We start from the raw sequence: 576,716 nt of genomic DNA, 5'->3' as shown, positions 1-576,716 counted from the left end.
TGCTGAACCATGTGCTGGAACATCATAGGAAGCTCTGTATTTTGAGACGGAGCTGGGATAGCTCAATTGTAGAGCATGAGACTCTTAATCTCATGGGACATGGTTTTGAGACCCATGTTGGGGGAAAAGACTCGAGACACTGCACCCTCGTGGCACCTTCCAACTCTACAGTCCTATGATTCTCCTCCACCCAGCTCAGTATTTACACTTACTGCTAGTAATTTGCCAGGATTTTAGACAGGAATTGCTCACAGCCCAGTATAGCCATGGAATGAAAGGCTGACACATCAGGTTGCTGTTACAGCATTCTTCAAACCACTGAACAACTGCAGTGAAATGGCTGGAACTTTTGACTTCAGTTAGGGTGACTCCATTTCAATTTCCTGCTCAGCCACAAATCTTGCCCCTGAACCAGTCACTCATCTTCAGCTCAACCTGCTTCACCGGGTTGCGGTAAGGGTAGGAGGACAAGACCAGGCATCCCCAAACTCAGACCTCCAGATGTTTTGGAACTACAACCCCCATCATCCCTAGCTAACAGGACCAGTGGTCAGGGATGATGGGAATTGTAGTCCCCAAACATCTGGAGGGCCGAGTTTGGGGACGCCTGGACAAGACCATGGACAGATCCCTGGAGGAAAGGCAGGGCAAACATTTTAATCAGCCATGTATTTAAACACTGGTTTGGTAGCCACAGGTGACTGGAATTCCATGTAGGCAAACAGAATTCTATGCAAATGAGTGAACTGGAAGAGGAAGGAAAGGGCACTGTGGCTCTCTGCTGCATGAAGTGTTGCAAAAGGGGCTGCTGCACATAGCATGAAAATGCAGCTCTCTATGCCTACTCCGCCACTCCAGCAGGCTGGTAACTCTGCAAACTTATTTACGAGGCTTATTCTAACATTAAAAAAAACATAACCCCTAGTAGTGCACCATGCAGTATAGATTTGGCATATAAACTACGATGCAATAAGCAGTAGGAAACGGTTTATTTTTGTATTGGTCCAGAGACAGACAAGAAATTCATGTATATCCCTTTCCAAATGCTCTATTGCTAATCTAAATACACAAGGTTATAAAAGGATAGTTCAGTTCCATTACAGACAGTTTTCAAAGTGTAGATATTATGTACCATAGTCCAGGAGAAAATGTATTAATCTTGTTAACGTCTTGCACCATCCACTTGAAGATTTTGCATCAGAACTGCAACACTAGCTAGTTCCTTGATAGAAGTGAACTGAACAAATGAAACCAGAAATATATATATATTTGTGCCTCCCGAAAAAATCTATTCCTACCAGCACAACTGCAGAAGATCATAGCAGTTCCAAACTTTAATAATCTGTATCCAAGAGTTTAAGGCACTCTTGAGCTTTAGATGTAGCATGTGTTCACCTACTTTGATCCAGAAATGCATGCCGTCAAAGCACTGAAACCTGGAGTTGAGCATATGGGTTGTTTAGAAGCTGAAGAGCTCCCAGGTGGAATAAAAACATAAACAAAGCTTCATTGGTTGCATTTGCAAGAAAGCACTCCTAATCCACTCACTGGAGCAATGGCAACATACCCAGAGAAGACCAAAAGCCTCACCACTGAATAGGTGTATCTAACTAAGTTCTACTCAGAGTAGACACATAAAACTCTCCTTCAAGCTATGTTTGCAAAAAAGAATAGATGGAAAAGCATGTTGCTGAGGCTAGCTCATTACATTGCCTAAAGGTGTTCATCAGTCTCAAGAAAGGAAAAAGTCCCAGGACACCTGAGCTCATCAGTTCAGTGTCACAGCACAAAATAAGCCTTAGATGACTATCACCTTCTCCTATGAATAGGTGTGAGTGGGCAAGCAGTTTTGCGGCATAACAGCATCCAAGCTAGGGATGGGGAAACTGTGGCTCTCCAGATATGATTACAAGTCCCACCACCCCCGCCCACTGGCCATGCTTGCTGGGGCTGATGGAAGCTGGTCTAAGGGCCACCGGTTCCACATCCCAAATCTAGGTGAAGTTGTGCCATGTACTAGATCATTGTTTAGGCAGCATGCTCTTAAGTTCCTGATCACTTCATATGTCTAACTATCTGCTGTCAGTGGCCAGATTACATCTGTTCCCAAGGACAGCCAGCTTTTTTGTCTTTGTAACTGTGAATAAAGCACACAAATGTATGTCTTCACTTGGAAACGATTCAAGACCCACATGGTACAGATCAGGTTGCTGGGTTCAGATAAAAGTGAATTTTGCAAGAAAAGGACACTTGAGCACCGTATCCAACAGTGAGGCAGTACTGTCACACATGTAAAGAACATAAGAGTCATTCTGGATCAGACTAAGGCCTATCTAGCCCTAATCCTATTCTCACAATGGCCAGCCAGATGTTTATGGGAAGCCTGCAAGCAGGACTAAATGCCAACAGCACTTTCCTCACCGGTGAGTCGCATACAAAGGCATACTGTCTCCAACAGTGGACGTAGAAGATATGGGTAGTAGTCACTGACAGCCCTGTCCTCCATGAATTTGTCTCTTTTATAGCCATCCTAGTTTGTGGGCATCACAACATATTGGGCAGCGGCAGCGGCAGGGTGTGTGAATCCCATAGTTTAACATGTAATGTGTGAAGAAATACATTCTGTTGTCTGTCCTGAATCTCCTAGCATTCATAATACTAGAACCTGGGAGTCTTCCAATGAAAGCTGAGAGATGGAGGAAAACTTCTCTACCCACTAACTTCACACTATGTATAACTGTATACACTTCTTACCATGTCTCCCCACCCAATTCACCCTTTTCCTAAACTAAAAAGCCTCAGATATCATAACATTTCCTCATAGAGGAGCTGTTCATTTGTTCTGGCCACCCCACATTTCTTGTCACTGTGTCGTCAATCTAAACTTGAATGGGTCCCACATAAAGGATTAGTCACTTTACTGCAGTTACCATTTATCCATGTACAATTCAATGCATCAACTGACAAATAATAACATCAAACACCCTCGAGACCAACTTCATTTCAATGTGTCTATTAAAAGTTTTAGGGACCACGCTTGACAGGCCCCCTGCACAATTGTATAGTTGTCAATTAGATTTTGTTGCTCTCCCTAATGCTGTACGAGAAGTGCAAGTAAGGATAGTGAATTTGTTTAAAATCATTTAAAAACAGGTCATAATAAACTGGTCATATATCCCCTTAAGGGCGTAGGTCAGAGATACTTGCTTTTTCAACCGTAAGCCAAGTTGTGCAGGGATCTTGTCAGCAGCCACATAATAGTACTATGGAGTCTTGATAACAGGAATTAATATGTTGGAAAAATACTGTTTTCTGAAGATCTTGCCTAAAACTTATGAACATGTAAAGTGACAAATCAGCATAACTTAAAACCATTACAACGTGTGGTCAAGCAAAAATAGTCTTTATTCAAATTTAATGGAAACAGGGGCCACTGTACTTTGCAAGATGGGGAAAAATAAAAAAATATAAAACAAGGATATTGTCACAATACCAGAATGTGGAACTCTACTCCCCCCCTCCCTTCCTATGGTTTACTGTAGGTATCTATTTTTCTTGACTGTGCTATTAACAAACTCTGCAAGTCCAAAATATGAAACAAAAGTAATATGAAATTTAAGACTCTGCACTTTTCACTAAATGGCGTACATCAAAGGGCATCAATTTAAGGGCAAATTGTTGAAGTTACCATACCTACCTAGGAGTCATCATTCCAATCTTAGAAGCCCATCGAAACGCAGTGCTCATTCTCTATGGCTATTCTGGAAATCCAGGAAGATGATCTGATGAGACTCTCAGTATCATTTTCCAGAATGTGCGACAGAGAGGGAGCACTGGACTGAACACTTAAGACACACCATTGTGGGGCGGGGTTTTAAAAATGTACAGCAGTGACATGTGTTCTACTCCAATCACTTGTGCTACAACTACCAAACATGTACAAAAGACTTCTCATAGAGCTCTAAGTGTGGTTGCAGCAAGTTTAGGATCTGGACCGAGACCTTGATCTAGATCGGGAATGCGATCTAGAGGCAGACCGCGATCTAGACTTGGATTGGGATCTTGGCTTTGAAACAGATTTGGATCTGGAGCGAGATTTTGATCTGACATTTTGTTTAGAATTGGAATTTGACCTGGACCGGGATTTACAGCGGGTGTCCATTTCCTCACCCTCACTTTTTGCTTCCTTTGTGTCTGGTTCTGCCTTTATATGCTCTTTTTCCTTGGACTGAGATCTGGACCTGGATCTAGACCTGGATCTAGACCGTTCTTGGTCTTCTCTCTTTTTCTTCTTGCTGCTAGACTTGCTGTCACGTTTACTCCGCCTCTTGCTTTTCTCACTTCTGCTGCGACTCCTGCTCCTGCTCCTACTAGCCTCTCTGCTCCTCTTCCTACCTTTCCTCTTGTCCTTACTTTTGCTACGGCTCCTGCTCCTACTCCCCTCTTTGCTCCTACTTCTCGCCTTGCTGACACTCTTCTCTCTCTCTTTACTTCTACTGCCCCTCACACTGCCCCTCTCCTCCTCTTCTGCTTTCTCTTTACTGCCACTCCTACTCCTGCTTTTACTCTTACTCTTTTCCTTGCTAGGACTTCTACTTTTTGCTCGGTCATCATCATCAACATCGTCATTATTCTGCACCACATCCTCTGGCTTGTCTTTACTTTTACTTCGGGATTTCTCTGCACTTCTGCTGTGGCTCCTGCTTTTATCATCTTTACTCGGACTCCTGCTTTTTGCTTTTTGGCTTCGACTTTTGCTTCGGCTGCGACTCTTGCTTCTGGAATGGGATCTTGACCTAAGAAGCAAAACCAAAAGTAGCAAAGGAATTCTTATATAAATCTTCATGCAGTTATTGGCAGGAATGAAATTTAGCCTCTGTGATTTTGTTACTCAAACAGAAGCTTGCAAGTCTTACCCTGTGGAAATAATTGAACTTGTATCAGTTTCCGCTCATATGTTCACTATGTTCCCTCCTTGCACATTTCCCTGTGAGACATTCAGTGTTTGTTCACATTTTAAGAACTTCCTATACTGTACTGTAACCAGAATCTGACTTGTGTGTTGTAGCACTCAAATGAGTATTATTGCTACAGAAACAAATCACACAAGCTGTTAATAAATGAAACCCACAGGAAGGGGAGAGAAATAGAACAGTAAGGGATCAGTATCTAGATTTTAAAGCTAATGAGGGTAATAATGGGATCTGGAATTCAAGAAAAAAATCAAAGCAAAAATCACAGCTATGTACACAAGGTTTGTTCACGTTGACATCGGTTAAAACCACTTAATCAGTATCCTCTGAAGTATTTTGAAAATCATGTAATTTTGAGTTTGCTCTACCTGGATCGTGATCTGCTCTTTGAATGACTGCTTTTACTACTGCCACTACGACTCCTGCTTTTACGTGAGTGTCTGCTTCGAGAGCGGGACCTGAAAGAAAGAAAGAAATCATTGTTGTAGCTATAAGTCTTTACATATTTTTAGGAGACTCCTGAAACACGGCATAGCAAATGGGTGGGGGGGAGGTTACTGGGTTCTTTTTGTTTTTGTTTTGATTAAGTATAAATACCTCAGGTTTGTCTTCCCTTCACCCATGCACAATAATTCCCTGTGTCCGATCCTGGCTTGTGGCTAAGCATATGTAGCTGTTTTGTCTAATCTGGCAAACTACAGGACCATGGAAAGCTGCCTTATATCAGGGAAGAGATCAATAGATGCAGCGGCTCTCCAGCTTCAGATAGGGGTAGAAAAAGCTCCTGAAACCCCTATCCAGAGATGTCAAGGATTCTGCTACTCTGCTACTGAGCTATGGCTCTACCCAGGTCTCACTCTGGCTTCCAACTGTGATTTGTAAGGCATGAACACAGTTTGCTGGCTTGAATGAAATTGCTAACTTTGGCTGTGCCTCAAACCAAGATCAGAGGTGGAGATTAGTAATGAGTAAACCTAAACTCTCATCTGTTTGATCATGGTTGGAATTAAGTTTAAAGCACCCCTCTATTTCCATCACCCAACAAGAGAACTTCACAGTTCTGCAACTCACCACTGTTCCTGCAAGGTTAGCAAAGCAAGGGTGCAATACATTACTTTCCAGCAGCTCTAACAAACGTTTGCCCTGCCAAGGAGTGTTGTGAACAGACTTACCTCGAATGAGTCCGACTTCTGGAGTAGGAGCGGCGCCGCCTGGACCCAGGCCTGTCTTCCACTAGCCTTATCTTCCTACCATTTACTTCTGTCCCATCCAGCTTTTCAAGGGCTCTTTTCATGTCAGAATAGGATTTGAACTCAATCACACCTTCATTCTTTCTACCTTTGTGTGCGTCAGCATACGTCACTTCACCTGCCTGACGCATATAATCCTGGAAGACAGAACATTGCCTGTGAATACACCTATGACTTCAAGCTGATTCTGTCTGTTATCATCCCCCCTAGTTCAGAGCTTTCCAAGCTGTGTGTCGTGACATGTTAATGTGTCGGCTGAAGTGTGTAGGTGTGTTGTGCAAAGGCCCCCTGCGCTCCTCCCAGGGCTGGAAAGGGTTTAGATTAACCTCCGGTTTGCAAGTAATACAGAATTACTATGTTGTGAAAAGATGCGTGTCTAAAAATTGTGTCACCAACATGAAAAGTCTGGAAAGCTCTGCCCTAGATGCTGCAACTGAAAAGCACACTAGACTGCATTTCTTTTTCAAAGTGTGCATGCGAGAATGTTCAGCTGAACACTACACCAAGCCTCACCTCTGGTCTAAAATACAAGGAGCACAGTGGTCTATTACCAGAAGCAATTCTAACCTCAGACATTCTGTTTGAAGATGTTACTGTTGGGCTGGCAAAGGAGGAACAATACTGTCCAATTACTGGTGAAAATGGCCAGAAAGGATAAAGCAGATAGTGTAATTCAACAGGGTATTATTGCATCTGCTTACGCATTTGCTTAGCTCAAGCAATTCAACCAAGACTTATAGACTGCATGCATAGCAGACTTTTCAGCCTTCCTTTTCTCTGCACACATCCTTCTGCATCCCAGTTTGCATTATGGGGTCTATCACCCTTAATCTCCTCAAAGTGGCCGCAGTACTATTTTAGCCCACTGCCTTCCAAGGGAAGCAGGCCAATGTGAAACATGACATTAAACCACATGAGCCAGGAAACCAAAGGAAAGAACCCCCAATCCCTGCAAGCTGGCTGTTTGGGAAGGTTTTCAAAATGCATAGCAACATGCGAGTTTAGGTACAAAACCTTGTATGACTTCAGAAGCATCTTATCTGCATTTATGCACATGAGGGTCTTTTTTTTTTTTTACAATCAAGCAGTCTATATAACTTTCATGAAACAACTAAATGAAATAAAACATCTGTAATAGTAAAATATTCAGTGTGCACAATAACTGCACAGGCTGAAACCCTCATGCTCAAGGAGCTTATCACTTTTACTGTTCTCTGTTGTGCTTTGTACACTGCAGTAAGATTTAACACAATGTCCATTATTCTGGACAGGTGGTGGTATTCAGCTAAGCATAGATCCATTGAAATTAATTACCTTAGTAATGCTCACAAATTTCAGTGGGTTTCCTCTGAGTAAAGCATAACTGAATACCACCCAGGGTTTCCATGAAAAATGAAAAATATATTTGTGTGGACCACAGGCCAAAAGCAAGGCTTAACAAGAGAAGCACAATTTATGTTTTCAAACCTTTATCAGCACTAGCAGAGGCACAGAGATGGCATACCTTCAAATCCTGCCAACTGCAACGACTTGACAGATTTTCAACGATCAATCTGTATTCAGTACGGGTCGGAGGACCGTACTTATCTCTTCCACTTCTTCTATAACCATATCCACCTTTAGAGGTGATAAGCAGATGGAATACTTCAGGTAAGGTAGTGGAGCCTGGTGGTTAATCTATACCCCCAAAGAAAATAAATACTAGTCTACCCAACAGCCGGTAAATACATTTAGTTCCCCCCTCCCATTAGCCTAAACTACATTCTCAGTGTTAAAAATTTTATGTTACGAGAGTCAGACATTTAAAAAGGTCTATATACATTATGTCTAGAACATTAGCACAGAATTAAAAGACTGTATATTTTATATTTAATATTAAAATTAAACATGCAACTAAGTTTAAGTTAATAAAAAATAATGTTTTTGAAAACAAAAAAACCAAATCACTATAGTCAGTTACTAATGTTACTTACATTGATTTAAAGCTTTCTGAATATATAACATGAATAAAGGTTTCAGGCACCTATTTCAGTTTAATCACATCTGTCTCTAACCCTTGGGGTCCTCACCACCCACGTCTAATGGGAAAAGGTTGCGGTCGTCACATGGCTTCCTTTTTGGGTCAGCCAAGGGCCACAAAGGTCAAAGAGCCACTCATGGAAAGGCAACCCAGGGTCAGCAAATGGAACAGGCAGTCATCTTAGCCTCAAAGGACTCTTAATTGAAACATTGAGGTCTTTGTTAAGTCTATGTTAAACAATCACATTACAAATAAACCATTCATATATTTACAAAATAAAATAATGAAAATTAAAGTTCATTTAGTTAATTACAGTTTAAAAAGTTGAATATATTAATATCTAAATAATATTACTTTAATAAAATCTACAGTAATCAAACTTTACATTTTTAATTAAAAAATACTGTTTTTAAATGCTGTGTTTTAAATAGAATAAAAGGCACCAATACAACGGTATGTTAGTGCTTACTGCGTCCAGAACCATAACTGCTGTCGCGGCGAGGGCCCCGGGCATGCTCAACAATTACACGTTCCCCACAAAGATCTTTGCCATTTAGCTCATAAACAGCGTCATCAGCATCACGCACATCATCAAACTCAACAAAGCCATACCTAAGGGGAGACAAAAACAGCTCCAGCATCAACCACGTCAACAGTTACCTTCACAATTCTGGCCAACAGTGGCATGGGCTTTGAAGATCTATGCAGAATGGGAGCTGTTGACAAGCATCTCTCTCCAAATGTAGCCTTAGAAGTTCAATGGTGACAACAAAAGTATGGCATAAGAACAGCTGTCAAGTCTTACCATAGGGCAGAAGAGGCTGATATACCTCAAAAAAAGCTTTGTGGCAAATAGTAGAAAATGATGACTGCTTGCCATAACAGCACTCAAAAGTGTGTTATTCCTATCTCTTCATGACTTTATTATTCATCACCAGTTATTTGAAGTATATTGTAAATGATGTGTAACATTTATAGGCATACATGTATATGGGTGCTCCCCCATTTTCAAATTTGAGCAGGCATCAGTTTTAGATAAAGCGACTATTGATCACTGCCAATTTTACCACTTGACTATACCTTTTAACATCAAGAAATTCAAGGCCTCCTCTACTGGCTATCAAAACACCAAGATTAGTGTTAGCAGTTCTATGTGGTTTGCTTCACCATACACTTCATGATTTTCTTTTGTCAGGTTATTATATTTTATCCAAAGGCAACATTCCCAAAAGCAATAGAATTTTCAGGAAAATAACCACATTATCTGTAGTAATCTTTTCTAACCAGGAAAAAGGGTATTGTTTGTACTGTTCCAGATTTTTTTTTTTATTTTTGTGCTGGTAATCTTTTCACTATTGTAATCTCTTATTGTTGAAAATCTGGAAGAAACCATATTCCTAAGTGTTTTATTCAAGTAACATTCCATTGTAGACTTCTGAATTTTACATATTCCTCTTGCAAATCAGGAGGGATATTGATACTGAATTATTCAGATGCAGAAGTGTTTCTATCCAGATTGCTGCTTGCATATAGTGAGGTTTTAAATTATTTCATGCCAAAGAAAACAAAACACTTACTACTACAATGACCTCATTCAGCAAGATTTTTAGGAAGTGAAAATTGTAATATTTCCCCTCAAAGTCTAAGCACCAACAATTTCAGTGAACAAGCAACTTCTAATAATGCTTGCTAGACATAATTAAGAGGAAAGAAATGAAATGCTCAATGGTCTCCAAAGATGAACAAGAAAAAACCAGAAGCAGCAAGTTTACAAGTTATTGTCCAAACGTGTAAACAACAGCAGGTTTAGCATCCATCTCTAGTGTGAGAGTACAGAAGATGAACACATGCTTTGGTTTTGCAGGAAAGTTCAGCTCATTGCCAATGCCAAGAAAATATACGGCAAACACTTTTCACAATGTGCACACTATCTCATTATACAAGAAAATGATTTTCAGTCCATACAACGAGCCTTTTAGGCCTTTGCACAGACTGAATGCACTACATTTTCCAGGATGATATCACAGTTCTTCATCTGAGGAAGCCTGTTGGGTCAAATGCAAAAAGAGTTGCATCCCCATTCCAAGTGTGAACACCAGTGACCTCTCCTGGAAGCTTTAGAAGTGGTGAAGTCCAGGAACTTTATTCTTATCTATAAATCACCTAATGCTTTGTGCTGCACATAAATTATTTAAAAACACAGACCTTTGCCTGCAGGCTTGCAATCTATACAGATAACAACAAAGGGGAAAGGGAGGGAAGAGGAAAAAACACAAACCCAGGAGGCAATTTTCTTAAACATAGTTAAGGGCTATAATGATCAGATGGCATTACCACTGCAAGAGGCAGTTCTAACTAGGGAGGAGTCAAATGACGGTTGGTTTTTATCTTTTAGTGACTTGCATGTCACATCAGTATATCGCTCTTCTGCTGAAGAGCTCAAAGTGCCTTCACTCAGTTAATCCTCAAAACAACCTTGTGAGGTTAGTTAGGCAGAGAAGAGTGCTCACAGTTCTCTGTTGTGGAATAATAGAGGCAGAAGGGTTATTACTCTGAATTCTAATTGATATGGGCAACCTTTCACTATTTTAGCAATTAAAAATACTAGTGTACCCAACTGACAACATGAACAAAAAAACGCAAGTTACCCAAGCCCCTGATTGGGGAGGATAATGTCAGGTGTCTGTCACTAATTGGACAGAATTAGTGTCAAAAAAAGTTGCTCTCAGTCTGTTAGTTGTATGACGCATATTTCCTCTTCCTCTAATTTCTGATCTCTTACTTGCCATTATCTTCCCTTTGTGTGATCTAGGCCAGTCTCACTGTTCTCAGAGGAGCCTATGTTCACACAAATGTAAAGACAGTAGTACTAATCAAAATAAATGGGACTAGGATCAGGGATTCACAATATCACTCACCACCCTTGTCATGGTAAGTGCTTGGAAAACTTCTGATGAACAAGTCCTGTAGCTGCAGAAATGTGGTCCTCACTCACTCTGCAGCTCCAATGTTCGGAGGAAACCTAGGATTTGTTTTTGCTCTGTGCTTTTCAGGAACGGATTATAAGGCAAGTGCAAAAACAAAACAAGAACATGTGATTGTCCTTGACTTTGGACTGACTTTCAAAGGTATGGGTGAGATCAGGAACTAGACCCTATTCATTGAGAGAGGAGAATGGTCCTGTTGACTAACCAATTTTGCTTGATGAATCTGTAGACTTCTGGACGAGATAGGTACAGTATTTTAGACTGGCCCACTTTGAACATCATATTAAACCATAGGTTAGCATGACAAATACAAGCTATAATGATCCACAGACTCATGTGTCCATTGCTCCTCTTCTGGTATGACTGTGATAAGTTATGAAGCTTTCACTTCCACTATAGATTAACAGCAACTTGTCAGGTTTTCCGAACCAACAAGATTAAGCATAGTTTGGTTTATCTATGGTTTGTTTGAAACAGACGAACTTCAAACCATGGGTTTTGAAGCTGGCTTGTTTAAACAAACCTGAATTAAAATTAACCAGAGTTTAATATTCAGATGATATGCTGAACTGTGGCTAACTGAAATCAGAAGTGAAAAGTTGTGCTCTGTTCCTAAAAGCTGTTTCAGGGTAGAGGGGGAGTATGCATATCTCATTTTCTAACACTGTGCAAGCCTAAGCCTCACTGCAGCTTGTACTTGTCACACTTAGTGTGACATCAGATTACAGCCTCTGTAGTATAGTATTCCAGCTTCACATTACAGCTTAATTTACCCCAAACTTAAAACAATGAATTTAAAATCTCCTGCAAACTAAGCACCTATGATCAGCATTAATTCTGAGCATAAACTGAAAAATGGAGAACTGAAAAACAAGATATCTTACAACTTGCAGTTAATTTGTAATTGTTTGCTAAGCATTAATGAAAAAGATGACAGCCCCAACAAATAAAACTAACGCAGTTATTCTGAGGAAAAGCACAATACAGTATTGTTCTACACTTGAAAATTGTTCTTTTATGCTACATAAAAGAATTTAAAAATGTATAGAACTGTGATTTTAGATCCAGGCCAAATTAACTGTGGTCTGTTGAAAGATTTTTAGATAGCTATATGAAATAGCATATATAAAGAGAGAAAGGCAGATAACTCCAGAATTTAAAGTAAAGGTGGGATCAGTTTAAAATTACTGCATTTAGCACTGATAACATGGTGCTCAAAACCTGGAGCTCATCTTTTACTTCCAGCACTGAGACAGGATTCTTTGTGCCAATATATGAATGAATTTAGCCCAGCAGAATGCCAAAGACAGAGAACAGAAGAAAGATAATGTGAGCTTGTGAAACAGATAGCTATATTATAGCAATATAGGGGGCTTAGGAAGTTTACATGTTACAGTAGTGCCCCGCAAGACGAAAAACCCGCTAGGCGAAAGGGTTTTCCGTTTTTCGATGCGCTTCGCAAGACGAATTTCCCTATGGGCTTGCTTCGCAAGACGAAAATGTCTTGCAAGTCTTGCGATTTTTTTTGCTCCCCCCCTTTTCTAAGCCGCTAATAGCCTTTTAGCCGCTAAGCCTTTAATAGCCGCTAAACCGCTAATCGGGTTGCTTCGCAAGACGAAAAAACGCTAGACGAAGAGACTAATGGAACGGATTATTTTCGTCTTGCGAGGCACCACTGTACCAGATCAACAAAATTATCCTTAAGACACCAATCAGCCCTCCATATGGGAGGATGGGGGGGGGGGAGGAAGAGGGCATGAGGGCAAGGCAGAAGGCTTCTGAAGTCCAGATCTTCTGCCAAGAGCATGCCTATGAAAACACCTTTATGTGTGGTGCAAAGGCTCTGGCAGCTAAGCCACTTATTTACAGATGCACTGCCCATCACTGGGAAAGAGTTTTGTGAGGGGCATGAGTTGTATGGGTTAGCAGCATATCTACAGATGTCAACCATCCACATTCTATCCCCAAGCATGCCAGAAATCTACACTGGGATACCATTTACAAGTGTAACTTACATGTTACATACTTTTTGTTCCAGAGGAGAATCAATCCATAAACTCTTCCTAGAATGCCAATTTGCTGTCTGCCCATATATAATGAACTGCTACAGAATGAATTACAGACTCATCATTCTTACAGCTCAAAGTACACATTACTTTCCCTGGCAGTGAGTCACAGAACTAGTTTTTCAGTGCCTAAACTCTTTGCTGAGAAACCTCCACTGTTCAACAAATTATTAGGAACAGAAGAATTGCCTTGCTGGATCAGATCAACACCTGTCAAGACTAGCATTCTGCTCTCAACGGCTGCCAGTCAAAGCCAGACAATGTGGCATTCAAAGATTATGTGGATGTTTTTAACACAGAAGGTCCATTTAGCTATCATGATTATTAATACTGGCTGTCACTCAATTTGGGTGATCCCTAATGGCACTGTGTACCATACAAGTCTTTCTGCACTCTAGTTTTTGAGCAAGTTTTCCATCATGACTCTCAGATATTCAACAGTACAGTTCCAAAGTATGAAGTTCTGTATGTTTCAGCCAATTTAGATCCATCACTGCACCTTTTGCTTTTTGAAACTAATTTTATTAGTTTGGAAGGGTCTTTTTGGAGGATGGATACTGCAAGGGTGGGGAACCCGTGGCCTTCCCAGATGCTGATATATTACAATTCCCGCCATCCCTGAACACTGACCATGCTGACCACAGGATCCACAACCCACTGGCTCAATAAGCTGAGATCTGAAGGAGCCTTATGGCCATACACAAACCTCCTTCATCACAGTGAGCAAACAAGTCATTAAGTTTCCCATGACTGGCTACCACACAGTTTAGCTCACAGAAAATTTATGATGGATCATCAGGGTAGAAGCTTTTTTTTTATTCTGTGTCATGGCAGGAGTAATTTCCATTTCTGTCAGTTGTCAGTCACATGTATGAATAACAATGCACTTAATTAAGGAAGAACTCTCCCTCCCCAACCCAGGTAATACCTATACCATACTACAAAGCTGATGTTCATGCAAGTACTTTAATGTTTTCAGATGAAATGTGCATACATGGAAAGACTCTCCTCCCTGCAAGAGAGGGGAGTGGTTGTGGCCGGGAGCCGGATTCCGCCTCAAGCAGGGGGCGTTTGCCCCCTGCCTCCCACTCACCTGGCTGGCGCCCACGCCCAGGCACCCAACCAGGTGCCTTCAAGGGGCCGTGTACAGCAGCCTAAATTGCTGCGGCGCCAGCCTCCCAGCCCTCACTTTTCGTCGTCCCGTTGCGAGTCAAGAGATCGACCTCTTCTTAGTCAAAAGGATTGTCCTCTGCGCGGCCTGCAGGAGCCAGGGAAGTATTTTGCACGGGGAAGTGTGCGCGTGTGGGTTAATTTGCTTCGTCTGCCGGCTTCGTGTTGGTTTGGGGTTGTTCTGATTCCAGTCTATTTCGTTCTTCTGGTATTTTATCTTCTACTATTTTGGTTTGTCTTCATTTGCTTCAGTTATGCACATGTATGCACAGAAATGTAGATACATGGAATATACTGAATGCCCATATGATGCCATACTCACAAGGCCTGTAGAAACTGCATCTCTTGCATATGTAGCACATGGAGACTAATCAGAAAACGGGGATGCACACATCCCAGGATACCCATTATGGCTTGGGAAACAATCTCTAAATCAATAAGCTTGAGGGCCAATCTCTTCCTTTGCCTATTTCAAGCAAGGAAACCTGTACTCTCCACATCACTGTGCAAGAGTTTCAGCATGTTAACTTTACAGCAGAAACATTTCAGTTGCATCATTCTTTCCACAATGCAGCGTTTAAAAAGTGTTCTTAGGCTGTGCCCTCCTGCACACTTACATGGTAATGAACCCCAATTAGCACAGTGGTACAGCTATTACTTTTCTACCTAAGTAAGTACACCTAGAACTGTGTTGTAAAGCACAGCAAACTCTCTCTGTGTCACACACACACACACGCGCGCGCACACACACACACACACAGTAAGTCCCAATGAATTTCATGGAGCTTATTCCCAAGTAAGCACATATAAGTGTCAATCTCAAGACGTAGGCTGCAATCCTAAACACACTTACTGTGCAAGGACTAATAGTGGGACTTCTAAGAAAACATGTATAGGACTATGCTGCTTTACAGGAGCAAAAACCCTAATGCTACGGAAAGCCATCTAATTAGATTTTAATTTGATTTTCACCTGTTTTTAGGAGGCAATTTAATTATTGTTTGATTTTAAATCAATGTTGTATATCTGATGCTAGCTGCCCTGAGCCCGACTTCGGCTGGGGAGGGCAGGATATAAATAAAAGATTATTATTATTTCAAAATCAAACTTAGCACTGAACTTTTTGTGTTAAAGGAAGGCAGGACCAGAGCAGAGAAAATGCTTTGCAAGTATAAGGTCTCAGGTTCATTCTCCAGCATCTTTACACAGAGCTCAGGGAGACCCCTATAGGAAATCCTGGACAGCTGCTGACAGCCAGTGTGGAGGCTGCACTGCTACTAGGATGTGTTGAATTTTTCAACTTCCATTTTGCAAAAAAGTGAGTGATAAAAAGTTGTAACATAATATGGAAATTCAAAAGACATTTTTGTTAAATTAATATAATTTAGTTTTGCTTGGTAAGTAAAATGTGTTAAACTGCATAGAAATCATTAAAAATGATTGCCAAGTACTTGCTGTTATATTTTTTATTATCATTTTTATTTATTAATTATTTTTTAGAACTACCTAATTTTCAGAAGGTAAAATTAAAATTCTTTGGTTTTCCAAAAGCAAATTACAGTCGTACCTTGTCAAACGGAATCCGCTCCGGAAGTCTGTTCGACTTCCAAAAATGTTCAACAACCAAGGCGCGGCTTCTGATTGGCTGCAGGAGCTTCCTGCACTCAATTAGAAGCCGCTTAAGCCACGTCGGACGTTCGGCTTCCAAAAAATGTTCGCAAACCTGAGCCCTCACTTCTGGGTTTGCGGCGTTCGGGAGCCAAAACGTTTGAGTCACAAGGCGTTCGAGATCCAAGGTACGACTGTATGTGCTTCATCACACGTAGACTTACCAAGCTAAATGCTGTCCAATCACAAAAAAGGATAGCAGATTTGAATTCCTTGCACCCAGAAACATATTTCCCAAGTCCCCTCAGGGAAGGAATTTGCAAAACGGTCTGAGACGCATTATATGGGGGACTCCCTATACTGTAAAAATGTAAAGGGACCCCTGAACATTAGGTCCAGTCATGGCCGACTCTGGGGTTGCGGCGCTCATCTCGCTTTATTGGCCGAGGCAGCCATGCGTACAGCTTCTGGGTCATGTGGCCAGCATGACTAAACCGCTTCTGGCGAACCAGACAAGCGCACGGAAACGCTGTTTACTTTCCCGCCAGAGCGATACCTTATTTATCTACTTGCACTTTGACGTGCTTTCGAACTGCTTTGTTGTTTAGTCATGTCCGACTTTTTGTGACCCCATGAACCAGAGCACGCCAGGCACTCCTGTTCGAACTGCTAGTTGCTGCCAAATTTGGGGAAGGGTCTGTTATGGAGCACACACTTTGCATGGATAAGGTCCTAGGTTCAAGCACCCCGGCCCTCACAGCATCATAAGAGCTGAGAGGGGTCCCTACGGTCATCTAGTCCAACCCCCCCTGCAAAGAAGAAGAGTTTGGATTTGATATCCCGCCTTTCACTCCCTTTAAGGAGTCTCAAAGCGGCTAACATTCTCCTTTCCCTTCCTCACCCCCCCCACAACAAACACTCTGTGAGGTGAGTGGGGCTGAGAGACTTCACAGAAGTGTGACTGGCCCAAGGTCACCCAGCAGCTGCATGTGGAGGAGCAGAGACGCGAACCCGGTTCACCAGATTACGAGACTACCGCTCTTAACCACTACACCACACTGAATCTCAGCTAAAGCATCCATGACAGAGGGCCACCCAACCCCTGCTTGAAAGCCTCCAGTGAAGGAAAGCCCACCACCACCTTTCGAGGAAGTCCGTCTCCCTTCCGAAGAGCTCTTAACTGTCAGGAGAGCTCAAGTGGGAGAATTCCCGCCTGAAGCCCTGGACAGCTGCTGTCAGTCACGATACTGAGCTAGGCCGGGGTCGGTGGTAGCGGCTTCCCTTACGCTCCTGCAGCGAACTTCACTTTAAGAGGAAAGCCTTCGGCCCCCTCACCTCTCCGGGAAGGCAGAAGGGGCAGCGGGGCGCCAGACGGAGGGAGAAGGAAGGCCTAAAAACTGGAGCCGAGGGAGAAGCCCCTCTGCTCTGCCAATTCTGAAGGGTCCCAGGGGCAGCCACGGCGAGGCCCTTCCCGGGAGAGGAGGCGGCGGGCGAGCAAGAAGCGCGCGCGGGAAAGGACGGGGAAAGGGCGCGCGTGCGCTCTGAGGCCCGGCCGCGCTGACAGGAAGAAACGAGGGATCCCGGGGACTAGGCCCGGCGGCGGCGACGGCGACGCCTTACCCGTTCTTGAGATCCACCTCGAGGATCTTCCCGTAGCCCTTGAAGAACCGCTCCACATCCCGCTCCCGGGCCTGGTAGCTGAGCCGCCCGATGTAGACCCGCGGCATCTCCCTCGCCGACAGCCTCGCGAGGGCCTGGCGCCGCGCACGACGGCGGACGCGGCCTCAGCGATAGCTTCGACCTGCGGAGCTCAGCGCTGGGCGGGAAGGGCGGGGGGGGGGAGGGAAGAGAGAGAGAGAGAGAAAGAGAGAGAGAAGGCGGGGGAGGGGCGGCAGGCGGCAGCGGACTTTTTTTTTCTTTCCCTCCTCTCCCTCGCCGGCGTAAGCACACACGCAACGCAAGGGCGTGCGCGCTGACGTAGGCGCGTCAGGTGACGCCGCGGGGCGGGCGGGCCCGAGTAGCGTTCGCTGCGGCGCTTTTCGAAGTTCGCTCGCCTCTCGGAATGGGCGGCGGCGGCTCTTAAAGGGGCCGCTCGGAGATGAGCGGGGGGCGGGGAGGCGCTTGTCTTAACAGGCAGACCTTCGGCAGGTGCGGTTCGCTCCCTCCCATCGCTTAGGGACAGAGTTCCACCAGTATAATGGCTTGAGGAGCCGGGGCTGTATCCCGCGTTAGTAATACCCTAGAGCTGACCCACTGAAATTAATGGACGTGGCTGACTTAGGTCCATTAATTTCAGTGGGTCTGTTCGGGAGCTGAAGGTAACCCATGTGCTTTCATTATATGCGTGGCAGCAGGCATAAATCCACCAGGCGCAGCTATATTCATTCATTTTTAATGCAGCTAACGGATGCACCGTCGCTGGAGTGCGTTGCTGAGCACTAAGCCCCACTGAGTTCAAAAGTACTTGCTTGCTAATAAGCATGTTGAAGATTACAATATAACCGCGTGATCATATGCATTTATTCATCTACACAATAGGGTGTCATATGCTAATTAATTAAAGAGCATACGTTTATGCTGCAGTAACTCCCACATTGAGGGTGCCGTGAATTCTGTTTTGTTGTATTTATGTAGATTTTCCTTTTTTAAGAAAATCCTTTTATGTCTTACCTGTGCATTTCAAGTTCTGTGTGTTTTTAACTTATAAACTGCCCAGAGAACTTCATGTTATGGGGTGGTGTACATATACAATACAATAAATAAATACCACTGTAAGTTGCTCCAAGGTATTTTATGTAGTAAGCGACCAATTTTTATTTTTATTATATATACTCCACCCATCTGCCTGGGTTTCCCCAGCCACTCTGGATGGCTTACAGCATATCTAAAAATGTAATAAAAGCATATAATGATTAAATTTAAGTTTGCAGACTAAATTTCCCTTTTGTCTCTAGGCAGAAGATCTGGCACACCATAACGCTCACAGACGTGACAGCTTGTGACACCAGAAACCCATGTTTGCATTTAAGGCATCAAAATGTTACATGGTACTTCACTTCAAAAAGTGATCTGCCAGATTGTAGTGATTGAAATCACTCGCTGACAGTTCCCTCTTGATTATATTAAGAACAATCTATATCATAGAAACATTTTTTAAAAACCCTGACATATATAGAATCCAACCATTGGTCCATTTAGCTCAGTGTTGTCAACACTGAATGGTTGTAGCTCTCTGGGGTTTCAGACATTCCCAGCCCTACCTGGAGATGCCTGGCGTTGGACCTGGGATTTTATGCATGGAAAGCAGATGCTGTACCACTGAGCTATAACTCTTCCCTAGATATATTCACCACATTTTCTGCAAGAAGGAATTCAATGGAGGTTATATCAATGCACCTCAAAACTGTATCTTGGGAGATTTTATGGACGCCAGAAATTGGGTACTAACCGTGCAACATGTGTACTCCGAAGAAAATCTTTGTGTCTGATGGGACTTATTCCCAGTAAGTGTGTCACCCCCATACCCACTAGGTGTGCTTTGTGAGCTGCTAGTGGTGGTTGGAAAATCTTGCTAGTCGCTCTTGAGTACTAGATTAGACTGATCTTGGTCTGCTTGTGCCTCCAGATGTTGGGCTTCAGCTCCCATTAGCTCCACCCAGAACAGGCAGTGGACAAGGATAATGAGAGTTGAAGTCCAGAAAAATCTGGAGGCCAACACATTGGCTACCTCTGCAGTAAAGCAGTTACTCTATTCTTAGAGAATTGCCCTTAAGAACACAAACGGTACCTCCGCAGATGTAGAGGCCTTCAGTTTTTAGCCATTTATTTATTGCACTTTCCCCTGATTTACCGTGCTCACGGACAATGATCCACATTAGTGGACAGCACCATAATAAAAGGCAACCAGAAGGCCTCTTAAAAGCGGGCAGCGCCGTAATAAAAACATCAGAAGACCTCTAAATCAAAAACAGGACTTTGCTCGTTCACCCAGTGAAGAGAGTTTAGGAGTTTCTGAATCATTGCATTGCTTTGTAGAAAGTGTAGATGTTCTGTAATGGTTTAGAGAAGAAACAAGGGCTGTAAAGTTAGTATTTTATTGACAACAAATTCAGGATGCATGAAATATTGTTATGTGTTTGGGGGTTTAGTCTGGATGAAACCCAATGTCTCCTTCCAAACCTGCGATCCTATATCTGTGAGGGTAGAATGTATAACAAGACAATAAAATAGTAATCATAATAATCATAGAGAGGTTGAATAGCATAAAATAAATTCCACAGTGGAATACAAGATTGGCAGAAATACGAAACATACCAAATTTCAAGAATGTTGCCAGATAAACTCATATTTAGTGGGAATGTGCCAACCCTGAGATTGTTTGGTCATATAAATCACAAACGGCCCCCAAGCAGAGGCAACAATTAATTCTTTATCTGTTGGTTGCCACTCATCTAGTGATCTATAGGGTGGAAGGTTAAGACTTGTTACTCTAGGGATCTATGGTTTAAAAAAGTCATGTTCATTGCCATTTTTAAAAAGCTGGCTCCTAAGAAATGTGCCACTAGGGGTGATTAGGGGTGATGCAGACCCCTCTGGTTTAGAGCAATAAATCTTAGGTTGCATCCAGTTTTACAACTTCCTGCTCCTCACACATCTTGAATCTATCTTTTGAGAACAAGGGACAAGCATGGCTTCTTTCTTTCTCCAACCAGATAGTTAGGAGTATAGAACTCTTTCCTTTCAAGAATGAACTTCCTTGAATGATCATAAGCTTGCTTATTTTACACCAAGGCTCAGTGTAAATACCTTTCAACTAGAGGTATGTACCAGGCAAGGATTCCACTTAACTCAACTTAATTTCTGCTGCTGCTGCAAATAAATGCTGTGTGCAGACAGATTTGCTGGAGTTCTTTTGAAAGAAAGCTGTCCTCCCTGTAATCACACTTAAGGTGGAAAAGATACAGTGCATGTGTTCTTTTACTCTTATTACCAGGGGGCTTGAGAACATATAATCTAACATCTCCTGAAACTATTTCCAGACTAGTCTTTGAGGGGACTAACATTTTTAGCAATGAGCAGGTGGCAATTTTTTTGTAAAAATGTCTCAAACCAGCTATGATTGCTAGTTCTCAGTGTGCCGTTCTCTAGAATCAGTTTTAACAAGGCTGTGATCTTCTGTTTTGTAGTAAGTGTTAATAATATTAACATTTCCTCGGCACACGTGATCTGTTGGGAGTGATTCTGAATTTCTAATGCCCATATTAAAGTAAAGGCTAGAGGGGAACTTGGAACACTTACTCTGCTCAAAGCACTGGTCTGGAGCATACAGTCAAGTTCTTTAGATGTTCATTTGCTACAAGATGTATATTCTGCCTTTCCTCCAAGGAAGTCAAGGTGATTTACATTGTTCTCCCCTCCCAGTTTTATCTTCACAACAATACAGTAAGTTAGGTCACCTGTGAGCTTCATGGCTGTGTAGAGATTTGAACCCTGATCTCCCAAGTCATAGTCTGGCACTCTAACCAACTACTCCAGATTAACTCTCCCTAATTACTCAGTGTGGCTAAGAGACTACTACTTTTTATTTTCTCCTCTTATTCAACGCACAAATAGGAAGAAAAGGCAAACAAAATCTAACACACCTATCTAGTCTTCCAAGTCTTTACATTAGGGCTGGGCATTTTTTTGGTCCTCCAGCTGTTACTGCACTACATTTCCCATCATCTCTGACCATTGGCCGATGGGACTTGGAGTCCAAAATCATTTGGAAGGTCACCCTTCTTTAACACAATATCTTCAATTAATTACAAGTAATAATTAAGACATCTTGGAATACAATTTCTGTAGGTCTATTCCAGTGCTGTATAAAATCAATAAGCCTTTCCCTTCCCAAAATGCTTATAAGCAGATAAGTTTATCCAACGAAATGGTGCTCCAGAGTATTGGGCCCCAACTTCCAAAGATAGTAGTTGCTCTGTTTTCATTGCTTTCACCAATAAACACCAAGCTATTGTCAACACACATAAACACAATCAACATCACAATATGTCCTTTGTTGCCCAAGGGACGACATATCTGAGGGGGTCCCTCCTCAATATGGTTAAGGGTATAACTGGATTTTGTACCATAGAATATCCCTGGTATTATGGGCAAATGATCCCCTGATGATTCCACAACATGGACAGAGTTGCAAACATTGCAGGCAGTACGACCTATCTAAAAAGCTTGCACATTAAGAGGTTCATCCATGGACAGGAAGCTGAGCCAAGTCTTGATATCATATCAGGCTAACACAGCAAACGGAGGGGCTGTCTTCACTGTGCATTGCTACTTGATCTCTTGAAGCTTGTGCTATAGCAGAGATGTGGATCCTCCAGGCAGTGGAAGCTGATCTGTTAGGGCAAATGGGGCACAGCCTCACCAACCTCAGCCTGCCATCAGCCAGTCCCAATCTGCCTGCCTTCTTACAGCCTTTTGAAGGGGTAGCACTGGCTGTCAGCCTCCTCCTGCTGCTGCTGATCTACCTCAGTGTTACCTTTGTAGAACTCAACTGGGAGAAATTAGTTGGCTGCATCAGTCTCTGGCTCCACCTGCAATTGGCCTCCTTGCTTTCCACCCCAGTTGGCACCATCCACCACTAACTCCAAGGAGTGGATTTATACACAGAAAAGAAACACTATACTGTAAATAAGTCAGAAATTAGATTGTGATAACAAAAGGAAAAAAATCCTATGGAAAATCATGTGGAAAAAATTTTTGTGCTCTCTGGTGCCATCTGGTGTTGCATGTTTATAACACATTCAAATCATTGTTTTTTTATTTATGTAGCTGTGTCCCATGTGTTGTTGGACTACAACTCCTGACTATTGGCTACGCTAGCTGGCTGGCTGGGGCTGATGGGAGTTGAAGTCCAGCAACATCTGGAAGCTCACCAATTCCTTGCCTCTGCAGTGAAGAGTTCTCAGACAACCGTGTAGAACTCGCCAAACTCCAGAGTAAAAAATTCTCGCTTCATTTTTGGTCTTCATGCAAGTAAACCATTTCTCCTAAGCTTGACACGTTGACAGTATTGGGCCCTGAGCATAGCGCGCTGTGCCTTCTGTTGACATGCTTAATTTTTTGACACATTTTTTAATGTATGTGTAGGGGGAGCAATCTATTGAAATAACCATTTTCTTCATATGTAAAAAGCTTCCATCTCCTTTCATAATGCTTCAGGCTACCAAGCTTCATTAGCTACAAAGCCAGGGACCTATTTTTCTAACTAATGATATTTTCTCGATTTGATTTCTTTTCCCTCTTCTAAATAATAGTAATGAAATGGCGGGCAAAAGTCAAAGATAAATTGAGAGTAGCCAGATACTATGTGGGCAGAGGAAATGAAGGCTAAGCTACGCTAGCCTTCCTCAAGGGCTATGCAACGCCAACTGGCCCTGCAAGAAGGGTTGGAGAGGAAGAGGCAGGAAATGACATCACCAATGCTCCTGGAAGAAGAAGAGTTTGGATTTGATATCCCGCTTTATCACTCCCCTAAGGAGTCTCAAAGTGGCTAACAATCTCCTTTCCCTTCCTCCCCCACAACAAACACTCTGTGAGGTGAGTGGGGCTGAGAGACTTCAAAGAAGTGTGACTAGCCCAAGGTCACCCAGCAGCTGCATGTGGAGGAGCGGAGACGCGAGCCCGGTTCCCCAGATTACGAGACTACCGCTCTTAACCACTACACCACACTGACCACACTGGAAGAGTCATGAACAGGACAGGCAGTGGTCAGCAGGGCAGTGAAGGCGAGGTGGCATTGCATATCCGGCTTCAGAATGACAGGCACTGCTCAGGGTGGTGTGAGCAGAGTCAGGGCCAATCCAACGCTCCTGGTGCTGGCGCTGTGCTTACCTTGAGTTGAGCTCTTCATGCCTCAGAAGTCAGGTGCGAAACTCTACCCTGCCATCACTGACCCACTGGCCACTACCGCACCAGAGGATGGCAATCTGATGAAGACAGCAAATGTTGATGCCCCTTAAAAATGGAGTGAACAGTGAGTGGGTTGTTCCATGGTAGACCCACCTATCAGAGAGTTGGAGAAGACCACTTTGCCCAGCCTTAATGCAGTCAATGCATGGCTTGGGAATCGCCAGCAGATGGTCTGTGCAGCCTCTGCTTAAGACCTCCAATCGGAGGAGAGCCAACCAACTCTAGACAATTGGGTCCATAGAACTGCTCTTACCATCAATAACTTTTCCCTGATGTTCAACCAAAATCTACCCTCGTGTATCTTTAGCCCGTTACATGTACACCTGCCCCTCTGGGGCAGCAGAGAAGAAGTATTTGCCTTCTTCTCTGCAATGCCCCTTCAAGGATTTAAAAAGTGCTATGATCCTGCCCCCATGCTCCCAGTCTTCTTCTCTTCTGATCCCATCTCCCTCCAGGCAATTAGTTTCATTGTCAGATCACTCCTGTCACCAAGGTATTTCTGCCACTGGTCAGCCAAAATATGCCCTCCTGTAACATAAGCTCATTAGGTTCTAGCCTTTGTCCTTTGATCTGCGACAGTCCAGGTATGAAAGAGACTGCTAGCATGTCTCTTTCATTGTGTGCTCTGGAGTAAAGATACCCCATTCCTTTCCTCTTTGGGCTTGTTTTTTGTATCGACTGCCATCTTCATTGCTCTCCTTTGAATCCATTCCAGCTTGCCCACATCTTTCTCTAAGTATGGTGCCTTGAGCTGAACGTAGGAGGTCCAGCATGGAATAAAGGGGAACTTATACTTCATATGGGACGCAGGTGGCTATGTGGATTAAACCACAGAGCCTAGAACTTGCCGATCAGAAGGTCGGCAGTTCGAATCCCCATGACGGGGTGAGCTCCCGTTGCTCAGTCCCTGCTCCTGCCAACCTAGCAGTTCAAAAGCACGTCAAAGTGCAAGTAGATAAATAGGTACTGCTCCGGCGGGAAGGTAAAAGGCGTTTACGTGTGCTGCTCTGGTTCACCATGTGGTCATGCTGGCCATATTACCCGGAAGCTGTACGCCGGCTCCCTTGGCCAATAAAGCGAGACGAGCGCCGCAACCCCAGAGTCGGTCACAAATGGACCTAATGGTCAGTGGTCCCTTTACCCTTTACCTTTAATACTTCATATGACTTGAGAACTCTGGCTTTATTAGGCTAAAATCACATTCATTTTAATTTTTTTTGCTGACTTATGTTCACCTTGTGATCTGCTGTGACCCTTTTCACATTCACTGTTTCCAAGTTAGGTGTCACTCGCTTGATATTGTTGCATAAATGCAGAACTTTTGCATTTGTTTCTGCTGAATTTTCATTTTCATAGTTCCAGGCCATCCCTTCACATTATGTCAAGCTCACTCTGAATTTTATTCTGTTTTCTGAGGTGTTGGCTACCGTTCCCTGTTTAGTGCCATCTATGGTAGTATATGGGACGTGGGTGGCACTGTGGGTTAAACCACAGAGCCTAGGACGTGCAGATTAGAAGGTCAGCGGTTTGAATCCCTGCGACAGGGTGAGCTCCCATTCCTCGGTCCCTGCTCCTGCCAACCTAGCAGTTCGAAAGCACATCAAAGTGCAAGTAGATAAATAGGTATCACTCCGGCAGGAAGGTAAACGGCGTTTCCGTGCGCTGCTCTGGCTCTCCAGAAGCAGCTTAGTCATGCTGGCCACATGACCCGGAAGCTGTATGCCAGCTCCCTCGGCCAATAAAGCGAGATGAGCGCCACAACCCCAGAGTCGGTCACGACTGGACCTAATGGTCAGGGGTCCCTTTACCTTTACCTTTTATGGTAGTATAGATGCACTCTTGAATGTCTGGGTAGGAATTTCTTCAGCATCGCTGAACAATGTGATCCCATCCCATGACAGAGGCCTATAAAAATCACCGCCACAGGAGGCTACTCTACTAAGGTGAATGGCGACATTGGCCCACCAGCCTCACTTTGGCTCCAATCAGCCCCCACCTGCCTGTCTTCTTTCTTACAACCAGTTAGGGAGAGGCTCTGCTGTAGATCTTCCTGCCTTCTGCCTTAACTGTCCCAATGGGTGCAAGTCACCCCGACCACTGTCATGGCAGACTGCCACAGTCCATAAGATTCTGCTCAGTGCTTATAATGTCTTCAACTCTTCCTGTCAAGGGACTGGCTAGTTTCCTTTGCTCCTCCCTCTTTCTCTGCCACCTCCGATCTTCGCCTCTAACAGGCTTTGCAGCTCAGACCTTAATCCCCTGCGAGAGAAGACCAGGCTCTCTCTTCTGGGCTACAGCTGTGCTTCACGAAATATTACCCTTGCTGTTATGAATCTTACATGGTGCCTCAAGGCAGCCATACAGCAGCCATCAAGGTAAAGCCCTTGGGGAACAGGTTACCTCTATTGAGCTGGGGGGCGGGAAGCAGAGTCAGCTGCTGCAGAGAGGTTTGGGATGTCAAGCAGGGATTCACCCACACCACCTGCTCTTTATCAGTTTGAAGTCAGACTGCAGTATCTAAAGATAACTGTAGAATAGAATACCTCTATAATTCCAAAGATAGCTCTAGCATAGAATTCTCTAGCATGGGCCAGGAGAAGGTCCATGGGCATAGTTGGGGGAGGCAAGGGGGCAACTGCTCACCCTCCCCCCCAATCAAGTAAATAAATAAAAATACTTAACTAAATATCACTTGGATGATTTTGTGGTGCATTCTAGCGAATGCAAGTGGCAACCTAACTGAGTGATAGATTTCTCAGTGGTTTGTAGTATGAGAAAAAACTACAGGAAGACAGAAGTCCTATTTTATCTATGTATGTATCTTTGTATTTATATTTTGAATAATAATAATAATAATAATAATAATAATAATAATAATAATAATTTATTATTTATACAGTGCCCATCTGGCTGGATGGCTTCCAACAAAATATTAAAAATACACTAGAACATCAAACATTAAAAGATATCAAGGTGGTATACAATTTATAGGAATAAAATCAGCAAAAAGTATCCATAAAAAAACATTATTTAAAATAAACTTCATTAAATACCAATTGGTTAAAAAGGAGAACATTCATATCTCAAAGGCCTGTCTAAACATTATAGCTTTCAAAAGACATATGAAAGAAGGGAGGGATGGTTCTGGAAAGTCTTGTTACTAGCCTACATTATTGAAATTTGGTATGCAGAATGTGGCTTGTGAATCTGATACGTAGACGTTACCCTATGGGAATCAGGCACAGAGAGATTTGGAGAGAAAAATAATAAAGTTGCCTATCGTAGGAAGTACTTAACTTGGATAGAAAAGCTTCTCTCTAAGCTTACTAATCTATAGAGGAAACAAAGGCAGGTCTGAGAGAGTGAGGAGGAGGAAGCTGTGAACAGGATGCAACCTAAGGCTTGTCAATCTAAAGTTCAAAGGAGAGAGAGGTCAGCAGAGAGGCCAAAGGTACAGGGATAGTCTAGGAATCTGAATCCCTTTTTGGTCAGCTGAGTTGCACCTGAACTTCCAACAGAAATGAAGCTGTGCTTTTCCACACAGAAGCCCAAGTCATTTATTTGCTGCAGAAATGCTGTTTCTCAGGCAAATCCAATACCATTTCCAGTGCTCTGTCGGGTTGCAAAGCACCTTCAACAATCACCAGCAACTATTTGGGCCAGCTAACATAGGTACCCAATTCTCGAATGACTTCTCTCCTTTGAGGTGGCACCATTCAACTTTGCTCAGCAGGAAACCAACATAAAGTCACCATGTGTACCAATCTATTTCATTTCTTCTTCTTTCCTGGTTTGATTTCCAGACGATTGTTCTTCATATACTGCTGTGCCTCCTCGTTTTCTACACAGTGTATTACATGACTGGAAGCATTTGCTGTGGAGCATTCAGGTGAGGCTGCTCTCTGTGAACCATAGATGTTACTCTCAACCTCTCCTGTTAGCATCTCCCACAAGCGTTCAGTCTTCCTGCTGCTGCTCCTAATAAGTGTTTGCGAATGTTCTTTTCCCCTCCACACCTGACACAATGCTTAATTACAGTGTAGGCCATTTATTTTAATTTCCCTTTAGCTTTGTTCTGTTACAAAACACACCTGAGAGCATGTTCCTGGGAATCTTAAGGCTTGTGGTCAATGTTAGTCACACTCAGCGTAGATCTATGGACATCCTTTATTTATTTCATTCATATCCCAACTTTTTCTCCAAGGAGCAGAAGGGCTTTCCCCCTTCCTCATTTAATTCCCACAGCAACACTCTGAAAATTAAGCAATTATTAATATTAACTAATGGACATATTAATAATATTAATGTCTATATTAATGGATATGATTAACTTAGGTCCATTAATTTCAACGGATGTACTCCAGGAATAAACACAGAGAGACATAAAGTTTTGATTCTTGTCAATTGTCTTTTAGTTGGTTGTTTAAAATTATTGTTTTCTCTATGTTTTTAGTAATTGTATTTATCTATTAAAATAAATATATAAAATAAATTAATAAGAATTGTAAACATCTTTCAATTTTAGTGTCTGTTTCTCATTTTCACACATTAAGTACAGTTTGCCACACTTCTGCTTCAGTCTGTGATTTTTTTTAAGTCCTCAAAGAAGTTTGTCAGCATTTTAGTAAAAATAATAATAATAATAATAATAATAATAATAATAATAATACCTTTATTGCCAATGTACAACCTGTGTACAATGAAATTAACCGAGCCTCCCCCCCAAACACTCAATCTCATTGCACTCTGTGTGCTTGTTACATAACACACCAACCCCGAAAGTCAGTTGCACTATATTATTTTCTGTTCAGCCCACGGATAGTAACTGTTTTTTAGCGTGTTGGTACGACTGATTATGGGACGTGGGTGGTGCTGTGGGTTAAACCACAGAGCCTAGTGTTATGTACTGAAGTTCTCACCCTGGGCCAGCAGGGGGATACTGTAGATAGTTATGCAAATGAAGGATCGAAAGTGATGTTCAGTGATTGGATAGTTTGTATGCAAATGAAGGATCGAAAGTGATGTTCAGTGATTGGATAGTTTTAGAAAGTCGTTACAGTAACAAGGTACTGGAGCTCTATATAAGCAGGCTGACTGAGCCCTTCAGCTCAGTTCAGTTCTGGCCTCAGAATAAAGAAGAGCTGTTTGAAGAATCGCTGTGTCGTCTGATATGTTCGCCCACAACTTAACACCTAGGACTTGCCAATCAGGACTCCTGCCAACCTAGCAGTTCGAAAGCACATCAAAGTGCAAGTAGATAAATAGGTACCGCTCCGGCGGGAAGGTAAACAGTGTTTCTGTATGCTGCTCTGGTTCGCCAGAAGCGGCTTAGTCATGTTGGCCACATGACCCGGAAGCTGTACGCCGGCTCCCTCGGCCAATAAAGTGAGATGAGTGCCGCAAACCCAGAGTCGGTTACAACTGGACCTAATGGTCAGGGATCCCTTTACCTTTACCTTACGACTGATTATACTTCTATATCTCCTGCTTGAGGGTAGATTAAAGAGGTGCTGGCCGGGGTGTGAATCATCCCTGATAATTTTTCTCGCTCTCCTAAGGCAACGATCCCTTGAGATGTCATCTAGCGGGCTCAGGGGACAGCCCAACAATGATATCATGATATCATGTGCTGTGTTCACCACCCTCTGCAAAGACTCATTCCTCCTGATATACACATTCTAGTATGCATTTTTGCCTAATACACTTTTTCTTTTGGAAAGCTTTCTTCTTGAAGGTAGCTGGCCACTGGGCTAACAAAGGTTTCCCACTCCGATTTAAACCAATGAGGCTTTCTTCCAAGTGTAGCTACATTTAAGACCAAAGTGATTACCCATCCATCAATGATAGACAGGTTTATGAGTGCCTAGCTTGACTCCCATTGTTGGTTAACCTCCCAGCCTGGCAAGAAGAGCAATGATCTGTAATAACTTAGACAAAATGTCTGGGGAAGAACGGTACTTAAGCCTTCAAGGGTACTGGGTGGCTCTGCCAAGTTGTCCAGTCTGACAAAGTTGTTGGGTGAAACCATAGATCTCTTTGGGCAAAGTGGACAAAGTAATCAATCACAGTTACATGAAGCAAGCAGAACCCACAGCAAAACATTGCAATTTCCTTTTCAGGGTTCTAGCTGGGTGCATGAACACAATTACCTTTCTGCAATACTGTACCTACAACAGCCTATCACCAGGGCTGGGTGGAAGCTGGGGGAAGAGTTTGCCTAAGGCAGTGGAGGCCAAACTCAGCCCTCCAGACGTTTTGAGACTACAACTCCCGCCATCCCTAGCTAACAGAACCAGTGGTAAGGGATGATGGGAATAGTAGTCCCAAAACATCTGGAGGGGTGAGTTTGGCCACCACTGGCCTAAGGCAAATAGTGGAGGGCCAAACTACACAGTAAGCTAAATGCACAATTATATTTCATGTATCTGGGCTTGCTGTTTGTTAAATAGCAGCTCTCTCAGGATTGGAGAGGGCTGAATCTTTTCTTCCCCACCATGCTCTCATATAAAACTGTACCCCTTAAAACTGCCATTGTCACTAACAGTTTGCTGCAGAGGTTTTTTATTTTATTTACTATAACTTTTTAATGGATTTATAAACAAGGATCATAGGAATAATAAATGATACAAATAAATAGACCAAGTCTTCTCATGCCATGTGTATACCACAAAAGGAGCATAATTAATCTTCAGTGATATCTGCAGCATATGGTTCATTATTAGCGGTCAGTGTATAAGTTTTTGGTTTGTGAATTGGTTTAAACAAAAATAAAGGGGAGCAGGACAGAACAGAGTTAACAGATAAAGTTCAACATTGCATAGCCAAATGTTTAATCAGGAGCCTTTGTGGTTGTGCTTCGATTAAGTATGAGTCATATTCATTTCTCCCCTACTGTTACCAATGAAACAGTTGGTATATTGAGGAACGTGGAGGGGTGGGTTCAAAGGGAAGATAATATATGTTTAAATTAAATTTAGATAAATCCGATTGAAGCAAATGATGACGAGGTTATTCATTTTCTGGAATATTGGCATATGTTACGAAATTAAACCACACCAGAGTAAACCCATCTTTCCTGACCTGTTCACGTTTCAACCATAGTTTATTTGCTAATCTCTTAAAGAGGGTTGTTTCAGTTTACAGTGGTTACAGACGCTTCAGGTTACATATGCTTCAGGTTACAGACTCTGCTAACCCAGAAATAGTACCTCGGGTTAAGAACTTTGCTTCAGGATGAGAGCAGAAATTGTGCTCCGGCGGCGCGGCGGCAGCAGGAGGCCCCTTTAGCTAAAGTGGTGCTTCAGGTTAAGAACAGTTTCAGGTTAAGAACAGGCCTCCAGAACGAATTAAGTACTTAACCCGAGGTACCACTGTATTGCAGAATTGAGATTCAAATGCTCAGCTTCTGTACTTGGAAACATCATGTAGGATAAAGTGGACCTTGCTCGGAATCAGCAAGAGTTAGATGAAGTCAGTGGAATTTACAAGTGCCACCATCATAACTGTCATGAAGCTTCTGCCGAATTTAACCTCAAGTACTTTTCTTTCCAGGCTCAACAACTTTGGCATGCTTATCCCTTTTGAATTCAACATGGAACCATCTTATTCAAATCCCAAATATCTGGGTGAGTTGGGGAAACCCTTTAGTGTTCATAGAGATGGCACTGCCTTTGAGGGTGGGGGAAGAACAGAAGCATCAAGGTATGCCTATGATGCAAAACTCAGAGTAGACCCATTCAAATTAATGGACCAAAGTTAGTCATGCCGATTAATTTCATTAGGTTCACTTTAATAATAATAATGAAGAAGAAGAAGAAGAAGAAGAAGAAGAAGAAGAAGAAGAAGAAGTAGAAGAAGAAGAAGAAGAAGAAGTTATTTTTCATACCCTGCCCATATGGCTGGGTTTCCTCAGCCACTCTGGGCGGCTCCCGACAGATAAAACATCACACATTAAAAACTTCCCTAAACAGGAACTTTGAATAGGACTGGCAATGGATAAAACCTAGAAAGTCTAAAATGAATGACCTCTGTATAGAAGACGACATCAAAGACATTTTGCTCTAGGGGGGCTACTAGGGGGCGCATTGGAAGATGGCCAACAATACCATCTCTCCGACCCACACGGGGTAATTAAGAGGCTGTTATGGGAGTAGGCAGCCTCCCTTGTTGCCCCAAGGAAATGGGGAACACTGCCCTTGCCTGCTGTGCCCATAAATCACGCACTAATTCAAAAGAAGGGGGTGAGGGCACTAGGCAGAATGCCCCCGTGTGGACCTCGGCTCTCCTGGACGCTGTCTCTGATCGCTACTAGCTGCAGCAATTTGGAATAATTAATTACAAAAGAAGCAAATGCACATATTTCAAGTGAAGAAGGGGAGTGAAGTCTGCTAATTTAAGTGACCTCTGCGAAAGAAGACGACGGGTTGGAGAAACAGGAATATTTTACGATGAAGATACACCAAAGGCTGGGTATGTTGACAACGGGACTGAATGGGGGGGGGACCTTTTTTACTTTCCTTCTATGTGATTTACAAGAACCCCTCCTCATTAGAATCGTCGGTTGAACTGAGCCAAGCAGGATGATTAAGGTCTGTGTGGAGATAAACTTTAACCAAAAGTATGCTTTATGGAGATCGAGAAGCAATAAGAGCTTTTGGAATTGCGCAGCAATTAATTCGGAGTCGCCATCTTGCCAAAGGATTTATAGCCGGGAGGAAGAACGGACTTGTTTTCAGACTGCATTCATGGTGAATCTCCTCAGAGGTTTTGAGAAAGGAGGCAGATTGGTGAAGATTAATGACGCTAAGACTGTTTTGATGTATGGAAGTGATGTTATATGGAAAACGTCTGGATATGGCTACTGGATAAAAAAATAATATCCACGCAGGATTACAAAATGTTCTAACCAGCTTGTGGAGACTATCAGAGGTCATAAAGAGAAAGGAAAAATATATGAAAATAACAACAAGAGATGTGGAAAAACAATAAGAAAGGACTGGATAGTACTGTGAACATCATAAGGTTAGATTTGTGGACATTAAAACAACAGTAAGAAGCAAGAAGTTGATTGGATCCCCTTCGGAACTTGAAATATGGGTACCCCCAACAAAAATTTAAAATTCGGCTGTGTAATTTGGAATTTATGTAATTTGGTTTGATTTGATGTGATTGGTCGGTTAATAAAAAATTATTCTAAAAAAAAGAAAGACATTTTGCTCTACTATACAGGAGAACGACTGTAGTTTAGAATTTTAAACTGCTGTTGTTGTCCCCCCCCCTCAATTTATAATCCAGAATATCTGGATTACACCAGGTCATTGAAGGCTTTCTTTCCCCTTTCCTCCTTCCTAAGCAAACGTGCTGTCGATGGAGACCACCTTTCTGATCAGCGGCCTCCTCTTCGCTGTGCTACTGAAACGCTGGGTCTGGGATTATACCATCACTGTTACCATGGTCCATGTGCTCTTGACTGTTGCAGGTGAGTTCAAGGCAGTCATGTGCTAAGTTGGAGGGACCCTTTCAAGGATGGAAAAAGGAGCAACGTTTGGCACTGGATTGCAGATTTCATGGACCAGTGAGGTAACAGCCAACTGTCCAGCTAAGATATTACTGTATTGGCCTGAATATAAGCCTCACTTCCCCCCAAATTCCAACCGTGAAAAGTTAAAGTGCGGCTTATATTCGTGACTTTACAGTATGCAGCCAGAAGCACGGGGCAAACAGTGCCAGGAGCGCGGCAAAGTGGTGCCCGCCCTGTGCGTATTCCCCTGTCCTCTCCCCCAAGGCCGGGAAGGGAGAGGGCGAGATAGGGGAAAGGCCATTGGCAACGCAGCGTGGCTCTCCCGCCCCCCATAAGCAGCCAGGAGCAGTGAGGAATGGAGCGGCTTATATATTTTTCTTCTTCTTTTTTCCTCTCCAATTTTAAAGGTGCGGCTTATAATCGAGTGCGGCTTATATTCGGGCCAATACGGTATCAGTCATGTTCAAATCTTTTGTTTATTTACTTAAGTTATATACTGCTTCATATTTCTACAAAAGTTTCTAAGCAGTTTATAAGTCACCCCCAAAGCAAGTTAATACAAGGGAATATAATACAAACTCCACATGCAATGCAAAACAGTATTACTAATCACCAGCATAATAACGACTTCAGATGGTATTTAAGGCTTGTCCAACTCAGAGTAGACCCACTGACATAAACATGACCACCTATAGTCTTCACTTCAGTGGGTTTACTTGAGTAGGACTTAGAACCTTCCACATTTTAAGTTAACATAATTAAACAACTAAGAACTGACTGCAAAAGGAATTTATTGATGAAAGAACAAGATATATCCAGGTTATGGGCAGGAGAGAAATGTAATTCATTTTTGTATTTAAAGGCAGACTAACCTAAGCTGCACTTAATGAAAGAAGATGAAAAACAATAGGCAGGCATCCTTCAAAATTTGCATTTATCCGAATTTTGCAATGCAGGTTGTCAGCTAAGCAAGGAGTACAAAAATGTATTAGGGTAAAGTGTGCATTAAAAATGCATTTATCAGCAAAAATTACCGCTACATAAAATATGTTACATCAGGGGAGATTGTTTTGCAAAAACGGATACATTTGTGACCTTCCCATTCACACCAGCCAGCATGCCAAGTAGTCAGAGGAATGATGGGAGTTGTAGTCCAATGCCACTGGTTCTCCACTCCTGGCCTAAAAAGTTCACCCAGCAGACAAAGCCAACTTTTCCCTTCTTCCCACAGGCATCCTCTCTACCCCCACCACCCTAGAAGCAGCAGTAACAGCTAATGATCCTGCAAAATCAAATTTAAAAACAGCTTTAAAGCAAATATGAACATTACCAAGGAAGAGAGCGTTGTTTTTAAATAGCTTGCAAATGGTTGGCACCCGCCTCTTCTCTCATGTCCCTGCCTCCGCTATTGTTCTGTCCCATTAATCCCTGTTCCATGTGGAACCATCTTTCCTTCTCTCCCATCATGGCAGCAATGATAACAGGGAAGAGCCTTCCATTTCTCTTGCGCGCGGAAATGCCAGAAAGACAGGCGCCGACATCTGCAGCCTGCTGGTGCTAATGGACTGGAAAAAGGCACCCATCACTTCGCTGTCACCATGAGAGGTGCAACGCTCCCCCTCGGCTTCCCATGTCAATTGCGTTGCTGGGGGGTATCTATGGAAAAGACTAATTGCTTAGTCATAAGCAAAGCAATTTTTGCTAAATGGGAGCCAGACACATGCGCTTTAGTAGAAAGGATTGTGTTGCTCCCGTGCCACAGTCCCCATGCGTTTTCCGATTAGGGCCACTGCATGGGCCTCCAACATGGGCATGATTTGTTGGCGTCCTGGCTCAGGCATGATAAACTGCAGCTGCTTCTGCTGCCAAAGCAAGGTGCAGTCACTCTCTCTCCCCCCTTTAAAATTGTGACTCGGGGGGAGGCAAACTTCTGTGCTCCAAGATTGAGATGGATGGATGAAAGGGCTAAGATAGGCAAATTAAGAGATGATTGATGAGCGAAGCGAGGAACGGGGAAGAGCTGCACAAAGAGATGAATGGACTTGCAAACAGATAGATGAGTCAGGTTTATTGGATTTGCTATGCCAGAACAGGGTGGTAGCCACCTACTTTAGTAGTCCAGCACACACCTGAAAGGAGCTCAGCCCCTATGCTGGAAGATGCTGCACTGGAAGGGAAGAGGAGGATCTGGACCAATAAACTCTAGTTTTGTCCCCATCCTCCTCCAAAAGGGCAGAGACAGAGAACACAGAAGAGGAGGAAGCCAACAGGCAGTGCCACCCTCAGGATTGACTGTAAGAAAAAAGGCAGGCAGGTGAGGCTGTGACCCATTCATTCTAATGGTCCCACCTCCATTGTGTATGTATGTTGCAAGCACAGTTATCCTGAGTTTTTATCATGAGTACTGGTGGGTCACTCAAGATGGAGAGGACTAGGTAGCAGCAGCAAGGCTAGGAGGCTCCAAGAGTTGGTAGTGGATCCGGCACTGAGGTACGGGCTTTGGCAGCTGTCAAACAATGCTAACTCAGATGTCAGCCTTGCTTCTTATGCACTATCACTGTTCAAGGACTCTTTCCAACTAGGAAAAACACTCAAAGCAGGGCCAGGATGTATGATTGAGGAGAGCTCTGAGAGTCAGATAGAGGGCCTTAGAAGGCCACATTTGGTTCTTGGGCCTACAGTTTCCTGACGCTTCAGTAAGGCAAAGCTGTGCTTCAGGTTACTGAAAACGTTAGTAGTAGAGGCAGCAAAGGGACCTTGGACCCTGGAATGCCACATTTCTCTGATACGTTCTTTCCTACCAAATAAATTATCCTTTACAGCAGGGATTGGCAAACTAAGGTCCACGGGCTGCATCCAGCCCAATTGCCCTCTGGGTCCGGCCCGTGAATGGTTCTGCAATCGCTGCTTGGATCGGTGCGATCGCCATTTTTTTTTGGCCGCCATTTTTGGGTGATTTGCCCCCCTCCCTCCCTCACCATGGCGGCGTCTCCTCCCGGCTTCTCCCCACCCTGCAGAGAAAGGGGGCTGGGCTTTGATAGGAAGCCTTGCCGCCTACCCAACGGCCTCTCCCCATGGCCGCGCTGTGGGATGGAGCTTGGTGCGTCTGCTGGCCCTGTGCCGGGGAAAGCTGGCACGAAAAGGAGAAGCGCCGCCACCGCTGCCAGCTCCCAACCGCAGGCAGAGTGGTGGCGGAGGTAGGCAGGGGGAGGGGAGGGGCTTGGGGAGAGAGAAGCCCCCTCCATCGCGTGCGTGTGCTCCTGCGCACACAGTCCGGCCCGCTACTATGTCTGGGGAATGGTGAACCGGCCCCCTCCCCAAAAAGTTTGCTGACCTCTGCTTTACAGTATAGTGACATCGGCATATCTCCAACTTTTCAGCTGACTTTTCTGACCTGTCTTTTGCAGTAATGAAAGAATTTCCTCTGGTTTGGCAATGGTGGCTGGCGCTTGGTAAGATGATTTTTAAAAAGCCAACTCTGCTTTCGAAGGGATAGTATAAGGTCTGCAGTATTCAAAGTCAATCCAACATGCATTGCTTTGTTTGGGAGTTCACACCTCTGACTGACAGGGTGTTGAGGGCTGGGTCAAGGTGGCCCTCTCACCTTCACCGTGCTGTGCCCAGACCAACCAGTTTGCTGATTTTGTCAGGAAGAACCTGAAAACATGTTTCCTGCCTTCACTCTGATCTGCTAACTCTCATTGGCTAGTTATATGATTATGTCAGTTTCAGAAGGGCAATGCTTCCTGGTCTCAGTCCGGCTTCTCTTGGGTAAAGGAGAGCAAAATGATGTCCAGTAGTGGTGGATTTGCTACTAACAGGGCCATGAACAGGCAGCAAAGGGACAAAAAAACCATGAGCAAAGAGTGGATCTGCATAAAGCTGTGCCCCACTCATCAAACCCCCTCTTTCAAGCTAAAAGAAGTTAGAGAACATCTAGTAATATACACTCATCAGCCACCACTGAAAGGAAGTGCCAGGACCCACAAGTTACCCAGCTGCCCAAGAGTAAGTGCCCTAAGAATTCCTGACACTGGTTGCTAGCTAGTCCATTTCTTTTAGGGAGGTATATTCCCCTGTGGTCATTGGTAAGCTTTGAAAGGGAGGAAGTTGCTGCAGCAACATTAACAGCATTGTTAGGCTATCTTGCAGTAGGGAAGGAGTAGGCAACCTAAGGCCTGGGGGCCAGATGCGGCCCAATCACCTTCTCAATCCAGCCTGCTGATGGTCCGGGAATCAGCGTGTTTTTACATGAGTAGAATGTGTCCTTTTATTTAAAATGCATCTCTGGGTTATTTGTGGGGCATAGGAATTCATTCTCCCCCCCATATAGTCCGGCTCACCACATGGTCTGAGGGACGGTGGACAGGACCCTGACTGGAAAAGGTTGCTGACCCCTGCAGTAGGGTATGTGATGCACCCCAGCTGTCTTATTTCTTTTCTTAATCTTACTTGGTTGCGAGTTCCTGTAAACCACCTTAGAAACCTGTAATCAGCCAGAAAGGAATGATGTAATCTTAAATAAATTATTAGCAGAGGATTAGGGTAATTTAGACAATATTTCATATGCTGATTTACCTTCCCTCTGCAGCCAGCGGCCTCTTCATCATGATTTGCAGCGGAGAACTTGTGACTTACCTCGCCTGCTCCAACACAGACAGCCTTCTTTAAGCTCAAAGCGCCCTCACTTCTTCACATCAACACACAGCGCAAGGCACTCCCTGCTCATTGGAAAGGGACCATGGAGCATGCAAAAGGTCCCAGTTTCAATTTCAGGTTTCTCCAGTTAAATCAGGGATAGGGATCCTGCAGACCTCTAGCTGTTATTGGATTCCAAATCCCATCAGCCACAGCCAGCATTGTCAATAGTCAGAGATCGGGGAAATTTGAGTCCAACACTTGGAGCATCACAGGTTTTCCATTCCAAAGTTAAATGAATCCCAGGTAGAAGGGAATGTGAAGGACCACTGCCTGAGACCCTAGAATAGAAAATGCTGACCCAGATGGACCTATAGTCTGATTTTGGCAGTATATGGCAGATTCTTCCAGCATTCCATTTGAAAAAGGCTGACAAGGGTGCCTAAGCAGACGGCAGCATTTAGCTGTTAATCAATTACAAATATCAGCTTACAATGTGGCCTTGATTAAACAAACAAATTGCTAACTTTAGAAAATATTTTAAATACCTTACAAAAACTGTAGAGGGCAAGCACCATCTAATATAGGCACTCCTTCCAGTGCAAGAAGGGAGGTGCCTCTGGAGTCTATGGTGTCATCTGCTGCAAAACACACATACTGAAACAATGAATGTTTCTTCCCCCTTAGTACTGTTTTTGTACAACTATATGTAATATCATTGTATTTTGTTTATTAAAACATTTATATCCTGCTGATGCAAAACAACTACTCAGGACTGTTTACAACATATATACTAATGGGGTCTGGACTGGCAGTAACTGACCAGGAATGAGATCTTGGGGTTGTATTGGATAGCTCAATGGAAACGTGGGGCAGCTGTGGGAAGTGGCAAATTCCATGTTAGGGATCATTAGGAAAAGCAAACTGCCATTATAAAAATCTATGTGAGACCACACTTGGAATACTGTGTAGAGCTGAGCTTTCAAAACTTTTCACGTTGGTGACATACTTTTTAGACATGCATCATTTTGTGACACAGCCGTTCATTTTTAGTAGCAAACGGAGGTTAAACCAACCCCTTCCCAGCCCTGAGAGGAGCACAGGGAGTGTTCACATGACACACCTACACACTGCAGCCGACACACTAACGTATTGCGCCACACAGTTTGGAAAGCTCTGGTGTAGTTTTGGTCACTGCAAAAAATAAAATAAAGATATTGTAGAGCTGGAAAGGGGCAATCAAAATGTTCAAAATGATCCCTAAAAACAACGCTTTTGAAACCCCAAATTCTTCAAGTTCATGGTATCACCAACACTTAGAAAATCAATTCATATTCTAGAATTAAAAGAAATATTGACTGATTTTGCCAGGGCTATCACACAATTTCTCTCTGGGCTTAAAACATTTCTATTGTTTTATCTCCAATCTCTGTGGGCCTGATATACTTTCTCATCATAATTAGTCCATGCACTGATAACTTTCATCAAAGCCCAGCACAGCCGTTCTCATTTTATGCTTATGTGTGTGTGTGCTAATGCGTATAAACATACAAGCTTCTACACTGCCCAAGTCTAATGCATGAAAGAACCATATAAGCTATTAAAGCAATACCATGAAATACCCCAGAGGCTGATATAGCAACACTACGTGACTGAACAGCTTCAAGAGTGCCATAGCCTATTACTAAGCTCCAGCAAAAATCTCATCACTGATCAGAGCTAGAGAATTTTATTGGAAACGAAAATCATTGGCATTTCAACGGTCATTACACGGTTCTGCAAGAACAGGTTTGCAATCAAATACAATTTGCCTTCATTTCAGTTACAACAGTCTTGATATAAATAACCAATTTTAAACTAGTCTTTCTATGCGTTATATACAGATTAGGAGGATGACACTTGAGGACTGCAGGCTGCATCTGACACATCAACGCTCTCGGAAAGTAAGTGGTAACTCCAGGGGAAAAGCCTTGGTAGGCTGGATACAGCTCATGTTGCCCATCGCTAATGGACCAACAATGTGAATTAGAACGCACTAGACATTAAGAGGGCTAGTAGGCAAGCCTCACTTTTCCTGAAGTCTTGACCAGATCTGTCTTCCTATATAATACTACGCCACTAATGTACAATCACTTTTATGCCTGGTTTTGAATGGTGGGAGAACATTGCTACTTAAGACAAGGACAAACACAGTAAGTGTTACAAGTGGAAAAGAAACAAAAGAAAGATCTGTAGGAAATGGACAGGTTTTGCTGTCCATAATTCAAAAGCTGTTCTCCATCTAAAGAAGGCCAAATACCTAATTATGCAGTAGTACCTGATCCTAGAAAATGCAATTGATCTGCAGAAGCAGAGCTGAAGTGCAGAAAAGCCAGCAAATGTGTGCTATAGGAGGAAGAAATTTGAACACACAGCAGCTTTTGTACAGTTCCTTCACTGAAAATCTAGATCAGAGTACACTGAGGGAAAGTCTCTCTAGGTCATCCTCCACCCCACCTTCTGCCATGAAACCAGCGTTTCCTAGTCATATAGAAACAAGAGCTTTAATCTCCCACCACCACCATTACTGGATAGTCTGGGTCATTTGCCCCCCACAATTCCTCCTCTGCCAAGCTGCAGGGCATGGAGCTTTGAAAAAGTTAAGTTCTCTAGTCTTGGGAGCCCTGAAACCAGCTGGGCCTGACCTCCATCTGAACAGGCTGTGTACAAATTTCCCCATCAGACCGGCTTCACATAACAAGGATCTGTTTAGCGGATACATAGGGCTTCATGGAAGACTCCAAAGCAGCTTGGTAGTCTATCAGTGGGACTTCTTGGCAGGCTGGAGCTGTGAGCTGACCCTTACGAATGAGATCACATAGATCTTCAATCATTCCTCTCAGTTTCTCTTTGTCTATATGCAGGAAACAAAGCAGAGTACATATTAAATGTTCTCAAAAACAACTGAGCTTACATTGAACAAGTCCTGGCATGAGAATGAAAAAGGCAATGATGCTAATAAATCTACTGCTACTAATAAGCATATTTTGATTGTTTAGAAGTAGGGAAGTCAAAAGTGACACAAACAACACATGGATGTTGTTCAGGGCACAGATACTGAAATTCCAACTTGAGCTGGAGGCCGCAATGTCTCTGAATACTAGCCGCTGGAGACCACAGAAGGGGAGAGGGCCCTTGCCTTCAGATCCTGCTTGCAAGTTCCATAGGTGTCTGTTTTGCTATTGGGAGAAAATGACGCTGGACTAGATGGGCCATTGGGCTGATCCAGCAGGCTGTTCTTATGTTCTGTTCTAACACAGTTCAGGATACCTCTTTTGTGCGCTGGATAGAACAGGAGTGGTTTCTTTCATTGTTTGAACTAGAGCTTGATGTTCAGCAATTGGAGACAGGTGCAGAGCAGTGGCCTGTGAGGTGGGCTAAGATGCCACAGAGCGGCTCAGAGGGCAGAGCGAATTATCTACAGCATACTACCGGTATAACATGCAACTACACATTTACATTCATTTTACTACAGATCAGAGATTCCAACACTAAAACCGGATAGCAGAGATGCGCAGAAACCAGCTCGAAGTCAGCTAATGCTTCTGACGATAAGGGGTTCTCCGGGGTCTCAGGCAGAGTTCTCTCTCATCAATATACGGGACCACACATCACCCTGCTCTTTTCTTCCAAACCCTATTTCACCATTGCACATTACCATAACTTACTCTGTGCATTGTCCCTCTTCCACTGGGTCATCCAAAAGCCACGAAGTTTCACATCCTTAAAGATCAGTGCACTCTGCAGAAAAAAGCAGAGGGATTATGAAAGCTCTACAATATATTTTCTTTCGGAGGACATTTTGGAGGACAACATGACCTGGCATGAGAATGGTTTTGCCCCATAGATGCGAAGAATTTGGCACTCTGCCAAGGAAAGAGAGGACTCGTTGCAAGGAGAAACACAACAGGAATAAGCTATTGCCCCTTAACAAATGGAAAAGTGCAGAAAAAAATTAAGTAAACCACAGAAATCTCATGGCTACTCACCACAGGGGCTGTTATAGGCTGCTTTGACATTCCACCATAGGTAACCATGGTCCCTTTGTGCCTACAGGAAGAATTAGCAGATTAAATGGTTGGGCTTTTCCATTTCCAGACAACAAGCATATCCTCTTACTTCAGCACTCAAGTCTACTTTGTTGACCAGCTTCTCTCATCTCCTGGATATCTGGCTAATATTACCAGGATTAATTTGTAAGCAGCACAGCCCAATAGTTCACAGTAAACAGTACTGCACAAATACCAGAATGCTATTCCTTTTCCTGAGAAAAATGTCTTAAATTTAGATTAAGCAAAATATTGGGAAGGTGAGTTAGGGTACAAAAGTGCATAGGGGCCCTTTCAGAACAGCCTGCTGGATCAGGCCAAAGGCTCACTTAGTCCAGCATCCTGCTCTTCTCACAGTGGCCAACCACAGTGGCCCATGGGAAGCCTGCAAACAGAACCTGAGCACAGCAGCACTCTCCTCACCTGTGATTTCCTGCAACTGGCATTCAGAATCCACCTTGTCTATTGCCTAAAGTCTATGACTAAGAGAGATCTGTTCCTTTTCAGAAAGAACATCTGCAGGTTTGTGGCCCTGGGCAATTGTCTGCCTTTAAATAATAGGGTGGCTCCTGGCAGTGCGTCTGCCGAACCTGGCAGGCCTTCAAGGTAATTTCAAGTGGCTACACTAAATTATGGAACACAAGCCAGCTTTGATCAATAAAGCCCCAAACTAGTGGAGTCCCAATTAGGATACCAACCCCCTTCCTGTGTCCAGTCATGATGACAGCTAAGTTTGCTCAAGAGTAGGTTTCAGTCCTTCCATGATCCGTGTTCAAACAGCTACTGGGCATTGGAGTCTCTCGTGGAAGATATAGATGTAGAACTTTATTCCCTCAGAACATGAAACTCAAGCATGCTCAAGATTCAGCAAAAGAGACCCTTTAGCACTGACAGGCATGTGAAAGTTACCAGCTCAAAAGCAAGGTATTCTATGTCTTTTAACGCATCTTAATTTCTCTCTTAAATGTTACCCATGCTGAACCTCTGTGATAGTGATCAATATAACTACAATTAAGACTGCTGGGAGCTGGAATCTCATATCTTTGGGAAAACTCTCTTTTTTTACATTAGGTATAAAGACTTTCAATTCACCCACAATCTTGTTTCTTCAAGAAACATGAGTGCACACACCCAAGAGAGGATTTTGTAAATCTGCACTGTGAACTAGAGGATTCCAGCCACAGGCAACACTATTTAAATACTGTACATTTATTTAAATATTTATCCCACAGTTCACAATGAAAATATTTAAAATGTTTAAAATATGAAATATACAAGCAGTTAAAAACAGCAAGACAAAGGCATTTAGTAAACACTTAAAATGCACCCCCAACAAAGAGCTGAACTTACTGCAGGTGACGCAGCAACTCAGTGGCACTTTTCCCTCCAACGCCATTCAAAGCTAATATGGGCCTAGGGATTTTCTGGAGAACAAGAGATTGCACAGAAAATAAGCTCCTTCTTTTACTGCCTCCCCCCTCACCGCATGTGTTTGCTGCTTTAGCTCTAAGATGTCAACCTTTCAGAAGGGATTCTCGCAAAGAGACAAAAAAAGATCTCATTTTGTGTCATTCAATACAACTATAATCAAGACTCCTATGAGCTGGAATCTTTTATCTCTAGGATGCAACTGAGTTGAATTTTTGAAAAGATTCATGGTTTGGCCCATAATACGAGGAGGCAGCTTCTGGGCAGACAGGAGGAGAAACAGAAAGGAATGCAGAAAATCTGACTTCAGTTTTAAGGGGAATAAATGCAACTGAGGCTGTATGGTTTTTGTTGTGGTGTCAGTCCTAGGCCACCTCTGCCTTGCCACTCAGATTTTTGTCTTTGTTCATATTTCATTGTCTTCCACTCTACCACCACCAAACACTCTGTCTTCTCTGTCTGTTTTGTTTCATTTATTATCAATCAGTAGTGATTCACTGCGGCAGCCCTGTTTTCCTTTGCCATCTCTGTCCTCCAGAAATCTGGTTTTCACTTATACCTTAAACAGCTCTTTTACTTCCGGTTTTCTCAGCATCTCCTCTGTGACGACATGGTCTGCTCCAAGGGACTTCAGTCTGTCTACAAGCTCCTGGAGATTGGGTCTGGGAAGGAAGAACAAATGAAAAAGGAATCCAGTTAATGTTAAGACCCGCTGTTTACCATGCTATGCTGCACAGTAGTGAGGGAGAACATCTTGTACTCGCCATTATGTTAACCCAAGTCCTCATTTAGGGAGAAAAGGAAGAGCTTCTGCTGTTCTTTCTGCAGTCAGTCACTGAAGAAGCTTCCTCAGAATACGTTGCTGAGGGAACCACTTGCCAACTGCTCAGACACCTAAGTAGATTATAATCCAGAAACCATAGTGTGGGAGCCATCAGCCATGCCAGTTCCATTTCTCTACTCTTCTCCAAAATAAATCCCTTTTAATCAGACATCCACATGTCTTTCCTGCTTGGCAGGGGGTTGGACTCGATGGCCCTTGTGGTCTCTTCCAACTCTATGATTCTATGATTCTACATGCCCACTTTTCATTGACTAGACACAAGGGAGGGTTTGGAAGAAATGTAGTCAATTAAACGCTTCTTTAAATAATAATAATATAGTAGTTAATAGCAATTATTATTATTAACTAAACTCAGACACCCATAGGTTAATGTAACACTGCATGTGAAGCAGTGAAGAGGTGGGAAAGCTGGGAAGAGGTGAAGCAGATGTATAAAATGATGCCTAGTGTACAGTTAGTGACTAAGGAGTTGTTCTTCTCTCATCTAACTCATTGGGAGCATCCCATGAAGTTGAATGGTCAGAGATTCAGAACAGGGAAGAGGAAATATTGTAAATAGTTAAACTACGGAAACTGATACCACAAGATGTACTGATGGCAGCTAATTTCAACAGCTTTCAAAAGGGATTAGGCAAAATCATGGAAGATAAAACATGATGGATACATACAACCTCCAGTATCAGAATACTAGTTGTGGAGAATACTAATGGGAATGCGCTATTGTGCTCATGTCCTGTTTGTGGCTTTCCATAGACATCTGACTAGCTATTGTGAGAAGAGAACACTTCCCTTAGATTAGATGGGCCTGACTGCCCTGATCCAGCAAGGATGTTCTTACATTCTTGGGGTAGGGCATATATTTGACCCTCTCCTCATGCTGCATTAACCACATTGAAGGACAAAGATAACATACTTAAACTGTGACTGTATTTTGCCCCCAAAGAGGATAACAACAATTTCTGAGTAGTGGTTGAGGATAAAGATTTCAATGAAGGGGTGGGGGGGGGGAAGCACAGATGGGAAAGGTTATGATTCCCCTCTTCTATTTTTTAAATTATTATTATCTTACATTTAATCCCACCTTTTTCTCCAAGGAGCACAAGGTGGCATATATAGTCCTTTCCCTCTCCACTTCATCAACACGACCACTCTGTGACACAGATTAGGCTGAGAAACAGTCATAGAGAAGTCACAGAATCATAGAGAGCCAGTGTGGTGTAGTGGTTAAGAGCGGTAGTCACGTAATCTGGGAAACCGGGTTCGTGTCTCCGCTCCTCCACATGCAGCTGCTGGGTGACCTTGGGCCAGTCACACTTCTGTGAAGTCTCTCAGCCCCACTCACCTCACAGAGTGTTTGTTGTGGGGGAGGAAGGGAAAGGAGAATGTTAGCCGCTTTGAGACTCCTGAAGGGGAGTGAAAGGCGGGATATCAAATCCAAACTCTTCTCTTCTTCTTCTTCTAGAGTTGGAAGGGACCCTGAGGATCATACAGTCCAACCCCCTTTAATGGGGATTGAACCTACAGCCTTGGCGTTATCAGCACCACGCTTTAACCAACTGAGCCATCCTGACTGGCCCAAGGTCACTTAGTTAGCTTCATGGCTGAGGGGGGATTTGAACCCTGGCCTCCTGGGTCCTAGTCCAACATACTAAACACTCCAGTTAACACCCCCTCCAAAACAGTCTCTGTGGCAGTTTTAAAAGTTTTCTTTTCTTTAAGAAATTGTGGAACTCTTAATTTGCACCTGGTTTTGTCTGTACCTGCTGAAAGTTATGCTACACTTTAAAAAACCTACATTATGATCATGTTGCAGGACTGTAATGCATTTACCTGCTTAACTCTAACTTTGGGAATTGCTACCAAGAGAAAATCCTCTCCTGCCAAGCCAAGTCAAGCAGCAACTAGGGGAGCTGTTTGGGCCAAAGCAAAATAGAAAAGATATTCAGGATGAGCAGTTTCACTGTACACTCACCTATCTCTGACCACATTTATTGTTTTGAACCCCTTGGCTGCTGCGATCTGGATGACGGCCTGCCCCACTCCACTATTGGCTGCATTTTGGATGACTGAATCTCCTGCAGACAAACAGATGCATCTCTGTTTAAGATTCCCTTTAATTTCCTTTGGTGGAGTTTGCTAATTTTCATTCTTGTCTGTTACAGAATATAAAACACAAGAGCAACCCTACTGGGTCAGACCAAATGTTTCTCTAGTCCATCATTCTGCTCACAGTGGTCTATGGGAAGCCCACAAGCAGGACATAAATGCAACAGATTCTGAGAAGCCACAATCCATGTTGTTCTTAGTAGGAACCCATCACCCCTTTCAGTCCTAATTTGAAGACTTAGCTATAGAAATGATAAAATGGTTGACCACTGCTAAAATCTTGTTATTTCCATCAACAGCTATAGATTCTGGTACCAATGTCTGTGCTAAATCACTACTGGTTGATAATAAATGAAACAAAACAGAGAAGACAGAGTGTTTGGTGGTGGAGGAAGAAGGGATGATAATGATATATGAATGAAGACAAAAATCTGAGTGGCAAGGCAGAGGTGGCCTAGGAATGAAAGCACAACAAGAACCATACAGCCTCAGTTGCAATTATTCCACTGCCCGAGTTTCACTCTTCCCCCTCCCTGTTTCTGGCCACATAAAGTCACTTGGGAAAAACAGAACAAAAATTCATCTTATGCTGCTTCTCGAACAGGCTCAGACTTGAACTTTGGAAATTCTCCCAGGGGATGAAATTTATGATGAAGGAGCAATAATTGAGAATACCTGTCGACATGATTATGCTGTCCAGACTAAAAGGTAATTAAGATGAGCAAAGCAAGTTAGAGTTCTTTTGCTCATCCCTCACCTCTATTCCTCCCCGCATCCTTGCTAGAGAGTCTAGTGATGCATCTTATAACTCAAGTACAGATCAGCTGGATTATAACAAAGGGCCAGTGGTTTCTCCAATGGTCAGCCAGATGCCTCTGTGTAGCCCCAAAGCAGGGCATGATGTCCAGTTGGTAAAGTTGCTCATGATGTATAAATACTACAAAACACACTGTCAGTACACACCTGGCTTCAAGACCTCAAAGTCCGACAACATCCGATAAACTGTGCAGGGGTTGACACTTAAAGTGGCAGCGCACGTTAATGGGATATCAGGAGGAATTTTCAGCAGGGTCTCCTCACCAAATATTGCCTCTGTTCGCCATGTTCCTGATTTGAGGGATTAAAGAAAAAAGTCCAGTTTGGGCAAAGAGTGCAGCTAGAAACAAGCAGCTTAAGTTAGAAGCTTCCAGTTCAAGAAATAGGTCAAAAATTATGAATAGCTCAATTCCTGCAAGCTAGTGGTTTCAAAATGTTTACTGACATGCCTAAGAGCAAAGAAGAAAATAAATTGAGTTTTTGCCTGTTGCTGGGTCACAAATATTTTCTTGGAAGAACATCAGGGCTGTTCTCTTTTCAGGCCTAAGTTGGTATGATAAGAGAACTGATTAGACCTCCTGATTTTCTGTTGTTGTTTAAGAGGTAAACATACTATGGGTATCTATGAAGCAGGCAATGACCATTGCGGTGCACAACTTTTAAAACACCCCCCTCCCCTATTTTATTAATCCCTGACTTCAGAAGTTTCTCTTTGTCCCATGAGGAGAAAATACAAGCACTATTGCTGAAGGTCACATAATTAATTTTTGGCTATCCACCAAATGCTGCAAACTCTGCCCACTTAGGCATAAATTGTAAGTTGATTGATGAAAGCAGGTGGGCGCTACTGTATCTTCATCAGAGATTTTCAAGTGCATGTCTTTGTAGATGTACAGCAAAAGAGGGCATTTTTCTTTAAACTGGGGAATCAGACTATCAGACGGGTTATGGCCCTTGATGAGTATGTTTCCTTTCTCTTATCTAGTCGCAGAGCCAATCTTTCCTTAGTTAATTGTTTAAAAAAAGTTATTCAAGCTCACCAAGTCCTGCATCAGCTGGGATAACCAAATCACCTGGCTTCAGAGAAGTCACACGACTCCCAGCTTCAATCACTTGTCCAACTCCTTCATTCCCACCAACCGCAGGCAAGTCAGGCAGAGTAGCATACGTCCCTGCAAGATGACAACTATATCATAAAACATCCAAGCAGTTATTGGGAATAAGCCAATATTCAGAGTTGCTTCATTTTTTCTTCATATTCAAAACAAGATGCCAGCATGTGACAGGCATATGACCATTTGTTAGTTATGACTGAAACACCCATCTTTCAATCAAAATAGTTTCCAAGGTGGTTAACAATGAACATAAACTAAAAGACAATTTACAATTTAAGTAAACGAAAAGTGGTAAATCTGTCACAGCAGCTGTTGGAACACTCACTCTCTGTCTCTGTGAATGAAGTTGCATCCTTCTCCCAGGTCCCTAGTTCAGGGATGGGGTTCCAGCTGCCTCCCAGCTGTCATTGGTTTCTTTAACTTCCATCAGTCCCATACAGCATTGCCAGTGGTCAGGAATGATGGAAGTTGTAGTCCAATGTTTGGAGGGTTTGGAGGGCGTGGAGTTTACAGGTTTTGCACACCTGCTTTGGATGTTCTGGCACCTTCATATCCTCCTTGTACTCCTAAACGCAACACATAGGGGACCTTCACCCCATGCCAGAGGCACAAGGGCCAATTCCTACACAATCATTTTAATTTGTTGCTGCTGAACAGGGAGCGGAAGCTGAAACAGCTGAATGGCAATTGCTGCCTTCTAGAATATGCTACTGCCTAAACCAGTCAGAGCCAATCTGGGAGGGAGCATGTTGGGAGAGAATCTGCAAAGTTGAGGGGTAAGGAGAACATCTCTTCCTGCTACTTCTTGCTTTCGCTCTTCAGTATTAAGTGGATAGCATCACTACTGAAAAGCACATATGAATATTTATGCACTTTATGGAGCTTTGCTGTCTATATGTATTTGGTGGCCAAATCGTTCCAAGTATTTAGACAACATTAATAACTTGCATGGCACACAGTGACAGACATGGCCCTTAGAAAACATTGTTTTCAGAGATGGAAAGGAATTCAACCTGACTCAAATTGTGTGTGTGTGTGCACATGCGCAGAAGAAGGAAAGTTGGCCATGTAACCCCTGTGGTATATTCCACAGGGTATATCATTAAATTCAGACAATCTATTTTGCCTTATTACCATCTGACAGCATTATATGAAGAAATGATATGGGGAGCAAGAATGAAACTGTCTGCATGCAAGCCAAGGTTACCTTGAATCATATTGATGTCAGATGGATTGATAGGGGCTGCAATCATTTTCACATTGACTCCAGAATCCCCCAGCTCTGCCAGATCTATCTCCTTTAGGCTGGAAGGAAAGGCAGACAAAAATGCAATATTATGCTTAAGGCTCTTTCTCACTCATGTGATTCTTAAGCATTTTGATGGATTTTAATCTGTCTTTAAAGTATTCATCCATCAGGTTCAACCTCTCATCCAAAAGAGAACTTGTTTATGTACCATTCAAACCTTCTGTTAGCATCCTTCTGCAAGAGCAGTTGTGGATCCTTTGTGGGTTCCTAACCAGTTTTATATGTGACCAATGGGTATCATTCATTCATTGAGATTCTCTGAAAACTGAGTGATTTTCCCAACCTGTTGCATTCTAGTATTTTCTGTATTCTCCTATTTTATTTTATGCCAGTTGTTTCTGTTTAAAAAGCATTTGCAGCACCACCCTATAACACTAGCAAAGCACTATTTAGGATACTGTGTTAATTCTGGGATGGGAAACAGGATCTGGCTGGCAGGCTAAATCACAAGCTCACCCACCCTTTGAGGGCCATTTTGACAGGTGGAAACAGCTACCCACCCACTCATCAGTCTGGTAGCATCACCATGATGTCAGGCAATCCATTTTTCTTTGAGCTCAAGTTGTCTTGCAAAGGAAGATACCAGCCAATCCAAGCAGAGCTTGAAGTCAATGCAGATCAGCTGATTGATGCTGTCTTCAAGCTCCACTTCTGGCAGAGATTGATGTCACTTGGGAGCTCCAATTCACAGCTACTGAGCGGAATCAACCCCAGCAGGGCTTGCATTTGCCACCAAGTTTAAAAGGCACCAGTTGCCAAGGAATAACCAGGAGCATATTTTAAGCAGACAGTGGCAGGGAGAAGCAGCATCTTTAATGAATGGGACTTACTTCTGAGTAAACCCATATTTAAGCTCTCACCCATAAGTCTAGGATTTGACAGATTTTTAATGGGGGGAAATAGTGTTATATCAAGTGCTATATGAAGTCAATGTTGTAATTCCAGCTGACTTGTTAGAAGCAGTGTCTCAAGCACTAAATTGCTATGGTGAGGAAGCAACAAACATCCTTCTAAAGAATGCACATGGAAGACCTAAAATGTGCTACCTGGCATTAGTGGGATCCCTGCACTAGCTTTGGCCACCTTATACCCTTTGCAAAAGAAACCTTGACTTCCAGCTGCTTGGACACGGTAGGCAGCCAAATTAATTTGCTGCATCTCCACTGAAGCACCTGCCCAACACACTAGATTCCTGAATTGAAGAATGACACACAAACAGGCAAACATTACATCCCAATGAATTGATCCATCATGTGATCTGTCAGCAATTCTGTTGCTACCCCAGAGAGCAGAGTGGAAAAGTTCAGTTCTTTTGCCCTCAAAAGAGACCAAAGCATCTCAGTAATTAAAGGTTAGATTCGACAACACAATAATGAAAATTAGTTTCAGCTAATAAGGGACTTCCCTAAAGGCTTTGAAGTGTTATAAAAACCCATCAGCAAAATGTTTGTCTATATTTAGATTTTTTAACCCTGCTTTCCTGCCCTAGGGCTTTCAAAGCAGCTCACAGTAAGAACATCGCACAATAGCAAAACACAGCAAAAATGACACTACCACATTACAAATCACAAACCAGACTAATACAATTTGAAAAGGCAGCCACATCACACCAAGATCATTCACCTACAAAGCTATAAAATACATGATAAAAACACACACAAAAATGATTGAAAAGGCAATTTAGAAAGCAGGTTGAATCTCAACAGCTAGAACAGGGTGATGAACCTGTAGCTCTCCAGATGCTGTTGGACTCCCAACTCCTATCATCCCCAGCCAACATGGCCAATGGTCATAAGATGATGGAAGCTGTAGCGCAACAAGATCTGGAGAACTGCAGGTTCCCCCCTCTGCATCTGAGGTACAGCAATCTGTTAAACATATTGGAAATGTAACTTTTGAAATAGACAGCAGAAGACACAAATGTTCAATTTTTTTTAGCACTTTAGACATTAGCATTATTTGATCATGCAGAGGAGGGTCTCTGAAAATATGTGTTGAACCTCTGTGTAAATAGAGGATGAAAAAAAAAAAACCCTTTTCATTCACCCCAAGTCGTTTGTGCTCCCTGGTGGGTATTTCTGGGCACGGTTTCCAAGCTTGAACTCTCATAATCACTTCATTTTTTAATTTTTTTAAAAAACAGGAGTAGCCCCTATTTACTGGTGCCTGCCTCTGGTAAAACACTTTTTGCCTTTTGCAGAGAAATAAGACAGTTAAAAGAAAGCATGCATAAGATTACAACTATGAAATGTCTGTTGGGATGAATGCAGTGAGACAATGCATCCCATTTTTACCAAAGGCTACAATCCTACACATACTTTTGAGTTAACATGTCAGGCACCAAGTGTTCATTCTAATAAACAGGCTTACATTTTTAAAAATGTTATGGTCGGTTTACTAACACACATTGCTTTGAAGCCAATGCAGGACAGGCTACTGCAGAGCAAATCAATATAGCCTACAGCAGAACGTTGTCCTGGCTGTTTTTATTTCGCTGTTCAGTTGTTTAGAAAGGCATTTTATTGTTACCACTATAAGGTTGCTATCAGTGCAAAAGGCAGGAAATTATTCTTAATAAAAATAAACTGTGGGGTGGTCAGAAGTTCTGAAGTTACAATAAAATAAACCACTGGGTGTGAATATATCTGTTACATCTCTCAATGATGGTCAATGTAGACGGTCCCATATATGGCGTGGGGACAGGGCACGCTCCAAACTATGAGCCCTTAATCTTAACAAATAGTATATACATTTAGTTAATGTTGCCACATAAGATCATAGGGATCAGATTCTGAAAAATGCATTTTTAGGTTGTAAAATAATTTCCTTTCACAGCAGCATTTGGTACATTTTAGACACAGAGTGAAATGTTTGCCACAATGTTATCCGTCACTGATGGATTTAGCACTGATAACATTGTTTAATCTTTTTCCACAAAGATACAAGTCACATACAGCTGGAGCTGTTGGAATTAAAATAGGTTTGGCTGTTTTAATAGACCTGTTCCAGCCGTTTCCTCTGAAAGCATGACAACTCTTTTCAGAGGCTTCTGATCCTAGTGTTCTAAAACAACCGATCACAAACACAATTGCTCATTTGCAGCCATTAATGTCATGGGGAATTTGTGTATAGACTCTTAAGTACAAATACCAAGGCCCTTGTTCAAGTCGCAAGTAGCATCTGTGCTGCAGTTAGGGAGGCTTTATAGCTTAGCTCTGTTTGGAATTATTGCTCATGTGTTTGGACTTAACTGAAACAGAGTAATCCATCATCCACATGACTCAAGCGGTTACATTCTGTTTGCCTCTGCAGCTTTGTGCTGTAGTAAAATTCATAGTGTATTTTACCTGCATGATATTTAATCTCCTTCCTCCCACAAAGAGCCCGCTTCATTTTCCCTTTGTTGCAGATTCATCCACAAATTTTCCTCTCAACTGTTGTCACACACTTGGGGTGGCCTTGCCCCACCCCCTTTTTAAAAAGTGGGTGAGCACCACAGCAATGTTTTGTTAGCGTAGTAATTGCTCAGAGACACTGCAATAGCTCACCTTCACCTGGAGACTTGTTCATTCTATGTCAGAGATAAAGCAAAAATTCCTTTAGGATTTTCTAACTTTTAGCTCCCCAGGTTTGCATAGGGACTGAGACACAGCAACTTCCTATCTGCCCTCAAACGGGGTGGGGAGAGGAAGATCTGGGATTTATATTAGTGGTAAGATTTATACAAGTGATTTATAGGAGTGGTTTCTTTGCAGCAGCACTCTACATTTGGCACATGGATAGGGTACACAGACACACCATTGAGGGTAAAGTCTTTGCTTACTCTATCACACAGTGGTTTGGTGGAGGGGGACTATGGGGGAGCGTAGCTCTAAGACCTTTTCCTTCCAGGAAAGGAGAGATAGCATCATCTCCTGGAGCACCAAAATAACTGATGGACCCTCCTTGCTTGTCACCTCTTGATGCATCCTATCATAGAATCCAAATCAGAGTCGGAAGAGACCCTGAGGGTTATCTAGTCCAATACTCTATAGAACCAGCAAACAGCAAAAATCCAGTAAAAAAAAAAGGAAGCTGCATTAAATAAAAGTAAGAGGGGCAGGAATCACCCACTGAATGCCCTAAATAGAACATGAAACACAGTTTGACGGGGGTCTTAAATATAAAGGACAGGTGCCAAATAGCTATCTGGGGCCATGTATTCAACACTAAGAGTGCCTACACAGTAGAGGCCCTACCCCTGGACACCACTCTTTTAACTTCTGAAAGTTAGGGCACCTAAAACCTCAGAATACGATCTTATGGAACAGGAAGATTCTTCTGGAAGGCCAGCTTTCAGCATGTCAGCAGGGTACATCCCCTCAACTGTCTTGCCATCTGTTGTTCATCTGGTCATAGAACGCCAGGATTAACTGAAAAGAAAGCTTACTCCTTCACTTGCAGACTCCTATTTTAGCTTCCACTTCTCTGCACGCTAGAACGTAACCGAGGAAGGAAGGGTTTACATATTACCCAGTATTCACTGTATCTCTGCACACAGAGAAGACACACAGTAACATCCCTGTCAGGAGAAATTTGGAGCGGGGGTGGTGGTAGTATAAGAACCCTTTCTGCACCACAACAGTACAGTTGGGAACTTACGTGAGTAGTCTGCATCTTAAAAAAAGAAATTTAAAAAAGTAGGCAAATGGGGGGGGGGGCACGCACTGAATACATTCCACAGGCTTGCCATCCCTGCTTTTAAAAGGAAAAGAAAGAACATTTTGTGATGCTATCATAGCATAGTCCTCTATAAACCACAAGATAGCACTGTGAAAGGCACACATGGTTCTTTCATGGACCAAGAAGGGACTTCTCAGGCCACTATTTTTTTAGTGACTAAAGGCATGTGGTTAATAATACTGTATATTTATCTTATAAGATGCCAGATGTGCAGCTAGTGTAGCTGGTGCGGAAAAACCAGGAACAGTAAAATCCAGTAGAGAAGACAGTTTAGTCTGAGCCCTTGATCTCAACATTTCTGAACAGGCCAGATTTCTTTTTTCAAATTTATAGCTCCCTTGAAAAATTGATGTTCTAATGGAAATGCGGACAGACCATTAATTACTACATTGCCAGCAAAGTATGGCAGGAACCTAATCATCCAAATTTGCTCAAATTTATTACGCCATTCAGCTGAATAATAGTCACTCGCTTCAACTGATCAAGTAAATTGTGTAAGAAATCCATTGCTTAATCTACAAGATGCTGGGCAGGGAATTTTATGGCCAATTGTCATATTTGATTTCCTTTCAGGACAGAAATTAAATATCACTGTGGCACTTTCAAGAAGTAACACGGGAATCAGGGGAAGAGAGTGCAGAATCAATTTACCATAACTAAACAGGGATAAGTATCCTTAGCAGCACATTCCAAAGTTTTTATATCAACATTGCAAGACCCCCCAACAACTTTCTCCAGCCTCCACTGCTTCTCTCATAGCCTCTGCTGACACCATTTTCCCTCACCTATTGTCCCAAATAGATTTATAGCCTTCTTCATCCCCAGTCAGACCACTAATAATCTCTTCCTGCAGGTTGCCCATGATGACAACCCAAGTTGCACCCTGGGCCCCTCAGATTGCCTTATCAGCCATGTTTCCTCCTCTTGGACTAGCATGTGGGAGGTAAGATACCTTCCTGCTAGGCATCTAGAATGCTTGCATACTAAGAAAGTGTACCTCTTAAAGTTTATTTCTATTGACTTCAACTGTCCAGTAGCCCAATATGACATAAGTCATAGTTCTGATACCCTTCACTCAATCTTCCCCTGCCCCTTGTGGGCCAAATTTGACATGTTGGTGAGGTCATTCACTTGTCAATCACCTGATGACTCTCTGTGGGGACTAGATTGCACCGTTGATCCCTGTACAAGGTAGGCTTGAAGTAGGCTTAAAGACCCATCAACGTCAAGCCTGCTTCTTGTGTGATCAAATTATCCATGTTGAACTCAGCTGTGCAGCCAATTCAGCCTTGTGACGTCTAAATATTTAAAAACATACTTTAGTTGTAATAAAAACCACAAATATTCAAAGCAAAAATGTATGATCTGATTCAAAAAAACTATTTATGCTACATTTTGGAACCTGAAGCCATTACAACTTAAACAGCAGAAGTTAAAATCCATATTTCCAGATAACTAAAGAAATTTAGCAGTTAATTTTTTTACAACTGGATCTAGAATTTCTATACTATACTATAATCTTGTAAGAAAATCTGAAATTGAAAACTCAGGCTCAAATTAGAAATGAGCTATCATTAGAGCAGAATCAGAAGTTCCTCTTTATATCTACGATTTTGTGTGTTTGGAGCAAGCTGTCTCTCTGCCACAAAGTCTAACCTACTATTTTAGAAGCAAAAACATGCATTTTGAACAACAAGAGAGCTCTCACTCAAAATCAAATGTAGTAATAATAATATAATAATAATTTATTATTTATACCCCGCCCATCTGGCTGAGTTTCCCCAGCCACTCTAGTATTCATCTTACTATGACTTTGCTAAAAGGATTTAAAATCCTACAGTTAGCTGGACCTTGACTTTTTAATCCCACCTAAAAAGTTATACTTGTAGGCTTGATTATCCCTGCCTTCCTTCAAAGCAAGAAGGAAGAAATGTCACTCCATTGAGTATTATATCTGACACAAGGCAGACTTAATGTCAGACCTACTTAACACAAACATTACCTGCTTGCGTACTTGGAAGATTTCAGTAGTTGACTAATCATTTATATAGGCCAACTCCCAACCCCCAAAACCCCCAGAATAAAACCTGAACTTTAAATAGTCACTGAGACTGTAATAGCTGGGTATTTTGGCCATATATGGTATGGCAAACACATCCCCATATCCAGCACAGGAGTGTTGTGTCCAGTCTCCAAAAGGATGTGATCTCCAAAGCTACTACCGGTATATTCAACGTCCCTTCAACAAGAATGGAAAAATGTTTGCAACAATCTAGTAAAATATGCTAAAGAATGAGGTTCTAGGACCAGAATGTAAAATCTTACCATAAGCTACATAAGGTTGTTTCAATTATTTCACTATTTAAATGTTTTGCACATACTATCACTGAGAGCTGATGCCCAGCAGCTGAGAACTACTCTGCAATATCTGTCAGTTGGGGTCTTTAGCTTACCAATTCAGAAACAGCAATCCGCCATGGGCAAATCTGCAACTGCAAAGCGTGGAAAGAATCATAGAATCATAGAATCATAGAGTTGGAAGAGACCACAAGGGCCATCGAGTCCAACCCCCTGCCAAGCAGGAAAGAAACTTCCACACACATGTCCTCATCATGAGAACGGAAGTATTTGGGGATACCTCTGAATTGTTTTACTTCTGTTGCTCTTCAAGAAATAGAGCCAATTTGAATATAAGGCAACGGCTGTGACAGTGCAGGAGCTTCAGGGCCTCTTGGAAGTCCTTTGAAATCTTGATCAAGCTTTGCAAGTTTAACACGGCCACAAAGGCAGACACTTACCCAAAAGAAGGAGAAACCAAGGCTAGCTCACCAATTACCAGGCCCTATATCCTTGGCCATTACATCTTAGAGAAGGTCAAATAAAAAGAGCAGGGCAGCAGGGAGTGCAAGGAGGAAAGGAAAATTCCTAAGTACACAGAGGCCAGTTCCAATGCACACACAAAACCATAACAAAAGCTTAAGTTCTGAAATTGCATTTTATTTTTATGCCATCTTCAATGATGTAATGATTACAGGTGATGAAATACTATGCACCTACACTCAGGAGAAGCTCTAGCTTTGAATAAACTTAACACACTAGGTAGAACAGTCGAAGCATGTAATCTCTCTCTTCCCCTACGACTTAAATACAGTGGTACCTCGGGTTAAGAACTTAATTCGTTCTGGAGGTCCGTTCTTAACCTGAAACTGTTCTTAACCTGAAGCACCACTTTAGCTAAAGGGGCCTCCTCCTGCTGCGCCGCCGGAGCACGATTTCTGTTCTCATCCTGAAGCAAAGTTCTTAACCCGAGGTACTATTTCTGGGTTAGCGGAGTCTGTAACCTGAAGCATCTGTAACCTGAAGCGTCTGTAACCCGAGGCACCACTGTATTCTCTTTCTCCAGCCTCCCCTCGCCCTGGTGCTTCTTGCCATCATGCCGTACCATACCTACGTGAAAGGCAGAAATTCAACAGGTGCAGCCTCCCCCAGCCCGGGCGATGCACTGGTGCGGTAGTGGTTTCCCGCTCCACCAGCTTAATTCTTGCCCATTCTGAGGCTGCAAACCCAGGACGCCCTGAGATATATAACGCAGGCCCCCACTAACCCTACGGAACACAGCGGGACTTTTTCACATCCAACCAGACGTCTATAGCGCCGTTGGGCTTTGTGGACGTGGCTTCTCCCCACCGCACCTGCTGTCTCCATGGCAAAGCGGACACCCGGCCCAGCCCAAACATTTTCCTCCCTTACTTTAGGACCTGAGCCGGCTCCCCATGCTGCTCGTAGACCAGCCCGCGAGGCCGCGCCCGGGCAGCCGACGCCGACAGAGTGCGGAGACCGGCGCTCAACAGAGGCCGTAAAGGCCGAGTGCGGCTCCCTCGCGCCGCCACAGCCGTTAAACCCATAGCAACCGTTTCCGCGGGTGGCGCGCGGCGATGACGCAGCTCTAGCGTTTCTCGCCGGGCTGTATCAACGCGCGTCATCGCCGCGCCTCCCTTTCACGCCACTCAAGCGGAGTGGGAGGGGCTTTCCTTTCTCTGGGCGGAGCGACCCGTGACTTGCAGAGGCGCTGGTGCCCGCGTGGTTTTTTATTTCAAGGGTGGGGAAATGGTGGAGTGGGAGTCTGACCTGCGATTGAATGAGGTTTTGGGGGGTGGGGGTGGATAAAGAATGCTTGTACGACCTCGAGCTCTTTGGAGAAAGAGGTGGAATATTAAATGCAATAACTGAATAGAAGATATGCACACCCTCCCAGTTAAAATCATATGCAGCAAGCCTGCGACTTAAGCGCATTTAACGTATTTGGATTTAGCTTTATGTGCTTGCCAAAAGAAAGCAAGAAAAATTGAAAGGTGGTGGGCGACTGGGACAAAAATAATTTGGCTTAATCCTGCCCATCATGGAATGCATCCCCTCCTGCTGCTGTCAATGGCTATGGTGTGCTCTTTTGAGGCCAGATCTGCCACCGCTACAGCTGCATCTTGGCAAATAGGAATTGCTGCTGGTCTGTTCGCACCCCTTTGGGAGGAAATGGTAGGGGCTGTCCTCTGGGGTCTCCTGGGCTCTACACCTGGCCAGCAGTTTATGGTTTTGATTTCAATTCCCTCTTTAACCTAGAAAAGACCCTAAAGATTAACTGACAACGTGGCACGAGACACATAAAAAGCAGCCTCAAAATGTCATGTTTCCCACTTTATGGTTACAATCCTATGCATGCTTACTTGGGAGCAAGTCCTCTTGATGGGAGTGAGACTTATTTCTGAGTAAACAGTACAGGATCGAGATTGTGGGCATGGGAATTCACTCCCTCTCACACACATTGGAGGATGAATATTGGAAAGGAACAGTTTAGCCTCTTCCCCATGACAATTCTGTTCTCATTAGCAAGAAAACAGTTGTTTTCTGGGGAGGGGAGAGTATGGTTTACATGGGGAAGGTGGCATGCAGGGATGGCCCTGCCATCCTACTCACCACAATCCCATCCTTCCCATTTCACAAAACAGATCTTTAGCAGGCTATGCAGCCAGAGGACAGCAGCATGTGAAATTGGAGGAGGCAGCAAAAATCAGCGGCAGGGAGAAGTGAATGAGACAGGTGGCTTGAGATCCTGCCTTGAAGACCCCAAAGAGTGATGTGTAACATATGTGATGCCCATACGTACTCTAAAGTATCTGGAGCCTTTCTTAGTTTTATAGCCCCTTCATATTTAAGCATCCATAGTGTCCCACCTTCAAGCTATTCATGAGGATGCTGAATTGCAATTGACCCATGAGTGACTGCTGTTGAATCCCATTTTATACTTACTTCTTTCAAGTTTAACATTGATCTATTCTAGGTGGTCACAAATTAGTTTTATGGCTCATTCTCTGATCTCATTCAGGTTTTAAAAACATGTTAAAGTTGCCTATTATGCTGCGGGCATTCCATCCTCCTGCTCCCCCTGTTCCTTCCCCAGCCCGCAACTGGACCGATATTTTACATCAGGAGTGGCAATATATTTCAGGGCCCCGATCCTACTTATTCATGCTCGAGCCCAAAGCATTCCATGCCTTCACATGACTAAGTGCTGCTGGATCGGCTCCAGTTGTACCAAAGAAGTTGAGTTATTACTGTGGTTACAATCTTTTACTTAGTAATTTCCTGACTTATTTGAAAAAAATGAAACATTAATGCCCTCTTTTCCTTCTAATGCAGGCTCATAAACACGTCATTTTCATAATGCTCCTAAATCTACTGCATGTAAATGCGCTGCCTTCTTTGGGCCAAATGAGAGCCATTAGCGGAACACTTAGCACCCTGCCATCCAAAGGGGGGAAAAAAACACAAAGGACAAGAAATCACTTCTTCCTTTTTTGCAGGAATCCAGTTTGCTCTTCAGGGTACAATAGAAAAGTGGTTCAGCGGAGGAGGAGGAAGAGTGCAGTATTTATTTGAAATAGGACACTTGGCAATCAGTTTAAAAGGCAGTGATTCAATTCATTTCTGTATATTGTGTGGAATTCCATTCCTTGGAGACTAGTCCACTGGGGTGAGTGGAGCACAGCCCAGTCTGTCCTCAGCCAGCCACCACCTGCCTGCTTTTCTATTTACAACCCGTCTGGGGGATGGCATGGATTGTTGGGCTTCCTCCTCCTTGGTCTCCGGAGAAGTTTGGATAAGGGCAACTGAAATTATCAAAGGGATGGAGCGATTCTCCTATGAGGAAAGGTTGCAGCATTGGGGGCTTCTTAATTTAGGGGAAAAGCAAGTAAGAAGTCCTTTATTCCCTGCATCTACTGGGGGGGGGGGAAATCCCTGCAAATACCCGTGGGATCCCTCATCATCATCATCATTTTTTATTTGTATTCTGGCTTTCCACAGTTAAAACAATGCTCAAGGCGGCTTACAATATGAAAAGATTTACATAATTACAAACATAGCAAAGTAGTCATAAAAATAAACAAAACACATTAAAAACTACATAACCAAACTGAACAATTTCCACATAAAAATAAAGATACAAAAAGTTAATATCGTTAATATCTGTAACAAGAGCAAAAACTCCCAACAAAACTTCCCTCAAAATACCCCAGTCCTTGCTGGGCAGCAGCAGTTCTTATAAGGCCTGTCAGGCCCTCCCCTGGGCCAGGTAGAGGCAGGAACGGGGCCCTCAGGCACTCAAGCAGGGGAGTCCTCAACCCCTGAGGTGCCCTATTATGTGCAAACAGCCTCTTTTTACACATTGTAATGAACAAGCACTCAGGATGCTGGCAGAATGTTTGCCTGTTTGAGAGGGAACATTTAGGCCTTGGAGCACCTTCCCAATTTCTCACCACTGTCCTTGCTTCCTTGGTATTAAGAGCAGCTCCTCCAGGGGAGGCTGATCTATTAAGAGCGAACATGGCATTGCCCCACCAACCTCAATATGTATGCTGGGAATTCCACAAGACGCAACTTGAGGCACCCTATGACAGCCTTTTCCATAATCTCTAACCCCTGGCTATGCTGGCAGGAGCTGATGGGAGTTAAAGCCCTATAACACCTGGAGGCTCACAGGTTCTCCATCCCTGTGTTGGTGGGTCAGACTCAACTTGGGGAGACCCTGGTTTGAATCTGTAAAGCTCATGGTGTGACCTAGAGCCAGTCAGTGCCTCTTAAGCCTAAACTACTTCACAGGGTTCCTGTGATGACCCACATATGGGGAAGAGCTGTAACTCAGTGGAACCTCATCTGCCTAGCATGCAGAAGGTCCTGAGTTCAAGTCCCTGGCATCTCCAGGTAGGACTGGGAAGGGGCTCTTGCCTAAAACCTTGGAGGGCTACTGCCAGTCAGTATAGGCAATACTGAGCTAAAAAAGTAAAGTTACCCCTGACCATTAGGTCCAGTTGCGGACGACTCTGGGGTTGCAGAGCTCATCTCACTCTGTAGGCCAAGAGAGCCGGCGTACAGCTTCCGGGTCATGTGGCCAGCATGACTAAGCCGCTTCTGGCGAACCAGAGCAGCACACGGAAACGCCGTTTACCTTCCCGCTGGAGCGGTACCTATTTATCTACTTGCACTTGACGTGCTTTTGAACTGCTAGGTGGGCAGGAGCTGGGACCAAGCAACGGGAGCTCACCCCGTTGCAGGGATTCGAACCGCCAACCTTTTGATTGGCAAGCCCTAGGCTCTGTGGTTTAGACCACAGCACCACCTGCGTCCCAATACTGAGGTAAAGGTAAAGGTAAAGGTACCCCTGCCCGTACGGGCCAGTCTTGCCAGACTCTAGGGTTGTGCGCCCATCTCACTCAAGAGGCCGGGGGCCAGCGCTGTCCGAAGACACTTCCGGGTCACGTGGCCAGCGTGACATCGCTGCTCTGGCGAACCAGAGCCGCACACGGAAACGCCGTTTACCTTCCCGCTTGTAAGCGGTCCCTATTTATTTACTTGCACCCGGGGGTGCTTTCGAACTGCTAGGTTGGCAGGCGCTGGGACCGAACGACGGGAGCGCACCCCGCCGCAGGGATTCGAACCGCCGACCTTTCGATCGGCAAGCCCTAGGCGCTGAGGCTTTTACCCACAGCGCCACCTGCGTCCCATAATACTGAGGTAGATGGGCCAATAAGAAGAGCCTGCTGGATTTGGCCAATGGCTCATTTAGTCCAGCATCCTGTTCTCACAGTGACCCACCAGATGCCTGTGGGAAACCAGCAAGCAGGATTTGAGCCCAAGAGCACTCTCCCCTCCTGTGGTTTCCAGCAACTGACATTTAGGAGCATTGCAGCCTCCAACTGTGGAGGTTGTACACAGTGGCGTAGCGTGGGTTGTCAGCACCCGGGGCAAGGCAAGTAATTTGCGCCCCCTAACCCATGGATTTGCGCCCCCTAACCCGTGGATTTGCACCCCCTAACCCTAACCCCCAGATGTTGCGCCCGGTGCGGCCGGCCCCCCCTGCACCCCCCACGCTACGCCACTGGTTGTACAGAGGCATCATGGCTAGTAGCCATCGTTTGCCCTCTCCTCCATGATTCAGCAAGGCAACTTCCTTTGTTTCTCTGCTCCTTTGAGCTCCTAGGAGGAAAGGCAGAACAGGCTCAGGCTGTGCAGCAAAGCGCCCTGTCTCCAGAGTTATCACCAAGCGAGTGATCTAGAGTTTTCTGGCTGCAAGTGACAAATTATACCATGTAAATCCAGAAATGGGTCAGGAGAACAACCTGTTGGTATGTTAAATGCATCCGAGGGTGTGTGTTTTTGTTTTTACAAAAGTGCTTTGAGAGCTCTATATTAGCTTCTCAAAGGTTAATTAACAATTTGAATTGTAAATCCAAATCCCTCTGGTTCTGTTCGGCATTCAACAGCAACACAATTCCTTTCAATGGTACAAGCTTGCAGAGGACTCAGCCAGTTTCTTACCAAGCAGCGGCTCCTCTGCCAAGCATGGCTCAGAGATCTAACGCTCAGCTCCCTCTGCTTGCCAGAGATAAGTTCCCTGCCTGTTTGGTGCTTAAACGTATCTCCTGACCTCTAAGGAAGGTTTCATACTGGAAGCTCTACAAAGAGACAATGTTTTGCAGTTTGTTTTTTTCCAGAGTCTTCTTTTAAAAAGTTTTTAAAAATAATAATAAAAGAAGTTTGGATGGTGGTACTATGCAACACTTAATTTAGGGCATGGCAAGCTAAGGTATTTTAGATTGGAACTCGGGTCTGAGACAAAATTGCATCAATAGTCACTGCCAAGTCTAATCTGCTAAATCTAAATAAGTAAAATAAAATAAATAAAAACCTGTCCTGCAGCAAGTTGAGATGGGAGAGAAATTCAGTTCACTTAACATTTTGAAAGAAACATTCAAAATTGGCACTTCCCCAAACAATGTGTGAACCACAATGTGACTGTCCTTAAAAAACATCATTTCTTTGAATTTTGGAATGTACTTGTACAATCTTTAATTGCAATGCAGTTCTCCAATTAAGATTGTATTTAACAATGTATAGATTTGAGGAAAGAGTGCATAAAAATGCATAAAAGTGCTTATAAGTGAAAATGACATACACAAATGCATTCCATTAAATTGTTTGCAATAATGTATATATTAGGCAACAGCATATAAAATGTGTAAATTAGGAGAAATTAGGGAATTTTTTCATATGGACTTAATTGCAAACTGATGCAGAAATATGGTGAACTATGGTTGGAAAAATGAAGAGCTGACAGAAACGACGACTGACAGACGAGTTGGGAAGAGTGCAGAAAGAAGAAATGTTGTGGTGCATTTGCAGCAGCACAACCAGATGCCTTCATCTGCCCCAGCTGCAACAAAACATGTCTCTCCCATATCAGTCTCTACAGCCACAGCAGGCGCTGTAACTCTCCAGCAAGTTTGACTTCACCCCCAAAGGCACACTCCTCCGTTGTCTCCAGAGACAGATGGAAGCCAATCAATCGACTAGCAAGTTAGACCATTGGTCTGTAAAGCTCACTGTTGTCTACATGGATTGCTTGTGGTCCTCCAGGGTATCAGGCAAGAGGCTTCCTAGCTCTTGCTGGAGATGCTGGGGACTGAACCAGGGACATTTGCACTCTACTATTGTGCTATGGAGAATTATAGCCCTGTGAGGGCAACTCTCACAGTTCCCTATCAACTCTCAGCACCCTTAGCAAACCACACTTCCCAGGATTCTTTGGGGAAAGCCATGAGCGTTTCCAAAGATGGAGAAGCTCTATACAGTCAGCAAAAACAAGACCTGGAGCTGACTGTGGCTCAGATCATCAGCTCCTTATAGCAAAATTCAAGCTTAAACTGAAGAAAGTAGGAAAAACCACTGGACAGGTAAGATACAATCTAAACCAAATCCCTTATGAATACACAGTGGAAGTGAGGAACAGGTTTAAGGATTTAGATTTGCTGGACAGAGTGCCTGAAGAACTATGGGTGGAGGCTCGCAACATTATACAGAAGGCAGCAACTAAAACCATCCCAATGAAAAAGAAATGCAAGAAAGCAAAGTGGCTGTCCAACGAGGCCTTACAAATAGCGGGGGAGAGAAGGCAAGCAAAATGCGAGGGAGATAGTGAAAGATACAGGAAATTGAATACAGATTTCCAAAGAATAGCAAGGAGAGACAAGAAGGCCTTCTTAAACGAGCAATGCAAAGAAATAGAGGAAAGCAACAGAATGGGAAGAACCAGAGATCTGTTCAAGAAAATCGGAAATATGAAAGGAACATTTTGTACAAAGATTACCATAATAAAGGACAAAAGTGGTAAAGATCTAACTGAAGCAAAAGACATCAAGAAGAGGTGGCAAGAATACACAGAGGAATTATACCAGAAAGATATGGATGTCTCGGACACCCCAGGTAGTGTGGTTGCTGACCTTGAGCCAGACATCCTGGAGAGTGAAGTCAAATGGGCCTTAGAAAGCACTGCAAATAACAAGGCCAGTGGAAGTGATGGTATTCCAGCTGAACTGTTTAAAATTTTAAAAGATGATGCTGTTAAGGTGCTACACTCAATATGCCAGCAAGTTTGGAAAACTCTGCAGTGGCCAGAGGATTGGAGAAGATCAGTCTACATCCCAATCCCAAAGAAAGGCAGTGCCAAAGAATGCTCCAACTACCGCACAATTTCACTCATTTCACATGCTAGCAAGGTTATGCTTAAAATTCTACAAGGAAGGCTCAAGCAGTATGTGGACCGAGAACTCCCAGAAGTGCAAGCTGGATTTAGAAGAGGCAGAGGAACCAGAGACCAAATTGCAAACATGCGCTGGATTATGGAGAAAGCTAGAGAGTTCCAGAAAGACATCTACTTCTGCTTCATTGACTATGCAAAAGCCTTTGACTGTGTTGACCACAGCAAACTATGGCAAGTTCTTAAAGAAATGGGAGTGCCTGATCACCTCATCTGTCTCCTGCGAAATCTCTATGTGGGACAAGAAGCTACAGTTAGAACTGGATATGGAACAACTGATTGGTTCCAAATTGGGAAAGGAGTACGGCAAGGCTGTATATTGTCTCCCTGCTTATTTAACTTATATGCAGAATTCATCATGCGAAAGGCTGGGCTGGATGAATCCCAAGCCGGAATTAAGATTGCCGGAAGAAATATCAACAACCTCAGATATGCAGATGACACAACCTTGATGGCAGAAAGTGAAGAGGAATTAAAGAACCTTTTAATGAGGGTGAAAGAGGAGAGCGCAAAATATGGTCTGAAGCTCAACATCAAAAAAACGAAGATCATGGCCACTGGGCCCATCACCTCCTGGCAAATAGATGGGGAAGAAATGGAGGCAGTGAGAGATTTTACTTTCTTGGGCTCCATGATCAGTGCAGATGGTGACAGCAGTCACGAAATTAAAAGACGCCTGCTCCTTGGGAGAAAGGCGATGGCAAACCTAGACAACATCTTAAAAAGCAGAGACATCACCTTGCCAACAAAGGTCCGTATAGTAAAAGCCATGGTTTTCCCAGTAGTGATGTATGGAAGTGAGAGCTGGACCATAAAGAAGGCTGATCGCCGAAGAATTGATGCTTTTGAATTATGGTGCTGGAGGAGACTCTTGAGAGTCCCATGGACTGCAAGAAGATCAAACGTATCCATTCTGAAGGAAATCAGCCCTGAGTGCTCACTGGAAGGACAGATCGTGAAGCTGAGGCTCCAATACTTTGCCCACCTCATGAGAAGAGAAGACTCCCTGGAAAAGACCCTGATGTTGGGAAAGATGGAGGGCACAAGGAGAAGGGGACGACAGAGGATGAGATGGTTGGATGGTGTTCTTGAAGCTACTAGCATGAGTTTGATCAAACTGCGGGAGGCAGTGGAGGACAGAAGTGCCTGGCGTGCTCTGGTCCATGGGGTCACGAAGAGTCGGACACGACTAAACGACTAAACAACAACATGAGCATTTAAAGTGGTATGATACTGCTTCAATGCATAGGACAGTTATGGCCTCCCTCTCATGTTTTCACTGCAAGAAGCAGTTTTTTTTCTTATAATAAACTGTTTCTTTTTCCCTTATGGGGTATCCAAGAGCCTGTATAGAGTCCTTAAGTGGGTTCCCTATTGGTAGGAGAAAATAACAGAGGCCAACCAGAGAATATTGAGAAGCAAAGCAGCTAGTAAGCCTGATCTTTATTAAACTGTTGCAACAGGGTCCCCCACTCCCCCCATGCAGAGAGGGAGGAGAGGAACCCAGAACAGTGGTGTGCAAGCTCTTATGTAGACTTGAAATTGCCTCCCCTGTAGCTCAAAACCACCCCCCAAAACATGATACATACATCACAGGGGGGCGGTCTACAGCAGAAAACCTGTCTGTCAGGATACCTGATAATGGTCAATCATTGCTCAATGACTGGGCACTCTGTTCATTCTTTTGTGATGGTAAATACAGTGGTGCCCCGCAAGACGAATGCCTCGCAAGACGGAAAACTCGCTAGACGAAAGAGTTTTCCGTTTTGGAGGTGCTTCGCAAAACGAATCTCCTATGGGCTTGCTTCGCAAGACGAAAATGTCTTGCGAGTTCCTGCGGGTTTTTTCCCCTTCCCCCCTTTTTCTAAGCCGCTAAGCTGCTTATCAGCTGATCCGATAAGCCGCTAAAAGCCGCTAATAGCGCTAATCCGCTAATCCGTCAATGGGCTTGCTTCGCAAGACGAAAAAACCGCTAGACGAAGAGAGTCACAGAACGGATTCTTTTCGTCTTGCGAGGTACCACTGTACTTTAGTCCCTGAATCTCTTACATATATTGATAGTTTTCTCAGCATAACAGATACTTTAGTGATGTATGGAAGTGAGAGCTGGACCATAAAGAAGGCTGATCGCTGAAGAATTGATGCTTTTGAATTATGGTGCTGGAGGAGACCCTTGAGAGTCCCATGGACTGCAAGAAGATCAAACCTATCCATTCTTAAGGAAATCAGCCCTGAGTGCTCCCTGGAAGGACAGATCCTGAAGCTGAGGCTCCAGTACTTTGGCCACCTCATGAGAAGAGAAGACTCCCTGGAAAAGACCCTGATGTTGGTAAAGATGGAGGGCACAAGGAGAAGGGGATGACAGAGGACGAGATGGTTGGACAGTGTTCTTGAAGCTACCAGCATGAGTTTGACCAAGCTGTGGGAGACATTGGAAGACAGGAGTGCCTGGCGTGCTCTGGTCCATGGGGTCACGAAGAGTCGGACATGACTAAATGACTAAACAACAACAGATACTTGCCAGACTGTATGTGTAAAGGGAGCTGTAAGCCCTACAGTCCAAAGGCATCTGGAAAGCTTTCCCCATTTCCTTCCTCCTTGCATAGAAATATTTGAGGTCAATTTGGGAGAGTCACACGGCTTCTCCTGTACTGTTTCAGACACTATACTTATGCATGTGTGTTTGCCTTGTACATTTATGAACATTTATTTTCTCTATATAATACCTTATAATTCCTATAACAACACCATCCTCAGCATGCCCAATCGGAATATCTGTTCTGTGGCCCAGTTCATATTGACCCTGTCCCCTCCACACCTGCCAGCCGTTCCAGGGCTTCTGTGGCTCTGGTCCCTAAACACCAATTGGTGTCAGTAAGATTCCAGGGTTTGACAAAGAGAGGGAGAAGTGCCCCCCCAACCAGTGTTAGAAACTCAGCTAGGAGCTAAATGGCACTTTAAACCTAGGTTACGGGCACAACAATGGAATGTCTAGGCGCACTTTTTTATAACAGGAATACAAAGCTGAAAATGAATCTTATACTCATTTTTCACATGGTCTAGTCCTTCCCCTGCCCACCCTGCTAATATTCTTAACAAGGCCTCTTCCCCAGTCTTCAGAGAGCAGCTGGAAGTGGGGAGGCAGAAAAAGATCCTTCTTTCCTTCCACTCTGCAGTTTTAATCTGAAATCTTAGGCACAGTACTGCGCCTGGAGCTCAGAAACTGCTGGAGCTAATGAAATTCCCTGTCGCAAAATGTCCCTAGAACAATGGGAGTTTCAAACTTTGCCCCCCAAACCCCTTCAGTTGGCTAATGGTTCATTGTTTAGTGATAGGGGGATCGGACCTGAGTTGAATTACTGATCTCATTTTCTCATTCTTCCTATCTTAAGTTCAGTGCTCCACATTATTTTGCAAATTTTTATGGTAATTAGTCAGCATATTAGTACACATTTATTCTAAAACATACATTATTGTGTTCTGTTTTGCCTAATTTGCGCACTTGAATCTTAGTCTATTGTAATGCTTCTCGGGGTTGCTCGTGCGTAAGCCTGTGCCAACACTTGGCTGGGTTGCCTGAGTGAACCTTTCCTGTCTGGACAGCCACTCGCCCGTGGCTGTCTCAATCGCTGGCAGAATCCGTCAGTGGGCGTTTCTTAAACTTCTTCCAGCAAAGAAGCTCTTTGACGCCTAGTCTCCTCCTACTCTCCCTGCGCGGAAGCCTACTGCGCAGGGAGGGTGTGGGCAGCAGAGGACCCTTCCTCTCCCTGCTCGTCCCCGGCAAGGAGTCATGTGACCGCCTCGCTGATTCCCCCATCTGCCCCCCTTCACCACTGGAGCTATGCTGATTCCCTTCCCCAGAAGATGGGCTGCCTCTCCCAATCCCGGGACGCTCTCTGGGATCCCTCTGGAGCTTGCTCTCTCCCTCGGACACTGATGGCAGTTCCCTGACATCTATGAATTGTTTTCAAAAGTGTGAATCAGGTACGTTTGCCTTTAAAACTGTGAACTGGATCAAATTTCTCCTCAGTCCCTAAATATGGTCGAAGACTGAAATAATGAAGCTGAATGTGTGTATGAAAATTGAAGGATGATGCAACTTTCAGTCACAGATAACCACTAAGGGCTGGATGTATTTAGAAGCAGGTTAGCTGCACTTTTTAAAACAAATAGAATTTGGAGATGGCGTCTGTAAGTACAGTATTACAAAGGATTGCAATGTGGCAGGTTCCTCCTGCTGCCGCTCAGTTGCTAACTCATATCTTGCCAGCCGCTGCAAGGACTTGTTTTTACCATCCCTCTGCACTCACAATGGAGCAACTGCTTTTCCTAAGGCATTCTGCTTCCATTTAAGCATCTGGAAGCACGCTAGGCATTTTGTGACGAATATGCAGCACCTGAAAGCTCCCGTTGCGACATTTACGGCCAAATTGCCATGCTGAGCATTTCTGAAATGTGGCCACTACACCCAGGTTCTTAAATTACAGTGGTGAGGCTTTTTTTTTTTTTTGGCATGGGGGAGGGCGAGGAGGAGGGAAAAAGAAGAAGAAGAAATCAGTTTTGTCCTTCTGGGCACAATTCACTTCTTTGAAAGATGCAGATAATACCCCCCTGCCTTCAAGCAGTGCTGCAGGGCTTAATGATTTGGTAAAGTCATTCAGGTTTGTCTGATAATGATTGGAGCGCATATGCAAGGTAGCTGGAAGAAGGCCTGCGCTGCGCCTTTCAAGCCCACCCTTGGAGGAACCTAACCACATGCTATGCCAAGGAGCTGGCCATCTGGAAAAAAAATAAAATGACTCCCCATTTTTGGAAAAAAATAAATCACATTTCTATGCATTTCTTCCCCCTACATGCTGGGGCTGCACACAAATTCCAGTTCCTAGGGCAAAGATTTTGTATTCTGACTTGAACAAAAGACACCCTTCTTTTCTTTAATACACATTTGGAGGCAGATTGTCTTTGAGAGCCATTTTACAACATCCCGGATTCTGTTAAACTCTTGTGGTCACTCAGTGCCCATTAATCATAGAATCGTAGAGTTGGAAGGGACCCTGAGGAACATCTAATCCAACCCCCTGTGAAGCAGGAATATGCAGCTGTCCCTCATGGGGATCGGACCTGCAACCTGGGCATTATCAGCACCACGCTTTAACCAACTGAGCTATCACATCAGCAAGAGGCACCAGAGCTTAACATGGCCTCTTGCTTGTCTAGATGAAGGATAGAGAAATGTATGTCTGTGTGTGCATAAGTTAGCCTTCAGTACAAAGGTAAAAATAACATCATTGCTCCACCCACATTTGCCTCTGGCACCTCCCACCATAGACAAATGGCCCTTGGAAGGTTGCCCAGAAGAGAATGTGGTCCTGGAAAAGGTTTTCCCACCCCTGTCTTAGGAGGACTGAGGTTTCTTCTTTAGTTTAGAGTGTAAGTGGCACCCTCTGTCTACGTGTTCAAATATTTTGCTTATTTACTAAGGGCTGCTGTCCCTGCTCACTCCAATTGTCAACCCCAGCTACCAACCCCCACAGACCCTGATCCGACTTGGTGGCCTGCAGCCTTTCCCTTGCCTCCTGTTGATTCAATGCTACTCCCAGTCTTGACCCACCATCTCTCTTCTCTTGACCCAACATTATGGTTGCCATATTTCAGAAAGTGGAAATCTGGACACATTTTTTTTGAGCTTTTTTTTTTGCCCCCTCCCCCAGGTTCTTGAGCAATTTTTTTAAAAAGCCGGTTTGCCATACGTTCTGGTTTTCCTGGACATTTGAACCAGCTGAAGAAAATTCTGCCCAGACGTGACTTTTGGCATCCAAATCCCAGCATTGTCCAGGAAATTCTGGATGTATGGCAGCCCTACCCAACATCGCTCTCATGCCTAATCCATCTTCTCTCCTCCCTTGACTTGGTGTCCCTTGACTTCTGTTCCTTCCTCTGACAACTCACCTTGCCTGGCTGAGGGAAGGAAGGAAGTTTTTAATATGTAACGCTGTACTGTTTTTAACACTTGATTGGGAGCCGCCCAGAGTGGCTGGGGAAACTCAGCCAGGTGGGTGGGGTATAAATAATAATAATAATAATAATAATAATAATAATAATTATTATTATTCTTATTATTATGTGTTCAAGGTGACAGTGGCAGTGGGGAAGAAGGCATGGAGGGCTCTCCTCCCTCCCTATTGGCTTCTGCTAGCAGCTCCTCCTTCTGTTCAGGGCTCACTCCAGCCTCCACTAGCTTCCTCCTTCTTCGGGTCTTCCAGATCATTGCAAGACACCCCATCCTGTGACCTGGGTGCTGAGTGCTCCTCCCTGTTGCTCTTGCTTGCCTCCGTGTCTGTTTCTCCCTGATCGCTCAGGGGAGCCACCCCATGGTTGCCCCCCAGCTCCTGCTAGGACCCTCCTTTAGTGTTGTCCTCTTTGGATTAGGTATGGGGCACAGGGCGCCTTGGACAGAGTGTGGATTCATATCTCATCCACACACAACCCCAGGAGATGTGGATCAAATTCCACTTCAAAATACGAACTTGCTGAATTTCCTTCCCCGTTCCTACAACAGGTCATAGCTGGTGCCCAGAGATACTGATGGGATGGAATGGAATGAAGGTAGCTCAAAGAGGAGCCTTAGTCAATGGTAGGAAGAGCCAACTGATTTTAGTTTTGTCTCCATCCTCTTCCCTGCAAGGACAACACTGAAACTAAGGAGAAGGAAGCTGGCAGGTAGTACTACTACCTGGGCTGGTTGGAAGTAATGAGGCATGCAGGTGGGAGCTGGGGGAGGGCAGATTGAGATTGGTAGGGCAATGCCTCCACTGCCTAGAATTGTATTGGGAGAGAGGTCGAGGAGAGAGTTGTTTGATGCAGGTGGTTTCATGGGGCCCAAATGAGCACTGTAATGTGGATCTACTGCATACAAATAAGCCTGCTTGTGTACCTAGAACTTCCTTACCGGATCACGGCACAGGCTTCTGACTGTGTGTCCTTGTCTAGGTTCACTGCATTAAACTGGAGGTAATAATTAAAATATTCACTCAACAAGGCATTGAGTGATGCAATTAATATTCATATACTGCTTTGATCTAGACAATCTTCCTGCCCACTTTTCAATGCACTCGCAGAGCAAGGCGTGGAGATAATAATAAATATTGAGCGGAATAAATCTGTATTCAGATCATATTACATGAAGACTTTTAAAACAAAAAAATCAATGGCCGCCCAGTGTCTTGTGCCAGTTCTGATTAATCTTCCGCTTCTGGTTTTGTCCCTGTTACACGAATGCTTGTGGTTGGCGAGAACCCATTTGAAAACTGCCAAAGAATTGTGGGGCTGGGAACTGTAGCTCTGTGAAGGGTAAACTACCATCCTCGGGATTCTTTGGGGAAGTTATATGCTTTATATGTGCTTTCAGTGCAAGACGTGCATGCAGTCTAAGTCTTGGAAACATCTTACTAGTGGTGAAATGGCATTATTTTAGACTCTGGACTTAATGGTCTTACAGCTCCCACACTCATTGGAATGATAGGAAGGATCCTGTGGCCCTTCAGCTTTGGTAACTTTTACCAGCCCCAGTCAGCACAGCCAATGATCAGGAATGAGGGGAGTTGTAGCCCAGCAAGCATCAGGAGGGCCAAAGGTTAAGACACTTCTCTTAATCTATGTTCTAAATTTGGTACATCTGTAGGTTTTTTCTTTGCTTTTCTGTATGCTGCCTTGAGAGCTGTAATGAAAAGCGGGGTACAGTGGCATAGAGGGGGGCCACAGGAGCAGTTGCCCTGGGCACAAATTATTAGGGGTGCAACATTTCAATACCTTTTGCTGCCTCAACATAACTGCATGCTTCTGTCATTGGGCTCTGTTGAAAATGTCTTCTCCCTGCAAACCAGGAAGTAACCTCTCCATACAACAAATTGACTCTTTTCTTATCTGTGGCTGTGATCTCCTGAGTTACGCAAACACTGTGAGGCAGCTGAATGTGCATGTGTACTGTGTCCGTTTCCCCTCCCTCCCACCCTTCTGTGTGGACCTGGGCACTGGCAACCCACGCTACACCACTAGCGGGGTATACATTTCACTTGCTTCATAGAATCATAGAATCATAGAATCATAGAATCATAGAGTTGGAAGAGACCACAAGGGCCATCGAGTCCAACCCCCTGCCAAGCAGGAAACACCATCAGAGCACTCCTGACATATGGTTGTCAAGCCTCTGCTTAAAGACCTCCAAAGTAGGAGACTCCACCACACTCCTTGGCAGCAAATTCCACTGTTGAACAGCTCTTACTGTCAGGAAGTTCTTCCGAATGTTTAGGTGGAATCTTCTTTCTTGTAGTTTGGATCCATTGCTCCGTGTCCGCTTCTCTGGAGCAGCAGAAAACAACCTTTCTCCCTCCTCTATGTGACATCCTTTTATATATTTGAACATGGCTATCATATCACCCCTTAACCTCCTCTTCTCCAGGCTAAACATGCCCAGCTCCCTTAGCCGTTCCTCATAAGGCATCGTTTCCAGGCCTTTGACCATTTTGGTTGCCCTCCTCTGGACACGTTCCAGTTTGTCAGTGTCCTTCTTGAATTGTGGTGCCCAGAACTGGACACAGTACTCCAGGTGTGGTCTGACCAGAGCAGAATACAGTGGCACTATTACTTCCCTTGATCTAGATGCTATACTCCTATTGATGCAGCCCAGAATTGCATTGGCTTTTTTAGCTGCCGCGTCACACTGTTGGCTCATGTCAAGTTTGTGGTCAACCAAGACTCCTAGATCCTTTTCACATGTACTGCTCTCAAGCCAGGTGTCCCCCATCTTGTATTTGTGCCTCTCATTTTTTTTGCCCAAGTGCAATACTTTACATTTCTCCCTGTTAAAATTCATCTTGTTTGTTTTGGCCCAGTTCTCTAATCTGTCAAGGTCGTTTTGAAGTGTGATCCTGTCCTCTGGGGTGTTAGCCACCCCTCCCAGTTTGGTGTCATCTGCAAATTTGATCAGGATGCCCTTGAGTCCATCATCCAAGTCGTTGATAAAGATGTTGAATAAGACCGGGCCCAAGACAGAACCCTGTGGCACCCCACTAGTCACTCTTCTCCAGGATGAAGAGGAACCATTGATGAGCACCCTTTGGGTTCGGGCAGTCAGCCAGTTACAAATCCACTGAGTGGTAGCATAGTCAAGACCGCATTTTACCAGCTTCTTTACAAGAATATCATGGGGCACCTTGTCAAATGCCTTGCTGAAATCAAGGTAGGCTACATCCACTGCGTTCCCTTCATCTACCAGGCTTGTAATTCTGTCAAAAAACGAGATCAGGTTAGTCTGACATGACTTATTTTTCAGAAATCCATGCTGACTATTGGTGATCACAGCATTCCTTTCTATGTGCTCACAGACTGTTTGCTTAATGATCTGTTCCAGAATCTTCCCTGGTATTGATGTCAGACTGACTGGGCGGTAATTATTTGGGTCCTCTCTTTTCCCCTTTTTGAAAATAGGGACAACATTTGCCCTCCTCCAGTCTGCCGGGACTTCGCCTGTTCTCCAGGAATTCTCAAAGATGACTGCCAGTGGTTCTGAGATCACATCTGCCAGTTCTTTTAATACTCTTGGATGCAGTTCATCTGGCCCTGGAGACTTGAATACATCTAAACTAGCCAAATATTCTTGTACTATCTCCTTAGTTATTCTGGGCTGTGTTTCCTTTGCTGAATCATTTGCTCCAAATTCTTCAGGTCGGGCATTGTTTTCTTTATCGGAGAAGACTGAGGCAAAGAAGGCATTGAGGAGTTCAGCCCTTTCTGTGTCCCCTGTTTGCATTTCACCATCTTCTCCTCTGAGTGACCCCACTGTTTCTTTGTTCTTCCTTTTGCTACGAACATACCCATAAAAGCCTTTTTTGTTGCTTTTAACCTCTCTAGCAAGCCTGAGTTCATTCTGTGCTTTAGCTTTTCTGACTTTGTGTCTACACGTGCTGGCTATTTGTTTGAATTCCTCTTTGGTGGTTTCCCCCCTTTTCCATTTTTTGTACACATCCTTTTTTAATCTTAATTCAGTTAAAAGTTCTTTAGATAGCCACCCTGGCTTCTTTAGGCACCTTCCACGTTTCCGTCTCATTGGTATTGCCTGTCGTTGTGCTTTTACTATCTCCCTCTTAACAAACTCCCAGCCATCATGAACTCCCTTTCCTTTTAGTATTGTTGTCCATGGGATCTCACCCAGCACTTCCCTAAGTTTTATGAAGTCGGCTTTCTTAAAGTCAAGAAATTGAGTCCTAGTATGCTTGGCTGCTCCTTTCCGCTGTATAGTAAACTTCAGAAGAGCATGATCACTCGCGCCTAATGATCCTTCCACATCTACCCCACTAACCAGGTCATCAACATTGGTTAGGACCAGATCTAAAATGGCTGTTCCTCTTGTTGCTTCTCCCACTTTCTGGACAATGAAGTTGTCTGCAAGGCCAGTGAGGAATCTGTTTGACCTTATGCTCTTGGCTGAGTTTGACGTCCAACAAATATCCGGGTAATTGAAGTCCCCCATTACTACTATCTCCCTTCCTTTTGCATGCTTGGCCATCTGTTCCAGGAAGGCATCATCTATGTCCTCCGTTTGGCTTGGGGATCTATAGTAAACTCCCACAATGAGGTCTCTGTTATTCTTCTCTCCCTTAATTTTGACCCAAATGCTCTCACTTTGGCTTTGAGGTTCTAAATCTCTTCACAGGTATATACATCCCTGACATATAACGCCACTCCTCCTCCTTTCTTGTCTGGTCTGTTTCTCTGAAATAGATTGTATCCCCCCATTATTACATTCCAATCGTGGGACTTATCCCACCAGGTTTCAGTGATGCCTATTATGTCATATTTAGTTTGCTGTACCAAGAGCTCAAGCTCATCTTGTTTATTTCCCATGCTTTGCGCATTAGTGTAGAGACATTGAAGTCCATTAATCATTCCCCCGTGTCTCTTATTTAAGGATTTTTTCCTCCCACCACTAGGTCCGCGTGCTGTTTTCTCCATTTGGTCTATGACATTTGGATGATCATCTTCATTAATTGATAGACTCCTACCTTCAGGAGCACTGTCTCCCTCCCCCACATTAGTCAGTTTAAAGCCCTCCTGATGAGGTTTCTGAGATTTTTGGCAAAAACATTTCTCCCAACCGTTGTGAGGTGCAGCCCATCACTTGCCAGAAGTCCATCTTCAAGAAACTGCAGTCCGTGATCTAAGAATCCAAACCGTTCCTGTTTACACCATTTGCGAAGCCAGCTGTTCACTTCCACTATTTTCCCCTCTCTCCCTGGGCCACGTCGTTCAACTGGGAGGACAGACGAGATGACAATTTGTGCATTTAGTTGCTTCAATTTCCTGCCGAGAGCCTCGTAGTCTCTTTTGATCTTCTGGAGGCTATTGCTTGCAGTGTCATTGGTTCCCACATGAACCAAGAGGAAGGGGTATTCGTCAGTGGGTTTTATGATTCCTTGCAGTCGTTCAGTTACATCTTGGATCTTAGCCCCGGGGAGACAGCACACTTCCCGAGACATCTTGTCAGGCCCACAGATCACTGCTTCTGTTCCCCTCAGTAGGGAATTCCCTATCACCACTACACGCCTCCTCTTGGGTTTGGTCGGGGTTCTTCCGTGAGCTGTCCGTTCCAAGGTCACCTGCACATTCCCTGAGGACTGACTTTGCTGCTCGTCTTCATATACCTGATCGACTGTAATGAGGGAGAGATCCTCAAATGGAGTCTGCTCTTCGTCTTCCATGCTAGGGGAGAGGACCTCAAAGCGATTGTGTATTTCTAAACAATCAGAGTGAACCCTGGGCCTCCTACTTCTTTGAGTCACGTTTCTCCATATATCTGGCTCCTGTGTTGGTGAACAAGCCTCCTTCTCAGGGGAGTCCCCTGTCTCCTCCTTGGTGGGGACGGTGTGCTCTGTTGCTTCCAAGAAGAGCTCCAGCTCTCTAATTCTTTGGAGCGTAGCTACACGTTCCTCCAGTTGCTGGACTTTGTCTTTTAAAAGGGCAATCAACATGCAATTGCTGCAGGTAAAGCTGCCTGCAACCTTTGGCAAGATGGCAAACATTGCGCAGGAATCGCAGGCAACTGCAGCTGTTCCCTCCCCTTCCATCATGAGATCGTGTTGTTGGGGGTGGCTACAGAGGTCCTCCATCATAAAAAGCTTGAAGACAGGACAAATAACTTCCCCCACAAAAAAAAACCTAGGTCTCCCCCAACAAACGTTTGAGATTAGCTCCCCTAAATCTAAAAGATGGGTATAACAGCCAGAAAGAAACACACACACACAAGAAAACCCTTTTTGCTCCTTCTTCAACTGCTGCCCTACAAACTCAAAAAGTGGTGAGCTAGCCCTGCTGCCTTTGGCACTGCTCCTGGGCCTTCTGCTGAGTGCAGCTCTTGACTTCTGCCTTGGTGGCAGTGGCGTAGCGTGGGTTGTCAGCACCCGGGGCAAGGCAAGTAATTTGCGCCCCCTAACCCGTGGATTTGCGCCCCCTAACCCTAACCCACCAGATGTTGCGCCCGGTGCGGCCGGCCCCCCCTGCATCCCCCACGCTACGCCAATGCTTGGTGGCACGGCTTCATCCTATGGGTCTCTGCAAGAAATGCCCATGCTAGTCCTGTTCAGACTAAACCCATTAGGATTAAGGTATGCCTATTAATTCCAGTGGTTCTACTTTGAGTGACATGCAGGAGGAACTGAGATGCTTGATGAATTGCACCCCCCACCCCAGTTTCTCTTCTTTCCAGCCCCCTCCCTCCCATTTTACGACTTGTGGCATGCATTTATCAGGATCACTGCGTGTGAAAAGCAGGACACCACTCTTCATGTGCCCCTTCCATCTGCCATCTGCTTCTCTTCCCCACCAAAATGGTTAAAGACCTAATTACCCTGGCAAAATGAGAATCTCTTGCATATTGGTCCAAATGTATGTGTTTGAAAATGAGTACTGACAGACAATTTATGATTTTTTTTTGGTTAATGTTTCTCTCTCTCGCTCTCTCTTTTTTTAACAAGCACAATTTTCCGTGATTAAGAGCATTTTCATCTCTTGAAGCTACAATTATTATTATTTTTAAAAAAGGACACACAAATCTTGTTTACGTTCTTATGGGAGGCTTTCTTTCTTTCTTTCTTTCTTTCTTTCTTTCTTTCTTTCATTGAGAAAGGCGGAGGTGCACGACTCTCCAAGCACAAACAGCATTTCATGGCTTCATTAGTCTCCCCCCCTCCGCACTCCTCCCCCAGCAGAACCGCCTGGCCGGGAGGATAAATGAGCCTGTTTGCTCCTTTCTGCTTTGCCTGGCTAATAACCATTATTGTTAATTATGAAGCCATGATTTATCATGCTCATTGACTGATTCAAGTAATTCCTGCCTGTTCATGTCCTGAAAGCAAAATGTTGCCAATATGACATTGGGGATGGATATATTTATATATATATAGAGAGAGAGCGCACACACACCATTTTAAGGACTCATTCATCTATGGTGTGGGCAGCAAAGCTTCAGGCTGGTCTCTATGCAGGTTTTCAGTCTGCCTTTAGAATTTCACTCTCCGTTCCCCAGGTGAACATTCTGCCCTCCCCCCAACATCCACACTTCCATTTCCCCTACTGCTTTCCCCCAGGAAAGCCCATGTTTCAGTGCTGAATCTGAACAAATGACAACCAGGTTTTCTGCAGACTGCCATTTGTTCCAATTCAGCAATAAAGAGTGGGTTTTCTAGGGGAAAAGCAGTGGGGCAAAGGCAAAACTGCTCGGACCCATGCTTTCTAGGCACGGGACAAGTGGAAATGGGGACGAGTCCTCTCCCTCTCTCTCTCATAGCAGTTTCAGAGTCTGTAAGGCTTCAGCTCTCCCAGACCTGGACCTGAAACATAAGATCTCTTCTGGATCATACCAAAGGCCTGTTTAGTCCAGCAACCTGTTCTCACAGTGGCCAACCAGATGCCTGTGGGAAACCCGTAAGCAGGACCTGAGTGCAACAGCGCTCTTCCTACTTGTGTTACCCAGGGACTGGTGTTCAGAGGCATACCGACTCCACCAGAGAAGACAGAACACAGCCACGATGGCTAGTAGCTATTGGCAGCCTTATCTTCCAAACCCCCAGTGATTCTGAGGAGCCTCTGGATCAGGGCATTTCTTGTCGCAGAAATGGAGGTTACCACGTTACCAGCCTGGGTTCCTGGTTGTTGCTGTTATTTATTAAACTTACTACCTGTCCTTCATGAGCAGGCCCCAGGGCAGGTTCTAACAATTTGAAATTCAGTATTAAAACCAGTGAAAACCAGTGGCAGTTGCCAGAATAGGTTGGGTTCTGAAAACACATGCCTCAGTCATCAAAAAAATCAGGGTGAAGAGGTAAGTATTCTGCATTCACTGAAAATTGCATAGTTAAGGTCCCAGGTGCACCTCTTTGGGGAGGGAATTCCACAGCTCCACACCCAAGCGGGTCTGTAGGGAAGGAAGCCGTCTCTCAGATATTTGGGACCCAAGTCATTTAAGGCTTTACGCAATAGTGTGAGCATCTTAAATTGGGCATGGAAGTGAACTGGATGCCAGTGAAACTGTTTAAGAATAGCTCTCTGGTTGGATCTCTGATCTGCTCCATCTCTGCCAGGGCCACAGGAGCAGAGGAGACAGATCTACCAGGATCTTCTTATGCTAATATGTTTTGCTGCTAACCGTACATGTTATCAGAGACCCAAGCAAATTTGAAAAAAAACGCTTTTGTTCAGTTCGTGGAGAATCCAGAAGCAAAAGCTAAGGTTTGGAAAAGCAGGACCAAATATCCTCTCTTTCCTTCTCCCTGCCCCACCTCTCCGTACCCACAAGAACAGAATCTGAAGCAAAGCCAACCTGGCAGCAAGGGCAACCATTTCCACCACAATGCTTGGCTTCTTCCTCTAGATGGCAGTAGCACCCCAGAGCCCATTGGCTTCCTTCTGCACCCTCCAGACCTTGGAACTAACTGAATGAAGCTGCCCCAAGTAACAAGATTAGCTGCAATGGGACAGGGAAGCGTTCAGATCTCTGAAGCCTTTGTGCTAAAACCCCTTGTTCCTTCTGCTGGCCACCTGTCTGTTTCTCCTACTTCTAACCTTAAAGTCAACATTCTAGGGAGGCAGCAATGGTCCCTTGCCTGCTGGGACTCACCTAACCCCTGTGAAGCAGCTACTGAGTTCAGCAACACCAAACCCTGATTTGATCAGCGTAACTTGTCAGAGGAAATTCAACGATGCCCAAGGCAACTGCTGTAATCCAGTTACGTCCTGACAAATGATGCACCTGTGAGCCATTTCAGAGCTCACTTTGCAAAGGTTTCTTGGGATAATAGCTCTTCAGGTGGCAGGTGAGGAGAAATTGTTTGCGTGGTTCCTTGCCTCAAAGTAAGAATGTAGGAAGAGCCTCTTGGATCAGGCTAATGGCCTGTGGTTTGGGCTATAGCTCCTACCAGCTGTGCCAGCTGGGTTAATCATCCAAAACATCGGCACCAGGTTAGAGAAGGTAGATCTAGGTGTTAAACCCCATTACTGTGGTGGATGGCTTCCTACCAAAGGTGGTCCTATCACAAAGCAGGCATTTCAGACAGCAAATTCATCTGGTTGCGTGCCAGAGCCCAAAATGTACCTATCACAGACTTGTTCTTCTCCTGTAAAGGTACCCTTGGAATGACCCAGTCTTCAAACTGCATTCTTGGTTATAGGCATTCTCAATTTACATCACAGTGGGTTCCCTTACATCAAAGGAGAAAAGGTCTTGCTTGAATTTCTCCATGTATATATTATGGGGGGGGGGAGAGATTGTCACCCGTGTCTTCTTCAGACAGCAAAAAATGTAGAAAGAGGATGGGACCTCAAGCACAAAAGAGTCAAATCTACTAATTCTCTTTCTCTACTGTGCACACAAGGCTATAATCTAATTGTAGATTTGATTGTCACTGACGTCTGAGCTGCAACACTTCAGGTCGAAGCTCATGTAATGAAACACACACCAGAACAAATTCTTCATATAGAATACTAGCTTGTTAGAGAGAAGGCAAGACTGGAAACCCCTCTCCATTATATTTTACTTTTCAGTGCACTTTGTAAGAAGAAGAAGAAGAAGAAGAAGAAGAAGAAGAAGAAGAAGAAGAAGAAGAAGAGTTTGGATTTGATATCCCACTTTATCACTACCCGAAACAGTCTCAAAGCAGCTAACATTCTCCTTTCCCTTCCTCCCCCACAACAAACACTCTGTGAGCTGAGTGGGGCTGAGAGACTTCAGAGAAGTGTGACTGGCCCAAGGTCACCCAGCAGCTGCATGTGGAGGAGTGGGGAATCGAACCCGGTTCACCAGATTACGAGTCCACCACTCTTAACCACTACACCACACTGGCTCTCTGTAAAGACTTCCTTTTATTGTTTTCCATCAAGGAGCATTTTGTCTTGTGTCTTGTGCAATCTGAACAGGGTACAAGACATTTTGCAGCCTGAGGCAATTGCCCACTCCATGTACAGAAGCCAACCAAACTGCATACACATTACTGGCTTAAAAAGCAGCTAGATCATACTTTTCCACAATTTGGATCAAAGTTGGTTTGGGGTAAAAAATGCACCAAAATGCAGTATTTCCTAAGATACAACTGAATAGATTTTGATTGTGGCTAATATCAAATGTACGCTATAATATACATCTCAAACCAGCAGTAGGAACACAGTGGATGCAGAGTGTCTACACAGCCAGAATCTTATTTCAATCCTGGTGATGGAATATAATTCTCCTGAAGGGAGCAGGCAAGTTGAGTAGGGACACAGCAGGCTGTGTGGCCCTCAGTCTGGATGCACTGATGGCCTGCTAGGGAGCAAGGATATCATTTGTTCAGAGGTCTGAAAACCCCCTTCCTCCTTCCCTGCTCCACTACTCAAATCAATGCATTCATTCTTTAACTTCAACCACAGGTAGCAGAGGGATAAAAAAGAAAGCAAGATCTGGACTCCTTGACATTTAAAAACTGAATAATCCCTGACAGAAATAGTGACACTAATTGGTGGTGTAAATCCATTTATCGGTCTTGGGTTATGCAAGGGTGGCCAGAGCACAGCACGCAGATGGAGGAAAAGTATGAAAATCCAGAGTGTTGCATGTGAAGACTTCCCTCTGAAGTAACCAGAGTTTGGAAAGCTAATTTTAAAAAGGAGCTAGTTCTAGTTCAACATGCCCCCAAAAGGAACGGATTCCAGTTCAGGTTTGTCTGGTTTGGTTCACATCCAGTTCATAGTTCAAATCAGGTTCCTCCAAATGAACCTCACCCCTACTCCTGGCACTGAGAAGGTTACAAGCTGCTATTCAGAAGCATAAAATATTGATATGAGCTGGGTCCCCAGTCAGGATGAAACCCTGGGTCCCCTTCCAGAACCTGCAGTTCTCTATCTGCGAGGGTAGAATGCATAAGAAGAAGTTTGCCAACCACTTCCTTTGTCAAAGAAATGGCTTTGGCCATCAAGTACCACAATTTAGCATAACCAGAGAAGTTGCTCCCACCCACCACTGGGTGCTATGTAGGAGAACAATAGCCAGAGGTGAGAGTTGTGTGTGAGTGAGCAGTAAGCTGGCTGGAAGCTAGAGACACAGATAAACGTCTTGCTCTGTGTTGAACCTAAACTGGGACTTCCCCGGAATCCTAATGGAAAAGCAAGTTCTGTTAGGGTGTCAATGCTATGAGCCTCCATCCTATGTTCAGATTGTGTATATGTGCAGATAAAACCACATATCTTGATTACGATTACGATATCTTTATTGTCATTGTCCCTTGCGGAACAATGAAATTGAAAAACTACATAAAACTACCACAAAACTACATAAAACTACCACAAAACTACATAAAACTACATAAAAACTACACAAAACATTCAAAAAACCCCCAAAACTCTAAAACCCCATTTTAAAATACACTCTACCACAGTCTCTGCTTACCTTCATTCTGATGGAAATTGAACCCGGAGTCTCTCACCGCTCAGCGGCTTGTAACAACAATATTGTTAAGATTGTGAAGACATCAAAACACGCATGCACGGTGCAATGTGAATGGTTTAATTTACTTCACCCCCCAAAACCCCCCCTATCATCTTTAAGCTTAAAGGCCCAAAGAAAAATGAAACAACCAAACAACCACATGCAGGAGAATGAACTTGAAGATGAACCAAAAGCCATTCAGAGCATGTAGATTCCCTCTTCTTTCTTTTTGATTAGCATGGCTTCATTTGTGCTGACAAAGCTCTGAAGTTGGAAGGCACATAGCTTTTTTGGAACGGCAAAAATAAAAGCAGCACTATACTTAACGCAGTAGTGATAAATATAATGTGCCATTTGAACGAGGCGCTCCCAGCGTCAATCACCAAGCCGAGAGAAGAGCTGATGCCGGGGACTTTTGGGTTTATGTTCTTCGCTCACGCTGGCTTTCTAGAATGTGCCTACAGGGAGTGAGAGATGAGATGTTAAGTCGCAGAGCTGAATCCGGTGTGCAGCTGGCCTGGATTGCTAGAACCTAGGCCCATGGCCACTGGTCCCATCACCACCTGGCAAATAGAAGGGGAAGAAATGGAGGCAGTGAGAGATTTTACTTTCTTGCGCTCCATGATCACTGCAGATGGTGACAACAGTCACAAAATTAAAAGATGCCTGCTTCTTGGGAGAAAAGCAATGACAAACCTAGACAGCATCTTAGAAAGCAGAAACATCACCTTGCCGACAAAGGTCCGTATAGTTAAAGCTATGGTTTTACCAGTAGTGATGTATGGAAGTGAGAGCTGGACCGTAAAGAAGGCTGATCGCCGAAGAATGGATGCTTTTGAATTATGGTGCTGGAGGAGACTCTTGAGAGTCCCATGGACTGCAAGAAGATCAAAACTATCCATTCTGAAGGAAATCAGCCCTGAGCGCTCACTGGAAGGACAGATCCTGAAGCTGAGGCTCCAGTATTTGGCCACCTTATGAGAAGAGAAGACTCCCTGGAAAAGACCCTGATGTTGGTAAAGATGGAGGGCACAAGGAGAAAGGGACGACAGAGGATGAGATGGTTGGACAGTGTTCTCGAAGCTACCAGCATGAGTTTGACTAAGCTGCGGGAGGCAGTGGAAGACAGGAGTGCTTGTCGTGCTCTGGTCTATGGGGTCACGAAGAGTCAGACACGACTAAACGACTAAACAACAACAGGCCCTAGAAGTTAATTCCCACATGGCCCTCAAGGCATGCCTATGCTACACATTTAAACCACTTTCAGGTCTGGTTTGCTGTCAGTATTCCATTACTGAGAAGCCCTGGGAATGTTTGTTCTGCTAAAGGGCCTTGAGAGATCTCAAACAAACACTAGAATTCATGGACATGCAATGAAGCTGAATGGTGGCAGATTCAGAATGAATAGAAGAAAGCACTTTGTGCAATGTATAGTTAAACTATGGAACTACAGAGGCATGGGTGACCACCAGCTTGGGTGGCTTTAAGAGAAGATCGAACAAATTCACGGAGGATAACGCTATCAGTGGCTACCAGCCCCGGTGGCTATGCTCTGCCTCCACAGTTGGAGAGAGCTCTGAACTCCCTGTGGGTTTCCCACAGGCATCTGTGTGGCCACCATGAGAGCAGAATGCTGGACTAGATGGGTCCTTGGCCTCCTTGGCCCTTCCTACGTTCCCAACTCTCTTCCTGAATGATGGTTACAAGGAACCTTCCAACAGAAGCCATGACAAAACAAACTAGATTCTATAGTTTTAAACCACTTGCAGTGGCGGAGTTTACAAGTGAGGCGTGTAGCAAAATGTGGCAGCATGAAATGCTCCACACAGTGTTCTTCCAGCCAGCCTGCCCGCCAGCCATTCCCTCTAACAGGCTATCCCATTCCATCCCCTTCTCCTCAAGGTTTCCATTGTTGTCCCCAACAATCACTTCTCATTCCAAGCCAGCTGAACACACCCAGTCCTCACTGGAATTTTTGGCTCTCCATGCATGCATGTTTTGTCCCTTAGAGATTATTTTGTGAAATATGTTTTCTTGTCCTGCAAAAGCTGGGGTTCCCTTCAAGCCTGCTAATAACTCCCTCTTGTGAATGGGTGACGTCATCCATCCTGCCTATAAAGAACAGCACTCGCGGCCTGATGATTGGACATAGAGGGAACGATTTAAAGTTATCAGCTTTATCCTCTGACAGAGGATGATGACAGGCATTGTCGTCTCTGCTGCCACATACAGAGCCTGCACTTAACTGTGGTAAGATGAAAAGCAGCTATGAATTTTTTTTGTATGTGTGAATAGTTTTGTTTTATTTCCAGCGATAAGCTGTGAAAAGGATAGACACCCTCCCCATCATATTTTGCCATCTATTTCCCAGCAGGCACTGCAAGGGGCCTGACTCCTCCTGTGATTCTTTTTAAGATCAGCCTGATATTAGGCTGTCAGGCTGGAAATTGCTCCGGCTTGATTGTGATTTTATTTTAATTAAAGGACCCTTGAATGCAGCTGCATGGCGTGACTAAAACGGCAGAATGACATCGCCCTGGCAAGTACTCATGATGGGGGGAGATCATTGTTTAACAGCAATCTTGTCTCCAGCTGGAGTTGCTGGGAAACAATGACTCCTGCTCTCCATAACCAGCATGACGTGTGTGGCTTCCAGAATACTTAGTATCTTCTTCCTGAGGTGGGCACCCGACTCTGCCTAATGGTAGGGCCGGCCCTGTGCCCTGCCTTTACCTGAGGCTCAGTTGGCAGAAATGTGGAAGAGGACCTTCTCCTTCCCTGTATTCAGGCATTGGAATCCCCAAGCCCAAGGAGATGTATTTAGCTTCCTGTTTTGGGTACCACATGCTAAGAAGGACATTACAAACTAGCAGTAGTGACTGGTACCTTTTGAGACTGGCGGGGAGGAAGGCAGGAAGCCCCAACAGCAGGCAGAGCCAGAGCCCAGAGCCAATGACAGATGGAGCTCTAGATTTGTCCCCACCCCCTTCCTCCCTGCTAAGTTCTGTAAGGGGCAACACTAAGGCTAAAGAGGAGGCTGAGAGGCAATGCCACCTCCTGGGTTAGTTATAAGAAGACAGGCAGCTGGGGGCAGACAGAAGGAAGATTGTGATTGGTGTGGCAGTGCCCCATTGGCCATACTGGACCAGCCTGCTCTGCAAACTAGACCCTATTGGATGGTGCCTAGGAGATCCCCAACTGAACACAGAATCATAGAACAGCAGAGTTGGAAGGGACCATGAGGGTCATCTATTCCAACCCCTTGCGATGCAGGAACCTTTCACCCAACACGGGGCTTGAACCCAGGACCCTAAGATTAAGAGTCTCATGCTCTACCACCTGAGCTATGCCCAGGCTACATGCTGCTTGAAATGCCCAAGGGGAAAGAGGGAGAACTGTTTTTCAGTTTCCCTCCTCTCCTCATCTTTTCTACAGAGGGTCTGCACTCATTATGTTCCATGTTTAAGCCAACTTAAAAAAACAAACACCCCTTCCCACCCCAGTCCCTGATTAACTAAAGGCTTCCTGGTCTGTGCAGGAGAGAATCAAGATCAACTGTTTTGCTTCCCCAGCCTAAGTTGAAAAGCTGCTATTAAGGCTCTGGAGCTGCATTCACAAGCAAACAATGGAGCCGGAGAAAGACCGCCATTCAGAAAATAAAGCAAGGCTTTAAGATCAATTGATTTTTCTTTTTATTAGGCATGCATGAACTTCCTAATAAAAAAATTACATTGTGCTTAAAGAAGCACTTTCCCTAATCCACAGCTTATCCCCGAATCCTCATTTAACGCCTCTTAAGGTGTCGGGCAATCTCATAATTTCTTTTGCCTCCTAGTTCATTTAGCCAAAGCCTCCCCACCTACACATGGTGCTCCTGGAATCCAGCACAGTGCTTCTTGCACAAAATGCGGGGCTTTGTACAAGAGTCACTTCAGGGACTGGAAAGGCTTTGCTTCATTTTTTTGAAACTTGTGGATTACAAAATGGCTGTTTTCCACAAACAGAACCTCCAGCTTCAGAAGCAGTATACTGCCTGAATAGTGTTGCCAGGTGAGGAGCATCCCAGACAGTGAGGTTATAGGGCCTAAACCTGACACCTAGGGGTGGCCCCTGGTGATGTTATGGAGGCAGGCCCTGGAGATGGAGGTTAACAGGGAGAGGGGAGGGGAGGAGGGCAGAGTGCCTATGCTATAATTTGCAGGCAGCTCCTGCCTGGATGAAGCTTGCAAGTTTCTTATTAAATATTACTAAAGACACTTCTGCCCACCTGGAGAGTCAAGCTCTTCACCTGCAACCTGGAGACTTCAAGTCTGACCTGGAGGTCTGGCAACCCTACTGTTGATTGATAGTTGCTGGAGAGAAATGACAGGGGAGAGCTGTTGCTTTCAAACCCTGCTTTTCACCTCCCGACGGGCATCTGATTGTCACAACATGATGTTGGAGCAGGTATCTTTTCACTCAAGGTAACCCCTTGCATCCGGCATGAGGAGTCTGTGGTCCTGCAGATGTTGTTGGACTCCAACTCCCATCAGACCCAACCAGTGTGAACAATGGCCAGGAATGGTCATTGGTGTTGGAGTCCAACCGCCTCTAGAGCATTGCAGGTGGTTCTTCTTTTATGTACCTCACTTCTTATGTTCCCAAGCAACATACAGGTCCTACTGACAACTTAAAATACAGCTACCTGCGGTCGCTTATTGTTCCTTGGCTTTATTTATGGGTTATGTGATGCATCTTTACAGCAGCTTTACTCCAAGAAGCTCAGGGTGGCCTATATGGCACTCCCTTTTATCCTCACAACCACCTTGTGTGGTAGGCTAGGCTTCAAGGTCACTCTTCATGACTTCTCATCCACATGTTGACCACCCCACTGACTCCATCCCCATGTCACACACCCTGTTGGCCCCATAGGTGTGTCTTGCTGGTTCGCCACCAACACTGTGTGCCCTGTTGTCAATAGCCCACTGGCCTTACCCCTGACATTTGCACCTTCTTTGGAACATCTGTAAATGGGTGTGTGCATGTGTGGGCTACCCCTTTGGTTGAACTATGGCTTTCATCCATCTCTATTGATTACCTAAGATGGTTGGGACTGATGGAGTTGTAGTATAGCAACATCTAAGGACTCAGCTGGTGGGAAACATCTTATTCAGCTACTAGCCATGTTGGTTGAGACTGATGGGAGTTGTAGTGTGACAGCATTAGGAAGGCCACCGGTTCTCCAACCCTTCTGTAGAGCACCAGCCTTTTCTAGTTATATTTTTAATACAGAGTTGAATCTTCAACAATATTTTAATTGTAGGGAAATCTTTTTCCAGACTTTCTCTAGATCCCCCATCCACCCACCCCAGTGTTGTACTGCTTCTCAATGTTTCACTGCTGGCATAAAGGGATTTGACAGCAAGCTGTGGATGGATGAAGACTGACTGTCGGCGATGAGATAAAGAACAGAATGCTCATCTAGCAGTTAATAGAAGCACCAGTTGTTATGTAAGGAGGATCCTGATTGATTGGCAGCTGTGCCAGGTGAATGGTTATCTACTGCCTATTCTGGGCAGACCCTGTTAATCACCATGGTGTCAAAGGAACCTCTCAGACATTAATGAATTTATCTCTGCAGAACTCTAGGAGTAAAGAAAGCATTGCCCCATGCAATGAAGTGGGACGCCAAGGCACACTAAAGGAAGGTGAGCAAACTCTGAGGACAGTTGTAGCAGACCCAGAACTCTTCTCATGGAGGAATGTGTCCATTGTGAATGGCATCACAGGGTGAGCAGTGGATTTGCTCATAGGTCAAAAACCAGGAATGGGATGTAGCTCAGAGTATACAGATGGTCATAGCTAAGCAGTAGAGAACTTGCTTTGCACTCAGAAGCTCCCAGGTTCAAAGACCGGCATCTCAGACACTGCCCTGCCAACCTCGGTCTACCCACAGGCAGCACCTACCTTCCTGATTTCTTACAACTAGGCCAGGGGGAGGCAGTGCCTGCCAGTTCCCTCTTTCTTCGTCTCAGTGTTGCCCTTATAGAACTCAGCACTTTGCTTGTCATGGGTTCTGCCTATCGGTAGGTATGGCGCCACCTAGTGTTGGCCTCCCTTCTTTCTGCCCTATCAGTCCCATGGGCACTAGCCACATGCAGAGGCCAGCTGGGCAACTTAAGGCCTTAGGTTACTTACCTTACATTGCACACACACTGGAGAATAGCACTGCATAGCATAGAATCCCGACCAGGCAATTATTGGATTGTTATAACCAAATTTAGCAGTCATTTATGCAGATTTTATATTGTAAGCAGCTTTGGGAGCCAATCTTGGCTAAGAAAACAAGTCAATAAATATATTTAATTGAACAAACACATACTTCCTGCATTGCAACATTCCACAAGGCATCCAGATGCAAAAGCAAAACAAAACACACCTCACCTTTCCTGTTTTCCCTTTCTTGGAAGGAATTATGTACTGAGTGGAGACTGGTCTGTTCTGGTGAATGGGGCCCTGCCCCACCAACCTCAGTCTTAACCAGTCCCCTCTGCCTGCTGTCAGGAGCCCCACAGTACTGTCAGGATTGTGTTTGGATTGGCAGGATCTGACGCAGGAGGATGAAGTAATGGGAGGCAGGGAGATGGATGCTGAGAACCTCTGGGTTGGAGGATGGGGAATTTCCCCCTTTCTTCCCTGACTTCAACCACTTTGGAAGTGGCAGCAGGGATGTTGGCTGTCACCCTATGACTTTCCTGCGGAGTGAAGAGCCTCAACAGAGGCTTGGGAGGGCTTGGATCAGCCAATAGGGGAAGGCAAAACTGGAGGCTGTAACTACCGAACCGGAATCTGGGTGGCACCTTGTCACCCAGAACCAAGCACTTCCTTTGCTGATGGGAGCAGGCCCACCCACCCCATAGGAGCGCACATTTGCAATTCAGACATTCCAGCAAGGCAAGCAAGTCTCATCTTTCAGAGCTTGGCGGGCAGGGCGTGGAACCTTGTTGGGACATCTGTATTGTCTCTCTCCAGTTCTGAACATCTTGCCCTGCTCTTGAGCTGCTGAACCACGACTTCTAAGTCCTATGTTTGCGGTACAGCCTGCACCATTACTTGTCTGAAGAAATATGTTTTGCTTACTTACCAGTAAGAGACTTGGCTTGTGTGTTTTGGGGCAAGAACTGGGGCACCTGCCTCCTTATAGCTAGTCTAGGGGCAGCCCTGACTGCCCGCTCCATCCTCTTTAGCAGGGGTCGGCAAGGTTTACCTCACCTGGGCCAGTTCACTCCAGCGGAGATCCCTCTGTGGGCTAGATTGTGCCCACACCTGCAATTTCTGGCATCTGCGCAGACACGATTCCTGGCGTCTGCATATGCACAGACGCAATTTCAGGTGCTGAGGAAGCGAGTCCCCACGCCACGCTCTACAGCGTGCAAGGACTCGCTGAGTGGGCGCCTCAGTTCGGGGGCAGCTCGTGGGCCAGTTAAACGACCCCCTGTGGCCTTTAGGTTGCTGACCCCTGCTCTTTAGTCTCAGGTGCTTAGTATCACCTGATGCAGAACCTAGCAGAGAGGAAGATGGAGACAAAACTAGAACTGGTTGGTTCTACCTGTCCTTGGCTCTGGCTCCACATAGAAGAAGAAGAGTTTGGATTTGATATCCCGCTTTATCACTACCCGAAGAAGTCTCAAAGTGGCTAACATTCTCCTTTCCCTTCCTCCCCCACAACAAACACTCTGTGAGGTGAGTGGGGCTGAGAAACATCAGAGAAGTGTGACTAGCCCAAGGTCATTCAGCAGCTGCATGTGGAGGAGCGGAGACGTGAACCCGGTTCCCCAGATTACGAGTCTACCACTCTTAACCACTACACCACACATACCCTTGGCCTCCTGCCCTACCAGCTCCCGTGGGCACCAGCCATTGCTGCCTGTATTTGCTTTCACTAATTTACTCACGATGCTGCTTCTGAAGTCTTCAGGCACTTCCAGAAAATATATGGCTTGCCTTAGCAATATTCTAGAATGTTATGTTACGTTGCTCTTTAATTTGAAATATTACGCTGCTTGCCTGGGAGAATTTTCTTGTCAATTTCAGAGCCTTGACTGGTATTGAAATTGATGAGGCACACGGCAGGCATCATGGAATTGCGATTTCAATCTTGGATGGCACCTTGGCTAAAGGCTTCCGATGCATCATGTCACGGAGTCGGCGGATGAACCCTTTGGCCTCCTTGCAGACTTACGTTTTTTAATGATTATTTTTTGGCTTCAACCTATTTTTTAAAAAGCCTGTTATTGCATAGATAGTGGTAGGACAGGAATCCATTCATTCCCCTCTTTACTTGAGAAACTCTATTCAGCTTGTCACAGGCATTGCAATTTCTTCATGAGCTTTTCAGGTTTGAAATCTGCAGTCTCGATGAACCTAAGACCCCTGTTGGATCAGGCCAAATGCCCACAAAGTCCCGCATCCTATTTGACTATTTATTTACTGATTTAATATGATTTATATAACCACTTAATCATCACAAGACAATCAGATGTAAAAATAAATTGACCCAAACACTTTGAAAAGGTAAGTAAAATCAGCAGGCGGTGGGGGTTTTTTTTGTAAATAAAAATTGCATAATAAAAAAAGATTGCATGTTAAAAGATATATCAAAATCAGGTCCTTGGGTAGGCTTGCTTAAACAAAGAATTTTTTAGCGGGCACAAAAAAATGATACAGTGAAGATCCCTGCATAATATAAATGGGCAGAAAGATGCAGAGTGTAGATGCTACTAGATTCTTTGCAAGAGCGAAATTATACTATGTGGCATTCATAGAAATACCAGACTGAAGTGGTCAAATTGGCATAGAGTGGGTAAGGTGATCCTTCAAGTAACTTGGTCCCAGGCTCTTGGGAAGTCCATGATCATGGCTGGAAGGCAATGGCCTCCCTCTGCTGTTTCCACCTAGCAGCCGATATGTGCCAGAGATAACGTGCCACTCAGCCTGGAGCTTCTATCCAGCTATCATCACTAATAAGTCCCAGATAGAGCAAAACAGGGATGCCTGGCAGGCTAAATCAGACCTGCGGACCAAGGTTTCCCCACCCCTGCCTTAGCCTATACTTTCATTGGGGGACCAGCATGTCCTGAAGACCTGGTATGTGTGGCTCCTAGGCTTCAAGCAGAAACGCACTGATTATGCATGCTGTCCTCATAAAAAAAAAGATCCCATATGGAATCAGCTTCAGCATTTATTTGCTTGTATAAAATATTGTTATCCCACCTCTCCCCCGTTCCTCCAAAGCAGCCCACAACAGCATAAACACAACGCAAACTGTCACATTAGAGCAGATCAACATCTGTTAATAACATGACAGCTCGTGACAAATCCATGGCAGCAATAGGAATAGTACCGGTATCTTAGCGACTGAGAGATGGAGCAGGGAAATCCCTTGCTCAGATTTCACCTCAGCCAAGGCTGGCCCAAGACTTTTTGCTGCATGCGGCGAAGGACAAGATGGCACCTCCTGCCCTTGCAGTGCCTGGTCTGCTTACAGAAGCTGACTGGACTGGCAGATGAACCTTACTTCAACAGCACAACATGCTTGAGAGCAGAGAGCGGCCTTGGAGGACACAGGAGAGCTCTCTCCTCCAACATCTTTCTGATGGTCTTCACCTGCGAGCATCTGTTACATGAGGCAGCTGTCTCATTCAGTGTGATGGTCAGACTGAGCCTGGTCCATCGTCGCCACACAACACTCCAGGGCAGCCACCAGGGCTCCAACACCCTGCCTAGTCCCCTATTTAATTGGTTCTGTGTTCAGTATTATGTTGCTTTTCCTGATTATAATGTCTCAATTTCTAGCTTTCCTTTCACACTTCAGTACCTGTTGCATTATGGCACTGTGGCCTTTTGACCAATATACTGCCATGTTCTGCTAAATTCCATTCACACCAGTGGGCGTGGCATGGCACAACAGACATCACTGGATCCTTTCCACACGTGTGCCTCTGTTGCCCCACGATTCCCTCATGAAAACAGCAGGAAAAAAACTGGAGGCCAGTATACTACTCAAAGTCCATCACTTTACTCTGTGAGTTTCTGGGTTAAGGGGGCTGCAGACGTATCCCCCCCCCCCGGAATCAAAATATGGAAATCAGTGCTAAGCATTCAAGATATTCCTTTAGTTTCCTGGAAGTGGCTTTTACATTGGGTGAAAGCTCAAATACCATGTGGGAATTTTCAGTTAAGGCAACACTGGAGAAATGGAACAAACTGTTGTGTAAATGTAGTCTGAGGACTAATCTACACTGGTGAGTTATAATGTTATAAATGTGCTATAAACATGTGACACCAGGGAGTGCTGTCAACGGAAAATTGCATTGCGACATTTTTCTTTTCTTAGCGTTTTTTAATAGATCAGTGTAGATCCAGCCTAAGTAATCCCAATCGCTGATGTACAAGAGGTCTTTCCAGAATGTACTTTGTCAAGGATTCCCCAGAACGCTAGAGCCAGCCCTGGCCAAGAGGAGCTCAATAAGGGTCAGATGAGATGTGATGGTGGCCGAGGATTCCCCAGAACGCTAGAGCCAGCCCTGGCCAAGAGGAGCTCAATAAGGGTCAGATGAGATGTGATGGTGGCCGAAAGGGATAAATTTGGTTTCCTTCAATGCAAACCTACCCAATTTTCTATGCAATAATAAACAACATTAAAGACAGCAACAAGCAGTATCAGCAAAAAACTTTGAGAAACTGAAGTCTTCTATTGGGTTGGTGCATCATTTAGAGGAGAGATGTAGAAGGAGTGCAGTCAACAAATAGAAATTTTCTATCGCACTGAGTCTTTCCAAAGGTTTGCTTGCATTTCTGTGAAGCTTGGCATTCTCCCAGGCCTGCTTGATACTTCCCCTCTTATGTGTGTGGGTGGTGCCATTTTGGCTCATAAATGCCAGCACTCACCTTCTCACAAACAGAAGGGATGCTGATTGCAGTGGCGGTGACAGACTGGAATAGTCGGCAGCCAGCATCTCGGTGGACAGACAGGGGAAACGAACGGCCGGATATGGAGATCTCTGCTGTCAGTTAGAAAGAATGGGGCTTTTTGGCTTGATCAAGAGGCAGATGGTTTGGAGAAAAGAGTGGAGCCCGATTATAGATAAAGATCTGGACGGCGCTATCGCAGAGTATAAAAATATACAGTGAGGAAGATAAGGAGGCCAGAATAAAAAGGTCTCTTCAGAAGATAAAGATTATGGAGCTAAAATTGCTTAAATTCCTCTAAAGCAATGGAAGCAATACTCAGTGGGGTAATTTTTGCATGGCTTGGTCAAGATCTCATTGAGATTAGATAAAGCAACCAAATGGCTGCAAGAAGAGCAATATATATTGGCTCTGGAGAGGAAGTATAAACAAAGTAGAAGAGGTTCTGTCCTTTACCAGAATTGAAGGGACACCCTAGAAAGTCTGTTCTTTTCCTATGGTGGCATCATTCACTCAGAGCCTCTCCAGACTAGAGCTGCAGGATAATTCTGTTGGAAACAGAAACAGGGCTGGAAGTTGTCAATGTTCACTTACTCATTTCATGTCCAAAACAGAAATCAATTAAGATATTATGATCAGTATCATAATATGAAGGCGCCGAGGACCTTCTGGCAGTTCCCTCACTGTGAGAAGCACGTTACAGGGAACCAGACAGAAGGCCTTCTTGGTAGTGGCACCTGCCCTGTGGAACGCTCTTCCACCAGATGCCAAAGAGAAAAACAACTACCAGACTTTTAGGAGACATCTGAAGGCAGCCCTGTTTAGGGAAGTTTTTAATGTTTGACGGATTATTGTATTTTAATATTTTGTTGGAAGCCACTCAGAGTGGCTGGAGAAACCCAGCCAGATGGGCGGGGTATAAATAATATATCATCATCATCATCATCATCATCATCATCATCATCATCATCAGTATTCGCTGTTGTTTTCAGTCTACAAACAATACAAAATTGATTACTCCCTGTACATTTGCACAGCATTTCCTTTGCACTGAAAATGCAATTATTGCGTAATTAATTATGTAAAATCCTGCCACAGTAGACCGTGAGAGGTATAGCATGGGTTGGAACCCAATTTGCAGCCGAATGGAAACAGCACTGCATGTGACAAACATGGGGCCAAACAGAAATCAATGCCTTTTTAAATTCCTACTCCAGACACCCCTTTTATTGCACATTTGTGATGATTTGTACTCACAACACCACTGGGGCAGTCATATGTCACCCCACTTTCAATGCGCCTGCCAAAATTGTGGGGTAGTTATGTTGCTGCATTTCAAACCAGCACATAACTTCCTGCTCAAACCCCGTGATTTTTCAACCCACAAATGTTCTGGCTGTCACGCTTCTGCCCCAAAGCACGATGATAGCAACTCTTACTTTGAGAGTAATGAAGAGAGTTTTATTCAGGCTGACAACAGTACTGGCTCAGCAGCAAGCACTGGGTGCAGACGTCAAGAATCCAAAGCACACAAGCAAGGCAAGAGATGCAGAAGAGATCAGAAGCAATAAAGACTTACCAATTGTTGTGCCCCTGCTGCCAAGCTTTTAGAGAAGAGGTGAGCAGAGTTCACTCGCGAAACACTCTTGCGTCATGAGGCTGCTACATGTGTAAGCACACTTTCTGCCTGGATGGATTTGTCTGGCCGCACCTATGAAAGTGGTTCCTGGTTCTTGGTGACAAGATGGTGTCCGATTCCAGTTCCTCCTCCTCCTCCTGCTCAGCTCCTCTCACTGACTGGTCAAACCCCACCCTGCTCCCCAGAAGAAGAAGAGAAGAAGAGTTTGGATTTGATATCCCGCTTTATCACTACCTGAAAGAGTCTCAAAGTGGCAAACATTCTCCTTTCCCTTCCTTCCCCACAACAAACACTCTGTGAGGTGAGTGGGGCTGAGAGACTTCAAAGAAGTGTGACTGGCCCAAGGTCACCCAGCAGCTGCATGTGGAGGAGCGGAGACGCAAACCCGGTTCACCAGAGTACTCTTAACCACTACACCACACTGGCTCTCAATTTTGTGCTCCACAGGAGGAGCACTGGTGACAACCAGCACATCTTTTCTTGTGTGTGTGTTTGTGGCTGATTAGCTGCTCTCCCTGTGCAAAGGTCAGAGGGGGCAGGGTTTCTGTTGAGTCAGGTGATTAGCTGTGGGAGGAGCTTATCAGAGCTTGCAGGGCGGCGGCGCGAGCAGTTTGATCCATCTTTTAGATTTAGGGGAGCTAGTCTCAAACGTTTGTTGGGGGAGACCTAGGGTTTTTTTTTTGGGGGGGTTATTTGTCCTGTCTTCACACTTTTTAAGATGGAGGACCACTGTAGCCACCCCCAACGACACGTTTTCAAGATGGAGGGTGAGGGAACAGCTGCAGTCGCCTGCAGTTCCTGCGCAATGTTTGCCATCTTGCCAAAGGTTGCAGGCAGCTTTACCTGCAGCAATTGTATGTTGATTGCCCTCTTAGAAGACAAAGTCCAGCAACTGGAGGAACGTATAGCTACGCTCCAAAGAATTAGAGAGCTGGAGCTCGTCTTGGAAGCAACAGAGCACACCGTCTCCACCAAGGAGGAGACAGGGGACACCCCTGAGAAGGAGGCTAGTTCACCAACACAGGTGCCAGATATATGGAGAAATGTGACTCAAAGAAGTAGGAGGCCCAGGGTTCGCTCTGATTGTTTAGAAATACACAATCGCTTTGAAGTCCTCTCCCCTATGTGCTGGTCCCGGGGGGAAGGTTACCGTTGGCGTAGTCAAAGTCCGGTCCTGGGTCACTCGCCTGGAAACAGTTCACAAGGAGCGGGGCGAGGTCCGAAGCAGGAAGCCGGGCGGGGACAGGAACACTGGAGGGTCAGGTCTGGGTCTGGGCAGGAACAGGTACTCAACAACGACGTTGCTCCTGCAACCTGGGACCGGGCTGACTGGCCTTTATCTTCTCTGAGGCCAGGGGCGGTTCCAGCCCCCAGGAGACCCGCCTCTCTTGGCCTTAAGGCGAGCACTCCTCCTGGGAGAAACCAGTTCCCTTCGCCTCTCTGCCCTGAGCCTCTGCAGTTCAGGAGAGGCTGAAGGGTTACTGGGCCCAGGGGGAGTCTCACTTGTAGGCACTGAGTCCTCAACCACCTCTGGAGCCAGAGTGGATTCACCTGGTGCCTGCTCCTGAGGATCCGGCACAGGTGCAGGCGCCTCAGAATCAAGGCCCTGCCCCAGTTCAGCCGGCCCTGGAGGCGGGGACTCCTGTGCAGGCTGGGATTCCTCCAGTTCACCCTCTGAATCGGATTCCCAGGCCATCACACCCTAGCATGGAAGACGAAGAACAGACTCCATTTGAGGATCTCTCCCTCATTACAGTCGATCAAGTATATGAAGACGAGCAGCAAATTCAGTCCTCAGGGAATGTGCAGGCGACCTTAGAATGGACAGCTCATGGAAGAACCCCGACCAAACCTAAGAGGAGGCGTGTAGTGGTGATAGGGGATTCCCTACTGAGGGGAACAGAAGCAGTGATCTGTGGGCCTGACAAGATGTCTCGGGAGGTGTGCTGTCTCCCCGAGGCTAAGATCCAAGATGTAACTGAACGACTGCAAGGAATCATAAAACCCACTGACAAATACCCCTTCCTCTTGGTTCATGTGGGAACCAATGACATTGCAAGCAATAGCCTCCAGAAGATCAAAAGAGACTACGAAGCTCTGGGCAGGAAATTGAAGCAATTAAATGCACAAATTGTCATCTCATCTGTCCTCCCAGTTGAACGACGTGGCCCAGGGAGAGAGGGAAAAATAGTGGAAGTGAACAGCTGGCTTCGCAAATGGTGTAAACAGGAACGGTTTGGATTCTTAGATCACGGACTGCAGTTTCTTGAAGATGGACTTCTGGCAAGCGATGGGCTGTACCTCACAACGGTTGGGAGGAATGTTTTTGCCAAAAATCTCAGAAACCTCATCAGGAGGGCTTTAAACTGACTAATGTGGGGGAGGGAGACAGTGCTCCTGAAGGTAGGAGTCTATCAATTGATGAAGATGATCATCCAAATGTCATAGACCAAATGGAGCAAACAGCACGCAGACCTAGTGGTGGGAGGAAAAAATCCTTAAATAAGAGACACGGGGGAATGATTAATGGACTTCAATGTCTGTACACTAATGCGCAAAGCATGGGAAATAAACAAGATGAGCTTGAGCTCTTGGTACAGCAAACTAAATATGACATAATAGGCATCACTGAAACCTGGTGGGATAAGTCCCACTATTCGAATGTAATAATGGAGGGATACAATCTATTTCGGAGAAACAGACCAGACAAGAAAGGAGGAGGAGTGGTGTTATATGTCAGGGATGTGTACACCTGTGAAGAGATCCAAGATTTAGAACCTCAAAGCCAAAGTGAGAGCATTTGGGTCAAAATTAAGGGAGAGAAGAATAACAGAGACCTCATTGTGGGAGTTTACTATAGATCCCCAAGCCAAACGGAGGACATAGATGATGCCTTCCTGGAACAGATGGCCAAGCATGCAAAAGGAAGGGAGATAGTAGTAATGGGGGACTTCAATTACCCGGATATTTGTTGGATGTCAAACTCAGCCAAGAGCATAAGGTCAAACAGATTCCTCACTGGCCTTGCAGACAACTTCATTGTCTAGAAAGTGGGAGAAGCAACAAGAGGAACAGCCATTTTAGATCTGGTCCTAACCAATGTTAATGACCTGGTTAGTGGGGTAGAAGTGGAAGGATCATTAGGCGCGAGTGATCATGCTCTTCTGAAGTTTACTATACAGCGGAAAGGAGCAGCCAAGCATACTAGGACTCAATTTCTTGACTTTAAGAAAGCCGACTTCATAAAACTTAGGGAAGTGCTGGGTGAGATCCCATGGACAGTAATACTAAAAGGAAAGGGAGTTCATGATGGCTGGGAGTTTGTTAAGAGGGAGATAGTAAAAGCACAACTTCAGGCAATACCAATGAGATGGAAACATGGAAGGTGCCTAAAGAAGCCAGGGTGGCTATCTAAAGAACTTTTAACTGAGTTAAGATTAAAAAAGGATGTGTACAAAAAATGGAAAAGGGGGGAAACCACCAAAGAGGAATTCAAACAAATAGCCAGCACATGTAGACACAAAGTCAGAAAAGCTAAAGCACAGAATGAACTCAGGCTTGCTAGAGAGGTTAAAAGCAACAAAAAAAGCTTTTATGGGTATGTCCGTAGCAAAAGGAAGAACAAAGAAACAGTGGGGTCACTCAGAGGAGAAGATGGTGAAATGCAAACAGGGGACACAGAAAGGGCTGAACTCCTCAATGCCTTCTTTGCCTCAGTCTTCTCCGATAAAGAAAACAATGCCCGACCTGAAGAATTTGGAGCAAATGATTCAGCAAAGGAAACACAGCCCAGAATAACTAAGGAGACAGTACAAGAATACTTGGCTAGTTTAGATGTATTCAAGTCTCCAGGGCCAGATGAACTGCATCCAAGAGTATTAAAAGAACTGGCAGATGTGATCTCAGAACCACTGGCAGTCATCTTTGAGAATTCCTGGAGAACAGGCGAAGTCCCGGCAGACTGGAGGAGGGCAAATGTTGTCCCTATTTTCAAAAAGGGGAAAAGAGAGGACCCAAATAATTATCGCCCACTCAGTCTGACATCAATACCAGGGAAGATTCTGGAGCAGATCATTAAGCAAACAGTCTGTGAGCACCTAGAAAGGAATGCTGTGATCACCAATAGTCAGCATGGATTTCTGAAAAATAAGTCATGTCAGACTACCCTGATCTCGTTTTTTGACAGAATTACAAGCCTGGTAGATGAAGGGAACGCAGTGGATGTAGCCTACCTTGATTTCAGCAAGGCATTCGACAAGGTGCCCCATGATATTCTTGTAAAGAAGCTGGTAAAATGCGGTCTTGACTATGCTACCACTCAGTGGATTTGTAACTGGCTGACTGACCGAACCCAAAGGGTGCTCATCAATGGTTACTCTTCATCCTGGAGAAGAGTGACTAGTGGGGTGCCACAGGGTTCTGTCTTGGGCCCGGTCTTATTCAACATCTTTATCAACAACTTGGATGATGGACTCAAGGGCATCCTGATCAAATTTGCAGATGACACCAAACTGGGGTGTGTGTGTGTGGCTAACACCCCAGAGGACAGGATCACACTTCAAAATGACCTTGACAGATTAGAGAACTGGGCCAAAACAAACAAGATGAACTTTAACAGGGAGAAATGTAAAGTATTGCACTTGGGCAAAAAAAATGAGAGGCACAAATACAAGATGGGGGACACCTGGCTTGAGAGCAGTACATGTGAAAAGGATCTAGGAGTCTTGGTTGACCACAAACTTGACATGAGCCAACAGTGTGACGCGGCAGCTAAAAAAGCCAATGCAATTCTGGGCTGCATCAATAGGAGTATAGCATCTAGATCAAGGGAAGTAATAGTTCCACTGTATTCTGCTCTGGTCAGACCTCACCTGGAGTACTGTGTCCAGTTCTGGGCACCACAATTCAAGAAGGACACTGACAAACTGGAACGTGTCCAGAGGAGGGCAACCAAAATGGTCAAAGGCCTGGAAACGATGCCTTATGAGGAACGGCTAAGGGAGCTGGGCATGTTTAGCCTGGAGAAGAGGAGGTTAAGGGGTGATATGATAGCCATGTTCAAATATATCAAAGGATGTCACATAGAGGAGGGAGAAAGGTTGTTTTCTGCTGCTCCAGAGAAGCGGACACGGAGCAATGGATCCAAACTACAAGAAAGAAGATTCCACCTAAACATTAGGAAGAACTTCCTGACAGTAAGAGCTGTTCGACAGTGGAATTTGCTGCCAAGGAGTGTGGTGGAGTCTCCTACTTTGGAGGTCTTTAAGCAGAGGCTTGACAACCATATGTCAGGAGTGCTCTGATGGTGTTTCCTGCTTGGCAGGGGGTTGGACTCGATGGCCCTTGTGGTCTCTTCCAACTCTATGATTCTATGATTCTATCTGTTACCCTTTCTTTCTCTCACGGTTCTCAGGGTGGTTTCACAGTCAATCCCTCCTCCCAGAGAACCCTGGGAACTATAGTTCCCTGAGGGGAATAGAGGTCTCCTAAGGCTACTTAGCACCCTTAGCAGACTGCAGTCCCCATGATCCTTTGGTGGTAGTCAGACTGTTTAAAGTGCTATGATGCTGCTTTGATTGTATAGTGCAGATGGGACCTGAAATTGACATGGTTGCCCACCCCCTATTCCTGAGAGATACGGATTGCCATGCCTTGACCAGAAGAGTGAACCAAGAACAAGTCAATTGCTGGGCTGAGCAGGCTGACCTTTGAATTTTGCGGTTTGCACGGCAGAAAGGGACCGCTCACAAACGACAGCCTGGGGACATGAGCGACAGACACTGACCTGTCCAAACTGGGGCAGCATCTTCACCCAAGCAGAATTGCTGTCATCACAACAAGGTCAGCTATTAAGATACAATTGGGCTCCTCGCCAGGCAGCCTGTAATCACACACTTTGCCTTTGAAAACATTTATCCTTGGAATGGAAGTGACAGTCTTGGGAGTCCAGAGCATTTGCAATCACCGAGAAGCCTATATTTTCCTTCCAAATGACTGTACTTGGAGAAAGATTACTTCATTTCAACCTGAGTGTTTTTTCCTTGCGTCAAGTGTCCAGAGTGTTGATCCTGGTTGGGGGAATAACAAGGTGTGGGGGAGAAGAGGCACTGGGGGAACCGGATTCTCCACACTCAATCAAAGGGGACCTCAGAAGTCATTTAGCCTACCCACTGGGTAATGTAGGAAATCCCCTACTACAGCGACCCTGATTGGGGTCAATCAGCCTCTGCTTAAAGAACCCTATTGCCTTCCAAGGCAGTCCCTTCTACTGTCAAACACCTCATACCACCAGGATGTTCTTCCTAAAGTTTGGTTGAAATCCCCTTTGTTGCATTTGGGAACCCTCTGGTTTTGGTCCTGCCTGACCTACCCCAGCCAGCGTAATCCTCATCACAGGAGGCCCAGGAGGCTCCAGCCTTACCCCAAGCCCTGGGACAGGCTCCATTCTGGGGTGAAGAGCTAGGATGCAGTGATGTGACTAAGGAGGGGCCATCTGCATCCAGGATGAGTTCGGCCTCTGCAAACAAAGCCAAATGGGTCTCAAGCCTGAGGGAAAAATGGTACCTTAAATGCTAGACAGAAACCTGGTCCATCCATTGTGAGTCAAGATCTCCTTGGGAGTTAAGACCCTCCTCTCATAGAGGCCTCTGGAGAAAGGGAAGTTGATAGGAGAAGGGGAAGTTGGTGTATGGCTCCAGCAGCTGTAGCTCCAGCCTGCCAGTATGGGACTGGAAGAGCTGTGGGAACAATGCTTTCGTACTAGAACTGGGCCCTGCCTGCGAGTGGATCTCCTGCCTATGCCAGTTCTGACTATGGACGGCTCTGACTTTGCCTCTTCACCTGACTTTTCATTGCGACTTGCTTAAATTACTTAATTTCTATCCAACTTAATATATCAACATATTTCCAAGCGGCGCACAAAAAACAACTCTGAAGCAACAGCAGACAACTTAAACAAAATATTACAAACACACACACAGTTACACATAAGAAAGTTACGTTACTGCAAAGTTGCAGCACAAATATATAAGAATCAACATCAATTCATTTTCCTTGTGACCCACCCTCCCTCCCTCTGGGTTCCCACACTGTTTGGTGGATTCGACCAGTCCCTCAGCACTCTCCCCTCAGCAGCCGCCTCCTGCCCCACCAACATATGGGCCAAGGCGTTTGCTGAAGAAGCTGGAGCAGCTGCTGGTGGATGGCCTGTGGGGCAGTGAGAGCGTCCTAAGCATGGAGGTGCTGTTGGACCTCCTGGTTGACCTCTACACCAAATGCAGCCAAGACTCACTGCTCCAGAGGGACAGGATCATCTTGGAGTTCCCTGAGTGGCAATGGTTCCCCCTGATTATTGCGAGTGACGTGGGCGAATTCCTCATGAACAGTGCCTGTGTGGGTGACCTGGAGTCAACATCCTCCCAAGAGCTCCACTGTCTCCACCATGGCCCCACAACTCAAGGACCCCAAGCCAGCACAGATTCTGGCTGAGTTGGCTTAACAATGGGCGTCATCTGTATTTTACAGGAGGTTTATGAGTCACAGGGGCATGAAGAGTGTATGTATGAACTTAAAAAGCCCTTAGCTTGTTTTTTAATTGCTATTTTGTTAATGTTGTTAATATTGTTTTATAGGTTATAAATGCCATATTCATTTGCTAATCATAAAATATGACTTTCACTGTAATTGTGATGTTTAGCTTATTTTTTAATTGCTGCTTTGTAAAGAGTGTTTTATAGATTGCAATTGCTTTACTGATAATTTGTTAATTATTCTATATTATTTATGCTGTATTTACAATGTTCTGTTACATTTTATTATGTTATTGTTGTTTATTGTTTGCAAGCCACTCTGGGATTCATTTGAATAGAAAGCGGCAGAGAAGTACAATCAATCAATCAATCAAAACTGGGGCTCCAGTTTGAAGGAGTTCCGGACAACATTTAGCACTGGGCAATGAATGTTGCAGAGGGGGTTACTTGTAATGCTCAGCCCTGTGTGTGTGTGTGTTTGTGTGTGTGTGTAGCCAGGAGGGCACTCTCCAGCATTTCCAAACAATCACACAGAGGCTCAACAGGCCTCCAGCTTCCCACCCTGCTTCATTACAGTTCAGGTTAATAAAAATGTTCATCTCGACAGGCCCACCGAGGGGAAAAAAACACAATTAAAAAAGCCCAGCACTTCATTAAATTGCATCCCAGCAGGAATTGCAGGAGAAATATGACACGTTGCTACTGTTCCTGCTGCCTTCGCCAGAATCGTTATAAATGGGCCAGAGACCTGTTATGTAGGCCTTTCCTCCCCACCCGCTAAACTCACGAGCTGCATGCAAAGTTGAAGTCAAGACGTGAGCCCTGCTTGCTTCGGTATGAACTTTGGAAGCGTCGCTTCTCATTGTGGTTGCTGTTCATGGTCTTGGATGAATGGGAGGCACCCATGGCAGCTGTGCTGTCCAACGTGTAACTTGAGAAAAATCAAGATGTGCTGGTAGCTCCCCTGTCCCCAAAGCAAGGAGCACTCTTTGTGTTCCCTATTCCATGTCCTCAGGGGTGGAGAACATCCCTTTCCAAGGACCATATGCCACTGGTGGGCGGGGCCAGGGCAAAAGTAGGTGGAGCACCAAACACAAATGTTACTTCTGTACAGTAGGCTGGTTTCTATGCATGGTGCTGCTTCAGAGGAAGGAAGGGGGCGAGGCCTGGTGGGAAAGGCACACATCCATCTCATCTTCTCCCACAAAGGTTCACCTGCCCAGTAGCTCCCTCTTTTTTGCAGTTTTTTTTACCCTTCTTCTTGCTGCTTCCTGCCACACCCTCTGACCATTCCAATAGCTCTGGGCTGCTCAGCCCAATCTGCAGTGAACAGTAGCTGTTTCAGCCTAACTTAAATGAGCCCCAGATCCTGCCAAACAGGCTTGATTGGGCCTCAGTAAAATCCAGTGCATAGCCCTGGTGTATATGCTAAACATTCTTGAGGGAGATTGTAGTCAAATATAACCATAGCATGTGTAATGCTAGTTAATACATGAAGGGGTTAAGACCATAGATTTGTACTCAGCTAGGCCATGGTCACACACCCCACCTGGAAAGAAGTGGGTTAAATTTCTTCCCTTTGTTTACCTCTCTTTCACATCATGTAACCAGTGAGAGAGGGCATCTGCGGAGGTCGCTCCCAGCCCAGATGGCCACATGGCTTCTAACAAAGCCATCTTAGTGTTTCTACACAATTAATTTAGAAACACACTCTCTCTTAGCCTACCATGTGAACTCTGTAAGGAATGGAGGTCTGACCCTAGGCTCAAACCATGTGATTAACTCACTAGTCACTTTTGTGTTTCTAGACCAACTATTTTGAATTACTTTGTCACATTGTGTAACCAAGATTTTCGCACCTGTGTTTTACCTACTGCTACATGGGTAAATGCAAGAATACAACCTTTGAATAAGTTTGTAAGTAAAAGCCATTTAAATTATGGGTCTGTTCACTGCTGGAGGGGTAGAGCAAGGCAGAGTGTTGGAAGCATTTTTAAGTAGGATATTTTAAAGAGTCTAACAACTGATATTTCCCATGCTTCACTGTGCTGCTAGCTCATGTTCATTTTAAAAACCCTGCTGAGACTCTTTTACTGAGAAGAACCTATTCAGTCCTGTGTTTCTGGATATAGATATCCAGAGCTTTCTTTTCAAACTACCAAATGGGGGTTAATTGAAGCTAAGAACTATACTATCTCATCCCTCCCAGTTCTTTCCTGGCACAGAACATAATATGAGCTAGCGCACCTCCTTCCCTCTATTGCACTGTGAATAATACAACAGTAACACCTGAAGCACCAGGGACTCTGAAAAATGTAATTTTCCCAGGGCACCTGAATCCTATTTATTTATTTAGAAACCCTATTTACTGCCTAACATTCAGGAATTCCAAAGCAGGGTACAAATGGAGTAAATTCAAAGAATAACAATAAATAGTATAAAACAATACAGTTGAATGCATTTCCTACAGTTTCCACAGTGACCAACAATGTACACCCGCCAGTACCGTTCAGGAAATGCTTTGCTGAAAGTATAGAATAGATGGCACATGCCGTTTCACATACTGTCTGTCCTTGGCATGGATCAAGCACTCTGAACATCATGTGTCTCAGGCTCCCATGACACTCTTCATACCTTGAATTGGGCTTTCATTGTCCTCTGCAGCTCAAAGGACGCCGAAATCAGCTTTTAATAAGCGCTGGAACCGATTCTAACGGTATTTTTGTGTTTTGTGTTCAATTATTTATTGAGCATCTGTAGTGATCTGGACATTTAGAAGAGAGGAATCAAGAGTTGGGCCCTGCCCAGAGGCTGCCAACAGCCTATAATAAGCCACTCTTGCGATGGAAATAGCTGTCCTCAGTTGTGTCATTCATCGACGCAGGGCATGCCCCTTGCCTCTGTTAGATCAGCTGTTGTTGAAGGGAGCTCTGACAGGTCTCTGGGCTCAACCTTGCAGTCAGCTTGTGTCACCATCTTTCTCTACCCAGATCTCCCTGTTCAGTTCCCCAATTGCAGCAGATACAGCGCTTCCTGCTCGCAGTGAACAGAGACTGAAAATTGCAGCCTTTGTCAATTGGGGTGATTTTCTCATGAAAGGAAGACAGTTTCTTTCTTTCTGGTGGAATTGCTTGGTGACATTTTTTGGATGGCCCTTGACTTCCTTTCTCTATGGCTGCATACACACCACACATTAAAAGCACATTACTCCCCCCCCCCAAATCCCGGGAACTGTAGTTTGTTAAGGGTGCTGGGAATTATAGATCTCCAAGGGAATAAACTACAGTTCCCAGAATTCTTTGGGGGGAAATAATGTGTGTTCAATGTGCTTTCAATGTATGGTGTGTACACGGCCTATATAGGTGGAGCAACCTCTTGTTTGGCTTGGCATCCTTTTGTGAATAAGTGAGGAACTTCGGCTCTCCAGACCAATCTACCTGACCCTTATAACTCTCCCCAGGTGATGCCCTTCTTTCCAGGCCACACCCATCATAGACCCCAAGCATAAGAGCACTCTCCCGTCCTGTGGTCTTCAGCAACTTTTATTCAAAAGCATATTGCCTCTGATAGTACAGGTAGACTGTAGCCATGGATAGCCTTTATCTGCATGAATCTGTCCAATCCACTTTTAAATCCATCCATGTTTGGGGTTGCCACTGACTCCTGTGGGAGGAAACTGAAGAAGTCATTTCTTTCATCTGTTTCGAATCTTCCAACATTTGACTTCATTGCATGTCCACGAGTTCTAGCCTTATGAGAGAGGGAGGAAAACCTTTCTCTGTTCACTTCCTCCATACCATGCATAATCTTACAGACTTCTGTCATGTCAGCTCTTACTCACTTTTTCTCTAAACTAAAACAAAACAAAGCCAAATATTGTAACCTTTCCTCATTGGGGAGTTATATAGACGCAGCAGATTTATAGACAGGTTTATAGAGAGACATAGTCCAGGATGGTCAACCTACAGCCCTCCGAATGTTACTGAACTACAATTTGCTCACAGTTCCCAGGATTCATAACCACGAGACATGTAGCAGGGCCTTTTTTGTGGTGGGTCCTTGGATCTGGAATAATCTCCCCCAGAAGCTGGTCTCTGTCCCCTTTGTTGCTGGAATTCCAGTCTCAGCTAAGGACACTGGGTTGTAGCCAACTTACTTTTACTTAGAATGCACCCAAGTTACTCATGCCCATTATTTTAATGGGCCTACTCTGAGGAGGACTAACATTTCTGTTCATCCTAACCCTTCTCCATTTGACATGGTGCTGTTTTCCTGAATGACAGTAAGTGCTGATTTCTGTTTTTCTAGTGACTGTTACTTTAGGAATATATTAGTTTTGTTTTTTCATCACGGACGTCGCTTTGCTGCAATTCTTTCTTGTGCATTGCCCTGAGCTCCATTGGAGGAAAGGAAACACAACATTCAGCTTCACTGGATTTCCACCATTTCCAGTATCCGGAGAGACGGAGAAAATCTTTTCTCTAGCCCCTTTCTCCATGCTATGCATAATTTTACAAACTTCCCTCATGTCTCCTCTCACTTACCTTCTCTCAACTAAAAAGCTACTTTTACTCCTAGGGGAATCGCTCCATCCACTTGATCATCTCGGTTGCCCTTTCCTGAACCTGTTTCCAGCTCTACAATATTATTTTTGAGTCGAGGTGACCAGAACCGTAGATAAAAGCAGCTGTTATTATGAACGGTACAGCTGAGGGGTACACATAAAAGTCTGCTTTCAGCTACGAAACCCCACAAGACATGTCCCCGAGGCAGCAGCTGACTCTCCCACAAGGAAATATCCTTTTTTAAATAGCACCAGGCCATTTTTGCAGTCCTTAAAAGCATCGACCGCAGCCCCCAAAACAATTGTGGTTCTGCTGTCAGGATTATAGCCTGAAGCGACGCTGCTGTTATCTGTGATCTCGTCAGATTTGACAACCTGTAGAGGGCAGCGTGTGTCACTGCTTGGCTCCAGATACCTCAAAGGGGAATCGAGGAAAGAAAACTGTGACACATTGTTCAATCCACAACTCAGTTAAGGCAAAGCAGTTGGGCTTTTAGCCTGTGGGGATCCCGCTGAAGCCAACGTAACCTGACAGATTTAAACTCCAAATAGTTCTGACTTCACAGGGTTGTGTCATTGGATTCTCTTGGCGGTGGAAGTTGGTCCATTGGGGCAAATGGGGCACTGCCCTTCCAGCTGCACTCTGCCCACATCCAGCTCCCACTTGCCTGCCTTCTTACATCCAGTACATGGGGAGGCCCTAGTTACCACCTTCCCCCTCCTTAGTCTTAGGCCACATTCGCACCATACCTTTAAAGCACCATGATGCCACTTTAAACAGTCATGGCCTCCCACAAAGGATTATGGGAGCTGTTGCTTGTTAAGGGTGCTGAGAGTTGTTAGGAGGCTCCTACTTTGCTCACAGAGCCTCAGCGATTCAATCAATCCTTCTTCCTAGGGAACTTTGGGCACTGTAGTTCAGGACGTCAACTGTGCTGGTCCCGAGGGTTAACTGTGCGGCGAGGTCCGAGTCCAGTCCGAGGTCGAGGGTGTGGTATGGAGGCTGTCCGTCAAAGCTGAAGCGGGGTCCAAGGCAGAGAGTCAAGTGAGGTCAGGAACTCTGGCAGAAGAGCAGGACAGGGTGCAGGCAGGAACAGGCTACCAACAATATTGCTCCCGTAACCTGGGGCTGGCTGGCTTTTATCTGCTCCGAGGTATAGGGTGGCCCCGGTCCACAGGTGACTCGCCTCTCCTGGCCTGGAGGCAAGCACTCGTCCTGTGGGAACTTAGTTCCCTCTGCCCTGAGCCTCTGCAGCTCAGGAGAGGCTGGAGGGTTACCGGACCCAGAGGCAACCTCAGCTTCCCCTGACGGGGCTGAGAGTGGAGCACCTGCAGGCAATGGGTCCTCCATCACCTCAGGAGCCAGAGCAGACTCAGCTGGTGCCTGCACCTGAGGATCCAGCACAGGTGAGGACCCTTCAGGCTCAAGTCCCAGCCCTGGCTCAGCTGGTTCTGGAGGCGGGGGCTCCTGTGCAGGCTGGGATTCCTCAGGTTCAGCCTCCGAGTCTGAATCCCAGGCCATCACATCATCACTGCTAGATACATTGTGTATAATTTAAGCTTCCAGATGTTGCAGAACTACAGCTTCCATCAGCCTCAGAAAGCATGGCCAATGGCTAGGGGTTACGAGAAACATCTGGCGGGCCAAAGTTTCCCCACATCTGATTTATATGGCTCATGGGCTCACGACATTAGCGCCCCAGGAGACCTTGCCTCCCCATTAGGTTCCCTCCATGCCATAGCTTTGGGTCCATCGCAGAGCAAGAAAAGTTTCTGAGCCTCCAGCTTCCAGCATCAGCCAAAACTCACACACAAACTCCAGCTGTTGTCTTTCTATCTTACAAGGTGCTGCTGCTTCCAGCTCGGTGAGGGTGGGAAGGAGGGTTCCCCTCCCCCGCTGTTTGTCTCTATGGCAACACAGCAACCTCTTTGGACATGTAAATGGAGGTACTTAACTGGCCAACAAAGGCCATTTTCTTACAAAGAAGCTGGTCTGGCCAGTTCAGCAGGTTTGTTCTTGTAGATCCTAACCCTGCAGATAGCAAAAAAAAAACACCTATGGCAAACAGTTCCAGAAATAAGTTTAGAGATTCTGTGAGTTAAACCAGGAGCAATCCAAGTGGATTGCAGGGCGGAATGTGTAGCAGAAGCAGAATGCAAGGCAGAATGAACCTAAGGAGTAGCCAAGAGATGAAGTGGGGAAGCAAGAGACGGAGTGCGGAATATCCTCTCATCCCTAAGATGGAGTGTCTGCAATATCTTATCTTGATGGTTGGGCTTTCTTATTATTGGAGCCTGTCCTGCTGCGGCAAATGCCTCCACTTCCCCCTGCCTGCTCTTCAACTCCCCTTCCCTTAAAGGGAATAACTCAGCACAGGAGCAAGATTGCTGCAGCCAGGACCATCTTTCAGTTTTTGTCAAGCCTGCCTGGAAATACACTCTTATGGATCACATCTCTCTATTAATAGCCCCAGCTTTTAGACAGCCTTGGGGAGAGAAAGGCATGAAACTTATGGAACGTGTCAGAAAATGCTGCATGGGGGTAAGAACTGAAGAAGAAGAAAAAATCTCATCTGGCCCTGGGAAGAGCAGCTACTCTCTCAATTCTCCCATCCTTTAGCAGCCAGTGTTATTAATACCCCTAACGAAAATGTGATTGCATCTGGCTGGAGGAAGATGGAAGAAGGGAGCATCCTGCCATCTAGCCAAAATATTTTTTAAAAAGAGGAAAGTTTACATTATAGTTTCCCCCCACGACTTCGATTCCGCTGTGAGAACTTTGCTTTCTCTGAGAAATTCTTTCACTCTTACAGATAGATGTTTTCCACTGAGAGAGATAGCAAGAGGTTCCATTCATACATAGAGCCTCCCACAGAGCAATGAATTCGCGTTGGTGTAGGTCAGAGATCCACACGGGGCAAGTTCCTTTGCTTCTATGTGGCTTAGGTACCAACTGCATTCGTACTACTGAAAATCTTATTTTGGGGAAATGGGAACACACACACACACACATAATCTATTCAGCAATTGTAATGATGGTAGGGCTAGTATGACAAAGCATCAGCCTCATTCATGATTCTGTAATCTATGGCGTGGGCAGCAAAGCTTCATGCTGGTCTCTGTGCCACAATGCAGTCGTACCTTGGACCCCAAATGCCTTGGTACTCAAACGTTTTGGCTCCCAAACGCCCCAAACCTGGAAGTGAGTGTTCCAGTTTGCAAACATTATTTGGAACCTGAACGTCTGACGGAAGTTCTGCATCTTCCAATTGGCTGCAGGAGCTTCCTGCAGCCAATCAGAAGCCGCGCTTTGGTTTCCAAACATTTTGGAAGTCGAACGGACTTCTGGAAAGGATTCTGTTTGACTTCCAAGGTATGACTGTACACCAAGCTGCTCTACAAAGAACTTCACTCTCCTTTCCCCAGTGAACACCCTGCTTCTCCCTCTCATAGAATCAGAGTTGGAAGGGACCTCAGGTTCATCTAGTCCAACCTCCTGCAATGGAGGAATCACAGCTAAAGAATCCCTGACAGATGTACACCCAACCTCTGTTTTAGAACCTCATACGAAGAAGACAGTCCACCACCTTCTCAGCTAGTCCATTCCCTTCTCTCCCTCTCCTCACCTCTCATTCTGATAGTGGTTTCAGAATTTTTCAGGTTTCAGCTCAGCTCAGGCTGGACCCAAAGCATAAGACAAGGCTGCTGGATCTTGCCAAGGGCCCATCTATTGCAGCATCTGGTTCTCACAGTGTCCAACCAGATACCTGTGAGACTCCTGTAGGCTGGATACAAGAGCAGAGCACTGTGCCTACCTTTGATTCCCAGAAACGCCACTGAGAGTGGAGGTAGATCATGGTCATCAGTGGCTGTTGGCAGGGCCTTTGTCGACAGAGTCATGATCAGCCAAAAGGCAAGGGGCAGAATTAGCTTGGAGACGGCGACTGTAGCAGTAGCTCAGGGGCAAATCATTTGCCTCACGTGCAGAATGTTTCAGGTTCAGTCCCTGGCATCTCTAGATAGGGCTGAACGTGTCCCTTCCCTCACATGATGGAGAGTTGCTGCTGGCCAGTGTCGGTGATACTGAGTTAGATGGACCAATGGTCCAACTCAGTAGAAGGCAGTTTCCTGTGTCCTTGGGTTGCTATTGTTCTCCTGAAAGGACACTTTGACGTCACTGCTAGAAACTGAGCCAGATAGCTGCTGGCTTTGCATTCCCCCACCTTCCCAAAGGGAAAACAGCCCTTGTTTCTTTAACCCAACATGCCTTAATGCAACTTGAGATCGTGTGTGTGTGTGTGTGTGTGTGTGTGTGTGTACACCAAGCACAGTCAAACTGAATTATGTCTGCCAAGCGCTTCCTCCATCTCATTTTAAGAACCAAACTAGACAGCACGTGAAATGTGTGAATGCATTTTTCATGTATCTGTTTTTTGTGTGTGCATGATGGGGAGGAGCAATGAATCAAGACTGGGATAGCACTGAACAAAAAGGGGAGATTAAACCCTTTCCTCCCATGCCCCTGATGGAAATTGCCCCTCCCCAAAGCTATATTTTTACACTCCAGACGTTTCCACTCATGATCACTTCTCCAAGCCTTCACGGTTGCTAATTCATAGAATCAGAGTTGGAAGCAGCCCTTGAAGGCCATTTGTTCCAACTGCTTGGTTGACGGAGGAAATCCAGAGCAAGAACATCCACAACACATAGCTGTGCAACCTTGGCGGGGTGGGGAAGTGCTGACCATCCCAAGAAGTGAATTGGTTCCACTGCTGAACTGCTTTTACTCTCAATAAGTTAAGAACATAAGAAAGGTCCTGGTGGAAGTTGGAGCCCAACATCTGAAGGGCCTCAGGTTCCCTATCCTTAAGACAGACAGAGAAAAAAACAGTTTTTATTGAATTCAGTGGGACTAATTTTTGAGCAGGGAGAAGGTTGAACAGGCAGCACATGTGACTAGACAGCAGCCTGAGCAAGAGGATGCTATCTTGTCACCTGAAAACAGGTACCACCTCCACAGATTGGAGCAGGTCCACCTGCCCTGGCAGAACACGCACTTGCAACCCCGATAGTCTCACAAGATGAGTCTTGCAAGTGTGAGCACTATGCCTCGTAATTGAAAGCTTGGGGTGAAGGGTGAAGAAACTTGTTGGGACATCCTCGTCCCTTCAGTCCACTTCTTCCCCTCCTCCTGAATTGTGACTCCTGAACATTATGGCGGCTGCTGTGCCTGTACCATTACTTGGTACTTTCTTTCCTACTTCCAACTAAGAGCCTCTGTCTGCTTGCGTTGAGTGGAAGCCAGGACAGAGCCCTACGTATAATGCCTTGGCTTGAAGCTGGGACCTTCTGCATGCAAAGCAGAACACTTCCTCACTGCATGCTCTCCCACTCAGCTATGGTCCATCCATTGATGTGATGACCTACATAACTACAACTCCCATTATCCCTGACCATAGGCCACACTGCCTGCTGTTGTAGTCTACAATACCTGGAGGGGGCCACATTAGTTATCCCTGCTCTACTCAAATAAACAGCATTTTTCTACTTTTGCTTCATCCTCTTGCTTTCCTTTGGTTGTCGGAGCCATCTCAAAGCCACAGGTTTTTCCTTTCCCCCTTCTTTTTTCTCATTTCAAAAGGAATAAAGAAAAAAACTAGTTAATAATTAAAACACAGAGAGAGTATGGCAAAAAGCACCAAATGTACCATAGTGATGTCAAAACTTAAAGCAGACATCAATGCTTTGATTCCCTGAGATGTGTGCTTATTGTATAAGCATATTGCGGATACGTGGAGGGAAGAGTTAGTGGGGAGTTGTTTGCAGATTGGAAATATTTCCTTCTGTGTTTTGACGGATTCCCCCTCCTCTCGCTGCTTGAGATTGCTAAGGTTGAAACGGAGAGAAGAAAAATATTGTGCTATGAGAGATGCATCTACAGGTGTAATAAACCAAGACTGAAAAGCACAAATGTACTCTTATTCAGTGCTTTCCGCCCAAGAAAAATAGGAACTCACCATGAAGTTGTTACAATAAGTTGCCGTTTGACTCGGGACAGCCCTGGTCAAGATGCTGGTTTGACAACAGCCTCGTTCAGCACTTGTAGAGGTGCTTAAAAATACGGCAAGCTGTCTTCCTAGCTGATTTGGGGGTCGCCCCTGGTTCTGGTGGAGGTCAAATAAATGCACCCCCGTCTCCCTCATTCTCTTAGATCAGGGGTCAGCAACCTTTTTCAGCCATGAGCCATCCCTCAGAGCATGTGGTGGGCCGGACTATATTTTGAAAAAATATATATGAATGAATTCTTATGCCCCACAAATAACCCAGAGATGCATTTTAAATAAAAGGACATATTCTACTCATGTAAAAACACACTGATTCCTGGACCATCTGTGGGCCGGATTTAGAAGGCGGTTGGGGTGCATCCGGCCCCCGGGCCTTAGGTTGCCTACCCCTGTCTTAGATTCAGGCAGATGGCTGAGACCGCCCTGAAGGGCCTTTGTGCAAACATATGCATGTGCAGTGGTAGAGGTCTGGCTGGAAAGCTTAAAGCCTTCTACTGCTACACGGGAGACAGATTGAAGAAAAGGAAATATGAATTCTGGCCGGTCCTACGCTTTCTCTTGCCCCATTCCTGGCTCACCTCAGACTTCTCTCTACTGCCCAGCCCTGATAATGTGTACACAGTGACCTGTGAATAGGCCCCATTGAGCATAGTGGGAGTTACCTTTGAGTAAATGTGCACTGGATCACACCACTGAAACGTGCAACCACTGTAGTTTTTCACAGACATGGCACATCTCCCCTCTAATGAAGAGAAGGTTGGCTGAGCGTAAACCCATCTCGTTCAGCATGGTCTATTTAGACTGGCAGCTATCTTGGCCCTGGACATGCAGAGTTCTCTGACAGCAGGAAGAAGCTGTAGTAGAGCGACAGAGCATCTGCATTGCATGCAGAAAATCCCTGATATAGTCCTGGGTATCTCCAGGTAGGTCTGGAAGATAACCAGAAACCTTTGGCTCCTCTTCTCCTTGAACTGTGTCTACCTGAGCTAGTCATTAGAAGCAGTATTGTACCACTTTAAGCAGTCATGGTTTCCTCCAAAGAATCCTGGGAACTGTAGTTTGTGATAAGTGCTTAGAGTTGCTAGGAGATACAATTTTCAGAGCTGTCTTTCAAGAGGGATTTATTGTTAATTCACCCTGGAAATTGTAGCTCTCTGAGGGGAGTGGCGTGTCCTAGCAACTCTCAGCATCTTAAACTACAGTTCCCAGAATTCTTTGGGGAAGCCATGGCAGGTTAAAGTAGCATGATACTGCTTTAAATGTGCAATTCAGATGGACCCCAAGAACTAGTGCCTGACTGCCCTTCCTCCCTTCCAATCCCTTTCCCTTTTGTGCTGTGTCTTTTACATTATGAGGCTGAGGGCAGAGAATTGACTATCTTATTTATTGCTGTAAGCAACTCTGGGAACCTTTCTGAACGGAAGAGGTGGATAAAAATGCTTTAAATAGAATAAGATTATTATTTTTTTAAAGAGTATATCATTGAATCTTGTAGTAGTAGATTCCCTAAACCTTTCCCTTTTCTTTTAACTGGTCCTGTCTATGCCAACCAGTTTTCTTGGATGACCCTTGAGCTATGGTATGATACAGGCACCCCCAAACTCGGCCCTCCAGTTTTTTGGGGACTACAACTCCCATCATCCCTAGCTAACAGGATCAGCGGTCAGGGATTATGGGAATTGTAGTCTGAAAAAACAGCTGGAGGGCCGAGTTTGAGGGTGCCTGGTACAATGGGACAGGAGTTGGCTCTCTCTACCATATTCACTTTCTCCTTGCAATGCTTTGAAAGCAAATCAAAACACCATTTACCCCACACGGGCCTCTTTCTCTGCCCCCCACATATGGAAAATGCCTTAGCCCTTTCTTTTCTAGGGAAGATGCTCCAAAAGCCTTGATCATCTGGGTTGCCCTGTCTTTTACTCCACCTTTCCGAGCTGTAGAGATGGCAAGCAAGGCTGCCATAGATCCGCCTTTGCTATCAGACGACAGACAGAGCAATCAAGAGGGAGGGAGAGCCTGCCGCTTACATAAGAGCATCTTTGACTTCATGGAACATTTGACAATATTTGGCCGCCGTCTAATAATAGGCAGTCAATTGACAATGTCTCACCGGTCAATTGACTGGCGTGCTCAGCACAATTTAAATCCGCCTGCAGCCATGTACTTGCTGGGGGGGGGGGCTTTTCCAAACCATTTTTCCCTCCACCCCATGCAGGGAACTGCGTCATGCTTCATCAGCCACTGCATGCAATCTGAATAACCTTCTCCCAACTATAATGATCGCCACTGGGAAAGAAATCACATTTCCCTGGCCCTTTGCCAACCAATCCCTGCTTGCCCATCCCCAAGATCATGAAACCATTGCAACTGCAAATGGGGAAACGTGGTCATGTTTCCATGTTGTGGGCCATCGAGATGTCTGCATCACCCAGCATCTGTTGTGGCCCATACCTGAATAGGGGGACCGCTGATGATCTCAATAGCCACCGGGCCCTGTCTTTTTCTTTCTGCTTCTCCTCCTTGTTCATCTGTCCTCTCCAGGTGAGTGAGCAGTGAGGGGACCAAGGAGATTGGGCGGGAAGCCAAGGATGCTTCTAAGGGAGTAGAGATGCTGTCCATCCTCTGCAGGAATGGGGGGAACTTTTTCAGCCTTAAAAATGAACCAAGGAATTCCTTCTCCAAACAATGAGTTTAGAAACTAGCCTACTACACAAAGCTAAACACACCCTTCGTTGTCCTCCAATTAGACAAACCAGAGGCATGGGAAAGTATGGAGTATAACAGGAGTCACCAACCTTTTGTTGCCAGTTTTGAAATTTTGGGGGACAAGTCACAACATGGCTACCAGAGTGGCCGTGGCATAACACAACACGGTGGCCACATCTGAAAGAGTGAGGAAAGAGACAAGAGCACAAAATGATGCTGTCTCCACCTAAATGGGAAAAAAGTCTGAGGAAATGTGGGCATGTGTTTAATGTAGGTGGGGTCACTCCAGCGTAAAGGGGAACTGAACAGGAAGAGCAAGCAGCCTCATTGCAGATCTTCAAGGGGCTATTTAGTGAGACCTTTCATGGGTGCCCCAGGTGGTACTGGGAGATATGCTGGTGCTTGTGGGTGCCATATTGACAACAACTCAGGTAGCATTAAGACGGACCACAATATGGCCTCAGGTTGGTTTCCAAGGATGTTTTTAGTCACTGTAATTAAAATGGGCATTTCTGTTCAGCCTGAATATTGACGTGCCTGGTGACGGCAAGAGCCAGTAACAGATTTTGGCACCAGTGTGTATATCTATTTTTTCCCCTATTACACGTTGTTAAATATACCCTTCATTCAACCCAGTCTATTGATTTCAAAGCAACGAGAGTTAATAAAACAGACGGCAGGAGGTAAAAGGAGGGGAGGGTTATGCAGTCACAGACAGCTAGAATGAACTGCTTTCATTCACCCAGCTAGACATCTGCCTTGTTAGTTAAATGTTTAAAGTTCCCTTCTCCCCTCTCACTCTTTCTTTTTCTTTTACACAAAAAGAGCCCCATCAGCAAAGAACGAGTAGAAGTTAGGACGATCACGTATGGTGTTGCTGTGTGTGCGGTTTCTTTGGCTGAATACTCATATTTGTTGATTACCTTCCCTGCTTGAGATGAGAGGTCTGCTTCGTACATCAACTTTATATATGTTAGGGGTAATATAAGCTGAGAGGTTAATGTGTACAAACTGCAGTTGAAATATGCACCTTCCCCAAGGGCTGTTTGTTTGAGATTGCACAAATTGACAGGGAAGTGTGCACAGTTCCCGCCCCATGAATTCATTATGTGCATATTCTCCATGAGGCCTGGTGAATGTGCACAATCACCAGCTACTCTGTACATGAACTAGTCAACTTATGTGTCAGGTAACAGGGCAGCTTTCATCAACCTGGTGATCCCCGGATGTTTGAGATGACAACTCCCACCAGCTCCAGCCAGCACGGCTGGTTGGAGTTGTTGTCCAAAACATCTGGAGAACATCACGTTGGTGAAGGTTGTTCTTTCAAGTCCTTATCTCAGCTCTCCTGATACCTCTCTTGCCCCTGCCCAGAATCCCAGGAGGAATTAAACTCCAAGAAGAAGAATTCCAGGAGTTTTTGTGAATGGAGTGATGTGTCTGTTCTATGTTGGCCAACAACCTCAATCCTAGTAGTAGTAGTAGTAGTAGTAGTAATAATAATAATAATAATAATAATAATAATAATAATAATATCATCACCACATGGGGCAGAAGGTGAGGCTCAGTGAGAGGGTGGGCTATGAAGATAATTGAGTTAGTCCTCCAGTTAATGATCCAACAGAGAAAAAGAGAGGAAAGCTAACTTGCCTGTGAAACAAGAGCCTTCAAGGTAGCTTGATATACCTGCTCTCAAGATTAATCTATGGTTGGGCTTGCCAAACAGTGGGAGGTTCAGATTAGACAAAAGGAAGCTCTTCTGCACATAGCCCATAGTTAAATTATGGGATTTGCTGCTACAGCATTATTAATTATTATTATTATTATTATTACTTCTCACCATTCACCTTAAAGTCTGAGGGTGGATTGCAATGTTAAAACAAATTGAAAACAGTTGAAAACAACTTAACAACAACAAAAGTGTCAAAAGCCAGGGTAAAGAGGTGCATCTTCAGCATCCTTCGGAACCTGTATAATGAAGGAGCCACAGATACACCTCTGTGGGGAGGGACTTCCACAGTTTAGGGGCCGCCACAGAGAAGGCCCTCTCCTGGGCCGTCACCCCCTGAGCTTTTGAGGACAGAAGGACTTCCAAGACGACCCCCTCTGCTGATCTCAGCACCTGAGAGGGATTGTAGGGAAGGAGGTGGTGTTTCAGACATTTGGGGCCTGGGTCATTTAGGGCTTTAAACACCAACATGAGCAGCGTAACTCAGAAATGAATTGGCAACCAGTGCAGCCGTTTTAAAACAGGGGTTATACGAGGTCTAAATCGATCCCAGCCAGCATTTTGGACCAACTGAAGTGTCAGGCTTAAGGGAATCCGATCCCTCCCACGGTGGCAGCCAAGAAGCAGATAACAAAAAGAGTTCTTACCAAGTCTTTATTCAATATTCATGGATGGAGAACGTAGAGGTGCCATCCCTCTCCTATTATACATCACCCCTGTGTCAGCTGATTTGTGCTTTCTGGCTTTGAGCTTTCTGCTCTCCTCCTCTCAGTGCTTGCCTGGATCTGGGGGGGAAGGGTCAGAAATGCTTTCTAAAGACACTGAGTCTGTCAGCTGTCTCTCCCCTGGTGCTGCTTCTTCTTCCTCCTGTTCCTCTCCCAATATTTCCCAGCTTCTCCCCTCTGTAGCCTCTGAACTTTGCCCTTCTGCAAACCACTGTTGTAAATCTATACTGTCCCCCTCTTCTCGGGAAGGTTCAGGAGGAGAGGGGGGGTGGTCCTCACCATTCCTCCCCAGTGTCATGGTCCAGTTCACGGGCGAACAAAGTCCTGGCAGGGGACGTCAGGACCGGGGGCAAGATGGCGGGGTGGGAGCAGGAACAGGGGTCCAGAAGCCAGGAGTCCAGAAGCCAAGAGTCTAAGGGTCAGAGAGCTGGGAGCCAAGAAGCCAAGGGTCCGAGGGTCAGGAAGCAAGGAGGCACAAAGTCAGGGGTCCGAGGATCAAGAAGCAAGGGGTCCAGAAGCCGAGGTTCAAGGATCAGGAAGCAAGAAGCCAAAGGCAGCAAGGCAGGGAGTGTGTTGCTGTGGCAAAGAGCTGAAGGGAAAATGCTGACCTTATATCCCTTCCCAGCTCTTGCCACCAGGTGCTGTGAGTTACCAATCTGCCTCTCCTGCGAGGCCGCACCTTGCCTCTTCAGAACAAACTTAGGAAGGTCTCAGTCCTGCAAAGTCCTATTAGTCACAGGGCCCGGCTCCTGCACGCACCCCTGACACCCAGCTCAGTCCCTGACATGAAGTTTCTGACTCACCTTCAAGGGCAGCCCCACACAGAGCGCATTGAAATCCAGCCTGGAAGTCGCCAGAGCATGGAGCACAGTCAACATGCCATCTTCGTCCAAAAAGCGGCTGTAGCTGGCAAATCAGACACTGGCAAATAAAGGCACTGCTATAGCATGTCATGATGGCTATCCAACTTGGATGGCTTTAAAATGGGATTAGGCAAATTCTTGGCAGACAAGGCTATCAATGGCTACTAGTCACAATGGAGATATGTTACCTCTAGGATCGGATGAAACATGGACTTTGGGAATCACAAGCAGGAGAGGGCTATTTTGCTCTTGTCTTCTTTGGCAGCAGGTCCACAGAGGCATCTGGCTGGCTACTGCAGAAACAGAAGGCTGGATTGGAAAGGCCTTTGGTCTAATCTAGCAGGGTTGTTGTAATGCCTTGTTCCTGGGATCTCCCTGTGGCTTTTTCCTTTTGGGGGTGTGTGAAATGGACTGTTATTTTTTAGAGCCGATTCAGCTGGTTTTTATGACTCTCGGATTTTCCCCATGAATAAGGTAAGATCGCTTAGTCCTCCAAGTATCATTTGATTTAGTTAGGGGAGTTCCTTCACTTCCCAAGTGGAAAAAGAAAGGAGTTTGTTTTTGAAAGGAAGTCTGGAAAGATAAAGAGAGCGGCAAGAATAGACACTACATTGGAGACCGTTGCAGGCTGGTAAGGATGGGCAAATCTGTTAATTATGGTTTCTCGAGGTTTCTCATTTTTCCAATCTTAAATTCATTTCTCCACATCAGAGAGATTTTTTTTAAGCCCTCATGAAAATCCAGCCACACTTTGGTGCAAACATCTCCTAATATTCACATACAGGGGTACCTCGGGTTACAAACACCTCGGGTTACAGACTCCACTAACCCGGAAGTAGTACCTTGGGTTAAGAACTTTACTTCAGGATGAGAACAGAAATCGTGTGCCAGTGGCACAGCGGCAGTGGGAGGCCCCATTAGCTAAAGTGGTACCTCAGGTTAAGAACAGTTTCAGGTTAAGAACAGACCTCTGGAACGAATTAAGTTCATAACCAGAGGTACCACTGTATATGTATGTCATTTTGCCTAAAACACCTTTTTGCAAAGCGGTTTTTCTGAATGTAAGGCCTGCTTGCATGCCGTTCTTACTAGTACATATATATTTATACATGCTTTATCCCCTAGCAGATGCATTTATGCTCCCATTACTTGGCTGGAGAACTTAATTGCAAAATTCAAAGAAGTGTGAAGGATGATGGTGTAAGTGCAAATCAGATAGGTTTGCCTTTAAATGCAATATGAATTTCTCCTACATTTCTGCGGGATGGTGAGGTTAACCCTCAAGCCAACAACTGTGTCTGAGCAGGGCCAGTGCAAGACATTTTGCTGCCTGAGGCAGAGCAGCAAATTCCAGCCCCTGCTCAAGTCCTGGTGCATAGTGGGTGGTCAAATATATTTTGGATCCAAAGCAGAAAATTTTACATGCATTTCTCCCTCTCCCTGTCATGATAAATACAATGGTAACATGTTAAACATCAAACAATTTGCTGTCCTTTCATGGCATCCAAATTCAGCTGCCTGAAATGGGCATCTCACTCTGCCTAATGATAGGGTCGGCCCCACCAGAGACACTTTTGCCTTCCTTGACATCTCAGTATATGGGCATCTCATAGTGGGCTAAACTCCTGCTTCCAATAAGCGACAAATAAGAAGCCACAGAAGAACCCCTCAAGGCTCAGAAAGGTGGAACTTATTAAGACCAGCTCTGTGGTTAGAGCCACACATCACATGCGTAGTTCAGGTGTGAGGTGAAGCCGAGTGCAGCATTCCTTTACTGGACATGCCAGTGGTGGGTGGGGCCAGAGACAAAAGTGGGAGGAGCAGGAGGGTAGTCTTTGTCTTGGTACAATTCCACACACTCCTTTCTTTCCTGCATTCAGGCAAGCAGGAGGCACAATCAGAGTTCAAGGACATATTCCAGCCGGGCAAAAACACTCAAGGAGGGAGCAAGGAGGGGGCAGGGAGGGGTAGTGGCCTGGGGAAGAGGGTATGGCTTGGGAAGAGTCCCAAGGGCATGGCAGAGAGTCATGGAGGGCCATGTCTGGGCAGGTGGTCCCCAATTACTGGTGTAGTGATTCAATCCTTTTGCTGGCCTTTCTCTACAGTGCAGCTACCGAGACTATAATCCAAAGTGGAATATGGGCAGGGAGAAAGGCTTTGCCACTTCTTCCCCCTTCTCGGCTGAAAATCCTCACTTTTATCCCTTGTGGGGTACAGCCTCCACCCCCACCCCCCACATCTGAGCCAGGATCTTTCATCAGCCCCGCTTGAGTCTGAGGTGTCTCTTTTCTACCTGCTTTCCTGGGTTTATCTGTATAATTTAGATAATTCCCTGCATAATTTCTCATCAGAGCCATTGATGTGGAGATCGAGCTGCCAGGGTGGGAAAGGAAGAAGAGGTAGCTGTGGTGTGTGTGTGTATGGATGATGACATCCTTTGCACAAGAGATGAGAGAACCTCCCTGGCCACCCCGGCCCATAAATGGACTGATCCTGCCTTTGAAAGTGGCTCTCTGCATCCAGGACTCTGCCAGGCTGGATAAGATGCTGCCTGTTGTCTTGGTGCCTCTGTAGAGCTGGCCGGTTGCCTTTTTCTTTTGCTCGCTCGCTTTCTCTCCCTCCCTCTCCTTCTCTCTTTTCCATTTCAAGGCGACGGGGAGCTCCCTCTTTTATCACTCCTTCCTTTCCCTTTGCCAGCTCCTAGTTATCTTGGCTCCCCTGCATCTGTATCTAATGAACACCACTCACAAATCTGCGCCACAGCTGGTTTGATTTCATGTGCCGGCTTGTCACACTGTTGGTTTGCGTATTACACAATTGCCGCGTGCCTTCCTTGAAGACTTGCCCACTCGGCTCGCCCTCCTCCGCCTCCTCTCTGTTTTCTTCTCCTTCTAGCTATTTCTTTCTTCAGTATGTGTAAATAGACTGTGTCCTCTACCTTCTTAACACCACACTGAAAGTCTGGACAAGCATCATTACTTGGGGAGAGAGAGGGAGAGGAGGGAAAAAAGAAACATTAACAATAATGGGCTGTTCTGTTTCTTCCCCTTATCCTTGTCTATAAGGAAGAAAAGCTTGGAAAACTAGCCTTGCCCAGCCAGATGTACTCCTGCCTACACATCACAGTATCAGGGTTTTTCTGTCTCCAATAACCCTCTAGTAGCTTTCCCCAACCTGGTGCTCTCCGGTGGTTCTTGGACTCCAAATCCCATCATCCATGGCCTTTGGCCATGCTGGCTGGGGCTGATGGGAGCTGGAGTCCAACAACATCTGGAGGTCATGAGGATATGGAAAGCTGGTCTATACTGACTGATGGGGCCTCGCCAAGCTTTCAGACTGGGGCTAGCAACTTCCCTGCCCTACTGGGAGATGAAGAAGAAGCCTATAACTTGTGCATGTCAGATGTGGACTGACTGGGGACTGTGCCAGGACAGGGGCTAGCAAATAGAAGACAAGCCTGACCAGCCTTCTTGCACCTCTGCAACGGAATGGCCATAGAGCATGAGGATGGTCATTTTAGGGTCCAGGTGTAGAAAGCAAGAACCCAAACAGATCATACTAAGCTGCCTTATACTGGGCATATAATTTGTTCATCTAGCCCAGGGCTGGGGAACCTTGTGACCTTCCCAATGCCCTAGGACTAAAACTCCCATCATCCCTAAGTATTGACCATGATGGGAATTGGAGTCCAACAGCATTTGGATGGGCCACAACTCTGATCTAGCTTAAGATTGTCTACTTCATCTGGTGGGGCCTCAGGCAGAGCTATTTCCCCATCACCTGCTGCTACCTGGCCCCTTTAACAAAGGGGTGGGGAACCTGTGGCCCGCCAGGTATTGTTGAACTCCATCTCCCACCAGTCCCAGTCAGCATGGCCAATGGCCAAGGATGTTGGGCGTCCTAGTCTGCTGACACAGGTTCCCCAGCCCTGTTTTAACTGCACATGCTCAGGGAGGAAGAAGAAGAAGAAGAAGAAGAGGAGGAGGAGGAGGAGGAGGAGGAGGAGGAGGAGTTTGGATTTGATATCCCGCCTTTCACTCCCCTTAAGGAGTCTCAAAGCGGCTAACATTCTTCTTTCCCTTCCTCCCCCACAACAAACACTCTGTGAGGTGAGTGGGGCTGAGAGACTTCAGAGAAGTGTGACTAGCCCAAGGTCACTCAGCAGCTGTATGTGGAGGAACGGAGACGCGAACCCGGTTCACCAGATTACGAGTCTACCACTCTTAACCACTACACCACACTGGCTGGAGCCTTGACCCTGGAGCCTTGGCATGCAAAGCAGGTGTTCTACCACTGAGCTGTGGCCCTTCCCAAATCACGAGAACTCAGGGATGTCCCATGAAGCTGAATGCTGGAAGATTCAGGACAGATAAAAGAAAGGACTTCTTCACACAGTGCGTACTTACATGGAACTTGCTCGCATAGGAGGCAGTGATAACCAATGACTTATATAGCTGTAAAAGAGGATTGGACAAATTCACGAAGAGGGTTGTCAAGCCATGATGGCTATCATCCTCCAGCCCAGCCTCCACAGTTGGAATGCTTCTGAAAACCAGTTGCAGGGAGAGTACTATTGCGCTCGGGTCCTGCTTAAGGGTTTCCTACAGGCATCTGGTGGGCCAGTGTGAGAACAGGATGCTGGACTACATGGGCCTGATCCTGCAGGGTCATATTATGTTCATAAATCATAAGACACCAGGTGGGATTCTTGCTTCCAAATTATGCTAAGAACCTCTTTAAGTCTCTGCGGACTCACGAGTGACTTCCATAGCATGAATGCTAAAATCAGTCAGTTTCCAACTGAACATACATTATGGCTAGGGACATACAGTGGTACCTTGGGTTACAGACGCTTCAGGTTACAGACTCCGCTAACCCAGAAATAGTGCCTCAGGTTAAGAACTTTGCTTCAGGATGAGAACAGAAATCACGCAGCAGCGGCGTGACGGCAGTGGGAGGCCCCATTAGCTAAAGTGGTGTTTCAGGTTAAGAACAGTTCTCCAGAACGAATTAAGTTCTTAACCCGAGGTACCACTGTAGTCTCCAAGCGGGATTCTTGCTTCCCAATTACGTTAAGAACCTCTTCAAGTCTCTGCATGCTCACGAATGACTTCCATAGCATGAATGCTAAAATCAGCCAGTTTCCAACTAAAGACACATTATGGCTAGGGACATGGTCTCCAATTGTCCCTATTTTCCAGGGACTGTCCTGCAGTTAAGAAAGCCATACTGGCTTCTGATTTGATTGTGGAATGCCCCTACTTCCCCCACCAGTGCTGGTGCTGCCAAACTCGGGGAGAAGGATGAGTCACCGCTTGCTCTTAGTGGCAGTGGCGGCTGCGAGGCAGCATCCCGTTGCCTCTCCATGGCCCCTCCATGGCTGCCACTGCTGACCTCCTCTCTTGGGCAGCTCGTAGCAGCTTCTGGAGAGCGGTTGAGGAAGAAAAGAGGCTGCCTTTGCCAAGGCCCAGACTCACATGACACGCCGGCTCTGGGGGGGCAGGCAGAAGGCAGGGCTACCCTGGGCAGGCAGAAAAGGGGAGCAGAGGGCAATGAGTCTCAATTTATTTATATATTTGAAATGCTTTGTGCATCTGCCTCTAATCTTGCCCCTTTCTAAAATTTATTCACTGGTGCATGTTTTTCTTTTTGTACATTGACCAAAGAATAAATTTAAATAAAATAGGAATTAAGGCTGTGTGTTTTTCAGGACAGTGGAGCTTGCGTGTTTTGTGTCCCTTGGTGAAGTGATGGTGGCACTTGCCCTTCTTCTGATAGGAAGCACTCTTTTTTTGGGGGGGGTGAGAGAACAAAAAATGGGGGTCAAGGAGGCTCATTTGCAGGGGGAATGAGAAGGGGGAAGATAAATGTTCCCTTTTCATCTGTGGAATGTTGGGGGGTATGTAGGAATGCTCTATATTTTTAAGCAAACTTAGAAGTCAGAGCACCAGGAGATTTTTGGGCGTGGGGACACAGAAGGGGCAAAGTGTATTTCTAGGTGGGAGAGTTGTTGCCCACAAGATCTTTGAAAGAAAAAAAATAACAGTATATTTTAATGGCAGGAGTCCAGCAATTGGAGTGAGGGAGGAGGGAAAGCTCCTTGTTTGGGAAGTCACTTGCCTCCTTGCCTCTCCTCTGGTGCCAACCACAGAACTGAGCTCATTTTCACCTTCCAGATCTGAATGCAATTAGACTTCAGATATTTCACTTCTCTATTTTTTTGCAATACATTCCTCTACTCAAACAACATATCAAAAGGTGTAAAAAAGAAATGTATTTTAGGATAATATATGTTTGAGAAATGCATCATTTGAGACATTATAAATCTGTATTTTGTGAATTATAATCTCCCCCCCCCCATGGACCACTGGAAAATTGCCGAGGGTCTCAGCAGACCACTTAATGATTTTCCTGCCTGTTGTAGCAATTGTAATTCCAAAGAATTCAGATTATTACAATAAAATACAACATATGAAACAAAAGAAGGAATAAAGACACCATGAAAAATTAATACGAATAGTCAATGTGCTGTCTCCAGTCTTCAGATTGAGGTTGAATCCTGACAAGACAGAAGTACTGTTTTTGGGGGACAGGAGGTGGGCAGGTGTGGAGGATTCCCTGGTCCTGAATGGGGTAACTGTGCCCCTGAAGGACCAGGTGCGCAGCCTGGGAGTCATTTTGGACTCACAGCTGTCCATGGAGGCACAGGTCAAATCTGTATCCAGGGCAGCTGTTTACCAGCTCCATCTGGTACGTAGGCTGAGACCCTATCTGCCTGCAGACTGTCTCGCCAGAGTGGTACATGCTCTGGTTATCTCCCGCTTGGACTACTGCAATGCGCTCTACGTGGGGCTACCTTTGAAGGTGACCCAGAAACTACAACTAATCCAGAATGCGGCAGCTAGACTGGTGACTGGGAGCGGCCACCGAGACCATATAACACCGGTCTTGAAAGACCTACATTGGCTCCCAGTACGTTTCCGAGCACAATTCAAAGTGTTGGTGCTGACCTTTAAAGCCCTAAACGGCCTCGGTCCAGTATATCTGAAGGAACATCTCCTCCCCCATTGTTCTGCCCAGACACTGAGGTCCAGCTCCGAGGGCCTTCTGGCGGTTCCCTCACTGCGAGAGGCCAAGTTACAGGGAACCAGGCAGAGGGCCTTCTCGGTAGTGGCGCCTGCCTTGTGGAATGCCCTCCCATCAGATGTCAAAGCGGTAAACAACTACCTGACATTCAGAAGACATCTGAAGGCAGCCCTGTTCAGGGAAGTTTTTAATATGTGACATTTTTTTTTTTTATAATCATATTTATTAAAATTTCCAATAATAACAGAATAGGAAAATAAGAAAGATAAAGGAAAGAAAGAAAAAGAGAAACTAATTTAGACCCTTCTTTTCATAACCTTCTTTCTGGGACTTCCTCCTTCCCCTCCCGATTGTATTCCCCTTTATCTAAGTTGGTTCCACAAGTTCTCATCCCCAATTAAACCTAATATATTATACTCATAAACCAATTTAAATTTACACCATCTTAGCATCACTCCTCGTCTTATAATAAAACAAAATTTTCCCCAAGATCCGCTCTCATTCCTTCCACGAGTTCCCCCTTTCTAAAAAAAAGAAAAAACAGAAACGTAAAATATCAAAGTTATAAAGAATATAAGATAGAAAGTATAGAGAAATTCAAAAAGTTGGTTACAAAGCCTTTGGATTCTAATGTTCCCCCTCCCTTCCCCGGTTTTGATTCCCCATGTCCATTTGTCTGTATGTTGTCGGCCTGGAGATCTTAAGTCCACAGCCAAATTTATCTCAGTCCATCATGCTGTTTTCTTCGGATTTGGTTGTCTTAATGATGTTTAACTTCGAAAATCCAATCTAATAGAGGCCTTTAATTTTCTTTAATCTTGTTGCTCCTCCCATTATTCTTTCCGTGTCGTATTCAGTCATCTACTCTTTTATTTCTTGGTTTCTCAGGTTTCTGTCTTGTTCAGCTGTCAAAACATTCTTGTTCCAGAATTTAACGTCTCTACAGAGGTTTGTTATTCAGGGACACAGACTTACGTCCAGTTCCTTTCTTGTTTCAATAGAAGATTCTATTGTGTTATAGTCACCTCTGTAGACAAAATAATATTTCAGTTCTGCAGCTTTCCCAGGAGATAAGACCTTTGCACATCCCAGAGTAGTTTTCCACATACGACACTTGTAATGTCCCGAATCCCCTCTAGAGGGATTACAATAACTTTGTATCCTCTAATCCAAAAGTCAATTTGTTGTTTCTTTTTCCCAACAGTTTATATCCATATTTATATCAAATTGTAACAAAATTAACCAGCAAAGAACTTGTAGCAAAGTCCTCTTTATAATTTCCAGTTTTGACAGCTCCTTTGACAGCTGTCAAAATCTCCATCTCTCTTCGCCAGGCTGTCCGAATCGCCCCGGTTCCCAGGGGGGGGTTGCTTTTTCCTCACCCTCGACTCCTCTCCTCCAGCACAGTTCTTATAATTCACATCGTGGAGTTGGTAATTTTTATCATCAATAAGCTTCTGAATAGATCTTGGTTTCTCAGTCCTTGTTTTAGCATGTTTACAATCAGGGAGGGGACTGACTTCCTTTTTTGGATCCCCTCCCGCTCGTGCCAAATCCGGAAAAAATTTTCTTTTTTCCTCCTTTTAAACCCGGTTGCCCAATTACTCACGGGTTGTTGATCAATTGTCCGAATTTCCTTTGGAAGAAGCCAGCGCTCTCCGCCGAATGGCATGCGGCTGCGCCCGGCAGGGGAAGCGGAGGACTCAAAGCACCACGCTACTCCCCGGCGCCCGATCCGTAGCCTTTAAAAAGGCTCTTTCACAAGCCGGGAGAGCGATAACGGTGCCAGCCGAGTCACCATGTCCACGGGATCCGTTCCCGTGGTTTCTAAGGGTCCCCGCGTCGCCGGCGCGGTAGGACCCAGCCCCTGCCGAGCAGACTCCCTCCGGAGCTCGGAGGGAGTCCGCCATTCGGCGATGGCGCCAACCCGGAAGTCCCCACCTTAATATGTGACATTTTAGTGTATTTTTCATCTTTGTTGGAAGCCACCCAGAGTGGCTGGGGAAACCCAGCTAGATGGACGGGGTACAAATTATTATTATTATTATTATTATTATTATTATTATTATTGTTGTTGTTGTTGTTGTTGTTGTTATTATTCAAACACACCACCGAATAGAGCTTGTGGATCACTGATGGTCCAAGGAGCACTCAAAAACAAACCAACCAGAGTTATATAGTCTACAATTTTATATAGATTTAAATATATGTTTAAAATGGTGGTGCTCGCAAAGTGTTTGAAGCTGTATCTGTACTAAGAACCCCACCCTGTGTTCCATTTCCTTCTTGCTCTAATGCAGATTTCTAATTCTGTAGAATCAAGTGCCGATCCATCACCACCACACAAGGTTCCTTAGTTTAACTACGTGCTGTTGGAAGAAATACTGTACCTTTGTTTCCTGGATTAGATGGACTTTTAATGTGACTGAACAGAGCCCTGCTTGTACTTAGCTATATTATCATTTCTCTGCGCCACCCTTGTCACCCAAGGAGACATCAAGGCAACACTTGCGGGGGTTTTGAGCAGTCTCCCCTCCAACAGCTGGCCAGACCTGCACCCACTCAGCTTCAGCAAGATCACCGCATCCGGGACCTTCAGACCATGCCCTGAGACAGCATCTATAGCCCTGCATTGAAAACCCTCTTTGTCCTCTGCTCCTCCAGCAATGCACCTCCATAGCCTTTTTCATGCCGCAGGGTTTTCCAGTGGTGGCAGAGCAGAAGTGGAACCTGTTGCGCGGCGAGAGCAAAGTCAGACGTCCGCTTTCTTCCCGTGTGGGGAAGTGGTCTAGACGTGCACAGAGACATTCTTTGCCCTGAAAAAGCCAGTGTTTTCGAACGCAGTGGATGTGTGCTGAAACCACCTTCACCACACTTTTGAATCGATCTCTGACTTCACCCTAAAAGGATGCATTTTATCCTAGGCATGAAAGAGCAGAGCAGTTATGAGGGAAAGCGCTGCTGCATTCAGGTCCTGCTTGCAAGCTTCTCATAGCACAGTGATGGCCAAACTTGGCCTTTCCTCCAGCTGTTTTGGGACTACAACTCCCATCACCCCTAGCTAACAGGACCAGTGGTCAGGGATGATGGGAACTGTAGTCCCAAAACAGCTGGAGGGCCAAGTTTGGCCATCACTGCCATAGTAGGATCTGACTGGCCGCTGTGAGAACATGATGCTAGATTTTGCTCAATCCAACAGGGCTTGTCTTATGTCTGCTCAAAGGTTTGCCCCACTGAATTAAAACAACAATAACAACTTGTTTTTTCCTCTCTCTGTCTTAGAGAGGGAGGATCTGTGGCCCACCAGATGTTTTTTCCGACTCCAGCGCCCACTGTCTTCGACCCAGGCTGGGATTAATCTAAGTCATTTCTCCCTCTCTTACTTAATTATTAAATTTATTATGCCGCCCTTCATCCCAAGATCCCAGGCTGGTTCTTCCTCTCCTTCCCCGCTTCTGATGTGCTCATGCATTTCCCTCCCTCAAACAGAGCCCAGGGCCATCTACAGACCATAGGATAATGGCAAAACAACATCAGTGATGAAAACAAATACATAACTAATCGATTGATAGATTAACACACAAACCAAACCCAGAAATCTGCACTTACGGTCATTCAGGACATTACCACGCCAAATGCAAAGGGGTTAGGGCAGTGGTACCCAACCTTTCTTTGGCCATGCCCCACCTAAGCATCTCTAAAATCCGGATGCCCCACCGCCCACCCAGTGACATATAATTCTTATTATTCAAAAAGTGAATTCCTGTTCATGTGGAGGAAGCCTAACAGGCCATTCACTGTTAATAACTCATTCTCGAATTGCCCCTCCCTTAAAAACCGAATTGCTCCCCTGTGGGGTGTGAGCGCCACGCTGGGAACCACAGGGTATGCATGAACATAACTGTTGCTGGAAACCATAGCTCGAATCCTGCTTATGGGTTTCCTACAGGTATCTGGTTGGCCACTGTGAGAACAGGATGCTGGACTCCATTGGCTTAGGGCCTGATCCTGCAGAGCTCTTCTTCTATTCTCAATATAAGTTGCTGCCCTATTTATTCTCTCTCTCTCTCTCTCTCTCTCTCTCTCTCTCTCTCTCTCTCTCTCTCACACACACACACACACACACACACACACACACACACGCGCGCGCGCGCTTGCCTTATAGATACGTAGATAACAGCGGCTCCGAATTGCATTCCTGCTTTGCGCCCCCCGACCCCCCTCGCTTGCTCTTCTGCCTGCCCTTCCCCACTTCGACCAGCAGGCGGCATCCTCTGCCTTTCCAATCCTGTCCTTCGCCTCCCGTTCAGAGCCGTCGTTTCTCTCCTCCTCTCTCTCCCCCCCCCTCCCTGCACTTTTTTCTTCTCTTCCCTTCCCTGGAAGCCTGACGTCAGTTCGGTGCTGCTCACTCCCCCCCTTCTCTCTCACTCTCTCTCTCTCTTTTTTGGGGACGAAGGTTTTCGGTTCCAATCAGGCTCTTGCTATTTCAGCTGGAACTGGGGGAATCAATGGCTTCTCTCGGCAACTTTCCGGCGCGCCTCTGAGAAAAAGCTTCTGCTGAGCTTTGGCAGAAGAATAATTCTTTTTTTATTATTATTTAAAGAGAGGAAGAGGAGCAGGGGAAGAAAAGAGAGAAGGGAGTGAGGGACGCCAAGAAGCTTGGAAGAGAGAGGAAAAAAAGAACTTTTTTGGAGGGTGGCTTTCTGCTCTCGTACAACATGCAGAACACCCGGGCTTTGATCTTCATGTTAACCTTCCAGATCTGCTCTTTGGAGACCGAGACGCCTACAGGTCAGCACCCCGAGACCCTCGAACCCTTCCTCCCCGCAGCCCCCTTCTCCGCCCCGCTCGCCCCCTCCGGCCGCTGCTGCGTTTCGCAGCCTGTTTTCTTGGAGAGTTTGGCTAGGCGCTTCGCGGGAGCTTTGCGCGCATTACTTGCGTTGCTCAACTTGTGCTTTCGCTCTCCTCCCTCGCTGCTTTGCCTGCCTGCCTGCCTTCTCCCGCTAACTTCGGAGGCGTCTCGCAAGGAACGAGCCGGCGAGTTCTCCGCGATTGGGAGGCGGCGGCAAACCGGAGTTTGAAACGGACCTGTTTGCCTGGTGGCGCATTTCCTCGTCGGCGTTCGTGGTCCAGGGAAGAGGGTGGCGGGCTGCTGTTGTTTTTGGAGAGCTGGGGCAGGCGAGCGGGCGTTGTGTGTGTTTAAATTCCTGCTCGGGAAGAGGCTGTAAAACGAGCTACCGGGAAAACTTCCTCCCCTTTCCCTGCCTGCTCTCGCTTTCGGTCCTGCCTAAAGTGATTTAAGGTCCCCGAGAGCTCCGGATTGGGCTGACTAGAGAAGGCACTGGGGCTAAGGGGAGTTCAGTGCAACCCTCAATCTCAACCTCCTCCTCAAATATCCCGGGCATCTCCCCCAACTCTTTTTTAAACTGCGGCAGATCTGACGCTTTTCAGCTATCCCAGATGATATATTTTGGAGACCTTTGGGGTTTGGCTTGAATCTGCGTTTCCTCGGTCCCTTTTCCCCTTTTTTGTCCACTTTCTCGTCGGCGGTGGTGGTTGACCGTGCAACCCTAAGTGCGTCTACTCGGAAGTAAGCCCCATTGAATTCTGCGGGGCTTACTCCCACGTAGGAGTGTGTAGAATCGCAGCCTGAGACTTGTGTGTTGCCGAAGGCTTGCAAACGTGTTTCTGGGGAAATAAGGCTGTCTCCTTCATTTCGCTTCCGAATACATATGTTTGTATGTGTATGATTTGAAAAGAGGATACAAGCCAGAGACCACACTCTTTGTCCTGTCCGGTGATGAAGATGATGAAGTACTTTATGGTTGAAACTCTCTGAAAAGGGGTTTTCAGGAGATATTGCTTTGGCTCACAGTTCAAGAGGGGCGCCCAAACATTTACCCATCTCCTTGCAATAAGTCCTGGAATGCCTCCTTTAGAGGATTGTGTGGCACCGGGACCCCTTTAAAGTATCGCCACCTTAAGGGATCCCCTGGGGTGTCCAACATACCCCGAGGGTCTTGTGCCTTTTGGGGGTACTTCTCTCCCCCCTAACCCTGCATGTTGTCCTGACTGTACTTCGCAAGGAGAGAGGTTCCAGGGGCGAGAGGAAGGTGGCCGGATAATATGCTTGCTCGATTTGCCTTTATACCCGGAAGGGAGAACCGTTTCCTTAGAGTAAAACACCAGCAAATGGGCCAACTTTTGACTTTCCCCAGTCACTGCTTTTACTGCAAAGCTTCTAAAAGGCAGTAGAAAGTGTGACTCTCTCTATGTGTGTTGTGTTGAGAAAGCAAAGGCTGGCTTTTATTTTCCTTGGCATTTTTGAAATAAATAAAATAAAAAAACAACAGCTGGATAAATGTCTTTGACACATCAGACTTACTTAGCATGGACTAGGAATAGATCTGCGTTCAGCACAGATGACTTCCTGTGCTGTTGACCTGTGAGCAACCACTTCAAACTTGCCTTTATTTGCTAGGAATAGATCTGTGTTCTCCATAGACGACTTGCTGTGTTATTGACCTGTGAGCATCCACAATCTCTCTCTCTCCCCCCCCCCAACGAGAGTCACATCCCTCCTTTAAACCAACACATCACAGAAGGGAACAAAAGAGACCGCTAAGCATTTTTCTTAAAATGTCAAACAGTTAATATTTTTAATGGCACCTCTACTTTTTAAATAAAAAACTCCCATCCCAATATTGCCATCTCAACACCTGACTTGCATGCCGCCTTTGAAAATATATTGCTTGCAATGAAACCTTTATGAGACCAAGAGCTGTAGGTTGTGGAGAGTTGTTTTTCCTTTCCCCAAAGTGCTACATTCTAAGCCTAGTGTTGTGGTTTCTTTTTAATTCCACTTTGCAGGAATTTTTGGCGATGGTTCACCGACTGAGGTTTCTGTTATGCTTGACGATCCAGTACATTTGTGAACCGTGTCTGGAAACCTACAAACGTCAGTTGCCCTGATCGTGGGTGTCGCTGGGGGAGCAACCTGCCCCCACCCCCATAGCAACAACCCCCTGCTTGCTGTGTTCTGGAAACACTTGCTTCCTAAGTCATATCTGGTTTGGCTGGGTCTGGCCCCCCCAACTGCTTGCATAAATGCACAGTGCTCCGCGTCTGCTTTCAAGCATTCTTAAAGTTTAAAAAGCTGCCCCTGCGATTTGAAACCAACACCGGTTCTAGTGACAGATGACTGAAGGGTTGATAGGCTACATGCAAAAGTCTTCAATGGGTTTAATGTGCAATCGGTCCTTCGGGCATCGAGGGATGTTGAGAAGGTGGGACGCCGGGTGGAGGTTTCTCTCGGGTCCTTTCTGCTTCTCATTACCGGCAGTAGCAGGGAGGAGAGTTCCTCCAGATGGAATTAATGGCTCTGGAATGCTCTTGGGGGTGGGGGCACACATGCCTTATTATTATTGCCTAGCCTTTTCCCAGCCGCGGCATGTGGGGTACAAGAGAAGTGAGGTTTTTGCCATCAAGGTGGGAGTTGGTGCGTGGAAGACCTCAGGATCCTCCAGATCTTAGCCCCTCACCCACCGCTTAGAGGGGAAGGACTTCAAATGCCCTGGCCATGTGGATTTCTCTTCACAGAGTGCTAATTACATCAACATAACATAATAAGCACGGTGTTCCTTCTAGCACAGTTGCTAAAGTGTGTGTGGGATGGTTGACACTGCAAGTTTGAAATCAGTTCTCTTGGGGGCAGTGGGAACTTGCCTCTCTAAGTTAAGGCACAGTTATGGGGCTGGGGCAGACCTTGCATAGGGAACCCCCCCCCAGCAGTATCTAAAGCAAGGGTGGGGAACCTGTGTTCTGCCCCCTCCCCTTGATTTCTTGGAATCCCATTGGCATGGCCAATAGTCAGAGATGTGATGGGAGTCGTAAACCCCCCAAAAGAATATTGTTAAGGGATGATATGTTTTGACATGGGGGAAGCCTCCTGCTGTTGGAGAGGAAGAGAAAGCAATGTTTTCGCAGAGCTCCATGCTGAAAGCCCTGTCTCCCAGTTCTTGAGCAACTTGGCATTCTACTTTCATTTCCTGCTGATATTCTGCAGTCCTTGAGCATCTGGACTTGCCTGGATATTCTTGAGTTGGGGCTTTAAACTAAGTAGTTAAAGGGCCATAACTCAGTGGTGGAGCCACTTAGAAGGTCCCAGGTTCCGTCTCCAGTATCTTCAGGTAGGGCTAGTGGAGACTCCCTGTCTGTAACCCCAGAGAGCTGCTGCCAATCAGTGTAGACAGTACCAGGGTAGATGGACCAATGGTCTGACTTGACACAAAGCAGCCACCTGCTATGTCCCTGCATTGTATAGTATCAGCATATTTTTATCTGTCATTTCCTTGCATGTGTGCGTGTCTATGAATAGGGAATATGCATCTTTCTTTTCAGTGGAGGGCTGTGATAGGGTTTTCTCAGTGGTGATTTTTTTCTTCAACTGCAATGTCCTTTCTCGAACAGAGGAAAGCTTCTCCCTGCATAAACCCAAGCATTCATTACACCGGTAATGGTAGGAGTATCAAAAGCTGTCTTCCACAGACAATTGGCCCATCTAACTCAGTACTGTCTGCACTGACTGGCAGCAACTCTCCAGGGCTTCAGGCAGGCCATGGGTTCTCTCCCAGCCCAACCTAGAGATGTCAGGGATTGAACCCGGGACCTTCTGCATGCAAATCTGATGCTGACCCCTGAGCTACAGGCCTTCCTCCTCAGGTGTTGATGGGGAGCCACATTCCTTTTACATGAGCCTTGATTATTGGAAATTCCTGATACTCCAGGTGATACAAATTTGCAGCGAGCCCCCCCCCACTGCCACTCACACCAGCAGAAACTCTACCAGTACTGTTGCTTTGAATGCCCTGCAGGCTGCCTGGCTGAAACAGATGCGGTTATATGGCAACAGTACTTCTCTTGTGCGATTTAGATAAGTTGCATGAAGTAAGCCACCCATACTCACTAGCAGATTCTGCAAACTTGTTACTGATTAAAAGCTTGTTCCATCAAGCCCTGAACATCACAGGCAAGGGGAGTTTGTCCTTTTTTGGAGGCTGTTCTCATATATTCATTCATATATATATATATATATATATATATATATGCTTTCGTAGATTTTCACGGGTACAGGAATGCAGGTTTTGGTGTCTTCGGGTGTCTTCCCGTGTAAGAGTCGGGGTGTCTGTGTGACGTTTCGACGAGGTCTCACTCGTCATCTTCAGGCTGGTGCTTTCGGCTTCTTGTTACTGGAACAGAGCAGAGTCTGGTGTTTGAGTTTGGATATCACCCAAGATATCCCTCAAGTAATTAAGGAACAAAAGAAGAAAAGGCACACTAATCTAGGAACTTCCTCTCTGCCCAGAACGTTGGAGGCTATACACCACACCCCTCAACAGTATTTATAGGAACTCAAACACCAGACTCTGCTCTGTTCCAGTAACAAGAAGCCGAAAGCACCAGCCTGAAGATGACGAGTGAGACCTCGTCGAAACGTCGCACAGACACCCCGACTCTTACACGGGAAGACACCCGAAGACACCAAAACCTGCATATATATATATATATATATATATATATATATATATATATATATGCAGGTTTTGGTGTCTTCGGGTGTCTTCCCGTGTAAGAGTCGGGGTGTCTGTGCGACCGAAGACACCAAAACCTGCATTCCTGTACCCGTGAAAATCTACGAAAGCATATATATATATATATATATATATATATGAATGAGAGATCTCCTCTGCCATTGGAATGAGCTAAGTTCTTTCCTTGAATCTCACGCAGGTCGCTGCTTGAGCATTGGTCACTTGATGGCTGCAGTGTCAAGTGACAACTTCTGTACAAGGAGCCCCCCCCCGGCACCATGCACCAATCATGGCTTAAATCTGCCTCCCCCAATTTGGTGCCCTCCAGATATTTTGGATTATGAAACCCTCTTAGGGCGTTTCCCTCAGATATTTCTCTCATAACTTCTTCTAGCCTCGGGATGGCCTGACTCTTCGCTTGTGGATGGCTGGTGCTGTTTTGGCCCCATCAGCATTGGGGCTCCCAGCCTGAACATTGGAAACAGAGGGAATGATTTGTTGTCAAGTCCTGGTAGTCGAAGAGGGGCTAGGCCCACCGGTTGTGCCTTTTGCTTGTTGACATGACATACCATGTAGAGCCAACAAGCTGTGCATATGCAGATTGATTTCCAGTCACACTCTGCAGACAACATTTAGGTGCTGACCTTTGGATCGGTCTGTAGAGGCTGCCCACTGTATAGGCAGTGGTAGAACATGCGTTTATTTCAGCTGCACATATTTAGGCTGCAAACACCTCTTAGCCAGTGCCATTGGACTCAGTTGATCTTCCCTGGTGCTGCCAGCCAGATCCCCAGGGCTGATTTGAAGTCTCCAGGTGTGCCTGGCCCACTCCAAGTCGCAGGGAGAGGGACTGACTCTCCAGGTGGATGAGAGAGCCTTTAAATTTTATTATTAAGAAGACTAGAATACCCTTGGGGTCCCTTCCAATTCTATGGCTGTGTGTGCAGCTTCCAATCTTCAGCCAGGCAGGAGCCAGCTACAAATTATTGCATAGGCCTGTGTTTGTGTGTGTTTGCCTGCCTGCCTTCCTCCATTCCCTCCTCCCCTCTCCCAATTAACTTCTGTCTCCAGGGCTCAGTGATGGGAGGGAGCATAAAGGGAGAATGACCATGGCCTATCCTCATGACATCACCAGGGGTCACCCCAGTGGCTCAGGTTCGGACCCTGAAGTCTCAGTGGCTGGGATGCTGCAGACCCGGCAACCCTCATCTCCCCCCCCCCATAAACCTGTATAGGATTGTTCTGTACATCACCGTGAGGTATGGGGACTAAGAGGTCACAGTTAGGTCTTCCAAAAGGATGGAACTTTCACAGGCGCCTGCAGATTCCCAGCCACTGGGCAGTGGTGAAGGTAAAAATGAATTCCATGGGAAAAATGGAGGAAGCTTTTGGCTCAAAGGGTGAACAACCACAAAGGAAGAGCATAAGCAAATTCTGTATGGAAGTGGCCATCCTTTGGGATGCCCCCCCCCCCCGCTTCTATTATGGGAATAAAAGCATTGAGTGAGTACCATGTCTCCCATACTTGTGCAACAGAAATTCCTCCTGACTGTGTGCCTTTGCACCTTTCCAGATCAGCTCTAGATAGCTGGGAGAGCCTCTGGAGCAGATTTCATGGAGTAAAGCATAATGGCTTCTGAATGCGACCTGATGTGCCCTTATAGCCCACCCTTTGCCAAATGGTCCCAGGGTGAATTGTAAAATAAACAAAACAAAACAAAATAGTTAAGATAAGGATAGTGTACAATTTAAAATAAAAGTCAAGAAAACGGTGAATATCAGATGAACAGCGCTCAGAGACAGAACATTGGTGTCACATGCAGAAGGTCCCAGATTCCATCTCCGACCTTCAGATAGGGCTGGGAATGGCTGCTGCCTGAAACCCTGGAGTGGGACTTCTGGTCAGAGTAAACAAAAAGGCCACAAGAGGAGGCTGCTGGATCAGGCCAATGGCTCATCTAGTTCAGCATCCTGTTCTCATGGTGGCCGAAAAGATGCAAGAGTGCTGTCCCCACCTGTGGTTTCCAGCAACTCAGTATTCAGTAGTCCAGTATTCAGAACAAAATAAAAAAATTCCTTCCAGTAGCACCTTAGAGCACATGAAAGCTCATACCAATAACAAACTTAGTTGGTCTCGAAGCTGCTACTGGAAGGAATTATTTTATTTTGTTTCGGCTATGGCAGACCAACACGGCTACCTACCTGTAACTAGAACTATGGTATTCAGAAGCATTGCTCCGCTTCTAGCGCTGTGGAAGCATAGCATAGCTATCATGGCCAGCTGCCTTCAGTAGCCCTCTCCTCCAGGAATTGGTCCTCTAAGTCAGTGGCCATCACTGCCTCCAGTTGCTAGATTACCAAATAGGCAGAGTAGGTACCAGCCTATGGGCCCCATGCCACTTAGGGGCCCTGCGACAATGGATCAAAATAACATTGATTTGATCTTGAAAGAAAATTACAATCAAGCTTTCTTAGTTCAATGTTACCCCACTAGAGGAGGGGCCCTGAGGTTTTGACTGCCTAGGGGCCTCCACAGGGTTTAATCTGGCACTGATTGCCTCCTGTGGGGCTGAGTGTGACGTTAACATATGAGAGAGTGCTGGAGGTGAAATAGTTAAACAGGTTGCCCAGTCAGGACCCAGGGGGGTGGAGTCAGTGGGACTATAAAACCAGCTCTGGGAGGGGCAAAGGGGGGAGTTCGATGAGGAGTTCATTGGAAGTTTGGTGGTTGGTTGGAGTGGGAGTGAGTTGGATTAGAGCCTGTGGTTAGGTTGAGTTAGTGTAGCGAAATAAGCTGAGTCAGGAACAGTTAGGGGCTAGGAAGACAAGTAAATATCTGAGAGGTGGTTTAGTGAGTGAGAGCAGGTAGCGGAAGTTATAGATCTGGATAGACACCCCATGAATATAATTGACCGATACCGTTTATGAAACCACACGCTTGTTAAACTGCAGTAAATAAACAGAAGTTTATGTTCCAGTTTAACTCTGACTAGACTCAGTGTTGTACCAGGTAGGGCCTGGGTGGTGGCAGTGAGAAATAAAGTAGTGGCACAGGGATCAGTAGATGGTGAAACGTCCGGGAACCCTGTGTGATCGCCACAGTGAGTTCCACAGTTTAACTATGTGCTGTGTAAAAAAGTGCTTTGTCTTACCTGTCCCAAACCTTCCAACATTCACGAGTTCTAGCATTATGAGAGAGGGAGCAAAACTTTTCGCTATCTACCTTATCTGTACTGAGCTAGATGGAGCAATGGTCTGACAAGGGGTAAGGCGGCTCCCAATATTTTGCTACCTGCAGTCCTCAGCAATGGGTTGTGTGTGTGTGTGTGTGTGTGTGTGTGTGTGTAAGGAACTCCTGCCATCGCACGCGGCCACATTACCGTGGCAGCGCAACAAATGTGCGCTGTACTCAGGGCGCATGTGTGCCATTGTAGCTCCGAGTAACTGTGTGGTGTCGCCTCTGCAACACAAACAGAAGATGAAATACTATTCTGTGCATGGATGTGCTCCTTGCCTACAAGGAGGGGGCAGTGTGGAAAGCCAGCCAAGTTCTAAATGCTCCCGGATATGATGGATGCACTAAAATAAACAATCCCATATTTCTGCAGTGACGTTCCTCGGGTTCCTGCTGGATTGGGGGGGGGGGGCTTGGCCAGGTCTTCTCTGGCTAATGTTACTTGGATGTGAGTTACAAATTCAGTGGGTGGGTGGGGGGTTGACTTTGGACTGGATTCAGGATTTGGAGGAAATGTCTGTTGGAGGCGATGAGTTTTGCTGTAATTATTCTTTGCCAAGTTGTCATCTAGGATCTGGCAGCTGCCTCTACATTTCCATGCGGGGACTCCAAGATACCCACCCCCAATGGGAAATGGCTGTAGCTCCGTGGTAGGGCATCTGCCTTGCATGCAAAATGTCCCAGATTCAATCCCCAGCATCTTTGAGCAGGGCTAGGAGAGGTCCCCACTCCCTTCCTGCAAAAGCCACTGTCTATCAGTGTTGTGACAGTAGCAGCTGACTATGTTATTTGTTGCTGGTTCAGACGGAAATCCCTGAATACAGTGTTAGGAGAGGAAGGGAGTGTGTGTTTTTGAGTTGCTTTGCGTTGCCTGTTAATAAAATGCTTCTAGTTCTCAAGCGCTTCACAATGTCATTTGTGTCTGCTGAGGTTTTGGAAACAAGAATGCATGTTTTAAAAATAGACTCGACTTACTATATCGCTCAGAATTTATGGGGCCTAAACTGTTACCCTTCAACTTTGAAATAAGGGATTTGCTTGTAACAGTAGTCTGCTCTAAAACAGGGGTGATACAGGGTTTTCACGTACCACAGAGCAGTGTCCAGAAAATCAGAACAGCCGGCATGGATGTAATTTCTGTAGAATTGATTCAGTTTTTGGTTGCAAAGCAAGCATGTACCAGAATATGCCTGCTTAATCCCTCATGTTTGCACAAAAGACTGTCTTGCTTTTGGCCTGGAGTAGGGCTGCATATACCCCCACCCCCAAAGAAATCCTCGCAACTGTAGGTTGTTAAGGGCGCTGGGAATTGTAGCTCTGTGAGGAAGTAAACTACAGTTCCCAGAATTCTTTGCGTGTGTGCTTTCCGTGTTTGGCATCTACACAGCCAATTTAATTACAGTCATACCTGTGGATAAATACGCTTCAGGATAAGTATTTTTGGGTTGCGCTCCGCGGTGACCTGGAAGTAATGGAGCGCGTTACTTTCAGGTTTCACCACTCGCGCATGCACAAACGGTCAAAATGACATCACGCGCATGTGCGGAAGCGGCGAAACACGACCCACAGATGCACAGTTGCGTCTTACGTACTGTTCAGGATGCGAACGGGGCTCCAGAATGGATCCCATTCGCATCCTGAAGTACCACTGTATTAGTTTCACACTTCTGTGTAAAACAGGAATAGCAAAGCCCTACATGGCAGGGTTGTTGTGAGGAGCCAACAAGGTGCAGATTGCAAAGCACTCTGCAGATGCATTTTTTAAAAAAACACCCATGTATTTTAAAGACAACAGGGCATTTTTATGTGAACGACATTCAACTAAACCTTAAGATCAGCAGGTGGCCCTTACTCCCTCTTGGCTGCGCTTCCAAGGTTTTCTCCAACTGTTGCACCCCTCGTGATGGAACGCCCTGTTGTTCCTGTTTGAATGAACTTCCCTTGATCCTTTGGTCCTAATTGGACCATCACTGGAGAACACAAGGAGGCTTCTTCTTTGTTCCTTAAACAATGTGGGTGAGGAGAGAGAATCTGCAACCCCCTCCGCTAGGAAGGGATTCTGAGACAGAGAGCCTCATGCAAAGAGCCAAGCAACCTCGCCGGAGAGATGGAATGGAAGGAGAAAGCTATGGGATGGAGGGAGGGAGGGTTAAGTGACAGGCTGTCCTCAAGCATCCTAAGGCAAACTGAGTGGGGCTGTGGAGCCCTGGCAGCAGCTTGAATATTAATCGGGTCAGCCACCTTTCCAGATGTAGCCAGAATGGTGGGTGCTGTAATTAGGAAGCCTGCTGAGATTTCATTCATGTATTAATTATGATCGTCTCTGTGAACAGAATAACGGCTTCTTCGCCTTTCTTCTACTTCTGGTCTGTTGCTTTTAAAATGCACTTAGTCAAGTGAGCAGGGAATGCAGAAGTCTTGTTTTTGAACCCGGGGGGGATGCAAATGAAGTCCGCAGGGGGTCGGTGTGGAGAAGGGAGCGCCCTGATCAACTCTTTACTCCTCTGCCAAGCCTAACAGCCTGAAGTTGTTTTCGCTCCCTTCTGCTCCTCAAAATGACCCGCCGGAGTCTTCCAGAGAGTGAATAAATTCCAGCAGAATAAGCAGCCGCCGCCGGGTTGTTGTGGGCGAGTTTTCCACTCACCTTCCTCTTTTTCGGACTCAGGAATCTGGATGGGCACTCGCACTTGGTATCCTGCTCTGCTGAGGCCTGTCCTGGATTAACTGTGTCAGCTGGCTGGCAACTGCCTTTTGAATTTCCCACAATGCCCCAGGGCAATGGTGTGCTGCAGGCATTGTGGCCGTCCCAATCTGACCTGCGCCGATTGCTGGGCTGCCAGCCACCCCTGCCTCCTGAAACCCATCGAGGCAGAAGAGGATGCTTCTGCAGAGGAGCCCCTGGACCAGTCTAGAACTTGCCCTTCAATGGGAAATCCTCCATAGGAGACCCTCTTCAAATTATTATTGAATCCATAGGCTTCAGTGTTTCACAGATGGATGTAAGCAGTGCTTTTTTGGGTGTGTGTGTGTGTGTGTGTGTGTGTGCAGAGGTACGCATACCCCAAAACGTTTTGTGAATCTAAGTTTGGCCTCATTGAGGGGCAGTGTTTCAATATGAGTAGGAAAATGAGAGTACCCCTAAACTGTTTTTATAGAAAAAAGCACTGGATATAAGGACCTGCTCGTAACACCAGTGGTGGCTATTGCCCATTGGGACAGGTGAGGCAAAGAGAGAGAGCGCAGCAGTAGGGGCAGCCAGCTAGTTTTCTCCTCCTCCTCCTCCCTACTACATTATACAAAGGCAACAATGGGACTAAGGAGAAGGAAGCAGATAGGCCGTCCCACCCCTCTGGACTGGTTGTAAGTCGGAAGGCAGGCAGGCATGCAGGCAGATGTTGGTTGGTTAGTGGGGCAGTGTCCCACTCAGCCTAATAGAGGTGTCTCCACTGTAGACTAATCTATACAGGCCAGTTAAAACATTATAAATACATTATAAACATGTGTCACCAGAGGGCGCTTAGAGCAGTATAAAATCATCAATGTAAAATTGCATTGAGAGCTATTGTCAGGGGCTCAGGAACAGAGGCACAGGGGAGAGAGGAGATGGAGAGCGAAGGGGAAGGATCTGAGGGCAGCGTAGGGGAGTATGGCAGTGACCTGAGAGATTCCATGAGCTTCTCCAGCGAATCAGAAGATTCCCAGAAGGAGGCGCCGATGGTCAGGGCAAGGGGGGCCAGCGGGGACTCCCAAAGCAGCAGCTGGAGATCAGGGCCAGCTTCCCCACCAGAGCGTAGTGGGGGGGAGGAGTCCCAGGTGTCAGGGCCAGCGTCTCCTCCAGCAGGGAGAGAAGATGAGTCGAGACTGGCCACACCTCCAGCGGAGAGTGGGGGAACGGAGGGGAGGTCAAGTACAGCTAGCCTCCCCGAAGGGGGAAACAGTGACAGGAGCAGCGTAACGGTCAGGAGGAAGGTTGCCGGCTGGGCGCGCGCGCCAAGTTCAAATGTACAGGCGCGCGGGACAGCAGAAAGCCCAGATCGGGAACCAGGTCCTAAAACAGGTTTTTCTTTTTAGTGTTTCTGCAGTCAGTAGAGGGACATGGGTGGCGCTGTGGGTTAAACCACAGAGCCTAGGACTTTCCAATTAGAAGGTCGGCGGTTCGAATCCCCACGACGGGGTGAGCTCCCATTGCTCGGTCCCTGCTCCTGCCAACCTAGCAGTTCAAAGTGCAAGTAGATAAATAGGTACCACTCTGGTGGGAAGGTAAACGGTGTTTCCGTGCACTGCTCTGGTTCTCCAGAAGTGGCTTAGTCGTGCTGGCCACATGACCTGGAAGCTATATGCCAACTTCCTCGGCCAATAAAGCGAGATGAGTGCCACAACCCCGGAGTCAGCCATGACTGGACCTAATGATCAGGGGTCCCTTTACCTTTACCTTACAGTCAATATAGATCCAGCCTATGTAACACCCACATCATCACATCAAGGACAGGATAGAAAAATGCTTTGCTGGATCTGGGGCACATCCAATCCAGCAAATTGTCTCCAGCTTGCCAGGCACCTTTGGAAGCTCACAAGCAGCTTTTTGAAAATTAGCACCTGGCTATCGGCCACCTGTGGCCAAGTGAAGATGCCTGGGCACCAGGATGGTGCCTGACATCTCCACCATCTGTTGAATTTTATCTGTACAATCAGAATGAATTTCAGGACCCAAAAAGTCGTATTGAAAAATGCGTATTCAGAGCCGTCTGGCCCCAAAATGTCAACTAGACATTCCACTTTTGGCGACTGCAAGCCTGGTTTAAGGAGCCATTTGGCACCTAGCTTATATGAGTATCTGACACTGCTCACAAGCAGTTAGGCTAGAGCAGTGCAATGATAAACTTTGCTTGGTTTCCTATCTCCATTCCATCCCCAAACTCACCTGGTGTTAGGAAAGCTTAGGGACTGACCGTAATTCAGTGGGAGAGCACTGAAGTCTCTGGCATCTCTGGGTAGGGCTGGGAACGTCCCTTGCTTGAAATCCTGGAGAGCTGCTGCAAGTCTGTGCAGACAGTACTGAGCTTGATGGACCAGTGGGTCTGACTCAGTATAGGAGCTTATTTTGCTTTTAGGGCAAAGCAGCTCCTGCCCCTGATCTCAGCCCACCTTTATGCACTTGCTGCAACTTGTAGCTTTAATTGGTTTCAACAGCAGGCTAACCGTGACCTGTTAAAATTTATGAATGGGGACCTGGTAGCAATCTAAATAAATAAATAACCCATAATACCAAAGTGTGCTGCTGGGGAATGATGGATTGCTGTAAAATGAAACAGCCAGGCCTTCCAGCAACAGACAACCTGATATTCAACTAGAGAGGAGGGAGGGAGGGAGAGAGTTAGTAAGGGAGACAGAGATGACCAATGCAACAGAGTTAAAAGTTGGACACTTCCCACCAGAAAGTTGTAATATGGCAGCTGGAGGGTTGGTTGGATAATTATGGGATGAGGAATGGTGCTTGCAGTCAGGTTCATTGGCTTTATGTGGGTCTCTTAATTTTACTTGTTGATCTCTTACTGTTTATTTTATTTTATTTTTGTATATAAACCACCCGTGGGAACTAGGCTGGCTTAGCCATTAAGCAACATCAGCACATGCTTAGGGCATCAAGGGAAGGGGGCCACCACAGGAATTTTCCATTGCCAGGTTTTTAACATTAATGGTCACAAATTGCTCAGCTGAGCATTCATTTTCTCAGTTGAAGTATATTAAAAAATCCCAGTAGAACAACTATGCAACAAGGCAGGCTGGATGCCTCATCTCTGCTAAGTATAGAAGCAGACGTGTTACATAATATTAGTTTCGAGGATCTGATAAAAGACCTTTTAATTAGAAAAAGTAGGAAAATCCCCCCCCAGATATAAATCAAGTTGAATTACAGTACACAAAAAGAAACATTATTTTCCATCATACAGTAAGTTTTGTTTCATTTCAAAAAATAAAAAAAATATTTTACGGCCTATTATTGTTTATATTTTGAATTAGATACATAGGGGGGGGCACCCAAATCTTTTAAGTTCATAGGTATGCCTAAGCAGCCTCCCCATTTGGCCCGCCAAGCCTTTTCAGTCTAGCCATGCCTACTTGCCCTACTTGACATTGTGTATAGTGGGGAGGGAGTTCCATAAATGAGGGGCCACTACCAAGAAGGCTCTGTTCCAGGCCAACCCCTCCTCACCAACTCTGAGGGCTGAGGGACTACCACAAGGGCCCTGCCTGTTTCTATTTGTACCTGGGAGGGTCTGTAGGGAGTGAGGCAGTCTTTTAGACATTTGGGGCCTACATAATTTAAGGACTTTAAACACGAATGTGAGCACATTGAGTTAGGCCCACAAATGACTACAATTCCATTCCATTCCTGCCCATCAGCCATGCTACTTAGGGCTCCAAAGTCCTTCATATAGGAAGGACATAGGAAGGACATAAGAAGTTGCCTTATACCAGGTCAGACCATTGGTCAATGTTTAGGGTTGCCACATTTCAAAAAGTGAAAATCCGGACACAAAAGAGGTTGAACATTTAGGACATTTAGGTGGTTTCCACCTGAATACTGTTTCCGACGGCTGAATCCCAGCTATGTCCAGGAAATTCTGCACGTATGGCAACCCTAATGTAGCTCAGTATTGTCTTCACTGACCGGCAACTGATTTCAAGCAGGAGTCTCTCCCAGCCCCACCTGGAGATGATTGGGATTGAACCTGAGACCTTCTGTTTGCAAGGCAGATGCTCTGCCACTGAGCTATGGTCCTTCCCCATATGAGGGCCTCATGGTGGTCACATTGAGGACCCCAGCTCCAGTGCTTACACTGACTGACTCAACAAGGGTCCTGAGCAGTTCCAGGAGCAGGAGTAGTTCTGCATGCTGCAGAGTCTTTGAGAATAAACTAGCAAGGGCAATCACAACAGCTCAAAGTTGGCTTCATTAATCCTAGATTCAAAAAACCAAAATCCCAAGCTACTGCTTTGAACATAAAGGAATGAAGGACATTCAAGGAACATTCAAGGAATGAAGATGGTCTGTCAAGGGCACGTATCTCGCCTTCCAGCCAAAGAAACCAGACAAGGCCAGCTGTATTACTTGCACCTCTTCTGTGCTCCAAAGAGGGGGAAGTGCAGCTCAGCAGAGGCCAACAACACCCACCCAACCAAGGATTCAGGTCAGCCTCCTCCATGGGGAGGTTTTTTTTGGGGGGGGGGGGCGCCTAGCCCTGGCGCTCACCCCCAAGGCTCTAGCCGCCAGAAGCATGCCGCCCTTTAAGCAGACGACATGGAGCTTGCCGCCATTACCTCCGCAGCAAACCGGAAGTCTGAGGGGCTGCTTATTTCTCTCCCTTTGACTGCTTCTGCCATGGTAGCTGGAGGGAAGAGGGGCTCTCCACTGGATCTAGATCCAGGCATGATTGAAAAATATTCATGAGCAGCCCTGAGGATGGAGCTGCGGTTGACATTCCTCCCCTCGGTGTGCGTGCCTCTCCCCGCCTCAACGCTTTCTTGAGTTAGTGACTAGGAGATCATTTCTCTGAATGTATATTTACATTTTTCCAGGTTGCTAAACTCTGATAATCACGTCTATAATCCACGATAGTCTGTTTATAATGGGCTCATAAAAAGAGAAGGATGAAAAGGATTTGCATCCTTACCGTTGTTCGGAGGGTGGCCAAGGCAGCAGCACGAGGCAGGTGTATCCCATCCTTCCTGAAATAGCTCAAGGGGGACGTACACAGCTATTTCATCTCCCATCCCCATAACAGCCCTTTTATAGAATCATAGAATCATAGAATCATAGAGCTGGAATAGACCACAAGGGCCATTGAGTCCAACCCCCTGCTAAGCAGGAAACACCATCAGAGCACTCCTGACATATGGTTGTCAAGCCTCTGCTTAAAGACCTCCAAAGTAGGAGACTCCACCACACTCCTTGGCAGCAAATTCCACTGTCGAACAACTCTTACTGTCAGGAAGTTCTTCCTAATGTTTAGGTGGAATCTTCTTTCTTGTAGTTTGAGGTAGGTTACTTTTGAGGTAGGTTAGGAAATGAGGCCGTGACTGGGACCACCCAGTGAGCTGTGTTCACCAATGGGGATCTGGACTTCTAGGTCCTAGTTCAACACTCTAATCACTTTGTGTGAATTCTTTCAGGTTTTGGTGGCCCATGTCAGGATTGCAAGCTGCCAACCTTGGTGGAAAATGCCTTGTTTGGTGCAACAAGTCAGAAGCCTCTCAACTGTCTGGTTTACCTGCATTAAGTTGGAGCATTTAAGGGAATATTTTTCCCCTGTGTCATTTTATTTGCAAATGGATCGTCCTCTCCTGCTTCTTCTGATTGTTGTGCTCCTTGAATAATATTTGTTACCTGCTGGAATGAGCCAGGGCTGTTTCCCACCTGAGGGGAGAACCTTTTTACCCAGAGAGCGGTAAGATCCATGTAGGGCAAAACTGCTTCCATTCCACAGTATGTTGCAAGGGCTGAACAGATCAAGAATCCGTGGCCAGCTCTGCCCTGTGCAAACATTACCTTTTCTGGGCATCCATGGCAGGGAAACAGCAAGCAGTGAGCTACGGGGCACCAGCCCAAGACCCCACAGCCATGGTGGGGGTCTCTAAATGACTGCAACTTACTTTCTCTTTTCTAAGCCCCATATCTTTACAGAACAGGAACACTGCTGCTGTTAGAGTGAAGCTCTAGACCAGTTCCTGAAGACCTCAGTCCTGAGTGCGAATTAGGCACTTGGGACTCTCCATGGGCCAACTCCCACTTGACCTGCTTTACACCCTCCTTGATGCCTTTGCTTGGCTGAAAAGTGTCCCTTGAAGCTTTTTGCTTCTCTGGCTAGAGAGCAGTGTGCGAAGAAGCTAGACCACTGTACAAAGATAACATGTGCATGCATTGATCCAGCCACCAACAGCATATGGCCCCTGGAAGGTTGTTCGGAAGGCAGTGTGCCCCTTGAGCTGGAAAAGGTTCCTTGGTCCTTCTCCAGACAGTGACACAAAGCCTTCTTTGCTATGCCCCAGAGAGGGATAGCTTGGTGCAAGGATGACGAATCTGTGGTCTTCCAGCTGCTGCTGGACTCCAACTCCCATCACCCCTGATGGCTGGGGCTGATGGGAGCTGGAGTCAGTGACATCTGGAGGGCACCTGTTCCCCCATCCCTAATGTTAGTACACTGAGTGGCACCAGTTCTCCATCTTCAAATACCTGAAGGGAAGATGGAGCAAGCTTGTTTTCTGCTGCTCCAGAGGGTAGGACCGAAACCAATGGATTCAAATCACAGGAAAGGGGAGTCCGATGAAACATTAGAAAGAACTTTCTGTGGGTAAGAGCTGTTTGACAGTGGAAAAGGTGGTGGACTCTCCTTCCTTGGAGGTTTGTAAACAGAGGTTGGATGGCCTGTCAAGGATTATTGATTCCTGCACTGTGGGGGCAGGGGATTGGACTAGAGGACACTTGGGTTCTCTTCCAAGTGTACAGTGTTATGATTTTAGGACTTTGGATAGGGGAAATTTCCTGCTTTACCTGGAGAAGTTGAGGATAGGACCGGGGACCTTCTCCACGCAAAGGAGCTTCTGTGCCATGCTGAGCTACAGCCCTTCCCCGTTTGGCCGCCATTGATCAATAAGTGATGTGTAAACGTAGGTTGGAAGATCAAAGCTGGGCTGCAACCGGCTGAGAGCAAAAGATGCCATGGGGTGTGTGTTGTGGGGAGGGGGAAATGCTGCTAGCTTGCGCCACCGTCCTTTCTCAAAGTTCCAGCCTGTTTGTGGTAATGTATTCTGGAGAGCCATGGTTAATTCATCCTCTTCCCTGGCCTCCACGTTAGCTCTGCCTCTCTCCTGCTGAGAGCGCTATTGTCTGGAATACTGAGCAGGCACGTTCTCTCTTTGAACGCCTGCTTGGGATTGGGGTCAGGGATTGGAACGAATCGGCTTGGCTTCCGTCTGCCAGATGCGTCTTCCCCAACTGTTGCTCTGTGCATCTCCATCAGGGCAATGGAGTGTGAGGGATGGGAGAGGGTTGGTTTTTTTTAAGGGGGGAGACAAGAAGAAGAAGAAGAAGAAGAAGAAGAAGAAGAAGAAGAAGGGTGTGCTGCCATGAGAGGGGACTTGCTCATTGCTCAGGAAAATAAACCTGTCTGGGACACAATGTTTCAGCATTGCAAACTACCTTCTCTGATTTTCTTTTTTAAAAGAAAATTGTACAGTGGTACCTCGGGTTACAGACGCTTCAGGTTACAGACTCCACTAACTCAGAAATAGTACCTCAGGTTAAGAACTTTACCTCAGGATGCGAACAGAAATCGCGCGGGGGGCGCCATTATCTAAAGTGGTACCTCAGGTTAAGAAAAGTTTCAGGTTAAGAACAGACCTCCAGAACAATTTAAGTTCTTTACCCGAGGTACCACTGTACTTGAATGCCCTGTGAGACTGTGGGGGCAGGGGAGGGGGATCAGCAACTGACTTCTTGAAGGCCCCCTTAAATGTTCAGTTTTCTTTACTTTCTTTAACAAATGCAAAATGGAACATGGCTCTGCTCTGCCTCCACAGGCAGTAATGCTTCTGAATACCTGTTGCTGGAGACCACAGGAGGGGAGAGCGCTCTGCTTCTTGAATCCTGCTTTCAGGTTTCCCCACAGGCATCTGATTGGCAGGGCCAGCCTGCCCATAAGGTGGGTTGAGGCAGCTTCCTCTGGTGGTGGGTTCCTGTGAGGCAGATCCTTGGTGGGTGCCCTGCCTGTCCCTGCTGCTGCTGCCAGAGAAGCAAGGAGAAGCGGCTGCAGCAGCTTCCAGTAAAATCTCATGAGAGTTCCATGAGATGTCACTGGAAGCTGCTGCTGGGAGACCCCAGTAAGTGAGGTTTTGGTGGGCAGGCAGGTGGGGCTGCAATGGAAGAGGAAGTGGCACCTTCCTGTCTTGCCTCAGGCGGCGAAATGAGATGGGCTCCTTCTACTGACTGGCAACTTCAAGAACAGGACGCAGGATTATATGGGCCGTTGGCCTGATCCAACAGGCTCTTCTTACGAGAAAACGTTGGGGAAGCTCCCTCTCAAGCAATATTTTCTCTTTCACAACGAGGAATATTTTCTTCTTCAAAGCAGTTCCTTTAAAATAAAACCTCTGGAAAACGCCTGGAACCAAGGCTCAAAGGTGGTCATTTGAGACTTGCCCTGAGATATTTACCCTTGAGGTGCACTGAAGCCTTGAGAATGGGGGACGCCATAACCCCAAGTCTTGGTGCTGAACCCTTGAGCCTGCCAACCCCACCCAAGCTTCTGAAGACAGAATAAGCGAAGGAAGGAGAAATGTGAGGAAAACAGTCATTTTTGAGGGGAAAAATCCCATGCCCCGTTCCCTTCTTTCTCCCCTACTCCTCTGGAAAGATTTGGCCCTTGGGGCAATGGCAGCCTTGGGGGTGGTTTCAGGCAAGGCCAGGGAGTGCCGGTTCCCTTGGGAGCTATTGCATTGCAGAGGCCACCACCTCTGCTGCTTTCCAGGTCACTAAAGCATCACTAATGCCCATTGATTGGGGATCATGTCGTGTTTTCCCCTTGACTGCCTCCTGGGCCAGTGGGAGAGAGTTCAGTTGCAAACTGTTATTCCCTCCCTGCGGGCTGAGCCCCCAAGCGCTTAAAAGCTAGCATGACAAATTGAATGAGCAAAGGGCAGGCCCTGATATGTAAGGGAGGTCCCTGTTTGCAAAGGACTTGGGAAGAGGGGAGAGGTTGAGTTTTGGGGGTGGTCCAGAGCAGGGATAGGAGATGTCTGTCTGTCTGTCTGTCTATCTATCTATCTGCTTTTTAAGGCGAACCTGCCTAATTCACAACCAAAATGGCCATCGGAAGAGCCAACTTTCAAAATTCGCGCCACCCTGAATTTTGCATTGCACTTCTGCAACCAAGTAACATATGCAGAAATACACATGCTAGGGTGAAGCGGGCACATTAATGCACATGTGAGTGAAAATGACATACAAAATGCATCCTGTTGCTTTGCAAAAATGTGCATGTTAGGCACAGTTGCACCAACAAATGTATATATTAAGATTGATTTGCTGATGAGTTTTCAGGTCCTTTAAAAAATTTAATTGCAAACTGATGTGGAAATGAGAAGAACTGACAAAGGGGGAAAAAATGAGAAACTGAAACTGGCTGATTTGCTCGCCCTCTAGGCCAGAGATCAGTAGTAGAGACCATGCTTTGCTCCAGGTCTGCAGAATCACATGCTGCAATAGATCTGGTTAGCCTTTAAGACATCACAAGACTCTTTGGTTGTACAGGAGGAGCACAGTTAGCTCAGTTGGTTGGAGCCTGGGGCTGGTAATGCCAAGGTCATGGGTTTGATCCCCACATGATCTACCTGCATATCCCTCCATTGCAGGGGGTTGGACTAGATGATCCTTGGGGCACCTTCCAACTCTACAATACTATGATGCCAAAAGTTGGTGTCTCTGTCAAATCTGAGTTTGAAATCGCACCCAGTGAGGAAAGCAGAACAAGCAACAAGAGCCAGGGACTCAACATTGGGGCAGTTTATAGAGATGTGATGCTCAAGAGGGAACCAGCGGAGAAATAATTAATGGGACCACATAATAAAATAAAAGAGGGGACCTAATGTGACCAAAAGGGATAATAATACCACCAATAAAAACAAATAGACTATAAGAACAGAAACCTTCACTTTAAGTTCTCCAGCAACTGTGCGCTAGAAAGCATTGTATGTTTTCAAAAAAAAAAAAAAAGAACCCATAAAAATAGGACAAGAAAAATGAACATAATGATCCTCAGTACAAGAACAAAAATAATAAAGCAATAAAGCCACAATCATCATCATGCAATGTGGGAAATAAAAGCCAAGCTCTTTTGCGTGTTAAACTCCCTCCAGATCAGCGACTATATTATTATTATTTTATTTTATTTGTGTTTATATCCCATCCTTTTCTCCAAGAAGCTCAAGGTGGAGTGCATGGGTTTCCCCCTTCCTCATTTAATTCCCGCAACTACCCTGGGAAGCAGGATAGGCTGAGAGGCAATGGCGGGTCCAAGGCCATCCACTTCTCAACCAAGCGAAGCAATAAATTAATAAGATAAACCACTTAGAAGCTTTTATTTTTTTAAAAAAGAAGCAATCAATTTTGCTAATAAAAAAATGGTATGGGGTGGGATCCAAGCTCTACCCATTCTGTTTGCTTCCTATCTTTTAGGGGAACCTGTAGGTTTCTCACCATTTCCCACTTGTCTTGTAAGCGCATTCCGTTTTTTAAAAAAAGATGACGCAAACCTTTTACGATCAAGTGTCCTTGCTGCATGCCAGCTTATCATCATGGTTTCACCTGCTAAAATTTCTAGTTAAAGTTTCCTTTATTGGTAAACAAAATCTCCTCATCATCCAGGGATGCCTCTCTCTTTAACTGGCAACCATGTGCCAAGATCGCTCACAGAAGCATTTTTTAAATCCCCTCTAAAGTCACTCTGACCCCGTAGTCAGCTTCTTTGTTGACAAAGGTTAGCGCAAGAGCCAAACGTCTCTGTGGCTGCCATCCAGTTTGGTTCCTCGTCATTGCACTTGGTTTGCTGAGTCTAGTGGTTCTTTGGACCTGGAAGGGTCGGATTAACAGCATGCAGGATTCTCTTGTCTGTGTGATCAACTTTACCTTTAGGTACCATGCACCACTGGAGATAAATTCTAGCACTTCTCATAGCTTAAGGTTACCAGATTTTTTTTCAAAGAATCCGGGGACACTTTTTTTTTTTGAAAAGAGAAAAAAAGTTATTAAAAATAATTAATAATATCTTCTCTTCTGTGGTCTCCTCTGTCGCGCTGCCTTCCTCTGGACCCCGGCCTGCTCTCTTGGAGCGCTAGCTGCCATGGAGTAGGCTCGGGTCGGGCCTGGGCTCGGCCACATTTCCTTGCCCTCCTGGTGCTCTCCTACCTTTCTTTCACATTAGCGGCTGCGGCGCGGCAAGGTCAGGGTTCCCCTCTTTTTTTTCCCTTCCTCTTTCTCTGTCTTCCTTCTCCTTCTCCTCTCCTCCTCCTCACTGCATTGGCTCTGGGGTTTCCCCAGCCCCGGAGCACCGCTGGGCAGTCGGCTGGGTGGCCAGGTGCTCTCACTTCTGGCTCAATTTCGGTCGGGGTGTGTGTCAGCGGTTCCCACACTTGACGCACTGGGTGTCCCCAGTTCCCCCTCTGCAGAGGCAGCGGCAGCGGCAGTCTCAGCAGCCCGGAGCCAGCCTGGTAGCGCAGTTGGCTCTGACTGGCTTCAGGAGCTGCTCGCTGCTGTGGCGCCCGCCATTTAGCCTTGCCAGAAGTCCCCATATGATGTGTCTTGTGCCATTGAACCAATCACACAACATTCATTCCCTACTAATAAATCTACAACACTTAACCCGGGGACATTCCAGGGACGGATTTTATCCGGGGACTGTCCCCGGGAAACGGGGATGTCTAGTAATCATATCATAGCTACTAGGAATCCAAACACTTTCCTTAGGGGACACAACTAATCCCAAGTCCCTCTCCACAACCCATGCAACTTTGCAAAGCGGGAGAGAGAATTGAAGTCAGGCAAACTTTGAAGGAAGAGTTAATTCCCTTCCCCCAGTCGTGACCCAGATTTCTCCCCCTGCCCCACTGCATGGCTGCTTTTGGCTGGCATTGCAATCCTATTCATCTGATTGGAGTTGCAGTCAAATAACATTCGAGCTAAGCAAACCTTGTGCCCTCCTGTTGCTGTGGACTACAAGTACCATCAGCCCAGGGGTGCCAACTTGAATAAAATATAAGGGGGAGGGAGGTAAGTCCCACCTCACATAATCAGTTACAAGACACAGTGAATGCACACCATTTGAAGGGCAATGCCCATCAGCTTTGCCCCCTGCCCCCTCAAATATTTTATTGGCAGGACCTCAGCCCCTAGGAGCTGGCTCCTAGGTACAAACCCCAGGCAGAAGGTGTGCACGGGCTTGATCTAAGCAACTCACAAGCTGAAACAAACTCTGCTGACTTGGGCTGATGGAGGTTATAATCGGAAACATCGAGGAAGGCTGATCTGAGTGAGCCGCAGACTGGAGAAGAGTTCAAGGACTGTCACTCAAATGTAACACATCTCTGATCAGGAAGCTTAGGCTTTTGGTTTGATCATACTGTTCCTTGTTTGACCAGGAGCCACCTCAGAAGACCAGCTTCCTTCCTGAGGTTCTTTGATTCCCCAAAGCATGACACTAATCTCCCTTCTTCCATGCTTCAAGCGCTTTATTATTTTTACATCTCATTACAGCAGACATTGCTAATGGCTTCAATTAGTCTAATCCTTAGGACTTGCTAGTGCTTAGACTCCTGTAACTTCAAAATATGGATGCATATGCTTCTTATGGAATCTGGCTTCCTGAATATCAGCCGTCCTTAAAAACAAAGCAAAGCCATGCTAGGGGAGGAGTGGATGGGGGGATTTGGATCAGGGCCATGGCATCGGGGGGAGAAGATTTAATTCTCCCTCTCCCTGCAGTTTTCATGACTCAAAGTATCCAATCTAGCTACCATTAGCTCTCTCTGTGTGTGTCTGGAATGACTCCTACCTGCCTTCCTGCCCCTAACAGTAGTGTTTGAGGGGGAAAGGGTTAACCCCCACTTCTCCCACTGTGACCCCACATCCACACTGTACATTTAAAGCACTATGACAAAAGTTTAAACTGTCATGGCTTCCACCAAAGAATTCTGGGAGCTGTGGTTTGTTAAGTGTGCTGAGAATTGTTGAGAGGTATTTGTTCCCTTCACAGAGCTATAATTTCCAGAGTTCCCTGTGAAGAGGGACTGGTTGTTAAACCACTCTGGGAACTGTAGCTTGACAGGGGGGGGGGATAGGGGCCTCCCAATAACTCTCAGCACCCTTAGTAAACTACAGCTCCCAGAAATTTTTGGGGAAAGGCATAAAGTGGTAGCATGGTGCTTTAAATGTATGGTGTGAATGTATGGGGAGGGAACTGGGGAAGGGGAGTAGAATAGGGCAGCTTCCATCCTGAACACTTTCATGCTGCAACATTTTGTTGCATGTGTCACTTGTTACTTAGCTAGTGTGATGGGCTGGCTGGAACCCCCCAAGGGATTGGTGGTGGGATGAGAAGGAGAAGAGGGAGGAGGAGGTGTTTGAAGCTGAAGAGGTGACAGGCTTAAGTGAGCAGGAAGAGTCTGTGACAGAAAGAAGTCCAGAATCAGGGGTAAAAGCAGAGGCTGCAGAAGAGGGTGACCAAGAGGAAAGCGAGTTAGGCTGATGAAGAAGCCAGGGAGACTCCCTCTCCTGTTTCGACCAGCTCCCCTCCTGCCTGGTAACAGTGGCGTAGCGTGGGGGGTGCAGGGGGGGCCGGGCGCACCGGGCGCAGCATCTGGGGGTTAGGGTTAGGGGGCGCAAATCCACGGGTTAGGGGGCGCAAATCCACGGGTTAAGGGGCGCAAATTACTTGCCTTGCCCCGGGTGCTGACAACCCACGCTACGCCACTGCATGGTAACCTAGAACCAGAAGAGGTATGAAGAGGGGGGGGGAGCAAAGACAGGCATGGCAACAGAGTCTCAGATTGCTTGAGAAGTACCCAGGGCAGGAGGAGACTTAGGCAACTGTGGGAAGGTGTGGACCTTCATTCCCCACAACTGCCTCATATGGGCAAGTTTTAGCTGCTCATTATCCTAGGTACTCGAAGCTCCCGTTTGCCTTTCTGGAGGCAGGTGGGCAGGAGGTGAAGGCTATTAAATGGGTAGCAAGCTGACCACCATGTTACATACTTAATACCATGTATCACATTTGCTTGAGCCGTGGCTGTTTAAGCCCCTGTAAACACACTTTCTAATAATCCTTTATTAACACACACTGCATAATGGTCTTGTTAGATGTGTCTGGCAACCTTTCATTTGATTAAATGTCAGGTTCCAAATTTAACATCTGCTATGAGAGCTTTGCTGTTTGCTTTTGCCTTTTTGCCTGGTCACTGCTTTTAATTTTTATCTAATCGGCACGGTGGTTTCTCGCTCTGTTGACTTGGGTGTGAAAGAATCCCTGGCGCTCTTTGGCTTTCTGGAAGAAATTCCCTCAGGTTGTGTTAGGATCTGAGCACCTGGCTGGCGTGGTTGTAGGAGTGGGCAGACAGACAAGCCCCACTCTTTTCCTTAGGGGTTCTCCAGAGGAGAAGTCATCTTGACTTTCTTGTCCAAAGCTTGCATGCAGCTTAAACAATGCTTGTCTTTTACTGAGCATTTGTTTGTGAGGCGGTCATGCAACAGCAAGCATTCATCCTGATTTGCTTGTGGGGTGTTATATGCTGTACATCTTCCCCGTTAAGTCTTCCTTCATTCCACACTTTCCGATGCATTTTCCTGTCTTGTGTCAAAACTCAAGTTTCTTTTAAAAAGTGGATTTGTTCCACTTGTGTGAGAGAGCACTCTAGTCCATTTTAATTGTTTACCTAAACTGGTATGCACTGGAATCCCTCCTGCAAAATACTAATAGTCTGGAGCAGTGCTAGAAACTCAGATATATAAGCTAGATACCAAATGGCATCTTAAATTAGTTTATGGTCATGACCATGGAATGTCTACAGTATCTGCCATGGGGGTTCCTTCCAATGTTACGATTCTCAGATTCTGTGATCTCAACTACATTGCATGACTGAGCTTGCTCTTACAAAAAAAATAAAAAAATTGTCCAGTAGCACCTTAGAGACCAACGAAGTTTGTTCTTGGTATAAGCCAGGGGTCAGCAACCTTTTTCAGCCATGGGCCGGTCTACCATCCCTCAGAGCATGTGGTGGGCCAGACTATATTTTGAAAAAATAATAATGAACGAATTCCTATGCCCCATAAATAACCCAAAGATGCATTTTAAATAAAAGCACATATTCTACTCATGTAAAAACACCAGGCAGGCCCCACAAATAATCCAGAGATGCATTTTAAATAAAAGGACGAATTCTATTCATGTAAAAACACGCTGATTCCCGGACCGTCCACGGGCTGGATTTAGAAGGCGATTGGGCTGCATCCAGCCCACGGGCCTAAGGTTGCCTACCCCTGGTATAAGCTTTTGTGTGGTCACCAAACTGGTGCTCAGAAATCTCCATGTGGTTGCAATTGGACCTGTGTCAGTAGTAAAATATGCCTGGCACCTGGCTGGTTTTGAACACTGGTCTGGAGGCATCTGAAATGCCCTGAGTATTTTGGGGTGTGTGCGTGTAACAAATCTGGGGACAGCTGAATTCAGGAATGATCAGGACCATTGAGTAGTATATCAATTTTGGAGACTGAGTAAATTCAGGATTACTTTATCAAGAGAGGATTGGGGTAACAGAATTGTTTGGGAGCAGGATCTCTTGGGAAATTAATAGGGGGTAAATGAATTGCAAGAGGAACAGATCTGAGATGAACTGGGGTGCAAAATAATTCAATAATTTATCTGGAGTGCATTGGGTGGGAAATGAGTTGACTTGTGACATTTTAAATTCTAAATTTACACCTATACATGTAAATTAGTATATGCAAATGCTATGCAGATGTGTGCTGATGAGCCCACACCTCTAATAAGTACATACAGCAGTTCTCCTTCATTGTTGTATTTAAGATCTGAATGTCTTCCTCAACGGTGACATCGGAGAATGTTGCCCTCCTTCCAGGAAACTCTTCGCTTAGGTCGTCAAGCTAATTCAGCCAGAAGTGTGTGGCAACCTGGATCAACGTGGTACTTAATCAATAAACTTGCCCTTCCAGTTGCAACCAGAAATTCTGTCCTCCATTTCAGTGATTGCAGCATCAATTTGCCAGTAGCAGATTTCTCTGTGTTGTGCAGAAGTTGCTTATAAAAATTATTATTATTTTTAAAGAGTCTTAGGCTGCTTACGAAGGATTGAGCGAGGTGGTCTGGCAGATAAAAGTGTTGGATTGGGTTCCAGTTCTAGCTGGGTCATTCCCAGGATTCTCTGGGGGAAGCCATGTGCTTAAATGTAATGTTAGATGCTACCTCCAATCTCTGCAAGTTTCCAGGGCATTCCAGAAACTCACCCAGTGCTGTGCTTCCATTGGGAAATCAAGGCAGAGCAGAGACTAGTGTAATCCAAGTTGGTGACTGGTCACCACTATTGCTTCTTGTGGGAGCAAATCCCCTGATTTCCCTATATGCTATGTCAAGAAGCACTTCCTTTTGTCTCATCCTGAATCCCCTGACAGTCTGCTTCATTGGACCCCCCCCCAAGTTCTTCTGAGATGGGGAGAAAAAACCTTTCTCTGTCCATTTCCTTCACACCATGTATCATTTTGCCCACTTGCGTCATGGTCCTTCTTCGCCACCTTTTCTCTAAACTAAGGAAACCCCTGGAAAGGAAGGGTGCCCTTGCAGGGGCCTGTCCTCAAGCCACATTTCATGACTGTTCTGACCCATCCCCAAAGCAGAATCAACATTCAAAGGAGTTCTTTTGCTTTGCCAAGCCCGTGTTTCTGGGAATAAGCTTTTGATGTGAGCCAAAGGTGGGGGTGAGGGGGAATCATTTCTTCCTGTCGCTGTTATTTCCTCCTGTACCGTCTTGTTTAGGAGGTGAGGATATTCCCGTGCTTCTCTTGAACATAAGAGAGGTGTGTGAGTGGTTTTTTAAATAAAAATAACATCACCAACAGATGGGTGATTAGAGAGGGAGCTGGTCAATTTTGCAGCGACGCGGAAACAGTACAGCTGGGAGCTGATGATCAAAGGCAGCCGGTTTATGCCTGAGAGCTGTACACACCAAAGGCCTGTTTCTCATGACCCAAAGATAGCCCAAAGACACATTCTCTGTACAGGTAAATGCCGCCGGGAGGAGCCGAAGCTGATTGAGAGATGTCTTGCACAGGTTCCTATGTCAAATCAAGTGCTTAAGGGGAGACTTTTTATATAAAACGTGTGTGTTTAAATCATACCCTCCAACATTCCTCCAATAAAAATAGGAAAGTCCTATTCAACAGTAGTAGTAGTAGTAATAATAATAATAATAATAATGTTTTTACTATATATACCCCACCCATCTGACTAGGTTGTCCCAAGGTTGGACACCTGCTCCAGAAGAATACCATGAATTAACACAGACAAAGGTCATCATACAGGGTGACCAGAGCAGTTTCTGTGCCAAAACGGGGCCTGAACACCAATAGAAATGGATCTAGAAAATCAGTTTCCTCTGAGAGCACAACCACCGCTCAACAACATTGACAACTAGCCAGTAGTTACTTAGATTTCCTAAGCCCACAGAGGGTTTCTTGAGGCATTACTCACCTCCCTGGCCCAGCTAGATGTCCCCTCCCTGCTAGTCTTTTTATCAGCCAAGAAGAGCAAGAGTCCAGATTGCAAGTGGTAAAAGGTAAAGGGACCCCTGACCGTTAGGTCCAGTTGCAGATGACTCTGGGGTTGCGTCGCTCATCTTGCTTTACTGGCTGAGGGAGCCGGCGTACAGCTTCTGGGTCATGTGGCCAGCGTGACTAAGCCGCTTCTGGAGAAACAAAGCAGTGCACGGAAATGCCGTTTACCCCTTCAAATTCATCTGCTGCAACAGCAGAGACAAGACTCCGTTGGAAGCAAGTGATTTTATCCTCAAAATGCTTCGCAGTGAGCTACCTTTGGTTCTGCCATCTCCTTCAGGCCAGATTGTAAAATGCCCTGCACTTCCCAGAAAAGTTATGCCAGGCGGCACAGCAAGGATGCAATGGAGGCTGCAAAATAAGCCTTCTCTGCTGCCTTCACTGACACTGGGTAGGCTCGTTGATGAGCCCTCTCCAGTGTTTGGTTGCATTCAACTGGAGTTTTTCTCCACTTGTGTTTGACCTATCTCCCAGCTTGTTTCCTTGCTCTAAGCTCTGGAATATACCAGGGAGTCAAATAGGCTCCATGGTGGTAGAGGGCACTCAATGTTGCTTGTAAGAGGCAATCGCAATGACCCATCGAGTCCAGCATCCTGTCCTTACAGTGGCCAACCAAATGCTTGTGGAGAGTCCAAAAGAGGACCGAAGTGCAACAAAACCTCTCCCTGCTTGGGATTCCCAGCAACTGGCCTCCAGATTGCCTCTGACAGTAGAGGTGGATGAAGTATATATGGATTCATGCAAGACCCAAAGCTTACAGTCTTTACTGAGGTCTCAGGAACAGACTGGGGGGAACAGGGGAAAGGGTCTGATTTATATCCTCTTCAGCCAGCCTTGGGCACACCCACCCAATGCCTGATTGGCTGCTTTGCGCCAGGCAGCGAATCACAATGCAGGTTTTAGAAGCCTGGCCTGCATTGTAATGTGGTCATAAGTAACATACGTAACTGTAGAACACAGCCATTGTGGCTAGTAGCCATTGAAAGCTTCATCTACCATTCTAGTCATCTATTAAAGCTATCAAGTGACAATAATATTTTTACTCTGTTTATTTATTTCGCAAAATTTATATACCACCTGATTGCAAAATAAATAAATAAATCCCTCAAAGTGGTTTACGAAAAAGAATAAAACAATGACATTATCAAGAGTAAAAAAATAAATAAATCCAATGATAGCCAGTCTGGACTGGCCTTCTATTTGAAATTCTTTGAAGAGAATTTTCACCTCAGAGGTGGCCCGTCCCATTTTGCGGCCTGAGGCGAAATGGGAGGGTGCTGCCCCCATGCCTTGCTTACTTGTGGTTGTGCAGCAGCAACAGCAGTGGTGGCAGTGGCAGCTTCTGGGGAGATCTAGTGAGAACCTGTTGGAAGCCTCTGCTGCTTCTCCTGGCTTCCCTGGTGGCGGCGGGCAGGGCACCCATGGGGACACTGCCCTGTGGGATTCTGCCACCTGAGGCAGCTACCTCAATTTGCCTCATGGATGGGCCGGCCCATGTCCTCTGTAAAGCAGGAAGTGTGGCCTCTTAAGAAAGTGCTGTTGCCGATGCCTTAAAGCTCAGCCATTGATTTCCTTTGCTCAGCTGCTGTTCTTCAGCGCCAGCACCAGGTGATGTAATAAAAGCAGGAGATCAACGCAGAGCCAGGGAGGGCCGGCCTTCGTAATTAAGGACATTTGAGGAGCTGCAGTGGGCCCGACTTCCATGCCAAATTAACAGCCAACAGCAAGGCCTTCTCTGGTTAATATTTAAACAGTGTTTTTAATGTTTATAAAGTGACTTCTCTTCTTGACACTTGAAATGGGCCCCTTGCAGGCTTGGCTGCAGAAGGAGATTTATTTTATTATTATTGTTTTATTTACTATCGACACCTTCTCGCTGGGACAGCAGCACAGAACTGCAAATCTATACCGAATGACCCAGCTTGAAAACAATTCTTTATCCGAAAACAGGCTTCAAGAGACACTGCGAAAGCAGACATCACGAAAAGGGCAACCGCCTGCCAGACTCCTTATTTTATCATAGCTGAATTTCGGAGCTGGTTCTTGGCCAATTGGCACCACAGAACAGGAGTATCTTCAACCCTGTCCCTGCTCTTTAAATGTCCTCAGTTACTAGGACCATTCATCCCTTGAGATATACATCGGCTCTGCGTCCATCAGCTGTAGGGTGGACAGGTCAGGAGCATCCCAGACCTTGAGATTTTGGGGCCCAAACCTGATACCTGGGGGCCGCCTGGGGGCAATTGGGAGAGTGGAGTGGAGGAGGGCAGATCCCCTCCGCAGCATTTGTTCTATAATTTGCAGCCCACTCTTGCTGGGCTGAAGCTTCTTAGCTGCATTCACAGTTTTCTCGTTTTATTAGAGGCGCTGTCGTCCAACTGGAAATTCAAGCCCTCTACCTGCCACCTGCAGAGAGCCAGGCAAACCTGGAGACATCAGGTCAGACTCTGGAGGTCTGGCATCGCTAATCCCCTTCTTTTATTGCACTGTGTGGTGGTGGCACTGGAAGAAAGCAGCAGCTCAAAGGAAATCAATGACTGAGCTTTAAGACATCGGCAACAGTGCTATGCCTTCGTTTTCATCTTTGGATCTGGCTGCCTTAACTCACTGAAAGGAACTGCAAATACAGGAGCTTAAATCTGGCATTGGAAGATTGATTTTTGGAATACCCTTTGAAAAATATTTTTAAATTTGCATTTGTGGCCCTTTTCATGACTCGTGATTTGCATGCACAATTTATCTGTGCTGTGTCAGATAATAAATTCTGCACACATGGATCTGATTGCATTTGTTCAGAGGCATACCATTTTTGCAACAGTTGCCCCCGACTTTCCAGTATGCTGAGGGAGGGAGGGAGGGAGGGAGGGAGAGAGAAAGAGAGAGAGAGAGAGAGAAAACACTCTACCCAATTTCTCAACACCATACATAATCTTAGACGTCTCTTCTGCGTCCTTCTTTACTCTTTCTGTGTTGCAAACTGCCCTGAGATCTAAGGATGAAGGGCAGTATACAAATTTAATAAACAAACAAAAGATCCTTTTAAACAAAAGATGCCCAGACTAATATCTAGGGTAGATACTAGTCTGGGAGCCCCACAATCCTGTTGTGGTAAGCAGTCTCTGGGGTTGCCTGCCCATAAATCAAGGCCTGGCTGAACTTGCCTGGGGTTGGAGGCAATTGTTCATTGCTTGTTCGACTCCTGTAATCTCAGCGGCTCTGGCAACTGCTTAGCAAATGGGGCAGCTTCTCCCTTAACAGCTGAGGATCATCTTGCGCCCGGAGGCCCATGGAATTGATGGCCTCCCTAATTTTTATCTCTACTGTTCAAACTACAGATGTTTCTCTCCACCACAAAAGTGTCCGATCCTCCTCCTGATATTTACGAGCTGTTTGCTCTCCTTTGCACCCCGAGGTCTTGGGTTCCACAGGTGGCTAAGCTTTGGTTTTCAGCCTTTTCGGTTTGTAAAGTTGTGCAGCCTGCAGGACTGATGACTTGGCTCCTCCAAGCTTTCCAGTGTGATTCCAGATCTGGGCAGAGTCGTAAATTGGGTTGGGGAGAGCGATGCTGCTGCTTCGGCACAGCTGCTTGAAGGCACTGCTGTGCAGAGATTCCAGGGATAGTGGAGCTCATGTTGTGGGGCACTGAGAAAAACACAGAGGCTTGCATTTGTTTACATAGGGTTGGGAATGTGTTAGGCATTTGGCACAGGTGCAATAAGACCGGCAATGGAGAAATGTGCCCGTCATCTGTTGTGTGGGTTAGAGAGCTTTTAATCATTGCCCGCAATTCTAGATTACAGTTCCCTGCACTTTGTCTGTTGAATGCAAGCTGATTCCATGGGGTAGTGGAAAAGACTGGGTGGGGTGACTGGCAGTAATGGGTTGCATCCAGCTAAATTTTACCCAGAGTAAGCCCACTGAAATTAATGGACCCAAATTAGTTACGTCCAAATGGATCTACTCTTGCCATACTCATACTCTCCTACATTACTCTGATGAAAAGAGAGATGTCCCATTCCATAATGATAATTTTACTATTTATACCTCATACATCTTACTGGGCTGTCCCAGCCACTCTGGGTGGCTTCCAACATATATAAAAATACAATAGTCTGTTAAACACTAAAAGCTTCTCTAAACAGGGCTGCCTTCAGATGTCTTCTAAAAGTCAGATAGTTGCTTATTTCCTTGACATCTGATGGGAGGGCGTTCCACAGAGCGGGTGCCACTACCAAGAAGGCCCTCTGCCTGGTTTCCTGTAACTTCGCTTCTCTCAGTGAGGGAACCGCCAGAAGGCTGTCAGAGCTGGACCTCAATGTTTGGACTGAACAATGGGGGTGGAGACGCTCCTTCAAGTATACTTGACCGAGTCCATTTAGAGTTTTAAAGGTCAGCACCAACACTTTGAAGTGTGCCTGGTTCCCTGTAACTTCGTTTCTCACAGCGAGGGAACCACCAGAAGGCCCTCGGTGCTGGACCCCAGTGTCCGGGCAGAATGATGGGGGTGGAGACGCTCCTTCAGGTATACTGGACCGAGGCTGTTTAGGGCATTAAACGTTAAAAAACCTTCCCTATACAGGATTGCCTTCAGATGGTTCAGGGGTCAGATAACACATTTCTCCAATGAAAATAGAGGCATCCTAAGGGAAAGTGGGACATTCAGAATCAGAAACCAGGATGTCTTCTCTAAATGAGGGACACCCCTGGAAAATAGGGACACTTGGAGGGTCTGCATACTCAGTCCTGGTACCTCCCACCACTCCTCTTTGTCCAGCCAGTCCCTGACAGTGTTTCACAGAACCCCCCCCCCCAATGCCCCTCTTTGGAATGCAGTGCAAAACCCGAGCCCTCTGCTCTTCCCTGCTAGGACTTTGAGGGTGTTTCATTAAACCGTTGATTCTCTTTCGGTGTGCAGACAATTTCTGATGGAAGTGTTCCTCTTCTGATTCGCCCCCCTCCCCGGTGCGGAGGAGAGCCTCGTTCAGCGACCTTTCAGAGAGCTCTCAGAATGAGAAAACAAACAAGGCTTTAGCCTTGACTGGCAGTTCCAATTAGGGAAGAGGCAGGAGGGTGGCGGTTCTGTGCAGAGGAGGCCTCACCTGACGCATCTGCTGCGATGACTGGCAGGTGCCCCTAGCCTGGAAACAGGACTGGATCGGCCCACCTGCTATGCTAGCAGCTGGTAGGATTTTGTCCTTATTAGATCCTATGTTTGTGTGTGGGATGAGAGGGAGGAAGCAGCTGCTGCTTCTGGGGTGGGGGTGATGCTCACCGGTGACGTTTCCCCGCTCTTTTGCTTTCTCCTTGGAGATTCTGTGATCTACTTCTGTTTGTGCAGCGGACAGAAAAGCTTTTGATCTTTGTGAGTTCAGAAGCTGATGATAATGATTCCAATCGATGGCAGGAGAGTGCAGGGAGAAATGTGCCTTTATAGGCATCAGGGGGGTGGAGGAGGGTTATACTGGAAACAGAGAGCTGCTCAAATGTAGCAGTGGTCTTGCGGATGTGATGGTATGCGTTGGTCCTTGGAGGTGGATGGCTGAATCCTTGCCTTTCTCTAGTATAGGGATGTGGGAGATTCGATGGAAAAAGAAGTGAGAATTGCTACACTTTGCGTCTTCGTCTGTGGCCAGACTGAATGGAAATCAGGCGGAAATACGATCAGTATTTCTTGATAAAATAGCTGTTTTTAAGTCTTCAAGCAACACATAATTACTTTTTAAATGTTGTTTTGATGTTTCCTTCACATTGAAATGAATATAAGTTCCTTATGTTACGTAAATAGCTTCGTAAGTTATGTAATTTACATAAAATAGCAGGCAGTGAGATGAGTAGCATAGTATTTGGGAGAAACTGAACTGTAGGGGAATGGAAACAGTTCTGTTTCTGAGAAATGCAGGTTGGAACAAAAACCACTTCTTTCTTACATCCCAACTTTTGTTCCCTACTGTGTTCCTCAAATTCATGGCCTACTCTGAGTTAGCAGCAGCCCCTGGAAAAGTGGCTAAAGAGTACCCCCCCCACCTTGTACACCTACTTGCCCATGGGCTGATCTAGTGGCTTACTATGAAACTGTTGAATAGGCCATGAGTAAGAAATCAGTTAATTTTCGTTATTCCATCCATAGGTATTTGCCACCATTTTATTTTCCCAGAATGCCTCAGGCACTGTGTCGTTTCAGGGCATTCTGGGGGAAAAACCTGGTGGCTGCCAGTGGAGGCTGTCATTTCTCCCAATCAGAATGATGTAACATTTGGGGCATTCTGGGAAAATAAAATGGTGGCTGCCTGGAAGTGGTTGCAGCAAGAAGAGAAGAGAGAAAAGGCCATGAAAATGAATCTGACAAAAACAAAACAAAACACCAATCTAAAATAAATGAATAATGAAACGTGTGTATGTTGGAAAAATAACTGGAATAATGAAATGAAATGAAATGATTCCCCCCCCCCCCAGCTTGTATTCCGGGTATAAGTCCAGTATCTAACATACGTTTGTGCCGGATACAATCTGCTAGGTCAGGTATAGGGAACCTTTGGCCCTTCAGATGCTGCTGAACTACAGCTCCCATCAGACCTAGCAGGCATGGCCAATGGCCAGGGAAAACAGGGGTTGTTGTTCAGCAACATCTGAAGGACCATACATTCCTCCACATTTGTGCTAAGTACAGCTGGTGTGCAAACTTGATTCATGAACAAAGGGGGCAGCCCCAGTAGCCCCAATAGCTTCTTTGCAACCATGGCTGCCATTTCCACAGCTACTAAACTGAGAGGGCTGAACGTCTCCCTTTGCTCTGGCCTGAACCACAGAAGTCTTTTTCCTCCTTAGGAACTCACATTCATATCTGACTCCACTTTTGTGTATATTTCTATCTGTGGTGAAGTGGTTGTGGCAGGGCCGTCTTAAGCATATCCGGCGCCGTGGTGCAAATATCTCTCTGCCCCCCCCCCCCCGTTTCCCAGAGTTGTCAACCTTTTTAAGGGACGGACGGACTTCTGTCTGACTCATTTACATTGCGTTGTCCGACGCGGACTCAGCGCTGCACGTAAGTAAGAGGCGTCCAGATCGCAGCCCAGATGGCTTTCTGTGTCCTCCCACAAAGCCTCCCTCTAAGTGCCCAGTGACCCTTACCTGCCCCCGTCAGGGGAAGTCTGCTTGACAGGAGGGCCAGCAAGCAGATCAGGCGGCTCACCGGCTGTCCCATCCTCGCTCGGTGCCGGGATTGCACAGGGCGCTTCCCTGCTCTGCTCGCAGACTCCGCAGGGAGGCGCACAGGCAACAATGCGGCCAGAGAGGGGCGGGAGAGATACGCCCCCCACCCTGATTGCACCTGCCAGGCACCCAGGCAGCCCCAGCAGGAGGGGACGCAAAGGGGCTTCCCTGAGCCCGATGCAGCATGCTCTGATGGGCGGCTGAGAGGACAGGAGTGGGCTGCCCCAGAGCGGGGAAGGGAGCATGCCCTGACTTTCCTTCCCGGACACTCAATCTGTGGCACCCTCCAAAATCTGGCGCCCTGGCGCCCCGCACCACTAACGTCTATGGGTAAGACGTCCCTGGGTTGTGGGTTTGTTTGTTTGTTTGTTTGGAGTGAAGAGGGGTAACTGCTCATGATAGTGGGTAGTGCCTTTGGCCCCGCAGGCACCCAAGAACGTATGTTCATCATCAGCACACCCATGCTCTTGAGATGGGGTGAGAATACTGTGAATGGGGAGGGATTTCCCCTCTTTCTCTTTCTCTTCAAAGTGACTTGCTACTGAAAGGAGAGCTCTGGTGGGCTCCATACAGTCCTGGTGTTTTGTCTGTGGAATGTGGTTTGTGGTTTTTATCTCAGCATAGCCAGTGGTATCGGATAGTGCATCTTCACCAAGTACAGCACATGCCCTTGTGTTTATGTGCAACTCAATCCAAACCAAGATCGGTGAAGCCATATCCAGCAATTTGTGGCTTGCTTGGCGAGCGCGACTGGGTGGAGGTTTCTTCTGTTTCCTTGTCAGTATTATCTGCTTCTTCTTCACTGATTTCTTCACAGGAGAAGCCTGTCTGTGCGGCTTTTGTGGGGAGAAGTATTTGTCTGTGTGTTCCTCAGTGGAAAAACTTTGCTTGCCTTTGAAGATGATCACGTGGTACTCTCTGTTAGCCAAAAATCACAGCCTGCTACACAACAACTTCACCTGCTCTCTGTGATAGGCAAGGGGTGAGAAATCTGATTCAGTTAACTTTTAAAGGTGACCTTGCTTAATCTGGATTTTCTGAAACAATCTGCAAAGCAAAACACAGCCATCCTTCAATAGTTGCAACGCTACAGATTTTGCAGTACAGTTCTCTGGCCAGGTAATGTGCACACAAAAAAATGCACACACTCAGTTAAAGTGTACAGAAAAATGCAGAAGTTAGCAAAAATGTATGTTAAGGGAAATTGCTTTGCAAAAATGGGCATATCGGGCAAAATTGCATACAAACACATGCCTGTTAGGAGAAATTTACACTAAAACAGGAATTTTCATGACGACTTAAAATTCCCCTCTTGCAAATGGATGTGGAAATATGAAGCAATGGAAGATTGAAAAAATGAGAAACTTAGAGAAGCCAAAGATGACACATTCACCCATCCCTTTCTGTGCATATGTTTAACTATGGAATAGGCTGTTTGGGGAAGGGTACCCAAATGAGGTGAGCTTTCACTGTGGGGTGCTTACAGATGAAATGTTGATTGAGCATCCATTCTGATCTGTTTTCAGGGAGGTTAAACAACATTGGCTATTGAATGGGTATTCATCCTGATTTGTTTTGCATGGAAGTTAGATAGCATTGGCTATTTAATGGGCACTCATTGCGATTTGTTTTGCAGGGAGATGAGTCAATGCAGGCTGTTTAATGAGCATTCATTCCGATTTGCTTGGGGGATACTGGAATATGTTGGCTATTTAGTGGCCATTAATTCCGATTTTGCTTGCAGGGTGGCTCAACAATAACTGGCTATTTAATGAACATTCATTCTGATTTGCTTGCAAGGAGACTAGACTATGTTGGCTATTAAATGAGCATTGATTCCAAATTGCTTGCGGGGAGGTTAGATTACACCAAAGTGCACGACATCTCAAACTTTCCAGTGTATTTCTCCATCACAGCCTTACCACCAGAAGTCTAATCTTTTGAAGGAAGTGGGTTTGTAGTTCAGTACACTGACTGGCAGGAATTTTCTTCCCCAGCCTTACCTGGAGATGATGGTGATTGGACCTGCTAGCATCTTCTGCACGCTGAGCAAGTGCTCTGTCACTGGGCCAAGGCCCTTCCCCATTTCCCCCATATAAATGTCCGTGCATTTATATGGAGCCTTTCCCCCCATCCTGGAATCCCAGGTGGCATCTTGTGGCTCCCAGGCAGTCTCCCATCCAGGCAGTGACCCAGACCCATGCCTGCTTAGCTTCAGCAAAGTGGTGGCCTCGCCCACCTTCAGATCTCACCCTGGACTTGAAAAGCCGAGTGCCGCAGCTAGGATGGTTTTTGGCATTTATATAGCACCCAATTAACCATGCCCTCTGGGCATTGCTCAAGTCCAATCGATAACATACAGATACAATTAAGAACAATGAAAAGTCGATAAAATACAGATGTAACGAAACGATAATGAAAAGCAATCGATAGGAAAGCGGCACCAGAAGAAAATTAGCGCAAAACCGTATGGAGTGGCATAAGATCAATAAAGCAGCACCAAGACTCAACAAGAAGGATGATAGGTTGCTTTTGTCTTTTTTTTTTATAACACAAAAAGGTTTGTCTAGGAAAGAGGCTGAAAAAAAAAGTTTTTGTGGCACCCTTGCTTCTTAGTTTTGCTAGGGCAAAGCTTGTACTTAGGTTGCCTTTGTGTATTATATGTTTTGCATGCTTTCCCTGACATTAGCTTTAATATGTACAGTGGTACCTTGGGTTAAGAACTTAGGTCATTCTGGAGGTCCATTCTTAACCTGAAACTGTTCTTAACCTGAGATACCGCTTTAGCTAATGGGGCCTCCACTGTGCCACCACGGCACAATTTCTGTTCTCATCCTGAAGCAAAGTTATTAACCCGAGGTACTATTTCTGGGTTGGCAGAGCGTGTAGCCTGAAGCCTTTGTAACCTGAAGCATCTGTAACCTGAGGTACCACTGTATATGGGCAAAGCAGCATTATTATACTTACCAGTGTGATGGGGCCATTGAAGCCTATAGGCATGAGCTTTGAGCAATACTACCAGCTTGTGGTGGGTGATTAGCAGGGCTGTGTGTGTGTCCTGCAAGTCTACAGTTAGAGGAACTGGGCAGATCATTCAGCACCTTGAGGCTTCTGGCACTTATCTGAAATTCATTCTGACTGTGCAGATAAAATATCACGGATAGAATTCTACAGGATGTGGGATTAGTGTGTGAAAACAGTCACAATTAAATGATCCTCAGGCACACACCTTCAGATTGGGGAAATGTCAGGTGGTATCCTGGCACCCAGGCATCTTCACTTGGTTGCAAGATAGTCAGCTGCGAAATGCGCCTGGCGCCTGGCTAATTTCAAATGAGTGAGTGGCACCTGCAGGGTTGGGCAATCGTTGGCTGTTTTCAGTTGACGCTAACCTGAAAGGTGGCCAGGCTTGACTTGGAATGGGTCCACACGCTGTGTGTGTGTGTTGGGGGCAAAGTTCATGCATGAGCGCTGCCCTCTGCCCCCCAGTTGATGTTCACTAGCAGGGAAGGATCATGTTGCACCAGCCCGAGAGCCAGCAACTTGGGGCCTCGCAACATGCTTCTATTTCAGAGAGCTGTGCCTGTTTTCAGGGATGGGGGCGGGTGGGATGGATGGAGGATCAGCTGCATCTCTGTTCCCAAAAGAGGCTGCAACTTCCTGCATAATTACCTGAATAAATGCTCTTGACATAATAAGTAGGTACTGCTTGCAAAGCCGAGTGCTGCGGTTGGGATAATTGAATTAGTCGATGTGGGTGGCTCTCAAAAGAGAGTGTAGACATGAATATGTGTGTGTATGTGAAATATATATATATATATATATATATATATATATATATATATATATATATATAGTTTGATCTTCCTGCCATAGGGACATAAACATTAGCCTTATAGCAGTTCAGGTTGCTTTGGTCACCAGGAAGAGGATTGTCTACTCTGTCAGGAAGCGGCTCTGCAGGACCTCAGGGTGAGAAAGGTCTTTCCCATCGCCTGCTCCCTGCTTCTTCTTCTAACTGGAGGTGCTGGGGATCAAATCTGGGACCTCCCCACTTGCAAAAGCAGGTTCTCTGCCCCAGAACAACACCCCCTCCCCAAACATGCCGGCTTCTCTGCCCTCCTTCAGGGCCCTTGTCACAGAACTGTGCCACAGGCCTTGAGGTCAAATGCATCCATCCTCCTGCTGCCAACAGACATGGCCTCGCCCTTCCCGTCCGCCTGTGAGCATCAGTCGGGGGCACTGTGGGTGGAAATCTAAACACTTAGCTACCCTTGCTCCATCCCTATTCTCACAACAGCCCCCAGGCGTTCCTCCCACAGGATTAGGCCTTGCCAGAGGCGTTTTCCACTGGCTGCACACAGCATTGATTTACGCTGCAACATTCCCCTGTCTTGAGTAAATGAAAGCATGGTACAGCCTGTTGAGAAAAGTCACTGATGTAAAACGGGAATAGCCAACAAGATGCCCTCTGACTACCGCATGAGATTATTGGCCATGCTTGCTGGGGCTGATGGGAGCTGGAGCCCAACAACATTGAGTGGGGGGCACCATGTTGACTGGTGCAATAGCCAGCCATAACCTTCTACCTGCCCCTGTTTTCTGGGCTTTGTTTATGGTAAATATGAAACTCTCTTTGGGTTTTTGTAGTTATGAAGGGGCACATTGAGGAGGAACTATTTCTGGGGCCCTTGTAGGCTTAACCTCATCCCCATCATTATTCAGCCCAGTCATGTGGAATGTTCTTCATAGAGTCACAGAATTATAGAGCTGGAAGAGACCTCTGAGGGACATCTAGTCCAACCTTATTCAGTGCAGGAATCTCAATTAAAGAATCCATGACAGATGGCCACCCAATCCCTTCTTTAAAAGCTCCAAAGAAGAAGAGTCCACAGCTTCCCAAGGGAATCCGTTCCACTGTTGAACAGGTCTTACCATCAGAAAATGCTTCCTGATGTTTAGTCGGTATCTCCTTACTTGTAACTTGAATCCATTGGTTTGGGTTGTAGCCTCCAAGGCAGGAGAAAATAAGCTTGCTCCCCCTCCATGTGACAGCCCTTTAGATATTTGAATATTCTGATATTTAAATATTCTTCCAAAACAGATGCAGCAAGCATCTTTCAACCTTTTAAAACCTGCTGAAAACTTTCCTGGTCTTCCAGCTTTATGCAAGGCAATTAAGAGCACGTCTTTCCAATAATAGTTAGTTCACTGACTTTGATTTTAAATTGTTTAATGTGTTTTTTTATTATATATAGATATTATTGTAAACTGCTTTGATATTAAAATATATGGGGAAATAGCTTGCAAAAATATAAGGCAAAACTGGCATCCAAACATGTGGGGATTGGGAGAAACGTACCCTTACAAAATGATGACAAATTATTCATGATGACTCTATTTCTAAAATCGCATGGAAATGGGGCAAACTAAATTTAAGACTAGGGAAAAGGAGAAACCGAAACTGACAGGTCTGTCCATCACTAGTTTTAGGCACCAGTGAGGGGAAAACATCTCTGGGAAGTTGTCTCATATATACATGAAGACGAGAGAAAGAAGATGTTGTAAAGAAAAGAGGGAACATCTGTTTGCAAAAGCCCAGGAGAGAAAGACAAGAAGCAATGTGTTTGGAGCTGTGGCAGAGCAGAATTTGGCTGGATACCAGGAGATGCTACCTAAGCACAAGGATGCACATTGTTCGAAGGAATGGTGGGATCTTCTTCCCTGGAGGCTTAAAGAAACAGTTGGACATCTCACTGAATGGGTCTAGGAATTTGTGCTTCCCTGGAGGCCAGCCTAGGACACCCACGATGTGTGTGTCATTCCTGCCATTCTCAGGGCTTGCTGAGACAGCTCAGGACTGCACCATGCTGGCCTTGGTGGGACAATTGGGCAAATCCCACGAAGATGCTCCTGGCCACGATGGCTATTTATCCCTCCAATGTCAGAGGCAGTAGATGCCTCTGAAAACCAGTCGCTGGGAATCTGTGGACTTCCCAGAGGCATATGGTTGGCTATGGTGAGAACAGGATGGTAGACTAAATGGGTCTTTGGCCGGATCCACTCTGGCTGTGCTATTGAAAAAAACAAGAGCATAGTATCCAGTCCACAGAGAATGGGAATAGGTATTGTTGGAGGGATGGCTGCTGTGCTGCTGTTCTCTCCCAGATGTTTGTTCCAGCAGAAGAAGAGGGAGCTGATGGTCATGACATGACACCATGTCTCTTAATGGTTTGGGGGAAGGGCCATAACTCAGTAGTAGGCGGCTGCCTTGCATGCAGAAGTTCCCTGGTTCAATCCTGGGCATCTCCAGGTAGGGCTAGGAAAAGACTCCTTTCTGAAACCCTGGAGAGCAACTGCCAGTCAGTGCAGGCAATACTGAGCTAGATGGACCAGTTGGTCTGACTCAGTATAAGCCAGCATCCTATGTCCTTACAATTTGGTAACCCCTGAAGAAGACTATAATCTGACCTGTCCTAAGGCAGCCCCCTCTGTTCCTGATTTTCCAAGTGGCCTCGTAAGGCAGCCTTCACTTGCAATACATTGCAATAATCTTACCTAGATCTTGCCAGCAAATGGATAAGCTGTGGCACCATGAGGTCTACTTGGGAAGGGTCAATATTGACAACTTGTTCCTGGTGCAAGAAATGAGCTACTGCTGTACGACGTGTTGTGCTAGAAAGATGCAAATTCTGCCCTTGCGGAAATCTGTTCTGAGGAGGAGGAGGAGGAGGAAGAAGAAGAGGAAGAGGCTGATTGTGGCTTCCACTCACTGGTGCTTAGACTCTGGCAGTGTGTATGTGTATATATATATATATTGAAAACCTCCTGGGGACTTACTTGGGTCCAATTATGTTAGACGAGCGCATTACCAGCACTCGTTTTGCTTTTGGCTTGCTTGAAGTTGCTTCACTGACACACGTCAGCATTGCTTGGTGTTCCTGTGACAGAATATGGCAGCTTACCTTGTTTTTGCACTTTCCCCCTGCAGCCTAGCCTCAGGGTTGCAGCAGGTATAGCAGGAAGCTGGAGATACTGATGATGCTGGAACAGCAGTAGCATCTGCTAGTGCAGCTATAGGAATAGGAAGGAGATGTTGCCCAGGGCTGTCTCTCCCCCACCTTGTAAATATGGTGTCTAAGGAAGGAGTGATTCACCCTCCCAAGAAAGGAGAGGCCCCCGAAAAAACATGATCCCTTGTGCTCGAAAGAAGCCTTGCAAGCCAATTTCAGGCTGTGTTCACACTCCTGTTTACTGTGCGCTCACTGATTTTCCAGTGCTGGATTTTTAATCGGTGTTCATGTGATGTTATCAAAGCGCATACTCTACCTATCTTGCATGGTATTAAAAATGTTTGATGCTGTCATTTCTCAACTTACCATATTTTTTGCTCTATAAGACACACTTTTTCCCTCCTAAAAAGTAAGGAGAAATGTATGTGCGTCTTATGGAGTGAATGCAGGCTGCGCAGCTATCTCAGAAGCCAGAACAGCAAGAGGGATCGCTGCTTTCGCTGCGCAGTGATCCCTCTTGGTGTTCTGGCTTCTGGAATTCAAAATTTTTTTCCCCTTGTTTTCCTCCTCCAAAAACTAGGTGCGTCTTATGGTCTGGTGCCTCTTATATAGCGAAAAATACAGTAGCTCCAGCTATTCCTAACTGGTCTCTATCCAAGGTATGAACACCTTTGCATAGGGTAACGGATGGCAATTCCCACGTAGAAAAAAAGGATGTTATTTTTGCCTCTTTCTTTTGCACATCCTCCAATTCAGTGGTGGCCTGTGGTCACTGGTGCAGGTAGCGCAGAAGGCAGGGAGGCCAACAGTAGGTGGCGCTGGAGCCAATGACAGGCAGAGCCAATTCTAGCTTTGCCCTCATTCTCCTCCCAGATGAATTCTACAAGGGAAAAACTGGGACAAAGGAGGAGGAAACTGACAGCCCGTGCCTTGGCGCCACCCCAGGGGCTGGTTTTAAGTAAAAAGACAGGCAGGTGAGCCTAATGGACCAGCCTCCTCTGCTCAGATTGTACTTATTCCTGACCTCTCATTTTACCTTGGTGCAAACGGTGATTTAATAAGTTAGTCTGATTGGTTGATGAAACAACTTTTAAGTCCCGGGTGGGGTGCAGGAGGTCAGAAATGCTTCTTGCTTTTCTCTTCACAAAGTTATCCAGAATCTTTTGGCATCACACATTTTATCCTATTGCAAAAAGCCGCTGGGAGTCTAGCAGCAACTTCCATTTATTTGTGCTGGCTGCTGTTCAGCTGCTGTTTTGCACTAACAATGATGTAGTGGCATGTTGGCCATTAAGGGAGGCGAGGTGAGGGAGATCACAGAACTAATAAAGTCCCTACCCTACCACGGCCCAAGGCTTATTCTATTCTCCAGGCCCTGCAAAAGAATTGCTGGATAGTAGCCCAGCTGGGGACAGTGATTGTGTTCGAGCAACTAGCCGATCTGTGGCTGTGCATCTCCAGTCCGAAGGCCCCACTTTGTGTTTCAAAGAAACTAGCAGGTTGAAGGGTAGTGCTTTCAATAGCCTTTTGTGCACAAGACAAACCTTGATTTGTGCCCATGTCAGACTATAAATATGAGCGGGTACAGATGAGAGAGATTAATTTCCATAAAAATATTAACTCCATCAGGCTCTGCATTACATTCTTGAGGACTGGAAGCAGAAGCTGTCTTAATACAAGTGTGGGGAACCTTTGGCCCTCCAGACATTGCTGAACTACAACTCTAACCAGCCCCAGAAAGCATGGCCAATGGGCAGGGATGATGGGAGTTGTAGTTCATCTAGAGCAGTGTTTCCCAACCGGTGTTCCGCGGCACACGAGTGTGCCGTGAGACGTTGCCTCGTGTGCCGCGAGATGCCTGGAGGGAGGCGGGTGAGTCGGGCGGCGAGAGGCGGGGCGGCGGCGGCGAGGAGAGGCCGCGCCTCCTGCTGCTGCCTGGCGCTCCTCCTCGCAGCCGGCAGCGCTGCCTGGGCGCCTCCGCGCGACTCTGCCTCGCTGGGTTTGGTCTCCCAGCAGAGACGGGTCACACGCGCCCCTCCCTCCCTCCCTCAGCCTGCGCGGAGGGAGAGCCAGAGAGAGGCATCGCTCCTGCGCGGCGGGAGAGGGAGCAGCCGGAGCGATGCCCCAAACGAAGGCATGGGACCGGAGGGGAAATCCTCTCCGAGGAGGATTGAGCGCAGCTGAGAGAAGCCTTTCGAGGAGCTGCCGTGTCCCCTGGAAACCCCCTTCCCAGCTCTGCCTGCCTGCCTGCCCAAAGCTTGGAGGTTCCCCGGCAAGGGGGAGGGAAAAAACTTTCACTTTTGTGCGTCCCTCCCGGCGTGACGCTGCGCGCTGACGTCACGGGGCGGGGCTTTAATGGTGGTGTGCCGCGAGATTTTTTTTCAGTAAACAGGTGTGCCGTTGCCCAAAAACGTTTGGGAAACACTGATCTAGAGGGCTGGAGGTTCCCCATATCTGCCTTAATACATTTTTTGCCATTTTTAGAAGGCGGGCTTTGAGTCTATTTGCTGTATAAAAAGAGCTCTTTCAAAAAAAGATATATCATGACTTTCAGTCCAATGAAAGGATCACTCAAATGATCTTCAAAGTATCTTATGCACATGCATATTCAAACCCCAAACCCACATAACTCAGCAGCCTTCAGTCTTCCTTGGCCAATGTATGGGGCCAGAGTGAGCTTTCCTTCTGCTCTGCAATCCCAGGGTAACTGGCAGTCAGAGTTGCATATTCTTTCTGGCAGGGAGGAAGAGGAGGAAGCAAGCTTGCTGATGGATGAGGCCAGGCTGCTTCCTCCCTCCTCCCCTCCCTCCCTCTCTCTTTCTCTTTTTCTTTCTCTCTCTCCTTTCCACTCCCAACCCACTTACAATAATGTTCTTCCTGGGGTGCAATTTGGGATGCTGGAGAATTCCGACAAAAGCAGAAATGGGAGGAGAAATTGTTGGTGTTTGTTTATTCACCCCATGTCCAGAACGGAAATCAATCCATTGGATACGATCAGCATTCGCTGCTGCTGTTGCCTTTAGAACACAAACGATATGCAATAGATCACGTTCCCTGGCCGCCCATTTGCACTGTGTTTACTTTGCATTGAAATGATTGGGGTTGAATAACATAAGGACAGTGTAATTTGCCATAGCAGACAGTGGTGGAAGATGAACTGCAGCAGAATGGAAACAGTTCCGTATGTGATGAATATGAGTGGGTGGGTGTGCAATGGAAAATATTGCCTTCCTACATCCCTAGGTGCAACCTCCCAATAGTCTTGAGTCCTCTGGCTTGTAGCAGAGACCAAGATGTGGCTCCCTGCAAACTAATGCCCAAGACCAGAACAACCCAATCAAATAATGATAATGATAAACAAACCTAGCTAATACATGGTCCTTCATCAATCACAACAATCACAGAGTTAGTTTAATCATGAGACACTTATCACAAGCAAACAATTCTAACGGCAATCAAAGCCCCCATTACTCATTGTCCATGAGGCATGAGCTATTTAATAATCCATTCGAATTCTACTTGAATTAACTGGCAAATAATTAAAACTCAAGGACCGGGAGAGCAGCCATATCTCTGGCCCATTCCAGCATCTTACAACATGTGACCATCTTTGAGCATCTCTCTCTCTCTTTCAGTATCCCTGTATATCAGTTGCTGTTGAGCATATATAGAAATTGTTGAACCTTTATTTTAAAAACTCCCACAAAATAAATCCCAATTAATGGACCTTTTTATGCCATTCTTCTCTACAATTCTCAGGATGACTCACAACCATCATAAAAAAACCAGAAACAAGACTAAAAGCTCAGTTGCAAGAAACAGATAAATATTCTCTAGGCAGAAGCAGTGAAACAGCATCTTCTGCAAACATTAAGCTCTGGGTGGTTTAAACAGATAGGGCAAGTGCATGTGATAGAGGTTCCTTGAAGGGGCCCAGCAAGCTTGGCTTGCTCAAGCCACGCCCCCTATATCAGAGCTGACACTGATTGCTGCCCCAGACCTCCCCTAAGCACCAGTATACATTGTTGAAAGCTGTATCTCTACCTTGGGGATTCTGTGGCCTTCTAGACATTGCTGAACCGTGACTTCTCATCATTAGCTATATATAGGGGAGAAACCCTATTCAGTGTGCACTTAAAGTCAAGTTCACACATCACGAAACAATATGGGAACTGAAACAGGGCCGTCCTTTGAAATTTGTCCTAAACTGAATTTTGCAATGCAATTCTCCAATTAAGCAGTGTTTGCAATAATGCATATTTTAGGGGGGAGTGCGCAGGAACATGAATGTATTAGGGAAATAATTTACAAATATGCATTATATTACAGAAGATTGCTTGGAAATATGGCCCTCAGACTGGAAAACCTTCTCCCCACTTCTATACTGCAGCCTTTCCAACGCTGTGATTTTTTTTTAAAAAAGAAAACAATCCTGTTCCAATATTTGATGGAGAGGAAAAAAATCTCTGAAATTAGCAAAAGGGAAGGGGAGGGAGAATGATCACCGGCTCCCCCAGTTCAGTATATTAAATCAGAAACCTCCTCGTGTTCGCTGGAAAACAGGTCCCAGCAAGGCCTCTATTCTTGCTTTAACTCTCCTTGCTCCTACTGGCATTTAACTTCCCCTATAATTTCCCTGCTCTCACTTGTCAGCAATATTTACCAAACACGGCGCTCACAGGGTCGTTCAGTGGATTAATGCTCAAAGCCGAATTCCACCTCTTGGTCCAATGCAGCAGGAAAAGTGTTTCCTTTCTGGGGGGGGGGAAGGCTTAAAAGCTCAGATGCTTGGAGTTTGCACTCAAGAGTTTCTCAATGAGATTATTTAAAGATGCTGCCGCAGGATTCTGAGGGCTGTGCAGCATGCTTTTATGGCTGTTGATGATGCCGCGCATAATTCCCAGGTGCGGGCGCTTCCTTGTGGATATGAGCAAGCACAGTGGTTTGGATTAATGGACCAGCAAACTGCCTGTTGTTATCGGGGGTGGGGGATGTGCAGAAGGAGCATCTCCACAGTTCAGGGTGTTCTAGAGTGGGATAGCCAACATGGTGCCTTCCAGATGTTGTTAGACTCCCAACTTCCAGCACCGGCCAGCAGGGGCAGCAGCGAGGAACCCTGCAGGGTTGTAGTCTGGCAACAGCTGGAACAGAAGCGCAAAGCCTCCAGACCGCCTGCTGAATTAGATCCTTGATGCATCTGGCTCAGCAGGGCTGACTGGCAGCGGCCCTCCATAGTTTCAGGAAGGGGTCTCTCCAGGGATTGAACCTGAGACTTTCTGTATGCAAAGCAGATGTGCTTCCACTGAGCTGTGGCCCTCTAGTTGTTGCTGGACTCCAACTCCCATCCGCCTCAGCCAGCTTGGCCAGTGTTCAGCCATGATGGGAGAAGTGCTGGAAATTCCCCAGGTGCAAGGCATGTTTTGAGACTGGAGCAGGTCCAGCTGCAACCATGTGGATGCCAGCTTGGTGATTGACATCTCCATCTGGCTGGCCCCTCCAGCTTTCTTAAGCAGGTAAACAGAAGAGCTTATTTACTGCATTTATAAAGGTAAAGGGACCCTTGACCATTAGGTCCAGTTGTGGCCGACTCTGGGGTTGCGCCGCTCATCTCGCTTTATTGGCCGAAGGAACCGGCGTACAGCTTCCGCGTCATGTGGCCAGCATGACTAAGTCGCTTCTGGCGAACCAGAGCAGCGCACGGAAACGCCGTTTACCTTCCCACTTGAGCGGTACCTATTTATCTACTTGCACTTTGACGTGCTTTTGAACTGCTAGGTTGGCAGGAGCAGGGACTGAACAACAGGAGCTCACCCCATTGCGGGGATTCGAACTGCCTACCTTCTGATTGGCAAGTCCTAGGCTCTTTGGTTTAACCCACAGTGCCACCCGCGTCCCTTACTGCATTTATATCCCACCTTTTTCTCCAAGAAGTACAGTCGTACCATCATTCTCGAACAGAATGCTCCTGGAACCATTTGAAAACCAAGGCGCGGCTTCTGATTGGCTGCAGGAGTATCCTGCAGCCAATCGGAAGCTGCAGAAGCTGCGCTGGACCTTTGGCTTCTGAAAATGGTACAAAAACCGGAACACTCATTTCCATCATTTGGGAGCCAATTTGTTCGGGAGCCAAGGCGTTTGAGATCTAAGGTACGACTGTATATGGTTCACTCCCATCTCAGTGAATGCCTAAAATGACCTTGTGAGGCAGCCTAAGAGACTGTGGCTGGCCCCAGGTCAATCAGTAAGCTTCCTGACTGAGTGAGGAATTGAACCCTGATTTCCTAGGCACTCTAACCACTACACCACACTGGCTTCCTAGAGTACTTCTGCTATAGGACAGCTATATAACAACAACAACATTTTTTTTATTTGTTCGCCACCCATCTGACTGCGTTGCCCCAGCCAACTCTTTAAATTAAGTAGGTAAATAGATATGGGTAAAACAAAATGTCACTTGGAGAAGGAGCTGAAATATTTTCCTGGAAGCTTGATTTTGTTTTATTCTGGATTGTTTTATTCAGTGTTTTAATGTGTTGTAAACCACTTTGAAATATATTATTTTAAATATAAGGTGGCATAGAATCAAATTAATAATAATAATAATCTCACTGTAAAAAGAAAAGCGTCTACACATTCTGTTGTGGAGACCTAGGTTTAAGGTGCCATTTGGCGATTAGCATATATATCTGAATTTCTAACACTGGGAATTGTAGCAGGGTTACCATATGTACGGAATTTCCCAGACGTACCTAGAATACTGTAGTCGTAAGCAGTGTCCGGGTGGAAATTGGCAAAAATGTCTGGGAAAATCCAGACATAAAGCAACCCATGTCTACAGTGTCGTTTTTGCTGATTTTCCTTAAAAATAGCTCAAAAACATCAGTTTTTTGGGGTGATTTTGCCAAAACAGCTCAACAACTTTGCCCCTCCCCCCCCGAAAAAGCTGAACAACTTTGCCAAAAGTTGTGTCCAGATTTTCACTTTTTGAAATATGGCAACCCTAATTGTAGTTAAAATGAGATCTGGGAAGCCAAAGGCTCCCCATTTATCATCTAGAAGCTGCTACTATAGCTGAGCCAACGTAACGATCCAGGTTGCTTTGTTGTCTCAAGACCAGCTGAAGAAAAATATAATGGCATTTGCTGTGAAAGATTTGTGGAAGACATAGGTGAGAGGTTGATCAGCCAGGGTGTCAGGGCAACATGTTGATAAATCTGCATCTTACCCATCAACTTGCCTCTTTGATTCTAGAGCTCAGGTGGGAACCTGTGGTCCTCAAGGTGTTTTTGGACTGTGGCTCCCATCAACCCTGACCATTGGCAGTGCTGGTTGTGGCTGGTGCAGTCCAGCAACATCTTAGAGTACTGCAGAATTTTGCTTGACTGTCTGTTTGGTTGTGAATGTAGGACAAGAGCATCGCTGGCTGCGATGGCTGTTCTGGCAGCTAGCAAAAAGAGCTCAGGCTAAGAAGCCTAGCGATAGCAGGGTTTTTTGCCTTTCCTATTGGAAAGCGCAAAATGAGACACAAACACAAAATGCTTGTTTAATATTGAGAGCTTGTAACTTGAGCTGCGGTGCCCCAGGAGAAAATTGCTAATAGGCAAAGCATAATTGCGGAGTTGGAGTGTAGGTGCAAGGAAGGGGGCTGGGGAGGAATCCGTTTATTCCTATTCCATTTATAAAGCCCTATTGAAAGCAGCTTCAAGAACTCAGGATGGCAAAAAATGCTGTCGCAAAAAAATATGGTGGGTCCTGAAAATAGTGTCAAGTAAAGGGGTACATCTTCATCGTTCACTGCAAGCTGTATAATGACATTGCCAGACATACCCCTGTGGCGAGAGGGGGTTCCACAACTTTGGGGCTGTCACAAAGAATGGCCTCTTCCAAGCCGCCACCCACCCTGAGCTTCTGAGGCAGAAGGAACCACCAACAGGTAAAGCTGGCCCACTCATGGGGCAAAATGAGGTGACTGCTTCAGCCGGCAGAATCCACAGAGGCAGCAGATCTTGCCTCCAAGGAATGCATTGCCCCAGGGCCGTCTTTACCCGGGGGGTGCAAGGGGTGCGGTGCACCTAGGTGCCAAATTCTGTGGGGTGCCAGGCGTCTGCCGCTGAAGCTGCCTAAGCTCTCTGGGATGTTCAACCGGTCGACTGCAATCACTGGGTCATTTCTGTTCTCTTTCGTGGAAGAGCTGCAGAAGCAATGTATCCGGCGGTGCCTCCTAGTGGTGTCTTTCATTTTCACATGATCTCAAAAATGGAAGACTGTGAGCTGTGCTCCTCCAAAAACTCAACAACTTTGACCTGCCCCCCCCCGGGTGGTGTGCTGGGCGGATCTTTGCACCCAGGCGGTGCATATGCTGAAGACGGCCCTGCATTGCCCGCTGCTGATGCTGTGGCCGCACGCTCCGTAGAGTCCAGATTTGCCACCACCTCTCATGCCACCCCTACAGCGGCCTCCGGGCAAAGAAGAGGCGCTGTTGGTCTCCTTACGCTATTGTTCCCTGTGTAGATCTTCACCCCCTTGCTCTTCCCTGGCAGGGAGAGGCACCATTCTGTGGTTCACCCCAGGTGCCAAAATGTATTGCCAAGAGATACCATCTCTGCCCATCGCAGTGTCTAGAAAGGCAGGAGGCAGCAATTCAGATAGTTGGGGCATGAGTCCTTAGGGCTTTAACCACTAATGTGAACACCTTATATTGGGTCTGGAAACAAAACTGGCAACTTATTGGGAGCCCATGTCCCTATTTTATTTCCATGGAAGGCATGTGCTCTCTACCCTTGAACTCTGGCTCAGTCCAATCCTCCTGCAGTCATTCTTTATTACTCCTGCTGCCACACCAGCTTCCCTCTCTTTTATTTTTATTTTTTCCATCCCATCTGTTTCCTTCCAGCCTGCCCTTGCTCCTGCCTCCGTGCCTTAGCGGCTCCGTCTCAAATACCTGGTGGCCGCATTTGAGAAAACAATAGCATATGGTGTTTTGCTGATCAACCGCACGGCGTTGCCCCACTGTGAGCCTCGCAGCTTCAGGTTTGCTCCCTGTGAACGCTTGCCCTTCAAAGGTTATTTCCCCTTCCTGAGGGCAGGCAGGTGTCTGTTCATGCATCGACGCAGAGCAAGAGGACGGCATGGCTTTATTTTCCAGACTCTCTCTCTCTCTCTCTCTGTGTGTGTGTGTCCTGCCCCGCTCTCTGGTGCCCAGATTTCTGAGCTCCGGGGTAGTACTGTTAGCTCCAGCTGAGAGATTTTGGGAGCAGGGTGTGTGTGGACGCCTGTGGGATTAGCATCAGCATTTCTTCTTTTTGAGCCTTAAAACAATAGTGGCATTAATGAATGCTAATTAGCATGCCTGGCAGCCTCGTCTGAGTGGCACAATCATTTCCTCTGTGATGCTCTTGCTTGATGGCATGTGCTGTGCCACGGAGCGAAGGGTGGATGACTGGCGCTCAGGAGGCTTGAGACGGGCACGCTTGTTTCAGCAAGACAGACTTGGTGAACTTTCGCTGCCAGTTCCCGCAGCAGTAGCTGCTCATCGGGAATGCCAGAGTCCCGTTGGGCAATGCTTGGAGAGTTTTTAGGTGCTATGGACGACTGGAAGCAGCAATTAATATCCTGCCAGGGTCCACAGCTGATGCCACCTCACCCCAGCCTGATAGAGAGGATGGTGCTGAACTACATCTCCCATCACCCCTGGCTATTGGCTGCACTTGCTAGGGATGACTCAGCCACAGCTGGTGGGTCAAAGATACCCCACACCGAACAACTACTAATAGTGGTCTCAGTTCTCCAAGCACTGGTCCTCGTGTAGCCAGAATGGCACCAACCACATTTAAGAGAGAGATAGCAGTGGGTGGCACTGTGGGTTAAACCACAGAGCCTAGGATTTGCCAATTAGAAGGTCGGCAGTTCGAATCCCCGCGATGGGGTGAGCTCCCGTTGCTCGGTCCCTGCTCCTGCCAACCTAGCAGTTCAAAAGCACGTCAAAGTGCAAGTAGATAAATAGGTACCGCTCAAGTGGGAAGGTAAATGGCATTTCCGTGCGCTGCTCTGGTTCGCCAGAAGTGGCTTAGTCATGCTGGCCACATGACCTGGAAGCTGTACGCCGGATCCCTCAGCCAATAAAGCGAGATGAGTGCTGCAACCCCAGAGTTGGCCACGATTGGACCTAATGGTCAGGGGTTCCTTTACCTTTATCTTGGGGTGTATATACCAAAATTTGCAGAACTACAAAAACAAACAAACAAACTAAACTAAACTAAATGATGGGAACCCCAAAACACCTCAATGAGAACTGAGCATGCTCAGTGACACTGGAATACTGGCTGACTGATTGGGAGATGAACGAACAGGAAATGGAATGGAAGAGGCAGAGGGTGATTTAGGGGAGTGCGACTGGTTCAGTCATGCTGAGTGTGGAACCTTGGGGGTGGTCCCAGGGACCCCACAGCTATTATTTACAGTGGCACACGAGAGGTGGAGGGGCATCAAATTTGGGTGCTGCAGAGAGCACTGCTGAAATTAAAGACCCCAAGATCTGCCACTGGAAGAGGGAATGGCATGTTCCATCATGCTGCAACATTTTGCTGCGGGCCCCATTTCTGCGAATGCTGGCATTCTTTGGCGGCGACTGTTTATGTCTAAGGATAGTGTTCTGTTTACTAGATGGGTTTTCACAGTGTGATGTGCAGTTATTACCGTGGGTGGGTAGGAAACGAGACAGTGCTAATTACTCATCCAAGGTGTGACAGAATTGTGCATCCGCCTCCTAGCTTTCAAATGAGAATAACAGTGACCAGTCCCTTTTGAGACTCAAAGTGGCTGTTGGCTTTGCAGTCTGCTCTCTTCCGTATTTGTGTGTGTGTGTGTGTGTGTGTGTGTGTGTCTGTGTCTCCCTCCAGGTTTTACAACTCTTTGTAGCAGACAGTTTTCTGGCTCTGTTTGGTTGAGCGATAATGTCCTATTGATTTTTACACCCGGTGATAATCCTAGTTGACTTTTCTTTGTTATGACAATATCAAGCAAGGATGGTCTGAGTTGGGGTGGACTCGATGTGTCAGGAAAGCTTTGTTGTTGTTGTTGTTCTATTAAAGTCAATTTTTAAATAACATATTGTGAGTGCAAAATTACTCCTTTCTGTTGATGGTGGCCATTTCTCCTGCCAAGCTATGATGAGCTGAACCCAGAGAATAAATAGCAAACTCCATGGGCCCCAGTTGCAAAATATTCCCAGGGCATCTTTTAGCTTTGGAGAATAACGGACCAAGTTGGTGGTTTGTGCAAATCATATAGCCTTTAAAAAGTAGAAACCAACATGATGGACTATTCATGGAAGAATGGAAGCCCTTTTTGGAATATCTGAAAAAATACCATAATCACATGAAATTGTGAGCAGGATTTGAAATATGAGCACCAGTAGAAGATTGATAACATATGAAATAGAAGAATATGTCTTAGTTGAAATGTTTATTGGAATGCAGTATATAAATGGGATGGGATTATGAACAGCATGGAGGGGAAAGGCAGGAAGTCAAAGTTTAAAGAGAAATGCACAACAAATTTGGAATCTGGAATACACATGTAAAGATTTCAAAGTTTAATAAAAAAAATTGACTCCCAAAAGTGAAAAGGTGAGATTACACAGAAATGAGTATGCAAATGCTGCACTGAATGCAGCTAGCGGTGCCCGGTGCCCATTGGGGAAGGTAGGATGGAAAGCAGGGGCCCTGGTCCACCTATTTTAGGATTATTTACACTGACCGGCAGCAGCTTCAGGCAGGGTTGGACATTCCCAACTATGGCTGGAGACTGAACCTGGGATTTTTCTGCATGCAAAGGAAGTAGCCCCAGGGGCATACAAATTAGGGGGCAGAGGGAGTGGGCTGCCCTGGCTGCCACTTGGGGGGCGACAAGATGGCTCCTGCCTCCCCCCAGCTGTAGAGCGGCCGAGGGTGCGCACAGTCTGTATGGGCGCCACTTGTGCGGCGTGCGTATAGGCTGTTGCTCTCGCGCATTGTCCACATTGGCGGCCTCTCGCATGGCGACCGTATGGGATGCTGCAAATGCGCAGTCTGTACGGGATGCTGCTCGCAGTGCAAGCGGCAGCCCATACGGCCACCACCCCGTACGAACTGCGCATGTGCGACATCCCGTACGGACTGCCACACATGTGCACTCCATATGGCTGCCGCTCGTGCGGTGGCCCATGTGGACTGCGCATGCACAGCAGCCTGTACAGTCACTGTGCGTGTGCACTCTGTACAGATGCCGCACATGCGCACTCCGTACGGGCTGCCCCGCCCCTTGGCGTCCTGCCCCGGGTGCTGGAGAGGGTTCCTCCGCCACTGAGTAGCCCTTCTCTCTTCTCACTCTGTCTTACATAGGAAGCTGTCTTTTATCAAGTCAGACCCTTAGTTCATCTAGCTCAGTAATGTCTACTCTGACCTGCAGCAGCTCTCCAGAGTACAGTGGCACCTCGGGTTAAGTACATAATTCGTTCCGGAGGTCCGTACTTAACCTGAAACTGTTCTTAACCTGAAGCACCACTTTAGCTAATGGGGCCTCCCGCTGCTGCCGCGCCGCTGGAGCCTGATTTCTGTTCACATCCTGAAGCAAAGTTCTTAACCTGAAGCACTATTTCTGGGTTAGCAGAGTCTGTAACCTGAAGCGTATGTAACCTGAAGCGTATGTAACCTGAAGCGTATGTAACCCGAGGTACCACTGTATTGGACAGGGGTCTCTCCCAGCCCTGCTTGGAGACGGTGGGGATCGAACCGGGGACCTTCTACATCCAAAGCAGATGTTCTGCCGCTGAGCTAGAGCCCGTTCCTTCCCCCATGTCTGTTATGTATGTATGTGTTTAGCTGGCTCTCTCTTCTCCCTCACTCCCACAGGTATCTTTCATTAAATATCAAGGGAAAGGGCACCAGGCAAGCAGTTATTGTTCCGGTATTATTCAGTTGAAAGTTTGCTAGGTTCAATTTCCTGCTCTTGGTTTGATGTGGACCATTTCGGTGTGAAGTGGCAGTAAAAGGGAAGCGTTTAGGATTGCGGCAGACGGGCTGCACTTGAATCACAAAATCGAGGGGCTTGAACACAAGTGGGGTGCCTTGTCTGAGTAACCACTTGGCATGAATTGGTGCTTGCGGCCGTGCAGACAGTTGTCATTGAATAGGGATTGTGCAAAGCCTCAGCGCCGCAAGTGGAAAATAGGTTTGGCTTGGTGTGTCATAGGATAGCGAATGGTTCTTCTCATGTGAGCCCACCCACACTTTTGCTGCTTAAAAGCCCTTTCCTTTGCAAGGCATAACTAAAAGGGAGAGACTGGGAAGATTCCCCACCCCCCTGCCAGTTCTCTTGAATTCTCCTCAGTGATTCACATGCACGCGTGTTTATCCTTAAGCTCTACACAGCTTAGGCTTCGGGTATCTGAGGGACTGTGTTCTTTCATAGAATAGCTCAGCTGGATAGCTCCGTTGGTTACAGCATGGTGCTGATAATGCCAAGGTTGCAGGTTTGATCTCCACATAGCTGTATATTCCTGCATTGCAGGGGACTGGACTAGAATCAGTGGTGTCCAAATTTTTTTCAAAGGGGACCAGATTTGATGAAGTGAAGGGCCAAAGGGCCGACCAGAGTTGTTGACCTTTCTAAAGGATTGAAGTTGTTGAGAGTTTTTTTTTAGGATTTTACCCTAGGAGATAAACACTGCCACAGGGGCCAGGTTAAACCAACTGGCAGGCCGGATTAGGCCCCCAAAATGGATTTTGGACATGCCTGGACTACATGATTCTGTAAGTTTGCATTCTTAGCAGGGGTGGAGGAAGGGGGCGCGGTGGGGGCAGGTCACCCCGGGTGTCACCACTGAGGGGGGTGACAAAATACCACTCCTGGGAGTGATGCGGTGACTTGGGCACCCACAGGCTCTGTGCTGCCCCAAACGGTCTGCCCACCACCTCCCCCTCAGCTGTAGGGCAGCTGAGTGGGAGGAGGCAGGCAGACTCCTTGGAGGCACCATGGATTGTCCTGCCCTGGCTCGCCCCTGGGCGCAGGGCACGTGCACCGCCTCAGGTGCTCAATCGGCTTGCTCCGCCACTGTTTCTTAGTGCAGAAAGTATAGATCTGCTATGCAGAGATATTTGCTATTCTAACCAATTCAAGAGGGTTCCAGAAGCTTCAATGTGTGAAAGAAACAAGCAGAAGGTTCATGATGTTTGGGTTATTCCTTCAGAGAAGCTGAGTACAGCTGGCTTAAACTGGTTCTGTTATTTTTTCTGTCAAGATCATGTTGACTATGAAAGTTAGGCCAGAAGGATCCTGGGTTTCACTTTCTCTTTCTCTTTCCCTCCTGGTGTGGTGTCCTGTACATATTATGCTTAGTGTTAAGATTTAGTCTTATTATAAATTATTTTAAGTTAAGTCTGCTGCAACTGGATTTCTTATGGACAGTGCCAATCCTGAATGTATTGGATTTGTGACCATTATGCTCAGTTGCCTTCAGCAGCAGTAAGGCTCTGCTGGATGAAATATTAATTGCCTATTAATTGTTTAAGTTTTTACTCTGCTAACTATACGTTGGAATCTGCTCTGGATCAATATTGAGTAGAATTTCATGACAGATCCTCAAGGTCCCTTCCAGCTTTACAATTCTGTGATTCTAGAAAGCTACACAGGCTCTGAGTTCTTTTGGAGAGGCCTTTGTCTCGGTCGCATCAGCACGTTTGGAGGCGACACAAGAGAGGACCTTCTTGGTGGTTGCACCCAGGCACTGGAGCTCACTTCCTTGTGAAGCCAGATGGGTTCCTTCCTTGTTGCCCTTCTGCCAGCAAGTGAAGGTTGTCATATTCTTGCTAGGTTTTGGGGAACTGACTGCTTTTAAGGAAAGGACTTCTAACAGTGCTGTGCTATTTTCACTCTCTGCGTTTTAGCAGATTTGTTTTTTATTGTTTTTCTGAAATCCTATTGCAATTTAATTACCCTTTAACTGTTGAACTTTTATATGCTTTTAGCTGTCTTTGTTTTATCCATGTTTGTTTCAATTTTCGTGCCCCAGTTGGCTCCTGCTGCAATGCTGCCACTGTATGAATTGGTCCTACATTGTGTGTCATCAGGGGCTGAATTGGACCATGTGAATGAGCCTTAGATTAGAGAGACGTGCCTGCTGGTATTCAGGATCAGGGCACGTAGCTAGGTTTTCTTGTTTGAAGAATTTTTAAACAGGAAGGCCTGTTTTAAAATCTCAGCCTCGATCCCCGCTATGGGTCACTCGTCACCTCATGTGGATGGTGAGAAGCCAGTCCAGAAAGAGAGGATATTAAAACCATGAACTGAGAAGCCAAGTGGGGAAGATGGGCAAACAAAGAGACAATATTATATTCCTTTGGGATCTCTGTGGTTGTGACAAGTCCCATCTCAGCTGCTGTGTGTCCTCTTACGTTTGGCAGAGGGCTGCTTGTTTTGAGCATGCTCCACCAGCCGGTTTGTAGCAAGTGTTCCTGTCAGGGGATGGGTAGCTGCTTGTGCTTAAAATAGTGCCCCTTCAGAGTTTGTGCGACCCCACAAACCTCTGTGTGTGACAGAGCTCCTCAGACATGTCTGCTCTAGTCACTAGTAGAGTCTGACAGTGGCTGTCTGCGGAAGCGCTTCCAGCAAAGAAGTTCCTTAACGGAAACGCGTCTCCTGGACTCACGACGTGGCAGCTTCCGGCGAAGTATGGGTCTCCCTGCAGTTGCTTCTGACACCTCCCCGCTATTTTCGCTCGAAGTGTCTCTCACCCCTTTCTCTCCCCTGCTGCTTCCTGCCTGGGCTGCTGCGTCTCTCTCAGCATTACTGAGATCCTCCTCCAGAGACCCCGCGCTCCCCCTGCTGGTCCCTGCTTTGGCTGTTGACTCTCTCCCAGTCTCTGGGAGCCTTACCACTTCCCTTTCCTCCGATGTCAGTTCCCTGACATCCACCTCCCCTCCAGGGCCCCCCTCTCCCCCGCCCCTACTTTCTCCTCTGGGCGGTGAGGAGCTGAAACCCCTAAAAGAATCCTCTTCATCTTCAGACGTCTCAAACAATTCCCTCCATCGGTCTTCGTTCCGACTCGCTGAATCCTCCTCCACCTCGGAATCAGCGAACCCCTCCAACTCTTCTTCGTCGTCGGTGGTGGCGAAGTATTCCCTCCGGAACCTCGCCACTGGCTGGGGTTTTGCTAGGGAATCTCTGATGAAAAGTTTCAATCAAAACCTCGTCATCTACATCCTCTGCCCTGACCCAGGTGTTTTCCGACTCCGGCTCCCCTTCCCACATTACCAAATACTCTACTTGCTCTCCCCTCCACCTAGAATCGAGAATCTCCGCTACATGGTAGCTGTGTTCTTTTTCCTCCATAGCTGGTCCCCTATTGACCCTCCCCTCTCTGTCCCCTATATACGGTGACAGCAATGATCTGTGGAACACTGGGTGCAACTTCATGTGGTTCGGTAACCGGAGTCTGAAAGCCACTGGGTTGACCTGTTGCGTGACTTCAAATGGGCCCAGTCTTTTGGGTCTTAACTTCTTACAACCTCCTTTAAATGGTAACCCTTGGGTGGACAGCCACACCTGGTCCCCCACCCTAATGCTTTCCCCTTCCCTTCTGGTTTTGTCTGCCTGCCTCTTATATTCCTCCTTCGCCCTGTTTAAATTAAGTTGGAGCTGGCGATGGATCGCTTCCATTTCTTCAACGAACTGTTCTGCGGCAGGAACGCTCCAGTTCTCCCCCTCCCCCCCTGGGAAGGCTCGGGGATTACACCCGTGATTGGCCAAAAAAGGGCTCATCCCCGTGGACACGTTCTCTGCATTGTTATAGGCAAATTCTGCCAACGCCAGCTTCTCCACCCAATCATTCTCTCTGTCATTCACATAACACCTCAAATATTGCTGGAGGACACCATTAGCTCTTTCCGCCTGCCCATTGGTTTCTGGATGACGGGCAGTGGAAAAATTCACCTCTACATGCAATAAGCTCATGAGCTTCCTCCAGAACCTGGAAGTAAATTGTTTCCCTCGGTCCGAAACCACCCTCAAGGGGGCACCATGCAACCTAAACACATTTTCCACAAACAATCTAGCGGTTTCTTCTGCTGTGACCGCATGTGAGCAGGCTATAAAGTGGGCCATCTTGGTTAACAGGTCTACCACAACCATAATGGCTGTCTTCCCTTTGGACCTGGGCAGATCAGTCATGAAATCTATTGCCACTGCCTCCCATGGTTTTTCCGGCGTGGGTAGTGGTTCTAATAAACCTGCCGGTGCCCGCCTCTCCCCCTTGGCTCGTTGACATCGGTCACACCCTCTCACATATTCACGCACATCTTCCCTGACCTTGGGCCACCAGAATTCCCTGGTAACCAGCCACATGGTTTTGTGTTGCCCAAAATGCCCTGCTGTGGGGCTATCGTGCAGTTGCTTGAGTACCTTTTCCCTCAATTCCCCTTCCGGTATGTATAACGCTCCCTTGTAATACAACGCCCCGTTTCTCTCCTCAAAACCCCCGGGTTTGTCTCCCTCCCTCCTGAGACCCCTGAGTTTGTCCTGGGCGTATTCATCCTGCACCGTTCCCTCTATCAGTTCCCTTTGCCCCACCAAAGCCGCCCCACACACCCAGCGGTCCTCGGGAATAACATGGGTCTCTTCGGGTGCACCCTCTCCCTCCAAATATTCAGGTTTGCGTGAGAGAGCGTCCGCCCTAACGTTCTCCGGGCCTGGTACGTAACAAATCTCAAAGTTAAATTTGGAGAACTCCTGGGCCCATCTCAACTGCCGTTGGTTGAGCACTCGCGCAGTTCTCCAATACTCTAGATTCTTATGGTCCGTGCACACTTGCACCTTCTGTTGTGCACCAATTAGTAGGTGCCTCCATCTCCGGAAGGCCTCATAAATAGCAAGAAGTTCCCGGTCGTGCACCGTGTAGTTTCTCTCAGATTTGTTCAGCTTTCGCGAAAAGAAGGCACACGGTCGCCACTCTGACCCCTCCTTCCCCGGCTGCAGAAGAAGCACCGCCCCTATGGCTCTGTCAGAAGCGTCTGTTTCGACCCTCAGCTTTTTTTGTAAATCCACATGTAGAAGTTGTTCGTCAGAGGCGAAGGCCCTTTTCAGTTCCTCAAACGCTCGCTCCGCCTCCCCCGTCCAAACAAACTTCTTTTTGCTGCTGAGACAGTCCGTGATGGGCGCCGTCAGGTGGGCGAAGTTTCGGATGAACTTACGATAAAAGTTTCCAAACCCTAGGAACCTCTGCACATCCTTCTTGGTCTTGGGTGTTTTCCATTCCAGCACCGCTTGAACCTTGCCGGGGTCCATGGCCAACCCCTTGTCTGACAAGCGGTACCCCAGGAATTCCACTTCCTTGGTATGAAACTGACACTTTTCCAGTTTCACCCACAGTCTGTTGGCTTGCAGCCTGCTCAACACTTCTCTGACGTCTCTCACATGTTGCTCCTCATTCTCCGAATACACCAACACGTCATCTAAGAAGGCCACGCAATTCTTGTAGAGCAAAGGCCCCAGTACATGGTTCATAAAGGCTTGAAAACACGCGGAGCCTGTTTGTAATCCAAAAGGCATAACGAGGTATTCAAATGCCCCCAAAGGGGTGAACATGGTGGTCTTCCATTCATCCCCTTTCCTTATACGTATCAGGTTGTACGCCCCCCTTAGGTCCAGCTTTGTAAAAATCTTTCCTTTTCGCACCCTGGTCAAAATATCATCAATCCTGGGCATAGGAAAAGCCGCCGGCTCTGTCACTGCATTTAGGGCCCGAAAGTCACATACCAGCCTCGGCTTGTCCGTGTTTTTTTTATCCACAAAAAACACTGGGCTACCCCCCGCTGCCTTGGACTCTCTGATGAAGCCTCTCTTCAGGTTCTTGTCAATGAACGCTCGCAACTCCTGCATCTCCCTGTCTGACATGGCATACAACTTGCCTACAGGAAGCTGTGCTCCAGGGAGTAAATTGATCTGGCAATCAAAGGGCCTATGCGGGGGTAGTTGGTCCGCTTCCTTCTCGCTGAACACGTCGCTGAGATCAGCATACTGTGGTGGCACCTTCCCCTTCTCCATCACTTCCGTCCCTGCTAGGGTGGCTTGGGCCCCTGCTGACCCCTTTTCCGCCCTGCAGTGTTCTAAGCAGTGTGCGGAACCGAAGGAAACCACTCTTTGATGCCAGCCCACCAGCGGATCATGTAGGGCTAGCCAGCTCATTCCCAAAATAATGGGAGCGCCTCCCAAGGTGGCCACATTAAACGCTATCAGTTCTGTGTGCCTTGCCACCCTCATTATCATTGGGACGGTCTGCAAGCTGACGCCTCCTCCCAACAGTTCCCTGCCATCAATCGTGGTCACCTGCAGGGGGTTGCTTAAAGGGATAGTCTGTATCTGGTGCTCAGCAGCAAACTCCTTGCTCATGAAATTGCAGGAGCTGCCTGAGTCCAACAGCGCCTTTATTTTTAGGGGGTGTCCATTTTGCAGCTCTAGCGACACTTCAATCACTAGAGCAGGTCGAGGAGCTTCTGGCACTGGCACTTGGGGAAGGGGCACTTTCACTGCTCTTTGGCCTGGCTGCAGTGCCCTGCTGGCAACCAGGCGTTGGCTTTTACCTGCTCCGTTTCTCCCTGCTCTTCCCCCTCAACAGCTCCCACCATCCCTTGCCATTCCTTCCTCTGGGGGCAGACTCTGGCAAAGTGGCCTGGCTGTTGGCAGAGATAGCATTTCCGGGCTCCCTTTCCCTCCTTCTTCGCCCCCTCACTGGGCTTTGAAACTGCGCGCGCGCGGGCTGTTCCGATTTCCATCGGCTCTGCCGGCGGGAAAGCTGGCTCAGGAATGTCTGGAATGCGTAACTCCTTCCAACGTTCCCCTCTCCCTTCCCGCCTCTCCAAGGCTCTCGCCTCCTGGCGCGCTCCAATGGTCAGCGCAGATTTGGTCAGCTGATCCATTGACTCCGCCCTGGGGCTCCTGGCCAGCTCGTCTTTCACAGCTGAAGAAAGACCTTCTTCAAATAACATCTGAATGGGGGCTGCCGATAAATCCCACCCCAATCTGTGAATCAGCATGGTAAATTCAGTCCAGTACTCACGGACAGATCTGCTTCCCTGCTTGCAAGCCATTAGCTGTCTGCGTACCGCCCCTTCCTCAATATCGCTGGAAAACATGATATCCATTGCACGAAAGAATTTCATAGTGTCCTTTAGGATATCGTTGTGCGTTGCCATCAGGGGTCGAACCCAGTCCCGCGCCCCCTTCTCAAGATGCCCAATTACGAACGCAACTCGCGATTCCTCATCAGGGAACTCATCAAACTGCACATTCAGAGCATATTGCATCTCAGTCCTAAAGGCATGGTAATCCTTGGGGTCCCCCCCAAACTTCTGCACCAATCCTGGTACCTTTCTGGGGAACTGAGTGGTTCTCCCCTTTTTGTCAGCATCCTGAGCCCTTCTCTCCTCGAGCCTCGCCGTCTGCAGCGCAAGTTGGACCTCCAGAGCTTGATACCTTTCTTCCAAGCTTGGACCAGCTCCAACCCCTGCGTCTCCGGTTCCGACTGGGTTGCTCATGATGCTTTCTCCTGCACAGGCAGCGTACAGAGACTGTCAGACTGCTGTCAGGGGATGGGTAGCTGCTTGTGCTTAAAATAGTGCCCCTTCAGAGTTTGTGCGACCCCACAAACCTCTGTGTGTGACAGAGCTCCTCAGACATGTCTGCTCTAGTCACTAGTAGAGTCTGACAGTGGCTGTCTGCGGAAGCGCTTCCAGCAAAGAAGTTCCTTAACGGAAACGCGTCTCCTGGACTCACGACGTGGCAGCTTCCGGCGAAGTATGGGTCTCCCTGCAGTTGCTTCTGACACCTCCCCGCTATTTTCGCTCGAAGTGTCTCTCACCCCTTTCTCTCCCCTGCTGCTTCCTGCCTGGGCTGCTGCGTCTCTCTCAGCATTACTGAGATCCTCCTCCAGAGACCCCGCGCTCCCCCTGCTGGTCCCTGCTTTGGCTGTTGACTCTCTCCCAGTCTCTGGGAGCCTTACCACTTCCCTTTCCTCCGATGTCAGTTCCCTGACAGTTCCCAAAATCAATTTGAAAGCATTGTTTTGTTTTTGCACCTGGGGAAGTGTGAACATTTGATAGCTACAGTGCACATCACACTCCCCAATTAATAAGATGTTTGGGACCTCCGAATTCAGCAATGTTGACAGCATGGAGAGGGGCCATTTCACAAATAAGACTGGTGTTCGTTTGCCAGGAAAAACCAAGTACGGCTGACAAGTAGCACCAGGACTATGGGAGGAGAGCCGTGGCCATTATTTCCACTCCAGATGCCACATGTGAACTGCGCGATTAAGTTACAGTGGTACCTCGCAAGACGAATGCCTCGCAAGACGGAAAACTCACAAGATGAAAGAGTTTTTGGTTTTTTGAGTTGCTTCGCAAGACGAATTTCCCAATGGGCTTGCTTTGCAAGACGAAAACATCTTGCAAGTTTTCTTAAAACCGCATTCCTATGGGAAACCGTGCTTCGCAAGATGAAAAATTCGCAAGATGAAAAATTCGCAAGATGAAAAAACTCGCAGAATGAATTAATTTCGTCTTGCGAGGCACCACTGTATTCATGTGTTAACTGCGGCGTATTTTCACTACAGACTTGATTGTGCTGCACCAATGTTACTGTTGTGTCTTCTCCCAGTGTATCCTGGGAATTGTAGTTAGCGAGGGGCTGTTGGAGATCTTTGACCCTGCCTCAAAGCATGAGTATTAAACTAGTTTAAGGCTGTAGTGTAGATGCAGCCTTCGTGAACTGTAACTGGCACAGAATGCACTGAGGCAGGCAGGTCCAGGAGATATAGATGCCCCACAAATCCCGATTACCCGGCTGCCTTAGCCAGTTCTGCTCATACTGCTTTTTTTGTCTTTTTTTGTGAGAAGGGGAAAAATGTTCCTCCCTGCTACAAGTTATTTGGGAAATAATTTTCTTTCTGGTGTTTCAGTTTGTGACTTCTAAACGTGCCCAACAGTGGCTTCCAACTGCTTTCTTGCCCATAATAGATTGCAATGGTTTATTGCTAATATGCAGCAAGGCTGGCTTATCACACACCTTTTTCCAGAAATGAAGACCCTTCCCTCCTCGCTATTTTGTATCGCCTCTTGGATGCTCAGCATTAGGGGGTGGCAAGTGTGTGTCTATGAGTATGTAGTTTTTATTATTATATACTGCCTTAATATTTGTTCCCTTTTTGCTCAGTTTTCTCCATGGAAGAAATACAAGGTGCTGAGACTTAAAAGAATGGGAGGGGAGCTGGCAGAAATACCCCATAGCTCTTAAAGAGTCTACCAAACACTGGGCCACCAGCGTCCCCTGGTGGTTGCACTTGAACAATTAATTTCAGCCTCTTCAAGAATTGTGGTGGTTTCCGTGCTAAGCAGGGCATGAACAAAAGAGTCTCGTTAATATTCAGAGTGGGAAGGAAAATCAATTGTTGACAAATGGCAAAAGCAATCAAAGCATATGCAAACAAAAGCTAATTTCTCTGTTATTGCTGGGAGCAAGGGAGCCTTTTTTTAAAAAAAAACACACACCAAATTTTACCATTACATGTTCCCTCCAATTTGGGGAATAACAAAATTAGTTTCTCAAATGGTCTTTTAAAATGTATGACATCTGGATGTGAGAATCAGTGCCTAGGGGGGAATTGGGGGCTCTGAGAAATGATCTGCCTATTTTGGAAATAAATTTGCAACGAAAAGAGACACACATTCCCATTGGGTCTCTCTCTCTCTCTCTCTCTCTCTCTCTCTCTCTCTCTCTCTCTCAAACTGCAACCTTTCCCTTCCTTTATTTATTTAAACCATTTTAAAACCACCTTCTATTAACAATTCCAAGACAGTTTCCAATACATAACTATGAAAAAAGCAAGAAAAGTCACATAAATACGTTTTATTGGACAATTCCCAGTGGCTTAGCAGTCCCATTGGCACCGTACATTTAGAGCGCTATCATACCACTGTAAACAATCAAGGCTCCCCCAATAGAATTCCGGGAGCTGGAGTTTGTTAAAGATGCTGGGAGTTGTTAGGAATCTCCTGCCCCCCCTACAGAGCTACAATTCCCAGAGTTACCTGGGAAGAAGGCTTGACTGTTCAACCACTCTGGGTTCTTTAGGGGGAGCCACAACTGGTGGTATAAATGTGCTATAAATGTCGGGTGCAGACGGGGTCTCTATCATAAGGACATAAGAAGAGCCTGGTGGATCAGGGCAATGGCCCATCTAGTCCAAATATCCTGTTCTCACAGTGACCCACCAGATGCCCGTGGGAAATCAGCAAGCAGGATTTGAGCCCAAGAGCACTCTCCCCACCTTTGGTTTCCAGCAACTGACATTTAGAATCTAGTTACAGGTAGGTAGCCATGTTGGTCTGCTGTAGTCAAAACAAAGTAAAAAAATTCCTTCCAGTAGCACCTTTTGTTGTTGTTTAGTCGTTTAGTCGTGTCCGACTCTTCATGACCCCATGGACCAGAACACGCCAGGCACGCCTGTCTTCCACTGCCTCCCACAGTTTGGTCAAACTCATGCTAGTAGCTTTGAGAACACTGTCCAACCATCTCGTCCTCTGTCGTCCCCTTCTCCTTGTGCCCTCCATCTTTCCCAGCATCAGGGTCTTTTCCAGGGAGTCTTCTCTTCTCATGAGGTGGCCAAAGTATTGGAGCCTCAGCTTCAGGACCTGTCCTTCCAGGGAGCACTCAGGGCTGATTTCCTTAAGAATGGATCGGTTTGATCTTCTTGCAGTCCATGGGACTCTCAAGAGTCTCAAGTAGCACCTTAGAGACAAACTAAGTTTGTTCTTGGGATGAGCTTTCGTGTGCATGCATTGCAGCCTCCAACTGTGGAGGTGGTGCAGAGGCGTCATGGCTGGTAGCCCTCTCCTCCATGATTCATCAAGGCAGCTTCCTTTGTTCCTCTTCTCCTTTGAGCTCCTAGGAGGAAAGGCAGAACAGGCTCAGGCTGTGCAGCAGAGCACCCTGTCTCCAGAGTTGTCACCAAGTGAGTGATCTAGAATTTTGGAGGCATGATGTCTAATAGCCACCAATAGCCTTCCCCTCCATGCATTTGTCTAATCCACTTTTGAAGCCATCTAACTTAGCGGCCATCACTGCCTCCTGTCAACAGCCCACTTTAAAGATAACCCTAAGGAGAAAGAGCAGAGGCCTTGAAGTTGTCCATCAGCAGAGCAACACCTGGATAGCAGATTGAATAGGTTCATGGTCCACCTGGTCACAGCCGTCCCCACTATGTTTTCTATTTAAACCGCAGTATTAATTTCTAAGCGGCATCTGGCCGTGCAAATTAACATATGGAAATTTAATGCAAATCTCTGCCCTCTTCCCCCCTCTTTCTCTCTCTGTGTGATGCATAAGTAGCCATGTTGGGTACTTCTCTGAACTGTGGCTAGCTCGGGGATTGCACAGATATTAGGCATGCACCTTCTGCTGCGGAAATTAAAACACACCAATGGATCGGAATGCCAGATGTCACCCCCTGGAAGACAACTCTTTAGACCTGGTTATTTAGCTTTATGGCTTGTTTATTTGCGAATAAAGTTCTAAAGTTTTCTCAGTGCCGCATAAAGATGACAAAGAATGCATATTCCCTACCTGCAAGCTTGCAGTTGTTATAGATGGGATCTTATGGGGAACGGGGGGGGGGGGGATGCCATTTGGACAGGACCAGGTGGGGACCCATATGGGGTGTGGCATGTAGATGCCTGTTGCACTAGTGCACAGGGGTGGTTCTCACTATGGGATCTAAGCCAGCTCCTCTCTCTTCCCTGTCTTTTTTGGGGATGAGTATGGTGTTTTTTTCTGGTGATCACATAGAGTGATGTCATGGACTGGCTGGAAGCAGAGAAACTATGGCAGGCACCAACTGGGGCACTCCCAACATCCCTTTCTGTGGGTCACCGAGGGGGCGTGAATCAGGAAGGCTTCTTCTCATCTGAAGAGGCAGGGCTTAGCTCAGCCATGAAATCTAGCTTAACAGCCTGTTTGAAAAAAAGAAGATCCCCACACATTTTCCTTCCACGCACACCTGTTTTGTTGTAAACTAAAAGTGGCCTTAGTTGACCCCAGCTATTGCCCATCTTGCTTATTTCCTGCCTCCACTTGCAATCGGAAAAATTGAGTTGTATCCAATTACATCACACTCAAACCTATTGAAATCAATAGACTTTATTAGCCTGAGTCCATTGGTGAGTCTACTCTGAGCGTGGCATAGTTGGCTGCCATCCTCCCTCTATCACTCATGTTCAGAGGTGAGTTGCTTATGTAACCAAAATGGCACCATCCATGCTGAAGAGGGGATGTATTTGCCAGACTTGCAGGAGGATGAATTCTAGGGCAGGAATAGGGAACCTCTGGTGCTACTGAAGTTGCTGAACTATAATTCCCACAGCCCTCACAAGCATGACGAGGGATTATGGGAGCTGTAGCTCAGCAACCTCTGGAGGGTCAAATGTTCTTCACTACTTGTCTAAGGGAGGGAAACGCCCCTCAAAACAGCCCAAGGAGTATTGAGAATTCTTAGTAACTATAGAATAAAAAAGGTAAAGGTAAAGGACTCCTGACAGTCAAGTCCAGTCGCAGACGACTCTGGGGTTGTACGCTCATCTCGCTTTACTGGCTGAGGGAGCTGACATTTGTCTGCAGAGAGTTTTTCCAGGTCACGTGGCCAGTATGACTAAGCCGCTTCTGGCAAAACCAGAGCAGAGCACAGAAACGCTGTTTACCTTCCCACCAGAGCGGTACCTATTTATTTACTTGCACTTTTGGGTGTGCTTTCGAACTGCTAGGTTGGAAGGAGCTGGGACTGAGCAATGGGAGCTCACGCCATCACGGGGATTTGAACCGCTGACCTTCTGATCGGCAAGCCCAAGAGGCTCAGTGGTTTAGACCACAGCACCACTCGTGCCCCTATACTATACTATACTATACTATACTATACTATACTATACTATACTATTACAGATAGGTAGCCGTGTTGGTCTGCCATAGTCAAAATAAATAAATAAAATTCCTTCCAGTAGCACCTTAAAGACCAACTAAGTTAGTTCTTGGTATGAGCTTTCATGTGCATGCACACTTCTTCAGTGTATCTGAAGAAGTGTGCATGCACACGAAAGCTCATACCAAGAACTTAGTTGGTCTTTAAGGTGCTACTGGAAGGAATTTTTTATTTATTTATACTATACTATACTATACTATACTATACTATACTATACTATACTAGTAATCCTATAGAATGCTGGCTGTTATTTCTGAGTGGTGCAGTGATGGCTTCCATTTGGGAGGTCAAGTTCTCTGTTTCCTGACCGATTCACTTGCTATGAGCTGATAGTTATGATCATGGTCTGGATAGCAGAACTGGCCTGCACTCCTTAGAGTGGGGTAGAGCACATTCCTTGTGTGCAGAAGACCTCAAGTTTGGTCCACAACATCTCCACGTAGAGCTGAGAAACATTCCTGACTGCGAGTTTGGGGAGATGCTTCCAGTCACTGAGGTTGATGGACCAATGGTCTGATATCAGTATAAGTCAGCTTCCAATGTCCCTTCTCTTTTCAAGAAGGCCCATCACTTAGTGGTAGAACATTTCTGTTGGCTGCAGAAGGTGCCAGTCAATTTAGGGACAATACTGAACTAGATGGACCAGCGGTTAGACAGCGTAAGTCAGCTTCTTGCAATAATTCCAAAGAAACGATTTATTTGAGGAAGAATCTGACAAGTACATATCAGACAAATATGTTCCTTCCCCATGGCTACATAATTTCTTTAAGCCTGACTAACTGGAGTGCCTTGCAGCTTTCTAGAGCAAATGTTCAAGCTGTGCATTCGTCTTCTCCCCCTCCCACTCAAGGCTGAATTATTTCTTTGGATATTGGAAATTGACTAAGGCTGGTCCCTTCCTGTCAAGTTTCATTGTGTGGACCCTTCATTTCCAGTGACAGGCCTGCCCTCTGATTTGATCAAGAAATTGACAGGCAGCCCCCTTAAAAGCTTGATTTTTTTTTAAACCGAATTTATTTCCTCCCCCTTCTCTAGGCAGCTTAGTTTTGCTTTCCTGCAGAAAACTAATAAATGACGCTGTATGGTCCTTGCACAAAAGTTCAATTATTAACTATTGGGACTTTGCCGGGAAGCTTTTGCAGACTGTTTTGAGAGAGGAAGATGAGACGAGAGTTGAGACAGAGAGGACAAATGCTCAGTGCTTGATTTATTCTTCATGCTTGGCTGTTAAATTCAGCACTGAGAACCTACACTAATGGGCGACACAGGGAATTCTTCCTTATAAAACCAGACATGCCCATGGCTTTCCTGAAACGAGATGTTCTGGATTCTCTCTGTTCCCCACATTAGTTTGTTTGCTTCACATGTATATAAATGGATGTAACCCCCTGCCCTCTTGCTGTGACCCGGAATTACTTCTGGTGTGTGACAAAAACCCTTCACTTCTTTCCTTGGCTCTTCAACTTACCGTATTTTTCTGTGTATAACACGCCTCCGTGTTATACACCCCTACTTTGGGGATTCAAAATTAAGAAAATGAGGGGGGATACCCCAAAGTTCCTCAGCTTTTTTGGGGGAGGATTGCCCATAGTTGTTGAGTTCTTTTTAGAGAGAGAATTGCCGAAAATCGCTCACCCACCAGACCGACAATGCCACTTGCACTTGTCACAAAAGCCACCTATCCTCTGTCCCATCGCTGAAAAAAGCAGCAAATTGCCCGCCCAATTGCCACGGCGACAGCCAATCAACACCAGCCCTTGCCGCAGTCACCAATAACAATCTCCGACTCGTGGCAGCAACCAATTACACGTCCCCACAATGCACTATCTGTGTATAAGACGACCCCCAATTTTTAACATAATTTCTGAATGAAAAAACCTAGCTTTATACACGGAAAAGTATGGTACTTGCAAGGAAGCCCAGGGCTGTGATGCTTCAGTTAGTGTCGTATGTATCCTGCTATTGTGATTCAAAGGGTTTTGACCATGTTTGCTATGAATGGACATAGCAATCCAAGATTTCCCCCTCTCTGTTTTGATATTGCTGTAAACAATTACAATATGTCCAGAAAACTGCAGGGGAGAGGCTCTTAAAAAGTCTAGTGTGAAGCGTGAAAACAATGGGTGGGTCTTTGCCTTGCTTGGATCTTCAGAATTGGAGTAGTGTTTCCTTTTCTTCTGCACCTGGGTAGCAGCGTGCCAGGTTACAAGGGCCAGATTCTGCTATATTTATTTGATTTTTGAAAAAATAAGATGTGCAAATACAACAGACTGAAATACATAATAAAAATAGTCACAAATGCCAAGAGGAGTAAAAAATAAATAAATAAAAATCATCATCATCATCATCATCTTAGAAAAGAAGGAGGAATAAAATATATTTCAAGGGTCATGTTTATACAAAGTATATCAAGCATTCATAAATGTTGCTGGATAAAACCACACTCATTAAGAAGTTGCCAAGCACAATTCAAAGTGTTGGTGCTGACCTTTAAAGCTCTAAATGGCCTCGGTCCAGTATGCCTGAAGGAGTGTCGCCACTCCCATCGTTCAGGCCAAACATTGAGGTCCAGTTCTGAGGGCCTTCTGGCGGTTCCCTCACTACGAGAAGCGAAGTTACAGGGAACCAGGCAGAGGGCCTTCTCGGTAGTGGCACCTGCCCTGTGGAACACCCTCCCATCAGATGTCAAGGAAATAAGCAACTATCTTACTTTTAGAAGACATCTGAAGTTTTTAATGTTTAATGTTGTACTGTGTTTTTAATATTCAGTTGGGAGCCGCCCAGAGTGGCTGGAGAAACCCAGCCAGATGGGAGGGGTATAATTTATTATTATTATTATTATTATTATTATTATTATTATTATTATTAGTCAATGATGAGATTGACTGGTCATATAAATCACAAACTGCTCCCAAGCAGAGACAAAGTCCTTAATTCATTTTATTTCTATGCCACTTTCCCACAAAACAATAAAGCTCAAAGCAGCAAAGAAACAAGTATGCATTTCAAACAACACTAAAAACAATTTCATAATATCATAGCAGAGCAAAAATATAATAACATAGGGAAAAAAACACATTTCAATATTATACATGATTACTTAAACAACATGTCGCATCCAATAGCAAAAATAGCAGGTGTTTATTCTTCTCAGTATTATTCTAAGGGTAAAAGAGACCCTCTCCTAACCTAGTGAAATTACCTGAGTGAATATTTCAATGTTGATGAATGTTTGCTTAATCCATTCAAAATATAGCAACAAGATATTTCTGAGTTCAACATGTGGGATGTGGATCTCATGAAATTACATTTCTAGACGGAAAAGTTCAGTGCATTCTTTCAAGATTTGTAGCATTTTTTTTGGGGGGGGAGGCAGTGGGAGGGGCAGGGAGGCAGCAATATACAAGAATCATATTGTTCCACACTTAACCAATGGTGTGATATTCCAGGGCTTCTGGGTGCGCACCCAGGGTGTGTGTTTCCTTTTGGAAATGAGGTACAGCATATATACAACCTGAGCCTATGATGGAGGGGTTCGCAGCATCAACACCCCAATATTTCAAGCAGGCATTGGAAAAGAGTACAGCAAAGGTGGCTGCCTGATGCCAATAGTTTGGGGGTTTCCCAAGTTCTGCTACACTTAAAGATCAAGTCTTACAAGTGCAGCCCAGTTATTATGTCGCGGCTGTAACTGTGCCAGTTCTGCAGATCAAAGCAGTCAAGTGAACATACACAGCATAAGGTGATCTTGCAAATAAACCGGCTCTTGCCTGTAGTGGCAACTGGGAAGCCATTGGCTCTTAAGTCAGGGCTTCAGTTTCTAGGAGCTGTCCCTGGATGTGAAAAATAATAATAATAATAATCTATGTACCAGCCTTTGAAGATGCCAGAGAGCCATAAATGGATGGCTCTGCGTTCAGCTGGAAACCAGCGCAGGAGCCAGTCATAGTGAAACAAAGAGAGCCAGTGTTCTCTTTCTTTATTAACCTCCAAATTAAATGCCTCTGTGAAATCTCTTTGAACCTGACCAGGAAGCAGGCCTGGCCTTTGCCCAGCCTTCCCATTGTGGTCTCTTATTTCACCCAAACTGGTTTGACCGGCCCTGAGAGTTAACAAGGTATTCCGTTCTGAAATTCTCCTTCCCTGTCCAACGGTGGAGGTGTCACTTTCTCCAGATGGCTGCCCCCAACAACTCAGCTGTAGTTTTCCTCAGAAGGGGCAGTGTCCCTTGTGGTAATGGAGCATGGAGAGCTGTCTACTTTGATTAGGAAGGGGCAAATCTGTCGGATTCAGTTTCTCTCAGGTCACTTTCACACCACATAGTATGATACCTTTTTAAACATCCACTTAAAGCATTCTTAATACTACTTAAACAGTCCTGGCTCTCTCTCTCTCTCTCTCCCCCCCCCCCCGCAACCCGCAAAAAACTAATCCCAAGAGCTGTAGAATCATAGAATCATAGTTGGGAGAGACCACAAGGGCCATCGAGTCCAACCCCCTGCCAAGCAGGAAACACCATCAGAGCACTCCTGACATATGGTTGTCAAGCCTCTGCTTAAAGACCTCCAAAGTAGGAGACTCCACCACACTCCTTGGCAGCAAATTCCACTGTCGAACAGCTCTTACTGTCAGGAAGTTCTTCCTAATGTTTAGGTGGAATCTTCTTTCTTGTAGTTTGGATCCATTGCTCCGTGTCCGCTTCTCTGGAGCAGCAGAAAACAACCTTTCTCCCTCCTCTATGTGACATCCTTTTATATATTTGAACATGGCTATCATATCAGCCCTTAACCTCCTCTTCTCCAGGCTAAACATGCCCAGCTCCCTTAGCCGTTCCTCATAAGGCATCGTTTCCAGGCCTTTGTAGTTTGTTAAGGGTGCTGGGAGTTGTGAGGAGACCCCCATTTCCCCTCACAGAGCTACATTTCCCGAAGTGGTTTAACAACCAATCTCTCTTTCCATTGGGAATTAGGAATCTCCTAACAACTCTCAGCACCCTTAAACAAACTATTGTTCCCAGAATTCTTTGGGTGAAGCAGTGGCCATTTGAAGTGGTATCATCCATCCGGGTTTAAATGGATGGTGCGAATGTTGCTTTAGTTCCTTATTTTTCCAATTACTATTTTTGTTTAAAACACCGATACCCTTGTCTTTTGCATGTTAGCTCTGGTAAGAAGCAGTTAGAATAAGCTTAGCTTAATTAGCCGACAATAAGAAACATTAAAATCCCATAAAATATGCAGCCCAAACAATAGGATGAGATAAACACACACGATAAATAAAGCAGCAGATAAAAGCTACAGTAGATTTTTTTAAAAGGAAAGACAATGGCGACAGCAATTAAGAGGAAACCCAAAGAAAAACAGCAGAAGTCGAACCATCTTGACCTCTGTTGTCCCCTTCTCCTTGTGCCCTCCATCTTTCCCAACATCAGGGTCTTTTCCAGAGAGTCTACTCTTCTCATGAGGGGGCCAAAGTACTGGAGCCTCGGCTTCAGGATCTGTCCTTCCAGTGAGCACTCAGGGCTGATTTCCTTCAGAATGGATTGGTTTGATCTTCTTGCAGTCCATGGGACTCTCAAGAGTCTCCTCCAGCACCATAATTCAAAAGCATCAATTCTTCTTTTTAACAAAAGCTATGGTTTTCCCAGTAGTGATGTATGGAAGTGAGAGCTGGACCATAAAGAAGGCTGATCTATCCAGCTCAATATTGTCTGCACCACCCTTTCTCAACCTTGGGTCCCCAGCTGTTGTTGTTGTTGTTGTTGTTGTTGTTGTTGTTGGAGTACAACTCCCATCATCCCTCACCACTAGTCCTGCTAACTAGGGATGATGGGAATTGTAGTTGAACAACGGCTGGGGACCCAAGGTTGAGAAAGGCTAGTCTACACCAACTGGCAGCCGTTCTCCATGGTTTCAGATGGATGTATTTCCCAGCCCTACTTGGAAATCCTGTGGCTTGAACCTGGGAACTCCTGACAGGAAAAGCAGATGCTCGACCCCTGAACTGCAGCCCTTCCCATAAACCTTATGGGGTTGATATTCTTTTTATATATACAATATTTTTTATTAAATTTTCAATTTTACATTTCCCTTTCCATGGTTCATTTTGCATATCACACATCCCTGCATATTTTACTATAACCATTCAAATCAATTTTCCACTTTTACATCCATCAAAAATTATTTACTCTGTTGAATTTATCTTAATGCTGCCAGCGTTTTCAGCTGTATATAGTTAATTTCCATATATTCAACAAATGTTTTCCAGTCTTCTTTAAATGTATGTTCTTCTTGCTCTCTTATTCTGTATGTTAAATCTGCAAACTCTGCATATTCTCTCAATTTAAGTTGCCAATCTTTTTTAGCTGGGACCTCACTCACTTTCCATTTTGAGACTAACAAAACATGGGCCGCAGTTGTTGCAAACACAAATAACCTTTTCTGAAAACCTAGGAATTTCAGTCTGGGTTATCCTCAACAAAAAGGACTTTTGTTTTTTTGGGGTAAAGTAGTTTTAAACATTTTTTTTCAATTCATTATAAATGATTTCCCAATATACCTTAACTTTTTACATGTCCGCCACATGTGAAAAAATGTGGTTGATATTCTTGACCTGATATTTTAATGAATTGTAAGCCTTTTATTTAGCATAGCAGTACTTAACCTCCATTTTGTGGAGGCATCTGTGTATGTGTATAATTGTTATTTTTTTAGATGGAGATTTATGAGTCCAGCTTGGATGAAAGCTACCCTACATTCTGAGCTTTCAGATTGTACCTGTGGGTGACTGACGTACATCTTGGGACAGTGGCGTAGCGTGGGGGGTGCCAGGGGTGCCGGCCGCACCGGGCGCAACATTTGGGGGGGGGGCGCGTTTGGCCGGACCCCCTCGAGGAAGCGGGAACCTCTCCAAGGCGCAGCGCGCCGTCGGTGGAGGAAAAGAGCCGTGCAGCAGCAGCAGCAGCAGCAGCAAAGCCGGGAGGAGGAGGAGGTGGAGCGAGCCTGCTAATTGTTTGCTGGGAATTACCGTAATTTTCGCTCCAAAACACACACTTTTTTGCTCCTAGAAAGGAAGGGAAAATGCCTGTGCGTGTTACAGAGCGAATGCACTCACTGGATCCATGGCTGCCGTCAGTCAAGCAAAGCGGGAGCTGCTTGCAGGGCTTAGCACGGCTCTAGCTTTGCTTGCTTTACAGCCAGGAGGAGGGGGTGGAGCTGAGGAGGGAGGGAGGGAAGGAGAGCCATGCCAGCAAAGCGGGCAGCAGCCGCTTACACGCGAGGAGGGACAGACGGGAGCCATAGCGAGCCGGAAAAAGCGCCGCGTAGCCAGCAACAGCTGCTGCAGCCTAAGCTAGCAAAGGTCCGTGCGCTCTCTAAATGGAGCAATGAAGCTGCAGAGGGACGGCAGGGCACAGGAGGGCTCTGAGCCACGAGCGCAGTGAAAACCAGTAAAAAAGTTTTTTAAAAGGCTGCTGGGGACAGGAGGGCACGGGATGAGGGAGAGGGGGAAATTACAATTCTCCCAGCGTCTCAGTTGATCCGCTGAGCAGGACTTGGGTTGCAGGGGATTCACATTAGCTGGGTAAAGCAGCAAAGAGGGAGAGAAGGAGCAAAGCGGGAGAGGAAAGGAGCTGCTTACACTGCTGTAAGTGGCTGCTGTCCGGTTGGCTCCTTTAAAGCAACAGTGCTCTTTCCCTCTCCCCTCCCCGCTCAGCTCTCCGAAAAGCTCCTTCTCCACCCACCCCACGCGAGCTCCTTTCCCCCTTAGACCCCTCTCCTTCATCATTAGCAGCATCCTTCTCCACCCACCCCACATGTGTTCCTTGTCCCCTTAGACCCCTCTCCTGCATTATTAGCCACATCCTTCTCCACCCACCCCACGCGTGTTCCTTGTCCCCTTAGACCCCTCTCCTGCATTATTAGCCACATCCTTCTCCACCCACCCCACGCGTGTTCCTTGTCCCCTTAGACCCCTCTCCTGCATTATTAGCCACATCCTTCTCCACCCACCCCATGCGTGTTCCTTGTCCCCTTAGATCCCTCTCCTACATTATTAATGTCCCTTTAATACTTTTCCTTCAATCCCCACTTAAAATGTGGTTACAAAGCACGGATCCACATGGATCCTCAGGATTTTTGCACTGGGTCACCCCAAGTTCACCATCAGATCATATAGCATATGCATGGCTACAGCCTGCACCAAAACACACACACGCACCCACTGTTTCATGGGGCTGCAATGGCGCAAAAACGTGGTTACAAAGCATGGATCCACATGGATCCTCAGGATTTTTGCATTGGGCTACCCCAAACTCACCGTCAGATCACGTCTGTGGCCACAGCATGAACCACAAAAATAATACATCCACTGTTTCGTTTAGAATATTTTTTTCTTGTTTTCCTCCTCTAAAAACTACGTGCGTGTTATGGTCAGGTGCGTGTTATAGAGCGAAAAATACGGTAAGCGAAAGGCTGCTCCGAAGCCTGGCGGCGGGAGGAGGTCTCTCCGCCCCACCGCCAGCCTTCGGAAGGCTCCTCCGAAGCCTGGCGGTGGGGTGGAGAGACCTCCTCCCGCCGCCAGCCTTCGTAAGGCTGCTCCGAAGGCTGGCGGTGGGACAGAGAGACCTCCTCCCGCCGTCAGGCTTCTCTCCGCCCCACTGCCAGGCTTCGGAAGGCTGCTCCGAAGCCTGGCGGTGGGGCGGAGAGACCTTCTCCCCGTGCCAGCCTTCGGATGGCTGTCCTGAAGACTTGTGGTGGGAGCAGTGGCGTAGGGTGGGGGTGCAGGGGGGGGCCTGCCGCACCTGGCACAACATCTGGGGGGGGGGCGGAAGAGACTCGAGTGCTAAAATCCACAGGTTAGGGGGCGCAAATTACTTGCCTTGCCCCGGGTGCTGAGAACCCACGCTACGTCACTGTCTTGGGAGCACAGCCTATTTAGTGCAATGTTCTGTATTCACCCCTGTGAATCTTGACATCCTGTGTCACGATGGGCCATTCTTTTGCTGGCCATCGTTGGGGAGCACAGCTCAGTGGCAGAGCCACTGCTTTGCATGCCAAAGGTCATGGGTTTAATCCCCAGCATCTCAGGGTAAAGCTGGGAATTCTCCCCTGTCTGAAATCCCAGAGAGCTGCTGCCAGTCAGTGTAGACAATATTGAAATAGATGGCTCAATGATCTGACTCTGCAGCAGCTTCCTATTATCACATGTGTGAGAGTTTTGGCACAGTCTAACTGAAGGGTGAAAAACAAGTAACATCAGAATGGTATCTAGAATTATTTCCTGATGATGTTGTTTAGTCGTTTAGTCGTGTCCGACTCTTCATGAGCCCATGGACCAGAGCACGCCAGGCCCTCCTGTCTTCCACTGCCTCCCACAGTTTGGTCAAACTCATGCTGGTAGCTTTGAGAACACTATCCAACCATCTCATCCTCTGTCGTCCCCTTCTTCTTGTGCCCTCCATCTTTCCCAACATCAGGGTCTTTTCCAGGGAGTCTTCTCTTCTCATGAGGTGGCCAAAGTATTGGCGCCTCAGCTTCACGATCTGTCCTTCCAGTGAGCTCTCAGGGCTGATTTCCTTCAGAATGGATCGGTTTGATCTTCTTGCAGTCCATGGGACTCTCAAGAGTCTCCTCCAGCACCATAATTCAAAAGCATCAATTCTTCGGTGATGAGCCTTCTTTATGGTCCAGCTCTCACTTCCATACATCACTACTGGGAAAACCATAGCTTTAACTATACGGACCTTTGTTGGCAAGGTGATGTCTCTGCTTTTTAAGATGCTGTCTAGGTTTCCTGATACAAATAAGCTAATAAAAGATTCAGTGCCCAGATTTCTCCTTTCTGATCAAAGGCCTTGGAAAATGATACTTTTGTTTTAATTGCAATTTGTATCTCAGGTTTTTGTCTTTTGCGGTATATGGCATTTTAAATACGCCCCCCCCTTGCATTAGCATTAGCTTGCATTTTGAACAAGCATAGGTTTTAAATGCTCATGTTTTATTCTGTTATTACTTTGTTTCAGTGGGTATGTGATGGTAACAAAATGATTGATTGATAGATTGATAGATTGGTGGAGGTGAGCAACATCTGAGCAGGCTTCACCATGCCAACCACACACACGGAACAGGTGCAAAGAAAAGAGATTAGCTTGTAATAAGCCCTGGTTTTAATTATGAATGTATTACGGTGCGGGCATATCAGAGCCAGAGCTCATTATACAGATGGGAATTATGAACAGGCAAGATTTGTAATGTGGATCAACTAATTAGAAGTTTCAGCAGCATCTCTTAGATTCCTCCAACCATGAGACACTGGGGGAATATAGCATCCCACAATTAGTCCAGTGTTAGCAGGTGGTAAAAGGAGAACAGTAAAGGCGTCAGCCTCATATCAATAAGCAGGGAGTTCCAAAGTTGTGGGTGCTGCCAAGACTGATTTCATGCAAATGTGGAATGAGTGTTACATGGCGCCTGTAGTAATGCCAGTTCTGCACATATCATGCATGCGTCTCGGGTGGGGGGTAGTATCCATGCTTGTATATATGGGGTGAAACCAGGTTTGTGGGATATTACAAAAGATCTTATTTATTGTCTGTCTGTCTGTCTGTCTGTCTGTCTGTCTGTCTGTCTGTCACCATGTAATTCAAGGAATTTTCAGCATTGCTTAGATCAAGCAGAATACAAACCCCACTGTCTCCCCACTATGCAGAATTTTCAAAACTTTACATGACCCCTTTTAGTTGTTGCCCTGATGCTACACAGCCAAGCAGAGCCAAAAGCAGCCAGGTATGATGGGAGTTGGAAGTCCAGCAACATTGGTGTGTGTGTGTGTGTGTGCGCACACACACACACACACACACTCACCCAGACTTTCCATGTAGCTAAGCACACTTTCAGCCTAAATCCCCTGCCTTCTTGGCACTGCTAGACCACTAGAAGTACAGGTCTGTTCTGTAATGGAAGAAGAACAGCTCAAACTGAGAAATGCTGTAATGCTATTGCGACTGCCTTTGCCAGCCTCAAAGGGCTGGGAGATGTAGTGTGCACATCTGCGAGATGCTGGCCCGCCTGGGGCTCTGTAGCTCAAGTTTTAAAGAACTGGAAGAGGCAGATACAATAGCAAAGAAGCCTCCTTTTCAATTCTAGAAAAGAGAATTGCTGCAGGAGCCTGCTCCATCCATTTATCCCCCTTCCTTCCTTCCTTCCTTCCTTCCTTCCTCCCTCCCTCCCTCCCTCCCTCCCTCCCATCCTTCCTTCTTGAAAGGCAGAGCTTTTTCTGTCAGAAGAAGGGCAAGATTTGCCACTACCACACCAAAAGGACACAGCACACATGCTGTCCTGAGAAAACCCCTTGATCCTGATTTGATTATTTGATAGATTTACAAAAAGAAAGGCACACACCAATAAATAAATTGGAGAAAGGGGCAAGATGAGACATGGATGCACAAAGCATAAAAAACAACAACCAAGACTCATTGCGCTCCTCCCTGCTCCCCCTTCCTTCCCGTCCAGGGTGGCCCTGCCCCTAACTGCACCTCTGAGCCAGCACACCATGCAGGGCTGGGCCTTGTCAGCAGCAGTCTCATTGCCTCCTCCTCTCCAGCAGCTGCTATGAGAGCCAGTGTGGTGTAGTGGTTAAGAGTGGTGGACTCGTAATCTGGTGAACCGGGTTCGCTTCCCTGCTCCTCCACATGCAGCTGCTGGGTGACCTTGGGCCAGTCCCACTTCTCTGAAGTCTCTCAGCCCCACTCACCTCACAGAGTGTTTGTTGTGGGGGAGGAAGGGAAAGGAGAATGTTAGCCGCTTTGAGACTCCTTCGGGTAGTGATAAAGCGGGATATCAAATCCAAACTCCTCCTCCTCCTCCTCCACCACTACTACTTCTTCTTCTTCTTCTTCTTCTTCTTCTTCTTCTTCTTCTTCTTCTTCTTCTTCTTCTTCTTTGAGCTGCCCAAGGGAGGAGGCCGGCAGTGGTGGTCATGGAAAGTCTATGGAGAGGCAGTGGGATGCTCCCTCAAGGCTATCATTGCCAACTCCTCTGCTACTCAGGACAAGCACTGGCTCCTCCTGCTTCCTGAACTCAGCACTGGTGGGGGAAAGACATTCCGGGATCAAGTCAGAAACTGGGACGGCACTCATAATTCCAGAACTGTCCATGAAACATAAGGACACTTAGAGGGTATGCAATATCAGGAGGGCCACTGGTTTTACAACCTTGCTATGAAGACACATAATTGTGGGAGAATCTCAAACTTTTTTTTGTCTTAAAAAGTTTGGATCATGTGTTGCAGCATAACGTGAGAGAGAGAGAGGGGCAGAGAGACAGAGAGAGCGCGTGCACATTTAACGAACATTTATTGAAGCTTCCCGGTATTGTTTTTATTATTGTTAATAATTGTCGCACTTTTTAGCAGACCTTGTCAGTCATTACTTTGAAAGCCCAAAGCCTTTCCGTTCTATAATTAGTAACTGCCACAATGCCTTCCGTTTGCTTAGAGCTCCTTATCCAAGAATGTTAAAAAATATATCACAAGTGTTAATTAAAGTCTTACAATATCCAGGTCTGGGTGATAAAGATAATTGCTTCGCATTCAGAGTGAAAAGCCGTAGGCTCAGAGGGTGTGGAACACAGGGACAGGGAGATGGGTTTGTGTGTGTGTCTGACTGTACATCGGAGCGAAGGCCAAGCTGGTCCAAACCACGGAGAGCAAAACTCAAAAGTTTGATCTTCAATGCCCTTGCTTAATTTTCTTTTGACTTCCTTGTACCTTTGTTCTCCCATTGGGGGTGCAAGACCTCTAAATAGGAAGAGCACAGGAAGCTGTTGTTGGTCCATCTAGCTCAGTATTGTCCACACTGACTGGCAGTAGCTCTCCAGGATTTCAGACAGTTTTTCCAGCTCTGTGTGGAGATGCCAGGGATCGAACCTGGAACTTCCTGCATGCAAAGCAAGGGCTCTAACCACTGGGCTACAAGCTTTGCCAAAATGACCGCTTTGTGGGTCCTTATTGCATGTCCCTTCTAGCTATTACTCCCTCTCTCTTGGAAAAAAAACAGACCAAAAATCCATTCCTATGTCTTTAGGGCTGGGGGAACAGAAAGGTTGCATTGTTGGAGTAGTGTGTGCATTTTCCCCCATTGGGAAAACAAGCACCACTTCCTCATCCCAGCAGGGTACAAAAAGGGCATCTCAGTGGAGCTGCCCTTAGGTCTGGTTCAGAAGTTCCATCAGTTACAGAATGCAATGGCCAGGTGATGGGATGTATCTGGCCAACAGTGTGTGACGCCATTGTTTAAGCGTCTGTTCTAGGTGCCTATCTACTACTGAGCTAGGTTCAAGGTCCTTGTATTCATTCACAAAACCTTGACCAACTTAGGTCCAGGGTACCTCAGGGACCCCCTGAACCGTTACATCCCAGCTCCATCACCAAGATCATCTGTTGGAGCATCACTGGTCATTCCCTAAGTTGGCAAGACTCATTTGATGACAGCAAGAAAAAGAGACTGGAATGTCACTGGCCCAGGCCTGTGGAACACTATGCCAATAGAGCTTTTTTCTGTGCGAGCTTTTGAGTGTCCGCTGAAAACTTTTCTATTGTGTTGGGCTTATGCAGGTAAATAAGATTACATCTTTGCAAAATAGTTGCCTGCTTTCTGATTTCAACTTTTTTGTTCCACGTTCTCTCTTCCTGTGGTCTCCAGCAACTGGTTCAGGCAGCTCCCCATGTTTGTGCATTTGTGGAACGCACAACTACACACAGCTGTGGAGACAGTGCTTAGCCATCATAGCTAGTAGACATTGAAAGCCTTCTCATCCATGAAAATGTTTTCTTTTCAATGTAGGAGAATATTTTAAAAACATGATCCTCAGCTCCTGTATTGTCAAGCTCTATTGCCCTTTCCACTTCCTTCTACTGTAAGGATGGGCAAATCTGTCAGTTTCAGGTTATTTGCTTCCCATTTTCCTCATTTCAGGGTCTGTTCTCTACATTTCCACATTTGTTTGTGAATTTATTTATGTTTCTCAAAAATACCCAGTAGTATTCAGTAGCATTTTGGTCCAAGTTACTCACATTTTGGTATTTAACTTTGCCCAGTATATGCATTTCTGCATAGCACATCTCCCCCCAGTGTGCATTTATCTATGTGACTTTCCACCAATGTATGCAATTATATGCTATGCACACGTTACCCCTGTATATGCATTTTTTGACACTGCTCGGCAGGAGAACTGCATTGCAAAATTCATTGAAGTGCAGCTTTAGAAGAATGGCTGCCTTTCGGTTTTCATCTTGTTTCTGGAAAGTGCAAATTAGGTAGATTTGCTTTTAAATGCAAACAAAATCAAATGTATCCCCCATCCCTAGTGGACGGTGCTTCAACTTAAATAGAAACGGGATATGGGTGGCGCTGTGGGTTAAACCACAGAGCCTAGGGCTTGCTGATCAGAGGGTCGGTGGTTTGAATCCCCGTGACAGGGTGAGCTCCCGTTGCTCGGTCTGTGCTCCTGCCAACCTGGCAGTTCAAAAGCACGAAGTGCAAGTAGATAAAAAGGTACCACTCCGGCGGGAAGGTAAACGATGTTTCCGTGCGCTGCTGTGGTTTTCCAGAAGCAGCTTAGTCATGTTGGCCACATGACCCGGAAGCTGTTCTCCTGCTCCCATGGCCAGTAAAGCGAGATGAGCGCCACAACCCCAGAGTCATCCATGACTGGACCTAACGGTCAGGGGTCCCTTTACCTTTAAACAGAAACATTCATTCAATTTAAATAGACATTTTAAAGGATAACTGCATTTCAGTTCTCCTATGTGATCTGAGAAGTGTGAATGAGGGATGGTGCAAATGATTTTTGAAAGATGCATTTTGCTTCACCTATTGTTTCAGAAAGTATGACTTAGGTGGGTTTGCCTTCAACCATGACCAGAATTAAATTTCTCCTCCCCACCCCTGTTCTAACATTTCCCCCTTTAAGCCAGCTCAACCTCCTCGTTCTAGCCTCATTCAACTGGAGCAGGCTTCAACCCATTCAGACCCCAAACCCAGGACCCACCTCTAACCCAGACATGCATTTGAGCAACTCATTTCTTAACCATTCACCTTATATTTGTCTGGCTCCTTTTACAACCCACCTTGAATCAGGCAGTGGCCTGATAGCGGTCCTGGTCCACCAGTTGAAGAACACCCCCACCGCTCTCTGTTCTGTGCCAGTCTTCTTGCCCCCCCTCTCTGGCCCCCTCCCCAGCCCTTTGTTTCAGGGATATGTTACTTTTCTCTTTGCTGCCGCTGGGTGCGACTGAGCCCCCCCCCCGCTGCGCCGGCTGAAGCGACTGCATCAAAGGAGCGCCCTTCTTTTAATTGCCTCGACAACCTGCAAACCAATAAAGCGTCCTGTGTTCTCGGGCCTTGTGAAAAACACAAAGACATCAATACGATGTCACTTCACTCCAGCGTGGTTTTGTCTTGTAATTTATTGACACAAGCTCAGCGTGGAGCCACAGGGACGCAGAAAGGGTCTGTACAGCATGCTCTCACCTCTCCTCCGCCCCCTCCTTTGTATTTCTTTCTTATAAAACAGAGACCCTGGATCCAAGACTTGGGTGAGGTGACCCTGGGGATCAAAGGTCAGGGGAAAAAAAAGTATTTGGTCCACTACCGTGCTGGTTTGTCTTTGCCCTAAACCTTCAGGGCTGGGGAAGGGAGATGACAAACTATAAATAAGGCAACCCTTCCCTTTCATCCTATTCCACCCTGTTGTGCATCCATGCAGGAGAATGAGCTGCAGGAGAAGGGTGTGAAAATAACTATGGAAAGGGCTGGGAAAGCTTCCTAAAGGTAAAGGTAAAGGACCCCTGACAGTTAAATCCAGTCACAGACGACTCTGGGGTTGCGGCGCTCATCTCGCTTTATAGGCCGAGGGAGCCGGCGTTTGTCTGCAGACAGCTTCTGGGTCACGTGGCCAGCATGAATAAGCCGCTTCTGGCACAACACCGAAACCAGAGCAGCGTATGGAAACGCCATTTACCTTCCTGCCAGAGCGGTACCTATTTATCTACTTGCACTGGTATGCTTTCAAACTGTTAGGTTGGGAAGAGCTGGCACCGAACAATGGGAGTTCACCCCGTCACGGGGATTCGAACCGCCAACCTTCTGATTGGCAAGCCCAAGAGGCTCAGTGGTTTAGACCACAGCACCACCCACGTCCCTCTTGGGAAAGCTTCCTAGAAATGTGCAGTTGACATTTGTATGTTTTCTGATTTATGGTTATGGGGGCTGGCCCATTAGGGCAAAGGGGATGCTGTCCTACCAACTTCTGTCTGCCCTCATGCAGAGCCCAGCTGCCCTGCCTTCTGACTTGCAGCTTGTTCAGGGAGTTGTAGTGACTGTCGGCTTCTGCTCCTCCTCCTTAGTCTCAATGTTGCCTTTGTAGAGTTTGGCAGGTTAGAGGAGGGTGGGGGCTTGAATGAGTTGTCACTGCATAATATTGGCCTCCATGCCTTCCAACCTACAAGGCCCAACAGGCATCATTCTGGGAAGCCAGGATGAGTTCTGTAGCCTTTTTGAGATGTGCCCACACTGGGTTCGTTCATGCAACACCAACCCAAATTTCTGCACTACAAGAATGGCTGCTGTGGTTATGAGCTCCTTGCTTTCCTTTCTTCAAGTTGATTTCCACCCTCATTGCCTTTTTAGTGGCAAACCACACTTTGCTACCAAATTTGGGCAAACTGAGCTTGCACAAACCATATCCCACCCCTCAAAAGTGGACTTTAGCTGGGTCCCACATTGGTCAAAATGCAATGCAGTATGTTTTGTACAATTCATAGTTTGCCAGGTTTGTCACAACAAACCATAGTTTGGCTCTAAATAGGAAAGAAATTTGACGTGCTCTGTGTGCACTAAAGCCCATGCATTTCCAAGTGAGAGGATTAGAGTGCATCAGACAGAAAATGCATTTGCTTGAGACCTTGGAGAGCTGCTGTCGGTTAGAGTAACAATTCTGAGCCAGAATTGATCCAGCATGGTATAAGGCAGCTTCCTATATGGCTGAGAGAGTGGTTGGAATTAATGCAGCCCATGGTTTGAAGACTCTCAAGTGGTAGTAGCAAACGGTCCTAGTGGTTATTAGGCCTAAGCCAAAATGGGAAGCTTTTTGCAAAACGGTGCCCCTCCCCTGTACCAAAGACACCCCCTAACTATGTCTTAAGGTACAATCAATCAGGGGCAAAAATCAAAACAAAAACAAAACTACATTAACCTTATCTATAGTTATGTGTAGCTAATTATTGCCCAGAAGATAGTGATAGAAGACAGCTTCTATCTCCTTGAATATTACAATTTGCTGTAGGAAATAAATTGCATGAATTTTCAGCTCAGTGCAATATAGATTGGTGTTTTGGAAATGGCACCATTTCAGCAACTGTATTGTGACCAATTGTTATTATTATCATTAATCGATTCCATTGAATTTCATCCAAACAATTATTAGTTTCAGAAACTCTGTACGGCTGAGATGTGTTTACAATAGTGCAAAAACCATTACACAGATGTATGCTATAAGAAAATAAGAAGAGCCTGTTGAGTCAGGCCAGTGGCCCATCTAGTCTAACATCCAGATGCCTGTGGGAAGCTCCCAAACAGGACCTGAGTGAAACAGACCTCTCCTCTCCTGCAGCTTCCAGCAACTGGAATTCAGAACCTTTCATACCTTTGACCATGGAGAACAGAGCATTGCCTTTGTGGCTAGCAGCCCTTGATAGCCTTAACCTTCACGAATTTCTCTAATCTTCTATTAAAGCCACCCAAGTTGGATTTTTATCATTCCAGAACATAATGAAAAGTGACCGTCATTGAAAACCTTTATTTGATTGCTCATTAGATGTTCTTCTAACTACGTCATATTACTATTATAATAGACCAGATTTTATCAAACTGTTCTGTTACTGTTGGAGGGTTACTTTTCCTCCAGTTCTTAGGGGTTTTTTTGCAACTATTATTTCCAAGTCTATTTCTAATGCTAAAGGCAAAGTCTTGGAGTCCAGGGATAATGAGTAACCTCTTATCTCATTGTGTTGCAAATTAAATGCCAGAATGTCTGTATTTATTTATTTTTAGCATTTCCAGAATATGTGCAAAAGACTCTGCCCTTGGAGTGGGACAAGACTCATTTGCTTTCCACACCATTTAGATAAGGGACTGGGGAAGCTGTGGCCTTCCAGATGTTTTGGGGCAGGGTTCAGCAACCTTTTCCAGCCGTGGGCCAGTCCACCGTCCCTTAGACCATGTGGTGGGCTGGACTATATTTTTTGGGGGGAAATGAACGAATTCCTATGCCCCACAAATAACCCAGAAATGCATTTTAGATAAAATCACACATTCTACTCATGTAAAAACACCAGGCAGGCCCCACAAATAACCCAGAGATGCATTTTAAATAAAATGACACATTCTACTCATGTAAAAACACACTGATTCCCAGACCTTCTGCAGGCCGGATTGAGAAGGTGATTGGGCTGCATCCGGCCCACGGACCTTAGGTTGTCTACCCCTGTTTTGGGGCTGCAACATCCACCATCCTTAACTGTTGGCCATACTGACTGGGGGAGCTGCAGCTTCTCTGCCTCTGAATTAGAGCAGGGAGCTCCCTCAATAGGTTTGGCAGCAAACTTGGGGCAAGCATGAGAGAGCCATTCTTCAAGGTTCAGTTGGGGGACTTGGGCACCATTTTCATCCCATCTTCTCTACAAGGGGGCAATCAGGGGGGCAATATCCTTAAGAGGGATATTGTAGAGTCAGAAAAGGTTCAGAAATGGGCAACCAAATTGATCAAGAGGATTGAGTGCCACCCTTATGAGGAAATGTTGCAGCCCTTGGGATTTTCAAGCTTAGAGAAAAGTTGAGTAAGGGGCGACATGATGGATGCTTTTAAAATTATGCAAGGCATAGAGAATGTGGACAAAGGAAAGGTTTTTTTCTCCCTTAACAAACAGAACTCACTTTGACAGGGTTCTGTGGTCTATTCCGAGATGACTCTCTGATTGTATGTGGTTGTTTTATCTTTGTTCAATAAAATTAAATTAAAAAAAGAACTCATGAACGCACAAGTAGCTGAGTGTTGGAAGATTCAGGACAGATTTTTTTAAAAAGTATTTTTTCATGCAGCCCATGGTTGAACTATGGAACTTGCTCCAACAGGAGGCAGTGATGGCCACCGACGTGGATGGCTTTGAAAGACAATTGGACAACTTCATGGTGAAAGCTTCTGAAGGCTACTAGCCATGAAGGTTATGCACTGCCTCTACAGTTGGATGCAGTAATGCCCCCAGTTGCTGGAAACTACAGGAAGGGATACAAGGGACGTGGGTGGCACTGTGGGTTAAACCACAGAGCCTAGGACTTGCTGATCAGAAGGTTGGCAGTTCGAATCCCCACAATGGGGTGAGCTCCCGTTGCTTGGTCCCTGCTCTTGCCAACCTAGCACGTCAAAGTGCAAATGGATAAATAGGTACCGCTCTGGTGGGAAAGTAAACGGTGTTTCCGTGTGCTGCTCTGGTTCGCCAGAAGCGGCTTAGTCATGCTGGCCACATGACCCGGAAGCTGTACACCAGCTCCCTCGGCCAGTAAAGCGAGATGTGCGCCGCAACCCCAGAATCGGCCATGACCAGACCTTTACAGGAAGGGATAGTTCTCTTGTGCTTGGGTCCTTTAAGGGTTTCCATAGTTGGCCACTGTGACAACAGGATGTTGGACTAGATGGACCATTGGCCTGATCCAAAAAGCTCTTCTTGCATTTCTTATCCGGCTTGTGGATGGCTACGGCAATAGGCAGAGCTGTTTGTATTCTGCTTTCCTTTTCTTCAAGACTCTCTGGATCTAGTTATTAGGGAATCAATAGCTTACTCCCCACCTGGCAGCTGGTGCGCCAGTGTGATTGATTTGCTGGCTTCAGCTAAATTGCCACCTTGTACCTCCTTGTCAATCTTCTAATGTTTTTTAGTTTGTTTGTTTGCACAGCTCTTCCCCTCCCCTCCCCCATGCTTTTCACCAGACCCTCCCCCCCCCCACCACAATGAAGATGTTTAATTTTAGGATGCGTTAGACTCACATGCTGTTCCGTACCAACCGCCTTCAACCTTCTTCAGTTGCGGGGGGAGTTACAGAGAATATTGAAGTCTTCATTGTTCGTTGTGCATAATAAGAGCACATGCAATACCAATCTCAACAGGATCAGACGTGCTTCTGAACGCCCACCACCTTTGTCTGCAGGCACAGCTTTCAGAAAGGAGGGGGACGATGGGGAAATACTGGAATTTAATAACTGAGACACGTGGTGGCTGGGTGCTTTCAGTACATGCCACAAAATAGAGGATGAGCCTTAAAAGAAGAAGAGTTTGGATTTGATATCCCGCTTTATCACTACCCGAAGGAGTCTCAAAGCGGCTAACATTCTCCTTTCCCTTCCTCCCCCACAACAAACACTCTGTGAGGTGAGTGGGGCTGAGAGACTTCAAGGAAGTGTGACTGGCCCAAGGTCACCCAGCAGCTGCATGTGGAGGAGCGGAGACGCGAACCCGGTTCCCCAGATTACGAGTCTACCGCTCTTAACCACTACACCACACTGGCTCTCCCAAAACCTCTGCTAGAAAACCGTAGAGGTTCTCTGTGCATTTGGGGAGGAAGAAAAAATTACATGGTGCAGGGACAGTGCTACTTAAGTGCGTAGGTTGGGGTGGGACAAGGTTTTCAAGACTGGCAATTTCATCTCCCTTCTTCTAGAGAGCTCTAGTGCAGTCTTCTCCCTGATCTGCCAGCTTCATATTTTTAAAAACATAAACAACCCCCTCAGCAACCCTCAAGAACTGGTGCTTCATCATCATCATCATCATCATCATTATTATTATTATTATTATTATTTTAAAGTAAAGTAAAGTAGATAAGAATGGATCAGGCCCATCTAGTCCAGCATCCTGTTCTCACCTTGGCCAACCAGATGCCTGTGCGACACTCGCAAGCAGGATTCAAGTCCAAGTACACTCTGCCTACCTGGGGGGTGCAGGTGGCGCTGTGGGCTAAACCACTGAGCCTCTTGGGCTTGCCGATCGTAAGGTTGGCAGTTTGAATCCATGCGACGGGGTGACCTCCCATTGCTTTGTCCCAGTTCCTGCCAACCTGGCAGCTCGAAAGCAAAACAGAGCGAGCAGATAAATAAGTACCTCTGTGGCGGGAAGGTAAATGGCATTTCCGTGCGCTCTGGCTTCCGTCACGGTGTCCATTTGCACCAGAAGCGGTTTAGTCATGCTGGCCAAATGACCTGGAAAGCTGTCTGTGGACAATCGCTGGCTCCCTCAGCCTGAAAGTGGGGGTGAGTGCCACACCCCATATTTAATTTTTGACTGGACTTAACTGTCCAAGGGTCCTTTACCTTACTTTTACCTTTACCTACCTGTGGCTCAGTGGTGGAAGAATTGCTGCTTTCCAAACCTTGCAAGGCTCACTGGTTTTTTTGCTTGCTAAACACACACAAACACACACACACACACACACACACACACACCCCACACCACACCCCTCATTGGTTCAGTGGGTGAGAAGAAATCAGCATACCAATTTTGGGGCTGGTATAATTCCTCACTCTCATTCCAGAGGTCAATATTTGGGGGATGGGGGTGGGGAGAGGCTGGATTTGGTGGATCCAAATTCTTCTCCCCCCATCAGCCCCTCACATGCCCCCATAATGTTTACCTCGTGGCCTCAAAGATCTCCAAATGCTGAAGGGGAATTTAGCTGTGGACATAGAGCTTTGCATTGCAGCACCAGGTTGGCTTCCAACCTTCTAACCTCCATCTTTGAGCCCAGAGAGAGAAAGATATCCACTGTATCCAGTGGTTTCTACCACTCTTCCTGGGAGTTTAGGATTGCTCCCTAAAGACCTTTACATCTTGAATTACTGCAGTCAGCATACAAAGTGGGCTACTGTATTGTGAATTAAGGAATGCCTGATCATGGGTATGCAGGAACTGCTTCTTGGTGCCGCGGGCTTCACCAGGGAAGACATTACTCAAATACTCTTGGATAGTGCTGTGTTGTGGGTGTGGAGGAGAGAAAGTTACTTCTAGTAACAATCCCCCCCCCCCCCGTGGTTTTTAACCTAGAATGTCTGGTGAGAAATTCAGCTGCTTTTCTTTCCAGGGATGGGATGGCAATTAGGAGCAGGGAGGGGAACTGTCAAGGCTGCTATGGCAACAGCCCCAAATTATGATGCTCAATCAGAATTGCGGGCAAACTGTTACGGGAGGTGGCACCGCAGATGGGCTAGGTCTTGTAAGGAAAACCTGTTGTGAATAAGAGCTTTGTGATTTTCAGATGGCGGATGCACAGAGACAGGCATTGCACACTGCGAAGTGGTCACAGCAGGTTCTCCACTGACCAGGAGAACCCAGCTTTGCGACTCACCTCGTGCAATTGCATGTATGCCAGCTAAACTCAGGGAGGGTCAGCTTTTGAAGAAACATCCCCTCCTCTTCTGCCTTGGGCAGGCTAGCTACATTTTTTTTAAAAAGTATATTTTAAAGTGGCATGTATGCTATCATCTGGACTGTAAAAACTGTTCATAGGATTGCTGATGGGAGAGCCCTTCTGACCTACGATGGCTGTCCATGTTTGCACTTAGGAGGTATTTCCCAGCCCTGCTCAGAGATGCTGACCCTGGGACCTTCTGTAAGCAACAAGGAGCTATAACCATTCAGCTCTTCCTGAGAACCAGGGCTGGATTTGGGGCAGTGCAGGCAGTCCCCCTGCACAGCACTCTCAGGGACAAAATTGAGAAGATCCATCACTAAGTAGATTCATTTGGGAGTGCCAAATTCTGGCCACACTCAGGGGGTCTATACTGGCAAAGATTACCAAAGCCCACCCCTGCTGAGAACAGATCTCCTAGCTGTTGACTCAAGGACCATGCCTAGGGGCAAAACATGGGAGAGAGGGTTGCAGAGAGTCAGTATCTGTCATCTACACACCACCCACAGACAGCAAACACGGTTTTGGTTTTGCCTTGTAGCTGGTAGGGATGAAGTGGGGATTTTTTTTTAAGAAGTAGGAATCATCTCTTCCATGTTGATGATTCCAGTTACAGATAGGTAGCCGTGTTGGTCTGCCATAGTCAAAATAAAAAATTCATTCCAGTAGCACCTTAAAGACCAACTAAGTTGGTATGAGCTTTCGTGTGCATGCACACTTCTTCAGATACATGCACACTTCTTCAGATGTTGATGATTGGCAGTCCAAGGGCTTCTCATTGGAAGAGTTAGAATGGAGCAGAAGAGGGCTGAGACTCACCCCTTTTGGAGATCTGCCGCCCAAGTACAATACTCTACTTTTAATATTAAACATGGCACAAAACTCCAATATTTCCTAACTCTCTGAAGCACACATAAATATCCAGCCAATCCATCTTGTATGGGCTTGAACTAATGCACTGCTGTCCTCTAGTGGATGGAGTTGGAACATCTCAACAATGCCTTCAGCCCTTGAGTCAGACTTGCCCTGGAATTTCTTCCAAAGTCAACCTTGGCTGTTGATTCGTGGTCTCTCCCATGAGATTTTAGTGAAGGCTCTCTGAGACATTGCAAGTTGCAACAGAAATTTGGACGCAGAGGACCCATGAAGTCCTCAAGCCTGCTGGAGCTAGGCAAGTCTCTGGACCAGACTGAGACTTTAGGAAACCTCACGAGCTGGTGGTTGGAAATATTCTGTGGATATCATTGTTATGATGATGGTTATTTTTTTTATTATTATTGCAAACATGTGCTTACGATTCCGAACAACAATACAAGGGAAACACACCAAAGATTGGTGAAGGCTACAGGATGGCAGGGAAGAAAGGAAATGAAGAAAAATAAAATAAAGAGAGAAAACAAGCTTTAAATTGGCAGTACATGTTATGCATTTAGAAAACTGGAAAGGCAGTGTGGTGCAGTGGTAAGAGCTATCTCTTTCTGGCTCATGGGTCATATTTTCATTAGGGGCTCCATTGTTGGATCTGGTCAACAGTGGGTATTGCCACTCCACTCTCTGCCAAGCCCTTTCTGCAGAAGGGCTCTCCCATCAGCAATCCTATGAATAATTTTTACAGTCCAGATGCTTGCACCTTTTCAATAGCTATATCTACCTACCTACCTACCTGGGAGGACTACAATTTCTCCATCCCTGTCTTGGAGCCTCTCATGTCCTCAGTGACCATTTCCCCAAGAAAGGGACCTTTTGTTTCCCTTAGGAAAGTGGCAGGAAATGTCTGTAAGTGGTATGCGAGCCCCAGGTTGCATTCAGCTTCCTACAAAAGTGGCTGAACTGGAAATGGGACAGTTGTGTTCAGATGGAGATGCATTTCATTCTGAACACTTATTCCATTCTGAGAAAAAAGATAGTTGACAGAAGATGGAGGAAGAAGAGACCCATCTGCATGGAGGAGGAATTTGGCTGCAATCCAGTTTGGTATGTGTTCAGGAATGGGAATCAGTCAAGTGAATAGGATGGTATTCATTCACATAGTAGCTGTTGTTTTGTTTTCAAGTCCACAAATGATATGCAATTAATGAAATGTAATTACATTTTCCCCACATTGTTTTGACATTTCCTTTGCATTGCAATGAATGTCAGCGTACATACTTTGCCTTAAATTTATCGGCAGCAAGGCAAATAAAGGAGCATTTTGAGGAAGCCAAACTGTGGTTTGGGTTTTGCATGTCATTTATGGAAGCTATGTTAAATAAAAGACAGAGAGTCGAGTAACATAGTATTTGGAAGAAACAGAACGGCAGTGGAACAGAAACAGTGGATTGTGAGGAATACAGGTTAGAACAGAATCACTGCCTTTTAATGTCCCTAGCTTCACGACTGAGTGGAGATTTGAACCCTAGTCTCCCAGGTCCTAGTCCAGCAGTCTTAACCACAACACCACACTGGCGCTCATTCTGCACTGGCTCTAAAGAGCCAATCAGGGCAGGAGAATGAGGCACACAGAGTAGAAGCACCTGAGGTTTGGCTGATCAGCGAAAGCCCATTTCTGCCAAAGCAGCAGCATCTGGATTTAATTCCCATGGCAGTCCTGCAGCAGGTGTGGGGCTACGTCTTCTCACTGGCTTGCTAGAGGCACTTAGCCTGTTGTTCCCTGGGGTCACCTGTTAGCATCTGATCCGTTTCGGAGGATCTCCGAAGCCCAGAATTTGCGCTTCTAGCTGGCCTTCCTGCAGATCATCTTTCCCACGGCAGCAGGTGCACTCCTATGATGCCAGAGATTTTCATAACTGCAGAATGCCTGGGGAGCCGGAAGAGAAATGGGCATCGTTTGGAAATGCAAACGGCGCTGCTTTACATATTAGAGGAGCATAAATATGCCCTGCCAGCTTGGCTTTTATAAGCTCAGAGAGGGCCCCGGCAGATCTAGCACATGTTCGATCATGGAGAATTTAGGCCTGCCACGCAGGGTGTGTTTTCTTTTTAATGGCTTCTTTCAGCATATCCCATCACTCACGCACCCTGGGCCCAAATTAGCCGAGCCGCTTACTTCTTCCTTGGCTGCTTTTGTCACTGTGGCGAATGCAGCAGCAGCAGCCTCAATTATTTAGGAAAGCTCTGCTCTCAGCCTTCATCACTCTCCAATTAAGTTCAGGTTCTTAATTCTTTAAGCCAGGCTCCCTGCTGGATGTAGGGGAAATTATGGAGGGAGGGGGGATGTTTATGATATTCAGGATGATCTCACTTTTCAAAGGGAAGCACTTGAAACTTTTCTTCTTCTCCTGTACAGTGGGAGCAATACTCTTGCCCTGATTTTATTTTTATTTTTTAAAAAAAACACCAGGGCTGGGGAAACTTTGGGCCTCCAGACATTGACTCCAACTCCCATTAGCTCTCAACTGACTAGGGCTAATGGGAGCTGCAGTCCAGAATCACCTAGAGCACCACCCCTGTTTTTGGTTGCCTCCAGCAGGAAGAAATGCCAGCAATTTAGCAGCTGAAGTGGATTAAAGAACTCTCTCACAACAAATCCACCTTAAAAACAAAACAAGGACTTTTCAGGGTTTAGAAGGTGTGTGTGGGGGGAAAATATATTGAATAGTATTGGAGAAATGACTGATTAATAGGAAGACGTGTAAATGACCTGCAATTCATGTTGTAAGAAGGCGTCAATGTCCCTTTCACCTTTCACACACAGTGCTGTTTCTGTTCCGCTGCAGTTCAGCATCTGACAAAAACTACATTATTTGGCTTACGGTCTGGCAAAATTTCACCTAATTAATGACATTAGCATTATGCAGGCTCACACCGTTCATTTCAGTGCAAAGGAAACATAGTGCAAATAGTGATTCTGTGTTTGTGCATGTGAGTAATCAATTACATATTGTTAACGTATCATTTGTGGATTGAAAACGATTAAATTCACGGGATTGATTTATGTTCCAGGCATGGGACAAATAAGCAAGCAGTGGCAACATCAGTTCCCATTTCTGTTTTTGCCCAAATTCATCAACATCCCTACACTGGAAACAAATCCAGAAGATTGCTCCTTGTTGTATAACTGCCCTGTAAACAAATGCCCAAAAAAGACCTTGGAGGTCTTTAAGCAGAGGCTTGACAACCATATGTCAGGAGTGCTCTGATGGTGTTTCCTGCTTGGCAGGGGGTTGGACTCGATGGCCCTTGTGGTCTCTTCCAACTCTATGATTCTATGATTCTATGATTCTATGATTCTATGACCAGGCATAGTTTAACCCCTGTGTAAGCTTTGTGCCGGCAGATCAGGATGAATCCTGAATGAACAATCCATCTGGAGGAGGCTTTAGACCAGTGGTGGCGAACCTTTTGGAGACCGAGTGCCCAAACTGCAAACCAAAAACCACTTATTTATCACAATGTGCCCAGAGTTGTTGAGCTTTGAGCTTTTTTGGGGAAAATAAATGACCAATAATTCCTTCACTGGAACTAACACACAGCACCGACTTCATCGTCTGCCAAAGTGCAAAAAAATAAAAAAAAATCAAATCAGCACAATAAGGGTTAAAAAATGGAAGCTGCTACACCCAATCAGAAACAGCCCACTGACGCAGCAGACTGAGAAACAGACCAACTGCCAAACAAAATCTCCGGCTATGGGCAAAAAAAAAAAAAAGGTTCCAGGTTTCAACAGTGGATGTGAGCTGTAGTGTGGTGGGTGGGGGAGTGGGAGAACAAATGGGGGGGGGACAGTGTGGATGGGCCAATGGCGTGTGTGCCAGCAGTGAGGGCTCTGTCTGCCAAGTGTGACACGCGTGCCATTGGTTCACCACCGCTGCTTCAAAGCGTATCCAATTAGGGCCAATCTCAGTGTCTCGGAGCAGCCAAGTTCATGGTTTTCATGACTGCCCATCCACATGCAAGGCAGAAGTTGAGCGTTACAATTGTAGCTACATTGTTTGTCGCTCCATTTGTTGCTTTTTGTGGATGAGCTGAAGAAAAAAGTTCTGGAACACTAATCTTTATTTTACCTCAAATTGGGCTTGCGAGTGAGAGGGACCAAATGTACCCCACCTTCCAAGCCCTGCTGTGAAGCCCTCAAGGCCGTTGGGCAGCAGCTCTCCTCTTCCATAATAATTGGCCCTGCTGGGCAGGGCTGAGGGGAGATGGGAATCCAGAAAAACCTTCATGGTCCCTTCCAACTCTACAATTCTGTGAACACCCGGAGGGCACAGTGTTGGCTTTCCCTGTCCTAAGCAATTTTCTAAGTGAAAAGGTGAGGCAGGCTGGGGAGCTAGACGTCACAGAGCTCTGGGAACCAGGCACAGGGGAACTTCATCTCCCTTGACCAGTTTGATCTCTCCACCAGGGCCTTCTCCATGTTCCACTTTATATACCACTTTCATATACATGAAAGATGAACATGGCTTGCCCTCCCCCATCACAAATTGTTTGACCTTTAGAAAAGTGGGAACTCTCTCTCTTGGCAGGCGTGGAAATGTATATTGTGTATGCACACACATGCTTCTGGGAAACTTGCCCAGGTTTTCCAGAGGTAGGTATACGGGTGTTTAAAATTTCATGCACATGCATATCTATTTTCATGTTTTATGCAGGGCATCTAGGAAAGGAAACCCATAGTGGTGCTTCCTGGAGCAAACTCAACATTATTATTATTATTATTATTATTATTATTATTATTATTATTAACTTGGATTTATTAATTTCAAGCACTGCCTCAAGGCAATTTGCAGATAAGATAATTAAAAACAGTTAAGAATATCATGCAGTGCTTACCTTAGTTGCCCAGCACCCCTACTGTGTATTGTATTTGTATTGTGAAGGACTGCACCTCAGTGTTCCTCTTCAAATCTGCCCTTTATTTAGAATTATTTTTTTAATTTAAATTTTAAAATAACCTTTATTATACAACAATTTACATATGACATATACAATGCATAGACAATACCTATAACAACATAAACAACATGGACACTAACCTTTATTTAGAATTATGAAGACTGGAACTTTAGTTTATTTTTAGAAAAAAGATCATAGCTCAGCAGCTGAGTCTGTGCCAAGTTATTTATTTTATTTATCTATTGCATAAAATGTATACACCACTTGACTGTAAACACACATACACCCCAAACTTCAAAACTTCCCTGTACATGGCTGCCTTCAGATGTCTTCCAAAGGTTGTATAGTTACTTATCTCCTTGGCTTGGGGCTTGCATCACTCCATACCCTCCAATATTTCTCTGATGAAAATAGGGAAGTCCTAGGGAAAAGCGGGACATTCTGGGATCAAATCTGAAACCGGGGTGGCTTCTGGAAATCTGGGACTGTCCCTGGAAAATAGGGACCCTTTTAGGGTATCCCAAAGGGACGTTTGACCTGGTCCAGCAGAGCTCTTCTTATGTTCAGCTAGTTCTTCTCATGTTATTCCCCCTGCCCCAATTTTTTATTCATTTTATAACACAAATAAACAACACAAACAGAAAAACAAACAATACAAACAAATTCTTGTCTTCTCCTTATTTTTTCTAAACATTGTTAGGTGAGCTTTCCCAAGTCCCCCCATCTGATTTTCATTTACCTCATCTTTAGCAGTTTACATATATAATCATTTTTAACCTTTTTTTAAAATCACACTTACTTTTACCATAAAAATCTTCACATTTTATCCCTTACAAATAATACTATTTTAAAATACATTATCTTCGACTTCTAACCCTACAGCCTATATTTACTTCCAAAGCTATTCTAAAATTTAAATATTAACATATATTTTTTCAAATATTCTTTAAACTTCTTCCAGTCTTCTTCCACCATCTCTTCTCTCTGGTCCTGGAGTCTCCTAGTCAGTTCGACAAGTTCCATATAGTCCATCAACTTCATCTGCCATTCTTTGATAGTTGGTAAATCTTGTTTCTCTTCTCATGTTATTCCTAATCATTTTTGGGAATCAATGTAAGGTCTTTCATACGTGGAGTGGACTAGGAAGGGGAGATTTGTCCTTTACTTTGTAGAAGAATACTGATCAGCATTTCAAACTGATTAGCATGGGGCCTGGTTTGAAAAGCAAACCTTCCCTTAAGTGCTTTCAAAGTTGCAAGGAGGATTTCAACACTTGCATGGTAAATAATCAGAGCCTATGTATACTTGAGGTAGTAAAGAACTGTGGGAAGTTAGGCAGTTATTGCATGCTAATGAAGTGGAAGTTAATTATTAATGCAGCTTTATTGCCAGTTAGTAGCTGGGTAATAGCTCAGCGCATGGAGAAGCATGGCTGGCGATTGCTGAACAAACAGCACATTTCCCTGCCACTGAGTGCAGTACCCAACAAGCAATTCACAGTGGGGAAAATCACTCTTGCAGCTGGGTATGGCGTCCAGTTCAAATTCCACCATGCTGTGTTGTGGTTTGGCCCCATGATGCTCTGGCAACATTTGAGAAGAGGAGCCAGAGGGATAGCGATAGTGGTGTAGGGCTGGGTGATATCTAGTTTTCAACATTGCGATATATCACCATTGCTAAACATTGCAATATACTGATATGTCACAATGTCTGAAATAAGGATGGAGCTATGTAGAGGCGAGCAGCAGGGCTGCACAATATATGGTTTTCAACATTATGATATATCAAGATATATCTTGATACAGTGGTACCTTGGGTTACAAACACCTCGGGTTACAAACACTTCGGGTTACAGACTCCACTAACCCGGAAGTAGTACCTCGGGTTAAGAACTATACCTCAGGATGAGAACAGAAATCGCATGGCGGCAGTGTGGCGGTGGCAGCGGGAGACCCCATTAGCTAAAGTGGTACCTGAGGTTAAGAACGGTTTCAGGTTAAGAATGGACCTCCGGAAGGAATTAAGTACATAACCAGAGGTACCACTGTATACTGATGTATCATGATGTCGGAAATAAGAATGGAGCAATGTAGAGGCATCGGCTGGCTTTACGGGTTTTCCCACATTGTGATTTTTGCATATCATCATCATGATTTATTTATACCCCACACATCTGGCTGGGTTTCCCCAGCCACTCTGGGCGGCCCCCAACACAATATTAAAAACACGATAAAACATCAAACATTAAAAACTTCCCTAAACAGGGCTGCCTTCAGATGTCTTCTAAAAGTCAGATAGTTGTTTATTTCCTTGACATCTGATGGGAGGATGCCACTACTGAGAAGACCCTCTGCCTGGTTCCCTGTAACCTCACTTCTCACAGTGAGGGAACAGCCAGAAGGCCCTTGGAGCTGGACTTCAGTGTCCAGGCTGAATGATGGGGGTGGAGACGCTCCTTCAGGTATACTGAGCCAAGGCAGTTTAGGGCTTTAAAGGTCAGCACCAACACACACACACCATGATTCACGAGTCAAAATTATGAAACCAGTATCACAACATGGACTTCAAACTGGGTTTGGACGATATATTGATCTAACACCCAGCCCTACAATGGCATGGGAGGGAGTTTTGAACCCCAGGCCACACCCCATATTGGAGGTCCCGTTTTTTCCAGGTTACTTATGTGGTATGTGTTAGCTGTGGCAGTGTACTTCCTGCTTCCGAACAATGCTAGAATGAGGAACTGGGGTTCCTGTCCCCCTGCAGTAATATAGAAAGAGCTGAAGTCTTTTATCCAGGTCTCCCTAACCTGGTGGCAGTCCAATAACAAGGAATTAGAACTGAGGAAGCCACTGAACCGCATTTGACCAATTAAGACGATTGTTTGCCCAGCAGAATCCAAGGTGAAACAATTTGCCCTTTATCCCACTTCCTGTCCTGGAGGGCCCAATGGTGGGATCGGAACACCTTCAAAACCTACAGTTCTGTGACTTTATGACCAGCCAGGAAGATGGACCTAGCTGCAGTTCTGGTGCCTCACCACATGGGGCAGCTGCCCGCAATACAGTTGGTACCTCAGGTTACATATGCTTCAGGTTACAGATGCTTCAGGTTACAGACTCCATTAACCCAGAAATATTACCTTGGGTTAAGAACTTTGCTTCAGGATGAGAACAGAAATTGTGCTCCGGTGGCGCAGCAGCAGCGGGAGGCCCCATTAGCTAAAGTGGTGCTTCGGGTTTCAGGTTAAGAACGGACCTCCAGAACGAATTAAGTTCTTAACCCGAGGTACCACTGTACTGGCATCCCCATTGGATCATGGCGGCAGGTCTCAGTGGTGTGAGAGGCAAGCAAAAGTGTGGTAACTCCGTCGTATTTTTTTTTAACCGATGGGCTTCTATTGACCCTCTCATGTTTGCATCTTTAAATGGCAAGGTTATCCAGGATAAGTGTCGTATTATGTAAATCCTTTGTCTTTAATATCTGGCTGTTTCTCGCGACTGGAATCAAATTGGCATAACCCCATGCATTTACTGGAACTGCTAATGTTTACACATTAGCTTCTTTTGGTTTAATATACGAGCCTTCAAGTTGCAAATTGATGTTTCTGTGAGCTGAGCAAATTATTTTTCTATTAAATGCAATATTTAAAATGGCTTAGAAAAAGGAAAACAAATGACTGGCAAGAATTTTAATGTAGCCACTTCCCACGGACCCCTAATCAGCTTATATCAGCTGCTGAAAACCGGTAATGGCTTTTTAAACATTTTTATTTTACTGGGGGGGGGGGAGGTAGGAAGGGAGCACTTATTGCAACCGGCACCGCGCATAAATGTCAGGTTTCGTGTTTGAAATAATTTTCATTAACCTGGCACCTTTTCAATCCGGCAGTGTGTGTTATAAATACTAAGTTAATTAAAACTAGCTAAAGACCCGCAGCCAAAGATTTTGCTGGTTAGCTCAGAGCAAAGGAATACGTGGAATTCAGCCCGTGGCCCCTGCCCAACCTCCCTTTGGGTAAATCAGATTATTTATTTAATTAGTTGACCTTCTTTCTCTTCCTTCCAAAGGAGCCCAGGGTGGCTAACACATAAGCGACAGATAAAAGCATAACTAATACACTTCCAAAATAGATGCAAACCAGGAAAGATCTCTACTTGAAAAGACTTGAAAGGATTTCAGTAGGTGCCAAAAAGACATAAGAGGTGGCACCTATATGGTATTCAATGGGAGGAGATTCCAAAGGATAGGTGCCAGTGGTGTCAGTTTGTGAGGGCAATGTGGAGGCGGGGGAAGGCAATGTTGCTCGTATGATGTCCCGACATCCTGATATTCTGTGCAGGACATCGGGAGGAGCTGGGGCTGGAGCCAAAGGCAGTGGCCACATGGCTTCAATGGCGGGCTGCTCCTTCTCCATCTCCTCTTGGCGCTGCCACTGGTGGGAAGCTGCTTCAATCCTCCTTCTGCACAGGAGGAAGAGCTGGCCACTGGAGCTGTGCTGTGGTTGGCTCCATGCTTTGTCTCCTCAATTTCTGGACATGGGGGGGATGCCAAAAATATAGCCCCCCCCAAAGGGCTCAGCCCCCTGGAGCTGGTAGGTGCCATGACACTAAAGGACTGATTCCTATATTGTTTGTACTAGACTTCCTGATGTGAAGCATTTGCATATCAGTGTCCTACCACCAATCCCCGGGCTCTGAGCCTTCCTCTGCTGGGATCTCCCTTGAGGGTTCTTCATTGTCCAGCCAGTCGCTGACATCTGAGCAACTTTGGATTCTCACTCACTCTCTCCAGCCTTTCTCTAGAGTCTGAGCCCTCCGATTTCCATGACCTGAGAACTGGGGCAGCGCTTCTCAGTCCAAAGGGTCCTGAGGCAGAGCCATCATCCAGGGCTCTGCTTTCAGAGTTGATGACAAGGATTGAGTCAAAGTCAGGCAGAGGTCTAGGTCCAAGGCAGTAAGCACGAAAGAGGAGCGTTTGCTCAGAGCGGAAATTATAAAATGCAAAACCATAAAATACAAAAGAAAAGAAAAGAAAAGAAAAGAGAAGAGAAGAGAGAGGTGTATAAAACACCAGAGATCAAATTAGGAGAATGCTTGCTGGAATAATATCTACAAGGTGCCATAAAACTAACCCAATGTGACTAACCCACTGGGATTTGTCAGTTCTAATGCTGTAGGCACCCGCTTTTGTCCTACCCCAGAGATTGAGGACAATCCTTTTGTTCTAACCCAGGTTCTTCTTGGATGTGGCCCCAAGAGACTGTCCAAGTCGACATTTAAGAGGACACAGCAGTGAGTTGCAGGGTTAAATAAGGCAGCCGGATCTAAAGCCAAGGGTTTGAAGGAAAAGATGTTATGAAATTTGGATTGGAGATGTGGGAGGGAATGGAGAAAGCTCACTCAGTATTGAGGCAGGATAGGGCAAGAACACACAGGATAGTGGCTAAAGCAAAAAGCTGGCAAGAGAGGGTGTTTTGGGGAGGTCTGGTGATGACTAACCAGGTAATGTCTGCCTTCTACCAACAGTATCCTGGTTTGCATGTAGTGCTAAGCCAAACCATTGTTTAGCACAAATGAGCAAACAGTGTGGATTGCTGGAGAAAAAATCATAGCTGTCTTCAGGGCTGCCCCAAGATATTTTGGCACCTGAGGAGAACCACAGAATGACACTCTTACTCCAATTTACTGAGGTGGAAGTCATGGTGTAGAAGAAATCTTGCTTTCTCTGAAAAAAGTACAAAAGCAGACTTCTAAACACAACTCCAATATACACCACTGTAGCCCCCACACAACGAAGCACAGAAAAATTGAGTTGCAGTGCTTTGTGCCTTCTGGAACTTTCAAGAGGTTACCTGCTTCTAGCCTTCCAGCTCTGATACCAAAAATTATTGTGTGAGCTCTGCTTTGCCCCAACCTGCCCAGCGCACATAGTAACACACTCAGATACCAGGTTCAGATCCCAGCTTCCCTGTAAAGCTCACAGGGTCACCTTGAGCCCATTATAACCTCTCAGCCTAAGCCACCTCACAGGGTTGTTGTGAGGAAAATAATGTGTATGGGAAGGGATCATGCACTACACTTTCATCTCTGTTAAATAAATGGAATGAAATAGAAATTACAATAGATATAGTTGGAAAAAATACATCATTGTCATACAATGCATAATTCAAAACAAGCTATTCTACCCTAGCCTTCAAAATGACGACCTTTGCATTCCATGGTGCCTTGCGGTGTCCACACATCAACTTACACACACAGAGAGATAAGTTACATGCAATATCTAATATTGAGATTAATTTTACAGAGACCCCGTAAGGCAGCTAAATCTGCAATCCTATGCGTACTCACCTGTGAGTGAGCCCAATTGAACAGCGAGACTGACTTCTGTGTTGGTTTCTGCTGTGAATACTAAAGACTGAGTGACATGAAGTAAGTATTCAAAGGATACTAATAATTTAACAGTTGAACAAGACATTGTTTTGCTCCTTATTTGCTACACCCACACGCCTGCATGTTTTGCACGATTATCAAGAATTGAAATAAAATTGGCTGCTCCCCTCCCTCCCTCCCCCTGCAAGCTAGCTCTGGCTGTGTAATACAGTCTGGGGGATTGTCAATTACAAGTTGAGAAAGCAGAGGGTTTAAGGGTTATCCAGTAATAAGAGGGTTTCTTTAAATAAAAAACATACCTGCTAAGCAGAACAGTCACGGAAAGGGAAAATTAAAAATTAACTGCAAACAATCAAAATCAAAATGCTTTTGCCATGGTCATTCCACCATGATTTCTTCTCTTTAAATTACATTACATTTGCAGCCCAACCCACAACTAATACTTGGGGTAATCCTTTTTTTTTGGGGGGGGGTAAAATCTTTTTTTAAATTCAATTTTACACTATACTGTACATTTGAATTCAAACATTAATCATAATAATCAACATTTAGGATTCCCTGAATCCTTAGACGTCCCTCCACCCCTCCATGGTTTCCATTATCAAACTTTTTCTGCTGCATCATATATTTTCTCTATTTTTCTTAAAACAATCCATTTTCACCTTAGTTTTTAGTATATTACAAGCGTTACTCAAATCCTGCCAAAGTTTTTAGTTGTTTACAACTTAAATAAATTGTATTTCCCCCCCCATTCCTTATTAAAGTTTCTATCTTTTTGGTTTCTGACTTTCCTGGTCATTTTCGCCATTTTGACATAGTCCATCATCTTCATCAGCCATTCGTCTCTGGTTGGGACTTTTTTACATGAGTAGAATGTGTCCTTTTATTTAAAATGCATCTCTGGGTTATTTGTGGGGCCTGCCTGGTATTTTTACGTGAGTAGAATGTGTGCTTTTATTTAAAATGCATCTCTGGGTTATTTGTGGGGCATAGTTCATTTCCCCCCCCCCAAAATATAGTCTGGCCCCTCACATGGTCTGAGGGACGGTGGACTAGCCCATGGCTTAAAAAGGTTGCTGACCCCTGCAGTAGGAAGACAAACTGCTTTATTTTCCTTCTGCTCTTCCCCCTTATTTGTTTATCTGCTACAATTTCCCTGTTTTCCGAGGCTAGAGGTCTTGATAATTTCACTTTTGTTCATAGCTCCGTTATTTCCCATTGCTAAAACATCGCTGACCTTGTTGTTTCTGCCAATACTCCCCACACTGTGGTTCATCGTTCTTTTAAAAATCCTGTCTCTTTGAGATTATCACAACACTCTTCTACTCAGCCTTCCGTGTTTCCGTTTCAAGCCTCTTGTGGCTTATCTTGCATTCTCACGCCCATCTTATTTTTGTTGTTATTTCAATGTGCAAATGAGATTGTGGCCTCCGCTTTTTCATTTCTTCACACTAGTTACCTTTCCTGGTTACCACTGAATACTACTACAGTGGCACCTCAGGTTATAGACGCTTCATGTTACAGACTCCGCTAACCCAGAAATAGTACCTCAGGTTAAGAACTTTGCTTGAGAACAGAAATTGTGCAGCGGCAGCAGGAAGCCCCATTAGCTAAAGTGGTGTTTCAGGTTAAGAACAGTTTCAGGTTAAGAACGCACCTCCGCAACGAATTAAATTCTTAACCCAAGGAACCACTATATTTGTGGACACATGCCAGTGGTGGGTGGGGCCAGAAACGAAAGTTGCTGGAGCAATAGCTGGGACACTTAAAGGTAAAGGTAAAGGTACCCCTGCCCGAACGGGCCAGTCTTGACAGACTCTGGGGTTTGTGCGCCCATCTCACATTTATTGGCCGGGGGCCAGCGCTGTCCGGGGACACTTCCGGGTCACGTGGCCAGCGTGACATCGCTGCTCTGGCGAGCCAGAGCCGCACACGGAACGCCGTTTACCTTCCCGCTGGTAAGCGGTACCTATTTATCTACTTGCACCCGGGGGTGCTTTCGAACTGCTAGGTGGGCAGGCGCTGGGACCGAGCAGCGGGAGCGCACCCCGCCGCGGGGATTCGAACCGCCGACCTTTCGATCGGCAAGCCCTAGGCGTTGAGGCTTTAGCCCACAGCGCCACCCGCGTCCCTTTTAGCTGGGACACTTACTTTGATCCTATTCTTTGTGTTCCTTTGAAAGAGGATTAGACAAATAAGATTATCAACGGCTTCTAGGCACAATGGCTGTGTTCTACCTCCCCTAGGGTTGCCATATTTCAAAAAGTGAAGATCCGGACACAGAACTTGTTGAGTGTTTTTTTTTGGACCCAATTCTTGCTTTTATGCACAGTTTATTAGGGAAATCCAGTCAGATGGGTGGCATATTAATTAATTTACATATATCTTGGGTATTAAGCTACATTACAATCTGGAGAAGTGCATACAGTGGTACCTCAGGTTAAGTACCTAATTCGTTCCGGAGGTCCATTCTTAACCTGAAACTGTTCTTAACCTGAAGCACCACTTTAGCTAATGGGGCCTCCTGCTGCCTCCGTGCCGCCGGAGCACGATTTCTGTTCTCATCCTGAAGCAAAGTTCTTAATCTGAAGCACTATTTCTGGCTTAGCAGAGTCTGTAACCTGAAGCGTATGTAACCTGAAGCATATGTAAGCCGAGGTACCACTGTATTTGAAAGGATGACTGTGTTTTGCACATTGTTTCAGAAATGTGAGTTAGGTAGATTTGCCTTTAAATGAATGGAGTTTATCCTCTGCCCCTAGTCCAAACTGTGGATTCTTGAAGAAGAGATTGGCGAAGAGGCTCCCCAATGAAGCCTGGATGGTCCCAGAAGCTGAAAGAGAAAAGCCATATCTGGCTAATAAGGCAGCTAATGATGTCTTACTGAATGGCGAATATCTGTGGGACGCCAGTGTGCTTTCGTCTACACAATACATTGGACTTTGCCTGCACTTTGCCTAATTAGGTCCTGTACTATTCAAAATGGACCAATTTTCCCTCCCAGGCTCCCCAAATCCCACTTAATTATTGGAGGGGAAGACTTGATAAAAGCTTTTAGAGATGAGAAAATTGCAGCACCCTGTCATTGCTAGATCACGAAGGGTACAGTCATGCATTATGAGCTAATGTAGCTCATCTTGTGTGTGTGTGTGTGTGGGGGGGGCTTTGTACCCTAGAGAATCCGTTTTTCATGCTCACGTCAATTCTTCAGAAAAACTGAGTGCGATGTTTGTATGAACAGGCCATGGGAGGGAGCTGGGGTGCTGCTCACCATCCCTGTTTGTGAATATTGTCATATATTTGTGGTCAGTGCCTGGAATGGGTGGGCTTTGGGTATTTGCCAGAGCCCTGACACTTTATAGAGGCTCTCATACCCTCCAACATTTCTCTGGTGAAAATAGGGATGTTCTGTTCCATAACAACAACAACAACTTTATTATTTATAACCTGACTGGGTTGCCCTAGCCACTCTGGGCAGCTCCCAACAAATATAAAAACATAATAAAATAATACAGGGCTGCCTTCAGATGTCTTCTAAAGGTTGAATAGTTTCATATCTCCTTGACTCATGTTGTCACATAACTCCTCACTCTCCAACATTTTACTGATAAAATAGGGACGTCCTAACATACTGTCTAGAGAACTGCATTCTATTAGGGGAAATTGCTTTGCTGAGATTTGTAGAGGCAACTCCTCACTTGCGTGAATTCAAGGCATGCCTGACTGTGTATGCTTGCATTGCCATGAACCTGGAAGTGGCACAAAGAGGGGCAAAAATGGCCCTGTAAGAATGCGAATATGGCAAAATGGCATGAAAATACTGTCTCGCAATCCCACGAGCCTTTGCAAGTGCAGTCCCGGGATCTTTTGCACTGACGTTTGAGGCCTGTGGAGAGTTGGAATTTGAACAAGGAGCTTGGGAGCGAGTGATTAAGGTGGAGATTGGTGGATTTTTTGTTTTATTTAAGGGGTTTCCAAGGGTTTCCAGAGGTTTAAATTTCACTTAAGCGCACAGTCCATTGGAACGTAACCCCTGCATAAATGGGGAGTTGCCTGTATATTAGGCAAAACTGCATACAAGAATGTCTGTTTGGGAAGAATTTGCATAAAAACGTGGATGGATTTTGATGGGGACATTTTTTAATTAAAAGAAAGAAAAGAAAAATTATGTGGAAATGTGGAGAACCGAAACATGTGGAGAACTGGAAAATTGAGAAACTGGAAAAAAAACAAAAACAAACTGGAATTGACAGATCCGTCTGTTCCTAGGCACAGTTGATCTGCCCAGATGAAAACTTGGAAGCTTGGCAAGTCCAAACTCTTTTCAGAGATCAAAAGCAGGTGAGGAATGTGGTGCCTGTGATCTGCGGCTTCTCCAGATTGCCTCAAGGTTTTCTTCTGTTCTTCTTTTTGTGGGCCTCAACCTTTGGAATTGCATTCTGTCTGGCTGAGAACATCTCCGAGCAGTGCTGCTAAATATGAGATCAACAGATGCACTTGCTTTTTCTGGCTTTCTGTCACCTGAGAACAGACCGCTGACTGTACCCTCTCCACCAACTCTTTGGGGCCCTGTTACAACCAGCAATGATGTCTGGGTAACCACTGTTATCTTCTTTAGTGGGGTTGTTCCATGACAGATTGCCACATTTTTTTAAAAATAGCTACTACGTTTCAGATTTTGGTTAAAATTGCTGTACAGGCAACCCCTGTTTTAGGTGTGACTGATATGTGCACAATCGCATATACACACACAGTGCTGACCCCAAAAGTGACCCAGAAATGTAATTAAAGATGCAGTGCATATATATATATATATATATATATATATATATATATATATATATATATTTGCTTTCGTAGATTTTCACGGGTACAGGAATGCAGGTTTTGGTGTCTTCGGGTGTCTTCCCGTGTAAGAGTCGGGGTGTCTGTGCGACGTTTCGACGAGGTCTCACTCGTCATCTTCAGGCTGGTGCTTTCGGCTTCTTGTTACGTGTCCGCGCTCCGCCCGCCGCGTTCCCGCTCTTGTCCTCCGGAGCCGCCGAGCACCGTCTGAGAGGAAAAGGCGAAAGACGAGCGGAGCCCGTCTTTCGCCTTTTCCTCTCAGACGGTGCTCGGCGGCTCCGGAGGACAAGAGCGGGAACGCGGCGGGCGGAGCGCGGACACGTAACAAGAAGCCGAAAGCACCAGCCTGAAGATGACGAGTGAGACCTCGTCGAAACGTCGCACAGACACCCCGACTCTTACACGGGAAGACACCCGAAGACACCAAAACCTGCATATATATATATATATATATATGTTTAGGGGTACTCACATTTTGACTCAAGAAAATCACCATTTTATATTTCAAATGGGGAAAAATAAATACAGTAAAAGTACAAAGATTCACAAAATGTTTAGGGGTATGCGTACCCCTGCGTTCCCTCAGAAAAAAAAGCACTGAAAAGATGTCACTAAAAGGGTGGAACAGGGGCAGAACAGGGGTGGGACGGTACAGGGTGGCGGGGGGGGGGGAGAGAACGGAGTGCTTCAATTGCACACAATTTCACACAAGCACCCAGAACAAAACCCTTGCATGAATTGGGGGTTGCCTGTGAAGTGTAGGTGGGTTCCCATGAGGCAAGACACAGTGATAACAGCAAGTACCTTTATTGAACTACATAACTGGGAAACAGAGGCAAAGCAGCTGCTTATATATGTTTCTGAAAGCCTGGGCCACTCCCACTCCCAACATGATTGGCTGTCGAAACTTCCAAACTGCGAATCACGACTCAGAGTTCAAGGGCCAATGGCAGAGGCCCAAATCCTGAAATGTTCTGTGATTGGGCAACATGTATCGAATCAGAACACAGGAGCTTAGATTCCTAGTCCAGGCTCAAGCTCAGGCAAACACAGACCACTGAATACATAACAGCCTGCAATGGATTATTTCACATGCCAAAGTCACTGGTGTGAATGAAAATTTCCTATGCCTTATAGTTTTTGAATGATGGGGGTGGGAGGGAAATGTTATATTCAGTTTTTAAAGCAATTGTTTTATGCAATGTGGACTTAAGTCACTTCTGGGGCCCCTCCAGGATGAGGTGAGGAACAGGTGGCAGAGATATGGGAACTACTGGTCTGTGTGGTTTTTGCAGGTCTTGGTATCTCACTCAGGGGCTTTCCTAATTGCAGACACGATGAACTTGTTTCGTCTCTGCACGGAAACAATTAGAGAGCTGGTGTCGGCTGCACTTGGCTTCCCTTGTGTGCAGGAAGCCTTGTCTCTTATTAAGCTGGAAATGTCCATGGGGAATGTCGGAAGAGCTGCTGGCAGCAAGACTGGTGCGCTAAGAGAAGGCAGTCCCATATTTCGTTGCCCGTCTGTGTTTTCCCTCCTGGAGCCATCTGATACGTAATGAATGGTTGCAGGGTTAAACAAGGTGGAAATTGGCAATGGATGCTGCTAGCTTGGCTGCCCGAGGCTGTGACAAAGCGGAGACACTTGGTGCCCCGTTGTTAGTTTACCAGCAGTCTCTGGCGGCACTGAATTCCTCTGCAGCTTGGATACCCTGTGGTTTTGGCTGAGAGGTCTGTAACTACAGCGCGTGGGCTGAGAGCTCAGACCTGCAAGGTGTGACTTGTCTGGCAGAAGCAGATTGGATCCAAATGATGGCACAATAAAAGTCAGAGTTATAGGCAGTGGTGGAGAACCTCTTTAAGTCTCTTTGGGGCAACTTTCCAGGGGCGACATCCTCATAGTGGGTAGGGCCAAAAGTGAAACTGAGCAGAGCATCAAATTTAAATGGTAGGCTACTTTCTTTCTGTATGCCCCTCCTCTCTATTGCCCATCTATACAAAATTCACATTTCAGCCAGGTGAAAACGCCTGATGGAAATCAGATTCTTTATTCTAACTGCAAGAGAACAGATGTTTCATTTATGTGTGTGTGCAGGTGTATGAACATCTATATGAACCTGCCCAGGCCCTAAGATTGGCACACATCCATCTTCTTCCCCTTTGCTCTATCTTTAACCTTCACCAGGGCTGGGCCATATAATGATATATTTCCCATAAATGATTTGAAGCCCATATTGTGATATTGGTTTCATAATTTTTGACCTGGCAATATATTGTGAATCATGATGTGTGTGTGTGCGCGCACACACACTATGCAAGAATCAGAATGTGGGGAAAACCATGGAGCCAGCCAATGCCTCTACATAGCTCAATCCTTATTTCAGACATCATAATATATCAGTACAGTGGTACCTCGGGTTACAGACACTTCAAGTTACAGACACTTCAGGTTACAGACTCCGCTAACCGAGAAATAGTACCTTGGGTTAAGAACTTTGCATCAGGATGAGAACAGAAATCGTGCGGTGGCGGCACAGCGGCAGCGGGAGGCCCCATTAGCTAAAGTGGTACCTCCGGTTAAGAACAGTTTCAGGTTAAGAACGGACCTCCTCCAGAACGAATTAAGTTCTTAACCCGAGGTACCACTGTATAGTGTGATGTTTAGCTCGTGATATATCACAATGTTGAAAACTAGATATCGCCCAGCCCTAACCCTCACCCACCCTTGATGGGTGTTCCCTTAAGTATGTGATGGATTTTCCACTGGGTTTCTTCCAGGCATGGAGCTTACTGGGTGCATCCAGATGACTTGACTGCATTAGGAAACAGGTGGGGAGGAAGCCCCACTCTCTTAAGGTTTCTTGCAACTTGCACAGGGGGTGAGAACCACTCCTATGACCTACATCAGCGGTTCCCAACTTTTTGATACAGCAACCCAGAAGCCCAAATTTACCCGTATGGCAATCCATCAATTTGTTGTCGCATAAACTTTGGACCTTAGGTCTTTGGCAGCTGTCAGTTTAACTGAAAAAGTGCCTATTTTATCATCGTCGCTTGAGGCATCCAAGCAAAAATTTACATAAGGCCCCTATTCATTGTGAGATTTGTTGGTACTTAAACATTCTTCGTGGTTTTGTTTATGGGGACATAAGAACACAAATCATCTGACTGCAGGGTAGTCAGAGGGGAGCTGTAATAGACATTCAGATCAGCTCCCTATATGAACAACTTATGGTAGACCAGCAGCCAGCAGCATGAGAACAGACCCCAAGTGTTAAAACCTAAGACCCGAGCCTTTCCGATGTTTGGTGTGCAAGTTGTAAGAGGTTTGGATACAAGCTGTAAGTGGTATTCATATTACTTGTTAAGGATGAAAAGCAATTGTTTTGGGTTTACTTATAAAGCCCGTGACTTACTTACACAGCTGCTGTAGCCTACCTGTAGATCATGACCCAGAGATTGGGAAATGCCCAAATGTACTCACTGTTTTTTTGCCCTGAGTTTCTAAGAATCAGCTTAATATACCTCTGCTAACAGCATGGAGATTCTGGAATCAAGATGCTAGAGAAATACTCAAAATGGCCACGAGGCCAAGCCTTTTGTTAATAATGTAACTTCCATAGGAGGAACATGAGTTGGCTCTCAAGATTAGAACCACCGACCTCAATTCAATAAAAGATGCATGCAACAATAAAATAAAAATCCAAACAAACGAGCAAAATCAAATAATATAAATCAAATAGCAGCAGGGGAACAGTCAAAAAGTCCATACAAACTCTTCCCCCATGTTTGGAATGTTGGATTAATTTATTCTGCAGTCACCTGTTCTCCACCGATTTAAAAGTTAAGAGGGTGTTTGTGCTTTGGGCTAAAGATAGACTAGAAAATCATCATTGTCCTACCGTGTTATTAATAGTGCAAGATATACCTCAGCAGCTGCTGTGTGTGAAGTGGCGTGTGCACCGCATGGTGTCTTGGTGTTCAAATGCATGCGTTGACACCAGAGAAGATGCATCCGCTCCCTGCTCGGAAATTTAATTGCTAGAGAAGGGGAGGGGGGCTTTGAATGCTATGAAATGGCAACACGAGCAGCTCGTGCTAACAATGTTTGAATGGAACCTCCCTAGAGATGGGTGAGGTCTGTGATGCTTTATACTGAGTCAGACCATTGGTCCGCATAGCTCAGGGCTTTCTACCCTGACCGGCACATCCTCTCCAAGTCTCAGTGAGGAATATTTCCTTGAAGACAACTGGGATTGAAACTGGGACGTTTTGCATGCAAGGCATGCGGTCTACCACTGAGCTGTGGCCCTTCTCCAGTAGGAATCTGCCTTAAACTGAGTCAAATTATTTTGCTCAGTATAATCTACACCAGCCTTCTCCAACCTGTTGCCATTGGGATGTTGTTGCACTTCAAGTCCTGTAACCCTCAACCACTGGGCATACACTCTGGGGCTGATAGGAGTTGGAGTCCAATAGCATCTGGAGGGGCACAGATTAGGGAAGCCTGGTCTACATATACTGGCAGCGGCTCAGATGTGAGTTTCCCCTTCAGCTCTAACTGAAGAAGCTAAGAATTGAACGTGGCATCTTTTGCAGGCAAATCATGTGCTCTGCTGGTGAGCTGTGGCACATCCCCATTGGATCAACTCAGAAATCACCCAAGTTCTTCCAAACAAAATCAGAACTTGTGTAAGTTTTCTGAGCCCGTCTGAGGGCTTAGAAAATTTTTCACCTGCCCATCTCGGTCAGCACTCACCTAGCCCCTAAATTCATCCTGCCGCCGCACTATCACATTCCCATTCGTTTTGTGGGGATAAAAGAAGGGGGAAGTTTTTTCTCTCTTCCTCTTTTTGTCACCCCAGTGTACTGGATAACAGCAGACCAAGGTACAGGAGATGAATGTGAAATATGTAGTTCTCCCAACGGTTACTGCTGTTGGTTTTGATCCCAGCTGGAGAAGAATCTAGGGGCTTTAAAAGCCCACCTATTATTTCAGGGAACCTGTGGCCCTGCAGATGTTCCTGAACCACAACTCCCATCAGCCCCAGCAAGCATGGCCAATGTGTGAGGATGATGGGAGATGTAGCAACATCTGGAAGGCCTAATGTTCCACACAGATGGCTCATTTAAAGTGGGCTTTTAAAAAACAACACAACCATGATAAGTGCATTTACAAGCCTGGCTCCAGAGGACTTTGGCGGCAAATGCAGTGATCCCCCAAAGGTAAAATTGGAGATTAAAGTGAAGCAGTGATTCATCATGAAAAAGGAAGTGTTCCCATTAATAAGGGATAGTTGGAACACTTCTGCTTCTTACTGAAAGGTGGATCCTCCTGTCTTTTAAAGATGAGAGCTCCAGTTGCACAGCTTCACTTCCTTCTGTCTAATGTTAGCCAAGTGTGGGAGGGAAGGAGCATGGCCTTGCATGGAGCAGAAATCTAATCTACTCGCAGATTACTGTATCTCTTCTTGGCTCTGCCAAAGGTGTATGTTAGCCAGGCTCATTAATGGATGTTTTACACTGCAAATAGCCCATATGTGCTTCCTTGGCCCACATCTTAGTCTCTCTCTCTCGCTCCCCACCCCCCTTTCTCCCCGCCTCTCTCCTGTACTAGCAAATACCAACATGAGCTAAGCAGCTGAAATTGGGTCTGCTGGAGCAGTAGCAATACAACACTGATCTATTTTCTAGTCCAGATGTACAAGGATGCTATTCATCAGGGGTGGGGAAGAAATGAAAGCAGAAGCAAGAGTTCCATCCCCAACTGGGACCCTTGATTAGGGTGGCCCTGTCTCCTCCTTTACAGTTAGAGTTGCCAGACCTTCAGGTCTGACCTAAAGTCTCCAAGTGGCAGGTGTCAAGTTTGAATCTCCAGGTGACCAAGAGTACCTTAAAAAATATGAAGAAGAATTGGCATGCAGCTTGAATTGGCTGCAAATTATAGCATAGACACTGGGCAGGGGAGGTCTGCCTTCCTCTGCTTCCTTCTCCCAATTAACCTCCATCTCCAGGGCCTACCTGGTGACATCATCAGGGACTTCCCCATACAACATCACGAGAGGCAGTCCCCAGGCTCAGATTTCGGTCTTGAAATATCAGGGTCTGGGATGTTCCCGACTTAGCAACCTTAAGGACAGTCCTCTATTTGAAGGGCTGTCCAGTTCATGGTTACATATGAGCTACAAATTTAAAACATTATTATATTTCTTTAAACTGTCATGAGTTCACCCAAAGAATCCTGGAAACTTCATTTGTTAAGGCTGCTGAGAGTTGTTAGGAGATCCCCTATTCCCCTCACTATGAGAGGAAGATGATTTCATCCTCATTGGAGTTAGCAACTGGAGGTTAGGCAAGAGGGATGCCAGGCTATCTCCTTTCTGTATATCCCTGAACCCCTAGAAGCAGGTCTTTCCTTTTCCTCTGTGGAGCTGTTGGCAGCCATTTTGGGAAGTCTGTTTTGGTACTATTGCAAGTGGAACAAAGGAAACTTTTCCGCATTGTGGCTGGCAAGACCAACCAAACTGCAAAAGGGAATTTTTGGAATTGGGAGAGAACCCGCTAGAAGAGATTCTGTTGCAAGAGAGATAACGTTTAAGAGGACAGTAACATTTGAGTGTGGCATTTGTGTAGAATCTATCTATAATCATATGATCAAGACAGGATATTGCTTGGCGCGTGTGTGCTACATGCCATTTGCTTTCGCATCAGTCCTTTGCTGCGAGTCCCTCCAGGGACCCTGAATAAAGAACCTTGATTTGAAAATATATAGAAGCAGAGCAATGTTTTGTAAAGGGTTACACAAGCTGCTTGGAACTTTTACTGGGGAGAAGTGACAGCCAAGCGAGGCCTTGGCTCCTGGACTGATGATAAGGATGTGAAAAGCATCGCTGATAAGAAGCAGAGAAGATCATCTTCAGCTGGCAGAGCAGATGGTGAATCCATAACATACGTGGGTGGTTTTGAAAAGATGCTGATATGAAATGTGCCTGCGTGTGCTGTGTAGACAGACGTGTTGGTCACAGGCGATGGCAAATTGTAGGGACACCACCTGGGCTGGATTAAGACCTTTAGAGCTTAATGAAATTTCACACTGTTGAAATTCTGTCATGCAACCCCCCCATGTAATTTAAAACAAAAACTAAACTAAACTCTTTTTTTATTGTTTGTTAATCTATGTTAGTAGGATTCCCCCTAGATCAGGTGAGGATATAGGAGCCAACTCCTAGGGGCCAAGGTCGCTTTGGCTTCCCAATGAAATATTTGAGGGGGTTGTGCCCCTGCAAAGTTGATGGGAATTGCCATGGAATTCTACTCAATATTGATCCAGAGCAGAACTCCAATGTATAGTTAGCAGAGTAAAAAGTTAGACATGTTGCAGGATTCCCAAAAAATAGACCAGAGGCAATTATATTTCATCCAGCAGAGCTTAACTGCTACTGAAGGCAAATGAGCATAATGGTCACTAATCCTATACAGTGGTACCTCGGGTTACATACTCTTCAGGTTACAGACTCTGCTAACCCAGAAATATTGCCTCGGGTTAAGAACTTTGCTTCAGGATGAGAACAGAAATTGTGCAGTGGCGCAGCGGCAGCAGGAGGCCCCATTAGCTAAAGTGGGGCTTCAGGTTAAGAACAGTTTCAGGTTAAGAACAGACCTCCAGAACGAATTAAGTTCTTAACCCGAGGTACCACTTTATAACAAAGTTCTAATTTTTCCCATGTTGACTACATTGATTGCTTTTAAAAATACCCCTGGACTTGATGTGAGTAAGACAGCAAGCAGATGGGGGGCGTGACTGAGGGCAGACCAAGGTTGGTATGGCAGTGACTCATTTCCCCTAATGTACCAGCTTCTGATGATGATGTTATTATTTGTACCCTCCCATCTGACTAGGTTCCCCCAGCCACTCTGGGCAGTTTCCAGCAAATATGAAAGCATAATAAAACATCAAACATTAAAAACTTCTAGACTGTTGAGTGTCTAGATATGAGACAACCAGAATAACTCTGAAGTGGTGGTCATATATGCTGTGCATAGATGTGTTGACAACAGAACACACAGTAATCCCATATACGTGTATGCCATTGGCCTGGTTCACACATTATGGTAGCCAAGCTATGTCTTATTGGCACAGTGTGAACATGCTAGCTCCTAAAGAGGCGTTGTCACTCGCTTTGAAGTACAGCAGCTAAACCAAGGTTTGGCTTAATGTGTTGTCCAAAACTGAGGATTGTGGTTAAGCTCTTTCCTCCTTAACCACAGTCTGTAGCCAGTAACAATCTTGGCTACAGCTCATGCTTTCTTTTCTTTTCTTTAATGGCACAAACTCTGAGACAATCATTTTTTTGGGGAAAAACCAGGCAGCTTTAGAAAATACAAGGCATAAGGGTTTCTGAGTAGCAATCAAAGGAGAGAAGCCACAAAAATAGATGTTCTGCGTAACAATAGAAAAATGCAATAAGAAGGGACTACAAATCAAAGCAGAATCAATAATCAAGTACACATCTGACATATATCACAGCACTGAAAACAAATGGGGTGCAGAAGAAATAACTGAAGTTCCTCAAGAATATGTCCATGAAATACTGAAGGAGGTGAGCTTCGCTTTACCATTTGAGGCCTTAAATTGAAGATACCCATGCATTTTCTTCTGACAGGAAGGTAGCAAATTCATTAAACTGGAGATTTTAAAATGGAGGATTGAGTCCTTAAATGGGAGATTTCCATGCATTTTCTTCCGACAGTAGGCAAAGTAGTCTTCCGCTTGAATGGAGCAAGGTCACCCTCTGGTCTTCTGTGGTGGAGTCCATACCCTCCAACATTTCTCCGTTGAAAATAGAGACATCCCTTCCAACATTCCCCTGATGAAAATGGGGATGTCCCCTAAAATAGGGACGTCCTAAGGAAAAATTGAACATTCTGGAATCAAATCAGAAATAGTGATGGCATCTGTAAATCCAGGACTGTCCCTGGGGAAAAGGGGCACTTGGAAGGTCTGGAAGTCCTCTGAGTCAGAGGATAGCAATGAGACATCATCAGGCTGAGTGACACCCGGTCCCAGAGGCTTGTTTTGTGAAGTGCTTCTGGAGCTGACATGTGCCGCTTATGATTCAGAGTCCTTGACTCCATGGTCACAACTAAGGGCATAGGAGAATTCCAGTGAAAACAGAAGTGGAAATTGCCAGTGTTTACTGATTTATCCCACATGCAGATTGGAAATCAATCCATCAAATATGACTGGTAATCGCTTCTGCTTTTCCTTTCAGTTTGCACACAATACATAATTCTTATATCCCTCCATTGCAATGAAATGAATGGGGTAGAATAATATAGAGACATCGTAATTTGTCATTTATGGAATTAATTCAGTAAATTACATATGTGATGTAATTTTTGCCACAGCAGACACTGAGCTGAATAATATAGTTTTTGATGGAAGATGGAACTGCAGCAGAGTAGAAACATTTCTGCATGTGACAGATACAGGAAGAAATGTGTGACAATGCCTTCTTACACCTGCAGTCGGAACATCGAAGTCCCAGCTCTGTAGAATCCCTGGGCCCCACACCTTTTACAATAGCAGTCTTGGGGACCAACTAAGTTTGTTATTGGTATGAGCTTTCGTGAGCATGCGCACTTGTTCAGGGACGCGAGTGGCGCTGTGGCTTAAACCACAGAGCCTAGGACTTGCCGATCAGAAGGTTGGTGGTTCGAATCCCCGCGACGGGATGAGCTCCTGTTGCTCAGTCCCATCTCCTGCCCACCTAGCAGTTCGAAAGCACGTCAAAGTGCAAGTAGATAAATAGGTACCACTCTGGCGGGAAGGTAAACGGCGTTTCAGTGTGCTGGTCTGGTTCGCCAGAAGCGGCTTAGTCATGCTGGCCACATGACCCGGAAGCTGTACGCCGGCTCCTTCGGCCAATAAAGCGAGATGAGCACCGCAAGCCCAGAGTCGGTCACGACTGGACCTAATGGTCAAGGGTCCCTTTACTTTTAAGGTGCTACTGGAAGGAATTTTTTTGTTTGTTTCAACTATGGCAGACCAACACTGCTACCTACTTGTAACTAGTCTTGGGGAGTCTGACTTGGTACATTGCATTCGCTTGGACCCAGCATTTACTGGGTGACCCACATTGGGGCACAGGCTACTCCTATGTGTGTGCTTATGTATTTTTCTGTATATATCAGGACTGCTATATTCCATTGGTTCAGTGGGCCAGAGTGATCTATTTTAAAAACTCTTTGAATCACCTTTAAATGTGGCCCGATGAATCATGCAGCTGATATTTTCTAAACAATATATTTTTTAATTAAAGTGTTTATAAAAACTGCAGCTGGGAAGCACCACTTTAAAAGAATTGCTGATGCACAGGAAGGAAAGCCTCTTCTAAGCTGATGCCTGCAATGGCACATTTGTATGTCATCTGAAAACAAAGAAAAGCTTCCTGCTTTGGAAATACTTTTTCCCATCTGCAAACTTAAATCAACAATTGAATGGATTAAGTGGCAAGCAGTACAATCCTATATATGTCTGCTCAGAAATAAATCCCATTGATTATAATGATGCTTACTCGTGGGTAAATGAATACAGTGGTGCCTCGCAAGACGAAATTAATTTGATCCGCAAGTCTCTTCGTCTTGCGGTTTTTTCGTCTTGCGATGCACGGTTTCCCATAGGAATGCATTGAAAATCAATTAATGCGTTCCTAGGGAAACCGCCTTCAGACCAGGTCCAGGGACAGTCTGTCCCCGGACCTCTTCTGAAGGCTGGGGGGGGGGACAAGGGCTTTTCTTCCCACCCCCAGCATTTTAAAAAAAACCCGGGACAGCGGAGGACTTCTCCGCTGTCCGGGCAATCTTAAAATGCTGGCGGGCGGCATTTTAAAATCGCCCCGGGACAGCGGAGGACTTCTCCGCTGTCCGGGGCGATTTAAAAGCCCCTGGGAAGACAGGCAGGGGGGACAAAGACTTTTGCCCCCCGCCAGCCTTCAGAAGGTGTTCCCGCCCCCCCGCCCCGCTTCGGAGCACTGTTCCGAAGCGGGGCGGTGGGGGAAGGTGTTCCCGCCCCCCCGCCCCACTTCGGAGCACCGTTCCGAAGCTGGGCGGTGGGGGAAGGTGTTCCCGCCCCCCCGCCCCGCTTCGGAGCACCGTTCCGAAGCCAGGCGGTGGGGGAAGGTGTTCCCGCCCCCCCGCCCGGCTTTGGAGCACCGGGAGAAGCGATCTCCCCGCAGCCCCTTGCTTCAAAAGAGTTCCGGGGGCAGCGGGAAGCGCTTCCCGCTGTCTCCGGACCTGGGGCTGCGGGGAGAAGATCGCTTCTCCCCGCCGCCCCTTGCTTCAAAAGAGAAGACCCGCTGTCCCCGGGGCAAGCTTCGTTTTGCGAAGCAAGCCCATAGGGAAATTCGTCTTGCGAGGCAACTCGAAAATGAAAAAACCTTTTGTTTTGCGAGTTTTTCGTCTCGCGAGGCGTTCGTCTTGCGGGGTACCACTGTACAAGATTACAGCCTTAAATTTGTATGGTCAATTTGCACCATTTAAAAAAGTTACGTTGCAGATTCTCTCTCAGGGCAGAAAGAGATTCTGCAACTTACAAAATAACCATTCAAGTTACGCTCATCTGTTTTTTATTTTTATTTATTAAATTTGAATACCGCCCTATACCTATAGACCTCAGGGTGCTTCACAGCATGAAATCACAATATATAAAAAAACAGAAAATACATAATAAAAAGGAAGAAAACCCAATAACCCCCAACTTCCACAGCACATTTTAAAAGGGCACTCGATGTCAATCAGCCAAAGGCTTGGTTAAAGTGGAATGTTTTCACCTGGCACCTAAAGGTGTATAATGAAGGCACCGCGTGGGGAGAGCATTCCACAAACAGGGAGCCACCACAGAAAAGGCCTGTTCTCATGTTGCTGCCCTGCGAACCTCTTGCGGAGGAGTCACACAAAGAAGTTTCTCCCGTCGTTATTTTCCTGAAATCGCAAGCAATGTTGCCATTCACTGCGTCCTCTTCTGCATTGTTATTTAGCGCCTGTTTTTTCTCCCAATCCTCCTGAAAAAAAGCTCAACAACTCTTGCACCCCCCCCCCCAAATCTGAACAACTCTGGTGGCAAACTCCCCCTAAAAAAAACCTCAACAACTTTGGGCAATTCTCCCCCCCCCCCACTTCCAGCTAGCAGCCACCTTCCACCTACCCACCCCACCCCACGCATGCTCCTCTTCCCATTTCTTACTGGGTAGATCACTTCTTTTGTTAAAAGTCTTAACAATCTCTGCCGACCATCCCTTCCCATCTTTCCCAAGCTATGGGCCTCCAAGTGGTTACTGCCTTGTATGAGTACCCCAAAGTGATACTGTGACAGTGATACAAATGACACAATTCCACTCCCTGAGGGATGTCAAGGGGTTGGGGGCCGCCGTCAGATATGCCACTGCAATGTCTCCTTCAATTGTATTCAAAGTTATAGGTGTTAATGGAGCCGAGCTTGGAGAGGCCATGGCTGCGCTCAAAATGAAGCTGAAATAGGCAGAGCAATTTGTTCAAAATCAATATCTCAGATTGAAAAAGGGCACAAGGCTGAATTTCCTCATTCATGAGAGGAAGCAAATACAGTATATGAAGCTGAATCTCAAATGGGGAAAAAATCATTCTGCATCTCATACCTTTTTTGCATTTTTTTTTGTAAAAAACACACATTTTTACCTGAAGAAGACATGTCTGCACTAGAGCTTCCCGTCTTTCTGGAAACAAAGATCTCTTAACATTGCTTCCCCTATATTCAGTTTGCACAACTTGTCCCATCCAAGCAAAGGAGCAGATGATATGGGGATAGAGGCAGTGGCAGAGCTTCATGCTCTGGCACTGGGGGGCAGAGAGCAGGTGGGGGCGGGGCTGGCGCACCACCCTGGGGGCGTGGTATGTGACCTGGGGGTTTGGCATGCCGCTGCAGGTGCGTGGAGCTGGGATGGCACCCCACTGGGATCGTGCTGCCGGGGACGGTGCACTCCCCCCGCACTCCTCTTCCTCCGCCAGTGCATAGAGGGACCAATGGTCTGGAAATGGTATATGGCAGCTTCCTGTGTTCCTATATAATTGCTCCATAAACAACTCTAATAGGAAGGAAAGGCATTTTGCTTGGTGGGGGTCCTATCTAGGTGTTGCCCACCACTGATGGGCGACTTCGAGGCCCCCAATTTCCCTTCTTAGGGGCCTTTATTTTTAACCTGGATCTGGACCAGATAACACTTCAAGCAGAGCACTTGTCTTCAGCTGGTGGGTTGGGACCCATTTCTGGCTTCTGGCCTGATCCAGGGTGGGTTGCAACAGGAGCACTACCAATAAGTGGCAAAAGATGAATGAATTATTCTTATATATTTATTTATAAGATTCAAGGTGGCTTACGAGAAGGTATTAGCTGCTGCTGGAAGGACAGCAAGGAGGGAGCCAGTTGACCTTCTTTGGAGAGAGATTTATCTGATGGGTCCCTAGTGAATATTTGATTTAAAGGTGGGTCCTAGGTCTGGAAAAAGCTGAAGACTACTGAAATAGAGGATGTCCTCTAAAGCAAGACACAGGGGCACCCTAAAAATTGCAGGAGGACCGAGCAAACTGCTGAGGAAAGGTGGTGAACTGAATTTAAGATTGGAAAAATGAGAAGCCGAGAGAAGCTGAGACGGACCGATTTGTCCATCCCCAATAGTGGACCTGACTTGGCCACATTCATCTCGAATTGTGCAGTCTGTGTGGGCCTCTCTATTTTCTTTTTATGTGCTTGTATTCAGCTTTCATTCTCACGTGAAATAGAATCGATCCTTTTAAGGAGCTGAAATTGCTCTCAGCATCAGTTTTCCTGCTCCTAATCAGAGAGGATACAGTAGAGATACAGCTTGGTTTTATGATCACTTTTTTGTTTTACTTTTATTGCCTCATTTCCTGTGTGTTTTTAAAAATACACATGGCTTAGAAATGTGAATTATTAAGTGACATATAAATGTCCTAAATAAAATAAACACATGAATGCAGGGAAGGAGATGGCTCAGAGTAGCATGGAACATTCCAGTAAAGGCAAGGGAAGTTTCAGGTGGCAAAGAGGCATTATAGTTTGTTGACTCTGTGGTTGTCTTGCTCTGTTATTAAGATACTTCTTTGTTGCACTTATCTTCTCTGAAACATGATCTGAGCAAGCAGAAGGAGCCCAAAACAAACAAACAAGCAAACAATGCACTTCCTATGTTTGCAGAATGAATATATGATCACTTTTCAGAGTTCTGTGTTAGCATTTTTAGGAAAGTGGGAAAAAGAATATAGATGAAAAACCTGGAACATAATGAACGTTGTGCTTGTAAGGTGATTTAGCAACTAACTCCACCCCCAAATATACTTCCTGTCTTAGTTCATTAGCTCATTTGTTATTTGTGCCTCAGGCGCATAAAGAGGGCGATTCTTACCTTTCATAATATAATGGCTTCCAATATTATTAACTTTCATTATACAGCTGCGATCATGTCATATTAATTGGGACAATGGCTTATTGTATTGAGGGTTGCATCCGAGACCCTCAGAAACCTGAGATATAAAAAAGCAACAACAGACAACTGAAAACAAAATATTATAAAACCACACAGTTACAAATAAGGTCACATTAATACAAATTTACTAATCTGTATATATCAACATTGTCATTCTGACACACCTTCCCCTCTCAGCCTCTTGGTCTCCACCCAGGGTCCAAACAAACTCTCAGCTCACCCACAAAAATCTCACACCAAGAAAAGTTCCTGGAAATAGTGGATATCACCCTAGTCTCTCAATCTATACTTGGTTTGTATGGGTAGGCCCAAGGCGGCTGGTACTCCCACAGCTGTGTCCCATTTAGCTGCAGTCTCTGCACCCAGTTCCAGGTGCAGCATGTTTGTTGGGCATGTCCAGGAGATGGAGGTTAATTGGGAGAGGAGAAGATAGCATGGCACAACTCCTGCTCCCCCGCCAAGAGTGTTTATGCTATAATTTGCAACCAGCTCCTGCTGGGCTAAAGCTTTTATTATTATTTATAATATTATTAAAGGCACTCTCAAACACTTGGAAATTCAAGCCTTCCACCTGACACCTAGAGGGAGCCAGGAAAACCTGGAGAGTTCAGGTCAGACCTGGAGGTATGGCAACCCTGACTGTACTAGCTTGGCAGCCATATGTGACTGTGCTGGTGTGGAAGCCAGTGGCTGTGTGACTTGCTTACAAAATTGAACAAGAAAGAAAATAAAGAGTAGGCAGTGCCAAAAGTAGCCAAGAGGAGTTCTTTTCCCCCAACATTAATTGTACTTTAGAGGTTTATTTACATCAAGATCACAGCTGCCTCCCATACTGTGGTCCCAGTAAAAAAATCTGTGTCCCCCCCATGCCTATTTAAAAACTCAAGTGTGGCTACTCATTGCAGTATTAAGGTAACATCTGCCTTGGCCCTAGGACAGAGCTGAACCCTAGAACAAGGATTGTCCTCAAGGAGTTGTTCTGTGTGGTTGCTTTAAATTAACACAGTAAGTTTCTCTCACTCACTGGGAACTATAGTTTACCCCCATGGGGCTACAGTTCACAGCACCCTTAACGAACTACAGTTTGCAGGATTCTTCGGGGAAAGTTATATGCCTTATATGTTTAGTGTGTATGCAGCTTCTTTCTCTTTGTGTTGATAGCTGGCTTTGTTTTGTTTTGTTGTTGTAACATACAGTGAAAAGCAGGTAAGATACCTAACAGCAGATGCTGTGGTCCAGTTATGGATCACATGGCCAAATCCTGCAGCATACAGGTGGGAGGTGTGAAATCATGTGTTCGAATACTGACCATACTTTAAAAAGTCGCTGCCTATAGCATGCCAGGAAGAGGGTGAGGTTAGAACCACATTGTCTCACGCTGTTCCATATGCAAAGTGTTTTAGGATACTGAGGTATACTCCGTTGGAATGTCCCTTATCTTCATTTGGAAATGGTATAGTTCCAAGAGGACTGTATAAGGTCATTCATCTGTAATTCTCTTTTGGCTCAAAGTGATGCGGCTACAAGCTCTGCAATTCCTGGCAACACCTTTTAGCGGCTTGGTTGGTTCAGTGTTTGGTTTGCTGGGCCAAATACCCCCCACCCCCGAGCTGCATTAGGAGTAGGCCAAAGCCTTCTTTTATTGGTAGAGGATGATTGTCTGAGCTTTTGTGAAAGGCCAGGAATGAAAATTTAATCACAGTTGTGAAAGGTTACCTGGATTTGCTTTAGTGGGTTGTCATTTATGTGGAGCTGTTCAGTCTGTCAGCTCTGGGCGGGGGCGAAACAGCCAAGAGAGGGGAAGTGATGACAGGAAGTCTAGGATGGTCATGAAGCCAGCAGCCATCTTGGAGACCTAGCGGGGCTTAATGTGTTTAAAAGGTGTAAAAATCAAATAGAGTTGCTTCTCCTCCTCCTCCTCCTTCAAAAACTAGCCCTATTTCCATGACAGGCAAAAACTGAACACAGAGGCACAGAATTTTTGTAACTCCCAACCATTTAACAAAAAAGTAGGTATCTATTTGCAATAGCTTCGGACATTTGTATTATGTTATTAGCACGGAGACCAATTATGCATCCTTCCCACCAATATACAGATTTGTGTGTAAGATTTACAGGTGCTAATTTGTATGTCTTGCTGCAAATTCAGAAGTAATTACTATAAATTAGATAATTACCATAACTTAATTGCGCAAGAGTACTCTCTGACAAATAGGGTGGCCACTTACAGATCGCCAAAATAAAAAGGACAAAATATGGTCACATATGCATATGCTAATACATACAGAGAACTGCCAATTAGAAACAGATCACCATAGCGGGGAACTCTGACACCAGGTGACCTATGTTTGGATGCTAACTTTTGATGTGCTCCTTGTGCTGTCCCTTCTTAGGATTATTTATCTTAAACTGGGCTTCATCTCATATGCACTATACATTTGAAGCAGTCTCATAATACTAGGGTTGCCATATTTCACAAGGTGAAAAAGGTTGAGGGTTTTATTTGGCAAAGTTGTTGAACTTTGTTGAACTTTTTTTTTTTGCAAGATCTAAGAAAGAAGAAGTTTTTGAGCTGTTTTTAAGGGTATTTGCCAAAATCTACACTTCCAACATGGGTTGCCATACATCCAGATTTTCCTGGACATTTAAGCAATTTCTGCTCGGACACTGTTTCTGATGGTTGAATCCTGGCAGTGTCTGGGCAATTCCAGATGTATGGCAACCCTACATAACTCTTTAAACATTCATGGCTTCCCCCAAAGAATCCTGGGAATGGTAGCTTGTTAATGGGTCCTCATACAGCTGCAATGCCCAGAGTGGTTTAACAATCTTTCCCTTTCCGCAGGGGACTCTGGGAATTGCTAGTTTACACAAACCACGGTTTTCGGTTGTGGTTTCCAGACAAAACATTCGCCTGGTTCTTATGTAACAGCAAACCACAGTTTGCTGTAAAAGAGGGAGCCAAGGAGGGAATTGGAGAGCAAGAGGAAGGGGTGGGGAGAGATGCCATTGCAATGTTTGCTTGTGTAGTGCTAAACCATGCCAGTTAGTATATGCACATTGGTTTTCCTGTTGTTAGGTGTTGTTAGAGATCTTGTATCCAGAGATCTTGTTTCCTGTTGTTAGGTGTTGTTAGAGAGTTGTATCCAGCTAACTGCAATCCTTACCATGTCCTATTTAATTCAGTCAGGCTTACTCCCAAGTAAGTGTGTGTGGGAGGGTAGGAGTGGAGCCTAAGCCATACTTAGACTCATCTGTATTAATGAAAATGACTTAAAATCATTCATTTCAACGGGTCTTTGCTGAGGATGATTCAGTTGAATATTACACATTGTAGCTGTTTTTCTGGAAACGCCAATATTCAGCAGTGGTAAAAAAAACCAATTATGTCAGGGGAGGTAGTACACAAAATGTTGCCAACACCCCTGTGTAGTGAAAATGGTTGTTTATAACTGCACCTTCTGTATTGGTGCCTTGGAACATTTTCTATACATGAAGCTTAAATTGGCTGTGAGCCTCTCTGCTGTCATTTGTTAACTTCCAAACAATGTAGAAGAGAAAGCAAAATGATATTTCTGGTCACTGTAGGTGTTAAACTCATGTTGCAAAGCAAATGAAAACAAGAGCGCTGCTTTGTAAAAATGCCTTTTGATTTGTTTCTTCTCCTTTCACCTTTGTACGACCCTGATCTTGGGAGGAGTCAATGGCAGAGAATCTGCTTTGAATGCAGACCAGCCCAGATCTAATCCCAGGCATCTCCAGTTAGGATAATTGGATAGCAGGTGATGGAGAAAGCCCTGGGGAATTGCTACCAGCCAGAATAGAATAGGCTAAATGGAGAAATACAGTAGTACCTCGCAAGACGAATGCCTCGCAAGACAAAAAACTCGCTAGACGAAAGGGTTTTTGGTTTTTTGAGTTGATTCGCAAGACGGAAACGTCTTGCAAGTTTGTTTCCTTTTTCTTAACACCGTTAATACAGTTGCGACTTGACTTCGAGGAGCAACTCATAGAACGTGGTGTGGTAGCCTTTTTTGAGGTTTTTAAAGACTTTTGTGATTTTTGAAGCTTTTCCAAAACTTTCCCGACACCGTGCTTCGCAAGACGAAAAAAATCGCAAGACGACAAAACTCGCGGAACGAATTAATTTCTTCTTGCGAGGCACCACTGTATTTTGATCTAGCACAGGACAGCTGCCTCTGTTCTTATGACCATCATTGGTATCATGGCTGGGCAGTGGGCAACAGACTAAGGTGAGCCAGAAACCAGGAACCGTGGGACAATCAGGGGCAAAGAGCAAGTCCAAAACTAAGGACAAGCCAGGAGGCAGGCTTCAGGAAGAAGCCTGAAGGTCAGGGTCAAAGAAAAGTAGTAGAGCATCTGCTTTGCATGCTGAAGGTCCCAGGTTCAATCCCTGGCATCTACAGGAAGGGCTGGGAATACCCCTGTCTGAAACCCTGACGGACCATTGATGGTACTGCAAGGCTGGACTACTGCAGTGTGCTCTGTTTGGGGCTGCCCTTAAAGCTGGTTTGGAAACTGCAGCTTGAGCAGAATGTGGTGGATAGGCTGCTGAGTGCGGCAGCCTATCCTGAATATATTTCGCCAGTCCTGAAGGAACTTGGTCGACGAATTGCTGCAACATTGAGGACTGCTTTTTTGTTGTTGTTTAGTCATTTAGTCGTGTCCGACTCTTCATGACCCCATGGACCAGAGCACGCCAGGCACTCCTGTCTTCCACTGCCTCCCGCAGTTTGGTCAAACTCATGCTGGTAGCTTCAAGAACACTATCCAACCATCTCGTCCTCTGTCCCCTTCTCCTTGTGCCCTCCATCTTTCCCAACATCAGGTTCTTTTCCAGGGAGTCTTCTCTTCTCATGAGGTGGCCAAAGTATTGGAGTCTCAGCTTCACGATCTGTCCTTCCAGTGAGCACTCAGGGCTGATTTCCTTCAGAATGGATAGGTTTGATCTTCTTGCAGTCCATGGGACTCTCAAGAGTCTCCTCCAGCACCATAATTCAAAAGCATCAATTCTTCAGTGATCAGCCTTCTTTATGGTCCAGCTCTCACTTCCATACATCACTACTGGGAAAACCAGAGCTTTAACTATACGGACCTTTGTTGGCAAGGTGATGTCTCTGCTTTTTAAGATGCTGTCTAGGTTTGTCATTGCTTTTCTCCCAAGAAGCAGGCGTCTTTTAATTTTGTGGCTGCTTTTTTACTGGGTCTAATTGCCCAGGTTATCTTATTGGAAACTGTCCCTTTATCTGCCTTCCTGCTGCCTCACTGCCTCACTCTATCATTTATCCTGGCCTGCTTCCGCTGCATCCCAACATTTGCAATTCTTTACACTTTCCAAGAAAGCACAAGAAGGCTTGCACGGAGAGACTTGCTTGCTCAAGGCCATTTTGGAAGGCGCTCTTGCCTGTGAGGCAGTGCGGCCTGCCACATCCCAGCAAACAAAGCCCTTTTCAGAGTAAAGAGGTTCACGTGGTCCAATTAACGAGGGCATTGAGCTTCCCTCAAGCATGGGAGCACTTTAAAAGGATGCTCGATACAAAGAGAAGGAGAAGAAAACTAAAAAAGCCCATGGAACATTTCCCATGGTGCATTAGCTTAAACAGAAAGGGTTTAAGTGTGTAATTAACTCTGAAGCAAGAGGCCCACAGACTAAACAGATCAAAAAGCACCAGGCAGACTCCTGGGCAGCCATCCATATTCCCGAGTTACTGTGGAGTATTTAATTAGGCCTCTCTGGCACCACTGGGTCATTTTGTGTGTGTTCCTTTCTCCTCCTATTTCTCCTTCTTTTTCCTTCCTGCACCATCCCAGAGGGCTTAGCAAGAGTCTCCTTTCTTCTGCATTAAATGTGCAACATATTGGACTGGATTTGAAAAAGTATATACCCAGAATGCTCCTTTATGTATGTTGGAGGGGGAGCACACCTCCACCTGCCAAAACAAGCAGCTGCCCACGCTCTACCAGGCAGGTTCAAGTTTCTTGTATTTGTTTACAAGGCCTTTAACAATATGGGTCCAAGATACTGCCTGATCCCTTATATCTCTGTCTGATCACTGAGGTCTTATGGCCTTTTGGGTAGAAGGTTCCCAGGTCTGGGAACTAGGCAGGGTAGCCCATTCAGGTTGAGTTGCCTTCCCTTTAAAGGTGCAGGTATGTAATCTGGAGGTCACTGTGAGTGGTCCCCCATAGATGGGCAGCTTATATCTACTGGGAGCCATGCATCTGGTATTGTGGTCCAAATTTGATGGAACTTCCTTCCAGTTGAAGTCACCCCTGCTGAACTTCTGTTGCTGACTGAATACGTTGTTGTTGTTGTTGTTGTTGTTGTTGTTGTCCTTCCTTCCTTCCTTCCTCCCTTCCTCCCTTCCTCCCTTCCTCCCTTCCTTCCCTCCTTTCTCCCTTTCTTTCTTTCTTTCTTTCTTTCTTTCTTTCTTTCTTTCTTTCTTCTCCTTCAGCAGGCATTATAACTGAATTCTGATTTCATAGATATAACTCATTTAAATTTTCATTGCATCGAGTTTCTTGTGCACTGCTTACAGGTGATTATAATTAAGCAGTATATAAAATTGTTGCAACAAATAAATAAATACATTTCTGAGAGCGCCTCTAGACTGTCAGAGTTTTATAGAAGGGATTCAAATGCATGCTGGGTAATGTAGCTTTGTGCAATTAAAGTGTCCCGAAAGTGCAACACACCCACTTTTTAAAAAAGAAAGGGACCTTTTGTGGTTAAGAAAGTGATGGGAAAATGCATTGAAAAATGTTTGATGATTAATGGGCGCACACCACAATAAATCAGAATGAACGCTACTTAGATGGCTTTAAAAGAGAACTGGATAAACTTGAGAAGAAGGCTGTTGATGGCTACAGGCCATGATGGCTATGTTCTGCCTCCACAACTGGAGGAAGCCGTGTTTTCAAATAGCAGTTGCTACCTGTCAGGGAACTGCCATCGGCTCAGAGGCGAGAAATAGAAGGGCAGTTGTGTTATAGGGAGCCTCCGACAATCTTGAGAAGCAGTTCCTCTTCCAGGGAGGAGGAAAGCCCCACCTCCAGTGGAGAAGAGGTGCAAGGACCAGGGGATGCTAGTGAGAGCCTCAACACCGCTCCTGAGCAAGCTGGAGAAGAGGGAAGCTCGCCTTTGCCATCGCACACCCTGCGCAGTAGTCTGGGGCGCAGGGAGGGGCGGAAACGGTTGGGGGTAATGAAACTTTTATGTTGGGGGAGGTACAAAAAAAGACCACTCCCGGATTCTGCTAGCGATTGAGCCAGACATGAACTTATGATGCTCTTCACTGTAAATAGTTTGCACCAAAATAAAGCCTGTAAAAGACAGGTTGGAGTCCTGCCTGGTTACTCTCGAGCAACCGCAACAGACCTCTGACACTACCCATAGGCATCTGGTTGATCCTTGTGAGAATAGGATGCTGGAACTAGATAGGCAGTTGGCCTGATTCAGCAGGCACTTCTTACATTCTCAATGTCATATAATAATGTACCACATAATTCGGAGACACCGGACTTTTGAAGGATTGCTGCCTTTTGGTTTGCGAATTGTTTTAAGAAGTTTGAATTTGAGAGTCTGGAACTTCTTCTCCATCCCTAACACCCCTGCATGGAAAGGGCTTCTATGCTGCAACGTGGGACCCAAAAGACAATGGCAAGCGTAGCATAGGCCATGTGAGAGCACTTTGGGCAGGAATGGAGTTGAATTACTGTATCTATTGCTTTCCTAACTCAGCAGTTCCATTCCGTGTTTCCCTCGCTGAGGTTGATCACACAGAAGCCATTAGTACCCCTGTTTGCCTAACTCCTTGCCAAAGGTAGCTACTGGTTGACAGTGTCATTTTTTCAGCCTCTATTTAAAGCACAGTTTAGTCCTTGGAGTGTCCTAGAGTGGATTAGCACTCCTATAGCAGTTCCTAACTATGTATGTAGCAGCAACCCACAGTGCATTGCAAAACTGCCTTCTGTACAGGGCCTGCTTAGAGACTGGCATTAGCAGCCTGCCCTGCTAGGCTGAGACGTGGGCCATTAGTCTTTGCTTCTGAAAATATGCCTGTCCTTGTACACTAGCCTGGTTCCTTTTGATCAAGAGAATTGTTCCTGGCTTGGAAAAGGGATGTGGCGGGCAGCTGTGGGGACAGTCTCCTGGTACCCGCCCAAGGTGGCACTCAAGACAGAAAAGTTAATTTCTACTTGCTACTCATGTGACCTCTGGCTCGTCGCTTTTTCCTGTTCCATGCTGGGTCTTGCCAGGGGCAGCCTGGAAATGGACAAGATCAAGGTAGCTGGTCAGGATGTGAGCTGGATGCACGATAGACTGGAAACCAGACTCACTGATAGGCAAGGAATGTTGCTTTGGCACTAGTCTAGCAAATGACTGACGGTTTAGGTCAGGGATGGGGAACCTGTTTGCCTTTCAAAGCCTTGGTTGTGTGTGTAGATCGCCATGGATGGCTTCAGAAGAAGATTAAACAAATTCATGGAGAATTAGGCTATGATTGCCTGCTTACCATGGTGGCTATTCTCTGCTAAGTATATACATGCCAGTGAATACTTTCTTTATCCTGAGCAAACTGTTTTGTATGACTGGCTTTTCGAACTGATGAAGCGTGTAGCGAAACCTGTAATATATCCAGAGAACAGGTCTTCTTTTGCCCACTTACGGTATTCTCACCAGGGTGGTGGTTTTGATTTGCCTTCCTGTGATTGATCCATGCATACGGCTTTGTGTTTCCAACTCAAGACCCATTGAAGAACATCTCATCCAGTTCAATCTTTGAAAAACAGCTTTGTAAAACCTTTTCACATGCTACTTGTTGAATGGTTCATTTATCCAGTTTGTATAACGTTTACTGCACATGTAACTTGTTAAGATAGAGTTATACATTTATCCATTCCATGTTTACAGTATCTCCAGGCTTTGTCTGGCACATGGGACCTTAGTACGTTTGTTGTTTGAATGGTTACAAGTCTCTATTCTATCTCAATTCTAGCTATTATTCTAGTAAATTTGGTTTTATACTTGTAAGCCAGTTTGTGGTGGTGGTGTTTTGTTGGCTGTTCTCTGCTTTCATGGCTGGAGGCGGTCATACCTTTGAATAACAGTTGCTGTAAAACCACAGGAGAGGAGAGTGCTCTTGTGGTCAGATCCTGCGTCTTCACACAGGCATCTGGTTGGCCACTGTGAGATCAGGATGCTGCACTAGACGAGCCACAGGCCTGATTCAGTGAGCACAAATTTCTGGCCATGCCCTCCATGCGCTTTGTGCAATAGCACTCTGCATCTTCGCTACGCCCATCTGACAAAGGAGCGGTTTTCAAAGCTGCTTTTATTTGGGGGGGAGGGGCGGGGTATACAGATGACGGTCAAATTTGTCATTAAGATAAAGCAGCCTACGCGGAGCTTGGATCCTCTTTTGGAGACCGACGGCAGAGCGAGAAAAGACCGAAGGCCTTGTGCATAAAACGCAATACCACTAAACCTGTCCAGAGGAAGGAGATGGATTGGCTCAGACAGCTGTGTCTGTGGGGCGACGAAATAACCCCTTCCACGTAATTGCATTTTAAGCTTCTGCTGGTCACCAGTCAAAATTGTTTTATTATGGCAGGATATTAGGACAAATGGCAGGCTTTGGTAATTTTTTGAAATGGAGGTGGAAGACTTTCCCTCTTCTCCTTCTTCGCTGAAGGTGGCTTAGGAGGCAAGGAGGAGAGATGATTACCTTCCTGGAAAAACTTTTTTTAGACAATGAAATGCTTGTGGCCCTATCTCAGAAAGACTGCACTTTAGACTTAAGGGTATTTGTGGATGTGTGTGTGGGGACAATTAGCTCTGATTTCAGCTGAGCATAGGTGTAAAGCATAGGTGATTAACCTGTGGCCCTAGGGCTCCAAATGACCCTCAATCCAATTTCATTTAACCCTTGACTAGTGATGTAAGGGAGCATCGTTTTCCATTCCACTTTGTATTCATCACTTGCAGGGGGCTGTTTCTGTTCCACTGCACTTCATCTTCCCGCTGTGGTGAAGTTAATTTGTTACATAAATTGCATGAGTTACATTGTCATTACGTTATCCCAGCCCATTCATTTTGGTGCAAAGGAAACACAATGCAGATGGGAGCAAAGCAATTCGGTTGGGTATCTTTTGTGCCCAGAAAGCTGCAACAACCATGAATACGGATAACATCTGCTGCATTGATTTCTGTTCTAGACATGGGATGAAGAAATGAACACCAGAAATTTCAGCTCTCGTGTCCGTTTTTGCCAGAATTCTCCAATACTACTTCTCTTGGCCCAATTTCATGTGGGTGGCAAGGAAGGACACAAGGGGGGAGAGGGGCCAGGATAAAAAAAGTGAGGAGAAGACACAAAGAAAAAAGGGATTGCACAGCCACCCACCCTTGCCTCTGACTCCTTAACACTTTCAACTGGTATGTACCCCTGACATATACATTCCCTGAGGGGATGCTGCCCTCAACAGAAAACAGGTTGATATAAATAGTTCTCAGGACAGCTGTCTTTGCATTTTGTTCTCCTGTTAGAAATGTCAGGAACTTTAAGAACATAAGAACTATACTACATCAGTTTACTGATCCATATATCCTAGAATTGTCTACTGGCAGTGGCTCTCCAGGGTATTAAACAGGGTCACGCCTCCAACAACACCTGTATACCTTCCAAGTGCCCCAGAAGTTTTGGGGAGCTGCGTGAGATCTCGCCCCCCAAGTGCTTTTGGGGGGCAAAAGTGAGGCACGGGTCCCGTGACTCGCTCGGGAGCGGGTCCTGGAAGATGCACACCCTGGTTTTGCATCAGAAAAAGTTGGAAAGGGATACACATGATCGGGGTGTACGAAGTGGGGGGCGGAGGGGGCGGGTCACCCTGGGTGCCACTCTGGGGTGTGTGTGTGACTAGATGGCCCCTGCCTCCCCCAGCTGTAGAGCGGCCGAGGGTGACACAGTCAGTATGGGTGCTGCTTGTGCAGCGTCTGTATGGGCTACATCTCGCGGTGTCCATACGGGCGTCCGTACGGGCTGCCTCTCGCACGGCAACAGTACAGGCTGCCATGCTTGCGCACTCCATACGGGATGCCACACATGTGCAAGCGGCAGCCCGTACTGACACCTGTATGGACCATGCACGTGAGTGGCACCCCGAACGGAGTGTGCATGTGTGGCATCCTGTACAGAGTGCACATGCGTGGCAGGCTGCTGCACATGTGCATTCTGTATGGGATGCTGCATGTGCGCAGTCTGTACGAACGTTGTGCGTGCACCACCGGGCGGTTCACTCCGCCCCTCGGCGTCCCACCTCAGGTGCCGGAGAGGGTTCCTCCACCATTGCACATGATGCCTCATGCTTTGAACCTGAGACATCTGGGATTGATTCCTGTTGACCTTCTCCAGGCAAGACATCTGGTCAGCTGAGCCAGTCACCCATGGAACTTGCTCTTTGATGTGGTAGAAAAGAGAGGCTGAGTGTGAGGATCTGATGGAGAGAGGTTCAGAAGAGACGCCAAGTGGGTGTTTGTAGGAGTCAAAGCTTTGCAGGCCCATGCAGCCTCCTTCCCTCCCAAGCTTCAAAGAAAAATAAAATGTGAACATTGTTTTGTTCAGATGTGAAGTTGACCTTGTCTATAGTTGGGAAGGGCTGTAGCTCAATGCTAGAAGGACCCACATTCAATCCCTGAAATCTCCAAGTAAGGCTGGGGAAAACCCCTGTCCAGAAACCCAGACTAGATTAACCAAAGGACTAACTCTCTATAAATCAGCTTTGTGTTTTCCTATGGGTGGGCTGAGGTATGGGTGTCCAATGGAACATGGGAGCTGGATGCAATTCAGCAATAGGCTCAGTCTAGCCTGCAGGCCAGGGGTTACTAATCTCTGTGGCAAAGTAATTGCTTAAGATCTGCCACAGGGCAACAAAGGCTTCACCACCTTATTATGCTGTCAGCAGAATGTGAGCTTGCTTTGCAAATCTTTTTTGACAATTTAAAGAACAGCATCACCAGAATGAAAGCAAGGAAGAAGTATTTCAAGTCGGCTCCCTGTTTAAGAATCTGATGATTCATTAATTACTTTAATAAAAGACATTTTGTTGAGAGTATGTGAATGATAATTTCTGTTCTTCATTTTTAATAATCATAAATAATGTTTATAGATACTATGATGGTTTGCAATTTCCTGAGACTGTAGGAGATTCTTCTTGCATGCCAGTAAAGTAGGTTAGATAAAGTAGATAAATCCATTAAAAGCCATAGACACACCATTTGCTTATCTAGTGAATTGGTATTCGTGGTTATGAATGAATTTATCATCATTAAATGCTACGTGTCAAACTATGAAATACATTTATTATACTGATGGTTCCTAGACTTGCTTCCTGCTGACCACATTGATGGAGGTGGTCTAAGGGGAAGACCCCATGCTTTGCCCCTGGTGCCAGGTTATCTCTCTGTCATCCTGATGAGATTCAGAAATTCTGGGACACATGGATTTCACTGCCTAAATTCTGGGTCACATGTAATTTACTGCAAGGGGAAACCCATAACTCCTGTTGTCCAGATTACTCCATGTGCAAACATAAAACAGAACCACACATAGAAACAAAGAAAGCTGTCTTTTCACCAGTCAGACCATTGGCTCATCTACAATGGCACTGTCTGCCATCAGCCTTTGGTCCCCAAATGTTGTTGGGCTACAATTCCAATCAAATCTTGGGACTCCCCCCCCCATGGGGTCTCATTTTAAACATCTACAACTGCATATTCATCCATACTCCAGTTTTTCTATCAAACCATATTATCCATAGTGATTTTTGCGCTACAGATGAAACAAAAACCCTGCTCTTGTTTCCATCTGCTTGCTGTGGTCTCCTAAATAACTTATAATTCCCCCCCCCCATTCTTTTGTAAAGTTTTTATCCTCTTGGTTTCTGCATTTTCCAGTCAGTTTTGCCATCTCGGCATAGTCCATTAGCTTGGTTTGCTATTCCTCTCTGGTAGGGACTTTGTCTTCTTTCTATCTCTGGGCTAGTAGCATTTGGGTGGCTGTTGTTCCATGCATGAAGAGTTTGGTATGTTGGTACCTGTAATTCCTAATGAAAAAGCTTCTGGTTTCTTAACAAAAGTTATTTTAAGCATTTCCCTTCCATTTCATTATATCATCTCCCAGAAAGCTTTTATTACCTTACAAGTCCACCACATATGATAAAGGGTACCTTCTTTTTCTTTACAGTTCCAGCATATATCTGAACTTGTCTTATACATTTTTGCTAACTTAGTAGGAGTCAAATACCACTGGTACATCGTTTTCATATAATTTTATTTCAGTGTGCAACATGCTGTAAATTTCAAATCCGATTTCCATTACCTTTTCCAATCTCCCATTTGAATATTATGTCCCAGTGGTCAGTGGTGACCCATCATCTGGGGATCCCACCACAGTTGAAGAACCCTGATTTACACAGACTGGCACTGACTGTCCAGGGTTCCAAACTGGGTTCTCTTCAAAGATGGACAATCAGTCATTTTTGGTTCCCTCCATTTCTCATCTTTCCAATATTAAATCCAGGGTTCCATGTTTCTATTGTGATTTGTCATGAAAACTCACCAACATTTTAGTGTGGATTTCTCCTAATAAACTCATTTCTGATTTGGTATAAATGTTGTTGTGAAATAAATGAGAGTCTGTGAATTTTGAAAGATGGCTACATTTTGGCTTGTATCTGTGAACTACCCTGTGATCTTATGATGAAGGGCGGTAAATAAATCATATATAGGTTTGGAGAGGGCAAATTAGATGAGTTCACCTTTAAATGCAAACTGAGTTTAATTTTTCTTCCAGCTCTACTCTGGGGGTAGTTCGGCACTCCTGTCTGACTTCAGAATGCAGCTTTCTGCTCAGAGATCCTACAGTACTGGTGGAAGAGTGCTGTGTTTCTGTAGACTCTGCTTCAAAGCAAATGAGTGGATAGTCCCCTTGGCTCTCTGTAAAATTACTCACAGCGTTTTAAACTTTCTTCCGTTAATATCGGCAAGAGTTTCCCGACAGCTGCAATCTATTGAAATCTGCCTTTTGCCACTCAGTTGGAATAAAGTCTTGTGTCACACCAGCTCAGCATCTTCTGCTTCTTACAGTGGCCATTATTTTAAAATAATAATAATGGTCTTCAGCACTGACAGAATGAGGTTGTGTCCCTTGATAATCTTGTCCAGTAGCTACAGGCAGAGCTGAACAACGTGCATTGTTAAAACTAGGGAAGCATTTAATTTTTTTATTTTTTGCTTTTAATGGTGACTCTACTTCAAGGCGAGCAAGGCGCCAGAATGTCATGGAGCATTTGTGATGTAGCAGAAGTAGATCCAGTACCTAGTAGAGGAAAGAGCTTGCAAAGGGGCTGTGTTAGTGGAGGTTGGTAGCTCCATCTGCCATTGGTTCTGGCTCCACCTACTCTTGGTCACCTTGCTTGTTGCACTACCAGTTCAAATGGGCACCAGCCACCACTGGGCTGTGAATGTGGACTGCTGACCACAGGCTGAACTTAGTCCTCAGATGAAAGCTCTCAAACCCTTGACTTGAAAGTCCCTGTGTATATGTGTGTGCATGAGAGAGATAACGTACCCCTTGAAACTGTGCTTGGGATTGAATAAACCTCCCAATTCTCCTAAGAGTTGAGTGGTGAGTTGGCATCAGCGCCTGGCATCCTGGGGCTGATGCTAGGGCCCCACAATAGGGCTCCTGAGCACTGACATCCACCCTAGGCTTTCAAAAGAGCCATGTGGCTGAATCTGTATTCCACCATGTAAAGGTAAAGGTAAAGGGGCCCCTGACCATTAGGTCCAGTCGTGGCCGAATCTGGGGTTGCGGCGCTCATCTCGCTTTATTGGTACAGCTTCCGGGTCATGTGGCCAGCATGACTAAGCCACTTCTGGCGAACCAGAGCAGTGCACAGAAACACTGTTTACCTTCCCGCTGGAGCGGTACCTATTTATCTACTTACACTTTGACGTGCTTTCGAACTGCTAGGTTGGCAGGAGCAGGGACCGAGCAATGGGAGCTCACCCCGTCGCAGGGACTCGAACCGCCGTCCTTCTGATCGGCAAGTCCGTACATTTCCTCAAATGCCCTGCAGTGTTTTTTGCACCTCCATATATATTTGTGTGTGTGTGTGTGTGTGTGTGTATATATATATATAGTCCCTGCAAGTCTGCTTAGACAATTAGTTTTAGCACATTATTTTAGCAGCTACAAGTGTTTTTAAATTTGTGCTCTTATATATATATTTTCATGTAACTTGTTTAAATGCTTTTTATTAGTGGTTTTAATGAATATGTTGGAATATCTACTGTAAACTGCAGAGAAGTCTTTTCTTCTAGTGAGCAGTATATATATTGTGTTACTAAATAACTATGTTTTGCTGTCTGGGGAATTGCAAGACATTAAAATACCCCCCCCAGCCAAATCACTGCCTTTTTACATCCTACCCTCAAGTATACCTAGCAGTGATTCATGTCCCAGCCTATATTAATCACAGTCAGCGCTGTTTCCCTTCTGCTGCAGTTCAGTCACATACTACGTTATTAATCTTGTTGTCTGCTATTTTACGTAACTGACACAACTATTTATGCAACTTTGTAACTCAGGTTCATTCATTTCAATGTAAAGGAAACATCAATAATAATAATAATAATTTATTATTTGTACCCCGCCCATCTGGCTGGGTTTCCCCCCAAAACACTAAAATATCATACATTAAAAACTTCCCTGAACAGGGCTGCCTTAAGATGTCTTCTGAATGTCAGGTAGTTGTTTATCGTTTTGACATCTGATGGGAGGGCGTTCCACAGGGCGGGCGCCACTACCGAAAAGGCCCTCTGCCTGGTTCCCTGTAGCTTTGCTTCTCACAATGAGGGAACCGCCAGAAGGCCCTCGGCGCTGGACCTCAGTGTCCGGGCAGAACGATGGGGGTGGAGACGCTCCTTCAGGTATACTGGGCCGAGGCCGTTTAGGGCTTTAAAGGTCAAATTGTGCTCGGAAACGTACTGGGAGCCAATGTAGGTCTTTCAAGACCGGTGTTATGTGGTCTCGGCGGCCGCCCCCAGTCACCAGTCTAGCTGCCACATTCTGGATTAGCTGTAGTTTCCGAGTCACCTTCAAAGGTAGCCCCACGTAGAGCGCATTGCAGTAGTCTAAGCGGGAGATAACTAGAGCATGCACCACTCTGGCGAGACAGTCCACGGGCAGGTAGGGTCTCAGCCTGCGTACCAGGTGGAGTTGGTAGACAGCTGCCCTGGATACAGAATTGATCTGTGCCTCCATGGACAGCTGTGAGTCCAAAATGACTCCTAGGCTACGCACCTGGTCCTTCAGGGGTACAGTTACCCTATTCAGGACCAGGGAGTCCTCCACACCAGCCCGCCCCCTGTCCCCCGAAAACAGTACTTCTGTCTTGTCAGGATTCAACTTCAATCCATTAGCCGCCATCCATCCTCCAACCGCCTCCAGGCACTCACACAGGACCTTCACCGCCTTCACTGGTTCTGATTTGAAAGAGAGGTAGAGCTGAGTATCATCTGCATATTGATGGACACCCAGTCCAAACCCCCTGATGATCTCTCCCAGCGGCTTCATATAGATGTTAAAAAGCATGGGGGAGAGGACGGAACCCTGAGGCACCCCACAAGTGAGGGCCCAGGGGTCTGAACACTCATCCCCCACCATCACTTTCTGAACACGGCCCAGGAGGAAGGAGCGAAACCACTGTCTAACAGTGCCCCCAGCACATCAACAATGTAAGAAAACCAAACAAACCAAATCATGTGTCATTTGTGGACTTAGCTACAACCATGTGATTGAATACTGATCATATTGTTGGCTTTTTGCAGTATGGTAACGCTGCAGAGAGCTTGCTGGGGAGATCATGCATTAAAAAGAAAGGACTCAAAAAGTACTTAAAGGTTTTAATAAGAAAAACAAAAACTCCATTTACACTAAATACATCAACAAACCAAACCAGACCCAACCACCAACCCATTCCCCAGGGTAATGGGAGAGCTAGGTGCTGCTCCTTATATACTCTACCCAAATGCTGACACGCCTTAATCAAATACAACTCAGCAGCACCTGCTATGTTTCACAGCTGTAAAGCTGGGTCTCGTTAGTTTTGCTCTGGCCCTTGCTCCGGTCCCTTAAAGACACACACTTCGGGTGGAACAATGATGAACCTTTACATTTAAAGAAACCATTCAACACATATTTGCTTCTAATTTCTGTTCCTGAGCACAGATGAATGTGGCCTGCAGCATTCACCTGTTGCTTCATTTACCTGAAGGAGCTGTTGGCCTTTTTTTTTTTTTTGCCTAGAACCCTGTTGAACCAGGACCTAATTCTGCTTTAGTGAGTGTGAATTCACCTAATCTAAAAGGCGGTGGGACTATTTAGCCCCTGTTATTTTGGCTCTATCTGGGGAATAAGCATTGTGACACCCCACAAAGACATTCTAATACCTTTCACACATGTGGAATGTTAATAGCAGATTCCAAAGGCTTTCTCTTCCTTCTTTTTCTGTTCTTTTTTTCTTGGTAAAAGCCTTGCTAGCACTTCATGTGGCATGTAGCAGTCTGGCAGCATTCCTAAACAGAATATTCCACTTGGGAATGGCCACAATACATCATAAATTGCCCTGTGAAGTGGGAGGTTATTCAGCCCAGCATTAGTTAAGACTGTGCTGTCTCTTTAGTTCCCTTCTGGACCCTCAAAGGACTGATAAATGGGAAGGAATTGATGGCAATCAACCTGTTTTGCTTGTACAAGGTACCAGGTTCAATCCTTGGCATCTCCTGGGAATGTCCCTCACCTAAAACCACAGAGAGTCATTGCCACTCAGCATAGACCAGTGTTCTTCCATCTTGGTTTCCCAGATGTGGGTGGATCATCCCATCATCCTTGACCATCAAGCTAAGATGGCTGTGGATGATGGGAATTGCTGTTCACCCACATCTGGACAACCAAGGTTGAAGACTGCTGGTTTAGATAATATTGGGGTAGCTTGACCAATTGTTTGGACTTGGTTTAAGACAGTTTCCTATGTTTCTAACCACAATAACCACCTATTTCCCCTCAAACAGCAGCAGTTTCTGCCATGTTTCACTTGAGGTGGCAGGTGGGCCTCACGCAATGTATGTTTTTATTTTGAAAATATCTAACAATGCCTTTCAAACAAATTCCCAAGATAGCCTAACAGGGAACGACACCCATGATAAAAGCAGGTTGAAAGCCCTTAAAACATACAAACATACTAAAAGCAGTAGAACTCTTCAAAGCCGTTTAGGGATAATGGAGGAAATGAGGGGTGAATGAGGGGAGAATTTCACTTGGTCCTCATTTTTAAGCGAAACTGACAATTATCCTCTGGATTTTGCACAGCCTTTCTTCCTCCAAAGGGGGGAAAGTACCAAAATGTATAAATACATAGAAATAATACACTTTAGTATAAAGTGCTTTTATAAATGCATTTGATGAGGTAAAATACTTTATCACAGACTACTTATTTACACATGTATTTTAGCTCAACAAATGCATTTAGAAATGCACTTTATCCTGAAGTGTGTGGTATACAGGTACTTATTTCAATCCATTTGTAAATATGATTTTTTGTACCATTTCACTGATGAATGTGGAGACAATGGAGGGTGAGGATGGCAGATCAAAAGTGCATGAAACCAGAACCAATGCCAGGCAGAACCAACTAATTCCAGTTTTGTCTCCATCCCCCTCTCTGCTGAGTTTTACAGGGGCAAGGGGGAGAAAGTTGATTGCTGCCATGATACCCTTTGGCCTGGCTCAGGGGTCTGAAACCCGCGGCTCCGGAGCCGCATGTGGCTCTTTTACATCTTTGCTGCGGCTCCGGGGTGGATACTAGCGAGGGGAGGAGGCGCATTGTGCGCCCCGACACTCCTCACTGTAGCGGGCGCTGTACTCTGTGGCATCGCATGGGGGCGGTACGTGCGTTAGTCACACACTGTCCCGATGTCACCTTCCCGCCCGCTGTCAGATCGTGGCTCCGGAGATATATTTGTTTTAAATGTCGCAATGGTTTTGCGGCTCCCAGTTGTTGTTTTTTCTTCGGAAACGGGTCCAAGTGGCTCTTTTTGTCTTAAAGGTTGCAGACCCCTGGCCTGGCTGAAGGAAAGAAGGCAGGCAGTTCAGAAGCTGACTGAGAAGAGTCTGAGCTTGGTGGGGCAGCGACGCATGGCCTCCTTAACAAATGGGTACCGGATGCAGGGGGACAGTGCCAACTGGTGTGACCCTTCTCCCCCTCTACTACATCCCAACCATCCGTCCTCATATGGAATTCAATGGGGCTTGCTCCCCAATTTAAACCGAGGACGAAAATGCAACCATAGTGATAGAGGCAATATTGTCAGTTGGACTTATCACCTGGGCATGGTGCTTCTTTCCAGTTAACGTGGACGGGCTTGCGTGCTACAGCTTAAGGTTATTCATTTTTCATTCTCGAAGCCTAAAACGAGTACTTTCTAAGTCACAGTGCTTCACAAATTGCACCGAAGGTGGCGTCCAGCTGGCAGGGGGCCTTGCTTAGGAAGATTGAGGCCTGAGTAGCTTTGCTCAGCGTGTGGCTGTTAGTCATGTTAATATTCCTGACAGACGTTCCCGCCTCTAATCCTATCCGAAACGCTGAAAGGGGGAGGAGGGAGGCATTACGCTTAGCTAGACAAAGCCCTTTCAAAGACTGTGCCTTGCATTGTGCTACCGTGCATTTAACAATTCCGATTTCCGTTTTCATGCTTCTTCTTGCAAGCTAGCTGGGCCCTGTGGGTGGAGGCGAACTTCTTGCTGATGGCGAGACTACTATTAGAGTGCAATGGTTTATTATGCAAAAGGTCCCATGTTTGATGGGAGTTGTAGTCCAACAACAGCTGGAGACCCAAGTTTGGGAAACCCTGCACTACATAAATAATTACCATATTTTTCATTCTATAAGACTCACTTTCCCCTCCTAAAAAGTAAGGGGAAATGTGTGTGCGTCTTATGGAGTGAATGCAGGCGGGAGGCTCTGCTCAGTGCTCCCTTTAAAGAGCCCCGTGGAGCGTGTGTGTGGCTCTTGGGGGCTTTTCCCCGAGGAGTGAGAAGGGCTGCCCTACTCCCTCCTCTGGAAAAAGCCCCCAAGAGCCGCACACATGCTTCATGGGGCTCTTTAAAGGGAGCGCGGCTCTTGGGGGAGCCTCTTCAGGGCAGGGGAAGCCTTCATCCCCCTGCCTGGGAGAGGCTGCGCGCAGCTATCCCAGAAGCCAGAACAGCAAGAGAAGCTATCAGCTGTCCCAGAAGCCAGATCCCTTTTGCTGTTCTGGCTTCTGGGATTCAGAATATTTTTTTCCTTGTTTTCCTCCTCCAAGAACTTGGTGTGTCTTATGGTCTGGTGCATCTTATAGAGCGAAAAATGTGGCACGTTGTTTTCTGCATTTTTTTAAAAAAGTTGTTTCCCTTCCATTGAAAATAACTGCCTAACAAAATGTTCCAGTGTGGAGTGCTCCTGTTTAGGCTTTCAGCCAGTCATTCCCTTTTTCCAGGATACTACAGGAGGTTAGAAATAAAGGGGAAAGGGGTGGCACACCCATTTTGGGCTCTGGCCCCACCGATTGCTGGTTGAAACTCCACCCATCTATTGCCTGAGCCTCACTCCCCAACAGATTATCTCTGAGCGAATGTGGCCCTTATTTTAGGATGGGAGCAGGAATCCAATTCAGTTGGTAGTTAAAGGTGCATGTACCTAATTTGTACTTTCTGAAACAATATACAAACAAAGACAGTTGGAATTTATGCTTCTCTGATTTTTTAAATGCAGCTCTTCAGCCAAGCAATGTGTTAGGAAATGCATCTACTAGGCTAAAGTGTGCACATAAATGTATGCATTAGTGAGAATGACGTAAAAAATGCATTACATTACGGAAATTTTGAGAAAATGCATGCGTTAGGCAAATGCATGCGAAAATGTGCCTATTAGGAGAAATTCACACTAAAAAGCTGACCAATTTTCATGAGGACATTTTTATAAAAATATAAATATAAATATAAATATAAATATAAATATAAATATAAATATAAATATAAATAATATAAATATAAATGAACCGACCTGGAAATGTGGAGAACTGAATTTAAGACTGGAGTAACAAAAAAATTAAAAACAGACCAAAATTGCCAGAATTGTCCGCCCCTGTTCTCAACCGACAAGATGTTGCTCACCCCTGATGCAGAATATATTTGGTTGTGTGTGCATTCTTGGTGCGTTTGTGTATTAAATGAGGTCTGCCTTCATGATTCTTTGGCTTCATCTGTGGAACAGAATACCGTATTTTTTGCCCTATAGGACGCACTTTTTCCCCTCCAAAAATGAAGTGGAAATCAGGGTGCGTCCTATGGGGCGAATGCAGGCTTTCGCTGAAGCCTGGAGAGCGAGAGGGGTCGGTGCGCACCGACCCCTATCGCTCTCCAGGCTTCAGGAAGCTCTGCGCAACCCTCGGGAGACTGGCTCCGAGGGTTGCGCAGAGCTGCCTGCAGTCCCTAGCTCAGTACAGCTCTGCGCGGCCACCGGGAGCCGGGGGTGAAGCCCCGCCCCGCTCCCGATGGCGGCGCAGAGCTGCCTGCAGTCCCGGGACTCCAGGCAGATCTGCGCCGCCATCCGGAGCGGGGCGCTAAGTCCCGCCCCGCTCCCGATGGTGGCGCAGAGCTGCCTGCTGTCCCGGGATCAGCGCAGCTCTGTGCGGCCACCGGGAGCCGGGGGCAAAGCCCCGCCCCGCTCCGGATGGCGGCGCAGAGCTGCCTGCAGTCCCGGGATCAGCGCAGCTCTGCGCCGCCATCCGGAGCAGGGCGGGACTTAGCGCCCCACTCCCGGTGGCCGCGCAGAGCTGCCTGCAGTCCCGGGATCAGCGCACTTCTCCCCATCACCAGCCCCACAAGCTCGGGGGACAGCGGGGAGGCAGAGCGTGCCTTCCCACTGTTCCCCAACCTGGTTCTTCCAGCCCCGCACCTGGGGGAAAAATATTTCCCCCCCTTTATTTCCCCCCAAAAAAACTAGGTGCTTCCTATGGGCCGGAGCATCCTATGGGGCGCAAAATACGGTAATTCTAATTTTAGGGGGAGGGAAACCTGAACTGCTGGCTCTGCTGTGTCAAACATCCAGCCGTCTGGTTCACTTCCCATAGCCAGCCACCGCCCACCCCCAAAAGTGCTTTTACTGGCTTTGAAATAAATTGTGGCTGCTTCCCTCAACACACACACAACCCCAGCCATTGTATTAATAGCCCTGGCTCTATTAGAATAAGTTGTAAAATGACAAATGGCCTGGCATTTGAGATGACTGCACCGTACTGTTTGTCTGAACTTGCTTGGCTCCTTTATCCCAAATCGCTTGAGAGGTGGAAATAAATATTCTTGGTTTCGCATCAAGCGAGCAAATGACTTGCAACATAGGGGTGAGTGAAGGAGGAAGAGAGGGAGCTGCTTCCTAGGGGAATGAGCGGTTATCCATTCCAAGAATGTGAAACGAGGAATCTATCTTTCTATATTTTGCCAAGCTGCATGGAGAGGGAGAGATGGCTTTGGCATGCCATTCTCTTCAGCAGGTGTGGAAGAAATAAAATTTGAGTTCCTACTTGCTAAAGTTGGTATTTATGTATGTGTGGAATGGAATACAGTGGTACCTCTGGTTAAGAACTTAATTCTTTCTGGAGGTCCATTCTTAACCTGAAACTGTTCTTAACCTGAGGTACAACTTTAGCTAATGGGGCCTCCTGCTGCCGCTGCCACAATTTCTGTTCTCATCCTGAAGCAAAGTTCTTAATCCAAGGTACTATTTCTGGGTTAGCAGAGACTGTAACCTGAAGCGTCTGTAGCCTGAAGCGTCTGTAACCCGAGGTACCACTGTAGAATGAAGGAGCAGGGGCTCAGAGACACTATTCCTGTTGCAGCAATTCCATATCCTGCCCTGGTGTTAAGCTTTGTTCCTCTGTTGACTGTAGCAAGATCTCTTCACTGCCACTGGGGTTGGAAACCAAGCCTCATGAGGAATGGTTGAGGGAATTTGGTATGATTAGCCTGGAGAAGAGAAGACTGGGGGGGGGTGATAGGATAGCCACCATCAAATATCTGAAGGGCTGTCCCATGGAAGATGGAGCAAGCTTGTTTTCTCTTGCTCCGGAGGGCAGGATTGTTCTGTTGAGAGTCTGTCAAGGCTGCGAACAGCAGGACTGTTGTGGCGTCCAGTCCACTTCCACTGTGCCAACCTGCTTCTCCCAGCTACAGCAGAGTATCTTGCACAGCAGTTCCTGTGTGGAAGGAATCTCAGCCATGCAGTAAAACTCTCATACAACAGCTGCTTCTACTCTATGAAGCTTTATTGTACAGCAGCAAAACAACAACCAGGAGATGTTGTTGTTTAGTCGTTTAGTTGTGTCCGACTCTTCATGACCCCATGGACCAGAGCATGCCAGGCACTCCTGTCTTCCACTGCCTCCCGCAGTTTGGTCAAAGTCAAGCTTCGAGAACACTGTCCAGCCATCTCGTCCTCTGCCGTCCCCTTCTTCTTGTGCCCTGAATCTTTCCCAACATCAGGGTCTTTTCCAGGGAGTCTTCTCTTCTCATGAGGTGGCCAAAATATTGGAGCCTCAGCTTCAGGATCTGTCCTTCCAGTGAGCACTCAGGGCTGATTTCCTTAAGAATGGAGAGGTTTGATCTTCATGCAGTCCATGGGACTCTCAAGAGTCTTCTCCAGCACCATAATTCAAAAGCATCAATTCTTCGGCAAGCAGCCTTCTTTATGGTCCAGCTCTCACCTCCATACATCACTACTGGGAAAACCATAGCTTTAACTATACGGACCTTTGTTGGCAAGGTGATGTCTCTGCTTTTTAAGATGCTGAACCAGGAGATAGCCAAGACATTATGCTTCTCCTGTCGTAGCCAAAACAGAAAATAAAAACTGTTCACATAACAAAGTACAAACCCGTATGCGAACACACCCCAGTGTCAGGACATCATTTCCCTTGAGCTGTTAACCCTGTAAGCTCTGGGTATCCTCACCCAATTGGTATCCTGAACCAATTGATTCACATTATAAGAAAGGAGATTCTAACTAAACATTAGGAAGAACTTTCTGATGGTAAGAGCTGTTTGACAGCTGTACAAACTACCTCCGAAGGTGGTGGACTCTCTCCATTGAAGGTTTCTCAACAGAAGTTGGATGGCCAAGTGCCAGGGATTCTTTAGCTGTGTTTCCTTCATTGCAGGGGGTGGGACTAGATGACCCTTGAGACCCCATCCTTCTATGATTCTAAGAACTGCCTTGTCCTCCCATGAGTGAATGTACTTATGCACTTCCATTCTGCCTTACTTCAAGCTGTTCCTTCTTGCAAGCCGTTTTAGGGCATAAGGGGACTTTGCATGGATATGTGTGTTTTCAAAATAGCTGCCTGACGCACAGAGCAACAGAAGCCAATAAGTAATTAATAGACTGTTGGCTGGAACATACCCAGTTGCCTGCGCCATCCTCTCTGCAGGGCTAGGTCGCTTTGATTGGGGCCGTCTGGAGCAAAGTCACAGCTCCCAGCTCTGCAGACTTGGCAGATGGACAGAATTGAACGTTGAATACATTGCTGGCTCAGCTGTTCTTGGGGTGTGTATGTGAAGAGTCTAGTAAAGAAGAATATTACAAGCTGGCCTCACCTTTGTGTTACCTTTGCTCAAGAAAACAGCTCCCAGTACGTTTCCAAGCACAAGTCAAAGTGTTGGTGCTGACCTTTATAAATGGCCTTGGCCCAGTATACCTGAAGGAGCGTCTCCACCCCCATCATTCAGCCTGGACACTGAGGTCCAGCTCTGAAGGCCTTCTGGTGGTTCCCTCCCTGCAAGAAGTGAGGTTACAGGGAACCAGGCAGAGGGCCTTCTCGGTAGTGGCACCCACTCTGTTGAACGCCCTCCCATCAGATGTCAAGGAAATTAACAACTATCTGACTTTTAGAAGACACCTGAAGGCAACCCTGTTTAGGGAAGTTTTTAATGTTTGACGTTTTGTCATGTTTTTAATATTCTGTTGGGAGCCTCCCAGAGTCGCTGAGGAAACCCAGTCAGATGTGGTATGTGTGTGTGTGTATAAATATATATCTTTGCATTCAGAAGGTGACCTCTAGATCACGGGTGGGCCCAGTGCTTCTAGAGAACAGACCCCAGAGAGAGATGGTATCTTAGATCAGGATTTGACCTTGGAGACACACCTCAGTGCTCTTCCTTCTTCAGAATTTTGATCAGCAGAAAGAACAGACCATCTTCAAACTTTGAGGACACCAGCTCCAAACACAGTACACTCTACAGCTGCTTCCCCGCGGCTGCAGACAAAAGATTCTAGAGCAAGTGGCTCCCCTTTTAGAGTGAAAGCCTAATTCATTGTGAGGGTGGAGCCAACAGCCTGAAGGAAGCCCAAACCCTATTTAAGACTTAGTCTGTGTATACAGCTTGCTGGAGCAACATGAGAGTTCTCTTTGCATGTGGGTGGGGGCATCATAAGGGGTGCCCCCTTTTCCTAACCCATCCTGGAAGCTGACACTTTGTTGTACCTTGGAATTTAACTCTTTGCTGGCCTGCCTTTGAGGAATATGAGTCTGGGCTGACCTAACTGCTCAGCAGATCCTGGATATTGACTTGAGTAGTATTTTGCTTTAGGGATCCAGCTGGGACAGGCCTGGGCCTGGGCCTAGACCCCTTTCCCCAGCAGGGACCGCTGCCTGAAACAGAACAGCTGGCCAGGGCTGATTGGAGTTGAACAACATATTGCGAGCGACTAATTCCCCACTGCTGCTCTTAATTGTCTCTGAAAATAACACGGAAATAAGCACTAAGCACACTGTATTGTAGCTTTACATGGCTTTTCTGTTAGGTGAAAGCTCGAATATAGCACATAAACTAACAGGTAGGGCAACATCGGGGAAATGGAATCACCTGCCACGTGAATGCAGCCAAACAACCCAGATAGAGAACTGCCCTCTTTTTTAATGTTGGGACACTTGGCCATCCAATTCTTGATTTCTTGCTGCTTCTTTTTAGCTGCAAAGCTGCATCAGGGCTGGAGAGCAGCCTGCTAATTGCCTCGTGGAGATATTGAACTGGTGGTGCGTCTTTTAAAAACTCCAGCAAAGGACCTTGGGGGAGCAGAGCTGACCGGTGTGACTTGGGGATGGGAAGGGGAAAGAGATTGTTAAACAAGTAACGAAATAATAAATAGGTTCTGCCTGGACTGCTCAGGGGCCATTTGCCTTTGCTCATTCTGCTTGCTCAGAGCTTTCTTAATATGCCTGCTCCCGTTGGCTCAGGGGGCCAGCATTAATTATTGCTGAAGCACTGCCCTGCTTGTAATCTGTGGCTTTAATGGAACAATAGGTCAGCACTCAACAAGCTGGGCTGTGCCAGTTAACAGGCTGCACACACACACACACACACACACACACACTTACGTCGAACCCCAGAGCCTTCAAGGCTTGGCATCCTGAGGTCTTAGGCAATAGAAGATGGTGTTTGTGTGTGTGTGTGTGTGTGTGTGTACACAATATGATCACTGCATGGGACAGCATAGCCCAGCTGCTGAACTCCGATAGCTTGTGGGATGAGGGCTTTGATGGATTTGGGAATGACTTTATTTTGCAAGGCTGAGGCAGCGCCATAAAGCCTTCCACCTTGCAGATTGCTACAGGCATTATCCCCCTCCTTAAAAAAAGTTGCAGTCATTTCTTTATTGGTAATGTTCTTAAATGCATTTAAAAATCCTCTTGCGAGGAAGCTTCCCATTGCAGTGAGCAGAACTCAGCAACCCCTCATGGTATGGGGGATCTTTTCTGATTTTATACTTTACATTTTTTATGAAGAGTCCAAACAGCATTTACCTATGCCAGAGATCCTAGAGAGTCACAGCCAGTCAGAGTAGATCAATCTTCCCCAACCTGCTACCCTCCAGTTCTCTTGGACTACAGCTGCCACCTTACCTGATGGTTGACCACAGTTGGAGGGTCTGATGTGAGTTGTAGCCCAACAATAAAAATCTGCAGGGTGCATGGAGTAGATAGACCAAAGGCAGCTTCCTAGGTCTAGTAGCCATTGATAGACAGCCTCCATGCAGTTGCATGCTCTATTTGAAAGCTGGTGGCCATTGCCACACCTTTTGGCACCACCTTCCTCCAGTTTGAATTTGAGAACTCCCAGATATGCAGTGTGCACACAGATACAGTTCATGCACACACCCTCTCAAAACATGCTCTGATTTACTGAAATGGCATTATAAAATGACCACCATAACCTCCGAGAGGGGGGTGCGGAGATAACATTAGTCTTCCATGCAGAGAGATAAGCACATATTCTCAAACACTGTAAAGCTCATTGCAAATTTAAAGTTCTGCATCAATGCTTAGTAGTGGCTCCTGAGCCCCATTTCACCAAAGTGCTAGAATGCAGCAACATTGTCTGCTCTTAGCTTGTTTTGTTTTGGTTTTGGTCCAGTTCTCTAGGTGAGTCAGATCAAAAAGATGCTCTCAAATAAGCCATCTCGTCTGTGTTGGCTGAGCAGCCTGGGGCAGGGATTGGGGAGGTGAGAATCAGGAAGGCAGTCTGTTATGTTCTGTAGAGATGACACATTCTGGGATAAAATACAGTCCCCTAAAATATGAGACATCTGTCAGCCCTACCTTCATCCATTAAAGGCCCTGTATCCCATTTAACAAGACCTTTGGGTGGTTGGTGCTTCCAGCCCATTAAATGTCGTCCTGTCCTGTAAAATTCTCCAGATGGAGCACCATTGAAATGATCCTAGTAGAAGTGAGACCAGTCAACATGCATGGATTTCAGTAGCTGGCTAGCATGTTGATAGGTGTGGGCTATCAGTTGGGACAGGGAAGGGAAATGTGCTTAAAAACGTTCCAGTTTGTCAGTGTCCTTCCTGAACTGTGGTGCCCAATGAAGTTGTCTGCAAGGCCAGTGAGGAATCTATTTGACCTTATGCTCTTGGCTGAGTTTGACATCCAACAAATATCCGGGTAATTGAAGTCCCCAATACTACTATCTCCCTTCCTTTTGCATGCTTGGCCATCTGTTCCAGGAAGGCATCATCTATGTCCTCCGTTTGGCTTGGGGATCTATAGTAAACTCCCACAATGAGGTCTCTGTTATTCTTCTCTCCCTTAATTTTGACCCAAATGCTCTCACTTTGGCTTTAAGGTTCTAAATCTTGGATCTCTTCACAGGTATACACATCCCTGACATATAACGCCACTCCTCCTCCTTTCTTGTCTGGTCTGTTTCTCTGAAATAGATTGTATCCCTCCATTATTACATTCCAATCGTGGGACTTATCCCACCAGGTTTCAGTGATGCCTATTATGTCATATTTAGTTTGCTGTACCAAGAGCTCAAGCTCATCTTGTTTATTTCCCATGCTTTGCGCATTAGTGTACAGACATTGAAGTCCATTAATCATTCCCCCGTGTCTCTTATTTAAGGATTTTTTCCTCCCACCACTAGGTCTGCATGCTGTTTGCTCCATTTGGTCTACGACATTTGGATGATCATCTTCATCAATTGATAGACTCCTACCTTCAGGAGCACTGTCTCCCTCCCCCATATTAGTCAGTTTAAAGCCCTCCTGATGAGGTTTCTGAGATTTTTGGCAAAAACATTCCTCCCAACCGTTGTGAGGTGCAGCCCATCGCTTGCCAGAAGTCCATCTTCAAGAAACTGCAGTCCGTGATCTAAGAATCCAAACTGTTCCTGTTTACACCATTTGCGAAGCCAGCTGTTCACTTCCACTATTTTTCCCTCTCTCCCTGGGCCACGTCTTTCAACTGGGAGGACAGATGAGATGACAATTTGTGCATTTAGTTGCTTCAATTTCCTGCCGAGAGCCTCGTAGTCTCTTTTGATCTTCTGGAGGCTATTGCTAGCAGTGTCATTGGTTCCCACATGAACCAAGGGGAAGGGGTATTTGTCAGTGGGTTTTATGATTCCTTGCAGTCGTTCAGTTACATCTTGGATCTTAGCCCCGGGGAGACAGCACACCTCCCGAGACATCTTGTCAGGCCCACAGATCACTGCTTCTGTTCCCCTCAGTAGGGAATCCCCTATCACCACTACACGCCTCCTCTTAGGTTTGGTCGGGGTTCTTCCATGAGCTGTCCATTCCAAGGTTGCCTGCACATTCCCTGAGGACTGACTTTGCTGCTCGTTTTCATATACCTGATCGACTGTAATGAGGGAGAGATCCTCAAATGGAGTCTGTTCTTCGTCTTCCATGCTAGGGGAGAGGACTTCAAAGCGATTGTGTATTTCTAAACAATCAGAGCGAACCCTGGGCCTCCTACTTCTTTGAGTCACGTTTCTCCATATATCTGGCACCTGTGTTGGTGAACTAGCCTCCTTCTCAGGGGTGTCCCCTGTCTCCTCCTTGGTGGAGATGGTGTTCTCTGTTGCTTCCAAGAAGAGCTCCAGCTCTCTAATTCGTTGGAGCGTAGCTGGACTTTGTCTTCTAAGAGGGCAATCAACATACAATTGCTGCAGGTAAAGCTGCCTGCAACCTTTGGCAAGATGGCAAACATTGCGCAGGAACCACAGGCGACTGCAGCTGTTCCCTCACCCTCCATCTTGAAAAAGTGTCGTTGGGGGTGGCTACAGTGGTCCTCCATCTTAAAAAGCATGAAGACAGGACAAATAACCCCCCCCAAAAAACCCTAGGTCTCCCCCAACAAACGTTTGAGACTAGCTCCCCTAAATCTAAAAGATGGATCAAACTGACCTGCAAGCTCTGATGAGCTCCTCCCACAGCTAATCACCTGACTCAACAGAAACCCTGCCCCCTCTGACCTTTGCACAGGGAGAGCAGCTAATCAGCCACAAGAAACACACACACGGGTGCGTCCTGTAGAGCGAAAAATACGGTATTTTACTCTCCCCTGGATCCCCCCCACCCACATCTTGTGGCCCTACAATACCCACCCCTTTAATCAGTGTTTATTTTTATTTTAAATATCTCGATGAGTCTAGAACCTGATGGGACTCCTGGGTTTTTTACAAGTTTCATACTAGCAGGGGAAACTTAAATTTGGGGAAACAGGGTGGGAGAGCAAGGAGAGCATTTGCAAATACTTTTTTGTCCAAGTTGTTATTTTCTGTTCTGTCAGTGGTGACAGGTAAGGTGGCTTTGCTAATTGAAGTGATAAAAGAAGTTGGGATGAGCCATGCAAGGAAATAATTATGAAGCGCTGGCATCATACTGAGATGCCCTTAACTTGCATGCTGATGGCTCTGACACTCTCCACTGCCACCTCCCCGTGTCCCTGTGTAAAGGCAACAGTTCCCCACATCAGAACGTAAGGGGCTTGCTGGATCAGGCCAAAGGCCCATTTAGTCCAGCATCCTGTTTTCACAGTGGCAACCCAGATGCCTTTGGGAAGCCCACAAGCTGGGAGTGTGTGCAACAGCACTCTTCCCATTTGGAGTTCCTTACAACCTGTATTCAGAGCCACACAGCTTCCGGCAGTAGATCTCAGGTGGAGACTGGGCAGCCATCTGTTGGCGGTGCTCTAAATCTGGATTTCCTGCATTTGAGCTAGATGACCTACAAGTTCTCCTTCAGCTCTTTGAAACGAGAGCTGTAAGGCAGGATGGATTTCAACGGTGGAAATACCTATCGATTGTGTCCTTTGTGTGCTTTCTCTGATGTTTTCTGTGTCCTCTTAAGATTTGTTTTGTGTCTCTCTTTCCGGGGAAAATATGCTGTCCTTCATCCCAGTGTTTCTTTTTGTCTCTATCCCACAGCTGGCTGTACTTTTGAAGAAGACGGGGACTTAGACCAGTGTGAGTATAGCCAAAGTGTTGAGGATGACTTTGATTGGCAGCTGACCCGGAGCTACCTCATGCCCCACCTGACATCTGATCTTCCTCATGGTGAGTTGGAACAAGAAAGAGTCTTGTGGCATTTTGTAGACTAGGAAATGCATTTAGCACCAACTTTCATGAACCATAGTCCATTTGTTCAGTTGACCAACTAAATGTGTATGTGTTAACAACAACAACAACAACAACAACAACAACAACAACAACAACAACAACAACATTACTTATACCCTGCCTATCTGACTGGGTCGCCCCAGCTACTCTGGGTGGCTTTCAACAGAAAATATAAAAAACAATGAAATGTATATACACATACACACCTGAATACCAAGGGAAGAAGAGGGAAAGTATTATTTTACAAAGTAAGGTCAAGGGATTCTCCAATAAGTATGAATAGGTCTATCACAGCAAACAAACACATAGGAAGATGCCTTTTTCTGAGTCAGACTATGTTGGCAGTTGTTTTCCAAAATATCTGAAGGGCACCGGGGTGGGGAAGACTGAATCATAACCTGGTTAGAAGGAACAGGTCTTATGCTCTATTCTAATATACATATATAGTTTTTGACAAGCATCTGGAGCAATTTGCTGCTGCATTAAAGTTTGCAGATGATGTAAAGATATGAGAGATTGGTGATGAATAATGAAGAGGACTTGGCAGTCATGTGCAAAGCTCCATGGATTGCTTGGTAAGCTTAGATAGTTCCAACAATACATGCATTAAGGTTTGAAAAACACCAAGGTCATACATCTAGGAATGACAATGCAGGTAATTTCTGGGGTTGGATGGAAACCGTGTCTTAAAAAGCAGAGCTGCTCTGGAAGCGACTTAATGGTCATCAGGATTTGACCTTTACACAGTTGGGTATTTTAACATCACACCAAGCAATTATTCTCCCCAGCTAGCAATTAGTTTCTTCTCTACATGAAATGCCTTGTTCTATTCCATAATGGCTGTATTTGGAGAATAACCTTTGTAGTCTTCTGCATAAGGAGCAAAGGATGTTGTCATATATCGTGGCCGGGTCAGATTATTTGTTCATCTAGCCTAACGTGGTCTACTTTTCTTGTCTACATTTTAAGAAGTTCTACAGGGACTTAGATAGAAGTGGGATCTTTAAGTGAATCTGTTCAGCCAGACTTAAGGGATGGACAGTCTTATTTTTGGTGGTGATGCTCCTTTGGTCATATAGGTCCTGACCATTAATTGCAGCATGGACATCTGTAGCTAGTTTTTCAAATGATTTGCAAGGCATCTCTCTATTGAAATTGCACAGTAAAATATGGGAAATGGTCTTCACAGAGAATCTAATCCAACAACCTCACATGAGTAAAGGCCAAAAGAAGAAATATGTATTCACAGCAGACTTAATGCAGCACATAGGTAGACTATGGAACTCACTCCCACAAGAGGCAGTGAACACCACCAACCTAGATGTCTTTAAGAGACAATTAGGCAAATTCATGGAGGTGAGGGCTATTGACGGTGAGTAGCTATGATGGTTATGATCTGCCTCCACAGCTAGAGGTAGTAATGATTCTGAAAACCAGTTGCTGGAAACCATAGGAGGGGAGAATGTGCTATTGTGCCCAAGTCCTGTTTGCAGGTTTCCCATGTGTATCTGGTTGGCCAGTGTGAGAATGGGATGCTGGACTGGATCGGTTGTTGGGCTGATCTAGCAGGCTTTCCTTATATTCTCAGGTTCTTACAACTGATGAAGTTTCATAATATATACAGAAAAAACAGAAAATTCAAAACCCGTGCTGAAAGTCTCGAAGAACTTATGGATTGTGTAATACTGTATTAAATTTGAAAAGTATGTGTGAACTTGACTCTCTTCTCTAATATTGAATAATTACTTGTGTCTCAGTGAGAAACAATCTGCAGTTTATTGTTGCAATGGTTTGTCTTCATTGTTATTTTATTTTCTGACCCTGGCACTGTTGCTTGAATGTTGCTTATTTATTAATAGTATTTATATGCTGCTTTAATCCCTAACTCCATCCACTTGAATTGGGCCCGAAAGCATACCTGACAACCCAGAACAGCTGACATAAGCCAGACTGAGTTTCTTGCATTGAGTCGAGGGTTGGACTGGATGACCTGTAAGGCACTTTCCTACTCTAAAATTTTGTGCTTCTTATGTGTCTGCTTCCATCTCCCAAGATCTATAAGGAGATGGTGAGCTGCTTTCTGCATCGATTTATCTTCAGGAGTGGTCCCATGTAGAGAGTGTGCTAGCCATCAGTCTTGAGGGTTAACGAAAGCATATATCAGCATAGTGGAATAGCACACTAAATAACACAACGGAAATGTGGAGTACACTGTGCTCACTGCCATTGTCATGTGGATTTGGCACTCACGAGCTATTGTGGGGGAAAGCAGAATGACAGTCCAAAGTAAGCAAATGAGTAATTCTCAGCAAAGGGGCTCCAGTCATTGTGCGATGGATGGTTTCCATAGCTGTAAATCCAGCAGCCTTATACTTTCTCCATTATTTTCGTGAGATAAGACATCTGACCCAAGAAATGGAACCAAGGACAGCCGAGGATGATAAATTGCATCTCCAGTGATATACCTTTATCACTATAGAAGGCTTTTAGCCTGCCTTTTATCTGGGGGGTTCAGACCATGCTAAATGTGCCATTTACAGAAACTTCTGCTCATCCATAGCTGCTAAGTGCCTGTCTAGATACAAAGGTTTTGCTTTCACCGAAGAAGCAGTATTAGGCGATACATAAATGACAACAAGTGGGTGATGTCACCAATCTGCATTTACGGAAAGTCCGCATTGCAGAATTTTCTTGCTTCTGATTAGCCATGGGTGGCTTCCCTCCCAAGATTAATTTGGAATTGGCTCAGCCATTAAGAGCATCACTGGAAAACTCTTGCATGGGGGTGGGACACCCACACATGCCCACACAAAACTTTTCTACCATTCTCTAAATGGACTTGCAGTGTTGGCATCTGAGTTGGCATTGTTGGGCAACTGCTGAGGCCTATACCCCTGCAGGGAGCCCAGTGCCAGCCCTCCGGCTCTGCTGCTGCAACCCTTCAGGGTTGCAGCGTGTGAACCTGCCCCTCTCCAAGTGAGTGAGCAGCAACAGGGGCAAATAGAAGGAAGAGCAGCAGCAGCCTCTGCTCACCTTGGCCTCTCCTTTTGGATGGTGTCATGTCCTTTGCCTTAGGGTCCCTGTGTTGGCCCGTGGAGCACTCTTGATTCAGACAACAACAACAACAACAACAACTTGTTATTTATACCCCACCCATCTGGCTGAGTTTCCCCAGCCACTCTGGGAGGCTCCCAATCCAATGTTAAAAACAATACAGCATTAAATATTAAAAACTTCCCTAAACAGGGCTGCCTTCAGATGTCTTTTAAAAATAGGATAGCTGCTTATTTCCTTGACATCTGATGGGAAGGCGTGCCACAGGGCGGGTGCCACTACCAAGAAGGCCCTCTGTCTGGTTCCCTGTAACCTCACTTCTCGCAATGAGGGAACCACCAAAAGGCCCTCGGCGCTGGGTCTCAGTGTCTGGGTGGAACGATGGGGATGGAGACGCTCCTTCAGGTATACAGGACCGAGGCTGTTTAGAGCTTTAAAGGTCAGCACCAACACTTTGAATTGTGCTCGGAAATGTACTGGGAGCCAATGCAGATCTCTCAGGACCGGTGTTATATGGTTCCAGCAGCCACTCCCAGTCACCAGTGTAGCTGCCGCATTCTGGCTTAATTGCAGTTTCCGGGTCACCTTCAAAGATGATGCCTCGGTCACCCCAGTTGAGAGGGAGTCCTTGGCTGTACCTTCTACACTGTTTTGGCCTAAGGTTGTGACTTTCCTGTCCATTTGAAGAGGACTTTCCTGTGGGCTTTCTTGTTTCACAACCACACGGAAGCATGAAACTGCACAATAGCCTACAAGCCCTTTAAAGATGGACTGCAGCTCTCCCAAGGGCATGGAACCACTTGAACAGAGCCCCCCTGCCAGCATTCTTAAGCCCTCATATGAGTCTAGTCCCTGATCTAGTCAGTCAGAGATACTGTTTTTGAATTGCTTGAAACCGTCAGAGGGGCCCCGTGCTTGGGCCCTGCTGGGCATCTAATTGTCCCCTGTGAGAATAGGATGCTGGACCAGAAAAGCCATTGGCTTCTTATGTCCCTTTCCTCCCTATTTCAGCCAGCAGGGTTCACTGGGATCTGTCCAAGGTGCTGATTTGCCTTGCCTTGCCTCTGACTCAAAAGAAGCTCTGGCAATGATTACTGCTTCCCATGATGGCGAAAGCCCCAGTCCAATAAGATAGGTGGCAGTGTGGCTAGGGTACAGAGAGACAGGGTAAGTGAATGGGTATCAGCTGCAGTGATGAGGAGGCAGTGAAGCTATTCAGGGAGGCCTCCTCCAGGCAATCTTTTCCAACTCCCCTTCAAAGCATAACGCCGGCACTGGCAAGGCTGCTTGAACATTACTTTATTTAATAACAGCCTTGATATGCCACTCAGTATCACTGCTCTCTGGGCAGCTTACATTAAAACAGCAATATTCAGAAAACAACCAAAAGAGACTATTAATTGCTGGATTAAAGTAAGAATCAGCCTAGTATTTATTTATTTTTTAGTGGCAGTGTAAAACATCATAGAAAAAGCACCCAGCATCAGTAAAAATATACAGTCCATCTAACTTTCAGTGAATTGAGAAGTTCTCACTTTAAAGGTCTGTGAGACTTAAAGCAGATCTTAACCTGTTGCGGAAACAAAGAAGGTGATAAGCGAGTCTCTCCAGAGAGAGCATTCTATAACAGAGGTCCCATCTGAGCCATACATTTAAAGTTACATACCATTTCAAGCAGTCATGGCAGAATTTTGGGAGCTGTAGTCCAGCAACATCATTATATTCCCATGATATTCTTGGGAGGAAGCTGGTAAAACATGGGTTGAACAAGGTAACTGTTAGGTGGGTTTGTGGATGATTGACTGACCAAACCCAAAGAGTACTCATTAATGGTTCCTCGTCATCCCAGAAAACAGTGACAAGTGAGGTGCCCCAGGGTTCTGTCCAGGGCCTGTTTTTGTTTAACATATTTATGAATGACTTGGAGGAAAGAATTGACGGGATGCTAATCAAATTTGCAGATAACACCAAACTGGGAGGGTAGCTAATGCTGCAGAAGACAGAATCAGAATTCAAAATGACCTTAATAGATTGGAGAACTGGGCACAAGCTAACAAAATGAATTTCAATAGGGACAAATGTAAGGTTCTGTACTTAGGCAGGAAGAACCAGATGCACAAATATAGGATGGGGGACACTGGGCTTACTAGCAGTACATGTGAACAGGATCTAGGGGTCTTGGTGGACCACAAGCTTAACATGAGTTAACAGTGTGTTGCAGCAGAAAAAAAAGCAATTCTATTCTAGGCTTCATCAACAGAAGTATAGTGTCCAGATCAAGGGAAGTAATAGTACCATTCTATTCTGCCTTAGTCAGACCACACTTGTAATACTGTCTCCAGTTCTGGGCACCACAATTTAAGAAGGTTGTTGAGAAGCTGGAAGGTGTGCAGAGGAGGGCAACCAAGATGATCAAGGGTCTGGAAACTAAGCCTTATCAGGAACACTTGAAGGAACTGGGTATGTTTTGCCCCTGGAAAAGAGGAGACTGAGAGGAGATCTGATAGCCACTTTCAGATATCTTAAGGGCTGTCACATGGAGGAGGGAGCATGCTTGTTTTCTCCTGCTCTGGAGGGTAGGACTCAAACCAATGGTTTCAAGTTGCAAGAAAGGAGATTCCGACTAAACTTTCTGACAGTAAGAGCTGTTTGGCAGTGGAACAGACTCCCACGAGAGCTGGTCTTTGGAGGTTTTTAAGCAGAGGTTGTGGTCATCTGCCATGGATGTTTCCTGCTTGGCAGGGGGTTGGACTCGATGGCCTTTGTGGTCTCTTCGAACTCTATGATTCTATGGATGCTTTTGCTCAGATTCCTGCGTTGCAAGGGGTTGGACTAGATAACCCTTGGGTTCCATTCCAACTCTTAAGATTCTGTGATTACCCTCCCAGAGCTACAATTTTTGGAGCAGATTAATAATTATCCCCTCTTCCCAGGCAATTCTAGGAACTGTAGCTTTGTAGCTGATGGGAGCTGTAGTCCAGCAACATCATTCAAATAAAGACATTCTAAGAGACAAGGCAGTGTCCTCCCCACCACAAAATATGCCAAATCCCTTGCAGTGAAAAGGATGCTTGATTTGTAATTCATCCAAGCATTACCAGTGGGGCAGATTTCACATTCAAAGCTGGGTAATTATCAACCTTGGGCAACGTAAGTGCTTGAAAATGTTGAGATGAACTGGTTACAACACCTGCTTCCTAGCTCAGCCCAGCAGCAGAGCAGTGCTTTCTCTGCTTCTTCCTGAGGCTGCCCACCTGACGCTTCTGCAAGTCAGCTGACTTGTGCTACATCAAAGGATGCGTTGACAAAGCAGCCGCCCATGTGGCTGTGTCTACTCGAGACCAGGGGAACAGGAAGCAACTCCCCAAGCGTTCAATAGGTTCAGATTCATTCATTTCTAGTCATTGGACCATTACAAAACAGAATTTATGAAAGTGTAACATAGCAGATGCAGACATTAGCCTGGACACAAACGACATCACAAACAAATTTAGAATGCCGAGTTTCCTTGGCAGATTGTAACTTGCCCCTTAAAAAAAAAAAGAGATTATTACCCGTAACAAATATGAAAATGATTAAAATGAAATAAAATGTGTTATGCAAGTTAAAAAATAAATTATGTAAAACCAGAATAAACTTAAAATTCGGACGCTTCCTGGCAAAACACAGCATTTTATCATTGAGCATTAAATATGAATTCATATCTATTATCCAGCTGGGTCCCAAATGAATATAAAATGAACCTCAGTACACATATGAGATTGCAGACATTCAGAAGTGTCACGTCAGAGGCCCAGTGATAATCTAACTTCACTTGTGAATGCCTCCTCAGAAACTCCACGTCTAGGTTTATGTCCAGGCTGGGACTTTGGCTTAGAAACAATGGTTTTTGCTGGCAATGGATTTGTTCTCTGCCCCCAAATTCTCCTTCCTAGTTTCAACTCTCACCTCTGACTCCTGTCTGGTTGCTGTGTACCACTCAGTGATTCCTCAGCAAGCCACCACAGGACTCCAAAGTACAGAACCCAAGTGGCCTTATTTTTTCAAATAAGGTCAACCTTCCATTTTGGTCCATGAAATAAAAATATACACAGAGCACAAACTTGTTGTAAAATAGCTGTTTATCCCCATCTGAATTGTTGACAAGATAATTGTTTTTGGTTCTTCTCTCCCCCCCCCCCCAGTTTTAAAGTAATTATTGAGCACCACAGGAATTTGAATTTCACATGCAAAAAATGGCCAATCTTTCTTAAAGAGATGCTGGCAGGATCTAAATATTGGCTTCTCAATGATATCTAGCACTGCTTATAATGCAAGGCGTGAGTGTCTTGAGATAGTGCCAACTGGAATCACTGCCACAAAATACCTTAAACATATTTTCTCTGTGTTAGCGTCTTAATAACTCTGTAAGCTGGTGGAAAGGGCCCTTTGGCTCAAAAACCAGTAAATAAATACTCCTCCTCCTAATAATTTTAAAAGACAGGTCTGGATTGAAATGACTACAGATTTTGGCTTAAACTGGAATTCCAGACAAAAGGCCACACAACCTAGTTTTGTTAATATGCTTAGAAATTGAAAAGAGAATGGGAATTCTATCGTTAGCCCATTTCTGGCTCTGAGCTGGAGCCCATAGAAGTAAATATTCTGTCTAGGTGTAACAAGCTTCTGGTTCAGCACCAGATGGTCAGGACCATGGAGAGCTCCTTCCAAAGCAAGCTTCAGATTGTTTTATTGATTTTATTGCCTTATCTTTTTGGAAACCACTTTGAGGTTCTTAATTATTATTTTTTTGTAAATTTTTTTATTAAGTTTTAACAATGCACAGTGTAAAAGAAAAATTACAAAGACAAGGACAAGAGAAATATAAAAACACAAAATACATACTACAAAATACAACAATGCAAACATTAAGCACAAAAATACAAAAATGCATACATTAAAAAACTAATAGAAAAAAAGAAAAAGCACATATAGGAAAAACACAAAAATTCCCCCTTTCTTAGTTTTATATCTTAAATTCACATATTTTCCTGACTTCCTCACATCCCCCATTCTTGTATCCCTTTTAAAAGTTGGTTCAGCAAATTCATAGCCCTTAGTTTATCTATTGTTGGTTTAATCTTAAAATTTATCTTGTTGCTAGAACCCCCACAGTTCATTTCAATGTCATCAACATTCAAAAATTTTACAATCTTTCTGCAAATAGATTTTAAATTTTCCCCAATCTCCTTCCACTTGCTCTTCTCCCTGGTCTCGAATTCTGCCAGTCATCTCCTCCATTTCCATGTAGTCAATTAGTTGCATCTGCCAGTCTTCCATGGTGGGTAGATCTTCTGTCTTCCAATGTTTTGCTATAAGAATTCTTGCTGCTGCTGTAGCGTACATAAAGACAGTTCTATCCTTCTTTAACACCGATTGGTCAACTATGCCCAGGAGGAAGGCCTCTGGTTTCTTCAGGAAGGTATATTTAAATACCCATTTCAGTTCATTATATATCATTTCCCAGAAAGCCTTAATCCTTGGGCACGTCCACCAAAGGTGAAAGAAAGTACCTTCCATTTCTTTACACTTCCAACATTTATTATCGGGCAAATGATATATCTTTGCAAGCTTGACTGGGGTCATGTATCACCTATACATCATTTTCATAATATTCTCTCTTAAGGTGAGGTTCTTAAAATATATATATAATCAAGTGGTGTATAATTTTTACTAAACAAACAAACAAACAGCTCCCTGACCAGAAATATCACCAGTCTGAAACGTCAGAGATCTGTTGTTAGTCAGCATGGATGATATTCAGCTGCACTATTCAGCTGCACAGATCAATGCTTTTATTCAGTATAGAGCAGCTTTCTATGCTTCTACCTTAAGATTAATTGCCTGTGGATGTTTACACAAATAACTCTGGCACACCTGGACTTCACCTGTGTTTTTGTATCCTGTACAAAGACAATGAAATAAAGATTTTGGGAAAGCAACCAGATGCCCATTGTAGCCAATGCACATTTTGTGTTCCATTTTGGAGACCTTTTCAAATAAAGCTCATGGGTGAAACCTCCTTCCATCTTTTCCTTCTGTGAGTGTTTTTGGCTTCCCATAATATCCGTCTCCTTATGACTCTCCCCTCCTTGGTGGTCTTGCTCAGCTGCAATGTCTGCATTTTAGGAGCATTCCATTCCAGGCCATGGAAGTCACCGTCATTTCCCTCCCCTCTCAAACTTTGAGAACTGGGGAAGAAAAACAAAACATAAAACCTGGGGTGTTGTGTCATTGAAGATCCTTGGGGTTTTGTTAGTGCTTGGGCAAAATGCTCCATCAGTATCATTCAGCCAGCTTTTCCGTCGCTTGGAGAGACCATGGATTTCTGTGGTTTGCTTTTGGGGTTTATCCTCATTTCCCGCCTCTTGGTTTGTTTGCTGAGGGTGGACAAGGAAGGTTGGAGGCCACTGCTGCAGCTTTATCAGTCCTCTCCAGTCTATCTCAGTCATTAGGTAGATGAATAATATTTCACATTGCTGTGGCCTCTCTTGGGAGCACTTTGCATCGGAGACTCGTGGTCTTAGATTAAAATGAGTTTTTATTGGATATCTGCCAATTCCAGAGAGCACTGAATTTATTTGAACAGAGATTGGCTGCTAGCCATCACTCCCACAGCTTCCTTTCACATATTGTTTTATTTTTTCACAGGGTAGGGTGTAAGGGGGAGAGGGAGGTTCTGTTCAGTTTGTGTTTCCGTCTCTCTCTCCACTTCATAAAGATAATTTCTCTTTCTGACTTTAACTCTTGCTCACTCAGTCTCCCCTCCTGACTTTAAAGGGGTGATTTATAAGAGGCTACATTTTCATACGCAGAACATAAAGCAGGCCTTTGTAGAGAAAGAAACCCCTCAGCCCTCAACCCATGTGTGTTGTAAGCCAAAAGTTCTTACAGGGAACAGAGAAGTGAAGGGAAAAGTAAGCAGACCGGTTCAGGTCTGATGTAAATGAGATGTTGGACATGTGTGAAGCACATTCCAATACTTCCAGAATGCCAATAATGCCAATTAAAGAGCTCCCAATCCATGGGCTGGCTTTGGGATTTTTGGCATTAGGACAATGTAGCCTGGATGGCAGCCAGGATGGCATGCAAAAGATGCGCGTAAAGAGGATGACAAGTATGGTACCAGCCCCCTGGCAGCCCCCTAGTAAGCTTACCAGGTGGTGGTAGGGAGCTATTTTATTTTATCTGTTTTATTGTCCTGGCAGGAACACTCTGAACCACACCTTAAACTCCTGTAAGAACACAGGAAGCTACTGCATACTGAGTCATCTCAGTATCCCTGAGGCTGACCACCAGCAGCTTCCTTAGATGATGATGATGATGATGATAATAATAATAATAATAATAATTTATTTATACCCCACCCATCTGGCTGGGTTTCCCTAGCCACTCTGGGCAGCTTCCAACAAAATATTAAAATGCAGTAGTCCATCAAACATTAAAAACTTCCCTAAACAGGGCTGCCTTCACATGTCTTCTAAAAGTCTGGTAGTTGTTCTTCTCATTGACACCTGGTGGGAGGGCATTCCACAGGACGGGTGCCACTACTGAGAAGGCCCTCTGCCTGGTTCCCTGTAACTTGGCTTCACGCAGTGAGGGAACCGCCAGAAGGCCCTCGGCGCTGGACCTCTATGTCCGGGCAGAACGATGGGGGTGGAGACGCTCCTTCAGGTTACTGGACCGAGGCCATTTTAGGGATTTAAAGGTCAGCACCAACACTTCGAATTGTGCTCAGAAATGTACTGGGAGCCAATGTAGGTCTTTCAAGACCGGTGTTATGTGGTCTTGGAGGCCGTTCCCAGACATCAGTCTAGCTGCCGCATTCTGGATTAGTTGTAGTTTCCGGGTCACCTTCAAAGAGCGCATTGCAGTAGTCCAAGTGGGAGATAACCAGAGCATGCACCACTATGGCAAGACAGTCTGCAGGCAGGTAGCGTCTCTGCCTGCATACCAGATGGAGCTGGTAGACAGAATTGACCTATGCCTCCATGGACAGCTGCGACTCCAAAATGACTCCCAGGCTGCGCACCTGGTCCTTCAGGGGCACAGTTACCCCATTCAAGACCAGGGAGTCCTCCACACCTGCCTGCTTCCTGTCCCCCCAAAACAATACTTCTGTCTTGTCAGGATTCAACCTCAATCTGTTAGTCAGCATCCATCCTCCAACCAAGATGGGATCTCATATCGCTGCCTTACCGGGAGATTGAACCTAGGACCTTTTACTTACTTACTTACATACATTATTTTATCTGCATGCTGCCATTCCATAGTCAAAACCATGCTCAAGGTGGCTAATAACATGAACAAATTGCATAATTGCAAACATAACCAAAGTAGTCATAAGCAGTAAATGAAATTGGCATGACCCCTCCTGGGGCCTGTGGAAACCCAAAAATTCCCAACTACGCTGGGAGGTGATGTACGGCTTAAGAAACCATCATGTAGGTTATGTGTCATCATAGATTATGTGCTCTAACACATCATCTGAACTGCACCTCAGTTATAAATTGTCCCATGTCTTTATATATTTATCTCCCACCTTTCCCCCAGAATCGGGATTCAAAGCAGCTCACAAAATTTAAAACCAATACAGATAAAAGGTTATTGTTAAAAAGTAATTAAACTATATTTTAAACAGCATGCACACACACACACACACACACACACACACATGCATGCAGATAGTAAAAAGAAAACGGCCCTTTCCTTAAAAACAGCAAGTTCTCAAAAGCCTGTTGAAACAAAATGGTCTTCACTTGCTGGCAGAAGGCGACAGCAAGGAGGGAGCCAGTCTAGACTCTCTAGGATGGAAATTGCAAAGTTCTGGGAGCATCCACTGAGAAGGCCCTCCCCCGCATCCCTGCCAAATGTACCAGTGAGGGTGGCGGACCTGGGAGAAGGACCTCCCCAGAAGAACTTGGAGCCTGGGTAGGATCACATGAGAGAATATGGTCCTTCAGGTAGCCTGGACCTGAGCCATATAGGGCTTTATAGCTCATAGTCAGCACTTTGAATTGTGTGCAGAGAGAGTGGAGCAGATGTAATTAGGGTATCTTGTATTCACTGTGACTTGTTAAGTCTCAGTGAGATGCTGGCTGCTCTCTAAGCAATGCATTCCTTCTAATATTAAAACCAAACACTCCTGCTCTGTCGCAGAGAACTAGGATACAGAGGTGGGAAAAGGGCATTATTTAGTTAGAAGAAGAAGAGGAGGAGCTTGGATTTGATATCCCACTTTATCACTACCTGAAGGAGTCTCAAAGCGGCTAACATTCTCCTTTCCCTTCCTCCCCCACAACAAACACTCTGTGAGGTGAGTGGGGCTGAGAGACTTCAAAGAAGTGTGACTGGCCCAAGGTCACCCAGCAGCTGCATGTGGAGGAGCAGAGATGCGAACCCGGTTCACCAGATTATGAGTCTACCGCTCTTAACCACTACACCATACTGGCTCTGACAACCCCCAGAACTGCAGTGCTTTCAGCACACTGTGCACATTCACCTGGGGGTTTCAACAGTGCCCACCCCCACTCCATCCTGCTGCAATTCTCATTCTTTAGTGTTGCAATATTTGTCATTTGGCACCACTTTGTTTAAAGGATTGTTTCCACTGAACCTCTAAGTTTAATCTCCAAATCCTGCAACTTGTCCACATTTAACCCTCTGTTGGGTGAGGAAAGTCAATGCTGCAGACCTGGTTAGCAAATGGTCTACCTTTCATTGCCACGGCGGTGGAGCATCCATCTCCAAACTCATTTTGCAAGGGCAAGACAATCTGGATTCAGGGCAGCTTGTGGAATGAAAACAGCATTACTAGTGCTTGATGGATGGCTCGCAGGCACCATGCTTTATGCTGCTTGACCCCTTTACATTATGAAGCAGAATCAATGACATGATTCCAGTGTTTCGAGAGAGAAATGTCAGAGCTTTATTGATTCAATACTTTTAATTTTCTGAAGTGACTCGAACCCGAGGGCCACATCTCTCTTCTTTAAAAAAAACACCTAACAAAGATCGGTCCTCTCTATCTTCTTCAGTGGTTAGATGCAATTATAGCTTAGATGCCATCGCTCCCTGTAAACGAGAACTGGCACAGTCAGTGCAGACAGAAATGGATCCAAAATGAGACTGCTGAGAAACAAGAGGGAGATATCAGAATGCTGGTAGAACCATCAATGTTTGCAGTAGTACGAATATAAATACAGTACACCTACCCCTCAAAAAAATGCAGCCCAATAAGGGTTGTGCATGCTTTGTATGAAATATTGAATGTTAGTGGAAAAGATGAAATGGAAAACAGTTTTGGTGGAGCAGATGGAATGGAATATCCCGAAGGAGGGCATGGCTGGCTGAGGCCCTGAAGTGGAGCACTCCTGTTAGAATGTGCAACATTTTGTTGCAGGTTTCACTTGCTTCAAAGACCTGATTGACCAGAGAGATCCGTGAATTGACAGCTTCTTTGAGTTCAAATAACAATATGAAATGTATGTGAGACAGGAAAGAGTGTGTGACTTTGAGACCCTGGGGAATTTATTATTATTATTATTATTGCTTAATATTCTCTGTGTGTTGACTGTGCCCTAGTAGTCCTGGGGGACCTGCCCTTTATGCCTAGCTGTGCTTTGAAGTCATGATAGTCAAGTGCCCACCCACCTGTTAAATTTGAGCCTCTGGGGTGGGGAGATGGGTTTCTGACCCACCCATTGGTTCCCAGCCATTGAGGTAGGCAAATGGAGCTTTGCAAAGAAAGACCAGACATCCCAGTTTGCTTAAGTAGAAACCTTTGAATGAACTGGGTCATCTTACTAGTTGCTACTGAGCCCTGGATCTCATAGGATCAAAATGTTATCCAGCTTTTTGCAATGACATTATTGTAGCGTACTGGATATAGAATGAGCAAATCTTTCTCTCCCCCCTAATCCATGTCACCTTCTCATTCCCGCTCTCCATATAATCTCATTTTGTTCAGTTTCCACATTAATCTGTGAATTTAGAGCCCCCTAAAAATTCATTTCAAAATACATACATTTTCTCTCAAAAGCAAACTGGTATTTTCTGAGAAGTATAAACTGCTTAGAGCTGTGTCTCAATAGCTAGAGACAGAGGGAGGCCAGTAGTTAGCAAAATTCTTATCTGCACATGAATCTGGAAGGTGTAGATGAGGTCATTTGGAACAGAAATTCTTGATGGTCAAATTCCTCAACCATTCTAAAATCCTTGGGGCTCTGAATGCATGGAAGACTTTGAAGGAGTTTCCCACTAACCCATATTTTCTTTACAGTATTGTAAAATGTTTCTTAAGCACAGCTTTGCAGGAGCTTCCTTGTATCTTTGCTCATCCATCTGTGAATTTTCTTCTTCAGTTGGCAGCTGCAAGACTAGATTCCTAGATAGATAAATGGCCACAGGGGGAAAAAAATGACTTGTCTCTGGAGAGAAAGGCATTAGCTAATTGAGTGACAAGGTGCAGGTGCTGGGTTGTAGGGGGAAAGGCAAAGTTCATCCCAAGGGCAGAGGGAGGGAGAGAACGAAAGAATCAAAGAGACACAGAGAGAAAGAGAGATGTCTGAACATGGGGAACGCCATGTTGTACAACCCACTCATTGGGGCATTCTATTCTCCGTGGGGCCTTCTACCACGATGCAATTATTTTCTCCCCCTCAACATCATAACAGAATTCTGATTTTCTCAAATTATATGTTTGCATGTGTATGATGGAACTTTAAGTTTAGGGAAATAACTGAATGAAGTTACAGTCACACTATGCATTTTAAACACCATTATACCACTTTAAACAGTTGTGGCTACCCCTAAAGAAATGTTGGAGCTGCAAGTTCATTAAGGAGACCTCTGCTCTCATTATAGAAAGACCATTTCCTGCCCTACAGACCCACTCAGGTGCAGAGACAAGACAGAAGTACTGTTTTGGGGGGACAGGAGGCGGGCAGGTGTGGAGGATTCCCTGGTCCTGAATGGGGTAACTGTGCCCCTGAAGGACCAGGTGCGCAGCCTGGGAGTCATTTTGGACTCACAGCTGTCCATGGAGGCACAGGTCAAATCTGTGTCCAGGGCAGCTGTTTCCAGCTCCATCTGGTACACAGGCAGAGACCCTATCTGCCTGCGGACTGCCTCGCCAGAGTGGTGCATGCTCTGGTTATCTCCCGCTTGGATTACTGCAATGCGCTCTACGTGGGGCTACCTTTGAAGGTGACCCGGAAACTACAACTAATCCAGAACGCGGCAGCTAGACTGGTGACTGGGAGCGGCCGCAGAGACCACATAACACTGGTCTTGAAATACCTACATTGGCTCCCAGTACATTTCCGAGCACAATTCAAAATGTTGGTGCTGACCTTTAAAGCCCTAAACGGCCTTGGTCCAGTATATCTGAAGGAGTGTCTCCACCCCCATCGTTCTACCTGGACACGGAGGTCCAGCACCGAGGGCCTTCTGGCAGTTCCCTCACTGCGAGAAGCCAAGTTACAGGGAACCAGGCAGAGGGCCTTCTCAGTAGTGGCGCCTTCCCTGTGGAACACCCTCCCACCAGATGTCAAAGAGAACAACAACTACCAGGCTTTTAGAAGACATGTGAAGGCAGCCCTGTTTCGGGAAGCTTTTAATGTTTGATGTATTATAGTATTTTAATATTCTTTTGGAAGCCGCCCAGAGTGGCTGGGGAAGGCCAGCCAGATGGGCGGGGTATAAATAATAAATTATTATTATTATTATTATTATTATTATTATTATTATTATTATTAGCAGAGGGGCCCCTTTTGGTAGTTTCTCCACCCTCAGAGACATTTAGGGGTGGCCTATGAGAGGGCAAATACATACATACATACATACATACATACATACATACATACATACATAAATACATAAATCTCTATGGGGGAGGCTGGGTTAAAGGATTATCTGATATCTTGGCAGGCCACAATGTTTTGAGTTTTCTCATTAATCAGAGCTGTAGAATGACATCATCATCTCTGATTGGCTGCTAAAAGCCTGCGAGTGGTGGTTGACAGAGATTGGCCTATGCCCAAGAGTAATTTGTTCTTCCTTCTTGTATGGAACATTTTTGTGTATTAAAGGCGGGGCTGAGAGGGTTGTTTTCTTTTTTTAATGAAAGCTTTTCTTCATTTTTCCTTTGCCAGAGTGAGAACATCCTCTTAAGTTGTTTTGAAAATATCATGTTGTGCCTTTGGAAAAACATCATCATCAGTGACTGACTTCCATCCCCCCCAACCCCCGGTACTGTGGACTTGTTTCTTCTCCAGTAGCTCTTCCCTGGCTTGCCACAAGCAGCAGCACCACCAGGATCGTTCATGCATCTGCCCAGCATAGTTTTCATTTGGACTATGGTCCGCAACACATCCTTGCAACTACAGGCTAGGAGTTGGTTGTTGCCTAAGAAACTGCAGTTTGTGCTAACCATAGTTTAGCCATGATTTTTTCCCCTGCGCTATCCAAGCAAACCATGGTTTGCCTCTTTTCCTTGTCTTTGCTCAGAAAAACCACGGGATGCTGTACCCAAACAGGCAGAGCAACAAAGGGCATTTGCTTCTTGAGGTGAAGGATAAGATAGTCACCATCCCATTCCACATACAGGTGCCTTCTGGGCTGGCAATTGAACCTTGCTTCAAAGGGGTGATGGGACCATATGCTGCACATCTGGGGGCACCAGGCTAGAGTAGGGAGTTCAGGGCCAGCGACACAACACATGGGGCTCTGCCATCCGGCAGCTTGGTGCCACTTTGCCCCTTGACCTGAGACAGTAACTTCATGGATATTTGAGGAAGATGGATTCACACACCTCCCGAAGCCTTTCCCCCCTTGCTTAAGTATTCCTACTGTAGCACCTTTTGCTTTCCTGAACTTTGCAAAATTATTTGCTTGCCTCATAATTATTGCCCATTTATTTGCAGCAGAATGTTGAAGCATGCAAACACCAACTTATTCTCACCTTAAGCTGTATTATTATTATTATTTATTATTATTATTATTATTCAATTGCTGGGAAATATTACATCCAGATCACAGCTGTGAATTTTGGTAAAATTAAAAGCTAAAGAATGCTGAACTTCATTACATCCTTTGTGAACTGTTATATATAAGCTCTTTAGAAATCTGTATCTTCCCAACAAAACCTCCCTGACTCTGCTGTCAGAAAAACTCTTTACAAGTTTCTTGGTTTGCATACGCGCCATACATTCATGGGTGGCATTGGGGGAGGCAAGCAAAAGGAGCTCACCCCCACCACTGCTGGACTCCTTGTTAACATTTATTTTTCCTTCAGAGACCTTAACTAGGGGGATACAGGTCACCCACCTAGAAATATACTTTGCCCCTTCTGTGCTCCCCCACATTTTTTTATGGTGCTGCCACTGTATACATTTAAAGCACATTTAAAACCCTAAGCATTTAACTTTCCCCCTCCCTTGAGAATAATGGGAATTGTAGCTTACCCACCACAGAGCTACAAATTCTAAGCACCCTTTACAAACTATAGTTCCCAGGGACAAGTCATACACTTTCAAAGTATGGTGGTATGTATGCAACTCTTCTCTTTTCCACTTGGACAGCTATGAAGGATCCTTTGGGATGAAATCTTTTATTTTTTTTTTATAATAATTTTTATTACATTTTTTACAGAAATAACAGAACAATCAAAGAATAAAAAGAAAAGACAAGAAGAAAGGAAATAAAAAAAAAAAAAAAAAAACACGACCACTTCAATGACTTATTTCAAATTTCCATTGGACTTCCCCCGTCCCCCGCACAATGCATTCTTAACAATAAATTTATCAGCAAATTATACCCTTATTTCGTGTATTTCTTTATATTTTCAATTGCAATTTAGATTTAAATCTCTTGGTCACCATATACTCTAAAAATATACCATAATATCGTTTTTACCCATTTAAATCTTGGTTCTTTCATAAATCTTATCAAATTTCTTAAATATTCAAATTTCATTACTGGAGCTAAGTTCCCAATCATACGACATCTTATGTTTCATATAACTTATAATACTTTTGCAAATAGTCTTTAAATTTTTTCCAGTCCTCCTCCATTGCTTCTTCTCCCAAGTCCCGGATCCTTGCAGTCATCTCGGCTAGTTCCATGTAGTTCATCAATTGCGAGTGCCAGTCCTCCAGTGTGGGCAAATCTTGGGTCTTCCAATGCTTGGCGATAAGAATTCTTGCTGCTGTTGTAGCGTACATAAAAAAGGTTCTATCCTTTTTAAACACCTTCTGGCCGACAATGCCCAGAAGGAAGGCCTCTGGTTTCTTGGGAAAGGTGTACTTAAACACCTTTTTTAACTCATTGTAGATCATTTCCCAGAAGGCCTTCAGTCTTGGGCAAGTCCACCAGAGGTGAAAGAATGTCCCCTCAGCTTCCTTGCATTTCCAACATTTGTTATCGGACAAATGGTAAATCTTAGCTAGCTTAACCGGGGTCATGTACCACCTGTATACCATCTTCATAATGTTTTCTTTCAAAGCATTACATGCAGTAAATTTCATACCGGTGGTCCATAACCTTTCCCAGTCTTCAGACATAATATTATAACCAATGTCCTGGGCCCATTTTATCATTGCTGATTTAACTGTCTCATCCTGAGTGTTCCATTTAAGCAGCAAGTTATACATTCTCGATAATAACTTGGTCTTTGGTTCAAGCAATTCTGTCTCAAGTTTCGATTTTTCCCCCTGGAAACCTGTTTTTTTGTCTAACTTAAAAACCTCATTAATTTGGGCATAATGCAGCCAATTTTGCACCTTATCCTTTAGTTTTTCAAAGCTCTGCAGTCTCCAATTACCTCCAATATTTTCTATTATTTCCCAATATTTCGGCCAGTATGCCTCCATATTGGTTGTTTTCCGAGCTTTGGCCTCTATTGGTGAAATCCACCTCGGAGTTTTACTCTCCAATAAGTCTTTATATTTTTTCCAGACCATATATATTGCTTTTCTGACAATATGGTTTTTAAACATTCCATATGATTTACCCTTGTCATACCACAAATACGCATGCCAACCTAACGAATTGTTAAAGCCTTCCAGATCTAGGACATCAGTGTTTTCTAGTAAAATCCAATCTTTCATCCAGCAGAAGGCCGCCGCTTCATAATATAACCTTAAGTCCGGCAGGGCAAACCCCCCTCTCTCTTTTGCATCAGTTAATATTTTGAACTTTATTCGGGGCTTTTTGCCCTGCCAGACAAACCTAGAAATATCCTTCTGCCACTTTCCAAAGCATTCCACTCTGTCCACAATCTGCAGGGCCTGAAACAAAAACAACATCTTTGGCAAAACGTTCATCTTTATAGCTGCAATTCGGCCTAACAAGGATAATTTCAGTCTTGACCAAATTTCTAAATCTTTTTTAACTTCTAGCCAACATTTCTCATAATTGTCTTTAAATAAATTCAAATTCTTAGAGGACAAGTTCACCCCCAGGTATTTCACTTTTTTAACAATGTTTAGTTCTGTCTCTTTCTGAAACCCTTCTGTTTCCATAGCCGTCAGATTTTTCCCTAACACCTTAGTTTTTTGCTTGTTCAGCTTAAAACCCGCCACCCGACCAAATTTCTGGATCAGATCCAAAACTCTTTTTGTACTGGGTTCTGGCTCCTGTAGTGTTAAAACCAGATCATCTGCAAATGCTTTCAGTTTATATTGTTTCGCTCCGACCCGTATTCCTTGTACCTGCCGATCCTCCCTTATCATGTTCAGCAAAACCTCCAGGACCGAAATAAACAATAAAGGGGATAGGGGGCACCCCTGGCGTGTTCCTTTTTCAATATGAAGTTCTTCTGTCACCACATTGTTCACTATCAACTTAGCTTTTTGTTCAGAATAGATTGCCTCTATTCCATTCTCAAACCCCCTTCCCACTCCCATCCCTTCCAAGTTTTTCTTCATAAATTTCCAAGAAATATTGTCAAAGGCCTTCTCCGCATCAATAAAAATTAACACTGCTTTGGTGTTAATATTTGTTTGTAAAAGTTCCAGAATATCAATAATATTCCTGGTGTTGTCAAACAAATGTCTACCTGGGAGAAAGCCTGCTTGGTCCTTATGGATTACTTCGTTTAATACTTTTTTAAATCTGTTAGCCAGAACATCCGCAAATATTTTGTAATCCACGTTTAGGAGTGAGATGGGGCGGTAGTTCTTAAGTTGAGTCTTTTCAGTTTCCACTTTAGGTATCAGTGTGATGAATGCTTCTTTCCACGTATCTGGTGCCTTCCCTCCCCCCATAATCTGGTTGCAAACCTCCTCTAGTGGTTGTATCAAATAGTCTTTTAACGTCCTATAATACTTGGAGGTGAGTCCATCCGGTCCTGGAGATTTGCCCAACTGCATATTCTGAATGGCATCCTCAATTTCCTGTTGTGTTATTTTGCAATTCAAGATTGATCTCTTCTCTTGAGATAGTTCTGGAAGGCCATTTTCTTTCAAAAATTGTTCTATCTCGGCTACATCCTCGGATCCTTGTGTGTATAATTTTTTGAAATATTTCTGGAAGCACTTTCTAATTTCTCCGGGTTTCTGGATGTTCTTTCCTTCAACTTCTAGATTGGTAACATAATTTAATTTTTGTCTCTTTTTCAACTGCCAAGCTAGCAGTTTCCCACATTTATTTGCCGATTCAAATGATCTTTGTTTCATTTGTTTAATTCTCCATTCCACTTCTTGGTTAATCAGTTGCGCATATTGTGACTGGTGGAATTTAATTTCTCTTAGAGTCTCTTTTGATTTTGGATTCAATCTTAATTTTTTCTCACCGTCTCTTATCTTCTCCAATATCTTGTCTTTTTTACCATTCCAGAGTTTTTTCTTAATCGTATTCTGTTGTATCAGAAACCCTCTCATAACAGCTTTACTCGCGTCCCAGATTGTTCTTTTTTCCACCGAGGTATTTAAGTTGATTTCAAAATAGTCCTTTAAAGCTTTTTGGGCCTTCTTTACAATCTCTTGATCTCTTAGCAGGTTGTCATTCATTTTCCATCTGAAGGAATCGGCAGTAGTAAATCTCATTTCCATTTTCAAAGCGTTATGGTCGGAGCAAGTCTTTGGGCAGATTTCTATTTTTGTAGTCTTAGGTGCCAGCCCTCTAGTTGTCCAAATTTGGTCGATTCTTGTCCATGACAGGTGGGCTTCAGAAAAGAAAGTTCCTTCTTTACCTAGGGGGTTTCTCGTCCTCCATAGATCAATTAAATCCATATTGTCAGTTAGTTCAAAGAAAGTTTTTGGTAGTCTTCCATCTTTAGTCAAGTTCTGATTCTGTGACTTATCCATCAAAGTAGAGACAACCCCATTCATATCTCCCATCATAATGATGTTAGAATAGTCCAGATAGTCCAATAATGTCTCATGCAGCTTCTTATAAAATTCTGATTTCCCCTCATTTGGTGCATAAATTCCCAATATCAAAACTTTTTCTCCTTGGGTCGAAATTTCAATAGCCAGGATTCTTCCTTGTTCATCTTTAAACAAAAATTTTGGTGAAAGATTCTCTTTGGCGTAAATCACCACGCCTCTCTTCTTTACTCTGTCTGATGAGATAAATTCTTGGCCTAATCTTTTATTTATTAACACCTTCCTGTGTAGCCTGGTCACATGTGTTTCTTGCAAACAAATTATATCCAAATTCTCTTTCTTTAAAATATGGAAGATCCTTTTGCGTTTTTCAGGGGAATTCGCGCCATTAATGTTCCAACTATACAGCTGCAGAGACATCTTGTGTCAATCTGTTGTTACTCTTGTTGGGTATCTTCTTTTTTGTCCAAATCCGAGGGTGGTAACTCTTTTCCTAACTCTGGTGGTGGCCAAATAGCTGCCGCTCCTTTCTGTAAGTCTTCTCCGTGATCGTGTAGAAACTTCTGGCTATCCTCTTTCGTTTTGATTTTTATCTTCTTTCCTTTGTATTTAAACGAAAGACCTTGAGGAAACTCCCACCTGTAAGGTATTCCGTTACCTCTCAAAAGTCCAGCTAGATCCGTATAGTTAGCTCTTAGATCCAGTAATTGTTTAGGAATATCCTTGTAAATTTGTGCTCTTCTGTCCTGGATCACAAGTGCTTTGTTGAAATGTAAATCAAGTAGCTTGTCTCTCTCCTGTTTAGTCCTTAAAATAATCAAACAGTCTCTAGGCCTGTCCTTCCCGGCAACTCTTCCCAATCTAAATGCAGTCGTTATTTTGAAGTCTGTATCTTGATTTATACCCCAGAATTTGGAAAATTCTGCCGTTAAGAAACCAGTCAAATCCTCTTTCTCAATCTCTGGGATAGAGCGTAATCTCAAATTATTTTCCCTATTTCGCAATTCCACCAAAGACAGGTAGGCCTGCTGGTCCGTAATATGTTTGTGGAGCGGCCTTACCTCTCCTTTCAGTTCCTCCACTCCTTTGGCTGCAGCCTCTGCTTTCCCAATCGCAGCCTCCGCCAATTTTCGATTTTCGGATGTTACGTCGTTTAGATTCCCAATATCTTGTGAGTGTTTAGCCACCTGTTCTGAAAGTTTGGTAATTGAGGATGTGGCTAAGTCAATTTTTGCAGTTTGATCATCCACTTTTTTATTCAAAATTGCGAATTGTTGTAGCATTTCCTCTAGCAAAGTGTTAGAACCTCCAGATGCCATATCCTCGCCTGTTAGTTGTTCAGCTTCTTCAGCTGAAGTTGTTGGCGAGGGTGCAGTCTGTAAAACAGCAGGGACCGAAGATCTACGTCCCTGAGAAAACAGGGTTGTTTGTGTCAGTTTGCCTTTCCCTGCCTTCGACGCAGCTCTTGTTTTCACTCTGTCACTCATTCCACACCTGTCTTAGGATTCAAGGTCAAACTGTCAAAAGTTTCATGAGAAAGACAGGCCTTGGAGTAAACAACCAAACCACAGAGAGACAAAGCAAAGTTGGTTCCCAGAGAGTTGTAAATGGGATGAAATCTTTTAAAGCAAGGCAAGCTCTTTAAGACTCTTAAGCAAGCTTTCGAAATTTGCTTTTGGTACAACTGTATCCGTATATTTTTTTAATGTGCATCCACACCATATCTTGTTTGTATGTAAATACTGTTTGATAGCCTGAAGCACATTACTTTTTATGATGACAATTTCTCAAGTCCTTTTTGACTGAAGTATTCTATGCCAGGGGAAATCCCATCAGAACGAAGCACAGACAAATACACCTTCTTCATGGGAAAGCTTTGCTAGTTAGCTACTTCAGCTTATCTAAAGGCCAGGGGCGTGAGACTCTCCTAGGGTGGGCAGATACTGTATGTGACAGCTCTGCCTAATGGAAGAGCTGGCCCTGCAGAGCAACCTCCCAGGCCATTGCAGAGAGTTGAACTAGATTTCCAGCTGTAAATTCTATGGTTTGTTGGCTGAGGCAGAACTTTAAATCCATCTCCAATCATAGTTTCAGATCCTAATTTGGCAACTACTTGCAGACCATGATTTTGCTGGTAGTGGCAATTTACCCATTGTACAACCAAATATAGATTTGCATTAGGTTAGAACAATCCATCAATCCATGCCTGAATGCTTTGCTTTTAAAGGGACCTTGCAATGAGATATGGTGCTACACATGCAATGGGAGGAGCAGCCATTCCCCTTTCGTAATTCAAGTGGCGAGCTCTGCATGAAAGAGCGATGGAGCATGCTTGGCCATCTCACAGGCTCTGGCTCGGCTCCCTTTCTGCAAAGCTTGTCAGTCAGCTCCAAACCCTTGTTCTCCACGCCTGCTATGTGCCCTCGCCCCCTCTGTCCACCGGCCTCATCATTGGAAACTGCTGCTCCTCTGGCCCACTTACTCTTGAGCTTTGGTGACATCGCCAGTAGCGCTTGCGAACTCCCTGTTGCCAGAAACCCGACCCTTTTCAAGCTGCTTGCTATGGGAGGGAAGACCTTGCTAATGGGCTCAGCAGAGGATTTTCACAGCAGCACATTTTGTGGCATTGAAAGAGATTTGCTACGCAGCAGATTTCTGGCAATGTGCATGAGGGGAAGGGGGGGGGAAGAAGCACATTTTCCTTACACAGGGCATGACTTGCACTGCCATTACAATTTGACTGAAGTCTGAGCTTCCTTCACCCCTTCTGTTTTTCTTTCTAAGTGGCTTTGGCTGTGGTGAAATGTCCTAGTTAATTTCCTTTCATTCGGAGCCCTCTTCTTTTGCCCCCCCCCAAGAAAACTAGAGATGAGATCCTCTGCACACATTTCTCATCTGTTATGAATGGCACTTTTGATATTGCTTTTTGCTGTGGCGTTTTCATGGGAAACACTCTCCTGATAGAAATGGCAATATCTGAAGGCAAGAGCTGTTTGACAGTGGAAGGACTATGTCAGAAGTTGGTGGGTTCTCCTTCACTGGAGGTTTTAATCAGAAGTTAGATGGCCATTAGTCAGGGATTTTTTTAGCTGTGGTTCCTGCATTGCAGTGGGGTCGACTAGATGACCCTTGGGATACCAACCCTACAATTTTATAATTCAGTGAATCCTGAAAGGCATCCTAGCAGAGTTATTAATGTACTATGTGGGGTCAGAAGATGTTGGGTCTTGGTGCTTTTCACCCCAGCAGTGTTTCATGACACAACGTAATATGCCTGCAATACTGATTCAAGAAACTTGTAGGAGTGGAGAGGAAATTTGTTGAATCTGCATTTCAAAAGGAACTGACCAGGTCCTGGACTTATATATGTATTCAAATGCAGGTATTGATGGATTACACACTTCTCTGAATTTTGCAGATGAAAAATAAATGCACAAGCATGTGTATTTTGTGTGGAAAATGTGACCACCTAGATGCAACTCGTAAAACTCTGGGATGCTGATGAAAAATTCTGTACTGCTTAATGTGAACTTAATGGATAATGTGCAGACGATAGTGAACAAGATGATAAAGGGTCTGGAAACCAAGCCTTATTAGGAATGGTTGAGGGAGTTGGTTGCTGGCACCCAGGGCAGGCCTGTGTGGGCTGGGCAGGTGTGTGTGTGTGACAGCCCAGCCCCTACTCCCACTGGAGCAAACCAGGGATACACTGAGCTGCCTGCCTGCCCACACAGCAAGGAGCCCGGCCAGCCGACATGGCCATTGGCAGGTGGAGAGGAGCACTGGGCTGGGGGTGCCTGTGTGTGGGGTGCCTGGTTCATGCCCCCTCCAAAATTAAGCATCTGGGGCCATAGCCCCCCTGGCACCCTCAGTGCTACACCCCTGTTCTGACTTACTCTGTACCAGGTGTGGGGGATCTTTGGCTATCCTTGTCTGAAGTACAATACCCATTATCCTTCAGGCACAGTGGGGCTGGTGGGAGTTGTAGTTTGGCAACATCGGGAGAGCCAATGATTCTCTGTACCTGCTCTCTGCTAACCTACTTCAAACAAACCCGAAAGCCTCCTTATCACCTCATTCACTTTCCAGAGGGTCAGTCAGTCCCTGTGGTGTTCCAGCAGAGGACACCAACCCTCCTGATCTGAAAAAAGACCTCAATCTGTGCTTTACTGGCAGGAGTTACTGGTGTTGAGTGAGTGCCACTGGTAAACACATGCACAGCACCCCCCTTACCCCAAGCAAATGAAGCACAGGGAACAGAGAGTGACTGATCCCTGTTGTTGAGTGTCAATTAAAACTGCCCTCAAATTGTATCGAGCTGGGTGAACACTCTGGAACAAAGGAAGCAGTGTATTGATTTGGCTATTAATGAACTCTCTTCACAGCCAGAGATGGCAGAAGTGCCACTGCTTCTTTCCAATACCGTTCTCCCAGCGTGGAGTTAGAGGGAAGAACTAGTTATCTGCAAGATCAGTCCCTTTTCCATTTGTGGGATGTACAGGACCAGGGGAACGCCTTTGTCAGATAAGAAGATGTGATGTGGAAGGCTGGCGATTAGATCTACTGACATATTTTTCTTTGATTAGAGCTAGGGATGTGGAACTGAAATTTTGTGTGTGTGGAAGGTATTAACTCTCCCCCTGGGCCATGTTCCCAATTTAAGCCACCTCCCTGAAGCTGCTAACAGCCTAACTGGAAGAAGAAGAGGAGGAGGAGGAGAAAAAGAGGAATGCAATGCAGGCACCTGTCATTTCGCCCCTAGGAGCTTGGGAACAGGCTTGATTTAAATCAACAAACGGTGCACATAAAAAGATTAAACCCTTCCTCCGTCATAGCCATGGCCCCAATCCGATCCCCCACCCCCTGTAGCTGCCGATCCAATCATGGGAGATCATCATGGATTTTCCGTGTCAGATCTTGTTTAGCCCTGACTGTGACAACGAAGGACAATTCAACACAAAGGGCACAGGATGCAGTGCTTTTTGGATTGCACCACTTTGGATAGCAAGTGGAATGTTGCAATATGTTTGGATTCTCCTCCCTTTTAAATGCACATGTGCGCGTGTGCGCACACTGCAAGTGAGAGCTAGTGTGGCAGGAAAAGGACTGTCAGCTTGCCTTCTCTTTGATGGGCTAGATACGGGACTTCAGACATCCCCAGAAGGTCCCATATTCAATCCTCAGTATCTCTGGGTAGGACTGAGAGAGCCTTCCTGATCAGAAGCCCTGGAGAGCCAGTCAGTGCAGACAATTCTGAGCTAGATGGACCAATGGTCTGACTCAGAATAAGGCAGCTTGCTAGGTTTCTTCCTTCCTGTGGCAAAAGAGTTCAATTTAATTAGTCCATCTCGTCACCTGTGTGAGTGTCCAATGCAAGATTGCATCAAGGTCACAATGGGTGTAGGAAGCCACTGGGGAGCTGCATGGCCTTCCAACATCTCCAGCTGGGGAAATAGGTCTCTAGACGCTTATTGGCCAAAGGAAAATTACCCTTCTATATCCAGGCCTTTATGTATAAAAACTAGTCTCTGACCTGGGTCTAATGGCATCCGTTTGGATGAAGGATCATGAATTGCAGGCAGCGTGTGTGTCTTGATACAGTTCCTGGTGGGTTTCGCGACTCTAATGGTTGGTTGCCGCACCCTAATTGTTGGGTGAGGCAAGCTAGCTTTGTTATTTTATTCTGCACTTGAAGTCCCAAAGGTGTTTTTACTCTGTTAGCCTTTCCTAACTGCCTTATATTGGTAAAAGGTTCTTATTCTATGCTTATCGCCTCCTTCATATGGTGTTGCGTTTCTTCCTTTTGTGGCTTCTTGTAGCAAGCTTGGCTATGAATCTGGTACCTGGCTGCTTGGCCATACACTACCAAGTAATTTAGAATCGTCTAGTTCAAATTTGTGGGTTTGGAGCTCCGAAAACAGCGAGTGGACTATCTGACTCTTGTCTTTGCAGTTCCCAAGGACATGCAGAAACAACCTGAGTTTTCCCTGGCTCAGGACTGGGGGACTACAGGGGTGGTGGCAGGGTTGGACTTTTTCCTGGTCTATCTCACATGGTCTGCAGCCTTGGAAGATAGCACAAAGTTCTTTACATGCTGGCAGTGGTGAGGCAAAAAACAACAGCTTCAAACTTCTCTACATAGTGGCATCTGTGGGTTGTAGAACCTGTGCATGGTTGCTGCAGTGGGTACAATTTACTTATAATGACTGTGTTCACATTACCCCCTTAGAGCTCAGTGAAAGAGTGTTTTCCCTGTATATTTCACAGCTCTTCCCCTCCCTGGCTGTTCACATCAGCACGCCTGCATTTATTTCCGTTTGTGTTCACTCCAGGTGGCATTGACAGGGCAGGGATGCCTTTGCTCTGTGCGAAGGTGTTCATAGCTAGAACCGAGTTAGGGAGAGCTTACAGACTCTCATCAATGTGAAGCTGGATGGAGAAATAACACATCAAAACCATAGCATTTTGTAACAAAGTGCAAGATGCATATGCCTTTTGGATAGGGCTACCAGGGACACGGGTGGCGCTGTGGGTTAAACCACAGAGCCTAGGACTTGCCGATCAGAAGGTCAGCGGTTCGAATCCCCACGACGGGATGAGCTCCCGTTGCTCAGTCCCAGCTCCTGCCAACCTAGCAGTTCGAAAGCTCGTCAAAGTGCAAGTAGATAAATAGGTACCGCTCCAGCGGGAAGGTAAACGGCATTTCTGTGTGCTGCTCTGGTTCGCCAGAAGCAGCTTAGTCATGCTGGCCACATGACCTGGAAGCTGTACGCGGGCTCCCTCGGCCAATAAAGTGAGATGAGTGCTGCAATCCCAGAGTTGGTCACGACTGGACCTAATGGTCAGGGGTCCCTTTACCTTTACCTTTACCAGACTTCCAGGGCTGACCTGCAATCTCCAGGTTTGCCTGCACCCCTCCAGGTGGCCAGTGGTGGGCTTAAATCTCCAGGTGGGCAAGAGTACCTTTAATAGTAATAGTCATAAAATTATTAAGATGACTGCTCATAAAAAATATTAAGATGACAACCCTCTGCAGCTTGTAAGTTCCAGCCTAGTGGGAGCTGTCTGCAAATGACACCATGAGGGGGTTTGCCCTCCTCTGCTCCCCAATTTACCTCCATCTCCAGGGCCTTTTCCCACTGATGAATGGAGCTTGCCCTAATAATAATAATAAATTTTTATTTATATCCCACCCTCCCCAGCCGAAGCCGGGCTCAGAGCAGCTAACAACAATAAAATAATACAACATTATTACAATGATGTAATGAGGGGCTGTTCCTAGGTCTCAAGTCTGAGTCCTGAGATCTCAGGGTCTGGGATGCTCCGGATATAGGAACCCTAATTTCAGATAATGCTATATGTGAACACAGATTAAAATCCCATCACTGGAAATCCAGTTTACAGTAAACAATGCATACCACAGGTTGCTCATTTTTCAGTGGCTGCTGCGTTCAGTAAGACTTAGCCATAGCACAAATGCCTAGGATTGCAAACTTCATGAAGAATTCAATGGCATGGATTGAGAGCTTCACTTCATTGTTTTGGACCCCCAACATGTGTTTTTTTGGGTGGGCTGTGGGACAGTCCCAGATTGTCCTTTCTGATGCTTTTGGCCACCACTTTCTTGTCTTCAGACAGAAATAAAAGCAGAGAAATGTCTCCTGTTTGGAATACCCTCATTAAAATGGCAAAGAACTCAGAAGCGGAATAAGTGAGGTATCGGTGAGCACGGCGTGTGAGCATCTCCTGAAATGAATGCAGTGTGACTGTCTGGCACACTGGAAGTCCTTGAAGGGATGTTGAAGGCACGACACACATTTCTGAATGTTGCTTGCTTTGAACATGCCTCAATCTCCTGTATTGTTCTAATTTTGCCCAGCAGGCCAATGGTCCAGCTTGATTGGAAACAGCAGCAAAGATGGACCCCCTCCCCTGGGAGGTTTGGAAGGGTTTTTATTTTATTTTATTTTATTTATTTCGGCCTGTGCTGGACTTTTGCTAAAAAGCATTAGCACTTCCTTGTGATGCTTCACAGCCAAGCTAGAAGCCTTTTCAGTTTTTCTCACCAGGGAGCTGCAGTATATCAGCAATTGCTTTGGAGTGACACTCATTTGCCTCTTCTGGGCCTCCATCCCTCAGCCTATGAAGTCTGTTAACACTCTGAAGTTGGATTTCATCCTGACGCAGCTCAGCCACCACTTTCTACTTTTTGATTAGTTTTTCCCTCCTGTTGCTGTATTGATTGCTGTCATGGTTAGAGATAGATAGGTGCACATCCTTTATGCCTTGGAATGTCTTTCTTCCTTTTTGTTTGGTGGTCCCTTAAGACCTAAATTAGTGGTGGGGTAAACAACCCAGTGCTACCCCCAGAACTGGGCTTGGAAAACTGAACTACTTCCATCCAAAACTAAAACTGAACTACCTCCACCCCCCTGGTGACCCTGCAACCCTCCCTTCCCCTCTTTTTTGCATGCCCCTGAATTCATCATGCAAAAGGCTGGACTGGATGAATCCCAAAATGGAATTAAGATTGTTGTTGTTGTTGTTTAGTCGTTTAGTCATGTCTGACTCTTCGTGACCCCATGGACCAGAGCACACCAGGCACTCCTGTCTTCCACTGCCTCCCACAGTTTGGTCAAACTCATGCTTCGAGAACACTATCCAACCATCTCGTCCTCTGTTGTCCCCTTCTACTAGTGCCCTCCATCTTTCCCAACATCAGGGTTTTTTTCCAGGGAGTCTTCTCTTCTCATGAGGTGGTCAAAGTATTGGACCCTCAGCTTCAGGATCTGTCCTTCCAGTGAGTACTCAGGGCTGATTTCCTTAAGAATGGATAGGTTTGATCTTCTTGCAGTCCATGGGACTCTCAAGAGTCTCTTCCAGTGTGGTGTAGTGGTTAAGAGCGGTAGTCACGTAATCTGGGTAACCGGGTTCGCGTCTCCGCTCCTCCACATGCAGCTGCTGGGTGACCTTGGGCCAGTCACACTTCTTTAAAGTCTCTCAGCCCCACTCACCTCACAGAGTGTTTGTTGTGGGGGAGGAAGGGAAAGGAGAATGTTAGCCGCTTTGAGACTCCTGAAGGGGAGTGAAAGGCGGGATATCAAATCCAAACTCTTCTTCTTCTTCTTCTTCTTCTTCCAGCACCATAATTCATATCAGCTGCCTTATCTCTGGTGTAGAATGATTTGTCCCTCAAGCTAAGTAATATTTAAGGCAGCAGAGAAGGGGCCACCGGTCAATGTGAAGTAGAGGTGCCATTTTCTATGTCCTCCTAATGACAATCTTATTGCGCACTTTGCCACTAAGAAAAGGCTGGTTCCTAGCCTTGGCACATGGAGGTGGTCAAAATCCTCTTCCACAAGGCCATGCTCAGTGCTGCAGGAGTCCATATTTCTGTGTGAGGTGGCCAAATATTGTGAAACATGTTGTTTTCTGCCAGGTGCATTTATTTATTATGGCAAAACATAGATACCTCTTGATTGTAGCAAAACCTCTAAGCGGATTGCGAACAGTATTAAAGCTGTTAATGAAAACAGCTAAAAACACTTTAAAACAATTGAGACTGACAGTGAAAGTGATGCAAACATGCCTGCGTCGATGGGTCTGGGCAGGTTTGTCTAATGGAAATGTTTTGAGCAGGGGCCAGAGAGAGCACAGTGATGTCAATAGTTCTGCTGTTAGCTGTGCTTTTGAGATAGCCTACTGGCATGTAGCCCTTGACTGCCCACTCCTTGCTACATATGACCCTCGGCGGACAAAAAAGGCTGACCAACCCTATCCTATATTGGCGGATTATGTCACACAATAAGCCCAGTGGAAATGTCAGATGACCTCTGTGTGGGGTGAATAATTGAGTGTGAAACCACTTTGCCATGATCTCTTAACAACCCAGTTGGGCAGGCGGAATTTGATAATTAAGGCCCCGAGGTCATTTTTTTTCCTTTTGCCAGGCCACCCCTTTGAGAAATATCCTGATGAAGACTTTATGCCTTTAATTAGATTCCTGACAAGTAGAAAACCCAACGGGTGCCACATTCCCCATTAGGATAACCGAAGAAGGATAGGGGTTCTGTACCCTTAATAGGTGTGCACTAGCTGAAATTGCTTGTAGAAGCCGAAAGAGGTCAAGTGAGGAAAAAAACTGTATCAACTGAAATTCCAGCTACAAGATAATTAGGCTACACCGCATGCGGCTTAATCATCACACCTCCATGATGGGGAAGAGAACACTCGCTTGGCAAAATCTGGAGTGCTTTGAAACACTTAAAACTTGCGCCACTGACTGCAACTTTCCTGCTCTTTTCTGGCTGTTTTTATCCTTTTCACTCCTGTTTGCAATTTAGATCTATTTATTTATTTCCCAGCCCCTTGTTGCGCGTGAGTCTAAGATGCATATGTGGGGAGATGCCTATATTTAACAGCAACAACAATTTATTACCTACCCTTAACCCTCAGGTCTCAGGGCGGTTTGAAACACAATATTACACAATATGGAAACAGTTTAAAACAATTTAAAATGGCAGAAATAAGGTGGGTTCTAAGAATGCGCACCTCAAGCATTAAGAGCAAGGGTTACGCCTTCAGTGAAAAGCTGTATAATGAAGGAGCGAGACACACCTCTGTGGGGATGAAGTTCCACAAGATGATGGTGAATTAAATTTATATCCTAACCTTCCTCCCAAAGGAGCCCAGGGAGGCAAACAACAAGTGGTTAAGCAATAAAAAACAATGAAGACACCTTAAAAACTATTCAAACAGAGATGCAGATGCTACTGAACTTCCATCATCCCTGGCCATTGGCCATGCTTGTTGGGGCTGATGGGAGTTGTAGTTTAGCAACATCTGAGGGGGTCAAAGGCTCCCCACCCTTAAGGTATTTCTTTTAAAAAGCCCTATGGATTTGAGAGAACTGAAAGGTACCTGCCATCCAGAGAATTTCATTCTCCCCGCTCCACTGGCTGAGGCAGGATATCATCACTCTAAGGTCCCCTGCAGCAGTTTAATTTTTGTCTCATCCTTGGCTGGCATTGCGAGGAGGAAATATTTGTCATTAATAAATGAGGCCCTAGGAGATTGGACTGTGCAAAGGATGGCTTTCTAAAGACAGCTCTTGGCTGCAGTTCAGATGAAGGAGCAAACCCAAAGTGGTGTTGTTGGGAACAGCGTTTCCTGGGCCAAGTGGGCCCAACCTCATTAGCACATTAATAATTTCACACAAAGGGAGAAGAATTGGAGGCGAAAAGGGAATCGACATATCACTCAGCATGTGGCTGAGTTCCACTGAATAAATGCTTTTTCTCTTTAAAATAGTAGAGGGATGTCGGCTCTGAGGCAGCGATGCTTGGTGGGGAGTGGGAATGTGGAAGATGGCGATGAATAAATAGACAAGAGCTTTTCCTCAGCAGTGGGAACCAATGAATATAGGGTTGAAGTTGGAGCTGGTCCATCCAGAATCAGACTCCCATAAATGTGAAAGACCAGAGACCTATCTAGTCCAGCATCCTATTATTCACAGCAGCCAACCAGATGCCAGTGGAGAGCCCCAAAGCAGGACGTGAGGGCAATAATCAGGGCTGCCCAATCCATGGGCTGAAGCAGCCGCCTTGGATGGTGGAATATTGCAGCCTAGCCCTACTGCCACCAGAGTTGTGCTGCTACACAACCTCAGTAACTAAGGCTTACAGCAGGGTCAGGTGAGTGGCAGCCCCTTCTTGTTTCTCCTCAGGTGGCAAAATGGGGTGGGCAGTCCCTGGCAACCACCCTATTTTGCTGTTGTTCCCCAGCAACCGGAATTCAATGGTTTGCTGTCTCTCATCCTGGAGGAAGCGTATAGCCATTGTGACTAACTCTCCCTCCTCCTCCTCCTCTTACTTATTTTATATACCACCTTTCTACTTACCAAAGTAGTGCTCAAGGGGGCTAACGGCATTCAAAATACAATGAAATAATTAACAATTAAATGTAAAAGTGAAGCAGCAGCAATTAAAACAGGAGGTACAGGGAGAGAGATCAAGGGAAATCATGAGTTCTTTTGATGATATTCCTGTTTTTGCCACTGGAGTGGGGATCACCAGGTATTGGCAGATGCATACCTATTGATAGTTACTTGTGCATTGTTTGCTTGTACATTCTGCTGGTCGCCCGTTTCACCACCATCTGAAGTTCGCCTGGTGTGTACATGAGACAGGGCCTGCTTGGTGGTGGTGCATAGGATCTGGAAACTCCCTCTCTTGGGAAACTCCTTTTGCCTCTTCTCTCCCAGCCTTCAGAAAAGGACAGTTGTTTCCACACGTGCTTTGGATAGTCTCTGATCCCCTTCAAGCCCCCAATATGAGGTGTAAATAAATTAAAGAAATGCAAGGTGGGAGCAGGGCTGCAGCAGCTCCAGCTAGGGCTCGGAATGTCCTGTGCACAAAACCCTGGAGAATTTCTGCCTCTCAATTAAGACACCACTGAGCTAGATAGACTAATGATATGACTCAGTATAATGCAGCTTCCCACATCCCTATGTTTTTACCAAAATCCAGCAGGACGTTCCTTGACTGTTTTCCCCTCATCTGCTTCTCTCTCTCTCTCTCTCTGCCATGAATTAAAGAACATCCTCCCTTGGGCTTTGGATTCAATGCACTGAGTTGGGAAATGGGCAAAACAAAAAAATCCACCCTCTTCCTCTCATCTCCGTTCCCGCTATTTCCCTCGCCTTCTGGGCTTTTCCGTGCTGGCTTCTGCTACCCTCCCCACCCCCATCAGCCCTCGGAAGAGAGAAGAGCTGATGAAATTGCCAGGATGAGTGGCACAGCATGAACCCGGCTCAACAGCAAATAAGTATGAAAGCAGATGCTGGTTCAGGAATGATGCAAGGTTTTCCTCCCAGCTGTGATTCTATCTTAGGACTGCGTTTGGACTCTGAATGTGGAGCCTTCGAACAGACTTCAAGACATGTCGCTTCTTGTGCCACCAGCTTAGAACGGGAATGCCTTGGAAGGCGGGGGCCTGGCTGGCCGAATTTGTGCCGCAATAGCCAGCAATTCTTCCATCATCCAGTAGAAGGCAGGGACGGAGCACGTCTTCGCTGGCCTGCATTTGATCACACTGGTTTAATTGCTCTGTTTTCATTCGGCCAAAACTGGAATTTGTCCAGTGAATGATTCTTTAAAAAAACAAAACAAAACCCTGCGTCCATGTGGCTTCATGGAAATTAAATGAATCAAATGAGTAAATGCGATTAAAATTTAAAAGGGTACTGTCAAGAAAGCATTTCTAGATTTATATAAATGGGATCATTTTACTTAACTTACAGAATCCAGGGCTTACATTGGTTGATTGATTGTCTGTTGCATTTTCAGGTTATTCTGACCATGTGTGTCTGAGTAAGGTGCCTTTAAAGGCCTCATCAGCACTAAACACTCAAAGCAGTATCATACTTCTTTAAACAGTCATGGCTTCCCCTGTGCTAGGAAGCGTAGTTTGTTAAGAGTTCTGAGAGGAGACCTCTAGCCTTCTCACAGAGCTACAATTCCCAGGAGTTTGACTGTTTAGGGGTCTCCTAAAATCTCCCCGCACCTTTAACAAACAAACATCTCAGACTTCTTTGGGGGAAACCATGACTGATATGATACCGTGTAGTGCAGATGGGACCTAAGATGGCTTCCATTTCTGAGATAGTCACATGTGATTTTTTAATCCACAGGACACATTTGGTGTGTTGTATTCAGGTTACAATTACATATACATGTAAGTGTGTGTGTGTGTGTGTGTGTGTGTGTGTGTATTTGGCAATTTATTCCCCATCCAGTGATGGGGGAATAATTTAGAGCAGTGGTTCCCCATCAGCTAAGTACTGTGGATATCTCTGCAGTCGTTTTCATTATGTGAATGTTGCCACCAAACCCTCGAACGTGTCCCAGTGCAAAAACGGGATGCACGTCTTCCAGGCTATGCTCTTGTGTGAGTCATGTGACCTGCATGAGAGCAAAACCCCCACCCCCTGTTGGGAATGTCCTGTACTGTTGAGGGGTATGTGCCACAGACCCTGTGATAGGCAAGGCATACCCCTCAACTGTCCTTTATATTTATTTATTTATTTAGAAATACATTTTGGATTTTCCAAAATATAAACATACAACAAAAACAATTCCAAATCTAATTCTCACAATTACTCTGAATCTCCTGACCTCCCTCTGCCACCCCTTCCATGGGTCCTACTGATTTTATTTTCAACTGCATATCAATACTACTCCAATTTTTCATCTTCCCAGATTATCTATACATTCTGTTACATTACAAGTGTGTTTAAAATCCTGCTAATGTTTTGACTTGCTTACAATGATTTTGTATATGCATTATAAACATTTCCCATTCTTTCTTTTTTTTAATTTCTTGTCTTATCGATTCCTGAGCTTCCCAGTTAGTTTTGCCATTTTGGCATAGTCCATCAACTTGGTTTGCCATTCTTCTCTGGTCGGGGTTGTTTCTTCCTTCCATCTTGACAACTGTCCTATTTTAAGTGGGACATCCTTGAATCACAGAAGCCCATCCTGGCTTCAGACATCATGGAATGTCCCTTTTTTGGCCTGGCGCTCTGACGTGAGTCCTTGCACCAGAGAGCCAGACCAAAAGATGCTCACTCTGGTGCAAGTCAATAGGGTTGCGCCAGAGCACCTTCTGACCCCTTTTGACTCATGCCAGAGCGACAGACTGGAAGGTGCTTTGGCGCAACCCTTCTGATGTCCCAGTTTTGGGGACAAAAACGTTGGAGGGTATGCCGTGGAGGTCCCAAAGTGCAAGGAAGAGTGGGATGTGGGAAAACCCTCTGCAGATACTTGATGGGAGAAGCTGAATCCCTGTCCCCGGCTCTCCCCCAAGCTGAGCTTCAGAGATGCGATGGCATTTGTTATGCTAATGGCCTCTGAACTGCCTAACAGCCTGCTGAGCACTGCTTAAAGTCAGAAGCAGCTATGTGTTAAATGATTTGAAGAGGCGGAACTCGAAATTAAATGGCTTAAATCCAGGTGGAGATAGGAGTGTCAAGGCAATAAAAGCTGAAGGGAAGCAGCTAGCGAGTTTCCAGGCAAGTTGTAAATAGTTATCATGGTCTATTTGGCTACGATTCAAGTGGCAATAATATTGATAAGGTGGGACTCTCTCTCTCTCTCTCTCTGTGTGTATGTGTGTGTGTGTGTGTGTGTGTGTGTGAGAGAGAGAGAGAGAGAGAGAGAGAGAGAGAGAGAGAGGGAGAGAGATCTACATGGAGGCATCAAAAAATCCAGATGGGCTGAATGTTTGAGCCCTTTGTGCAAAAGATACAAATTAAATTATAGCTGCCATAAAAGACATTGCTATAATTTCATAAACACCTAATCTTCCAATTTTGGGCTGTAAGGGAGAGACTGATATTAATAGGATGCATTTATAAGTGATTATACTCAAAATCATTTTCAGAACATAAAAAGGAGACCCAATTTGTTCATATGATAGCATCTATCACCAACTTGCTTTGCTTTACATCTGTTTTATTGGTTGTTTTTATACTAGGTTTCCCCCTCTTTTATGGTGATTTTCCATGACAATTTCTGGCCCCATTGTGATTGATAATACAGACTTAGGATAATGGTGTTGTTAATAATGGCCTTGCCACAAAGGGGGGGGGGGAAGCCATCTGTTCTGGATTCCAAAATTACCTTCTTCCATTGCCTTCATCTTCCTGTAAGCCATCCCTTCCTGTCAGCCAGGCTTCAACTGCTGTGCAGTTGCAGATTTCTCAGGACTCAGTAGACTGACTGAAGTCACAGTCACACTGTACATTTAAACTACTACTATACTACTTCAAACAGTATAGTGTGTTCTCCTTCATGGAGAGCACGTGTTGCGGTGGGGGCCGCCAGGAGACTCCAAAGTTGTGGGGCGGGCTAATTGACCGTTGGCCACTGATGCGATTGGGCTTCTCTTGTCGTTGGGAAGAAGTTAATGTTGCCATTTGTTGATTGACAGCCAGAAATGCTAAAACTCCTTGCACGAGGCTAGGGCTTCCTCTTTTCGCCCGTGCATCGGATTGCCCGTCCCCCCCTCCATAGAATTAGGGTTGTTTGCTTGACCTTGCTATGCCTGCCATGGGGCCGTCTGCTCTTGGGGCAGGGGCCCGGTTGGAATTTTGTCCATCTGGCTGATTGGCTGGGGCCATTTGGTTTTTGTCTACTGCGTAGCAAATCGTCACAACTTGTAAGGTTGTGGTTAGGCATTGGTTTATGGTTTGGTTGGTTGAGGGGCATGGATTGGCTGTGCCTGCCCCTCTAATGCTGCTGCTGCAAGGGATTCCGTTAAAGGAAACGGGGGCTAACTATTACTTGTCCACTCTGTCAAGGGGGCTCGGGCCATAGCAATGAGCTCCTGGTTGCATTTGGGGTGGGCTGAGGGCAGGTTCCCTGCTCCGTCGCTAGCCCCAAGTGTATTCTCCTTTTCTGAATTTCGCAGGCGTGCGGAATGTCAGACTGTCCCCCACGGTGGGGGCAGCTAGTCACAACCAATGCCTAAGCAACCACTCACATGTTTGTATTTTAATAAAGTTGTGGCCAAGATTATGCCAAAAACCTTAAACAAAAATATTGGTGTGATGTGTGAGTTATTGTGGTGGCCCTGGGGACCTCGACACACAATGGTTTCCCCCACAGAATCCTGGGAACTGTAGTTTAATAAGAGTGCTGAGAGTTTTTTGGAGACCCTTATTCCCCTTGCACAGCTGCAATTTGCAGAGTGGTTTAAAAAGCCCTCTTTACAGGGAACTCTGGGAGTTGTTCTCTGGTTGTAATTTACTTGCAGCAGAAGTGGGACTAGTGCTTCATTCCCAAAAAGAGAGAAAAGCTGTTGAGGCTCTGATCTGTGCTGTCTGTGCTCTCTCTCTCTCTCTGTGGTGGTGGTGGTGGTGGGGACTTTGTGGTAGCTTAGTGGTTGGGGAAAAATCCTCTGCATATGCTCCAAGATGCTGTCTTTGTGATTGTTATTTCTGCTTAAGTATTCTGTGCCCTGGCTTCACTAACTGATCTCAGGCTAGACATTTATTGCTGTCGTCTTGGTGTTCCCCAGGTAAAAAAAATGGACGAATGTCTTCTACATTCTGTATATGAGGGGTGGGGAACCTCTGGCCCTCCAGATGTTGTTTTGACAAATATAGACATTTCTGCAAGCAATTTCCCCCTAATATAATGCATTTTTGTATGTTATTTCACAAATGTAATGCATTTCGATGCACACTTCCTACTTAATATATACATTTTTGTACATATTGTTTGGCTGCATCCCAAAATTTGGAGGAACATGCATTTCTTAGGATAACGTTTTGGTTTGTGAATCGGTTCGAGAAGTGAGAATTAAGTAGTTTCTCATTAAAACAAAAAACAGATTCAAAATTCTCCTCCAACCCTAATCCTGTAAAAAAACTAGCCTTGACTCATGAGACCAGGCAAAGGTGTTTATCAGATGGGCAACGTACCTGGTGGTGTTTGAAGTGGGGCGAGCAGGCAAAGTGATGGGGAACCCGCATGAACCACTTGTTATCACAAACCTAGTCTCTGATGCATGCACTGCTGAAGGAACGCTCAATAGTCTCCTTCTCTCTTTTTGTTGCAGGGTCCTACCTGATGGTCAACTCCTCTCAACATGCTCAGGGTCAGAAAGCTCACATCCTCTTCCAGACGCTCAGTGAGAACGACACCCACTGCCTCCAGTTCAGTTACTTCATGTACAGCCGGGACGGCCACAGCCCAGGGACCCTGAACGTCTACGTGAAGGTGAATGGAGGTCCACTGGGCAGTGTGGTGTGGAATGTCTCTGGCTCCCATGGGCGGCAGTGGCACCAAGTGGAACTATCCGTCAGCATGTTTTGGCCCAATGAGTACCAGGTGAGTGGAGAAATACTTTTCAGGAGGAAGCTTGGGTTCGGATTTCTCTGCTATGCAGGCACGAGGAAGCTAAGAACAAAACAAATCATGCACTCTGTAATTAATCTTTTAAAAATTGTACTTGATCGCCACCGCCATCATTTATTTATTGAATGTATGAATCTCTTCCAGTGAGACACCCTGAAGTGATTTACAGTGTTTTAACATATGTAAAACAGCTTCCTGCTTTTCTTTGTGGACTGTGTAGAATATCCTCATAGGCCCTCAACATTTTATTTCTTTAGACCGGTAATGGGGAGACTGTGGTCCTTCAGATGTTGCAGAATGCCACCTCCCATCATCCCGTCAGCACAGTCATTTGTCAGGGATGATGAGCATTGGAGTTCAGCAATATCTGGAGGGTTACAGGTTTCCTGTCCCTCCTTCAGGCAATTGGCCACAGACCTTCTTTCAGAAAGCCTTTGGTTGGCTTTTGTTCTGCTTTTAGATTTTTAACCTGATATTTTGCTGCTGGATATGGTAATTTGCTGCAGGTTTTTGCTGCTATGATAAGGAATTTTCTATTCCAATTGTTCTATTCCGATTGTTATTCCTGGTTTTCTTTTTTCTTTTTTCTTTTTACTGGTGTGTATTAATTCTATGGTGACCTTCAATTGATTTTAACCTGTGGACTTTAGATATGGACTAAGTAGGTTATAGATGGGCAAATCAATCAATCAATCAATCAATCAATCAATCAATCAAATAATGGATGATAGCTCAAGTTCCTTGGAGGAAGCATGGGATAAAATGGTATTATTACAGTGGTACTTCAGGTTATGAACTTAATTCATTCCGGAGGTCCGTTCTTAACCTGAACCGTTCTTAACCTGAGGTACCACTTTAGCTAATGGGGCCTCCCGCTGCCGCTGCGCCACCGCCACGTGATTTCTGTTCTCATCCTGAGGTAAAATTCTTAATCTGAGGTACTACTTCCAGGTTAGCGGAGTCTGTAACCCAAAGTGTTTGTAACCCGAGGTAGCACTGTATTATTATTATTAGTAGAAGTAAAATAGATTGCTTGATACAAACCCATCGATGATGCTTGTGGAGTTTTGAAATGTTCTGTTTTAACTTAAACAATAAAATTATAATCAACCCTATTTCCACCTCCATGGAAGTAAGCCATGTTGAATTCAGTGGAAGCGGACATATATTGGATTTTGCTGTCCCAGGGCTATAGCATTTCCATGAAGAGTGCAGAATGTATGATCCACCAGTTGTTTCCAGATTCCATCTCCCACCATTCCTGATCATTGGTCATGCTGAACTGGAGCTGATGGAAATTGGAGTACAACACTCCCCAGAGGGTCCTAGGTTTCCCAGTCCTACTCCATTAGAATTCTCTGGGAGGGACTGTGGCTCAGAAGTAGAGTACCTACTTTGCAGGTTCAGTTCCTGGCATTTTCAGGTAGGTCTGGAAGAGAACCTTGTCTTAGACACTGGAGAACCATTGCCAGTCAGTGTAGACAGTACTGATGGACTAATGGTCTGGTTCAGAATAAAGCAGCTTCCAGTATTCCTGACAGGGTTTATCTATATGTACCTGATTCCTTCTCAGGTCCTGTTTGAGGCAGTGGTCTCCAGTGAACACAGAGGATACCTTGGATTGGATGACATCCTGCTCTTGAACTATCCCTGCTGTAAGTATTGCTATAGCCTAGGCCTGGAGATAGGATTCATCTGCTTAATTTATACATCCAAACTCTCTGGTTAGTTTGTGAGCTACTCCTTTCTTTCCTTTCTTTCTCACATTGAGTCCTTTTGTATTCTTATGTGTTGTTCTTCCTTTTTCCTCTCCTCTTGCCTGAATTTCTATTTCGAAACCAAATAGAATTCCATGTGATAGTAATGCTCGCTGTTTCTTCGGTAATGCCTTTCATAAGTGCTTGAAGCGCTTTATATTATATTATCTCGGGGCTAAACAGTTGGAACAAAATTATAACACTCACGGTTTTCTCCGGCTAAGTGCTTCTCAGAATAGACCCACTGACATTCAGTTAGTCATGTCCATCCATTTCAGCGGTCTATGCTGAGTCGGACTAAAGCTGGATACAACCTTGGATAATTCCATCATGCTTTTTTGTAAGTGCTTTATATTTTTTGTCTTAGGGATAAACATGTGAACTTTGGCTCAAAATTGGGGCTAGGTCTGGGTGATATATCAATATATTGTCCAAAACTGGTTTGTAGTCCATATAGTGATATCAGTTTCATAATTTTTGACCTGGCAATATACCACAAATCATGATGTGTGTTAGGGCTAGTTGATATATAATCCAAAACTGGTTTGAAATCCATATTGTGATGTTGGTTTCATAATTTCTGACCTGGCAATATAGTGTGTGTGTGTGTGTGTGTGTGTGTGTGTGCGTGTGTGTGTGTGTGTGTGTTATGCAGAAATCACAGCATGGGGGAAACTGTGAAACCAGCCAATGCCTCTAACAGAGCCCCATCCTTATTTCCGACATCATGATATATCATTTGGTGAGGCAATTTTATCTCAGCTCTACCAGTGCTCTCCACATTCCTCACCACAGCCCTGTAAATTTGGCCAGGATAGCTATGCCCATATTACAGAGGAAGACATTTTGCTGCCTGAGCTGAAGGGCAAGATAGGATCCTCTCCAAATTCCATGCACTGTAGCTGACTGGACTGCATTATTGGTCCATTTAGCTCAGTACTGTCCACACCGACTGGCAGCAGCTCCCCAGGATTTCAGGCAGGAGTCTCCCCCCAGTGCTGCTTTGTAATTCTGTGGGTTCAACTTGGGACCTTCTGCATAGCATGAAGCTATATAATGTGCGTATGAGAGGAGGGGAGGGGAGGAAGGGAGAAGGACATTCAGTTCCAGGGATTTCTATGAGTTTATTTCTCATTGCATATTTTGGCAGCTAAAGCACCTCATTTTTCCCGCCTGGGTGATGTGGAGGTGAATGCCGGTCAGAACGCCACCTTCCAGTGTGTTGCTTCCGGCAAGGCTTCTGAAGCAGAGAGGTTCCTTATGCAGGTAAGTGGGGTTGGAGGTTACCAAGATTACTGCCCAAGAACAACCTGGGATTTCTCTGTCCTGTTAGTTCCTGGTGCCGTATGGTTGATAAAACCACAGAGCATAGGACTTGCCGATCAGAAGGTCGGCGGTTCGAATCCCCGCGGCGGGGTGAGCTCCCGTTGCTCGGTTCCACCTCCTGCCAACCTAGCAGTTCGAAAGCACGTCGGAAGCAAGTGCAAGTAGATAAATAGGTACCGCTCCGGCGGGAAGGTAAACGGCATTTCCGTGTGCTGCTCTGGTTCGCCAGAAGCGGCTTAGTCATGCTGACCACATGACCTGGAAGCTGTATACCGGCTCCCTTGGCCAATAAAGCGAGATGAGCGCCGCAACCCCAGAGTCGGTCACGACTGGACCTAATAGTCAGGGGTCCCTTTACCTATAGCATGTGCCCATTAATCCTGGGAGAGAATCAGAGTTAGGTAAGAATTTGGCTTGCCATCCAGTTGTACTTCAATGGCAAACTTCTTCCTATCATCTGTGAGCTGACCATCTTTCAGCTTGGACAGAAGGATGGCTGTTAGGTAAACAATTTCTCGAAGCCCAAACAACCAGTTTTAGGCATGCAGGAAATGTTATTTGCTTGAGAGGAAGAGAGATGCTTCTTTTTACCTCGCCCAGACACCCTTTGCCTCCATGTTTAGCTTGTACCATTCCACAAAGAAATAAGCATTCTAGTGCAATGAACAATATGTCATAAAGTGAGGGTCTGTGAAAGACTAGGATTGCGATAGGACTGAAGTGAAAGGAGAGTGTGAAATCTGCTCCACTTCCGGGTGGGGAGGAGTTGATGGCATACATCTTTCTGACTGGGGAAACAATGTTTGGTTGGCTGATATTACAGAGGATGTAAAAGATTGGTTGCATGTATGTGAGGGTGTTGGCGGCGAGCCTTTGGCTCAAGTGGCAGTTAGGCATTGGTAGAACATGGTTTGCGGGAGGGGAGGTGTGGCCATCACCTGTCTCTAATCTTAAGGGTATTCCATTAAAGGAATCCAGGGTGTGGATCTTGTCCAAAGCCCAGGGAGGGGCTAGGGCCACGACCCCATTGGAAACCCTGGGGGAGCTCGAGTTGGTTTGCATCAATGGTGCTCCCCCTATTGGTGGTTGAGCCTTACAGGACTCCTTGCATGGCAGGCAGGAGTCAGATATAGTCGGGTCAATTCCAGTGCCTAAGCCAATACAGCTCACATTCTGTAACCAATAAAGTTGTGGCCTAAATTTGCCCAATAACCATTAACCTAATATACTGTGTCCTTGTGACTTATTCATCAAGGGGGGTTGGGTAGCCTCAGGGTCTTGACATGCAAATATATCCCTCTGTTTGGGTGATAGTTTGGTGGAGTTTGAGAATGAAGAGCCTATTTAGAGTAAGAGGAGAAAGTACTGCCCCCATTCTGGTTTGGCTATGTTTAATTGGCAATGTTGAGATCTGTATATTCCCTGCATGATCCCCAACTGGTTAACATGCATCCACCAAGAATAACGCTCTTTTAAAGGGTGGGGAAATGAGAGAAATTGCACAAACAGGGGAAAAATGAAAAACCTTGAGGGGGAGATTGGAGAAGACTTTGATACCACCCTCCAAAACTCCCCTTTTCATGCTGAAAGTGATCACCCATGAAAATGTTGTTGCATCCTAAATTAAGATGTACTTCTCATGTGTGACCTTGTAGGCAAGTAGAGAAACCACAGCATTGGGCACATAATAGGAAGGCATGGGAGGCACATGGAGTAAAAGGAACTATGTGCGAGAGCCAATGAGATCTTAGCTCCGCAAGAAACGTAAGAGAATCCAATGACTTCTTCCTGATGAAGCCATTTATTCTTATTTTTTGGATGGCAGAGGCAGAATGGAGCAATTGTCCCGGCAGCTTCTGTGAAACACATCAGCCACCGGAGATTCCTGGCTTCCTTTCAACTGGATAAAGTTTCCAACGGAGACCAGGACTTTTACCGTTGCGTTACCCAGTCTGGCAGGGGCTCTGGCGTCTCCAACTTTGCAGAACTGATTGTGAAAGGTATGCAGCAGTGAGTGTCAGGAGGGTTGACTTTGGCTTAGGGCTATACCGGTAGAAGACAGACCTGGAAAGCAAAGAACTAGGGGAGGGTTTGACTCTAATTCAGCAGTGGATGCTGGTTTTGCCAAGCCCTGCAACTCATGCCTTGTGTCACTGAACCAAAGCCCTGAGAAAAGTGGTTTGAAGCTGGAAACAGACAGGTGTGACACTGCAGAGTCTTGGCTGCTGTGCACACATAGCAAAGAAACCCTCCCAAATTCTCAGTGATGGGTGGATTTTGCAAGCCAGTGAACACAAACTATTAGAGGAGGTGGAGGGAAAGCAAATAATCTGCCTTTGCCGCATGTCCTTTGTTCATTTATTTTGACAGGTGCAGCTGAGTGTCAATTATTTTAGATGGAACACTGCGGCACCTTAAGTGTACCCATTTGCTTTGCCATTGCTGAACTTTTTTTGGGAGGGTGTGTGTGGGGTATACAATGAGCTCCATGCCACTTTGATTCTGCTTAGACTGAGCCATTATGGGGAGCATAGAATCTTCAATTTGGAAGAGACCAAACCACTGGCACATTATTGATACAGAATAATAGAAGGCCAGGGACAGGGATCAATGGCTCAACTGCAGAACCACACAAACCTTGAGGTTTCACCTCCATTGCTGCTTTTGAGAAGATAAGGAACACTGGGAACCTCTTTTTAACCACCAGGGGAAACTCCTGCTGTTTCTTACCACATGCAAAGCTGTGGTCCCTTGTCTTTATTGTTATTTATTAATTAAATTTTTATACTGCCCTTTACCTGTGGATCACGAGGCAGTTTAGAATATCAAAACACAAACACACATTCCATAGTAGCAAACAGAAAGAATGCCCCATCTCCCCGGTTCAAAAGGCTGTAGATTGTTTAATTATCCAAAGGCCTGGGAGAAGAGGAATGTTTTTGTCTGGTGCCTAAATATATGTAACAGAGGCGCCAGGTGAGCCTCCCTGGGGACAGCATTCCACAAGTGAGGACCCACCACAGAAAAGGCCCTGTTCTCCTTTTGCCACTCTCCAAGCCCTTCATGGAGGAGGCACACAAAGAAGTGTCTCAGATGATGATTGTAGTGTCTGGGTCAGTTCATATGGGGACAGGCGGTCCTAGTAAGCCACTTTCTTATTGATAACCATCTGAAGCTGGTGTGATGGTCTTTTCTAGTAACAACTTCTCTCTCCTTTTTGGACAGAGCCCCCTACGCCCATTGCACCCCCGCAGCTGCTGAGAGCAGGCTCAACGTACCTGATCATTCAGCTCAATACCAATTCCATCATCGGAGATGGCCCCATTGTAAGGAAAGAAATTGAGTACCGAATGACCTCTGGGCCATGGTCGGAGGTTCATGCTGTGAACATGCAGACCTACAAGTTGTGGCACTTGGATCCAGATACGGAATATGAGATCAGTGTCCTGCTTACCCGGCCAGGGGATGGAGGGACTGGCAAACCTGGGCCTCCCCTCATCAGCAGGACAAAGTGTGCAGGTAGGAGCTTTCATTATCTTGGTTTTCAGTGAGCTTCCTTGTACCATGAAAACCAGTTGCTGTACCACCCCAAATGCATCTTCTACAACAGAGCAGTGATGAGTTGCCTACAGGGTAGTATTCATTCTTGCCCATGGGATCAGAAGATAGGAAGCTACTACATACAGTTAGGCTATTGTTCTGTGTCACTTGCTATAGTCTACCGCAACTGGCAGCGTAATCTACACAGACCAGGAGCCTTCCCCAGATCTACCGGGAAATGCTGTGGGTTGAAACCTGGACCTTCCTCATGCAATTCAGATGCCCTGTCACTGAACTATGGCCCTTCCCTCAAAACACAGCCACATTAGAAGCTGCCTTATACTGAGTCAGGTTCATCTATCTACCTGATTAGTGCCAATCTGACTGGCAGCATCTCTCCAGGGTTTCAGATAGAGGATATTCTCCATCCTACCTGAAGATGCTGTGGGTTGAACCTGAGGCTTCCTGAATACAAGGTAGATGCTCTACTGCTGAGCTACAGTCCTTCACCTGCACAAAATATTGTAATTCCAAACCTCATGCCTACTAGCTGATTTCTTTTTTCTGTGTGGCTCTGCTTCCTGCGCTCTTAGCTGCTAAAATCAGCAACTTGCAAAGCTGCCAGCCAGATGCAGCCTGAAGAAAAGGAGGGGCAGGACTGCAGCTTTGTTTTAGGTGTTTGTGGCTGGGACCATAGCAAAAGCAAAAGGCTTGAGGCAATAGCAGTTTGTACATTGATCTAGCAATGCTAAGCATAAGCGTCAAGCATTATCCATCCAAAAGCCCATGCCCATGGAAAATTTCCAAAATGGCTTTGGTGATGTGCACTTAACAAGTGATCACTGAAAAGCCCAAGGCATGTCGCCAGCACCTGTGCAGTTTAATTTAATGAAGATGGTCAATGGACCTTCAAACTGAGGGAGTGGGGACAGTAATTCAGTGGTAGTGCACCCAAGTTTGATCCTCCACATCTCCAGTTAAAAGGATCGGGTAATAGGTAAAGATATTTGCTCTGCTGTTCTCTTGGCAAGCTGCTGCCAGTCAGAGTAGACAGAAATATGCTAGATGAGCAAATAGCTTCACCTGTTACGGGGCAGCTGCCTTTGTACCTAAATTGGAATTCTAAGATCTTTAAACTTAGCCTAGCTATCTGAATTTGGATTGCTCCAAATAATGGCCAAAGAAATGCTCCTTGCCAAGGTCTACCAGTGTATGGCATCAAGAGAGGTGGGACAGGCAGAGAGAAGACTGGAAGAGTAAATGGGTCAGGATGAGAAAGGGAGTGTGTACAATCCCTCATATCTTATGGCTCATTCACAGATAAAATAATAGAATTGTAGAGTTGGAAGGGTTCCTGATGGGCGTCTAGTCCAACCCCCTGCAATGCAGGAATCTCAATACATGGTCCCCCATCCAATTTGAAACCTTACCGGACGCTGCTTAGCTTTGCAAATGTGCTAGCAGGTTTTTTTTTAATTGCTGCAGTCCCCTATGTTGCACTGAATAGGCATGGTTGTGGCTAGTTGCTATTCAGCCTGCTGGCCTGGTCAAGAGAAGGCTCAGACAGCAGCTTGTGTGTTCTTCCTCCTTGGCACTTTGAGAATCAATAGCTGAGTCACTTTGCATTTTACAAGTGTTGTGGTTCACAAAAGTGGCTTAGTCTGGAAGCTGACAGTAGGGATGTTCTTTGTTTGAGGCTCAAGGAAGCTATTTAAGTACCTGTCTGTCTGTCTACCTGGGAAGGTATTATGAAGTTCCTTAAGTCCTTGGCTGTCTCCAAGCTGGATGTGTTTACTGTCACTGATGCCTGCAATTAGGCAAGTGTTAACGACTAACCTGAGACAGCAAAGGGAAAGAGAGAGAATCTTTCCGACAGAAGCCGGCTCTTGCGATCCAGATTTACAGTTGTGTTCACCAACAGGGGCCACGTTAAACTGATAAATGATCATTGCTTCAGAAACCGAGTAAAGGAACAGTCACAGCTTGTTGGCAGCAGGTTGGATTAATAAAAGGCTGGGGATGAAGTGGTTTATCAGCCACTGGTGCCCATGGTCTAGAATTTATGGCCAAGAGTATTCATGTTTAAATCTGAATGGGTTTTGGGAAGATGGGTAAGCCTGCCCCGGTGCCCCAGGCAGAAAGGGAAATACTACGCTTTCCTCCCAAGAACTAGTACCTCCTAAAGGGTTGCTCCATTTAGTGGGAAGACCCTCATTATCCCTCTCTTGCTCTAAGGACATAGCTCCCCCAAGTTCTTCCGAGTAGAAGGATGACCCTCTGATAATATTCCCATCTCTTTCACAGCATATAAGTCAGTGCCTACAGAACTGTACACATGTCTTTTATACTGGCACTTCCACCCCCTCAAGTAGATGGAGCCAAGTGCAGTTTAGGCTTTGCCAGGCTGCGTTAGGCTTCAGATGCTTCCAGGCATGCCGAGAGCTATCCAGGGTCCTGATCTGCTTAGAGATACCTTCCTGGACTTGTTGATCTTTGCCTGACCTAATTTTTCCCTGCCTTTTGCTCTGACCTGCTTATCTGCACTGATTTGGCCTGTTTATTACTACCACCGCCCTGTGAGTCCCAGGACCACAGCATAATAGGATAGTACTTCGTTCTATATGCTGAGAGTACAAGGACGTGAAGAATCTTCTAATAGGCTTGAATCAAAAGAGCAGCATTGGTTGCTTAAACACAGGCATTACATCAATGGAAAGACAAAACTCAACCAGACATTAGATTACCTGGATCTTAGATTTAGTGGACCTGGAAGACAAGGAGAGAGTAGCATATAAAAATCTAGGTATGGAAGAGAGGTGTAAAGAAATATGGGCACATTTTGTGCAAATATATGCAGCATTAAAAGAAAGCATTATTACAGACCATCTGGTATGTTTTCTTTGTCCTTCCCTCTCCCTCTCCTGTGCTTTCTTCATCTTTATTTCCCCCTCCCTCTCTCTCCCCTCTCCCCTCTCCCCTTATTATTCCTTATTTAATTATCTGTCTTCAGGGAAATAAGGTGGCATGTAGGGATGTTTAAAAGGCTCTTTTATAAACTACTACTAATACTCCAGGGTTGTAGGAACATGTGGGGCTACCTTATACCAAAACAGACCATTGATCCATCCAGCTCTGTGTTGTCTACGGCACTTGGCTACAGCTCTCCAGAGTTTCAGACAACCTGGAGAGGCCAGGGATTGAACCCGGGACCTTCTATATGCAAAGAAGATGCCCTACCACTGCACTACTACTTTCCCTGCATCCTTTGTTTGTCTGTTGGTCCTGACCTTTGTTTGAGCTTGTTCCTCAAGCCTGGCTCCTTTGCTTTGGACTTGCTCTTTGCCCCTGACTACTTCGTTGTCCCATGGCTCCTGGTTTCTGGCTCACCTTAGACTGTTGGCCACTGCCCAGCCCTGACACCATTGAAGGTCATACAAACACAGAAAGCTGCTTTATGCTGGATCATACTTCTCCATTTAACCCAGAATTGTCTATTCTTGCTGGTAGCAATTCCCAGGGGTTTTATCCATCATCTGCTATCTAATTATCCCAACAGGAGATACCTAGGATTAGAACTGGGTTGTTTTGCATTCAAAGCAGGTTCTCTGCTACTGAGTTATGGCCCTTCCTGAAATTGCTGCTGGATGGTATCAATTGCTCCTCCTCCTCTGTGCCACTGCTACTTGTTCCCTTACCTGCTCTCTCCATTATTTGGGAACTGCTGGATTTTTGTGCAGCGCCTCCATCTGGGTGACCTCCAAACTGTAGGTTGCAGCTTTTCAGTGTTCTCAGCCCCTGGTCTGACTCTGTCCACTAGGCTGTTCATTGTATCCTTCTGGACAGGAAGGGATACAGAAGGGCTTCTTTACTTCCTTACTTGCACAACAATGTCTTGTTAAAGTCTGGTGTTTCCTTGTGTGTGTGTGATATTCTATGAGCCTGACTTCTGATTTCTTTCCTTGCCTCTTGGTTTTCTCTGTGGTTCTGACTTATTCCTCAATCCTGACTACTGGTTTTGCCTCAGAGCTCATGGCACTTCACCCAGGTGCCTATGGTCCACCTCTGACATCCTCTTCTCCCTCTGATCCCAGTCCAGCAATGCCTGTTTCTTGCCATACAGCAGGTGTGGGAAACCTTTGGCCCTTCGCATGTTGCTGAACTGCAACTGCTGTCAGCCCCAGCAAGCATGGCCAACATGGTGGAACAAAGGATCCCCACATCTGCCATGCTGAGAACCTGCAGAGCTGTTTGCCTCTTCCCTGAGTTCTCATCGGAACAGAAAAGAAGAAGAAGGAAGTCTGTTCTTGGAAGGCAGCAATAGCGCAAGGTGTCTGACCTCCTTTACCTCTCTTAAAATGCTACACAAGTCTTCAGCCTTGGGTGAGAAACTTGTCAGTGACAAAGATGGGAAATGGAACTAATTTCCACCATTGAAAAAAAGAAAGGAAAGGAAACCTTCGAGCCCTTCTAACCTAGACACTGAATTTGCAACTCGCGGATGTCTGAGTCTCTGCAGCTACAGGAAGTGTGTGCTCTGGTGGTTAATAATAGTGTCTCTTGAGTTGATTATGATAGGCACGCTCTCTTGTCTCCCTGGGTTGTGCATTATGATTCCTTTTAAGAGAAAAGTGCCCTCAGTAGGGGAAGCCATGTCAGCGGGAACTTGGGGAAACTGTTTGCTGCACGCGATGGGGAAAAAAGGGGCAGAGGGGGCTCTGGAACATTAACTGCTGCAAACAGTGCCAGTTGAAGTGCATGGCTCTGCCTCTGATTGACTTTTCCCTTTTCTTTTTCGGCAACGACCTCCTGCAGCATTTGCTCTGCTGTATTGTTCCCTGAGCCTTTCAAGCAGGCTGCTGGCTCTGTTGATGCAAATCCCGTCTCTCTCTTTCTCTCTCTAGAGATGACTCGAGGCACCACTAACTGGATTGCCATAGTGGAGGCATGACCCGAATTGTTCCAGGTGTCTCAGCTGGGAATTCCCAAGCAGAGCTTGTTAGTGATTCAGGCTTCATTAGCAGTGCTTTCTGCTCTTGATCTCTGTCCCTTTGTTCCAAATTCAGATCCAGGCCACTGCCTCCCCTCAATGCTCCCTAGTTAGCAAACATGACCCAGACCTAGCAAAGTTTTTCTAGCAAAGCTTGTGCCCTGATAGCTGGGGCTGTAGCTCAAGTATAGAACATCTGTGTTGCATGCACAAAGACCCACATTCAATCTCTTGCATCTCCATGTAGTACAGGGCTTGCCGGAAACCCTGTAGATCTGCTGCCAGCCAGTGTAGACAGGACTGAACTAGATGAACCAGTGGTCTGACTTAGTATTAGGCAGGTTCCTAAGGTTCTTCAACTTGGTCTCCCTACCCAATGTTTTGGACTACAACTCCCATCAGCCACTTCAGCATGGCTATTGGTCAGGGATGGTGGGAATTTGGAATCCACAACATCTGGAAGGCACCAGCTTCAGGAAGTCTGCATTGAGAGAACAAATGTTCTGCCTGCCTGCTTAGTTTAGACTCTTGAGTCATATTTGGAGCAGTCAGCAATGAAAATAATTTTATTATTTATACCCCGCCCATCTGGCTGGGTTTCCCCAGCTACTCTGGGCGGCTTCCAGCACATAAAAACATAATAAAACACCAAATATTAAAAACCTCATGATACAGGGCTGCCTTCAGACATCTTCTAAAAGTTGTTTAGTGCTTTATCTCCTTGACATCTGATGGGAGGGCACCCCACAGGGAGGGCGCCACTGCCAAGAAGGCCAATTGATGAGAATGATGGCCAATTGTCATGGCTCAGGATTCCCTGCTCTCTTCTACAGGAGGAGAGGGGCTGGGTAGAGATGGCTTTATTTCCAGAGTAGTTTAACAACAGGGGCACTAAGTAGAGGGGGCGGGGCCCAGCCCCCCCAAAATCAGATGAAAGGGCTACCCCCCAGTGTGAAGTAACTGTATAGGAACTTAACTCTTTACTGAGTCAGAGTATTGGTCCACCTTGCACAGTATTGCCTACACTGACTGGCAGCAGCTCTCCAAGCTTTAAGACAGGTGGCACTTTCAGCCCTATCTGGAGATGCCAAGGGATTGCAGCAGGGACCTTCTGCATGGAAAGTAGCTGTTCTGCAACTGAGATACCCCATTCCCCTCAAAATGGGAACATAAAATGCTGCCTTATTCTGAATCAGACCACACATCCATCTAGCACAGTACTGTCTGCACTGATCAGCAGACTTTCAGACAAGGGACATTCTCAGTCCTACCTGAAGCTTCCAGGGGATTGAATCTGCTTGCAAAAAAGATGCTCTACCTCTGAACTATGCCCCTTCCACTTTACGGATCTAGGCACACACCTGCCTTTCCGTTTTCTGTATTCTTGTCTGGGCCTTTGTCTGTGCTCATGGAAGTCCCCTCCCACCATTGCCTGTCTCTCCGCACCTCCTTTCTTCATCTCTCCTTTGCTCTCCCTGTCTGTCTTTTTCATTTTATTTCTGGTCAGTCCCCTGTTACATGTTCACTGATCCCAACATAGTTCACAGAGTGCTGGCACCTTGCTGTCTCTCTCTCTCTCTCTCTCTCTCCCCCACTCCCACCTTCAGTGGAAGTGCAGATTTGCATTTGATCAGCAAAGGAAGAAATGATTGCTGTGGGATTATTTTCTGCACTCCCCTCATGACAACTGCTGGGCTGCTGCTGCAGGGACAGAACGAGAGGCACCCAGGAATTGAATCATTCTACCAAGGGTGCCTGGCATTGTCCCCTCGCCTTGCAGGGACATCTTGTTCTCTTTGGGTACCCCAAAGGGAGGCTGAGGATGCAAAGGCATGTGAGAGGATGCTGGGAGCAGAGTTGGCTTGCCCTGTTCCTGTCACTTTGCTCTTCTTCTCTTGGGGCACTGTGTGTGCAAGAGAGGAGGAGGCTGGGAAAATCTCTCTGAGGTTCCTGACTGAACTGCCATGACCTTGTGGACAGTGCAGGGCATCACTTGACATGACATGTTGCCTTGCAGCTCCGGTGCTGCATAAAGGGAGCAAGCTCTACACTGACAGCATCCAACATCCCAAGGTCGCCCTAATTGGCTCTTTGGAGGTCAAGGATGCTGCCTTTTTATCTATTTATTTTCTTGAGCTGGGAGTGGGGTGGTCCGAGGCGGTTAAGAATGCTGTCTCATCCATCTGCAAAGTCACAGGGTGTGTTGTGTCCCACCCACGCCCTGTCGGGACCACCCTGCAGTCAGAATTGTCTGAGATCCTGGAGAGGGGAGAACCCGCCGCTGGACCCAGTGCATTCCAGGTTCATGACAAGGCAGTGGACTCTGACAGAACACCCACCCCCAGATCAACACCCTGGTACAGTAGTTCCCAGACTTTTTCAGGGCACCACTCATTTGTTCCATAATTTCATCTCCAGTGCCCCCTACCCTGTAAAAAGCATTCAGAATAGCAGTTTGCAAGCTCTACTAAGGAAGATTAGAACACAATAAAATTCAAAACAGAATTAATTCCATGTTTATTCAAAATCCAATTAAAATTATTTAGTTTAATTAATTCATCAAAACCAATGACCTTGATCCAGTGACACCAGCTTTTCAAAGTCTGATAGCTATTTACACCTTGCCTCTTAGTGCTCTCTTGGGTAATACACCCCCTAAGGCGGTGCTAGAAGATCAAACTATCTTTTCTTAAGGAAATCAGCCCTGAGTGCTCACTGGAAGGACAGATCCTGAAGCTGAGGCTCCAATACTTTGGCCACTTCATGAGAAGACTCCCTGGAAAAGACCCTGATGTTGGGAAAAATTGAGGGCACAAGGAGAAGGGGACAACAGAGGATGAGATGGTTGCACAGTGTTCTCAAAGCTACCAGCATGAGTTTGACCAAACTGCGGGAGGCGATGGAAGACAGGAGTGCATGGAATGCTCTGGTCCATGGGGTCACGAAGAGTCGGACACGACTAAATGACTAAACAACAACAACAAGGTGGTGGTAAAGCACACTGCCCTGGAAGATGTCCCACCTGTGATGTTACTGTCATCACACCACCTGGTGTGGTGTGCAGTTTGCAGTTTGCAGACTTAGGGGACCAGATGTCCTCTTGAGTTCTTATGCCTACCAGTTGCTGAGCTTCACACCTGCCTGTGGGATGCAGTGGATTGTAGTTCAAGAGAAGAGCACATGCTGTGCATGTAGAAGTTCCCTTCTTCAGTTCTTGGCGTCTCCAGCTAAAAAGTGGACCAGGTTAGCAAGTGGCTGGAAAGTCAGAGGTCTTTGAGAGCTGCTGAGAGTCATGAGTAGGCAACACTGATCCCTGGAGACAACTCATTTGGCTGCATGAAGCATTTTTCTGTGTTCCACTGGCAATGAGTCAGGTCCAAGGCATCAGAAGGTGCAGTGCATACATGCCAACACAAAACCTTCCTTCCCTGAGCCCTCCGTGGGATGAAGTGAGATGATAAGGAACACCAGGTGTCTCCCACTGATGCGCCAAAAAGAGGTAGAGGCAGCAAGGTCAGCTGCTGCCAAGCTGTTGGTGATGCAGTGCTTCATTCAACTCATCTCCTAGTCCCACATGTTAGTTCTGGGTCTTTGGTTGGATAGCTCCCATGCTAGAGCAGCTCCTGCCCTGCTGGACAGCTCCCCAGCCTTACAAAGAGCATGGGGAAGCTGAGCATTACAGCAGTATGGCTCTTGTGTCTCTGGTTACCAACCTCTCTATGTTTCAGAAAAGTAGTACAGCTGCTGGGAGAATCATTGGGCATTGAGAAGTGGTGCATGATATGAAAAGTTCCTCCATCATATGATTTGTTGACTCTACATAGTAGCCTCATGTGCTCTCTTGTGGGATTCATGAAAGCATCTGGTTGGCCACAGTAGGAAACAGAATGGATTGCATTGCATTGCACTGAGAGGGAAATCTAAAATCTCCAAGTTTGAGTCATTTCCAAGTTAGGACCCTGTGCATTTCAAGCAGTATTAAGCTGCTTTTAACAGTCATGGCTCCCCACAAAGAATTGTGGGAACTGTCATTTGTTAAGGGTGCTGAGAGTTGTTAGGTGACCCTATTCCCTTCTCAGAGCTATAATTTCCAGAATAGTTTAACAATCAATTCCTCTTCCCAGGGAACTCTGGGATTTCAGGGAAGGACTGTGGCTCAGTGGTAGAACATCTGCTTTGCATGCAAAAGGTCCTAGATTCAATCCCTGGCATCTCCAGGTATGGTTGGGAATGCCACCTGTCTGAAACTCTGGAGTGCTGCTGTTGGCCAGTGTTGACACTCCTGGACCAATGGTCTAACTTGGTGCAAAGCAGTTTCTTATTATGTTAATTGTAGTTCTCAAATTGGCGGACTCCTAACAACAACTCAGTCAGCACCCTTCAATAAATACAATTTCCTGGATTTTTGGCAGAAGCCGTGATGCTGCTTTAAATGTATAGTGCAGATGAGTTTTAATTTAAGATCTAGGGAAGAGTTTGGTCACCTCTACAGGTAGCCATTAATAACTGCTGGTTTTCAGGAGCTGAATATATTCAGACAAACAAATCAGAGTGCAACTTTTGCAGCACTTGTAATCAAAACCCCTCCTTTCTCCTTTTCTAGTGGAGAGCAGTACCCATCAAAAGTACTTTCCATAGTGGCAGAAATTCCTTCTGTGCCGTAATAGCACTATTGCCTGTGCCAGCCTTTTTTGGATGTGAACAGTTGCCAGCCTTTACTGGAAGCAGCCCTTGAGCACAGGGAGATTCCGCCTGCGCTGTACCATGTTGCCGGCAGTGATTGACACGGATTGAGTTGCTGCACCAGGGTGTACTACAGCTGTATCGGCAGCTATAAGCACAGGCAACTTTTGTAGTGGTGCTAATTGTATGGATATATTCAGCAATATTAATGCTTTCAGACATCCTTGTTAGCTGATCTTTGACTGAAGCACTTGCGAGGCTGCTTGCATTGGCCCAGGGGTGCCAGGCTGTCTGTTTGCCACTGATCATTTAAATAACACTGAACTTTAGAAAGGAGATTGAAGCTTCAAGACTGGCACTCTCTCAGCTCCGACTTGTGCTGTTCCTGAGAAACCCTCCAAGTGCATTGGCCACGAGTTGAGGATTTGGGGTGGGGCTCTTCTACCCATGTCAGATGTGGACCAGCAAGTCCTCTTATGTGGTATTTATCTCCTTCCATCAATTTAATTTAGGCCCATAATCTCTTCCCACAACATCCAGAGGCAGGGAAATCCAGAGCTGGGCTAACACTTCTTTGTGCCCAGTATAAGATCCTAAGAAAAGGCATGCTGGATCAGGCCCAACACCCATCTAGTCCAGCATATTGATCTCTCCCAGCGGCCATGGAAATTATCCTGGATCCTGAGACACCTGCTGCCATCACATGATGGCAATAGGCCCAATCTCAGTTGTTGCAGAGCTAGGATAGTGAAAATGTGGGCCATGGACAACGCAAGCAACAAGGCTGGGGATGCTGCAACAGCTGCATCTTTCCATTAATTCTTGCATCTTCTAGTCAGGGGTTTGGATTGCTCTAATAGTCCACCTCTTAATCTAACTGGCTCTGGATGTAGCTACTACTTGATTAGGAGACTGTGTGCCCCAGATATACCACCCTGAGCATCCTGCAGGATGAGCTGGACACCCATGTAATTCTCAGCACCACAGCCGAGATGTGACTCTCATTAGATCGGTATGTAAATTGAGGAGCCAGCAGTTGTATCATCTTACGTAGGCCTGCAATTTACGGAGCAAACTTCTTCCTATGTGGCTTTGAGTCGAAAAGTGCCCTGGGATTGATATGTATGTGTTTTATTAGTTTATAGGACAATCCATTGATAAATACTCCCTGGGTGGCTTACAAACAAGACGGTATTAAAAATACAATGCACTGTAATTAAAATCGACAATATGCAATTATAGTCGGGATGAGCAAGGTGGATTAATTTGCTTCCATGATTGTTCTGGGATTCTTACAATTTGGATGAAAGAAAAGCTGCTGGATCAGGCCAAAGATCCATGCAGTCCAGCATCCTGTTTCCACAGTGGCTAATCGGATGCTCACGAGAATTCAGTCCTGAGTGCAACAGTGACCTTCCCACTTGTGATAGGCATACTGCCTCTGGCTAACAGTGGGAGTGGGACATAGCCAGTGTTGATGTTAGCCATTGGTAGTTTGATCCTCCAATGAATTTTTCTAATCCTCCCTTTAAGTTATCCATGTGGGTGATCATCATGGTTAATTCTATCCCAGTCTTAATCTGGTCAGTAATTCCATTTCTAGAATGTAGCTAGCAGAATTCTTCATATGTGCCATTTAAGTGTTAGTAAGTTTTTAATTTCAGTTTAAAAATGCAATTGTGCAGTCATGTCCTTCTGCCACTTCAGCTTCCGTCATAGTTTTAGTTTGGTGGGGGTGGTGAAAGCTTTGCATGGAGGGGTATAGCTTTCCATGAAATCGGAAATAAATAAAAGTTTTGAAAGAACAGCATCGTCTATTACTTCAGTTTTAATTTGAAAATCCCCGCTGTCACCATTGTGCTCCTTTGCAAATTAAAACAACAAGAAACAGATGTGGAAATTACTTGTGGCGAGAATGAACTGCTAGGTTTAAAACACAGACAAAAAAAACCACCCCTTCTTTCAAAATTTAGCTGTTCACTTTTCCTCCAGAATAATGCTTCTCTAGAATCCCAACTGTATCCCACCTCACCAAGATCTGATCATGCACATAAACACTAAACTGTGGTTTGGTGCAGGGGAAGTTAGCATGGTGCTAGAAGCGGTTGGACCCCAACTGATCTGGACAACATTTTAGAAGCAGAAAACTGAAAAAACAAAACAAAGACCCTCCCCCTCTCATAACATTAGAACTTGTGGACATCCACTGAAGTTGAATGCTCAGAGATTCAGGACAAATGAAAGGAAAGTACTTCTTCATTCAGTGCATAGTTAAACTTATGGAACTTGCTTGCACAGTGTTGGCCAACACCCTAAGGTAAAGGTAAAGGGACCATTAGGTCCAGTCGTGACCGACTCTGGGGTTGCGGTGCTCATCTCGCTTTATTGGCCAAGGGAGCTGGCGTACAGCTTCCGGGTCATGTGGCCAGCATGTCTCAGCCGCTTCTGGTGAACCAGAGCAGCACACGGAAACGCCATTTACCTTCCCACCGGAGCGGTACCTATTTATCTACTTGCACTTTGATATGTTTTCGAACTGCTTGGTTGGCAGGAGCAGGGACCAAGCAGCAGGAGCTCACCCCATCGTGGGGATTCAAACCGCCGACCTTCTGATCGGCAAGTCCTAGGCTCTGTGGTTTAACCCACAGCGCCACCCATGTCCCTTTTGGCCAACACCCTAGATAGCTCTAAAAGAGAATTCGACAAACTCATGGAGGAGAGGGTTACCAATGGCTACTAGCTGTGAAGGCTGTGTTCTGCCCCAAAAGTTGGAAGCAGCAATGCTTCTGAATACCAGTTGATGAGAACCACAGTAGAGGAGGGAGCTTTTGTGCTCACCTCCTGCTTGTGGGTTTTCCACAGGCATCTGGTTGGCCACATTGAGAACAAAATGCTGGACCCTTGGCCTGAACCAGCAGGCTCTTCCTATGTTCTTAATCTCATACAGAATCCAGTTACTGTCCCTGCTTCATTGTCACAGCTGCTTCAATAACTGAGGGACGATGCCTTCTTGGGAGCTTCTGCACTGCCCCCAAAGGTCCTCCTATCACAAGAAAAGCCATGGTTCTGAAACATATAGGGCAGTTAACCAGATGGTCAGAGGTGGTGGTGGGTCATGGTTGGAATTGAGCAAGCAAGATGGAAGGACAAGCATATTAATACCATTGATGTTTATAGTCTGCCAGAGATGCAGAGAACACTCAGTAACTTGTATTGATGAGGTCATAGCCTCAGGTCCTCTGTGCTCATGTCCTGCAGCACTTCCATACCTCAGCCTTGTTCCTGTGTGGTGCTTTGACCTTGCTTTTGACCTTTGGTATTTTTTAAACATTTGCTATAATACCTTTAGCTTATCCCAGAGCAGAACAGGCATTGATTGTGTCCTGCTATCTCACCCGCTTTGGGCAACTGCTCACCTCTGCTCCGGCGACCATGACCTCAGCCGGCTGTCAGCAGCTTGCTTGACCAGGCGCCCTGGAATAAAACCCCCATGCTTGATATTCATCTCACTATTCAGCTCTGAGAACAGTTTAGGGTCTTGTTGCCCTGCTCATGCTGGATCGTGCCCAAAGGGCCTTAGCACAGCTCTCTGATCACCATCCGCAAATCAATATGGGCTCCCTTCTTAAATGTGATAGTTGGAATGCCTTCGGATACATCTTGAGAGTTCGAACCAAGTTCAGGTCTCGGTTTCCCCATGTGCCACTCTGATTAGTTAACGCTTGTTAGGCTGTGTCTCCATTTCCCACACTTCAGCATTTGTGCAAGTGTTTGCGGAGGCGTGCTTCCAAAGTATCTGTGATTCACAACAATTGAAAGTGATCATGTTGATAACATCTTTCAAAGTGATAGTATTCATTATTCCCATTAATATTCTCATTAATGATTCTTGTGAATAATAGGGAGTTGACTCAGCAAGCTCATATCCCCCCCCCCGCCACCAAGCAGGTTTTGTATGCATATTTTTGATTATCTTTCTTTCCCTCATTCCCCTATTTCTTCCCCCCCATTCCCAATTAAAGCAGAATGCTTGAGGAAGTCGGTCTTTGTGATGCAGTCTTTAAGATGCAGGCTAACCTTCTGGGCTAGGGAGTGGTTCAGAATTTAGTCATCCACTGGCTTTCACACTTCTTGAGTATCCCGTTACAGTTCTTGGCTAATCCCCCCTCCCCACAACTAAAGTGTCTTTTATACCACCACCACCACCACCACCAAACAACAACAACAACTTACCTGCCCTGCAGCTTAAGGTCCTGGGACAGGTTACAACAATTAAAACAGGAAATCTGTTGTGCTAGTGGGAAAACAGTGTTGCATGCAGCTTCAGAATTTGCTTCCACCAATTCCTGGTTTGTCATTAAGTGTAAAACAGGAGTTATGGTTCAAAATAAACTCTGGTCCAGGGGTGGGGAACCTCTGGCCCACAGGCCAATCTTCACCCCACAGGGGGTCCCCTTTGCCTTTCAAAGCCATTTTCCTCAAACCACTCCCAGCTGTCAATCAGCAGACATCACTTAGAATGTCAGCTGATGGGCTGGGAGGGTGGGACTCAATTTCCTAATATTGTGGGTTCCCAGTAGGGTTTAACCCCTGCATAACAGCTGACAGTGGGTGGTTAAATCTTGATCTGTTTAGCTGAGCATGCCTGTTCCCTCTTTGGAACAGAGATGCACAGAAAAAAGTAAGCTGCAGAAAAACAGGGGGTCTTCTTGCTTTTGCTGCATGCTGCTGCTCCATTGGAATAGGTGCCTGCAACAAAAACAAGCAGGTCCAGTTTTTCCCCTGCATCACTGCATAAAGAAGCGTACTTCCCAGAGGGAGGAAGAAAAGAACTGTGGAAGGTGCTCTTTTAGATACTCAGGTTCCAAGCCATTTATGGCTTTATATGCTAAGATCTTGGACTGGATCTAGTAACTCTCTGCCAGCCAAGGTGGTGCTTTCAGGACTGGTGGCTCATGGTCCCATTGGGCTTTCTTGCTTACCAGCCTAGTAGTCACTTTTTGCACTAGCATCAAGGGCAGCTGATCTACTAAAGGGCTTGGATGCAGAGCATCACTGTCTCACAGTGTCTTTATCTGCTTCCCTGTATCCACCCGCCTGCCTACAAGTGCTTCTCTTTATATGTCAGGATGTTAGCTTCTTGGAACTTGGATGGCGCCTTTGATTCCTAGGAACATTATTCAGCTCCAGGCTTCCTTGGTCTGTTGCGCACCAGCAGGTATAGCAACGTGCCCCTCTAAATCTTACTTTATTTGTTAATTTATGCCTTTTCAGAGCACCTACATTAACTAGGTGCGGTACACAAACAAAAACAAGACAACAGGCCCTGCCCGCCAGGCTTACACTCTAAACGGCAAGACAGGGAAGTGAAAGGAGGGAGCATAAAGCAGTGAATTGTTCACAAGCATCACAGCTGGTGCAATACATTCTGCTGCCTGAGGCAGGACATCAAAAGAGTGTTCCCACCCACAGACACATTCCAAGTCGAAGTGCATAATACATAAGACTAAGCAAGTTATTTTAGCACCTGAGGGGGAAAACCCCACAAGAGTCTCCTACTAGGAGTGAAAATCCCATGAGTGGCAGGCACTAGGATTCAGATTCCTCTTCCGCAGGTGATGGAGGCAACGACTGCAAATCTGAATGGGCGGGTATGCAAAAGCACGGCTACAAGATGAACTTGTGTGGTCAGTGCCCCCCATCCCCACAGCTCAAGGATGTGATACCGCCATCCCCTGGCTTCAAGGACTCGCCTGTTCAAGATCCTGGAAGATCTTAGGCTGCACTGCTCTGTTGCAGTAGGAGATTGCTAGAGACTGCTGAGCCCCTTCAAGTAGAGCAGAATTTTGCAGCATGGGTGGTGTTAAGAATTAGGCTGCACCTGGTAATGCTACTATAAAAGGGCTTTATTGCAGCTTACTTGTTCCTGGAACAACTTCAGATCTTAGTGTTTTTCAGAGCACAGCTTGTATCCAGCCTGGTGTTGTGTTCAGTCTGAACCTCATCTTACATTCCAGTCGAGCCTCCCCAAACCTCATTGGAGGACAACAAATAGCAATCGTAACATAACAGAGTTGGAAGGGACCTTAAGAATCATCTAGCACAACCCCTGCAACACAGGAATAACAGCTATGTTATCTCTATCTATCTATCTATCTATCTATCTATCTATCTATCTATCTATCTAAATTTGTATAAGGAATCTCTGTGAGACGGCCGTTCAATCTCTGTTGAAAAGCCTTCTGTGAAGGAGAGTCCACCATCTTCCGAGGCAGTCCATTCCACCACTGAAAAGCTCTTGCAGTCAATTTTTTTTATTCTAAAGCTTAGTTGGAATTTCCTTTCTTGCCATTTGACTCCACCTGTTTGGGTCCTATCTTTTGATGTAGCAGAAGGCAAGCTTACTCCATCTTCCATGTGACAGTACTTCAGATATTTGGATGGAGAAGAATCAGCTTTAGTTGTATGTATGTAAACTATGTAAACTATACATGTAAACTATGTAATTTAGTGATTCCAACTCAATTGAGCTTCGTTTGCCAGTACAGTTGCTGCTGCTGATACTCTTTGCAATGATGGGGAGGGGAGGGGGGCGGCATTAGAAAAAGAAAGAAAGAAGCTGTGCACCTGCCATGGCTAAAGGTGAGCCCCACCCTCTAAAAAACTGTTGAGGTGTTAATCTTCACTGCCATTTGTGCACAATTCTGCCAAAAACAGCTTGGTCAGAACTAGGCATGCTCAGTGAGACACAGGACTTCCTTAGGAAAGAGGAAGAGACAAAGGAAATGGAATGGAGCAGCCTGAAAAAGGGAATGGCTGGCTGGCTGGAATGCTAAACAGGAGCATTAGGAAAGAAATTACATTTAATTTGCATTGGGGGGGCTAATTTTCCTAATTTGCACTTTCAGAGACACTATATGAGCTGAAACACGGCCATCCTTCAAAATTCAGTTCTCTGAATTTTGCAGTTCAGTTCCCCAGCCAAGTAATTTGTGTAAAACTGCTTCTGCTAGGGTAATGTGTTCATATAAATGCCCATTTTAGTGCAAATAGCACACAGAAATGCATTGTGTTTGGCAATATTGCTTTACAAAACTGCGTACATTAGGCAGAATTGCAGACAGAACTATGTATATCAGGGGAAATTTGCACTATAATTTTGATTATTTTCACGAGGACATTCAAAAAAAATTCTTAAATTTCTGATTAGGAAATTTGGAGAATGGAACTTAAGAATAGAAAAATTAAAAATTGAGAGAAACTGAAGTTGACGGATTCACCCGTCTCTGAGTACAATATTTGTTCTGGGTTCCACTTGGGCTCCCTGCTTTGATGCCAGGAATCTGAATTTATCATTCGTTATTGAGATAAACAACCTTTGTATTTCACAGTGGCAATGAAGCCAGACTCCTTATGAAAGCAGACAACTGCTATTGGTGTCACTTATGATAACTAATTGAGCCTCTCCTCAATGACTCTGTCAAGTGTGCGTCCCTTTCAAGAGCCTGATGCTGAACTCGTTGAAAAGGCAAGGGCTTCTGTCCTTATTACGTTTGTTATTTGGAGCTTGCTGGAAAGCCCCCTTCTCCTTGCAGAGCAGAGCTAATCAATTTTCCCTCCGTGCCGTTGCCTAATGAGTCCACATCAAAGGCAAAAGTCTGATGAGGAATGAGAAAAACAGAAGACTGCTGAGAGGATTTATGGATCCCAGGGAGAACATGATTCATGCCCCTTCTACTAATTCTGAATCAATCAGTGTTGTTCCTAGTCATCTATCCTAGCTCTAGGAACCTAGAAACACAAGCGGCTGCTTTTTACTGAGTTATGCCATTGGTCCATCTAGCTGAGCATTGTCTACTTGATGAATGGGGAACCTGTGGCCCTCCAGATCCTGACAGACTACAACTGCCATTATTCCTGGCCATTGGCTGTGCTGGCTGGGACTGATGGGAGTTGGAGTTCAACAGCGTCTGGAGAGCCACGGGTTCCCCATTCCTCATCTACAATAACTGGCAACAGCTTCCCGAGGTTTCAGGGAAGAATGTTTCCCAGTCCTACATAGAGATGCCAGAGAGTGAACTGGGACCTTTCTGCATGCAAGACATTTGCCTTTCCCCTGATGCCTGTGCACATCCCCAGACCTTTTTATAAAAACTTAAGCGATGTCTGGAATCTATGATATTCCCCCTGAACTTACGGTTTTTCTGGGAGCTTCGGTTGTGGTGATGTATTGGTAACGAGCAATTTCTACTGGAGAACTAATGGGCAAATTTCCCTCTGGACCTCAATCTCTGCAGTCCTACATGCATTGGCAGGTCTTGTAGTGTGTTGTTGCTATGATCTGTCTAATCAGTGGCGACTGGTGTCCATTGTGACTTGTAGGGCAGAAGACAGGGAGCCCAACAGTAGGGGGAGCCAGAGCCAATGCCTGATAGAGACAACAAAGCCTAGTTTTGTCCCCATCTTCCTCTCTTCTGTTGTGGTCGGCATTTGGCACTGAGGTCTGGGCAGGGGGATGGAGTGCTCTCAGACCAAATGCTCCTCCAATATCATTCACAGTTCAAAACCCCCAGCCTCCGGTTCGACCTGGCTGCTTGCAGCCTTTCTCTCCTCTCTTCTTGACTTGCTGCTACTCCCACTCCTGACCCCTCCCTGCTCTTGACCTTGACGCCTGCCGATCATCCCTCCAACATGGCTCCACCGCCCTCCTCCTCTGACAAAGCTCCACCACCTTCTGTTGCTCCTCAGTCCTTACATAACCCCTCTGCCAAACATCCACCCAGGGAAGTTGGGTTGACAAGGGTGCCCAGCTCTTCTACACCTTAAGTTGCCATCCCAATATTGGGTACATATTGTGCCTAATGGATTACAGTTGTGGGGGTAATGCGCCCCTTGTCTGTTGCTTGTCTGCCCACCTGCGAGCAGCTGTAAAGAGTGGAGTCAGGATTTCCCCACCTGCATTCAGCTGTCAGTGGAGTTGCGCTGTTGTCCACATGCTGCCAGACCCTCAACTGGTGTTGCTCCTCTCTCCTTGCCTGCTGATGTGCTTGAGGTGACAGTGGTGGTGGGGAAGGAGGCACTGGGGGCTCTCCTCTGATCTGATCAGCTTCTGCCGGTGGCTACTCCTTTTGCTCAGTGTTAGATCTCCAGACTCCACTAGTCTTCTCCACTAGCCTTTTCCAATCATCGTGAGACACTGTGATTCCAGTGCTGAGTGCTCCTCCCTGTTCCTCTTGCTCACCTCTGTGTTTATTGCTCAGGGAGCCGCACGACAGTCCCCCAGCTCCTGCTGGGGACTTCCCAACATCCTCCTCCTTGGACCAGGCATGGGGCATGGGGTGCCCCACGACACCTGCTGAAATGTAACAGGCAGTGTCATCCCTTGAATAAGCAAGAAGATAGGCAGGTGGGAGCTGGCTGAGGGCTGAGTAAGGTTGCTGGGGCAGTGTCCCACCTGCCCTAGTAAACCAGACTCCACTCTTTCTAACATATTGGCAGACTTGTACTGCATGTGATTTCCTTATTCAAAATATTTTAATTCCATATTTTGTCATAAGGTCCTTGATGTTCAGGGACAGATTAAAGCACGCCGAAGCCCTAAGCTGTCATGTTAAAACGCTGCATAGCATCACCCCCCCCAACCCCCCCAAACAAAACGTTTAGTATTCCAACAGAAAGGACAACGAAAATAGAAATGATTGTATTTCATATTTGCATATATACTGGCACATAGGCAATGATGCAATTAAAAACTAACAATCCAACTTAAACAGAGAATGCTTGTCTCAGAGTCTCCCTGTTTCCCCTTTCTTTAACCAATTATGTAAAACTTGCAATTTATTTTTCTTTAACATGCATTTAGAGGCCCCACAAAATTTGAGGCCCTAAGCTGTAACATACTTAGTTTGTGCATAAATCAGGCACTGCTGAGGAATGGCTACTGGCTGGAATCCCAGTTAGAACTCACATCGCATATGTTGCTAAACACCTGCACTGCTTGCCAGCAGGGTTGCCAAGTCAGGAGTATCCCAGACCCTTAGATTTCAGGGTCCAAGCCAGAGACCTAGAGGCAGCCCCTGGTGATGACATGGGATACCCCCCTGTAGTATAGTGCTGGAGCTTTCAGTGCCACCACACTCTTCTATTTTGCCAATGTGCATGCGGGCTCCACTGATAAAATGCACTCTTGATACTTGCATTGAGACTGTTGTTTACCAAAGCTCTGGTGCGCTTGTGCAGTGACTGAAAAAACCACTCGAAAGCAAACCTGATGTAAAAAGGCAGGGACTTGGGGAGGCCAGGTTGAAATCCTCACTTGGGCCATGTCAGTACATTTACAGCAGCACTGTAGCACTATAAACAGTCATGGCTGCCACCAAAGAATCCTTGGAATTTACCGTATTTTTCGCTCTATAACACGCACCCGACCATAACACGCACATAGTTTTTAGAGGAGGAAAACAAGAAAAAAAAATATTCTAAACGAAACAGCGGATGTATGATTTTTGTGGTTCATGCTATGGCCACAGACATGTGGTGAGTTTGGGGTAGCCCAATGCAAAAATCCTGAGGATCCATGTGGATCCATGCTTTGTAACCACATTTTTGCACCACTGCAGCCCCAGGCAACAGTGGGTGCATGATTTTTTTGGTGCAAGCTGTAGCCATGGACATGCTATGTGATCTGATGGTGAATTTGGGGTGACCCAGTGCAAAAATCCTGAGGATCCATGTGGATCCGTGCTTTGTAACCATGTTTTAAGTGGGGAGGGAAGAAAAAGCACCCAAGGGACAAGGAACACGCGTGGGGTGGGTGGGGAAGGATGCTGTTAATAATGCAGAAGAGGGGTATAAGAGGAGAAGGCTCCTCTCCTCTCCCGCTTTGCTGTGTCAAAGCGAGCCACAGAGGAGGGAAGGAAGGGGAACCATGGATCCTCTGCTCACAACTGCAGCAGATCCCCCTGCCATCCATAGGCATTCGCTCCATAACACGCACAGACATTTCCCCTTACTTTCTAGGAGGAAAAAAGTGAGTGTTATGGTGCAAAAAATACGGTAGTTAAGGGTGCTGAGAGTTGTTAGGAGACCCTTATTCCCCCACAGAGAGCTACAATTTCCAGAGTGGTTTAATAGTGAATCCCTCCTCACAGAGAACATTTGAGAATTCCCTTTTCTCTATTTTGCTAAAAGAAAGTCACATTAAAAATTAAAAATCAGCATACCTTAGCTCAACAACTTTGGGCAATTTCTGTTGCGGTCCCAAAAAATAGGGGTTGTCTTATACATGGGGGGTGTCTTATACACGGAAAAATGTGGTACATACCAAAGCCTGAAAGAGAATAGCTTGGGGGACCACCAGATATCCACTGGGAGGGAATTCTGCAACTGGGTTGCTGCCACTGAGAAGACCCTGCTTGGTGTCATCACCTTGTAGGCCGTCCTTGTTTGAGGGGACCATGGACAGGGCCTCACCTGCTGATCTCAAAGCCTGAGCCAGTAGATATTAGGGAAGGCACTCCTTTTAGTACTTGGGTCCCAAGCCATTCAGGGCTTTGTACATGAGTACTATCACCTTCAAATGGACCCAGTAACCTTCAGGCGAACAGTGCAGTACTTTATGGATTGGTGGCGCATCTCATCGCTCCACATAAGAACCTGGCAGCAGCATTCTGCAGCAGCTGTGGCTTCTGGACCATCTCCAAGGGAAGCCCCATGCAGAGCACATTGCAGTAGTCCATTTGGGAGGTTATCAGAGACTAGATCGCTGAAGTCAGGCTGTCTCAGCCTATCTGTAGCTGGCAAATCAGTTCTCACCACTGAGGTCTTTTAGGCCTCGAGTGATAGTTTGGGATTGAGAGGTAACTTCAGAGTACATACCTGTTTCTTCAAGGGGAGCACTACCATGTTCAGAACAGGCCATCTACCAAATATACAGACCCAGGAGCTACCTGCCCACAGTGTCTCTGTCTCTTCAAGATTCAGGGCCCTGACTCTGGAAGTCTCTCCCCTTAAAGTCTTGCTGGGCAGCAAGTCATTATATTTAAAGTCCCTGTCGAAAACCTTTACTTCCCCCCAGGTCATTTAGACTTCTGTTCTTAGCTTGGATTTTAGCTGGCCAGGTTATTGTTGTTGTGTTTGGTTTATAAGCCTTGTGAATTCAAAGGTGTGGGTTTTTGTTTTTTTTAATCTGCCTTGGAAGCTGCTCTTTAGAATGGCTTTAAACAAAAACTAAAAACCAGCTATCAAATCCTTAAACCAACCAACAAAACATCATACGCATTGCAAAGATGGCATTTAAATCAACAAGAGAGGCTTGTAAATCACCATCTAAAGAGCTCAAGAGGTTCTCTTGGATTTTCAGAGCACATTCAGACACATTCCGATTCCTACAAAACAACTTCGGAATACAGAGATAAAATCCAGTGGGACACCATTTCCATTTTAACAACTGCAACAACAACCCAAAATCATGATAGAAATGGTAATTTTATTGAAATGTATCCCCACTTATATGTTGCCACCGCAGTGTAAATTCAGGCTCTATGTGGACAACTAAAATACCTTTAAAATAACAGCTATAGAAAAACAACCCTCATAAAATTGATAGATTTTTATCATTATAGGAGAGAAAAGAGACAGAGCGGTTAGATTGATTGGTCCGGGTAAGCTGCCAAAGACCTGAGAGGGATGCTATGGCTGCATTTTGCTTCGTCTGGTATTTCACCTCGCACTGTCTCTTCCAATGATGTTTATGAAAAATTCCAAATATTTAACCAGAAGGAAGTGCCCTGCAGACACAGGGGAGCTGTCGTTGCCTGAAATATTGCGAGAGTTTGCTCGTCCGGTGTTGCTTTCATTCTGCCTTAGACACTGCTGAAAACCAACAGCTTGAAATGGCTATAAAATAGCAGAGGTGGATTTATGGGACACTGGGTGCAAAGCCTTGGGGGCGCCACAACTATGATGTAGAATGGAATGGTGAGAGGCGGGGGCGGCGCTGAATTTTGCCATCACACAGGGCACTGCTGAAATTGGAGGCCCCAAGGTTGGCCACTGGGAATAGAGATGGTCAGAGGCATCGAAACGATATGTGCTTCTGCAGTTGGTGTGGGTTGTTTTCTTACAGCAGCCACGTTTGTTTTCTCATTCACAGAATCCTGTGTGTACAGGCCAGGCCCAACCACGAGGCAAGGTGAAGCAGCTGCCTCAGGAAGCAGGCCCTTGAGGAAGTGCCCACGTGGGCATGTTACCTGTGCTGCCACCTACACCGCTGGCAGAGAATTGGCGCTAGCGACACCTCACCCAAAATCAGCACTGATGCTGGTGCTAATTCTCTGCTAGTGATGGGAGCAGTGGGACAGGCAGAGGGGCTGGCTGCCACTCTGTGGATAAGACACCTCCCTAGATTGAAGTGTCTCTCTAAAGCACTCTGGCTTCTTTTGCAGGAGCAGCCTTTGCCACAGAAAATCCTGTCAGGAGGCTCTTTGCCAACAATTAAAAATACCGTATTTTTCACTTTATAAGATGCACCAGACTACAAGACGCACCTAGTTTTTGGAGGAGGAAAACAAGAAAAAAAAATTCTGAATCTCAGAAGCCAGAACAGCAAGTGGGATCGCTACGCAGTGAAAGCAGCAATTCCTCTTGCTGTTCTGGCTTCTGGGATAGCTGCGCAGCCTGCATTCGCTCCATAAGATGCACACACATTTCCCCTTACTTTTTAGGAGGGGAAAAGTGAGTCTTATAGAGCAAAAAATACGGTAATCAGAAAACAATGCCTATAGAGATGCGGAAAGATGTCTACTAAAAAGAGAAGGTTTTGGAATTAGAAATGTGAGGGATTGAGCTTGAGACGCCATTCATGCAAAGCAGACATTCTGTTCCTGGGCTATGGCTCTGCCCCTGTTGTCTGCCAGTGACTGGCTTCCCAGGATCTGTGGTGTTTTCTCGTGCCATCGATTCATTCACTTCTCCCTCTGTTTTCTCTGGCAGAACCCATGAGGGCTCCCAAGGGCCTCGCGTTTGCCGAGATCCAGTCCAGACAGCTGACCCTTCAGTGGGAACCTCTGGGCTACAACCTGACGCGATGTCACACTTACACCGTCACGCTCTGCTATCGCTACGCTGTAGGCACTGGCCACAACCAGACGTTCCGGGAGTGCGTGAAGATGGAGCGCAATGCCAACCGCTACACCATCAAGAACCTCCTCCCCTACAAAAACATCCACGTCAAGCTTATCCTCTCCAACCCCGAGGGGCGGAAAGAAGGGAAAGAGATGATATTTCAGACAGATGAAGATGGTGAGTCTTGTATCTTCTGTGGGTGGGCAGGGGAGAGAGATTTGTCCTCGAGGATCCAGAAACTGTTTTCAGTAAGGGACACAAAGGAGAACAGCTTATCAGATGTCATTTCCAATTCCCATCAGCCTCACCCAGAATGGCCAGTGATCAAGGGTGAAGGGAGCTGTAGTCCTAGAATATCTGAATGACTACAGTTCCCCTCCATCCTTTAGTTAAACCATGGGAAGGGGAATAAACATAAGACCCACCCATTAACACCCCCAAGCACATCAGCTTTGCCTACTCAGTTTTTGACCTTCCCATGTTGAGCAGAAAAGACCTACGGGGTGTGGTGGGACTTTTACCCAAGTTTCCTTGAATGCAAGCAGAACTCTCCCTTTAAATTTCCTCTGCTCAACATGGGAAGGTTGGGGACTTAGTGGGTGCAGCCATGGATGTTGTGGGCAGGGCTAGCAGCTGTGGCCCTGTGCTTCCTACACTGGAGGAGATTTCCTGTTGAGGAATGATGGCCAAGTAGAGCTTAAGGAAGAGAGGGCTGGATGGAAGCATGCCTGGAGGTGTGTACAGCTCCTGAAGCAACCTCAATGCCATCAGATGGATAAACATGAGTTTATTGCTAAGCAGAAGGAGGCTCATCCCTCTTAAGAGCAACTTCTCCATCATTTTGGGAAAGCAATGTTTCAGCACCAATCTCCTAACTGATGGATGGCATTAATGGTGTTGTTGTGAGCCACCTCTAACATAGTAGATGGAACATGGTATAAATATTTTGAAGGAAGGGGAAATGCAATAGAATGGAAGGCTGGGAGAGAGGAAGGGAGGGAAGGAAGAAAAAGGTATGCAAGAGGTACTGCAAAGTAAATGGGAATTTTTGTATGTTCAGTTTTCAGAGTTGGGTGGTTTTTGTCCAAGCGTCAGACTTGTATGTGGACTTTAAACTCGGGATGAAGAACCTGAGGCCCTCCCAGATGTTGCTGGACCCCAACTCCCATCAGCTCCAGTTAGCATTACGTGGGATGATGGGAGTTGTAGTCAACCTCTGGAGAGCCACAGAACCTTCATCCCTGTTTTAAAACATCAGTTCTATATTGCATGTGTCTGCATTTAGCAAATTCCAGGAGAGCTCATTGATAAGAAACTGTAGAAATATGGGATGCTGCTGTGGTGCAGGACAGCAATTCTGTACTGTTACCATGGTTACCAATGGGACTTATTTATACATGCATGAGACCAGCCGATCGGTGTTCTTTACTCCTTCCTGTCCTGCTTTTCTTTCTTATCTTAGGTTTATTGTAGCATCTAAAGGTAGGAATGGGGCTGGGATACAATAATGCTTGTGGGGATTTCATTAATTTAAAGCATTTTCACCCTGCACATTAGCCAAAACGGCTCCCAGAGCAGCTTACAAGATCAGTAGCTAGACAGTTCCCGCTCTCATGTTTACTGTTGAAAAGCCTTGGTGTGCAAGGAAAAGGGGATGTGGAGGGAAGAGGGTAAAAGCAAGTTCAAGGCCCAGTACTTAAAGTTGCAGTAATGACCATCTGGGACAGTTCACTTAAACTGATTGAATGCCTGTCTCAATGTGACAGCTGGTCTGAGTGAGAGGAGAGAAAGGAAGGGATAGGAATGGTGTGGAAAGCTTGGAGGAAATGGCATCCCCTTGGTTTTCTTCTGATAATTCACATCCTGACTTAAATTCAGTAGTGCGGCTTGGTATTTTTAGACTTTATGCCTATTACTTTGCTTTGCTCAAAATGTGGTAAGTCAGGTGTGTTGTATTTGGGGGCCCACTTGCTCATGGGGGGGGGGCTGTGGACCTCTGCTCCCAGACATGGAAATAAAGAAACTAGTTGTTGTTTAGTCATTTAGTCGTGTCCGACTCTTCGTGACCCCATGGACCAGAGCACGCTAGGCACTCCTGTCTTCCACTGCCTCCCGCAGTTTGGTCAAACTCATGCTGGTAGCTTCGAGAACACTGTCCACCCATCTCGTCCTCTGTCATCCCCTTCTCCTTGTGCCCTCCATCTTTCCCAACATCAGGGTCTTTTCCAGGGAGTCTTCTCTTCTCATGAGGTGGCCAAAGTATTGGAGCCTCAGCTTCAGGATCTGTCCTTCCAGTGAGCACTCAGGGCTGATTTCCTTAAGAATGGAGAGGTTTCATCTTCTTGCAGTCCATAGATCACTGCCTTGCCGTGGCAAAGGGGCTTGAATAACTCAGAGAAGCTATGAGCTATGCCGTGCAGGGCCACCCAAGATGGACAGGTCATAGTGGAGAGTTTTGACCAAACGTGATCCACCTGGAGCAGGAACCGGCAAGCCACTCCAATATCCCTGCCAAGAAAACTCCATGGACAAAGACAACAGGCATATAAAAGAAACTAGAAGAGGTGGCAAATGCTGGAAAGTGACAGATAGGCCCAGGTTGTCTGCTTTTCCAGAGCTCACTGAGGCCTGATCCGTACATGCAGCAGAATGAGGAGGGAATGAGGTGCTGGAATCCCAGCAAAGGAGAACAAAACCCCACCACGCTGAGTTATGGAACAGGTGGAACCGCAGTGTTATTGATTTACTTTATTTTAATCATTTATATACTGCTTAACTACAATAATCTCTAAGTGGTGTACAAGAAATTAAATACAGAAAAAGAAGAAGGTAAAAATCTGTTAAAACTTTAAAACTGAAGCTCACTTAAAATGTCTGCTGGAATTCTTAAAAGAAGTGTTCATTAGGTGCTGGAAGCTCAACAAAGAAGGAGCCTACCTGAAACCTCCACTGGAAGGGATTTAGGTTAAATCATAGCTGTCAGAGATTAGGGCCCTGCGGGACTTGACATCTTTCCGCAGGGCCTGCAAGACAGAGCTGTTTCGCCAAGCCTTTGGCCAGGGCACAGCCTGACTCCCTCCTTTGGCAATCTTCACAGAACTCTACCCAATGGTTGCCATCAATTTGATTTGAAGTAATTTTTTTAATGAAATGATTTTAAAATGTTGTCTTATTTTATTGTTGTTAGCCACCCTGAGCCCGGCTTCGGCTGGGGAGGGCGGGATATAAATATAAATTTATTATTATTATTAACGTTTCCCTTTTCTAAATGGAAATTCCCTTATTCCGAATAGGATTCGCCGCAGGTAAAGGGAAAAGTTGACAGCTATGGGTTAAATACTGAATCTGGTGGAAAAGAGCCATGCATTTTAGATAGACAGATGGAGGGAGGGGAGAACCACCCTCTTTGTAAGTAGAAAGCTAGTATAGTAGGGTATAGTTAATTTCCTCAATAGGAGCTATGTTGTTGTTGTTGTTGTTGTTGTTGTTGTTGTTGTTGTTGTTGTTATTATTATTATTATTATTATTATTATTATTATTATTATACTTAGCAATTAGTTTTGTCATGGGTGGTATTGAAGAAAGGGCACTCTTCACCTGCAGACTGAAATGATACAGTCCACTCTTCAAGAGTCTACCATTTCCTCTTGCTCCTGTGTGCAGATCAGGCTTAAGAATAAATGTAAGGCAATAGTGGGTGTTAAATTCCCCCCTTCAGCTTTTCTATTTTGGGAGAATTTCATTACCGGGGCTTCCTTTCAGAACAGACCATTTTCCTTTCATCTTTTTTTGTGTAAGCATATCAAAGCTTAATAACAATAACAACAATTACTCTAATTACTACCTTGTTCTCAGTCAGCACCTTTCATCTGTGGATCTCAAACACCAATTAATTAAGGCTCACAACACCTCCATGAGGTAGATATTAATGGTGACAAAGGGCCGAGGGGGCAGTCTGCCTCTGATGTCTGCTCTCTGTAGATGTCTCGGTACGCCTCTGACCTGGATAAGTGCTGTCTCGTATCAGGAAGGATAATTTCCCAGTTCTCCTGATGCTAACTGGGTCGTGGCACTTGATTGGCAGGTTGGTGTTTTTTAAAAAGAAGTTTTTATGTGTTACTTGTGTGCACACACGCAAATCAATACAGTGGTGCCCCGCAAGACGAATGCCTCGCAAGACGGAAAACTCGCTAGACGAAAGAGTTTTCCGTTTTGGAGGTGCTTTGCAAAACGAATCTCCTATGGGCTTGCTTCGCAAGACGACAATGTCTTGCGAGTTCCTGCGGGTTTTTTTTCCTCCCCCCCTTTTCCTAAGCTGCTAAGCTGCTTATCAGCTGATCCGATAAGCCGATAAGCCGCTAAAAGCCGCTAATAGCGCTAATCCATCAATGGGCTTGCTTCGCAAGACGAAAAAACCGCTAGACAAAGAGAATCACAGAACAGATTCTTTTCATCTTGCGAGGCACCACTGTACGTGTCAAGGGTCATCAAGGCATCCAATTTAGATGATACTTGTCTACCAGGAGTTTAGGCCACCTGTAGCGATAGCCAAAATCTGTCCATTTCAGCGTCTCTTTTTTCCAATCTGAGGTTCAGTTCTTCAGTTTCCCACACCTTCACATTCCTGCATCATTTTGCTATTTCCCCCCAAGTAAATTCATCAGTCAATTTATCCTAATATAAATGACTTCTTGAAAGGTATTAATTTAACTGTTGTTTCTTCATCACTGCTGTTGTTGTTAAAAATATTAAAATCCTGGGCGTTACGCCAGGCCACTGTGAAAGGTCCATTTAACTTATAATGTTTTCTGGAAGAATTACTTGCAAAGGGTGATTCAGAGAGAATTATAGGGAGAGCACCCCTAGAAACCTTACTATGCCAATAGCTGAGATCTGGACAGGAATGTGAGGTTAACCCGTTCTATAAAAATGTTAGCTATTAAACATTGTACTCTTTGTACGAGGACTGAAAAAGCCACTTCCATCAAAGATCAGGCCTGGAGAACAAAGCTTTTCATCACATTCATGCCACATCTTATCACCCAAAAGCAGAATATGGGCCTTTTTATACAGTGCATCATTTCTAGAACCTGAAATGTAAGTCTCCTCGGTACTAACCTGTCATTGGATTTGAGTACATGACTGAAGTGAAAATGAATTTGGTCTCTATGGAGCATTTAACTCTAAGACGGGGATGTGGAACCTGTGGCTCTCCAGATGGTTCGAAGTACAACATCCATCATCGCTGTCTGTTGGCTGCACTTGCTGTGACTGATGGGAGTTGGAGTCCAACAACATCTGGAGGCTCACAGTTTCCTGATCCTTGCTTTAAGTCTGTGTGTGTGTGTGTGTGCGCGCGCGTGCGCCACATTCACTGGCCCTATTCCTACAGTCATTTAACAATCAATTCCTTCTCACAGGGAGCTCTGGGAATTGTATCTCTAGGAGAGGAATAGAGGCCTCTTAACAGCTTTCAGCGGGGACGCGGGTGGCTCTGTGGGTTAAACCACAGAGCCTAGGACTTGCTGATCAGAAGGTCGGCGGTTCAAATCCCCGGGACGGGGTGAGCTCCCGTTGCTCAGTCCCAGCTCCTGCCAACCAAGCAGTCCGAAAGCACGTCAAAGTGCAAGTAGATAAATAGGTACCGCTCCGGCGGGAAGATAAACGGCGTTTCCGTGTGCTGCTCTGGTTTGCCAGAAGTGGCTTAATCCTGATGGCCACATGACCCAGAAGCCATATGGTGGCTCCCTCGGCCAATAAAGCGAGATGAGCGCCACATCCCCAGAGTCGGCCACGACTGGACCTAATGGTCAGGGGTCCCTTTAACTTTACCTAACACCTTTCAGCACCCTTAACAAACTACAGCTTCCATAATTCTTTGGGGAAGCCCATGAGTGTTTCAAGCAGTGTCTTGGTGCTTTAAATGTATAGTGTACGTGTGGTCTCTGGTTACTGGAGATCTGGTGTTGGAAATTCACTGTTGACATTGGAAAATCTTTGGGGCTTAAGGAGGGTGGGAGAAGCGACTTCTTCCTGTCACCTCTCCCCACCTCTGTCATGGTTCTGGGGGAAAGAGAGGCAGATGACTTGCAAAAGGAGAGGAAGAGGAAACCACTATACTTAGAAAAGTCTGCGGAAAATGGAGGCCAGTGGAAAGCAGAGAAACATTTGGAATGGGCACTTCTACTGAGTCAGACCCATTGGCCCATCCAGCTCAGTATTGTCTGCACCGGTGTTTTCCAAACTTGGTTCTCCAGCTGTTTTAGGACTACACTTCCCATCATCCATGACCACTGGTCCTGATAGATAGGGATGATGGGAGTTGTAGTCCAAAAACAGCTGGAGGTCCAAGTTTGGAAAACACTGATCTACACTGACTGTCAGTGGCTGTCTAGGATTTCAGGCAGGTCCTTTTTCTAGCCCTACCTGAAGATACCAGGGATTGAAACTGGAACCTTCTCTGCAATGCAATGCAAGGCAGATGTTCTACAGCTGATGAACATCTCCACAAAACTAGAGAACTCTTTGGAAACACCTTGAGTTTTCCCTGAGAATTATCTGAAAAAGCTGGAAAAGAACAAGCCTATTCTGAATCAAGATGATGGGGGATTTAACTGATCTCTAACTCATGCTCTCCTGTCAGCTCTCTTTCGTTCTCTCCCTCTGTATGTGACAAAAAGGGGATTTATCCCTGACCGCATAAAAAAGATATACGCATTAGTAAAACAATGTGAAGAAGGACATGCATCAGATAAATTCATTGAAAAGAATGAATGCATTTATAAACCATTTATGACTTACGGGAATACAAAATATCAAGACGGCATACAACTTTATGTATGATTTTCACCCATATAATTACATAGTTGAAAACGAAATTTGCTTTCTATTATTTGTGTTTCCCCCCATTTTTATGTGAAATACCAACATTAAAGAAGCATTAAATCTGCCTAGCATCAAGCCCCTAACTGGCCACAGAGCTAGGAAACATACCAACCAACAAAGACCTGACGATGACAGTGACATCAACAAGAAAGATGCTAGCAATAAAATGAGCAGTATTCTGGATAAAGCCGGCCACATTATGCCTCTCCACTTTCAAATAAGCCAGGAGATGGGAGATGGATGCACAGAAGCCTGACAGGAAGAGTCAATTGGAGGTTACCCAAATTTAGTGCCAGAACACAAAGGTTCAGTTTACTTGGAAAGAGGACAATGAGGAAATAGAGTGAGCTAGATGGAAGAGAGAAAAGTTAGGCACAAGATCTACAGGCGAGCTTTCCCTGGGATATATTGGGGATTGAAATGTGGAGAAAACGAAGTGAAACCGAAGAACGACACAGAACAAAGGTGGAATTCTTGCTGCTATTTTGTCTCATTCTCTGGAAAGGAGGAGGAAAACCCGGTTAGAAGTCTTGCTACAGAATGTGGCTTGACCAAGCCGGCTGATTGAATTGAAATCTAGTAAGATTTGAAGGGCCAGAGGCTCACCCCTTCAACACGCCAAAGGTTTCTCTGGAAAATATCCTGCATGGGTGGGAGAGGAATTCAGAATAACACTAAGCATATTGCTCCATTAGCGTATGCCAGGGGTCAGCAAACTTTTTCAGCAGGGGGCCGGTCCACTGTCCCTCAGACCTCGTGAGGGGCCGGACTATATTTTGGAGGGAAAAAAATGAACGAATTCCTATGCCCCACAAATAACCCACAGATGCATTTTAAATAAAAGGACACATTCTACTCATGTAAAAACACGCTGATTCCTGGTCTATCTGCAGGCCAGATTTAGAAGGCAATTGGGCCGGATCCAGCCCCTGGGCCTGTAAACATTTCTGCTTGACTGATGCAACCGTCTGTCCCCCCCACTTTCCCTTGTGTACTGTTCCAGGGGTTCTCAAAACTGCACAAGCTAGTTTGTGGGGCTCAAGGTGCGGGGAGAGGAGGAAATCCTCTATTGTGCTAGCAGAAGTCCTTGCGTGGGCTTCTTTTGGTAGGACTTATTAGTTGAATCTGGCACTTTGTTTTTCTCACATCTAGTCCTTTGTGCAGAAGTGCATAAGGACAAAGGATTCCTCCAGATCACTGACATAACTAGCCCAATATTTTCTACTCAGATTAGCAATGGCTCTTCTGGGGCCTTGGCAGAACATTCCTATGTAATGTTTCTCGATCTCTCCCACACCTGCAACCTTATCCTTTACAAACTGGATAGTGAAGGGATTTAATCAGGAAAGTTCTGCATGCAGAGTGTGTGTTCTGTCCCCAGTGTGTTGTGTTCCCTCCTCCAATGCTGTACTTTGGTGATATTGCTGTAACAGGGGAGGCTCCTGCTTTCCACTGCTGAGGTTGGGATGGTCTGGCTTATAGCCAAAACAACATAAGAAGGGACCAATGATCCATTTTCTTAAATAATATTTTTAATTGAGTTTTACATTGCACATTTCAATTCCAACATTAAACACCATCATTTAGGATTCCCTGAATCCTTAGACTCCCCTCCACCCTTCCAAGGTTACCATTTTCAATCTTTTTCAACTGCTTCACATATTTTCTCTATTAAATAATCTATTTTTTGCCTCAGCTTTTAGTACAAGCGTTAATCAAATCATGCCAAAGTGTTTAGTTGTTTACAGTGTTCTCTTAAGTACATTGTGAATTTTCCCCATTCCTTCTTAAAGTTCCTCTCTTCCTGGTTTCTGATTTTCCCGGTCATTTTTGCCATTTTGGTGTAGTCCATTATCTTCATCAGCCATTCGTCTCTAGTCAGGACTTTATATTCTTTCCATCTCTGGGCCAGTAGTATCTGTGCTTCTGTCGTCACATACATAAATAATCATTTCTGCTCCTTTGCTATCTCTGCACCTAAAATTCCTAACCAAAAAGCCTCTGTTTCCCCCCCACAAATATTATTTCAAACATTTTCCCCCCAACTCATTATATATCATCTACCAGAATGCTTTTGTTATCTTGCACGTCCACCAGACCAATGACCCATCTTGTCCAGCATCCTGGACTTACACTGGCCAGCCAAATGCCTATGGGAGACCTGCAAACAGGACCTGACCACAAGAGAACTCTCCCCTCCTGCTGTGTCCACAACCAGTATCCAACAACCAGTAGAACATAGCCCTCATGCCCAGTAGCTGTTGATAGAGAACTCAAGCACAGGGCCTCTCTCTCTCTCTTCCACTCCTCATCATAATGATGTGCCATTTTGCTAGCACTGAATATTCAAGCACTGCTCTGGATAGGAAGACCAAATCCTCACTATGTAAAGACGCTTCCGCAGGGAAGTACATAGACCTTGTGTGTTCCACCCATAATTTGCAATTAACTCCACTTTACAAGTTCAGAGTAAATACCAACATTAATCAAGGGGAAATTGTTTAGTTTCTCATCCAGAGTTTTATCATAAGACTTTACAGCTCCGGGTTACATTGTAATTAATCTCCCCAATTTTGTCGTCATTTTTTCCTCTCCTTCTCTTAAGCTTCAAGTATTTGCAATTAACCTGAAGGAGCTTGTTCCTGTTGAAGACTCAATTGGGTGGAGGATATTAGTGGGCTTAATTTCAGTGCCACCAAATCCCTGTGTAACAGCTCTGGCTCTGTGGATAGCTCATGCACCAGCAGAGTGTACAGGCAGCCTTGAAAGTTAGCCATGAACATTGTCGAAGATGGTTCTCGAACAACGGTGGGGGAGGGAATAAAGGTTGCATAGGAGACTTTAACAGCTGTATAAATGAAGGCAAGATTCAACAGACAACTTAAGAACAGTTGTTTTCCTTACAGGCAAACTTTTCAAATTTAACCCATTACTTTTACAATTAATTGACTGAAAAAAAAACCAATTAATTAGCTAAAATTAGGATGGTGATTTAGTCTTCATGCATGCACAGAAAACTACAGCAACATCATTAAGGAAAACCCGGTTTACATATTAGATATAATATTCTGATTAGTTGAAATTTTTATTTTATTTTTGTTTGTTAAAATATGAGCACCTCCAGGGGAAATACAATGCTAATAATACACACACACACATACACACACACACACACAGAGAGAGAGAGAGAGAGAGAGAGAGAGAGAGAGATAAATACAAACAAACACCAAATATTCATAGAATCATAGTTGGAAGGGACCTTTCTTGTAACTTGAAGCCATTGTCTTGAGTCCTCCCTTCAAGAGCAGGAGAAAACAAGCATGCTCCCTCTTCCGTGTGACAGCCCTTAAGATATTTGAAGATGGCTATCCTCCCAGTCTCCTCTTTTCCTTGAGATATTTGAAGATGGCTATCCTCCCAGTCTCCTCTTTTCCAGGCTAAACATATCCAGCTCTTTCAAGCATTCCTTGTGAGGCTTGCTTTCCAGACCCTTGATCATCTTGGTTGCCCTCCTCTGCACACATTCCAGCTTGTCAACATCCTTCTTAAAACTGTGGCACCAAGAATTGGTCACTGTATTCCAGGTGTGGTTTGACCAGGGCAGAACAGAGTGGTACTATTACTTCTCTTAGTTGGGACATTATACTTCTGTTGATGATTCACTGTAATTCAAATCAGAATATGACCAGGTAATCCAAATATGCTTAAAAGCTACCATGGGGCTTTGTTCAGAAACAAAGAAAAGCTAAGGCCAATGAAAAGGTTTTCGGCATACTTGAGAATTGCGAGGATATTAGTGTATGCAGTGCATTATGTCCCTCTTATTGGTTGTTGCCAGACGGACATCACCAAGTGGTAGCACAACCAAGATGTCCTCTGAAGGTGATCACAGTGACTGGATGGGTCAGTATGGAAGAAGATGGTCTTTCAGGTGGCCTTCTCCCAAACCACTTACAAATTAATGATAAAACTGTTGAGGTTTGTGAGAAACTGCAGCTTTGAAGTGGACAATTAGTGAGTTGGCAAGAAGCCAAGTGAAGCAAGAGTACGTGAGAAAGTCTGCTTGGAGATAGAGAAGCCTAGCAAGAGGTGGTGATTGGCTACACGCTTTCCCTTATAAGCAGCATGACACAGTAGTTTGGTGTTGGAGTTCAGAGGTTGGTGTGTTGAGTTTGAATCAAGTTTGTGAATATAGCAACTTGTACAAAGCTGTGCTATACTCTGTATATAATGAAAGCAAATACAAATCAAGTTACTGTTCAGCAAGTTATGTTCCTGAGTTGTCATCCTGGACTACATGGACTAAGCAGCCGGCAGCAGAGTTTTGGTTGAGATCCATCAACAAAAACCTCAAACCTGGTAAATTGGCAGCCAGTGGAGGTCCTTCTTCAAAGGTGCTGCATGCCCAGGGCTAGGTGTACCACTCAACAGCAACCTAGTTGCAGCATTCTGCACTGGCTGCAGCTCCTGGACCAAGAATAATGGCAGCCCCATCTAGAGTACATTACAGTAACTAGTGTGTGAGGTTACCAATGCGTGGGTAACTGTGGCTAGGCTATCCCTGTCCAGGAATGACTGTAGAGATAACCAAATATTCACCTGATAGTCCTAACTAATATCAAAGTAGGTGTTAACGATTAGCCTTTTTCATTTCCAAAGGAAGGAGAGCAACCCTTCCTTCAAAGGCAAAGGCTGAGTCTCTCCAATTTCCCTGTGTCCAGCTCTGCATTCCTAACCTATTTTTCTCAACTTGCAATTTCCCCTGCTGCTTTTAACCACACGATAATTGCTCCAGCTGTTTTCTTCTTGTACCCGCATACAGTTACTCCAGCTGTGCTTTTTGCTGTACTGTAAGCGCTCCAGCTGCTTTTCTGATTAACAAGACTTTCTTCTTATCCTTTGAGTTGAATATGATGTCTAATATAGTGTGCTGTCTATGCTTCTCGGGGGATCGATACATCTTTGTCTGAGCAGGGTGATACTGAAAATTGTACATGTCTGTTTCAATTATTTGCCTATCCAATTTATCTAATGTGGCTATCTGAATCTGCCCAGGACTGCTTTATGAAGCTCTTTCTCTGATATATTGCTTTTGTCCTGGAGTGTTCATTAGAAATTCATGTTTTTGTAGGTTGGTTAAATCTTTTTCATGTTAAAAACAATCAGATGGAAAAGTAGTTTTGATCTGAAGGTGGGGAGGAGGCTATTAAAACACCCCTGTTTTGTTGATATATATATATCATTAGAACTGCTAAAGTGCAGGCAAAGTGATGTACTCTGTTGTCATTTTTGCAGTCTTCAAATTCTGTGATTATGACTCCAGCAACCAAATTAGGCTGGTTTCTCTTACTTCTACACAATTGTGCCTGCACAGAAGACTCTTTGACACATTACAGCAGAATATGCATTTGCATCGTTCTGCCATAAGTTGACCTCATCTGTTCTGTAACATTTGAAGGACGTTTGCTTGCCTGAATATGTGGCAATCAAGTGCCCAGTAACCTCAGCCACTTGCAGCTCCCAGGGGTGTCCTTACTGCAGGCGGCCGGACATACAAATGGTTTCAAATGTTTCAGAAGCAGCACAATCTACCCAGAGTATGCCAATACGGTATGAGCTTCTGTAGAAAAACATCAACAAATATATTGGATGAACTGGAACAGTGGAGCTGGTTTTTATTGCATACCAGAAATGTGACCTGCAAAAACATATCACACTGTGAAGTGCTCCTGTTCAGGAATTTAGCCAATAAATCATGTCCTTGCCCAGAATATTCCATTTCCCTCTCAGCTTTTTGTCCCAACCACCAACATTCAGTTAGCATTCCATGGGCAGTGAGGAAGCTTAGCCGTTATTGGGCTACCCTGGGGTTTTGTGTTGGAGTTGAATTTTTGCCCCCTTTTTTTCCATCTCACAAATAATTTTTGTGTCTCTTCAAACATTGTGGGTTCTCCTAAACACATTGAAACCTCCGTCTTAATTCCAAATTTTGGTCAAAATTATTCTGGTATTACCTGTGCACACTTTTAGATGGAATGATAGGTCCAGTGATGGCAATGGTGGTGTCAAGGCTGGTGACACAATCTTCTCTTGTAGATTATACCCTATTGGCAGTGATATGTACTGAAAGAAAACCAGCTCATTCCTTAGCTTCTAAGGATCAAATTGGGTATTATTTTAAATCCATGGGTGTATTTCACATTTTTTAAAAATTGTGTCTCAACTAAAAAGTCCCAAATGCTGTAACTTTTCTTCATAGGGGATCCATATAACCCCAATGAGGTGTTGGGGAGTGGAAGATGTCAGTTGAGTAGGGTATCCTCCTTCTCTGGGGGCCATATATGTATTGGCAAAGGAGCACTCCTCCACCAGTAATTGCAAAGCAAAACCAGAGACAAAGAGCAAGCTTTTTCCCCCAGAGACTCTGTGGGGTGCCTGAAACGAGTGCCCCTTTCCTTCTGGGTAAGGCTCCTCTGAGCTTCCTTCCCTGTAAGATTGACCCTTTCATCATCAAACTGGCTGCCAGCTGCAGGAAACTTTGTAAAATTTTGTGTGTGTGCCAGCAGGGCATCTCAAAAGCTTGAGCTGCTCTCAGGCCAACCCCTTTCTGAGTTATTCGCTTCCTACAGAGATCAATGATACGGATAAAAAAAAGAGGCAGCGCTGCTGTCATTTGAGCCCTCAAAGGTTGTTCCAAAACATTAAATAATGGAAGCATTTCCCATTAGGAGATGGAACGGTTCATTAGCAGGCAGACCTCTGCTGCCCAGACCGATCCTCCCAAGCAGATGGGAGCTTTCCAGGGGCGAGTGGCTCTTCTTCAATTGAATTTGCCATTCTGACACTGCAGACAGTCCCAGCCTACATCCTTTTGCAGGTCCTGTGTCTTTCTTAGTGTTTACATCTGGAAGGTGATGGGTTGGGGGGGGGAGCTTTCAAGGCACCTTTAAGGAAGACAACAGAGATCTGCAGGCAGTGGTGAGAGGTAGAATTGCTTTTTGTTGGCATTCTGTGACCGGGGTGGAGGAAGGGGTGTGTGTGGTAGGGGTGGGCCACCCAAGGTGTCACCACTGAGGGGTGTGACAAAATGCCAGGTGGCACTCACCGCAGGGCCTGGGAGTGACGCGGTGGCTTGGGCACCCGCAGGCTCCGCGCTGCCCCAAACGGTCCGCCCACGGCCTCCCCCTCAGCTGTAGGGCAGAGGCCCCGCGGAGCGTCCTGCCCCATCTCGCCCCGATGCTGCTGGTGTGATTAGTATAAATCACATGAGATGTCTGAGAAGAGTGTGGGAACGGAAGACTGTCTTATCTCTTCCGTCTGAGCGTGTTATTGTAACTGTATTTTCACTTTTGCAGTATGCAACAGTTGTTGTTCTGCCAGAGCTTGGAGAACACAGACGTGATTATGGATTGTCTGTATAGGATCTAAATAAAATGTAGTTTAGATCTACAGATGTTTCTTTCTTCTTGCTGGGTGATGCTAGAAGACTTGTGTGCACTTTTCAGATGAAAAGTGTCACAGAAAAGCACTCTGAAGATGAAAGGGCATGCCATTCCAGAGACGTGCCTACCGGGAGACGCTCAGAGGTCTGGGGGGGGGTGTCTCAATTTTCCCCAGAGCATTTTTCCAACAGCCCCACCCCCGCGGGCGGCTGGCCCTGCCCCTAGCGCCCGATCAACTTGCTCTTCCATTGTCTGCGACGTCAGAGCAGCTCAGCTGATTAGAGACTTCACTGCTGCAAGCAGAGTACAATGTAAATTACTCATTTAGTCCAAACTCAGCACCTGCTAGAGCTATTTTCTCTTCCCTCCCTTGCACCTTCCAGGTCCTAAGTACAGGGGCCAATGAAGAATGGCAATGGAATCTTATTTCAGTCTTGGGAAAGTGACTTTCACTGCTCCTGAGGGCAGCAGGCTAGTTAGGGGTGTGGACAGCAGGCTGCATGGCACACACAAATCTGTTCTCCAGCTGAAGGATACAATCAGGGGGATGCTGCCATAACACTGCTGCCCAGTATCTGCTGCATGAGTTAAGGCCAGCTCTGTTTACAGGTCACACCCACCATTTGAAGCACATTCCATCCCCCGAAGAATCCTGGGTAATGTAGTTTACCCCTTACAGAGCGACAGCCCCCAGCATTTTAACAAACTACAGTTCCCAGGATTCTTAGGGATGACAATGGACCACATCACTTTGAATTAGTTTCAATGTGCTTAAAATGTGTGGTGTGGGTATGAACATAATCTTATGTCTGTGTAATTGGAAGCAATTCTCACGGAGACTTTTCAGTTATATTTGCAATTTTTGGAAGTCTAATTGACACCAAAATAAGCACCGATGAATCAACAAACTGAATTAGTGAAATAAAGTCTCTGGTTTTTTTTTGTTTCGGTGGGGTGAGGATTTCATGAAAGCGTTTATCTGGGTCAATTGCATGAATTTTTGGTTGAATCACTGTTTTGCACAAGCTCTAGAATCCAGACATAGTTGCCAAGTATTATTTTTATTAACATTTCTCAGATGCCTTTTACAAGCCAGTCTCAGGGTGACCTACAAACAATACTAAAGATACAAAAGGCTTTAAGCATAAGAACAGCGAACAATGGTTTATCTGTACAATACTAAAACCACCCCAGCGAAGTGCCTAAATCATCACCCACACAGTAGCAGATGCCACTCAACAATTAGCGAGCATTCTATCACATACCATGGCATTGCTTTCCTAGAATGCAAGGTGATTAGGAACTCTCTTTTTTTAAAAAAGGGGGGGAAGTCTTCTATTTCTACTTAAAAGATGCCAAAGGACAGCAGTATTTGTAGTGCATCGTGTCAACCTCTACAGGTAATGCAAACAAGGTGGAATATCCTGAAAATTGGTTCCTTTGTGCCTTCTCAGTTTTGATTCCTCAAGTGCATCCCAGACACTTGTAATAAAATGGAGCATTTGCATAGTGCTGAGCACAGATGAAGACTGCACATCTGTTTACATGCGCAAATACATATATCTGCCCCAAAGGTTTCCATAATTTAATAAGTGCTTTGTGTAGGGCACCTCACCTCGGATTAAATTAGCTTGTAAATCAGGTGGAAATGCTTTATTTGCATGATGGGCTTTTGCTTTTTATTCCCCCCTACTTGTTTTGCAGTGAATTAGCTTGTCCTCCTTACCTCGCCAAATAATACAATCTACAAGAGCACGGCAGAAATTAGCAATTGATATTTAGAGTGCCGTTATCAAGTGGAAAGTAGGCGATGCCTATCTGTAGTACCTAAGGCAGGGCAAAGGTCCCAATGGTCACAACACTAATGAGGATTTGGGAACTGGTTGCTGTTATTTGTTCAGAAGACAAAGACAGATTAAAGAAACATAGCGAAAGAACATATAAAAGGTTATAGTTAAAAATCCATTAAACTTTCTATAGAATTAAAACGTATCAATTAGAATGCAGATAGTAAACACCAACAACACACACACACACACACACACACACACACACACACACACACACTTAAGAGTCCTTTCCTTAAAAGCAGTCAATTCACAAAAACCTGCCAGTGGAAGAACAAAAAGAAGGGAGCCGGTCTAGCCTCTCTAGGAAGGGAGTAACAAAGCCTGGGAGCAGCCACCGAGAAGGTCCAATCCTGCATCCCCAACATATGTGCCTGTAAGAGTGGCAGGACTGAGAGAAGAGACTCCCCAAAAGATCTCAGAGCCCAGGAAGTCCATGCGAGAGTATATAGTCCTTCCGAATGCCTGGGTTCTACACAAAGTTCTTCCTCCCAGCTTGCTACTGTCTCAACAGTTTCAATGAACTGTTCCAAACCACTGGATTATTTCTTACTTTTTTAATGTAGGGAAACATTGTTGGTGTTGTTTTTTAGTCGTTTAGTCGTGTCTGACTCTTTGTGACCCCATGGACCAGAGCACGCCAGGCACTCCTGTCTTCCACTGCCTCCCACAGTTTGGTCAAACTCATGCTGGTAGCTTTGAGAACACTACCCAACCATCTCATCCTCTGTCGTCCCCTTCTCCTTGTGCCCTCCATCTTTCCCAACATCAGGGTCTCATGAGGTGGCCAAAGTACTGGAGCCTCAGCTTCAGGATCTGTCCTTCCAGTGAGCACTCAGGGCTGATTTCTTTAAGAATGGATAGGTTTGTTCATTCTTGCAGTCCATGGGACTCTCAAGAGTCTCCTCCAGCACCATAATTCAAAAGCATCAATTCTTCGGCGATCAGCCTTCTTTATGGTCCAGCTTTCACTTCCATACATCACTACTAGGAAAACCATAGCTTTTACTATACGGACCTTTGTTGGCAAGGTGATGTCTCTACTTTTTAAGAAACATTTACAACACCCCAATTCTGACATCAAATATCACTTTCAGATATTTCAAATATCACTTTCAAACACCACCTTGTGTTTATGCCTTGTTAAAGGTGTGATTCCACCTTCTCCATATTTGCATTCATTAATTTGGCAACCAGCTGACATCCACTGATGAAAAACCAATTTAATTAGAGATAGCCTAGGAAAGTGTCACTGCACTGTAGGTATCAACAGTTCAAAATGCACCTCAGCAGGTGCTTTGTGTGCCGGTGCACTGCATGATGCTTTAGGGAAAGGCTCATTGGTGGAGCATTGTCCCAGGTTCCATCCCTGGCATCTCCAGGTAGGACTAAGAAAGACCTCTACTTTGACACCCAGGAGAACTGCCAGTCAGTGTGGACAATACAGTCCAATGGCCTATATATTTCCCACTTGGTAGAAAGCAACTTCCTAATGTTTCTCTATTTAGGAATATTCTATATTTAGTATTCAGGCACATGCAGTTAGGTGCTTCAGTGATCCATTGTGTTCAGATGTGTGTGCCCTAGAGGCAAAATGAATTACTCACTTATTTGAGACATTATTTGAGACATTCTGGGGATCCTACTACAAGCAGGGACCTTGTATAGTGATCTGGAATGGCAGGCTGTGAACCGCGTTAGATGTTTGCACATTGCAGACAAGATCCATCCACTCCCTGTTCACAAGATTTCAGATCCCGGGGAGATAGCAGGACCTGCTATCCCGTTGATCGCCAGGTTTGATTCAGATGATCTGATTGGCTCCCTCACTGCTCCATGTGAGTCCCTCCCGAAGTTGCGTGCTTGGTGGAAGAGAATGACCATCTCAGATAGAAGGAATGTACTGTTCTTTGGGCTAGAAATGTAACAATGAATTCAAAATAATAAATGGGGATGGTTGGACAGCCGCTTTCACTAGTCTGTCTGTGCAAATCCTATTCCTTTGACTTGTTCTTATGCATGGCTTTCAAAGTGGATTATACAAATTTGTGGAGGACATTGCTCTCAACAGCTGCTAGCCACAATGGCTATGTTTTACCTCCAGTGTCAGAGGCGTTATGCCTCCAAATACCTATTGCTGGGAATCTATCTCAGGAGGTCAGAGACCTGTTGACACTCATGCCCAGCTTGCATTCCTCTGTTGGGCATCTGGTTGGTTACTGGGAGAACAGGGTGCTGGATTAGACAGGCAATTGAACCGATCCAGCAGGGCTCTTGTTATGCTCTTACGTTTTACACTGGAATATTTAAGACTGGGCCAAAGAACACACAACCCTAACTTTTTTTAAAAAAAGATAAAATTAAGAATAATATTTCATTTCCAGGGACCATTCAGCTTGGCTCCGGCAGACAGATTACAGACCTCCAGCCTTTGCAATCCAACCGCAGAGTCTGACAAAGCCCCCGTGATCACAATAAAGTGAATTATAGCTTTAATGCAAGCAGTATTATTCACATAACCGCTAAAGCCTGTTTCTGCCGAGGTGGTTTTGAATAATGCTTTTGGACTTCCCCATCCTGCTGTTTGTACCTTGCCCCTGCCCCTGTCTGTGGAGTCGAAGGGCTTTGCTTCTCTCTCTCCCCCTTCTGCTTTTCCTTCTCCTAAAGAGAATATAATCGCTCGATTCTGCCTAAAATTAGAGGCTGCTGTAAAGCTTGTGTGGCAGATGATACTGTTTGTGAATAGTGATCTTTGCAAAGCAATTGCCTGGTCTGTTCCTCCTTAATGACATCCTTGAGAAAGGGGAATGAAAGGCGGGCTGGGGGAATCTGTGCTAAATCAGTGAATATTGATCCTAGTTATGGCTCTTTTGCTTGTTGTTTGTCATTGTTATTATTGTGGGTTGTTGATAATTAGAGGGAATGACAGGGCTCCACTAATCCAGCCAAATTGCCGGGAGATTAGAGATTTACACAAGGCCCCCATCAGTGGGTGTTGGAGCAGCTGGTTACGAAAACTCCAGGCCTGAGTAAATGGCAGCCATTCCATCCTTCCTGGCAGAGTATGGTGTGTTTGCAGAAGCCTAATGCCAGGTGCTACTGTGAACCATCAGGACTGGGTTCACAAGGGAGGGGGGATAACAAATTGATTAATATGGATTGAGGCCCATGTCAAAAACATCTGAGAGAAGGTACAGTGAGGGCTAGCTCCATGTGAAGCCCCCTTCCCAACATCATTCACCATCACTGACCCCTGAAGGATTGTCAGCTGCAGATAGAAACACTACAAACTACAGAGGGCGATAGCAATCTGCCTGCCATTTTACATTTCCCACAATGCATTTTGGGGGAAAGGCCATAGCTCAGTGCTGGAACACCCATCTTGCATGTAAAAGGTCGCAGGTTCAATTCCTGGCATCTTCGGGTAGCTCTAGGACCATCTCCCTGCCTGAAAACCTGGAGAGCCATGTTGGTCAGTGTAGAAAATACTGAACTTGTTGAGCTCAGTGTAAGACAGCTTCCTCTCTGTTTGTATGTTGGTGTTGTGTCCCTCCAGATCACTGTCAGAAATTCACAGTGGCAGCTTGTCTTCTGAGGCTCAGTCACCACTGTCAGTTGGCTCTGCCAGGGCTAGAGAAATGGGTGAGGGACAATATCCATGTAATTGGCCTTGCCCAGAGCACATGGACTTTCAAAGCTGTCCAAGGGTGCTGGGTTTTGGTGGTGGCCCTGTCTCTGGGGGCCCTTGGGCAAGAGACACACTGCAGGAACCCTTCTAGAGCTCACCCAGCTGGTACTGGGTGTTGCTGGTACTGCTGCCTGTTCCACTGACTTCTTCCTTTAGGTCAGGGTTGTGGAGACTTTTTCAGCCTGAGGGCTGCATTCTCTCTTAGACATCCTTCTGTGGGGCGTGCCAGGGACTGAAGGAAACTGGAGTCCTGAAACATCTGGATGGCAGCACAGGTCCCTTAATCCCAGTCTAGATCACACTAGGAAGCTTCCTCCTGCCAAATCAGAAAATGGGTCCATCTAGCTCAGGATTGTCTACACTGACTGGCAGGGGACACTCCCAGCCTTATCTAGAGATGCCAGGAATTGAACATTCAATATAGATGCTCTTTCACAGAGCTATGCAGCTCACTGTCTGACCTAATTGGTGTAGCAGGACAAAACTGAGCGCTGGGATCCAACTGGGGGTTGCGTGCATCAGACCCTTCCTGACACTGCTCAGATATGCAGCCTCCTCCTTCTCATCTCTCCTCATCCTCTCCTGTCTTGCCTTTAGTTAGCGGGTTGACTGCCTTGGCTCAGCAAAAGGCAATTAAGCCGTCCCCATAAAATAAACATGAGCGAGAGTCGCCTGCCGATTCACCAGGCATGTATTTGCCTGAGTGCTAATTTGTGGAGGATTGAGGGCTCAGTCTGCAGTGATCAACCCAGAGTGCTCTGGATTATGCAAACGCAGTCCGGTAATGGTGTGATTTCTCCCTCCTCTGGTTGCTGAAATTTATGTTCGCAACCTAAGTTGACAGGGAAGTTTCATTCCTTGGATCAAGATGACTTTCCCACAGCCTGTGTGATGTAATGGGTACAGCAGTGCTAGCCAATGTTGGACTACAACTCCAATCATCCCTGGCCACTGGGCGTGATAGCTGGGGTTGATGGGGCTTGTAGTCCTACAATGTATGGAGGACACCGTGTTGGCTATCCTGGGTTAGTGTCTGACTAGGAGCGGCAGGACTTGGGTTCAAATGTCTGCTCAACTCCACAGCTCACTGGGTGACTTTGAGGTGACCATCTCTCTCAGTCTAACCTACTTGGCAAGGTAACTGAGTCAATAAATTCCAGGGGCAAAGGGAGAACCTGTCTGTTGCACTTGGAAGATGGTGTGTGTGTTTTGGAAACATGGTTGAATGCTTATGGATAGTAGAATCTCAAGTGTCTCTGTAGAGTCCTCATATGAAGTTTCAGAGTCATGTTGCTTCTGGGTCCTATCTTTGCCACAGGATGTTGCAACAACAACAACAACAACAATTTATTTATACCCCGCCCACTCTGGGCAGCTTCCAATGGGATATTAAAATACAATAACCTATTAAACATTACAAGCTTCCCTAAACAGGGCTGTCTTCAGATGTCTTCTAAAAATCTGGTAGTTGTTTTTATCTTTGACATCTGGTGGGAGGGTGTTCCACAGGGCGGGTGCCACTACCGAGAAGGCCCTCTGCCTGGTTCCCTGTAACTTAGCTTCTCTCAGTGAGGGAACCACCAGAAGGCCCTTGGCGCTGGACCTTAATGTCCAGGCAGAATGATGGGGGTGGAGACGCTCCTTCAGGTGTACCGGACCAAGGCTGTTTAGGGCTTTAAAGGTCAACACCAATACTTTGAATTGTGCTTGGAAACTTACCGGGAGCTAGTGTAGGTGTTATATGGTCTCAGTAGCCACTCCCAGTTACCAGTCTAGCTGCCGCATTCTGGATTAGTTGTAGTTTCTGGGTCACCTTCAAAGGTAGCCCCACATAGAGCGCATTGCAGTAGTCCAAGCGAGAGATAACTAGAGCATGTACCACTCTGGCGAGACAGTCTGCTGGCAGGTAGGTTCTCAGCCTGCATACCAGATGGAGGTGATAAACAGCTGCCCTGGACATAGAATTGACCTGCACCTCCATGGACAGCTGCAAGTCCGAACTGACTCCCATTTCAAAGAATGTCCAACTCAGCATGCAAGACAAGTTGTTGGAGGATACGCCTATCATTTCCCAGTAGCCACAATGGTTATGTTCTACCTTCACTGTCAAAGGCAGTACCCTTGAACACTAGTTGACCACTGTGAGAACTGGACTAGATGAGTCTTTGACCTGTTCCAGCAGGGCTCTTCTTATGTCCTTAAGCACACTTTGTGCATGTGGAATCTTGCCATCATTCCATGACTCCCTTCGGTGTTCTGACTGCTGGATTCCAATGCTGGGGAAGATCCATGGTATATCCCTCCCAGGAACACACAGTCTCAGCAAACAGATGGTGTGCGTGTATGCTTGGGTGGACTGGGGGCTGTGTATTTTAAATACTGCCTCATTAATATATAATGACCAACATATGGAAAGCTTAACAGAGCGCTGGGATGGAACTCGGAATGGAACATTGCCCATTTGGGGGTGCAGTTGTGCCCCATGATATTCCTTGATGTAGTTGTTAGGCTGTGAAAACAGTACATCTGCGGGGAGCAACTTTAAACATTGACAGTTTGGGGAAATGTTTGTGTTCATGATATTCCCTTGTTGTAGTTAAGGAGCTGTAAGGAAAGCTGTCTTAACAAGACTGTATTTTGACACCCACCCAACCACGTTTCTTCCCCAAACCCTTCCTTGTTCCAGTCCCCGGAGGCATTGCTTCGGAGTCCCTCACATTCACCCCCTTGGAGGACATGATTTTTCTGAAATGGGAGGAACCCGTGGAGCCCAATGGTCTCATCACGCAGTACGAGGTATGTTGTGAAGCCCTTTTGGGGATTCCTTGACTTTTTACCAGCATTAAAGAGATCTTATTTATTTTATGTATTTGCTATTACATTCTGCTTTATCTTTCTGAACAAACACAAAAGTGGCTGCTATACAAAGCACGGAAACAGGAACACGCCAAATGCAAGAAACAGTACAGTTCAAAAAACACACGAAAAAACCAAGGCTGAGCTGGCAACAGATCCACCGAATCCACAGCAGCTGGAGATAAGCACCAGCTAAAAAAAATCAAATGGAAACAGATATGCTTGCTGAAGCAAAATTCAACAGCAAAAAAGAATTTCAGTAGAATCTGAATGCTTATTGCAGAGTCAACTCATTATTTGGTGTCTGAAGGTGCACAGAATCATGGATAGGTGGTCCCTCTGGAGGGAGGGGGGTTAGTCTGTGCACTGAGAAATTCCTCCACCTGATAGATATCCTCCAATCTTCAGCCAGAGTGAGCTCCCAAACAGGACCTCAGCTGTCAATCAGAATGCAAGAAGTGCTATGCATGGTGGAGTGCGATCTTTCATATATCTCATGGCCCTTTGGGTATCTAGGTCCCCAAGCATTTATGGCTTTACAAGAAGGAAGCAGCTCCTTGATTTGAGCATAGAAACAATATGCAGCCTGTGGACATCAGACAACACTGGAGTAATATGATCAGTTGACCATATTACTGGTGGCAACATTTTGTGTCATTTTACAGTTCCAGGCAGTTTTCATGTTGCAGTAGTCAAGCCAAGTAGTCAAGCCAAGTGTATTAACTACATGATATTTATGATCGGGGCACCACTGAGCCTCTTGGGCTTGCTGATCGGAAGGTCTGTGGTTTGAATCCGTGTGATGGGGTGAGCTCCCATGTGAGATTAGGCAATCCGTCAGGTAACCTAATGCCAAACTGTTTAAGTCTGTCTAGTTTATTCCCAGTAGTTTGAACTGAGTCTGGAAATAGACTGGAAACCAGTGCAGTAGAGTATAGCAAGGTCACATCTACCACATCCATTATTAGATTGTTGTTGTTCTTGTTTTATTATGCATTGTGTGGTTTTTTATTGTAATTTTATGTTGTGAACCTCCTTGAGATCTATGAATGAAGGGCAGTATATAAATTTAAGTACATCGTCATAGTCATCACTCTTATAGCTCCTTAACTGTCATGGCTTCCCAAAATAATTGTGGGAGCTGTAGTTTGTTAAGATTCCTCTAACAGCTCTCGGCACACTTAACAAACTATAGTCCCCAGAATTCCTTGGGGGAAGCAGGTTCCCCAACCACCTCAATTGTGTATAGGGTTGGGTGTTGGTGTAGAGCCAGTTGACAATAAGCCTGAACTGCAGAGCATGACATGGATGCTGAGCTCCAGAAATTCTGTGAGCTGTCATGCCAGGGCAGACATCTTGGGCAACAGCACACCTGGTGATGGGCCTTTGCATGTCAGGCTAGGCTTAAGCAATGGATAGAGGTTGCTTTTTTTCTCAGCAAGGCATTTTCGTCTCCATTCAAAGTGGAGAGAAAAGGGATACATTGTCTTTTGATAGTTTATTGAATGAAGCTAGCTGTGTAGTGCATTTTTTTTGGGGGGGGGGAATTCTTCCACATCCCCTCCCAAATGCAGCCAGGCAAAAAAAACCCCTCTCTTATCTCTTTTTTTCCTGCTTTTCTGCCCTCTCTGGCATCAACAAAAATTATTAGAGCACAGAAACAGCGGCGTGAAGAAAGCTGATTCTTATCTCTGTGCCGCTCTGACTGCCCTGCCTTGGGCTGAATGCTGCCTCCCGGAGAATTGACACAGGCTCCATTGTAATTCCAGAGACATGTTTTACAGTCTCGGAGATTAAGGACAACTTTATAGTTCCTTCCAAACCCCATTGTTTAGAATGCAAAATTCAAGCAGCTTTTCTTTCCCCTTTCTAAAAGTTTTCAGGCTGGCCCCATTCTCACCGTGGTGATAAATTTTGTTTCTGGACCACTTGGGACTCCAGGCAGGGGATCACAATTGATTGGCTCCTCCTCTATACCAGAAGCATATAGAGCATGAGTCGAGGTGGGGGGAGAGGGCAGGAGAGGAAAAAGGAATCTGACTGACTGCCCTCCCCTGCTCCTGATCATCCTCACTGGATGTGCTGATTAACACCAGATGAAAAGGTCAGAGTAACATCACAGCCACCCACTTTGACACAAATTTCTGTCTCTGGCCAAATAAACTTTTGCCCCTGTCCTTGCTGGCAGCTGGCATGTGACCCTTGGAAAGTGGCTCATGCAGGAATGTTGCCTAAGGTTCCCTACCACTGGTATATATGTGAGTGGTGAGCCCTTGCTTGGAATTTGAAGTGATAGTCCAGACAGTATCTCTCTAACTACCCTACTGAGAACTAGGGCACAATATTTCACTGAATCTCTATGGTTGGTTTGTTATGGCTTTCCAGGTGAGTTCAGCCCCTGCTTGCTGTAACACATCAAAGAAAGAAAGGTAATAATAATAATAATAATAATAATAATAATAATAATAATGCCCCTGGAAAACACCAGCAGAAGGACCTCCTGTTGCTTGGTGCACTGGGCTTCCATTCTACTGTTTTTGGAACATAGGAAACTGCAAATATCCTATTTTATTCCATAGGTTCAGCTTCCTTGATATTCCAATATATTGCCTACTCTGACTGATAGAAGAAATGGCAAACTAATTAGTATTAAGGATGTGCACCCATCAAAGAATTAAGTTCAGACCTTGATCCAGAGCTTCGGAAAACATACTTCCTCTGTCTGCAGTGCTTCAGAGGCTACACAGTTGAGTTCATGGTCCAAGGCTAAGTCTACTGTGCGAAAGAAAAAGAAAGAAGAAAGGGGGAGGAGGCTTTGTTATCCCCAGATCAACAGCTATAACTTAATCCCTTTTGGCAGAAGTGGATGACATTTGTAGGCATGGTGTCCCCTTCAAAGTGTCTAGCTGGCATCAGTCTGTCTTGAGCGGAAATAGAAGAGTGTGCCATCAGAGGTAAAGCCAAACCATTGGAGAGCTACAGTGCCTGCTGTGGCTGTAGAGACCAGTAAGGGAGAGACATGTTTCATTGAAGCTGGGGTGTCTGTCTCCAGGGACTGTGGTCATCTGAAAGGGATTCCCACAAGGCAGGGTTAATGTTGCCAGCCTTCATGTAATGTTTGCAGACATCTTTAAAATCCAGAGTTGGTCTGCCAACAGGCCTGGTGCCTGAAGCACCAAATTACATGCAAATAGAGCCAGTTTGTGTGTGTGTTTGATTGTTGTAACCCGCCTTGGGACCCTGTGATGAAGGACAGGTAATACTTGTAACAACAACAATTCTTCACCAGATTTGTTTCTATATTCTGATGCTGACATTGTCTTAAAGTATATCCATTTCTCCTAGATCAGCTACCAGAGCATTGAATCCTCTGACCCAGCAGTCAATGTCCCTGGCCCACGACGTACCGTCTCCAAGCTCCGAAATGAAACTTACCATGTTTTCTCCAACCTGCATCCTGGGACAACCTACCTCTTCTCAGTGCGGGCACGGACTGGCAAGGGATTTGGCCAAACGGCTCTGACCGAGATCACCACAAACATCTCAGGTTGGTGGCAAGAAGAGAGAAAAGGCTGGGGTTTTTTTCCATCTAAGCTTTGCTCAAAGTTACAACTTGTCCTGGAGTTCTTTGGGTGTCTGCCATTGCAAATTGGATGGGATGTGGTTTGGATGTAGTGAAAACATCTGGCAAGCCAGTGGAAGTCATTCCCCCCCTTCTTTTCTTTTCTTTTTTTTTTAGCAAAAATGATGCTTGTGATGAGCTGGCTTTCTGCTGACAAGCACGCCCATATGTGATCATGGCACTGTTGTAAGGCTTCACGCCAGCTGCTAATGCAAAGGGATCGTATTAACAATTCTAGCTTTCTAGTTCACTCTACCCCCCTGCTTTTCCTCCAGATTTCACCTATCTTTTCTGCACACTTCTACTCCTTTTTCTTTTCTAGTTGACATGGCCTTATTTTAATTGTTCCCTTTGCAGCAATTCCAGCAGGATATTCCCTGCCCTCAGTCCCATCTCACAGCTTTGGCATTGCAGTCCTAAATAGTGATCCCGCTGAAGCTTGTAATTACTTAGTTAGCAACAGAAACTTCCTTTGTGGGCTAAGGCACCCCGGGAACATTACATTTCCCAAGTTCCCTGGTAACTGGTATGCTGCTGTTGGAGTTACAAGTGGAAATGAGGAAAGTCATATGTAAAGGTCTGGAGTGAGATTGGTGGTGGTGGTGGTTGTTTGCTGCCACTGTCGGATATATATGAAGAGTTTCCTATGGTGAGCATATACAGGAGGAATGCGAAGGCATATGTTCTCTGTCTTGCTCCCAATTATGGGATCAGAAGTCCAGCGTGTTCTAAATTTAGAATTGGACTCATGGAATAAGAAAAGCAAGCAGTAGTCCTACAGCCTTCCACAGATTCAGGCCAAGCAAACCTCATATAGTCCTTATTCGAGTCTTGTAAGAAGTGGCCAAGTCTTGCGAAATGTCACAACAGGCTTGGCATTCTCATGGGATTTGGGGAAAGTACTGTGGGAATTGGGTGCTTCGGGGCCACTGTGTCCAGCAAGATGCAGCCATGGAGTGTGGCTGGGTGGTGGCCACCTCAGCCTTTTCTCCTTGGTACTGTGGCACCTGGCCAGCTGAGAACCAACAGCAGTGTGGTGTAAGAATGGCATTGTGGTGTAGATATACCATTTGCTCCTCCACCTCCGGCAAAAATTGGTTTTTTAAAACTTCTCTCTTTCTCACTAAATCAGTCGTGCAGAACCAAGCCCTTAGTCATTAATGATGTGATCAGAAGATCCTGTTCACACCAGTCTCCAGGGCAAACAGCTGGAGGTTTGAGCAGTGATGTGGCATGGAAATCTTTCTGAGTAAAACACTTCCAGCGCTTTATATTTCTGCGGAAAATTCTCCCATTTCTTCAGTTCATTAGGCACCACAATTGCAAGCGAATTGCAAATACAGTTTGAGGCCAGCTTAGCAGTTTCTAAGTTCTGAGCTTTATTTATTAACTGCAAGCGATGCTAAATTAAACATGCTAAATTAGCATTCTCCAGGGCATCAGAAAATTTCTCAATGCAAATTAGGTTACTTTTCAGAGGGTTATTTTTTGGAAAAATTTCTGATCCAACATTTTCTGGGAAACGCCCATTGATGGTTCCAAGCAGGCTTTCAAACAAAATCAGTCAGTGCTAAAGTGGGAGTACAAAATTATGCCATGTGGTTTTCGTCATTTGATTTTGTCCCAAGGAGATGCAGACATTGGTAGAACGTGGACACCCTGGTGGTGTTGCTGACTCAGCTTCTGGCATCAGTGATGGACTGACGCCACAACTGTGCAACCAAAGAGCATTTTCATCACGCTAAAGTTGTGTGAAGTTGCTGTACATATTTTGTTACTTGGAAATGCACACACACAGAGAGTATGGTTCAGTCTTCAAAGCCTCTTTGCTTATTGGCCCATCCATGAAATCTTCAGAGAAGTACAGCTAGTTAGTGGCTGAGGGGCATCGGTCTGATGCCTGGCAGCCTACTGAGAACTATGCCGAGAGCCAGGATTTTCTCACCATAGCCCGTATCACACATACATTGCTTGGTATGCAAGAAGCAAGAGGCTGTAGACTTGGTATGCAAAAGCATCCTGCAATTCCAGTCCTAGAAATCCTCCGTTTGCAGAGGATTGGGGTCCCTTGTGGTCTCACCCAGCTCCACCATTCTGTGATTACTGGCTCTCCAACAGCCACTGAATGCTAACATTTTGTGCTCCAACACTGACTGCTGCTGAATTTAAACCAGCGAAATGCCTCCAAGTAGTTCTCTCCGAAAGCTTTCCAGACCCAAAGCTGGCTTCTTGTTACAGTGCGGCTTAAAACATTCACAAGTAATGAAAGCAAACCCAGTTTCCCCTTCCCACTTTGTATGATGGTCACACTTACTCTGACCAGGGACCTGCAGTTAAATAAATGCATCCCCGCATTGCAGTGCAGGGGTGGAGGTGGTGAACTTTTGAACCTTTGGATTATTGTAGTCATGTTTACTGTTTTGTCCCGGTTGCTGCAGCGGGAGCTTCTGGGCTGGGATCCCAGAGTTCCTGCTAGGAACCTTTGACTCCATGTGTAAGTCCCCTGAACTGTAGTTTGGAGCATCTCTATGGGAAGAAAAATATTAGAATCATAGAATCATAGAATCATAGAGTTGGAAGAGACCACAAGGGCCATCGAGTCCAACCCCCTGCCAAGCAGGAAACACCATCAGAGCACTTATTCTTAGGCTGTAGACTGTCTCTACTCAAACCTATTGACCGTTGAATCTTTCTAGGCTGGGGAGGGTCTGTTTGGGCTGGGACTTTGCCTAGATAAGAGTGGCTTTCCTACGTGTGGTGTGTTTCAGTATGCTCTTTGGATTGGACTCCTGGCTTTGTTCATTGGCTTGACTCTTGTCTCTCAGCTTGGGTTCTTTACTAAACTTTTCCTCTGGCACAACATGGGATTTCTGGTTCCTGGAGCTCCACTATGATAACTGCCTACAACTCAGCCCTGACACATCTGCATCCCTCACAACTGCTAGGGCCTATAGTGGAGGTCCTCCTGAACAGCTAAGAAGGCAGGGTCCACAGGCCCTTGCGACTCAGCCAGGCCAGGCGCTGGTTGGTGGGTCATAACCTTTAATGGATGCAGTCCATGATGAGGACTGCATTGCCCCAGCAACAAATCATTGTAATTTTGAGAGGTGCTGCTTCCATCTGTGGGTGCTTGAGGCTCTCCTGGGAATCGGGCAGTGCTCAGTCAGGAGCTGAGAGCATACAGGACCTTGGACAGCACCATGTGCCTCTGCTAAGAGATGTTGCCTCTGCAGGAAGCCATAGCCACTGAAACCTCATGTAGACCGACAAGGTCTGAAGTGTAATTGGATCTGCCTCCCTGGAGAAGCTGATCTTCTGTGAGGCTGGGTAGACACACTTACAGCTTGTGAACCATCATCTTAGAGGATGGTGGAAGGGTTGTGTGTTTCAGCCAGAAGGACCCAGAATATAGCACTAGTGGCGCTCTCCCTGAGGAAGTAGCCTCTACCTTATCTTCATCCAAGTCTTCTGTATACGGCAAGGTCATCAGGTCATGGGTAATGCAGTGGGGAAAATAGAGTGCATCTTCTGCACAAGTGCTTTCTGAAAGGAAGACGTTGGGTTTCTCTGGAGCAATGAATAGCAACTGAGCAATTGTTGCACAAATGCACCAATCGTCTAGAAAGGCTCTTGCTCTTTCCAGATGATGTTTCCTTTGTACCTCACAGCTGTGACATGCGCTAGGACAGGATAGTCTGGTATAGGATGTGTTGCAAGAGAGAGATGTCACAGCTCCAGCCGTTCTTTGGCAATTGGGATGAGTGGCAACTCAGTGCATCAGGGTAACCACACATCCCACTGCTCTGATTCCTTTAAATATGCTTTCCCTTGAAATGGATTCTTCATGCTCCAGAGGCCCCCTCCTCCTTTCCCAGCTACCCTGCAGTCAGAATTCAAATGGGGGGAAAAACAGTATGCATTACATTTTACAACCCTGCTGGATAATTTACTTGCATGGCGGTCCAAAAGCTGCCTTGTTTACATTACGGGGGCTTTTGCTCTGGAACACATTTCCTAACTCAGTGGAGCGGCTTTGATGGGATCTATTAGTGGGGGTGGTCTGGGAAAGGAGAAATTGAATGCTGCCGGCCCTGTGTCTTGCTAGAAACAGTCTCAGAGAAATGATATTATCTGCATGAGTGGGAAATGTTGTCTGAGGTGGAATAGATAAGGTGGCATCACTGAGCGGGGAGAGTTTGTGTTTTTCATTAAACGGCACAGGACCTTGAGTGTGCATTTTCTGCACTGAAGTTGACGATTTAGGGAGATAGATCTTGTGTAGGTCAGATGGATGCTGATGCCACAGACACAGTGACTTGATTTTGTTTGCTTTTAATGTGATAAGCATGTGTGTGTCGGTGTGTGCATGCAGATTATAGGAAGCTTAGATGGACAATTGGTCTATATGGTCCAGTGTTGTATACTCTGATTGACAGTGGCTCTCCAGGACTCTTGCTGAATTCTTTCCTCAGTTACTAAGCCACTTGCATCAAGGCTCCCCACACTTCACAAGGAGACAATTACAAAACCCAGTATTAGGTGAATATGGTTATAATTATGAAGTTCTCAGTTAAGAAAACCACACACATGTGTAAAACAGGTATACATACAATGGAAAAAATGGTTAATAGTCTGTTTTGATTTTTTTTAAGCTCAGATCTGTCCAAGGTATTCTAAATCCTTGTGAATATAGTTTTCAGGTTGATCAGGTTGCCTGGATATCCCTCCCACTTATTGGTGAATGGTAATCCACCCTCCACCCTCCTTGCAAGAGTCTCTGGTGTGCACATTGCTGATTACACAAGTACCAGCCTATACATTAATCATTTTTGTTTGTGAGCTTACCTGATACTATTTCCCCCCAAAGTGAAAGGCACTTTTTAGGTAGGTTTGGTTAGTTTCACTTTTTGCTTTTTGATAGTATATGGAACAAAGCATTTCCCCACCCCCACCTTGGCTGGAGGCCAAGAGAGCATCTTTGGGCAAAGCAGATGTTGCTTCTTCGATGCATGTAGTCAAAGAGAGAGAGATGGCTACCCTGCCCTGTGCTTTTGTTTTTACCTGCACAGGTGAGGCCACGCCCACCTCTAGTCACATGCAGAGGAAGTCTGTCCCAGCCCAGAAGAAAACAGGAAGTTTACCTGCTGTCTGGACAAACATTCCTCCCTGTGTGTAAACATGTTCACTTTAGGAATGTTGTACTTGACTGCTCTTGTGTTTCACATCCCACAAAAAGTCCCAAGTGCTCACAGAGCAATCACTCCATCCTCATCATTCCAGCTGCACTTTGCCGAACCCTTTCCAGCTCTGCAGTATCCTTTCTGAAGTCAGGCAACCAGAACTGTACACAGTATTCCAAATGTGGTTGTACCATAGATTTGCACAACAGCATCAGAACATTGGCAGTTGTATTTCCAGTTCCTTTCCTAATGATCTCTAGTCTAACATGGAGTTCGCCTTTTTCACAGCTGTCATACATGGGGTCAATATCTCCACTGAGCTGTTCTCTGACAGAACAGAGAATTCTAGAGTTGGAAAGGCCTCCAAGGGTCCTCTTGAACAACTTTATGCAATGCAGGAATTCTGCCCAAAGCCATCCCTGGGGGCACTCAAACCACCAACCTTCTAGCAGCCAGACACACTGACTCATTTCTAGGGTCTTATTCCTGGTCAGTTGCCATCAGTTCATTGGACATTCCCATCAAAGCTATGTCCCCTTTCCCTCACACCCTTCCCAAAGTTTGGAGAGTCATTTCTGCTTGTTGTTTCTTACCTACTCGAAAGCTGTAGTGAAAACGACCTTTCGCAGGAATGGATCTGTGGAGTGCTGGGTGCCCTGCTCACTATAGGACTGGATGCACTCACCTCTGACAAGCTGACAAGTGGATTTGTGGCTTCCTGCCCTTTCCTATCAGCTGCTACACAACATCTTTTTTAAGTAGAAATGCCAGAGATTAAATTTGGGGCTTTCTGCATGCAAAAGATGTTCTCTAGTCACTGAGCCGTGGAAGAGCAATTGTTTTTGCTGGCAAAAACTTGTCAGAGGAAAGTCACCTGTCCCACAAATAAATAGATGTTTCATCTCTGGGACATGGGATTAACATTGCCTGAAGATGAAGAGATTAGCTTTCGGTTTTGATCATTTTTTTTTTTTAAAGGAAGCAGCAATACCATAGTTCTTAAAATCTTGGATCTCTTTGCACTGATAGAACCAGTGAAGTCGTTGAAATCACTGAAATTCTACAGCGATGCATTTTGCATTACAATCCTATTCCATGGTATCCAACACTGTTTACACCCTAGTTTAGGATTGCAGCCTGAAAGTGTTGAGAAATGATTCAGTCAATGTACAGAGTGACTACAGTACAACATAAAGTGATGGTCACCGACTTGGATGGTTTTAAAAGAGAATTAGGCAAATTCATGGAGGATAAGGTAATCAATGGTTGCTAGCTATGATGGCCATGTTATCTCCCCCACTGTCAGAGGCAGTTGCTGGGAACTGCAAGAGCTGTTGAGCTCAGGTCCTGGATTTCCTATTGAGGCATTTGGTTGGCCACTGTGAGAACAGACTTCTGGGCTAGATGGACTTGTGGCCTGATCGATCAGGCCTCTTCTTACATTTGCATTTTTTGTATCAGAAGAGCACCAAGTCTCCCATTTCTCTGTGTAATACACGAGTGTGCCCATATTATGAAATGCATGCTTTTGCCATTACGACACTGAACCTTTGTTTGAGAAAAAGAAATTCATCGTATATCCCAGGCACAGGACAAATGTTTCTTTCTGGATGGTGCTAGGATTAGGGTGGGCAAATCACTCTTATTTTCAATCTGTTACATTGTTCTGTCCTCTTTTTACATTAACCTCTGAGGGTGATGTGAGGCTTGTTTTCCTTTCCTCCCGAGGAGGGGGTGCATATGATATGTATGCAAGGAAAAGAAGCCTCTGCCTCTGCCTTTGCCTCTGCCTCCACTTCCCCATCCTTCCCTGTGGCATCCTGACCTCTCAGAGACAGTGGAGCAGGCATGCAGAGAGAGGGATACCTGTCCAGAGGTGGCTGCATTCTGTGTTGCTGTGACTCACCTGTCCTCAGGCGATCAACCAACAGCCCATCCTCCTTCGTTGCCTCCAAAACTCCATTCAAATGTGCCACCGCTGCCTACTGTTGATTGAGATGGATAACAAGGTCACATGTAGTCCTGAGAGAGAAGCTGGAGCAGTGAGGCTGCTTGCAACACCTGTGGTTCCCAACTGAGCCATGGCTATGTGCAAGGTAACTGCTGCACAGGAGAAGGCAGGATGCCGTTGTCATTTGGTGAAAACCCCAGACATTTTGTCCAATTTTAAAAATCTGCTGGGACAGAAATTGTACCCCTAAAAAAGAGGAGATGTCCAGGAAAAAGACAATGTATGGCATCCCTAGGGCCCTATTTTGATTCTTTTTTTGATGCTGAGTACCGCATCAGAACATTAAGGAAGCATGGAAATCAGTGAACGGACAAATTCTAATCCATGCATTTGTCCAGGAGGTATAGAGCAAGTTCATTTGTATTGGAAATAGCAAAGATTGCACCCCAAAGCATGTCATTCCAATTAGAAGATGCAATGGGATCCCAGAACTTGAAATAGTGACAGATTTCCGAGTCCTTTTTTGCCAAATGAGTAGACTATTACTGATCCCATCAATTGCCCTTTCTTTTTCTCTCTGTTTCAAGTTTTGGCAGTGAAGCTAGCACATCAATGCCCACAGTCTGCCATATGAGCTCCTAGTTGTGCCAAGGCTGAAGAGCTGGGAGGGAAGTTTGGGTCTGTAGTCATACAGCCAGGCATTCTGGGAGACAGAGAGGAGGCCAGGCTGGCTCTCAGGAGGAGGCAAAGCTGGCATTCTTTAGAAGATTGTCTACTGCAGAGATAACAGAACCCCCTGCTGCCGCCACCCCATAATATATGCCAAGGGGGAGATTACAGAGAGGAAACAAAATACTCTGCCTTGCAGAGGCACAAACAAGGGATTAATTGGGCTTCATTAACAAGCCATACAGTACTTAGGGCTGTTTGCTAATGTCTGTGGTGTAGCTATTAACAGTGCTGAATTGGCTGAGATGTTTTTTAATAGGGACACAGGAATTAGGAGGCAGCAGGAGGTGGACCTGAGTGACTGCTGATTAATCAGGACCTGCAGGCTGTAAGCAAAGGGAGAGCGAGGGGCAGGGGGTTTCTGCAAGGGAATTGTGGAAAGGTTTTGCTGCATTGACTGAAGGGACGGCTTCGGACAAAGCAAGGTCTGCGGAGGTACATTTTCACTTTCCGGCAAACTAATGATTCTATTAGCTCCTTTACCAGTGACACTCCACAGTTTCAGGCAGGGAACATTCTCAGCTGTACCTGGAGATGCCGGCAATTGAACCTGGGTCCTTCTACATGCAAAGCATCTGCTCAACCCTTCACTATTCTTTCTTATTTCTGTAAAGAACTTCATCTTTCTGGTTCCCCTTCCAATTTTTTTCCTTTCAGTCAGCATGTCGTCCCTCCCCTTGTTTTTCACTCATCCGGCTCTGTCAGAAGCAGAGCCAATTAATATGTCCTTCCCCTTCCTTTCTTCCCTTTCTCTTGTCAGAGCAAAAAGAATTGTGGGATAACCATGGCTTTCAGAATAATCAGTGTGCAATGTGGATGGAAATGAGGTGCAGCATTTTATGTTGGCATAAGCCGGGGACATTATTCAAAAGGAGAGAACTAGTCAATGAAAAGAGAGCCGAGGGTTCTCAGTTCCATACAGCTAGGGCTGCCAGACATCTAGGTCTGATCTGAAGTCCCCAGGCTTGCCTGGTCCCCTCCAGGTGGCAAGTGAATCTTCAGGTGGGCAAGAGTGCCTTTAATAATAAAAGGAATTGTTAAGAAAATTGTGAATACAGCTTGCAGGCTTCAGTCTGGCAGGAGCTGAGTGAAAATGATAACATAGACACTTGAGGGAGGGCTGTCTTCCCCTCCCCTCCCCTCTCCCAATTAACTCCCATCTCCAGGGCCCACACTGTGATGGTTCCAGGGACAACATTGTGGCATCACCAGAAGCCTCTCCTCCATGACACCACCAGATGCTGCTCATAGATCTCAGATTTGAGCCCTGAAATCTCAGGGTCTGGGATGCTCCTGACTTGGCAGCCCTACACACAACACACATCCCCCCCTCCCAAAGAGCAACCCCCAGTCCCCCAAACATTCATGACTTTGCTTCCCTCTGAAATGTTGTCACATCTGGAATCCAAGAGCTGATTCAGATGCACATCAAAGAATGCTAACTGGATCAGTTTACCACGTGGGAAGGAGGCAGTTGCTGGAGCTCGTAATTCATCCCCCCCCCCCCGAAAGTGCCATGGGAGTTTTGGTGAAGGCCGGTTATTTAAAATGAACCAATTGGATTTGTCTTTCTGATTCATTGCGCTCATGACTTGGAGAGGAGGCCGCCTAACTGCTCTGTCAAGATGTTGTTCTAGGCAGCGGGAAACAGCTACACCTAGGCTTCTTGAGGAATACGATCTTTGCAAATTCCCATTCAGCCTAATCTGATCTGCACCTTCCAGTTTAGTGTGCAGATTGGAATCAAGTTATCTGCGGGCTTTCACACTTTAAGAAGCAGTTCTCAGCTCAAGAACCCGGGAGCAGAAAAAAAATGTGCCTTGCCATGATGGTGGCGGGGATAAAGATGTGCCCCCTCCATCCTCATTCTACTGGTATTTCCTGTTCATGGCAGTACCATCTGGAGAGGGCTTAACTGATGTACCCAGGGACTGTGGGTGGGAGGACCAGATGGAATGGCATCCGATGGAGGCAGTTTTGAGAAGGGAAGAGCCAAATGACAGGTGGTCTTTACCATGGTTGATGGGGGCGGGGGAGACTTCACTGTATTATATCATTCTCTGATATATCTGGATGGCTTGAAGGAGCGTCTCCATCCCCATCATTCAGCCCAGACACTGAGGTTCAGCTCCGAGGGCCTTCTCCCTATGAGAAGTGAGGTTACAGGGAACCAGGCAGAGGGCCTTCTCAGTAGTGGCACCCTCCCATCAGATGTCAAGGAAATAAACATCTATCTGACTTTTAGAAGACATCTGAAGGCAGCTCTGATTAGGGAAGTTTTTAATGTCTGATGTTTTATTGTGTTTTTAATATTCTCTTGGAATCCTCCCAGAGTGACTGGGGAAACCCAGCCAGATGGATGGGGTATAAATGATGATGATGTCTGGTGATGGAGACAATTCTGGTAAAGAAGGAACCAAATAGCTGTTGCTCCCAACTAGAGCATCTACAGGAGGACTTGTGCTGTCTTAAATCAGTTTAAACCAATGTAAATGTACAACCTCTCTGAGTTCAATACATGGCTTGCTATTTCCGATGAAACATCACTATGCTTGGAATTCACAAAAGCCCCAGGATTGTCCTTCTTGAGCTTATATCCTTTCTGATCACTGTCTTTTGTTTTCCTTTTTAGCTCCTAGCTTCGATTATGGGGACATGCCCTCCCCTCTGGGAGAGTCGGAGAGCACCATCACCATTCTGCTAAGGCCGGCACAGGGCAGAGGTGCCCCTATCAGGTACAGAAAAGCCCATCTACTCAAGGAACTCATGCATACCACCTTTCAGTTTTGAGACAACAAAACTTCATTTATGAAATGGAAGGTGGATTGGCCTTTTCTCTCTCCCCTCCTCCTTGCTTTAAACAAATAATAATTGCAGTTCCAGAGGTGGGTTGGATTTGGGTCATGACTGTGGAGCTAGCAAAGGGCTTAATCCTTCCCACCCACCCCCATGTCATTTGCTCAGTTTGGAGTGCTCTCGTATCTTCTTCCAAGGTGACTCAACTTCTGCTTTCCTTGAAGTTCTATTGTATGTAACAGAAAAAGGAGCTTTTTAGCCTCTAGGGAGGAATCTCCTCACACTTATTGGCTTATAGGAGCCAATCATAGTGAAAGGAGGTGAGTCAGTAACTGCGGATTGGCTCATAGTCACTCCGAAGAAGGCAGCTGGGAGGAACACCAAGTAGGAGCTGTTCTGTATGCTCCATTTAGGAATACTGAAACAATAAGGTTCTTCACTTTCCAGGGACCATGCTGCAGAAATAGTAATGTCTTTGACCCCCTGCAACCCCAGACTACTACACATCCGACTGAGAGCCATCCACAACCTGAGCAAGAATGGAAATGTGAGGGATATGGCTGACAGCGTTCCTCTTTGCCATCTTTGTAATTAGACTTTAATGCTGAGAATTGGCGAGCGAGACTTGATTCACCCACTGAACACACATGCCTCCCCACCCTAGGCACCTGTCTTTTCCAAAGATGGCAAAGGTTTGCCTGTTGATTTAATTCATCCCCTTTGAAAAGCGCTGGTTTTAACACGGTCTGTGCCACAGTACGAAACCTGCCCGTGAATGCTTTGGGGCATTTAAACAGTCCCTTCTGACACACTGTTATTTGCCTTTCTGCTCTTGGCTGAAGGGTAGAGAAAGTTACAAATAGTGCCTCTGACTTGGCATCTTTAATTATATATAACCTACAGCCAGCCAGGCCTGATGTGTGTGTGTGTGAGATCAGCTGCGCTTGGCCTGCAGGTCACAGCCGTGGAGTCTGGAGAAAGGGAGAGGGAGAGGGAGGGAGGGAGGGAGAGAGAGTCTCTGTGGATTTCCTGCGGCTCTTGCTTGAATGTCTTGAGCAAGTGTCTTTGCATCCCATGTGCACCTGCTGGACGGAATCCTCTTCCCTTGACTTTGGCAGCAAGGCAACACAAGTGCATCATCCTCAAAGCTCTGTGTCTTAAGTCTGGCAGCTGCCTCTTCTAAGACTCCTTAGCCGAGCCATTCATCATCTCCCTTTGCTAGCTATTCCTGTTTCTTACAAGATCTGGTAGCATAGAAATGTTGTTAAATAAATGATCATCATGCGAGGAAAGGGGATGGCAGCACCTCTGCTTCCATGAGTTACTTGAAACCCACTGGATCTTCTGCCAGTAAGGCTGAACATTTGTAATCCAGTGTCTGCAGGATGATGGTATAGCCAGTAGACTCCAGCATAGACGGGCATTGGCAAGCCACAAAACCCCATGACTGTACATTTGACTGTACATGGCTCCCCCCAAAGAATACTGGGAATTGTAGTTTATCCCTCACAGAGCTATGATTCCCAACACCTTCAACAAGACTACAGTTCCTGGAATTCTTTGGTTGGATTATTCTCCAAGGGTTTGAAAAGGCAGCTGTAAGTGCAGGTGCCAACCCCCTTAATCTCAAAGCATTCTGATTTATTTCAGCCTGGATGCCTCAGCTGGTTAGAGCCTTTGTGCTGATAATACCAAGGTTGCAAGTTTGATCCCCATATGGGACAGCTGCATATCCCTGCATTGCAGGGGGTTGGACTAGATGATAATCCTCAGGGTCTCTTCCAACTCTACAGTTCTGTGAGACCATCTGATTTCACCCCTCTCTGTTCTCTTTCTCTCTCCAACCCGCTTCCTTGGACTGTGTCCCCAGCACATACCAAGTCGTTGTGGAAGAAGACAGGCCTAGGAAGGTCAAGCGGGAGGTGGGGGGCCAGGAATGCTTTCCGGTGCCCCTCACCTTTGACGATGCCATGTCCCGTGGCTCAGTTCACTACTTTGGAGCCGAGCTGCCCCCCAGCAGCCTCACAGAAGCCAAGCCCTTCACGGTAGGGGACAACCAAACCTACAGCGGCTACTGGAATCCACCGCTGGAGCCCAAGAAGGCCTATCTCATCTACTTCCAGGCCATGAGCCATCTCAAAGGGGTGAGTAGCAATGAGTTGGATTAAAATGTGATGAGCTGATAACCTTCCATAACCTCTGGAAGTTTTGGAGCTCTGGGACTACCACCAAGAAGGCACTGCTGCTTCCAGATCAGCTGGAACTTAAAGTGGGGAGCTCACACTGACTGATCTTAATTCAATTTGCAGCCATTGTCCGGGGCTAGCTCAGCCCCCTGAATTTTTTTTTAAAAAATCAATGATGCTGAGGATTGGATCTTGCATTTCACAAGGGCAAAGCTAGTGCATCATCACTGCAATGGTGGCTGGTGGTATAGTGTCCCATTCACCTAATAGACTAGCCTGCACTGCACCACTGAGCTGCACCCTCTTTCCTTACTCTGTGTGTCATTAGTGTCCAATCTCAGCTGCTTCTGCCTCTTCCTGCCTGGACCTGAGAGACATCCTTGCCTTTTCTAGCAAAGAAATGAGCAGCGGTGCCATCAGGGCAGGACCTGGGGGCAGCAGAATCAGCAGGAGACCTTCTGATGCTCAGCTATGGTCCTTCCTCGTTTGCCATCTTTGGAACGGTGGTAGTGATGGGGTAGAGAGTATGTAAGACCATTAAGTCCAAAGTCTAAAAATAATCAGACTGCACCATTGGAAATGAGAATACATGGATTTTCTTCAGGCTGTCTACAGAGGGAGAAGGGTGGGGATCTTGCTCAGGCATCTCAGCAAGAGACAATTCATTTGACACCCTTTCTTGCAGCGACTCCTTGCATCTGCTAACATTAGGAGATGTCCTCCAAGGACTCCAGGCCTGTCCCCTGCAGCTGCCCCAGTGGGCTGTTCTGTCCTAATCTGCAAGACGATCAAGCTTGGCCTAGCTTCAACAGCCCAGCTTTCATTGCAGAGACAAATCTGATCTGACTAACCCGAGGTTCTGTTCCACGTCTGGGCAAATCTCTTTCAAGGTGACTGCTGGAACAACGGGGGGCATCCTCCAGAGGATCCTTGATGCCTTGACTTGACACGTTTCTGCAGCTTCCATCTGAGCCACTGGGGATGCAGAAGTGGGCAGGCAATGTCTTGCTGCACTCATAGAAGTCAAAGGCTGTAGAGCCACATGAAGGAGTGTGTGCTGCCAGAGAGAGCTGGCAAAGAAGCAGGAAGGGTTGCCATTACATGTAAATCCATCAATTCAAATAAGGAACACAGGAAGCTGCCTTTGACCAGGTCAGATTATTTGTCCATGGAGCCCAGGGTTGTCTGCTTTGATGAAAAGCAGCTCTCAAGGGTCTCAGCCTCAGACTGTTTCCCACTACATGCTTGCTAACTGATTATTTCAATTAGAGATGCCATGGATTGAACCCAGGACATTCTGGGTTCATGTTCTGTGTTATGTTTTGGAAGCAAGGAAATTCAAATGTTACAGGACCACGGACAGCTCCAAAAGAGCTACTTGCTACAACCAATGTTGGGAGCAGATTGAGGACTTTTATGCCTCCTCCAGGCTACACCCACTAAAAGCATTTGGTGTGGTTGTTTTTTTTTAGTTTTGGGAAGGGAGAGATCACTGGGGGCATACATGATAGAGGTTTCTAAAATTATGCACTATGTAGAGAAAGTGGACGAGGAAAAAAGTTTCCCTCCCCTCCCTCCACCTTATCCATAATACAAGAACTCAGGGTTGCCCAATTAAATTGATGAGAGCAGTTTTCAGAACAGACCAGAGAAAGTGCTTCTATGAACAATGCTCAATTATCAGTGCTACAGATGTAATGGTGTTAGTTTAAAAACAGGGTTAGACAAGAATTTATATACACCATAAATTTAAAACACCTCTCCCCTAATCAATAAATAAAAATAAATAAATTCAGGGAATTGTAGTTTGGTAAGGGTTTATATAGCTCTGTGAGGGGTAACTGCAGCTCCCAGGATTCTTTCAAGGTGTGTCTCTGTATTTTAAATGTATGCAACCTAAGTCCATTAGAGGCCGTTAGCTAGGTAAACGAAACCTCCAGGTTCAGATGCAGTTCCTCTAACTGCAAACTTGGGTAGTGAGTGCCAATAAGAATGGAGCCAAATGGGGCCACTGAGAATCATAAGAACATGGGAACTGCCTTATACCAAGTCAGACCATTGATCTATCTAGCTCAGTATTATCTACACTGACTGGCAGCAGTTCTCCAGGATTTCAGGTAGGAGTTTTTTCTGAACTCTACCTGGAGATGCTGGGAATTGAACCTGAGTCTTGCTTGCAAGCCAGATGCTTCAGCACTGAGCTATAACCTTTACCCAGAAACTAGATGGACATGTTGACATGCCCCAAAATGTCTTGATATATTTTTTAAAAATGCTCTCTGAACAAAGAAACAAAGATGGGGGGGGGGGTGGGCAGTGAGACAATATGGATTGAGTGTGCTCAGTAGCCACTAAACCTTGGAATGGCCTCCATGAACTCCTTAGTTCTAGAGAAGGGCATGGTTAGCTGCCTGGACTTCTGAACAGGAACACTGTGGCTAGGAGGCAACATTTTGTTGCAGGTCTCCATTGTGCTATTGAGCACTAATTGCTGGGATTAGCATTGTTGCTTCCATGCCTTGCTTGTGGCCATCCCATAGGCATCTGACTAGTCACTGTGGGAAGCAGGATACTGGCATATGTGGAGCGCCGGTCGAATTCTTAGAACTGTAATGACCCCAGGTTGGTAATGATTGACAGAAGCTGTTAATTTCACAGTCCAGCTGCAGGGAGAATAGAATAGCTGCTTGTGTGAGCAGGCAGGGGAGGATGTCTTGGAAAGCTTTATGCCCCAGCTGAGGTTCTTTCCAGCCTCCTCCTTATTGCTGCGTTCTGGTTCTCATGCACCCAGCATCCAAATATCCCAAATGGCACAACAAGGAATCCTAACATAATGAGTAGATATAGATTATGCACATTAAGGAAAATGATGCCCATTTGTTTCATTTCCATTCTTCCATCTGCAGTGATTGTGTTATTAGCATGGCATTTTGGCAGGCGGGCAGGCAATGCAGGGGGGGTGCTTGAGGAATCCCACTGGGCTGGCGAGATAGAAAGGGAGGAGACAGGCAGTGCAGGAAAAGAAAGAAAAGAAAAGAAAAGTGAGGAACAAAATGGTTTCTCAGCTGGGCAAGTGAGATGGCTCTCTATCAACCTGAGAGGTGACCGTATTCTTTCGTGTATAACACGCCTTTGCGTATAAGACGCCCCCTATTTTGGGGGACTCAAAATTAAGAAAATGGGGGGAGATTGCTCAGAGTTGTTGAGTTTTTTTGGGGGAGGATTGCCCATAGTTATTGAGCTTTTTATGGGGGGGGGGGTAGCCCAGAGTAGCAACAGCCAATTAACACCAGCCCTGGCCACAGCAACAAATAACACACCAAATAGCCACTGACCCCCAATTTTTAACATAATTTTTAAGGAAAAAAGGTCATCTTATACTGTACACGGAGTAGTATGGTGTATTCATTTCTATCCATAGGCCTTAAATCTAAAGGAATTCAATGCCATGGAGGAAATTACTGTGCAAACTTTGCCAGTCACTGCAATTGGCATCATTACGATTTAAGAACCAGCTTTTAAAATGGGGATGGGGAACCTGTTGCCCTACAGATATTGTAGGGCTTTAGCTCTCATAAGCCATAACCAGCATCAGGGGGGCCATCGGGGGTACAGGTGGGCAGGGAGCCAAGGACCCCCCCAAATTTTCACTGAGGGGGCCGGGGGGGGGCATGGCGACCTTGCACACGCCATGTTGTGTGGTGTGTGTGAGTATGTTAGTTGTAAATTGGGGTTTTTTATGCTCATATTGCTATTTATTTAAAAGAATGCATATATTGCTTAATAGTTCAAAAATATCAAAGTGGTATGAAGCCTTGATGTCTGGAAATACCTATTTCTGGGGGGATAACTGTGATGGGATGCAAGCAGGCAGAACAATATTCATTCTAAAAATAAAGAGTAAGTTCACATAAAGCTTCGACCAGTAAAATCTGACTCTCTCTTTTCTTCCCTGTTAGGAAACGAGGCTGAATTGCATCCGAATAGCCCGGAAAGGTAATCATTCTTCTTAGTGCGTTTTGCCTATATTATCCCCGTCTATTGTCAAATGGCCTTTCTGATTTGCGCCCTCTTGCTGAGTGACATGCACTAGTTTTACTTCCATAACAAGGAGTGTGGTTAGGGGATGGCTCAGGTAGGGATGGGCAAATCTGTAAACTTCGGTTTCCCTCTGTTTCTCATTTTTACAATCATAAGTTCAGTTCGTCACATTTCCACATCTAGGGCCGGATTTAGGTTTGATGAGCATAGCTGTCAACTTACAGATTTGAAAACAAGGGACCAGCAGCCTCGAAAATAAGGGATCAGCAGCCAAAATAAGGGATTTTAGTCAACCAGCTGAAATACGAAGTTAAAAGGGATCAGATAATTTGGGAGAGCAGCGCCAGTTTTTAGCCCTTTGTTTCCAGAGGTTGCTGCTCAAGACACCAGCTGATGAAACACTGCAATTAAATAACTACAAGCAGCAACCACTTTTCGCGCAAAACGAAGTCCAAGCTGTGAAGATGCTGCTGCAGTTCTGTATCTTTTCTCTCATGCTCCATCTGCAGCTCTCAGTTGCATCAGGCAGGGCAGGAGGAAGAGGGGGGGAATAGCACCTAAAGTAAACCCGCAGAGCAGACTATCTATGCCAGTCTACCACTACAAATCTATGGGAGAAGCACTTGCGGTCCTTCCTCTGCTTTCCCCCTCTATGGTTAGCCCTTGGAACACCTGCCCGCGCCTCTGCCTCCTCCTCTTCTCTCTGAACTGCTTTCTCTATGGTTGCCCTCGCTCTCCTCTCAAGGCTCCTCAGCAATTCATAGGCCGTGCCAGGCTGCCCATCTCATCTGGGTCCTTCGGCGGCACAGCCGCAGTATGGCCTAGCGGGAGCGGCGTTGGCGTCGGGCAGAGGGGAGGCCCCAGGCAGAGACGCTCAGTTCAGTGGCTGCAAGGAGAATGGTGGCGGAAGGGCACAAGGCTCCCGCCAGTTCCAGCGGGGAGGGGTTCCCGGGCGCTGAGGCTGGTGAGAGGAGGCCGGAGGGGGGCGGGCCAGGCAGCCAAGCAACACAGTTGGAGCCTCCCTCCTCCCTGGCTGGCAGGGAGGGAGGGAGAGGAGCTGCTTCCTTTGTAACCCGGGAAATTTAAGGGACATCATCAATAAGGGACAGTAGCGGGACACGGCGCTGGGATAAGGGAGTTTCCCGCCAAATAAGGGATGGTTGACAGCTATGTTGATGAAGTCCTAAGCTACTGGAGGTTTGATGGGGCCCTAAGCTACTGAAGGTAATGGGGCCCTTTATATGTCCAGCTGTCCTTTGTCAACAACAAATTGTCGCTGTTTTTTGTGTTGAATATATGCTACATGGTAATTTATGGACCTAATAGGTATCATAGGAGCCTACACAACACAAAACCCTGTTGCTGTATGTAGGTTTTATTTTATTTGTTTTTTATCTTATATTTTGGAAATGTACATCCAGTTTTTTTTCCTTTCATTTTTTTTTGGGGGGGGGCTCCCAAGAGAGTGGGGCCCTAAACTATAGCTTGTACAGCTTATACGTAAATCTGGCACCGTCCACATCAGTTTTCCATAACACCAAAGGCACAATTCCTATATTGTGCAGAAAGGACCATCTGTGGGCTTGTCCTCTCAAGATATGGGTTGTAGCAGAAATAATTTTCCCTTAAGCAGAATTTGGGATTTAATTTTCCAAAATGGAGTGGAGGCAGAGCTTGTGCCATCATGCTTTGTATCTGCAATTTTAGTAAGCATGCACACATAGTTTATAGGCTGTGATCCTTAATACACATACTTGAGAGTAAGTCTCATTGAACTCAGTAGTACTTCTGAGTAGACATTGGTTGCCATATGTCCTCTTTTTCCAGGACACATCCTCTTTTTCATGAGTATGTAAAATGAGAGTCATCATAGCGATCCATAGTTAAAAGCAGAAGTCAGCAGATGTGCCCTCTTTTTTGCTCTTCAAAATATGGCAGCCCATAGGATTGTGGCATAAATGAAAGTTTCACTTCACCATGGCATTTGTAGTCTTCAACTGCTGCATACACAGTCAACGTAGGTCATGCACACCTGCAGCATGAAACATAAACAGTGAGAATCAATTTGAATTCTCTGCCAAAGTTCATGGCAAAACATTCAGATAACAGATTTCACTGCAAAGTTCCTCTGCAGGAATTCTATAGAATCACTCTGTGGATTTTCTCACACATCCCTCATCTAAGCCTAAATCACATTTTTTTCTAAAACAAATAGAAATGTAGATGCTCAGCAAATTGAGTCATTTGTGTAGATGTTTTTCTTCCCCATAGCAACATGTTCAGGGTCTAAATAGGAAATGAATTTTCTCCCTGGCATCTGGATAATCCATTGTCCTCAGCTGCTGCACAACTGAAACATTTGTTTTGGGTTAAAAACAACAAGACTGAGTAAAGAATAACGGATCTTGTAGGAGAGCAAATTTGTTGTGCCCTGGATTGGGGGCCCTTTCAACCTTGCTGACATATTTTCAAAGCTGAGAACATGAACAATTGATTTGGTCTGCCATGTGTTCTGGGCATGTTTGGTATTTTATACTGGTGGCTGGCAATATTATTCAGGGAAAAAAATGTGTAGCTGGCGGTCACCACGAGCGACTCTTCTGAAATTGATCAAGGAGATATTTCTGGGTTTCTATCTCTCTCTTGATCCTGGAATTTCAGCAAATAGCCAAATGCTCAGCTTTTCACTGAGATTGAACTTCAGGGCCTCCCGTGTGTTTAATAAAATTCCTTGTGTTTGGCTAATATATTTTGCTCCCTTTTGGATTCAGGGACAGAGAGGGGATGGGAGGACTAAGCCCTTAATAAAGCAAGTTAAAAATTGTAGTACAGTAAGAAATGAAAAACGGACATAGCTATATGTGCACAAATGTAACAGCCATGTACTGGTGAAAAGAAGTTACAATAAAATAGGCAGCGTATTATCACAATTGCAAAATGTGCATTTCTGCAAGGCTTACAAAGAACCACATAGCACAAGAATCATATTAAAGAATGCTCTAAGCAACTGACAAGTATCATTACACTTGCAAAGAGTACGTTTCAGCAAGGCTTACAAAAAGCAAATTATTATTATCGTATTGAAGGGTGCTCTAAGCAGCTCACAATAGGCTTCCGGATAAGGTCATGGATTGCCAAATCTTCTTCGGATGATAACACCTCAAAAGGGTTTCAAGGCCCTGATTGCAGTTTTCCAAATGGATAATACCACTGCAAAGGTCCGAAATCATAGGCAGGAATAAATCCACAATAAAGCAAGTTAAAAATTGTGTCTCAGTGAGAAGTGAAAAATGGCCACAACTATGCATGTGCAACTGTCTGGTGCAGAATATTGAAGGACAGCAGGGATTAAAAACTATATGATGATTCTGTAGGACCGGGGTCCCCAAACTGTGGTCCATTGACCTCCAGGGCTAGGCAAGCTTTATTCAAGTGGATTTGCAGCACTGCCCACATTAGGCACCCATATTGATCTTTTTCAATTGTATTTTATTGCTGATTTTATTTCTTGTGTTTTACTGCGTTGCAAGCTGAGTTCTATGGAATGTGAGTTGTAATGCAATGCAGTGCAGTATGAGGAATAAAAGAAGCAATAAAAATAGAATTAAAAATCATACAGCATCTAGCACAGCAAGGTGTGATGGCTATGACAGGCAGAAAAATTGTTAAGTGGCCTGCCAAGACCACCAAAAGTGGTCTTGTCGGTGGGAGTTTGGGAAGCATTGGTTTAGGGAAAGGGTGGAGACTCTGTTTTGGATCAAGGGCCACACTCCCATCTGGGAGCCAGTTGCCAACAGCAAAAGGCTCCCCCCTTATAAATTATGATGCTGAGATGAAGATAGCTGCTGTTGCTGGTGGTGGTGATGGTGGAGGAACAGGAGTAGACTGTGGCTCTAGTTCTGTAAAGAGGTATTGACTATTAAACCTGAAATATACTCGGAGTTGAGAGTGAATTTTATTCTCTTTATTCAGCTCATAGTGGTGAGGAGGAATGGGAGTCCCCCCAGAATGTCTGCTTTATATACATTACTTACACAATGGGCCCCACACACGATTGGCTAATTCTGGGATTCTCCTGTAGGCCAATCAGATTGCGGATTCATTTCCACCTGGAGCTGGATTGGGTGGCTCCTGTGGACCAATCAGACTGCTGCATTTTGGATCCTATTCAACTCAGTACATAACAAAACCACTCTGAGAATTGTAGCTTTGTAAAAGGAACAGCGGCTTCTTAACAACTCCCAGCACTCTTAACAAACTACAGCTCCCAGGATTTTGCGGGGAAGCCATGACTGTTTGTAGTGGACTAATGCTGCTTTAAATACATGGTGTGAATGTGGCCAGTGTTTGAGTGCTTCTCCTTGATTAGCTGAGAGTGCTTCTCCAAGCCTTCTTTGTTATTATGATTAATGAAAAGTGGTCCTGGAAATCTTCCTTATAGTCATTTGTAATAATACAAAAATTGTTTTATTCAATATAGCTTTCTTTGAAAATTTCAAAAGAAACTCCTTCTCGACCCCCACCCCCAAATGCAGAATAAATTTCCAGCAGCGTACAATTTGGGATTGTTAAGATTGCTGGGTGAGGATAATGGGACTCATTTTCTTGGGGGAACTGTAACTTTGGATTGCATGCAGCGATAGCCCTACTCAGAAGAGACCCACTGAAATGAATAGACACGACTATCTTACATCCATTGATTTAAATGGGTTTACTCTGAGTAGAATTTGGCAGGCCACGGCCCTTAGTCTTGGGACATTTCCCCTGCTTCTTTTAAAACTGTTGCAGGTGTTTTATTGCGTTTGACAACTTTTTAAATCAATCTGTTGTCAATGACACACCACATTGGGACTTATAAATGTGCACAGGGTGGTACTTCAAGGCTACAGCCCTCTTGTTAATTTCTCTTTATGGTTCACAACACAGCAACTGGGCAGATGGAGGTTCCTCTGTGGGATTGGAGGAGAAGGAGGCCTTCCACGCCTCTTTCTGTGTTTGTCTGTAATCATGTCCTGTCCTGTCCATTGATCTGTTAAATTGGGATAGCAGAGCATCTTTTTTAAACCGAGTAAATGATATGTGTGTGGAGCATAGAATGGCATTTTCTGGAATGCAGAACCAGAGCTATCTGGAGTTATGCACATGAATCAAACTGGCAGAGACTTGCTGGGAGCAAATGTACTGTGGAAGTCACACGAGCATACACACAGTATTAGTTTCAGCTTAGTTTATTGGTCAACCAAGAAAGCTTGACTCCTTCCTTCAGCTACAAGCATGGGAAGAACAATACCAGGATACAAAATACAATATAAAACAACAGTAAATCTAGGGACTGATCATTACCAGCCTGTCTGTTGAAAGCTTGACTCTCTATGAAAGATCTCTCTTGGAAGTTTCTGGGCCTGGACAACATATTACCATGGGATCACCCGACTGGTTTCCATTGATTCCACAGAGTCAAAGAAGGGACTTGTGCCAAGGGTCAACACTGATGCAGCTTGCTTCAAAGGTGCTTTGGACATTATAAAGCGTGCTTCATAGTGCTTGCTGCAATGCACGAGCAGTATCATGACCTCCAAATGTTTGCCGCTTCCTTAGATTGCAATTCCCTTTGATCCTGCCTCTGGACCACTCGCTCCTGACCTTCAGGCCCCTTTCTATCACTAGTCCAAAGAATGGAGGAATGTTTCTTTCATCCCCTCCTCACTCTCATCTCTGATGCTTGGCATGCTGCCATGGCTACGTGTCGGGTGCAAGGAGCAGGGGCATTGCCAGGCACATAAAGTAGGCGTGGCATAGAGCACTCAAACAAATTTGAATATACTAATACAGACTGCTTGGGGGGGGGGAGGATGACAAATGCCAGCTACAGTGGTACCTCTGGATATGAACAGGATCCGTTCCGGAGCCCCATTCGCATCCTGCAGTGAACGCAACCTGCGTCTGCTTGTGCACGGGTCACAATTCGCCTATTCTGCGCATGCGCGTGACATCATTTTGATCGTCTGCACATGCGCGAGCTGCGAAACCCAGAAGTAACATGTTCCGTTACTTTCGGGTTGCCATGGAGTGCAGCCCGGAAACTCTCAACCTGAAGCAACTTCAACCCGAGATATGACTGTACCAGGATTTACTCCATCCCACCCACAATCTATTGGTAAGAACTGTTGGTTATGCGCATATTAAAACTCAAACAAGTGCTTCTGGGCACTTTAAGATGGTGGGCGGTTAGTTTTTCACCAGCACTGTGCCAATGGCCCATCAAGTCCAGCATGCTGTTCTCACAGAGGCTGGATTCAGGCACAAGAGCAATCTTCACGTCCTGTGGTTTCCAGAAATGGGAACATATTTCTTTTTATTATTGCTGCTCCTCCTTCCTACTACTAACATAAGGGGGAGGGACAAAACACTTTGCACTCCAACCCCCATGGTTATCCCTGAACAATGGCCCTAGCCATGAGCCAGGTGCACCATCTGACCGAGGGGTCTTCAGCCTCCCCTAATTTTTCAAAGAAGGAGCTGGCTTCCCCACAAATCATGTGGCCCTGCCCGATGTCGCGCAGGGAGGAGGCCAAGCGCTGGCATTGCGGCAGCGGCATACCTGCGTGTCCTAGCTAGGTGGGTATGACAATGTGTCACGTGACATGTAACATGATGCGTCATGTGATGTGCCCCCGCAATGTGGGGGGGGGGGCATGTCAGCACCCTTGCCAGGAGCCCTGGGAACTGTAAACTTCCCAGTGCTACTGGCGTGTGTTAATAGCAATGAGAAAGCCACAACACTTAGTGTTACTTGGACACAGCGTGCCAGGAGAACAAAAGCAGCAAGAGAGGCATGCGTGGCTCTTTGGGAGGAGGCGGGTGAGTGGGTGAAAGTGAGGGCTGTTGGGACTTCCAAAGACAGGTTGCAGGAGGGATTGGATGACACCATGCTCTCAAGGAAATCTTAGGGGGAACACCAGTATCTAAAACAGCTTTGAATTGACTTTCGGGTTGTCAGGGAGAATGAGCTACTTTCTGATTATTGTGCTCCTCTCCCCTCAAGCCTGACTAGGGGAAGGTCACCCATCACTGAAGTTAAAGCCTTAGCAATGGAGGAGGGTAAGCAGGAGTGACAGGGTTTTAATGAAGAGCTGAAAACTGCCAAGGTCCACAGATGCAACAGCACAGACAGATCACCAGGGAATGGAATGAGCACTGTCAGAACCCAAAGCATGTTCTGCAGTGCTTTTTGCATGCCATTATCGCTTAACTCTTAAAAATGCAGGGGAACTTCAAGCCAAGGGGCCTAACACAGCTTTCTGGGCCTCTCTATCCAGCTGTTGGGACTTCTTCTCTGGAGACTTCACCTCTCACCAGTCTTGTTCTGCATAAGGAATGCCAGGAGGCAGCGAATTTTGTCCTGCCAACGCTGTTTCCATTCAGCTGCAGTTCAGTTTCTTTCCACTGAAACTTACATAACTCCTTGTGCTACCTGCTATGGTTGAAACAAACACAAATTAATTGCGTCATTAGTTACAATGTATTTCAATGGGGAGGAAATGTTAAAAAACAATTCAGAAAACAACATAATTATTTATGTGAAGTTTGTGGATTAAAATAACAACAATGGTGTATGCTGCTCATATTTGCTTGCGTGATTTGCATTCTGGACTTTGGACAAGCATGCAAATTGTAGCAATTTCGGTTCCCATTTCCATTTCTGCTGGAATTCTCTGACATCCCTACTCTGCTCTCTCTTCAAGTGATTTTGCCTGGAAGGAATAGGCCTCCCCTCTTGCCTGGTTGGTGAGATTTGTGTGTGTGTAGAAAGCTCTGACTCCTGCATAGCTGAAATGTAGACTTTTATGCAAAACTAAGAATCACATATGTCACCCCACCCAGTTTATTCCTCTGTCCCCAGCCTCTACTGGCATGTGGCCCCCACATAAAAGAATGTGGCCCTCAGGTTGCAAAAAGCCCCTCCCCTGTTTTAAAACAACTTGTGCTTTCTTCATTTGATGTCTCACCCATGTGAATATGATTTGGGGCAACTGGATTCCTATTTGATCGTGAAAGGATCTCTAAAAATTTGTGTAACAGGGAAAATTTGTCCCAACTACAGCTTGGTTCATTATTTGGGTAGGTGGGATTGATTGATTGATTGATTGATTGATGGGGGAAGGGAGTACATGGCATGTCTTGTATATGTTTGATTGGATTATTTTACTCTAAATCGAGTCACTAAGCAAAATCATTTTGGTGTTGTTGTTTTTTAAAACCACACACACACGAAACAAAACACCATGTGGGATTAGATTGGATTGTTTGCTAGAACATTAAACAGGCATTGTGCATGCTTCGCTGAAGATGTGCCTTGAGCGGCCATGAAACCCTGCCCAGCCTTTTCCGGATGGAGCCATAGGAAGGACACCCACGCCTCTTTGTGGCTTGGTCTCGGTCATGTTCCACTCAGCTGGGCAACCAGCATACTGCAGGGCGTGGCTGGCCTCACATGTGCCCAGGGGGGCGGGATAGTTCTCGCTTTTAATTGTAGAGGCCACAAAGACAGACGAGACTCTCAGCTTTCCACAAGGGCAGCTCAAGGTGCCAAGGATCTGTTCCCAACTATTGAGCCATGATCTCAGCCTCTTTGTTATAAAGCAGCTTTCAGGTGGTCTCAAGGAGATCATTGCTTATCAATGCATTTACCGATTCTTATCAGGGCAATACTTATTTACTTATTTTATTTATTCACCAGTTTTCTCTCCTGCCCAAAGGGGAGCAGAATGACAAACAGCCAAAACCAAAGACATAATATTTGCAGTGTTTAAAACCATTTTAAAACCAACTAAAACATTTCAAAACAGTTTAAAGACATATCAAAACATTTAAGACATTTAAAATAGTGAGCAATGGGGGAGGGGTTTGAAGAATAATAAAATCATAGAATCACAGAATAATAGAGTTGGAAGGCATCTGAAGGTCTAGTCCAACTCCCCTGGAATGCATGGAATTCAATTAAAGCATCTCCTCTGCTTAAAAATTTCAAATGAAGGAGAGTTTACAAGCTTCATGGGGGTGAGAAAAGCTCTTGCCTGAAACCCTGGAGTGATGCTGCCAGTCAGTGTTTACAGTACTAATCTAGATGGACCAATGGTCTGACTCAGTATAAGGCGGCTTCCTATGTTCCTTCAGTTCTGCGCCATATATACCAGAACTATCAATTGATGAATTATCAAAGTGTTTCAAGTGCCTTGGCCTTCATGGTACATAGGAACCCTCTGGATCAAACCAAAAGCCCCCAATCCTCTTTCCTGCACCACCTGCCCACATGTTTCCAGGAAATCCACAAATCTGATGGTTTATCCATCTAGCTCATTACTGTCTACTTTGACAGGCAGCAGCTCTCCAGAATTTTAGGAAGGAGGTTTTTCTCATCACATACTAGGAGGAAAGGAATGGGGGAGAGGACCTTTTCTATAATGACTCCATGCCTCTGGGATTCATTGGCAGTGGGGATCATCACAGGGCTTTAAGAGTGCCTTAAATACTCTTTTGCTTCACTCTGTTTTTCCATGAGTTTGGTTTTCTGTTGTTGCTTTGCAGTATAGATGATGGCGCCATATTGTATTTTGTACTCGGCTTTTTGTAGTCTTGGGGCTGGAGGAAAATTTTAAAACTGCACGCCTTTATAATTCCCTGTTCCGTGTAATAAAAAATATTTATACTATATAAGAATACTAAATAACTGACTGGCAGAATATTTAGCAGCCCCTTCCAAATACTGAAACATACACACAACCACTTTCCATTTGAAATCTTCCAATTCCATAAATATATGCAGCCTGTTCCTTGACCTGAGCTTTTTTGTTCCTTCTTCGCAAACTCTGTCTGTCAATCTCTTCCCTGGCCCGTTCTTTCTTCTTAAATAAAGCTGTTATTTTGACAGTATTGAGTTGCTCTCATAATTTCCTTAAAAATCCATTCTCTTTGGCCTTTGGGTTTTCCCCCCAAGCTCTCATGTACAATATGCTGGCTATTGTTATAATATAGAAAACTTGAGTTTGATTTCTTGGTTTTATATGACCTTTTATATATCTCAATAAAAAGAACAAAAGATCCAGTGGAAACTGATATGCAAAAATATCTTTCAGTTGGGTTACCACCATCCATCAGGAGTTTTAATTATTGCAGGAGTTTATTGTGTATTTTGAGATTGTGACTGCATTGTATTTTGCCTTGTGAGTTTTATTGGGAGGGCATAAAATGCTGAAAAAGAATTTTGAATAAATAAATAAACCTGTCTCAGATGCTGTCCTGAGCCATCCACTAGCAGACACTACAAGTGTCCCTATTTTACAGGGATGTCTCTGATTTAGAGATGCCGTCCCAGTTTCTGATTTGATCCTAGAATGCCCCTCTTTTCCTTAGGATGTCCCTATTTTCACTGGAGAAATATTGGAGGGTATGGGGTTTATTATTATTATTATTATTATTATTATTATTATTATTATTGTTTTTTATATGTGTTGGAAGCTAGCTAGAGTGTCTGGGGCAACACAGTAAGTTGTGTGAGGTATAAACAGTAAAATTATCATTACGGAATGGAATTTCCCTATTTTCATTGGAGAAATGTTGGAGGGTATGCACTATAAATAAATTGCATGTAGCATGGAACATTTCCCTTTTGTCAGTCTCAAATCTCCCTCTAGTCAGCTTCTTTGAGTGATTGGCTCCTGGTTTTAGTGCTGTGGCAGGAGTAGAGAACCTTTGGCCTTCCAGGTGATGCTAAACTACAACTCCCATCAGCCCTTGCTAGTATGGTCAGTGGTCATGAATGAATGAGAGCAAAGGTTCCCCATACCTGTGTTCTAGGAAAAGAAGCATGTTTGGAATTCTCTTTTGGAATTCTCTTTTGTTCAGCCACTTTAAAAAATATTTTGTGGGAAGGGTTTGAGCAGAAACCTCATCAGTTAAAGAATTGAGCTTCCACACAAATTTCATATGCAGGAGAAAGGAGATGGTTCTACATATACCACTACAACAGGCCAGAGCTATTTTCTTTTTATCCCCTGCAGCTGCCTGCAAAGAGAGCAAGCGTCCCCTGGAAGTTTCCCAGCACTCGGAGGAAATGGGCCTCATCCTGGGCATTTGCGCCGGAGGACTGGTGGTGCTGATCATCCTCCTGGGGGCCATCATTGTCGTCATACGGAAAGGGTAAGGAAATGTTTTCCCATTCTGCCTTCACCATTGCTGCTTCTCTGGTCGCTAAGCTCAATTCACCTCGTTTGGAGCCCAGCAGCCTTGCTCTGGCGGATGAAGAGAAACGTCTTGGAGGAAGGAGAGGCAGGAAGGGCATCAGCAGTAGCTAGCCCCAGTCTCAGGCCACTCACCTGTGCCCCTCCCTCCCTTATCCTAGTGAGCCTTTGTTCTAACCCAGAGGAATCTTCCTCCTTCCTCTAGGCCCCGTAACCGGGGATCTTTGGGTGAGGGGGCACAAAACAATCAGGGGATCATGGCAGATCAGACAGGACAGACATGCAAGAAGCCTAATAGCAGGTGTGGACAGTCACACCTCAGCCTAATTTCAAAGGCCCCATGAAAGCGATCAGTTCTGAAAGGGGCAATTTGTCTTTCCTCAACAGCCCACCCACTGCCAGCATTCTGCACCCATCAGAATTGCGCTAAGGGAATGCAGCCCTGGACAGAAAAAAAGAGGTCACCCACCCACCATATGTCTTTTAGGGTGTCATGGGTCCTATGTTCATTTTGCTAGGCAGGACTCAGTCAGTAGAGCATGAGATTCTTGATCTCAAGGTCGTGGGTTTGAGCCCCACATTGGGCAAAAGATTTCTGCATTGCAAGGGACTTGATGTCTCTTGTGGTTCCTTCCAATTCTATGTTTCTAAACTGGTTTCAGCAAGGATTAAGGATGAATTTATCAGCATGGACTGCATGCAATAACCAAAAGCAAACCTTTAACATCCAGTGGCTAGAAGCTGGGCATTAATGTTTAACAAAAACAACAACAGCCAACTATTTATATTAAACACATTTCAAACTGCTTTATGTTTCGAAAATGTCTCAGCAGTGTACAGTCTAAAACGATCTATTTTATTTAAAGTTGTACATTGCCCTGGTATATAATATGGCAGTATAGAAATACTGTTACGAATGAGCTGAAACAAAAACACAAGCTGAAAACAGTAAAGCAGCAGCATGGAACATAAAAGCATCTAAAAGTGAATAAAACAGAATACCAGAGGATTCAAAAACTTGAAGCAGGATGGGTCAGGGGAAACCTGTGCAAAAAGACGAGGTTTGAAGCAACTGATGGTTACTGCTTCATGTATGGCAGAGGGGAGGGTATTCCACAGCACTGGTGTGGCAAGGATCACCAGCCTTAATATTCTGTAGGGTGCAGAGGTGCAAGTAGAATTTCCCCTTGTCACACACCTGATATTTTTCACCTTCATTGTTATCATTATATTTTTCTTTGTTATTCATATTTTATTTTTTGGGGAAAAGAAATAATCAGGAAAGAAGAACACAAGTAGAATCTCCCCATATATTCTATGAGATCTTAGAGGTCTGCAGACGGACAGGTAATCTTTCAGGTAACCTGGTCCAGAGTGGTTAATGGTGTATTATGTTAACAAGGCTGAGGTCTGAATCCCAACTTGCCTATTCAGAGGAATCTAGGTCTTGATTCAGAGGAATCTAGGTTCAAGCTGGGTTCAGGCAGCCCCAGATCACTACAGGCTGGGGTTGAGGGCCCAGAGCTATCTGAGGTTGTCAAGGGATGGGGCTTTGGGCAGTGAGGAGAGGCTGGTGCAAGGGAGTTGCTGAGAAACTGTGAAAAAGAGAGATCTATTGGGTGGCTGTGTCTTTGTGGGAGAAGATGGGGGTGGCTCCCCACTTCCTGTTCCTTCCAGGTCCCTGAAGGATCTGATCCTGTGTGATTGTGTTCCTTCATGAGTGGCTTCCCTTGCATGCAGGGAAGCTGTTCTCTCTCTCTCTATTTTTTTAAAAATATGTTTATTGGTTTTTTCCACATTTTTATACATTTTAACTTAACCATCTCAAACATTAAAACAACAAGGTTCTTTTGAACCTTCAGATCTCCCTCCCTCCCTCCCTCCCTCCCTGGGTTCCATATTCAAGATTGAATTTACTGTATCTTTTACTGTTATCCATCTGTTATATATCCATAATTATCATAGTTAATTCCACATTACACCCCAGCCAATGATTTTAATTGTTTATAGTGGTCTTTTAAATAAATTAAAAGTTTACTCCAGTCTTTTAAAAAATACTTGGTCTTCCTGGTTTCACATCTTCCCCATCAGTTTTGCCATCTCCATATACTCCATCAGTTTCATCTGCCATTCTTCTTTTATTGGTACTTCTCCTTCCTTCCATCCCTGGGCTGCCATCATTGCATATATAAAAAGTCGTTTATCCTCTTTTGGTATCTCTTCACCTATTAAACCTAACAGAAAAGCTTTTGGTTTTTAAACAAATGTCTTTCTAAACATTTTCTTTAATTCATTATATATCGGGGAAGCTGTACTCAAAGGAGCAGCCCCAGTCAAGATCAGATCCTCCTGCTTAACAGCTGTGAAGCATAAGGGTCTGATCCCGCACAGTGTTCTTACACCCCAAATGCACTTATAAAACTCTTAGCCCCACTCCTGAACTGGACAGGGTGGTTGGCTCCTTGTTTGGCACAGGGTGACTAGGCCACAGTGTGGGATCTCGTGGTGGAGGCTGGGCTACAAATGCCAGTCAGTCAATCAGTCACTTTATCCAGAAGTTTAGAACTGTGGGCAGCAGAGAGAGAGAGAGAGACCTGTGTGAGCTTTTTTGCCTGGGCCCAGCAGAGCGGTCCTCAGCATAGCTTCCAGTGGCAACACCATGCCGCTGTCATTGCTACAACCCAGGTTGCTAATGGGCTGGACAGCTCCTCAGCACAGATCCCGCAGAGTCCTCTGAGCGTCAGAGCTAAGGCTGGCAGGGGGCAAGGAAGCAGGTCAGCAATGCCTGCTTTGTGTTCCGTCTATATTTCATGAGTTCCCATTCTGCCTGGGTAGGCACGATCCCCCTGCCCTTTCAGGAACATTAAGTCCCCGACAAAGGAGTTGGTTTTCCCCCAAGCAGCCCACCGGGGAATGACAAGAGTCAGCAAGGCGCAACAGGTCAGGCCAGCAGGAATCGCAGAGGTTGGACGGAGTCACACGCTCATGAGTCTCTGGTGGATTGGCTGCATGCTATCCACCTCACGCATCTTCTGCCTTTGCACTGCTTGCTGCTCACTCTCTGACAGTCCGTGGCTTGGAAGCGGATCGAATTGGGGGCCACCGTGAAACTTTCTGCCTTCAAAACAAAGTTGGGCATCTTCCAGGGAAAGAAAAAGTGGGGGGTGGGGGGGAAAGAGAATCTGGATTGGAGTACTGAGCTAAAGATCATATGAATGCCCAGAGGCAGGATTTGTGATAGTCTCACAACCCTCATCCTTCTGTATAAACATTCATGCTGGCTTGAATTAACCCATAGCTGCTTCTTTATGTTACACTTTCCCCTTCCAGACTGGTGTTTTGTCGCAGATATATTCTGCAGCATGTTATCAATGCAATAATAGTGCATTATTAGTGCAGTAGTGTAATAGTGTTGGATCTATTCTGCTTTAGTTTTTTGTTTTGTTTTTTTTTTTAAAAAAAAATACGCATTTTCCAAATTAAATAATAATAATAATAATAATTTCTATTTGTACCCCACCCTCCCCAGCCGGAGCTGGGCTCAGAGTGGCTAACATCATATAAATAATACAATGTGCATAAAAACAAGCAATCAATCAATTAAAATACATCCCAAAATTAAGTCAAATAAATTAAATTTAAAGTTAAAACTGGACAAATGACAATCTTCAGGTTAAAATATTTTACACATCTTACAGTTCTTTTTTTTATCACCTCATTTAGTCCCCCCCCCCCGTGATGCTTCCCCAATGATACCACATTATTGCTGTCCAACAGCAATAACCACAAAATAAATAAACCAGAACATTTGTGGTATAAGATATAACAGCATGTGCACTGAGTGGAAATGGAGCAGTGTGACTGCCCCGAAACCTTCGCAGGAACAAACAGTATTGAAAATGGGATTGCATGTGACCACCCTGGTGAACACAAATAATAATGAATGCACCATAGAAAAGGATGTCTGAATGCAGCCTAAGCCCTGTTGACACCATACATTTAAAGTCAAGGCTTCCGCCCGAGAATTCTGGGAACTCTAGAATGCTAAGACCAATATTCCGTGCACAGAGCTACAACTCTCAAAGTTTCCAGTGAAGAAGGATTGATTGTTCAACCACTTTAGAATTTGTAGGTCTGGGAGGGGAATGGGGTCTCCTAACAACTCCCAGCATCCTTAACAAACTACCCTTCCCAGGGTGCTTTGGGAGAAGCCATGATTCTTTTAAGTGGTATTCTAGTGCTTTCAATGTATGGTGTGAATGTAGCCTAGGTCTGTAGCATAGGAATGTCTTGAGAAAAATGGGGGAAACAGAGTTACCGTATTTAGCGCCCCATAGGACGCACCAAGTTTTTTTTGGGGGGGGGATAAAGAAAAAAATTTTGATTTCCCCCCCAGGTGCGGGGCTGGAAGAACCAGCTCGGGGAACAGTGGGAAGGCACTCTCTGCCTCCCCGCTGTCCCCCGAGCTTGTGGGGCTGGTGATGGGGAGAAGTGCGCTGATCCCGGGACTGCAGGCAGCTCTGCGCCACCATCTAGAGCGGGGCGGGACTTAGCGCCCCGCTCCCGGTGGCCGCGCAGAGCTGCGCTGATCCTGGGACTGCAGGCAGCTCTGCGCCACAATCCGGAGCGGGGCGGGAATTAGCGCCCCACTCCCGGTGGCCGCGCAGAGCTGCGCTGATCCCGGGACTGCAGGCAGCACTGCGCGGCCATCGGGAGCGGGGCGGGGCTTCGCCCCCGGCTCCGGGTGGCTGCGCAGAGCTGCGCTGATCCTGGGACGGCAGGCAGCTCTGCGCCGCCATCTGGAGCGGGGCGGGACTTAGCGCCTCGCTCCGGATGGCGGCACAGATCTGCCTGCAGTCCCGGGACTGCAGGCAGCTCTGCGCGGCCATCGGGAGTGGGGCAGGGCTTCGCCCCCGGCTCCCGGTGGCCGCGCAGAGCTGCGCTGATCCCAGGACTACAGGCAGCTCTGCGCCGCCATCTGGAGAGGGCGGGACTTAGCCCCCGGCTCCCGATGGCCGCGCAGAGCTGTGCTGAGCCGGGGACTGCAGGCAGCTCTGCGCAACCCTCGGAGCCGGTCTCCCGAGGGTTGCGCAGAGCTTCCTGAAGCCTGGAGAGCGAGAGGGGTCGGTGCGCACCGACCCCTCTCGCTCTCCAGGCTTCAGCGAAAGCCTGCATTCGCCCCATAGGACGCACCCAGATTTCCCCTTCATTTTTGCAGGGGAAAAAGTGTTTCCTATAGGGCAAAAAATACGGTATGTGTTGGTAGTTGGTGCTGAAGGTGGCTTCTGACTAATGCTGCAGTCAGATTACAGTCTTTACACTCTTACAGAAGGGCACAAATCCTGGATGTCATTTAATTTATCCTGGCAAAGAACAATCAAGTCCTGTTAATGTGCTGGGATGTTCTGCCAACTTGTTAAGCATTTTTTTGCGCCCATCTTTCAGATTCCAGAACCGTGCCGCTATTTGACTGTAACGTAAATGGCTCTGCAAAGGATGACATGCCAAGCAGCGTTGAGCTTAAAGAATTCAGTGTCTGAAGTGGATTTGTTTAACCTTGTGCGACAGGGAGGGGCAAGAGGAGGGAGGTCTGTCTTCTTTCACCTGGGCTCTGTGCCGTGCCAGCTCACGCAGCGTCTTGGCAGACATGAAATGCCAGCTCCGTAGGGGTCCTCATATCAATTGAGGGGCCCTCATATCAACCGAGGAGAGCTTCAGTTCATTTTAGGATTTCTTTTTAATATTAGTTATGTAAGGCTATGCACACATTAGCGGCTTAAAGCACAGTTTCCCTGCTGCTGCTATTCAAGTTGCATTTGCACACTGCAGTACATGCCAGAGAGTGAGTCTTCATCCAATGTGTGTCATGTCTCCCTCCCCCCAATAAATTTTTATTATTTTCTCAACACAGTTTCATACCATACATCAAATCACATCTATACTTCTAGCTCTGCTGAGCTTATGACTTCCCTCCTTCCCTTCAACAGGTATCCCATGTTTCTTTAAATCACTTATTTTAAATACTAAATCTCTTATTTATTACATTGTAGGATTTATTTCAGTCCTGCCACTGTTTTTAAAGTTTACAATTATCCTTTAAATAAACCATAAATTTACTCCAACTTTCTATGACTCTCTGGTCGTCCTGGTCCTGAATCTTGCCGGTCAGCTTGGCTAATTCTGCATAGTGCATCTTTTTCGCCTGCCACTCCCAATGTGTGTCATGTCTTGGGTCTCCCTGCACCTTGGGTCTCCCCACATGACTGCTATTCATAAAGTTGTCATCTGTGCGTATACACAATGGCTGTCTCAAATGTACATACCTCAGCTTAATGGCGAAGTGAATGTGCCTTACGTTTTCAATTCAGGTAGATGCTGGCTTGAGGGTGGGGGAAAACTTATTAAATGGCAGTCTTTCTAAAAAAGCGAACAAACTACAGGATATGGATTGTGGCTAACCTCCCGTGCACATGGATTCAAACAACAGCAGTGGGTATGCACTGGGGCCAGAGTAACTGGTAGTGTGTACACAGCTGAATACAGTGTTCTCCAACTTTGGTTTCCAAAATGCTCTTGGTCTACAGCTCCCATCATCCCTCACCTTTGGTTAAGCTGGCTGAGGATGATGGGGGTTGTCGTCCAGCAGTGCCTGAGGAACCAAGGTTGAATGACACAGATCAGATACAACACAATTAGGGACAAGCTAGGTATCAGTGCTCAGTGCCTTTAGGCAGTTACTGGGGCCACAATTACTTGGCAGAGCTTACTGGTGCTGGTACCTGCCCAGTCATAGGTCTATCTAATGGCAGCAGAGGTGGGCAGCCACTTAAACTTCCCACCAATGCCCATGAACAGCACTCATCAGGATGATGGTTGGAAATGAAAAGAGTCAGCCAATGCTGCCATTGTTGGGTGAACCTATCATTAGGATCCACCAATGGAGGAGGGAACCTAACAGACGGCAGTGCTGACCTTCCCTATGCCAGTCATAAGAGTGGCCTTTGGCTTGGAATCAACTTGATCCCCTCCCCCTCTTTCCTTTTTCCTTTTTCCTTCTGTGATGGAACTCCTATTTGGGGGCTTCCCTGGCTTTTTTCTAGTCCACGTAGGACCAGTCTGGATAGTTGGCCTTGGTGAAGATTTGATGTTTTCATCCCCAAAAAGTTTTTGATTTGAGTTTCTACTGAAATGAGGCTGCATTTTAATGTTGTACTTAATCTTGTTTTTAAGTTGTATTTTAATTAATTGTTTTTATATCTGGTGTTGGCTGCCCTGAGCCCGATTTTGGCTGGGGAGGGTGGGGTGGGGGTATTATTTATTTATATTATTATTATTATTATTATTATTATTAGGGACGCAACACATCACTCTTGATCTTTCATTCTGCATGCAACTCCCCCCTCAAAAAACAACAACAAAAAACACCCAACAACAATTGAAAAGACATATGTGGATAATAATAGAAAGAGTGGCAGGATCTGTGGATCCAAGGGATTCCTACCTCAGCTTTTCGGTGAAACCCATTGAGCAGTATAAAACTCACAGATTCAGGCAGTCAGAACAGACTGCAGTGTTATAAGCCCTGCATTACAGGGCTCCCTTTTTATTTATTTATTGTTACATTGCTAGGGTTTCCCCTGACCATTACAGAGATAGGGGGCAAGCTGTCTTCACTGCTGCCTCTACTTCCTAGCAAATCACCCCACCATGCTGCATAATTTAAGAAGCTAGCTACCAGTTCATTATTTTATCTGTGCTGTTTTTAATAGTTGCTTTCATTTTGGGAACCAGATTTGCTAGCAAGCTTGTGGCTTATATTGAGTTATTTGAGTCGGAACATTTGTCCATCTAGCTCAGCCCAGGGACAGTCAACTGGGCAACCTCCAAATGTTGTTGGACTAAAGTTCCCATCAGCTCTGCCAGCATGGCCAATGGTCAGGATAATGGGAGTTGAAGCCCAACAACTTGTGGAGCCTACCACTTTGGGTTCTTACGGTCTACACTACATCAGCAGGTTTCAGACAGGGGACAGTCACAACCCTACTTGGAGATAGTGGGAATTGAACTTGGGACCTTCTGTATGCAAAGCAGATACTCTACCACTGAGCTATGGCCACCTGGGTTTTTGGAGATTACAAAGTCTTGTGTCTTGTGAAGAGGAGAACTCTGACTGTGTGTTCTGGAGAAATTGGAAATGGTTTATTTCTTCAATTATCAGCTTCATAAAGGATTAAAATGCAGGTGGTTGGTGGGAGGGAATCAAGCCTTTAAAAAGACTCCTGGGAGATTCTTAGATTGGGTAGATTTCCTCAAAATATTAAAGACACTCCTGTAGAGCCCTTATTCACATTCCTTAGTCTCTGCACTGAGCAGATCTGCTGTCAGTGTTACTTTGTCTGTTACAGCCTTTCCTCAACAGGTTAAGAATCCATTCAGACATCCATCTCTTCGCTTGAATCAAGGTGTTTGGCTGATCCCATTTTAAATGTCGCAGTTGATTAAATCATTTCAGTTGGAGTTCCTTGCAAATCCATGGTCAGCTGCTCCTTGGATTCAGAGTGTAAATAAACAACAGATGGCTGCTGTTTGTGCTAAAGGAATGGTCTGATACCCAAAGTGGTGTCTCTTTCCTTCCTGACAATTCCGTATTTGGTGTGTTATTGGGCTGGTTTCAGGGTTGGCACCAGGTGTGATGGCCCCTCAGCAAGGAACACCTTCGTGATCTTCCTGTTTGGTCCCCTCCCACCTCCAAACTGTGGGCTTGGTAGTGCTGGCTGGGTCCCGGAAGATGCTTGCTACTTTCACTTTCCCACAGGAGCGATGGTGTGACAGACACTGCAGGCCATTGCGGGAAATGCAAGATGGTACATGGCTTCCTGTTTGGGATCAAAGAAGGCATCATTTTCCATTTGGCCCTGCATGCAGAACTGTTTCCATTCCACTACAGTTCACTTTCTGCCCCAAACTACATTTTCCACCATTGTCCATTGCAGTAAAATTATATCACTTAAGTAGTGTAATTCATTTTGTAATTTATGCCATCCCTACTTTATTCTATCCCATTCATTTCGGTACGAAGGAACCACAATGCAAAATGAGGGGGATTTAACAATTATTTGGGGAGTGAAAGCAACAACTGCAGTGAATACTTACAGCATTTGCTGGATTGATTGCTGTTCCAGACATGGGACAAATAAGTGAACACAGGCAATTGTTGCTCCTGTTTCCATTTGCATCATATTTCTTCACCAAGCCTGCTTCCCAGACCCATCCGCTGCATCCAGATAAGACCATGACTGGGGGAATGAGAAAATGAGAGAGACAAAGCAGGTTTCAGCTCTGGTGAACTCTGCCATGGTGGTTGGGCCCTAACAACTGTCAGTGGGCTGCTGGGCGCTGATACCTGGTCTACACAATGCAAAGGAATAACATGGGAGTGAGGTAGTAATGTACAGCCTTCCCCAACTTTGTGCCCGCCAGATGCTTTGGACTACAACACCCATCAGCTCTAGGCAACATGGGCCAGTGGCCAGGGATGATGGAAGGGTTGATGAAGGCTGTGAGAGTAGATTCTTAGGATTCCTGAGGTGTTAGAATAGATTCAACAATGTGATCTCAGTCTGCAGTTCAAAGAGGTAGATTGCGTGTTGAGATCACATTGTAGGATGGTCCTGCAAGTTCTCGCTAAGTTCATTCATTGCTGAGCTAAGTTTTTGCTTCCAGGGTTTTATATATGTGGGGGAGCATTTGAAAAACAGTATTGTTCCACCTGCAGTATGAAATGGTGCAATTTACTCTGCTGCTATGGGATCTTAGCACCTCACTCTGCTAAGAGTCCCTTTGGCCTCTAGTTCTCAGTGCTTCTGCAGGTAGTCTAAAACAGGGCATTTGAAACGTAAAGATGTGAAATGATATTGGACATCACTGCTTTAAAATTCAGTCTGGGAACTGAGGCCAGGATGCCGTGGCTTTAATGTGGAGCATTTCAGCTTGTTACAGCTTTTCCTTCCTCTGTAACACAAGGAGGTGACCATAAGCTGCACCTGCAGAAATTATGCCCTCTAATAGTGATCTTGGGTGGTGAGTGACAACAGGTCCCCATGAGAAACATGGGGGAGATACTGGGTTCCTCAGAGAAACCTCAAGCCACAGATTGCTGTGCTTTTGAGGGGAGTTGAGAAAATGGAATGGAATATCATGTGAGAGGGCATGACTGGCTGGCTGGAACACTAAATAAGCACCCTGGAGCCTGCATCTTTTTTGTTGCAAGCATATTGTCCCTTGTACACAACTCTATAAAAAAGTCCAGGAGCCCCATTGCTGGAGGCTGTGCTGGACTCAGGAAGACAATTGTGCAATGTTTTGCTATACCTCTCATGTGGCAAAGTTGACCATGGGAAGCTAATGGAAGCAAAGAAATTGCCTGGGAAACATCAGGCCTCCAGCTTATTAGCAGATATGATAAGGAAGGATTTGCGGAGCTATTTCTGGCTGGGACTAAAGGATGCTTCTTCCCAGACTGATGAGCAATACCTGTTGCCTCCCTGCAGGTTTAGCTGTGACAGGAAGAATGGAACTGTTAGGAAGCATATTAGAAAACACATTGGCTGTGAGAAGCAGAAGATTGAGTCTGCTGGCTAGGATATGTATTGGCCTTCGCCAGCAGTGTGTATTTCAGATCTTTTGGACTACAAATCCCATCAGCCCTGGGCAGCATGGCTGGGGCTGAGGTAGATGTAGTCCAAAACATCTGAGCTCTGAAGGCTGATAAATATACCATTAATATATCTGGCCCTCAGAAACATCAAGACAACTAATAACAGCATTAAAACTATAATGAAGCAAATTGAATCTATGTTTGCAGTGGCCCTTCAAAAGCTACCCCCCCCCAACAAAGAATAAAATATAAGTCTCTGTCTTTAATTGAAGGCTTCAGGTAGCCCTGGGATTCTCCATCTGGCACCCATGATCACCATAATAATGTCACACACCATTTTGGCAATCCCAATTTTTAATGATTTTTTTAAAAAATTAAGTTGGAAGTTGGTGGTGTTTTCTTATTTGAGGGGGTGGCTATTGCCTGCTTTTTTGTTTGTGTTTTATTCACTGGGGTATAGGTGTCTCTGCTTTGGGGGAGACAGGGGTTCTGAGCATCCCCAGTTTTTCATGCATGAAATGATTATTTTGTAGTTCCTGTGACACTTCCTTAGATGTCCAAAAGTGCCCCCTCCCCAAGTCCCAAAAGGTTGGGGACCCCTGATCCAGCCTTTGCATTGCTCGGAGAAATAAAGAGGTCTCTTGTTTTTATATCTGCAGCATTAGCATCCAGGGAGCACATTAAATTTGCCAGAATTAGAATCACAAAGCCTTGTGAAGTTCAGAATGAGACACAGGGTAGTGTCTTAGAAAATCAAGGGTGGAACATGATGGGATGGGGTGGCGATATACCTCTGTTATGGGTAGCACCATAGCTGCTCAACAAAACAAGTGTTCTGCTTTCAACCTGATGAGATCAAATTTGTAGCAAAGGAACTACCCTAAATCGTAATCCCAAGCACTAAATCTGCAGCAGTCCAGATTATCTGTTCCTCAGTTACCAGCATACAGTTTCAAGGGCACCTGGAATTAGATGTGCTGTTTGCGAAGTATGTGTGTTTGCAGGTGTGGGGAAGCGAGTTACTTGGCGTCTTTGCCCTCTCTAAACCTTTTTGGCAGGTGACCTTGCTTGCCCTCAGGGCAGCAGCAAGCATGTCCGAAAACTGCTTCCCATTTCCAGCTGATTGCTTTCTCTGTCTCCCTGCACTTCCTTCCTCCTTCCTTCCCCCCCCTCTGTCTCCAGCTCCCTTCCCCCCTCCCTTTGCATGGACAATGGCTCAGTCTCTGGTCTGTTGTCATTTTAGGCTCCAAATATCCCATCTTCTCCTTCATTATTTGCTGAGAAAAGCTGCTTATGCAATCTCTGCTGTTTCTCTTTGTTTGCACGCTTGCCAGGAGGAACTACTATTCCTATTCCTATTACCCGTAAGTAATTCTCATTCACTTGCGCTCGCTCCGCTGCTCGCTGCTCCCAGTTGGTTCCCTTTCCTTGTCACATAAATGTTAAAGTACCATTTTGGGGGGCTTCAGGGGTGGGGGGAAATGGCTGCTGAAATAAAATGTACAGACTCCGGAGGGAGGTGGGGAAGGGGTTTGACGCTGGAGGGGATCAAGACCTGGAATGCCTTTTGGAGAGGCTATATATACAACTCACCCAGCTTCCACCATGTTTCATTTAATGGTTTTTGCCCATCTGGAAATTAAACCTCTGCAACTGCTTATGTTGGATTCATCTCATGGAGATTAGGAGTGGGTAATATTCTTCAGCCCCATAGGCAACCTCATTTGGGGGAACAGTGTCACATGTTGGGGTTAGCTGGGGCCAGAGGCAAAAGTGGATGGAGCAGCAAATATAGATTTTCCTTTTGTACATCAGGGTTGTTTTTACCTGCTCCACCCAGGCAAGCAAGAGGCATTCTCAGAATCTAGAGTTCAAGGGCACATTGTAGACAGACAGACAGAAATACCCAAGGAGAGTGGAACAAAGCAGGGTAGATGAGGGGTGTGGCTTGGGAAGAGGAGTGGTTTGAGGAGAGTCCCAAGGGCCAGACAGACAGGACTAAAGGGCTGGATTCGGGGGGGCCACGCCTGACATTCCCCACCCCTAAGCTAGATATTGGTGAACTGTCGCAAGGTTGCCTTGGACTACCTCGGATTTCCAAAAGCAGAAGGAGTTATTTTTCAAGCCAGTCTAAAGCAAGCACATAAGCCCTCAAGGGAACAATGTCTCCCCTGGTCCCTTGGGCCACTACTGCAGGGATGGGGAACCTGTGGCTCTCTAGATACCGTTGGTCTCCAACTCCAACCAGCCCCAGCCATTATGGACACCATTCCTCCTCTCTCCCAGTTGTACACCCCTGATACTTCTGCTGCTCCCAGTGCTGCTTTTTGCCAGGGAAAAGAAAGGCAAAGGTCCTTTGAGGTGCTGGCAGTGAGGGCAGGCAAGGACGGGTGATGGTGGTGAGAAGCCTGCTATTCTTTTCCAACCTGAATTTTATTCCAAGCCAGATAAGTTTCCAAGGACTTGCCTCTCCTTTCAGGGAATCAAAGAAACAGCGGGCTTTGTTCCTGCTGAATATTTCCTTCTGATAGTGAAGCCTTTTCTAGCTTGCACAGAAATGAACAAATCTCTTGTTAGTAAACACACATGCTTATAGATTTCTGTTTTCTTATTAATTCCTAATTTAAGACCATGTTAAGATGCTTTTCACACCAGACCAGTCCCAGGGACATAATGATGCAGTGCTAGAAGAATTAAGAGTACTACGTTTTATTTCAATTTTCTTCTGAATAGAAATGGGTTATTTAAAATTGTATTCTTATTTCTATAGATGGTTAATATATTGCATAAAGTTTAATAAATAGAAATTAATAGCAATGCATTTTTTATACAGTGGAACCATTTCAAAGCCGTTTGGGAATTCCTGCTCTAGACAATGATTTAACCGGTATAGAAATGTGTCCCAGTTTTGGAAGGAGCTTTTGAAATCTGTGGCCTAGAAGTTTTGTAAATAAGAAGTTAAAAGCAAGGTGCACAGAACTAGATTCATTCCTCTCATTTATTTGCTTACAGTATTTCTAAACTGCTTTTTAAAGCTGCTCAGTACGGTGGACCACAAAATCAGATTATAAGGAAAGGGATTTGGTTAAGTGTTAAGAAGAACACCGTGTGGCACAGGTTGTTCACAGCAGTGTAGCAGATCACCTTGAAAGGTCCGTTTCAATTTTTCATCTCTCCATTTATAAGCAGAAGCTGGCTGGCTACCCATCAGGCATGCTGTATCTTCAGATTTCCTACATCTAGATGACCTTTGAGCTCACCCCCAGTTCTATGATTCTAGAATTGATTATCATGAAACCAAAGAACAGAAGTGCATCGTTTGTATCCAAATAGCTTTAGTGCAAGTGGAAGACACTTTTTCTTCTGCATGAGTTTCTGCCAGTTTTCTTCTTCTCTCACAAACGTGAATACTATGATTGCTCTCCTCCTCCTCCTCCTCCTCCTCCTCCTTCTATTTCTTCTTCTTCTTCTGGGTTTCACACTGGTAACAAGGAGGGGGTAGCAAAGATCCAAATAAACAAAATGAAAGGTGCAGAATTTAATTTTAGGAATTATCAAGGCTAAACCAGAATTCATGAAGTATAGAATGAAGAGTGGAGAGAGAGAACCAGGAAGCCAAAACAGGAAAGGACTGGGGAAGTTTCTCCTACCCTTGCCATGAATCTCCAGATGCCTTTTCTTAGGATCTACCACAGTGTTTTGACTTTCACCTTGGCATCTTCAGTCTGAAATGCCTCCTCAGAACTGGAAGCCCTCCTTGGGAGTGCTATTATTGTTAGGAGCAATGAAAGGCAAATGATGAGGCATTGTCTCTGTGTTGGTACAGAGCTGAGCAACTTGCCTGATGTTAAAAGTCCTACACTTAAAATCACATCGGGGGACTGATCAATAGTATCGATCAGGCGTAAGTGGAGCATCACAAGGATAGACAGTGCCACAGATTCTGCTTTGTTTTGCAAGGAGGTGTCTGTGGGCTAAGTGTATTTAAAAGGGCCATGGGAGTATAAGTGGGCATTGCAGCAATTTTCCTGCACTGCCTAGGAGAGATGTTGAAAAGAAATTGGGGAAGGAGCTTCAGACCCACATTCTTGTTCATTGGAGTTGTGCTAAAATGCCAGTTAAGAGCAGAGAGGGGGGTGACACTTCATTAGAAGTTATCTATTTAAGAAAGGCCACTGTCAATATACTACTACTACTACTAATAAATTTATTATTGCACCTCACCCATCTGGCTAGGTTTCTCCAACCACTCTGGGTGGCTTCCAGCAGAATATAAAAACATAATAAAACATCAAACATCAAAAACTTCCCAATACAGGGCTGCCTTCAGATGTCTCTTTAAAGGTCAGCACCAACACTTTGAATTGTGCTCAGAAACACACTGGGATCCTTTAGGACTGGTGCTATATGGTCTCGGCGGCCACTCTCAGTCACCAGTCTGGATTAGTTGTAGTTCCTGAGTCATCTTCAAAGGTAGCCCCATGTAGAGCGCATTGCAGTAGTCCAAGCAGGAGATAACCAGAGCATGCACCACTCTGGCAAGAGAGTCTGCAGGCAGGTAGGGTCTCAGCCAGCATATTCCATGGGGGAGCTTTCACTTTTAATCGATCTACACCAAGGAGAATAATGGCATATGGATCTGCTGGAGGATGGATAGTGTAAGCCTGACTATCTAATAATCTCAAAATAGCTTCATTTTCTGTGGAACAGAAACATTTTTGAGTGGTCCCACATACTGGCTGCTTAGGATGAGAAGCAGGGCAGGAGCCAGAAATTTTGTAGTGGTGGAACTTAAGGGGGGTGAAAATATGCAGAGGGATGTGTTTGTTTGTTTGTTTGTTTGTTTGTGTGTATAAAAATTTAAAACTTAGCTTTCTAACATTTTTAAAGAAGGGCTTAGGGCCATAGCCAACTAAGTTCTATTCAGAGTAGAGCCACTGAAATTAACAAGCATAAGTTAGACCCTAATGTTGGATACAGCTCCTAGAACTAACTTGCCAGATCAGATGAAGTCTCTCTCTAATCCAACCCAAATGCATCATGGGCTCTCATCATGGGCAGCCCATCAATAAGGTGAAGCCATTTGCATCAGGCAGCAGGTCCAACCCCCGCTGCTGCAATGGCACTGCTGCCAGCCCCACTGGGGTTTTGCCTGTGCCCTCCCTACTGCATCAGCTGCACCATTGCCGCTGCATCATGGTGGCAGTGCAGCTGCAGGCAGGGGCACAATCAGGAGGGCGGCCAATCCACCCACCCACCCATTTTTTTCAAGGAGGGGGGGTGGGTGGTTCCCCTTCAAAATTCTGTGGCTATCATGCATATGCAATGTGCATATGCCATGCAACATGCTCATGTCACAGCTCTCTCCTTAGCTGTCAACATTTCCCTTTTCTTGTGAGGAATCCTATTCAGAATAAGGGAATTTCCCTTAAAAAAAAGGGAAACATTGACAGCTATGGCTGTCCCCCACTCTGCCCACTGCTACTGACCCCAAAACTAGCATGGGGGTGTGTGTTGTGGTGAACATGGCAGCTCTCTGTCTCTCTCACACACACACACACACGGTGGAGAATACTTGCAGCAATTCTGCTAGGTGGCCTTTTTCTAGTGGGACTGGGGGGTGGGGAGACAAATATCAAAACATTTATCAGGAGAGATTTGGGCTTGGTTCTAATTACATGGATGCAATACCTGAGCAACCGGGGAGCTTGATGCCTCGATTGCTGTGTGATGCCTGCCCATGACAACGTAAGAAGCTTCCCCTGCAACCAATGTTCATGAGCCTCTCTTCATCCTCCTACCTGTAGAAGTTTGAAAAATGTACCTATTGGGAAGCCCCAGAGTGGACCCCTTTGTCTGATGTGTGCCTGCTTTCCTTCTTTGTGATTTTGTGCCAGGAAACCAGTGAACATGGCCAAAGCGACGATCAACTACCGCAATGAGAAGACACACATGATGAGTGCAATTGATCGAAGCTTCACGGACCAAAGTACCCTGCAGGAAGATGAGAGGCTGGGTCTGTCCTTCATGGACACACACAACTACAGTAACAGAGGTAAGTTCCAGGCAAGCAGCTACAGGGAGTGACTTGGCTTTTACGCTCTGTGCTTGAACCACATAGACCAATGGGACTGGTGCTCAATAACAACATTGGTTTTGCTTAGACTGCAGCCAACGTTTCTGCCCATAGTACCTTGCTGCAAGCAGTTCACAGATGCAGTAGAGAGGTATCTTGTTTGGCTTCTGTGGGATGTTGGACCATGTAACCACACAGGGGCAGCCACATCGTACAGGGTGGGGGAGAAAGGGGACACTTGATTCCCCTTGGCTGAATCCCAGCAAGGGGGTGTGGTGTCCCTTCCCACCATTTTGGAAAGTCCACTGTTATTCAACAAACTCTGAAGAGGAAGAGAGAGTGTCATGTTGCATGCATCCCATAACTGATACGTGCAGGGTGACTGAAGGACAGTCTTGTTGTTGCCCAGCCAGGTGTATCTGGTTGGAAATTATGAGTTGTACCGCTCTTCATCCAAAGATCACTGGGTGGTTACACATGCACATGTTTGTGTGGTTGTTTCGAAACTGTTTTCTATGTTGAAACCTGCCCTGTGTCTTTTTTTTTAAAGTAAAGGGTAGGTAATTAATCTGATGTTGAGTAGGAAGAAGTGGAGGACCTTTGTCTCATCAGGGACATCTTCTTATTCAGGCTCCCTCTGACCTATTTAAGGCTGTAGCAAACCCATTCTGAGTTTATTTAAAATAAGAGAGATGACGGGAGAGAGAGTATCTGCAACACAGGGGCTATAGCCACATGAGTCATGTGGGTACGTGTCCCCCTCTGGGATATTCCCAGAATAGGAGGAAGTGTTTAAGCCCCTGGCTCATTTGCAGTCCTCCAAATTATGGTTTCGAGGTGTGCCTGAAGGCACCAAGTGAGTTTCATTTTGTTATAGAAGATTCTATCGCCCTGAAGCTCTGTGGCTTCATGCTCTGGACTTTGCCACAGGATACATCATCCTAAACACACAATGCCCCACGGTATCATGATTTAACCTTCACAGTCAAGTACTCCAAGGCAGGCTGTAAGTGCTTTGAGATTCCAGGCAAGCCCTCCTAGCCACCTCTGGATTTTGGTTTCTGTCTGGAACCAGTGGAAGTTCCAGAATTATATTCCCAAAATGCTGTGGGGCTGGAAGGAAGAAAACACGAATGCTTATACAACAGACATTTACTTCCCCTATAGTCATTTTCTGCCAAAGCATAAACACTAAGAAAATGAGTGTTTGTTGTTTGAAGGCGTTATGTTAAAGCATTTGTGGTGTGGATTGTTTGTAGGTTTCAGACTGGGCTTGAATGGCAGTGTTTAGTTCTCAAAACGAATCCACAGAAGTACAGGTTTCAAAGTGCTCTAACCAGACAACTGTATTCCAACGTCTTGCTTTACAGTCTTGGGGTCAAATAATGGATTGGCCTAATGGGATTAAGAACAGCCACTGCTGCAATTTTATTCTTTTTCTGATGCAACTTTCAATGGGCACATCTTTGCTAAAAATAGAGCTACATGCTCTCTGTCCTTTGAATGTGCTTGGTGCTGGTTTGCCTCTGACCCACCTGATTTCCATTTGTTTGATTTGACCGTGACTGAATGTTTAAAAATCACAGGCAGTAATCTTATTTGAAATGCTTTGGCATGGTTCAGAGAAGAGGATCTTTATGGTTCCCTTCAGTTCCCATTGCAGTCGGATTCTGAGTCGTTGCTAGCTTGCATACGGTTGTAAAGGTAAAGGTAAAGGGACCCATGACCATTAGGTCCAGTCATGGCCGACTCTGGGGTTGCGGCGCTCATCTCGCTTTATTGGCTGAGGGAGCCGGCGTACAGCTTCTGGGTCATGTGGCCGGCATGACTAAGCCGCTTCTGGCGAACCAGAGCAGCGCATGGAAACACCGTTTACCTTCCCTCCAGAGGAAGGTATCTACTTGCACTTTGACGTGCTTTCGAACTGCTAGGTTGGCAGGAGCAGGGACCGAGCAATGGGAGCTCACCCCGTTGCGGGGATTCGAACCACCGACCTTCTGATCGGCAAGCCCTAGGCTCTGTGGTTTAACCCACAGCGCCACCCGTGTCTCTTGCATACGGTTGTAGATTTGCCTAAACCAGGGATGGTGAACTTGTGGCCTTCCCAACTCCTACCAGTCCCGTGAAGGATGGTGGGAGCTGTAGTCTGGCAGGATCAAATAACATAAAGATATAAGAAAAGCCCTGCTGAATCAATCCAAAAGCCCTGTTCTCACAGTGGCCAACCAGATGCCCATGAGAATCTAGAAAGCCATGGGTTCCTCAGCCTACACTTTGGCTCCCTTATCTTGTCCTCCAAAAATCTGCTCTGCATTGAGACCGAGACTAATCAATGGATTTTGCTAGTGGTCTGAACCCATAGTTATAACCTCACCTGGCTACCTAGTAACCACCTCCCAGCAAGAGACTGGAATTCAGAGCACTGGAATTGTGGTTCCCATCTTGAACATGGCCAAGCATATTGAGGAACCATACTGAGAATGTTTGCCCTATTTCTTCCAACCTCACAGCATCTGCTCTTTAATGCAATGCAACCCCCACCCCCCACCCCAGTCAAAGCTGCAGCTTTGGGATTGGGATGGTCATGATGTCACAATCCCTGCGATTCTTGGGAGCCAGTGCAAATATGATCCTTAGTGGAGAGGATGTCCTACTTCTTGCAGTGACTTTTATTAGCAGTGCTGCAACATACCTGAAGACACACCCATGCTGCACTTTGTCTACCCTGATTTTCCAAGGTTCTGTATTATGCAATAAACTTTCAGGAGCACAGGGAGCTCCCTCACTGTAGCTGCCCTTTGCCTTGTGGCAGACAGGAATGGCACAAGGGGCATGGAGCTAGCCTGCTCGTCCCTGTGCCAACCACCATCCTCCATATGTGAGCATGACACAAGCTATATACACACCCAAGAGCAAAGTGCTCTGGCCGGAAACCAGTATATAAATGTAGCAACTAACAAACTAAAATGGATATCCTTGTATTTTCCTGGGGCTGTTTTTTTGTTGATTTCTGATTGCGGCCGAGCTGTTGTGAACATTAAAGAGTTAACACGGCAGAGCCTCCACGTTAGGCCAAGACTGATAATTTCACACCGGTGAATGCATTTCTATGCTGATTTAGTTGTAAAGTAATTCTTTCTGTGCCCCAGTTTCAGCCATATGCTAATAACACCTGCTATTGGAATTTCAAGATGCTGCCTTGCTCACATCTTTCCTCTGCAGACTACAAGATTAATATGGTTTGTACCATTGTCTCACAGACAATAGAAGCCCAGAGGGCAAGAGTTTCCCTGTTTTATACATCTCTGCAGGACTATTATTTTATTTTAGTTACTGCACCATTTCAGTTTCTTAGAATGCTCTTAACAAGACCAGTTTGTATGAACAATTTGTCTTCTGCGAGCATCTGAAAGAGCTTTCGGCCCAAATTTGCTGCTATTGCTTTCCATCTATTGAAGGCAACGGAATGGTGCTTGCTTTGACTGGCAGTGGGTTTAACCTTGTTCTTGGGAGGCCCTGTGGAAAAGGGAGTTTTCCAAAGCAATTGCCAGGGGGCTGCAGCCTCTTTCTACATGTACCCACAGAAAACAAGAGACCTGCCCTGACTCTCACACCAGCATTAAACTTAGAAGCTCCTGATATCAGCTGATCAGGGGTGGACTTTGGTAATATGGTGCCCTGAACAAGGATGAAATTTGGCTCTCCCCCCCAAAGAAAAAAATAATATTCAGTATTTTCACAATAATTCATTCTGGTACAGTTGCTTTTTATGGATTTTCTCAGTAGATTGGCTGTTAGCACCTGTGTTGAGAGACAAAAGAATGCCAGGGTGAAGTCAAACCATCGCATTAGCAGGACTGAAGCAATCTTCCCTGGGCTCAAGCCTGGGCAATGTATATGGAGGTCCTGGGCTACCCAGATGACAAGATCCCCCTCTTAACCTCATTGATGTGGTCCAAGGGAAAGCAGAGCAAGATGTTTGGCACCAGCTTGGGTGCTGGAGTTGCTGGAAGGAAGTATAAAAGGCACCATCCAACCATCTTAGGGACTCCACTCTGGATTTTTGCTGGGTTTCCCCTCCTTTTTTCCACCTGAATATATCCCACAAGGCAGCAGAGATTTAGGACCAGAGTTTTCCTTCTCCTAGATGGGCTCCCTTCCCAGGTTGATGAACCCCAACTGCCCCTCACTTCCCTCTTCAGCATGTGCAGAAACCGCCTTCTGGGCGATTGGACCCAATGTTGGTCTCATCCGCTCAATCTTCAAGTGCCTGTCTTTGCTTGCAGAGGAAGTCCCAAACTTGCCAAGGGTTTGAGACCCATCGGCTGCCCTCACCTGGTTTAGCTGACCAGTTGAAGCCATTCCCCCTAGGTTCAGCAGGGGAATCACCTTCACCATCCTAAATCTGGTGTTGTGACTTTAAGGCAGCAATGAAGATTTGGCACACGGTGACACCAATTCGATCATTTGCCCACAGTCTGTCTGGGGGCTTTGTAGAAGACTGGCATCTGTTCCCATTTGAAAGAACAAGCAATGATTTGGCCTGAAGAAGTCCTTACTCTGAGTGGCCATTCAGACTGGGCCTAGAGCAAGGATGGGGAGGCTGTGTCCTCCAATTTCTGCTGGAGTACAACTCCCATCATTCCTGACCATTGGCCATCTTGGGTGGGACTGATGGGAGTTGGAGTCCAACAATATTAGGAGAGCTGTGTCTTTCCCACCACTGCCCTGGAGGCCAAGAAAATCAGCAGTGATAGCAGTAGCAGGAGAGAAATGGAGCCACTCAAGAAAAGGTGCCCCGCAGTAGCACAGGTCTTTATGCCAGTGGTGGGGGACCTGTGGCCCTCCAGATGTTGTTCCACTCCAATTCCTGCCAGTCCCAACCAGCATGACCAATGGTAAGAGAAGATGGGAGATGTACTCCAGCACTCTTTGGGGGCCAGAGCTTCTTCACCTCTATTATATGTGTCCACTCAGAAGCAAATCTCATTTAGTTCAGTGGGGCTCCTTCCCAGGTAAATGTTGTATAGGATTTCAACCCCAAAACACCCTGTCCAGCCTTGCTCCCCCTCAAAATGGAGCTTGTGGCATTTTAACCAGCAGCGAACAACTACTCCTAACTAGGTTTGTTTAAAGCCCATGATTTATTTATTTGTTTGCCTGGGAAAGCACGTGCAAGCTAAGATACATGCATAACGCTGTGTTCCTACCCCAGGGAAGCTCTGAATGGCTCATTTCCCAGAGATCGGGAAAGGCTAATTTTCCCAGGGAATAAGACATTTGCCACGGCTTCTGTTGTTGCGGTAATGGTTTCTGCATGCTATCTGAGCCCCCTTGTGCACATCACTCTCGTACAATTTCCTTTACATGCTTGCCCGATACATCTCTGTGGGCTTTTAATTACCAAATGCACATGTTGCCTTCTGGAAACCGCAAGCAAAAGGGCAAGGAGGGAGGCTATATGGTGACATTTGCCCAGAAGATGAATAGATGCTGGAGCTGTAGGATTGAGCCCAAAAGGATTATTATGATGAAATGTTGTTAGGGCAACTACTTCAAGAACTCTGCCATGCAGGGGAGTTGCGACTTGAGCAGAGCTCAGCATACAGGATAATGCTCTGAGAGAGAGAGAGGGGGGGGCGCACTAAGTGAGATGAAGAGAACTTCAGGATACAGGAGGTGTGCAAGTATCAAGAGAATTTAGCAACATTAAGATGCATTCCCAGAATTACTTAGTGCACATTAGCTGTCTTGAACATTGCTTAACTACCCTGCCCAACTTTAAACGAGAGTGAATTTCCAGGGGAAATAGAGAAAACAAGGATTCTAAACAGTGATGCCACTGAAGATTAAAAATATCAGGCTCCAAATATGGATTTATGATTTTGGGGGGATTCTGAATACAAAAGTACACAATACATACCATATTTTATGACGACATCGCCTGCCTCTCTCAAAATGGCCTATGGCTCATGTTCAAATAAAGCCTAATGACCAAAGATTTGTATCCACCAGGAGCTATGCATTTAGTACTGTGGGCCCAATTATACAGAACTTTCTTTCAATTGAGGACAGACAACTGGAAGCTCCCTACTGAGTTTCTGGTGTCTACTAAATACCCCTTTTTTATTATTCCCACCAACATTTTGATTGAAGTCTGATTTCAGAGTTTTAACAGATTTTTATTTGTATTGTATATTTTGGAAACTGCATAAATACAATGGTTGTTAAGCAGTATGCAAATAGTTTAAATAAATAAAATAATCACATATACGTCAAGAAGAGGGCATGCACAATGTAAGTGTAAACACCCTCAGCCTTACCATTTTGGAGTTGGGAAGCCCTGCCTTGTTTACAACAGTGCCTTATCTTGCTGCTGAGCTATATATGCATACTGGAAAGCACCTACACATGTGCAATAACTGCACATTTAGAACTCTCAGCAAATATCCCCCCTTTTTTCAGTGTTTTCCAATTCTACTCATAATTCCTGTGTTGTTTCTGAATACTGCTGAAGGCAGTTTGCCCTTCTCTAATTCTAATTTGGGTTAATGAATGTGAATACAGAACCAGGAAGGGTCTTTGTGTGGCCTAGGGAGAGCTTTATCCCTAGGGAGGTCCCTTTGCTATATAATTGGTTTAAAAGCCCTGGTCTACCTTGTCGAGAGAGATGTTGAGTTAATTCCACTCAAGATGAGTGGACCTCATTGACGTCAGTAGCATCATATTACTGCCATTACCAGAGAGATCAGTACTTGATCCCAGAGAAGAAATTGCATTTGTGAACATCTCCATTAATTTTCTATTTTTCAAAAAAACAACCCACTTTTCAAAAATGATATTTTACGAACACAAACATTTGTACAAGTTGTTTTGAACCGATCACTGGAGAAAAGAGACAAAATGGCTGGAGTATATTCAGGGTTGTTTCTTTTTTAATGATTTTTATTTGATTTTACAAATTCATTCACACACAAAATCACAAATTATAAAAATTACACAAGATTCTTCCAAATCTCTAGACTTCCCTCCTCCTCTCCATGGGTTCCTTAATTAACCTTTTCAACTACATACTATAAATCCTCCTAATTTTCTAGTCCTCCATTGTATCGAAAGTCTCTGTAACATTACAAGAGTTATTTAAGACCTGCCAAAGAGTTCAAGTGTTTATAGTGGTCTGTCAAATATAGTATAAATTTCTCTCATAATTTGTTGAAGTTGTGATCCTCCTGATTTGATTTTCCCAGTCACTCTTGCCATCTCTGCATAGTTGATTAATTTAATCTGCCAGTCCACTCTGGTAGGGACTTTATCATCTTTCCAGCTTTGGGCAAGCAGCATTTATTCAGGGTTGTCTGGTCCTCACATGCTTTAAAGCAGTACTTTTCAAAACCTATCCAGTAGCATGTGCATCATGAGCAGAACAGCACTGGTTTAAAGCCATCAGTTTTTAATATAGTTGGACCAATGTCCAAGCTGAACCATGCTCACGAGCAACCAGCTCTCCCTTCCTCTTTCCAGCAGAAGCCGGCTGTGCAGAGTTCTGATTAGCTGTCTCTTGCGACAATCATGAATTTGTTTCAATCCCAACTCCATGTTTGGCTGTGCAGAGTACTGATTGGCTGCGCCTTGTAGAAAATCATAAAGCACAACTCCCCCTGTCCTTCCCTTAACAGCATTGTTTCAAGTTAAAATAAAATAAGCTTGTATGTGTGTGTGGAATTCGCCAAGTGGGGATGGGGAGGGGGGATTCAATTCAGTTCGCATTGAAAGGTGAACCTACCAAATTCACATTATCTGAAACAAGATATGAACTTGGTTGTCCTTCAAAATTTGAACTTTTCTGAATTTTGCAGACCCAGAAAAGAACCTTAGGGGCATAGCAGGTCATCTGAATGTGGTGCAATTGACCAAGTACAGTCAGATTTTCAGGACCTTGGACAGCCCCACACAAGCAACTTGCTCCAAGTTCTGCAGTTCCCAATGAAACCTTTGTGTTCTCAGTCTGTGCTATCACACTCAAGCCTCACCTTTGTTTTTGTTTTCCCTGGAGACTAAGTAGCTTAAATTATTATCTAGCACTCCAACTCATCCCCCCAATTTATTTCCTAGCTTGTTGTTTGCATCAGTGATCCAGCGGCGAGGAGCAGGGAGTTCCAGTGGGGAAGATGGTTGCTTGTTTGGGAACCGCAGTCTATGGGGATACCTGTTCAGGGGAACATGGAAATGCTCTGGCTCAGAACCAGCGTGGAGACCAGCTCTTCTGTGATCTTTGCCACTGGCTTTTAAGATCTGGCTGTGCCCTTGTCTAAGTTGGAGTGCGAGCAACTTCCCAGGGTAGGTGGGTGGGACCATAGCAGTCTGTGGCAAAAAATCTGAATGCAGTAGAAGTATTATACTATTTAGGTCAACTGTGTGGACCTGCAGCCCTCCAGACATTGTTGAATGACAACCCCTATCATCCCTTGCCATTGGCCATGCTGGCTAGAGCTGATGGGAGTTGTCATTCAGCACTGACAGTACCCAGACCTGCATAGCTTTATAGACGGACTTGTGTTGGTTCTTGTTGTTCTCTGGATTCCCTTTCCCACCTCTCTGTCACACCTTGTCTTATCATTCCCAGGTGACCAGCGCAGCAGTGTTGTCAATGAGTCCAGCAGCTTGTTAGGGGGTTCCCCTCGACGGCAGTGTGGGCGCAAAGGCTCCCCTTATCACACTGGGCAGCTCCATCCTGCCGTCCGAGTGGCTGATCTTCTCCAGCACATCAACCAGATGAAGACTGCAGAAGGCTATGGCTTCAAACAAGAGTATGAGGTGAGAATTTGGCCCCAGGCTCTACCAAATTCATAATCCCTGATAGTGATATGTGAAGCCCACTGAACTTGAAAATGAGAAAGTGAGAGAAACATCCCTGTTTTGAACCCTGACCCTCCAGAATTCTGCACATGGGTAGAATAACCCACTCCTCTCTGATCCAGATATTTGCCTACAGTTCACAGAGGGCAGTGAGGAGGTTGGGGACTAGCACACTGGTCCCCAGTCTCCCTTATGCCGTTCTAATAAGGTGGGGGGTGATGGGCAGGGAGATTAGAACACCCAAACTGAGCTCTAGATCTCTGGAATTCCTGTGTTGCTATGGCACGGTAACCAAGATGCTGGCTTAGCCTGGGGAATTCAAGGGGAGTTTCTTTCTCCCGGCTCCTTTCTTCTTCTTCTTTTCTGAAAGGACACTGTGTCCCTAAACCACAACATCACCTCTTATGCCATATCAAAATGGAACATGTGCAGCCCCTCTGCTTTGCGACACTGTCAGAACAATATGGTTTATGTTTCCCGTGGGACATGCCTATTGAAGGTCCCTCCATTCTCTCTGCCAAAAAATATTACTGTCTCGTGTTCAATTGTTTCGGATGTCTGAGACACTCACTCCTCTCCAATATTATGAATTTGACAAACCTGAGCTAGTCACAATAATTAGGGCACCTTGAAAAGCTGTTGTATATGTTCCAAACCAGTCATTTGAAAGGCACTTGGATATTAGGAACAAGCAAGGCAACATATCATTTTCTTCCACTTTCTCTTTTTTGCTCATAGCAGCGGGGCTGCCGTTATTTCATGTGTGCACAAGAGGCTTGCAAGTGTGTGTGTGTGTGTGTGCGTGTGTGCGTGTGCGCACACACACACTCTCTCTCTCTCTCACACACACAGTAGCTCTGTGTAATAACAGGAAATAAAGAAGCATGGGAAACAGAAGTTTCCATAATCTGGGGGGCGGGGGGCGGGAGGGAATGAGTCATTTCTGCAGGGAGGGAGAATACAGATGTAGTGGAATGAATCCACTTTAAAAGTGCCCCCTTGGGGAATCCCTTTAATGAAAATAGACATTGATGAAAATATATTTCCACCCTACCAGTGATATATCTATATCTGTGTGTCTGTCTATCTATCTATCTCGATCTCGATCTCTATATATATGTGTGTGTGTGTGCGTGTGTGTGTGTATATATATATATATATATATATATATATATATATGTATATTGCCCCTTCAAAATATTTATTCCAGGGTGGTTTACAATGTAATTTAAAGCAAAACAACAATAAACTATACACTAAGCCAATTAAAAGTAATAAACGCCGCATAATCAGCGCAGTGCAGACATTAAACTCGCAATTAAGGCAGCAAAGTAAAAACTTCAGTTCGAGGGTTTGTAAATGTAGCATCCTCTCGACACAATGGCTGCTGCTGCTACCTGAGGGATGCAGTTTGGAAGCTAGCAGTTCTGGTCCTGAAATGTGAGGTCCATAGGGTCTTGGCTTTTGAAAATGTAGATCTTCCTGAGGATCAGACCCAAATACCTATCTAGTCCAGCTTTATGCTTCCACAATGGCCAATCAGATGCCTCTTCTAAGATGGTACTTGCCATCTGTAGTTTTCCTAGCACCTGTATTTAAAAAAAGAATCTCTCTCTCTCTCTCTCTCTCTCTCTCTCTCTCTCTCTCTCTGTCTTCATCTCAAACCCTTGGTGAGTTAGGCTCTGGCAGATTGAGCAGACAAGACCAAGAGTGGGCCCAATGGTCAAGAGGGTGGTTTCTGAGGATGTGACTCACCCTTGATCCTGAGATCTGTGGGTGACTCCCCTGTAGATTCTCCTGTTCTCCCACCATCCTGGAGCATGCAACTATTGAACCAGTTATGGCCCCTTTAAGGATTGCATACAGCTTTCCCAAATGGGCAGAGACACTGCAAGAGGAAAGCCTTGCTAGCCTCCTGAATCAGCCCAAAGGCACATCAATCCATTGTCATGTTCTCACAGTGGCCAGTCATAGAATCATAGCATTGTAGAGTTGGATGGACCCTAGTGGTCATCTAGTCCAACCCCCTGCAATCAGGAATATGCAGTTGTCCCATATGGGGATCGGACCTGCAACGTTGGCATTATCAGTGCCATACTCTAACCAACTGAGATCAGATGCCCAGAGGTGTTTTTCCCCCTGCTGAGGGCCGCATTTCTTCAAAGGTAATCTGTTGGGGTCCACATTCTAACTGTGGATGGGGCCAAAGCCAAGAGTGGATGGGACGACTTCTTTCTCTGCCTCTCTCCACCCCTTTATTTCTCTCGACTTCCCTACCCCAACATGCAGGTAACTGGAGTTGGGATAGAGATCCCTCTTGCCATTTATGCAGAAATTAATTTTAGGGCCACATGCATTGCAAGGGGTTGGACTAGATGACCCTCAGGTCCCCTCCCAACTCTTATAATTCTGTGAAATTAGACTGAGTGCTGCCACACATTACTCACCTCTGCTTCAGATGCTGTACAGTGGTACCTCAGGTTACATACTGTCAGAGCTGCTACCAGGTCCCAGCTCACATAGGACCACGCCACACAGCGTCCACTTTAAAAGAGTCTTTATTGAGTTACAGGTTTCATTTCCGAACTGCAGCGTGCAGCTCTACACCTTCTGCCCTAGGTCGGCGAAGACCCATCTGAGTCCCCGCCTCTTGCACACCAGCTTAATACCCTAGCCTTGCTCCACCTCCTTCGCCTCTCCCTACGTCTCTGGGTCCTTCTGCCCCCCTGGGACTCCTCCCTTCTACTCTCCTCTGACGCTGACCCCCCTGATCCTTCCGCTTCCTTTCGGCGGGCTTTGGGACCTGGCTCACTCTCCGGGCTGCTTACTGCTCCAGCTTCCGCTGCATTTGAACTTGGCGCGCGCGCCCAACTCTCTACTTTCCTCTTGACCGTTGCCTCGCTCTCTGAGGAGGGCGTGACCACCCCTGACTCGTGCCCTCCCTCCTGCTGACGGCCTCCGGAACCCGATGCCTGGCTGCCTTCCTCCCTGCTGCTCTCAGTCTTGAGCGTGGGTCCCGACTTCCAGCTGCTGCTCTCTGAATCTCCTCTGTTCCCTTCCTCCTGGGGTGTCCCCCCGGATCCCCCCCTTGCTCTGCTCACTGGGGCTCCCTTTTGGGAGTCCTCTGACTCACTGCTTAGGCTTGGAGATCTCGGGTCGTCATCATCACTCATTCTCCCTTCGGCTTCCTCCCCCTCGCTCTCTGTTTCCACCCTTCTCTGCGTCTCTGCTTCTGAACCCCTGACATCCATCCCCCCCTCGAAGCCCCCCCTTCCCCCCTCCCCGCTGTCAGGTGTGGGTGCTGGGTGCTCCATCATCATGGGAGGGAATGCTGGATACAGGTCGCTCCCCGTGGGTGGCCGCCAACTGAAAACCTCCGAGTCTTCCCCCTCGCGGTCGTCGACGTTGACTTGTTGCTCTTCCATCTCTGTACCGCCGTGCTCGAACCCGAGGTCCTCCCCGAACACGTCCATGTCAGTCTCTGCGTCGGTCGCTCGACCTGGCATCTCCAGCCACTTCCTGCGCCATTGCTCCTCTGGTCGATCGTCCCACCAATACGAGTTGCCTGATGCCGAACCTGCCGGTGAACCTTCTGGGGAACGGGTGCTCCGTGCGGGTTCCCCTTCTGAGTCGAATCCATGGAACGTGCTGGAAGAAAGTGTGGGTGTGAACAACCAGTCGTCGAAGAAGCTCGCTGGCATGGGTTTGTGTGGGAAGAGGGCATGAAACTCGTCCTTGAGCAGGGGTTCCTCCAAAGCGTAGTCTGGTACCCAGCTATTGGCGCTGGCCCGGGTGCCCTCTCTGGCTAAGAGGTATTCGACTCCCTCCTCCCCCCATCTGGAGTCCAAAATCTCCGTGACCTCGTTGATGTGGTCCTGGTGCTTCACCCCCCGCGTCTCCGTCAGTTCCCGGAGCGGACTTGGCGCCGTCCCTGGCTCCTGGAACCTGTGAGGTGCCTTGTAGGGAGTGAGCACCGACCTGTGGAACACCGGATGCATTCTGGAACCCTCCGGCAGCGCCAGTCGGAAGGCTACCGGGTTGATCTGCGCTTCGACTTGGTACGGACCGATCTGCTTGTGCCCCAACTTCTTCTTGGCAAGTGACCTGGTCGGCACTGCGTGGGCTGCCAACCAGACCCAGTCTCCCACTTGGATCACTTCGCCAACCCGCCTGTGCTTGTCAGCTTGCACCTTGTAGGCGTGCTTAGCTAGCTCCAGCTGCCGTCTGAGTTGATCGTGGACCGCCTGCAGCTCTGACGCGAACGCGTCCGCCGTCTGTGGTTCTCCTTCCCCCACTCTCTCCAGTCCCGGGAAGGTTCTGGGATGCCTCCCATTGTTGGCAAAGAACGGTGTCACTCCTGTGGACACGTGCTTCGTGTTGTTGTAAGCGAACTCGGCTAGCGGCAGGTAATCCACCCACGTCGCAGGCTGTTGATTGGCATAGCATCTCAGGTACTGCTGCATGATGGCATTGACCCTCTCCGCTTGCCCGTTGGTCTGCGGGTGTCTTGCTGATGCCAGATTGACCTTGACATTTAGAAAACCCATCAGCTTCTGCCAGAAAGACGAGATGAACTGGCGTCCGCGGTCGGACAGGATAGACCGTGGCAGGCCATGCACTTTGAACACGTGATCTATGAACAGTTTGGCGGTTTGTTCCGCCGTGGCCACCTTCGCACACGGAATGAAATGTGCCATCTTGGTGAACAAGTCCACCACCACTAGCACAGCTGTCTTGCCTCTCGAGCTGGGTAAATCCGTCACAAAGTCCAGGGCCACCCTCTCCCACGGTTCAAACGGCGTTTGCAGCGGTTCTAACAGTCCCGCCGGTGGTCTGTGTACCGGCTTGGCCCTCTGGCAGGTGTCGCACCTCGCGACGTAGTCCGCGACCTCCCCTCTCAGCCTGGGCCACCAGAAGTCTCTCGCGACTAATTCCATCGTTTTCTCTGTGCCAAAGTGACCGGCCGTGGGTGCGTCGTGCAACTGTTGCAGTACCTTGGCGCGAAGGTCGTCTCCTGGTACATAGACAGCCCCTTTGCGTAGGAGCAAGCCGTCCCGCACCTGGAACTCGTCCGTGGTAGCCGTGCCTCTGAGCAGTTCCGCCATCTTGTCTTGTGCGAATGAGTCGTCCCGCAATGCCCGTCGCACCGCATCCAGGTCTACTGTAGCTGAGGCACACGCCCACGCCGTCGGTGCGAAGATGTGCATGGCCGCCGCTGGCGTCACCTCTTCTAGGTATTGCGGTTTTCGGGACAGTGCATCCGCCATGATGTTGGTGTCGCCTGGGACGTATTCTATTCGGAAATTGAAGTCAGCAAAGAACTCCGCCCAACGTATCTGCCTCTGGTTCAGGAACTGAGCCGTGCGCCAGTGCTCCAGATTCTTGTGGTCCGTGCAGACCTGCACCGTGTGCTTGGCGCCGATTAGGAAGTGCCTCCACGCCTTGAAAGCTGCATGAATGGCTAGCAACTCCCTGTCCCAGATGGTGTAGTTCTGCTCCGACTTGCTGAGCTTTCTGGAGTAGAACGCTCCCGGCCGCCACACCCCCTGCGGGTCTCGCTGCAGCAGAACAGCTCCCACGGCTCTGTCTGACGCGTCTGTCTCTACCCTCAACGGTTTACTGGGGTCGATATGCAGCAGTTGCTTCTCCGATGCGAAGAGACGCTTGAGCGCTTGAAAGGACTGCTCCGCCTGCTCCGTCCAGATGAATTTCTTTTTTTTGGAGCTGAGCGTGTCCGTAATTGCTGCCGTCTGCATCGCGAACCCCTTGATAAACTTGCGATAGAAGTTGGCGAAGCCGACAAACCGCTGGACCTCCTTCCGGTTGCGCGGGCTCTTCCAATCCAATACCGCACGAACCTTGGTGCTGTCCATGGCTATCCCCTTGTCCGACAACTTGTATCCCAGGAAATCCACCTCCTTCGTGTCGAACTGGCACTTCTCCAGCTTGGCGTACAGTCTATGTTGTTGCAACCTGCTGAGCACCTCCCTCACGTCTCGGTCGTGAGCTTGCTGCGAGTCCGAGAAAATCAGGATGTCATCCAGGAAGCAGACGCATGTCTTGTAGAGGAGTCCCTCCAACACGTGATGCATAAAAGCTTGAAAACAGTGAGAGCCATTTTGTAATCCAAAGGGCATAACCCTGTACTCGTAGGTGCCCAGCGGTGTGAACATGGCCGTCTTCCACTCATCGCCCTCCCGCATGCGGATGAGATTGTACGCCCCTCGTAGGTCCAACTTGGTGAACACGCGTCCCTTGCGCACCGTCGCGAGGAGGTCGTCAATCCTGGGCATGGGGTAATCAGACGGTTTGGTCATCTGGTTCAAAAGGCGGTAGTCCACAACGAGTCTTTTTTGGGGCGTGTCTTTCTTTTTCACGAAGAAAACGGGACTGCCCCCCACTGCCTTGGACTCTCTGATGAAGCCACGCTCCAGGTTATGCTTGATGAACTGTTTGAGTTCCTGCATTTCATCTTCAGACATGGAGTATAGCCGCCCCTTCGGCAGCGTCGCCCCCGGTAGGAGGTCAATCTTGCAGTCATATGGCCGGTGAGGGGGTAGCTTGTCCGCCTCCTTCTCGCAGAAGACCTCCAAAAAGTTCGCGTATTTGTGGGGGACCGCTTGCAACGTTCCCAACTGCAGTTGTGATTCCTCCTCCTCTCCCTCCCGTCGGGGCAGGATGCAGTGTTCTGCGCAATAAGAGGAGCCGAAGATCAGTTGTCTCTGGTACCAAGCCAGTGTCGGACTGTGCCTGTCCAGCCAACTCATGCCCAACACAATGGGCGTGTCCGACAGTTGGGTGACATTAAAACTGATGACTTCCCTGTGGTTGCCAAGGCGCATCACCATTGGTGGCGTCTGCTTCACCACCTGCCCCCCTAGCAACTCTCTGCCATCCACTGTGACGACTTGCAGGGGCAGAGTGGCAGGCAATAGCTGTATAGCGTGCTGCTCCACAAAGCTCTGCGCTATAAAGTCTGCGTTGCTTCCAGAATCCACAGAAAGCGGCACTTCGATAGTGACGCCGTTGGGTAGCTGGAGAGACGCTGTGAGCTGCACCACTGGTTTGGGTGGGAGGGGATCCGTGGGTTGCAATATCGCTGGGGGCTGCTTCACAGATGCGTCTGGCTGGGCCCCAGTGCCTCCGTCTCCAGCCAGACATCGTCGTTTCCCTGCTGTGGTTCTCCTTGCTGCGTTGCTGCAGTCACCATTGCTGAGGCTGCAGTGTGCTTGTGGAGCCTCCGGGGACACTCCTTCGCCAAATGGCCTGGATCCTCGCAGATGTAACACTTCCTGTTCCCTCTAGGAGGCTTCGCTTTCACTGCTGCCGGTGCTAGGGCTCTGGCTGCTGACTGAGCCCTTGCACCTCCAACCTCCATCGGTGCCCCTCCCCCTCCTGGCGGAGGTGTGGATTGCGCACGCGCTGCTTCCCTCGGAACGAAAGAGAAACTTCTCGCTGCTTCGCGCCCTCCACGTCCTTCATCTCTGCACCATGGACGTTCTTCCAGCCTCACCCCCACAGTCAGCGCCCTTTGGACCACCTCCTGCGTGCTTCGGGGCTTCTCCCCCCTTGCAATTTCATCCTTAACCGCAGAACTTAGACCCTCCCAGAAGAGGTCTCTGACAGGGGGCGAATCCCGATCCCATTCTAAAGCACTGACCAGCGCAAAAAATCGGGCGTGATACTGCCGGACGCTCGCCCTCCCTTGTTTTAGTCCATGAATCTCCCGTCTGGCAAGATCCACATCAATAGTAGACAAAAAACACGCATCCATCGCTTTGATAAAGGCATCTGCATTCTGAAGCGCCGGATCTTTATCCCTCCACAAATTGCGCAGCCAGGCTTTGGCATCCCCATGCAAATGGGACAATATGAACCCCACCTTCTCTTCCTCATCTCTAAAGTCTTTTGCCAGCAGTTGCAGTGCGCACATTACGTCTGCTCTAAAATTAGGGTACTGTTGCAAAGTCCCATCGAAGTGAGCCACAAGCCCTCCTGCTCTCCGTGCCAATCCCACGCCCTCCGGTCTGGGTCCCGGTTGCCCTTGCTTAACAAGCATTTCAAACCTGGCGTGTAGGTCTCTGTAGGCGGCTGTAGTCTCCTCCTCCCGTTTCTTGGAAGCCAATACCTCTGAGGACAACTGGGTCACTGCCTCTTGCAGCGCGGAGATCCTCTGTTCTTCCGTCATCTTGCTAACCTTTGTGAGCTTGCTTACAGACACCCCTCTTCCTCCCCTAGCGGCTTCTGCTCCCGCTGCGAGGTTTCAGGTTTCTGAAGCTTTGATGAGATGGGTCTTACTGTCAGAGCTGCTACCAGGTCCCAGCTCACATAGGACCACGCCACACAGCGTCCACTTTAAAAGAGTCTTTATTGAGTTACAGGTTTCATTTCCGAACTGCAGCGTGCAGCTCTACACCTTCTGCCCTAGGTCGGCGAAGACCCATCTGAGTCCCCGCCTCTTGCACACCAGCTTAATACCCTAGCCTTGCTCCACCTCCTTCGCCTCTCCCTACGTCTCTGGGTCCTTCTGCCCCCCTGGGACTCCTCCCTTCTACTCTCCTCTGACGCTGACCCCCCTGATCCTTCCGCTTCCTTTCGGCGGGCTTTGGGACCTGGCTCACTCTCCGGGCTGCTTACTGCTCCAGCTTCCGCTGCATTTGAACTTGGCGCGCGCGCCCAACTCTCTACTTTCCTCTTGACCGTTGCCTCGCTCTCTGAGGAGGGCGTGACCACCCCTGACTCGTGCCCTCCCTCCTGCTGACGGCCTCCGGAACCCGATGCCTGGCTGCCTTCCTCCCTGCTGCTCTCAGTCTTGAGCGTGGGTCCCGACTTCCAGCTGCTGCTCTCTGAATCTCCTCTGTTCCCTTCCTCCTGGGGTGTCCCCCCGGATCCCCCCCTTGCTCTGCTCACTGGGGCTCCCTTTTGGGAGTCCTCTGACTCACTGCTTAGGCTTGGAGATCTCGGGTCGTCATCATCACTCATTCTCCCTTCGGCTTCCTCCCCCTCGCTCTCTGTTTCCACCCTTCTCTGCGTCTCTGCTTCTGAACCCCTGACACATACGCTTCAGGTTACAGACTCCGCTAACCCAGAAATAGTGCTTCAGGTTAAGAACTTTGCATCAGGATGAGAACAGAAATCATGGTGCAGCAGCAGCAGGAGGCCCCATTAGCTAAAGTGGTCCTTCAGGTTAAGAACAGTTTCAGGTTAAGTACGAAACTCTGGAACGAATTAAGTACTTAACCCGAGGTACCACTGTACTTGACTGCTCTGTGGTTGGCCACAATATGGATTCCGTTTTCTTGACCCTCTGTGTGTATGTTTGTTTGTTTTTATAAAAAAATGTGGGTCATCTAATATTTTAATGCAGATCATCTTAATATTCCCGAAAGATATGTGCCCCTCCTTCTGCCCTGGTCATTCATTGGGGAAGCCACTGTGAGCAGCTCACCTAGGCAGTGAGTCTTGATGCTGTATGGTAGAGCCCACCCCTAGGGGAGCTTCCGGTATCTGTGCTGTCAAAGGAAATTATGTGTGCTTGTTCCCCAAGTATTCTTTATGCAGATAATAGACTTCTGTTCCTCCTAGAGTTTCTTTGAAGGCTGGGATGCTTCAAAGAAGAAAGACAAGACCAAAGGGAGACAGGATCACATGCCAACCTGTGAGTGTCAGAGACAAAAGTTCTTTTTTAAAAAAAAAATTCCACAAAGAAGGGGAAAATCAATCTCTTTCTTTCATTTCGGATGTTTGAACGCCCCAAAACTCTCCAGCGTCTGGAAAGTATGCATTTGGGTTGTGGTTTGCAGGCATCTGAGGACTGTCAAATGCACAGCAGAGGTTACATTTTGCTCCAATCTGGGTTCAGTTTTGCAAATGCAACCACTTCATTATAGCCTGCAGACTTCAGATCTTTGCACCTTGGGAGGATTCCATTTAGTTTGAGACGTGTCATTCCTTTGCCTGGAATTAAATATGTCACGCAAGTTGCTAGGGGAGGCTTTGTGGGCTGGAAAGTCGGTTGCAGCCGGATAAAATTCTGCCTGGCAGGAGGAGAGGGCTGGGAGCATGACATGACCTCAAAACTCTGAAGGGAATAAGTGCAGGTGCTCGGGTAGCATTTATTTATTGAGAGCAGTGTTGCATAGCAGTTAGAGTGGCAAACTAGGACCCATGAGTCTAGGATTCAGGTTCACATTCTGCCAGGAACCTTTGGCTAGTTAGTCTCTCTCAGTGCAACCTAACCTCAGACAGGGCTGTTGTGTAGGGGGAAGTAACCGTAGAGATGAAGTTTCAGTTAGTGTGAAATAATATGGTAGCATGGGCCACCCATTTGATTCTGTACCAAATACAGGCTGTGAGGAACAAAGGAGGCTGCTTCATACTGAGCCATTGGTCCATGTAGCCAGGGGGTTCCAAAGTGTACGTGCTGTCATGCTAAAAGATCCACCGTATTTCCTACAAAGGCCGAGCAGGGATTTTGTGGCACCCGTGACACTTGCCAGTTCTGCAGATCAAAGCAGTCAACTAGGCATATATAGGGTTAGGTGATCTCACAGGTAAACTGGTGCCAGGGTTTATATTCTAACAGTTACACCTGGTGTGCTCTGTGGTGTGATGAAGGGTCAGCATTGGCAAAATGTTCCTAGTGTAGTGTTGTTTAGGATGTGCTCAAACTGCCCATTGTTGTTTGCTGCCACCACTGAGTGAGTCAGCTGGGCCCATCAATGGAGAAGAGGCTACATCAAAGGGCTCTTCCCCCACTTAAACCTCACACCTGAGTGTGATAGCATTCCACTGCAACATTTCAAATACTTGTCAGCTGTTCAAGAAGTCCGACACATGGTTGCATGGTGTGTCTGTCTGTCCGTCGGAGAATGTAGAGTTTGGTGGTCGGGAGAGTTTTGGAAAGAGTTGAATGAGTAACCGGGGACATCCCCCTCCATAGAACAGAGGGGAAAAGCTGCAATTCACTTGGAATCTGTGCTGTAAAATAACTCCACTAAAGACTGGTTTGCCTCTGCAACACCATCCTAGCCAACTATTTTTACCGCTTCTAATTATAGCCTCCCGTTCTCTGCATTTTGCAAATTGAAATTTCATGTGAACATGATGACAAAAACGAGAGCTAATTGTTCAAAACAGCTTAGTGGGAGCCAAACTCAGATTCCACCCCATTCCCCAACCAAACGTCACAGTCAGGTGTCAGGAAGGGCCAACCCACCCATGAGGCAAGGTCAGGTGACTGCCTCAGGCGGCAGAATCCACAGGGGCAGCAGACCTGGTGCAGATCTTTATTATCCCATGGTTCACTGACCCCTTCTTCCTTGGCAGAGAGGGAGGGTGCCATTTTGCGGTCTGCCTCGGGTGCCCAAATGTCTTGGGCTGGACCTGATCACTGGGAAGGTTCTGCACAAGAAGCTCTGGGAAGTAAGCTGCCCATTGACTGCACTCTGCACTGAGGCAGTTCCATCTTTCTGCCCTGCATGGAGCAAAGCTGTCTGTCTCATCCTAATGTTGCCCTTTCCTCAACTCTTCTACCATCATGGTGCCAGTTGGTATGCAGCAGATGTCTTCTTTGGGTGGTGACATGTGTTCTGGGTCACTGGTCTTCTGCTGGTGGGTCATGACCCAAAACTACATCATGGCCTGTTCTAAGGTGAATCACAACAGCAGCGCTACCATCATACGAATAGAAGGTAAAAGTTAATAAGTGGGTCCCCAGAATGCATATGTGGGTTAAAGGTGAGTCTCAGGTCTGAGACTAGTACTCTGGGTAACATCTGATCCACCATATCTCAGGTAACCATGATTTTACAGTCAAATGCATTAATTTTGCAGAGTTTGTTAATGTAGAGACGAGAGATTTATTCAGGATCAGTGTAGCTGGCTGGAGGTGTAAGAACTGAGGCTGCCAGTTGATCAGTGAATTGATTAACAAATGAATGCATAAATTCAATCAGAATAAATGGTGATATGAATATAGAACAGCCATTTTGAAGGGGGAAATGCATTCTTCGTTTTTATTTTTTTAAAAAAATCATTTTTATTTGATTTTACAAATATAAGGCATTCTTCATTTTTAGACGAAGTATTCATGCATCTTGAGTAGATGCATTTCCTCTATTCCCAATGTTCAGACTGTGAGTGCTGCTGTTTGTAGTGTCAAAATGGCACCTCCCACCCCTAAGGTATCACCGGGCTTGGGGAAACACTTAAGGTTTGCAAAAGTCTGGAAATCTGGTGGTGAAACCAAAGAGGGGCCTCAAAAGCAGCACAAAGAGTTCTAATGGGTTCAGTGTGTAAGGAATGCTTGAGGAAGAGGATGAAAAAGTATAGTGAAGGGGGCTGGCAATGGAATAGCGTGGCTGGATTTCTGAACAGGAGCACCATACATTGCAACCTCCAGCAGAAGTTGGTGGCAGGGCCATCTTACCCATAGGTGCTAGGGGTGTGGGGCACCTGGGCGCTGGGCTCTCAGGAGTGGCAGGCTGAGAGTTCAGGACCCGAGAGTTGAATCCGGGGAAGAGCCTGCCCATTGGTCGGAGCGCCACAGTGGGTTCTTCCGCTGCGGGCATGAGTTCGGGGGCAACCAAGCCAGTGAGACACTGAGGCGGCCGGCTGGCTCCGCCCTCCTGTGCTCATGGGACTGGGCAACCGGGGGGGGGGGTCCCGCCGGGTGGATCTTTGCATCCCAGTGCTGCATATGCTTAAGACAGCCCTGGTTGGTGGCATGAGGTGGGTGGGGTGGCATTGTTCACCTGGCTTTCCAACACAAAGCATCCATTCAAGTTGCCGAGAGGGAGAGGAGCAAGGGGGCAAGGAGCTTGGCATGGTGCAAGCTCAGCAGTGAGCCAATCCAGCCAATCCTGCCACTGTGCCTACACTGCACTCCCTGCTGCCTCCTCTTCTCAGTAACGAGCAGCGACTCTGGGCATTGGAAAGCAGGTGAGCATCACCACCTCACCTGCAGCACCCCACTGATTGCTACTGCAATATCTTCTTTTAGATCCCACTTTTTATGTCAGAAGAAGCATTCTCTCCTTTGCGAGAGATAGGAGAAAGGAAATGCTGCTTCGAAAGGGCATCTGCTGCCCCCAAATTTGCAAGTACATCCCTTAAAATAATAATGCAGGGGTTTTTTTGTGTGTGTTTTTTTTAAATAGAAAAAAACCTGCTGCCTAATTAATTGGAGAAGGTTTTTAAAAAGCTCAGTAGATTTTTCATTGCTTGGTCAATTGTTTAAGCATTGCAGCCCTGGTATGCCTGTTCTTTAAATCTACCTTAAAGCAAAGCCTTGATCTCAGCTACATTGTGGCAAACCTTGAGGAACTTCTCAGGTACCTATTGTGGCTTTTGCATGGAGACTGGAGAATTCAATCAGTAAAGCTTTTGACATTGTTCTGTGTGGCTAGGGAGCCAAAAGGCCTTGGATTTAAAAAGAAAAGAGCAAAAGAATGTGAAGCTTGAGGATTCTGGCCAAACCCCACCGGCAGGCTGAGATGTGGAGTAGCGCAATAATGGCTACAGGTTAGAAGAGAAGGACATGTTTTCTGGAGTTCTGTGCCTGACGAGCAGACCTCAATTAGCACCAAGGCAAATTGCAATTGTGGGTCACTGTAGGAAGAATCATGTGATTGTTCAAGTCTTCAGGAACTCAGTTGTAATGTACATCAGGCAGGAACTCTCTGTGCTGTACACCCAGGTTTCAGAGTCCTAGTAGAATGACGCTAGGGCTTGTAGCCTGAGTTTGAGTTGCACTGTTGGTGTCTGATGTAGCCACTGTCCAGTAAGTGACTGGAAATTTAAAAGGAAAAGCACCTTGAAGTTATGAAATGGGGAGTCAAAAGATTAAGGCCACCCAGTGGCTATTCTGCCTGTCCTGGACTGAGAGTCCTATCTGATTTTTTTCCAGATGATCGGCATCGAGTTAAGCTCCATCCACTTCTTGGGGACCCCAACTCAGACTATATCAACGCCAACTACATTGATGTAAGTGCATCAGCACCCCTGACCTGTTTCCATCGCCTTACCAACAACCTTCTCTTCAGAAAAATCTCAGAGTCTTGAGTTTTTTGTCTCATAGGAACCTTTTTGGCTGTGTGATCTAGAATTCTCTTTGTCTTCCATGTTTTCCCTGTGTCTCTCTCACACATGCACCCTTAGGTGCTCCACACTTCACGCAGCCTGATATTACATCTGCCCCTGCTGTCTTTAAGAATGCTCTTTGGTTCCTGAGGAAAATGCTACCTTTCCCTTTCCCTTTTGCTCCAAGAGTGGAACATGATGGTACAGCAGTAGATCAGGATAGGGTTAGATATATGTGAAGGACCATATGCACTCTCCTTCAAGAATGGGGAGCCTGTATCTCTCCAGATGTTGTTGCACTGCAGCTCCCATCAGCCTCAGTGACTATGGCCAATGGTCAGGGATGATGGTAGTTGTATTCCCTCCCACCAACACATACCAAATAAGGACAAACATAAATTTCCCATCCTTTAACAATCCATGTTATGTCTAGAGATGGGCATGTTTCCTAAAAATTATTCAAGTTCTTCCAGGAAAAGAAAGAAGGAGTAAATTTTCTGAGACAGTCCAAATATAGATGCCAGTGACCCAAGTGAACTGTAAGCTATAATAAACAGCACATGCTCCAATACCAGAATCGATTTTAGAAATTACCTCAATTAAACCAAAATTAAGACAAACTAGGATGCAGCACAGACCAAATTCATGGAACAATAAAGGAACAGAACAAGAGAAATCCGTTTGTCCCCCCAACTGGGAATAAATGGTGTGAAGATGTACATTGAAATAAATGTAAGATTGTGTGTGATGAGTCAGTAACTGTAAAACTATAAAGTGAAGATACACACAATACGTGAAATATAATGCTGTCTGTCCACTGATAGAAGAAGCCCATCAACAGAATGAGGGAGGGAGGTAATTTTTAATGATTTCACCCTACTGCTACCTCCCTACTCCCTACTAAATCTGCTCTGGAGGGTTTCCCAGCCCTCCAGTCAGGCTCCCGTGATGAGGAAGAATTGCCAGCAATGGTTTCCCTCCTCTGTTCCACTGGTACACAACCTAGATACCCCACAATACAGAGCAACTATGAGCAACTAAAACTTTTATTTAGCATGTATTACAATGGTCTGCATGGTGGCAATATGAATTTCATCAAATGCTTGCTGGAGGCTCGTGCCTGAACTGTTACAAATACAGTCTATGTCCATATTATGGCCATCCACTAACACATGATTTGAAAAACAGAATAGGGACAATATAATATTATAAGTGATCTCTAAATCCCTCCACAAGTGTAAAGCCTCTGAAACTATCTGTCCTAGAGCTGAAACTAATTTCCTTCCAAAGCGTCTCAGAAGTTTTCTTCTGCAAATTTTGACATCAAACATGCACTGAATAGTTGAAGACTTGCCAGTAGTTTATGATACCTATAGCTGACATTGAGTCACATTTGGTTTCAGTATTGGATATTTGACTTGATATTTTACTTTGGTAGTTAATATATGATGGTATATTTGATAGCTGACAAGCAATGACTTCTACCACATTTGACAATTGATGGCTTATCTAATTTTTGGACACCTGCCTAAATCAAAAGATGCCAGAATGTTGAAAACACTCAAATCTCAAATGCCACATTCAAAATTGAAATTTGAATTTCAGATTCAAAATTTGGCAAACCAACCAATGGGGAATTTCTGTCAAATTTCTAATATTTGTGAATCTTTATTTCAGCTCTAGACTGTTCATGGCTGTCTAGATTGTTTAAGTGAGGCAAAAGAAACCAGATCCAATCCCAGTGTCCTTTGCTGCTCCTCCTTCTCTGCTCATCTATGTTGCTGTCTAATGTACTCCCTCTACTAAACAGTCTGGTCTTCCTCAGATTGTGTCTCACTAATCTGTCTGTCTCTGATCTCTTTTTCTCTTGAACCTGTGTCCGATTGGGCTTGCTAAGATTCGGATAAACCGAGAAGTAAGTATATGTCGAGTCCCTCTCCTCTATTTCATCTTTCTTCCATTTAGGAGTCCCTTAAATATTTATCCAGGGGTGGAGAATGTGGTTGGGGGCACATGTGAACCACATGTGAAGGAGTGGTTCCCTCTACTTCAGCTGTGTGGAACCTTTTCCTCTCCCCCAGATGTTGCCTAACAACAACTCCCATCATCCCTGGCCACTTGCTGGGACTGATGGGAGTTGTCATTCAGCAACATCTACAGGACCAAAGCTTCCCTCCACCTACTTTAACTCATACCATCTTCAAATATCTGAAGGACTGTCACATGTATTATAATGGGTTGCATGGTGGCATAGATGATGTGAACTTAATCAATGCTTGCTGAGGGCTCATACTTGAACTGCAAGCATCCAGAGAATATTTGCAGGGAGGGAGCTTTTCCAAGCTGGATAACATCCCCTTCTGGTTAGATGATTGAACATGGGTGTATATTAGGTCCTTTGCAGAACTGATAACTTCACATATAAAATGCAAAATGAGAGCGTAGGTGGCCACACAGGGAGCCTCAGGTTTAGCTTTCAAGCCAACCTGCTGTGTTATTGGTTACTGGCGCTGTTACATCTTTCTCTGCTCTTTGGGCCACTGCTCCCCCATTAGGAGTTACTAATGCGTGCAGTAAGTGGCTTGGATGAATGAAGGCGTTCACAATCATTACTCAGGACCACATGACTTCTGCGAAGAGCAAGGCTGCAAACAGGGCTCTTGTGCTGCTCTCAGTTCCTTGCTGCTTGTGGACATTAATCAAGGCTGTACTGGGAAGCAAAGTAAAATGGGAAGCTGCTGTTACCCTCAAGGTGACCCATGCTCAAGCTGAATCCCAGTCTCCTGTGTTTGGCCTTGTGTGCACTGTATGATGGTGCCTGGGGTAAGTGGGGGGGGGACACACCAGTTATTTTCAGACAACTGGATTGAAGGGAGGAGTAGTTGGGTTCACACATGCAAGCTCCACTTCAGACCACCCCGTTTTGAGCGGGAAGGTGTGAATGAGGATCTAAGTATGTTCAGGCTAACATACATATAATCTTCTCCGTGTGTTAGGTAACGGCTGTAGCTCAGGTAGAACGTCTGCTTTGCATGCCAAAGGTCCCAGGTTCCATACCTGGCATCTCCAGGTAGGGCTGGGAGAGAACCCTAGTTGACACCCTGGAGAGCCTCTGCCAGTCAGTGTAGATGGTACTAAACTAGATGGACTGCTGGTCTGGCTTAGAATAAGGTGGCTTTCTGTGGTCCTGAGCATGCCTTCCATTGATCAGGAACTGTGCCTTATCAGGGTTCCAGGTGGCAAGGAGAATTATCAATGTGTTCAGCTGAATGTGTTTAGAATCCCCCCTTCAGACCTTCCAGACGCCCATGGGAAGCCTGCAAACAGGGCATGAACACAAGAGCACGCTTTCCCAGCCACTGACACCCAGAGGCAGATTGACACCTACACTGGAGATAGAACATAGCTATCATTGCTTATAGTCATTGATAGATTTACCCTTCACGAATTGGTATAATCCTCTGTTAAAGCCATCCAAGTTGGTGACCATCACTACCTGTTATGGTAGTGAGTTCCTGAGTTTAACTGTACACTGTGGGAAGAAGTGCTTTCTTTTGTCTGTCCTGAATCCCCCAAACACTCCGCTTTCTTCGATAGCCCTGGGTTCCAGTATTACAAAAGAGGGCGAAAAAGATTACTCTCTGTCCACTTTCTCCACATCACCCCCAATACCATGCCATGTATCTTGCTCTGCCTTACTAGCCTTGTTTCTAAACTTACATGCCCCAAATGGCATGACCTTTTCTTGAAGAAGAAATGCATCCTTGTTGCCTTAGCAACAGCATATCACTGCCCATTTGGAGTGAGGACAGTGAGAGATCTGTATTTGCCCTCAGTGGCATCATAGTACTTTAAATGTGTGCTTTGAACGTGGTCTTGGTCCAAAGCATGCAGGATCTGGGTAGGAAACTGGGATGTAGGCACTGTGGAAGGGCTTTAGTGGATATTTAGGTTGAGTGGCTTTGTTTTCAGAGGGACCCTGGCTGAGTATCCATTTGGACATTCTCTAACCAACTTTGGAAGTTTGTTGGGGCTTTGGTATGTGTAGATAGCAAAAGGGGATTGCTTAAGTCAGCTTTAAGAGCAGCAGATCTTGGGACCAATGTTGCTGGCGGCGTTCCATGCAAATGCAGGAAGTATTTCCACCATTCCCTCCCTACCATAGGAACATAACACACTGTCTTATTCCTTCACAGGGCTACCACAGATCCAACCACTTCATAGCCACTCAAGGTAAATCATTCTTATCATCTTCCTCTTTCACATTCTGGTATTCTTGCCCTCCTCATTTCTGCACCAGTTGGGCTTGTTTTTGAGAATAATGATGGTGATGCTGATGATGATGATGATGATAATAATAATAATAATAATAATAATAATAATAATAATAATAATAGTGGTAGTAGTATTTGAGTATGTAAAGTTTTTCTCCAGGGAGAAAACTGCAGGGCAGAAGACCTAAGCCTGTCTCCCACACATGCACATGCACAATGTCCCAAGCACAATCAGAATCGCTCCTTTATCCATGATTGCTATTATTAAAAAATAATAATCACAGGAGATCATTAAAAATGATGGCTCTCCCATGGCATCTTTTTTAATGGTCCTGAGCATGTGGGCAGCAGGGACCCAGAAAAAAGCAACAGTGCAAAACTGAGTGGGGGTTGACATATTCAATCCCTGGACCATCTTTGGTTTAATTATTATGATGATTAATTAAAATGATATCCTGTCTTTCCTCCCAAAGGAGCCCAGATGCTGTGTATATGTGCCCCCCCAATCCCTCCATCATTGGTGAACTCGTGGGGATTAGCAGATCCTCCTTCATCTTGAAGGTGATGGAGTGTGTGGATTCAGCCAGCCCAACACATTCATTTCTGCCAATTCAATATGTTCATTTTACTAAACAATTTAGACCCCAAATATCTGAAAGGGGACACTCTTGGTAGTCCTCAGAAGTTTGGGATGGAGGTGTCTTGGGAGGGGGCTTCCTCTGTGGCATTCCACCGTGGAATTCCCACCCCTCAAAGAGGCATCTGGGACCACCATTGTATCGTTCTCCGCATTCATCGAAGACACACCTCTTTACTTGACTTTTGACAGATGAGACTTATTCTTAAGTTCCACTACTCCCTGGTGCAGTTTTTCATGTACAGTACATTGTTCCAACTGCTTTTTAATACTGTAATATTGTAATGCTGTAACTCACCTCTGAGATTTTTGTGGTAGAGGGTGGCCAGGAAATACCTGAAACAAATCAATAGCCACCTTATTTTTGCACATGACATCTTTTAGCAGTTTCTGTGGTTGCTTAGTTCTCTTCCATCTCAATGCTTCAGGCCCCAAACAGGAGATGATCTATGATTTCTGGCGGATGGTGTGGCAGGAGCACTGTTCTAGCATAGTGATGATAACCAAGCTGGTTGAAGTGGGAAGGGTAAGAGACTCATTCTGTTCTCCTCTCCCCACCCTGTGAGTTCCAGAGGGGTGTGCTTTATTGGCCCTGACCCCCCACCCCACCCTTAGACACACAGATGATGGTCTTATCTTGCTATTGCAGGTCAAGTGCTCCAAATACTGGCCAGATGACTCAGAGATGTATGGCGACATCAAAATTACCCAGGTGAAGTCGGAGACATTGGCAGAATATGTCGTGAGGACGTTCACTCTGGAGAGGGTAAGCTCTTCACGCATCAAAGCTCAGCACAGTCCTGTCTGTGGAAGCATTGCTCTTAAGCCAAAAGCTGGTACATTGGCCATGATCTCCCAACAGCAATGGGTGGCAGAGATATGTTTCACTGAGGTTTCCTTGCTGGCAAAAAGGTCTGCAGGCCAGGAAGACTGCAGGAGGGCTCTTATAGCAACCACTGAGCATTGAGAAGACCTTGCTATTCTGCCCACCCATACTGGTCCCTGGAGTAATGTGCAATGCTCATGTGCAAAGCCTATGGTTAGGGTGAGGAACCTGTGGCCCTTCAGATGCTGTGGATTCCAACTGCTAAACCCCCACCTTCAGCCTTGCCAATAGTCATGAATGATGGGAGTTGTAGCCACATGACATCTCTGTCTAAAGCAATCTCCCCCAACCTGTTGCTGTCTATGTGTTTGGTACTAGAACTTCCATCAGCCTCAGCCAGCATTGCCAATGATCAGTGCTGATGGTGTCCCAATACCATGCAGGGCTGCAGGTCCCCCAATTTCTGGCCTACCATATTATTTTGATGGATAGATTAGGGCTGAGCAAAAACAGACCTTCTGAAATGCTCCATCCTATTTGCAGACCATAAAATTGGAATGGCCCATTCACTGAATATTCTGGGGTGGGAAGGGATCAGTCTGTAGGGGTTTGTTTTAAAAATCACAACCTATTTTCTTATTTTGGCGATGAATACTGAAATATAAGATATTGAAAGTTAGTGCTGGTTGATGAAGGGATCAGTGGGTTAAAAGAAGAGGGAGCAAAATCACTGCTTCCTACAAAATGTTAAACTATCTATCATCTATCTATCTATCTATCTATCTATCTATCTATCTATCTATCTATCTATCTATCATCTATCTATCTATCTATCATCTATCTATCTATCTATCATCTATCTATCTATCTATCTATCATCTATCTATCTATCTATCATCTATCTATCTATCTATCTATCATCTATCTATCATCTATCATCTATCTATCATCTATCTATCTATCTATCATCTATCTATCTATCTATCTATCATCTATCTATCTATCTATCATCTATCTATCTATCTATCTATCTATCTATCATCTATCTATCTATCTATCTATCATCTATCTTATCTATCTATCTCTATCTATCTATCATTTATCTATCTATCATCTTCACAGTCGAGCTTGAAATTCCTCTACTCTACTCACAGGCGGCAAAATGGGTGGAGCAATTTGAGTGAAGACGGGAAAAAGAAATTTCCTTCCTTCCTTCCTTCCTTCCTTCCTTCCTTCCTTCCTTCCTTCCTTCCTTCCCTCTGTTGGCTTACCTCTAGATTTCTACATAGTGAAAAAGCACCATGTTTAGACTATTAATCCACAAAAGCAAATGGTATTCCCCCCCCCAAAAAAAGCAGGGGTGCCAACTTTAGGGGGTGGAAGCGGCTTCGGCCCCCTCAGTATTTGGGGGGGGGAGGCAAGCCCTACTCCCAATATTAAAGGGGCTGCCATCCCCCGCTGCTGCTGTGTGAGCACTAGTGCACTGGGCGGGACACATCATGTGATGACCAGCCCGCTCAATGTGGGAAGCAAGTCGGTGTCCCAAAGATAGAGCTTTCCTGATGTATTAGTTCAGATCCTAAGATTTTTGTGCATTGTTGTCCTCACTGATTTGACACACAACATAAATTTATCTAGCAATCAGTCATAGGCACACTTGTACACAATTTTTCTACCCACTCTATTTTGTTTTCTTCTTTTTAAATGCTATTTTGAAGTAGCAGGGAAAGGCATTAGGTACACATCGTTCCCCATCATTACACATTCTTACAAAGTGCTGACCTTCTTCCCAGGTCATAGATCAAAGTGCTGATCAGCTTCCTGTGCCCCAGCCTGGTGCTTTCCAGAGATTGTTGGTCTACATCTTCCACCACCCTTGATCATTGGCCATGCTGGCTGAGACTGATGGGGCTTATAGTTCAAAGCATCTGGATGCACCAGTTTGGGAAATGCTGACATAAAGAATCCAGTTTTTTTAACAGCTCAACAGACCAGGCTTAACATGCAAGAACTTGTTCATCACCAAATGGCTTTTTCTCTCTGCCTCTCCCTTTTGCAATCTGCCATAACTCTTTGGCACAATGTTGCTATATTTGGGACACTTGTTTGCAGCTGCAGCTCTGTGATTTTCAGTCCCCAAAATGAGAATCGGGGATGTGCATCATCTCCTTAGACACTGAGGGTAGAAAGAACCTAGAAGGATGAGTAGTTTGTTTATGGACTTTGTTTCCTGCCCCTCCTTCTGCTGGAGCCTGGCACAGCAAACCACAAAAGAGGACCATTTAAAAGAAAAGAAAAGCATCTTTAAGACATTTCAAAACCATTTTTTTCTAAATGTACAGTGTTTAGAAACAATCACATACCCTCACAGTTATTAATGTATTAGTTTCTTGTGAGCCATCAAATGCCCAGGTAAACAGGAATATTTCAACATTTCTTCTGAAAGTCAAAAATGAGGGAGGCAGATGCACCTCGCCGGGAAGGGAATTCCATGAACAGGGAACCACTACCAAGAAGGCACTGTCACAGGTCAACATTGTTGGCTTAAAGACTCCTTGAAAGTCCACTTTCATATTGTGCTGCATGTGTGATGTGAACAAACACAAATAGGTGGTTTCCTTTGACGGAGAAGATGGAAACATGGTGACATTATCTGGAAATGTTTTCTTTGAGGAATAAAATTGTAACCTGGACCTGGAGATGCTGCTACTTGATGCATCATCCTTTATAGACTCTGTGTTGTGTACAATTTTGACTTTAGAATGCAAGCTGTTAAAATCTGGAACTGGATTTCAGGGAAATGGGGGCAAAGTGACTGGAATGTTTCAGGGTGGACTTGCCTTTTAAATTATTTCTTTCTGTTTTGTTTTTAACTGTTTTCTGCTGCCACCACCATGGCAGCCAGCTGCCTCTGCTGGCAGTGAAAAGAGTGACTTGTAGGTAACTAGGTAGGTAGGTTAGTTAGTTTTTTGAGATCTAAAGCCACAGAGCCACAAAGAATCTTAGGGAGTTCATGATTCACCTCATCTTGTTATGCTGTGATCCAAATTCAGGATTTTCTTATTCATAAGAATATTTATAAGGTGGCAACTAATAAAAAAAAATACCAAGGTAGTGCACAATGAAGTCAGGAAAACACATGACAGCTATAAAATCATAACATTATAAAACCACAAAGAACAGAACAAACGGCCAACACTGAATCAAATAAATTCTCTAAAAACACTTGGCGAAGCAAGTACCTTCCCGGAAGGTGGGGACCGCCCTGAAATTGCCTTGTAATTCAGAGTATGCACAGAACCAGTGCACACACCTGGTATTTGTGTGTAGCCATTTCCTAGCCTGGGAGACTTTTGTCTGTTTTCAGTCTTCTCTTTTGGATCCCAAACCCTCTGCTCACTTTGGCATCCCCCTCTCACCAACCATGCTTGGTGCTCAGAATTCCTCCATCTGAATCTTCCTTGTTTATACGCACTCTTTAGGTACTCCATTGAAGGACGTTCTCGCAGTAAATAGTGCCGCAGAACAGCCCTTTATTTACGTGGTCATTCTTGACGGTTTAATTTCAGGCTAAGCGCCATGTAATTGCACAGGGAATGGACAATTATTTCTGTCTTCTAGACAGGCGCTGAAAGCTTCGTGGCAATTATTGAGCAGTTCTACTGTATCTCGAGACACCCACAACTGTAATTCACCCCCCCTCACCCTGTAATCTAGAGGAACGTTAAATCACAACCTTGTTACAAGTAAAGTACCCAAGTTCCGTCGGGATCTGGTTGCCTTGTAATCGTTCCAAGGCATTCCCGCAGCTCCAGTTTCAGGGAGAAGGACCACTTAATCAGTGGCCTGGGATTTCTCCACCAAAAAAGAGGATGGAACCTCCGAGCCAGTGTATTAAATCATGATACCATCTCAGCCAAGCTTAACAAAGATGCAATATCACACTATGATGAGTGATTTAGGGTGAAAGGAGATGTAGCCTCAAAAGGAGAGGACAGCATGACCTCCAGCCCTGGGGTAATCCTGTGAATATGGCATAGATTAATCTGTCATTGTTGGTTTCTCTACGTTTCTCATTTTTTCAAAGCATAAGTTCAGTTCGCAATGTTTGCACATCAGCCTGCAGTTATTATTTGCTTGTTAAAACGATCTCACTTCGTCAGCCTTTTAGCGCTCGTTGTTCCTACTTTTGCATGCCGTTTGGCCCAGTCTACACATTTCTGGAAAGCGATTCCTCCCTAGCAATCTTTCCACTGAGATAGGTATTTTTGTATGCGGTGTACACATGCAACATTTCTTGGGTTGGAGAACTGCATCACAAAAATTCAGAGAAGTATCCATTTTGAAGGATAGATGCATTTCAGTCTGCGTATTTGTGGGGGAGGAAAGTGTGACTTAAGGGAGGTTTGCATGAAAATTTTGAACTGAATCAAAGCTTCCTGGTTCTGCTGGGAGGGCAGCAACATGGGAAATACACAAACCTTTTCTGAGATGAATCTGCCAAAGTGAAGTCGTGGCACCTGGGTGGGAATTTTGATCAGGCAGCAATCCTGCCGTTAGAGCTCCTTCATGTCAGAAACCACTGTCTTTATGCTCTTATCTCATGCTGCCTGTAATCATGAGCAAAATCTAGCACCTGTAATTGCTTTCCACTTGGCCTCATGCCACACCGAAATCTAGAGAATTCCCAACAGCTTCTCCTGCATCAATACTTGGATGTTCTGGGTACTTAGCAAGAGTTCTGGTAAATACAAGAGTCCCCCATCGGTGTTGGCATTCTGCCGGCTGTTGAAGATGCACCTGCTTAGACAAGTATTCCCTCGAACTTGAACTTTCCTGATTTGATTGTTTAAATTGCTCTTCAAATTGGTTTAACTGTTACGCTTTTTAACAGGATTGTTTTGTTGTGATTTTTTAAATTGTGGATGTTCTTAACATGTTGATGGAATTGTTTTGTTTTAGTTATGTATGAATCACATCATTGATTATTAACTTGTAAGCAGCTTAGAAACCACCCAGGTGTGTAAGCAGTGTATTAATGAATGAATTAATGTTAGGTGAGCATCCAAGGTCAACTTAATTTTGAGTGTCATAGGTGCTTGTTGCAGTAGTTAACATCTTTCACGGTGAACTTTATCATTTCCTCCAATTTCGAGAAAATGCAAATTCCAAGCTGCTGGATCCTGTTCAATAGCCTTCTGTTTAATTACAAAAAAAATCCCTCTATAATTGAGGAACCCTTTTTCCTTATGTGTTCATAAACTGTAATGAAGTCATGCTTCTGCAGCAAACCATATATAAATGGTGTGTCATGTTCAGAATTTGTTTTAAAGGGTTAGATTTAAATATTTATTTTACCTACTTATTTATTTCATTTATATGGAAGAGCTCAAGACAGTTTACCGTATTTTTCGTTCTATAAGACGCACCAGACCACAAGATGCACCTAGTTTTTGGAGGAGGAAAACAAGAAAAAATATATTCTGAATCTCAGAAGCCAGAACAGCAAGAGGGATCGTTGCACAGCGAAAGCAGCAATCCCTCTTGCTGTTCTGGCTTCTGGGATAGCTGTACAGCCTGCATTCACTCCATAAGACGCACACACATTTCCCCTTACTTTTCAGGGGAGGGGGAAGTGAGTCTTATAGAGCAAAAAATATGGTACATGGTTGGTCCCTCCTCATTTTGTCCTCACAACAATCCTGTGAGGTAGGGTAGGTTGAGAGAAAGTGATTTTTGCTGGTCACCCAGTGAAATTCATGGCTGAGTGGGGATTTGAACCCTAGTTCTAGTCCACCACTCTAGTCATTATACCACACTGCCACTTTTCTAACAACAAAGTTGAGCTCAGAGCAGCTAATAATGATAATAATAAACCTTGGCAAAAAATAATAATCACTATAATCAAACAAACAAACACCATGGTAAATAAGCAAAGCAAGAACAAACAACTCAAGGAACAATGCAGTTCAATGAAAACCCATAATAATGTTAAAAATAATGATTCTTAATGGTTAGTTAGAGGTGGAATTGGGCGACCTGCCCTCAAAAGATGTGCTCACCCCATATTGCTGTTGTGATTTTATGTGATATTGGCTAGTCTTATTGATCAGGATATTTTTATTGCGGCCCACTTTGAGATTTATTTTTAAATGAAGAGCAGGCTATAAATTTCTCTAAGGAATAATGTAATGCATTGATAGCACTTTTAAACACAAGGCCAGGCAGTTGGGGACTCCAGAATGCAGCAAAGGAATTGGGATGATGAGAATTTTGGAAGCATTTTTAATGTTAACCTCCACCTTCCCGGGGAAACGTCCAGTGCCTAATTTACATATAAGCAAAACAAGCTATGGCTTAGGGCCCTACTCTCTGTTGGGATACTGCCAGGGAGACAAAGTCCATCATGGCCCCAAGCCATCTGCCGGACGATCCATCGATCTCCCGTAGGCACGCAGTATCAGCAATTAGCGACATGAGTTTCTAGAAAATATCTTGCCACATTCCAGAGCTCACGCACACTGTATCAGCAGATAATGCACAGCAAAAGTCGCACCCAGGAGAGCATTATTTACAAGTTTTATTCAGCGTTGATCAGAACAAAGAAAGACATGACTGCCTGCGTCAGTGTCTCCAGACACAGAGAGAAAACGAAAGCAATAGAAACATAAACATCCTGTGAACAGGAAATACGCAGACTCTGACTCACAAAGCCTGCTCCCTTTTAAGGTGGAATGGAAATATCCTAACACTCTCTTGGGGCCCCCCTAAAAAATCAAAAAACAAACAAACCTGGATGTACATTTCCAAAATATAAGATAAAAAACAAATTAAATAAAACCTACATACAGCAACAGTGTTTGTGTTGTGTAGGCTCCTATGATGTAAGTAATGGGCCCCGCCTGCTGGCCTGTTCCCTAAAATATCACTGGTTTGCTCACTTCTATGTATAGGGTGCCTACATTCTGCATGGACTGGTTGCATAAATTACCATATATTCAACACAAAAAACAGGGACAATTTGTTGTTGACAAAGGACAGCTGGACATATAAAGGGCCCCATGACCTTCAGTAGCTTAGGGCCTCATCAAACCTAAATCCGGCCCTGGAAACATCTGTAGGGCTAACCCTACTTTCTCTCTCCCTGTCCTCACCTCCTCCCTACAGAGGGGCTACTCAGCGAGGCATGAAGTAAAGCAGTTCCACTTCACATCATGGCCAGAACATGGGGTTCCTTACCATGCAACGGGGCTCCTGGCATTCATCCGCAGAGTGAAGGCCTCCACGCCTCCTGATGCAGGACCCATCGTTATTCATTGCAGGTAAGTTCAAGACTAGGGATGCAAGAAGGCATCCTTCTCCATATCACACGCAAGACTGTTTCTCTTCCTCTGGCGATTCATCTTCTGCCCTAAACCACATTGTTCATATTGATGTTCACTGTGGCAAATTTGCATGCCTTATGTCATTATACATACAGTGGTACCCCGCAAGACGAAAAGAATCCGTTCTGTGATTCTCTTCGTCTAGCGAAGCAAGCCCATTGACGGATTAGCACTTTTAGCGGCTTTTAGCGGCTTTTAGCGGCTTTTAGCGGCTTATCTGCTGATCGGGTCAGCTGATAAGTGGCTTAGCGGCTTAGAAAAGGGGGGGGAGGAAAAAAACCCAGCAGGAACTCGCAAGATATTGTCGTCTTGTGAAGCAAGCCCATAGGAAATTCGTTTTGCGAGTCTTTCGTCTAGCGAGTTTTCCGGCTTGCGAGGCATTCGTCTTGCGGGGCACCACTGTACTTAATCGCATAAATTGCATGAAATATACAGTGGTACCTCGGGTTACAGATGCTTCAGGTTACAGACTCCGTTAACCCAGAAATAGTACCTTGGGTTAAGAACTTTGTTTCAGGATGAGAACATAAATTGCGCAACAGCGGCATGGCAGCAGCGGAAGGCCCCATTAGCTAAAGTGGTGCTTTCGGTTAAGAACAGTTTCAGGTTAAGAACGGACCTCCAGAACGAATTAAGTTCTTAACCAGAGGTACCACTGTTTTGCCATTATGTTAATCCACCCAATTCATTTCAATTTAAAGGAAACACAATGGGATGGGAAGCCATAATCAATTCCGTATTGTTTGTGGACTGAAAGCAACAATAGCAAGTACTGATCGTATTCACTGGATTGATTTTTGCTCTGGATGTGGAAGGAATAAGCATTTTCCTCATCCATTGCTGTTTTTGTTGGAATTCCCCAACGTCCCTGATCAAGACAATTAGGAGCAACCATTAGTTTTTGCCTAATGCACATAGAGCCTTTTGTAATATAACTTGTAAAAATATACATTATGTTCAATAATGAGAGCACGAGGAGAGAATAATGATCCTCACGATGAATAGGGTCCTCAGCTCATGGTTGAAAAAAGTCAGTGAAGAATTGGGGCATTATCTGCAAATTAGTAGTAAGGAGATATCACAGAAAATGATGACTTTTGTCTTGGAAGCAGTGAAATGTCATCACAATTAAAAGAATGCCCAGCTGTGTGATTCTATGGATAATTGTGGGAGTTTTGATATAAAGTCCTTTGCTTAGATCACATCATCCAGTTTCTGTATCATACTTTCAAGATCAGTGAAATACAGCTTTATTGCTGGGAGTGGTGGTGGAGACAGCTGAGGCAGGTAAAGAAACCAGTGTTTTATGGCTTGGGCTTTGGAGCTTAATGTCCCAGTAACCATTATCACACTGAGGTCCTCCTCTGATGGTCTTCTGCTGCTTCCCTCATGGCAAGAAGTGAAGTTACAGGGAACTAGGCAGAGGGCCTTCTTGATACTGGCACCCTCACTGTGGAATACACTCCCTTCAGGTGTCAAGGAGATAAAGAACTATACAACTTATAGAAGACATCTGAAGCTCTGTATTGGGAAGTTTTTAATGTTTGATGTTTTATTATATTTTATATATCCTGTAAGCTGCCAAGAGTGGCTGGGGAAACCCAACCAGATAGGCAGAGTATTATTATTATTATTATTATTATTATTATTATTATTATTATTTAGGAAGCTGGTCCACTATTTGTCCACTAGCTCAATTTTGCATGTTTTGGACTGGCAGTGGCTTCCCAGTATCTCAGATTGAGGTCTTTCCCATCGCATGCTACCTGGTCCCAAATCACACAGGTGACTGGCCCAAAATCACACCCAACAAACTTCATGGCTAAGTGGGGGATTCAAACACCAGTCTTCCAGGTCCTAATCTGGCTCTACTCTAACTGCTAGACCACGCTGCCATCCTCACAGTTACATGGCCTGCATGGCTACATTGGCTGTTCTGCTGAGACGGTGGAAGACCATGAATGTTGCACTCCTGGTCTTACACCTGCTCTTCTTCTTCTTTTGCTTGCAAAGCAGCCCCATGCTAGCACAGAACACAGCAGCAGCGCTGTTCCTCGCCATTCTTTATAACTTCTGCATCCTGTGCTCTTTCTGTGCTAGATAAACAAGAAAGGACTGATGAATGAAAGCTGGGGAATTTCTCCTCATCACCACTTTTCTCCCTCCCTTTCTCTCGTCGATTGCTTCATCAGTATTCATTCATCAGGGACAACCAGTATAATTAGTTTCCCCAGCCTGTAATCATTGATAATCACAGCAAGAGATTCATCTGCCCCAGAAATTAGTATATGTACTAAGAAGGTCCAATGGAAAGGAGAAGTGGCTTCCCTTTGCGGCATTTGGAATTTTGCTGGGGCTTGGATGGGTGGATCTTCGTTCAGGAGGAAATCTGTGGGGTCAGCTCTGTGCTACAGGCAAGCTTTCCCTAAGAAACAACAATCTGTCATGGATCTGCTTCTCTTGGCATGTGTGTGAGCGAGCTGGTTTTGTCTAAAGCAGGTCTGGGAAGGGACCTTGGTAGAAACCTTCTGGCTGCCATTGCAGGAATATATCGATGAATGAGATGTTGGCTGTGTTCACGCATAGTGCTAAACCATAGTTGAACATTATGTCCTTGTGTGCTTTCCCTTCCTCTCTCTTCCTCTGGTGCAGCTGTGAAGAAGGGATTTGGTTAGGTTTATTGATTATTATTATTATTATTATTATTATTATTATTATTATTAAACTTATACACCGTCCTATACCCAGAGGTCTCAGGGCGGTTCACAACCAAACCACAACATATAAAATCAAACCAAAAGCAGTAACCCAATAACCCCGCCCCCAAAAAGCCACATTCTATATCAATAAGATAAACCAAAGGCCTGGTTAAAAAGGAATGTTTTTGCCTGGCGCATAAAGGTGTATAATGAAGGCACTAGGAAGACTTCCCTGGGGAGATCATTCCATAGACATGGAGCCACTGCAGAGAAGGCTCGTTCTTGTGTTGCCACCCTCCGGGCCTCTCGAGGAGGAGGCACACGGTTCGTCTAAAATCAACCACCTTCAGCTAGTGCTTAATGGACAAATCACATCTAGATAATAATAGCAATAGTTAACGATAGATCCTAGTTGGGAGACAATGGTAAACTGTGGTTAGTTGAAAATGGAACCAAATGCCCCCCAGTCTCCCTTTGGAGGAGGAGAGTGGGATAGGGGAGTCTTGTGCAGCTAACACTAACCTGGTTTAGCTGTGCGTACCATTAAAATGGGACGCGGGTGGCGCTGTGGGTTAAACCACAGAGCCTAGGACTTGCCGATCAGAAGGTCGGCAGTTCAGATCCCCACAATGGGGTGAGCTCCCGTTGTTTGGTCCCTGCTCCTGCCAACCTAGCAGTTCAAAAGTACGTCAAGTGCAAATAGATAAATAGGTACCGCTCCGGTGGGAAGGTAAACGGCGTTTCCGTGCGCTGCTCTGGTTCTCCAGAAGCGGCTTAGTCATGCTGGCCACATGACCCGGAAGCTGTACGCCGGCTCCCTTGGCCAGTAAAGCGAGATGAGTGCCGCAACCCCAGAGTCCGCCATGACTAGACCTAATGGTCAGGGGTCCCTTTACCTTTACCTTTACCATTAAAATATGGTTTAACTAATTTAGCACTTCATGTGAACCTGACCTTTGCCCTACATTTCAGAAACCCCAGGCTACATAGAATTGTGGTTGGCAAATGATCAAGATGAAAACACAACAAATAACAGACCCCACTCTCATGCATTAAAGCCAACTTTTGACCCATGAATTAAAACGGGGTGAGGATTGAAACCCAGTTGTCTGCTTTACTATTCAATACTCTAAGCACCACACTACTCTCTCTCTCAAAAACCATAAAAAGCCACAAAGAAGGGTTGGAAAGCTTGGATAAATTCTATTTGTCTGGCACATTCTTCACTGTTGTTTAAAGAAAAGTAGGTATTGATTAAAAACAAAACAAGACCCACAACATTAAAATATAATCACATCCAAGAACTACAATACATTTAAAAAAACCCACTTTTCAGGTGGCTTAGCCTTGACTCCCCAAAGCCTGCTGTAGCAAATGGGTCTTTCAATAAAAGATGTGCTCAGGCTTGGACTTGGTTGAGTTTCCAAAGGCCAAGACTTCTATCACAGGGAGACAGCCATCAAGAATGCATCTTCGCCTTCAGCATTCTAATTCATTGGAGCAGTAAAGGAACATATGGAAGAAGTTAGGCCAGCCTTTCCCAACACGGTATATTAGGAACAGAGGAAGACGCCTCATACTGAGTCAGGCTTTCTCAACCTCAGCCCTCCAGATGTTTTTGGCTGTGATGGCCTGGGAACCTGATTCAGAAGCTGAATCTGAGGAGTCCCAGCCTGCACAGGAGTCCCCGCCTCCAGGGCCGGCTGAGCCGGGGCAGGGGGTTGGATCTGAAGGGCCTGCATCTGTGCCGGGTCCTCAGGAGCAGACACCAGATGTATCCACTCTGGCTCCGGAGGTGATTGAGGACCCATTGCCTGCAGGTGTGCCTCTCCCAGCCCTGTCAGGGGATGGTGAAGCTGCCCCTGGGTCCAGTAACCCTACAGCCTCTCCTGAGCTGCAGAGGCTCAGGGCAGAGAGGCGGAGGGAACTAAGTGCTCTCAGGAGGAGTGCTCGCCTTAAAGCCAGGAGAGGCGGGTCACCTGTGGGCCGGGGACCCCCCCCCCCAGCCTCAGAGAAGATAAAGGCCAGTCAGCCCGGTCCCAGGTTGTGGGAGCAACAACGTTGGAAACCTGTTTCTGCCAGCACCCAGACCTGTTTTTCTGGAGTTCCCAACCACGCCCGGCTTCTTGCTTTGGACCCCGCTTCCCTCTTGGTGGACAGTCTCCAGACCCTCAGCCCAGGACCGGACTTTGACCACGCCTCACGGTAACCCCCTCCCCCCAGGACCAGCACATTGGCCTACAACTACCATGATCCCTATCTAGCAGGACCAGTGGTCAGGGATGATGGAAATTGTAGTCTCAAAACATCTGGAGGACTGGGGTTGAGGAAGCCTGAGTCTACATTGACTGGCAGCAAGTCTCCAGGGTTTCAGATTGGGACTCCCACCACTACCAGAAGATGTTGGGAACTGGGTGTGGGACTTTCTGCATACTCTACCACTGAGCTGCTCCCCTTCCCCGTTATTTGCTTGGGCAATTTATTTGCCACTTACATTTCAGCAAGTTTACAGCATAGATGAACACATCAGAAATAAAAAGTACAAAAAAGACCGGCAAATTTCCGCATTCTGGAAGGCGCAGTCAACAACTAAATGGAGCATCCTCTTTAGCATAAAAATAAACATTACACATAAAAATCAGCTGCAAAATTACAAGGAAAATTCCAGATAGCGAAACACAGCAGACAGCTAAACAATATATCCTCAGAATATCAGGAAATAGATTACAAATGAAAATCAGCTAAGAAGTATGAATTCCACATTTTTAAATGACATGATTGACAATCAGGTAAAATAAAAATCAGCTCACTCTTCCCACTCCTCAATATGCCACATCAATTGTACAATCAAACAGACCAATCCAACTGAATTCCCAACCCCTTATATAGCAATAAACAAAACTTATTCTAAATGCAGCTAAAAAATACATCCCAGTCAGTCTCACTCAAGTATACCTTTAACATGATCAACACACATGAAACACATTAACACTATAAATCAGTGGTTCCCAAAATGGTTGGTGGAATTGTCAGGGGTGGGGTGGGTTGGGGTGCTGGAGGTGTAAATGACTACCAGATAGTGAAAAGCTGGTGTCACTGGATCAAGTTTATCAATTTTGTTGAATTATTAAACTAAATAGTTTTAATTGGATTTTGAATAAATGTGAAATCCATTGTTCCTGTTTGGAATGTTGTTTTGAATATCTTTCTTTCCTGTTTTGAATATCTTTCTTTTGTGAGTAATGCTCTTTATAGGGTATGGTAGCGGGCACTGGGGAAGAAGTTATGGAAGGGTGGGAAGCCTGAAAAAGTTTAGGAACCACATCTCTAAACCAACATACTCAAACTTACTATTCTATCACACCGCCAGGTCACATTGCCCACACTCTGCAACCAACATGGTGACCTCCATCATCCTTGACCATTGGCCAGGCTGGGTGGGGTTGATGGGAGTTCAGAAAAATAGGAAGAGAAGGTACCGGGTTGGAGAAAGCTGTGTTATGCTTAGGCATTTAAGAGTCTACCATCCTCTCCTCCCACATCCACAACCCTCTGCAGTGCCGGCACAGGGAGGACAGGCTGTTACATCGTCTTGGACGTGATGCTGGATATGGCTGAGTGTGAGGGTGTTGTAGACATTTACAACTGTGTGAAGACACTATGCTCACGGAGGATCAACATGATCCAGACCGAGGTGAGATTTGGACATGGGGTGTATGGTCCCAGCCGGGACAGGGATGGACTGTGGGTTATCATAATGGCATGTTTAGCATGCAAAGCAGCATCCCGTGGGTTCATAAAATGACAATCACCTGGTTTTCATCTGCCTTGCACCAACTTCCTGTTCTGCTAAGGCACCAGTAAGATTGGATCCTCTTCTTTCTTTTGCTGTGTAATTTCCATGTTCTCCTACTGGGGAACCCAAATTATTATCACTCTTCAAGGCCTGTCATAAAGCATTCTGAATCCTCCGTCCCTACAATTCACTGCTATAACGTGCTACAACATCCTGGCCATGTTCAGGCATCACAGTAAGTTGTAGTTTAACCTCGTTATAGCCAACATGGCATCCTCCAGATGTTGTTGGACTACAATTCCCATCATCCATGACCACTAGTCATGCTGGGGCTGATGGGAGGGCAGCACATTGGCTACCACTGGTTTAGTGTAACATGAAAATCCTTAGGCCTCAAGTTCCCTTGTTTCAAACAAACCAAAGCTAACATTACCTACAGTGTGCTGCTTCAGGCAAAATGGCAAAACTATAGTTTAGCAAATGAAAGGGACCCAGCCCTATTTGTTGGAGTTCAGTCCAGCTTTAAGGATGCTTTAAGCCACCTCAAAAAATATCGTGGTGTGGTAGCATATAAATATAAGGGCTGTGCACTGTCCATTTTACACCCACTCTATGGCCCTGATCCATGGCTCCCCACCCTGGATCTGGGTCTGAATTAGTGCATGGGGGAGGGGCTAAGGTTTAGGTGTGTCCCCCCCCCAAAGCTTGACTTAAATACACAGCTGGAAGGAGAAGGAGATGTTGCATTTTACTCACATAGTCAATTCTTCAGGGCTTCTCCAAGATGCTGCTTTTGCAAATGGGTATCCTGCACCACGAAGGACGCGGGTGGCGCTGTGGGTTAAACCACAGAGCCTAGGAATGGTAATCAGAAGGTTGGCAGTTCGAATCCCCATGACGGGGTGAGCTCCCATTGTTCAGTCCCTGCTCCTGCCAACCTATCAGTTCGAAAGCACCTCAAAGTGCAAGTAGATAAATAGGTACTGCTCTGGCGGGAGGGTAAAAGGCATTTCTGTGCGCTGCTCTGGTTCACCAGAAGTGGCTTAGTCATGCTGACCACATGACCCAGAAGCTGTCTACGGACAAACACCGGCTCCCTTGGCCAATAAAGCGAGATGAGCACCACAACCCCAGAGTCGGCCATGACCGGACCTAATGGTCAGGGGTCCCTTTACCCTTTACCTTTATCCTGCACCACACCGAATCAGTGCATAGTGCTCATTTGCAAAATGCAGTAAAGCTGCTTGAAAAGGAGGCTCCTATACCATGCAGCATCAATTCTGTGGTGCTGCTTCAGGGATGTGCCTCAGACATGAAGGAGAATCAGATGGCGGACTCCACCTTCTCCTGAGAGAATGCAGCCAGTGGTCAGGGTTTTCTCAGGGTTTTCCTAGCGTTTTCCTGCCCAAAGCCTGCCTCTCATTTCTATCTGATGACCTGGCAGCCACAGTTCGCTCCTGGCTGTCCAAGCCAACCAGTCACAGTCCATTCCTGTCTGCACTTGACTCATCTGATGCCTAACGCCCTCCTAATATTCCTGATTTGGCTAAGGACTTGGACCTCAACCGAATCTGGTGAATGATTTCAATTGCATAAATCGATAACCATTTAAGCTTTCATTCCCTTCTCCTGAAGGAGCAATACGTCTTCATCCACGACGCCATCTTGGAAGCCTGCCTGTGTGGAGAGACCAGTATCCCTGTCAGTGAATTCAGGCCCACATACAAAGAGATGGTCAGGATAGATCCTCAGAGCAACTCATCACAGCTGCGGGAGGAGTTCCAGGTGAGTCCATGAAAGCTGAAGGCTTCTTTGAACCAAAGAGACTTTCTTCAAGTGCACATTTATGATGAGACCCAGAATTGCCAAAAGCAAGAGCCCAGTATAACCTAGGCATGCATCTTTTGTGATAACCAGGAACACAGAGATGGAAAAGACCATCGGTGTCTTCTAGTCCAACCCCCTGAAGTGCAGGAATCCTTTGCTCAAACTGGGCCTTGAACCCACAAACCTGAGTCTCTAGTTGAGGATGTCACCTTATTTCCAGGCAAGGACACAGAACTATGTTACTAGTAAATGTTCAAAGCTTTTCCCAGAGTGGAGGTGCCAGAATCAGACAAAAACTTTCACGTCTTGAATTTCTGCTTGCCATGCAGTTGTTGAAGGCGTACGTATAGCTCCTGCCAACCTAGCAGTTCAAAAGCATGCCAGTGCAAGTAGATAAATAGGTATCACTGTGGCGGGAAGGTAAACAGCTTTTCCGTATGCTCTGGTTTCTGTCATGGTATTCTGTTGTGCCAGAAGCGGTTTAGTCATGTTATGTATTCAGGCCACACGACCTGAAAAGCTGTCTGTGGACAAATGCCGACTCCCTCGGCCTGAAAAGCAAGATGAGCGCTGCAACCCCATAGTTGCCTTTGACTTGAGTTAAATGTCCAGGGGTCCTTTACCTTTACCTGAAGGCATAGGAGTTTAGGAAGGAAAAAGAGAAAAATGACAATTCTGTTTTTGGGAGGCTGGATGGAGGATGGAGAGGGGTGTGGGTATGTTTAAAATTAGCCAAAAGTACAAAGGTAGAATTTGCATTCATTGCTCCACCCACTTTTGCCTCTACTCCCGCCCACCATTGTCACATGAGCCCCCCCCCTGAATGTTACCAAGAAGGGAATGTAGCCCTGGGGCTAAGCAATGTTCCCTCCTCCTGATATAAAAGAAGGGTGCCTGTTTATTGTGCCTCTTAAATTTCTCCTGACTCTGAGATTATGAAATGCTGCCTGACCTGGTTTCCTTGTGTCCAGCAGACTCTGAATTCCGTAACACCCCACCTGGATGTGGAGGAGTGCAGCATCGCCCTTCTGCCGCGCAACCGGGAGAAGAATCGCAGTATGGACGTGCTGCCTCCAGACCGGTGCCTCCCCTTCTTGATCTCCATGGACGGAGACAGCAACAACTACATCAACGCGGCCTTAACCGATGTAAGTGCATTGCCGGGGTGTTATGGGCGGGGGAGTGGAAATGGAGGATGCCAAGCCCCTCTCTATCCTGCACCTGATAAGGTTCAAGCTGCCACATTCAGGCTCCGAAGCCGTTGAATGGGAACATGGAATCAGGACCTGCCTTTCAAAGACTGAAAAGAAAGTTCAAAATGCAAAGTTTTCTAAGTAAGCAACTAGATAAAGGTCTAGAGATACTTTCAGAAAACGCACAGTTGTTGTCTAATTCAGGTTATAATTAAAATGAGTTACCATATATTTTAATTGGCCTTTGGTTGATTAATATTTTGCGCTTTGAATTGTGTTTGGGAGGGGTATTGTTTCATTTTGTTTCTGTTCTAACTATTTATTTGTGCTTTTATCCTGTATTTTTATATTGTGAACTGCTCTGAGATCTTCGGATGAAGGGTGGTATTATAATAGAATAACACAACACAACACAACACAACAACACAACACAACACAACACAACACAACACAACATAAAACAACGTATTTACAGCAGAGATGAAATGAAAGTTTTTCATTCAAAATGGCAGCTGTGATGAAGTGGAAACTGTCCCCTGCAAATTTGAGGGGACTGGAAAAATTCTAGAATTTATTTGGAGCTAGGAGCTTTTCCAGACGAGTAGCTGCTTCCTGCTCTCTCTCTCTTTTTCAAATGTGGTTTGGAACTCCTCCAGCAATGCCTCCCATAATAACTCACTATGATTATAATTTAGTGTCTAATATACTGTTTTTTCTTGTTGAGAACTGAAACCTATTCAGCATGCACCCGTATTTCCCAGGAAGGATATATGCTCCTTTACAGCCTGTAGATTGATTTGGAATCAAACATCCTCTAATCAAAAGGGGTATAACTCAGTGGCAGAGCAAGTGCTTTGCACACACAAGTTCTCAGCTACAATCCTCGGCATCTCCAGGTAGGGCTTAGCGTCGCTGCCAATACCGTAGACAATGCTGAGCTAGATGGAACAGTGGTCAGACTTGATATAAAGCTATGCCCTTTAGAGAGTTTTGGCTAAACATTAGGAAGAACATGCTGATGGCTCCATCTGTCTGAGAATATAACAGAAGCCAGTACAAAGACATTAAACACTGGTCAGTTAAGTGGCCGGGACACCGTATTTTCTTCTACTTTGGGAGCACTTATCAGAGAGGGGCTGTGGCCTTGCATGTGAAATGACCCAGGTTCAATCTCTGCCATCTTCTCCAGTTAACAGGATCAGGTAGACCTTTATTTCTCCCAAGAGCTTCTGTCAGTCAGAATTGACAACACTTGCTTAGATGGATGGATAGTCTGATAATGGGCAGCTGCCTATGATCTTCTCTGCTCTTCCTGGACATTTCTGTGCTGTGTGATTTGATTTTTCAGTTTCAGTTCTTTTGGCTCACTTTGTCTTGTCACCTGTTCTTTAAAAAGAGACACAAAGCACATTCTAGTCTCTCTCTCTCCCCCCCCCCAAGAGAAGACAGTGATGTAAATTCAGCAACCACTCCTTGAACAATTCTACCTCTCTCTTCTCTCTCCTCCCCCGCGGTCCCTTTTTCTTTCCAAGCCAGGGGAAATAAAATCCATTATGCATAGAAGTTCCTTTGCAAGTGCACGGGCTGAACTGACACACCGTGTTATTGTAAATATGTCTAACAAAGAGCAGGGAGAAGAGGGAGTCAGGAGCATCCGAGCTGAACACTGCCACTGCGCTCCCGTCTCAGGAGCGTGCCGCAAAACCGAGAGTTAAGTGGTAGCAAGGCAGAGGGAGCAGATAAGCTTTTCATTCTCTCCCACCACACAGATGTTGGGATGGGGAGTGGGAGTGGTGTTGGTCTACATTTTAATTCCCATTTCCATAACTGCACTTCCAGGAGCAATGTGAAAAAGAGAAGATCCGTTATCCTTCGAAATTCACACATCTATGAATTTTGCAATGCAGTTTTGTGAGAGAAAAAACATAGATTAGGGAAAAGTGTGCATTTGTATGAGCACATGAACATGCATTCTGTGTGCAGAAAATCGCTTGCAGAAATGTGCATATTGGGCAGAATTTTGCACAAGCCTCTGCCTGTTAGGATAAATTCACATTAAAAATGCATATGAATTTTCATGTGGACTCTCTTTTAAAAAGATAAAAAAATCAAAAACTGATGAGGAAATGTGGAGAAACTAAGTGAACTTAGAACTTGAAAAGTGGGGAAATGAGAGAATTAGAAATGGACAGATAGCATAGGTTAAACAAGTGGGCATGGGAATCATGCCAGCTCAGTCTGCCCATGGTTTGGCTGTACTCCACTGGCTTCACCCCCAATTTCCATATGCCTAACAGGAAGTCCATAATATATGTACATCAGCAACTCCCAAGGTTAGGGACTTCAGTCAGCCAGGGTTTCCAGCTCTGTGGACTGCCTATGTATGTTCTGTGCTCTCAGGTCCTGATTATTCGTGTATTTCTATCCCTGCTTTTCCCGAGTTGGGTTTCAAGGTGGCTCAGAATCCCCCCCCCCCGAAAATATCATTTAAAATAAAAAGAAACTAGTTGAAAACAATTAGTAAACTCCAATGAAACACATTCAGGACCAGCATTCATCTCTTCATCCTGGAGAAGAGTGACTAGTGGGGTGCCACAGGGTTCTGCCTTATTCAACATCTTTATCAACGACTTGGGTGATGGACTCAAGGGCATCCTGATCAAATTTGCAGATGACACCAAACTGGGAGGGGTGGCTAACACCCCAGAGGACAGGATCACACTTCAAAACGACCTTGACAGATTAGAGAACTGGGCCAAAACAAACAAGATGAACTTTAACAGGGAGAAATGTAAAGTATTGCACTTGGGCAAAAAAAAAATGAGAGGCACAAATAGAAGATGGGTGACACCTGGCTTGAGAGCAGTACATGTGAAAAGGATCTAGGAGTCTTGGTTGACCACAAACTTGACATGAGCCAACAGTGTGACGTGGCAGCTAAAAAAGCCAATGTAATTCTGGGCTGCATCAATAGGAGTATAGCATCTAGATCAAGGGAAGTAATAGTGCCACTGTATTCTGCTCTGGTCAGACCTCACCTGGAGTACTGTGTCCAGTTCTGGGCACCACAGTTCAAGAAGGACACTGACAAACTGGAACGTGTCCAGAGGAGGGCAACCAAAATGGTCAAAGGCCTGGAAACGATGCCTTATGAGGAACGGCTAAGGGAGCTGGGCATGTTTAGCCTGGAGAAGAGGAGGATAAGGGGTGATATGATAGCCATGTTCAAATATATAAAAGGATGTCACATAGAGGAGGGAGAAAGGTTGTTTTCTGCTGCTCCAGAGAAGCGGACACGGAGCAATGGATCCAAACTACAAGAAAGAAGATTCCACCTAAACATTAGGAAGAACTTCCTGACAGTAAGAGCTGTTCGACAGTGGAATTTGCTGCCAAGGAGTGTGGTGGAGTCTCCTACTTTGGAGGTCTTTAAGCAGAGGCTTGACAACCATATGTCAGGAGTGCTCTGATGGTGTTTCCTGCTTGGCAGGGGGTTGGACTCGATGGCCCTTGTGGTCTATTCCAACTCTATGATTCTATGATTCTATTAAAACACCAATTGCCTTGATAGCAGCCCATTTGTCAACATCATTTGCACCTATTTTTCAAATACGGATAGGTAACTTTTGGGTTACGAACGCGGCAACCCCAGAAGTGTATACTTCCAGGTTTTGCCCCGCACGCATGTGCAGAAGCACTCTACACACTTTGTGCATGCTTATAATAGCACAGCTAAGCCAAGACTCCAAAACACTAAAAGCCACTTGTGGACTCAGGGCTGGCCCAAGACATCTTGCTGTCTGAGGCTATAGTGACCCACCCCATTCCAGACATCAAGTAGAATACTGTAATGGTTCTTTCTTTGACATTAGTGATGGCATATTGTCTTCCACCATGACTCAAGAAGTAGGCTGTGGAGTGCTAGACAGACTGCACAGCACCCACAGCTCAGGCCTTGGAATGTCTCATTACCATATCCAGCCCATCAGTATCTACCGCCTGAGGCGACGGCTTCACTCTGCCTAATGGTAGGGCTGACTTTATTTGAACCTGTGCTTTTGGCAGGCCTGCTCATGAGATAAAAAACATGCCTCTTCAGGCTTTCAGATCACATCTTCCCATACAATGGAGCCCATCTAGAATGAGCACATTTTTTCACAATCCTTTTATCCATATGATATGGCCAGCTGCAGCACTTTATGCAAACGAGTAAAATTCACAATGCCGGTTTTCAGGTAAAAGGGAAAATAAAAGTAGATGGGCTAAATTAATCAGTGACCTGCTTCAATTAGCCAGAGAGGTCAGTTTGGTGGGGGGGGGGGGAGAGCGTTCTGAAAGCCGACAGTGACGTAAAACTCCCAAGGAAATGGAATAATCAAGGGTAAAGGGCTTCCTCTGTAGGTTTGTCTCTTGCCATCAAAGCACGAAAGGATTTGATTAGATCATGATGTGCTATATCCTTATTCACTTTCCAGAATCATCAGGGGCCGCCTTTCAAATCAACCCTTTCTTTTACTTGTGTGCCCTATGGCATTTTTGTAAATAACTTGGGCACAACAGGGAGTTGACCATTTGATTCATGGCCACTTTTAACTGGGCACCGTTGTAAATCTAGGCTTAGGCCTGGAACAAAAGTTCCAGTCAAACTGTGGCTTCAGGGTTCTTAGGTCTGTACCTCAGGCTCATTTGCTCCATCCTCAGAAGGGCACCCACAGTGCCAGTGCTGCAGTCTCTGCCATTTCCCAATGGTATTGTTGGCAGATTAAAATGGCGGCTTGCCAACAGCATGACACTGCTACTTAGGCAGTCAGGAATATAGAGGGCAGGTGGATAGATGGGCTCAGAGTCAGCAACTTCTTAGGATCATAGGTGCTAGTACCAGGCCTCTCTTCCTTCTTTCACACACTTCAGTTTCCTCACTTCCTGGATTGTGATAACGATAGTGTATTCTGGTAAGCTAAGATCCCTGCAAATATGCATTTGCTTCCAAAAGAGTCTTGTGGAGCAGAAGTAGGATTACTCTGGCTGTTCATCCTAACCCCTCAGGCCATTGCCCTTGTTTGGAGGACAAAGTAGAATATGGTCTGACCTGCACCCTTTAAACTAGCTTGGGGCCTGAAATGTGGTGGAGGACAGAATTTCATTACCAGAGTTGAAGTAAGATTCAGTAGCCAAGGCAGTCATCTTCGCTATAAGGAATGGAGTGGAAGTGCCATCTTTTCATCAGGCAGCAAAACATATTGAGTGGCCCTGCTAGAAACCATGCTTTGAACTGAGTTTGCCTTTTCTGAATAGGAGGGAAACTGGTTTGGGGTAAATCATAGTTTCTTCAGTTCAGGTGCAACAGTAAACTGTGATTATTGCAAACCAATAAGTGATGGTGGGACATGGGGTACATTGGGGGAGGGCATTGGCTCAAGACCAAATGGACCAAATTTGATTTTGCTGTGAAATTTGAACTGTGCCCAAAGGAAGAAACCAGGGCATCACTGAAAAGTCAGGTGTGAGAGCAACACCTTCCCTTCCAACTGGAGGGAAGATGAGATGGGCTAATTTGATCCTGGGGGCACAGGTAGCTGTCTTGTGTTGAGTCTGACCATTGGTCCATCTAGCTTAGTATTGCCTACACTGCTTGGCAGTGGCTCACCAGGATTCCAGACAGAGTTCTTTCCCAGCCCTACAAGGAGATTCCAGGGACTGAACCTAGTTCATTGTGCATGCAAAGCAGATGCTCTATCTCTGCGCTGTGGCCCTTCTCCTGGGGTTGCCTGTTGAAGGAGAGAGCCCTAATAGCTGACTCTGACTTGCACCAATTAATCACTTAACACCATCAGCTTTCCTGCACAGATCCCACCTCTCTTGATTTCCTGCATTCCCAGTTCTCCTTTCTGTTCTGATCAGGTAGCAAATTGCTGTAATTATTTTTATGCAAGCACCAGAGCTGAAGAATGAAAAAAACTGGTGCTTATCTCTCCATTAAGTAGCAGCCCATGGAACTCATGGTACTCTTTCATCATTTGTGCCCCACTTTGCTGCCTTTTTAAGCAATTGGTGTTTTTTTTTTTGGGGGGGGAGGCTCTGTAAAATAACAAATTCGTCCTGAGATTCCCTTTGTCCAACTTCACCTCTTTGGAGAGAAGCTGATCCAAATCACCCGGCTGATGGGAGAAAAGAACTCAAGACTGAGATTATGCACTCTGTAACAGAGTTTGAAAGAAACTGAGAAAGCTGGGAGATGTTTTCTAAGTGCAGGGAACTTGTCACTTGAGCTCATAAGTGTTGTTTGAAGGGCTCTTTAGGAAGGCAAAGAGCTGAAGAAGAAAAGCTCTGCAACCCTGGATTGTCTGCTCCATCTCTGCAGGTGCCCCTAAAAGCCCTTGCTTCTTTTGAAGCGCTAACAAGCCTTGCAAAGTCATTACCTTGAGGTTAAGGGTCTTTTCTTTCCTTCCCCTCCTTCCCTCCTCCCAAGAAAATGTTTGTTAGAAGCAAAGCTTAGAGGAGCCTGCCTGGCTTTTCTGTGTCTTACCATTTCCCTCCCTCTACCCATTTCAAAACCCCAATAAATATTACCAGGCAATGTTGGCTGTGTGATAGTTTAGATCCGAGAGCTGCTTTCTGTGCTCTTATTATCCAGAAGGTATAACTTCCCGGGGGGGGGGGGGAACGGGACAGACGAAGAGATGATCCACTGGGCGGACATTTTTCACACTGGTTCTTAGATCAAAGGAGACGGAATTCTGTTTTGTTTTTAAAGAGATCTGAGTGCTTTTTTCCCATCGAGCAATATCAGTGGACATAGGCTCATTCTTTTTAAAACTTTGTGTTTGCTGGGAATGAGGTCCTAAGCGGGAATGAGGCTTTATCACATCTCTCTCCTTCATTCTTCAATTTAGTCTGATCCAAAATGGGCCTCTGCCCTGACTCGCAGTGATATGTATATGTGTGATTTTTTCCTCACCAGATGGTTATTTGTTACAGGCCACAAATTATAAGGCAGACAAATGGTATCAGATTAGAGATTCTGACTCCTGAGATTGAAAGAGGATCCAGCGTGCTCCAAGATCCCCAGTAGAATTACTTATAAATATGGCACAGAGTGTGTGGGAGAAAAGTATGCTCATAAATTTCCAGACTTGATTTTACATGAGGGCAAGTCCTGCATAGCTTGGAACCAAAGTCTCTCTAGATCCACCTGCTCCTTTATGAGTCTCTTTGAGGCCTTTCTTCAGGGATTCCTCACCCCCTAAGATCAAGAGGGTGGGGGCTGAGTATCAGACCTTATGAGAAACAGTTGGGGGAGTAGGGTGTGTTGAGGGTAGCCCGTCAAATATTTGAAGGGCCATCACATGGAAGATGGAGCAATCTTGTTTTCTGTTGCTCCAGAGGGTAGGACCTGAACCAATGGATCCAAATTGCACAAAAGGAGATTCTGACTAAACATCAGGAAGCGTTGAACTAGGACTAGGAAGGCCCAGGTTGCAATTCCACTTAACCAAGAAATACACAGGGTGGCCTTGGGTCAGTCAGTATCTCTCAGTCTAAATTACCTCACAATATGGGTGTCATCTGGGGGTGGGCAGGGGACAGAGCCACCCCAATATTTTCAAGAAGGGGGCAACCCCCCCCCAAAAAATCTGCAGTGATCCTCAAAAGGACGTGTCAGGATGAAGATACTTAGCCCTTTGAGGATCACCAGAGCATCTTCTGACCCCCCCCCCAAATGTTGGCAAATGTGATAAAATAAAGACAAACATTTGTCTCACCTCTGAGCCAAACCCAGAGGATTCAAATGGCAGAGTAGCAGGACTGAGGGTAGCAGCACTCAGCCAGGATTTCTCTGGGAACAGTGGGTGATATTCAGTGTAAAGTCATACCTAGAGCAGACCCCTTGATTAATGGGATCTACTCTGGGTATGACTTACATTGGATATCACCTACTAGAAGCACATTTAGGCAGTTCAGCTTCCATCTTTTAAAAGCTCACATTTAGTGTTGATCAATGGAGTTCCTTAAATAATGCACGGGGATCTGAAAGTTGTATGGCATTTGATCAATCAAAAATGGCTATTTTACACATGGTCACCATCACTTGAAGTTTCAAATGACTAGTGATCAATCATATTGCCTGTTTTACTGAGATATGTGCTTTAGTAGACAGAAGGTGGATGATGTTAAGGAAGTGACGATCCTTCTGCCACCTTTAAGTTCCCCTTGTGTTTTTCAAGATAACCAATCCAAATGGAATTGGATTAATCCTGCACACAATCCTTTGCTTTAGAATCTCAAAACCCAGATTTCCATCTTCCTCCCAGTCAACCTTGGAGATTAGAGTTGTGATTTGCTCCATCTCTTTCCTCTGCTATGTTGCTCTGCTTTTATCCCATGCCTCTTTCTCTCTCCTTTAGAGCTACACAAAGAGTGCTGCCTTCATTGTGACCTTGCACCCACTACAGAACACAACCACAGACTTCTGGAGGCTGGTGTATGACTATGGCTGCACTTCCATCATCATGCTGAACCAGCTCAATCAGTCCAACTCTGCCTGGGTGAGTAACGGAGAAACACCTGTCACTCATTGCTGTTGCTTCTTTGAGCAGTCTGTTTGCTCCACTTTGCATTTATGTATGATGTGGTCTTCGAAAAGACAGCCAGATCTACTTGCATTCAACTAATATCTCCAGGGTTTGTGTATGTGTGGATCAGTGGAATTAAGAATGTAAGTAATATATGAAACTTGAACTGTCAAATCACAGTTACATAGTCTAATGCACAAGCTGATTCTGAAGCACAAAATAACCATGTTAAAACGATTCTGGTTAATTTAATTTCAACAAAATAATGACATAGTCTGCAAGTCTGTTGAAGGCCAAAGCGATCTGAAGCAGAGGCCAGTTTGATCTGGATTTGCTAAAGGCTGGACTGATGGAATGGGCAGCCAGCCACTAATTCTGTTTCCACAGAATCATCACCAGAGCCACATGCACAACAAACATTTAAAGTGCTATGATAGCGCCTTAAACAGGCATTACTCCCCCCCCCAAGATTTCTGGGAGCTGTTCTTTGTTAAGGGTGCTAAGAGTTGTTAAGAGACACCTATACCCCTCACAGAGCTACAATTCTTAAGAGTGGTTTAACAATCAATAGCTCTTCCCAGGGAACTCTGGAAGCTTTAGCTCTGTGAGGAGATGATGATGAAAAGAGAGCTGAGTTGAAATTCTTCCCCTGCAAAAGTCAGGGGGATTCGTCTCATTACAGAGGAGCAGGAGAAATATTACAAAGTTGTGTGTGTGTTTGGCTTACCTTACTGTTTTAAACAGGTTTTTTGGCTGTTCTTTTAAAGTGTGAAACAACTGAGCCCATAGCTTACATTCACATTCATGGAGCTACTACTTGGGGGATTTTGACTGGAAATGATTGGGCAGCCCAGAGATTATTGCAATAGATAACAATTACTTTGGAAACACAAATAGTCCTTTGCTTATTCTGGATGAATTAGGAAGAAGCAATACATGCCAATAACATCTTGCTTGCTTAAATGAATTAGCAAGAGAGCCACACAATTAAACTCAAAACTGCTGCCTCCTGTATAGTTTTTGCTGCATTTGCAGCACCAAAGAGACCTCTCTGGGGTGCAAGCCTGGGCAGTGTATATGGAGGTCCTGGGCTGTCCAGATGGCAAGACCCCCCTATTGGCCTCAGTGATGTGGTCCAAAGGAAAGGAAAGCAATACATTTGGTACCAGCTTGGCTGCCAGAGCTGCCGGAAGGACACAGCCTTGACAGCACAATCCAAGGACACTCTTCAGAGACTCATAAACCATTTTGCCCAAGCCTGTAGGGAGTTTGGCCTTACCACCTGACAAATATCCTGGGTTAGGATGTTGCCAGCACTCCATGCATCAGCATTGGTGACCACATGCTTGAAGTGGTAGACAATTTTGTCTACCTGGGTTCCACCATACCCAGCAACCTCTCCATCGACCCTGAGCTGGACAAGTGTACAGTGGTATATCAGGTTACATACGCTTCAGGTTACATATGCTTCCGGTTACAGACTCCACTAACCCAGAAACAGTGCTTCAGGTTAAGAACTTTGCTTCAGGATGAGAACAGAAATCGTGCTCCGGTGGCGTGGCGGCAGCAGGAGGCCCCATTAGCTAAAGTGGTATGGGAGAATGTGATGCTAATGTCCAATACGAAGACGAAGGTGTACCAGGCTTGTGCGTTGAGCACTCTGCTGTATAGAAGTGAGTCGTAAGCAGCTTACAACCACCAGAAGCAATGCCTCAATGCCTTCCACATCAGGAAGATTTTGGGTATCACATGGCAGTGTCAGGAGGTCCTACACATGAGTAGGAGGCTGGCAGAGACACATGCCCAACTAGCATGTTCTGTCCCTCCTGGTTGTTTTGGAGACTCAAAATCTTTCTTCAGCCCGAACACCACGGTGATTGATACCTTAGAGGCATCAGCACACTTCAGGATCAGCAGAGTATAGGCACTCAGCGTACAGACTCAGTAGTGCAGCATTTGGCTAAACTACATTTATTTACATATACACACTCAGAGCATCATAACTTAGCTCCTTCCTCTTCAGCACGAGACAGCAAAGACAAAGGACAAACGTCCTACATCACAGAAACACAGTAATACAAACCTCCTTTCTCCGTGACTTCCCACAATGTGGAATGAAAACATACACCGTCATGTGATAAAAACAATCCCATGACTGCAGCACGGGAAAAGAATCCAAACAGGCAGGACAGAGTCTCAAACAAAGATGTGCTCTCCCAAGCCCACATCCCCAGCATGTTCACACTCTTGCCTCAGCGATGTCTACACTGGCTCAGTCATGTTCACAGAGTGGAAGGTGGCAGGATCCCCAAGAACGTGCTCCATGGGGAGCTGGCATCAGGGACAGGACTAACTCTGCATTACAAAGATGTCTGCAAATGTGTCATGAAGGCTGGCTACATCAACCTCACTGTGTGGGAATCCCTTGCAGATGACCACAGTGCCTGGAGACAACCAGTTACAGATAGGTAGCCGTGTTGGTCTGCCATAGTCAAAATAAAAAAATTCCTTCCAGTAGCACCTTAAAGACCAACTAAGTTAGTTCTTGGTATGAGCCTTCGTGTGCATGCACACTTTTTCAGATACACTGAAACAGAAGGATCTGGCAACTTCTGTTTCAGTGTATCTGAAGAAGTGTGCATGCACATGAAAGCTCATACCAAGAACTAACTTAGTTGGTCTTTAAGGTGCTACTGGAAGGAATTTTTTTATTACGGAGACAACCAGTCAGTTGTGTATCCACAGCAGTGACCAGAGGAGGAATAACCATTGGGAGCAGTGCAGAGAGAAGAAACATCATGGTACACCTGCATGAGCAGAACCGGATGCCTCCATCTACAGAATCTCTGCTGCAACAAAACATGTCTCCCCCATATCAGTGTCTACAGCCACAGCAGGCACTGTAACCTTCCAACGGTTTGACTTTACTTACCAAGGCACACTCCTCCATTGCCAGATGGTTGCCAACCAACACAGTTTAGCAACACCACACTCTGGCCATTAAAAATCCTCTGTATGGAAGGGAACTCTATGATGGATAGTCAGGATTGGATGCCAGGAAGGGCATGGGACTTTGAATCTCCCCTCCCTGGATTCTTAAAGCCTTCTTGTCAAGTTCATGGCAGTTTTAAGAGCCCATTACAAGTCCGTAATGCTAATTTGCCTGAAAAACGCATTGGTTTCTTCTTCTTAGCATAAAATTGGTATTACAGAGTCTTAATGGATGTCTGGAGAAGACTTCATTAACTGGATTATTTTATGAGTCAAGATCAGGCACTTTAGTGCAAATGACCCAAACCTTCAGTTGCAATGCCGACAGGGAAAGTAAGCAGAGGAATGAATTAAAGGCCCACCTCGGGTGAAGAGGCGCCTTCCTCCGTCAGCTGCACTTGCTGAGCTGAAGAGGACTGCTGCGTCCTTAAATAACAGAACAAGGAAATGAACATTATCCCTGGTGCTCCCGTACCTAGGAATCCCAGCAATTCTGCAAGGCCAGAGGGAGTTTATTCAGGAGTGAAATTAAGGCTGGAAGCAATTGACACAGAGGGAAATCCGAGCTGGTAACTCTGCTACACCAGAGTTTGGGAAACTTAAAGATAAAAGGAGTCAGAAGCAAAAGGCTTTTGGTAGTGGATGAGGTGCTCTGCCTTTCCCAGCTTCTTTTCATGTTCTTAGAGCAGCTTCCTGAATTCTCTTCATCCAAGGGATGGAGGCCCACTGGGACTGGTAGGACATAAAGAGGGGAGGCTAACGACAGGCAGAACCAAAGCCAATGAGAGGAAGATCCAACTAATTCTAATCCCTCCCCCTGTCAATCATTTTCCCTCCAAGGTCAGCCCTGAGACTGAGCGCAGAGCCTCCAAGTGTCCTTATTTTCCAGGGACATCCCTGATTTAGAGAAGCCGTCCCGGTTTCTGATTTGACCCCAGAATGTCCCACTTTTCCTTAGGATGTCCCTGTTTTCATTGGAGAAATGTTGGAGGGCATGGAGTTATCCAACCCATGAGGTGTCTGAAGGCAATTCTGTATAAGGAAGTTTTTTGTTTTTGTTTTTGTTTAAAAAAAGTTTAATGTTTTATTATGTTTTTATATATGTGGGAAGCTGCCCAGAGTGAGTGGGGCAACCCAGTAAGTTTGTAATGGACAAGCCTCCACTGGAAGAAGGAATCTGTCGATTGAAGTTTCTCTCAGTTTATCATTTTTCCAGTCTTAAATTCAGTTCACTACATTTCCACCTCACTTTGTGATTTATTAATTTTAAATAATATTCATCATTTTAGTGCACATTCCTAATAGGAACATTTTTAATGCATTCTTTTTAAAAAACTAATATACACTTTTTGTGAGCTGTTTACCCCTAACCCCTTCCACTCTATCAATATGCAACTCTCTTTCACCACTACCTTGTTCTGCCAACCCCACTGGGCATCTTATTCTTTGGGGATGTCTGCATAGTGCTGTTTAGCCAGATCTTAAATGTTTACCAGCTTAACACCAACAGCTAATAAATCAACCTTTACAGTGAAACAGCTTTAAAAAAAAAAAGGTGACTTAGAGGGTATATCCCTTGCTTGAACCATGCCTTGCCGGAGGAAGTTTTAATATCCAAATTATAGCTCTGAGTCTGGAAGGCATGGAGATCACAGAGATTTATAGCCCCTATTAATAACCAATTATTTCTCAAACACATTTGCCATGCGGTGAGGCCTGGGCTGCCGGATGGCCCCAAATGCTAAATGTTCTGTTAAAGTGCAATGACAAACATCATATATTTTGTATTGACGCTGCCTTCCTGGCTGTCGTGCACAAAAACAATCACATCGGTGACCCCTGAATGGAACAATACATCAGCTGCGCTGCTGGGTGGGAGATAGCAAGAGCAGGATCCCTTCCTATCAGTGATCTTTCTCTGGCAAGTCTAATGCTTGGGAATATTAAAGCTCTTGTTGATATAAACCTCCTGTTGATATTTCCAAGCGGGAATTGGCTGGGGGCGCGGCTCAGTCAGAGGATGTCTCTGGTTGATGGGGAGTCAGATAACTTTGAATTGCTTCCCTACTAAAGAATATGAGTTTTCTTAGTTTAGGAAAAAAATAATACAGCTAAAGGGTGTGTGTGTGTGTGTGTGTGTGTGTGTGTTAGAGACCCCTTGTGGGCTATCAGATGCAGATTCATCACAGGTGTAACCTGTGGAATGTTTTGCCTTTGTCTTGTGAGTATGTCTTAGCAATGCATTGGGTCCTGAATGGATGCAGTCCAGTACATAATTGCCTAGTATTAAGTCCATCTGAACTCAGCAGGGCTTTCTATTGAGTAAACATGTGTAGAACTGCAGGACAAGGCCGGTAGCATCAGCAGTTGGCTGTATTCCAAAGCCACGCTTTCATGACTCTGTGCTCTTTATTTCTCTCTAGCCTTGTTTACAATATTGGCCTGAGCCAGGACTCCAGCAGTATGGACCAATAGAAGTGGAGTACGTTTCTAGGTCAGCTGATGAGGATGTTGTCGCTCGTCTTTTCCGGGTTCAGAATGTAACACGGGTGAGAAGCTCAACAATACCATTCTGTTTTGAGATTATGCTGGTCTTGGATGTAGAATTCTTTTTTCTTAGACTGAACATGCCTAAGTTGCCTTATATCATCTCAAACTATTGGTCCATCTAACTCAGTATTATCTGCCTGACTGAGAGCAGCTCTACAAGTTTCCAGCAGGAGTGTCTCCCAGTTCTGCAAGTAAACTGGCCCCAAGTTCTTACAGGCTTTATATACCAATAGTAACACATTGAACTTGGCCCGGTAAGAAATCAGCAATCTGTGCAGGTATCTGAGCAGAGGTGTTCTATTTACTGACAGGTTCTCACTCCTGTTAGAAACCACGCTGCAGCATTCTCAGCTAACTGCAGCTTCTGGATCAAGCACAAATGAAGCCCCACATAGTGTGGATTGCAGTAACCCAGCCTTGAAGTGACCAATGCCTGAACTACTGTGGTCAAGTTCTCCCATTCCAGGAATGGTCAAAGCTATGGTACAATAATAGGGGGGCATGACAGCTATGATCTACCCCCACAATTGGAGGCAGTGTGCTCCCACCTGCTAGGACTAGCAGGTGGGGAGAATGTTCTTGCCTTCAGGTCCTGCTTGTGGACCTTTTATGAACATCCGATTGGCCAGCACTGTGAGAATAGGATACTGGACTAGACGTCCTACTGGCCTGATCCAGCATAGCTCTTAAAACACCTCCTTTTCAGAAATCTCTAGACTTTGAGAAAACTTCATTTCCAGGTTTGCAAGTGATGGAGTGCTCTCCACCCCAGGTTTGGCAGAATGATACAAAATCTCTCTCCCACTGCCTTTCCCCAAGTCTGTTCAGAGAGCCCAGTCCTTTAAAGCATTCTCTTTTGCTTTTGAGTCCTCTTCTCCTTGTCTTGCATAATTGGTTTGGCATGGAGATGACACAGGTCTTTCTTGTCTCATTCCCATGCTGAAGCTGCAGGGGCTGTTTTTAATAAGTATCAGATGCCACCACATTCTCCAGCTCCTGCCAACACTTGTCTTGCAGGTAACTTTGTGAATAATTTGCAGGCAGCCACTATGGTAATGGGATGCTCAGGGAACTAAATGTCAACAACAACAGATCCTCTCTCTGTCTCCCAAGAAACTCAGCAGCCAGCAGAATCATCTTGGCTTGCCAAGAGAAAGAGAAAATAACATGGACACAGATAATAACTCAATGGCAGGGGTACATGCTTTGCATAGACGGTTCCAGGTTCAATCCTTGCATGTCCCGTTAAAAGGATATTGACATTTCTTGTTAACGGGTGATAAGAAAGATGTATTCCTAAAATCCTGGAGGGCTCAGCCAGTCCGAGTAGATAGCAATGAGCTGAAAAGACAAATCACATGACCCACTGAAAGGCAGCTTCCCCTTTCCCTCTCTCCCATTCTCTTTCTCCAATTGTGTTCCTTCTCAGACAGGAGTACCAGTGAAAGTTGCCAAGTTTACAGTCAAGGGTTAGAGTTTCCCCAAAGTGTGACTCGTAACAGCTTCATTAACGTGTAGTGTGGAAATTTCAGATCCCCTCCAAACTGTCGTCAAAGTTTTGTGCTCGTACTGTGCCGCAAACACTGTATTTTGTGCCAGCCCTTGCTGTGAGCCTTGCTTCCTTCCTCTCCCATTGCTACAGTCAGGAGGAAAGGTTGCTCCTAGCTGACAGCTTGTGAGAAAGGAGGAGCCAATGTTTCTAGGCTGGAGGTGAGACTGGAGAACAGAATATATACTCAATAAGGTTCAATAGCTTTGTAACAACACATTCCATGGCAGGGCTGGCCCAAGACAAAATGGCACTCCCCACCCATTTCATGTACCAAAGCTGACTGGACTAGCAGCTGACTCTTACTTCAACTTGGTGCCCACCAGCACATCTGAGGGCAGCAGCCTAGCTCTGGGAGCACAGAGCAGGCCACAGACACGGTTCTGTTCTGCAACACCTCACCCCCGTTGCCAGTCCCCACAATGCCTGCTTCCAGTCCCATCCTACCAGCTAAAGACCAACAGAACCAACCGATATCTGTTTTTAACCATTTCTCTTACAGTTTTAATATTTCAAATTTAAACTATCCAAATTTTGAATGGAATAAGGTGAAATCTTTTCTTTTCTCTTTATGAGGGGCCAAATATTTGTTTTATTATTGTGTGCAAAGACTTCAGGCTTCTGGTTCATTGTTTTCTTTTGCCTTTTCTTCCCTCTTATGTTTTTGTACCTCTAATATCTTTGATTAATATTTTATCTGCTTCAGCATTTTTCTACTTTCTGAAAATAAAGGAAAGGGGGGGAAGCAACACAGGGGGGGAGAATGATATTAAAGTCTTAAAGCAAAACATTTTGACTTTTGATGACTGAGGAGGAAAGGGAACCTTTCCATTGCTGAGACAACTCAGAGGTGTGTCAGCACCTGGGAATGTGTACACACAAACACACAGACAATTTTTAAAGCATCGATCAGCACTTTAGACAAATTTGCTCTGGATCCCAGAAGGATGCAGTTAATCACTAAAACCATATATTTCTTGCAGTGATTAACAAAACAAAGATATTAAAGTCTTTAAGCAAAAGAAAAAAGAAAAGAAAAAGAAATGTTTTGGCTTCTGCCTTCCTCAGCTGCTCTGAGGTAAATTAAAATTCGCTGTAGCTAGGAATGCCAGAGAATTCTGATAAAAATGGAAACTGAAGGAGAAAATGTTTGCATTCTCTTATTTGTCCCATATCAACCCAGAGAATATGTAACAATCTGTCACTGAAGATTGCCTCTCCACCCCCCTCCCCATGTATTCTGTTTTGTAGGAGAAAATTCCCCTTTGTGGGTTCAGTACGGAAATGCAAGCCAATTAGACTTTATTCAGTAATGCATTATAAGACAGAGTCCAAAGGAATTTGTGAGAGCTTTTCATTATGGTACATGCTATATAGGGTGGGCGAGGGGAGCGTCATCTAGGCAATTATATTTTTTCTCCAAGCATCTTCTGCCACTCCATTGTCCCACCATCTCTCACCCAACCACAGTCTTTTCCAACCCACTTTTTTTCTCTGTACTCACAGAGCCCTCCTTATATCTTATCTGGGGGTCATATCACAGCCCCTCCAAACTGAGCATGAAAACAGCCAACCTCAAATTATAGAGATGGTGAATAGAATGTGGCCATTTTAGCTCTAGCCCTAGTTTAAACTGGAGCAAAACATGTCAATTATATCATCATCATCAATCATCATGTGTCCAGATCTGATTGCTACTCAGTGCCAGGACATCATTACATTGCCCATGTAATCCCTGATTGGCTGGGATCTTTCTGGGAAGGAGCCTAGACAAAACCCCTCACAAACTAACAGAGGCATACTTAGGGGGTGGAGAAACCAGTGCCTACTAGGGGCACAGGCCGTGGGGGGGGGGTTTGACACAAAAATCACCTATCGGACTATGGAGGGCACAATGTATATGTGTGTTACGACATGTGAGAGAAGTTTTCTGTCATTCCCACAGTGTGGTAAAGTGATTTTTTGGGGGGTAGGGTGGGGCCACTGATACAGCTCCTTGCCAGGGGTGCAAGGAACCTGTCAGGGAACTGCCATCAGAAGGACAGGAGGTGGAAGGGCTCACAGAGGTTGGGAGAGACTCAGCAGCTGAAGAGGGAACCAGCAGGGGGAGAGGAGGAGCTCCGAGGGAGAGTGAGCAGGAGGGATGGCTCAGAGACACATCCAGCGAAAACAGTGGGGAGGTTTCAGGACCTCCTGTAGGGACACCCACTCCTCGCCGGAAACTGTCACGCCGAGAGTCCAGAAGACGCGTTTCCGTTAAGGAGCAACCACTGTCGGAATCTGCCAGCGACTGACGGAGCCATGCTTAAGGGGCTCCGTTACAGACAGAGGTTTGCGGACTTAACCAAACTCTGAGGGACTTGGATTTTACGCACAAGCAGCTCATCATCCCATCACAGAACCCTAGGCATGCCTCTGCAAGTAAACAGTGGTGCCAGAGTGAAAATCTGAACACACAAAACAGGAGCTTCAAATTTCTGGGGAAAGAGACCACAGGAGGGTTTATGGGGTCTTTTGTCCCCATTTCACCTTGAAAATTTGGCTAAACTCATCCAAGTGTGTAAGTCCTAATGTTATGGGTAAATACATCCAGTCTTCTTTGCTGATGGCTCAGAAATCTGTCATTGATTGCCTTCTCTCCAGTTCTGTGCCTCTTCTGCCCCAGCCCATTAATAAAGCATTAATGACAGCTTTAGTGCCAGTCCCAGAGATTCATCTCATAAGCCACTCTTGATTCTCATAGTATTTTCATTCTTCCCTCCCAAGCCTCTGATTTGGTACTGAGCTCTGCATCCACCTGCTTAAACCCTGGGCTCACTTAGCTGTGTGCACATAATCCCTCTCCTTCCAGAGCCCCCTAACCACATTAGATTGCAAAGCTAACCAGATTACCAGAGTACTAAAGAGCATCCTTTTCCTCTCACAGCCTCCCTTCCCTTTCGAGATTTTTTTTGTTTGCAGAGAATACCAAATGTATAAAAACAGGTGCTGCTGACAGCCATCATTGCCAGGACTGACATTGCCACTTTTGGTGTTGTGTGTTTGTGAGAGAATGAGTGGGGGGGCAATACCTAAGACTAAGCTCATTATTATGACAAATCTGAACTGTGGGTGAGAAGATACCATTGCCATCACCATCCCTCACCCCTCAAAAAAAAAAGGGGGGGGGGAGAGAAGAGAAGATACCATCGCTTCCATTCCACTGTTGTTCCACGACGTCACATGGCCCAGTGTTGCATCCTGCCCTTCTTTTGATTTAACACAGAGAATTTCTAAAATTAATTCTGCAAGTAGCATGTTGTATGGGAGCATTTTCCATTCCGTCCTGTATTTGTCGCATGCGGCAGTGTCTCCATTCCACTGAAGTTCAACTTCTGCCAAAAACAGTATTACTCACCTCACAGTTCACTGTGCTGAAATCACACACCTTAATAGTTTACATCATTATGGTGTCATTATGTTATTTTCTCTACTCCATTCATTTCAATGCAAAGGAAACACAATGCAAATGAGAAAGAGGGAACATAATCAATTACATATCATCTGTTGATTGAAAGCAACAACAATAACAACAGTGAATGCTGGTTATATTCAGTGGATTGATTGCCATTCCCATCATGGGATGAAGAGCGCTGGCGATTTCCACTCCTTTTTTGTCAGAATTCTCCAGCACCCCCATCAGCTTAACATGGGTTTGATTTCCTTCTCTTTGTTTTGGCCGTTTTCTCCCTCTACCTTAACAGTTTGCGCAAGTACAGAATACACAAAGAATGCTGATGCATTCATATGAACATCTGATTGTCTCATATCCCATGTAGGAGTTTTCTAGTTACAGAGATGATGGTAGTAATTTATCATGCTTATTAGTCACTTTCTTTAAAAGTAAAATAAAATGAAAAGTAAACTTAAAGTGATTTACAATATTGAAGTCTGGAGTTTATTACAACCCAGTCCAGAAGCCCTTGACTGTACCTTGCTGGAGATCACCTTTGGCAGAGTAGAATATCTCCTTTCCTGAAAATTTAACAGCAATGCAAGTCAAAAATCTTCAACTGCTGGATCAGGGCCCACACATGAGTGATATTGTGACCTGTGATAGGACTTGCAACAATGGGACTCCTCGTTTATCCTCATTTATTATTATTTTTTGGAAGAAGACCAGAGGTATAGTCTCCTTTCATTCACTAGTTGCATAGAAATAGAGAATTTCAGCAGGCACCATGATAAGCAATAATGCTAGCTAAAATGCCCTATTCTACACGATGGGATATAATACCTTACTGATCATATATCTGGTGACAATAGAGCATATTTCCTCATGCTGGTGCCCCTCCCCCCATTGTTTTGGACTACCAACCCCTGCTAGCATGACCAATGGGCATGGGAATTGTAGTCCAAAACCAGTGGTGGCTGGTGCCCTTTGGGACTGGTAGGGCAGAAGGCAGGGAGACCAACAGTAGATGGCGCTAGAGCCAACGACAGGCAGAGCCAACTAATTCTACAAATTTCCCCATCCTTCTCCCTGCTAAGTTCTACAAGGAGGAGGAAGCTAACAGCCGGTGCTACCCCCTGGACTGGTTGTAAGTAAGAAGGCAGGCGAATGAGGACTGGTTGGTGGCAGGCTGTGGTTGGTGGGGTGGTGCCCCATTTGCCCAAGTGGACCAGCCCCCTGTCCAAAACATATGGATGGCACCAGGGTAAGGAAGGCTGCTTTGGAGAGAAAAGGTCTGTTTGTGTGCACACACAAATTTTTGGTTGTAGTTCAAAATGGGCCGTGTATCTAAAAAGCCTGAAAACATCTCACCTATGCATGCTACCCTAAAGGGGGGAAATGATGTGCTTTCTCTAGTTACAGGAAGGGCACCTGATGGTTCGACACTTCCAGTACCTGCGGTGGTCAGCCTACCGAGACACCCCTGATTCAAAGAAGTCCTTCCTGCATTTATTAGCACAAGTGGATAAGTGGCAGGGGGAGAGCGGCGATGGAAGGACAATCGTCCATTGTTTGTAAGTGTCACCTTGTGGGGTGGGGAGGGGGACAAGGGTCCATCCTCTTTTTAAATTTTTTTTATTGATACAGCAAGAAAAGAAAAAAGAGAAAACACAAATACCAAATTACACACAGAAATAACAATAGACACAGAATTTTCTTAACAAACAATAAGACATAAATTGGTCTTAGCACTGAAGACCCAACCTCCCGTCTATTCCATATTTCAATTTCATATAACTTATTGCCAATGCACACTTTTATCATAATTAAACCTTTTATTAATATATCTTAATTTTTGTATCTGCCTTGCAACTATTACTGAAGTTCCTCGAATGCTGCAACCGAGTTTAAACTACTCTATTTATATTTCAAATATTCCTTGAAAACCTCCCATTTTGAAACAAATTCCTGTTTTGATTTATTCTTTATTTTTTTCTGATAGACCATCTAATTCTGCATATTCTGTCAGCTTTTGAATCCAATCTTGTATAGAGAGGATTTCATTACTCTTCCGTCCTTCTCAGTTGGAAGGAAGTGGTGTTCACTTTACCAAGCCACCTCCAGTTCTATTACCTCTCGGTTTAATTGTTAAGAAGGATTTGTGATGCTGGTGTAATGTTGTGTTACATCAAAATTGTTCTTTTTGTAGTATAGCCTTTGCCTACCTGGTGCTTTCCAGGCTTGTGAAAGGGTGTTCATAATGGCCAACTGTTTATCATTAACAGGATTTAGCTCTATGTAGGTTCTGAGAAAGTACTGGAAAAGTCTATTGATCCTCATATGTTGATGGTTTCAAACCCGCCCCTCCTAAAAAAGGTATATATATGAGGCAACTTTTACGTTTCCAAATTGATTGGGGCACCCAGAAAGCTTTTAATCAAAAATGAATTACCATCTTGTCTGTCTTCGTTAGCCGAAGGATAATTTGGCAGTGTATTTGCAACATCCAGAGCTTTCCAGAGGGCAAAGTTGAGACAACAGAGAGACAGGAGAGAGAGAGGGAAAAAAAAGAAAAGAAGAAGAAGCAACTTCTGGCTTACAAACAGCAATCTTGCATGTGTCTGGCTAATTTGATTATATCAGGTGTAAAGGATTTATTAGCTCTGATGGGAATCCATGCCCTGCAGATTTTACAGTGTAAACTGGCAACATGCCTGAAATAATAGGGGAGTGTGGGCGAGGAGGGGGGGAAAGGAAAGTCTGAGCTTCACTGGGTCTCATCACTTTGCACAAAACAAAACAGGTGCTGGAGAAGGAATAAATAAAGTTGCTCAGATTTGCTCTGGGAGCTTGAGATAGTGCTGATGTCATTTGCAGCTGTTTGGTTTGGCTAACGTGGAGCTGTGAAAGCGTAAACTGTAACTTTAAAGGAGGGATGGGGAACGTCAGCCCCAGGGGATGAGTGCATCCCTCTGTGATGGCCTGTGATTCAGACTTGGAGGTTGAACCTGAGGAATCCCAGCCTGCACAGAAGTCCCCGCCTCCAGAACCAGCTGAGCAGGGGCTGGGGCTTGAGCCTGAAGGGTCCTCACCTGTGCTGCTCTGGCTCCTGAGGTGATGGAGGACCCCTTGCCTGGAGGTGCTCCACTCTCAGCCCCTCAGGGGAAGCGGAGGTTGCCTCTGAGTCCGGTAACCCTCCAGCCTCTCCTGAGCTGCAGAGGCTCAGGGCAGAGAGGTGGAGGGAACTAAGTTCTCACAGGAAGAGTGCTCGCCTCCAGGCCAGGAGAGGCGAGTCACCTGTGGACCGGGGCCACCCTATGCCTCGGGGCAGATAAAAGCCAGTCAGCCCCCGTCCCAGGTTGCAGGAGCAACATTGTTGGTAGCCTGTTCCTGCCTGCACCCTGTCCCGCTCTTCTGCCAGACTTCCTGACCTCACCCGACTCCCTGCCTTGGACCCCGCTTCAGCTTTGACGGACAGCCTCCATACCGCACCCTCAACCTCGGACTGGACTCCGACCTCGCCGCACGGTTAACCCTCGGGACCAGCACACCCTCTTTATTTGGCCCACCCCAAGCCTTACCTGCAGATACTGAGGCTTGAACCTTGTTGTTGTTGTTTAGTCGTTTAGTCGTGTCCGACTCTTCGTGACCCCATGGACCAGAGCACGCCAGGCACTTCTGTCCTCCACTGCCTCCCGCAGTTTGATCAAACTCATGCTAGTAGCTTCAAGAACACCATCCAACCATCTCATTCTCTGTCGTCCCCTTCTCCTTGTGCCCTCCATCTTTCCCAACATCAGGGTCTTTTCCAGGGAGTCCTCTCTTCTCATGAGGTGGCCAAAGTAATGGAGCCTCAGCTTCACGATCTGTCCTTCCAGTGAGCACTCAGGGCTGATTTCCTTCAGAATGGAGAGGTTTGATCTTCTTGCAGTCCATGGGACTCTCAAGAGTCTCCTCCAGCACCATAATTCAAAAGCATCAATTCTTCGGCGATCAGCCTTCTTTATGGTCCAGCTCTCACTTCCATACATCACTACTGGGAAAACCATGGCTTTTACTATACGGACCTTTGTTGGCAAGGTGATGTCTCTGCTTTTTAAGATGTTGTCTAGGTTTGCCATCGCCTTTCTCCCAAGGAGCAGGCGTCTTTTAATTTCGTGACTGCTGTCACCATCTGCACTGATCATGGAGCCCAAGAAAGTAAAATCTCTCACTGCCTCCATTTCTTCCCCATCTATTTGCCAGGAGTTGATGGGCCCAGTGGCCATGATCTTCGTTTTTTTGATGTTGAGCTTCAGACCATATTTTGCGCTCTCCTCTTTCACCCTCATTAAAAGGTTCTTTAATTCCTCTTCACTTTCTGCCATCAAGGTTGTGTCATCTGCATATCTGAGGTTGTTGATATTTCTTCCGGCAATCTTAATTCCGGCTTGGGATTCATCCAGCCCAGCCTTTCGCATGATGAATTCTGCATATAAGTTAAATAAGCAGGGAGACAATATACAGCCTTGCCGTACTCCTTTCCCAATTTGGAACCAATCAGTTGTTCCATGTCCAGTTCTAACTGTAGCTTCTTGTCCCACATAGAGATTTCGCAGGAGACAGATGAGGTGATCAGGCACTCCCATTTCTTTAAGAACTTGCCATAGTTTGCTGTGGTCAACACAGTCAAAGGCTTTTGCATAGTCAATGAAGCAGAAGTAGATCTCTTTCTGGAACTCTCTGGCTTTCTCCATAATCCAGCGCATGTTTGCAATTTGGTCTCTGGTTCCTCTGCCTCTTCTAAATCCAGCTTGCACTTCTGGGAGTTCTCGGTCCACATACTGCTTGAGCCTTCCTTGTAGAATTTTAAGCATAACCTTGCTAGCATGTGAAATGAGTGAAATTGTGCGGTAGTTGGAGCATTCTTTGGCACTGCCTTTCTTTGGGATTGGAATGTAGACTGATCTTCTCCAATCCTCTGGCCACTGCTGAGTTTTCCAAACTTGCTGGCATATTGAGTGTAGCACCTTAACAGCATCATCTTTTAAAATTTTAAACAGTTCAGCTGGAATACCATCACTTCCACTGGCCTTGTTATTTGCAGTGCTTTCTAAGGCCCATTTGACTTCACTCTCCAGGATGTCTGGCTCAAGGTCAGCAACCACACTACCTGGGGTGTACGAGACATCCATATCTTTCTGGTATAATTCCTCTGTGTATTCTTGCCACCTCTTCTTGATGTCTTCTGCTTCAGTTAGATCTTTACCACTTTTGTCCTTTATTATGGTAATCTTTGTACGAAATGTTCCTTTCATATTTCCGATTTTCTTGAACAGATCTCTGGTTCTTCCCATTCTGTTGCTTTCCTCTATTTCTTTGCATTGCTCGTTTAAGAAGGCCTTCTTGTCTCTCCTTGCTGTTCTTTGGAAATCTGCATTCAATTTCCTGTATCTTTCACTATCTCCCTCGCATTTTGCTTGCCTTCTCTCCTCCGCTATTTGTAAGGCCTCGTTGGACAGCCACTTTGCTTTCTTGCATTTCTTTTTCATTGGGATGGTTTTAGTTGCTGCCTCCTGTATAATGTTGCGAGCCTCCATCCATAGTTCTTCAGGCACTCTGTCCAGCAAATCTAAATCCTTAAACCTGTTCCTCACTTCCACTGTGTATTCATAAGGGATTTGGTTTAGATTGTATCTTACCTGTCCAGTGGTTTTTCCTACTTTCTTCAGTTTAAGCTTGAATTTTGCTATAAGGAGCTGATGATCTGAGCCACAGTCAGCTCCAGGTCTTGTTTTTGCTGACTGTATAGAGCTTCTCCATCTTTGGCTGCAGAGAATATAATCAATCTGATTTCGATGTTGCCCATCTGGGGATGTCCATGTGTAGAGTCGTCTCTTGTGTTGTTGGAAAAGCGTGTTTGTGATGACCAGCTTGTTCTCTTGACAGAACTCTATTAGCCTTTGCCCTGCTTCGTTTTGATCTCCAAGGCCAAACTTGCCAGTTGTTCCTTTTATCTCTTGATTCCCTACTTTAGCATTCCAATCCCCTATAATGAGCAGAACATCCTTCTTTGGTGTCACTTCGATAAGGTTTTGTAAGTCTTCATAGAACTGGTCAATTTCAGTTTCTTCAGCACCAGTAGTTGGTGCATAAACTTGGATTACTGTGATGTTAAAAGGTCTGCCTTGGATTCGTATCGAGATCATTCTATCATTTTTGAGACTGCATCCCAGTACAGCTTTCGCCACTCTTTTGTTGACTATGAGGGCCACTCCATTTCTCTTACGGGTTTCTTGCCCACAGTAGTAGATATGGTAGTCATCCGAACTGAATTCGCCCATTCCCGTCCATTTTAGCTCACTGATGCCCAGGATGTCAATATTTATTCTTGCCATCTCATTTTTGACCACATCCAACTTACCCAGGTTCATGGTTCTTACATTCCAGGTTCCTATGCAATATTTTTCTTTACAGCATTGGACTTTCCTTTCGCTTCCATGCATATCCACAACTGAGCGTCCTTTCGGCTTTGGCCCAGCCGCTTCATCAGCTCTGGATCTACTTGTACTTGTCCTCCGCTCTTCCCCAGTAGCATGTTGGACACCTTCCGACCTGAGGGGCTCATCTTCCAGTGTCATAACTTTTATATGCCTGTTGTCTTTGTCCATGGAGTTTTCTTGGCAGGGATACTGGAGTGGCTTGCCGATTCCTACTCCAGGTGGATCACGTTTGGTCAAAACTCTCCACTATGACCTGTTCATCTTGTGTGCCCTGCTCGGCGTAGTTCATAGCTTCTCTGAGTTCTTCAAGCCCCTTCGCCACGGCAAGGCAGTGATCCATGAAGGGGGCTTGAACCTTATACTTCCTAAAAAAAACTCCTCCCAGTAGCACCTTAGATACCAACTAAGTTTGTTATTGATATGAGCTTGCGTGTGCATGCACACTATACTTCCTGCATAAAATCGTATTTTCTCCCACTGAGCCATGACCTTATTTTTCTGCCATCCTTGAAAATTGCCACAGTGCAGGAAATCTGGCTCTTCACCTCCTTGTTGCAGGCTATTAGCATTTCAGATTTCTCCACAGTAGGAAGAAAGACAACGCTCCACAGGCACTGCTGTGTTCTGAGTGGACAATATGAGATTAAGGAGATTCTCTGCAAAAATTGTGCCGGCATTCATTGGTCTCTTCAGGAGTCACAATGTAGCGTCATTCCTGGGTGGGAACATTCTGGGGAGCAAGAAGAAATGAAGGCTGCATCTGTTGGCCAACGGGGTAGCCAGTTTTTTCTCCCAGAAAATGCAGTGTGCCATTTCTACCAGGCCATGTTGCAGCAAATGCAGCTGGGCTGTTCAGAAGGTGGTACCACTATCACTTGAAAGATGGCAAAGCTTTGGTGTTTTTTTAATGAAAAAGCAAATAATAACAGAAGAGAAGACAGAATAAGAATATTGAAGCAGAGACAAAAAGGGTCTTTGATTATTTTTGTTATACAGAAACACAACACCCTCCGGCGCCTCATTTTAAATAACGGTAAGATGCAGAACCCATTCAAAATTTTTATAGATTTCAGACCACGCTGGGAGATGATTCCTATTTGTGTATGTTATTTTTGTCCCAGCAATTCTTATGTCTGTGAGTTATTTCCCCAAGCAGTCCTGAAACTGACTTGCCCAAATACCGGATCCCTGCACTAATACAAATAATGTAATGCTTAGTATTTATATAATACTTTGCTTAAGAGTTTGAAATGCTGCATTACCACCATCATATAATAATGCTGGTATTATCCCCATTAGCAAAGTGCTCTGACTTTTGGTGGGATGAGGGTTTTCCCCGCCCTCTCCATTTTCTTTGGACTCCCATCTGTATTTGCATAGGAGCAAAACAGCCCTTCTGAGTCTGCTCAACAATTTAATCTCTTAGCAAGGATTATTTCTCAATCATTGCCACCAGCCTATATTTAATTACACCCAAGAGACAGCAAACCCCTTGATCCAGAGCCTTAAAAGTGGCTACTCTGGAAAGCCCAGGGTAATTATGCAACATGGGGAGGTGAGCGCATTCTGAGCTTAAGACCCTTTTCTAAGGAAGCAAGCAAATCTTCGGCAGCCTCTTGCATAAACCATGGCTGCAAACTTTGAAATCCTTTAGACAAAACTCAAATTAATCATTTCAACAGTTTTTACAGGGGGGGGGGGAGAAACAGTGATGAAGCCTAAAACTTGGCATAACTTACTGTGATGGCTTCTGCTCTGCACTTCTTGACCCGGTTGGAATTATTAAACCAGACTTTGAGAACTTACAGATTCTTAAGAGTCCTCCGTTCAAGACATCCAAAAGCACAAAATGGCACTGAGCTTCGGCTTTGAGCTTTGGATTCAGCTGAACTTAGGTCTTATTGGAATCAATGGGGCAATCGAGTCATGTCTTAAGTATCATTGCTTTCAATGGGAATGGAGTTCAACAAACAGCCTCAGTCTAGTCCCCTCTTCTGCCATCTGGCCTCCGTCTATTCACTTGCCTTATGCAAGGATTGGCTAGAATCTAGAGAAGCCACTGTTCCTGCATCCTTTTTCCCCCAACGTAAAAGCCTTAAAGATTGGGCTCAAGGGCCATTTATTTATTTATTTATTTATTTTACATTGCTTCCCATACAATATCATGAAGCGATTAACGATAAAAAAACATGAACAATGAAAAACATAGATAAAAAGCAATTTCAAGTCCAAATCCCTTATGATTTCTGGAGCCTTACTGAATGTAGGAAGTCTGTCTAATTTCAGCTCTCCAAAGTTATCCTTTGGGTTGGGTACATGCAGTGCTTTTTTCCGGGGGGGGGGGGCGAAGGGGAACGCATACCCCTAAACATTTTGTGAATCGTTGTGCTTTCGTCCATTTACTGTATTTATTTTTCCCGATTCGAACTATAAAATGGTGATTTTCTTGAGTCAAAATGAGAGTACCCCAAAACATTTTTTAGGGGGGGAAAAGCACTGGATACCTGTACATTACTTTGGCTTGTTTCTCTCTCTCTCTCTCTCTCTCTCTCTCTCTCTCTCTCTCTCTCTCTCCACTGTTGGATAAAAAGCAGTTCACCATTCTGTTGCTGTTGTTACATTTATATCTTATCTTCCATTCAAGTTGCTTAAGGTGGTATACAGAGCTTAAGGTGGCCGCCGAGACCACATAACACCGGTCTTGAAAGACCTACATTGGCTCCCAGTACGTTTCCGAGCACAATTCAAAGTGTTGGTGCTGACCTTTAAAGCCCTAAACAGCCTTGGTCCAGTATATCTGAAGGAGCGTCTCCACCCCCATCGTTCTACCCGGACACTGAGGTCCAGCACCGAGGGCCTTCTGGCAGTTCCCTCACTGCAAGAAGCCAAGTTACAGGGAACCAGGCAGAGGGCCTTCTCGGTAGTGGCACCCGCCCTGTGGAACACCCTCCCACCAGATGTCAAAGAGAACAACAACTACCTGACTTTTAGAAGACATCTGAAGGCAGCCCTGTTTCGGGAAGCTTTTAATGTTTGATGTATTATAGTATTTTAATATTCTTTTGGAAGCCCAGCCAGATGGACGGGGTATAAATAATAAATTATTATTATTATTATTATTATTATTATTATTATTATTATTATTACATGGCTCTCCTCCTCCTATTTTTTCTTTACAACCACCTTGTGAGGAAGGCTAGGCTGAGGGTTAGTGACAGACCCACTGCCACCCAGTGAGCTTCATGGCTGGGTAGGGATTTGAGCTCTAGAATCCAAGGTCCTACTCCTAATACTGTAGCCACTGGGCTGCTTGAATATGCTGACTGTTCCCTTGCATTTAATTTCTCCTTCAGAAATGGGGGAGGCCGAAGCGGCACTTTCTGTGCCTGCACCATGATCTTGGAGATGATCAAGTGTCACAAGCTGGTGGATGTTTTCTTCGCTGCAAAGACCCTCCGCAACTACAAGCCAAATATGGTCGAGACCTTTGTAAGTAACAAAAGCACCGTTTCCTTTGCCTACGCCTTTTGAAAATTTTGCAGCTCTTTGGAATTGGCAGGAAATGACAGAATTTTCTGCCTCCAAACTGTGATCATGACCTTTAGCTTGCACCACTTTTGTAAGATATGCTGGTCAATGGCTATCAACCATGGTAGCTCAAGAGAACTTCAATATTCATAGAATTATAGAGTTGGAAGGGACCTCTGATGATGGAGAGAAGAAGAAGAGTTTGGATTTGATATCCCGCTTTATCACTACCCTAAGGAAAGCAGCTAACAATCTCCTTTCCCTTCCTCCCCCACAACAAACACTCTGTGAGGTGAGTGGGGCTGAGAGACTTCAAAGAAGTGTGACTGGCCCAAGATCACTCAGCAGCTGCATGTGGAGGAGCGGGGAATCGAACCCAATTCACCAGATTACGAGTCCACCACTCTTAACCACTATACCACACTGGCTCTCGATCATGACGATCATCTAGTCCAACTTGCTGCAATGCAGGAATATGCAGCTGTCCCATACGGGGATCGAAGCGGCATCCTTGGTGGTAATTAGCAGCAGGCTCTAATCAACTGAGCTATCCAGACTCAGCAGCACTATTGAATACTAGTAGCTGCAGAGGGCTATTGACTTCATGCCCTGTGGCTGGGCATCCCTAGTTGGCCACTGTGAGAAACAGGATGCTGAACTTCTGCTCTGATCTTGCAGGGTCCTTTTTTACTAGTGGTTGGTATCATGGTCCTGACCAGGAATGAAAGAAAGCCTTGCTGTTTTCTTAACTGGCAGGAGGTTAGTGTGACCATAGATGCTAGAGGAGGCTTCCATTTGAAGGGAGAGTCAGCAGGGCATGGAAGGCCCTAGGTGGACATTCAAGGATCCCCAAGCATAAAGATAGCAGATAGGGTTGGTGGCTGAGGCCTTACCAGTTCTCTTCCAAATAGTTTCTAAGCTCACCTTCCAAACTTTCCTCTCTCTCTCTCTCTAGCTCAATACATGCTTGCCAGGAGTCATGGGGGATAGAATCCAGGACCTTTATCTCTCTGTGGGATGGCCCTGCGTGGTGAGCCACCAGGACTGCTGCTATTTACTGTCCCTAATTTGGCACATTATATATTGGGAAGAGCAGGTTGTGGAGGGCAATTCAACATGATGCTAAGTCATGCTGTAGATCTGAGGTGGGATGTGTTGTCAACCTGTGAGCTGCATTCCATCAAGAGAAACCTAAGGGACACATGCCACTGGTGGGTGGGACCAGAGGCAAAATGTGGATGGAACATGGGATAGGACTTTGATCAGCAGGCTACATTCCAGCCAGACAAAAGTCAGAGATCCAAGCAGGCAAGCAAGAGAGGAAAAGGCAAGATCACAGTTCAAGGCACTTGAGGAGGGTATGGAGCAGGGCCAGTGAGAGGCATGGCCTAGGGAGATGGGTGTGGCCTGGGGAGATTTCTAAAAGTCACATAGAGATGTCTAGAAGGCCTTCTTGACTGCAAGGAATTGCCTGAGGGCACACGATGCAGCTAGCTTGCTAAAGCTAAACAAATCTAAGTTGGGTCCGTGCCTGCACTGGACGCCTCCTGTATGCTGCTATGACTTCCATAATGGAAGGAACCACAAGGATCATCTAGTTCCACGTGCTGCATTGCAGGAAAGTTTAGCCCAACATGGGGCTTGAACCCACAACCCTGAGATTAAGAGTCTTTTGCTCTGCCAACTGAGCTATTGAGATCAAGCCAATCAAAATGAGGACGAGGGCAATGAATTGTACACAGTGTTAATCCTACTCAGAGTTGGCCTACTGCAATGAATGGGCATGACTAACTTAGGCCAATTCATTTCAATGGTTCTGCTCTGAGTGGAATCTAGGATACAGCCTGTCTTGTGTGAGTAAAAGCAAAATAAAAAATAGTGCAAATATAGCACCCAGCTGTAGATGGGAGTGGGACTGTTGGCGCCGTAATTGAAAGATACTATATTTTTTGCTCTATAAGATGCACTTTTACCCTCCTAAAAAGTAAGGGGAAATGTGTGTGCGTCTTATGGAGCGAATGCAGGCTGCCCAGCTATCCCAGAAGCCAGAACAGTGAGAGGGATTGCTGCGCAGCCCTGTGGAGGCTTCGTGTGGCTAAGCCAGATCCCACTCGCTATCCTGGCGTCTGGCTTAGCCGTGCACAGCCTCTTCCGGGCAGGGGGAGCCTTCATCCCGCTGCTCGGGAGAGGCTTCGTGCGGCTATCCCAGAAGCCAGATCCCTCTTGCTGTTCTGGCTTCTGGGATTCAGAATATTTTTTTTCCTTGTTTTACTCCAAAAACTAGGTGCGTCTTATGGTCTGGTGTGTCTTACAGAGCGAAAATGGGGTATGTTTCTACCCCATTCACTGTCCATGCACTCAAAAACTTGATAAACGCTTGCAAACAGGGTAGTGGATTTGGGAGGGATGCATTTTGGTGCAGTTCTAGAGCCAAACCCTACGGATGAACATTTTGGTTTTCTAAGCACACCCATCTGCAATGCCGGAATCTTATTTTCTTGCTTTAAGTAGCGAGTCATGCCAGGAACAGAACTGGAATGGCGACGGCGGGGGGTGGGGGTGGAATATGACATTTGCGAAGTCTGGATTATCAAATTTCTACCTTGCAAAATGAAATGTCTTTTGGGGTGGATGTGATTGCATTAGGAATTAAAACCACAATTGGAGCAGGGGGACGGGGGGGGGGGGAGAGGATAGGAATTAAGCAAAAGCAATAAAAAAAGAAGAAGCAAGAACTGGCACAGAGTCGGACAGCCTATTGGGCTAAATTGCAAGGTATTAGCAGATGCAAACTAGTGTTTTCATCCGGAACACAATCTTTCCCCAACCTCAGCTGAACCTGCAAAGGCTGTTTCCTGAAGACTCAATTTAATGATCCACCACAGGAGTAAATGAGATCTTGTCTGTTTTGCTATTAGTAGAGTTTCACTGATTTGCACCCGCAGAGGATCTGGCCCCTGTGTGCATCCTTTCTGCTACAGAACTTTGATGTTTCAATGCTGCCATCAAGGAAAGCAACCTCCTCCTCCTCCTTTTTCTTAATCCAAACACATTAGATAGTTGTTTAATCTCTTGTATAGTTGCCTTCACTCTTTGATTCTCTTCCCTTCTGGAGACCACTGGCACCCGAGGCTCTGGGCTCAGGTTTCCCCAACCCACAAGAAACTAATTGGTTTCTTGAAAAGTTGGCTCCTGCTTCCATTGAAGGAATTGCACTTAAGAGTTTGGATGGAACGCCTTCTCTAGCAGCCAGCCAAACTTCTGTTGTTGCCTATATCTTAATTGCTCCTTCCACATGTTAAAGGCCAAGTCAGAATGATTGGGAGGGCATAGTCCATTGCATGAACCCCTTTCTGCAGTCTGAAGTACAGGCGGCAACATTTTTGCTCGCGTCCAATTGACATGCGACCGCCAACGCATGGGTCCTTTTGGACCTGGAAGAGGGCAGAACGGGGTGGGGTGGAATGGGGCATAACAGGGGGCCAGGAACGGAAAACCCATGCAAAATGGTTGTCACCTGTAGTGCAACCCAGACACAGATTGACCATCTCAGTGAAAAAGTAAAAGGGGCAACCAAAATGATGAAGCAGATGGCACAACCCTCGTATGAGAAAAGATTGCTGTGTTTGGGACTTCTTGGTTTACAGATTTTAGTTTAGAGAAAAGGCAAGGAAGAGGTGATGTGATAGGCATTCATAAGGGTTTTTTTCCTCCCTCTCTTATAATGTTCATGTACCTCCAATGAAGCTGAATGTTGGAAGATTCAAGAAAGATGAAAGGAAGTGTTTCTTCAAAGCAGTGCCTAGTTAAACTATGGAACTTGCTCCCCCAGAGGCTTTGATGGCCACCAATTTGGGTGGCTTTAAAAGAGGACTGGATAAATTGACGGATGATATTGCTATCGATGGCTACTAGTCATGGTGGCTCCAGTAAAGCTTCTGAACAGCAATTCCTGGAAACCAGGGAGGTGGGGTGGGGAGCGTTCTAATATGCTTGGGTTTTGCTTGCAGGTTTCCCATAGGCATCTTGTTGGCCACTGTGAGAACAGGGGGCTGGACTAGATGGGCCATTGGCTTAATCTTGCAGACTGAAATCAAGAATTTTCAGAGCAATCCAATCGCCCCACTTCGGGGGGCAGGGCAGCCACAGACACATCCTGAGCCCCTCTTTCAGCTGAGCTGGGATGAGAGAGAAGTGTTTTTTTTTTTGCATTTAATGAGAAACTACCTAGTTTGCATTTTCAAACTAACACACAAACCAAAACAGATATCCTTTGAAATTTGCACTTCTCGGAAATTTGTGGTGCAGTTCTTCCACCGCCTAGCAGGGGACGCCTCTGCCTGATTCAGACCCCCCTCCAGCATGGCAAATCAGGATTTGGGGTAGTTCTGCCCTGTGCTTTGGGTGGCTCGGGATGTAGCTAATTTCATGCCACAGCTATTGCTGGGCTGAAGTACGCCACGTGGTACAAAATGCACAGCAGGTGCTTCAGGGAGTGTTTATTTCTGATCAATTGGTGGCAAAATGATTGGCATTGCTATGTCCGGTCCGTTGTCTTCAGACCTAACACTGACACCAGATCATTTTCTCCAGAATATCAATCACGATCCTTATTCTTCTCGCTTTTAAGGTGCCCACAGTTCACACAGCCCCCCGACTGTGGCATAAATGTATGATAGTCTCAGACCATCCCAGTAGGAAACTCATATAATACAAAAGAATTATCCATCATATCAGCTGCAGCGTACAGATAAAAGAAGAGCACTCTGCTGCATAGACGACCTCTTAAAAGGAGCTGTCGTTTTTCTACTTCAGAGAACACCCTTTCAAAATGTGGTCTTGGCTCCTCTTTCATCTCTTTCCCAGGCTCTTGCGGACTCCGCTGATGCCTAAATCCTCCCCCTTCCTTCCTACTCTCCTGACATCCTAATAGCAGATCATTCTTTTGCACTCTGGCTTTCATGAGAGTTTGTTGTCTCTTTCTTTATACAGCAACGTTCCTTTCCATTTTGAAATTTGCTTTTGGACAACGAAGATACACAGAGAAATCTTAGCCCATCTTCCCCAGTGGACTTGAATTTTCCCAGCTGGATTCAATAGCGCTTACTTCCAAGCAAGCGAGCGTAGGATTGCAGCTACTGCAGAGTGAAAAATGCCACCCCATTTCACAGAGGCTTTTGTGGCCCTGTTCTCAGGCACCAAAGGTGGAAGAGATCAATAGCCTACCATTGCTTAGAAAAGTTATTGTTATTATTATTAATTGTTAAATTTGTATACTGCCATATACCCGCAGATCTCAGGGCTGTTCACAACATAAAATCACAATATATTAAAAAAACCCACAAAGTTCGTAATAAAAACAATAATAAAGACAACTTAATTACCTCTGCCTTCCACAACGCATTTTCAAAGGGCATTGGATGTCAATCAGCCAAAGACCTGGTTAAAGAGTGGCATGTATGGTTCTTTTCCTCATGCCCATCTTGTCTTAGCAACCCTGTGTGGTAAGAGATAACCATATTCAGTTATGTATGCAGATAAAGAGCTGTCAGGTTACCATTGCAAGCCCTACATAAGAGATCTCAATACAGGAAGAGCTGAAGAGGGTTAATTCTTATTTGGATGGCACTTTTAAAAATTATGTGTTTATTGTAAAATTACATATTAATGGAGAAAGCAATTAATATATTCCTCATGTATTTGAAAGGGATGCGGGTGGTGCTGTGGTCTAAACCACAGAGCCTAGGGCTTGCTGATCGGAAGGTTAGCAGTTCGAATCCCCACAACGGGGTGAGCTCCTGTTGCCCGGTCCCTGCTCCTGCCAACCTAGCAGTTGGAAAGCACATCAAAGTGCAAGTAGATAAATAGGTACCACTCCGGCGGGATGGTAAACGGCGTTTCCGTGCGCTGCTCTGTTTCGCCAGAAGCGGCTTAGTCATGCTGGCCACATGACCCGGAAGCTGTACAATGGCTCCCTCAGCCAATAAAGCAAGATGAGCGCTGCAACCCCAGAGTCGGTCACGACTGGACCTAATGGTCAGGGGTCCCTTTACCTTTACCTTTATACGTATTTGAAGTTGTTTTATTCTCATTTTTAATGTTTGTGTTGGTGAGAGATTCAGATGTTCTTGACACTACAGCTCCTGTCACACCTCATTACAGCATGTGGAGGATGGGGAACATGGGGGACACTGTGGTCTAAACCACTGAGCCTCTTGGGCTTGCTGATCAGAAGGTTGGCAGCTTGAATCCCCGCGATGGGGTGAGCTCCTGTTGCTCTGTCCCAGCCCTCCAACCTAGCAGTTCAAAAGCATGCGGTGGATAAATAGGTATCGCTGCGGCGGGATGGTAAATAGCATTTCTGCGTGCTCTGGATTCCATCACAGTGTTCCGTTGCACCAGAAGCAGTTTAGTCATGCTGGCCACATGACCCAGAAAAACTGTCTGTGGACAAACGCTGGCTCCCTCGGCCTGAAAGCGAGATGAGTGCCGTAACCCCATAGTCGACTTTGACTGGACTTAACCGTCCAGGGTCCTTTACCTTACCTTATGTGGAGGATGTTACATTGCCTAGTCACTGACAATAAGGAGCTACATGGACCAGTGGTCTGATTCAGTATCAAGTCACCTTGCTGTGTTCCAGGGCAAATGCTCATTTAGTTGAGGATACTGTTTCCCTCAGCAGCCAGCCATGGGGCCCGCAAGCAGCACAAGAGGGTCATAACCCACACCCCATGTGTTTAGTGAATAGTGTTCCTCAGTGAATAGTGTTTCTCAGAGACGCAGTGTTGTATTTTCATCACAGTAAACCCACTGAAATGAACAACAACAACAAGAAATAGTGGGTCTGCTCTGAGAAGGCCTACATGGGTTACATACAACCCTTGTTGTCTTTGACCCTGGAACTAATATATAGCTCATCACTAATCCTGACCTGGCGCCTGTCACCATCTCTTAGCCTAACCTCTCTCACTAAGTTGTTGGGGGTGCATAAAATGGGGAGAAGCAGAAATATGTACACCATCTTGATCTACTTGGAGGAAAGGTGAGATACCAATATAAAAATAAATAAACTGATAAAGAATTAAATAAAATTGTAGTGAATTTCTCCAGCAGGAGGTGTTTTCAGGGCCAGATTTAGGTTTGATGAGGCCCTAAGCTACTGAAGGTAATGGGGCCCGTTATATGTCCAGCTGTCCTTTGTCAACAACAAATTGTCGCTTTTTTTTGTATTGAATATATACTATATGGTAATTTATGGACCTAATAGGTATCTAAAGCCATTTGCACATAACAAAATATGTACATCGTAGGAGCCTACACAACACGAATACTGTTGCTGTATGTAGATTTTATTTGTTTTTTATCTTATACTTTGGAAATGTACATCTAGTTTTTTCTCCTTTAATTTTTTTGGGGGCCCCCAAGAGTGTGGGGCCTTAAGCTATAGCTTGTTTAGCTTATATGTAAATCCTGCACTGGGTGTTTACCAGCATTTTTTGCAAGGCTGGGCCAGAGACAGAGGAGAAATTTGCTTGGTATGCTTTTTGCAGTGGACTGATCTGATCTGACACTCCTGAACTTGCCTTCACTCCCAGTCAAGTTGTGCACATTTATGATGCCGTTTTGGTGAACAAAATATGCCCATAAGAAAGTGTACCTTATGTACCAAATGCTTATTTTATGGGGAAATGCACTGCAAAGCATTGGTGAATGTGCACTTTGCCCGTTCTTAACAATCCTTCTTTTCTCCTCCCCCTCCCCCTTAAAGGAACAGTACCACTTCTGCTATGACATAGCCCTGGAATACCTGGAGTCACTGGAGACCAGATAGCACCTTGCCAGAAGCACGCAGGCAAGTGTTTGTTTTGGGTTTGTGCCAAACATGCATTTTGCATCCAGACTTTTGAGTAAGAGCAAGGAGGAGGAGGAGAGAAGAGAATACAAGGAAAAGAATGAAAACTAAAAAGGCAAGATATGGGGCCATGTTGTCCATCCCCTACCTTCATCTTTCCTCCTAAGCTTCTGCTCCTACTTCTCCAGCTGCTGGCAGAGCAGAGCCTACACAAACTCATCCCATCTACAAAACGATTGTGTATGTGCCAGCCTGGAGTTTGGCACCTGTGTGTTGTTTGTGCATGTATGGACACCGGTGTGCGTGAAGAGCATCAGGCTCAATCTCCTTGTGACTGCACCAATCACAGCCTAGAAAGGGATCCATGCCACCGAGACTGGGAGGAGAGCTGAAGTCCAGCATCTTTCACAACGGCCACAGGAGATTTGAAGAAACAGTGGTGTTCTGAAAGCTTATAAGAAGCTCTTTGAAGGCGACATGCAAAATCTTGGCAACCATCCTTCTGTGGGAAAGTGTGCGCCATCTTGGACTGACAGTGAAAATTGGGATGTGTACAGTTTTTCGCTCTTTGTTTATAACCCTACGTTTATTGTTTCCAGACTAATGCCTGCCTCCAAAGAGTGTTTCTGAATTTATCCCTGGTCTAACCTTACCTGTAGGAAAACACAGTGAATGAATTCTGGGGATTATCTAAGAGAAAGAAAGCACACAGGCTACTTGCTCCAAGACTAAAGTAGCCAGACCAGATTTTGTAACAACCACCATGTCTTTGTGCCTGGATACGCCACTCCAAACAGCAGAAGCTTTAGAAGGGGCTTCCCTTTTAGAGCGTCAATCCTCCAGCCCTTTCAAGGCATTTTCAAGAGGGCTACCCCAACACGGAATCACCCCAGATACCACACCATTCTTCAGAATGTCAGCCACTAGAACTAACTCTGTCTCTATCTCAGACACATACATACAGTGGTTTCGGACACTGCCAGCAAGTGATTCAGCAGAAAAGTCTATCCTCCAAATGGGTTTGACCATATTTCTGAGGACTGGTCGACAAGTGGGGACAAACGGGGATGAGACAGATGCCAATGGCAATGCAGATCCATTCTTTTTTTAAGGGTCAGGCGTGGGCTTCAGGTTGTGGGTGGCTGTGGCTTTGAGATGGAAGGAGGTCACTTGTAAATTATTTCAGCACATAGGACTAATGTGGTTCAAATTCATTTTACCTGTAAAGGTAAGCCTGCTCTCCTGGCATACAGGGACAGACACTTCCACATTTATTTTCTGTACCTTGGTTCAGTGAATCAAAAGCATAAATTGTGGTGGTTACCAGCAGAAGAATAAGAGAGTTGGGTGGGTAGCATTTCTTCATTCTGTGCCCTTAGCTGTGAATTTGGGCCTGCAGCTGGTGTGTGTGTGTGTGTGCCAGAATCCGTGCGGCCACTTTCCTTCCCTTTCCTCCATCAGCCACCTCCCACTCTGGGTAACAGACTTTTCATAGATAATTAACAGAAGAGTGTCTTCCTGCAAAGACACTCTTCATCTCACCAATGAAGGACCCTAGTTGCAGTCTCAGTTGCTCCCATAAAATCCTGATTGGCCAAGACACTGACTGAACTAGCAAAGAAAGGAGAAAAACTCTTGGTAGCTAGGGGTATGCATTCATCAACTAATGCAAGGGGGAACAGATGGGAGACCTATCCAGAACCCCCTTTTGTGCACATTTAGGAGAGTTACCTTATTTGGCAGCCATTCCTGCCAGTCCCCATTCATTCCCCAAATATCTGCATCATTCCAGAGGGGTGAGGTCAGCCAAATTGGGAGCCACCAGATTACATAGGGATCAGTATTTGTTCCGCAATGCCCTGAAATGGCACAACGTTCAGGGCAATCTGGCGAGGGAAAAATAGCGTGGTTGCTGCCAGGAGGAATGAATCTTTGCACAGCTGCAGCAGCACCAAAGCTGGGGGCACAAAGTAGTGATTTTTAAAACTGGGGAAAACCCCCCAACATCAACAAATGGGAATACCAAGATGGATGAAATGCTCAGAAATATGAAGCAAAGAGTAGCAAAGGCAAAAGGTATTCTGAAATCGGGGTGGGGACAAGCCTTGTAGACCGCTAACGAGTACAGATTTCTAGTCATGTGATAGAAACCAGCCCCCTTTTGTATTCAGCCACTGGCTTTTGCATCCAGATGACCAATGGTGCCTCCAGGACGATTTAGGGCACCACTTTCCTGCAGGGGTTAAATACAGTTCAATTGGTCACTGTGCAAAAATGAAAACCAAAATTGTTCCTCCTAGCTAAGAGGAAGCCAAACAAGGCCTAGGGTATATTATGGCACTTATGCTAGATATCAATGCCAGAGTAGTGGGGGGAATTATTTGAGGGTGAAATTGATGGAAACCATAAGCTGAAATTAAAGGGCTCCTCTACACCTTTCTGAACATAGAGATTCATACTGAGAAATGCTACTTTTGTGAATAGCAATATGTGGCTTCCTGTGTTCAAGGCAAAGGCAACCACCATTCATTTTTCTACAAACTTTTTACAAGAGTATTTAAAAGGCTGTGCCAATGGCACTATTTCACAAGGGTGTAGAATGTTGCACTGAATTCAGCTTGCTGAGACCTTTCATCTTAGTTTTTTAAACAACAACAACAACATATGATTGAGTTCCAGTCTTCAAGACCGCAGATGCATTCTTGAAATGCTTGATGAACTCTCTGAAGAGAGAGGTTTTGCTGAGTTGGATTTTCAGGGACTGGCGATGGCGTTTCAGTGTTCTGCACAGCTCCCGGCCACCTCCTATGACTACAAAAATCGGAACAGAATGTACAAAATGGTATAAAGATTTCGGAATCCTGCAAAATTAAGAGGCATTGTGCAGATTGGGTTTATTTGCATTCTTTATATTGGTTGCCAAATCGAGCATTTCTTAGTGCAGGATTCTATTTCAGAGTACACATAGTGTGATACGGTAAGTCTCCTTGATGAAAAGTAACACAGGATGTGTCCCCAATACCGGAAAAGTGTCCTTCCTTGGGGGAGAAAAGTTTTATGGTAGTGCTCAGAAACCTTCACCTTATACATCTAGCAAGCAAGATATAAGTCAAGCAATTATTTTGAGGATGCTTGCTAATATCCATTGTTTTTGTTACTGAGCTGTGCAGCCCTGTTTATGAAGAAATAAACAACTACTGCCATGTGCATCTCCTTTAGATCAGACACCTCAACAGTTAACGCCCATCCAAATGGAAAAGTCTGTTTACATGGCAAATAAATAAATAAAAAGCAAATAAGCATATTTTGTTTATCAAGATGTGTACACATATTGCAGCAAGCATCATCATAGAAGCATAATTTCCCTCGCTCACACACACAGTGGGGATGCCAATTTTGATACATAGCTGCAATTTTTTTTATTAAAAAAACAATTTTGCAAAAAGTTTAAATCTGCCCGAATATAGGGGCAACATTTTTTAGGCTACCAGAATGGTCTGAATCTATTAATGGCAAAGCATTGCAGCCCTGATGGCTAGCTATGCATGTCTACAGCTGAACTGGGGCATCCATCCCTCAGATATTTTGGATCAAGGAGACTGCGCCAATGCAATCCTATGCACATTTACTCTGAAGTCACTCCTACTGCATTCAAGCTCTGGTGTCATGCAAATGTGCACAGAATTGCAATTCAGGGTTTTTTAAATTTTATTTTAAAGGGATGCTAGATGTTCAGGTCTGGATGGGAGGAATATTTCCCAACCTGTATGATGAAAAAAGCAGCAGTGGTTAATAAACGAACCATCCAGATCTCTTTGCTCTGAAGTTGCAACGGCACGATGGGACTTTGGGGGCTCTTTTGATATTCTCGTTCCTTACTTTCCACCGTATGTTTGTTTGATACTTTGTGGGAAATGACATTCTGCAGTCCCACCCACTCTGTCCATTGACACCTGGCTGTTTTGCTGATGCTCTGAAGCTTTAATTCTATGTGTGGACTCCTGGTCTCCCGAGTAGACATAACGGGCTGCTTCATTCATCCCATTGGAGAAACACAAATTTGTATGAAAAATGCTAATGCCTTCAATAAAGACAAGACAGTTCGTACAAAAGCTATCCTTCCAAGGAATTTATATATATATATATATAACCTCGGCAGAGGCAGTAAACTCACGTGTCACGTGGCATCCACACACCTGTAAAAGAGAGACGCTAAACAAAAGTTGGGGTTTTGAATGGCAACAAATGTATTGAGTTATTTTAACTGGATCTTCAAATGGGTAAGACTGCTATGCGAAACAGTTAGGCTATCAGAATGGTCTGAATTTATTAATCTCTAGAAATCTGAGTGCTAGGAATGTGATCCCTCAGTCTCAGATTTGTTGGATGGGCTCCCATGGCTCAAGGCCTCGGAGCCGTTAATTCCCCACTCCTTGCTAGCACATTGAGGGAATTCTGAACTCTTCCCACACCCCTCTAGCCATGAGGCTTTGAGTGGTTGAGCAGGGTTCCTGTGCCTACCCTCCAGCCATGAAGCATTGATGGACAGGTCTGATGAAGCAGCCATAGAGAGCCAGTGTGGTGTAGTGGTTAAGAGCGGTAGTCACGTAATCTGGGGAACTGGGTTCGCGTCTCCGCTCCTTCACATGCAGCTGCTGGGTGACCTTGGGCCAGTCACACTTCTTTGAAGTCTCTCAGCCCCACTCACCTCACAGAGTGTTAGTTGTGGAGGAGGAAGGGAAAGGAGAATGTTAGCCGCTTTGAGACTCCTGAAGGGGAGTGAAAGGCAGGATATCAAATCCAAACTCTTCTTCTTCTTCATTCATCTCCTAGAACTTGCTTCAGGGTGCTCACCAATTATTTCTCCTTCTATCCCAGTTTACCTAACCTGACACTGTAACTTTCCCCTGCAATGGAGAACCACCTGATGACCAAGGCCAGTATGGGCAAACGATCCCCACAAGAAATTCAAAGTCAAGTGGGACCTCTTGCGTGGGGGACTCTCTATATGGCTCCAAGTAAACGGCAAACAGAACAAGTCCTATACTAACCAAGGTTGGGTAGGAGAGTGCCTGCCAAGTTGCAACCGAGCACAGGGAGAGCTCATATCAGATAAAACAAGCTCGAGACGGCCTCTCCTCAGCTAATTCCAGCTGGTGCCAAAGGTCATCTCAGGATTTAGTGGGCTGGGTATAAAAGTTGATCCACCCAGCTGTGCCAGGAAACCCTCCTGCCCTAAAGAACGGTAAATGGGACCCGTACTGGAGTGGAGTCTTGTTTTGGTAGTGGAAATAGAAAAGAGCAGATGTTGAGAGGTGATAAAACATTCTAGATTTCCACAGTGGGGTAGGGGTGGGGCGAATCATGTCATGCAAGTGCATTGCTCAGGTCAGTGTTCCAGAAAACATGCAGCACCAAGAGAAAAGTAATACACTCCTAGTAATGCGGAGGTATAGTGTCCAGAGAGGAAGTGACTGTACCACTCTAGTCCACCTTAGTCAGACCCCACCTGGAATACTGTGTCTAGTTCCAGGCACCACAGTTCAAGTAGGATATTGACAAGCTGCAGCAGAAGGGTGTGACTAAGATGATAAAGGATCTGGCAATCAAGCCTTATGAGGAATGGTTGAAGGAGTTGGGTATGTTTAGCCTGGAGTAGACTGAGAGGTGATGCACATTTATTTATTGAAAGGACTTTCAGGGCACACTGAAAAATGCAGAAAAACACAGGAAACGTTTTTTTTTTAAAAAAAATGTACAGTGGACGCTCAGGTTGCGAACGTGATCCGTGGGGGAGGCACGTTTGCAACCCGCAGCACAGCACCGTGTCTGCACATGTGCGGGTTGCAATTTGGTGCTTCTGTGCATGCACAAAGCGTGATTTAATGCTTCTGTGCATGTGCCGAAACCCAGAAGTAATCCATTCCGGTATTTCCGGGTTCGGCGCCTGGTGCGCAACCCAAAAACGTGCAACCTGAAGCGTCTGTAACCTGAGATATGACTGTATTTTGATATTTAGGTTTTCTCAGCATTTTTACTTTTTGATGCCATTACAAACTATATATTAAAAAATAAATACCCCAAACATGTCAATTTAACCATTCGTTAAAGCCATCCGCATGTGCAGCCATTTCCCCAAATGTTACCCCAAAGCAGACTGAAAGAAAGACATTCTCTTAAAACCCAGCGGTGATATTAGAGAGAAATTTGAGTCAGTTTGCATTCAAAGGCAAATCAATGAGACTTGCATTTTCCAAAACAATGTGCAAACCAAAACAGAGCCCTCCTTCAAATTCACGCATAACTGAATTTTGTGATGTAGTACTTCAATCAGACAATATTTACCAAAAATGCCAATAAAAAGCAATACATTAGAGAAAAATAACATACAAAAATGTCTACATTAGTCAAAACTGTACACATACAAAAATGTACTTATTAGGAAAAATTAGCACTAAATTGTTGATTAATTTTTATGAGGGTTTTTTTTCAATATGGAGAACTGAATTTAAGATTGGAAAAAATCTTTCCAACCGTATATTGTCACGTATCTCCCCCCACTTGAGGAAGTGCCAAATCATCATCTTCATCCCCATCCAGCTTCATTATTGTTCCACTTTAAGATATGCTTAAAATGCTCAATTCTCTTGCAGCTTAGGAATTCGTCCTTTCTGAATTTCTACACTGAATGCCTTGATCTGCGCCTTTCAGACTCATATGTGCATGAGAACTTAGCTGTTCACTGGCTTTAGCACTCCTCCAATTATTGCAGCTGTCAGCAGTTTATATCATCAAAATATGCAATTAAATATCTAAAAAATATTTTGGAGAGAAAATATGTATTTTAAAACATGTTTGGAAGGATTTTTTTTTTTACTGTAGAAAAATATTATTATTCATTTCATTTCTATACAGTTTTACAATTTTAGGAAAAATTCTCAGAGCAGTTTTCAAGATATTAAAAGACCAAACAATCCAGAATGAAACATTACCGGAGAAAATAGAAGGGGATTGTGGATTTTAAAAACCACAAAGTGAGAAAGCAGAGAAATAGATACATTCATCCATTCCAGTCTTGTCGATAGCTTTTGCTGCAAAAATAGCAGGCTGGAGGAGGAGTAATTCTACAGTCTTATTCCTCTGTTTATTTCCTGTAAGGCAGCAATCAAATAAAATGGATGTATGTAGTATGGATCTGCTGATTGGTGGGAGATTGGGTGGTTAATTGATTCTGATAGGCTGGTGTGACCTAACAGAATAGATACTAAGGATTTGCAGGGGATGCTGAGGTTAATGAAATGTAGACCTGGTTTCATTTGTGGAAATTAACATCAAATGTCTGCATACTCAATGAGCCCGATGTCACATCTCATTTCTGAGATGAGCTGCATTTGCTAAAGGGTATCACTTGGTCCTTGTGCTATGTCTTGTTGGTGTATCAGCCAGCTGCCAAATGATTCTGACCAGAGCATAGGTGAACCAGAGACCTACAGAGTTGTTTTCTACTGATCCATGTGGGAGCTCAGAGCTGATTCCCCATCCAAATGATGTGCGAAGGGAAGGAAAAGGGAAAAGGCAACTCACACAATGATTCTTTCAGTCTCAAGGGAAAATTCAGAGTTTGAGAAGAACTTCATGTGGCCAGATGTTTAATATTTTCACTCTTCTCTCTCGACAAGGGCAAACATTTAAAAAATAAATAAATCCAAGTGCTATAAAGGGTAACAACTTTCCAACTCTCTTTGAGATTTGCATCCAAAGTAACACAAAAATCTTGTTTATGGGCATATGTACATAGAGACCTATGTATATAGAGGCATATGTGTAAATATATATAGACACTGTTGTTCATATGGATAATGTTTATCGGTATTACAAAATCAGTGGTGCTCTTTCTCCCTTCCTTTTTAATAAAATTCAAAACAAAAAAATGAAGCCAACGAAATAAAACATTTTCAAATGGCAAAAAGGAAGTTCCAAAATTTTATTCATGTGCTTGGAGGAGGGGGGATGGCTCTTGGCTTTTTAATAATAATAATAATAATAAGAAGAATAAGAATAATAATAGAAACTTGCACTGGTTCCCTTGCAACTCTGTTATGGGAATCATGCCGACTGATGTTTTCGATCTCTGCGGAAGGCAACATCTTCACAAATCTCCCTCCATCCATCCAGTTAAGCCAGATGAATTCTCAGAGTTCAATGGGACATTTCAGCCAGGCTATAACATTCAAGGATGGTAGGAAGAAGAACCAGTCAGGGGTGTGGCTTGAGGAGAGGCAGGGTGTGACTTTGAGAGGGCTAGATCAGCTGAGGGGCCACATTTGACCCATAGGCTGGAGATTACCATCTCCTGACTTACATAACCCAGTCGGTGAAACTTCTGTTCTAGCGATGGAAAGATGTTGGCCATTAAACAGCACACCTATTCAGGTATGCCTAGACCAAGGGTCAGCAAACTAAGGCCCGTGGGCCGGATCAGGCCCAATTGCCTTCTGGATCTATCCCATGGACGGTCTGGGAATTGCTGTGTGGATCGCCAGCACGCACTCTCTTTCCCTCTCCCTCCCTCTCCCTCCCTCTCCCTCACATGGCGCCGCCGCCGCCTCCTTCCTCCCTCCTCCTGGCTTCTCTCTGCCCTGCCTAGAGGAGGAAGGGGGCTGGGCTTTGTTGGTGCCAGCAGCAGCAGCACTCAAGTGGCCGCCATTTTAAGCAGCCCCTCTCCAGAGCCCTTTCATGCATCTTTCATTGTCCTGCTGCCGCCGCCAGCCCCTGCCACTCACAAGACACAGGTAAGCAGCCACCGGGGCTCATCCAGTGCTGTGGAGAAGGGGGGGAGAGTTGTGGGGGAGGGATGGCTTATAGTCCGGGCCCCCACAAAGTCTGAGGGACAATGGACTGGCCCCCTGCTGGAAATGTTTGCTGACCCCTGGGCTAGACCATTTTGCCTTTCTGTTTTCCATAGCCCTTCAGCATCTGTATGACAGACAGTAATTCAGCAGGTCTTGGAGTTTGCTCATATCATCATCAGACCATCTGTTTATTTGTATGCCAATTCTCCACAAAATGGCACCCAAAGTAACAAGCAATTTTTAAAAAATGGACGAAGAATAATTAATAGCAAGAAGTAAATACAAAACACTGAGCCATATGGCCTAATTAGGAGGGAGAAGAATGCCTACACAAAAGTAAGATGGTAGGATACAAAACATCACCATGTTTCAGATGATGCACCCGTATCCAATAGTTTGGACTGGTTACTCTGGCTTCAAACAGTCAAGAACCCCACCTGGAAGGGTGAGACTAACCTGTTAACAGGTTATAAAGCAATAAATCAGATGGCTGTCCCAGAACCTAAGTTCTAAGCATCCATTCACTACCGGCATAAACCAGAAGTCCTCAGGACCTGGGAGACTAGGGTTCAAATCCCCATTTGGCCATGAAACTTACCTTGCACAAGTCACTGCCTCTCAGCCTAACCCAGGGTTGTTGTACGTGTTAAATGAGGAATGAAAAAGTATTATGGGGAAAAGTATTTCCCTCCAGACTTACAATTCTCAGAGTTTCCTTGATTGTTTAACCTGTTGGTGATATATATGAGAGAGAGAATTCCTGGATGCCAAGATCCAAGTTTGGGGCAAGTTCTCTTTGGTGAGAGAAACTCCGCAGAGATTTAAAGTCACGAAACATGCAACAAAGTAAAGCATGGAAATCTAGGCTGTTAGATCTTTAAAATATGCCCCCTAAGTGAGTTCCAAAATGGCCTCTTAACAAGTTTCCTTCTTCCCCCAGCATAGGAAAAGACCACATGTTTAACGTTAAAAAATGGTTTACTTACAAATTCTCTGAAGGTCAGATTCATGTGCTTCAGTAAAGTCGCACAGGCAGTAAAATTCAGCTTAGCTGTAAAATGGTGAAAGTTCCTAAGTTATTAATATGGGAACTCAAGAGTGGCTTGAGAGGGTCATGCAGTTGAGCTGGAGCAACCAGCTCAACCTTTTTCACATACTGATCTTCTCAGGTGGACTGGGGAGGGAACAAAGACTTGATTACTCATTTCCTCCCAAGGTAAGGGGGCGTGACCTAGGCTAAGCCTGTCGGGGCATCTTTCTCTATGTTATTAACCCCTTCATGAATTCATTAGACTCAAGCATGTTGGTTATATGAGGCTGGTTATTCCCCAAAGCCACTCTGGGAATTGTGGTTGCTTAAAATGGTATAATGGTGCTTTAAATGCATGGTGTGAATGTAGCCTAAAGTTCCTAAGGGACCATGTCAAAAGGACTACACTTTGTCGTTAAGGAACACCCCCAAATTCCAAAATGCTAGCAAGAAAAATATATCACGATATAGCAGACCCCTGAGGAATTAATGGGGGCTTGCTGGGTAAAATTAACCATTGTTGGCTTTACAGCAAAAAGGAAGAGGAAGGAACTCCTTTATGCCATGCCTGACTGCAAAATAAAATTACATTGTGACCGGGGATTTCTGAGTAAGAGCTTGCCAGCTTTTGTCTGGGGTGATTTATACATAACAAAGCAAGCCGTCGGTTTAATGCGTTGCGATATTAAAGACTTCCAGTAAAAGTTGAACCTTAATTTAATGGAGGCGCACACCAAAATAAAACTTTTAAAAGACCCTAATTGAGTCGTCAAGCCTGTTTTGAATCTTTAATTACGGATGGTGAAGGATGTGATAATTAAATGTTGCCAATAAATAATAAAAAGAGAATAATGTAAATTAAACTCGAGAGCTCTGTTTATAGTGGAATGTAATTACGGCGGTTGTCCTTTCTGCCTGTGAGTACTGGCAGAGAAGGGTGTTGCTGTTCTTCCACTCATTGAGAAGTCATGTGCCCACAAGTGTTGGTAACGACTGGGGGAGGGGGAAAAAAGTCATTTCTGTTGGCTCATTTCCAGATTTGATAGACAGTCAACACCTCTCCCACCCTTGCTTCACTTGTAGAAAGCTGCTGTGGTACTAAAAGACACAACTGGCCTTTATTCATATCTCTCATGTAAGAGTAATGTATGCAGTAATTTCACGTGAAGCTTTTGAGTGTGACCTCAGTCTTCACTGACCTGTAAAATGGGCGTAATAATAGTGAGCTATCTCATAGCAGGGTGGGGAAACTCAGCCCCAGGGTCTGAATGCAGCCCTCACTATCAGGCCCTTTGGACTCTCCCCAGGCCACCCTGTCGCACAGCAGTAAATTTATCAAGCAGAGTCTTCTTCATAAACAGAATAAAACTTTTACTTGAGAAAATAAAGTTGTTCATAAACAGCATAGTTAAAGAGCATACACAGAGTGCTCATAGCAGCTACCTGACTCTTCAGAGGCACAGTCTTAGTTACTGGTTTACTAGAGTCCTGGAGCCACTCTGTCTGCAACAACACAACACTGGCTGAGACACACACACAGAGGCGGGCTACTTTTATAGGGAGATTGACTGCTCCCCACTTCAAATGGGGAGGTGCTTTTTGCATGGTCACGCGCAGCCCCCTGACCCTACACAATCCCCAGCAATTCAGCCCGGCTTCGCCTCCCCAAGCTGGATACCTGGAGGTTCCCACCTAACCTCAGACAGTTAACCAATCCCAGCTGGGGAGGCATTGCCAGGGGAGTTGACCAGGTAGGGACCACACAGTAGAGGGTGGAACTTACCTGCGAGTCCTCAGTCGGCTCCAGAGCTTCTCCCACCCTGCCCTCCCTCAGTTTATGCCTTCCTTTTGCAGGTTAACCTCTTCTTTACAGGTATGCGGGCGCTGCTATGGTCATTGATGGTTGCTGTTGAAGGACCGGGAAGGAATTCCCCTGTATTGACAGGTTTTGCCTTCCCCCTAGCAAAACATCACAACTTTGCTGGCTTCAGGCCTTGGGCGGAATCCTTTAGTCTATCTTCCCTATATTGGGGGGGGCGTGAAATGGTGACCCACGCCCGCCCTGCGGTGGCGATCCCAGGGTCCCCCGTTAAAGCGGTTGTGCTGAGGGGAGTCACTGACCATACGCCGTTAGGTTGTCAGTGGGCCCCCATGCATTGCGGCAAAAAAATTTTTGGGGGGGCTCTCTGTTTTCCAGAGCTACACAGTTTGGATAACCCTGATGTTCCCCAGATCCCCAGTCAGGAACTGGGAGGGATAAACGCCCAATCCCTGAGCCAAGGTCTCCCTACATCTGAAAGTTTAATAAAGTTGTGGTCAATTTTAATCCCATAACACATTGTCATGGGTCATTATTCCTCCCGGGGGGCGCCTGGGGTTGGGGGGTCTCTGCCTGGCCATGCAATGAGTCATCACTCAAGATGAGTCATGAGTCACAGTGACTTAGCAGTTTGATGTTAACAGTTAGCAGGCTTGAATGATTGTGTAGGTCTTGTAGGCGTTACTGCTTCTGCTCTCAAGAACCTTTTTCTCATGACACATCCCCCCCCCATTGCTCTACTTCACACCCTTCATGGGTGTTTTTGCTTGGCTAAGGTATGTTCTTGAACTCGAATGGTCTCTTGCCTGTTTGCATGGAAGACTGCCTGTGTGTGAGCATGCACAGAAACAGGCCTGCTTTACAAAGGTAACATTTGCATTCATCGCTCCGCCCACTTTTGCCCAGCACCGCCCACCCCTGGCACATGGTCCTCTGAAGGTTGCCCCAAAGGGAATGCATTTCTCATTACCCTTCACTTCTTAATTTGCCACTGTATGGTGTATCCAGGCAGGTTGGATGACATAAGAAACGTTGGCCACTTCTCCACATAGGCACAATAGCATCTTCCTGACCTTGAAACCTGTGAGACCTTCACAGGGTGAATACGGTCTCCCATTCGATCCGTCTGCCTCTGATAAGTCATGTTCCATCTGTAAATCAACTGATCGATTAGATGAATTGATTTTTTAATTAAAAAAAAAACCCACCACAATTTGAGCAACTAAAAAGACATTCTCAATTAATCTAGCAAGACACTTTTAATTACTTTTATATAAGTACCTATGAACAGAGAAATCTGCCTTCCACTGAGTCAGATCATTGGTTCAGCCAGCTCAGTATTTTCTGCACTGATTGGCAATCGCTCAGACCCCAGGAATACAAGCAGGGGTCTTTCCCAGGCCTATCTGGACTTGTCAGGGAATGAACCTTGGTTGTTCTGTATGCAAAAGCATGCACTCTGCCACTGAGCTATGACCCTGTGGTACTTCTAAAACTGGTAGGTAGCTTCTTAGGCGAGACATTCCCCCCTCTCCACTCTCACACAGATGGAAGCACCAGAGGGGGCCTGCTGTGACATATGCACACACTATCTCATTAAAAAATGAAGCCCATATGTTATTTTTTTTCTTTAAAAACTGTTGTTTTAATCATAAGCATTCCCCCCCCCCCCCAGAATTAATTGATTAAAGCACATATAATTTCTTGAGTGGCCATAATTAAGTGTATGCAAAAGAGGAGGGTGGCTTCCAGGAGCATACAGTTCATCTTGTTAATCCAAAGTTTGCTCTAATGGATGGAGAAGAATCTGAAACAGATATATGAATGAATCTGAAATATAGAAATAGATAGATGATAGAGATAGATAGATAGATAGATAGATAGATAGATAGACAGATAGATGATAGATAGACAGATAGAGAGATTAGATGATAGATGATAGATAGATAGATAATAGAGAGAGAGAGATAGATAGATAGATGATAGAGATAGATAGATAGATAGATAGATAGATAGATAGATAGATAGATAGATAGATAGATAGATGATAGATAGATAGATGATAGATGATAGATGATTGATAGATAGATAGATGATAGAGATAGATGGATAGATGGATAGATAGATGATAGATAGATAGATAGATAGATAGATGATAGATAGATAGATAGATAGATGATAGATAGATGATAGAAAGAAATACAGTGGTACCTCAGGTTACATATGCTTCAGGTTACAGACTCTGCTCACCCAGAAATAGTACCTTGGGTTAAGAACTTTGCTTCAGGATGAGAACAGAAATTGTGTTCCGGCGGCGCACAGCAGCAGGAGGCCCCATTAGCTAAAGTGGTGCTTCAGGTTAAGAACTGTTACAGGTTAAGAACGGAACTCCGGAACGAATTAAGTACCTAACCCGAGGTACCACTGTATATATAAATGGATTGCTATTATCTGGCAGCAGACAACACCACCTGACCATCTGCTAACCTCAAACCCTTGCTGGACCTGTTTAAAGGATTGGCATATTCAAAAGTCTCCCAAAGCCCACATCCCAAATGCATATCTGCTTCTTCCACCTAGGAACATATGAAGCTACAGCTCTCCTTCTTGGTGCCTCTCTTTGTTCAACTGCAATGGTGGGTGCAAAGAAGAGGAACAACGCAACAATGGTCAGACTTGGTATACGGCAGCTTCCTCTGAGGTTGAATGGGGTTCCACCAACGTCAGTCTACTTACAACCAGCCCAGGGGCTGGTACTGGCTGTCAGCTCCCTCCTCCTCCAGCGCTGCCATAATAAAACCCACAGTGAGGAGGATGGGAGTCAACCTAGAATTAGTTGGTTCTCCCTGTCATTGGTTCTGGCTCTATTTACTGAGACACTCTGTCTTCTGTTTCATCATTCCCAATGAGCACCGACCAACACTGGGTAGCTTCCTATGTTCCCATGTTCCTCCCCCTCCCCCCAGCACAAATCTCTGTTCTTGGTTTCAAATCATAACACTGACCTGGGGCAAATTGCTCTGCCACATTCTCAGCCTAGGAAAGCCGTTCCACCAAACAACCAAGGTTCGGACTCTGGTTGCTAGTTGATGGGAATTCAGCAGCTGCGGTTATTAATTCCAGAGCCGCAGAGAGAAATAAAGGTGCTAGGTTTTAGGGGAGGTTAATTCTGGTCTTGCCAACATTTTGAAATCAACAGATTTCCTAGAACAGCAATGATGTAATGCTGGAGAAACTAGCATCTCAATAAAAAATAAAATGAGCAACCAAATAATCTAGCTCAAAGCAATGCAAGGAGTTGCTGCTGACTCCCAGTTTCAGAGTCATGGACTTTTTAGACCATTTCTAATCCCAGATTTTCACCTTGTTACAGATGTAGTCATTAAGCCATTGCCCATATTTGTCTTTCGAAAGGCCTCTTTAACCGCTGAGTTATTTATCCATTTATTTGTTTAAAATTTGTTTTGTTTGTGATATTAATTAGCTGTTATTCAGCTCTCAGAGTGGCTTACAAAAACTGAGCAATAAAATCACAGCAAAACAGATAAAAACCAGCACAAACACCCATAAACTGAACATCTAAAAGGCCTGTACAAATAATAATAATGATGAGAAAGATGTTTACCTACCCCCTGCAAAAGTGTCAATCGTGCCTACTCGTTTCTCCTTTGGTCCTGAATGGTTTCAGGGAAGAAGCATAGCTCAGTGGTAGACCATCTACTTTGAATGCAGAAGATCCCAGCTTCAATTCTAATCATCTCCAGTCTGGAATCCTGGAGAATCTCTGGCAGTCAGTGTGGAAAATACTAAACTAGATGAACCAGTGGTCTGTCTTGGAATAAGACAGCATTTTACATCTCTTTGGTCTTGACTACGCATTAAGTCTATAATCCTAACCCCACTTTTCCTACTGTCGAATAATGCATCTGAGGAGATGCATTATTAGACAGTGGAACAGACTGTCTCAGGAGGTTGTGGACTTCCCTTCCTTGGAGGTTTTTAAACAGAGGTTGGATGTCCATCTTTCATTGATGCTTTAGCTGAGATCCCTGCATTGCAGGGGGTTGGACTAGACCCTCAGGATCCCAATTCTATGGTTCTATGTTTCTGAGTAGACATGTATAGGACCAAACTCTCCGACTGAAAACAACTGGGCATTTCCCAGTAAACACAGATAAATTTCCTTAGGATTGCTGCCTCTGTACTCAGTTTCAAACAAATATGTTGCATCTCTGATGAAATCCAGTTTTATAAATAGCAGAAAGCTTTATCTTCGCTTTAACCAGCCTAGCAACCTCGACTTAAAGCTAAATGCATAATTTGCCACAAATTAAGCATAATGGGACTTGAATAATTATGTTGACTTTTAGAAGTACTTACAGATAAATACATGATTAGATATTTTGTATACGCCAAAGGAATATTTGTTTTGTGATGTGATATATATATACCTTCCTGTTGAGAATTTAGATGGAAGAGTTTTGATGGTTATGTTAGCCATTAAGACTAGCACTTGAGGAAAATTACTGCATTACGTTTGTCAGAGAGGGGAGTAAACAAGAGTCTGCCTGTGTTTTCAGCTGTCATTAGAGAAGGATGCTGAATGTGTGGCACCCCTGAAAGTCTTCACTCTGGTCCCACTGCTTATTTTTGGAGTCTCTCTTGACCATCCTTCTGCTGCCATTGATTGCTCACTAGACCACAGTGAGGATACAGAGTAGCATCCTTGGTTTCCATTGCACGTTTCATCTGGGTAGTTGTACATGTTATATCTTGCCCTCCCTGGCCAAAGTTGGGCTCAGGGCGGCTAACACCAGATATATGACATTAGTGTAAAATCGAACAAAAATTAAATTACCTCCTAAAAACAGGTCAAAATCAAATTAAAGTCTAATTAGATGGCAATTAGTTGGGCAATTGAATTGGGTTGCAGGAACAGGAGGAGGAGGAACAACAGGTCCACTCAAGGCATCTTACCCAAGGACCCTCTGAAACCCCCAAACTGACACTGACTTCAGCCTAAGGACAAATAAATCAGTCAATACTGTACTCTAACTCAACTCACTGTACTTCTTGGGTTATTTCTATTGCTGTATACTTTTATTTATTTTACTGTGAAAATATGCTTATAAATAAAAAATTAAAAAGGGTAAAAATAAACAGCTGTCAAGCTGTTCTTCCAGGGAAACCTAGACAAAGATGTCATACAGTTTTCAGAAGGCAAGGCATGGACCACCTGGGAGTGCTGCATAATTACTATACTTTTAATTTTTTCTCTCTTTACCACCATCACAGGCAGCAGTGCTTGCAGAGCTCCTCCTGGTGGCTGCTAACTACTACTACTACTACTACTACTATTATTAATCCACCCTTCACACTAAAGTCCCAGGGCAGGTCACAACAATTTAAAATACAACATTAAACACAGTTTAAAACAAATTACAAGCCGGAGAATTAGGGTGGGTCTCAAAAATATGCATCTCGAATGTGTTGTGATGGTTAGAGTGTTGGACTAGGATTTGTTAGACCAGGGTTCAAATCCCCACTCAGCCAAGAAGCTCACTGGGTGACCTTGGGCCAGTCACTGCCTCTCTGCTTAGCCTACCTGCCATGGGGATTAAATGAGGCAGGAGAAAAGCATATTTGACACATTCAGCTCCTTGGAGAAAAAGGTGGGATGTAAACTGTTTAGTGAATGGGGAAGGAATTCCACAGCTTAGGGTCTGCCACATATAATTCCCTCTCCCAGCCTGGCCTCCCTCCTCTGAGGGCAGTGCATTGCAATAATTCTGTGTCATTGTTCCCCCTCATAAATTTCGGATGTTGCAGTCAAACGTAACTATGCAAGACTGCTAGAAAGTGCATGAAGGGGTTAAGATCATAGTGTAAGTCCTCCCAAGCTACCCTCCCCTTCCTGATTGGCCCCTGGGGCATCATATGCCAACCCTAGCTCCTCCCTTGGGCAATACCACCTTGACTCTTTTTTCTGGGGGAGTTGAGGTGTGGCAAATTTGCCCCCACTCAAGGGTGCATTTTTGTGTGCAGTTTTGTAGGCTGTACACATTTTTGCCAAGCAGATTCACCATTGTAATTATCATCATCACTGGTTTATTAATCTCCACCTAAACGACTATTTCTAGGTCATTTTTTCTAAAGATAACATACAAGTCTGCAAGGATGCGTTGTTATTTGCACTGAAGGTAAAGGGACCCCTGACCATTAGGTCCAGTCGTGGCCAACTCTGGGGTTGCAGCGCTCATCTCACTTTATTGGCCGAGGGAGCCAGCGTACAGCTTCTGGGTCATGTGGCCAGCATGACTAAGCCACTTCTGGCGAACCAGAGCAGTGCATGGAAATGCCGTTTACCTTCCCGCCAGAGTGGTACCTATTTATCTACTTGCACTTTGACGTGCTTTCGAACTGCTAGGTTGGCAGGAGCAGGGACTGAGCAACGGGAGCTCACCCGTTGCGGGGATTCGAGCTGCCGACCTTCTGATCGGCAAGTCCTAGGCTCTATGGTTTAACTCACAACGCCACCCGTGTCCCTTTTTGCACTAAGATGTGCAGTTAAATGAATGCTTTACATCAGTATATGTGCACATTATTTGGTTGAAGAACTGCACTGTTAAATTCTCAGAGGTGTGGATTTTGAAGGACGGCTGCATTTCGGTTCATATGTTGTTTTAGAATGTGCAGATTCAGTTACTGTATTTTTTGCTCTATAAGATGCACCAGACCACAAGACGTGCCTAGTTTTTGGAGGAGGAAAACAAGAAAAAAAATATTATGAATCTCAGAAGCCAGAACAGCAAGAGGGATCGCTGCGCAGTGAAAGCAGCACTCCCTCTTGCTGTTCTGGCTTCTGGGATAGCTGCGCAGCCTGCATTCGCTCCATAAGATGCACACACATTTCCCCTTACTTTTTAGGAGGGAAAAAGTGAGTCTTATAGAGCAAAAAATACGGTAATTACTCCCCCATTCATACCAGTAGCATGTCTCCTGATTTCCAAGCAGGGGGTATCCTTAGCACTACCTGCAGATGCCATGGATTGAACCTGGAACCTTTCCTCTCAACACCAGGGAGATCCGGGCTGGGTGTGTGTGTGTCGGGAGTCAGAGCATATATGCTCTGTGCTGTGTGTCAACAAGGATTAGAAGAAGGATCCATGAATGGAGGAGGACAAGGCAGGTCACTTCCAACAATACCGTGACATTGGCTTTGCAAAATCATTAGCAGTCTTTTTGGGGCATGTTTGCCACAGATAACGGCATGAGGAAGGAGGTTTTGCGCATCGTTCCCAAGGGCTGCCGAAGTTGGAGCCTGGATTAATCATTGAAATGCAAAACATTCCTTTCTCTAAGCAGCATCAATCCATCAGGAGGGATTGAGCATTGCAGCATCCCTCGGGGAATTGGAACCCCAAATAACCATCTCATAACCAGTGCCGGCTCACCTCAACTAACCTCCTCTGCAACATTCTCTCTGGGCTCAGCAGTGCTGGTGAGGAAGCAAGTGAAGGAAGTTTGGAATAGCAATGAGCCTTAGTTATCACTGAGTAGGAGTCAAGCGGCGGTGTTAAATGTTCTCATGCAATGATGGGGAACGTATGCCCTATAGATGTTGTTAGAATTCAGCTCCATCATTCATGATTGAGGCTGAGTTGGAGTCCAGCATCATCTCAAAGGACACGGGTACCCCATCCCCACATTTCTGGGGAAAGATGGTAATGCCAAACCTTCCAGATAGAGCCCAGCTATGTAAGTCAGGATTTACAAATGAGCCATCTGGAATTTTCTGAAAACCCCAGCAAAAAAACACAGACATTAATTACTTTAATGGGTTGTAGGAGAGAGAAAAAGATTGTTCTGCATGTCTTAGAGGTCATTCCCTGATAAATTGCAGCTGTTTCACTCTTCAGTGCTGGGAGATGATCAGAAGGTTTGCTATCATAAAGCAAGGGTGAAATGTTTGGGGCTCCCCCCCCCATCGTTACTGCCTGGCAAGTGTTACTGACTAATGAACCCTAGTTGAAATATTACCTGGCATGAGAGTTGGCATGCCAGTCCCTTCTAAGCCAGCTCCATGTGCATCATTCAGATGAGGTATGCCTGGGACGGTACCCTCACCCTAGTGGTGCCATATTGAGGGTTTTTTTTGTAAACTGCTTTGAGGTTTTATTGTAATCAGCGAATCAATTTTTTTTAAATAAATTCATTTTCTGTGTGTGGCGTCTGTCACCCTCCCCCCCCCCCAAGATTGCTCATGCCATTGCCCCTACTTGCCCCACCACCTCTGCAAGCACCCCCGCCTCGATGCCCATTGTGTCACCTCTGCTGCTGGCATAGAAGCAGCGCCAGGTTCAGTGCCAGTTTCCAGGGACATCTCAGCACTGATTTCAGCCTGCGGCTGCTACTTCACCCTGTCTCCTGGGTGGACCAGCCCTGTTTAGGGCTGTTTTGTGCAGCCCTGGTTGATGGGTTGTTAAACCATGGCAAATGATTAAAGGGAGAAAAGGGGCAGAGTCATTTTATTGGAAAGCAGACTGCTTGGGCTGGAATAACCCTGATGCGTAAACATTGAAAATGTTCTGTTTCGTACAGAGGCAGCACACTCTCTTTTTCTGTTGAGTAGCTGGGACTGATCTGGGGAAGAGGGAGACCAGTGACCAGAGAGGGTGGCATCCATGGCACTCAGTCAAAAACTCCAAATGTCCCTGCAGGATTAAAAACACTGGCAGCCCCTGTCCCAGTGCACAGCTCCTGGAAATAGCCCTTCTCCTCGAGGCACAAATTAGCATTTAGTGTGTTTCTCCTGGTTTTGGTTGGTGAACCTTATCATTTAGGTGTGTGGAGTGGTAGAGGAGATGTTAGCAAGCCTGAAGTCTCTCCATGCGTAATGCATGGACATTTTAATAAGGCATTTCTTCTCCAACTGACGTATGAAGGCTGATTGCTAGCACGTTAAATGCATTATTCATTTATTTGCCACACAACTAACGGAAGACATAATCAGACCCTGGCCAGGCAGCAGCAACAGAGTTTCTTCAAGAGTTTCTTAAAATGTATGGAATGTATGATATTCATTCCTGTGTATAGTGTAGCAGCAAGCTGAATATTTTCTCCTGCGTAAACAAAATTTCCATGCCCATGATTGGCTTTGATACGGTTCAACTGCAGCTCCACTTGAAATGGGAAAAAAAGAACCTGTGAAGTGATTGGGGGAAATGTACCCACAATTAGATCTATCAGAATGAATTTCATCATAGGTAGGATTAATTAACTTGCAATTGACACTCAGGGCAATTTCACGGCATACCTCCAAGGAAAAGTTCTCCACTGGAAAAATATGATATGGGGAAATGATTTATTTATTTTTAAAGGAGTGCAAATCATCACACTTTTATTGTGAAGAAAAACCTGTAAATTATCAAATAACATAGCTCATTTCTTTTCTTGCTTTTGAATAACAGAGATGTGTAGCTTCCATAATTGTTGTTGTTGTTTAGTCGTTTAGTCATGTCCGACTCTTCGTGATCCCATGGACCAGAGCACGCCAGGCACTCCTGTCTTCCACTGCCTCCTGCAGTTTGGTCAAACTCATGCTGGTAGCTTCGAGAACACTATCCAACCATCTCATCCTCTGTCGTCCCCTTCTCCTTGTGCCCTCAATCTTTCCCAACATCAGGGTCTTTTCCAGGGAGTCTTCTCTTCTCATGAGGTGGCCTAAGTATTGGAGCCTCAGCTTCAGGATCTGTCCTTCCAGTGAGCACTCAGGGCTGATTTCCTTCAGAATGGATAGGTTTGATCTTCTTGCAGTCCATGGGACTCTCCTTCATGGATCACTGCCTTGCCATGGCGAAGGGACTTGAATAACTCAGAGAAGCTATGAGGTATGCTGTGCAGGGCCACCCAAGAAGACAGGTCATAGTGGAGAGTTTTGACCAAACGTGATCCACCTGGAGGAGGAACCGGCAAGCCACTCCAGTATCCCTGCCAAGAAAACTCTAAGGACAAAGGCAACAGCTTCCATAATATTAGAACTCAAAGACATCCAATGAAGCTGTTCTCTCTTGGTGGCTGACCAGATGCCCCAACAAAGCAGAACTAAAGTTTAAATGCATAGAAAAGCTGCCCTTGGCCAAAATTTTAAACCACTCTCAATAACATATATGCATAAACAGTGCTTTTTCCTGGGGGATGCGGGGGGACGCATACCCTTAAACATTTTGTGATGTTTAGTTTCTTCTCTAGCATGCTGAATCTTCAGTTCCATTGCTAACCCCGATGGTGGCGTCATTCCTGTTATGGTGTTTCCTGAGTCTCAGGCAGAAGCAAGCATTTAATGTGATTGGTCCATTTTGTTGTTACCACCTCCGATGGTGACTTTCTTTCCTTTCCTGGTGTAACGCATGTTCTTTGTACTTTTGCCCATTTACTGTGTTTATTTTTTCCAGTTTGAACTATAAAATGGTGATTTTCTTGAGTCAAAATGAGAGTGCCCCTAAACGTTTTTTAAAGAAAAAAAGTACTGTGTGTAAACAAGTAATATTTCTTATTGCTTCAAAATTGCCAATTATACATATTGCAAAAACACAAGCAGGTGAACACAGCAGGGGCTGTCAAATCTGTGATCTCCATAGAATCATAGAATCGAATCATAGAATCATAGAATCATAGAATCATAGAATCATAGAATCATAGAGTTGGAATAGACCACAAGGGCCATCGAGTCCAACCCCCTGCCAAGCAGGAAACACCATCAGAGCACTCCTGACATATGGTTGTCAAGCCTCTGCTTAAAGACCTCCAAAGAAGGAGACTCCACCACACTCCTTGGCAGCAAATTCCACTGTCAAACAGCTCTTACTGTCAGGAAGTTCTTCCTAATGTTTAGGTGGAATCTTCTTTCTTGTAGTTTGGATCCATTGCTCCGTGTCCGCTTCTCTGGAGCAGCAGAAAACAACCTTTCTCCCTCCTCTATATGACATCCTTTTATATATTTGAACATGGCTATCATATTACCCCTTAACCTCCTCTTCTCCAGGCTAAACATGCCCAGCTCCCTTAGCCATTCCTCATAAGGCATCGTTTCCAGGCCTTTGACCATTTTGGTTGCCCTCCTCTGGACACGTTCCAGTTTGTCAGTGTCCTTCTTGAACTGTGGTGCCCAGAACTGGACACAGTACTCCAGGTGAGGTCTGACCAGAGCAGAATACAGTGGCACTATTACTTCCCTTGATCTAGATGCTATACTCCTATTGATGCAGCCCAGAATTGCATTGGCTTTTTTAGCTGCCACGTCACACTGTTGGCTCATGTCAAGTTTGTGGTCAACCAAGACTCCTAGATCCTTTTCACATGTACTGCTCTCAAGCCAGGTGTCCCCCATCTTGTATTTGTGCCTCTCATTTTTTTTGCCCAAGTGCAATACTTTACATTTCTCCCTGTTAAAGTTCATCTTGTTTGTTTTGGCCCAGTTCTCTAATCTGTCAAGGTCGTTTTGAAGTGTGATCCTGTCCTCTGGGGTGTTAGCCACCCCTCCCAGTTTGGTGTCATCGGCAAATTTGATCCATTTTGATGTACAAAACCTGTTGCTATAACGGTAAGCTCCAAAATGTCTTAAGCTCAGGTGTGGGAAGGTATCTGAAGCAGCAAGAAAGTATAGCATGGGTCAGGGGGATGCAAAGCAGAAAGGGAGGGTAAAGGCAATACATTGTGGTTTCTTGTATCACTACTATGGGAAGAAGGGCGAGGTATAAATTCACTGAAATAAATAAATGGTTGTAGCTTTTCATTTCCTAACGGGAAGGGGAATGTGCTGACCCAAAGTCCATGGCCATAGCCAAGTAGTAGAGCATCTGCTTTGCATGCAGAAAGCCCCAGGTTCAAAATCAAACACAGGAGAGGATCATGCCAAAATGGGGAAACTGTTTGCAAAAGTTTGTAAATTAGGCTCAATTGCATACAAAATATGTATATTAAAAATGCACTAAAATGCAGAAAATTCTGAATGGGAAACACTTTTCTTAAAAAGAGAGAGAGAGAGAGAAACGTGGTGAACTGACCTATCAAGACATGGAAACTGAAGCAATTGCTCCACCCTGGAATCCACAGGCAAAGGGTTTGACATGACATTTTGGGATTTTGGTGTTTTCTCAGGTTTCCCAGGGAAGTTAAAATATCCCAGGGTGAGGATCCAGAATCAAGACGTGTCCAGGCCTGAGCCATTGTTAGTTAGTGTACTGTAAGGGGAACACCACAGTCAGAAGTAAGAATCCAAGCCTGATATCAGAGCCAGGAAACCTGCTATTAGGGAAAGGACCATCGCTCAGTTGGAGAGTATCTGCCTTGCAGGAAGAAGGTTCAATCCCCCCATATCCAGGTAGGGCTGGGAAAGATTTTCTGTCTGAAACCCTGGAGAGCTGCTGCCAGTCAATGTAGACACTATTGAGCTAGATGGAGCATTTGTCTGCTTGGTGTAAGGCAACTTCTGTTGCTCACGCAAAACCCCGGGCCAAACAGGAAGCCCATTTATGACCCTTCTTGTCTAGAAGGATTCAATTGCCATCCTGGGTGGCCAGTCCAAGTTCCGAGAGAGACCCCAGGCAGGCAATTGCTTCATTCTGCAGTGTTGGATTTCACTGCTAGGACTCTAATGTTCCGGCCTGAAATGTGCCTTCTGCTAATTATTTCTGATGAGATTTTCTATTTAATTAAACAAAGAAAAAATCGGCTATTTACGGGGTGGTGTGGAATTAATACCGAGCAAATTGTGCTTGATTAAAACTTGTGATGCTCACATTTGTTAACGGATTGCTATTTCAAATGATTTTCTTCTTGTTGACTGCCCTGAGATCATAGGATATAAAGGACAGGCATTTCATTCCATTAGTGCAAAGACGCCTGCTTGCTCCATGGAACTCCCTTTCCCCTGCCACATATCCCCTAAAACCTTTTTGGGTTTCCCCGCAACCTTCTAGAGGAGATTTGGGGAGGGTGTGGGGTATGCATGTGGGGAGGAGAGGGGAAGATTCTGCTGTGCAAGTGTATATCCTTCTGCTAATGGAACAAGTGCATTGAATAGCACCCATGAAGTGTGTGTGTGTGTGTGTGTGTGTGTGCACGCGCACACGTGCGTTTGTGCCTTGGCATAGTTTGTAACATACCACTCCAATCTCCAAGCAGTGTGGGAACCCAGGTGTCTTGGTGCTCACCCAGGGTTTGTGGTTCCTTTGTGTCAGGGACCGTGCTGAGGAGGGCTGCACTGAGGAAGAATGGTGAGAGTCACCCCCTCCTCCTGATCCTAAATCTTCCCAGAAGCAGGAGGACAGTAATGATTTGGAACAGTGGTTTGCAGAGGGGCATGGTTCAGAAGGCAGAAGTTGGGAAATACTGGATGGGGAACAGCTAGCAGAAGAAACACTAGGAGAGAGAGTCCACCACCCTCCCCCAAAGTCCCGGAGAGCTCAGAAAGTGTCAGAACAGGAAGCGCAGAGGTTACAAACTCAGATTACAAGACGTAGGAGTGGTGTAGATTAATTAGGATGGGGGGGAGACCTTAATTTGGAGCACCACCATTCTGGTTAGAGGCTTTCTTTTGTCCTTCACTGTGTTGATTAAAGAAACTAAATGGTAAGAATTCCCTTTCATTTGAGCTGCTCATTTTCGGCCACAGGGGAGGAAGCCGATTTCTCAGCGCCTGACACTTTGGAACTATCAGAGTCCAAGTTCATCTCAAAATAAGTAATCATCCTTGCCAGCCCCCTTCTCCCTTTTAGGTAACCCCACACATCTTTCAGAAGGTGGAGAATGGCAACCAGCCATAGGAAGTGTTCACAGCAGTGTTTTTTGACTTTGCCCTGAACTTAAAAATAAATTCCTGATCATGCTTGAAATGCAAATTTCACCCTCTCAAAAAATGGGCCTTCGAGTTGGGCTAAGTGTGTGGGCTGATTCAAAATCAGGCTTCATCCACCACCCCTGACATCCCTCCCCCACTTCGCAAACACCCTGGGGTACAGACATGATTACACAGGAATGCAGGGAACTGCCTTATACATTTAGAAATTTGGTCAACATAGCCTAGTATCTGTCAGGCTTCAGGGAATCTGATCCTCCTCCCTCATGGCAGGCTTCTAGTAATGGGAAAAAACAAGAAGCTCTTACCAAGGTATTTTATTCAATATTCACAAAGACAGACGCAGCATGTTGCCTCTTGGATAATGGCGTTGCCCCACCCCCTCCGTTTCTCCTATTATGCGTCATCCCTCTTGTCAGCTGATCTGTGCTTTCTGCCTCTGAGCTTTCTGATCTCCTACTCTCAATGCACACCTGGTCCTGAGAGGGGGTGGTCTGAAATGCTTTCTAAAGACACTGAGTCTGTCAGCTGTCTCTCCTTTGGTGCTTCTTCTTCTTCCCCCTGCTCCTTTCCTAATATTTCCCACTTTCTCCCCTCTGCAGCCTCTGAACTATGACCTTCTGCAAACCACTATTGTAAATCTATACTGCCTCCTTCTTCTCTGGGAAGTGCAGGAGAAGGGGGGGGCAATCTCCACCATCCTTTCTCCGATGTCTCTGAAAGTATCATACACATTGACTGGTAGAGGCTCCCCAGTATTGCAAGCAGGAGCCCCTCCCAGCCCCTAACTGGAGATGCCAGAGTCTGAACCTGTGATCTTCTTTATGCAAGCTGAATGTCCTTACCACTAAGCCCCAGTCCCACCCACAGGCTACCTCCTCCCCTTTTATGAAGGCAAGTGTTTTCCTTTGGTTTATTCATTTATTTTCACAAAGTATGTGACAGATCTATCAAAGGCCTCCTGACTATTCGGCAGGATTGCCTGCAAAACACTGTGATGGGGGCGGTGGATGTGGTAAGGGCAATTAACCCCCCTCCCCAGTGAAGGTATAATATTCGTAAGCATCCATCAGAGCAACACACATTTTTAGAAGATGCTGCAGAATTGTTAGCAGTCACAGAAAGTATGGGCGGTGTGTAGTTTTGAACACAGTTTCCTCAAAAGTGGTTTTGAGAATTTTTTTTACAGTTGGTGATTTATCTTACATACAACGCCAGCTTCTGCTGGGTCATCTAGTCTCGGTTTATATAGAAACTGAAATTGGAACGGTACATGGCTGCATTTGGATTTTGCTAGCTGAAGCATTCTAGATGGTCCAATTTTGCATGGGCATTTCAAGGGCTGTGGCTGTATTTCTTGCTGCAGGTTGTTTCAAATTAAAACAGAACAGGAGGAAATAGAATAAAATTGTGTTTGTTCATTGCTTTACTAATAATTCTAGCAGGAATGTGGCTTATTTGATAATATGCAAATGTAATGTTTTATGTGGGCAAAACACAGCTTTCGCTCTTGAGATTAGAATTTAAAAAGCAAAATCTAGTTTTAGAAACCCTTTAGTTTTATGAACAGTAAACGTTTGGAAGGAGATCTCAGATATTTTAGTCCTGGAAATCCTACAGATGTATTTGCGCTATAGAACAAATTCTGATAAGCGGTGGCTGAAGCCTGACGATTTTGAAGTTTTCACACTGAGCAATACGGATCACGATGAAAAGCTTGATTTCAAAGCTTTTCTTCAAGAAGTCATTCTGGTCAGTAATGATGTTGTGTTTCTCCTGGCTCAGCTAAGAAGCTCGATCAGAAGAAAAGTATCCTTGCAGTGCAATCCTGCTCACACATGTATAGCTCTGTGAGATCACTTAGGCCATCTGGGGAGATTCTACTCTCACATTGCAGAAGATCATAGGGTGTTTTCTGCTACTGCCCCTGTTCTGTGGAATACCTTTGCCCCGCCATATGTGAAGCCGGAACCACCAATTTCTTCAGCCCTCACCTGATGTCCTGTGTACAGTTCAGGGCACCACAGTTTCAAAATAATGTTGACAAGCTGGAACATGTGCAGAGGAGGATGACCAAGATAACCAATGGTCTGGAAACCAAGCTTTATGAGGAACACTTGAGGGAGCTGGGTACATTTTGGAGAAGACTGAGAAGTGATAGGATAGCCATCTTCAAATATCTGAAGAGCTGTCTCATGGATGATGGAGCAAGCTTGTTTTCTGCTTCTCCAAAGGATTGGATCCAAACCAATGGTTCTAACCAACTGATAATTTTAATAATCTTGATAATCTTAATCATTTTGATAATCTTAATCTCAGGGTCATTTGTTTGAGCCCCATATTGGGCAAAATGGACAAGGTGACTCTTGTTCTCCCATCCAACTCTACAGTTCTGTGATTTTATGGTCTCTCCCCCAATAGCAAACTCAGAAAGTGAGTGCCAATAGTACCAAAAAAAAAAAAGAAAAGAAAAGAGAGAGAGAGTGCCAAAATAATGATAGTGAAAAAAGTGAGCATCAGCATGCTCAAGAGAACTTCAATTTACAGGAGAGAGAGTGAGTGAGTGAGTGAGTTGTTGTTTAGTCGTTTAGTCGTGTCCAACTCTTCATGACCCCATGGACCAGAGCATGCCAGGCACTCCTGTCTTCCACTGCCTCCCGCAGTTTGGTCAAACTCATGCTGGTAGGTTAAAGAACATCCCCTTCATGGATCACTGCCTTGTCGTAGCGAAGGGGCTTGAATAACTCAGAGAAGCTATGAAATATGCCGAACAGGGCCACCCAAGGTGGACAGGTCATAGTGGAGAGTTTTGACCAAACGTGATCCACCTGGAGCAGGAACTGGCAAGCCACTCCAGTATCCCTGCCAAGAAAACTCCATGGACAAAGACAACAGGCATATAAAAGTGAGAGAGAGAAAGAGAACCCTAAAGAGAGGAAGAGAGAAAAAACCCTCAACAACTTAATAAGGAATGAGCATGCTGAGTAGCCATGAAATGGAAAACATGTGGGTAGGTGGAATGGTGTATACTAAAGGAAGGCATGGCTGTCTGGGTGGAATCCTGGAGAGGAGCAGTCCTGTCAGAAGGTGAATTTGCACAGCAACATATTGTCATGGGTCTCATTTCTTCTGCATTGATTTGTTTTATTTATTTATTCACAGCCTTTGTAAGCTGTCCCATAATATCAAGTTCACTGCAAGGTATGCAGACTGATTTCATTGGGTGACACTTGGCTCTAATATCACGTGGATATTATATAACTTTGGATATAAGCTTCTGCAATATCAGTTTTTCATTAAAATACATCGGTACACAAAGCTGGCAATTTCCTTGCATTTTGTAAATCTGTTGCAGACTGTTGTTGGGATAAGACGGATCCTTGAAATTGAAGGCAGCTACTCATTCATTCCAGTATAAACCTTACAAAGTTAACTTTGAATAGAGTAAGTGCCTAGAGAGGCTCAGAGTGAGCGGGTCTTTATTTGATTATCCGCATATTATCTAGTATTTTTTTATGCAGACGAGTGCAGGCTTTCATTGGGATAAAATTGATTCTTTTGAGTTAACAGGCATCCCACGGAGCTTATATGGATTCCCACCCCCACAGAAAAGCTTCATTTGGAGTTTTCATCTCATTGTATTTTGTTTTATAGTGACTATCAATAAAGTAATTATGCATTTGAACACAGAGACGGTGCGTTTTGACTTGCTGGCTATTCTTAACCCCTGGGAATGCCATTCTTTAAAGGAAGGGTGCCACTCAGATGTTGGGACTACAATTCTCACCCCCCCTTGTTCTTGGGCTGCACTGGATCCGAGTTCGAATCCAGTTCCACGCTGGCTACATCTGCTTCCAATACATACGGAAAGTGTTGTTTTGTTTTCACCCACAACTGGACCATCGTATGGTGGCTGTATCTTTCCTTTGCTGTGTTTCCTATGAGAACGTGAACAAGTCAATCTGAAGCAGACCAATCTGAAGCATAACCCCCATGGCTAGTAGCCACCAATAGCCTTATCTTTCATGAATTTGTCTAACCCAAGTTGGTGGCTATCACTGCTTCCTGTGGCAGTGAGTTCCATAGGTGCTTCATAAAGAACTTTCTTTTATCTGGTCCTGCTTCATAGCCCCAAAGGTTTGTGTCTGACTGGGATGTGCCCTTGAGCTCTGATCATGCCTCTTGCTTGCCTGAACAATCAAGGAGGGTGTGTGTGTGTGGAGGGGGGGGGGTCTAGTCTACTATAAAAAGCACCCAATTCCTCTGTACAATTTTGCCTCTGGCCCTGTCCATAGTTGACATGTGGCTCTTAGAATGTGGCTTTCAAGCTGAAAAAGGTCCCCTACCTCTGCTTTACATGAAAGCTAGTGTTTCTCAAGGAGCCTGGAGAAATGGGCTAGCACCTTATTTCCCTACTCACCCGCTTTCTTATAGTCTGTTTGTGTTTCACAACCTGTTTTAATTATGCTCCTCTTTTTAAAGAAAGACTGAACAAGGGAGGGCTGCAACAAAATGCTGCTGTATAAAGTTCTGCTGTTTGGAATGCTCCATTCTGTTTTAACTCCCACCCATAGGTGACAACTCCTAGGGGCCCAGCTCTTCTGGGACCCCCATTTTTTTGGGGGGGCATGTTTTTAAAACAGAGGAGGCTGAGCACAGAGCCGAGTGTGGTATGACTTGAATGACCGGCTCCTTCTCCTCCTGCCACTGAGGGGAAAGGGGGAAAGCAGCCCCCAGCCTGTGGGGCTAGGAAGCCTAGCCCCAGAGAGGAGATGCTGGCAACCATTGAAGTCGCGCTACCACCACATTCAGCTCCACCCCCTGGCTCCTTCCAATGTCCTCCCATCACTTTCAAACTCCCTCACAAGTTGGCGTCTTTGGCCCCACCCATTACCCCTGTGGCCACTGAGCATGCTCAGCTTTCTTTTGGGCTATGTCAGGGAACTGACGTCAGAGCTAGAGGCGGAGGAAAGGCTCTCAAATGATGCTGGAGAAGGGCCCAGCAGGGAGAGAGGCAGCTCCGCAGATGGGGAAGCCAATCAGCGCAACACCAGGGATATAGAGGGGCTGATGGGGGAATCGGCGAGAGGGCTCCAGGACTCTTCACCGGACACCAGCGGGGAGAGCACGGGTCCTCCGCTACCCACGCCCACCCTGCACAGAAGACTTCCGCGCAGAGAGAGTAGGAGGAGACTGGGTGTCAAACAACTTTTATGTTGGAAAAGATTTAAGAAACGCCCACTGACGGATTCTGCTAGCGACTGAGGCAGCCACGAAGTGAAGGGCTGCCCAGACTGAAAGGTCTAGCAAGGCAACAAAGCCCGGAGAGACGGCAACTTACGCACGAGCAACCCATACACATTACAGGCTATTACTTTTCTAAAGGTTGTTTGCACTTCTGCAAAGCCTGTCTCCCCACCCCACACCAAGACTAGTGATACCACAATACCACAATCTTATTAAAAAAAATAAATAATGTGCCTTTTAAGCTATGCAAACCCTGTCACTCAGACAACTGAGCCACTGTTGGTATATGATGATGTGTGCATATATAGAAAAATGGAAGCAGTTACCTATGTAAACTCTCCATATTTAATTCAGGCAGCTGTATCCGTTTTTCTATATTACACCACATGCAACATTGACTCAAACACCCGTGCAAGGTTTTTAGGCTTGCAAAATGCAGAGACCGGGGTGAGTTATTCAGGGAGATGTAATGATTTCAGGCACAAAATAGTATTCTATTTAAAACTGCCACAAAACAGCTTTCTATCTAATAGACCGGTATTAAATTCCATCAGTCAGGGTGCCATGCTTAAGAGTTATGGAGGCAATCTGTAGCTTCTAGCCAATTTTCAGAGAGCCAAAGAAAACCTCTCATTTCAGGCTCTGCTCAGATTTGCATAAGACGCTGTAGTCCTCTTTGGCTGTTATGAGTTAAGCAAAGACATGAAGGAGGTCAGTGAGGAGGTTTGCGAGAGCCTCTGCTCTGAAAGCATTCCTGCTACTCTCCAACTTGTGGAAGATGGTTTTTTGAGGCAGCATGCTTTCTGCACTTGTGGGGCTTCCCATACACCTTAGAACCCCAATTTTCCAAGGTCTAAGCTGTGGCAGACTTACATATATATATATATATATATATATATATATATATATATATATATGGGGAATGGGGCTTGTGGCACAGCAGGCAAAGATAATCTGAGGGTAACGTAAACAACCTCAAGGGCATCAGTGTGTTTGTGTAAAATGTGTATTGTGTGAACTTCACTAGCAGGACATAGATGTCTTCCCAAGGTAAACACAAGGTTGTTGATGATGGCTGTCTCTCTAATTTTGTGACATGACAGCCTCTTCTACCGGCAGCTATTTTGTGACTGGTGCCCCAGCACTGTCTCAAAATTCGAGATGTATCCACAGGTCCAAAAAAGGCTGGTGATCTGTGCCATTGGGTATATGCAAAATGCTGTGAAAATATTCGTGTTGCAGAATTAATCGTTTCTGCTAAGACTATGTGCGACAATCACTGTTGATTCTTTTGGGAGGAGGATTTTGGATGCTACTCTGATGTTCACACTCCGGCAAACAGGAAGCGCAGGCTGCCTCCACCCAGAGGAACGCTGATTATGCTGTAAAATGTTTCAACATATGGTCACCTGGAAGGCTTAGTAGCACATATTGCAGGCTTGAAGTATCCCACACTCACTGCAGTAATTTCAGAACAGATGATTAAATGTTGATAGAACTGTGGATTTGCCAGAAGCAAAAACCAGGGTTCCCTTCTCTATAGCCAGCTGGTGATCTGAAGTCAGCGTTGCCTTTGGGCATCGGCATAGATGGCAAATAAAATAAAATAAAGGCTTTGTGGAGCAATAGCATTCTTGCCATTAGAGAGGCACACATGTCAAGGAGAGACAGATGGAGTCATTCTCCAGGCTGGGCTCTGGACTGTTACAGTGTCAATGTGACAAGAATTCAAGGGACTACCAAGTCGGTATGCAGACAAGTGAAGGCTTAGGTGAAAATCCTTCCTAAAACGAAGGTCTTAGGCCTGTGCAAATTGTCTCCATTACATTTTAAATAGGAAAGTGGGAGAGGTTTTTTTTTTTTGGGGGGGGGACTCATGACAACCCACAGTGACTTTATCAGGCATTGATCATTACATGAGTTCAACTGTTGCTTTCCTTAACCAAGAGATGGCATAAGGCAGATGGATACAGATGATAGATAGATAAATAAATAGATAGATAGATGATAGATAGATAGATAGATGATAAATAGATTAGATAGATAGATAGATAGATAGATGATAGATAGATAGATGATAGATAGATAGATAGATAGATAGATAGATAGATAGATAGATAGATGATAGATAGATAGATATAGATGATAGATAGATAGATAGATAGATAGATAGATAGATAGATGATAGATAGATAGATAGATAGATGATAGATAGATAGATAGATAGATGATAGATAGATAGATAGATGATAGATAGATAGATGATAGATAGATATAGATATAGATATAGATAGGTAGATAGATAGATGATAGATAGATAGATAGATAGATGATAGATAGAGCTTCTTCCTGAGGCAATCCCATCCAGTTAAGGGACTATTTTGACATCATAGCATCACAGAGTTAATCTGATTTGGCTACATGATAACTGAAGTCACAAATCAGAGTGAGGGGACTGTGGTTCTTGCTCTCACTCAAAAATTCCCGAAAACTTCCTACCCATTTCACAGTCCCTCAGCTGCAAATCTTGTTGTATGTGTTTACAAATTCCTGCCCCCAGTCCCAAATAAATCTTGCTCTGTTTCAACTCAGTCCAAATCTATCTGGCCAATTTACTTCAGATATTTCAACCTAGCTTCCTTTCAGGGACAGAGAATTTACTGTCATCTGTCATTTGAATTTGCATACCGCTTTCCCAACATAAATATGCTCAAAGCAGCTCACAACAAAGCAAAAATAAAAACCAATATCCTTTTGCAGCAACGAATACTAAATGGTTTTAAAACATAGCATGGCAATCCAACAAATAATTCAGTTTGATGATCTGAACATTAGAGCGTTTTAGAGTCATTATAAAACAAATTATCAATCATTACAATATATCAGCTAATGGCAAATAAAACAAACATTTGAATGCAGTTGCATGTCAAGAATAATATAACCAGCAGCCCCTGCCTGGCAGTACTATACCGAATGGTAGGAAAAGTAAAAAGTGTGTAAAATGTTTCATAGAGGCTAAAAATGGAAAGTTCATATGAAATAAAATGAGCACATTAATTGCTGCCACATAAAGCTTCACCTGTAATACTAAGCTATGGTCCCAATGTTAGTGCTAAAAATGATCCTAGAGCAGGAGGGAAAAGTGCAAAAGGAACAGAGCATCTAAATTTGGAATTGCCAGTACCTGTAAGCATTATATAATCAAAACTGTAGATGTCAGAACCATTGCAATACAGCAGCTCCACATTTTGAGTGTGCTACACCACAAAAGGCCCTGTTCACCACTTCCAAACCTTCATATGAGCATATTCTACAGAACAATCATAGAATCATAGAATCATAGAGTTGGAAGAGACCACAAGGGCCATCGAGTCCAACCCCCTGCCAAGCAGGAAACACCATCAGAGCACTCCTGACATATGGTTGTCAAGCCTCTGCTTAAAGACCTCCAAAGTAGGAGACTCCACCACACTCCTTGGCAGCAAATTCCACTGTCGAACAGCTCTTACTGTCAGGAAGTTCTTCCTAATGTTTAGGTGGAATCTTCTTTCTTGTAGTTTGGATCCATTGCTCCGTGTCCGCTTCTCCGGAGCAGCAGAAAACAACCTTTCTCCCTCCTCTATGTGACATCCTTTTATATATTTGAACATGGCTATCATATCACCCCTTAACCTCCTCTTCTCCAGGCTAAACATGCCCAGCTCCCTTAGCCGTTCCTCATAAGGCATCGTTTCCAGGCCTTTGACCATTTTGGTTGCCCTCCTCTGGACACGTTCCAGTTTGTCAGTGTCCTTCTTGAATTGTGGTGCCCAGAACTGGACACAGTACTCCAGGTGTGGTCTGACCAGAGCAGAATACAGTGGCACTATTACTTCCCTTGATCTAGATGCTATACTCCTATTGATGCAGCCCAGAATTGCATTGGCTTTTTTAGCTGCCGCGTCACACTGTTGGCTCATGTCAAGTTTGTGGTCAACCAAGACTCCTAGATCCTTTTCACATGTACTGCTCTCAAGCCAGGTGTCACCCATCTTGTATTTGTGCCTCTCATTTTTTTTGCCCAAGTGCAATACTTTACATTTCTCCCTGTTAAAATTCATCTTGTTTATTTTTGCCCAGTTCTCTAATCTGTCAAGGTCGTTTTGAAGTGTGATCCTGTCCTCTGGGGTGTTAGCCACCCCTCCCAGTTTGGTGTCATCTGCAAATTTGATCAGGATGCCCTTGAGTCCATCATCCAAGTCGTTGATAAAGATGTTGAATAAGACCGGGCCCAAGACAGAACCCTGTGGCACCCCACTAGTCACTCATTCTAATTCATTAAGTGAGGTCAAATGTTTTAGCACCAATCATGCACACATGTGCAATAACCCAGAGGGCCATGGAAACAACAGCAGACTTTGCACATGTTGCTCTTGAAGCGCATTCATGGTGCCACAGCATTCGTTTTCACATGGGCAGAACTCACAGTTCAGTTAATCCAATGGACACCCAGCAACAGCGGAGCCATTGGGGCAAAATCGCTTCTGTGTTAGGTCTAGGTTTGTATATTATCTATTTATTAAGAAATTTATTAAGAAATTTTTGCACTGCCTTCCACAACATTCTCAAGGCGGTGTGTGTGTGTGTAACATCACAATGTAATAAGTGTAGTGGAAAACAAGCAGGAAATAAATTGAGCAGATATTGTACATAAGCACCAGCAAGGGCAGGGTTACACAGATAATCTTTTAGGAGGTGCTGAAATGTTATCTGTGAAGGCACCTGCTAGTTCAATGGGAAGGTATGCCATAATGGAAAAGGTTCTCCCTTTTGGAAGGATGGCTAAATCTGTCAATATCTGTTTGTCCCCATTTCTCATTTTTTCCATTCTTAAATTTAGTTATCCAGAGTTCCACATTTCAGATTGCAGTTATTATTCTTTAAAGTCCTCATGAAAACCTATCTGCATTTTAGTGCAAATGTCTCCCAATGGACGCATTTTTGTATGCAATTTCGCCCAACATACACATTTTTTGCAAGCAGCCTCCTTTAATCTCATGCATTTTTGTATGCTATTTTCACTTATATGCCTTTTTTTTACATAAACTTTACTCTAGTATAGTCTTTTTACACAGTTGAGGGCTTTGGAAAGTGCAGAGAGGTGCACATTTCAGAGGATTTGTTTCGGTTTCTGTATGGTTTGAGGAAGTGCAATTAGTTAGCCTTACCTTTGAGTGTAAACAGAAGTGATTTTCTCTCCCATCTCTACTCTCTGGTCACAGCCAATTGAACCTCCCTTGGCTGCAGTACTATCAAGTGGGGACTCAGCAGATGAATACAACAATTATGCTGGGAGTATGGCTGACAGTTCTCCCATAGGCAACCTGGTTCCAAGTTGTCCCATGTTGTTGTGTTGGTGATGATCTGCTTCCCTGGGAACCTAAGATTGATTTCCATGCCAAATGTGGGTCAGTGTCCACCCCCCCCAAAGAAAACCAGAATTATTTTGAGCATCCTTTAAGTAAAATTTTTGAGAACCCTTAAGCTAGGTCATCTCCCATTAGGTCTCCTGTTCCATTATCCAGGGAGCTGTCTGAACTCAGAGACCTTCTTGTTTTCTTTTCCTGTTTCTTTTTTCCCCAAAAAAGGCTTTGATTTCTGTGAAGCTTTAGAGGGCGTTGAATGAAACAAAGGTGTTTGCAAGGTTAAGATACTCTGCGTCTCAACTTATCATAAAAGGTTCACAGCAATTTACAGCTGCGGCAGCAAAGAACTCTTCACGGGGGGAAGTGGAATGCAATTTAAGAGGCCCAAATTAAATAGGAGGCTGCTGCAGCCCTCACACTGCTTCCGATTTAATCCCCGACTAACGTCAAAGATTTGTTTCATTTTCTGGCAGGTTGCTCGCCCCAGGAACCCCAGAGGTTAGCTGTATCTGGGACTGCTATTGCAGGACGCTTTCCACTGAGAAATCACATGGGACCTGAGCCTGAAAAATGTACCAGATGTTCACTATAATAAATAAGAAACAAAAGTGTGGAACTGCTCCAGGACACAATTTTCAATGTGAAGGTAACCTCGTTTGCTAGCACTATGGGCCCAAGGTGATTTTTGCTAGGGAACGGGATGCCAGCTGAGTGCATAGCCTTGCCAAGTAGGAAAGGGATATGAATAAGGTTTGTATAGGCATTCTGTGATTGGCTAAGGTTGAATTAAGCCCAGTAGGTCAGGGATGAGGAAACTGTGACCTTCCCCATGTTGTGTGACTCCAATTCCCATCAGTGCCTGCCCATTTGGCCAACGGTCAGGGCTGATGTGAGTTAGAATCACAGAATTGTCGGGTCTTCTAGTACAACTTCCTGCAGGAATCACAGCTAAAGAACCCCTGTCAGACAACCACCTAACTTCTGTTTAGAAACTGCCAAGGAAGGAGAGTCCACCACCTTCTGTTCCTCTGCTGAACAGCTCTTACCATCAGAAAGTTCTTCCTAATATTAAGATCTTCCCAGGTGAGAGACTGGGCGAATAAAGGCAAGCTCCCAGTTGAGAGCTGGGAGGGTCTACCTCTTTCTATAAAAAGCACCTCTTTCTTAAAAAGCAGAGACATCACCTTGCCAACAAAGGCCCGTATAGTTAAAGCTATGGTTTTGCCAGTAGTGATGTATGGAAGTGAGAGCTGGACCATAAAGAAGGCTGATCGCCGAAGAATTGATGCTTTTGAATTATGGTGCTGAAGGAGACTCTTGAGAGTCCCATGGACTGCAAGAAGATCAAACCTATCCATTCTGAAGGAAATCAGCCCTGAATGCTCACTGGAAGGACAGATCCTGAAGCTGAGGCTCCAATACTTTGGCCACCTCATGAGAAGAGAAGACTCCCTGGAAAAGACCCTGATGTTGGGAAAGATTGAGGGCACAAGGAGAAGGGGATGACAGAGGACGAGATGGTTGGACAGTGTTCTTGAAGCTACCAACATGAGTTTGACCAAACTGCGGGAGCCAGTGAAAGACAGGAGTGTCTGGCGTGCTCTGGTCCATGGGGTCACGAAGAGTCGGACATGACTAAACGACTAAACAACAACAAACCTCTTTCTATGTGGGACAAGGATTAAGAGCTACCTTTGAGGGAGGACTCTACATTTTCGTTTGCTTTTCTTTTTCTGTTTTTTTTTTATAAAAAAGATTTGATTCTTTTATTTCATTGCATTATGAAAAAAGCTCTAATGAAATCTTCGGGGTCTAATGAATTCTTCGCAATGTTTAGTTAGAATCTTCTTTGTTGTAATTTTAACCCATTGGTTTGGATCCTCTCCTCCGAAGCAGCAGTGAACCAGCTTCCTCCATCTTTCACATAATAACGCTTCGCGTGTTTGAAGATGGTCATCATATCACTTCTCAGACTCCTCTTCTCCAGGTTAAACATACCCAACTGCCTCAAAAATCCTCATGAGGCTTGGTTTCCGGACCATTTTTTCATCATGGTCAAGCTCCTCTACACACATTCCAGCTTGTTAATATCCTTCCTAAACTGGTGCCCAGGTGGGGGCCAGATAAAGGAAGAATAGAATGGTACTATTACTTCTTCCCATGATTTGGACACTATACCTAGGTTGATTATTGGGTGGTTATTGGATGGTATTGCACTATATTTTTTGCACTTGAACAAAGGGATTCCCTCTAAATCTTCCTCTCCTGACCATGCTCTGTGCTGACTCCAAATCATTTCAGGAAGACAAGGGGAAGAAGGAGATGGGAGATAATGGGGAAAATAATTCTACCCCTGTAACCCTGCTTAGTATATGATGTTGTGATGTGTATCATGGGGCATTGTGGGTAATTTAAACATTTCTGATAATCCTAAACTCCTAGATCAGATCTAGAAGGTGGCATTCATGTTGATATTTGTGTTTTTATTGTAGAAAAGCGGTTCCATTTGGAAACTTGCCTTGAGAGAATCACTAGATGAAGTAAAGGCATGTCCTGGAATTAGACATGACTGCCTTTAATTATGCTCTGATATATGATGGTCTATGCAAACAGACCAATGGATTTAATGCCACTTCTGCAATGGATCTGATCTTGTAAACAGTGGAGAGATGTTGATTTCCATTGACTGTAGATAATGCTGTTCGAAGTGTTCTCTGCCTTCCAGAAAGAGGGGGAAGCAGTAACAGCTCTCCTCCGGTATCGTTATATCGATCTCAGGGTCAATCTGGATGGCATAGAAAGAGGCATGCATAGAAAACGGTTTGAGGTGTGTTTGTGAGATTTCTACATGTTTCTACACATACTCACATACATCTCTCTACCCATCCTCCATTCAGGCAAGCAAAAGGCATCATCAGAGTGCAAGGACACATTCCAGCCAGGCAGAAACATTCATGGAGGGTGCAAAGCAAGGCCAGTGAGAAATGTGGCTGGGGAGAGGGTTACCTGGGGCCTCAGCTTCCTCACCTGCTGTAAAATAGCCCAGTATGATGATGATGATGATGATGATGATGACCATTTTGCAGGTAGGTGAAAGCTGAAGCCATTCTTTGAAAGTCCTGAGGGCCAGGTAGAGTAGGTAGGGAGGGCAAATTCATTTCAACTCTAGGCCTGAGATTCACCGCTCCTTTTTATTCGACTGGATTTATCTTTCTGTCTTCTTTTTAAAAGAGTGTTTATGCTGCCTTTGTCCCCATTAGATGATGCATCTCACCTTATAGGAATAAACAAAGTTGTGCCATTGAAGATGTCTTCCAGCGCTAAACTGTACAGAGATCTGTTAATATTTTCCCCGCTAAATATCTGAAGAGGCAAGAACGAACTTGGCACTCTGTGCTATTGGCTAAATTAAAATGTCAATTTGGTGTCCTTTTGATTTAGATGGGGGAAAGGGAAAACATATGAGCAGAGGGAGGGGAAGAGAGAGAACCAACAGCCCACTCTCCCTTTGAGGACTTGGCGCAATGAAGAGGCACAGATTAAAAATGAACCCACAGGGCACCTACAATACATTTCCCTCCTGGTGCCTTCTCTTTTCATGCCCCGCAGCTCTGAACACCATTTCTGCCGGCTTTGAAAAATGTCACTGTGTCTATTGACTGTTTTTCTTTTCACCTGCCGGCTGGCAGGAAATGATAAAAGGAGTGTATTGAAGAGGGCACTGCCTTTATATTCCGCCTCCCCCTTTTGGTGAGTTCATTGCTTTGCTGATGAACTGTTGCTTTTACATCTGGATGTTTTTTCTTCTCTCCAAATGCCACATAATTATTTATTAGTTCAGCGCATGCCGTCTTTATATTAGAATCGCCTGGGAAAGTTTCCAAAATATAGAGGAAACCCTCCAATGCAGGCAAAGACAAGAGCACCAGGGGCGGAGTGCAGGTGTGGAAGCGGGACAGAAGTAGTCTTAGAAACAGCAACAAAACCAAAACCATCTGGCAACAGAGAAAACAAAGCCCACAGATAGCCGAGGCAAGGACCCACTTCTTCTTGGAAGTTTGGGTGCAACTCAGCTTGCTGAAAGGGGTTTGCGTGGGTCAGAACAGATAGAGTATGGGACCTCCAGCTTCCAAAACTATCCCTGTCCCTTTCTCTCTGTGCTGACATCTCTCTATCTCTTTGATGTTTAGAATGATGTGTCTCAGGTTGCAGCCTGTTTACAACATCCTGCTCCTCCTCCCAGTCTTTCCCTGGACTTCAAGGTCATATTGGATCTAACTTCCAAGTACAAAGGGGCAAGCATGGCTTCTCTGTTTCTCCAAATAGATAACTAGGGTTATGGAACTCCTTCATAACAAGAATGTGCTTCCTTTAATAAACATAACTTTCCTTATTTTATATCAGTCTGAATACCTTTCAGCTAAAGGTGTGCTCAAGCAAGGATTCCTTTGACTACACTTGACTTCTGCTGCTGCAGATAAGCTCCATATACTAACAGTTCCCTTTGCAAAGTCTTGCATTTAATTGCTATTGCTGGTGAGTGAATGGGCTGGTGGAGGACCTGCAGATTGCTCTGTCCCTTCATCACTAGCCTACTTTCTTTTCACACTGCTCATAGAGGAAGGGAAGTATCTTCTTCCATAACCAACATGGAGAATCAACTGGATAATGGAGATGGGGAAAGGGTGGTTCGTTCCTCCTTCATCAGCTTGCTTGGGACAACGCCTTCTGATGTAATTTAAGAGGCTAGTAGTCTTTGTTTCCATCCTGGACACAGAGGAGGGAGCACAGCCCCCGTGGAAATGCAGGCTACTAGAATTAGTAATTCTTTGGAGACACTCGGTGCTTTGAGTATGCTTGGTATGTGGACGTGAGCTTCGTATATGATTGCTATTGCAACAATTTATTGATTTTCATTTTTGTTTTTTGTGAGTCACTATATTCATATGGAAAAGTGGCATTCAAATTTTGATAATAATAATTAGTAATGGAACCATGGAGTTGGAAGGCACATCCTTGAGAGTATGTAGCCACAACATCCCAGACAGATGGATCCAGCCTTTGCTTAAATACTTCCAGTGAAGGAGATCCTACCACTTGATCCCATTGCTAAATGGCTCTTAACATTCTGATGTTTCTCCTAGTGTTCCATGGTCAGTTGCTTCCCTGTCAATCCCATGCTACTGGTTCTAGATCTCATCTCTTACTAGTGCTGAGTCTACTGGATAAGGGATGCATTAGTGTACATTTGGAAATTTAGGGCTCCTATACAGTTTGAAGTGCATTCTCAAGAGAGGAGAAGCTTTTGTTAAAAAGTTTAACTGTGTGTGTGTGTGTGTGTGTGTGTGTGTGTGAGAGAGAGAGAGAGAGAGAGAGAACAAAAACTATGAAACTGACCTATGTGAGGTTTATGCCCAGCATTTGGAAACTACAATCAAACTATGTTCTTGACTTCACAAATAATAGCCATGAGCGGGAATGTTGACCTAGGCTTTGAGCATCTGGCTCTTGGAAGATCCTGCTGCCTGCTAGCAAGACAGGGCTGGACAGGGAGCCTTTGCAACTTCTTCCCAACTCTTTGTTTCTAAGGCCGGAAACATCTTTTAAAGTTTCTATCAAAGCGGCAACAATTTGCTACACGCCTGTCCTTTCTGCAGGGTGCCCAGTGCCCCTGCTGCTGTCTCCTCCTCCTCTTGCGCTCTAATCAGGCCACATTTTCATTCCATTGGTCACACTGTGTTGCACTTATCTGAGCCAGCTGGGTTAGTCAGCAGCACTGGAGGATTTTAGCCTACAAAACGGCAGGTTTGATTTAGCCGTCGGGTCAGTGCCTTCGCACCGCTGAGCTCCGCGGAGAGGTTTCAAATCTTGGAGTGAAAAGAAAACTCAGCAGGACAAGTCAGATGATGTTGTTGCCAGCCCTCCAGCTAGCTGTGGTGCATGTAACAAAAGCCTGACCTGCCGGGCTCCCGCTGAGTGTGCTGCTTGCATCCATGAATTACCACTCGCAAGCATCGTGCTAGACAAACTTTGTGTGGCATTGGGAACATTCTTTGGCTGGCCTCCAATCTCTCTTTCAGTGGCTGAGAGGAAAATTAGTCAGACGGGGGGTTGGCACTCTTTTGATTTTGTTGCTGTTGGAAAGAAGTCAGATAATTTCTGGGATAATCCAAGGTGTGCTGGGGAGAGAACAGGTAAGAAAAAACACAAGCTTTTTAGAAACTAATTCTTACCCTAGGTCAGGAATAGGGAACCAGCTACTGCCAGATTATAACACCTATAATCTTTGGCCACTGGCCATGCTTGCTGGGTTGATGGTAGTTGATGGAAGCTGGTGTCTAACAGCATTTAGCAGGCCACAGGTTCCCCACCCTTGCCCCAGCAGCTATCAACTGACAGTGCCAGGACTGAACTATGAATTGGGTTCGAGTTCTAATATGTTGGAAAAATCAGTGGGGAGAATATGGAGAGTAGCCTCAAATGGAATCACTATCCACTATTGCACCAGGATGATTTTTAACTGCACTAAAAACATGGGCTGATACAGGTATTAAAAATATAGGAAGGGCCTCCTGGATCAGGTCAGTGGCTCATCTAGTCTTCATCATCATCATCATCATTTTATTTGTATTGCTCCTTCCATAGTTAAAACTATGCTCAAGGTGGCTTACAACATGACAAGATTTACATAATTACAAACATAACAGAAGTCATAAACAATAAATAAAACACATCAAAAAGTATACAACCAAATGGAAACATAAGATCTAAAACTAAAGATACAACAATAATATCAATAACAGCAACAGCTCTCTCAACCCCCAGCCCAAGAATCTGTTCAACAGCCTCAGCTTTTGTAGCTGGAGTCAGTCAGCACTGCACTCTCCTAGGCCAGCAAGGCAGGGTGCAGGTCTTCCAGGGCTCACAGCCAAGATGGTCTCATTTAAAACAACACAGATAAAAATGAAAAACAATTTAAAAGCAGCTGCAGTCCTTTTGAAGCCTGTCAAGCCAGGTGGAAAGAGGCAAGGGCAGAGTCCTTCAGGCCCTCAGCAGGCAATCCTCCCCCCATTCTCACAGCAGTCAATCAAATGCTTGTGGGAAACCCTTAAGATTTGAGCAAGGGGACAATCTTTCCTGCTTTGGTTTCCAGAAGATGATATTCAGAACTGTCACTGCCTCTGACTGTGGAGGCAGAACATAGCTATCATGGCTAGCAGCCATTGCTGACTTCCTGCAAGTGGGTAGGGCTCCCAGTATTCTTTGGAGAAGTCATGTGATTTAAGTGTGTGTGTGTGCGCGCTTTAAATGTATGGGGTGGATCTGCCCAGCTGCTGGAGGATAAGACTATCAATGACTACTAACCACAACAGCTATGTTCTACCTTCATGGTCAAAGACAATATGCCTCTGAACACCAGATGCTGGAAACCCCTGGTGGGGAGAGTGCTTTTGTGCTCAAATCCTGCTTGTAGGTTTCTCACAGGCATATGGATGGTCACTGTGAAGCACAGGGTGCTGGACTGGGTAGACCATTGTCCTGACTCACCATTTTGGAGAACAAGCTTTGTGGGGTGCGGTAGTGGAGAATTTGCCCTGCGATATCTTCAGAAAGCGAGCTCTGCTCTGATATGCCAAATCCCCTCTGGTAAAAAGGGGAAAGCAGAACCTTCATTGGCGATACCACCCAGAATGCAGTGCAGCCTCCCAGCTGTTAGCAGGATGTCCTAGGATGCGAAAAACAATTTGAGGAAGGTCATAGCTCTGTGGTAGAGTAATTCCCAGCATCTCTAGGTAGGGCTGGGAATGCTCTCTGTCTGAAACCCTGAAAAGCTGCTGCCAATCACTGTAGACTGAGCTAGAAAGAAAAATCTCCTTAGTGCAAGGCATCCTACTTTCTTGTGATGCAGACCCACACTTGTATGGAAGGCTTTGGATAAGAAAGACTTCACTAAGTGAGTTGGTACATACATTTGTGTAAGCCTATGGGTCTCTCCTCTCTCTCTCTCTCTCTCTCTCTCTCTCTCTCTCTCTCTCTGTGTGTGTGTGTGTGTGCTGGACAAGCTACAATTTTCTTCTCCATGATATGATAGATGGAAACCTTCCAATCTTTTACTTATGTATTTTATATATATATAAAGGCCCTGGGCTGCCTTCCGTTCCAAAGGTTTCTTTTCACAGTTGGTTGCCAACAGCTACATGGCTTCCCTGCTGCCTTAACTATCAAGGAAAGCTACTTTGCAAAAGAAGGCATTAAACACCTTATTTCAAAGCCTCACATGTTCAACCATCCTCCAGATCACCAAGCTGCTATTATGGCAGGAGAGAAGATGCCTCCCGTGAACTTCTCTGTCAGAAGCTATAACTTCCCTTTCTGACAAGATGGCCACCAACCACAAGAGATAGCGTCTACGGGGGGAGAAAACATTGATTTGCTTTCTTTGTGTGTGTGTGTGTGTGTTTTAATAATGAAAAGTCTCTGTTGCATCAAATTATTTCCTCGCTTAGCAAACAGCACCGTGTGAAGTGTCTCTCATTGTGAAGTGTGCAGGCAGGACGGTGGTGTCAGGTAAGATAATTAACTTCTGCCCACCAATCTCTCAGCCAAACACACATGCACACAAAACAAAGAGTCAGAGGGAATCAACAGGAGTCTGAAAAACAAAGCCCCGCCTAATTGGCTTTTACATACAGAGTTGCTTGGAGCACTGCCCTGGTTGACTTTTAGAAGAGATGATGCAATCAGAAGCCGGCTTGTTCTAAGCATTGCAAACTTCAGTTGATTGTGTGACTGAAGAGTGCCCTTGCTGAACAGCTTGGTTTTCGAGATGCCTGCTCCCTGTCGTCAAGAGATTACAGGTGCAAGATGATGTGATATTTTCTGATTGCATCCGTGTTAGCAGGTACATTCCAGGGTTGCTATGCTAGATAAGGGCAGAGTAAAGGACTGGTGAGAAGGAAAAAAGCACCCGAGACTTTTGATGCTATGAACGTTCACATAGGGTAAGTTGCAGTAGCCTGGCATGGAAATAAACACCCACGATTCTTCAAAATGGTACCTTGAAACGGAGGTGAGCTTTTCAGCCTCCAGATGCTGCCAAAACCTTTCTCTGTTCCAGATCCTTATCTCAGCTAGAGAAGGTTTCCTGGCTTCCTTCTTGCCCCCCGTGCCCACCAGCCATCTCAGGGCCCCACCTTCTCCTCACTTCTCTTTGCTTGAGGATATAAGAAAAACCTACTGGATCAAGACAGAGGCCCATCTAGTCCATCTAGTCCTTTCTCATGGTGGCCAACCAGATATTTGTGGGAAACCTACAAGTAGGACTTGAGCACGAGTACGCTCACCTCTGCAGTATCCAGCAACTGGTATTCAGAAGCATTGCTGCCTTAGACCATGGAAGCAAAACATAGCCAGCATAGTGGCTGTACCAGTTGGACTAGATAAGGCTTTGGTCTGTGGTTGCAAGTTTCTTATTATGTTCTTGTTATGCACATGGCAACAAGACAAACTCGCGCTCCACACTGTGCCTACAGACAGATTTGGGTAATGGTCTCATTTAATATGACTCTTCAAACCCTGTGATCTAGTCTCCTTCAGTTCAGACTAGGGGGTGAAGTTCCTGCACCTTTCATAGTTGAGAAGAATAGAAGATTTCAGTGGGTGTAGCTTGCCAAAGTCCTGCTAGATAAGGACAAATGTCCACTTGGTGCAGCATCGTATAGAAGAACACAAGCCATTTTGGCATGAGCAGTATACAAATTAATAAATATTTACAATAGCCCAACAGACACCTCTGGAAAGCCCACAAGCAGTGCTTGAGTGAAACAACAACTCTCCCCACTTGAGAGTCCCATCAACCAGTATTCAGAGCCATTTCAACCTCCAGCAGGGGGGGAATGGCAACTATGGCTAGTAGCCATTGATGCTTTGTTATCCATGAATTTGCCTAGCTCAAGTTGGGGGCCATCATTACATCTCCTGGGAGCAAATTCCTACAACCATATATTTAAAGCAGAAACCAGGGAACTATAGCTTATTAAGGGTGCTGGGAAATGTAGCTTCATGGGGATTCCCAGGATTCAGTGTGGGGAAGCCCTGTGCTTTAAATGCAGATCGTGAAGTTCCAATACTTTGGCCACCTTATGAGAAGAAAAGACTCCCTGGAAAAGACTCTGATGTTGGGAAAGATTGAGGGCACAAGGAGAAGGGGACGACAGAGGACGAGATAGTTGGACAGTGTTCTCAAAGCTACAAGCATGAGTTTGACCAAACTGCGGGAGGCAGTGGAAGACAGGAGTGCCTGGCGTGCTCTGGTCCATGGGGTCATGAAGAGTCGGACACGACTAAATGACTAAACAACAACAACATGGATATGACCTTTGTTTAGCTCTGTGCTGTGTGAAGAAGTGCCTCTTTCGTCTGTCCTGAATCTTGCCACATGCAACTACATTGGATGGCCCAGGTTCTACTATTATTATATGAATGAGAAGAGTTCTACATAACTACTCGGGGTACAGGAGTTGCATCCTCCTGACTTCAGTGGTTCAAATCTGCTGACATTCCTGTTCATCTTCCCTAGCAGTGAGCAAAGCTGTCTTTGGACCCGGAAAGGAACTACCTTTTTGAGCAGGAGAGTAATTAGATCCTCATTTCCACTATAGTTTAGAAACTCCATTGGAGGCCCTGTGGGGCAAACATTTTCTTTGTTAATGACACTGTAATAGATTAAGACAGGGCCTGTCTCCCAGCAAACATTAAGCAAAAAGAAATAGATTACCTCAGGGAGTAGAAGGGCTGGCACTCGATCTCACGGCTTGCATCTGAAAGCAGGCACAGCAGCCACGCTAACACTTGTGCCAAGCTGACATATGTAGGTTAAGGAGGAACACAGATATGCTTTATAGTTATCACGTCTAAAACAACTACACTGTATGTCAGGACAGACATCCTGTGGGTGTCAGGGTGTTTGCCAGTACCACTTGTGGTCCCTGCAAAAGTCTCATTACAATTGAATTTCACTGATTAGTAGAAATGACTCTATGACCTGAAAAAAGAGGCAATGCACGTGTTGTTGTAACCCAATAATTGGTAAAGGACCCCTGGACAGTTACGTCCAGTCAAAGGCGACTATGGGGTAGTGGTGCTCATCTCGCATTCAGGCCAAGTTTATCTACTTGCCCTGGTGTGCTTTCGAACTGCTAGGTTGGCAGGAGCTGGGACAAAGCAACGGGAGCTCACTCCATCGTGGGGATCTGAACCACCGACCTTCCAATCGGCAAGCCCAAGAGGCTCAGTGGTTGAGACCACAGAGGCACCCGCCTCCCTGTATATATGTATGTATTGGATACACCCCCTCTTCCAACTCAGCTCCTGTCCGCACTGACTTGGTCTCCCCTACTCTGAACTTGCTCTTCAGACATAACCTTATTCCTCTGGCTGTCAGGACTTGATAAGTGGAGATAAGCTTCTCTCTGTGAGCCAGAGTGATGGTCGATAATGTAGGCTTCTTGTGGTGTGGCAGCCATGTCCCCCCCCCCCACTATTCATTCAAAGATCTTACCTGTTTACATATGAAATGAGGGGCAAGTATATTTTCTCCAGCAAATGGCACACATGGGTAAGGGGTACAGAACCCTTCCCCCTTCTTACCTCCCTACGGTCCCTTGCTTCTGGTATTTTTCTCCCATGCTCAGTTAATTTCCAGGATCAAAAGATGGGCTGGGGGGAAAGATGGGTTGCACAGGGGAAGGATTCAGCAGGATCCTCTCCCATTCTTTCTGAGTGCTGGGGAACAAGTGTGAACCCAGCACCTTCTGCTTTCCAGACAAGTCTGAGAAGTGGGCCTCGCCCTACCCCACTTTGCCTTAAAACCTAGTGCTGAGTAAGAAAGCTGCTCCTTTAAGAGAAAAGTAGATTTATTTTACAGCACAGAGCCAATTTCAGTTGATCTTAGGAGGTAGAGCTATTAGGTGGGTTTGTGGAAAGACAAGTTATTGCGTACTAGTAATACAAGCAGTTTAATTTGAAGACAGTCTCCACTCTAATCAATCAGGGTGTTGTGGCAAATGACATGGTTTCAGAAGGGAGTGCCTAAAAGGAAAATAAAAAGGGGGGGGCGCCTTGATTAAAAGAGAAAGTGGATCTGAAAAGTACCCAAAGAAATGAAGTCTGCGAGACGTGCTGCAGAATTTGACGACGTAGTAATGGAGACAGCAGGTTAAGAATGAAAACTGGGTCCTGAATATTGTGGGACAAGCAAACAGTTGATTATTTTTCTTTGCATGTGACTAATCTAAGGTGAGAAGACAAGCTGTTGCAGATACAATTATGGAAAAGAGTTTTGGTTCTCAAGGAAAGCAAAACATGTGAGAGATGTAACATTTCACAAAGAGGTGTGTGTGTGTGTGTGTGTGTGTGTGTGTGTGTGTGTGTGTAGTTTATCTGAAGAATTTTTAGCAGGTTAAATCAATGACCACAATCTGGCATCATGGACAGTTTTCACAGCCTCCAGTATCAGGGATCAGATTGCAATCAGACTTGAAGAACTGGATCTCAATTTAGACAAGGCAGTCAGTAGATGTGCCAAGTATGGAAGATTACCTGTACCAGCCTAAAAATAACAGGATGCAGGAGAAATTTGACAAGGGGAGAGGAAGGGGACTGGAATCTGTTCCCCTTAAGCACTTAATAAACTTATTAAATCTGTTTTACATTTTATCTTATGTTGCTTATGAAAGCTAACAATTACAGACCCATCTTACGGTTCTCCTCCTTCCACCAGCCAAAATGGAACTAACTTGCTATGCAGTGTAAGTTTCTATTTGTTTACTATGAAGTAAGCATATGTCACTTCCCTCTAGTACAGGAGTGGAGAATCTCAGACCCAGGAGCCAAATGTAAGCCTATGGGTCTCTCCTCTCTCTCTCTCTCTCTCTCTCTCTCTCTCCATGGGTTTTCCTTAGGTCACAACACTCACCTGCCATACTTGAAATAATCGTTGAGTGATTTTGTCTGGTTGGAATAAATGTTTGAAATGTGAAAAATGGAAAAAAAATAGTTTGTAAGGTTATCCTCCACTCTCTTCCCTCTACTTTCTTCCCCTATACCTGAAGGCAGGACCGGATTTAGGTTTGCTGAGGCCCAAACTACTGAAGGTAATGGGGTCCTTTATATATCCAGCTGCCCTTTGTCAATAATAAATTGCCACTGTTTTTTGTGTTGAGTGTATGCTATATGGTAATTTATGGACCTCATAGGTTTCTAAAGCCATTTGCACATAACAAAATATGTACTTTGTCAGAGTAATAGTTGAACTGAAATACAATTAAGAAGAAGTATATTAATAGTGAAATACAATTAAGAAGAAGTATATTAATAGTGAAATAATTGCCAGTGATATTTTAGGGAGCAGGCTAGCAGGCGGAGCCCATTACTTACATCATAGGAGCCTACACAACAGAAAATACTGTTGCTGTATGTAGGTTTTATTTTATTTTTAGCTTATATTTTGGAAATGTGCACCCAGGTTTTTTCCCCCTTACTTTTTTTGGGGGCCCCCAAGAGAGTGGGGCCCTAAGCTATAGATTGTTTAGCTTATACGAAAACCCAGCACTGCCTGAAGGTAACCAAAAGACTTTATAACGTGAACAACAAAAAAAGGAGGGGGAGGAGACATTGTACATTCTTTTGTATTTCATGAAAATCTTTAATAAAAATATTTTTTTTAAAAAAAAATGTGATAATGACTGTTGCTTGCTTGAATGCAGGGATTTTTTTTTATTTAACTTAACAAAAACTATATACTGCTTGAGTGCAAATTTGCTCACACCGAAAAATAATGCAAACATTTAACTTCCCAGTAAAAAGAGTTAGAACCAGCTATTTGAAAGCATTCAAAATATGACTGATATCGACAGTACTTAAAAAGGAGACAGCCACCAACAACAGCTTGAATGACTTTAAAAGAGGATTAGACAAATTCACGGAGAACAAGGCTACCAATGGTTGCTAGTTACAATCGCTATATTTTACGTTCAGTCTCGTGTGGATTTCTTAAAAAAAACCCACGTATCTCGAGTTACAAACGCCTCAGGTTATACATGCTTCGGGTTACACACTCCTCTAACCTGGAAGAGTTACCTCGAGTTGAGAACTTTGCCCCAGGATGAGAATGAAAAATGTATGCCAGCAGCGCAACGGCAGCAAGAGGCCCCATTAGTGAAAACACGCCTCTAGTTAAGAAGAGTTTCAGGTTAGGAACGAACCTCCGGGACAAATTAAGTTCGTAACTAGAGGTACCACTGTACACATTTTTGCAAGCCAATTCCTCTAATGATTTTGTATGTTGTTTTCACTAACAGATGCATTTAAACGCACACTATCCTCTAATATATGCATTCTTGTTCATGTTGCTTGGCTGGTGGATGGCTTTGCAAAATTCAGAAAAGTGTGAATTTCAAAGGCTGGCTGTATTTTGGCTCACCTACTGCTTTGGAAGGACGCGGGTGGCGCTGTGGTCTACACCACAGAGCCTAGGGCTTGCCGATCAGAAGGTCGGCGGTTCAAATCCCCACGACGGGGTGAGCTCCCGTTGCTCGGTCCCTGCTCCTGCCAACCTAGCAGTTCAAAAGCACATCAAAGTGCAAGTAGGTACCGTTCTGGCGGGAAGGTGAAGGGCATTTCCTTGCACTGCTCTGGTTCGCCAGAAGCAGCTTAGTCATGCTGGCCACATGACCCAGAAACTGTACGCCGGCTCCCTCGGCCAGTAAAGCGAGATGAGCGCCGCAACCCTAGAGTCATTTGCGACTGGACCTAACGGTCAGGGGTCCCTTTACCTACTGTTTTGGAAAGTGTGGATTTGATATATGCAGCTTTAAATGTAAACGGGATCAAATCCCCACTAGAACCCTAGTGCCAGTCCTGCAATATTTGGTGGGCCACAGGCTTCCCAACCTCTGTAATACTGAGACGTGCACATCAGTAATGAACTTCTACTTTTGTGCAATATTGTTTTCTTGCTCTGATTTTGAGATATTTGATCCTTGGTCTTTGATCCCATATGATAGATTAGCTGGTGCCACTCTTTGTAATCTCAATGTTGTAGTCCAGCAACAATGGGAGGTTCTATGCATTTACCTTCTTACACAACTGGATAGTTCAGTCGGTTAGAGAATGGTGCTGATAACACCAAGGTTGCAGTTTCAGTCTCACTTGGGACAGCTGCATATTCTTGCATTGTAGGGGGTTGGACAAGATGACCCTCAGGGTCCCTTCCAACTGGATTATCTTATGCCTTCTATGCATTTACGGGTTCCTCGTCCCTGTATTAAAGTGAGATGGAAATATTCACATCAACAATAAGGAAGACTCTCCATCCAAGCACTAACCAGGCATGTTAAATTGGAAGGCTGGCCAACAGTGTCCAATTAAACTTTCTGCAATCAAATGGTGTGGGGTTCGGCACTGATATAAAGCATCTCACAGAAGATAAATTTAATAAGGAAAACAAGACTCTTTTTACAATAGGGTCTTATGGACGCGGGTGGCGCTGTGGGTTTTTTTGTTGCTTTTAACCTCTCTAGCAAGCCTGAGTTCATTCTGTGCATTAGCTTTTCTGACTTTGTGTCTACACGTGCTGGCTATTTGTTTGAATTCCTCTTTGGTGGTTTCCTCCCTTTTCCATTTTTTGTACACATCCTTTTTTAATCTTAACTCAGTTAAAAGTTCTTTAGATAGCCACCCTGGCTTCTTTAGGCACCTTCCATGTTTCCGTCTCATTGGTATTGCCTGACGTTGTGCTTTTACTATCTCCCTCTTAACAAATTCCCAGCCATCATGAACTCCCTTTCCTTTTAGTATTACTGTCCATGGGATCTCACCCAGCACTTCCCTAAGTTTTATGAAGTCGGCTTTCTTAAAGTCAAGAAATTGAGTCCTAGTATGCTTGGCTGCTCCTTTCCGCTGTATAGTAAACTTCAGAAGAGCATGATCACTTGCGCCTAATGATCCTTCCACTTCTACCCCACTAACCAGGTCATCAACATTGGTTAGGACCAGACCTAAAATGGCTGTTCCTCTTGTTGCTTCTCCCACTTTCTGGACAATGAAGTTGTCTGCAAGGCCAGTGAGGAATCTGTTTGACCTTATGCTCTTGGCTGAGTTTGACATCCAACAAATATCCGGGTAATTGAAGTCCCCCATTACTACTATCTCCCTTCCTTTTGCATGCTTGGCCATCTGTTCCAGGAAGGCATCATCTATGTCCTCCGTTTGGCTTGGGGGTCTATAGTAAACTCCCACAATGAGGTCTCTGTTATTCTTCTCTCCCTTAATTTTGACCCAAATGCTCTCACTTTGGCTTTGAGGTTCTAAATCTTGGATCTCTTCACAGGTATACACATCCCTGACATATAACGCCACTCCTCCTCCTTTCTTGGCTGGTCTGTTTCTCTGTAATAGATTGTATCCCCCCATTATTACATTCCAATCGTGGGACTTATCCCACCAGGTTTCAGTGATGCCTATTATGTCATATTTAGTTTGCTGTACCAAGAGCTCAAGTTCATCTTGTTTATTTCCCATGCTTTGTGCATTAGTCTACAGACATTGAAGCCCATTAATCATTCCCCCGTGTCTCTTATTTAAGGATTTTTTCCTCCCACCACTAGGTCTGCGTGCTGTTTGCTCCATTTGGTCTATGACATTTGGATGATCTTCTTCATCAATTGATAGACTCCTACCTTCAGGAGCACTGTCTCCCTCCCCCACATTAGTCAGTTTAAAGCCCTCCTGATGAGGTTTCTGAGATTTTTGGCAAAAACATTTCTCCCAACCGTTGTGAGGTGCAGCCCATCACTTGCCAGAAGTCCATCTTCAAGAAACTGCAGTCCGTGATCTAAGAATCCAAACCGTTCCTGTTTACACCATTTGCGAAGCCAGCTGTTCACTTCTACTATTTTTCTCTCTCTCCCTGGGCCACATCGTTCAACTGGGAGGACAAATGAGATGACAATTTGTGCATTTAGTTGCTTCAATTTCCTGCCGAGAGCCTCGTAGTCACTTTTGATCTTCTGGAGGCTATTGCTTGCAGTGTCATTGGTTCCCACAGGAACCAAGAGGAAGGGGTATTTGTCAGTGGGTTTTATGATTCCTTGCAGTTGTTCAGTTACATCTTGGATCTTAGCCCCGGGGAGACAGCACACTTCCCGAGACATCTTGTCAGGCCCACAGATCACTGCTTCTGTTCCCCTCAGTAGGGAATCCCCTATCACCACTACACGCCTCCTCTTAGGGTTCTTCCGTGAGCTGTCCGTTCCAAGGTCGCCTGCACATTCCCTGAGGACTGACTTTGCTGCTCGTCTTCAAATACCTGATCGACTGTAATGAGGGAGAGATCCTCAAATGGAGTCTGCTCTTCATCTTCCATGCTAGGGCAGAGGACCTCAAAGCGATTGTGTATTTCTAAACAATCAGAGCGAACCCTGGGCCTCCTACTTCTTTGAGTCACGTTTCTCCATATATTTGGCTCCTGTGTTGGTGAACTAGCCTCCTTCTCAGGGGAGTCCCCTGTCTCCTCCTTGGTGGAGACGGTGTGCTCTGTTGCTTCCAAGAAGAGCTCCAGCTCTCTAATTCTTTGGAGCGTAGCTACACGTTCCTCCAGTTGCTGGACTTTGTCTTTTAAGAGGGCAATCAACATGCAATTGCTGCAGGTAAAGCTGCCTGCAACCTTTGGCAAGATGGCAAACATTGTGCAGGAACCACAGGCGACTGCATCTGTTCCCTCCCCCTCCATCTTGAGAACGTGAGCGGTCCTCCATCATAAAAAGAGTGAAGACAGGACAAATAACTCCCCCCACAGAAAAAAACACACACCTACGTCTCCCCCAACAAACGTTTGAGACTAGCTCCCCTAAATCTAAAAGATGCTGCCCTGCTAGCTCTGATAAGCTCCTCCCACAGCTAATCACCTGCCTCAACAGAAACCCTGCCCCTCTGACCTTTGCACAGGGAGAACAGCTAATCAGCCACAAAGAAACACACACACACACACACACACACGAAAACCCTTTTTGCTCCTTCTTCAACTGCTGCCCTGCTAGCTCTGATAAGCTCCTCCTACAGCTAATCACCTGCCTCAACAGAAACCTGCCCCCTCTGACCTTTGCACAGGGAGAACAGCTAATTAGCCACAAAGAAACACACACACACACACACACACACACACACACGAAAACCCTTTTTGCTCTTCAACTGCTGCCCTGCTAGCTCTGATAAGCTCCTCCCACAGCTAATCACCTGCCTCAACAGAAACCCTGCCCCCTCTGACCTTTGCACAGGGAGAACAGCTAATCAGCCACAGTAGGCTTCACATATCCCTGCTACATGTTTGGCAACAGCTGTATAAGCATGGACTAGCCCTACTGTCAATATTGTATTTCATATTTATTTAATTATATTTATATCCCACCTTTTCCTCCGGGATGCTGCAGGTGGCATAACATAGTTTCCCCACTCCTCATTCAATCCTCGTAGTAGTAATAATAATAATAATAATTTATTATTTATATCCCGCCCATCTGGCTGGGCCTCCCCAGCCACTCTGGGCGGCTTCCATAAAAACCAAAAATACAATAAAATATCACACATTAAAAACTTCCCTGAACAGGGCTGCCTTAAGATGTCTCCTGAATGTCAGGTAGTTGTTTATCGCCTTGACATCTGCTGGAAGGGTGTTCCACAGGGCGGGCGCCACTACCGAGAAGGCCCTCTGCCTGGTTCCCTGTAGCTTTGCTTCTCGCAGTGAGGGAACCGCCAGAAGGCCCTCGGCGCTGGACCTCAGCGTCCGGGCAGAACGATGGGGGTGGAGACGCTCCTTCAGGTATACTGAACTGAGGCCGTTTAGGGCTTTAGAGGTCTTTAAAGCACCAACACTTTGAACTGTGCTCGGAAACGTACTGGGAGCCAATGCAGGTCTTTCAAGACCGGTGTTATATGGTCTCGGCGGCCGCTCCCAGTCACCAGTCTAGCTGCCGCATTCTGGATTAGTTGTAGTTTCCGAGTCACCTTCAAAGGTAGCCCCACGTAGAGTGCATTGCAGTAGTCCAAGCGGGAGATAACCAGAGCATGCACCACTCTGGCGAGACAGTCCGCAGGCAGATAGGGTCTCAGCCTACGTACCAGATGGAGCTGGTAAACAGCTGCCCTGGACACAGATTTGACCTGTGCCTCCATGGACAGCTGTGAGTCCAAAATGACTCCCAGGCTACGCACCTGGTCCTTCAGGGGCACAGTTACCCCATTCAGGACCAGGGAATCCTCCACACCTGCCCGTTTCCTGTCCCCCAAAAACAGTACTTCTGTCTTGTCAGGATTCAACCTCAATCTGTTAGCCGCCATCCATCCTCCAACCGCCTCCAGACACTCACACAGGACCTTCACCGCCTTCACTGGTTCTGATTTAAAAGAGAGGTAGAGCTGGGTATCATCCGCATACTGATGAACACCCAGCCCAAACCTCCTGATGATCTCTCCCAGCGGCCGCATGTAGATGTTGAAAAGCATGGGGGCGAGGACAGAACCCTGAGGCACCCCACAAGTGAGAGCCCAGGGGTCTGAACACTCATCCCCCACCACCACTTTCTGAACACGGCCTAGGAGGAAGGAGCGGAACCACTGTATAACAGTGCCCCCAGCTCCCAGCCCCCCAAGATGGTCCAGAAGGATGCTATGGTCGATGGTATCGAACGCCGCTGAGAGATCCAGCAGGACTAGGAAACAGCTCTCACCTTTGTCCCTAGCCCGCCGGAGATCATCAACCAGTGCGACCAAGGCAGTTTCAGTCCCATGATGAGGCCTGAATCCCGACTGGAAGGGAGTAACCCTTCAAGGTAGAAATACTGCATTACAGGTGTCAGAGCTGCTCCAGATCCTAGCTCACAGAGGATCACGCTAGCCAGCGGTCACTTTGTAAAAGTCTTTATTGAGTTACAGTTTCCATTCTCAAGCTGCTGCGTGCAGCTCTACGTCTTATGGGTTAGACCGGCGAAGCTCCGTCTGAGTCTCCGCCCCCTGTACACCAGCTAAGTACCCTAGCCTTACTCCACCTTTTCCGCCTGACCGTTCTTCTCTGGGTCCCTCTGCCCCCCGTGGTCTCTTCCTTTCGGGACGCTTCTGATGCTGACCCCCCGGACCCTTCTGTCTCCTTGCGTCGGGCTTTAGGACCTGGCTCCCTTTCCGGGCTGCTTACTGTGCCACCTTCCTGTGTATTTGAACTTGGCGCGTGCGCCCAACCTTCCACTTTCCGCCTGACCGTTTCCTCGCTCCCCGATGGAGGTGTGGCCACTCCTGACTCATGCCCTCCCTCCTGCTGCGAGCTGCCAGAGCTCGGTACCTGGCGCCCTTCCTCTCCACTGCGTTCTGTTGGTGATGCTGGCCCCGATTTCCAACTGCTGCTCTCTGAGCCCCCTCTGGACCCTTCTTCCTGGGGTGTCCCCCTAAGCTCCCCCCTTGCTCTGGCCACTGGCGCTCCTTCCTGTGAATCTTCTGATTCACTGGAAAGACTCGGAGATCTCGGGTCGTCGTCATCACTCATCTTTTCTTCTGCCTCCTCCCCCTCGCTCTCTGTTTCGTCCCTTGCCCTCGCCTCTGCTCCTGAACCCCTGACAACAGGCAATGTCAACTTGGAGGCAGCTAGGGATGGAAGGATCTGTCCATTTCATCTCTCTCATTTACCCCATCTTAAATTCAGTTCTCCACATTTCTGCAGCCTAATTGTGATATTTTTTTTAAAAAAATCAAATAGTGCAAATTTCTCCTAATAAACACATTTTTTTTTTGCAAGCAATTTCTCCTGATCTCATGCACTTTGTAATGTGTTCATTTTTATGCACATTTCCCCCCAAAATGTGCAATTTTTTGTAAACATGGTTTAGCTGGAAATCCACATGACGAAAATTGGGATAATTGAGCATTTCAAAGGATGGCTGTGTTTTGCTTCTTACATTATTCCAGAAAGTGCCTTCATATGTGAATGGAACTGAATTTCTCTCCCATTTTCTGGAATCAGCCCATTTGAACTAGCGGAGTATAGCACTGTTGTTGCTCTTTTTCTCAAACCCCTCCTACACTCAAAATATAAAGAAACTGCTGAGCATCAAATACCAGATTATAATATAAGATTCAGTCCTCGGTGTCTCGTTTGCTGGCTTCCATAAACATAGTTTCTTGGCAGACAAATGGGGCTGTTATCTGAGGGTTGTGCTTCTCCCTGCCTCCTTCAGCTCTTTATTAACTGTTTAGAAGGTCTCTTAGGATGTCTTGAAGATATCTTGCATTTCCTTTTCTTTACTTTTCAATTCTATTAGCTCAGCGGAGATCATGTTTAGCATTTGACTTCAGTGGGATTTTAAATCCTTCTGTTTACTCTTTTCATATTTAAGCATCTTTGCAATTGCCCTGCTTTTCATGATATTCCTGGCATGGCTGGGAGTTTCCCTGAATTGAAGGGCCAAACGTATGTAGTACACACTGACATCTAAAAACTTTGACAGCTGCATCTTTTAGAGAAAAGCTTTCGGAATGGGTGTTGCATTTATTATTCATTCTTTCATTCATTTAAATGAAGCGCTGTGTTTGCTTTTCCATTGTAACACCTCATCCCACCCCCACCCCCCTTATCCTTATCTTTATTCCATGAGATTCCAGACACATGATACCAACTGCTTCCCCCTAAACGCAGCAACCATAAGGGTTATGAAGCACGTGTTTGTGTCAGCATGCAGAGGGTCGCAAGACCAGCTGGCTAGCTCCATCTGGGTCATCTCCTTCCAGCCGTCCCGCTGTGAAGACCCATCAGCTTCTGCTCTGACGTAAATCAGTGACCTGGGCTTCAAAGCCAGGGCACACTATATCAGCAGAGTCAACTGCGCACACAGAATAGGCGTGAGGCTTGTGGAAGCATACTACAACCACGGATTTATTAATCATAAATCAGGACAAAGAAACATGTCGTCTCTCTCTTTGTCTTCTCAGAGAGACAGAGAGAAGCAAAAGCTATACACACAACGGAAGTTCCCAGCAAGTTGTGCTGGTATGTAAACAGACATGTGACATGCAACAGTTCCATGTCTGCAACTAAAGGTGGAATGGGAATTTCCAACAGTTTGCACGTAATATTACACATGCTTTGGCTACAGTTCAGAACACATTTGCTTAGGAGTATGTCCCATTGAACTTGGTGGGCCTTCCTTCTGAGTAAGCATGGACAGGTTTGTACTGAAAATAGGAATGGGTGAATCTGACCATTTCAGTTTCTTGTGTCTCTAACCTTCAGTTCTGCACATTTCCATCTCAGTTTGCAAATTCTGATTTTTAAACAGTCCTCACAAAAATTCAGCAGAATTGTCACAAGAAATTCATTTGGTTAGAATGTGGTGCTGATAATGCCAAGGTTGTGGGTTCGATCCTCATATGGGATGGCTGCATATTCCTGCATTGTGGGGGGTTGGACTAGATGACCCTCAGGGTCCCTTGCAACTCTGAAATTCTGTGGTTCTACAGAATGCAACAGGAGGCAGAGCTGGCACAAAGACAGATTAAGATTAAAAAAATAAAAAAATGTCCAGTAGCACCTTAGAGACCAACTAAGGTTGTTCTTGGTATAAGCTTTCGTGTGCATGCATGTGTTGAGCCCAGAGAAGATAAGACAGATTGGCAACATTATAACACTCCCTAAATACCTGAAGTGCATAGAGGAAGGCAGAGACGTTTTCTGGGCTGCCCCAGAGGGCAGGGTTAGGTCTAAAGGGGTTAAGTTACAAGAGAGCAGATTTTGATGGCACATTAGGAGAAATGTCCTGATGGTAGGAGCCAACTATTACATTAAGGATTTATAGTATAATCAAATCTGGTCCATAGTTATGACTGGAAAAATAAACTCAAAAATTTAAGTATGCTAGAGGACAAAAACAATATTAATTTTCAGCTACATGGCAAATATTATTTATATAGAAATGATGATAACAGGAGGAGCGTCTCCACCCCCATCGTTCTGCGGTCCAGCACCGAGGGCCTTCTGGTGGTTCCCTCACTGCCAAAAGTCGAGTTACATGGAACCAGGTAGAGGGCCTTCTTCGGTAGTGGCACCCACCCTGTGGAACGCCCTCCCACCAGATGTCAAAAAAATAAACAACTATTTGACTTTTAGAAGACATCTGAAGGCAGCCCTGTTTAGGGAAGCTTTTAATATTTGATGAATTATTGTATTTTACTATTTTGCTGGAAGCTACCCAGAGTGGCTGGGGAAACCCAGCCAGATGGGCGGAGTATAAATAAATGATGATAATGATGATGATGTTCAAATACAGCCTGTGAAATACACAACGGTTAGAAATTCTTAGTTTGTAGCTTAAAGTGAGAATATCGTAAGACCCTGAGGACAACATCCTGATATTGGTAAACAAAGTGTGTGTGTGTTTTAAAGGACAATATTGGCTCTTCTTATTCCTCCCCCCCCCCACTTCAAATACTGAATGTTTTGTGTGTATAAAGGTAAAGGTACCCCTGCCCGAACGGGCCAGTCTTGACAGACTCTGGGGTTTGTGCGCCCATCTCACATCTATAGGCCGGGGGCCAGCGCTGTCCGGAGACACTTCCGGGTCACGTGGCCAGCGTGACAACGCTGCTCTGGCGAGCCAGAGCCGCACACGGAACGCCGTTTACCTTCCCGCTGGTAAGCGGTACCTATTTATCTACTTGCCCCCGGGGGTGCTTTCGAACTGCTAGGTTGGCAGGCGCTGGGACCGAGCAGCGGGAGCGCACCCCGCCACGGGGATTCGAACCGCCGACCTTTCGATCGGCAAGCCCTAGGCGCTGAGGCTTTAACCCACAGCGCCACCCGCGTCCCTTTGTGTGTATATGCGTGTTTAATTTTAATTTTCATGAACATGTATTGTTTTATTTTTCTTCCAATGAGCCAGTGAAGTCTCTCAGCCCCACTCACCTCACAGAGTGTTTGTTGTGGGGGAGGAAGGGAAAGGAGAATGTTAGCCGCTTTGAGACTCCTGAAGGGGAGTGAAAGGCGGGATATCAAATCCAAACTCTTCTTTTTCTTCTTCAATATATTATTGAAGTATATGCTTTTGATTACACACAGAGAGATGAACCATTTACCCAGAAGGATGGGGGTGGGTGGAATAGGGTGGCTCTCCATCTCTGGACATTTTCAGATCAAGGTGGGCAACCTAGTCTCACATCATCGGGCAGCAGCCAGCATTTCCCAGCAAACTGCCATGTTGCATAGGTAATGGCTGCACAACTGTTCTAGACAGACTCTAATAGCAATGGAGATTTACCAGTGGTCTTGCAATTGGTGTCAAAAGTGCTTGGTTAGATAAGGCCAAGTGGACAACCCCCTCTAATCATACAGGGTGTGTGTGTGTTTGCGAATGGGGGAAGCATTCCCTGGGCTCTACGTGCAGCAGAGGAGGGTGATTAGTGTTAATAGAATCTGAGATTGATTGATGCTTCGGCAGATCTGTTTTTAACAGCTGCCTGGAAAAGGTGAAAGGGCTCATCCTAGGGATTAATAAAGCAGGTAAGTATGTCCTTCTTGCAGAGGTAGCTGTCAGAGAAGAAGCACAGGGAAACCAAGGCAAGGATAATCACACCAGGAAGGTGTGATTTTTTTATGTTTAAATAAATCTCATGAAAACCCCTCAGCATTTAGTGCAAATCCCTTTGAATGTGCACATTTTTGTATGCAGTTCAGCTAAATAGACACCATTTTAGAAAGTTAGTTGGCCTAAAACAGGCATAGGCAAACTCGGCCCTCCAGATGTTTTGGGACTACAACTCCCATCATCCCTAGCTAACAGGACCAGTGGTCAGGGACGATGGGAGTTGTAGTCCCCAAAACACCTGGAGGGCTGAGTTTGCCTATGCCTGGACTAATACAGTGGTACCTCGGGTTACAAATTCTTCAGGTTACAAACACTCTGGGTTACAAACTCCTCTAACCCAGAAGTAGTATCTCAGGTTGAGAACTTTGCCTCAGGATGAGAACAGAAATCATGCTGTGGCAGTGTGGTGGCAGCGGGAGGCCCCATTAGCGAAAGCGCGCCTCAGGTTAATAATGGTTTCAGGTTAAGAACGGACCTCCGGAATGAAGTAAGTTCCTAACCCGAGGTACCACTGTATATACTGCATTTCTGTATGCCGTTTTCACTAATATGTGCATCTTATACACGTCTTACTGTAGTATATGCCCTTCTGAACGCATTACATGGCTGGAGAACTGCATTGCAAAATTCAGAGCTGTGCCAATTTAGGAGGATGACTGTGTTCCGGTTTGGGTATCGTTTTGGAAACTGTGAAATATGTAGCTTCACCTTTAACTGAAAAGTAAATTAAATTCCTCCCCTCCCCCCAACCCATGGAAATGAAGGGAACAAGACATGGCCTAAAAAGAAGTGTGTATGGTGCTGGGGAAGCTGCCCAAGTCTTTGACATGTGTGATCAACTCCTGTTATTCACAGTTAAATACCACGGCCTTTTGGATCAGATTATCATTTTCAAGAGAACTCTTTTTTAAAAATAAACCGAAAAAAACCTTCTGCTCTCAGCCTAAAGAGAAAAGAACAATTTGTTCTAAGTCAAAGCTAAGAGCAGAAGTGATATTTTTTTAAAAAAGTTAAAATATACTTAGGGTTTTGGTGTTGTTGGTTTTTTAAAAAAATAAAAAACAAATAATAGTAATAATAATAAAGGTAATTTGACCTGGAGCATGTTGTGAGTATTTCAGATTGTGAATAAATCTTGCAGTGATTAACGCCTAATGAATTGTAAAAGGATGGAGTGAAAGCATGTGCCTGAAGGCACAGCATTTGATTTGGGACCAGGGCCAAGAATAAAGAGGCAAGTCACGTGTTGGTGGATTGAATGAGGTCCGTGTTTTATGAAAACTTTCAGAGGCAAAAAAAAAAAGCCCAGATTTGCAGCTGAAAATTAAACTACGTTGGGGGCTGAGTTAATTCTTCAGCCCATTGGATGTGCAAGATGTCTAGGTGAGTCTGACCGTACCCTGGGAAAGAGACAGGAACTATGCCAAAAAACCTCTTCCCTAGCCTAGACCTTCTCGGATGTGACCTTTCTGTGGGCCAGAGCCCCACAGTTCCATATGGGTGATAGAGATGAACCAGTCTATTCCAGTCTGTCCCATTCTGTTTTGGCCTCTGGGCATCTTAAAATATGACCCACTGTGTGTGTGTGTGTGTGTGTTGGGTTTTAGAGAAATCCTTAAATTTATAAGAACAGTCATGAAAACCAAACCAAAACAACCAAAACGGAGGAGTGCTTCTGAGATGCAATGTACCCTATCCATCTCCATTGCTATTAACAGTGGGAAGGTGCTTGGAGTACCATCAAAGGAATAATAAGAAGAAGAGTTTGGATTTAATATCCCACTTTATCACTACCCGAAGGAGTCTCAAAGTGGCTAACATTCTCCTTTCCCTTCCTCCCCCACAACAAACACTCTGTGAGGTGAGTGGGGCTGAGAGACTTCAAAGAAGTGTGACTAGCCCAAGGTCACCCAGCAGCTGCATGTGGAGGAGTGGAGACACGAACCCAGTTCCCCAGATTACGAGTCTACTGCTCTTAACCACTACACTACACTGCCATCTTCCTTCCTGTCTAAAAAATGTTGCAGTGTGGAATGCTGCAGTTCAGTATATTCCAGCAACTCCTCCGCACCCCCCCATTTCCTGTTCTTCCCACAACAGTCAACCATATTCTGCACCCACTAAGTATTTGGCTTTCTTCCTGGGGAAGTTTCCCTTTTTTATCCCTGCTTTGTGATTCTGAAAACTCTGCAGTTCCCCCAGGCCTCCTGAGCCCTCCCACTTGTGCATGGGTGATGCAACCTTCCTGACAACATTCTAAGCCTGAGCATCGGAAGCATATGGAGCAATAACCACGTTGCTCTGTAAGTTGCAGTGAGGTGACATCATGCTTTGCAATGGTCTATTGTAGTCAACCCTCTTGGGTGTGGGTGGTGCTGTTTGGGCTGCCTAAACAATCGGTGCTCACAGCCTGAAAACTGGAAACAGAAGGAACCACTTGTTTGCAAAAATATTAAATTTTGGAGTCAAGTTATTTGTCCTAGAATTTCAAGCTGGGATGAGAAGTGTCCTCAAACAAAGAGCTGGAAAAATGCTAGCGGTTTTGCATTTTCTCACTATCGCTGTTGTGTAGGCTTTGGTGCAGAGAGAGGCTGCAAGAAGAGGAGATCCTCATGTACCATCTCTGGATGGTGGCCCAAGCCATCATCCCTGCCAAGTGCAACTGAGTGATTAATTTCCCTGCCTGAGCATGAACAGCTGTGCTAAAACAAATGTCCAGGAACAGAAATTTCCTCTCTGGCTTGCAGCTTTGGGAGAGAGCGGGAGAGACAGAGAGAGGAGGGCGACAGAACATTTCATTCTAGAACACTGTCATCGCAAAGCTTTCTCAACCTTTAATGCCACCCCTCCTTTGTAAACGCTATTTAAACAAATCTGAAGGAGGATCCAAATCTCTTTTTCAATATGCTGTATCCTGTTATGAAGATGTAGAAGGGAGGTTTTTTAAAAAACACACACAAAAAAACCAACCCCCCCACAACATGCCAAAGTGTTTTAGGTAAAGGTAAAGGGACCCCTGACCATTAGGTCCAGTCGTGACCGACTCTGGGGTTGTGGAGCTCATCTCGCTTTATTGGCCAAGGAAGCCGGCGTACAGCTTCCAGGTCATGTGGCCAGCATGACTAAGCCACTTCTGGCGAACCAGAGCAGCGCACGGAAATGCCGTTTACCTTCCCGCTGGAGTGGTACCTATTCATTTACTTGCACTTTGATGTGCTTTCAAACTGCTAAGTTGGCAGGAGCTGGGACCGAGCAACGGGAGCTCACCCCATCGCAGGGATTCGAACCGCCGACCTTCGGATCGGCAAGTCCTAGGCTCTGTGGTTTAACCCACAGTGCCACCCACGTCCCGGTGGAATTAGAAAGGCAGACACTGAAATGTGAAACATAGCACTTGGCTCATGGTTTCGGGAACAGCTACAGTTCAGTTGTAGACAACCCCAGGTTGAATCCTAACTTTGATTGGCTTATTCCTATAATGTGAATGATATCATTATTCTATTAAATGTTCTCTACTAACTATTAGCCTACATGTTGTGCTTGTATTGTTGTAATTGGTTCTTATTGCAACACAGGGGTTTGTTCCAGGTTCAATCCTGGCATCTCCAAGCAGAACTGGGGGAGAACCATGGAGAGCCACTGCCACTCAGAAATACAATATTGATCTAGATGCACCAGTGGCCTGACTTTGTTGGACAGGCTCCTGTGTTGCTATAATTCAATGGTAGATCACGTTCTTTTAACATGGAATGTCCCGGGTTCAGTTCCTGAAATCTCCAGATAGGGATGAAGATTCAGTCAGGGCTGTCTTAAGCATATGCGGCACCAGGGTGCAAAGATCCGCCCGGTGGCCCCCCCAGTTGCCCAGTCCGAGGCATGCAGGAGGGCGGAGCCGCCCGCCCGCCTCAGTGTCTCGGTCACTAAGGGATTATTTTTTTAATAACCTGAGACAGGCCCATGGTTGTCATGGCAGACATGAAATCTTGAGCCACGCAGGACGAAGCAGCCCCAGCAGAAATGCTGATGTTTCCTAGGACCATCAGCCTGGAGATCTCAAGCAAATCTTCTAGATAACCTGTCAGCTCAAGCGGGGAGATTTATTAAGCAGTAGGGTGGGCAATCTAGTGATGAAATAACAGTCCTGTTTTATAGGCTCAACTTCAAAATTGGCAGATTGTTGGACAGGGACTCCCCTCTCCCCGAGTGTAGGTAAATGCTACAGTGGGAAAAAATGTGAAGGACAGATTCAGACCAGGGATTGGGAACATCATGCTCAGGGGTCAAATAGGGCTGTTCCAAACCTGTACGGCCCTTCATACTCTCCCCAGGACACGCCTCTTCTCAGCCGCATCCACTGACAGCTTTGTATCCTCCTTGAAGTCCCCCCCCCCTTACTAGAATGTGCCTGTAAGCTTTGCTTGCCTGGACGGAGGACAGAGACGGATGTGTATGTGTGCAGAAACCAGCCTATGGTACAAATCAATCTTTGTTGCTCCACCCACTTTTGCCCTGAGCACCACTGTCAGGAAATGTGAAAAACCTTCCCTGCCCATTATTTAACCAGTCGAATGGATTCAGGGGGAGAACAGCAATGGTAGTCAGACATATAGAAAACAGGTCCCATGAGGAACTGAACAGCTTTAGCCTGGAGAAGAGCAGAATGCAGCAGATGGGTGTGGTGCCTGAAGGACTCTCACGCAACAGAGGTAGATTGAATTGGCCTATGCTACAAGATTTGGGTTGGATATCAGAAGAAACCTGTTAACCAGCTAGAGAGGATCAACAAGGGAAGCAATCACTTCTGAAAAGGGTGGTGGGCAGTCTTTTTTCAGTATATGTCTTCTAGCAGAGGCTGGAGGGCTCTCTGTTGTGAGCTCTGGGTTTTTGCATTCAGCAGGGGGCTGGATTAGAATGTTGAATGGACAATGATAAGGGAGGCACAAAGGAAACCAAATGATTATTGTCTTCAATCATAAAGAAGCCATTTGCTCAAGTGAAAATGCATTAGTCTGCATGTGGTCAGAACCAGAAATGTCAGAGCACCAGCAAGGGGGGATCCTGGTGGGTAAGCTGACCAGATGCATCAAATGTTTTCTTTCTATTAATGCCAGTGGCAGGAAGACAACCCAATGAGGCCGGGATGGGGATGGGGGGGATCCAATTGGATGACAAACCTTTAGAAGTAAATTAAGCTCGGTCCTCTTTCGTAACATGCAGCCTATAAAGGTGAATAAATTGAAGCCCTGACAAAAGGGGTCTAAAATTCATTTCGAAGAGCGGGGCTGCTATTGATAATATCATTAACCATGATGGGAAGAGCAAGTGAAATGGTTTGGGCCCTTCAGACAATCAATACAGAGCATTAGCTACTTGAATTGCCTTCCAAAGGCAACATCCTGCTACGGCAGAAAAGGAGTTGTTATCCCTTCCTAAAATAGACATACACAAATGAGATGAAGAAATTCAGCAGGTGGTGATTATCCTATCACTTTATGTCCATGCTAGAGAAATAGCAAGTTGTAGCAATTAATGGGCTCAGGACCCTGGCAAGAAAAAAGGGTCAAATCTACAAGCTTTGCTGCCTGTACAACTTTTCTGACTGATGCCTGGGAAAGCACATGAACCAGACCTTTGAAGAGTTTGCATCCCCATTGCTGGATATGAACTATTCTATCCTCCTCCTTCTTCCTGGTGGTCTCAGCTAGCCACCCCACTTGCTTCCCTTGTTGGGCATGGTGTGGCTGAAGAAACTAGAGCGGCTGGTGATGGATGAGCCATGGTGCAGTGAGAGCGTACGAAGCATAGAAATGCCGATGAACTTCTTGGTCAGCCTCTACACTGAGTGCAGTCAAGACTTGCCGCTCTGGAGGGGCAGGATCATACTGAAGTTCCTCAAGTGGGAATGAACCTCCCGATTACAGAGAGTGATGTGGATGAGTTCTGCATCAGCAGCACCTGGGCAGGCTACCTGGAGTCAACAGCCACCTTATCACTGGTGGT

The 576,716-nt window shown here is 45.5% G+C and overlaps 4 protein-coding genes and 2 long non-coding RNA genes across 14 annotated transcripts; 3 read left to right on the top strand and 3 right to left on the bottom strand.

Moving 5' to 3' along the window:
• Positions 1 to 3,387: 3,387 nt before the first annotated feature.
• SRSF4 (serine and arginine rich splicing factor 4) lies at positions 3,388 to 17,917 on the bottom strand. The gene is made up of 6 exons (XM_082231731.1): positions 17,695 to 17,917; positions 8,713 to 8,855; positions 7,728 to 7,840; positions 6,146 to 6,360; positions 5,342 to 5,431; positions 3,388 to 4,796 (listed from the first exon to the last, which is right to left on the bottom strand). The coding sequence occupies exons 1-6, from the start codon at positions 17,799 to 17,801 to the stop codon at positions 3,983 to 3,985; spliced, it is 1,482 nt and encodes a 493-aa protein (XP_082087857.1). The 5' UTR covers positions 17,802 to 17,917; the 3' UTR covers positions 3,388 to 3,982.
• LOC309537396 lies at positions 12,916 to 16,877 on the bottom strand. Its single transcript, XR_014221881.1, has 3 exons — positions 16,742 to 16,877; positions 14,762 to 16,434; positions 12,916 to 14,301 (listed from the first exon to the last, which is right to left on the bottom strand). It is a non-coding gene; the product is annotated as an uncharacterized lncRNA (long non-coding RNA).
• Positions 17,918 to 19,536: 1,619 nt separating the features above from the next.
• On the top strand, positions 19,537 to 38,885 carry LOC309537344 (putative transmembrane protein 244). The gene is made up of 6 exons (XM_082232220.1): positions 19,537 to 19,577; positions 27,846 to 27,931; positions 31,594 to 31,667; positions 33,395 to 33,520; positions 36,970 to 37,014; positions 38,154 to 38,885. The coding sequence occupies exons 2-6, from the start codon at positions 27,900 to 27,902 to the stop codon at positions 38,231 to 38,233; spliced, it is 357 nt and encodes a 118-aa protein (XP_082088346.1). The 5' UTR covers positions 19,537 to 19,577; positions 27,846 to 27,899; the 3' UTR covers positions 38,234 to 38,885.
• A 1,028-nt stretch (positions 38,886 to 39,913) lies between these two features.
• On the bottom strand, positions 39,914 to 58,552 carry MECR (mitochondrial trans-2-enoyl-CoA reductase). Of its 3 annotated transcripts, none has more exons than XM_082232568.1 (10): positions 58,379 to 58,552; positions 49,805 to 49,902; positions 48,523 to 48,654; positions 47,630 to 47,773; positions 46,533 to 46,635; positions 44,276 to 44,378; positions 43,639 to 43,712; positions 42,229 to 42,289; positions 41,908 to 41,980; positions 39,914 to 41,093 (listed from the first exon to the last, which is right to left on the bottom strand). In XM_082232568.1, the coding sequence occupies exons 1-10, from the start codon at positions 58,531 to 58,533 to the stop codon at positions 40,930 to 40,932; spliced, it is 1,107 nt and encodes a 368-aa protein (XP_082088694.1). In that variant the 5' UTR covers positions 58,534 to 58,552; the 3' UTR covers positions 39,914 to 40,929. The 3 variants fall into 3 exon arrangements, with proteins under 3 accessions (XP_082088694.1, XP_082088696.1, XP_082088695.1); XM_082232570.1 differs by lacking the exon at positions 58,379 to 58,552 and adding an exon at positions 58,080 to 58,332; XM_082232569.1 differs by lacking the exon at positions 58,379 to 58,552 and adding an exon at positions 55,771 to 55,926.
• On the top strand, positions 45,653 to 46,271 carry LOC309537675. The gene is made up of 2 exons (XR_014221966.1): positions 45,653 to 45,772; positions 46,032 to 46,271. It is a non-coding gene; the product is annotated as an uncharacterized lncRNA (long non-coding RNA).
• Positions 58,553 to 132,054: 73,502 nt separating the features above from the next.
• PTPRU (protein tyrosine phosphatase receptor type U) lies at positions 132,055 to 513,940 on the top strand. 7 transcript variants are annotated; one of them, XM_082231469.1, is made up of 32 exons: positions 132,055 to 132,431; positions 286,145 to 286,273; positions 325,381 to 325,652; positions 327,253 to 327,334; positions 328,587 to 328,702; positions 330,588 to 330,762; positions 331,988 to 332,281; positions 355,965 to 356,273; positions 378,645 to 378,754; positions 382,160 to 382,361; positions 392,929 to 393,031; positions 394,963 to 395,236; positions 399,238 to 399,274; positions 410,380 to 410,518; positions 422,551 to 422,580; positions 427,114 to 427,271; positions 435,916 to 436,106; positions 445,734 to 445,806; positions 450,058 to 450,134; positions 452,128 to 452,145; positions 454,427 to 454,463; positions 455,570 to 455,667; positions 455,791 to 455,907; positions 463,135 to 463,289; positions 469,610 to 469,745; positions 471,483 to 471,632; positions 472,649 to 472,822; positions 481,273 to 481,413; positions 486,855 to 486,980; positions 493,380 to 493,537; positions 501,799 to 501,934; positions 509,745 to 513,940. In XM_082231469.1, the coding sequence occupies exons 1-32, from the start codon at positions 132,359 to 132,361 to the stop codon at positions 509,805 to 509,807; spliced, it is 4,353 nt and encodes a 1,450-aa protein (XP_082087595.1). In that variant the 5' UTR covers positions 132,055 to 132,358; the 3' UTR covers positions 509,808 to 513,940. The 7 variants fall into 7 exon arrangements, with proteins under 7 accessions (XP_082087595.1, XP_082087594.1, XP_082087598.1 ...); XM_082231468.1 differs by having other exon boundaries at positions 472,646 to 472,822; XM_082231472.1 differs by lacking the exon at positions 422,551 to 422,580.
• The last annotated feature ends 62,776 nt before the right edge of the window (positions 513,941 to 576,716 follow it).

This window comes from Podarcis vaucheri (assembly GCF_965113315.1).
Source record: "Podarcis vaucheri genome assembly, chromosome: 7".
In the NCBI taxonomy this organism is placed as follows: Eukaryota; Metazoa; Chordata; class Lepidosauria; order Squamata; family Lacertidae; genus Podarcis; species Podarcis vaucheri.
Note: the sequence above shows the minus strand (reverse complement) of the source record. Positions and strands in the feature narration are given on the sequence as shown.

What these genes read in the sequence shown, in the direction of transcription:
- SRSF4 (XM_082231731.1), bottom strand. Translation starts at nt 17,801, where the DNA reads ATGCCGCGGGTCTACATCGGGCGGCTCAGCTACCAGGCCCGGGAGCGG. An exon ending in CAGTTATGGTTCTGGACGCA is followed by an intron (nt 7,841 to 8,712) that starts GTAAGCACTAAC and finishes TCACCTCTAAAG; the next exon opens with GTGGATATGGTTATAGAAGA. An exon ending in GCAGTTGGCAGGATTTGAAG is followed by an intron (nt 6,361 to 7,727) that starts GTATGCCATCTC and finishes TCTGTCTTCCAG; the next exon opens with GATTATATGCGTCAGGCAGG.
- PTPRU (XM_082231468.1), top strand. Translation starts at nt 132,359, where the DNA reads ATGCAGAACACCCGGGCTTTGATCTTCATGTTAACCTTCCAGATCTGC. An exon ending in GATCACCACAAACATCTCAG is followed by an intron (nt 382,362 to 392,928) that starts GTTGGTGGCAAG and finishes TTTCCTTTTTAG; the next exon opens with CTCCTAGCTTCGATTATGGG. An exon ending in CAAATATGGTCGAGACCTTT is followed by an intron (nt 501,935 to 509,744) that starts GTAAGTAACAAA and finishes TCCCCCTTAAAG; the next exon opens with GAACAGTACCACTTCTGCTA.
- LOC309537344 (XM_082232220.1), top strand. Translation starts at nt 27,900, where the DNA reads ATGACTGGAAGCATTTGCTGTGGAGCATTCAG. An exon ending in TGTGCTCTTGACTGTTGCAG is followed by an intron (nt 33,521 to 36,969) that starts GTGAGTTCAAGG and finishes TGTCTTTTGCAG; the next exon opens with TAATGAAAGAATTTCCTCTG. An exon ending in GCAATGGTGGCTGGCGCTTG is followed by an intron (nt 37,015 to 38,153) that starts GTAAGATGATTT and finishes TTCCCTCTGCAG; the next exon opens with CCAGCGGCCTCTTCATCATG.
- MECR (XM_082232568.1), bottom strand. Translation starts at nt 58,533, where the DNA reads ATGGGTTTAACGGCTGTGGCGGCGCGAGGGAGCCGCACTCGGCCTTTA. An exon ending in GAGCCGGCTCAGGTCCTAAA is followed by an intron (nt 49,903 to 58,378) that starts GTAAGGGAGGAA and finishes CTTTCCTTCCAG; the next exon opens with CCTAAAGGAGATAGATCTGG. An exon ending in GAGTTGCTGCGTCACCTGCA is followed by an intron (nt 42,290 to 43,638) that starts GTAAGTTCAGCT and finishes TTCTTCCTGTAG; the next exon opens with GCACAAAGGGACCATGGTTA.